The sequence below is a fragment of the Anabrus simplex genome, chromosome 12 (assembly GCF_040414725.1).
Source record: "Anabrus simplex isolate iqAnaSimp1 chromosome 12, ASM4041472v1, whole genome shotgun sequence".
NCBI classification, from domain to species: domain Eukaryota; kingdom Metazoa; phylum Arthropoda; class Insecta; order Orthoptera; family Tettigoniidae; genus Anabrus; species Anabrus simplex.
Genome location: NC_090276.1, coordinates 46,725,701 through 47,302,416, shown reverse-complemented (window position 1 = coordinate 47,302,416; position 576,716 = coordinate 46,725,701). Strand labels below are relative to the sequence as shown.

Here is a 576,716-nt window from a genome sequence, read left to right as displayed (position 1 = left end):
CGTTTCTTCAGTTTTTCTTCCGTATCTGGTGCCGAGTCTTACGTGCAAAATCACGGCAAAATGTTACTTATTCCTGCTCGTATCTCTCCGGAACTCGCTCATTTATCAGCCTTCTTTGACATGTAATTTGACCTGATCAGATGCCAAACCCTTTAAGAATTCCAATTCCATTTTTTCCCCTGGCTTTCATGGCAGAACTTAAACAACACGAAAGCATTACAAACTGCGATCGCCAATAGCCAAAATAAAACAGCCGTATCACTAAATTTTTGATTAGTAGTTCCCTAATATACTCCTCTAACTGAGAACTTGTAGTTCTTAAAAACTGCAACGGCTAGTAATTCGAGATGTTTTACTTACAATGATCACGCAACATGCATTGACAAAAATACTCTCGTAAGTCGTAATTTCAATCGAACATAGCGAGCTAACCCTGACTCAGGGTGTGAAGTGTGCTGACACAGATAAGAAAGTAACATAAACTACATCTCCCTGCAAGATTTTAAATTAAATATGTCCAGATGTTTTATGTTTATTGGGATTCTATGAGACCTCACGTCACCGGTTAAAGGATATAATAACGTTAAAAAAAGCAGTGAAAAATCGATATTTATTATTCAGCAGGCTTATATTAAATGCATACCGGTACCTAAGATATTTATTATTTAGTACAAATGTAAATATTAATGGTAAATACTCCATAATTTCAGATTGGGTGTTCACTAATTGTTGGTGGGACTCATGATTGAAAGCCTGATGAAAGAAAGGGATCTTACCGTTATAGCTGCACTGAAAGATCAATTTGAGCCTGATGAAAAACTGTTTGATTCAAGTTCTATTTTATTTGACGATTTATTTCCCGTATTGGAAGATACATCTACAGTAGAGGCGTCATGCTCCGAGGAGATTGTAACCTATAAACAGCTGGGACAGATGACACCATACATGTGGAATCAGTGTCTAAAAAGCCAGTGATAACGTGGAAGTAAACGTACTGACCGAAACATTGTCGACTCCAACACACCCCAGCACGTTAAAACTACAATGAATGACTGTAAATATACTATAACCAGTTCATTATCACTTACTAATGTTTACAAAACTAATATAAGACCTTGTACGAAACGGTATGGACTGGCGCCTCATATCGGTATTTGGTGGAATCATATCTAACATAGAGGAAACTACAGCCACTGCCTTCGTAATATCACGGCCGACCTGATGCGTCGCTCTAGCTAGCTCCTTACGAGCGCAGCGAGGGATCCAGTCGGCCGTGGTAATATACAGGCCGTACTGTAGAAAGCGCGCCAAGCCAATCAGCTGATCAATTGAGGCGAGCTAAGCGAATGTTACAAATTGTACTTGTGAATGTAATCCATAAAGATTGGGGGCATTCTTAGGATAATTGTGACCGTTGAGAGACAAAAAAATATATTTAAGCATATTGCATGTTTTTTCTTTAAGTTCATCACATCAGAATTTACGTAAACAGCTGTTATTAAGATAATGAGACCTCATAGTTTAGGTTAGGCATGGTATCTTCACGCAGTGAGTAATATAATTTATGGGACGTAATACTTCTCGTGTAATTTATTCATTTAATTGTTATCGTATAACACGTTTTTGTGGAAATATAATGTGCTACAAATTTAAATGCCATGTGTGGAAGTTCGCATTTGCCACAATGCTAAGAACTTGTGCATACCACGGCGAAAATACAACTATACAAGTAAATAGACATTCATATTTTCATTTTCTTCGTATGGGGGCGGGTTACCTTTATGTAAAACGAAAATAAAAATAAAAATACATGTTGCGAAGAATAAAGGAGTATGTTTCACTCATTTTCCATAGCTGATGGTGACTTCTGCTTTTGACATTCTTGTTACACAGATTTACAGCAGAGCGTTTTATTGTTGATACAGAACAAGTATAAATGTGGACAGTAACCAATGGAACCTACATATAGTTATTTCTTAGGTTCGTAATGTTGATTACGCGCTGCATTTTCTCCCCAAAATTAATAAAGTAAAAACAATTCCTCGGCAGTTTCCGTGAATGTGGGAAGTAACTAATAGATCTGGCTGATCAGTGCATTAATATTTGGGAAAGTATGGGCTATTCCTAAATAAAAATGACACAGATATTGGTATAGAAGAAAGGGTCTCAAGAAAGTCTTCGAAGGATTGTGCCAGAAGTGTCAACAACAACAACAAAAAAAACCAAGAAAGCTACTGTATTTATGGCCATCTAGAGGTATGGAAGTGAAGTTTATTATTGCACGTTTGTTGTCTCCATATTTGTATTAATGCATAATAATTATTTGTTGGGTACATTGACGAGTAAAACACTGAAGCTTTGACAGCGTAGATCGCACCTCAAACATACTTCTCCCAAAATGACTTAGACCTGAATTACGAGTTATGATGCGATTGTAGGTTTTAGTGATCTCACCTGTAATATTAATACAACATTTGTCAATATTTCACAATTACAAAAGGTACAGACGCATCATGTCCTTGCATTACATGGGTCGGACGGAGGAAACAGTCCGCCTCTTTGTGTGACAGTGTACAGTACGGCCTGTACGTCACGAAGGCAGTGGTACAGCACTAGCTGCAGTTACCAGTCGTTGCGCAAATAACTGTGAACCGTGAAGAAGCCGATAACTGCTGTTTCGGAAACTCATTTTAAACGTATCACCATGTTAAGTCACTGAGAACTACGTATCCACAGATAACTGTCATTCCAGAAACCGGCCATAAATGATAATAGTAAAAAATTCGTCATGAAGGTTGAAAAATCCCCCCTCGTTTGTGCAATGTACAATCTAAAGAAACTCATAACTTTATATAGACTGGGTGGGAAAGTCTAGTTGACTGGACAGAGGTCGGGTCGTGTGGGTGAACTTGCAGCAGTTTCCGAGAAGTGCTGGAAGTTCAGAGTGCCGTGATACGAAACGCTCTTTTGCAACATCTAATGACTACAGTCTAATGAATGACATTGGTAGAAGAATAATCTTGACTGGAGTAATTAATATTGCTTTACGTCGCACCGGCACAGATAGGTCTTAAGGTGACGATAGGACAGGAACGGGCTAGGAGTGCGAAGGAAGTGACCATGGCCTTAATTGAGGCACAGCCCCAGTATTTGTTTGGTGTGAAAATGGGAAAACACAGAAAACCATCTTCAGGGCTGCGACATTGGGAGCTCACAGCCGGGCGACTCTAACTGCACGGCCACCTCGCTCGCTTTGGGTGGAGTTTTGACTTAAATACAGTAGCCTATGTCTTAGAATCGAGGATCATCCGAAAATGTGTGATGCGATGTTACCTAGCAACAGTACCTTGAGGGCCATGGATCTGTATGTCATGGCCATCCATCAATACTTCACACCACAGCCTGCACGGTTGCTAACATAGGTTTATTTATTTATTTATTTATTTATTTATTTATTTATTTAATCGTGTCAGAAACATACATTATACTTAAAATTATACAGGACAATGACAAATCTGGCACTATAATCATTAATCATTTCTGATGATGGCAGGTAACAACGTGATTAAGCTCTACATGAATACAAATTTAATTAAATGTGGTGTGACCAATAAGCGGCTAATTCACAAGCTTCCTTGGTAGCGTCGATCACATTCTGGAGAGAGCAAGTAGTTGGACACAAGTTACAAACAAGAAGATGGCTCATTGTCCGTTCTTCACCACATTTACATAGAGTGGAGTCACAAACCAAACCCCACTTTCTCATGTTGGTCTTTGCTCTTCCAACTCCTGAACGCAACCTGTTGAGCGTTTTCTATGTTGATCAGCTTTCCGCGTGGCCTGAAGGAAGCCTTTCGGAAGACTTCATCCATCCTGCAAGGTGGCTGGATCTGGAACACCATGAATTCACTCTGAAGTTCGATGGTGATTCAGTGAGGCTTTCAGTTGTATGGAGAAAGCTTTTCCTTGACTTGAGCCGTTGGGTTGCTGGATGGTACCCATATAAAGTATGGGTCGTCAGGTTCAGTACATTAGATTTCTCCACTCACGGCGGATATCTGGAGGTGGGATACCTGCTAGACAATAAACTTTATCAAGTGGTGTAGATCTCAAACATCCTGTAATGAGTCTGCAGGTTTCATTTAAGGCGACATCCACTTGATTAGCATGACTAGATCTACACCAGACAGGGCAGGCGTATTCTGCTGCTGAATAACAGAGGGCTATTGCTGATGTTCTTAAAAGGAGAGGATGCGTCCCCCAGGTTGAACCCGATAATTTCCGGATAATATTGTTCCTTGCAAATACTTTCCTTTTGGTGTTCAGACAGTGTGTTCTATAGATTAGTGCTCAGTCAAGAGTTACTCCTGGATATTTGGGAGTGAAGCAGTGTTCTAATATTTTACCTTCCCAAATCACTTGCAATTTTCTCGCTGTCTGTCGATTTTTTAGGTGGAAGGCACAGACTTGTGTTTTTGATGGGTTTGGCTTTAGTCGGTTCTATTGGTAATAACCATTTAGAGAGCTTCTCTTCACCTAGTTCAAACGTTTCCACTTGAGCTGCCAGAGCGACATCGTCTGCATAAATAAAGCTCTTTGTCCCTTGTGGGCGAGGCTGATTATTGGTGTAGATGTTGAAAAGTATAGGTGCTAGCACACTCCCTTGTGGAAGGCCAGTCTTTAAGTTCCTCCATCTACTCCTCTGGCCTTGGAATTCAACAAAAAACCTTCTGCTCTGTAGAAAGCACTAACATAGGTAACATCGCGTCACACATATTACTGAAAGACATTAAATAAATAAATAAATAAATAAATAAATAAATAAATAAATAAATAAATAAATAAATAAATAAATAAATAAATAAATAAATAAATAAATAAATAAATTTCCTTTCTGACCTCCCTTGATCAATGCTAGTTTGTAATACAATGCGCGATTTGATTCGGGGCATGCTGAAAGAATACATTTTCCTGTCAGATGATCAATCTAGGAATGTGTCCGCATTATGAGGGAAGATACAATCATGATTGCGTTCTTCCGGCAACCTCGACGATTTACTGGATCGTTATGAACAATGCGAGACACGTAAGTTTGCACATTTTAAATGTACAGGGAGTATCATAATTATACCGATAAAGAAATCAGGGAAGTTCTTCGTGTTATGTTAGGAATGATGGTGCAATGGGATTGGCGGAGAACATTTTTCTTTTCGAGGAAATGAGGTTACATTGTTACTTCTGGACGTGCGATTCAAACTGACGAACTCGCAGTATTTCGCTATGCCAGAGAGCCAGCCGCTGCTATGCTTCAGAGGAGAGAAGGAGAGGGAGGGGAAGTGGGGTGTGTGGTGGAGACAGAGATAATGCTCCGCGCGTATGCACACGCTTCCTCGTTCGATGGAAGGGAATCTTCTGCTCTATGAGCAGGGACTGAATCTAGTTGAAACCACCCACGCTAGTTTTCTTCTTCTGTTAACTGATGGAAGAAAGGCATCTAAATGTCATCTTGGAACCTTTCTGCATTTAACCTCCTCAGTCCCGGAGCAAGTTTTAGTCATGGAAATTTCTGTTTTTGCATTCAGTGTGTTATAAGAGGCTAAAATAACTTGAAAATGCTAACCAAAAAAAATTAGTATGTTTCGTTAAGCCATTATGAAATGTAGCGTATATGCTACATCGGGACTGAGAAGTGACTTTCCTACAATTCTTATTTTTTTCTTATATTGTATTTTATGATTGTAAGTGCACTAAACACTTAAAATACATTAATAAATAACAACATCACACACTTTTATTCTCTCTTACCATGTTCAATACAAATTGTGACACAAATTATAAAGCATATTTACAACAAATTAAATGTAAGTATTGCCCTTTTCTTTGTAAACAAACACAAAAACATGGTGCAATGATATTCCTATTATTTTCTATGAAATGCCAAGAAACAGTTTCTTTTTTCTGTAAAACACAGATTTATTTTGCACTGAGTGCACTGTACAAAAGTGAAACCCTTACAAACTGGTAGCCTACATCTTGACCTACTTTTCTGTGTTCTGTTCATCATTTCTGGTAGGTGAAAAGCATGGTAATTCCTGGACTGAAGTCGTGGCATAGCTGCGGGAACCCTGCGGCGTTTCAGCAATGCATCTTCTTCCGATTCAGAACTGCTTTCATCGATAGGTGGAGTTGCAGCGTTGATTCTCAAGTCATCTTCATCAATATCATCATCATCACCATCTCCATCCAGTTCAATATCTGACACATCAAGGTTGATAGTGTCAATAAGATTCGCAATATCTGTTTCCTTCAAGGCTAAAATAATGAAAGGTAAAATATAAATTGTCGCATTCTTCGTACCAAGTATTCATTTAAATACTGTAGTATATAATGATATTCAAGTACGTACTTAATATTGAAGGCAACTATGGTTTAATATTAACAACTGCAGCGAGAAAACGAGTTAAGAAAAGAACAGTAATTTTCTGCTGTATGCACAAATTTTCTAGGTTATTACCTAATGTAGAGTATACGCTACATCATCAAAAGCGTCATGCTGTCGGCAGTATACAATATCAAATGAGTTCTGATCACTAGCATAATACTTATTGACCTATTATAAGCTATCTTAAAACATTCGCATTAATTAAATATACAAATACATAACAAATACCTGCACGTCTCATCCCCATGTCTTGATGTCAACAAACTTGTATATTCTCACTAGTACTGCCACCTATACACTTGTGCGATGAACAAAAACAAGTGATGAGCGCGAAGCACACACAGTAGACTATACGCTACACCCGGCAACCGCGCGATAGAGCCATTACCCGACCGGGAAAAAAAAATAAAGAACTCATGTAGCATATATGCTACACAGGGACTGAGGAGGTTAATATCGCCTCGAAAAAGAAAAGCCCAGATATTCGTCTTGCACTAATAGCACACAAAACACCAATCTTACTATCACAATGAGGGACTTCCTACACACCATTAGGATTTTCTGCACACCAATAGTGAGAGTTATGACTATTCACGCGACCATTAAGATGAAACAAGAACTTTTAGATACGAAAAAACGGTGTTGCAATTATGACTCACCATGTAAACAGTTAAGATTCAGACTGGCGACTGATGCTTGCCAGGTGCAGACTGCTTGCAGCCAACGTGAAGAGAGGAAAGTTTAACAGTAACAAACAGAAGAGACTAACGAATTTTTTTTCCAAAGGTGTTAACCGAGGTATGTTTCTTGCTTCACTACTGTATACTGTCTTCTAAAAAGTCACAATACTAAGGGTTATAATTAAAGGGATGCCGTAATGTAGACTTTGTTTGTATGTTTTTAAATACTGTTGAAAATGTTGTATTCAGTATAAGCCCGTAGATACTTATGATTAGAGCCCGGAATTTTATGCGTTAATAGGTTAGAATGCAAACTGACTGAAGCGAGAAGCAAGTATAGTCTACCTTCACAACGATTATGCTATGGGTTTGCATAAACATTAGTGATATGGCCCATCAGAAGCCCTATAATTTATGTTACTCTTTCTACACTTTGGAAGAGCGGGTGGCCGACATTTCCTACTAACCAAATTAGTTTGCAATCTAACCTATTGCAGCATGAAAATCCGGGCTTTACTTATGATTCAATTAAATGCTCTACATGCTTAAAAACGGAATCTTTGTATATCTCGAAATTTCGATAACTCGAAAAAATTTAGCTCCTGAGATGATTCGAGATATCGAGGCTCCTCTGTATTTTCTTTTACGAAACCAATAATTCCATTTTTTTCAAAGAACTTGTGAGCTGTACTGTGTCCTTTGGTGAACACGTATTGGCGTCAGATGGAATAAATAAAAAATGTTTCTTTAATTCGTGTTTTACCAAAAATATTCATTTTCTGTCGTTTCGGTTGAACGGTATTTCGATTATAATTGTTCCGGATAACAGAGCTTCTACTGTATTGATCGATTAAAGATGCACTTGTACCTTGGTACATTTTGAACTAGTATTTCGTTTTTATGTATATGCACGAATACAGTCGATCTGTACATAACATATCACTAGAGTCCGGATTTTTATGCAGTGACAGGTTAGATTGCAAACTAATTTGGTTAGCAGGGAGTGTCGGCCACCCGCTCCTCAATAATGTAGCAAGAGTAACATAAATCGTAGGGGTTGTGATGGACCATACCCCTAATGTTTATGCAAGCCTCATAGCATAATCGTTGTGAAGGCAGGCTATACTTGCTACTCGCTTCAGTAAATTTGCATTCTAACCTATTAATGCATAAAAATCCGGGGGCTCTTCATATCACTCATTTATAATAAGAATTGTGAAACTGCGTCATGTTTTAAGTAAGAATTTATGGCGAAAATCAATTAATGTTGGTGGTATCGTTGGGCGGCTGAGAACTGTAACTGACAGGTGCGGAGAGAGAATATGCCACGGTTATAACACAGCTAACGAACAGTCATAACAGGGACTTCATTACAAGCTTTTTATGGAGCACTAGAGCTGTAAGTCATACTGCAATCACCAGAGATACGGTATATTTAATATTATTTCGAGCCATTCTTCCTTGTCATTAATGGTAAAGGTAACAGAGAATGCTTTAATTCGACTTCGTGGTAACTTGATTCATGCCTTGTCGCTTGAACCACAGTATTTTCTTAGCTTTGTATAAGAACTACAGATCACTCACTCCCTTAACCAGTGTTTTAATCTTCCGGAAGAGGCGCATTTGTTTCAAGTGTAACAACATCGCCATTTTTATATTATCTCTTGTTAGAATTGGCGGGAAAGTGTTTCTGCCATAGTATGTATTGTTGGGAGATCAGAAGAACGCACATGCCCGGTGAGGCACGGGGCGAAGTGGTTTTCACCAGCAGAGCCAGTGACGCAATGGTTACCATAGCAACTCCGCAACTATCCAGGCGACTTTATAATTATTATCCTTTACTGGCAGCTCTTCGCGCTTGTCAGTTGTAATCCAGCAAACTGCAAAGTCTGAGTCAATGTTTTCGTGTAGCAGATACTAGAAGATAAGAACCGATCTGCCTGGGCAGAATAGGAAGTTTGTGCTTGCAGGCCACATTCCTAATTCTTGCATTCTTCTCATCTCCACACAGTATATTCTAAGGGATCGTCCACCAGATAAAACACGGTCAAAAGTTTAGGTCCACATTAAAAATTTATGAAATGTAATCTAAAACCTCAAATTCTGCTACTAGAACTCTGTATTCTTTTCTCTTGAACTCTCTCATTTAGTATGATACACGTAGTTACGCCAAGTATTGTAGATGTTATACATTTTTAACTGTTGGAAGGTCACACCAGAAAGTCAAATTTTTGGAAATATGATGCACTCCAAGTATCACCACCAAGATTCTTTTGTAGACTTAGCGAAAGGTGGGGGTCATTTTAGTATAAATATAAAAATTCCGAAAAAATGTTGCACCGATATTTAGAGCGGTTTTTTTTCAAATCAGTGCCAAGATGGTCAATTTTTCCTTGTTCTTGTCATAGGTCTCAGTGTGAGCTATCGGCATCAGTAATGTGTTTGTTCTTGTATGCCATCTGCAGAGTACAAATGAAACTATCAAGACAGATACGTCTGACGCCGATAGCTCGTCCTGAGACCTTGGGCCATACACGACATGCTTTGAACAAAATAAAACACGCAACAAGCCATTTGTTGTCTCTAGCATGGGGCTAAAATGGCACCCTTTTTACATCTTAGGGCACCACTCAAGTTCCTTGTTGCTTTCTACTAGCAACCTTTAATACGCCGTTTCATTTCTCTGTTGTGTCCTGATGAAGAAAGGCAAGGTTCCTTTCGAAACGCGTACAGTGTGTTTACAATTAATTACACGGCGTAAGCCCAAAATATACCTCATGAATAGTTACACGGGCCGTGAAAATCTAAATGATAATGAAAATGAAAACCTACAACCTGTTTTCCAGTCATTGACCGGGTCAGGGATGTAATGAATGAAGCAGATATAGGCTATTATTACGATGGGGTCGCCACTCCCAAAGTGATTTATTAATGATGATAGATGCTATGAAATGAGAATGGAGAGTGTTGCTGGAATGAAAGATGAAAGGGAAAACCGGAATACCCGGAGAAAAACCTGTCCCGCCTCCGCTTTGTCCAGTACAAATCTCACATGGAGCGACCGGGATTTGAACCACGGTATCCAGCGGTGAGACGCCGACGCGCTGCCGTCTGAGCCACGGAGACTCACCTCTAAATTATAATATTCCTATAAAATAACAATGTTCACAGACAAACAGAACAATAATGGAGCTTCTTTCTAAAATACATTTTTCAACGAGTGTTATGTACGGAGTTTTCAATAATATTCACAAGTAAACAGGAAACTAGAATAAATAGTTTCTTTTTTTTTTGCTATTTGCTTTACGTCGCACCGACACAGATGGGTTTTATGGTCACGATGGGATAGGAAAGGGCTAAGAATTGGAAGGAAGCGGCCGTGGCCTTAATTTAAGTACAGCCAGGTGTGAAAATGGGAAACCACGGAAAACCATCTTCAGGGCTGCTAATAGTGGGATTCGAACCCACTATCTCCCGGATGCAAGCTCACAGCTGGCGCGCCCCTAACCGCAGGGCCAATTCGCCCGGTAGTAAATAGTTTGAAGGAATGTTTTAAGCATGAAGCTATAAAAAATAATCAATAGTAAAAAAAATTAGAACTTGCATCATAAGTACATTTTCTTAGTAAATGTATTATTAAGCCGCCTCTGTGGTGTAGTGGTTAGCGTGATTACCTGCCACCCCCGGAGGCCCGTGTTCGATTTCCGGCTCTGCCACAAAAATTTGAAAAGTGGTACGAGGGCTGGAACGGGGTCCACTCAGCCTCGGGAGGTCAACTGAGAAGAGGTGGGTTCGATTCCCACCTCAGCCATCCTCGAAGTGGTTTTCCGTGGTTTCCCCACTTCTCCTCCAGGCGAATGCTGGGATGGTACCTAACTTAAGGCCACGGCCGCTTCCTTCCCTCTTCCTTGCCTATCCCTTCCAATCTTCCCATCCCTCCACAAGGCCCCTGTTCAGCATAGCAGGTGAGGCCGCCTGGGCGAGGTACTGGTCATACTCCCCAGTTGTATCCCCCGACCAAGAGTCTGAAGCTCCAGGACACTGCCCTTGAGGCGGTAGAGGTGGGATCCCTCGCTAAGTCCGAGGGAAAATGATGATGATGATGAAATGTATTATTAATGTATGTTGTTCAATTCATGATACGAAATGTGAAAAGCTGTACCGCCTGAACAGTCTCCATTGGGAAACGTAGTTCTCTGAAGGAATGTACGCTGTATGATCTCATTTGTTGATATAAAACCATCTACCACCTTCTTCAGATTTAACGCCTTGGTAGCCTCCGAACCCCACCCAACTCCGCGTTTTAAGGGGACCTAACATCTAGGAGGAGAATGTTTGGGGAAAGTGGGGGGCGGGGAGTAATTGCACTCAGGATTGTAAACGACTGCAAAAAAAAAAAAGACTTCGACGAAGTGCTGAGATGGGCAGCAGAAAATGGCATGATGGCATACTGAAAAGAAGCCAGGTTGCACGTTTTTTCTAGCAGTGAGGACATCTCAGTTTTAATAAATGTGTTGATTGAGCACCTCCTGAGGACTGCTGGTAAAGTATCTAGGTGTTAATATAAGGGTAGATCTTCTTTGGGATAATCATATTAACGAGGTTGTTAATAAAGACTACTCTGCAGGTTTCACTCAAAGCTACATCCACCCGCTTTGTATGAGCCGAGTTGAACCAAACAAGGCTTGTGGATTCTACCTCAGAGAAACTGAGACCCTCCGCAGATATCCTCAATACTGTCAGGCGCATGATAAAAATAATAGTTATATAAAGTGGGTGGCCGTACCTCTGGAAAGCAGATCTCGCAGAATTAGAGTAGGTGAAACATTGCCTGATCTTGTAGTAAGAACCTGTCTTTTTGAAATCGTTCACAATCCTGTATAACATCATCCACAGAGAGCTTGCAGGCAACACATGTCAAGCTGACTAGCCTGTAAATTATTCACTTTATGATAGTTGTTTCACCAATTCCAGCTGCTCCTTCTTTCCCATTTGACATTTGATTCTTTACTCGTATCTTTTATACACTGGCGGAAAAAATATCCAAACACCATGAAATAAGGAATGTAGAATACGGAAATTTTGGCAATATATTTTTAGAGCTAACACATTTAATTGCCTAAAGGCACAAGACTATAGGTTAATATCCGCGTGAGAAAAGCAATCGCAAATGTGCCATGCTGGTCCGTTAAGAACCAGTACAATCGCCTGGCTGTTGAATGCAGGCATGCAAACGTGCATGCATTGTGTCTTACAGGTGCCTGATGTCAGCTTGTGAGATGGAGTTCCATGCCTGTTGCACTTGGTCGGTCAATACAGGAATGGTTAATGCTAGTTGTGGATAATGCTGGAGTTGTCGTCCTGTGATGTCTCATACGTGCTCGATTGGGGACAGATCGCAGGATCGGGCAGGCCAAGACAACATGTCGACACTCTGTACAGCACGTTGGGTTAACAGCCATGAGAAAAAAAACAAATCTAGCCGTGAAAGTTCAGGTAGGAATACTAAAGCTAAAAAAGTAATGCACAAATGAAAGATCAAGCCCTTTCATAGTAGTCCATTTCACATTTTGGTTATATGTCTAATTTCAGTCTTTAAATAATAGCCTGTTAAATTTATTTATTCAGAATTGCTTTAGCAACTTTGAAGTTAATATCTTAGTAACACTTTCTTTCTAAACGTAATTTATTTATCCATTTCCATTGATATTTGAATTTAACGCTAATTTTCAGGTCACGCCACTAGGAGCGCCACTTGCGAATTGTCTCCCATTTTAACAAGGCTAAGTGTCGCGTATTGTCTATACTGTATTTGCTACAATACAGAAAGCTCATAAAATTGATCAACAATAACATTACATTGACCATTGTTTGTTGTGATGTGCTTTGTGTTTCCTGTTGCCACTCATATCCGATATATGAGATTACTGTTGCGTACCGAGTATTCAAAAAATTTGCTTTACGTCCCACCGATAGAGATAGGTCTTATGGCATAGGAAAGGGCTAGGGGTGGGAAGGAAGCGGCTGTGAACTTATTTAAGGTACAGCCCATGCATTTGTCTGGTGTGAAAATGGGAAACCACGAAAATAAATCTTCAGGACTGCCGACAGTCGGGTTCGAACCCACTATCTCCCGGGTGGAAGCTCACAGCTGTGCGCCCCTAACCGCACGTCCAACTCGCCCGTTCGTACCGTGTAGAACAGCTTGCCTGAATATTGGCGGGAAGTAGCTTGGGAGTCAGATAACTTTCTTCTTTAGCATGCCATTCCTCTGGTTCATAAATTTTCTGATCCTACTGGTACGTAACACACCGGTTCATCATAGCATTCAAGGTATTCAATCCCTGTTCACGGCTGTCTGCGGCCTGGTCATTCCAGAACTGGGACTTTGGATTGTCAGATCGGCACTGTAGTAGTTTGTTAAAAGTGAGAAAATGTGCGTTTTTTTCACTTGATAGTGTATTATAAATGATAACATTGTTTTTAATCGCTAGATGATGGTTGCCTAGTTGTACTTCCTCTTAAAACAAAAATCACCACCACCTTTTAATCGCTACATTCCTACTGACGTTTTTGTAATGACCTATATTGACTTCAGTTAGAGAACCACAAAGACAGTTCTTCTGAGAATGCCGTAGCGAAGCACGGGTACATCAGCTAGTATTGAATACGAATCAGTCAAGGTCTCGCTCCTACGACAACAAATCCGTGAGAAAGAATTCGATGCCTTGTGTGCCTTACCACAAAAGTGTAAGGGTGTTATACTGTTTAAGGAATACACACCAGCCAATCAGTGGGTAAGAAGACCCGAAGGTTTTACCAGCAGCGACTGGAGAAATGCCATAAAACTGGCAGAAAATGTAGTTCCATTTTGTGTATTACCTGGCAGGTCCCAAGATAATGACCACTGTCTGCGTTGCCAGAGTGAGATTGAAACACTTGGTCACGTCTTGGGTTCCTGTCCATTTAATGACACCATACAGAATTCACGACATCATCATATAAGATCTATGACTGCTGAAGCCCTAAGAGGAAAGCACTAAGCAGTCTACGAGAAGGTATATGGATTGTCTCAGGCAGGGTCAAGCGGCGGATTGACATGATAGTTATACCACCGGGCTCAAGTAAAGGGTTCATAATAGATCCCACAATTAGAACCGAAGCATCGTCCACCCAACCACATGATGCACACAAGGAGAAATGTTATATATATGAACCTACAATTCCATATTATGCTGAGAAATATCATCTGGTCTCCATACATGTTTTGGGATTGATGACTGGAGCAAGAGGCGCCATTACTTACACATTTCACAACTTTTGTAAGAAATTTAAATTGCATAACCAATTTATTAATGACATTGGGTTAGCAGCCCTGAAAATATCGTTAACAATAGTAAAAGATCATTTATACTCCCAGCTATATCTTTGTCCTATGAGGAATTCCTCATGGATTTCAAAATTATTGACTGATACCATTCAATCAGTCTTTTGTCTAGTTCAATATAACAATTATTTTAATACGTGAGCCCGACGGTATTGACGATATCTGATTTGGATCTCAGATTCTCTGCGGCAGAATCCGCAAGCCTTGTTTGGTTCAAGTCGGCTCATACAAAGCGGGTGGATGTAGCTTTGAATGAAACCTGCAGAGTAGTTACAGAATGTTTGAAAGCAACCGCGACTGAGAAACTTTACTGCCTGGCCTGGATCGCTCCCGCTGATATTCGGAGTAAAGTGCCGGCAAGGTATGAGAGGACAAAGGTGAAGAACAACAGGAGTCATCCGCTATTTGGTCTTCGACCGCCTGCTAAAAGATTAAAATCAAGAAAGAGCTTCCTCAAGTTCTTTGCTACTTGAAACAATTCATCAACAACAGTGTGGCGAGACATGTGGCGAAGTAGAATACAACACCTTTCGGAGTGGATGGTACTTCACGAATCTCCACCTCCTCGACATCAGTTCAGCTGGACTACTTTGAGCTGACTTAATCGTTTCAGGAGTGGTGCTGAAAGATCTAAGGACAAACTTAAGAGGTTGGGTATCTAGAAAAACAAATATAAATTTGTGTTTGCGGAGAAATACAAAATACCCCACACATGTATAACTGTCAACTATGCCCTGTCCAATGAACACTTCAATTAAGAGTTCATTCAAGTGACCAAAGAGGGAACAGCTGACGCTGATTATATACTGGTCTCAGTGTACCACGCGAATTATATCGTAGTCTCCCATCACCTTCCCAAAGAAAAGCCTTGTATAAGTCAATGATCTGCTGAGTGTAAAATATCTGCTATATCTTGTTGAATTCCTGTAAGTTGAGCCTTGCCTTCGCTAGCCCCGTGGTGTAGGGGTAGCGTGCCTGCCTCTTATCCGGAGATCCCGGGTTCGATTTCCGGCCAGGTCAGGGATTTTTACCTGGACCTGAGGGCTGGTTTGAGGTCCACTCAGCCTACGTGATTAGAATTGAGGAGCTATCTGACGGTGAGATAGCGACCCCGGTCTAGAAAGCCAAGAACAACGGCCGAGAGGATTTGTCGTACTGACCACACGGCACCTCGTAATCTGCAGGCCTTCGGGCTGAGCAGCGCTCGCTTGGTAGGCCAAGGCCCTTCAAGAGCTGTAATGCCACAAACGTGTCTGATTTAAACAGAAATAATGTTTTCCGAGTAATGATGGCAAAACTTTTCAAAATATCGATATATCGGTTTTTCGATACATCGGTATTAAACTATCGATGCCATTGAACTATCGGTCTTCGAAATATCGATATATCGCCGATTTATCCGTTTTTAAAATATTGGTGTTATTATCCATTATTGTAAGTCTAGTTTTACATTTGACAAAATGATTAAATAATTCATTAGGTTTAATAAGTCCTGACACAGATCAGAAAACATGTTTAAAACAATGGCCAAGTAACATTACTTTTTCACTACAATGACACATAAGAACATTTACAGCCGAAAGATGTTATGATGCATAGAAAAACAGTATACAAGGTGTCTAGTAACGAGCTAATGACTTACACCGAAAAAACTACAAACGTATAATTTGTGTACGAATACATTTGATAATTATCAGAGCTCTATAAAATAATAAAACACTTTCTTCCCAACTTCTTCCTCAGGACTGCAATTCCATTTGCTCGTGAAAAAGACAAACATGATGATAATCTTAGGTCAATTTCCAATACCACTTAGGTAAGCCATTAAGAAAAAAACCGCTTGGATAACAATTTACCATTTAATCAGTTTCTATTTACCCTGATGGTGTTACCGGCCTTTGAAAACAGTCTCTCTGCTGGGACAGAGGTCGCTTTAATGCTCAACTATTGCCTAGATAACCTGTAAAGCTATGCATACAAGGTATGGACGATGAATGAGATGTGATAATATCACTGAATTTACCGAAGTGAACTGAGAAATGAAAATTCAAATTTCGCAACTCTAGCATGCAAATATTGAAAAAAGCCTGAAAAAGAATCAAATCGTAGTCAAAAGTATTAAATTAGACAAAAATATCGATATATTGGGCACAAAATATAGATATCGACAATATATCGGACCTCGAAATATCGATGTCAATACATCGATATTTCAATCTCAAAATATCGATATTTTCGATATATCGATATTCGTTTGCCATCTCTATTTCCGAGAGAATTTACAGATAACACAATATGTCAAGCTGACTAGCCTGTGATTTATTCATTTCATGTTTATCTCCATTTTCTTTGTACATTCATTCGGTATAGCTCTTTCATCAGTTCTAGCTAATACTTCTTCCCCATTTGGCAGATTAATTTCTCTACTTTACAAATTGTAATTTTCTCACTCCGTCATTTTACCAGTTCAGTGTTATATTCTATGACACTGTTAGTGAGTTTGCGGTTGTGGTGCACTTTGAACTTACAGCTTTATAATTTTATAAGTCCACGTACGAATTGTCTAAAGCATAGTAATGAATTTCGGCTTTTGATAAGGACTGTATATTTGAGTTTACTACGTTGATAACATTTTGTTTTGCTCTATCTGCTTATCATTCATGCTTAGGTCATAAGAATATTCTCTTCTATTCTCCTCTTTTCCATTCTGTTCTTACTGTATTTGTATTCTGAATTTAACATAAGTAATTGTGTATATATGCATACGGTAAGGTAGGGGGCCCATATTTCATTACTGTCGCAGATTTGGAGTTGTAGAAATTCAGGAATATTATGGATAAGGCTAGAAATTGGTATAGATGTTACTGAATATATTCTCCACTTACGGGAAAGTTACAGTGAAACTGTTATAATATAAGGTAATCGATATTTGACATAAACACTGCAAAATCTAAAATACCAAACATGTGTTCGTAATTTCGTCCCCCACCAAATTTATGAAAAGTACAGTTCATTTTAATATATTTTCCTTTCTAACCTCACCAAACACTTGCCCTATAATGAATTACTCGAAGACCGTTTATAAAAAACATTTTATTGGTATTCTTTTTAACATAGTCTTTCAGCGTTGCACATGGGATGTTAAAGGCTTTACTTCTACGTTTGTAACCCTTTATCTTGTCCCGCACTGCCTTAATAGCCTTTTTCGAAGCCTCCTTATCCCACTGCATGCGGTTTCTCATCTGAAAATAGTAATAAACTTCATAAATAAGGAATAAAATGAAGGGGGACGAAATTACAGACATTCCCTGATATATTATAATGGTCGACGCAGTAACTCACGCCAACCACCTCACTGTAGCGATTACACGTCATGATCTACACAACACGACTGAAGTACAGTCCAGTACTTCATACAAAAATCAGGGCTCGCTCTAGGAATAACAGAAATAACTAACTCAATTCAGCATGAAAAATGAATCCTCCTTGTACACGGAAACTAAACGTGGTGCACACAACCAACTCTCATAAGACAACGGGATGAGGCTTACGCGTGTGCGCGGGGCTAAACACTAGGTACCAACCATGCAAACTGGAAATCCCTAGGGGGACGAAATTAGGCGCGGGGACGAAACTTGACTCCCTGCCTCAATAATGATTACGAAATATTAAAGTTTTGTCTCTAGATATTGGCTATCTATCACTGGGAGAGGACTGCCTTATTTCAATTTCTTTTTCCCTCATTACATGATTGTAAATACTGTCTTCGAGGAATTGCTCAGTTAATGCAATATTTATTGTAGGTCATCTCTCACAATACGATCGATCACCCCACCCCCACAATGGCACTACGCCCTGATGTACCACCACCACTACCAACCAAACCACACAGCCGTGACGGGTCATGGGCCACCGAGTGACCACTGTTCAATCCGGAAGGCTGCGGGTTACGAGCCTACGCGAGTTTAGATCTCTTGAGGTTTAAGGTCTAACAGTTTGTCTGTTCTGTTGCAGTGTGTAAGAAGTACGACGAGCTGGTATACGCAGAAGTGACCCTAGTGCAGCTCCCTGAGGTACAGTGTCCTGAGAGTTAAGATCTAACAGTTTGTCTCTTCTGTTGTAGTGTGTAAGAAGTACGGCGAGCTGGTGTACGCGGAAGAAGCGGCCCCACTGCAGCTCCCTGAGGTACAGTGTCCTGAGAGTTAAGATCTAACAGTTGTCTCTTCTGTTGTAGTGTGTAAGAAGTATGGCGAGCTGGTGTACACGGAAGAAGCGGCTCCAGTCCTGCTCCCTGGTACGAAGGTCGACAAGAATTCCCAGTGTGGTATAGTGGAGGTACCTCTCATTGTGGGAGGCGTCAAGACAGGACCGAAGGAATTCCCTCACATGGTACGTAAACCAGAGTGACTAGACGTCCTGGTTTTCGCGAAGTATCTTCCAATTTGTAGGGTCCGATTCCATTCAAAATTTGCATATTGAAAATCTTATGTGCCAAGATTAATATATATTTAATGCCGTTTATTTAACGTTGAAAATTGGGAAAATAAGCGCGAAGATGCGCCGTTCACTACCTCGTTGCTTAGGTAAGGACACAACGGGCTGATAATTTACGAGCAAGAACTACGTAAACATATAAAATTTAAAAAAACCGCAACACGAAAAGGCATAGAATCATGGACTTGTTTCTGGGGCTTAGAAAACGAGATAGTGAGTAAGGATTCTTTGGTAGTTCCCAACGAGCTAGAAAGAGGACTATAGAGTGGCTAACATGGTTGATACAGCGCCGGCGCCATATTAAGCGCCATCCATATTATACTTCCTTCGCTTACAGTGCATTACTTTTAATACTTTAGATAGAACAAATTAACTGCATAACTTATGCTCTCTACGTGTGGGGCTCACAATTGCATAAATTGTAGAGTAAACACAAAGGATATACGTAGGTGGATCAAAAGGTTAGTTGCACTAACGCGCCGCAGCAGCGCGCTGTGTGTCGCAAACGTTGGCACAGCGGAGAAAGGGACAGACACTGCCCACACGTCTGTTAGGCAGGTCGCTGTGGTGACTCGTCCAGTATTGTGCGAATAGCGGCCAAATGCAATGGCGCGTCAACTGGACGTTCACTCCAAATATGAGGTGCTTGCGAGAATCCGATTCCTATAGGCCAAAAGGAAGAATTGCAAGGACATTCATCGCGAAGTTAGTGCTGTGTATGGGGAGCGGGCCATTTCCCGGCAAGGTATCGTAAAATGGTGTCAGCAATTCGAAGCCGGACTCCCGGATATCACGGACAACCATCGCGAAGGCAGGCCCGCAACGTCCAGGACCCGTGCAAAGGTCAACAGTGTGAATGCGATCATTTGACAGAACCGGCACATGAAACTGAGAGAAATCGTGACGCAGCTGAACATGTCGTATGGCAGTGTGTTCGCCATTGTTCACGAGGACCTTGGATATCGTAATCTGTGTCAAAGATGGGTCCCACGTCTTCTCACCGATGAGCACAAGGGACAACGTTTCCACTCCTCCCTGGCATTTTTGCAACGCTATGCCGCAGACGGCAACGGGTTTCTGCGGCGAATCGTCACAGGCGACTAAACATGGGTCCACCACTTCACCCCCCAAACAAAGAGAACATCAATGGAATGGGTGCACCCCTCATCACCACAACGAAAGAAGGCCAAGGTTCAACCTTCAGCCGGTAAGGTTATGGCGACAGTGTTCTTTGACATTGAAGGTTTGCTGCACGTGGAATTCATGCCGAAAGGAATGACGATCAACGCGAAGTCGTATTGTCAAACGTTGCACCGGTTGCGTAAAGCGATTAAAGAGAAGCGCCGGGGGAAATTGAGCGCCGGTGTGATTTTGTTGCACGATAACGCAACACCTCACAAGGCTCGCCAAACGAAAGAACTGCTGCAGCGTTTCAAGTGGGAGGTCTAGCAACATTCACCCTACAGTCACGACCTAGCGCCATGTGACTTTCATCTGTTCGGTAAGCTCAAAACAGAGCTCGGTGGTCGACGTTTCCAGACCGATGAGGAGGTGAAGACCGCTGTCTCCGAGTGGTTTATTTTCTTGTAGGAAATGATTAAACAGCAAAACACAATACACGGTTTCGTGCCTGGCTGAGTGGCTTAGACGGTCAAGTTTTCAGATTTTGGTATTTGAAGGTGCTTGTCACCAAATACAGTAGTGACAATACGCGACACTTCCGGATTTAGCCTTGTTAAATGGGAGACAAGTCGCAAGTGGCGCTCCTAGTGGCTTGACCTGAAAATTCGTGCTAAATTCAAATATCTACGGAAATGTATATACGGAAATGGATAAATAAATTACATCTAAAAAGAAAGTGTTACTGAGAAATTAACTTAAAAGTTGCTAAAGCAATTCTGGATAAATAAATGAAGAATTATTTAACAGGTTATTATTTAAAGACTGAAATTAGACATATAATCAAGATGTATAATGGACTGCTGTGAAAGGGCTTGATATTTCATTTATGCATTACTTTTTTACCTTTAGAATTCCTGCCTGAACGTTCACGGCTAGATTTTTCTTTTTTCTCATTTAAAAACATTGTATCATCATATTAAATTACTTTTCAACAAAAATATCGGTACATTCCTTACACACATGATTCCATGAATTTACATTTATGAGCTGGACAATTTTACTTTTAACTTGAAGCCTACTAACAGAAAGAAAATCTATAAATTTAGTCTCAAAAACATTGAAACTTTCCCTATAAACAATACTTGCCATAATGCCATTACATTATGGTAAAGCAAATTTGTATCATCATATTGTATCAACAAAATATGTTCATTTCTTAAATCACCCGTATTTTCTTCAGTGCTACACAATGCACTACGGCATTCCAAATGGGGTAACTTGGAACACAACCAGCCACACTCATATGCATATGTATTTTCCTGAATTAAATCAAACCCACAGATCACACCTACAACAACACATCGGTATTGAAGGTTAACTGCTGCACTATACAATAAATATGCGTATTATATTTTAAGCCAGTTAAAATATGGGTCGAGCATGTCAGAAGATTATGAAGTACTATAAAAATCTCTTTGCCATTGGAAAAATATATATGCAAACACAATATTACTTACATTTTCTTGTCACGAGGGAAACGGAAGAAAGACCGCGCATTCTTCTCTACTTCATAGCTACTGCAGCCAAACACAGCACATACTTTTCCCCTCATGTTGAGCAACTTTTAAGTTAATTTCTTAGTAACACTTTCTTTTTAGACGTAATTTATTTATGAATGACACACGCTACTATTCAATTATGTCAACTCACTGAAAACGCATAAATAACACCAAAAACTTCACACACAAATACACGTGCTCTTATGGCAGAATCAGTAGTTCTCAGGTCAATCCGCTAGAGGGAGCTCTAATAGCTGTCCCTCGATATGTCGCAGAGTGTCGCGTATTGTCTCTACTGTTTTTGTTGTCACCTTGTGTCTGTAGATTTACCTGCCCGCAAAGTAACACCGGCGGGACAATACTTCGGCACCTTAGCTTCTCCGCAAGCCGTAAAAAGTAGTTGGTAGGACGAAAAACCAATAACTCTATTTACTATTAAATGGTATCATACAGAGCACAGAACCCCGCATTTTGAAAATAAATAATAGTGAACAACGATGATACAAGACGCTTGCTGTCTATCGCCACAACTACAATTTTTTTGAATTTCCTAGTCACCTCATACGCTCTGTCTACGATACGGAGTAATAGGAGGACTTTCAGTCCTATATCACCACTACAACTTCGCGAGTTGGCTACGTTGTTCGCGGCATATAGCTTTTACCTTGCATTCGGGATATAGTGCGTTCAAATCCCACTGTCGAAAGCCCGGATACCTGGTTTTCCATCGTTCCCCTTTTCACATCAGGCAAATGCGGGACCTGCTGTACCTTAAGGCCACTGCCACTTTCTTCCCAGTCCTAGCCTTGTCCTATCCCACACTAGCCATAAGACGTTTATGAGTAGAGCCCGGAATTTTATGCATTAATAGGTTAGAATGCAAACTTACTGTAGAGTAAGTATAGTCTACCTTCACAACGATTATGCTATGGGGTTTGCATAAATATGAGCGGTACGACCCATCAGAACCCCTATAATTTATGTTACTCTTTCTACATTATGGAAGAGCGGGTGGCCGACATTTACTAATAACCAAATTAGTTTGCAATCTAACCTACTACCGCATGAAAATCCGGGGTTTATTTATGAGTGGGTACAACATAAGACAAATAAAAAAATCGACATTTGCAAATTCTTCGTCCAAAAATATGGAAGTGAATTATTCACGTACGTATATGATTTAAGATCATTAACACAAGAAGGGCTTTCCTCTTTTTAAACAATTATTTAAAATTATTTTTCCTATAACTTCTTCTTCTTATTATTATTGAATACTTTATTACACCATTGTTCACTTCAAATCTACGTCTCTAGAATCATTTATAAATGTTAAATTTTATTATTATTGGTTTTACATCCCACTGACTACTTTTTGGGAGACGGCGGGGTACCGGAATGTTGTCCCGCAGGAGTTCTCTTACGTGCCGGTAAATCTACCGACACAAGGCTGACAAATTTGAGCACCTTCAAATACCACCGGACTGAGTCAGGATCGAACCTGCCAAGTTGGAGTGAGAACGCCAGGGCACCAACCGTCTGAGCTACTCAGCCCGGCGACATTATTATTATTATTATTATTATTATTATTATTATTATTATTATTATTATTATTGCTTAGTGTCTGGTTCCTTGGCTGAATGATCAGCGTGCTGGTCTTCTGTTCAGAGGGCCAAGGGTTTGACCGCATCGAGGATAGTCAATTCTACCGGTTCGGGGACTGGACAACCGTATTCACCTACACACAACAGAACATACTACAAACCGCCACAGAAACACGTAATAGTGAATACATCGTTTCTCCTAAGGTTTGTGTCAGGAAGGGCATCCGGCCGTATAAATGGGATGAATTCATACAGAATGTCAATTCCTGGTAACTGACAAGAGACCAGGAAATATTATTATTATTATTATTATTGTACCGGGCGGTACACCTCTACACCGTTTATTTAAAAGTTGCGCCAGTCGAAACTCCTCTTCTGGAGGAAGGTTGAACTTTATCTATTCTATTAATTCTCTACTTTCTCAGAAGATGTCACCACGTGGAAAATTTTGAGTTTTTGAACTGTGTCACTTTTGATGTGTTTTTGTTTCGCTTGAAGTAAGAAGTGTGAACTTTCTCTTCTAGAGGACACTACTGAAGAATTACAATAGTGCAACCTAGTGCGAAATCAAAGAACTATTTTGTTGGAGAAATTTTTATTTCAAGAGTTTGTTCTTTGTTAAATTTCTTTCTGTCATGGTTTACGTTGGCTGTATACCCCTCCTTTTCCCCTTATTTTGGATCTAGCCAATCCCGAATTTCTTTAATTAATTTTCCACCAATAATGTGTTTCTTCTTCCCCTATGTAGGGGTTTCTTTTCCCTAGCCAATAAAAACTTTGAGGGAGGGTGTTTTATTTCCCCTAACGCCTAGAATCTTCCGCGAGAGGATATAAACTGCTGATTTTGGGGTCTCCGGGCCACTTCTGTTCCATCTTTCAGTGTATTAAGTACATAGCAGGAGGCGGGAAGCGCCTCTTTCTTCTTCAGCCGTTCAACACCAGGTAATGGCCTATTAATAACTTCTTTTCTTGCTAGGTCGGCAGTTTAACACTCGCGGCGGGTTCGAAGCATTTCCATCATGTAACCTTTTCCTAAAATGTAATTACTCTTTTCATCTTTTTCTTGTAAAGCTACATATTGGGATAGAGAGTGCTAACCCTCTCGAGCTCCCACTCACAGTTGTTTTGAGGTGAACTTATTTTCTCAAACTATTCTTCGTTTATGTAATGTAAAGTGTTCTTCTCTAAGTCACCTCTGTAGTATGGGATTAGCCCTTGCGTTAGCGGCCCAGAGCCAGATTAGGTTTTAAAAAAAACAAAGTGTATTAGGAGTGCAAGATCGCCTCCTCTCAAATTGTTATTTTAGAGGTCATATAATCAACCTTCTTTTCATGTAATAGACCTCTGTAGGTTGGGTATTTTACCCCTGTGAATACGTCCTTAGAGGACAGCTTGAAGGTAGAGTTTGGTGTGGCCTTTGAGAGGCTTAAATTTTAAGAGCGGATCGCTCTTTTGAAAATGGAGTGTCATATGCCTCGTGGAGGCTTTTCTGTGTAATTCGGAGCCAGGGGCTCCTAGGGATGAATGGGGTTTTCTGCCCCTCTGTTAAAACTTGTGTTTGTGGTAAAACTGAGCTGATCGCAGAAGTCAGGGCGTGAAGCCCAAAACCTGTAAATATTGTATCTCCCCTTGTTTTGCTACATTGTACCTGCCATGTCTGTTATTGCTTTGTTTTTGAAAAGAAAATATAACCTAGTTAAATTTTAAATTACTTTTACATTAACTTTGATTCCGTAGTTTGAAACCCATTCACGCCCGCACCTTCTTACGCCTCTACCTACCGCTAAAACACGGTAACAAGTGGTAGCAGAGCGTGGTTGAATGGGTCTCAATTTAGCCCCTTTTGACGGCTAAACATTGCTTTGATTCGAACTCTAACAATTGTCTCAGTTGCTGGAATTTTTGAGTTTTTCAAAATTGTTCTGTCATCATGCCCGGCCCTCGCGATGTTCTCCTCCTTAACTATTTGCGCAAAGAGGAGTTGATATACGAGTTAACTATCAGAAATGTGCAATCTGGAGGCACGGTTGCAATCGACACCAACAAGCTTAGAGAGTCCCTTGATTTGCCCATTTCCATCCCCAATTTGGGAGAGAAAGAAATTGATGACTCTCTTTCCACGATCGTCGAGAATATTACTGGGCTAGCATCTGTAGTCAGCTTTTTTGATGAAAACGATCCGTCTCCTAATCAAATTAAGCGTGTGCAAGGCAGGCTGTATCACTTTGCAAATAGAGTTAATGATCTGTTGTCTCTAAAGGTGAATGACGTTCAGAGGAAGGACGCTAATACGCTCCTTGAAACTATTTCTGAATTGTCTAATAAGGTCACTCAATTGCTAACCGGCGAAGTTCCTCCCAAAACTGATCAACCCGCCACAGTGAACGTAGGTAGTGATGAAGAGCCTCCTCAGGGAGAAGTCAATAGGATAACCGTTGCGGCTCAAACTATCTCTGCCCCATCGAACAACGAATCTGAACGCCGTGCGTCATTGGGTAACATCCGCTCTGAATTAACTTCTTTGCCATTGAAACCTTTAACGACTATGTCACCGGGGTTCAGTAGCTTGCCTCATCCATTGGCAATGTTGCTTAGAGGTATCTCTAAGTTTTCCGTCAACACCACCAGTGATGTAATTTCATTTTTAAGATTTCTAGTGGAATTTCAGGATCATGCTCTTGTTTTTTCTCTTTCGCCATGTCAAATTTTGCAAATTATCTATCCGTATGCTATTGGTATTCTCTCTGATAAAATCGTAAGAGCCATTGCCGAGCAATCATCTATTGAGGATTTCCATGCCCATTTGCTAGCGAACTTCATCCCGGCTAGGGCCAGGTCCTCCCTGATTCAGAAGTACTATTACCGTGTACAGCGCTTGGATGAAAACTTGGCTGATTTCATTCAAGATATCAAATTCTACACTAGGGTGTTTGCTCTGCACTTTCCTGAAGATCAGATTGTGCAGGCTATTGTAGAAGGTATTTCGCCATCCTACAGGTCATATTTGTGTTTCGCGGCGTGTCCGCAAACCTTCTCTGAACTTGAAGCATTGGCCGTCTCAGCGGAAGGAGTTAGATACGCCGATTCTTTGCGTGTCGCGAAAGAACCCCCGCCTTCCTTTAGTAACACTCGGCCTCCACCTCGCCGACCAGTCAATCCCCGTAAATGTTATGCTTGCGGGTCGCCTGACCATCTGCGGAATAAGTGTCCTCTGATCAAGTCAAGTGGGACAAGGAATGGAGCAGGGTCATCACAAGGCTGTTTTAAGTGTGGGGCCTTCTCACATATCGCCAAGAATTGCCCAAACTCAAATAGCACCCCCTCCTGCTCAACTTCTGGTGCAAATTCCAGCTATGCCAATAATAAAAAGTGACTAGTGGCGTCGGCTGAGCCGACTAATCCATCTTCCCGAGACTTAGCCCCTAGTAAACAGGTTGTAAATGCAGAGAACGACCAGCCTTCAAATTCATCTTTTGAATGCCCTAAAGAGTGTCTTAGGATTGCGGCGGATACCCCCGCACCTGTTCCTTTTCTTAAGATTGAGTTAAATAACGAGCCTATAACAGCTCTCTTAGATTCAGGCAGTGTTTGTTCCATTATTTCGGCTGATTGGTATTCTAAATTGAAATCTGTTTGTAAACTCCCTGACTATGACTCATCTCCTGTTAAATATGTTTCGGCTAATTCATCTCCATTAGAAATTCTAGGTTCCTTACATGTCAAAATTCGGGTTTTTAAATTTACATGGAAGATCAAATTGTTTGTGGCCAAGCGTTTGTCTTGCCCCATCATATTGGGAGCGGACTTCATTTCTCACACTGGTCTTGTGCTCGATCTCCAGAGTAGGTCGTGCACATTCAAATTTGCGTCCAATTGTAGAATTCCCTTGTTAAAGTGTAATTCTGTATCATGTTCATCTATTTCGCCTACCCAGGATGAGATGTTGTTAGACCTTAGACATCTACCTGAGGAGCAGGCTGATAGTATTCGGAAACTGTGTCAGTCGTTTCCCGAGGTGTTCTCTGATACTCTTGGTGTTACTGACCTTATTGAATACAAAATTGAGGTCACGGATTCTATTCCTGTCCGTTTTCCACCGTATAGGCTATCTCCACCTAAAATGAAGGCTCTGAAAGAAATCATCGATCAGATGTTGAAGGATGGTATTATTAGGCCCTCTAAGTCAGCGTATTCATCGCCTATTTTTCTAGTCCCGAAACCCCAAGGAGGCTCAGGCCTGTCATTGATTACAGGGCTCTCAATCGGAAGGTGGTGTTGCAATCTGTGCCCCTTCCTGACCTTCATTCTTGCTTTTCATGGTTTCGTAAGGCCAAGTTCTTCACCATCTTGGACTTGAATCAGGCCTATAATCAAATTCCCCTTGCCGAAGAGTCTAAACATCTTACAGCGTTTGCCACGGACTGGAATTTATATGAATACAACCGCGTGCCTTTCGGGCTCCCCACGGGGGCAGCTGTGCTCACTAGGCTACTAGATAGGGTCTTTTCCGACATCAAATTTGAGTACTTATATCACTACTTGGATGATGTCGTCGTATTTTCCGAAACCTTTGAAGAACATCTAGATCATTTGCGAGAAGTTCTCAATCGCCTTCGTAAGGCTGGGTTAACTGTTAAGTTGTCCAAGGTTGCCTTTGCTAAGCCCTCTATGTCATTCCTAGGGCATATTGTGTCACCTGATGGTGTAGCAGTCGATCATTCTAGAACACAGGCCATCCGTGATTTTAAACCTCCCAAGGACATTAAAGGTATCGCCAGGTTCATTGGCATGGTGAATTTCTTCAGGAAGTTCATTCCTAATTTTGCTAATAGAGCGGCGCCCTTAAACCTTCTTCGTAGGAAAGGCATCAAATTCGAGTGGGGACCTTCTCAACAAGCCGCTTTCGAAGATCTGAAATTAGCTCTCTGTAATGCCCCTGTACTTGCTATGCCTGATTTCTCGAAGAAATTCATCGTCCAAACCGACGCATCGTCGTCAGCAGTAGCTGCAGTTCTTCTTCAAGAGACTGAACTAGGGAGGCGACCCATCGCCTATGCGTCTAGGACATTGTCAGCTCAAGAAGCAAAGTACTCCATATATGAGCTTGAAGGTTTGGCAGTCTTATTCGCCTTAGAAAAGTTCCGTCTCTATCTGGAACACGTCAAATTCGATCTGGAGACAGATAATCAAGCCTTAAGCTGGGTCTTAGGTAGGCCGCGTCGTACAGGTCGTATAGCCCGTTGGGCCATCCGTATTTCTGCCTTCCAATTCGATGTACAGCATATCAGAGGTACTGAAAATGTTGTTGCCGATGGACTCAGCCGTATGTTTCATAACGACGTAGAGACCCACGAACCGGTCGATAGTTCATCACCTTCCGAGTCCATACTATCTGGTGTTAATGCCATCTTAACAGATGCTCCCATGCTTTTTAGGGATATTGAGAAATACCAACGTGAAGATCCGACGCTGGCTCCGATAATGGAAACCCTTTCTTCTGGGGAACATGCTGTCCCTTATGTTCTGAGGAATGGTGTTCTATGTTGCCCTTCGAGGCATGATAAGTTGATGAAAGTTGTTGTTCCAGCGGTTCTTGTACCTATGATCTTCAAATACTATCATGAGACCCCATTGGGGGGGCACCTGGGTATCTTTAAAACTCGTGAAAAGATTCGTGAAATGTTCATCTGGAAAGGTATGGACGGTGAAATTCGGGAACTTGTAAAAGCTTGTAAATCTTGTTTGATCAGTAAACCCACCATGTCCACTAAAGTAGGCCTTTTGTCTTCTCATCAAGCGTCGCGCCCCATGGAACGCCTGTATATCGATTATGTGGGACCCTTCCCCCAGTCAAAGGGTAATGCCAACAAGTTCATCTTTGTGTGTGTAGATGGTTTTACAAGATTTTCCTGGTTATTTCCGACTAAGCTGGCTACCGCCCAGTCCACCATTACTTGCCTTAATTCTATTTTTGCTTCTTTTGGTCCGTGCCAATACATTGTATCTGATAATGCTAAAGCTTTTACATCAAATCTGTTTCGTAAATTCTGTTTTGACTTGTCCATCTCTCATGTAACTACATCTGCTTATTACCCTCAACCATCTCTGGCTGAAAGGGTTAACCGTAATCTCAGGTCCGCACTTATTGCCTATCATCATGAAGATCATTCTAGGTGGGACACGTCCCTGCATTGGTTAGCTTTTGCTTTGAATTCGGCGGTTCATGAATCTCACAAATTTACTCCAGCTTCTTTGATGTTTAAGTTCGTTCCCAACACGCCGCTCTCTAACCTCTGGTCTCTGAATGACATTCTGCCCGAGACAATAGATCCGGACAACATTAAAGATCTTTGGAAGAAGGCTAAAGCTAATCTTAAAGTATCTCATGAAAAGGTTAGGGAAAGGTATGATCGTGGACGGAGACCCACCACCTTGAAGGTAGGTGACCAGGTTATGGTCAAAAATTTTGTTCCCGCGGGCAAGCTTGCCCCCAGATTTCATGGGCCTTGTATCATTCTCGATTTTCTTACGCCAGTTACCTTATTGCTAAGTAATCCAGCCACCGAGAGGATATTTAGAGTTCACCTGTCCCAGGTGAAACCGGTGTAATTTCTGTGTTAACTTGCTTCATATTATTTTGAAAGGATATGAAGGTTATATTTTTTTGAGTTTCACTTTTAAGGCATTCTGCCCCTTCTGTAATATTTTGGTTTTAGATGTAAGCCTTGTGTAAAACCTGCCCCGACCCGTTAAACTGCCATCCTGTTCTTGCCACGGCCATTACCACGCTCCCGTCTCCTGCTCCACCTTACACTGTGGCTTCATAATAGTAAATGCCATGGATATCTACACGCCGCTGGCCCCTCAACCTCTCCACAAGCCTGTACCCTCAAAGAAAATGATTGTCCAACACAATTCTGCCGCCTAGCTTTAATGTTTCAGCGCCCCCGCAGCCGCGCAGCGCCGTGCAGCGACTGGGGAGGGGGATGGGCCCCCTCCTCTCCAGCGAGGACGACATGTGCACGGCGAGCCGGAGCTCACCTCCCGGCCAAGGCTGATGTGCGGCGCACGACCTGCTACATGCCCGCAGCCTGTATCTGTTCACCGCGGGCGCGGCGTACTTCAACACCTCTGCTCCCCTCATAGTGCGGGCGAGCGGTATCTCAGGGTACTTGAGGGGTCCGAGCGGCCTCCGTTGGACGCAAGCTGCAACGGCCGGTCCGGCCATTCGACTCAATCTACATCAACTACATGGACAGTCACCATAAGCAATAACTACACTTGGGAATTCAACCACAATATTTGGTGGACATTGCAAAATTTTTCTTCACCTTTAAGTATTAAAAGTTTATCTTCAGAAATTCAAATTCTACAAACATAAAGACTTTCATTCACCGGCAACAACAATATTTTGAAACTGAATTAAGAAATCTTGTAAATGCTTCTGCTATCTATCTTCGTATCAATATCATTACTTGGACTTTGTTTCAAACTGATTTCATGTGTCACCCCTGGAGGAACTTTTGGGGGGGGAGGTCTGTACCGGGCGGTACACCTCTACACCGTTTATTTAAAAGTTGCGCCAGTCGAAACTCCTCTTCTGGAGGAAGGTTGAACTTTATCTATTCTATTAATTCTCTACTTTCTCAGAAGATGTCACCACGTGGAAAATTTTGAGTTTTTGAACTGTGTCACTTTTGATGTGTTTTTGTTTCGCTTGAAGTAAGAAGTGTGAACTTTCTCTTCTAGAGGACACTACTGAAGAATTACAATAGTGCAACCTAGTGCGAAATCAAAGAACTATTTTGTTGGAGAAATTTTTATTTCAAGAGTTTGTTCTTTGTTAAATTTCTTTCTGTCATGGTTTACGTTGGCTGTATACCCCTCCTTTTCCCCTTATTTTGGATCTAGCCAATCCCGAATTTCTTTAATTAATTTTCCACCAATAATGTGTTTCTTCTTCCCCTATGTAGGGGTTTCTTTTCCCTAGCCAATAAAAACTTTGAGGGAGGGTGTTTTATTTCCCCTAACGCCTAGAATCTTCCGCGAGAGGATATAAACTGCTGATTTTGGGGTCTCCGGGCCACTTCTGTTCCATCTTTCAGTGTATTAAGTACATAGCAGGAGGCGGGAAGCGCCTCTTTCTTCTTCAGCCGTTCAACACCAGGTAATGGCCTATTAATAACTTCTTTTCTTGCTAGGTCGGCAGTTTAACACTCGCGGCGGGTTCGAAGCATTTCCATCATGTAACCTTTTCCTAAAATGTAATTACTCTTTTCATCTTTTTCTTGTAAAGCTACATATTGGGATAGAGAGTGCTAACCCTCTCGAGCTCCCACTCACAGTTGTTTTGAGGTGAACTTATTTTCTCAAACTATTCTTCGTTTATGTAATGTAAAGTGTTCTTCTCTAAGTCACCTCTGTAGTATGGGATTAGCCCTTGCGTTAGCGGCCCAGAGCCAGATTAGGTTTAAAAAAAAACAAAGTGTATTAGGAGTGCAAGATCGCCTCCTCTCAAATTGTTATTTTAGAGGTCATATAATCAACCTTCTTTTCATGTAATAGACCTCTGTAGGTTGGGTATTTTACCCCTGTGAATACGTCCTTAGAGGACAGCTTGAAGGTAGAGTTTGGTGTGGCCTTTGAGAGGCTTAAATTTTAAGAGCGGATCGCTCTTTTGAAAATGGAGTGTCATATGCCTCGTGGAGGCTTTTCTGTGTAATTCGGAGCCAGGGGCTCCTAGGGATGAATGGGGTTTTCTGCCCCTCTGTTAAAACTTGTGTTTGTGGTAAAACTGAGCTGATCGCAGAAGTCAGGGCGTGAAGCCCAAAACCTGTAAATATTGTATCTCCCCTTGTTTTGCTACATTGTACCTGCCATGTCTGTTATTGCTTTGTTTTTGAAAAGAAAATATAACCTAGTTAAATTTTAAATTACTTTTACATTAACTTTGATTCCGTAGTTTGAAACCCATTCACGCCCGCACCTTCTTACGCCTCTACCTACCGCTAAAACACGGTAACAATTATTATTATTATTATTATTATTATTATTATTATTATTATTATTATTATTATTATTATTATTATTATTATTATTCAAGTGATAGGTTATGAATTATTTCTCTATGTTGTTATATTATTTTGTTCAAGTTTTTCTGTCTATATTTTAATTCTCTGAAGTATGGCTAAGTTTGTTTAATGTCAATGTATTTTGATTTCTTTTGTAATGACTGGAAATATGCTATTTTTCATTCTTTGTACAATAATTTTGTAGTTTCCTAGTTAAGAAAACCGTGAAACGGTATTTATACCTGCAGCCTGTGTACTTGCTTCATCACCACGCACACTTGTTTTGATCGCTTGGAATATGGCGGACGCAGTGTTCAAGCAGATTCAAATATGGCAATCGTATAGCCACTTTATAGTCCTCTTTCTCAGTTCCCGTCTTAATAGTCGTTTACGACAGCAGGTGGTGCAGATAATTCATTCTTTCACTCCGCCCAGAGGGGAAATGAAGTGTTCCGGTACATCAAAAGAAATATATCCACAATAGAATAAGGTGGTAAAACTCCAGAACTATTCACGCAAGTTTTATAAGGAGGCGATGTAGAAGAAAGCATGGGAAACTAACGTGGAATTCCTTTTAGAGAAGAGATAGGTCCATTGACATGCCCAGTGACCCACCAACCGACCCCAAGAAATACATTTACTTTTAGCATATAACCTAACGAAGCGTAGCGCACGCCATTTTTCATTGCTGGAATGGCTACGCGCATTGCTATTGGTTGCCGTAAAATGCGTTGTTACGTCATTCCCATTAGTGATCAGAACGTTACTTATACGTTATAATAACGTAGGCAACGGTTAGAACACCACCGTCTCGATCCTTCTATACTGTCTGCTCTATGCAAGGCTTTTTGCGAATAAACTGCGACAAAAATTCTCCGCTAGATGGCAGGCATAGACGCACGAAGTTCTTACCGCGTTATTATGACGACAGTCTACAAAACACTATGCATTATAGTCATATGTTCACTGATCCTCGTAAATTACATCTGTATTACCTGTATGAAGTCGTATTTGACCTCTTCATGTCATCATTTAAAGATTTTTCTGGACGAAGGCTTGGAGTGATACACCGGGCGGCTAAAATTTCGTGTTCTTGCCAAGGTAATATCAGTTAATAGGGGTGTTACGAACTTGGTTGGGATAATATTACGAACAGTTTACTGATATTCTTTGACTTCATACTGTAACAGAACACATTCTGAAAGGGAAGAAGTAGCAACCCCTCGTATTACGTCCGTAAGTTTCAAAGACTTTCGACGTTACAGCATAGCAGCTTCAACAAACTCCTGCAGATATCAGAGCGACAAAACAAGGTTTCGGGTATCAAAGTTCTCCTTTGTCCTGATGCATATTCAGTTCCATTCAGTGGGGTCGAACCTCCAGGCAGTCAGATGTTGCCGACGCAAATGTCACACTCCATCCTCTCTTCAACAAGATGAACCACTCACCCGCAAATGAGACCTTTGTTATGTAATTGTCCGTCACAATTATTATCACAAGGAATCCACTATTCCCCACGGTTTTAATCGCCTTCTGAAATAGGGTGGAAATATGTAAAGTCTACAGATGCGACAGTAATCTGAGGATATCCTTTATTAGGACCTTCTCTGGATATAGTCGACAGCCACTTTTCTCTTAATTCCCTTCTAGACGATATTTCATGGAATCGTATCTCTTCTGGCTACGAACCACTTTGCCGAGATTTGCAAAATGGTACAGAGCAGTTGAATATTTCGGGGGGAAATCTGGTTTCAGTTCTACAAAAAAGAAATATATGTAACTTGCAGAAACGGAAGAAAACAAGTACACTTTAAAATAACTTTCAAAATGTTGCCGTATCTATAAGCACAACATGATTCATTCAATTCCAAGTTCTATACAAAATATCAAACGGAAGTGAACAGGCAAGTTTACCCATTGTACGAAATAACTCAGCTTTTCACACACATGCATGCACTTATAACACAATGAAACACCCACACTGACCGCGAAGATTGTGCGTCTACGACTGTACTCTCGCGGCGACTTTCAGAAATATTGGTATTCGCGCCTTCCTGTGTCAAACTAGTGGCATAGAGCAGGCAGTATTAGAGGATCGAGACGGCGGTAGATCAGAAGCACATAGCTTTGCCAACCCGCGGAGTAAAAAAGCACAAGTAAATATAACCTGAAAGTGAAGCAATGTATAACACAGCAGAAGAATGTTTGTAAATGGAACTAACCTTAATATAGTGGCAGTTCAATGCAGAGTCACCAAAGAAAGTATTTTTCCGAACACTGACATACTAACCGCATTCCCGAGCACCTTGTACTCGCCGACAACATGAAACAGCTACACGATTGAGCTTGTTATTCACTAATAATTTAATCTCACAGCCACACTTTTCACCCAGTCTGCTATTTGAAAGCAAGTCGTGACGGTAGATACAATTGGACAAAATCATTGAAGTTGTTCTTATAAGTAAATGAAAAACCGGTTTCATTAATAAGACATTCCCCGCACGAAGCCATGTCAATAGAATTATATAGGTATTGTATCAACAATGGACATATGCACTGCTGTCTCGATCTGCAGGCGTTGTCTACCGAGAAAAACCTAGTAGGATTTGCTACTATCTAACGTTCTTATTTAATAAAACTTTTCACATCTAGCAAGAAGAACGTATTTAATTCATTTTCTCACCACTAATCCAAATAGAATGCGCTGGTGTAGTAAGGTGAGAAAAAGTTCATTTTGGTCCAGGGCTCACTACCCTAGACAATCCAGACCAATGGTCATGCCCAGGCCCCACCCTAACCAGTGCAGACCAATGGTGTTTGCTCAAGTAACTAAAGGCCAAAGGCCACTTCGCGGCTCTAACCTGGGGGTGTAAGCTTGTCCTCATACTGTATCACTAGTCTTGTCCAGGCCCTACCCTGAACTATCATACCTATGGTCTTGTCCAGCTCCTACCCTAACAAATCCAGACCAATGGTATTCAGAGGTTGGCAGCCCTGTGCTTCGCTCGATTACGTCGTCGGGGAGTCGTCTGCGAGAAATAAACTACGATAGTCATACCGCGCGTAGATATTGGCGATGCAAGCGGTAACCTTGGTACTAATGTTGCGTGAACAGCACCATAGTTATAATGGTAAGGCTCATGAATTGTGAGAAAATGAAAGACATTCTGGAACTCGCAAATATATTATTATTATCATTATTATTAGCCCGCCCTGAAGTGTAGAGGTAGTGTGGCTGTGTCTTATTCCAAGGCCATGGGTTCCTTTCCCGGCCAGTTCAAGGATTTTAATTCTGGACTGAGTAGCAGAGCGTGGTTCACTTGAGACGAGATTTTCTCAAGCTCTTAGTTACAGGAAGAAAGCGCACAGTGAGAAGATAACGCTACTGACCAAGTACACATATACTAACACTGGTTGTCATGGTTACAATGATGTCGAGAAACTGATTGCAGACTGTTCTCAGCCTGAAAGCGTATCCTTCTTTAATTTGACTAGAGGACCCGCGCTGCTCCGCAGCATTCCTCATAAATTGGTCAGATAACTCATCTAGATGTGCCTGTCGTAGTCATTTTGTTTTGCCTGCCTTTTTCAATGGTTTTATGAACATTTAATAAGAAGCGCGTTATGATATGCCACAGTTCGTAGTAAGAATTCATCCATTCTTACGTCATCACGTCCTCAATTTGGTGAAAATCTATAGTAATATTAGCTTGTTTATCCTGGAGTTCTTGATATAAAGCTTGGTATTGTGTCGTAGGAGGCAATGGCATTTTTAATCGCAGTTCTTCTCTATAGAACGGTTATCTTGTGAGCTCATAGGTTAGTCTCGAAGGAGCGTTTATTGCTAGGCAGAGAACTTTTTTACACGGCCTTCACTCTTTGCAGAGTAGCTAGGTTATCTTTCTATGTCTAAGGCATAATGTCATGATAGGGTCTGCTTTTACGTAAACATTTTTATCTCAGCTTCATGTCCAGTAAGTTATTCGGAATCTGGGAAAGGTTAGAGAATCAAAGAGTATTTAGCAGGGAATAGTATTCTTCCGTGATCAGAGGAAATGTATACTCTCTGGCTTGATGGATAGGAATCAAACATGGCTGCTTGTAATGATATTACTAAGGATAAACATTACATACATTAGAATATTAATGAAAGTGTTGGTCGCTTAGCAACCTGCTAAGTATTGCGGGTTAGGGTAAGCCTCCGCCTGCAATTATTGGAGTGATCATTTAATGATTTTATTTTATGATTACTCAAAGTTGGCTGAACTTAGAGACTTAGCAACGTCTCATAATTCACCGGCAGGTGATTCCGGGGGGATTAAAACAAACATGAAGCAAATCGGTCCAGTAGAACGGACGGATGGATTTGCCAAAGCTGTTTTTAGTAAACTCTTTTAATACCGGTACATGATGTCATGTTCCAAGATGCCCGAGCTCTTACCCACACTAGACATTACAGGTCCAGGATTATACGGGAAGCTGTGGAAATACGTAGAAATCATAACAATTTCAACAGGAACACCGGCTGGTTGCCAGCCGTTAAGAATTTACGTAGGTAGTTCCCTTCCCGGTCCCTTCCCTATTGTTATTTCATCTTGGTGTTTTCCAAATCCGTACGCTCCTCGTCACCAGATGTTTCATTCCAGGCTTGTGTCTATGCCATACACCTGCCAATGTCATGTGTTAGGCAAACACGTTATGTGAACCGCTTAGACCACCGCCGTCTCAATCCTATATACTGCCTGCTCTATGCTATGCGGTTAACATGCTTCTCAGCGTGAGCTCTTAGTGTTACAAACCTCCGCTAGGGGCGCCAGCTAACGCACCCAACTTGTCTCCGCACCCACGTTGTTGTGTTCCAGTGCGTTTGCATCGAGCATTTATGTATGTGTCTCTGGTTGTAAAATGATTAATTTTTGCGTTCCTCTCTGTATATCAAAGCAGGAAATCCAAATTCTTCAGGTGTGAGGATTCATGTTATCTCCCCAGTAAAGAACTTTGGGAAAATTGGCTTAACGCTATATCAAAACAAGGATCAACCAAGGGTATCAATGGATTCCATCCGATTATTCTCGTGTGTGTAGACTGAATTTTAGAGATAGAGATAAAATATAAAACTAAAAGAAAATGCATTGAAGCCAGAGAGCGTGCCTAGTCGGTCTTCGAATTATCTCCATTACCTTCAAACCAGAAAAATAGCTCCACTAATGACCAGACAGCGACAAGATATTTCTTCGGAAGAAATCTGTGATGAAACAAGCTCTTCAACCGCAGGAAATACATTGGATGACGAGTACAAAATTCATGTGAACAACGATGTATCAATCCAAGTCAATATTCGAACGAGTAAGAATGACAGCAGTGATCAGAAAAGCAGACATTAGAGGCTCCGATTAAGAATTCTGAGACTGCGATAACAGCTGATGAGTAACCATAATGAAGTTTAAATACTACAGAGACAATTCGAAGACAACCCAGATTGATCGTCTGAATAAAGTAAAGGAAGCAGCCAAATATAAAGGAAAACCGACCGCTTTTTTAAATGAAATTCATAATTTTCGCAAGACAAAATCCGGGCAGTCAGAACAAATCATGCGGCACTATGTGGCGTGAGGAATAGTATCCCAAACGGTTACGAATATGGCAGGATCTTGGTCTAGTGCCCTTTTAGTTCAGAAATGATAAGTGTAATGCCTTTCGGCAAAACAATCCAGATTGTGTGCATTTCTATTCAAAACGTGAAAAACTGAAGTGTCTGACTAAAGAGATTGGCAGATGCTGTCTCGTTAATGTGGAATGTGTGTCTTATCTCCTACAAAATCTGTTATTTTATGTTCTCACTAGATGATTTTCTGGAGACGCAATAGAAGTTCTATTTAGTTCAGTGAGATTGGGTGGTGGATTGTTTTTTTTTTGCTATTTGTTTTACGTCGCACCGACACAGGTAGGTCTTATGGCGACGAAGGGATAGGAAATGCCTAGGAGTGGGAAGGAAGCGGCCGTGGCCTTAATTAAGGTACAGCCCCAGCATTTGCCTGTTGTGAAAATGGGAAACCATGGAAAACCATTTTCAGGGCTACCGACAGTGGGGTTCGAACCCACTATCTCCCGAATACTGGACACTGGCCGCACTTAAGCGACTGAAGCTATCGAGCTCGGTAGGTGGTGGATTTAATGACATGACGAACGCAGGCAGTATGTGCTGTAAAACGTATCCTCAAATCTGGTCATGAACAAAGGGTCAGTGAAATAGTGATAGAAATTCTTTTTGCGTCAACTGCCGGTAAATAACAGTAAGAAAAGGACTGAAAAGATGTCGAGAAAATTCTGAATTTTGTATGTACCATGCAGCATGGGATGATCCTAATATATTTACTGTAACTGGTAAGATTTTATGTATTTTACGTTTCTACAGTATATCTTAAGCCAAGCTCAAATGTGAAATGTTAATTTCTGTACGCGCATTATATTCTCAATTAGTTACATATCGATGGCCTAGAATGAAAACCTCGTATCTCACAAAGTTCTTCCTATCCATTACTTCCCTTAAGACTGGTTACGCCCCCCAGCCACTCATGAATACGCAGTCCATCAGAACAATGTTCGTTTTGCTCTTTATTCCTATGCCGACGTGTGAAGGAAAATGAACCTTATCGTACCGTACTATAGGAAAGTATGTCTGCGTGACGTATTTACTGACTCCTACAGTATAATTTTATAAGGTTCATTTTCTTTTACGCATCAGCATAGGAAAATAAACCCAATGAACATTGTTCTGATGGACTGCATATTCATGTGTGGCTGGGAGGCGTGACCAGTCTTAAGGGAAATAATGGATAGGAAGAACTTTTTGAGATACGAGGTATTCAATCTAGGCCATCGATATCAAGGATTATTTTTCATTTAACCAACATGTGCTCTGGGTGCGGTAAGTGCTGCCATCTGCAATGTCGTTGTAAACGCAATTCTCGCGGCACAGAGCAGGCAGTATCTAGAGATTGAGACGGCGGTGGCTTAGACTGATTGTGATGGTTCGGTCAGCTTCCGCTTCGAACGCTAGCGTTGCCACGTCCTGGGGGCCACCTGGTGGCGAATGAACGTACCATTTTCCACTTCTATTATAACGTTCCAAATTTAAAGCCTTTCTCGTGGACAGTCGAGATTTCTTCTGAGGACGCAGGGCACAGTTCCTTGCGAAACGTTAAGAATTTCACCTTATTTTCTTGACACGGCATAAGCCCAAAAGCCTATACAGTATCATGTCTTTAGATTATTACTTTTCACTGTTACTACTGCAGACATTAGCCTGAACATTATCACAGGTAATACCAAATATACGCATCCGCGCTTGTGTGGTGTTGGTCAAATGTGGAATCTCCAAGAGGCATTAAATAAACTCACAACTTGGGTTAACGAGAATGAATTAAAGCTGAAGAAAATCCTGACAATGACTTTTAGACGAGGAGGTAGGCCGGCAATCAGGGACATAATAACCTATAGAATAGAGCCATTAAGAATAGTACCGCATTTTAAGTACCTTGGAATCATCTTACAGACACATAGAAACTCGTATAACTTTCATATTAAGGAAATACGAGCAGATGCCTTATCTCCTAAGAACTGAGTACGAAACACAGAAGATATCCTCGAAAATCGCACTGAAAATATTTAAGCTTAAGAGACTTAACCCTCATCTGAGGCAATTAAAAAAGTACCATCAATAGAAATAAATCCACAGCCTGCTTCCATCACTCGACCGGGTCAGGAATGGTATGAATAAAGTGCCCATCTAGCGGCGAGGATAGGAATTCTGCCGGCTGACGAAGCCTGTCACACTCCTCTGGGGCAATGATTAATGACTGGCAGATGAAATGATATTGGAGAGTGTTGCTGGAATGAAAGATGACAGGGGAAATCGGAGTACCCGGAGACAAACCTGCCCCGCCTCCGCTTTGCCCAGCACAAATCTCATGTGGAGAGATCGGGATTTGAACCACGGAACTCAGCGGTGAGAGGCCGGTGAGTGCCGCCTGATCCAGGGAGGACCGTCAGGAAAAAAAAAAGAACATAAATCGAAAATATCGCAACAAGCTTTCTGATAAAGGCAAAGTGCGTCTCAATGTTCGCCTCGTCGCAGACTCGTTCTACTTTCAGGACTGTCACTGCCATCATGAGAACGGCTTCCTGGATAAATGATTAGCTGGCTTATATTCCACGGGCTCTTGGCTTCGATTCTCAGCTGTCTCATGGTTAGTTCGTCTGGTTTGGGGACTGGGTGATTGTGTCGCCTTCAATATCTGAATTAATTTTGGGTGAGGTCCTCGTCTATAGGGCGTCAACTGAAAGACCTGCACCAGGCTTCTAGAGGCCACACGCCGTTATTATTATTATTATTATTATTATTATTATTATTATTATTATTATTATTATTATATTATCTTTCTTTGTTAATCTGTTTACCCTCCAGGGTCGTTTGTTCCGTCGGACTCAGCGAGGGATCCCACCTCTACCGCCTCAAGGGCAGTGTCCTGGAGCTTCATACTCTGGGTCGGGGAATACAAATGGGGATGATGACCAGTGCCTCGCCAGGCGGCCTCACCTGCTATGCTGAAGAGGGTCCTTGCGGGGGGATGGGAAGACTGGAAGGGATAGACAAGGAAGAGGGTAGGAAGAGGCCTTGGCCTTAAGTTAGGTACCATCCCGGCATTTGCCTGGAGGAGAAGTGGGAAACCACGAAAACCACTTCCAGGATGGCTGAGGTGGGAATCGAACCCACAGAGGCGGACCATTATTATTATTATTATTATTATTATTATTATTATTATTATCAGAAGAAAAAAAGAAAAGGAAGAGGAATGATAATAATCCTAAATTACACTGCGACCAAGAGAGAAAAGCATAAAAAGAGAAAATATTTAACAAGATCAAATTTTGAAAAAACAAAAACAAAACTAATCACAGTAAGAGAAAAATGAGATAAATACCCAGGATAACACACTCGAACATCCTTGTGACGTTTACACTTAAAATTAGACTCTTAAGTTATCCCCGTCCGCCTTTGTGGTGTTGTGGTTAGTGTGATTAGCTGCCACCCCCGGAGGCCCAGGTTCGATTCCCGGCTCTGCCACGAAATACGAAAAGTGGTACGAGGGCTGGAACGGGGTCCACTCAGCCTCGGGAGGTCAACTGAGTAGAGGTGGGTTCGATTCCCACCTCAGCCATCCTGGGAGTAGTTTTCCGTGGTGTCCCACTTCTCCTCCAGGCAAATGCCGGGATGGTACCTAACTTAAGGCCACGGCCGCTTCCTTCCCTCTTCCTCGTATATCCCTTCCAATCTTCCCATCCCCCACCAAGGCCCCTGTTCAGCATAGGAGATGGGCCGCCTGGGCGAGGTATTAGTCATTCTCTCCAATTGTATCCCCAGACCCAATGTCTCACGCTCCAGGACACTGCCCTTGAGGCGGTAGAGGTGGGATCCCTCACTGAGTCCGAGGGAAAACCCACCCTGGAGGGTAAGCAGATTAAGAAAGAAAGAAAGAAAGAAAGAAAGAAAGAAAGAAAGAAAGAAAGAAAGAACGAAAGAAAGAAAGAAAAGTTATCCCCGCATGGCTGTATTAAATAAGTCGAACTAAAATTTACACTATTAGTCGCTTAACAATTTATGTCTTGTCTAAATAAATTGACAATAAAACAGACTGTCTCAACCTAACAGTCACATGCCTCTATATCACAATTTGAAGTTTTAAAAATATCTCCCTTAACAAGAGTAGGAATCACAGCGATAGTCGTATCTTGTTACTAACCCACCAGTTGTCACACGCCAAGTTAAATCCTATCGTACTTACAAGGGGGGAGGCTGTGGCGCATGGATGACCGATTCGATCCATCTTTGGTACACATGTAGGACATGACCAACCAGGAGTATAGCAGGTGCAAGTAGCAAGGCGCAATTCTCAGCCGTTTCCGAGAAATTAATTAATGAAAAATTCCAGTGCATTTATGTGCAAGCTATGTTTGTGAAAAAGACAACGAGCTCGTGGCGCAGCGGCAAGAGCTCCGCTTCGTTAGCGTGGGATGGCTGGATCGAATCCCACCGATGAGCGATTTTTCAAATATTACAAGTCAAAGTGTCCGCCTCTGTGGTGTAGTGGTTAGTGTGATTAGCTGCCACTCCCGGAGGCCCGAGTTCAATTCCCGGCTCTGCCACGAAATTTGAAAAGTGGTACGAGGGCTGGAACGGGGTCCACTCAGCCTCGGGAGGTCAACTGAGTAGAGGTGGGTTCGATTCCCACCTCAGCCATACTGGAAGTGGTTTTCCGTGGTTTCCCACTTCTCCTCCAGGCAAATACCAGGATGATACCTAACTTAAGGCCACGGCCGCTACCTTCCCCCTTCCTTGTCTATCCCTTCCAGTCTTTCCATCCCCCAGCAAGGCCCCTATTGAACATAGCAGGTGAGGCCGCCTGGGCGAGGCACTTGTCATTCTCCCCAGTTGTATACCCCGACCCAGAGTCTGAAGCTCCTGGACACTGCCCATGAGGCGGTAGAGGTGGGATCCCTCGCTGAGTCCGAGGGAAATGCCAACCCTGGAGGGTATACAGATTAAGAGGAAGAAGAAGAAGAAGAAGAAGAAGAAGAAGAAGAAGTATTTTGTACAACTTATTCTACCCTATTGTTTTATTCACTATCGTGCTGTTCTCACGAAGAATTGCTGCATAAACTAGGATGATATTATTCAAAGAAGCAGGGGAAACAATAATTATTGCGGCATCTTGCGTACGTGAAAAATGCCGTATTTTCGCATTTTTCTAGTCAAAACATTGAAACAATTTCGCGTGAAACGGGAATCCTCAGTCTATTAGCTTTATGTTGATATATAGAACTTCATACATTTATTGCATAACTCGTGGATATTTTGTATTTTATTTAGACAAGTAAAGGCTGCCACCACAAGATTTAACATTGCCAAGTTCTAGGAACACACAAGAAATAAATATTTGCTTACTACAATAACGTGGACAGTAGACGAGTGATAACTTCAGTGTCTTTTGTTTTGGCACATAGCGGGTGCTACAGACTCGAAATAACTTCTGATGCTAAGATAGTTCTTCATGATTCATCTATCTATACTAACATTTAAAGAGGTAAAGTTTGTTTGTATGTAATGGCTAATCTCAGACCGATTCTAAAAATGATGGTTCATGGTGTGGGTTACTTCAGTCACGTCCTAGTTCGTGAACAATGGGCAACGGCTGAGTGGCCTAGTAAGTGGTCCTGAGAGTCGGGATACCAGTTGCTATGGAATGGGAGTGTGCATCTCGGACATATTCTGAGTCGTGGCCCTCCTTGTGCTCAGGCGACCAGGACTACACAATCCACCGGTGGCCCATAACTCGTTAGAGAGAGATCCTCACTTGGACTATGTGTAAGTAGGGTAGCATCCTGCCTCATGAATTTACCGAGCTCAGAACATTTTCAGCAACCTCGGACCTATGGGAGTAACAGAGTCCCACTCTCATTTGACAGGCGAGGGACTCCTTGGAAACAACTTGGCGAACGAATTCGAATTCGATGAGGAGCTATCAGTATTAATGGGGTTTATGGAAGAAAGATGGTAGAACTGGCTGGGTCAGGAAAGATGATGCAACCAGATGTACTAGGAGTAAGTGATATTCGGGTAAGGGGAGATAACGAGGAAGAGAGAGGAGATTATAAAATGTACTTGACGGTTGTTAAAAAGGGAAAGGCAGAGTCTGGAGTAGGGCTGTTTATCAGGAATACTATTTCATGCAACATAGTTTCCGTTAGGCACGTAAATGAGCGAATGATGTGGGTAGATTTGGCAGTTGGAGGAATTAGGACGAGAATTGTCTCAGTGTATTCACCATGTGAGGGTGCAGATGAGGATGAAGTTGATGAGTTTTATGAAACATTGAGTGACATCGTAGTCAGAGTCAACATCAAGGATGGGATAGGATAGTGCTAAAGGGCGATTTCAATGTGAGAGTTGGAAATAGAACTGAAGGATGCGAAAGGGTGACTGGTAAACAGACTTCGAATTCAGGAAGTCTGTTAGGAATGTACGGGTTTTTCGGGAATTTTTCGATGATACAGACCACTGTCTGATCTGTGGTGAACTAAGTATCTCTAGGCCTAGGGTAGAGAAAGTGAAATCTGTCTCCAAACGAATAAAGGTAGAAAATCTTCAGGACGAGGAAATTAGAAATAGATGGATATGAATAGTGAGAAGTTTCGAACAATGGACAGTAAGCAGGTTCAGGATATAGAAAGAGAATGGGTGGCATACAGGGATGCTGTAGTAGAAAAAGCAAGGGAATGCCTAGGGACGACTGTGCGTAAAGACGTGAAAAAGCGAACATCTTGGTGAAATGATGAAGTGAGAGCAGCTTGTAAACGTAAAAAGAAGGATTATCAGAAATGGCTCCAAACAAGGGCCGATGCAGATAGGGAATTGTACGTAAATGAAAGAAACAGAGCGAAACCAACAGTAGTTGAATCCAAAAAGAAGTCATGGGAATAACCTGAAAAGGCTAGGTCAGGCAGCAGGGAAATGTTTCTGGACAGTAATAAAGAATCTTAGGAAGGGAGGGAAAGAGGAAATGAACAGTGTTTTGGGTAATTCAGGTGAACTCATAACAGATCCCAGGGAATCATTGGACAGGTGGAGGGAATATTTTGAACTTATTCTCAACGTAAAAGGTAATCTTCCTGGTTGTGCCGTGAACAACCAAGCTCATGGCAGGAAGAAAATGATGTTGGTGGAATTCCGCTTGAGGAAGTGGAAAGGGTAGTAAATAAACTCCATTGTCATAAAGCAGCAGGAATAGATGAAGTTAGACCTGAAATGGTGAAGGATAGTGGGAAGGCAGGGATGAAATAGCTTCATACAGTAGTAAAATTAGCATTGAGTGTTGGTAATGTACCTTCAGATTGAACAAAAGCAGTAATTGCACTTATCTACAAGCAAGGGAATAGGAAGGATTGCAACAACTATCGAGGTATCTCATTGATTAGTATACCAGGCAAATTATTCACTGGCATCTTGGAAGGGAGGGTGCGATCAGTAGTTGAGAGGAAGTTGGATGAAAACCAGTGTGGTTTCAGACCACAGAGGGGTTGTCAGGATCAGATTTTCAATATGCGCGAGGTAATTGAAAAACGCTGCGAGAGGAATAGGCAGTTGTGTTTATGTTTCGTAGGTCTAGAGAAAGCATATGACAGGGCACCGAGGGAAAAGATGTTCGCATTACTGGGGTACTATGGAATTAAGGGTAGATTATTAAAATCAATCAAAGGCATTTATGTTGACAATTGGGCTTAAGTGAGAATTGGTGGTAAAATGGGTTTTTGGTTCAGGGTATTTACAGGGGGTAATCTTTCACCTTTGTTGTTCGTAGTTTACATGGATCATCTGCTGAAAGGTATACAGTGGCTGGGAGGGATTCAGTTAGGTGGAAGTGTAGTAAGCAGTCTGGCCTATGCTGACGACTTGGTCTTAATGGCAGATTGTGCCAAAAGCCTGCGGTCTAATATCTTGGAACTCGAAAATAGTTGTAATGAGTATGGTATGAAAATTAGCCTCTTGAAGACTAAATGGATGGTAGTAGGTAAGAAATTTAACAGAATTGAATGTCAGATTTGTGATACAAAGCTGGAATAGGTAGGCCTACATAATTTTAAGTATTTAGGTTGTGTGTTCTCCCAGGATGGTAATATAGTGAGATTGAATCAAGGTGTAGTAAAGCTAATGCAGTGACCTCGCAGTTGCGATCAACATTGTTAAGTCAGCTCCCAGACGAAACTATCTTTACATCGGTCTGTTTTGAGACCAACTTTGCTTTACGGGAGCGAAAGCTGGGTGGACTCAGGATATTTTATTCATAAGTTAGAAGTGACAGACATGAAAGTAGCGAGAATGATTGCTGGTACAAACAGGTGGGAACAATGGCAGGAGGGTACTCGGAATGAGGAGATAAAGGCTAAGTTAGGAATTAACGCAATGGATGAAGCTGTACGCATAAACCGGCTTCAGTGTTGGGGTCATGTGAGACGATAGGTTACCTAGGAGAATAATGAACTCTGTTATGGAGGGTAACAGGAGTAGAGGGAGACCAAGACGACGATGGTTAGACTCGGTTTCTAACGGTCTATAATGTTATCCCTGAAGGACATGGGCTGTATTTTATTTTCAAAAGAATTCGATGGTGGGTACTGGGGGGACATATAAAAATACTAGGCTAATGTAGGCGAAATAACGAATTTGTCATACAAGGGCGAGACAAAGCTCAATTTAAGCCCATTGACGCAAAGAACAAAACTCGGTAAGCCCCACGGGCCCGAAAACCATGTTTAAAACCCTAAAACCAGCCGTTATGGAGATATTGGCACCACACTAACCCTGCTCTAGGAATCGGATAAAGAAATGAACTGCCGTAACCATGGCAACGTCAGCTCCAAGATTCTACAGCAGCGAGATTATCTACAACACATCACAAATACCTAACATGCTACAGACATGAAAACTGGTATTTAGAATCTCCTTTAACAATAAAAGAACACAAATTTTGTTTTCAGAAAATCCACTTACAGTAAGGTGTGATGGTGGGAGGTGAAAAGAAGTGAGGAGGGATTTGGAATGATTTATATCACGATACATATATCTCAGACACTGAAGATGTTACAGACGTTAAAATTAGTACTTGGAGTCTCCTTTAAAAATAAATGAACACACTTTTTTTTGGAAAATCCACTTAAGGGTGGGTGAAATAATAAAACAATCAGGTGAATGAGTATATTCTTCTTCTACCGCTTTTCCCACACCTGTGGGTTCGCGGGTGCGAACTGTGTCGCAAATGTGAATTTGACCCTGTTTTACAGCTGGATGTTCTTCCTGATGCCAACCCTATGTGTAGGGATGTAATTAGTATTGCGTGTTTCTGTTGTGGTTGGTAAAGTGCTTTGTTGAGTGAATATTAAGAGGAGAGTGTTGGGACAAACACAAACAACCTGTCCCCGAGCCAGAAGAATTAATCACACATGATTTAATTCCCCAATTCAGCCCGGAATCGAACCAGGAACCCTGTGAACCGAAGGCCTCAACGCTGACCACTCAGCCAATGATTGGGTCAGTTTTAGAAATGAGTATATCTACAGTACATCTCATAATCCTTAACATGTCACAGACGTGAAATTTGGTATTTGTAATCTCCTTTAAAAATAAACACGTGTTTTTTTTGTTAAGCTGGAGATCGAAAATAAGTGAAGAAAAGGTTGAATTCTCTTTATGAGGATACTTATATCTCAAAAACGAAGATGTTAGCCCTCAAACACACGCGTATGGGGTGGAATCCACCCCAGGTCATTTTATTTCCTAGTGATATGTACAAATAACTTTACTGTGGTCTCCCCGCTCTTGTACTTTTCTGGTTGGATCCCCGCAGAATGAGTCACTCTTACATAATCTATCTTAAAATCTCAAATTAATACAGTAATTCATATTTTACAATACAATTATGTGTGGGGTGGGAAGCACCCCTACGCGTGTGTCTGCGTCCTAAGATCTGGAGCGTGTGCTTGAGGGTTAAAGACGTGAAAATGGGTATTTGGAATCTCCTTTAGAAATAAAGAACCCGTTTCATTTTTTCTACTTAAAAGAGGACTGTTTCTCACACGTAGAGCTCCATGTCGGATGTTCCAGATTTAACTCTACCAGTAGCTTGGTCATCTTAGCCCTAAAAGGCAATGCCACTAATGTAGTTTAAAAAGAGGTTCTGGCATAAATGAAATGCAATTTTTCGGGGAGTTTTTATACTTTTAGGTACTTTCAGATGTCGTCTTAGTGCAGTACCACCGGGCGAGTTGGCCGTGCGCGTAGAGGCGCGCGGCTGTGAGCTTGCATCCGGCAGATAGTAGGTTCGAATCCCACTATCGGCAGCCCTGAAGATGGTTTTCCGTGGTTTCCCATTTTCACACCAGGCAAATGCTGGGGCTGTACCTTAATTAAGGCCACGGCCGCTTCCTTCCAACTCCTAGCCCTTTCCCATCCCATCGTCGCCATAAGACCTATCTGTGTCGGTGCGACGTAAAGCCCCTAGCAAAAAAAAAAAAAAAAAAATTAGTGCAGTACCGAGGACGAATTAATCCTCGCGAGCGAAGCTGTGGGTAACAGCTAGTTGTCTTGTATACCAAACTTCACTTGAAGCTCTGTCAAAATCTGACGGACAGATTGTTGACAGCATACACTGATCATAGCGGGGAGGAACATATGTCATTTACAGCCTTCCTTGGCATTTCTTTCTAGAGCTTTTGTTTTTGGAGCGGAAACTTTTAATATTTTTCAAACTGGAAAGTACTGACAAGGCTGTCTAATGTTTCAGGCTGTTCTCGGCTACGGCGACGAGAAAGACATCGCATGGATTTGTGGTGGCACTCTCATCAGCGAACAGTTCATCTTGACGGCCGGCCATTGTCTCAACAGCAAGGAGAAGTAAGTGGACACGTTTCGCATTAAACTAGGGGACACTGTAATATGGTAGATGGAAGTGACACTAAATGTTATTAATTCATCGGATAAGAAAATTGCTCTTATAAGTACTGGAGGTTGTCCTCACACCTTTTCGCCAGCAATAATTCTACACGTGACATCCCGTGGCAATGAAATCAGCAGTAAGAATGTAACCTACAACTATACCAAATGAGCTGTACCAAATGAATGGAGAGTTGCTATAGTAGCCCCTGTGTAAAAAAGGAAAGGGTGATAGACATAGAGCTGAAAATTATAGGACCGGGCGAGCTGGCCGTGCGCGTAGAGGCGCGCGGCTGTGAGCTTGCATCCGGGAGATAGTAGGTTCGAATCCCACTATCGGCAGCCCTGAAGATGGTTTTCCGTGGTTTCCCATTTTCACACGAGGAAAATGCTGGGGCTGTACCTTAATTAAGGCCACGGCCGCTTCCTTCCAACTCCTAGGCCTTGCCTATCCCATCGTCGCCATAAGACCTATCTGTGTCGGTGCGACGTAAAGCCCTAGAAAAAAAAAAAATTATAGGCCAGTCAGTTTGACAGGCATTGCCTGTAAGCTTTGGGAAGGCATTCTTTCTGATTATATTAGACATGTTTGCGAAATTAATAAGTGGTTTAGTAGGAGACAGTTTGGGTTTAGGAAAGGTTATTCCACTGAAGCTCAACTTGTAGGAATCCAGCAAGATATAGCAGATATCCCACATTCGGGAGGTAAAATGAACTGTGTCGCGATTGACCTATCCAAGGCATTTGACAGGGTATATCATGGGAGACTACTGGCAAAAATAAGTGCAATTGGACTTGACAAAAGAGTGGCTGAATGGGTATATATATTTATAGAAAATAGAACTCAGAGAATTAGAGTAGGCGAAGCTTTATCTGTCCCTGTAGTAATTAAGAGGGGAATTCCTCAAGGCCGTATTATTGGACCTTTATATTTTCTTATATATCAATGATATGTGTAAAGAAGTGGAATCAGGGATAAGGCTTTTTTGCAGATGATGTTATTCTGTACAAAGTAACAAATAAGTTACAAGATTGTGAGCAACTGAAAAATGACCCCTTCCTATAAATGAATGTTTGACCAAATTTGTCCTCATGAATTCCAACTTTATCTTCATATTGTGATCTTTCCTACTTTTACAAACGCCATTCAAACTTACTCGTCTACTAATGTCATTCCACGCCACTTCTCCGCTGACAGCTCGGAACATACCACTTAGTCGAGCAGCTTGTCTCCTTTCTCCCAAATATTCCCAGCCCAAACTTTGCAACATTTTTGTTACGCTACCCTTTTGTCGGAAATCACCCAAAACAAATCGAGCTCCTTTTCTTTGGATATTTTCTAGTTCTTGAATCAGGTAATCCTGGTGAGGGTCCCATACACTGGAACCATACTCTAGTTGGGGTCTTACCAGAGACTTATATGCCCTCTCCTTTACATCCTTACTACAACCCCTAAACACCCTCATAACCATGTGCAGAGAACTGTATCCTTTATTTACAATCCCATTTATGTGATTACCCCAATGAAGATCTTTCCGTATATTAACACCCAGATACCTACAATGATCCCCAAAATGAACTTTCACCCCATCAACGCAGTAATTAAAACTGAGAGGACTTTTCCTATTTGTGAAACTCACAACCTGACTTTTAACCACGTTTATTAACATTCCATTCATTGCCTGCTTTCCATCTCACAGCATTTTCGAGGTCACGCTGCAGTTGCTCACAATCTTGTAACTTATTTATTACTCTATAGAGAATAACATCATCCACAAAAAGCCTTATCTCTGATTCCACTCCTTTACTCATATCATTTATATATATAAGAAAACATAAAAGTCCAATAATACTGCCCTGAGGAATTCCCCTCTGAATTATTACAGGGTCAGATAAAGCTTCGCCTACTCTAATTCTCTGAGATCCATTTTCTAGAAATATAGCAACCCATTCAGTCATTCTTTTGTCTAGTCCATTTGCACTCATTTTAGCCAGTAGTCTAACATGATCCACCCTATCAAATGCTTTAGACAGGTCAATCACGATACTGTCCATTTGACCTCCTGAATCCAATATATCTGCTATATCTTGCTGGAATCCTACAAGTTGAGCTTCGGTGGAATAACCTTTCCTAAAACCGGACTGCCTTCTATCGAACCATTAATACCTTAGAACTCTTACTTGGAAAATAACAAAAGCAATGAGGGTAGAACATTTTTAGCAGACGCAGAAGACTGCTGTGATACAGAAAAAAAAAAAAAAAGGACTGTAAATATTTGCTTTTCCCCTCCCGCACGCAGTAAGTGGATTGAACGATCTGCCGCATATACGGGAAAATCTGTTTCCACAAGAATTAAAACCTTTCCTGCCCATCCACGCACCCATAGTAAAAAAGAGGTAAGCCACTCTATTTCATTATGACTGATATTTTATGGATAATAATGAAAAGAATAAAATGTCACAAGAAGACTATATACTGATATGGGTGTGTGACGTAATTGTGGGCTTTTGATAATAATTATTTGGAGATTTCATATCGACCGTACTATCGATGCAATTCAGATTTCAATTCCATTCAGTTGGCAGTTCTACTGGAAGAGTTGAGTTCCCTCCTTGCCGCTCACATCCCGTAAAACGAAGTGCCACTAAAAGTTTCGCGGGTGGTTTATGGCCAGAACTGCTGTCCTGTTCCGCTCTGAAAACATACGGTGTGCATCCCTAACCCATTAACGTCTAGTTAGCCACAAATTTGTCTACTTGGATGGTCATCACCCAAGTCACCTATTGTCCTCTTAATGTGTACGCTGTTAACTCTTATTGATGAGTCTTTAACAGCGGTTTAATGCATCCATTACTCTGATTGAAATTATTTTAAGACTGCACAGCCGAGGTGCATCATAATTATAATCTACAACATTCGCTCCTTGAGCTACAGTCACATTCCTGCGGAGAAGTTCCGGTTTAACTAATGAGAAGGAAGCCTGAATTCGGTATCAGAGAAAACAACAACATAGATTGTGTTGATGAATTTTAAGAGCTTGGATATCTTCATTTTAACGCAATTCATGATGATGACAATGCTTGTTGTTTAAAGGGACCTAACATCTAGGGCATCAGCCCCTAGTGGTACGAAATGAGACGAAATGAAATTACAATTTAAAAGTCCAAAACCCTCCACTGACCAGAATTCAAAACGTGAGGACGAAGAATGAATGGATGGATATGAATTTAAAACTATCAGTGGATCCGACCCGCAATGCCTCACATTCACAGAAACTGACGCAAAACAATAGTATTACTGAACAAGGGACTGCTGCTATAGCATAACCTCCATGGCTAAATGGTTAGCGTGCTGGCCTTTGGTCACAGGGGTCCTGGGTTCGATTCCCGGCAGGGTCGGGAATTTTAACCATAATGGGTTAATTTCGCTGACACTGGGGCTGGGTGTATTTGTCGTCTTCATCGTCATTTCATCCTCATCACGACGTGCAGGTTGCCTACGGGAGTCAAATTGAAAGACCTGCACCTGGCGAGCCGAACTTGTCCTCGGACACTCCCGGCACTAAAAGCCATACGCCATTTCATTTTACTGAATCGATGATGCTTGTAGTCTAAATGGGTCCAAAATCCAAGTCATCGGCGCCACATAATGGTCAATCAATCACTACTGATCTGCATTTAGGGCAGTCGCTCAGGTGGCAGATTCCCTATCTGTTGTTTTCCTAGCCTTTTCCTAAATGATTTCAAAGAAATTGGAAATTTATTGAACGTCTCCCTTGGTAAGTTATTCCAATTCCTAACTCCCCTTCCTATAAAATGATAATTGCCCCAGTTTGTCCTCTTGAATTCCAACTTTATCTTCATATTGTGATCTTTCCTAATTTTATAAACGCCACTCAAACTTATTCGTCTACTAATGTCATTCCACGCAATATCTCCGCTGACAGCTCTGAACATACCACTTAGTCGAGCAGCTCTCATTCTTTCTCTCAATTCTTCCCAGCCCAAACTTTGCAACATTTTTGTAACGCTACTCTTTTGTCGGAAATCACCCAGAACAAATCGAGCTGATTTTCTTTGGATTTTTCCAGTTCCTGAATCTGGTAATCCTGATGGTACTTATCGCTAGGAAAGTAGAACCATGGTATTTGTCAAGATTGCGGTACTGATAAAAAGTAGCGCAGACTCGCGGTATTCCACACATTATGGTACTAATCACAGGTAATAAAAATCGCACAAGTAATAGAGACCTATGGTGTTTCGCACATTGCGGCACCATTTACGGGCAACGCAAACCTATGGTGTTCATCATATAAGTGTACTAACCATAGGGACTCGTACTATCCCGTCTTGTTCCTCATATAGTGGGTACTAATAATAGGCAAGCCAGAACCATGGTGTCGCTCACCCATGGTATCGCTTATATAGGGGTACTAATCATAGGTACTGTAAAAGCCGACAGCGCACTCTGTTGCTACTAATCACAAACCTATTTTATACCTATCATAATGGTACTACGTGCAGCGCAAGTAAAAGCGACCCATGGTGTCCCCCACGTGGTGGTACTAATTACAAGTAGTCTCATGGTTCTAATTCGATTATCCCTTGGTCGCCCCTTTTAGTCGCCTCTTACAACAGGCAGGGGATACCGTGGGTGTATTCTTCGTCTGCGTCCCCCACCCGCTGGAGGTTAACGCAATTCAAGACTACCTGTATGCATGAGGTGTTTGTACTGATATTTCGTTGTTTTTCTTCTTCCTATTCGGCTATCAAATCCTCTTCTGATTTAGGATGTTCACACTTCCCTGATATTGTGGCCTCAGGTGCTATCAGGTACCGTCCTAATCCAAGCTCACAATCCTTAGTCGTTTGGCACAATAACCTTCCAATCTTTTCATCCTTGAGGCAGTCTCTTCGATCTTAAAGCATCTGGTACCACCACCTTCCAAACTCTGCGATATTAAGCCATCTGATACCATTGTGATTCAATATCTCTGATCATAAACCATCTGGTGCATCATTATCTTCCAGCCTCTACGATTTTGAACAATCTGGTACTATCTTCATCCTATCTCTGCGATCTTGTATCAGCAGGCTCCATCGTGATCCAATCTCTGCGATCTTGTGTCAGCAGTTCCCATCATGGCCTAATATCCGCGATCTTGTGTCAGCAGGTACCATCTCGATCCAATCTCTGCGATCTTGTGTCAGCAGATGCCATCATGGTCGAATCTCTGCGATCTTGTTTCAGCAGGTGCCATCATGGTCGAATCTCTGCGATCTTGTTTCAGCAGGTGCCATCATTGTCCATTCTCTGCGATCTTGTGTCAGCAGATGCCATCATGGTCGAATCTCTGCGATCTTGTTTCAGCAGGTGCCATCATTGTCCATTCTCTGCGATCTTATGTTAGCAGATGCCATCATGGTCGAATCTCTGCGATCTTGTTTCAGCAGGTGCCATCATTGTCCATTCTCTGCGATCTTGTGTCAGCAGATGCCATCATGGTCGAATCTCTGCGATCTTGTTTCAGCAGGTGCCATCATTGTCCATTCTCTGCGATCTTATGTTAGCAGGTACCATCATGTTACAATCACAGAGATGTCTTTGCGATCATGTGTTAGCAGGTACCATCATGGTCCAATCAGGGAAGGGGGGGGGGGTCGCGGTATTGTTGCAGGGTTGCACAACTCCCAATAATTTTGCACTTCATGTGTCGTCTTTTTTTCTAACGTTTTAGTTTAATAAACCTAACATGTATTCCAAAACATGCTATAATCAACCATCTTCAGTCGTTTGCTGTACTAATGCTTCGTAACGCACCAACAAACACCGCTGGCTTCGAATCAAACTCAGGGGGTTTGCTTTCTTACAGCAACTCCCTAGCGGACAGCGCGACGCAATGTACCTCAGCAAGGACAAGCCTAAGCCTGCATAGCATGCTCGCCAGTATCGGTCTCAGGGAGTTGCACGAGACTACCAAGTTCCCTACCGAGAAACAGTTCCAAATGCCCTCGTTAGATTGCGGCACTATGCGGAGATTACTTCATTCATATTTTCTCTCCTCTCGCAATGGTAATTCATTTCTATTTTTTAAATTTACAAGTTTCATTTACGTTGCACGGCGACGATGGGATAGGAAAGGGCTAGGAGTTGGAACGAAGCGACCGTGGTTTTAATTAAGGCGCAGCCTCAGAATTTTCCTGGTGTGAACATGGGAAACACCGAGCTCGACAGCTGCAGTCGTTTTAAGTGCGGCCAGTAGCCAGTATTCGGGAGATAAGAGGTTCGAACCCCACTGTCGGCAGCCCTGAAGATGGTTTTCCGTGCCTTCCCATTTTCACACCAGGCAAATGCTGGGGCTGTACCTTAATTAAGGCCCTCTTCTAGCCCTTCCCCGTCCCAACGTCGCCATAAGACCTATCTGCGTCGGCGCGACGTAAAGCAACTAGCAAAAAGAAAAAAAACAATATGGGAAACCACGGAAAACCACTTTCAGAGCTTCCGACAGTGGTGTTAGAACCCACTATACCCCGAATGCAAGCTCACAGCTATGCGAACCTAACCGCACGGCCAACTTGCTGGGTAATTTCTTTTCCACGATATACCAGACCACCCACAATATTACCAACATCTTGCTTCAATGAAAAACAGGACGGCAAATTTTCTATTCATGTGAGGCAAATGTAACTGTGCCAGGCTGAGTGGCTCAGGCAGTTGAGGCGCTGACCTTCTGACCCTTAACGTGGCAGGTTCGATCCTGGCACAGTCCGGTGGTATTTGAAGGTGCTCAAATACGTCAGCCTCGTGTTAGTAGATTCACTGGCATGTAAAAGAAATCCGGCACCTCGGCGTCTACGAAAACCGTAAAAAGTCGTTAGTGACACTGTTAAGATTAACTGTAGTTACAGTGCATATTTAGCCTTTTATTTCTTGGACTGGAATTGCCAGATATATTACAGTTTTAGTAGGATTGTAGTTCTTTACTTAACGATAACAGAGTTTCTTGTTATTTCTGTAAGCTATAAAAATGTGACGCTGAAAATGTTGGTGCAACACCCATCTTCAAATACCGCCACTGGGTCCAATGTCTGCGATCTTTGCGGGAACATCGTGTACCAATATCACCCGTTTTAAGATCTTGCATCTCAGTGCATTTAGCTTTAGTAATTTCGTAGCCCTTTGTACGGAACTGTGAGATGTTCCCGTTTGTTGAGAGAGATGGCTAAGATATTCCTTAGCAGAATTTTTCAGGCATTGTCCACTGTCTTCAAGATTTTCTTCTTTTAGCACTGTACGGCGCCTTCTTCGTTTCTTATCATTCGTATTTCCTGTTTCATGAAACTTATTAACTAATCTAATCTAATGTAATCTAATCTAATCTCACAGGACGAGCGAATTCTATATGGACATTCGCATCGTAAATAAACAATCGATGTGGAGTAGAATAATTAAGTGTATTTTTTAAAAATATGTTTAGTCCTCAACCCGAAGGCTGGTTGGATCCTCAACAGTTCCGCCAATTATTATTATTATTATTATTATTATTATTATTATTATTATTATTATTATTATTATTATTATTATTATTGCTAGTTGTTTTACGTCGCACCGACACAGATAGGTCTTACTGCGACGATTGGACAGGAAAGGGCTAGGAGTGGGAAGGAAGCGGCCGTGGCCTTAATTAAGGTACAGCCCCAGCATTTTCCTGGTGTGAAAATGGGAAACCACGGAAAACCATTTTCAGGGCTGCCGACAGTGGGGTTCGAACCTACTATCTCCCGAATACTGGATACTGGCCGCACTTAAGCGACTGCAGCTATCGAGCTCGGTATTATTATTATTATTATTATTATTATTATTATTATTATTATTATTATTATTATTATTATTATTATTATTATCCCGTTATTCCAAACTAAGGAGCGTATCTGAATACATACATACATACATACATACATACATACATACATACATACATACATACATACATACATACATACATACATACATACATACATACATACATACATACATACATACATACATACATACATACATACATACATACACACATACATACATACATACATACATACATACATACATACATACATACATACATACATACATACATACATTATCATTATGGACTGTTATGCCTTTCAGCGTTCAGTCTGCAAGCCTCTGAGAATTTACTAAACGTCGCCACAATCCTCGATTTGCAATTAGTGTTGTGGCCTCATTTAGTTCTATACCTCTTATATTTAAATCGTTAGAAACCGAGTCTAACCATCGTCGTCTTGGTCTCCCTCTACTTCTCTTACCCTGAATAATAGGGTCCATTATTCTCTTGGCTAACCTATCCTCCTCCATTCGCCTCAAATGACCTCACCACCGAAGCCGGTTTATGCGTACAGCTTCATCCATCGAGTTCATTCCTAAATGAGCCTTTATCTCCTCATTCCGAGTACCCTCCTGCCATTGTTCCCACCTGTTTGTACCAGCAATCATTCTTGCTACTTTCATGTCTGTTACTTCTAACTTATGAATAAGATATCCTGAGTCCACCCAGCTTTCGCTCCCGTAAAGCAAAGTTGGTCTGGAAACAGACCGATGTAAAGATAGTTTCGTCTGGGAGCTGACTTCCTTCTTACAGAATACTGTTGATCGCAACTGCGAGCTCACTGCATTAGCTTTACTACACCTAGATTAATACTAATAATAATAATAATAATAATAATAATAATAATAATAATAATAATAAGGTAGAGAAAGGACCAGTCTGTGATTTGGTGAGCTTGAGGACCAAGGAGGAGTATATGGCAGTGAGTGACACACTATGATACATTACGGAAGCCGTATCGTAACATTCCCGTTCTAATTGATCGTAAATTTTAAAGGGCGCCATCACCATCGGATACGATTATTTTAATAAGTGTTCATAACCATTATTTAGTGCTACTCGCCAACTTGTTGGACGGAACAAGTGGAGCAGAGGTACATATTCTTATAACTTTTAGGGCTACCAACCTTCCCATTTTACACGGATCAGTCCCAATTTTGGCGGTAAAGTTTCATATCCCAGCTAAAGTTTCCCCACCGGACGCCATAAACCGGGGTGTCCGCAGAAATTATTTCCGGAGAAGGGGGATATTAAATATTAACCTTTGAGGACTTCTATTAAATGATGTTGGGTGTATATTGAGAAATTAGAAACACTAAGTTAAAACTATGCCTTTGCTGGCGAGAGGTAGTGTTTACAGTGCACTATGTCTTCTGGTATGGGCTATATCAAATTTGTTACTTTCATTGACCTGACTCAGTCTCACCCTTGGCTTGACAATATGAAAGTGACTGAGGCATGAGTGATACTAGTAATACCATTGCTTATGCAGCCAGTCCCTGTTATGAATGGTTTGGAAATATCACTCATAGGGTCGATTGGTGCATGCATTTCAGTGGGCTTGGCAGACTGATATGTAATAGCAGCGGCTGGGTCGGTGAGGAAAGCAACGGGAAACTACCTCACTCCTCATTCCCTAGTGCGTCTCTTCAGTGACGCCTAGGCTATTTATGACAGCTGTTGGTAGAGCTGCAGAGAATCAAACCAGCCTTCGGGCTGAATACCCAACATACATACACAAGTTAAAACTTTCAAAATAACACAATTATTTAAATAAGACTCATTTTTATTCATGTTGTTGTTTACTATAGCAAACATCTCCTGTTTTTTTGGCCAGCTCATGAATTATAGTGAGTTCCTCTCACCGGCTGGCCGGCAGCGCGCCCGGCTTATCTGTCGCCCCTTGACTCATCACTGCCCGCTCCGCGGCTTAGCAGTAAGGGCAGCACTTCGCTCACTTTATCCGAGCATGACATGAGTTAGCAATTGAGATTAAGAAAATTAGCAATTAAGAATCAAGAAAATAAGCTCGTACCTTATGACAGGAGATGTTGGAAATGTTCACCACCTGGATTCACACAATTTCTGGCGCTTTAACATTTTCGTAGCTCGTCATTCGGAAAATATACCTTGGGTAGTAGACCTAGGCTTTGGATAAGAGGAGACAGAAGTCTCAGGGAGTAACTTACAGTCTACAGCAGTTTTAATGAAAGTGTGTTTCTGAAAACTTTAAATTGCATTTTCCTAGCTCAAAGTATTATCAGCTCATTGTCATGTACAAATTTCCGCTAAATTTGGCGGAATTAGAAGGCTGTCGGCGGAGAAATATATCATTTAGCGGACAGCGGAATTTTTGGCGGAATTCTAGATTTATTATAGCGGACTTTAGTGTTTTATCCATTTTACGTTCTTTTTTAAATTTGTACTCCTGTCTGTCTTCGAGCTATTCCGTATTTTTTGTCAGGAGCTAGCAGTCACATGAGGAAAGCATGTTATTTGGATTTGATGTTAAGAGATCATGGTGTCATAAACTTCTAACGCGTGGGGAAAGGTTCCCTTATCTCTTAAGGTGCGTCCACACCAAGATGTTTTCGTTAACTTTGTTAATAAACATTGTTAATGAACAATGTTCATGAACATTTCTGTCTGTTAATAAACAAAATAGCGTGTTCATTAACTTTTCGATCATGTTGATGAACAAAATTTCTTTAACTTTTGTGAATGAAACTTTTCATTAACATTTCGTGTTTTCGTTAACATTTCGGTTCGCACATGCGCAAAGTCGCAATTAGAACACGCAAATTCATAGCGCGGAATACAATACTTTTTATTTTATTTTTCGAAATCGACTGTCGAATCGCAAGCAACTCAGTTAGGCCTATACGTAGCCTAACATTAATGCAGATGACATTCCGATAATTATCATTTCTTGCAATTTCAGACCCAATTACTGTCAATAAGAACTAAAAGTCTTGTGGGGACATTCTCAGGAAGTTTTGAAAGCCTGCTGCATCATGAACTGAAAGTTCTGACATGGGCCTAAGTGTCCTTTCCAAACTTAATTCTAAACGCTCTTCCAATATTTTTCTTTGCCACACTTTGCGTCTGCGTTTTTCTCTAATTGCACTCATTAAAATAATGAAAGCTGCAGCTGTATTTTCTTTTTCCTGACCCTATCCATTGTAACCTCACAAACAGATATTTTGACGTGAACACAATGTTAAAGAAGTTTGTTAACAAAAGTTTATTTGGTGTGGACACAATGTTAAAGAAGTTTGTTAACAAAAGTTTATTTGGTGTGGACACAATGTTAAAGAGGTTTGTTAACAAAAGTTTATTTGGTGTGGACACAATGTTAAAGAAGTTTGTTAACAAAAGTTTATTTGGTGTGGACACAATGTTAAAGAAGTTTGTTAACAAAAGTTTATTTGGTGTGGACACAATGTTAAAGAAGTTTGTTAACAAAAGTTTATTTGGTGTGGACACAATGTTAAAGAGGTTTGTTAACAAAAGTTTATTAACATCTTGAGAAATGTTTTCGTTAACATTGTTTATTAACTTTGTTTCTTTAACATTGTTTATTAACTTTGGTGTGGACTAACCATTAGTTGACGAATGACGACAGATAATGAAACTGTGAGAGAGTAGCATTTATATTTATACTATGAAGGAAGACCATTTAATAAACTGTCCTGTTCTGTCTGTGGCCCTTGAGGGAGGCGATTCACCTAGTTTGCACCCGGCACTAAAATGCCCACAAGTTTTAGCTCGCCGGCTCGCAGGCAGGAGGTTAATCTCAGTGAAACTCACAGATCAGGTGAGTGCAGACATTTACTATTATTATTATTATTATTATTATTATTATTATTATTATTATTATTGCTCAGTATTTGATAGCGGATTTCTTGGCGGAATTTTAGCGGATTTTGAAAATATAAGTTGGCAACACTGCTGAATACGAATCAGTCAAGGTCTTGCTCCTACGACAACAACTCCGTGAGAAATAATTCGCTGCCTGGTGTCCTTTACCACAAAAAGGTAAGGCTGTTAAACTGTACAAGGAATACACTGCAGCCAATTAGTGGGTAAGAAAACCCGAAGCGACTGGAGAAATGCCATAAAACAGACAGCAAATGTAGTTCCAGTTCGTGCATTACTTGGCAGGTCCCAACAAGACAATGACCACTGTCGGCGATGCCACAGTGAGATAGAAACACTTGGTCACGTCTTGGGTTCCTGTCCATTTAATGACACCCTGCGGAATTGACGACATCATCGTATACGATCTATGATTGCTGAAGCCCTAAGAAAAAAGCACTATACAGTCTACGAGGAGGCAGATGGATTGTCTCAGACAGTGTCAAGCCGCCGGATTGATATCATAGCTATATCACCGGGCTCAAGTAAAGCGTTCATAATAGACCCCATAATTAGAACCGAAGCATCGTCCACTCAACCACATGATGTACACAAGGAGAAATATGATATATATGAACCTACAATACCATGCTATGCCAGAGACTCCATAGATGTTTTAGAATTGATGACAGGAGCACGAGGCACCATTACTCACACATTTCACAACTTTTGTAAGAAATTTAATTTGCATAACCAATTTATTAGGAACATTGGGTTAACAGCTCTGAAAGGATCGTTAGCAATAGTACAAAATATTTTATACTCTTAGCTATATCTTTGTCCCGTGAGGAATTCCTCATAGAACTCCTCATAGATTTAAAAATTATTGACTGATACAATTTTTTTAAATTATTAAGTGGGCTTTACTATGATATATACCTATCATTTATAGAGATATTTCAAACGACCCTTGTAATTATTAATGAAATTTTCATGTAAGCTTTGTCTTTTTTGGCAGCCTCCAAATGGGGGAAGCAGAAATAAATGCATATATATATCAGATTGATCTGAAATGTTCTGGTAATGTTTCACTATGTACAGGAATTAAGTAGTTATTATCAGTCCAATATTACCTTCATACGTTTGCTCCTAAAATAGCACCAAAGTAGATTTTTGCCTATTGAATGAACAATGAAATGTTGAAAAACTTGTATTTCCAATACTTTATACCTGACTGCTATTCGGAGCAAGAGGCACCCTGCCTAGTAAGACATCGAACTTCCTACAAAATTTGAAAGTTCCATTCTGCGAGTTAGAAAAATTAGTAATACGGATCCTGAGGGACTCTCGGAAAATCATTCATTTCCATCTGTGCCTGAGAACGTGATTTACATTCCTCCCCAACTAACTAACTTTGATATTTTTAAACTTCATTGAAATTGTAACTCTATTCCGGATCCGAATAGTCACCCTCATTGGAGGACGGATGATTTATTTCTTTAATAAATCTCTCTCTCTAAGTAAAAAAGTATTTTTGACAAGTCTGTCAAATTATAGCCACAAAATAACGAAAACTGTGCCACAACGAGCATTTTCCATATATTTAAAAATTATTTGTGAATAACTTTGCAACAAATTAACAAATCAGCTTCAAATGTTGTGTGGTGCTCTATCTTATTAATATGTGCTTGTGTTTTAAATTTGGTTGTGATGAGTGATAAATTGTGGAAGTTCCAAATTTTAGTTTTGTCTTCCCTAACTGATTTTTATTTATTTGAGGTGAACTTTCTTATTGCCTCATCCACTATGAAATACCGTACTCGTGCAGGATTGATACACGATGTTCTTAACTTACGACGCGTGAAAGGAAATTCAATTTTGATAGTCTAATGAGAGAAACTATTCATTGCCTCTTCTAACTTCAACGAATCCTAATATGACTCAGGTATTGCTCATGAATAGCGCCTGGATATTTAGAACAATGATCCTCAAAGTGCGGGGGGGGGGGGGACTCTGTAGGGTTACAGAGTGTGATAAACGAATCGCCGGATGTAATCGAAATATTTATGTTTCATATTCTGTAACAAATCTTGCAATCCTCAGATATGAAGGAAGCTCTTCCACCGCCATTCAATACAAAAAAACCCTCGTAATTTTGCTGTCCTATTTCACAAGAATGGACCGATAGATCCTGCCAGCACGTATTCTGAGAAAAGATGCAAGTAACATTTCCAACACAGCACCCTTTCACCCGCCACCCGCAGTATCGGCCAAAGGAAGACAAGGGCCACGAAGGGCATGAACATGAAAGACTCCCTAGCTCTCGCAAAACCTAATAGCGCCGGGGTCGGCAAAGAACAACAGTTAACCAAGCGAGGTCGGATAGGATAGATGAAAGTGAGGAGTCTGGCACAAGTAAGTGGAAGAAATACCAGGACTCAGCTAAGAGCCTCGTGGTCGCCAACCCACGCTTCAAATTTCAGAGCCCCTGGGGCCAATTACCATCAAGTTTCTCTTTCCATTCTGTATGTTAAGATGGTTTATTGTTGCGTGCCTAACTGCACATCTGACACAGTGAAGAAATATATAAAAATATAAAATTTCACCTTTTTCCTAAAGATCCGAGTTTACGGGAGAAATGGAGGCTTGCTATTTCTCGACAGGGCAGCAGAAAAGGATCTCTTTGGGATCCTAATGACAACTCCAGAATATGTAGCTTGCACTTTGTCGAATCAGATTACAGTGTAAGTTATGTGAAGGAAATTCTGCTCCCCGACAAAGTGCCGACTCAAATTCGTTTTCTTCTTAAATGTATTAAATGTATTAAATGTATTAAATGTATTAATGTATTAATATTTACAACGCGGGCTTTAGGATATTTCGGAAAATGTAACCTTGTGCGAAAGCTAAAATTCCTTACCGTTCCAAAGTTTAAAGAGAAGTTTCAGTGCCGCGAGTGTGATCAAGCACATACTTACAAAATTTTTCAGGCCTGTTCTTGATAATAATGCAAAGGAAGTGATCAATGACTGTGATTTATTAAACAAATTCAAGAGAAAGCCTCCGAGCAGAAAAATGTTGAAATTATGGAAATAGGGACAAATAGGGTGAGTACTTCTATTTAGGCTTATTTCCCTATTCTTTATTCTTGTGTAACACACAAGTGTAAAATGAAAGAAATCTATGAAGTGTAGTGTGTTCTAAGTTGTTTTATATATTTATATCTGATTCACACCGGACATAATGAGAATAAGAATGTATTATTTGGCGTTATTGTATGAATCTTCAATATAAGGATATAGACAAAACATGAGAACAACAGAACATAAACGCGATCCAAGCGGCCATTGCCTGAACTACTTTGTTCACCAGAAATGTGTCGGCTTGTCCAGGCCTTCTATTGTAGCGTAGGCAACGGTAAGAATTGCCATGTTTGGTAACCATGGGGGGCGTGGCCGTTGACTTCAAGCGATAGCCACAGAGAGTAGTGTAGCGGGCAGCTCATACACTACATCATAGTGTATTTGACTTAAAACAATCTCCTACGAAAGCGCTGTCACTTGGCAGACATACGTACTAGCTGAACTCTGAAGGTCACATTCTGTGTCTGTAAGCTGCTACTAGTGACAGTTCTCACTTCCCAGTTACTGTTTTCACTAGTACGTTATTCTGTTGTCATTACTCGGTAACCTGTTATTTCTTGTCATCGTTACATTAGTAACAGTGAGAGGTATGTAGCTGTGACAAAGTAACTGCTACGTTATTTTTCAGCCATCTCTAGTTCAAAGACAGTGAGTGAACGGGGGAATTGTGGAGTGTGTTTAGTGGAGGTGGTTAGCCCGATTTAGTATAAACTACCACAGTACAAGTATCGCCATACAAAGGGATAACTGACTTATTACAAGTGGTAAAAAAACGAAAATATTCAGTCGTAATAAAGAACAAGATTCGAATTTAATTACAGTGCACTGTTCTTCCACAGTTTTGTTCCCCAGTGGCGGTTCGTGAGATTTTACTCTGGCAGGGCTGTGCCGCCTTCTCTTTCCCCTCCCCAGTCGGTCGAGCTTTCACTGACCAGCACCACGAAACTTTTAGATGAATAATAATAATAATAATAATAATAATAATAATAATAATAATAATAATAATAATAATAATAATAATAATAATAATAATAATATTAATAATAATAATAATAATAATAATCCGATGGCACTAGCTGAATAGAAATCTGCTTGCATTACAACATTAATTAATGAATTAACTACACTACAATGACATTTATGCACACACACACACATTAATAGGCTAATGCAATCCCGACTATTAGGGAACTGCACTGTTTTACTGATCACAATCACAAGTGATAACAACAACATTCATGAAAACAAACAGTGCACTCCCGAATTTCTCTCTCCTTACTCAAGTTTCAAAGCATGACAACGTATTTAACAATTTGATCACACTGCAAATAGTGCAGTCACGTTATGGTTACATTTTGAATCTTTATTTTAGCTTCTTTATACAGTAGAACTTAATTGTTTAAATAGTCACTATAATGGAATTCATTGTTTTCTAAAATGTTTTGGAATCAGTCTTTAACAACAGTTAATATAAGCCTAGGTTCATGGCAAAGTGTTGGCGATGAGCCGAGGACTCCGCCGTTCAGCACTTACACCCGCCTGCACTCTTCCTTCCCCTGACAAGCCCACATCGTTCTTCCAGGCACCCCGCACACTTGCAAAGTGTGTGACCTGCTCAGGGCTCTGCTGCCACAGTCCGAACGCCTCACAACTAAAGAGAAAACATCGAGCGTGCTGGATAGCAGCGACGGTCTGAAAACCGTTGCCATTTTCTTGAAAATAGAAAAGCGAAATGTTTACAGCCGAAATAATAAAGATAACATTGTATAACTGAACAGCACACCATTATAACTTCGACTTCGCTACATTCCCCCAGCTCTTTATGTAATCAATTACAGAGTGAAATAACGTTAAATGTTTTTGAAAAGGCGGTGGGGCAGCGCCCAAAAGCCCTTTATGCACAAACCGCCACTGCTGTTTCCTCCAGCAACATAAATTCTATACCTAAAAGCAAAGTGCGTAAATATCAAGGCGATTATTTGAAATTACACTTTACCAGCATTCTTTTCAATAATAATAGACAAAAGCAAATACTGTAGATCTCGTGATCCGTTTTTGTGCGAAGTAGCCTATGAAAACTGCTAAGAAGTTAAAGATGAATAAGATATTTCATGTTTCAGAAGGAGGGGGGGGGGAGGGCGACCGAAAATGTTTGGGAACCCCTGGTTTAATTAGTTAGAAGTTAAGTCCTCATACGGTCGACCTTTAGCCGGGTTCGCTAGCATTGTGTAGTCTGAGGTAAGCCGGCTGATGCGTTTTAAGGACAGTATCAACGACATTACGACGAACAAACTTAAATGGCGCGAGGCAAGGAGAATGACTGACTATAAAATATTGGACACCATGCAAATATGTCAACGAAATGTGCATGTCATTACAAACTGTGAGATCAACTTGTTGCTCGTTAGTAGACACGGAACATTAACTTGTACTGTTTTTCACAACGTCACAAACATTCATCATTATTATTTGTTGTCTGTTTTAGTGCAGAATGAATTAAGAGAGCGTCATTTATTACACCTTGGTTAAGCAAACTCCTTTTCTCACTAATAAAGCTACCAGATGAACTGAGATTTCTTTCGCTTGCCTCACTGGAGGCTGGAAAAGACAATATTTTCTTTGCTAGCAGAGCAGGTCTTAGATTTTCCGTGCTGTTATTTCTCCACTATGCAAGGTGATCGTCACCAGAAAGGCAATCTTTTAATAAATATCCGCAACGTTTATTCGTCCATAGATAGTCTGTGGCAATATTAACTCTTTTTTATTTTTACATAGATCTAGTAACCTATTCCAGAAACAACCGTAAAGGGACAGAGATCTGTTGCACATATTTTCACGCACTAATGTTTTGGTTGATATCATGTGGTACTGTAGTTGACGAACGCAACGTATTCGGTCGCACTTTACACACGCGTGCTTTCATATGTGAGGTAGTAGATGCAAACGCCAATAAGGAAGCACAGCATTTTCATGGCGCATATCCTGCATGCTGACTATTCGCAGTTGTTACTGGCAAGAAGTATTTCAACACTTCGCTCTTCATCTTTTCTTAATTTACTCAACCATGTTGCTTCCTCTCACGTTTTACTTTCACCCTGTCTTTGTACTCCCGTTTCATATTCGCAACGAATATCGTATTGACAGCAAATACGAATCAGTCGGGCCGAATCTGGTTGGTTCGCTCATACTGCCGAGCGCAAGCGGTCGGACAGGTCAGGCACTAGCGGAGTAGAAGTTAACTACACGACTACCTTCGTTCGACCAACTGTAAACGGGGAATGTAGACCTCTGTAGGCGGTATTAGGTTAGAATGGAAACTATTTTGCCTAGTAGCAAGTGTTGTCTAGCCCGCTGTTCCGTATTGTAGCCAGAGTGACATAACTTGCAGGGTTTACTAAAGGCCAGCCTCTAACATTTATGCAAATCTCAACAGAACTGTTCACCGGGTATACTTCTTATTTGCCTCAGTAAATTTGTATTCTAACCTGTAAGAGCCTAAGCATGCTGTCTCAACTCATGAGTGTTTACGTCTTTGCCTTGCAGAGGTCCCGTTAAGTGGGTGCGGCTGGGTGACGTCAACCTCTCCAACAAGAACGAGGACGCGAATCCTCAAGTGTTGAACGTCCAAGAGCGCATCTCCCACCCAGATTACAAACCGCCCTCAAGGTACAACGACATCGCCATCATCAAAATGGACAAGCCGGCGAAAATGGACGCGTACACCAGACCGGCGTGTCTCAACACCAGACCTGACATCTGGGTTAAAACAGCCATCGCCACAGGTTTTGGAAGACTTGGTTATGGTACGTACAATTGTGTAGTCAACATTCTTCTTATTCTCTAAGCGGCTGACGTCCATTCCTTTCCCCTGCAGTGAGAATCTAATTGAAGGACTTATTCCCAAAGTAACTCATCTCCAATTCAAAACACTCGTACATTTTCTCCGCTGTACAGAAAATCATAGATTCGATTTGGGCTTTAAGGACGCGACAGCGAGTTCATATCCACAATTCTATCTTCAAAGTTAAGAATACAGTGGGTTTACCTACCTGACGGATCATAGCACTCACGCCCTTCTTCCGCTGCATCCAATACTGTTTTGAGTTGGCAATCGATTTGAGGAACAAGATATTCCACCCTGTTACGATTGTGCGGGTATATGGAACTAAACATGTATCTATATGCAGCAATTCGTGGAAGGTAGTAATCCATACGACGTAATCATTATTTAAAGATACGTTGGAAAGCCATCCAATAAGAAACAGGCTGGGATTGATGAGAGGTCTGTGGAAGAAACAAGAAGAATAATAGTAAAATTGAACCAAGACTATATATTCTTTCCATTCAAAAGATAACCAGAATAAAACTCAACATTTCACAAGTACAAGAACAATGTTTGAACAGAAATAACGTATTCACAAGAAAGCCCTAGACCATTGACAATTTTTTTTAGATGAGGCAATTCAAAAAGATGTAGTGAACTTCAAGCCTCAGCCGAACGAGATAAATGAACACAGTTTTAAAACTGAGAGAATGAAACGGAGGGCAACGGGGAGGGAGCAGGATGGGATCGCGACAGTGGGAGTCGCCCAAGCACGTTAAGATGTAGAGTGCAAAGTTAGTTCATAGTGTACTTGCTAAGTCCAGTCTCATTTTCAGTCATTCAGACTTCAGCCTATGTATTATCTTGTTGCCATTATTTTGTTAAAACACTCATGTAAACTCAAACTGGCCATGCAGATAAAGTTAAAATTAGACCCTGATGGCCAAAATCTACTGGGAAAATAATAACAGTAAATAATAAGGCACTCTGTTGCTCTTCCAATCTGGAAGAAAATAAAAATAGAGTTTCCCAGCAAAACACTGGGAACTCGTTGGACGACCCTCCAACCTCACTCGGTATCAGCGCTGGACTGAAGACCGAGGGATCGGGGGACGAATTTATAGGGCGGCAGAAAGTTCGTGAAGTGCACATGGCTCCGAGAAACAGCAGATAGTGACAAAGCGAGTGATGTAACCCAGTACGCAGTGAGATGTCCAACAGGTCGGGCGATATGCGAGGCAGCAGCGAGAGTACAAGGCCAAATGCATGAGTGCTTGTAGCGGCGTGTGGAGTAAGTCAAGCGGTGTACGAGAGAACAGCGGCCGTACGGAGTCAAGTAGGTGAGTGGCCATTACACAGTAGAGCCCCTCATAAACTTCTTGTCTTCTACGTCGGCGGAAGTGAGGTTTGCTGAATCACTGCTGGATTTGAACGTGGCAAGCAAACCTTCATTCAAATGGACAGGCATAATCCTCATTGCCATGTAAATGACATGCTCGGGTTTCACTGAACCTCTGTCATCGAATTTCAGTCGTAGCCATCACAAGCATAATGACCCCTGGATAAATCATTACAAGCATCATTTTTAATACCGTGTACCTCCGCCTCTGGACTTGATAACCGCCTGGATTCGGTTGGGAAGTGAGTCTACAAGGTTGTGGACTCACGTCGCATATGTTCACCTGTCATTCAAAGAAGGAACTGTACTTAGCAGAAAAACTCTCTGGAACAACTGATTGAACGTACATTGCGAAAAAGAATCATGAACAAACGCCTTCCACGAGAATTGCGATTTTCTGTCGGTCGAGTTGTGGGAGCCGAAGTATATCTCCATGAAGACTTGGGCCAGGAGGACAAACCGCCGAGGGATGCAAGGAAGACAGGTCAAATTTGTCCATCAAAAAGAAAGAAAAACAAGCTACTTGTGTCGCAAGTGCAAACTTTCAATTTGTTTGGGATGTTCTAGTAAGATTTGACAGCAGTGCATGTAATGTGATGCTGAATCCGATTACTGTAGATTTTGTCTGTGTAATTAACTATAGAGACCACTTACCAGTTTCAACATCAGTGAGTCCTGTATAACATTAAATTACAATGTTCAAGTTTTCAGGAAGAAAATGCCTTCATTTATTATTATTTGTGTCCATGTATGCAAATTTTGATGCTAATTTTGAGTGTAACATAAAAAAATTACTTTTACAACGGTGAAACTAAATACTTGATGCACTTTATGGTTTATTAAGAAATAAATATGTAGTACAAAACGCAAAAAATTGTGTTGGAAGTTGTTCCTTTTACATATTTTCCCCATCCTCCAAACGCGCTTCAGGGGACCGCACAACTGTAGTTGTGTGCGAAGTATTGACGACTGTGGTTGAGAGTTAACATTGTATCATAATATTTACAGAATTAGAAATTTCAGTTCCAATGTCCCTAAAATTTAAGATAGTACCACGTTCACAATTTTTGTGTTGAAGATGTGTTAATACAACATTCCCTTCTCTTTTTTTTCTAGATACGGATCAAACAAGTAAAGATTTGCTAAAAGTGACCCTCAACTTCATCGGCACTGATGTGTGTAACGAAACCTTTAAGCTGGATACGAGGTCGGTTGCTAACGGCATCGCGGATTCTCAGCTGTGCGCTGGGGAGCTGGCTGGCGGCAAAGACACATGCCAGGTACGTCGAGTATTTTACACATCTGCCTCGTAACACAGGCTAGGGCAACTTGTAGCTTCCAATTAAGTCTCAGCTCATTTATGGTGCTGAGTACGAGTGTGTCTCGATGCTGTGAAAGGTGCTCCAAATGTACTTTCTGATTAATGGAAAATACATAGTTCCACGGCGCTCTTGTGTGGTGTGGTGTGCTGGGACATTGTTAACTACAGTATGTTGATCTTGCTTCTTATCCACTCTATCGATTGAGATGATAATCTGTAACAAGAAGAAAAAGGTATGTTACAAACTACATATTATTTTATCGGTTCGTTTTGGCCTATTAGGGACAACGGGTCTCATCTTAACTCGTAGCTTGGGTCTTCTGCTATTTCCTGGCCCACTACGCTTTCATTTTCCATGTGCCTGCTTCCTCCCATCTGTCCACTTAGGTCTGGTGGTCCCTGAACTCTTTTTGCTTGTGAGGGACAGTGGGAAGACTCCCTGTAGGATGGCCTGTTGGTATCTGAGATCCGTTCTCTGTGGTCTCTAACGGAATTTTCAATAATGGTATGTAAGAAAAGGAGAGCCAGGAAAGAAAATAAAGTCTGGATGGTAGAGCAGGAAGAAATCAGACCTGAAAAAAGAGTATTTAGGTGTAATAATTAGTTATAACGGATTATGGAAAGATCAATGTAGGAGGGCCAAATTAAAGGAAATGGGAGCACTTGCAGCAGTGGGGGTTTTAGAAAATAAATTCCCTGTTATAAAGTATAAAATTCAGAAAATGGTGTTTCAATCACTGTTAAAAGGCAAAATGTTATTTGGTGTAGAAGTATGGCGATTGGAGGAAGGTGGGAAAGAACGAAACCAGGTGGTGGCGGAATTTAGCAAGCTTATGATGGGCCTTCCAGACTGTACTGCAAATGAGGGAGCTAGATTATTGTGTAAAGAATCGATGGAAATTGCAATAGCTAAGAGGGTAATTAAGTATTGGATAAGATTGGAAGAAAGGAAGGGAGGGGATTTACTAAATGAAGCGTATAGGTTTCAGAGAAGTATGGGGAACGAAGGATACTGGGTGAATAAGTGTAAAACAAAGTTACAAAATTTAGGGTTGGGGAGTACGGGATGGTGGAGAGGAAAGAATGGGCATGGAAAAGGGTAAAAGGAAGATTAGATATAGAAAGACATAATTTAATAATGGAATGTAGGGAGAGAGACTCGTTATCAGTTTTAAATTAATTGGTGGAAGTAACGAACCCGAAAACCGAATTTGAGGGCAGAAGATATAAAAGAGGTTTATATTGGTAGGTAATGGGAATTCCAAAAAACAGGTGATGGGTAGGACGAGAAAATAAGGAGAGATGCATTTTGGGTGGGGAGGGTTGGTCGGACCTGCATATATTTAACCAATGCGGAACCTTAGAGGAGGTTAAAAAGAAAGTGCTGAATAAGAAAGAGATCGAAAAGATAGAAAATGGATATAAGATGACAGCATGGTTGTGTAGAGAGAGGAACGAATGTATCAAAGTATTTAAATGCGGTTAGAGCCAGATTTTTAAAGAATTTGAGTGAATAAAAAGAAGAATGGTAAGAGCGAAAATGGGACAGTAAAAAGAGGAGAGAGGTAAGGTAGGAAGAGGAGGAAATGAAAGAAAGAAGGAACAGGGAGGGTTGGAGCTATGTTTAGGAAAGGGGGTAGGAGGTGAGAGAAGCAGGGTGAGATGAGTAGGAAGATAGAAGGAGATAGGTGAAATGGCGAGCTGAATATGAAAATGAAGTCTTCAGAGAAAGAGGTAGTAAGATTTAAGTGAACGAGGAAAGCATCTTGCCCAGAGGAATGGGTATCCGCCCTGAGCAGGATGCTGCTAAGTAGAACGAGAGAGTTGTAATAGATATAAGGATATGTACTATGAAGTGATTGTTATAGTATAGTGTAGTGCAGTAGTGTAGTGAATTCAAGGAGGAACAATTGGCAGAGAGTTAGTGTAAATGGAGTAAGAGTGAACGGGAAAGAATGAATTGTTGTATATCTAGAGTAGTAACTAGGGAAATGGACTGACCCAGATTTTGATGAATGGGGGAGAGCGTCTTGCTCAGAGGAATGGTTATCCGCCCTGAGCAGGGTGATGGCCAGTAGATTGAGTGTTATATGATATACAATGTAGATACACTAAGGAGAGATTTGTATATATTGGTATTTGAATGTATTAAGAGACGAGCAGGTAATATCTAGATAGGGGTGATAATGGAAAACCTTGCATAAAGTAGGAATTATTTAGGAGAAAGTAGGCTGAGGGAGTAACTGTAAAGAGGTTGTATAAATATTAAGTTTATGGTGCTCTTTAAGGAAATGTGCAATTAGTGAGTGGATTGTAGAGCATAAGATGTAAATAAGGTAGAAGAACTGTATGGAGATGGTGTAAATTAGTAGAGTAGTAAAGAAACCGTTGGTATGTTTGTAAGGTCGGTGCTGTGAACTGTGGAGAGAGGACGAGGAATTGTGGATGTGTATCTAGAGTAGTTGACTAGAAAGATGGATTGAGTAAGACTTTGATGAAGGAGGAAGAGCATCTTGCCCAGAGGAATGGTTATCCGCCCTGAGCAAGATGATGGTCAGTAGAATGATTGCTGTATTATATACAAGGTAGATATTATAAGAAGAGATTTGTATATATTGGTAATGGAATGTATTAAGAGACTAGTGGTAATATCTTGAGCGGGGGGATGCGGAAAGACTTTGTAAAAGTAGAAATTAGGCAGGAGAAGGAAGGCTGAGAGAGTAACTGTAAAGAGGTGTATAAATATTAAATTTATGGCATAGTTTAAGAAAATGAACAATTAGTATGTGGACTGTAGAGTATAAGATGTAAATAATGTGAAAAAAGTGTATGAAGACATCTAGAATAGTAGGTGAGAGAGTATGAAGGAGTATGTAAGTGAGAAAGAGGAGACTAGAAGATACGTGATGGGGAGTGTGGGATATAAGAGGTGAAAGGGTGGAGTGGGACTGACCCACCCCAAGGTAAAAAAGATTAAGCATGTCCGCACGTGGGGAAAGAGGAGAAGCAAGGATGGGTGCTGGCAATGTGAAAGAAAGGTGACTCGTATACAACAGGATGGACAGAAGATAAGAATGTGACGGGTTACATGGGAGGAAAACACATTGTCAGATAGTCGCCTGTGGGGAGCGATATCTGACCACAAGAGGTGGAGCTGGGAGTGGTGTCTCGTGTTGGACGGGCAGTTTTTCTTACCAGGGGAGATACCATGACCAGCCAGTTTTTTTAATTTAGTTTTAGGCAGTAGAATACCTAGTTAGGATGTTAGTGTAGATTGTAGTTAAGGTAGCATCTTACATGTGGTGCTGGATATCCGCGCATGTGTGGGATGCTACAAAGTAGATTTAATAGATTGTAAATTTAGACATAGGAGGAATTAGTGGCTTGTTATCTTTATTACCTAACCGGTAGTATGTACTATGGTGGAAATAAAGATATGTATTACTGTAATGGGATCTGCAGTTCCCTTAGGTCTGATTTTATTGAGGTGATCCGCTTGGCCTTGGAAGCCTTTCCCCTACTTGTCACTGTGAGGATTCTGTTGGTGAACGTGCAGGGTTTCAGGCGGGTCATGTGCCCGTAGAAGACCTGTGTCTTCCTGATGTTCGTAGAGCTCATTGCTGTGCCTGATCCTGCAGGTGCCATCCTCCTGTCTTATGGGTCCTAGTATCCTCCTAACCATATTTCAAAATATTGGGATGGCTACGCATAAATGAACGAAGGAATTTTCACCTAATGCCACTTTTTTACCAAGTACTCTCGACGAACACTCCTACTTACTTATCTTCTAATTTTCGTTTCCTTTCCTCATTACATGAAATCAGTAGCTTACCTGTTCTGGTTCCGTAATTGAAATTCGGCTAAATTGAACGAATTCCTATAAACATTCCTGTTTAGTTACTGTATCGAGACTCTGGAATACATTCCCAATGGACATTCGGCATGTTACTTCCCCTGAAAAATTCACATCTGCCTCCCAAAAGTTTTTCCTGGGGACATGTAACTGAGTTGTGTGTCATTGTGTGTATGTTGTGTGAATGGGTTTTCTTCATATATTATGCACTTCAGTCATTATTCTTATTACTATATTTCCTATTTATACTATTAATATTAGTATTGTCACACTAATTGCCGTAATGATTTGTAACCTAGTCTTAGTGTATCCGTCCGTAGTATTATATTTTTGTAGAATTATTGTATCTTACCTTTATGTTTACATTTTTAAATTTTATTGTTTAAAGTGTTTAAGTGTAAGAGAGGGCCGTGAACCCTAACTTCACCACAAATGTAAGTCAGGAAAAAAATAGGTAAAAATAAAATTGCAGTTAGTTCAAATTTGTACTCAGTATCTTTGTTTTAACGCCATGGCACTACAGCCCTTGAAGGGCCTTGGCCTACCAAGCGACCGCTGCTCAGCCAAAAGGCCTGAAGATTAGGAGGAGTCGTGTGATCAGCACGATGAATCCTCTCGGCCATTATTCTTGGCTTTCTAGAGCGGGGCGCTATCTCACCGTCAGATAGCTCCTCAATTCTAATCACATAGGTTGAGTTGACCTCGAACCAGCCCTCAGGTTCAAGTAAAATTCCCTGACCTGGCCGGGAATCGAACCTGGGGCCTCCGGGTAAGAGGCAGACACGCTACCCCTACACGACGGGGCCGGCCGTACTCAGTAAATTCTATTTTGTACACGACGGTAGATGCAGAGGGGGTCTCTGCCCTTAAGTGGTCACGGCTGGTCCGTGGTCCAACAGCTCTGGACTCTGACCTGCCAAGCGAGCAGAGGAGGGGTGGCCACAGCTCTACCGTAACTCTACGGCTCTGCATTCGGGAGACGGGACAGTTCCTAGTATAGGCCACGACCGCCAATCCCCTCACCTTCTCCGAATATCTCCTTCGTCGAACAAATCTCTCGGCCTGAGAGACGGCGTCACCGTTTAAGTGGCCCGCCTCCCCCTTCAGGGAAGGAATGAAAACATTTTAGTAGTAGAACTATTTTGTTGATTAGATTGTTGTAAGGTCAAGTTGTAAGTATCACCAAGAAGAAAAGTCCTCTCAGTTTTAATTATTGTGTTGATGAGGTGAAAGTTCCTTATGGGGATCACTGTAAGTACCTAGGTGTTAATATAAAGAAAGATCTTCATTCGGATAATCATATTAACAAGGTGGTAAAGGAAGGCTACAGATCTCTTAATATGGTTATGAGAGTATTTAGGGGTTGCAGTAAGAATGTACTGTTGGGAGATCAGAAGAATGCACATGCCCGGTGAGGCACGGGACGAAGGGGTTTTCACTAGCAGAACCAGTGACGCAATGGTTACCATAGCAACTCCGCTACTATCCAGGCGACTTTATATTGTCTTCTACTGGCAGCTCTTCGCTCTTGTCAGTTGTAATCCAGCAAACTGCAAAGTGTCAGTCAATGTCTTCGTGTAGCAGATACGAGCAGATAAGAGTCGACCTGTCTGGGCAGAACAGGAAGTTCGTGCTTGCAGGCCACATTCCTCATTCTTGCATTCTTCTGATCTCTACACAGTACCGGAGAGGGTGAATGTCTCTGGTTAAGACCCCAACCAGAGTACGTTTCCAGTGTATCGGACTCTCACCAGGATTACTTGACACGAGAAGTGGAAAGGATCCATAGGAAAGCAGCACGGTTTGTTCTGGGGGATTTCCGACAGAAGAGTAGTGTTACGAAAATGTTGGGGTGGGAAGACTTGGGAGTAAGGAGATAAGATGCTCGACTATGTGGTACGTTCCATTCCGAGTTGTCAGCAAAGAGATGGCGTGGAATGACATTGGGGGGAGCTTTTAAAAGTAGGAAAGTTCATAATATATGAAGATAAAGTTGGAGTTCTAGAGGACGAAGTGGGGCAAATATTCGTTTATACGACAAGGAGTAAAGGATTGTATAATGTTTCAAGAGAAATGTTCGATAAATTTCGAAGTTCTTTGAAAATTAATAAGTGAAAGTTAGGTAAACAGATGGCACCTCGAAGAGAGCCCTATATGCAGATCATTGATTCTTGATTAATTGAACAATGTCGTTCAATTCTTAACTAGGAAGTCTATTAACACGTTTTAATTTCTGTTTTTTGTTTACCTTGTAAATGTTGTTTCTGTAATATTGTTAGTCATGATCGCTCTCGAGAAAACAAGGACGAATGCTGTGTGTAATAGACTCAACGTTCAGGTTTCTACTTAAGTTTATTTTATTTTGAATATCTTTCTTTTTCCATGTAAAATAATGATGTTATGATGTAAATTAATATTTGTAAAATATTCCTTGTTATATATGTAGGCCTTTGCCTTAACTGTTAACTGAAACTAAAAGCTGCCAAGCTGTGATTGTAAAGGGCAGTCTCTCCTTGAGCCACTAGTTCACTGGGACATTCTATAACCAATAAATACAATACAATAAAATACAATAAATAAATAAATAAATAAATAAATAAATAAATAAATAAATAAATAAATAAATAAATAAATAAATAAATAAATAAATAAATAAAATAAAAAAATAAATAAATAAATAGTCAACCGGAAAAATGTTAACGCCGAGAAAAGTAACATCTTCGTCCTAACTGTCCTCTTACATAAAAGTAAGCAGACTGTTTGCGAATTTACCCACTGTGTATGAAGGGTGGGGGGAGGTAGAATACATTCACCGCATCCCCTGCCTGTAGTAAGAGGCGACTAAAAGGGGATCCCAGGGGTTCTCAACTTGGAAGCGAGGCTCAGTGATCACGAGACCCATTGCTAAGTCTGACTGACATGGCGTCCACTTCAGTTGTTTCAGCCTCCTTACTTGCAGATTTCCTATCTGACCTCTTTTGGTCAACTTTTGTTTTGCTCCTTAACCGAGGTATAGGGACTCTTTAATTTAGGTTGTCCTTCGCGGACAATTCTCTTGCCGATACCTACATCTTCCCCTTCAATACCATAGACCTGTATGGCGCCTCCCCCATCCCCAAACTTGGAACCTATTAAAACACCCGTGGCGTTACAGTTCTGATAAGCCTTGACCTACCAAGTAATCACGGTTCAGCTCTGAGGCTTGCACCTTACTTGATGACACATGGTCAGTGCGATGGGTCCTCCAGGCCGTTATTTCACTGTCAGAGATCTTCTGAATTGTTCTCGTGCAGGTTGAGTGGACCGCGAAACAGTCCACAAAATAATTAAAAATCCATTGCCTGGTCGGGGATCGCAATAAATAAATAAATAAATAAAGAAAGAAAGAAAGAAAGAAAGAAAGAAAGAAAGAAAGAAAGAAAGAAAGAAAGAAAGGAAAGGAGGAAGGGAAAAAGGAGAAAGGAGGGAAGAAGAACCCATGGACGGAAAAAAGAAGGAAGAGGAAAGAAAGGAAAGAAGGAAGGAAAAGAAACGGAAGAACCAAAGGAGAAAAAGGAAATAAAAATTGTAGCAAAAGGGAAGGAAAGATAGAAGAAACGAAGGAAGTAGGAAAAAAGAGACGAAGAAAGAAAGGAGAAAGGAAGAAGAAAGAAAGGAAAGAAAAATCCATGGACGAAAGGAAGGAAGGACGATGAGATGATTAAGGAAGGTGGTAGAGGAGATTGCTAACTAGCAATCTACAGCTCGAGATGTGTCGCAAGCAGGAGAGTTTGAAACACGTGTTTGGTATTAGCCATAAACAGTTTTATCGTCTAATTGAAAAAGCAACCAAAAGCATATCGCAATTTATGATTAGAAATCATAATTCTTGGAACTGACAACAGTACGATTTACAACCAAACACATTACACATTATCCCAGCTTTATACATTACAACAGAATTCAGCACTGTTGAACACTCCTTTGGTAATAATGCCCGTCTTTACCAGGTTCGAACTACGTACAGCAGAGTCCCAGTAATCCGAACTAATGCGGACGAAGACCTATTCGTACCGTAATGGGTGCCACTATTTTTTTGTCCGAAATTACCCAGAATTAATCGTGCGGCTTATCTTTGGATTCTCGAATGAAGTAATCCTTGTGAGGGGTCCCATAAACTGGAACATACTCTAATTGGGGTCTTACCAGTGACCTGTACGCCCTCTCTTTTACATTCTTACTACAAACCCACGACTAATTATTCGCTAATCGAACACCTGTCCAATACTACACGTGATAGCTTAACACATATAACGATCAACAGAAAGTGGGGGGGGGGGATAGAACACTAATAACGTCCGCTCAATAAGAAGTCTAAATATTCACTCCGTACGCTTACCGCTAACCATGCTCGCCTGACCGCGCACTATATCCCCGCCCCTCGGGAACAAACCAAGCAATTCCTTAGTCCATCTGCACATGTCTTTCTTTGGTTTCCATATAGTGTTATGGAGAACCAGTCCCTTACATGAAAATCACCCCTAAACTGTAAGCTAACTCCCTCCAAATTTCCCCGTGAGCACTGTCGTCTATGGAGCAGATTTTAAAAAGGGGAGGAGATGAAATAATCTTTTTACGAGCTCTTCCTGCACGGAAAAATGAAATTGTGGAGAAAGGTAGAGAAATTATTCCTTGTGTCATGTAAATGGCCATAAAAATACATAATTAAGTGATTACGATACCTTCAGCTACCATACTGTAATTCTAGGGGTACAGTACTTCTCTCTAAAATTTGCAAACCCATTGTCCTGAGGTTCACCCAGCCTACATAAAAAATGAGTGCCAGGTTAACACTTAAATGTACAGTGTAGCATGTCTGTAATAAGGTTTTTAAAATTACGAAGGTCGATCAAATATAAATGGAATTTTTGTTCCTGAACATCAACAGTTGGTATGGCTGGCCCCGCGGGACCGTTAGGAGTGGGGAGAGCGTGCTGTTACATATTTCCCGCTGTTTCGTGAGTATCGCTCACGATGTCGGAGCAACAGATGCACCCCTCCACTGCGCAACGCATAATTATAAAATTTTTTGCTCGTGAAGGAGTTACAGCGGCGGAAATGTGCCAGAGGTTGGCTGCACAGTTTGGTGATATAACATTGTCAAGGACAAGTGTGTCTGCCTGACATAAAAAGTTCAAGGAAGGACGAGAACGTGTGGAAAATCAGCAGCACGATCGCCGTCCTTAGACCAGCATTTCAGACGAAAACATTCGTGCGGTTAAAGACATTATTGAGGATTGAATTTTTACATGATTCGACGCACAATCAATGCTGCTTACTACTGTGAGCTGTTGAACAAGGCGAGGGTTGCATATCGCCGCAAGAGACGAGACCAACCGATTCCACAGGTCATCCTCCTCCACGACAATGCGCGGCTCCATACTGCAGCTCTGTCTCCAAGCTACAGGAAATGCACTAGACTACACTTCTTGATCATTTTCCTTACAGCCCAAACTTATCGCCCTGCGATTTCCTTTTGTTCGAACCGCTAAAATAAGCTCTAGGAGGGCAACGATTTGAAGGTGACGAGAGTGTGGAAGACTTCGTGCGCAACTGGCTGGTGACACGACCCTATTCTTTTTACGAAGAGGGCATCAAAAAGCTGCCCTTACGCTGGGACAAATTAATTTCCAAAACAGGAAACTATGTGGAAAAATAAATTGAAATTTCCTTGTGTTTTTCAATAAACGAATTTTAATAAAAAATAAAATCCCGTTTATATTTGATCCCCCCTCGTATTTGGGTGCGTCTGGACGGAATTTCGTGAACTCATGTGTGCTCTCCATTCGTCCCATGATAAATAAATATTGATTACTCAATGGTTGTGTGCACTGTACTGCAGATGTTCAGGATCTTCCATATAAAACCTGACCGCTCAATCGCGACTGAGCTGGGACTGGCTGTCTTCCCACACACTCGCGAGTCACTTGGTTGTCAGGCTCGCTCCCTGTCCTTCACTTCCCACGCTGTAGTCAGTAGTCCGCGTTTGTTTGCGAAGATGGGAAGACAGTCGCCTTTAGAGCAACATATTATGACGTAAATATATCTTATGCCTCGTTGCCTGGGGATCATCCGAAAATTTGAAAAATGAAAATCCACAGCCTGTTTCCAGTCGTTCGACCGGGTAAGGAATGGAATGAATGGAGCCCCCATCTAGCTGCGAGGATAGGAACTGTGCCGGCTGCCGAACCCTATCGCACTCCCTTGGGGCAATAGTTAATGAATCACACATGAAATGAAATGATATTGGAGAGTGTTGCTGGAATGATATATGAGAGGGAAAACCAGAGTACCCGGAGAAAAACCTGCCCGTCTCCGCTTTGTCCAGCACAAATCTCACATGGAGTGACCGTGATTTGAACCACGGAACCCAGCGGTGAGAGGCCGGCGCGCTGCCACCTTAGCCATGGAGGCTTGTCATCCAAAAATGTATTACTCAAAATTACTTTTGGCAGACTGAAGACGCTAAGAATTATGACAAAATGATTGATTAATATAATCCTAACGTTTCCCACTATGAGAGTTTCTGGCTACCCAGAGGAATTTCTGCCGGTGACAGATGAAATTATCAAATATAATATCTAAAGTTTCGACACTCTCCATGATCGAACATAACCTGGAATTTCCAACACATATTATGTAGGCCTAAGGTGAATCCTCGGTTATGGATTATATGTTCCACTCCATGGCTAAATGGTTAGCGTGCTGGTCTTTGGTCCAGAGGGTCCCGGGTTTGATTCCAGGCCGGGTCGGGGATTTTAACCTTAGTTGGTTAATTCCAATGGCTCGGGGGCTGGGTGTGTGTGACGTATTCAGCATTAGAAATCATCCTAGGTAAGGCCGTCGTCTTCACAGACATGCAGGTCGCCTAATAGCCCGTCTAGGAGAAAAAGACCCGCACCAGGCCTCTCCGGAGGCCATACGCCATTATTATTATTGTTATGGATTATATCTAGGGATGATTTTCGAACGAAGAAGTAGTGAAATATACAATGTGTAGGCTATAATTTGTTTTCTTATTCTCTGTGATGTTATTCTTTCTGCCACCAAATTCAGTAACAATTCCTTCTCTCGGAACGTCAGATTAGGTTTCTTTCTTCGTTTCTGGTCAATAGTGGGCATAATTTATGATGAATTATTTTCAAACACAGATTTAATTAAAAACCTGTTTAAGTTTCGATAGTGGTAGCTGCACGTAGTCACTTGTTTTCTGTGCGTCAGTATGAAAATTTTAAGGCACAAATTCAGATTGAAACGAAAAGTTAGTTTTGGTAAACCGAGATAAAAAATTATTTGGTGAGCCTTATCTGCGATAATGATATTGTCAGAGTTTTGGAAATCTAAGATAGCAGGAAAAGTAACCGATATCGGTGAATATGGGTTTTAGAAGCAAGCAGAAGCGTTTCCCTAGCGCTCCAACAAGGACTTTTCGAGACCTGTCCGGATGGCTATTTTTTTGAACATTTTTGTCGTTTTTTTAATGCAGAAAAATTATTTGGAATTTGCTAATTTATTCGGTGCACGATTTATTAAATTTGGTTGACTGGAAATGTATTTATCAATACTAAATATATAAAGAGGTATTGTGTGTAATGGTTAATCACAGGAACTACTGGACCGATTCTAAAAATTTTTCTAATGTAAATATCCCTGAGGGACATGTACTGTATTTTATTTTCAAAACAATTCGAAGGGGGGAGGGCATGGGGAGAGGTATTAAAATACTAGACTAATATAGGCGAAATATCGAATTTGTACAAAGACGAGACAAAGCTCAATTTAAGACCCTTGATGCAAATAACAAAACTCGGGAAGCCCTATGCGCTTAAAAACAATGTTTTAAGGCCCTAAAATCAATCGTTATGGATATATTGACACCATACTATCCCTGCTCTATCCCCCTGTGGGTGGGGGCGGTAGAATAACACCCACGGTATCCCCTGCCTGTCGTAAGAAGCGACCAAAAGGGGTCTCAGGGGCTCTGAATTTTGGAGCATGGGTTGGCGACCACGGGGCCCTCAGCTGAGTCCTGGCATTGCTTCCACTTACTTGTGCCAGACTCCTCACTTTCATCTATCCTATCCGACCTCTCTTGGTCAACTCTTGTTCTTTTCCGACCCCGACGCTATTAGGTTTGCGAGGGCTAGGGAGTCTTTCATTTTCACGCCCTTCGTGGCCCTTGTCTTCCTTTGGCCGATATCTTCATTTTGCGAAGTGTCGGACCCCTTCCATTCTTTCTCTCTGATTAGTGTTATGTAGAGGATGGTTGCCCAGTTGTACTTCCTCTTAAAGCAATAATCACCACCACCACCACTATCCCTGCTCTACGAATCAGATAAAGAAATGAACTGCCGCAACCATGGCAACGTCAGCTCCAGCATTCTTACAGCAGCGAGAATATCTGCAATCACAAAAACCTAACATGTTACAGGCATGAAAATTGGTATTTGGAGTCTCCTTTAAAAATAAAAGAACACAAATATTTGTTTTCAGAAAATCCACTAAAGGGGTAAGAGGGGGGTGAAAAGAAGTGAGGAAGGAGTTGAATTATTTATATGAGGATACATATATCTCGGAAACTGAAGATGTTACAGACGTTATAATTCGTGCTTGAAATCTCTTTTAAAAATAAATGACACACTTTTTCTTGGAAAATCCACTTTAAGATAATAAAAAAGCGGGTGAATTTTTAAGATGAGTATCTTCTTCTACTACCGCTTTTCTCACACCTGTGGGGTCGCGGGTGCGAACTGTGTCGCGCATGTGCATTTGGCGCTATTTTACGGCTGGATGCCCTTCCTGACGCCAACCGCGTGTGTAGGGATGTAAATGCTATTACGTATTCCTGCTGTGGTTGGTAATGTTGTGTGTTGAGTGAATATGAAGAGGAGAGTGTTAGGACAAACGCAGACTATCTGTCCCCGAGCAAGATGAATTAATCACACGCGATTAAAATATCGGACCCAGCCCGGAATCGAACGCGAAACCCTGTGAACCGAAGGCCTCAATGCTGACCACTCAGTCAATAAGTGGGACAGTTTCTAAAATCAATCAATCACTACTGATCTGCATTTAAGGCAGTCGCCCCGGTGGGAGATTCCCTATCTGTTGTTTTCCTAGCCTTTTCTTAAATGATCGCAAAGAAATTGGAAAATTATTGAACATCTCCCTTGGTAAGTTATTCCAATCCCTAACTCCCCTTCCTATAAACGAATATTTGCCCCAATTTGTCCTCTTGAATTTCAGCTTTATCTTCATATTGTGATCTTTCCTACTTTTAAAGACACCACTCAAACTTATTCGTCTACTGATGTCCTCCCACGCCATCTCTCCACTCACAGCTCGGAACATACCACTTAATCGAGCAGCTCGTCTCCTTTCTCCCAAGTCTTCCCAGCCCAAACTTTGTAACATTTTTGCAACGCTACTCTTACCAGAGACTTATATGCCTATATATATCTACAGTATATCTCATAAACTTTACATGTTATAGACGTGAAAATTGGTATTTGTAATCCCCTTAAAAAATAAAGAAACTCGTACTTTTTGTTTTCGGAAAATCAACTTAAGCTGGAGATCTAAAATAAATGAAGGAGTTGATTCTTTATGAGGATACTTATATCTCGAAACTAAGATGTTATAGACGTGAAAATCGGTATTTGAAATCTCCTTTAGAAGTAAATAAACGCTTTTTTTTCGACTTAAAAAGAGAGCTGTTTCTCATATGTAGGGTTCCACGTCGCATGTTCCAGATTTAGCTCTGCCAGTAGCCTGGTCTTCTTAGCCCCAAAAGGCAATGCCAAAATGTGGTTTACAAAGGGGTTCTGGGGTAAACGAAATTCAATTTTTCGGTGAGTTTTTATACCTTAGGGATTTTCAGATAATATCTTAGTGCAGTACGGAGGAACAATTAATTATTATCAACTTACCAAATCCTCGCGAGTACAGCCGTGGGTAACAGCTAGTTTTAATATCATTTAATTAGGGTATTTTTAGGACTTCATAAACCATTGGCCAGTTAAAAATTAATATCTCAAGAATCATAAGTCCTAGAAGGTTGTGGTTTGATTTGCATTCTAGTGGAAACCTTGCATCAGACGTTGGTAGGACTAGCATACCAGTTGTGTTTCTTGTTTAAGTTGTGCATGCGATATTCTGGGTGTGGCGCTGTAGTACAGGGTGAAGTTTCATTCCTAACCTCTGATACACCATGGCAAATTCTGTAATACCAATCTTCTTTGTTTTATTACTTTCTTGTACCCTCCTCCTTTCCCAGGGTGAAGTTTCATTCCTAACCTCTGATACACCATGGCAAATTCTGTAATACCAATCTTCTTTGTTTTATTACTTTCTTGTACCCTCCTCCTTTTCTTGTCATTATCAACTGTGATAATTAACACAGAACATCAATACCACACTAACAATGAAAAAAGACACACGTACAATTTGTACATCTGTTCCTTTCTGGTTTTCTTTCTCGCTGCCAAAACTCTTTGAGGAGGAAGAGGGTGCACTCGGATAATGTAGAAGTCTACAGCTTTGGCTCGTTTTAGCTGTTTTTCTATTAAAAAGCGAGTTTTAAATTAAATCAATTTTTAATTGCGATTTCTGAAAACATTTTTTCAGACAAATAACCCGGTTTTTCAGGAACTACAGATGATAGACTATTGATTTTTCCACAGTTCATTTATAAAATTCTTAATATACTATGCCTCTAGAATGGTAGAGGTAGCTTGTATAGTTGCAGTAAAATGTAAGGAAAATTGTAATAAAAAACAAGAGTTAAAAATCTATCCCAACTCCTAGAATATGTAGTCTACTGTAATCAAGCCAGAGAGGCATGTACTTGAAGCACGTAGAAGTAACCTGCAAAAGTTTCATGAAGTACATCTTGAGAAAATGTGTCATGAAATTAGCAAATTTAACATTAACGGGACAGGCCATTGATACTCCCCTTAAAAGCACGTGTTTCTTGTTTCTTTTCCAGGGTGATTCTGGAGGTCCTCTACAGACTGTTCTGGAGGAACCATACTGTATGTACTCCATAATCGCAGTGACTTCATTCGGCAAGTTCTGTGGATTCGCTAACTCTCCAGCTGTCTATTCCAGGGTGTCTTTCTACATACCTTGGATTGAGAAGACCGTCTGGGGCTGATGGCATGCACTATGTAGTGCATTATATTTTTAAAAAATAGGGGAAATATTGCACTAAGAGATATCAAGACATAATATATTTAATTTTGTTATGCAAAACATGGAAGAATGGTGAGTTGTAGCACTAGTAACCCATCTCAAAATTATTACTAAAATGAACGTTTTGCTTCTTGAGACCTGTAATATCTTATTACCCAAAGCGAGATGTATACTGGTATATCGAAAGGAAATTCTAAGTCTGGGTTTTTATGAATTCAAAATCTGTCAATGAAGTATTTTTAAAATGCAAATTGTCCATCACATCTAGAGTTTCAATAAATTTACATACAACAAACAGAAAAACGGGAAATCATTTCAGTCATCCTATCCTACCTTGGTTCTTTCCAGCTCTCCTTCGACCTTGTAAGAATAAGTACTTTTTTTTTGCTATTTGGTTAATGTCGCACTAACATCTCGAAGGCTTTTCGGCTACGGAAGGAAGGGAAAAGGCTAGGATTGAGAAGGTAGCGGCTGTGGCCTTCTCTGCCTTGTGTGGAAAAGGGAAACCATTTTCTGGGCTGGGATTTCAATGCAAGCTCACAGCTCACAAGCTCCTAACCACACGGGAAACTCTCTCGGTGGTATAAGATTTGAGAGGCCCTAGGTCTCTTTCGTTTTCTCACATTCCATGGCCCGTCCCTTCTTTTCAACTCTTAACCTTTTAGAGGTTGAAACACTTCGTCCTTCAGCTAACGTTAAGAGAGCCTGTTAATCTCGTAGATTTGTTTCTTAAAACAATAAGCATATCCACAGCCATCAGTTTTGTCTTTTCGATGCAAAACTCACAATGGAATACATATTATATTACCACATTGGTTTTAATTATGTTGATATCTACTTTTTCTCTCTTTAGAACAACTTATAAATCGTAGATACTCTATAAGATTAGGTCTACTCTACAGGAAACACTTACACGGACAGGAGTACGTCAGACTATGAGGAATATTCTCTGAACTTGCAACCTATGTCAGAAGGTCGAACATAGTGAACCGGTTATTTTTGAAAGGTCCCATGTCCACTTTTGTCAGTTTTACAGGAGAAGCAAAAACTTTTTTTTCAAATAATACTTTGTACTATAATTAGATATTCTTTTTTGGTAACAGAGATGCAAAGTAACATTTGTTTGTCCAACCCTTGTCCCGTTTCCCTACGGGGTCGGGTATGAGGTGAGATGAATTTGTCTTGGCGGTTTTTTATGACCGGATGCCCTTCCTGACGTCAACCTCATCAGAGGAGTTAATGGGAGATGAAATGAATGACGTGATATATGATAGTAGGGAGAGGGTGAAACCCGGTGCCGGCACATAGCCTACTCCTGTCGAATAGCACCAAGGGGTCTGCTCAAGGCTTAACGTCCCCATCCGACGGACGAATCACCATCAACAGCGTCATATGCCCTCACTCCATATGAGCACTGCGGAGAGGTTTGGAATTTAATCCAGGCTTTTGGCACGCAATCTAGTGATTAGAAATTGTATACCACCACCTCCCCTACCCTGCCGGCCAACATTCTGATGGTGAAAATTTTTTCGACCAACGGGACTCGAACCGGCTAACCTCGGTGTTAGACCGTTTTTAGACTTCAGCGCCTTAACGATCATGGCCACCAGGCGGGCTATGCAAAGTAACATTTACATGCATAAAATAATAGAAGCATCACTAAAACTTAATTGTCAAATAATAATATGTATGGTGGACTTGTGCCCTTTTAATAACAAACAGTAAGTGAATCATACTGGGATGAATGCTTAGGTCTTTTTTGGTAACAGAGATGCAAAGTAACATTTACATGCATAAAATAATAGAAGCATCACTAAAACTTAATTGTCAAATAATAATATGTATGGTGGACTTGTGCCCTTTTAATAACAAACAGTAAGTGAATCATACTGGGATGAATGTTTAGGTTCCTGCATGTGTTTTAGGTTAGGCAATATGTATTATTTCTGAAATAAAGCAGTTTAAAATCATAATAACTGATTCTTTAGTATACACTTCCTCTGAAGTTTTCATTCGTCTTCATCGTTTCTTCTGTCAGCCACTGGGGAATGTCCTCACAAAACTGAAGATATTCTGGAAGGACACACTGCATAATTTTATTGACATCTTGAATTTTCTTTTTTATTTATTGGGACTTTTCCTGGATAACCTTTACTTTCAGGTAGTTTGAAGTCCTTAAGAGATATTGCATTAGTTCTATGCAGAAACTTGTTTGTGTGTGTCATTCGTCCATAAATATATTCATATACAACCAGGGACTTTGCATCATAAACCATAATTGAATACTGTAAAGTTTGAAATTATACCTTTGAGCGCTCCTTTCCCTAATTATTAAACAAAAAGGGCCGATTGCAGAAACGATGACTAGTTTCAAGCCTTAGACATCGTCTACCTAAACAACGTCTAAATCATTCACGATCTTCCATTGCATAAACAATGTTCAGTCGATGTTTAACTAGGCATCTCTTAAAGTTTCAATTTTGGTTTGAAAATGGAGACAGAAGTATCTTTCATGTAAGTTAACTCTTTGCTTGTCGCAACCAATGAAATTCGTCGGTGCGCGCGCCGAACGCCAGTCAGCTGTTTGTCTTCCTACACATTACTCAAATATGGCTGAGATGACTTGCCCACAGATAAAATTATCGCTTTCAGTGGAAATTAAATCTCATGATATTATCGACACTAAAGCGACACGCCACCGTACAGGGAAGTGTAGCTTTGATTATAGCGTTCTTACAGTGAGTGTAATCTACTCATAAATGTGGTAGCTTAGACGAAGGGAAGATGAAGCAACAGTGATGTGTAACCCAGTGTGTTGTACGGGCCATATAGATGTAGCTTGCATTCTGGAGATCGTAGGTTCGAAACGCAACATCGGCAGCCCTGAAGATTGTTTCCGTAGTTTCATTTTTAAACCAGGCAAATACTAGGGCTGTTAATATGGCCACGGCTCTTCTTCCCCAGTCCTCTTTAAACAATAATCACCATCACCACCACTTGCCTTTTCTTATCTGATAGTTGCCGAAAACGTATACAATAATATAAATAAAAACCACATACAACCTACTTTTTAGTTTTCACTACTCTGTGTGTTTACTTGGCAGTAAGTATAAGTGAGTCCCTCCCGGATGATGTATGTGACAGCCCTCAGACAATTAGGACACGTAATTCTGATATGTATGTAGTCGAAGTGACCTATAATTCCATGGAAATTACCCCGTGTATATAATAAAATATATCGGTTGCCAAGAATTGTATTCAAGTTGACAGTTACCGGACTGTCCCTTTGTCAGTCTTAAGAAACAAGTCTCCTGAAAAGCGACACCTTATATTAAGATCTATCTCCCCGTAGATGTCAAATGAATTGCAGAGATTTAGCAGCGGGTGAGCCACAGAAAGGCCGTCGGACTAACCTTTCTTCCCGGAATCGTCTCAACATGATAATACAAATTACATATTTCATGGTACATAACCTCCGATTGTGATTCACTCCTCACATTTGAGGTTAAACGGTGCTCTCGGCAGTGTTTAAACATGACCGGTTGAACATCGGTTTTAGACAGTGTCTAAGTGATAAATAACGTCTCTGCAATGCGGCAGCCATGCTTAGGCATTGTTTAACCGTAGACATCGTCGAAATACCGTTTCTGCAATCGGCCCAAAAAGTTTTTTCTTAAAATATTTAGGCCACCAACTTTTATAGCCCAATATCTTTTGAGATGTTTACATGTAGTTCATAGTCAAGTTTCCCTTTCTACTTGACTGAGCAATGTACGGAGCATACTGTTCTGGTGTGTAGACTATGTTTATCTCTCCGGGAGAACATTTAATTGTTCCAAAAGTCCTATCAGAGGGGAGAAAGTTATGTCCCTCAAAGAATGATGGAAAATTAACAGTGATTCTTATTGATATGTCACGTGTCCGGGACATGTGCCCTTTCAAAACTGGATGGAAACTTGTTTTCGTCCCCATGCTCGGAAGAATGCACATACATGTGCCTTTTCTTCATCAAACGGTGCGCCAAAATGACACGAATGTGATGGTGATCATAACTGAATCTGTCAAAAGAGTTGACATGTGATCTTTCAATAATAACTGATGTAGTTCACTTCTAAAGGAACTTTCACCGATTCTAATTTTATCAACGAGGGCATAAGAAATTTTGCGACCGATATATTTGGAGTTTACCCAAGGTTCGTTGAGGAAACAATTATATTGTCGTCACCCTGGGCATATTTTCAAAACTTATATCTCTTAAGCCCATACAGAAAGCAGACTCAAAACAGATAATCCGAAGTTTGGAAAAATATGTGCTACCTGTGATAGGCAAACCTCAACGTATTTTAACTGCTAGATGGACACCGTTTACTTCTTTTGAATTCTTAAAAGCTGTGCATAATTCGAATATACAGCAAGTATTCTGTGAGGCGTCCGTAGGGAAATGCTGTTGAGAGTCCGTGGATTGGCCATTTCGAGAGCGTCGTGGGAAGCTAAACAGGCTGGACTCTGTTGTTGACCCACTTCTGGTACAAACAAGACAGCAAGAAATAAAGGGTAATCTGAGAAGCCTTGGCTTCGTTCCTGATGAACAACCTAAGGTAATGACTCTTCGAAAGAAACTGAGAAATCTGCAGTTTGAAACATGGAAAAACTACCACACCATGAAAAAAAAGGTGTCTCGCATTTTTCAGAATGGACACATTCAAACACCTGGATTACAACGAAGAAATGGCATTCAACTTACCAATGGACTAATGCAATTAAAATGAATTTTAATGTGAAAGCATTCCGAAGCGTTCCCGGTAGAAGACAAGAAACCCGTTGCCGTCACTGCAACGAGATAGAAACCTTCCCTCATGTTCTTGGTTTCTGCCCCAAAGGGAACTATTGAGAATTTTTTTTTTTTTTTTGCTAGGGGCTTTACGTCGCACCGACACAGATAGGTCTTATGGCGACGATGGCATAGGAAAGGCCTAGGAGTTGGAAGGAAGCGGCCGTGGCCTTAATTAAGGTACAGCCCCAGCATTTGCCTGGTGTGAAAATGGGAAACCACGGAAAACCATCTTCAGGGCTGCCGATAGTGGGATTCGAACCTACTATCTCCCGGATGCAAGCTCACAGCCGCGCGCCTCTACGCGCACGGCCAACTCGCCCGGTCTATTGAGAAGTAACAGGCACCGTAGGGTCAGGAGTAATACTGCAGAAGTTCTCAAAAATTCTGCCAGATGTGAAGTCTTCGAAGAAGTGCACTGTATCTCTAGCGATGGATCCAGTAAACGTGCAGACATTGTCGCGATTGATAAGAAGAAAAACTTCGGCATTGTTATTGATCCAACAATAAGGTTTGAGAGGGGGGAAGAAGTAGATTCTGAAAAGAAGAGACACTACTAACCCTGTTTTAAGGATTTTGAAGAAAAGCATCACATGCCCGCCAGTTGCAGGGAGGTGACTGGGTTACTCTCCGGTGCGCGAGGATCTGTCACAAAAATTTTCAGTTAATTTCATCCTTCGTTGTGGTTCTCCTGTTTCTTTTCTAAAATATGTTTGTTTAGATGTTTTACGTAATTCATTGTCAATGGTAAATGACCATTTGTAAGTTATATGTAAAGAAAATCAAAGTTTTCCTGATTGGGGATAGCTGTACAACAGGGACATTTCAAAATTCAAAAATATATAAGCTCATTTTATCCTAAGATAAGTAGCATGAAAATAACAATCACATTGATGCTGTTAGCGTACGGTATCCCTTGTTCTAGGGCAGCTATCCCTTGTGGAGTTTCTCCCACTTGTCATGCCCGTCGCTGGAAGTGGACTGACATCATTCCAATAATATTAGAATGCGTGAATAACACATTGCATGATTCAACAGGTAACATACCAGCAGGAATATTTCAATTTCAGTCATTACTGATCTGCAGGGCAGTCATCCAGGTAGCAGACCCCCTATCTCTTGTTTTCCTAGCATTTTATTAAATTATTGCAAAGAAGTAGGACATTTATTGAACATCTCCCTTGATCAGTTATTCCAATCCCTTGCTCTTCTTCTTATAAACGAACATTTGACCCAATTTTTTTCTCTAGAATTCCAACTTTATCTTCATATTGTGATCTTTCCTACTTTTAAAGACACCATTCAAACGTATGTCATTCCACGCCATCTCTCCACTGATAGCTCGGAACATACCACTTAGTCGAGTAGCTCGTTTCCTTTCCCCCAAATCTTCTCAGCACAAATTTTGTAACATTTTTGTAACGCTACTCTTTGTTGGAAATCACTCAGAAGGACTCGAGCTGCTTTTCTTTGGATTTTTTCCAGTTCTTGAATCAAGTAATCCTGGCTGAGGGTCATACACTGGAATCATACTCTAGTTGGGGCTTACCGGAGACTTGTATGCCCTTTCCTTTACATCCTTACTACAGCCCCTAAATACCCGTATAATCATGTGCAGAGATCTGTGCCCTTTATTTACAATCTCATTTATGTGATTACTCCAATGAAGGTATTTTCTTATATTAACACCTAGGCACTTACAATGATAATCAAAAGGAACTTTCACCCCATCAACGCAGTAATTAAAACTAAGAGACCTTTTGTCTTTGTGAAACTCACAACTTTTAACTTATTTATTACTCTATACAAAATAACATCCGCAAAAAGCCGTATCTCTGATTCCACTTCTTTACTCATATCATTTGTATATAAGGAAACATAAAGGTGCAATGATACTGTCTTGAGGAATTCCCCTCTTGATTATTACAGGGTCGGATAACGCTTCACCTACTCTAATTCTCTTAGATATATTTTCTAGAAATATAGTCACCCATTCAGTTACACTTTTGGTTATTCCAATTACACTCACTTTTGCCAGTAGTCTCCGATGATCCACCCTATCAAATGCTATAGACAGGTCAATCGAGATAGAGTCCATTTGACCTCCGGAATCCAACATATCTGCTATATCTTGCTGGAGTCCTACAAGTTGAGCTTCAGTGGAACAAACTTTCCTATAAGTACATGAACAACCATGGAGCACAATAGTGGGAGATCGCTGGTTACTAGACTAACCCAGGACGAAAGTATAGGACAAGTGAATGATCAATTAAATAAGCAAGCCGATCGCTGACAAACTCATAGCAAGGAAGAAGTTTCGCAAACCGCTGGAAGTCAGGAATATCTGATTCACAATATAAATTCTTTTCATTCAAAATAATTGACGTTTTAAACAATAATGCTTACAGGATTCGAAGTCTAAATAAAGCGAACAGTTCGATTTTTAATACCTCAAATTTAAGGGTATACTGGCTGATGTACCCGTGCTTCTCTACGGAAATCTCAGAAAGACTGTCTTCGTGGTTTTCCCTACTGACGTGAACATAGATCATTAAAATGACGCCAGTAGGAATGTAGCGATTAAAAGCAATGTTATCATATAAAAACTCGATCAAATGAAAAACCACGCATTTTCTCACTTTTAACGAACAGTACTACGTTGCGGATCCAACAGTCGAAAGTTCCAGTGCTTGAACGACCAGGCCGGAGACAGCAGCGAACACTCTTCTGTCATTATTCCGTTAAATATACACACTGCTCATTCTAATCAGTGGTTCAGAGTAGGGATCGAATAGCTGGGATGCTATGATGAACCAGTGTGTTATGTACCATTAGTATCAGAAAATTTATGAACCATAGGAAAGGATTGACACGTTAAAGAAGATAGAGATCTAACTCCCTAGCTACTTCCCGGCAATATTCAGGCATGGTGTTATACTCGGTACGCAGCAACAATCCCATCTATTATGGGGGGGGGGGGGAGGCAGCAGAAGTGAGAAAGAATATAACAACAAACAGCGGTCAATGCAATGTTATTGTTGATCGATTTTATCTGTACTAATATTATAAAGAGTAAAAATTTGTATATTTGCTATGGATAGACTGAAAAACTACCGAACCGATTTTAAAAATTATTTCACCTATAGAAAGCTACACTGCCAGTGAGTAACATGAGCTGTATTTCATTTTAAAAACAATTCGATAGGGGAGAGGGGAAGGCGACGGGGGGAGGTGTAAAAATGTAAAAATAATAGGCTAATATAGGCGAAATCTAATTTGTCGTACAAGGACGAGACAAAGCTCATTTTAAGAACTTTGACGCAAAGAACCAAACTCGGTAGCCCTGCGGGCCCGAAAACCATGTTTTAAGGCCCTAAAACTAACCGTTATGCAGATATTGGCACCACACTAACCCTGCTCTAGGAATCGGATAAAGAAATGAACTGCCGTAACCATGGCAACGCCAGCTCCAGGATTCTAGAGCAGCGAGATTATCTACTATATATATCACAAAAACCTAATGTTACAGACATGAAATTTGGTATTTGGAATCTCCTTTAAAATAAAAGAACAAAAATTTTTATTTTCAGAAAATCCACTTAAGGGGTGACGGTGGGAAGGGGCGGGGGGTGAAAAGAAGTGAGGAAGGAGTTGAAATCTATATATGAAGATACATACTGTATATCTCAGAAACTGAAGATGAAACAGATGTTAAAATTGGTAGTCCCTACGAAGAATACACTCACGGTATCCCCTGCCTTTCGTAAGAGGTGACTAAAAGGGGCAACCAAGGGATGATCGAATTAGAACCATGAGACTACTTGTAATCAGTACCCTCACGCAGGGAACAACTTGGGTAGCGTTTACTTGCGCGTAGTACCACTATCATATGTACATAATAGGTTTGCGATCAATAGCGAAAGAGTGCGTTTCCGGCTGGATTTTACAGTACCTGTGATTTGTACCACTATATGAGCGACACCATGGTTCTGCCTTGAATATGATTAGTATCCGCTATGTAAGGAACACCACGGTATAGTACAAGTCCCTACAGTTAGTACACTTATGTGAGGAACACCATAGGTATGCGTTGCCTGTAAATGGCGCCGCAATGTGAAACACCATAGGTCTGTGTTACATGTGCGAATTACATTACCTCTGAGTAGTATCATAATGTGTGGAATATCGTGAGTCTACGCTACTTTTGTTTAGTACCACGACATGACAAATACCATGGTTCTACTTTCCTAGCGATAAGTAGGCCTACCATTATGAGGGACCGATGACCTGGATTTTGGACCCTTTTAGACTACAAGCATCGTCGATTCAGGATTGTGGTTTAGGAGCAGTCCCTTGGTCAGTAATACTATTGTTTAACGTCAGTTTCTGGGAATGTGGGGCACTACGGGTCGGATCCACTGATTGCTTTAAATTCATATCCATCCATTCATTCTTCGCCCTCATGTTTTGAATTCTGGTCAGTGGAGGATTTTGGACTTTTAAATTGTAATTTCATTTCATCTCATTTCGTACCGTTAGGGACCGATGACCTAGATGTTAGACCCTTTAAACAACAAGCATCATCATCATCATCATCATCATCATCATCATCATCATCATCATCATCATCATCATCATCTATAGGTGGTATTGCTTCAGACGCCACATTGGTGCAGTGAGCAATGCTGGCGGCCACAGTCGCTGCGACAGTGGATAAAAGTAGTAGTTGTGTAGTAGTTAACTAATACCGGGCGAGTTGGTCATGGTTTTCCGTGGTTTCCCATTTTCACACCAGGCAAATGCTGGGGCTGTACCTTAATTAAGGGCACGGCCGCTTCCTTCCGACTTCTAGCCCTTTCCTATCCCAACGTCGCTATAAGACCTATCTGTGTCGGTGCGACGTAAGGCCGCAAGCAAAGAAAAAATACATAGTTAATACATATTATTATAATCGTATTGCTTCAGCTACCGTGTGCAGACATTTCAATTTGACGCCATCTGGCTGTCTGCTCGTCAATTTCGACGTTCCGTTTTACTCTAGGCCCCCACTAGATGGCAGACCGAGTAAACCGAAACTCTCTTGGGCGTCTATGGCTGAGATTTAATGGATTTTGTCGGGTAAACACCAAATGTGTCACCAGAGATCATTTACATGCCGACATCGTACGACATGGAGTGTCGAATGGAGTTTTTTCCACCCTTCAAAAATCCGGTTACCTCTGCCTGGTTTGAACCCGCTATCTTGGGATCCGGAGGCCGACACTCTACCGCTGATCCACAGAGGCAGCTACCGTAGTTAATTATTGAGTTGGACACGATGTCGAAGTGTTTATTCACTCACACGATATAGCACTCTGCCACAAGTTTCCGAGCATAAAAGTGTGTGTGTACCTGAGAGTGAGTGCAAGTTTCTCAGCTGGGTTGATCGGATTCTTGTACCGCCTGCACGGGGTTTTCAAAATTTCTCTTTTTGTAAGTTCCAGAATACAGGGTGTATCCATGATGATGTTAGACACTTTCAGGGATGATGGAGAACGGTAAATGGATCAATTTGAGATAAGGAACCGTAGTCCGGAAACGTTCGAGACAAAAGTAATTAATAATTCAAATTGTTTAATGTCCGTCCGTTCTTAACAGCAGCAGTGATCACAGTGGTGCTCAGAGTTGTACTATCCACGTTCATGAAACACACGCCACTTGCCGTTCGTACAACATGATAGAGCGCCACCTCACTTCGTGAACACCTGGATCAGACATTCCTTGTAAAGTGGATAAGAAGACTTGGTCCTGTTTCGTGGCCCCCTCGTTCACCTGATCTCACCCCACTTGATTTCTTTTAGTTTGGACATGTGAAAAGCCTTGTGTATGAGACACATGTCGAGACTGAAGAGGATCTCTTGGAAATAATACTCGCTGCCTGCGACGGTGTTCATATGACAAGGGATATTCGAACAGGTAAGACAAAACTTTGTGGACGATGCCCTGCCTGCATTGACGCAAGGGAGAAGCCATTTCGAACATTTGTTGCAAATGGAGTAGCTTGTGAAACTTCTGCAGGTAAACGGATTTAAATGAGTACAATTTTGCTTAACTTTTGACTCGATCGTTTTCGGAATATGGTTCCTTATCTCAAATTTATCAATTTTCCGCCCTCCATCATGCCTGGAAGTTTGCAACATCATCACGGACACTCGCTGTATAACTAAACTGACTAACACTCAGTCTGAAATATTTCCTGAACACTGTCTCATCAGTTTAATTAAAATGTTATATATCCTTCCTCGTTATGCGGTGCAAATATACTGTTGACTTTCTTTCTTTCTTTCTTTTCCTGTCGAAATACCATATTAACATTTTTCATCGTCATCTCTTTCTTACTTTAAAATGTCAAGGAAAGTCCTGCCGCCAGCACAATCGCCCGTGCTCTCGTCCATTTTTGACGGACTGGACTGTGCGTCTGGCCACTGGAGTCGTGTAGAAGAAAACACCCCACGTGCCGGTCGCTGGCGGCTGCTGTCCAACATTGGAAAACGCTCTTTGAGCATGAAAGGTACTTCCCCACTGCTCGACCCAGATCAGAAATTATCGACATTAAATGCCTCGAGTGGGAGTCGAAGGGGTAGTATGTGGTCCTGCGAGTGTACTTCTTGCTGATGGGAGTGCACTAGCAAAACACAGGAAATGCCATTTATTCCTGCCAAGTCCGATACCTGCACGTCCACGCCGTGGCCTCTGGGCAACGGGTACATCCTTTAAAGTACACGGCTATGTCATGTAAGGGTGGAAAGCGAGTTCCCGACACTTAAATGGGGAACCAATCAGCTAAGGGAGACAACCCTAACAGAAAACATCGGTCCTCCAGGATTGCTGGGGGTTGGAGCAAGGCTAACAACCTCGCTCCGGAAAACAAACTGTTGCGAAGCCCCAGAATATGCCTCGGAATGGTAGATTTAATAGACGACGAGCTAAGCTAAAGGAAATGGACTACGCAATAGATTGATGGAATGTACACACCCTTCTACGAGCCGGAGCACTGAAAGAGGAAGGCCTGTGGGAAGGCCACATAACAGATGGGAAGATGGTGTACATCGGGACGCAGCACACATCCTCAAGATCCGGAATTGGAGAGTTGCTGCGTGAGATCGACAAGTTTGGCGGAGAGCAACTGGGGAAGTCATGAGCTGAAAACGGGCCGTCACGCCATAGCTGCGAAATGCCTCGAGTTATCCATCCTTTATTTTCCCGTTCTAATCAATGCCAGCACTAATTACTCCACGTAAATGTGTCGAAGATGCAGATAGGATGATTTAAAGCTCTCTTATCCTGCTTGTTTATCAACCGATGCGCATGAAGGGATGATTTATAGCCCACAAAATGCCGGTGTCTTCCATTACTTGAGAACCAAGGACGATTCGAAAGAGACCATAAAATCTGCGGTCAGTCTATTTCACATAGTCAGTACTTAACAGTTCTTCATCGGGACCATGACAGCCCTTGTGTCGATGGAATTACATAATAGTATAAAACTTTTTGTTCTTGGTCTGCGGCTGTGTTTCCTGATTTCTCTAGCCGGTCGTCACGGAGTTTCAGCGCAGGAGAAAGCTAAGGAAAGTAAGTGAATATTGACACCTGTTCATCCTCTATCAAGTGATAGATTAAACAGTTAAGGGCCAAATGTAACTATTCTCTTTATTCCCACCTCAATTCAAATAGTTCAGCGTAAGTGTAAGAGTAAGTAAAATTGGACAGACCGGCAGCCTCATCCTCTCCACACGTCTGGAAGGAGGCCTCCTCCTCACGGATGTATCTACTATGTGTGCATGCTTAATCTCTCATGAGGTCATAACCTAGCGCTAAGAAACGAGTGGTATGTTAAACTCATCGCGTTACCTACCTTAACCTCACAGTGTCACCAAACTTAGAGGCCTAAGTGCAATGCCCAGGCTATCCCCCAACAGGAAAGCTTAACCTAACAGCTGATGTCATCTACCTTAACCTTACAGACCCATATTCGACGCCGGGTATAACCCCATAAGAGTGCAAGATTAATATTACAGGCTTGGATTCGATCCCAGGTTTAACCTAACTGCCATACTAGACAAGCCGGCTTCTATACGTTGCTTTTGTGGGACTAAATCTGGCGAGCTTTGTAGGGGCTCACAACTTGTAACATAGGACTTAGTGTCTTATCGGACTAACTCTGGAGAGCAGACGCAAGGGCTATTAGACAAGATGGCTGCCATACATTACTCTTATGGGATTACACCTGGAGAGTTACTCCAGGCGATCACGACTTGTAACTTAGAATCTATTGGTCTTAACGGACTAACTCTGGGGAGCTGATGAAAAGAGTAGCCTACTAGGCAAGATGGTTGCTACATATTGATCATATGGGGAGTAAATTTAGAGAGCTACCGCAGGGGCTTACAACTTGACTTCGACTCCTTGATTAACTCTAATCTGACAAGCCCAAGTTCGACTCACCGGTTAACCTCGCAGACTCGTTTTCAACTCCTTGGCTAACCTCGCCGACTCGAGTTCGACTCCCTCACAAGGCCCCCGGCTAACCTGTCAGACTCGAGTTCGACTCCTTCGCTAACCTTGACCATACAAGCTCGATTTCAGCCCTAGGCTGAATGACTGCGTGGTTTCTGAGTTTGAGTTCACGGGTTCGATTCTTGTAGGCTTCAGCCCCGATTGGAGCTTTTTTCGCTGGCTCGAAGTGGGCGCTTCGGCTGTATTCGCCGGGTGATCTGAGAAGGTTGGCTTGAGAGACTCTTGGTCACTCGTCAAAATGTCGGCCATGAAATTAACTGTCGCAGGGTGGGCGATGGTTCTCGACACAGGATGAATCCCATTTATTTATTTATTCGTATCAGAAGCATACATTTTACATTGCATAATGGTACTTAATGACATACATATCAAATAGTGTCTGCCCAAAATTTTGCCAAATCACGGGCATTAGGTGTTGCAGCCATCAAGTCCTCTATTGTGCAACTTAAAGGACACTTACTACAGTTCATGAAATGGGCTGTGGTTTGGTCTTCACCACATTCGCATTGCCTGGGTGTGCCAGAAAAGCCCCACTTTACCATATTGGTTCTTGATCTACCAACCCCAGTGCGAAGCCTGTTCAGCGATTTCCACGTAGACCAATGTTCCTCGTGTCCTGGGGGGAGATGTTCAATTGGTAGCATCCAATCAGCAAGTTGAGGATTTCTAGTTCTCCATAATCTCAACCGTGTGGATTGGGCAGATTCGTTTAAATCTTCGGTTGTATTCAGGAAACTCCTCCTAGACCTCAATCTTCGGTGGGCAGGTTCATATCCATTTAATGGGTGTGCACATGAGGCAAGTGCTTTAGTTCTCTCATTCATGGATGCAACTTCTCTTCTTATATCTGGTGGGGCGATTCCAGCCAAACAGTAGATTCTATCTCGTGGAGTTGGTCTCAAGCAGCCAGTAATGAGTCGACATGTTTCATTTAGAGAAATGTCAACTTGTTTAGCATGACTTGATCTGTACCAAACAGGGCAAGCGTACTCTGCAGCGGAGTAACACAGAGCCAGGGCTGTAGTTCTCAACGTCTTTGGATGTGTACCCCAATTGGTTCCAGACAACTTGCGAAGGATGTTGTTTCTAGCCGACACTTTCTGCTTGATGTTCATGCAGTGTTGTTTGTAGGTGAGAGCACGATCCAATGTTACACCTAGATATTTAGGTGTTGGGCAGTGATCTAGTTGAGTATCTTCCCATACTACCTGCAATTTCCTTGACGCCTGTCTGTTCTTTAAATGGAAGGCACATACCTGAGTTTTAGATGGGTTAGGCTTCAATTGATTTCCTCTGTAGTAGTAGGATAGTTCAGAAAGAGCCTCTGATAACTTTTCTTCTACAACCTCAAAGCAGTTTGCTTGAGTAGCAATAGCTCGATCATCCGCATATATGAAACTTCTGGTGCCAACTGGAAGAGGTTGGTCATTCGTATAGATATTAAAGAGCATAGGGGCGAGAACACTGCCTTGTGGCAGACCATTCTTTTGTTTCCTCCATCGACTTTTCTGATCCTGAAATTCAACGAAGAACCTACGATTTTGGAGAAGATTGCAAATTACTTGAGTCATCTTGTAATCTTTTGTCATGTTGTATAATTTGCGCAACAGTATACGATGATTAACTGTATCATATGCAACAGATAAGTCGATAAAAGCCACCCCTGTGATTTTATGATTTTCATATCCATCTTCGATATACTGTGTCAGATGGAGGACCTGTGAAGTACAACTTTTTCCTTTACGGAATCCTGCTTGCTCTGGAATAAGAAGTGGTTCAATGATTACAGTAAGTCTTTCCAGGATCATCCGTTCTAAGATCTTGTACAGATGACACAACAGTGAGATAGGTCTGTAATTTTTTGGATCATTTGGGTCTTTTCCTGGTTTGAGAATTGCGATTACTCTGGATTTCCTCCACACACGTGGTAATTTGCAGGTGTTTATATAATTGTTGTACAGTTCCAGTAACCATTGTTTAGCAACAGGTCCAAATTGCTTAATTTGCTCAACACATATTTCATCTAGGCCGGCAGCCTTACCATTCTTACACTGATTTATTGCTCTGTTCAGCTCAGATAAAGTAAAAGGTTTAGTGAGTGTATCTGTCTCCTGCTCATAATCCCTCTCAATTCCTTTATTCTGAAGCCGACATGGATTTGATGGTTGTCCATTTCGTAGAAGTTGATGTGCTATTTGGTTTGCTGTGACACTGGAATGTGTTGAAGTTTTATTAGGATCACTACTGAGTCGTCTAAGTAATCGCCAAGCTTTTTGACTACTTCTACCCATGTCAATCTCTTCCATCAACCTTAACCACTGTGCCCGTTTTACTTCAGAAATAGAAGAGATTACTTGTTGTCCTATTGTGATGGTGTCATTGCTGAAAGGGTTTTCTTCGAAGAGTTTATGATACTCTGTTAAGAGGGCAGAGGTTTCTTGAGTTAGACCTTGTATGTAGTTTGTTCTACATCCTCTAGGGATTGTAGCTCTAGAACACTCCCTGATGATATTATTAAACTGTTCATACGCTTCTGGAATTGGATTGAGTGGTTTGATCTTCTCTTCCAGTAAGTTGGTGAATCTTTCCCAGTTAGCTTTCTTAAAATTATATCTCCTTTTAAAGTAGACCTCTTGAGGTCTAATGGCAGCTACCAGTTGACACATTATTGGGCGATGCTGTGTATTCGGAATAGGAGCACATACAGATTTAACACACTGATGTGCTATCTTTTCGCTCACAAATATTAAGTCTGGATTATAACCCCGCTTCCATCTACCACTGTTAAAAGAAGAAGGGAGCTTGCTATCATGGATAAGAGACAGATGGTGTTCCTCAGCCCATTCTAAAACATTCTCACCACTCTCGTTGTCTTGTTCGTAACCCCAAATACTGCTGTGGCTGTTGAAGTCACCAATGAAGAAAGATACCTTCCAATCATCGAGATTGTTAGGTGGCATGAATGAGAATGTTACATTAGGAGGTTTATAGATGGAAACTATAACCGAATTGCTCAATTCCACTGCGATCAATTCTATATCATTTTCTTCTGTAATTGATGTGGAGAGAATCTGGAGATCTGGCTTGACGAAGACTGCACTACCATATCGTCCATGCGGTCTCTCTGCTGCCAATTTCATACCTGGTATTCTAGGACGTGGTTGGTGTACATCCCTGTGAGTTTCTTGTACACATATTACATCACAGTTTGTTGTTTGGCAAAGTTCTTGTAAGAGCTGTTGTTTACAAGTTGACATACCTTCTATGTTTATAGATATGATGGTCATTTTCGGTTCTGAAAAGAACCTTTCCCGACTTATGAATGGCATTATATAATAGTTGATGTTACTTCTGGATTGGAAAGATCAGCCGGTGTTAACACCTCACCGTTGCCCAGGGAACGCCCGAATGTAAATCATACACTCTTCGGGGAGGCTCTTTCCGTGTCCCCCGATGAATCCCATAAATCTACTATATTAAATTTTTTTTGATCACTACGCTATATTACTGCTAGGGAATACTTTGTTTTCATCATTTTGTGTATCATGTAACAGTTTGTGGAGATTGCCAGCGACCGTAAGGCATTTTATGTATCAACTACTTGGACCTTTCCGTGAATATTTGATTACCACCTAAATTTTATGAACTTCAAGAAGATTTGGTGCTATCGCGAACCATCTTCATATTTACGTGAAATTATACTACATCGGGCGATGAATTCCCTTATATACTGGAAAATTAAAAAAAAAAAAATTGTTCTAGAGGTGGGTTTACACGCTACGATAAATTGCGACGATGTGATTGTAACAATTCATTGTTGTAAATAAATCGAAAGAGTGAGTACTGTTTACACGCAGCGATGTCTTGTCCAATATTTATTTTCGGCACAACACTTTCAACTGCTGTTGCGATGGAGGAAGTACTGAAGTACGACGTTCAGAAGCTCAAGTTTTAGATAAAGCAAAAATTGTTCGAGAAAAGCTCTGTACGTATTTTAACGGGGAGGGGTCACTTGCTTGGCAAGAACAAAGTGCACTGAACGTTGAAGTTCCTTAAAAAGCATATAAATTTTTTTACGATAATTTTGTTTTATTTATAGTAATGTTTTTCATTTTATTACGTTGCAAACATTTAATTATATACACAGAAAATGAATTTAAACCATGGATTCATTTATTATTAATTAATGCGTGTTACAGTTAATGTAGGCCTACTGATTTCTGACATGTGATATGTATAATAATTTGAAAAAATATTAAAACTACTTTTACTACAAAAAAATTTTGGTTTGCTTACAGTACATCTTGTGATCTTTCTTCGTCCCCGTCGTCTATTGTACTCCTACCAGGTCTTGCAGAATCCTGATTTTTCAAAAAATGCAGAAGGTCGAAGTACCATAAACTAGGATCATCAGCACCTGCCCCGGATTTCAACGACTTTATTTACTTATTTATTTATTTATTTACTGTGCACTACAGGATTTCTAATCCCAATTACAGTGGCAAATGTTTACATTTGTTTTTTTTAATATTTCAATCAGTCTAATATCCTAATATCTAAACTATTCTAATATTATATTTACGTTGAGTAATAATATCACATATCTAATCCTTACAAGAAACAAGTAGATAAAACATAATTTCGTATCTAAACTAGTCTAATAATCCAATACCTAAAGTATTCTAATATTATATTTACAACGAGAAAGGAACAGTATTTCACATCTAATCTAATATTTACATGAAAGAGGAAATTAAAAAAAAATAAAAATCGTAAAATCATATCTAGACTATTATTTTCTTCTAGTTCTAACACTTATAATTACATTTATGGGATAGGGCTTAATGTAGAATGTTTATAATACATTTTTGGTTCAAATTAGCATTACAGAGTTTTCACGGAGATGGTGAATTGTTGCAAAAACAGGTCTAGAAGTACATAGAAGTCTAAAGAATTATTTTTCTGAACTGCACTGTTGTAGACATTGCATAGCCTGTAGAGTGGGGAATTTTTGTGAGCGGTTGTTCTGACTTTTTTGACTTTGGCTAGTTCTTTTTTATATACCATACAGAATGCATTGATCTTTTTTCACTACAGTGCTTCTGTCTGCCGACGGATCAAACTCCTTGCATTTCTCAACAAGCTCTGCATACGCCTAGTCTGTTTTATTTCTGTCGGTGTATTCTTTGCTCTTAATGAGCCACAAACACGGAAATCTCTGATATTGTTCAATGAATTCACTCAAGAACTCACGAGAACTTCGCTTGGAAACTGCCATGATCTCAAGGAAGAGGAACACTATTTCCAAACAACCACTCCTGTGAACAGCCAACGCAAACTGAGTCAAATTGTGGCGACATGTGGCTGCAACTGTTTACATATTCATACCTGTCATTACGATTCGTAGATATTGATGCCGGCCGGCACCAATCATCCAATCCAAGGTTACGTGCCAGATGCGACCGTGCCGGATGCGACCCGGCCATTATCGTGCCAATAGCGACCGAGCGGATATGCATCGTGCCGCATGCGACCCATCAATCACTTACAACTTATCTGCATTAAGGGCTGTCACCAAGTGGCAGATTGTTTATCAGTAGCTAACTTGGTCTTTTCTAAAATAAAGGTCTGACACCGTTGTTAGCAGGTTCGAGTGCCGTTGGACGAAAGAAAAATATAATAATGTTGCTGGATTTACGTCCCAGTAACTACTTTTATGGCTTAAGGAGACGCCGAGGTGCCGGAGTTTAGTCCCGCAGGACTTATTTAACGTGCCAGTAAATCCATCGACACAAAGCTGACGTATTTGAGCACCTTCAAATACCACCAGACTGAGCCAGTATCGAACCTGCCAAGTTGGAGTCGGAAGACCAGCATCTCAACCGTCTGAGCCGTCGAGCCACTTAGCCAGGATGAAAAAAAAAAAAAAAAATCACCATCATAATGTAGGCCGGCAGGGTAGGAAAGTTGGTGTATACAATCTGTAATCACTAGATTGCGTACCAAAAGCCTGGATTCAAATCCAAACCTCTTCGCAGTGTTCAAATGAAGTGAGGGAATATGATGCTGTTGATGGTGATTCGGCCGTCGGATGGGGACGTAAAGCATTGAGCAGACCCCTTGATATTATTCGAAAGGAGTAGGCTACGTGCCGACATCGGGTTTTATCTTTCCCTACCTCATTATCATAATCTCACATCCAGACGCGCAGGCCCCCCATGTGCGTCAGGTAGAAAGACCCGCACCAGGCAAGCCGAACACGTCCTCGGACACTCCCGGCACTAATAGGACGCGATAAGTAAGTAGGCCTAAGTCGTAAATAATTTCAGAGAATTAGGATCTTTTTTTTTTTTTTGCTAGTGGTATTACGTCGCATCGACACAGACAGGTCTTAAGGCGACGATGGGATAGGAAAGAGCTAGGAGTGGGAAGGAAGCGGCCGTGGCCTTAATTAAGGTACAGCCCCATTATTTGCCTGATGTGAAAATGGGAAACCACGGAAAACCATCTTCAGGGCTGCCGACAGTGGGATTCGAACCCACTATCTCCCGGATGGAAGCTCACAGCCGCGCGCCTTTAACCGCATGGCCAACTCGCCCGGTGGGAAAAAACGTAAGCGCACCACTATATTTCGTGTTGTAAAACGAGTTTCCCCCAGAAGTGTTATGTAAAGTAAAATTCTAGGGGCAGTAGCTGCTTATAAGATTTTTAAATTACATTGCACTTCGTTTAGCTTACCTTATCTTGGGTGATGACACAATTTATCAAATGACAATTTGCTTGTCAACGCCGGTCGCATCCTGTCAACGCCGGTCGCATCCGGCACGGTTACAGATTATGCGGTCGCTAGTGGCACGGGTCGCATGCGGCACGGTCGCATCTGGCACGCCACCCAGTCCAATACCAACTTCAATAAATCGGTACAATGTCCTGTTTACACTCAACGATAAGTCGTGACGATTCCGTTAAGGCGGGTTTACACGTTATTCTGGAACATACATGCATAATCTCGGTCACTTTTACACTCATTTTCACCCCTTCTCAACCTCCAATCTGATTGCGGCTGAAGTAGGACTTAACCAACATCCAGAATGTCACAGATAAACTCAGCGACATCGTAAACAATGGATTCAACTTTGATATCAGTCGTGTTCGTTTATTTTGATATTTCTCCTCCTCCCCTAGGAGTGCTAGGGGTGTTTTCTTCCAACAGTATTTATTTCAGGCAGTAAGTTATATGTGTACAGACACTGTAAGAGGGCTATACTGGAAGAATCATACATACATGCGTAATTTCCATAAGTTTGGATATTTTCCTTCTCTCCCCTTCTCATCGTCATGCCAATGCTCGCCGAACATGAACCTCAAATACATCTGAGGTGTCATTATTCACCTCAGCGACCCCGAACACTATGGACTGCACATTAATATTTGTTGTTGTTTATTATTTTAATATTTCACCCCTCTTCCCGTATTTCTTTTTTAATTCAACTCCGCCGCTAGCGGTGGTAGCTGAATTGTACCCCTCTAGTAATTTCTTCCAGGTAATTAATATACGACCGAGGTCGATAGCTGCAGTCGCTTAAGTGCGGCCAGTATCCAGTAATCGGGAGATAGTGGGTTCGAGCCCTACTGTCGGCAGCCCTGAAGATAGTTTTCCGTGGTTTCCCATTTTCAGACCAGGCAAATGCCGGGGCTGTACCTTAATTAAGGCCACGGCCGCTTCCTTTCACTTCCTAGGCCTTTCCTATCCTATCGTCGCCGTAAGACCTATCTGTGTCAGTGCGACGTAAAACAAGTAGCAAAAAGTAAATTAATTAATATATGTACCCTGTTTGGTTGAGAGCTGTGCTAGAACGTACACACATACGTCCGTAAACTCGGTCACTTTGGACATTTTCTTTTCTTCACTCGTTCTCAACCCCTTCTGCCGATTGGAACTGAACTTTGTCTTAAACGGTACTCAGAGTGTCACAATTCATCTCAGCGACCTCGAAAACAATACATTCGACTCAAATATCGGTCGTTTTCTATTACTTTTACATTTCAGACCTACATTGTTAAAAAGAGAGATGTTCCACCTATTCAATACAATAATAAACTGTTGTACAAATTAATGTCACAACATGTTTAATATGGTTTGGGAGCGGTTTCGACACATATCTAAGTCATCATCAGCTAATAGAAAAAAACATGGCAAGAATCAACACACATAAAACATTAAAGGGTAACTGTAACACTTATGACACTTTCTTGAAGAAATTAATCGTCGAAGTTCATGTAGCACTTTTCCATGAGGATAATTTTTGTAGAGATCATAAGCAGTATGATGTTCTTGAGTACTCTTGTTGTAGATCTTGAGTTCTTTTTCACACCTACCCTAGGGGTCTAGGAGTCTCTTACCCTCACAGTATTTTGTTTTCAGATAGTAAGTGATACTTGTACCAATATTGATAGAGAGCTATGCTGGAAAGTACACACATACGTTCATTATCTCGGTCATTTTGGAAATATTCTTTTTCACCTTTGCTCACCCACGATGCCAAAGGGGGCTGAACTTGGACTTTAAAACATCCAGAGTGTCAATATCATCTCAGCGAGCCCGAAAACTATGGATTCGACACTATATTCGATTAATTTTTTCTCACCCCTCACTGCCAACCAATAAGGGTGCCAGCGGTGTCTTACCCCCACGTAGTTAGTCTTCTGATAGTAAGTCATATGTGTAACGAGTTTGGTTTAAATCGGTCCAGTAGTCCTCGGCACCAACATCGGTCGTTTTTAGCTCTATTTATATTTCACGTCCTCCCTTGGAGGTTCCAGGGGTGTCTTGTTCCAACAACATTTTTTACAGATAGTAAGAAATATTTGTACCAAATTTAGTTGACAGCTATGCATGTAAATACACACATACGTATATCCATACTCTCCAACATGTGGGTCATTTTATTTTTTCATTCTTTCTCTCTGCCCTATGCCTAAGGGGCCTGAACTTTTATATCTCACTCCCTCCTCGCCCCCCACCCAAAATAGAGCTGAACTTGGACTTTAAAATGATCCGGAGTGTCAGTATTCATCTCAGTGACCCCAAAATCTATGGATTCGATATTATTTTCGATTATTCTTATATCTCACTCCCCCCCCTCGCCCCACCTCAAATAGGGCGGAACTTTGACTAAAAAACACCGGAGTGTTACTATTCATCTCAGCAACCCCCAAAACTATGGATTCGACACTATTTACGATTATTTTTATATCTCACCTGCCTCGCCCCTACCCACCACAAAGGGGGCTGAACTTTCACTTTAAAAAATCCCGAGTGCTAATATTTATCTCAGCGACCCCGAAAACTATGGATTTGACACTCTTTCCGATTATTTTTATATATCACTGTCCCCTCGCCCCCACCGCAAAGGGGGTTGAACTTTGTCTTTAAAAATTTCGAAGTGTTATCATTCATCTCAGCGACCTCTCGACCCAAACCACAAAGGGGGCTGAACTTGGATTTGAAAAACTGAAATTTCACTATTCACCTCAGTGACCCCGAAAACTATGGATTCGACACTATTTTCGATTATTTTTATATTTAACCCTCCTAATCCGCCACCCCTAAGGGGGCTAGGGATGGCTTACCCCCACATTGCTGCTCTCCGGATAGCAAATAATAAAGTGTTCGAATTTTGATTGAAATTCCTCCAGTGGTTTAGGAGGAAATGTATCATTTGCACACATACAGTAGATACTTATATAGATATATTTTTATATCTCACTCCCCCCTCGCCCCCTACCGCAAAGAGGACTGATCTTTGACTTTTATAAATCCGGAGTATTACTATTCATCTCAGCGACCCCGAAAACTATGGATTCGACATTATTTTCGATTATTTTTAAATCTCATTCCTCTCTCGCCCCTCACCTCAAAGGGGGCTGGGCTGAACTTGGATGTAAGAAAAAATTAAAGTGTCACTATTAACCTCAGCGACCGCGAAAACTATGTATTCGACACTATTTTCGATTATTTTTATACCTGACCCCCCTAACCCCCACCCAAAGGGGGCTAGAAATGGCTTACCCCACAGCGCTCATCTCCGGATAGCAAATAATGAGTGTTCAAAATTTGGTTGAAATTACTCCGGTGGTTTAGGAGATGTGCCATTTACACACACACATACGGACATACATCCATTTTTATACATATAGATTAAGATAAATGTCAAGAAATTTAGTGTATGAAAGCCGATAAGCAGTTTCGTGTGGAAAATTATAACTTAAATCGCCTGGTAATCCAACACTAAGAATGTATTTTGTTTTTTACATTTTTCTATTTATTATTCAAGTGTGTGTGTTTGTAGTTTCTTCCCCGAATGTAATTGCGTCCTTCAATAATTTTATTTACCTTATCCATTTTTCTTTCTTTATTGACCTAATCGCTCTAATTTTCTTAAATTGTTAATGAATTTGCAGATTTATTATCATCATTAGTAAATATTTAATTTTAAGTTAATGAATTAAAATATGTCTTAATTATATATTGACTGGGCCGTAATGTTCAAAATTTAGGTCGATGGTGAAACAAGAATTGTGTTGCTTATTTGGCATTATTTCGTAACTCGGGCTTTTATCTGTCCTTATCTATAATTTGATTGGTCTTCTTTGTGTTATCTTTTCTCTTGTCGGTTGGGTTATTGTTGTGAGTTGCGTCAGTTTAGGTCGAAGATATGAATTGATCTGATGTTTCTTATTGTGATTTATTGAGTGTGACGTGATTTATATTTGAGTTACCATATGATCTGCTCATTATATTTCGTGTGGTAGATATGTGTGAAGTTTTAATTCTTAGTATAATTTGATGTTTATTTTGGGTTATGGATCTGCAAGGCGTTTGCACAATTTTGATTCACAACGACTTGGATAAGAGTAAATGAAATTTGCCTATTTCAATTTTTTTTAAGTTTGTGGTAACTCATTTCGACTTTATCAGATACTGTGCGACACCCATGTTGTGAATTGCAATCTAACTCTGATTTGTATTATTTTTTGATTCGTTGTGCCCAACTGTGGAGCGCGTTTGAACTTATTTTGCACATTGTTTCTTTTTCTTTTCTTCCCAATATCTCTTCATCTTTTCACTGTGTTCCTTTCTGCGTGTTTCTATCCAGCCTGTAATTTTTCTTGTTGGTTTCTCTGCAAATTTATGTTTGTTTACTAAGCTTCTAAATTTTATTCTATCTTGAATAGTTTCGTCCTCAGTACCCATTTCTTGTAGATCTTCATGAATTTCTGCTAACCAATTGTTGCGGATTTTCTGGGTTAGAGCTTGATTTAGAATTTTCTTTGTCAGCCTGTTGTTATCCATTCTGTGTAGGTGTCCGTAGAATTTTAGTCGTCCCTTTCTGATGGTATCTGTGATTTTTTCTGTGAATTGAAATATTTCGTGTGGTTTCTTTTTCATCCAAATTCCATTTTCGAACTTTGGTCCTAGGATTTTTCTGAGAATTTTCCTCTCTTGTTTTTCAATGCTTTTCATTTGTGACCTACCACCAATGATCAGTGTTTCAGATGCATAAAGTGCCTCTGGTTTGATGACTGTATTGTAGTGTCGTAGTTTTGCATTTTTTGATATACATCTTTCGTTGTATCTGTTCCATGTGATTTTGTAAGCCATTTGCAGATTAGCAGTTCTTTCTTTGTTAGCTTCCTGATTTAACCCTGCTGGCTGAATCATTTCACCTAGATACTTGAATTTGTCTACTTGGGAAATTATTCCACATTTGGTGATTAATGGTGATTAACTGACGTTGCCATCATGCTAGTAAGTTGAAGATAATGGGGAGATTGATCTTTGTCAATCTCATAGTTACAGCTAAGGTATTGAGCCTCAGAGGTTGCCTCAAGGTGTTTTCTGGCTGTGCCTGTTTTTGGTCCGCGAGAGGTATTTTATTTCCCTCAAGCCCTCCGGAAAAGTCCGGCGAGGCCCCCGATCCGCCACATGGGACGCGCTCGATAGGGGAACAGGCAAAAACCCCCCTGATTTGTATTATTATTATTATTAATTCCTAATATTTTGATAATTTTAATGAAAAGTTTCCTTGCTGGCTTGTCAAGTTTGGCAGTCTACTAATTTTATGTAGGTCATTTTTAACTTATCTTTGTAGTTTTAATTTAAATTACAATTACTTTTTCAAAGTTAACTTGGGCTCTTAATGGTGTAGATTGATTGTTTTATTCTCGTAGCGCTATTTTCCTTGTCCTCCCCTCTTCCTTCGTGGTTATTTGTCCCGGCATGTTTCCACAGACATTCTGAAGAAGTGGTAATTAAGGTAAGTTTCATGATTGTTTGATTTTTCTGTGATTTGTTGTTTGTTTTCCTTGAATTTTCTTCTCCAGCCACTTGCTTTGCACTGCTGTCCCACCAGCGTACAAGGAATGCCGTAGGATCGTCGCTGATACATTATTTTGTACGGATCAGTAGCGGTTGCAACACTCCAACATCAAAAATGTGAGGAGTCAGTCCGAAAGCTGTGAAATAAAGTCACCTCCTACAACCATTAGCCGTAATCTTGGTAATCTACAACCTAAGAGAGCGACGAGATATTGCTTCTAATATTGCGGTGAAGGTGGCAGCGGGGTGCTGAGAAGTGTGATCGCTGGAAATGATACAAATTCACATGTCAGTCCGGTTGTTTAACAAACAAATACGAGCTTGTTAGTTTCGTTTTAGTCGACCTGAGTAGCTCAGACGTTACAGCGCTGACCTTTCTGAGCCTAATATGGCAGGATCTATCCTGGCTCAGTGCGGTGGTATTTAAAGGTGCGCAAAAACGTCAGCCTCATGTCGATAGATTTACTGGCACGTAAAAGAACTCCTGCGGGACAACATTCCGGGGTTTCGGCGTCTCCGAAATGTCCTCCATTAGCACTGAAATACTGACAAGTGTTGATGTGATATTTAAGCACTTGAGAAAGGGGCGGAATCTGTAGTTCTGTATGAGCTTGAATCAGTGGTAACGGGTGCGTAGTGATCAAACATTTGCTAGAAAAATTCATGTAATCATTATAACTTATGCCCTATACTACTTATATCATTACCCTACGTTTGTTGACATAATGTAAGTTAAAATAAGGAAATAATAAATAAATGTGGAAAGAAAGAAAATATAAATACGTGCTCAATTCTTAAAAATCACAGCATTATTCTACTAGAAAGGCAGTGACACTTAACCCATGTTTAATAATTTTACTTCTCATAGAAAATACTATCTGGTATTAAACATCGTTGACAACCCTGTATCCCTTATGTTTCATTATACTACCAGGTGTATGCTTGAGTCTTTTCCGGTTTCACTAAGAGATGGCGCCAGCGAACAGTGCGCAGCGTATGAATTTGACACATACGTCAGTTTGTTCGTCTGACATTAACCTACCAACACACATAAATTGAGTCCGCTAAACACTACCGTCTGTGTTGTATCGTTCAGTGATCATGTCGACGTTTGTGTCTGAAAAAGAAAATTTGCTTCACGCATGGCTTTTCTTATTTAATCAAAAGAAACAGACTGCGGAAAGTCATCGCTTGCTGGTAGAAACATATGGCGAACACGATCCATCGATTAGAACATGTGAGACATTGTTTCGACAATTTAAACATGGTGATTTCAATGTGAAAGGCAGTGCGCGCACTGGTAGACCACGAACGAACGTTCAATAATAATAATAATAATAATAATAATAATAATAATAATAATAAGGCTTGTTATCGTACCTCCAGACGATCATAAATACCGTGCAACTTTAGTGGGTTTCTTTTCTTGGAACTTCTAGCACTATCCTTAAAGGAAGTAAGTTGCATTGCTTGTTACACCTAAATACTGTCTACTAGCAATAGTTTAATGTAAATTGTTTAAAGTGTATGCATAATAATGCCAAAAACATTTAATATAAGGTAGGGTTTTATAAACTGCACTTAGTTCTACATTTTGGGCTGGGTTTTTCTCTTACTTCGCATGTTCTCAATATGACCTAGTCCAATAAATACCACAAATATCGGTTCATCTGGGTTACTTTTAGACTTGTTGTGTATTAACAATAAAACGCACTGCTATAAATCTATACACGTAAGAAGAAGAAAGTCAAAAGTAGAATTTACCATCAGCTGAGAAAAGCAAGTGAAACTCGTAATGGTTATATTTTTGGTTAGGATTTTCGTCTTCCATATATGTCACCTGCCCTCATTCGAAGGCAATGAGAATTTTATAGTCACTTGTATAGTTGGATTTTCGTCGTGGTGCACACAACTTCTTGGCATTGTGACAATTTATTTAAATTCACAACACATTATATTTCCACGAAATCGTGCTATACAATGATAATTCAAAGTATAAATTCCACGAGAAGCATTACGTCCCTTCTCACGACGTGAAAACAACATACCTACGAAGTCTCATCTACACAGTATAAATACATTAGTAAGGGGTCCGCTGACTGTAATTTCGTTTGTTTGGCCAATTTTTCAGATATTTATCCGTTTCAGGTCAAGTCAAGGCCGCATCTGTGGTATTTATTTTTTCGTATCTGTTTGTCCGTTTGTTCCACCATCACGGTGAAGCGGTTGGTTAGATCTCTTATACTATTGACTGATTAGGTGGTGGCTAAACGGTATGTCGTATTACAAAACCGATAGTACAATCGCCGTTCAGTTAGGAGACTTACTGTCGTGTCTCGATTGTTGATACGTTAGATAGCACTGCATTTCTCAATTATGATGAAATCCCTCCAGCTCGATTGTGACTGGCATTAGGAAATGGGCCTGTCTACATAACGAAAACTCTCCATCTCTACTGTGAATGGCAGTTTCCAAGTGAGCCTGCCGTTGTAGTAGAAACGTCGGAACTCGATTGTGATTGGCAGATGGAAAATGGCGTGCCATTATCAAAAAAAAAAAAAAAACTTCCCCAATAGTCTGCCTTACTTCGGAAACAACGTATGGTATCCTCGCTGTTCTTTTTAATCTCGGATAGCGCTAAGAGAAATGCTATTTAATATGATCTTCCTCACACCCTTTACATTAATTTACGGATAAAACCCTATACAATATATAATACCGTAGCGGAGCACGGGTACATTTGCTCAATAAGACTTTTCTACGTTAATCCTGAAGTGAAAAATATAGAGAACAGGCAAGTAATATACTTAAAACTAAAGGTCTGTCTTTCAACAGCCGCAGTTATCCAAAGAATGCTCTCAATCATTATACCATTCGTTCAGCCGCCCTAATCGATCAGCTGATGGGCTTGGCGCGCTTCTTACAGTACGGCCTGTACATCACGAAGGCGGTGGGTGAGCTGAATAGCCACTGGTTATTGGCAAAGATGCGTTAGTCAGAGCGAGTTCAAGTGTAGAGTATTTGACATATCAATATAAATACACCAATAAGGCAGGAAGGGGACTAATTTGGGGATTTAAAGGTAGGCTCAGCCTTAGAGCCATAAGAGATCCCTATTACCTGGAACATCTTCCGCGCGTTGTTGTTGCATCATTAGATCTTTTTTAAAGGAAGAAGAAGGAGGAGGTAAGCTCTGGGAGTGGTGATGTGAATCTGTTGCAGTGTGTAAGAAGTACGGCGAGCTGGTGTACGCGGTAGAGGTGGCCCTAACGCAGCTCCCTGAGGTACAGTATCCTGACAGTTAAGAGCTTGTCTCTTCTGTTGCAGTGTGTAAGAAGTGCGGCGAGCTGGTGTACGCGGTAGAGGTGGCTCTAACGCAGATCCCTGAGGTACAGTATCCTGACAGTTAAGAGCTTGTCACTTCTGTTGCAGTGTGTAAGAAGTGCGGCGAGCTGGTGTACGAGGAAGAGGTGGCCCTAATGCAGCTCCTGGTACTGTATTCTAACAGATACGAGCTTGTCTGTTCTGTTGCAGTGTGTAAGAAGTGCGGCGAGCTGGTGTAGGCGGAAGAGGTGGCCCTAATGCTGCTCCTGGTATTGTATCCTAAGAGATAAGAGCTTTTCTCTTCTGTTGCAGTGTGTAAGAAGTGCGGCGAGCTGGTGTACGAGGAAGAGGTGGCCCTAATGCTGCTCCTGGTATTGTATCCTAACAGATACGAGCTTGTCTGTTCTGTTGCAGTGTGTAAGAAGTGCGGCGAGCTGGTGTAGGCGGAAGAGGTGGCCCTAATGCTGCTCCTGGTATTGTATCCTAAGAGATAAGAGCTTTTCTCTTCTGTTGCAGTGTGTAAGAAGTGCGGCGAGCTGGTGTAGGCGGAAGAGGTGGCCCTAATGCTGCTCCTGGTATTGTATCCTAAGAGATAAGAGCTTTTCTCTTCTGTTGCAGTGTGTAAGAAGTGCGGCGAGCTGGTGTACGAGGAAGAGGTGGCCCTAATGCTGCTCCTGGTATTGTATCCTAAGAGATAAGAGCTTTTCTCTTCTGTTGCAGTGTGTAAGAAGTGCGGCGAGCTGGTGTACGAGGAAGAGGTGGCCCTAATGCTGCTCCTGGTATTGTATCCTAAGAGATAAGAGCTTTTCTCTTCTGTTGCAGTGTGTAAGAAGTGCGGCGAGCTGGTGTAGGCGGAAGAGGTGGCCCTAATGCTGCTCCTGGTATTGTATCCTAAGAGATAAGAGCTTTTCTCTTCTGTTGCAGTGTGTAAGTGCAGCGAGCTGGTGTAGGCGGAAGAGGTGGCCCTAATGCTGCTCCTGGTATTGTATCCTAAGAGATAAGAGCTTTTCTCTTCTGTTGCAGTGTGTAAGAAGTACGGCGAGCTGGTGTACGCGAAAGAGGTGGCTCCAGTTCTGCTCCCTGGTACCACGGTCAACAATAACTCCCAGTGTGGTATAGTGGAGGTACCTCTCATTACGGGCGGCACCAAGGCAGGACCCAAGGAATTCCCCCACATGGTATGAAGCGAAATAGCGTATGGATTTTAGTGCCGGTAGTGACCGAGGGCATGTACAGCTCACCAGATGCAAGTCTTTTGATTTGAACCCGTAGGCGACCTGCGCGTCGTGATGAGGATGAAATTATGATGAAGACGACACATACACCCAGCCCTGTGTCAGCGAAATTAACCAATGAAGGTTAAAATTCCTGACTTTGCCTGGAATCGAACGCGGGCCCCTCCGGCCAAAGGCCAGTACACATGTTTCGGTTGTCCCCTTCTTAGTAGTTTCTTACGACATGCAGAGGGTACAGATACCAGATGTATGCATAAGTTTTTCCCAGTGTTGTAGTAAAGTGAACACGTAATTTTCAAGGAAAATCCATTTTTTTGGTTATTCAAAATATTGGCCATCGGCTTCTACACACTTCGCCCAACTTTCAGGAAAGTTATGAATACCATTCCAGAAAAAACTGTTTATCTTTTGCGGCAAACCATTCGTCGACCCATTTTACAACTTGCTTGAATTTGCTGACGTGCTGTTCTGCGGGTCCTTGCCTCATTGATGTGAAGAGGTGATAGTCAGATGACGCCAGGTCGGGGCAGTACGACGGGTGCGGAAGGATGTTCCATGCAAGCGATTTCAAGGTGTCTTTCACTGGTTTTGCTGTGTGAGACAGCGCACTGTCGTATAACAAAATCACTTTGCCATGTCGTCTGGCCCATTCCGGTCTTCTTTCGATCAATGCGTAAATTAAATTAATCATTTGTTGGCAATAGCGCTGTGCATTAACGGTCTTGCCGTGCTTCAAGAGTTCACAATACATAATACAGCTATGGTCCCACCAGATACAAAGCATTGTCTTCTTGCCGAAACGATTTGGCCTTGGTGTTGGAGGACCGCCTTCGCCAGGTGACAGCAACGATCTTCTCAGCTTCGGGGTTTCAAAATAAATACATTTATCGTCACCCGTCACAATTCGGTACAGAAATGAATTTCTTTCGTGCCGTTGAAGCAGAATTTCACATGTGACTTTGCGATTTCCCATTTGTCGTTCATTCAAATCGTGTGGGAACCCATTTACCGAGTTTATTTATCTTCCGCATTGCTCATAAATGTCTGCTGATTATTTCTTGTGACACATTTAATGCTTTGCGCCAATTTCTGTTGAGTTTGAATCCAGAGCGCGCACTGTCTTTCACATTGAAATCAACACGTTTAAATTGTCGAAACCATGTCTCACATGTTCTAATCGATGGAACGTGTTTACCGTATGTTTCCACCAGCAAACGATGACTTTTGGTAGGTTAATGTCAGACGAACAAACTGACGTAAGTGTCAAATTCATACGCTGCGTACTGTTCGCTGGCGCCATCTCTTAGTGAAACCGGAAAAGACTTATGCATACACTTGGTGATGCATCATTTGACTCCACGCACAGGGGAGATAAAGAGTTCCGATAAATCGTCAGGAAAATGGGTGTACCGACAAGATAACGGTAAGGTTCATGAATTGTAAGAAAAAGTCATTCTATATAACGTAAGTGTAATCATTATTTTTATTAGTCTTACTCCAAGGCCCTGGGCTCGTTTTCTGGCCAGTTCAAGGATTTTAATTCTGGACTGAGTAGCAGAGCGTGGTTCACTTGATACGAGATTTTCTCAAGCTCTTAGTTAGAGTAAGAAAGCGCACAGTGAGAAGATGACGCTACTGACCTAGTGTACACAGACAAAAACAGGTTGCCATGGTTACAATGTTGTCGGGAAATATTTTCGGATAGAACCCCCGAGCAAAAACACATCCACTTTTAAACATCGACCGGTGCTATAGTGTTACGTTTACAAACGCAGACCTGTACACTGGGCAGTATAGTTTCGATTTTAATTAGGTTAATACGTCAGTGTACGATTTTGCCCGTGCTATTCGTAACATTCAAGTGTCAGAATGCTACACATCCGTATGGAAGAATAACGTAAGTTATTTTTGGTCATAACTAGTTGATACCAGGCGAGCGCTGCTATGTCTCAATAAATAAACTGTGTTTTATAATAAATTCTAGTTTATGCAATTATTCTTGGTTGTTTTTATTTACATTTTTCTTATTATCTTGTGATTTCACCTACAAAACAAATAATTACTGTAAATAGTTTTCTAAATTCCCATGGCAATTAATTTGATCAAACTATGGCTGATGACACACGGAGCGGTTTTGGCCGAGTCGGCCACCGCCTGTGACTGATACGCAGCCGACTGTGACAAAACACAGGAGCGAGCGCGACGTTAGATGAGGGAAATCAAACTACAAATTTTAGACCACAATACAGAAAAAACATGGCTGGCGTACCGCGCCAAAGATGTCATAGCGAGGAGTAACCTAATAATGTATGAATTGATACTTGCCAATTATGCCGCGTAAATTCAGCTGAATGTATGTGTTCAATCTATGGCGCTAGAGCGCGCACAAAGTCTTCAAGACGCCCGCTGCAGCGCCAACAAACGACAGGCCGAATCGGCAAATTTGTCGTCTGTCGGCGAGCAACGCTCAGTGTGTTTCATCCCCTCTGATACAATAGAAACATGCGCCGACTCGGCGGCCTATTCGGCCAAAACCGCTCCGTGTGTCAACAGCCTATTTCTACTATTTCCTTACGTAACTGCACAGCCTCCCTGGGAATTCTTTTCTAGCGCCTTTCCTGAGCGGAAGCTCTAACGCGTTTGAAATTGGAAATATACATGGAAAGTAGTGACCAGACTCTGTAATATTTCAGGCTGTTCTTGGCTTTGGCGCCGACGAGAAAGACATCGATTGGAAATGTGGTGGGACTCTCATCAGCGAACAGTTCATCTTGACTGCCGCTCACTGCCTCTACCATAGGAAGAAGTAAGTGGGCAACTTTCGCATTAGACTAAGGGACACCGAAATACGGTAGATGGAGGTAACACTCTATTTTATTCAGATAATCGTCTTTAATGTACTAGAAGACGCCTTCACACCTTTTCCCCAACAACAATTCTACACACCACATCGCGTGAGCCTTTGCTGAAAGAAATACGAAGGTCATTTAAAAATTCTGCACACCTTAAAATTATGGTTCAATTATTTTTCACAAAATGATTTCACATGCCTTCAATGTAGTCTCCATTCCTCTCAATAACAGCGGCCCAGCGTTCCGGCAAGTCTTATATTCCCATCTCAGTTGATCTCTCTGATTACTCAGTTTACTGCCTTAGAAGCTTCCTCAATGGTTTTAAAACATTTCTCTCGGAGTGGTTTCTTGAGTTTTGGAAACAAATCGAAGTCTGACAGGTTCATTCCAGGACTATAGAATGGATGGGAAAGTATTTACCATCCATAATTCACCAAAACTCTGCGTACTGGTTCGGCAGTATTTGGTCGTGCGTTATCATGCAGAATGAGCACTCCAGCTGCGAAAGTGTCGGACCTTCTTTGGTCGCAAAACATTTGCAGAAAGTCCATATACAAGGGGCAGTCAAATGAAAACCGAACACCCACCATATCACACATTCGGCGCGAAAGGTACCAACACTGTTGTCACGTATCCATACTGACATCGCTGTGGTAGGATGACTCCATAGTGACGACTCACAGGTGCACGCAGTTGTTCGGTTGTGTCTTTGTTGCTGCGCGGACTGATCTAGTGTGGGTAGAAATGGAGGCAAGCAAAGAAGAACAGAGAAGTGTGGTTCGTTTAGTGAAGCTCTATGAAGACACTTTGCAGAAACTGCTATGCGCCATAAAGTCAGAACGCCCTGGAATGCTGTCGGACTGAATCATACTGTTGCATGATAACGTACGGCCCCATACTTACAATCTGGCGAAGGTTACGCTTCTACGATTTGTTTGGGAAACACTTCAACATCCTCCGTAGAGCCCGGACTTTTCTCCTTGTGATTTTCACATTTTTGACGACCTGAAGAAAGACATTCGTGGACGTCTGTTTCATTTGGACGAGGAAGTGTAAGAGTGGGTGCGGTTATGGATCCCTCAGCGACCCACCTCTTTCTACAAAACTGGAATTGATCGTCTCGTCTCCCAGTGGGATAAATGCATTAACCCTTTTGATAATTACTTTTGAATAAAACCACTCCATGGTCATATTGTAGCAGGTGTTCAGTTTTCATTGCCCCTTAATAGTATCCCCCATTACTGTGGTGCCCATAGACGTTTTCTCTCCATTCAAAAATGCGACTACCTCTGCCGAATTAGACCCGCTGTCTCAGTATCATATACAGTATGTATGTTATAACAGTTCGTGCAGCTTTTGGTACACCGCGTTGTGACCACTCGTGAAAGGATATTCGATTCTGATAGTTTATTAAGCGAATATATTCATCGACTGTTCTAATTTGATTGAATCTTTATATGACTCCAGTGTCGCTCATGAAAGTTTATGTCTTTGTCCTGCAGAGGTCCCGTTAAGTGGGTGCGGCTGGGTGACGTCAATCTCTCCAACACGAATGTGGACGCAAATCCTCAGCTGTTGAACGTCCAAGACCGTATCCTACATCCAGAGTACAAACCGCCCTCTAGGTACGACGACATCGCCCTCATCAAACTGGAGAAGGAAGTGAAGATGGATGCATACACCAGACCGGCGTGTCTCAACACCAGACCTGACATCTGGGTTAAGACGGCCATCGCCACAGGTTTTGGAAAAGTTGGTTATCGTACGTACAATTGTGTAGTCAACATTCTTCTTCTCTAAGCTGTTGACGTCCACTCCTGAAAACAGACAGGCCTCGATTTCAAGTAGTTAGCGCCCTGGGCTAACAATCTTTAACCCCCCCCCCCCTCTAAAAAAGTAATTGTTTACAAATTAAAGATTACAGTTTTCAAGATTGTGAGGTTTTTTAACATTATCAAAGGAAACGCTATGTAACCAACACTACTTGTGTCAGGATCATGAAACTTCGCACACTGATTTAAAATACATTGTTCTTACCTTAATTTACACAATCTCTTAAAACAACTTCTCCATTAGGAAGAGTACTCTTATGTTTGACACAATGTTCTTTTACCATCATTGTAAGTTTGCAGAGATTTCGAAAAATCCACCATTACGTTTTTGTTTTGGTCAATGTTTAATAATATTCTCAACTACTGAATTTAACTTGACATTGCAAGTAGCAAGATTGTCTATAGAAGATGAATTAGGTAAGGTAACCTCAGGTTGTGATTGTGAAATAGTTCCAAACGGCTGTTGGACAACTTCAGGCTCATCGTTCAATTTAATACTAACACAGGGCTGATCAATTTGTATATCTAGGCCTTGTAAGTCTTCTTGTGTAAAGTTAAATGGGACCGATTCCGAAGTTGGAGTTCAGTGAGTCAAAGTAAGGAACTTTCCCATTTTAGACATTTTCTTAAGTAATTCAAATTCGTCACTCTGCGTTTTACCAGGGCGGTTTTTTGTATTTTTTTGTATATTTTTTGTATTTTACTCTTGCTAAAATACTGAAAAACATGTAAGAACTACACGAGACAGTGAGTTGGCTAGGTGAGGTTATCAGGTTGATGGTGAGCGGATGTAAACAATGATACGCACACGAACCGTCACGAGCCAATGACAGACAGGGCTGTCTAGACTAACAGGGTTGCCAAGCCACCGACTACAATTGCCCACCCAGCACCTGCAGGAGTTAAATAATACCTTTCTTATTGTCTGCAGTTATTAAATTTTTTTCATAAAATTTAAACATATAGATTAAATTCAGGTTTTAAAGTTAGAATAGTTTAAATTGTTTTATATAGGCTAATAAAATAATTGGAATAATTTGTGGAAAGTAAAATTAATTTGAGTGTAATGAATTTAAGACGCAATTCACGCAGGCCATAATTACTCGATCCGCCGGCCGCCGCCCCTCAAAAACTGGCGCCCTGGGCAAATGCCCAGTCCGCCCATTTGTAAATCGGGGCCTGAAAACAGACCTAACTTTTCCTTTCCAATGAGAATAAAATTGAAGGATTTATTTCGAAAGTAAATTTACTTCAGTTACCAAAAAAAAATAGCTGCCTCTGTGGATCAGCGGTAGAGTGTCGGCCTCCGGATCCCAAGATAGCGGGTTCAAACCCGGCAGAGTTAGTCGGATTTTTGAAGGGCGGAAAAAAAGTCCATTCGACAATCAATGTCGTACGATGTCGGCATGTAAAAGATCTCTTGTGACACATTTGGTGTTTACCCGACAAAATTTATTAAAATCTCAGCCATAGACGCCCAAGAGAGTTTCGATTTACTCGGTCTGCCATCTAGTGGGCCTAGAGTAAAACGGAACGTCGAAATTGACGAGCAGACAACCAGATGGCGTCAAATTGAAATGTCTGCACACGGTAGCTGAGGCCATACGATTATTATTATTAGTTAACAAAAATGGAGTTTAGCACAGAAATCGAATGGTGAGGGTGAAAACATACCGAGTGGGTCGCTATGAGTGTCCACATCGCTGATAAAACAAAAACACTGAACTGAACGGGACAGTGCATCCAAGATATCTCGCTGTCCGGCTGAGTGCTTGGATGCCTCGCCGTTATACACGTTTCCTTTCGTTCGTATGCTTACTGCAATGTCAGCGAGGCGGACTGTATTCTGATTGGTGCCATCAAGATCAGTTCTCCTTCGCTGCAGCGGACAACGCACGTGTTTCATTTTATTGCGTTGCCTCGGTGTTGACGATGACAGGATTTCAGGAGCAAATAACTAATGAAATACGCAATGAACCCGCAATATGGGACAAAAGAACCAAGAATAATCACAACGTAGTTTTGACGTAGAGAAAGCATTTGATAAAGTAGAATGGTGTCAGTTATTTAAAGTGCTAAAAGGAGCAGGAGTCAAATATAAAGACAGGAGAGTTATCTGGAGTCTCTACAAAGAAGAAGTGGCGGTGGGAAACAACAGGAAGCAAATATAAGACAGGGTGTAAGTCAAGGATGTGCTCTCTCACCAGTAACATTCAACGGATACATCCAGAAAGTGAAACAAGAGAGAAGCTAGGACAAAGATCTGGTATTAAGATTCAAGGAGAGAGAATAGATACGATTTGTTTTGCTTCCGACAGAGCAATAACAGCGGAGAGTGAAGAACAATTAACGACAATGCTAGATGTAATGGAAAGTACTTTTACAGATGGATAAAACATGAAAATAAATTCAGACAAGACAAAAGTAATGGTGATAAGTAAGGAAAAAAGAAAAATAATGATAGCTCTGAGTGGAAACCAGCTCAGTAACGTTGAAGAGTTTTCTTACTTGGAAAGAAAAGTAACATCTGATAACCGAAGTAAGAGAGATCTGGTCAGCAGAATTAACCAGGAGAAGACAGCTTTCAATAAAAAGAGAAGGCTCTTCACATCTAAAAATATCAGCTTAAAACTGAGGAAACAGTTAAGACATATGTATGGAGCGTATTTCTGTACGGAAGTGAGACCTAGACACTAGGGGTGGCAGCGAAGAAGAGGGTAGAAGCCTTTGAACAAAACTGCTGTAGACAATTACTGAAAATTCTTTGGACAGATAGAGTTACTAACGAGGAAGTAGTGGAAAGAGTTGGAGAAACCCCGAGCTTGACAACGAATATGAAGAAAAGGAGAAATACAAGGATTGGACATTGGCTCTGTGGAAGGAAAAGATTCTAGGGGAAGGCCTAGACTGGAATATATTGGAAAACTGGTGGAGGAGCTGGGATGTTAATCTTGTGCAGAACTGAAGTGAATGGTACAAAACCGGAACTTTTGGATAGCTGCTTCCAACCAACGTTAGGGTTGTGGACTCTATTAGTAGTAGTTTTCTACTTAAAAATAAAGGAAAACATAGCTTACGAGCTGGAAAATACTGGAAAGTGGCCAACATTATTCCTATGGATGGAAACATGACAAAGTGCAAATGACATACAATTTGAAGGACTTAAAATTACAGCGGAATACACTTCAGCAACTTGTAACAAGTCCCAAAATAAAGTGAACTACACACCACTCTTCGCTTGTCTGGCAATGTTCTGTTAATGTTCTAGAAAAAAAAAAAAACGCTTCAAAGCATACTCTTATGCATTAGACTCTCTTTGAACAACGATTTTTGATCTTGTTATAGACATATTAGCGTGCTGGAATAGGAGCGAAGTCCGCATCAACAAGGAAATACACCTCCTTATCAATGATGAGATTACAACACATTATTTGCGTCCTCTTGACAAAACAAATCGCAACTGAAGCCATAAACAAGTTGTTTTACGGCTGACTACGGCCGGCAGTGATAGCGACATGCCTAGCGACTCAGTCGACATGTTTCCAGCGGAATATGAAATCCCAACACCAAGAAGACATTAGTTTAGAGAAATGCAATTTAGGCTCGGCAATGTTTTAGGTATCATATTTATTTGATTAAACTTTCCAGTTCATAGGATCAAGAATGGGCGAGAAGACGTGTGGCATGGTGATACATTATTAATCGCTGTAGTTATACCACGATTTTGAATGCAAGCATGCAAATGTACATGCATTGTGTCATAGAGGGGCTGTATATGTTATTTTTGTGCGATGGAGATCCAGGCCTGTTGCACTTCGTCAGTCAAATCAGCAACGGTTAAAGCTGGTATTGGATGAAGCTGGATTTGTCTTTCCATATTGTCCCATACGGGTGCAATGGTCGAAGGTCTGGCGAACTCATAGGCCAAGGCAATTGGCCGACAGTCTGTAGATGAAGTTGGGTGACAGCAGCGGAAATAGCATGAGCGTTATCCTATTGAGAAGCACCCACTTCCTTGAATACTGCGAATGAATGGCAACACAACCAGTTCAATCACCAGTCTGACGAACACATCCGCTAGATTAGGATAACTGTGAAAGGGAATCGCTACCTGGACCATAATTCCTGGTGTAGATGCATTGTGTCGACGTCACAGACCGCTTGGTTTCACGCGCTCACATGGCCTCCTTCTTACCAACTTTCGGCTAACACTGGCACCAAGAAAAAACGGCTCTCAGTTGAGAACACAACATATCTCCTCTCCGCTCTCCAATGAACTCTAGCTTGACACCACTGGAGTTGCAGATGGCAGTGATTCGGAGTTAGTGGCATGGACGCTATAGGACGTCTGGCTCGGAGCTACCTCTCAAGTAATCGATATGTTTCAGTTCGCTGTGTCTGCCAACTGAAGCTCTGATAGCTGCCGCAGATGCAGGACGATCCACCACAGCCATGCGGGGAATACGGCTGCGTCTTCCCTCGCCTTAGTGGCCCGTGTGCGGCCACTAACCGACCTTCTTAAGACAGTGCTTTCCCGTGACCATTGTTGCCAACACCGGTGCACTGTGAGTACATCCCTGGCAAAGCTTTCTGCAATATCGCGGAAAGAACATCCACGTTCTCGTAGCCCTAATGCATGGCCTTATTCCAGCTGAGTAAGTTGCTGATACTTCGTCTGCTTAAAAGTATGTATGACTCACACCTACCTCAATGGTGGTGGTTGTGGCGGTGATGATCATTGTTTTAAGAGGAAGTGCAACTAGTCAACGAACGATCCTTTATATAACACGAATCAGAAAGAAAAATGGAAGGGGTCCGGCACTTCGAAAAATGAAGGTATCGGCCAAAGAAATACAAGGGATACGAAGGGCTTATAAATGACTCCCTAGCCCTGGGAAACCTAATGGCGTCGGGGTCGGAAAAGAACAAGGGTTGACCAAGGGAGGTCAGATAGGATATATGAAAAGTGAGAAGCCTGGCACAAGTAAGTTAAAGAAATGCAGGACTCATCTAAGGGCTCGTGGTTGCCAACCCACGCTCCATAGTTCAGAACCCCTGGGGCCCCTTTTAGTCGCCTCTTACGACATGCAGGGGATACCGTGGGTGTTATTCTATCCCCACCCACTCACACGAGGGTCACATCTACCTCACATTGTCAACAACGGACGATGAATAACGCTAACGAAGTGTACAGCACGTATTCAAAGCAAACTTATAGTGGCGCTACTAGCGTGGATCAGTGGTGATTGATTGATTGCTTGATTGATTGAAGCGGTAGTTTCTTGACGTAATGTACCTATTTTTATGAAAGTGAATATGTAGGAAATAGCCGACGCAAAAATTATGCAAAAATGTTAATAAGAATTATTTGTGTTAATAATAAAATAGAATAAAATAAAGGAATATAATATTCAGAAATAAATTAAGTCCAAATTTAAGATAACCTTCAAATTTCTTGTATTAAAATATTGTAATACAATATTTTCTTCTCTATTTTCCTAGTTGAAAGTGAAACGAGCAAAGATTTGTTAAAAGTGAACGTTGACTTCATTGGCGCCGAGGTGTGCAACGAAACCTATAAGTTAAGTACCCAGTCGCTCGCTTCCGGCATGTTGGAATCTCAGCTGTGCGCCGGGGTGTTGACCGGCGGGAAGGACACCTGTCAGGTACGTACAGCTTCTCTATAGATTAACAACCGGCAACTCAAAAGGTTGCCTAGAATTGAGTGGAATGGGGAGAGGAGAAAGTAGAGTTGTCAGTTTCCTTTGCTAATAATAACACCACCCAAGTTCTCTAGCGAAATAACACAATACGACAAGATATGGCAACCCAGCGCGTTACTCCACGTGGAGTTGACAAGCATGGCTCTCAGTGGTGCGGCTTGAGTCAAATAATATTTCCTTCTAGTCTGCTTCAAACGAAATGGGGGAACACGCGAAGCAATCCTGACTTTACGTCTCATCTTAGAGGACCGAATTAAGAAGGACAAGCCTGCGCACATGGCATTCGTAGATATAGGAAAGGCATTCGATTATGTTGATTTGACCAAGCTCTTTCAGATTCTGAAGGTGATCGGGATCAGATACCGAGAACGAAGAATTATCTACAACCAGTATAAAAATCAGTCTCCATTAATAAGACTCGAGGGCTTCGAAAAAGAAGTAGCAATCCAGAAAGGAGTGAGGAAAGGCTGCAGTTTGTCACCCCTCCTTTTTATTGTTTATATACAACCGGCACTAAAGGCAATCAAAAATTACTTTTTAATTTATTTTTAGTTATTTATTAGGATTAGCAACAGCATAACGTCGAATTACAAAGATCCGAGCTATGTACAATAGATATTAATCTAAAATGAAAATATATCTGTCTGTTAGGACATCAGCCCAGAGGCTGGTTGGATCCTCAAATAGCACCACCAAAGGTTATGCGGTTATAAGGAAACAGCAAAAACCAATGGCAGCACCAAAATTAGGCGTACTAGGCAAGACGAGGAGTGAGGTAGTTTGCCATTGCTTTCCTCACTGGGTCAGAAAGTGCTATTGCAGCACGACTGACCCTATGAGTAACACCTTTCATAACACTCAGATGCACTAGTCGTGCTCTGAATGTCATTACTCAGCACCACCCATATCCCAGCAGCTTCCATATTGTCACAGCCATGGATGAGACTGGGACTTCGGTGAAAGCTACACTTTGCTCTGGCCTGTGCCAAGAGATGGATAAAAAAGTACTGTATCCATCAAGAAATGGCAGTAGGCAATGAAAATATATATGTATATATATTTAAAAAGGACAGAAATAAACACAATAAAAACTGTACAATCCTATATACAGTAATACATATTTACATAAACAACGACATAAACAAAGGAAGATACATTTACAGTAAATACAGGAGAAAAAACAGAAAAGAACAAGAAGGAAAACTAAGTTATATGAGAAATATTGTGATAGAAGGAGGGATACGACACGAAAATGCTTATGTTATTGTTGATAGATAAGGTATTAAATATTGCTGGAATACATACAGAAAAGGACCTTTTAGTGAGAGAGAGCTGGGAGTAGAGAATATGGAATAGGGTCTTCATTCTGGTACTACAGGATGGGACGTGGAGGTGGAATAAGGAAACTAATGCTGCAGGCCTAAATAAACTATTAGCTGCTTTCCTCCGAGCAGAACGAGTTTCGAGCTTAAGTTTCCCAAGCACTTGGTTAGTGCTCAAGTTGCGACGCGCAGGGACCCTGGCTCTGACTATAGCACCGAAAAAAGATTGTACACAGTCAAGGTGGCTGAGATTTGAAGAAGGGAATCAAACTCCAAGGAGAGGAAATAAAAACCCTGGGATTTGTCTATGATATTGTTATTTTATCTGAGACTGCAGAAGATCTGGAGAAGTTACTGAATGGTATGACAGAATCTTGGAGAGGGAGTACAAGATGAAAATAAATAAGTCCAAGACACAAAAAGTAATAGAGTACAGTCGAACGACGTCAGGTGATGCATGAAATATTCAATTAGGAAGCGAAGTCTTAAAGGAAGTAGATGAATATTGTTGCTTGGGTAGTAAAATAACTAACGATGGCAGAAGTTAAGGAGAATATAAAATGCTGACTAGCACAAACAAGGACGTTCTTTCTTAAGAAAACAAATTTGCTTACGTAGAACATTGATATGGGAATTAAAAATACGTTTTTGAAGACTTTCGTCTTGGCATTGTACAGAAGTGAAACATGGACCATAACTAACTCAGAAGGAAGGATAATAGAAGCTTTTCAAACGTGCTGTTACAGAAGAATGCTGAAAGTGACATGGATAGATCAAATCACGAATGAAGATATACTGAATCGAATAGGCGAGAAGAGATCGATTTGGCTACATTTAACCAGAAGAAGAGAGAGAATGATAGGACACATCTTAAGATAGCCAGGACTTGTTCAGTTAGTTTTTAAGGAAGTTTAGGGGGTAAGAACGGTAGGGGTAGACAAAGGTATGAATATGACAAGAGGATTAGAGCAGATGTAGGATGTAGTAGTTCACGTAGAAATGAAACGATTACTAGAAGATAGGGTGGCATGGAACCAGTCTATGTACTGATGACTCAAACAAAAACAGCGGTCTACTGAAGGTGTCATTGAACGCACACTGCGCTCGAGTGCACAACACGCATGTGGTAGGAAGGAGACCACCGAGAGCCTCCGGGCCCCGCGGACACACCAGCCAGGCTAGCAGCCAGGAGAGCCGAGACTCAAGACAAGATGGCCGCCAAGTGCGGGAGCTCACCAACTCCTACGGCCATCCCAGCTGAGCCAGCTGGCCCGCCAAGCTAACCGAACAATAGGAAGCCACCAACCGACCAAGCGACCAATCAGCAGTCGCAGCCTGCCAGTCACCAAGATACGTTGTCAAAGGGCCTAAACCAAGACTTTACGTTGCTACCAATGCAGCCAAGCCTGTCACAGCAGCGTAGAGAAGCCAAGTCCAGGCTCAGCGTCAACGAATACAACTGGTCCGCTCCAAGAACAGAAATTTGTCAGGGTGGCCCGGTGCCCTGTGTTCGTGACTTGTCAGTGGTGTTAACCACTTAAAAATACTAGCCCTGTCACGACTCAGGCAACGGGTTGCCACCTTGGTCTGTTCACCAAGTGCGTTTGACAACTAGATGTTTCTAGTGCTTAAGGCGCACCCCTCCATTCTCACCCCACGCTCCATGGGGAAATGCCCGGGTAAACATGGAACCTCATCCCAGGTCTCCACTTTTGCTACCCGGCTAAGTGGACCCTCCTTCCAGTGGTCAAGGGGAAAGACTACGTACCTGTGACCCACACTCCCCCTCCTGCGAGATCGGGGACCGTAAAAACTCCCCGGACCGCGAACTTCATGGATATCCCTCCCCGGAATGCCATGCCCACCAACTCTCGACCCCTATAATCCTCTCCTTCAACGAGCACTTGAACAGTCATCCTCGCCCCCTCTCACTCAGGGCAAACTCGGTGGATCGAGTAGCCGAGACCCTGTAGCCAAGAACCAAAAAAATCCTCCACCAAACAATTACTAAAAACGTCATCCCTTCCCGCCAAAATAACCTGAACAAAAATTACAACCAACAATTGCCAATAATTACCACCTAAACAGAAGCACTGGAAATCGACAAGACGCCGAGGCGGCGGGTCGCACACAGATGCTGCAACTCCACATGCTGAACGTTTTCTTTTCAAAATTTACAGTGCCCAAAACAACCGGCACACGAGAATTACTAATATTCTCGTGAAAACACAGCTACAGGGCCCATTGATGCTGATGTTGATACTGCTACTCCTGCAGTTAAGCAGCATTGGGCATGGTGAGTACCCGGATGGGTGACCACCAGGTCTACCACCTGCCGCTGAAACACACACGGTTATTAAAACGAACACAACAGCCATGGTCAAACACACCGCGAAGCTCGACTTCCAAATAACTTCACATTTACAGTCTTACTCCTACGAATGTAATATTTTAACTAACATTCATTACTATTATTATTATCATTATCAAACTACCTATACTTATTATTTTTATACCTATTTCGTAAACAGTCCAGGTGAGGATCGCTAAAGCGAAGCCGGAACTGGAGCTCAATAAACTTACTGCTACATCTGGACGTGTCATTGAAGTGGCACAAGGCAAGGAACATCAAAGCTGCACCGCACCTACATTTTTAGTCCCAGTATCTTCCTCGGGATTTTTCATTCTTCTTTAATGTACCGTAAGTACAATTTGCCGGGGTTTCGAATACATTGCAATATTTTTTATCAAGGCCCCAACTACGAAACTGGATGTTGTGCCTCGCCTTTAAATAGCCACTCATCGTGTGAGACCTTGCAGAATAAAGATCTGGAATCACAGATAAGGCCAGGTTTATTCAATCTCAGATATAAAAATATATACTAACGCACTGTATGTTAACATACAGTTAAACATTTAGTAGAAATCGTTAAATTTTTGCCTTTATCCAAGCATGTCCTGGAAACTGTCAGGTAACACGGTGTTAACTCTCACAAGAGTCACGATCAGTGAGAATCTAGAAGGCAGTGGCAGAACCATGCAGTTTTTGAGTGCGTTCCGATGCGCTTTTGTTGGAATACAGCTGTAAACCATGGCGCGTGAAGTCAACATTTATTGGAAAATTGTTTTCTTGACCGTGAATTTTCTGTTGCTCTACAGACCAATGTGGAAAATGCCACGAAGAGAATACGTGGTTCAAATTCCTCTTCTTTTGGAAATTATTGATGATGCTTGTTGTTTAAAGGGGCCTAACAGCTAGGTCATCGGCCCTGGAAATTATTTCCAAGTACGTACCTATCATAGAAAGTAAGTAAACTACTGAAGCCGTGCTCGAAGCTAAAAGTGACGCTTGGTGGAAAAGTTGAGTGAATTCAATGTGCATACTGACATTAGCCAACGTACGATCAATCAATCAATCAATCAATCAATCAATCAATCAATCAATCAATCAATCAATCAATCAATCAATCAATCAATCAATCAATCAATCAATCAATCAATCAATCCTGATCTGCATGTAGGGCAGTCGCCCAGGTTGCAGATTCCCTATCTGTTGTTTTCCTAGCCTTTTCTTAAATGATTGCAAAGAAATTGGAAATTTATTGAACATCTCCCTTGGTAAGTTATTCCAATCCCTAACTCCCCTTCCTATGAATGAACATTTGCACCAATTTGTTCTCTTGAATTCCAACTTTATCTTCATAATAGGATCTTTCCTATTTTTAAAGACAGCACTCAAACTTATTCGTCTACTGATGTCATTCCACGCCATCTCTCCACTGACAGCTCGGAACATACCACTTAGTCGAGCAACTCGTCTCCTTTCTCCCAAGTCTTCCCAGCCCAAACTTTGCAACATTTTTGTAACGCTACTCTTTTGCCGGAAATCACCCGAAACAAATCGAGCTGCTTTTCTTTGGATTTTTTTCCAGTTCTTGAATCATATAATCCTGGCGAGAGTCCCATACACTAGAACCATACTCTAGTTGGGTCTTACCAGAGACTTATATGCCTTCTTGTTTATATGATGTTTATCTCTGCTGTGTTTTGTAGTTTAGCTTTTATTTCCTGAGCACATTTTATTTTTGTCACGTTTTTACCACTTTTCATTGTTACCATTCTTTTCGTAGGACGACATGACGGCACAGCAGCACCCGGCGTTGCCTGGGTAAATTCATGAAATGCAATAAAAGAATGGTGTATGGCTTCTAGTGGCGGGAGTGTCCGAGGACATGTTCGGCTCGCCAGGTGCAGATCCTTTTTTTTTTTGATGCCCGTAGGCGACCTGTGCATCATGATGAGGTTGAAATGATGATGAAGACGATACATACACTCAACCTCCGTGCCAGCGAAATTAACCAATAATGGACCCCTGTGACCAAAGGCCAGGACACTAACCATTTAGCCATGAGGCCGGACATTAAATGCAATTACGTAATTGCATCACACACCACGAGCCTATAAAAATTATCTGTTGTCTATTTCCCCCCAATTTACCTTGAACTTCAATACTGAGGTTTTGTATGTGCGGTAGTTTATCCATATTGCTGTAAAAACTGAAATACGCCCTCCCTCCGCCCTACAATCCCTGTATCCTAGATGTCAAAAGAAAAATGGGTATAGTGCGCATTGGTATCACCTAAATATCACTATAAAATTTGTCACAAATGGAACATAATAATTACTTTTACACATATCAAGTGAAAAATCCCTGGCAAATTAAGAAATATGTTTTTTGGAGAATATTAATACGTACTTTACCACTTTACAAGTACATTAGGTGTTCCGCTCACAGTGACACACGTATGTCTTTTGTCTTACACTTTGAACAATTCCGTGTGTGATATCTGTGTTCACTGAAGTTCTTTGCTTTCGTTTCATTCTTCACTTGTCAATGACATCATTTCATGAATTGTATCGCGATATGCTATATTTAATAGGCGACAAAATGGTATGGCCAATGTACATAAGAAAAATTCAGTGGACTAGTGATTTATTGGTCCAGGGATCGAGCTACTTTCTTTCGAACAGAAATAAAAATATTTATTGGTCCAGGGATCATGCTATTTTTCTTTTGATCTCCATTTTGCTGTTTGTACTGGCCAAAGATAATGAGAATCTACAGACATAGCACTCCCATTCCACGGTGCTAGCCCTGGACCTGAAGAAAATAACAAAAGACGGCACCAGCAGCGTAGTATGACATAAACCAGTCCTGTCTACAAGCCTTAAGTATGTTTTCAAATTTCTCAAATAACGACGGTATTTCTTAATTTGCCAGGGATTTCTCACTTGATATGTGTAAAAGCAATTATTATGTTCCATTTGTGACAAATTTTATAGTGATATTTGGGTGATACCTTTGCGCATCATACCCAGAAAAATAATAATTTGCAGCTTACTTTCTTCCGTTTTTTATTTTAAACTTAAGTACTGAGTTTCACTAATATACACACCACGGTTTTCCCGTGATGTTGTTGAGCAGAGCCTTTCGTTATGGCAATCTTGTTGCCACAAGAGAAATACTGTTTTCTTAATATGGAATGAACTATAGCATATTAAAGCGCTAGTAGAAGTGCGATGGTTCGTAACCGCAGCCTTAGAAGCAAGATTTCGGATTGTAGAAGCGTTTTCTTTGTCCCCCCCCCCTCCTCGGGATTTACAGACCTGCTCGGAAATGGACTTTTCAAAACGTGTTTCTTGTTTCTTTTGCAGGGTGATTCTGGAGGTCCTCTACAGACTGTTCTGGAGGAACCATACTGTATGTACTCCATCATCGGAGTGACATCTTTCGGCAGGATTTGTGGCTCAGCTAACACTCCATCTGTCTATTCCAGAGTGTCTTACTACATACCTTGGATTGAGAAAACTGTCTGGGGCTGATGGTATGCACCATGACAAAATGATTGCATTAAAAGACAACAAGGGATGATATATTCAAATCTTTAAGGAAAAGGTCGAATATTAGTGAGTTATAGCGGTTATAACCCATCTCAAAATTATTAGTAAAATGAAGCTGTAGACAACCGTTTCTTTTTGCTTCTTGAGACTTGTAACATCTTAAAGACGCAAAGGAAAATTCTAATAATGTTTCTTTATGAATTCAAAACCTTTCAATGAAATATTTTTAAAACGCTAATTGTCCAGCATTGCTAGAGTTTCAATAAATTTACAAACAACAAAAAGGAAAAGGAGAACTCATTTCAGTCATCCTATCCTACCTTGGTTCTTTCCAGCTCTCCTTCGACTTTCGCGGTATAAGTATTTCTTTTTTACTTGATACAGATACAAATCAGAATGAGATGTTATTTAATTCATCCATTTCTGGTTATGTAACACAAATTACCACGGACGATGCAGAATTTACTCAATACACAGTGTATATCGCGCAAAGATATTTATCCCAGGAGGAATGGTCAATATTCAGGGATATGACGGGAACGACCATTTGAAGCAAAAACTTCATATGGACGTATTCCCTACTCCGAATTGTTTCCGAGATAGAACACATGTGACAGTGAGATTCAAACTCGCGCGTCTTTGAATGCGGATGCAGTCATTTTCAATCCCCAATCAATCCATCATGATCTTTAAAACAGACTAAGCATGAAAGGTACTTCCCACTATTCGACACGGATCAGAAATGATCAATACTAAATGTCTCGATTTGTCCATCCCTTATCTTTCCCCGCTGTGGGTGGGGGCGGTCGAGTAACACCCATGGTATCCCTTGCCTGTCGTAAGAGGCGACTGAAAGGGGCCACAAGGGCTCTGAACATTCGAGCGTGGGGTGGGGACCACGCGGCCCTTAGCCGAGTCCTGGCATTACTTCTACTTATCTGTGCCAGGCTCCTCACTTTCATCTGTCCTATCCGGCCTCCGTTGGTCAACTCTTCCTTTTCCGACCCCGATGGTATTAGGTTCCCGATGCCTAGGGAGTCTTTCATTTTCACGCCCTTCGCGGCCCTTTTCTTCCTTTGACCGATACATTCATTTGTCGAAGTGTCGGATTCCTTCCATTTTCTCTCGCTGATTAGTGTTATGTAGAGGATGTATTTCCTCATAAAACAATAATCATCATCACCACCACCACCTTAATTAAGGCCACGGTCGCTTCCTTCCCATTCCTAGGCCTTTCCTGTCCCATCGTCGCCATAAGACCTATCTGTGTCAGTGCGACGTAAAAAAAAAAAAAAAACAAACCACTTCCCTTATATATCCATTCCTAAAATTCCAGCGGAACTTACGCCACGTAAATTTGTGGAAGATGCAGATAGGACTATTTGATGCTTTCTCAAAGGAATTCCATTTTTATCAGCTGATACACCTATGCCCACTTACAGAAAGGTCCATCAAATCAGTCCTTTATGGCAGATCAGTTGATTGCTAATCAACTTTAATTCCAGAGTGCGTTGCAGAAAACCTAAACCCCAATCAACTTTCTCCAATTTACTGATTGAATATCCGAGGAAATACATCTGGCAACAGCGCAATTAGTGACCACTGCCGTGTTGATTCCTTAAGGATGGTGCCTATTTTATCCTCTTTGGTGTCTAGCAAAGACATCAAAGTGGCAGTGAATCAGGGAACAGCTGATCCCGATCGTGTTTGAGAAAGGTGAAAAAAGAGCAGATTTTGAGGCTTTCATTTAATTTAATTAATTTTCGATACTATGAGTGATATCACCACTAAGAAAGTGAGAGGACCAATGATAGAGCCCTCTTACTTCATATAGTTGAGGGATACTTGTACATAATTTTTAAAAAGAAACGGATGCTGTGTGGGCAAAATTACGAAAGAGTAAACAGCCATGCTACGGATAGGTTGAAGTTTTGTCACGTTGGTTTATTAATTCTAAAAAGTCTGGGTTTACATGGATATTAATATGCCAGTGATACATATTTATTTCACGATTTTCTTGATATAAATGAATTCGTTTCATGTTCAAGATTGAGGTTATGTACGTCATTCAAATCGCACTTTCTACATGAACTTGAATTTATGTATCATTGAAACGTTTAATGAAATTTATTTAATGAAATAAAAGCATCCTTGAGTTTAAAGACTGCAAGCACAGATTGGGGAATCAGTGCTTGATCAGCTTGAATTTGCTGCTCAAATCTGATGGGAGATTGATCGTCTGTCAAACACGCATTTCTGTTTCTGCAACTCATATAGGATATGATTGCGAATCAAACTCCAGTCAAACTTTGATTGAGTTTTCTACAACCGGGCATAAATGTCTCGATTTCATCCCTTATATTTCCGTTCCAAGAAATGCCAGCCTTACTCAATGTAAATTTTTCGAAGGTGCAGATAGGATGACTTGATGGTCTCTCAAAGGAATTCCATATTTATCAGCCACACAACTTATGTGATAATTTATAGTCTCACAAAATTCCGGCGACTTCCATTACATGAGAACAATGGACAATTCAAGAGAGACAATAAAGGCCGGGCTTAGTCTATTTCATATCGTTACAGTTTTACATCGTGACCACAACTTTCGAGTCAATGGAATTGCGTGATGGGGAGTAAACGTCTTCATTCTTGGAGAGCGGATGTATTTCCTCATGTCCTTAACCGATCGTCAAAGAGTATCAGCACAGGAGAAAGCCAAGGAAAGTAAGTGAACATTAATCCTTACTTACCCTCAGAATGTAAAGAAAGTACTATATTAAAGAGTTAATGGCCAATAACTGTTCTCTTTATTCCCCACCGAGCGAGAAGGCCTTGCAGTTAGGATCAGGTTGCTGTCAGCTTGAACCCCAGTGTTGGCAGCCCTGAAGATGGCCTTCCGTTATTTCCCATTTTCACTCCAGTCAAATGCTGTAGCTGTACCTTAATTAAGGCCAGGACCACTTCCTTCCGAATGTTAGCCCTTTCCTATCCCATCGTCGTCATAAGATCTATCTGTGTCGGTGCGACGTATAACAGATTGTAAAAAAAAGGTATTTATTGCAAACTCGATTCAAAAAGTTCAGCGCACTACTGAAGGATACCACAAAAGCATTGTATACTAGAACGGGTCTGGGAGGAGACGTCCTTCTCGTGGATGTGTCGACTAAGAGTGCATGCTTAACCTTACACGAATTCATAGCCAAACGCCGACTACGAGGAGTGTGATACGCTAACCTCACACGGTCACTAACCTTACAGGCCGAAGTTCGATGCCCAGGATATCCGCATATGAGTGCAAACTTAATCTAAGAGCCGGCGTCATCATGTAACCATCCTTAATCTTACAGACCCAAGTTCGACGGCCACGCTAACCGCATATTATTGCAAGCCCAACCTTACAGGCTTGGATTTGATTCCAGGCTTACCCTAACTGCGATACTAGGCAATATGGCTGCGATACATTGCTCTTTTGGGACTACTCTGGAGAGCTATCATACAGGCTCACAACACCCAACTTAGGACCCATTAGTCTTATCGGACTAACTCCGGGAATCTGACGTGAGGGCTACTAAGGCAAGATGGCTGCTAGACATTGCTTTAATGGGACGAACTCTGGAGAGCTACCTCAGGGCTCATAACTTAGGACCTATTAGACTTACCTGACTAACTCTGAGGAGCTGACCCAAGGGCTCGTAGGTAAGATGACAGCTATATTCTTATGAAGATAACTATGGAGAATTAACTCAGCGGCTCACAACTTTTAACTTCGAGTTCGACTCCGCAGTTAACCTCGCACACTCGAATTTGACTCCTTGATTAACCCAAAACTGACATGAACAAGTTCGACTCCCCGGCTAACCCCGCAGACTCGATTTCAATGTGTCATTTACATGCCCACACCCACCTACACACACACACACACACAAACACACACATCCATTTTTATGTGTATTAAGAAGAAGAAGAAGATAAGATTTTTATATTTAGTTTTTCGATTATTTTTATATCTCACCCCCTTCAACCCCCACTTGTACTTGCAAAAAATCCGGAGTATTACTATTCATTTCAGAGACCCTGAAATCTATGGATTCGAAACTGGTTTAATTACTTATATATCTCACTCCCTCCCCTTCGCTCCCCACCTAAAAGGGGTATGAACTTGGACTTTAAAAATTCTGGTTTATTACTTTTCAACTCAGCGTCCCCGAAAACTATGAATTCGACACTATTCTCGATTATTTTTGTAACTACCCCCCCTGACCCCCTCACTTAAGGGTGCTAGGGATGGCTTACCCCCACATTGCTCGTCTCCCGATAGCACTGTAAGTAATACGTGTACCAAGTTTGGTTGAGATTGCTCCAGTGGTTTAGGAGGAGATGTGTCATTTACACACACACATACATCCATTTTTATATTTAGTAAGATTAAATATTGATCAGGATATTCGGTTTTTTGCAGCACTTCTATGTAGAATCCGCCTTCGATAGACTGTCCGAAAAGGTCGTGAAGTAAATAAGTATCTGGATCAGTGTATTCTTTTGCAAGGACAGACTTGTGTTTGCTGATAGGAACAAAATCACTGTTTGCAAGCGATGTCATCGTAAATCAGGTATTTTGATAACATGATGATTAGCATCTAAGCGTGATCTAAGCGGCTTTGTGCAGATGGTGCGATGAGGTAGACACAAGGCTAGGGAGGATACCAATCCAGTGATAAGAGCATTGGGCTGTAAATCCTCGCCGCGTCATTGTTTTGAGCGTGTAATTAGAGCGTTCTACAACACTTACTTTGAGATTGCTATACGTAGAATATTGATGAATGCCGAGTGGCTTGAGATAAGGAAAATAGTTGTTGTAAAACTCTAACTTGTTCAATTTGAAGAAGACTTGGGCAGCATTTCTATTGTTGATCAGTACGTTTGACAGCGTCTTAGACTTGAGCTGCTGTCTTAAAAGGCACGGGTTCTGCAAAGTGAATCTTAGAGTACACATCGATGGCAGTGAGTAGATACTTATTCCACTTATGCCTTTATTTCCATAGCGTGACTCAGACTATGAAGCAAGCTATTCTCCTAAGCCATGTCTTATAAAGTAGGCCTACATACACTCTCTCTCTCTCCCTCTCTCTCTAATACTAAAGTGTACACATAGTTATAAAAACACGTTAAATGAAAGAAAAAAAGAACACAATATATTAACTAATCCAGAATAAAGAAAATTGTCCTAATGCAAATTTAGTAAAACTTTGTGACACACAGAACGAAATAAGAAAACAGCAAACAGAATTCATGTATTTACACTCAACTTGATCCGTCCAAGTACCTCTGCCAATACTTTTTTTTTAAAGACACGTTCCATGTTTGAATTGTACAGCAAAAAACAAAAAACAAATTATTGTTGAGGGTGGATCTGTGATTTGGTGTTTTGAAGGGTAGGTTAGCTGCAGCTCTGATTGGGACGTTATGAGTGGTTAAGAGTAAATGGTAGCAATTGCTGGAGATGTAAGGAATCATTTCTACTAAATCAGCTTGCCATAGATCATCCTTTCCACGTCTACAATGATAGATGAGACGAGTTGGTTTTATGTAACTCGTGTGCGATGCTTGTCTTTACTGCTACCGATAGGGGCTATTCGCATAGGATGTACTTGGAACTGTATGGAGCATTGCTATTTCTCTCCCATCAACCCAGTTATAAAGGCTTCAAAGAGGTTAAAGTGCACCTATTGTTACTTCTGAACAGGTGCTCTTAAATATTAAGGTATAAAAAGTTTCCATTAATTTGAATGTACAGTACATTAATACGATTTATTATTTAATAAATTATCTGTCTGTCATTGTGATTGGATTCCCATAAAAGGTAGTAATATTAGTAGCAAATTGCCACACCATTATTCTGCTTTCTGATAGCGTCGTTAGGGGTCATAAATTAGTGTTTACGCTACAGAGTTGGCGTCTTTTCATTGGCCATGCGTAATAGCAGCCACAAAGAACAAAATTACTAATAAACAGGGCCTGGATTTTGATGACCTGTCATTTTTTAACTGGTGCACCATAGCACATTGCTGATCATGGCCCCCTGATTACAGATGCGTAGTTAAGTCATTTTTCGTAAATTTTTCCATATTTAATTTTTACGAAATTCTTTCCAATTTTGCGTCATTATTTTTCCATTTTGAGCAATTCGTTATATTATCTTCTGTTTGTAAATCATATTTCTTTGCCCTGCGTTATTTCTTGTCAGTTTTTACATTTAAATTAAGTAATCATTTGGGCTCGGAAGCTGAAGACTTATAAATTGATTAATAAAAATTTCGTGTGGCTATTTCTAGCCGGGTGCAGCCCTTATAACGTAGACCCTCCGATGAGGGTGGGTCTGCCATTTGTAGCTTACTGCGTGTTATTGTGGTGAAGGACAGTGTTATCTGCGGTATGTGAGTTACAGGGATGTTGGGGACAGCCCAAACACCCAGCCCCCGAGCAACTGGAATTAACCAACGAAGGTTAACATCTCCGACTCGGCCGGGAATCGAACCCGGGGCCCTCTGAACCGAAGGACAGTACGCTGACAATTCAGCCTACGAGTCGGATATAAATTGATTAATATGCCTATAAAAAGACCTAAATTATAAAAAAGAGCCTAAAACTGTGAACCAAATTAATTCATAATTTTAGTTTCAACTACATATTTAATTAACGAATATGACGTTTAAAAATGCAAAAATCTGGTGGTATGCAACATGTAGTGCAAAAATCTATGAGTAAAATAGGCGTACTTCTTCATTCAAACAGAATATATTTTTAGATAAACATAACTTAAAAAAAGGAATTCCGTGTCTGTTAAGATGGTACTTGTAGGATTTAGAATGAAATTTTTTTCCCATCTACTGTAGAATGAATTCAGCGAAGCTGCAGTTGACATCCTGGAGATACCTTTTTTTTGCTATTTGTTTTACGTCGCACCGACCCAGATAGGTCTTATGGCGACGAAGGGATAGGAAAGGCCTAGGAGTGGGAAGGAAGCGGCCGTGGCCTTAATTAAGGCACAGCCCAAGCATTTGCCTGGTGTGAAAATGGGAAACCACAAAAAAACATTTTCAGGGCTGCCGACAGTGTGGTTCGAACCCACTATCTCCCGGATGCAAGCTCACAGCCGCGCGCCCCTAACCGCACGGTAACGCGCCCAGTCATCCTGGAGAAAGAAATTGAAATTAGTATAACTGGAATGATAATTACCTTGACCACACTACGGTTATAGAAACTGGAATTCGGAAACCTTACCTCAGATGGCTTTGCAGTATATTTATTTATTTATATATGTATGTATTTTATTGGTATCTTTTTTTACCGTGGTGAAGTTAGGGCTTGAGGCCCTCTCTTACACTTAACCACATACTAGTCAAAATCTTAAATAAAATATTGAGATACTTAATACAGTTAAAACTACATAAAATAATAGAATTGAAAATTCATTTAAATAAATTACTAACTAAATTAATATTAAAAACTCTTAGAACTGACTAATCCTCGGGCACACATTCATACTTCAGCTGTCCTCAGCAGGTAGTCTCGGCAGGCGACGTTCAATCTTGACAAAGAGCAGCTAGTTTCTTTGACTTGAGCTGGTAGAGAATTCCATAATCTGGCGCCGGTCACCACAAATGATCTATTAATTTTATTTATGCGGTGCACTGGAATAGAATGAAAGGATCTCGAACGTGTATTTAATTTGTGAAATTATGATAAATAGGTGAAATTAGAAGAAATATACAGTGGCTGATTTTCTGCCAACACTCTAAACATCATCGTTAAAATGTGTAGCTGCCGAGGTTTATCAGGCTTCAGCCCTGGGAGATCCTGATAGTACGGGGTGATATAAACATCGTACCCGATATTGTAAATAAATTGCGGGCAGGAATTCAGTGCTTGTTGAAGTTTAAATGTTTCTTCTCTCGTCATGTCGACTAAAACAACGTCACAATAATCAAGAATAGGGAGAACCAGTGTCTGCATACCAATAGTCATCTCCAGGCCTTTACTCGTAAGGAATCGTCGGTTTTCAGACATCACGTTGTGAAACATCGAGACATTTGACAAGAGTTCATACTTGAAGCAAGTGAGACCTTCCCCTATAAAAACACTCATATTACAATTTTCTCCTTTCAATATTTCACTTATCTTGCACATAATTTAATACCCCTGCTTTATTTCAAGAACTAGTTTAACTTTTTTACTTTCATTTCATTTTCTGCCTTTTCGGATATGGTTCAAATATAATGTATTTACCAGAGAAAAAATGGCTAAGAGGTGATGGATGAATTAATGATGATTCGAAATGAGAATGGTGTCCGCTTCTGTGGTGTAGTGGTTAGTGTGATTACCTGCGCCCCCCCCCCCACCCGAAAGCCCGGGTTCGATTCCCGGCTCTGCTACGAGATTTGCAAAGTGGTTCGAAGGCTGGAATGGGGTCCACTCAGCCTCGGGAGGTCAACTGAGTAGAGGTGTGCTGGATTCCCATCTCAGCCATCCTCGAAGTGGTTTTCCGTGGTTTCCCACTTCTCCCCCAGGCAAATGCCGGGATGGTACTTAACTTAAGGCCACGGCCGCTTATTCCCTCTTCATTGTCTATCCCTTCCAGTCTTCCCATCCCCCACCCAAGGCCCCTGCTCAGCATGGCAAGAGAGGCCGCCTGGGCGAGGTACTGATCATCCTACCCAGTTGTATCCCCCGACCCAACGTCTCACGCTCCAGGACACTGCCCTTGAGGTGGTAGAGGTGGGATCCCTCCCTGAGTCCGAGGGAAAAACTAACCCTGGAGGGTAAGCAGATTAAGAAAGAAAGAAAGTAATCATGTTGAATGAGAAGTTTAATCTTGTTTTGGGCAATAGTAGAGAGGAGAGGTGGAAGTTCTTGTTTCTCTGTAAGAAAAAATGCGTTGAACGTTGATATTTTTGTAGGTGCTCACATACGTCGGCTCGTGTCGATAGATTTACTAGCACATAAAATAACTCCTGCGGGACAATATTCCGGCATTTTGGCGTCACCAAAGTGTCCTTCGTTTGTATTGCAATATTGAGAGTGTTGATGTGATGTTTAAGGGGAGGAGGCTGTAGTTCTGTAGGAGCATGTATCAGTGGCAACGAGTTGCGCAGCGATCAAACATTTACTAGGGACAATCACGTAATCACCAGTGCCAGGATTCTGATGACCTAAAAATTAATGATCTATAAAATGGCGGCAAATATGCAGTAAAATGATCCAATATTTGTTAAAAAAGACACATATTTTAAAATAAAATTTAACAACCAATTTACTAATCGACTTGGTATAGCCTATATTTATGTTACAGATATTATAATGAACTCTTGGGCTGTTGCTATGTCAAGAAAAGAAGGTGAAACTCTTTATGTTTCGCAGAGAACTTAGCCCCGCGTCTTCATAAGAAAATCTCGACTGTTCATGAGGAAGACTTCTCCAATTGGAGGTGTCTCTCCAGGAACGTGGACATTCCCAGTAAGTAAGGGGTGAACTAAGTTTCTTTAGTCCTCACATTGACAAAGCGTTGTGAAGATTCTCAATTCTCCGTATTCATCCTCACTTAAAGTTGGAATTACATGCAATACCAAACGTGTAAATGCTTCAAAACCTTAAATACGTAAGAACATGACTCAAAGTATAAAATAGTCTGATAAATTCCATCAAATGACCAAATAATTTTAGAAAATTACAAAATAAAAAAAAATACAAAAATGGTCTAATAAATTAGCATTTATACAATGTGGGAACAATGATGAGAATTCTGCACAAGTAAGCAATGTCTGTTGTGGACCAATTAAAAAACGATGGGCCGATTGCAGAAACTGTGTTTAGACGATGTCTACGATTAAACAATGCCTAAGTATGGCTGCCGCTTAGCAGAGACGTTATTAATTTATCACTTATACACTGCCTAAAACCGATGTTCAACCGGTCATGTTTAAACACTGCCGAGAGCACTGTCTAACCTCAAATGAGAGGAGTGAATCACAATCGGAGGTTATGTACCATAAAACATGTAATTTGTATTATCGTGTTGAGACGATTCCGGGAAGAAAGGTTAGTCCGACGGCCTTTCTGTGGCTCACCCTCTGCTAAATCTCTGCAATTCATTTGACATCTACGGGGAGATAGATCTTAAAATAAGGTTTCGCTTTTCAAGAGACTTGTTTCTTGAGACTGACAAAGGGACAGTCCGGTAACTGTCAACTTGAATACAATTCTTGGCAAAAGATATATTTTATTATATGCATGGGGTAATTTCCATGGAATTTTAGGTCACTTCGACTACATACATATCAGAATTACGTGTCCCGATCGTCAGAGGGCTGTCACATACATCAACCGGGAAGGACTCACTTTTACTTACTGGCAAGTAAACACACAGAGGAGTGAAAACTAAAAAGTAGGTTATATGTGGTTTTTATTTATATTATTGTATACGTTTTCGGCAACTATCAGATAAGAAAAGGCAAGTGATGGTGATGATGGTGATTATTGTTTAAAGAGGAGGCCTGGGGAAGAAGAGCCGTGGTCATAATAACAACCCTAGTATTTGCCTGGTTTAAAAATGAAACTACGGAAACAATCTTCAGGGCTGCTGATGTTGCGTTTCGAACCTACGATCTCCAGAATGCAAGCTACATCTATATGGCCCGTACAACACACTCGGTTACACATCATTATTGCTTCATCTTCCCTTCGTCGAAGCTACCACATTTATGAGTAGATTACACTCACTGTAAGAACGCTATAATCAGAGCTACACTTCCCTGTACGGTGGTGTGTCTCTTTAGTGTCGATACTATTATGAGATTTAATTTCCACTAAAAGCGATACTTTTATCTGTTGGCAAGTCATGCTCACGCTTGGCCATATTTGAGTAATCTGTGGGAAGACAAACAGCTGACTGCGTTCGAATTTCATTGGTTGCAACAGGCAAAGAGTTGCATGAAAGATACTTCTATCTCCATTTTAAAACCGATATTGAAACTTTAAACGATGGCTAGTTTAACATTGTTTATGCAATGGAAGATTTTGCTCGATTTAGACGTTGTTTAGGTAGGCGTTGTCTAAGGCTTATACCTAGACATCGTTTCTACAGTCCGCCGATATTCTAGCCTTGGTAATCACTGTATGTTATGTCCTATACTTCTCATATCACTACCCAATGTTTGTTGATATAATGTAAGGTAAAATTTTGGGATAGATAAGTTGCATACTACGAGAACATTAATGAGTGCAAAATATCTACATAGAATTCTCAAAGGTAAAGCAGATAACCGAGAGTTACTCCACCAAATAAACCTGTATGCACCGTTTAGAAGTAATAGAAATATTTTAACTTTCTTTAGTAAAAGGTAAAACACAAATCGCCATATGAATTCACCATTAAATAGAATATGCCAGTCAATTAATAAAGTGCCAAACGTGGACATATTTCGCGAGTAGAGCGTCTTCTTAAGGTCAGTCAGAGGGGAACTCACACAGAGAGAAGCCATAAATTAAACAGAGTGGCATACTTGTGTATCATGAATAAATTAGTCCTTAGATTAATTCAGATTAACAATGTATATTTTAGGAGAAATTAAAATATTAAGTTGTAACACATACTTACCACTGTCCATAGTAGTTCATAAGAATAGTATTAGGTTTCATATTCTAATTTTTATTGTACATTATTTATAACATTAGAAATAAGAAATGGAAGTGTTCTGTAAGTGGGAAGAAATGCCTGTTGAAAATAAATAAATAAATAAACAATAATTGAATTTATATAGAAAAAAGAAAAATAGGAATGATGAATTAAAATATGTTATTTTAGACGGTTTTGCTCCCTTATTGTCAGTGCCAGTCCAGAGAAACCCCCAACCCAACCATTTTCACATCAGGCAAATTCTGGAACTGTACCCAACTCTTCGTCCTTGAAAATCTCCCGTGTGTTGTTATGTCGTTAGATCTCTATCAAAACAAAAGGAAGTAGAAAATAAGCGGTTGGGGTGGTGATAGTGATTATACTTGCTTTAAGGGAAAGTACAAATAGTCAGCGATCTCTTCTCAGCTCTAAACAGAGAGATCGAACACTTTGAAGAATGAAGATATCAACGAAGGGAAGCGTGTGAAAATGAAAGCCTTCTTAGGCGTCACAAACCTCACAGCGTTGGAATCCGAAGAAAACAAGAGTTGATAAAGGGAGGTCAGATGGGAGAGATGAAAGTGACGAGACTGGCATCAGACTCAGCTAAGTGTCCCCTGATCATCAACCAACGCTTCCGAGTAGAGGACTCCTGAGTGGCAAGGTTTAATGCTTGTTGTACTCGATTCAATACTTCGCAAGAAGAAAACAATGTCGAATCTCTTCAAAGATTGTTCATATTGCTGAAGGTTTGACAAGATTTCAAAAGATTTGGTTAGGTTTGGTACCATTTTGTTTTAACATGGAGGAAAGGCAAGCAGCAGTTGTGGTTCTTGATTCTATATATATATATTTAAAAAAAAAGAGAGAGAGGTGAAGTAAAGCACAATTTACATGAGGAAAATATTAATGCGGTTACCTTTAAAATAATTCTTCAAATTTATTTTCTGTCATGTCATAATTTGCAGATGTTATATTATAGCCTACAGGATATAGTTACATGAATTGAATAATGATAGCAATGCACGGAAATTCGTATCTTATTACGTGTAAGTGCCTTTGCTGGTAGGACCTAGTGTTTACAGTGCACTATGTCTTCTGGTATGGGCTAGAGCAATTTTGTTACTTTCATTGATCTGTCTCAGCTTTATCCTTGGCTTGGACAAAATGAAAGTGACTGAAGTATGAGTGTTGCTAGTAATGCCATTCCTTTTGCAGCCAGTCCCTGCTATGAATGGTGTGAAAATATCGCTCATAGGGTCAGTTAGTGCATGCATTTCAGTGAGCTTGGCAGACTGATATGTAAAAGCAACTTCTGGCTCGGCGAGGAAAGCAACGGAAAACTACCTCACTCCTCATTTCCCTAGTACGCCTCTTCAGTGATGCCTAGGCCATCTATGACAGCTGATGGCGGAACTGTTGAGGATCCAACCAGCCTTCGGGCTGAGGACTAAACATACATACATAAACATTACGTGTAAACATACCAGGAATTCAATAATAATAATAATAATAATAATAATAATAATAATAATAAGAAAGTTCCTGAGACGGATAGTGGGACCAAGAATTTTACCAGATGGAAGCCGATGGTATCAACCAAATCGTGAGCTATATAAACACCAAGAAAATCTCATAGATGCCATCAGAAGAAGGCGACTGGCTTTTTACGGACACCTATCCAGAATGGACTCAAATAGATTATCTCATAGGATCTTCAAGGCTGCTAACAAGGGCAAAGCTACTGGGTTCGTGTGGATGAAGCAAGTGGAGAAGGACCTTTCGGAACTCCACATAAATCAAAACGACATAGCTGATCGGAGTAACTATCATACAACTCTTAAAACTAAATCCTTTGTAACATCCCTCACAGAAGTTACCCACAGACCAAAAGACGAGACCAGGAAATGGTCTGAGGAACGTAAGATTGAATTTAGCCGGAAAATGAAGGACTACTGGGCCATCAGGAAAGCTCGAGGTACCAACAAGAAAACAGCTGCCAAACCTGTTGTAACCAAGGTTGAAGTTTACAAAACACAACTTTTATTGCTTCACTTTATGATATTTACACATATAACTGAAAATTATTTTGAAGCAAAAAAGAATATTGAATCTTGAGAAAAGTCTGTCTTTATACAATATGTACAGGTTTGCAGTCTTTATATACACTTCTATCTTGAAAAGATAATCTTTGTGAATTGACACGTTGATAGTCGAAAACTATCTGGCACACTAACATAAATGTCTTTGAGAGTCCTTGTTTGTTGAAGTGCCTGAATTCCTAAAAAGCAAGTTCAATTGATTGGAGAAATTCCACCTAGCGAAACTAAGGGAGCTTGCGTAATTTAGGGAATGAAAATGGCTTGTAAAAGAATTGCGGAACATAGGCAGAGGAAACAGGTAAGGGAGCGGTGACCAGAGGTGAAACCTCGTACTGCCAGAAATTCAGTCCACCTGGTCGAAGCACATTTTCAAGAGGAGTAGCCTCCGTGCTCGACGTAGGGTGTATTCTGGAGCTGGACACCAGGGCAAGTGGGCAATTGAGCAGGCAGGGAGCTCCTATTTATAGTACACTCGATGGTCAGGCACGCGCACTGAGGGCTGCGCGTCGAAGCTAGCAGAATGATACACAGGCGCGCGTGCAGCTGGCTGGAGGAGCGAGAAAGGGAGCGCCGGACATACAACAAAACCAGCCGCTAAGAACACCAATTGTGGCAAACAACGACGATGACTTCAAGAAACAGCTAAAACACAAGCACCGTGGTCCATAGATGGCCCTAACGAATTAAAAAATAATAATAATAATAATCTTCCTTTCTTTCTTTGGTTGGTTTCTCCCCTCAGACTGAGCGAGGGATGTATCTATTTGTATGAAAATGCATGATTTAGGAAATAGATGCCGAAAAAGGTTTAACAACATTTTTTGTATCTTTAAGGAGGAAAATTATAGCATTAAGAAATAAAATAAGCCTAAACTTAAAGTAGTGCTACATTCACAATTCTCGTATATAACATGTATTCCCTTCTCTATTTTTCCAGTTTTTGATGAAACAAGCAAGGATGTATTAAAAGCGACCCTTTATATCATCAGTGCCGAGGTGTGTAACGAAGCATTTAAAAACACAGCAGCGCGCTGTGTGTCGCAAACGTGGGCACAGCGGAGAAAGGGACAGACACTGCCCACACGTCTGTTAGGCAGGTCGCTGTAGTGTCTCGTCTAGTATCCTCCCCATGTGGGTGGGGGCGGTAGAATAACACCCACGGTATCCCCTGCCTGTGGTAAGAGGCGACTAAATGGATGCACCCCTCATCACCACAACGAAAGAAGGCCGGTAAGGTTATGGCGACAGTGTTCTTTGAAATGGAGGGTTTGCTGCACGTGGAATTCATGCCGAAAGGAACGACAATCTACGCGGCGTCGTATTGTCAAACGTTGCACCGGTTGCGTAAAGCGATTAAAGAGAAGCTCCGGGGGAAATTGAGCGCCGGTGAGATTTTGTTGCACGATAACGCAACACCTCACAAGGCCCGCCAAACGAGAGAACTGCTGCGGCGTTTCAAGTGGGAGGTCTGCCAACATCCACCCTACAGTCTCGACCTAGCGCCATGTGACTTTCATCTGTTCGGTAAGCTCAAAACGGAGCTCGGTGGTCGACGTTTCCAGACCGATGAGGAGGTAAAGGCCGCTGTCCGCGAGTGGTTGCAGGAACAAGCAAGGATTTATTAAAAGCGACCCTTTATATCATCAGTGCCGAGGTGTGTGACGAAGCATTTAAAAACGATACGTTGACGCTCGCTTTCGGAATCTCGGAGTCCCAGCTGTGCGCCGGGATGCCGACTGGCGGCAAGGACATCTGTGATGTACAACTGTACAACTGTCACCTCAAAGCTTGCCTAGAATTGAGTGGGATGGGAAGCGGTGTTGTCAAGTTTCTTTGAACACCACCACCCAAGTTCTCAAGCGAACTATTACAATATTTTCTTACTGACTCAAACGCAGTAAAAAGAACTGGGTATTATTATGTCGTATATACTATTATAATATTAAGCCCAGAGTCGAATCCAAGTCTGTACGGTTAAGCTTTCACTCCTATGAGCAAGGCTTCTTCTCGTGGACAGTCGAGATTCCTTCTGAAGACGCAGATAACATTATTTCACCTTATTTTCTTATCACGGCATAAGCCCGAAAGCCTATACAGTATCATGTCTATAAGTACGGGCCGTGAAAGCATCAATGGCAACAAAAATAGCTTGTTTGATTATTTTGACACAGATATGTCTTAGGTGGGGGTCATCCAAAAATTTGTGTAACAAAATGTGTGATGAAAGTGTAACTTAGCAGCTGTGCAGGCTGTGATATGATGCTGTTGTTTAAAGGGCCTAACAGGTACGTCATCGGCCCTAATGGTTACGAGCTGCAAATGAAATGAAACTATAGTTGAAACTTCAAAATACGTAGGTGAATCAAAAGGTTAGTTGCACTAACGCGCCGCAGCAGCGCGCTGTGTCTCGCAAACGTGGGCACAGCGGAGAAAGGGACAGACACTGCCCACACGTCTGTTAGGCAGGTCGCTGTAGTGTCTCGTCTAGTATTGTGGGAATAGCGGCCAAATGCAATGGCGCGTCAACTGGACGTTCACTCCAAATATGAGGTGCGTGCGACAATCCGATTCCTATGGGCCAAAAGGAAGAACTGCACGGACATTCATCGTGAAATTAGTGCTGTGTATTGGGAGCGCGCCATTGCCCGGCAAGGTATCGTAAAGTGGTGTCAGCAATTCGAAGCCGGACGCACGGATATCACGAACAACCACCGCGAAGGCAGGCCCGCAACCTCCAGGACCCGTGCAATGCGATCATTAGACAGAATCGGCGTATTTAACTGAGAGAAATCGCAACGCAGCTGAACATGTCGTATGGCAGTGTGTTCGCCATTGTTCACGAGGACCTTGGATATCGTAAGCTGTGTCAAAGATGGGTCCCACGTCTTCTCACCGATGAGCACATGGGACAACGTTTCCGATCCTCTCTGGCATTTTTGCAACGCTATGTCGCAGACGGCAACGGGTTTCTGCAGCGAATCATCACAGGCGACGAAACGTGGATTCAGCACTCCACCCCCGAAACGAAGCGAACATGAATGGAATGGATGCACCCCTCATCACCACAACGAAAGAAGGCCAAGGTTCAACATTCAGCCGGTAAGGTTATGGCGACAGTGTTCTTTGACATGGAGGGTTTGCTGCACGTGGAATTCATGCCGAAAGGAGCGACGATCTACGCGGCGTCGTGTTGTCAAACGTTGCAGCGGTCGCGTAAAGCGATTAAAGAGAAGCGCCGGGGGGAATTGAACGCCGGTGTGATTTTGTTGCACGATAACGCAACACTTCACAAGGCCCGCCAAACGAGAGAACTGCTGCAGCGTTTCAAGTGGGAGGTCTGGCAACATCCACCCTACAGTCTCGACCTAGCGCCATGTGACTTTCATCTGTTCGGTAAGCTCAAAACGGAGCTCTGTGGTCGACGTTTCCAGACCGATGAGGAGGTAAAGGCCGCTGTCTCCGAGTGGTTGCAGAACGCTGGAGGAAATTTCTATGCATCCGCCATCGACAAGTTGGTTGTGCGTTCGCAGAAATGTTTGGAGTCTCTTGGAAACTATGTGGAAAAGTGACGTTACAGTATATGTCGTTATGGTCGTGTTGCTGTTGTATAAGTGGTGTAATAAATGGCCATAACTCAGAAGTGCAACTTATTTTCTGATCTGCCCTCGTATATCCAATGACTATATTCTAAAACGATTGATGATGAAACAGTGACCATGAATCCTAAACAATCAGTGGATCAAATTCACAATGCCGTATTTTCTGAGATGATGCTCGTTGTCCAAAATCCAGGTCACCGGACCCTCATAATAATACTCTTCTTCTTCTTCTTCTTCCTCCGCTTTTTCCATATTTTGTGGGGTCGAGGGTGCGAACTGTGTAGCACATTTGGATTTGACCCCGTTTTATGGCCGAATGCCCTTCCTGACGCCAACCCTATATGGAGGGATGTAATTACCATTGCGTGTTCCTGTGTTGGTTAGTAATGTAGTGTGTTGTCTGAATATGAAGAGGAAAGTGTTGGAACGAACACCCAGTCCCCTGGCCAGAAGAGCTAATCACAGGCGATTAAAATCCCCGACCCAGCCGAGAATCGAACCCGGGACTCTATGAACCGAAAGCCTCAATGCTGACCATTCAGCCAAACCCTCATAATAGTAATAATCACTGATAGAGCAAAACCATGGTATTCCTACTGTAAAAGAATAAGCATATGAAATAAATAAGAATAACAATATCTGGCTGTCTTGCATTATGGGAGTGACGTTTCATAGGGCAAATCTTCAGGCGATGGCCGAAACTCATGGTGTTTTTCACTCAGTGGGATTAATGTCCGGCTCCATGGCTAAATCGTTAGCGTGCTGGCCTTTGGTCACAGGGGTCCCGGGTTCGATTCCCGCAGGGTCGGGAATTTTAACCATAATTGGTTAATTTTGCTGGCACGGGGGCTGGGTGTATGTGTTGTCTTCATCATCATTTCATCCTCATCACGACACGCAGGTCGCCTACGGGAGTCAAATCAAAAGACCTGCATTCGGTGAGCCGAACATGTCCTCGGACACTCCCGGCACTAAAAGCCATACGCCATTTCATTTCAGTGGGATCAATCACGGACGACAGCTAGATCCGTGTTCTTCATCACATACTGTAGTGGTACTAATCACAGGCAGTGTAGACCCACGGTATTAAAACTTCAGTACAGCTCGCGCAACATTAGTACTATGGTACTATGGTACTATGTCAGTCCCATAATTCAAGTCAGCCAGAAGTTATGACCAATTTACGCGATGAAAAGACCTAAGAGAATGGGGCAATGTAAAAGAATAAGCATATGAAATAAATAAGCATAACAATATCTGGCTATCTTGAATTATGGGAGTGACGTTTCATAGGACAAATCTTCAGGCGATGGCAGAGTCCATCAGAGTCCATTCGTACCACCGCCTGCCGCGATTATATATGAACACACCGAAGAGAAATGAGAACATGTTGAAATAGTTGAGACGTAGCGATGCAGTAATTACGATTCTGAACACTGGAAAGCATAGATTGCGCTACTTATGCTTTAATATGTATAGGAAATAGAGGCCTAAAGCCGCTTCGCGGCTTCTAATGATTGCTTCTTCACAGACCAATGGTTTTGTCACTAGCCGGACCTAACGAATCCAGACCAATAATTTTGTCACTAGCCGGACCTAACCTACCAAGACAATGACATGTTTAAATGGTTCAGAGGTAGCGGTACACACTGGTCCAGGGGAAAGAAATGCTGAAAAATTATTTCATAGACACACATAAAGAAGGATATAGAAAAAAGGAGCATTTACACCGAAATTGAACGTACCTTAATGGAGATCAGCAGCTGCCAGAAAGAGACTTGTTGATTACCATAGCAACTAAAATAATAATTAAACATCACGCGCAATCAGTCCCCTCCTCTTGAAAGTATGCTCACTGGTGGTCGGTTTATCACACATTATGGTACCACCCACAGGCAACATAGACTCACGCTGTTTCTCACACAATAGCACCACTCATACGCAACGCAGGCCCATGTGTTCCTCACATAGTGCCACTAATCACAAGTAATCTCACGGTTCCAATTCTATCATCCCTTGGTCACCGCCTTTAGTCGCCTCTTACGACAGGCAGGGAATACTGTGGTGTATTTTACCCACAGGGGGTAGGTTGTGGTATAAAGACCCCTGTGGGTGGGGGTGGTAGAATAACACCCACGGTATCCTCTGCCTGTCGTAAGAAGCGACTAAAAGGGGCCCCAGGAGCTCTGAACTTTGGAGCGTGGATTGGCGACCACGGGGCCCTTAGCCGAGTCCTGGCATTGCTTCCACTTGTGCCAGGCTCCTCACTTTCATTTATCGTTATCGACCTCCCTTGGTCAACTGTTGTTCTTTTCTGATCCGACGGTATTACGTATGGAGGCCTACGGAGTCATTCACTTTCACGCCCTTCGTGGCCCTTGTCTTCCTTTGGCCGATATCTTCATTTTTCGAAGTGTCGGATCCCTTCTCTTTTTCCCCTCTGACTAGTGTTATATACTGTAGAGGATGGTTGCTTCATTTTTCGGAGTGTCGGACCCCATCAATTTTTCTCTCTGATGTGTTATATAGAGGATAGTTGCCCAGTTGTACTTCCTCGTAAAACAATAATCATCACCACCACCACTGTGGTATAAAGTATGGGTGATGGCCAGACAATGTTACCTAGCAACCGTGCAGGCTGTGTTTCACGGCAGGTAGTGATCTGAATTTAACAACCGTTCATGGATGGCCATGACTGAGGGACATATTTATGATCGTTTGATTTCCCCACAGGGTGATTTGACACCGTTTTCTCTTGCTATTACAATGGCTGTGGTCCATGTGAGAGAGTGAAGTTATCATGGGCGGAACGTAATTTGGGGGAGACTAAACCGATGATGATCCTCTTATTTATTTCAATATATTTCTTCTAATTATTTCACCAAGAAACACAATAATGGATGCAGTAAGACCAATTAATAAAATACTAAATGCCCCTTGTAAATGTAACATTGTAAATACAATCTTATTATGTTCGGGAATTACTGGATGTCGACGGATATTATCTTCTGTTTCACGTTCTGACCACAATTTTTGAGTGATACCAGACTCTATCAAACTCGTTAAAACAAAATTAAAATGGTCCCTGAAAGGACTACCTTTTCTAAGAAACATAATGACTCCATAACTAACTCCTCCGTCTCTTAAAGGTAAATACAGCTTTCGTCCTCCAGAAAGAAGACGTAACTTTCTTAAGATACGTATCTCCTCACCGTAATTGCAGATGAAAGCAAACTTATCGTCAGAAAATAAACGTTCTTCAAGTTCCGCCATGCTGTTGAACTTCTCAAACTTCTGAAGTATTTTCTTAGACAAAGAGTCCTCACCTTCGAAGAACGAGGCAAACGAATTAAGAGAACCAAAACTTAATTCCGAGTAGGCCAGCTCTTCGAGGAAAGTCACTTGCTTTTCACGTCGATTATTTGTGAGAAAGTCTATAAATTTCGACTGGAACGCAATACTTATAACTAGACTATAGTATGCCCATAAGATGAGTAATAATCTTAGCCTAAAACAATTTGGTAGACGACTCATAGATACTCCAATGAGTATTGACCAGCATTTGAGGGCACTAACAAAAATGCTTCTGAAGTCCTCATTCACATAGTTTCTTGCCAATAAGTAGACAGCAGTTGATCCTGTAACGTACGTAAATAGAACAAGCAGTCGCAGCTTGAAGGAGAATATAAGTAGCAGCGATTTCCATCGAGGAATTTCTTGAGCTCTAGGGACATACCACAGCCAATCAATTTTCAGATACTGTACCGTTGAGTCCATAAAATCCATCCTAGGTGGCCACATAATATGTCCCGCAAATGTGACATCAGCGTGGTTGTTGATCACATTTCCAAACGCTCCATTCCAACTTCCATTGTCCAGCATTCCTCCTCGACTACCAAAGGGCGGAACATTAGGTGGACTTTCAGTGAATTCCACTCGATACCCGGAGGATTTCACTAACATCTGAAACAACTGAACTTCAACACCACGTTCGTACAAAGACACACGACTGTTAGCTTCAGATATATTAGTTACTATTACAAATGGCTCTAATCCAAACGTTGTGACACGTAATGGACAGTTATTAAACTTGTGAGGTATTTTTCGACGAAATAGATCGTTGTTTCTTTCAAAATATCCTGTATTCTTTCCCAACCATTTGTCTACGACTAAAACGTTGGTGAGGTTTCTTCCACAGTTACTGAAGACACTAAATGGAAACCAAGTGAAAACTTGCGCAACTGAAGTGTGGTCTCCATCTTCCTCAGTAGAAATTAAAACGATGACATTGTACACATATTTTTGCCACAATACTTCGAGTATACGACTTGCCAATTGTTTTTGAACTTCAACTTTGACAGGCTTAACGAAAACAACAATAAATCGACCCCTAGAATTCCACAGTAAAGTCTGTTCCAGGACCAGAATTTGTCTTGAAAATTGTCCAATGTTGCTGATTAGTATCAGAAAGAAATGCGCCTGTTCTCCTAAATTTCTCCGAAGTTCTTGGTGGTTGAATTGAAGAATCATAAAGGAATAACGTACTTCTGAGTGAAAACGTTTCAGATGGGGATTTAAAAGTTGTAGAACGTCTGACGAATTATCGGCAGCAATTATCATATGATCCTTAAAGTAGCGACTGATGATAATTTCTAGACATCTTTGAATGTGGTGATCTGCATGATCTTTCAGGAAGTAAGCTGGTACAGTGAGCGATCTCCCACTGACGGCGGTTATTACCAACGCTACTGTCATAGAATATTTAACGACATCTTGGCGATACATCCCGGGTGTGAAGCCCATTCTACTTCAACGAAGGATTTACGTAGATTTTTAAGTCATTTCATAATTTCATTTTCGAGGAGGGTGATGAGTGCGATGATTGGGAGGATTTTCTCTTGACAGCCTGAAACAGAAAGCGAGCTAATAATATCTTCCTTTCCTTTTCTTCTCATAATGAAGTAACACAGACACTGACAATAAATGGTCGAGAACAATGTTATTAGTTTTACATCTTATAACTCCTTTTTTGTGTTCTCAAAGAATGTTATCCCGCATTAATTTATTAATTCTTGATTAATGTACCGACACAAGACTAGCTTATTTGAGCACCTTCAAATTGGAAAAAGGATAACCATATTTAAAACATATTCGGGCGATTATGGTCTAAATGTGAAGAGGAAAGAAGGGAGGAGTTTGGAAATCACTGCTATTAGTCGTTGTACTAGTTGCCTGACTTTCACCTTGACTGGGTGATATAACCTTCGCTATGAATAGTGCGCCTGGACGTGCGCTGTGTAGACCATGTGGATCACCCAGCAGAAAGCTCAGTGCGTGATTTGGTTCGCGACATTAAAATAAAACGTGCTTGTTCAACGTAACTTTAGAACAAATTATCAGTGAATGCTTAGTTTCCGAATGATAGAACTGGTAGAGGTGGCCCTGTTCCAAGGCCGCCTAAAAGCCATGATTTCATTCCAATGAAGTTCGTTACAATAAAAACATTGTTGATGGTGAGAATGCACGTGACTTAGTGCATTTCAGAGAAGGGATCATCTGCAGCCATCGTAACTGTCACTCCAGATATGCTCCAGCCTACGAGGCAAGAAACTGAATTCCGATTCGATACCTACCATGCTGCTAAAAGGGTACATGTAGACAGAGCCCTGCGCGGATATACAAAACATTATCTGAATCCGCACTTCCTTCATCCGCACCCGCATACGCATTCGCAAATGGTTGTACGGATCCGCAAATAGTTATCCGCGGATACTGTAAATACTTAACTACCCTATATTATACCCAAGGTATTGAAAAGTATAGATCTGTTGACACAATACAATAAGCCTGACACCTAGCACCAGAACCGCTACAGTCACAGGTTTATGAGGGATTTTCTCTTGCGACAACTACCGACGCATTGGTCTTTGTTCCTTCCTTCCATCAATTGGAGGTAGAATCAATTTAGGCGTAGGTCAGATTTACATCTTTATGGTTTCAAGGCTCTATACATCACCATTCTCCCATACTACTGTTAAGGGTCACCTAACCACAAGCAAAAATAAAGATATTCCTGAGTGACGCACCGCCATACAATTTGCATCCACCAAGACACTAACTTCGCGGATATCCGTATAGGAAAGGTAAGTAAAGAAAAACTTCCATCTTTCCTCTTCAGTTTAATACCAGAATCGCCTCAATATGTTTATCATTTTTGAAGGAGCACCTTTTTAAATATGGGTGTTCTTTTTCGATGGCCCTGTGTAATAAAATACTCCCATCATCCCCTGGTCACTGATCACCTGAAACTGAAGGGAGAGTACTCTTTGAAATATAAATTCTATCCATACATGCATTTAAATTATTCTCTTTAATGTTGTTTTGTCTATTACAAAATTAAATATTAGTATTATTTATTTACCACAATTCTGTTCAGAAATATGGAAGATCTAGAGAAAAAGGGCGAACCTCTAAGTAGGCCTACATATAAAATGTTATCTTGACCTATCTTACGATGAAATATTATTTACTATATTTACATAGTTAACAAAACCGTTAAATAGTAATGTGCTAGATATATAAAATAAATACTTAATCGTTCAGTCTATCTATTGGCAGTTAGGTAATCACACATTCATTCAATCATTCCTGTGTTCAAATGCTTCCTTTCTTCATTCACCAAAACACTTACAGACACAAGAAGCAGTTCCATTAAATTACACTTTTCTTTGCATACATCTGAAATTTTCGAACAGGCAGGTTTATCAGCGAGTGCATAGTTTTGCGGAACGCCGACAGAAACCCTTCTGAATGGCAGAGGTACGGGCGAAAGGTGAACAAAGAGTAACCCCTTCTGAGTTGAGCGACAAATAAGCGATAGAAAATAGGATGGCATTGGTCATCGTAACGAAAATTCTCGTAAAAAATGCACTTCATCGCAGATGCGTAGGAAAAGGCCAGGGTGGGGGAGGGGGATTTCACGCAGCTGAAAACCCTTCTATCATTTTAAAAATATTTTCAAAATTTAATCAGATTTAAAACATGAAGAAATTATCTCTGGTGTGTTTCTACGGACAATGACCTCACTGAATAGTTCATTAACAATACCCGTGGCTATATTATCTTAATCTGAAACTAAACTACCTGAAATTAAATCCATATCACAAGTGGTACATGAATATATACCAGGTGGCTCACGGACGCCGTACTTTCTACTTATAAATGTCCCGCATGCATAAGTGATGTGTGGGGTGTCTACCAACTGACTTTAACAGGGGAACTACTGCCAGCGGGCAGGTTACGTCAGAATATGAAGAGATAAGAAACAGAGTCACACTCGCAGCATGTTACTCAGCGCTGGCGGTCGAATGCACCCCTTGCATTAGTAAACATCGTTTTCGACCGCATAGTTCTAGGCTGGTGTATGGTACAGCCGCACTATATTTACTGTCTGCTTATCGCCAATGGCTAGTGTGTTCAGCAGCGACGAATACATAGACATGTTTTTAATCTGGACAACCCGGTCGGAATGCAATCGAAGCTCCAAACAGACGTATGCCTTCTACACAAGTATTTCACCGAACAGTATCGTTTTTGTTTCATACAAGCAACTCTTTTATCGAGTGGAATGTCTACACATGTGTAAATTAACAAGTGATTAAATTTCCTTTTCTGCATCTTTGGCGTGTTAACAAACAGTAGCGGCGATTAGGGGGTGGGGCGTGAAGGGAAAATCGCCCCCGCCCCTCGCCACTTTGTGGAGTAAATATTACATATTCACTTTAGCCACCTGGAACTAGGAATTATTATTATTTGTTTGGCTAATTGCTTTACGTCGCACCGACACAGATAGGTCTTGTGGCGACGATGGGATAGGAAAGGCCTAGGAGTTGGAAGGAAGCGGCCGTGGCCTTAATTAAGGTACAGCCCCAGCATTTGCCTGGTGTGAAAATGGGAAACCACGGAAAACCATCTTAAGGGCTGACGACAGTGGGATATGACATGAATATAACTTAACTTTGTCCTACGTCGGATTTGGCGAATGTTTTATTTTGCTGTCAACTGTGTCACGAGTATTGTTAATTAGAAGCAGCATCCTAAATCAAAGGAATAGGTTTACAGACGCCTCTTAAAAGGGTATACTGTAGTCAGCCCCACCTAGCTGGCACATCTACCATATAATCACGGCCGACTGGATCTCTCGTTCCGCTCCTCATAGCGGCCTTGACAATCGCTTGTGAAGCCCAGCATAAAGCTGTAGTGTAGTTGAAAAGTTTCACCATAATGCCGGTGGAGCGCTGGCCTCCTAAGTCACTGACAGGAAGCTCTATACCGCAAATTACCGCATTTTCAGTTTCATTTATATTGTTTTTCCATTGTAAATGTTGGTAATGTATTCGCAATGAGGTGTTTCTTGGCGTGTTATTGAGAGTTGATAGTTATGCCCTAATTAGTATATATTTTATTGTGTAGGTATTGTGATTTGATTTTTTAAATTGTGTTTACAAATCTTGGAATGTACGATATTGTTGTGTGCCTTTTGTACTTCCAACAGAAATTTTCTGCAAACAAGTAAACATGTAATGAGTGGTTCAAAGTGATTTCTCGCCATAACTTCGTCCTAAATAAGAATTCTAATTTATGCGCTAATTCTTTTTATTGTGTAGTGTAGTGGTTTATTTTCCTTTAACCGTGTTTGGAAATACTCGGACATATGTCCGGCTACATGGCTAAATGGTTAGCGTGCTGACCTTTGGTTCAAGGGGCCTCGGGTTCGATTACCGACCGGGTCGGGGATTTTAACCTTAACTAGTTATTTCCACTGGCTCTGGGACTGGGCGTATCTTACGTTCTTAAAATACAAAATAAAAGGGATGAACGAGAAAAATAAGAAAAAATATAAGTAATTAACAAAAAATTCAAATAAAGAGACATGCATTGCTGTGTGCCTTTTTTTGTACTCCGAACAAGAAAAAAGAGCAAATGAATACTATCATTTCACGAATTCACTGTAGACCAGGACAAAAGTAAGGAGTGGCTCAACGAAATTTCTCACGATAACTTTGTCCCTAACTTCTTATGTTGTCTGTAGCCTTTATTTCAGGAAATCAATTCAAAGTTTTTGCATTTTTCAGAAATCACTTATTGTCTCTAACTACAACTAACAAGCAGACGTAAAGCTGAGAACACTACGTTGAAATCCATAAAAAAATAATCTGATGAATTCTGATATTGTTGAGATTTCATTACGAATTCATTTTCGCTGTAGAACAACTAGCATAAAGTGGAGATATGCCTGAAACAGAAATTACATTACAAGCACAAGGATGACTGAAAACCTAATTGTGTATTATAGCGCCTTAGAACCACGCTTGAATTAGCACTTTCATCTTAGTTTTCCTTTTCTATTTGCAGGTATTTAGTTCCCTTAAATTTTCTTTCATTGAATAATCCTTTAGTTGGAGTCATATTTGCCACATAATAGCACAGCAACACAACACATTTTTTCCAAGATAATCTGAACTTTAACATGTAAACACTACGGCCAAAGTATGAAGCTAAGTTTTGCCTGTGCAGTGAACGGTTTGCCAAATATTTACTCAAAACACTTTTCTCTCATTGAATTTTTATGGAAAATCCTAGTGCAAGATATGAATGAAATGTAATGTGAAACTATGAAAATCCACAGCCTGTTTCCATTCATTTGACCGGGTCAGGAATGGAATGAATGAAGCACCCCATCTAGCGGCGAGTATAGGAAACGTGCCGGCTGCCGAAGCCTGTCGCACTCCTCTAGGGCAATGATAAATGACTGACAGATGAAATGTTAATGGAGAGGGTTGCTGGAATGAAAGATGACAGGGAAAACCGGAGTGCCTGGAGAAAACCCTTTCCCGCACAAATTTCACATGGAGCGACCAGGATTTGAATCACGGTATTCAGCTGTGAGAGACCCGCTCACTTCCGCCTGAGCCACGGAGGATACAATTTGAAACTATTTATATTTAAATTAAATTAAAACATATTTAAGTCAAAATGTTAATGTTATCCATACACTGAATATGTAAGTAGAAAAATAAGACTTATGTTTTGAGCATGCCTCCTGCCAGACATCAGAACTTGAAGAATTTTAAAACTCCAATTGAAGGATGAGTTTTAATCTTCAGATTAACATCAGAAGACAAGAGTATTGTGGTAAGTTCTGCTATGTATCTAAATGCTATGGATAATACAGGTAATTACTATTATTCCTCACAGTCAAGGAACGTCACTTGGACTACTCCATCTGTCCACAGTATCATTTCACGACGTTGTTTTGGCAAATATCAACGAAAGTAGTCTTTAGGATTAATCAGTGTTAACCTATGTGACATTCTCCATATCTTAAATTACGATGAATCGGCAATCAAAGTCAATATATTTTCCATAGAGGAGTATGCATTTCTACCACAAAAACTTCGGTCGCCAGCGCCACGTGTCGAGCTATGAAACTACTCCGATTACAGTTCGTGGACCCGATCGTGAAGGCCGGTAAGAAGCAAGCTAGAGCGACGCATCAAGTCGGCCGTGATATCATAAAGCTTCTTGAGAGCTCAGTCAGCTAGTGTCCATCAGTTCAGTTTGTTAGTCAACTGAAAATAAGTACAAAGAGAAAAAAGATTTCCGATTTCCTCGTAAAGAATAATATGAATAGAAACACACTAACTAGCAGAAAGACAAGAATCTTGACTATAGTCGTAATATTGAAAGATGCGTTCTGACAATTCTTAGAGAGAGGTCCGTTAACTGCCTGTCTGGGTGGGGAGAAGGGAGAAGAGGTTATGGTTGCTATGGAAACGAGGGCGGATCCACTGCGGTTGCCATGGAGATAAGTCTACTGGCCTGCTTGTGTTGCTTGGAGATGCCAAACCTCTCATTTCCAGAGCTGTCTTTTGAATCCCGTTTCATTAATTCTACTTGCTCGGGGACTGGGTATTTGTGTTCGTCCCAACACACTCCTATTCATATTCAGACAACACACCACACTGCCAACTAGTGTTGGAATATTCGATTCATTGTACTGAATCGATGCATTTGATTCCGTTCACGTTACTAAATCGATACAGTGATCCGATTCCCGGCACATTTGAGTCATCAGAAACAGAATTCAATGTTCGTTGCTACCATCCGGTCTTCATTCTATGTGCCATCCAGCTTTCGTAGTCAGGTTTTTCCTGCAGGCACCTTTTCGCATCAAGGTTTGATGGTACAAAGCCTTCCCCCCCCCCCCCCCCCCCCCCCACAGTGAAAACTCCATTACGTAAGTACATCGAGTTAGATGAAAAAAATATTTGTACACACAATCATCAATAAATAATCTGCATTTAGTGCTTTTGCCCAGGTGGCAGGTTCCCTATCAATTGTTTGTATATGAAAATGAAACCTACAACCTGTTTTCCAGTCACTGACCGGGTCAGGGATGGAATGAATGAAGCAGATATAGGCTATCAGAACGATGGGGTCGCCACTCACAAAGTGATTTATTAATGACTGATAGATGCTATGAAATGAGAATGGAGAGTGTTGCTGGAATGAAAGATGACATACCGAGCTCGATATCTGAAGTCGCTTAAGTGCGGCTAGTATCCGTATTCGGGAGATAGTAGGTTCGAATCCCACTGTCGGCAGCCCTGAAAATGGTTTTCCGTGGTTTCCCATTTTCACATGAGGCAAATGCCGGGGCTGTACCTTAATTAAGGCCACGACCGCTTCCTTCCCACTGTTAGCCCTTTCCGGTCCCATCGTCGCCATAAGACCTATCTGTGTCGGTGCGACGTAAAGCAACTAGCAAAAAAAAAAAAAAGAAAGATGACAGGGAAAACCGGAGTACTCAGAGAAAAACCTGTCCCGCCTCCGCCTTGTCCAGCACAAATCTCACATGGAGTAACCGGGATTTGAACCACGGTATCCAGCGGTGAGAGGCCGACGCGCTGCCGTCTGAGCCACGAAGGCTTCAATTGTTTGTCTAGTCTTTTGTTAAATTATTTCAAGGAACTTGGAAAATGAAATGGCGTATGGCTTTTAGTGCCGGGAGTGTCCGAGGACATGTTCGGCTCGCCAGGTGCAGGTCTTTCGATTTGACACCCGTAGGTGACCAGCGCGTCATGATGAGGATGAAATGATGATGAAGGCGACACATACACCCAGCCCCAGTGCCAGTGAAATTAACCAATGATGGTTAAAATTCCCGACCCTGCCGGGAATCGAACCCGGGACCCCTGTGACAAAAGGCCAGCACGCTAACCATTTAGCTATGGAGCCGGACTAAGGAACTTGGAAATTTCACTTGATTCACGATTGTCTGATTCAACGTCTTTCTTTTTTTAAGGTAAGTTTTTGCGTCAGTCGGCTCATTTACTTACTGCCCACGTACACTGGTGATCTCGTGATTCGATGATTGAAGTCATGTGCAATGATGCGTCAGACAAACTGAGCGGTTCTTCCGAATATAAAACAGATAATTTTCAGTGGTCATGAGCATGACTCATAGCCGTAGGATAGGCTAGAGACCTGAGTTCGAATCACTTGTCGAATGTCAACATGTCTACGAAGTTATAATACTAAGATTAATTAAACTAATAATTAGAATAACCTAATAGCATATGTACTTACCACCTAATTAAGAATTATGTTTTAATAAGATTGATAATGCTATTTGCTTTACGTCCCACTAACTACCCTTTTACGGTTTTCGGAGACGCCGAGGTGCCGGAATTTAGTCCCTCAGGAGTTCTTTTACGTGCTAGTAAATCTACCGACAAGAGTCTGACGTATCTGAGCACTTTCAAATACCATCGGACTGAGCCAGGATCAAACCTGCCAAGTTGGGGTCAGAAAGCCAGAGCCTCAACCGTCTGAGCCACTCAGCCCGGCGAATTATGTTTTGACTACCTTTTTTAACACTGGAAATAAATTAAACTATTAATTTAAACCTCCCTGTAAGAAGAAGGCTTATCAGAAATGGCTCCAAAGAAGGGCCGAGGCAGACAGGGATTTGTACGTAGATGAAAGAAACAGAGCGAAACAAATAGTTGTTGAATCCAAAAAGAAGTCTTGGGAAGATTTTGGTAATAACATGGAAAAGCTAGGTCAGCAGCAGGGAAACCTTTCTGGACAGTAATAAAGAATCTTAGGAAGGAAGGGAAAAAGGAAATGAACAGTGTTTTGAGTAACTCAGGTGAACTCATAATAAATCCCAGGGAATCACTGGAGAGGTGGAGGGAATATTTTGAACATCTTCTCAACGTAAAAGGAAATCTTCCTGGTGGTATTGCGAGCAGCCAAGCTCATGGGGAGAAGGAAGATGATGATGGTAAATTTACGCTTGAGGAAATGGAAAGGCTGGTAAATGAACTCCATTGTCATAAAGCAGCAGGAATAGATAAAATTAGACTTGAATTTGTGAAGTATAGTGGGAAGGCAGGGATGGAATGGCTTCATAGAGTAGTAAAATTAGCATGGAGTGTTGGTAAGGAACCTTCAGATTGGACAAAGCAGTAATTGCACCTATCTATAAGCAAGCGAACAGGAAGGATTGCAACAACTAACGAGATATCTCATTGATTAGTATACCAGGCAAAGTATTCACTGGCATCTTGAAAGGGAGGGTGCAATCAGTAGTTGAGAGGAAGTTGGATGAAAACCAGTGTGGTTTCAGACCACAGAGGTGCTGTCAAGATCAGATTTTCAGTATGGGCCAGGTTTTTGAAAAATGCTACGAGAGGAATAGGCAGTTGTGCTTATGTTTCGTAGATCTAGAGAAAGCATATGCCAGAGTACCGAGGGAAAAGTTGTTCGCCATACTGGGGGGCTATGGAATTAGAGGTAGAATATTAAAATCAATCAAAGGCATTTATGTTGACAATTGGGCTTCAGTGAGAATTGATGGTTCAGTGTACTTACAGGGGTTAGGCAAGGCTGTAATCTTTCACCTTTGCTGTTCGTAGTTTACATGGATCATCTGCTGAAAGGTATAAAATGGTAGGGAGGGACTCAGTTAGGTGGAAATGTAGTTAGCAGTTTGGCCTATGCTGACGACTTGGTTTTAATGGCAGATTGTGCTGAAAGCCTGCAGTGTAATATTTTGGAGCTTGAAAATAGGTGCAATGAGTATGGTATGAAAATTAGCCTTTAGAAGACTAAATTGATGTCAGTAGGTAAGAAATTCAACAGAATTGAATGTCAGCTTGGTGATACAAAGATGGAACCGGTTGATAATTTCAAGTATTTAGGTTGTGTGTTCTCCCAGGATGGTAATATAGTAAGTGAGTCTGAATCAAGGTGTAGTAAAGCTAATGCACTGAGCTCGCAGTTGCGATCAACAGTACTCTGTAAGAAGGAAGTCAGCTCCCAGATGAAAATATCTTTACATCGGTCTGTTTTCAGACCAACTTTGCTTTACGGGAGCGAAAGCTGGGTGGACTGAGGATATCTTATCCATAAGTTAGAAGCAACAGACATTAATGTATCGAGAATGATTGCTGGTACAAACGCGTGGGAACAATGGCAGGAGGGTACGAGGAATGAGGAGATAAAGGCCAATTTAGGAGTGAACTCGATGGATAAAGCTGTAAGCATAAACCGGCCTCGGTAGTGGGGTCATCTGAGGCGAATGGAGGAGAATAGGTTACCTAGGAGAATAGTGGACTCTGTTATTGAGGGTAAGAGAAGTAGAGGGAGAGCAAGACGACCATGTTTAGACTCGGTTTCTAACGATTTAAAGATAAGAGGTATAGAACTAAAGGAAGCCATAGCAAATAGAGGATTGTGGCGACGTTTAGTAAATTCACAGAGGCTGCAGACTGAACGCTGAAAGGCATAATGGTCTATAATAATAATGCATGTATGTATGTAAGAAGAGGACAGTTAATGCAATTGGGTATTACTTTCAAATGAGCTGAGGGCGAAAGACCGTTATAGCGTACAATTCTTTCAGTGTGCGATGGCTCTCTGTATGTCTCGCTACAGCGAAAGTTCGGCTCCCCGCCAATGTCCAGTATTCCAGTAATGAACCGTGTGTGTTGTCTCAGGTGGTGGTGGTGATTTTTGTTTTCAGAGGAAATACAACGAGATAATAATCCATTCTGAAACAAAATAAGTGGAAAAGGAATTTAAAGTAAAAGAAAATTATTTATTCAACAAGGAGTTTCAGAAACGAAGAACAGAATAAAACGAAAAAGCATTGTATTAAGCCAAAAAGTGCATTAAGGAATTAAAAGGGAACGTGAGTTCCCTGAATAATAGAAGACTTGCAGTTTACATACCCTTGATTTATCCACTGTCGCACATAAAGCGGATGAGGGGATCAGCACTAGTCGGGTCATCGGCTAGTATGTGTTCGAGTGTTACTGATCCGTGATGCACCACTCAGCACTGTCTGCTGCGAGTCAGGTGAAACGTGTGCCGTGAGCTCGCCACTGTCACAACTCGATTCACTCGGACAATTGAATGAATCGATACACTGCTTGGAATCATACACTCAGTGGCCAACCAGCACAGAAACAGGTAATAATGTTTACATCTTTCCACATAGGGTTGGTGTTAGGAGCCCCAGGGGCTCTGAACTTTGGAGCGTGGGTTGGTGACCACGGGGCCCTTAGCTGAGTCTTGGTATTGCTTACACTTACTTGTGCCAGGCTCCTCACTTTCATCTATCCTATCCGACCTCCCTTGGTCAACCCTTGTTCTTTTCCGACCCCGACGCTATTAGGTTTGCGAGGGCTAGGGAGTCTTTCATTTTCACGCCCTTCGTGGCCCTTGTCTTCCTTTGGCCGATATCTTCATTTTTCGAAGTGTCGGATCCCTTCCCTTTTTCCCCTCTGACTAGTGTTATATACTGTAGAGGATGGGGTCTTAGTTGTACTTCCTCTTAAAACAATAATCACCACCACCACTTGGTGTTAGGAGGGACATCCGGCCATAAAACAAGGCCAAATCTACATGTGCGAAATAATTCACACTCTTGACCCCACAGGTGTGGGATATGGGGGTAGAATAATAATAATAATAATAATAATAATAATAATAATAATAATAATAATAATAATAATAATTCTAGTATAAAAACTTACCCCCATTTCTATGTCTGTCAGGTCAAATATCCTTCCTTGATTCTGCTCTGCTTAGGCCTTCTTTCTCTCGTCCAAACACCTTCTGGCAGGACTTCTACTATTTTATTTCCATGAAATCGATATAGAATCGCTTGGTAGCGTGCTTGTTCCATGCATTCCTCGTCAGTCTGTATAATAATTTGTCCTATTCAGTCTACAATTTTTGACCAGACAATGTATCCGTGAGATTTTGATCTCCACTCTATTCCGTTCCGTTCCAATTCATTATATATTGATACAGCCAGTGTTGGGCTTACTATTTCGAACGCTATGAGAAGGTAACTGAACCGATATTGTAGAGTAAAAAATCGAGACATTATTCGGTAACACGCAAACTTATGTGACATGAAAGTTGTAATTGATGTTTGGTTCAAGAGAAAAATCAATGAGATTATCTTTCTCTCATCAAACTGACATTATTAAATGAGGGAGTTAGAAGCAAGTGCCAAAATATATACTTCTGAGTGTTTAATTAATTTGTTAATTACTTAATTATGCTGATTAAATATCTTTGGTTCCCCAAGGTGTTGGTGTTTTCCTTTAAAAGGGGTGATAATTTGATATGGCCAGGTGTATTTTATCCGCTCCTTTGGGGGCCCTGTTTAATTTTCTAATGGTAAGTGCCTTTTTTCCTTTAATTTGTCTTTGTCTGGCACGTTTCCACGTATCTGAACCTTGCCTTTGGTACATGGTCAGACCCTTGGTGCTGTCACTTGGGGTAATTATGCCTTTAATTGCTCTAAGTGTTACAGTTCGTGGTAGCAGAGCGTGGTTAATTGATTTGTGTGCCTTTTACTTGGATTTACCCGTAGGTCTGTTGCATCCTCATTAAATTTATTTTGCACTGTGAACTATATGCTTTATCTCCCTTTCATTAAGCTTTTCTATTTTGTTTGTGCCAACCACCTGGGTTTTTTGCATTGTCCCTTTAAAAAACCTGGTCATTAGGGAACTTTAAATTATTTGAGGTTTCAAAGAGTGTAAAAACTGAAACTTGTAAAGTATCTGACTGTGAAAGGAACGCTTTTATTTGGATTAATTCTTTTTGATTTATTGTTTCATGTACATCAACTATTGCGAGGGCTGTGCTGTTCCCATTCCAACTCAGGAAATCAGAGCCAGTTTATGAGCTCACTATCAGGGGTATCAATCCTGCTAACACTGTTGCCGAGTGCGCTGCTTTGCTGACATCGCATGTCCAGGTTCCTATTAATCTAGATTCTGTAAAGATGTGCTGCAACTTTGGTGAGTCCTTAAGGTTAATTACAGATTCCCTTACTGAAATAGAGGTTGTCAGACAAGAATTCATTGAAACTTCCCCCACTAATGGGCAGATTAACAGACTTAAGGCTAGGGTGTGGCATTATTTAGGCCGCATCCAAGATTTGATTACTATGTGTCCCCAACCTAGTCTTGTTTCTGAAAGTACTAAGCTGTTAACTATTGCTTCTAGTATTTCTGCTGAACTAGATATAATGCTAGCAAGTAAGGATATGGAGAATTTATCAGTTGTTGAGAGGGAAACCTCATTTCCTTCTAGTCAAGCTGATGCCTCACTTAATAATCTAGCTTCATGTTGTGCTGCCTCCCCAGTTCTTGAAAATTTGTTAGCCCGTTTAAATTGTGCTCCCTCTCACTCTTCACTAAAGGATCTTTTCAACGGAGTTAAAAATTTCTCCGTCAATTCTATTGAAGAAAGTACCAGGTTTCCGAGGTTCCTGGTAGAAATGACAGAGTCAGGTAGTGTGTATTCTGTTGATGACTTGGGAATTTTCGGAGCCCTATTCTCTCATTGTGAGGGGATTTTGAAACGTGAAATTTCTGAAGCAATTTCAAATAATTTAACCATTATGGAATTTCATGAACTTGTATTGTCTAAGTTTATTCCTTCCTTGATATTGCAAAGTTTGATTCCTCAGTATTGCTTTCGGACTCAATTGCTCCATGAAAACCTTTTAAACCATGTACTAGACTTGCAGTTTTATTGCAAGGTATTTAGAATTTCGGTGCCAGAAGAGGAAATGGTGGCCCGTATTCTGAAAGGTATTTCCCCTGCCTATCGTTCATACCTCTCCCTCACAAAGAGTCCGACTAATTTTCTTGAATTGGAAGCTGCGTGTACCTTTGCTGAAGATGTAAAGCACGGGGATGCTGCAAGACCTACCTGCCACCCTCCTCCTACTGTGAACCCTGTTTCGCCTCAAACTAGGAATTGTGGGTCTCCTAAAAATGTTATAATTGCGGGTCACGTGATCACCTTAGGAATGCTTGCCCCTCAGTCAAGCGTGGCTCTGGCCCTTGTTGTTATTTGTGTGGCTCGAGGCAGCACCTTAAAATAATTGCCCTACTTCGTTCCGAAAACGCAGTCAATGACTAAGGCCTAAAGGTAATTCTGGTGAATCGCCTGCGCCAGAATTTTACGTGGATTCCGAAAAGGTTATTTGCCCGCGGGAATGCAATAAGATTTCTGCTTTGGTTGAGTCTAATAGTACCTTCGCGAAGGTGGAACTGAATAATGAACCCATTGTTGCTCTTATGGACTCGGGTAGCGTCGTCACCTTAATTGATGCTAATTGGTATGATGAAATGAGGTCCCCTTGTAAACTGCCTGAGTTGAAGAAGGTCAATGTTGCTTGTGTCACGGCTAATAAGGATAATATGAAAATTTTAGGGTCCGTCGATGTGAAATTGCGTATTGGTAATTTTACTTGGAAAGTTCTTTGCTTGGTAACTCCAAGGCTAGCGTGCAGCATGATTTTAGGTACGGACTTCTTGTCAAGAACTGGTTTAATTTTGGACCTCCAGGCCAGAAAATTTTACTTTAAATTTTCTCCAAATTGTAAATTTGATATGATTGATGCTCCTTAGGGTACCTTTAGTGTTTCTTGTGTAGGTAGGCCGCTACCTAGGGAGAACGACGAAATAGATCAGTTGGATCTTAGTCATTTGGATTATCAGCAGGCTAATAGTGTGCGTGATTTGTGCCACCAATTTCCTGATGTGTTCACTAGCAAGTTAGGAGTTACTGATGTTCTTGAGTATCAGATTGAGCTGTCTGATAACACCCCTGTTAGATCTCCTCCTTACCGTCTTTCACCACCTAAGATGTTAGAACTCAAAAAGATTATTGATCAGATGCTTGCCGATGGGGTCATCAGACCGTCCACTTCTCCCTATGCATCTCCTGTTTTCCTAGTACCTAAACCCTCTGGGGGCTATCGTGCTGTAATTGACTACAGGGCTTTGAACCGCAAGATCATCTTGCAATCAATCCCTTTACCGGATTTGCACACTTGTTTTGGGTGGTTCTCAGGAGCCAAGTTTTTCACTGTGTTAGATCTCAATCAGGCGTATTACCAAGTCCCGTTGTCTAAGTCATCTATTCCACTGACTGCTTTCATTACTGATTGGAACCTTTACGAATTTCTGAGGCTCCCGTTCGGGATCTCTTGTGGTGCGGCCGTTCTTACGAGGCTGTTAGATTCGATACTCTCGGGTATTAAATTCAAGTTCGTCTTTCATTACCTGGACGATCTGGTAATTTTCTCAAATTCCTTTGAAGAACATGTCGAACACGTTAGAGAAGTCCTGGATCGCTTGAGAAAAGCTGGACTAACTGTTAAGTTGTCTAAGGTAGCGTTTGCTAAGACGAGTATGTCTTTCCTCGGACATGTGGTTTCCTCTGATGGTGTCTCCATCGACCACTCTAGGACTCAGGCTATTAGGGACTTTCAACCCCCTAAAGATGTCAAAGGCATCGCACGGTTCGTGGGCATGGTGAACTTCTTCAGGAAGTTCATTCCAAATTTTGCAGAGATAGCAGTTCCTCTAAATCATCTCAGACGTAAGGATGTCAAGTTCATCTGGGGCCCCTCCCAGCAAGAAGCCTTTGAGACCCTGAAGCTTGCCTTGTCAAATGCTCCTGTGTTGGCTATACCCGACTTTAGTAAACGCTTTATTGTACAAACCGATGCCTCTGGTAAAGCAGTTGCTGGTGTACTCTTACAGGAATATGAGGATGGTCGTAGACCGGTTGCCTATGTGTCTAGGATCCTCAATGATCTGGAGAGTAAGTACTCCATCTATGAATTAGAATGTTCGGCCGTGCTCTTTGCTCTTGAAAAATTCAGACCTTTCATTGAACATGTAAATTTCGATCTGGAAACAGATAATCAGGCTCTGTCTTGGGTCTTGAACCGTCCCAAAAGAACGGGCAGAATCACTAGATGGGCGCTTAGGATCTCAGCCTTCAGTTTTCAAGTAAAGCATATTAGGGGGTCGGAAAATGTCATCGCTGACAGCCTTAGTAGAATGTTTGACGGGAGTTTTGGTCTTGATGAAAAATCTAAGGTTGATCAATATGATGAAACTAATGTTGCTAGTGTGGGTGCCATTCTTTCGGACCTACCTTTGTTGTACCATGAGTATGCAGATCATCAAAAGGCTGATCCTGATTTGAGAGAAATCATCGACAAAATTAGTGATGGTATTGTGGTTAAACCTTATTCTCTGGTGAAGGGTGTCTTATGCTGTAAAGGTCGAAGGGACACTAATTTCAAAATTGTTGTACCCAAGGTTTTAGTGCCAATCATCTTCAAGTACTATCACTCTTGTCCCATTGGTGGCCATTTAGGCACCTTTAAAACTAGACAGAAAATTAGACGGTTCTTCGTTTGGAAAAGAATGGATAGTGATATCCGAAACATGATTAGGTCCTGTAAAATTTGTTCTATCAGCAAACCTAGTTTGAACAACCGTGTAGGTCTATTATCTTCTTCACAAGCTTCTCGCCCTATGGAACGGTTATTCATCGATTTCGTAGGTCCGCTCCCTCGCTCTACCTTGGGAAACACTCATATCTTCGTTGCTATTGATGCGTTTTCTAGATTCTCTTGGATTTTCCCCACTAGATCCACGACTGCTCGTACGACTATAAGTTGCCTTAATTCTATCTTCGCATCCTTCGCCCCCCCCCCCAATTTTCTGGTTTCTGACAATGCCAGTGCTTTCACTGGTCACTTGTTTAAGAAGTACCTTTTTGAGTTGAGCATTTCCCATGTCACCACTACTCCATACTATCCTAACCCTTCTTATGCCGAGAGGATGAACAGGAATCTCAAATCTGCTCTAATTGCATATCATCACAATAACCAATCCAAGTGGGACTCTTGCCTGCACTGATTGGCTCATGCCTTCAATTCTGCCACACACGAAACTCATGGTAAATCCCCCATGTCACTTATGTTCTGCTACACCCCGTACTCCCCTATATCCAATGTTCTGGGCATTGATGATCTTCTTTCAGATTTGTCTAAACCAAATGACGTTCAGAAAATCTGGGATGAAGCCAAGAAGAAGTTGTCAGTATCCTATGAGAAAGGCAGGGTTAAGTATAACAAGGGTAGAAAGTCACATAGGCTGAAGTTGGGAGATCAAGTTTTTGTCAAGACCGATCCCATTAGCAAGGCTATTAACAAGTTTTCAGCCAAGCTTGCTCCTCGGTATCATGGTCCCTGTACTATTTTACAGTTTTTATCTCCGGTGTCTGTACTGGTGAGTGACCCCATCGCCAAGAGAATTAGACGGGTTCATTTGTCCCAGTTAAAAACAGGTTAACGCATGTTTGGATTTGCGGATGAGAGCTACCTTTCAGTGAGCAATTTTGATAGGTCTCCGTGGGTTATTATGTAATTATTCTGGTCTAGTGTGGAGTTTATCATGTAATTTTTTTCTTCCTTTTCTCATGTACTGTATTTATTTTGAGGAGTTTTGGTATTGCTTATTGTACTTAACTTCTTTCCCTGTCAACCATGGTTGCTTAGTTGGGTGAGAATTTTTACCACGTGTTTAAGCTTTGGTGCCTTATCCGCTGCGTTCACGCCTCCGGTGATTCTTGGCATGACCATGTAGTACTTTCTAGCGTGTACTTGTTCTAATCATTGTATTTTGAAAAGGTAATTGTGGTCTGCGAGAAACGTGTGTACCTTGTCTTGCTCTATTGGTACCCAATTTCTTATTTGTTAATATCTAACTACTCTTTGGGTCTGGGTGCAGGTCACTCCGTCTATCATAATTCGATTATATCCTGATCATTTACGTTTGCAAAATTTTGATCATAAATTTATTTATTGGCTCTTGTACTGCTGTTGCCTTGGTTTGGTACTCATTTGGAAAATTCTAGGCAATTTCTGCTCTGTGCGTTGTTGTTAATCCGGTAGGAATTCTGTTAGTCTCCTAACCATTATTTACCTTGCCCTGTCTTAGTTTTGGGTCCTAGTTCTTGTTATCTGATTCCTTGCGGGTAATATTTCGGTTATCTATTCCTATTGTGGTTTTGTTAGGTGTGCGTTTGTTGAAAAGAATTATCTTTTGGTTTCCTTGTTGGTGTAAGTTGACTAGGATCTGGATATACCCGGTGTTATGGTCCTGTTGGTTATGTTTTGGATTGGATGTGGGTAATGGCAATGGCGGAACTCTGTCGTACGGAATTGGTGGTGGTTAGCTGTTTGCCTTTACGGCATGGACTTCACAGTCTTCACTGCCTTCTGTCTCCAACTTCTGGTGACACGATTCCCTAGGTTGCGAGTGCTCTGATGTCCTTCTCTGGGGCATTTCTGTTATCTGTTGTGAATTCCCGGTTCACCGAGTTATCTATTCCTAATCATTCTTGTACCGATGGTTTTCTGGTGAAAAAAATCCTGCCCCGACTAACCTTATCTGGTAAAGTTTTCTTTGGGTTTCCTTCCTGGTAGTGGCGGTTAACTAGGTGGTTTCTTATGGTATTTCTGCTTGCAAGTGGTATTAATTCTAACCTCTTCTGAAGTCCTTACTTCCCTGGTTTTAGTCTCTAATGTGGTGTATTATTCTTGTAGTATGTTATTTAAACGAGTTGTAGCTCCATGTCGTCCTGCCCAGTCTATTCATTATTGTGGTGTTTTGCACGTATTGCACTAATGGATCCTGAACCTGAGGAGTGCGGTCTCCTTTTCGTGCCTTGTAGGTATTGGTTTCGGTCCTGACTTAGTACTGTTGTAAACGGTACCGTGGTTTGGTTTTAGGTTTACCTTGTGAGGTGGAAAGATGGCTTCACGACATGTTGTTGAGGGTAGTTGCTGTTTTCCTCCCTTTTTAGTTAACGCATGTCCGTTGTGGTCCATTTTGGTTGTATTGTTGTCGTGTAGTATTGGTTACTTGTTATGGCGCTTCGGTATGGGCGGTGTTGCTTTTAATTTACCCTGTGTCCCGGTAGATTGGGAAATAAACCCTGGCATGGCTTTACTACTCTCTGTAGATGTGTCATTTCTGCTTACATATAATGTGTGATTTCTGTATGACCGGGTCTATTCTTTGATTTTAATTCTCTGCATACCCTAGTAATCTGACGTCATCATGCAATTATCCTGTACTATAATTTTCTTCTCGAAATAACCTGCCAGCCTATTGGTCCTTTTCCTTCTGGAGTGTTTGAAAACCTTGGCTATCGTTGATCATCTTGTCGTCCTACGGTGCTCCAGTTGAGTATGGGATCAGCTGGTGCTTCATAGGCGGCACTGAAACCTTCCTACTATCTGGTGATGTGTTTGTTTAGTTGTGTTTCTTATTTCTCTGTTATTTGGAGTGTTTCTAGTTACCTGGTTCGTGACCTACCTTTTATATCTTATTTCCCTTGTACTATTGTTGGCGAGCTACCTGTGACTGAGTGGCCACAGTGTGAGTTTCGGATATCACTTTGTTCTAGTCCGGATTTGTCCGAGGTTTCTTGTGGATAGCCGGTAGGGAATCTTGTCAGATCTGTGCTCCCATATTCAAAGGTGTTGGCTTGATTGAGGTCCTTTATTGAACCTTTTAATTGATTGAGTCGCCCATTGTTAAGGTATACGTTTGTATGTGTAGTAAAATTGTGAGAAATATGATTTTAGATTGGGTAACACTCTTATTTCCTTTCGGCCAATTTCTGTCCCGTTTCATCATGGTGTTAAAGATTGTGTTTCATAACCTCTGCTACCCTCCTATTACTCTTTGCTTGGTGTTGTTTTTGGCTCGTTGCTGATGACCAACTATACGCGTACCCTCCATCTGAAAGATCTTGAAGTCTCCTACTGCAGCCTCTGCGTTCATCTTGTTTTGAGTAATTATTTACTGTGACCCATGAATTTTGATCCTTACCTAGTATCCTGTTTCTGGAAGTTTCTCTTAATGGTAATATAAAAAAAGGGGTAAACTATATCCCATCCTGTTTCTTGTTTATTTGGGTTTTGCATGGAATGTATACGTGGAATTAAAATTGATTTATTGCTAAATTTATTTCTTGACCTTGGGCATGTACTTAAAGGGTTTAAGTCTTGTTAATTGGCTCACTGATTGGTGGTTCTATTCCATTTTAAATTTAATTTAAGGGAGGTTGTAAGCTTAATTAACTTGTAGTTCTGTGTAACGTTTTTCAACAACCCTTTCCTTGGTCAGGGTCTTGGTTTCGTAATATTATGTATGGACTGGAGTTTCTCTTTACATTTCTGTTATGGGAATCATTCAGCACCCTTGAGTTGGTGCTTGTCTGTAAGTTTTTTTCCTATGTAACGTTAGCCTCCTGGTTTCTGTTTGTCAATTGTGACGTTCTTGTGTAGCCATCCTGGTAGGGTTGGTTGTATGTATTGAAAAGGTGTTTTGTGGAGATAACTATCTTGGTTTCCTAGGTTATTGTTTTCCTTGTGTATTGAAAATTGTATGCTTGGCCATATATTTTAGTTGGCATGAAACCTTAAATGTAATGTAATTTGGTTTTTGGGTAAGGATTGTTTTAATAATTATCGTATTCTGTTCCTGTGCCATACCGTAATCTTAAGTCATGTTAATCTAGTTTAAGGTTAGGTTAAGTATTTTCCGGTTGGATCTTGTGATTGTGTTTTACGCTCACCAATGTTGTTTTCTCTCTTCCCTTCCCTTTCTGGGCGTTTTTCCTTTTTTGGGGTAGTCGTTACCATCCAAACCAAAGGGTGGAAACCAAATGAAGGCGTTTCTTATCTAACGCAAGTCCTATAAAATTACAAATTTAACAAACATGTAGTGATTTAAGTCAAGGTCTAATGTTCTAAAAGCAAATAGTTATGAACTTTACCTAAAGGTGTGTATGTACCACAAGGTTGCGTAACCTCCGAACAGATGACGCATACGAACTTGCGGAAGTTAATAGTTCGCATTAAAGTTTAGCAAGAAATCTAGAGAATAAGTGTTCCCTGTGATCTGGACCATTAATAATTTGCCTGCGACTTGGGTGTTGCACAGTTTGGTGCATGGAACTTCATTACTATTGAAAGTGGCTAGACATTTGGTGTCGTGTAAGTGAACTGTACTGTTTCTTTAATTTAAATCACATGTGTCTGGGTCCTTAGTGACTGTTGGACTCGTTCTGCTGGTGGTGCATAAACTGAGGCTGGCGATTGGTGGTCATTTTCACATTCGGACTATTCTACCAAAAACTTTGTCTGCTTCGAGACCACCGCCTTATGATGGTTAACATGTGCTGGACATGTCAAATTTCGGGGAGGGAGACTGTTACCTGCGTAACAATTTTTCCCTCTTGGGAAATATTTTTGAACTAGCCACATGGCTGTAGAAAAACTGTGTTCTTATAAGTGGTTCGCCGCTTCGTTATTTCTTCTTTTCAAAACTTATTGCTGGAAACTTCGCCGCTGAAATGGTTATTTGTTGTCCAGCCGTCCGTATGCACGTCCTGTCTGTGCCTGACTGTATTCTCCTGCACTCTAGTGGCGTAGGTATGTACTACCTCGCGAGCTACGTTACCACTCAGGCGCTTACCCTCTGTGCACATGTGATCGTTGGGGCCGTGCACTGCGGAATCTCGGGAAGTCGCCATTGCTCTTTTGTGAAAAGGAAGAGATGGACGTGTGTGGCTTCTCTCTCCCTAAGGAGATGATTTCTCCGAAAATGTTCGAGTCTGGTTAAGGTTACATACGTAGGGCTTTTGCCCTGGTGAAAACTGCATGTTGTTTTGGTTTAATATTCCTCGCCTGGATTTGGTATGTTATATTTTTCTTCAAAAATACGTAAGTAGAATATACTACCGAAGCCGTCCTCACAACTTCATCTGGATGAAACTGTAAGTGTTGTTACAACTAAACTTTTACTGTTTTATTGTGAAAGACCTGAAAATTTCCCTATGTGAAGAAAGTATGTGCGACACGATGTACCTGGCGTCGTCTAAAAACTAAGTCTTGCCTTGTGGAATTTCAAATTTTTGGCTTGTTAATTGGAACTTACAGCATGTGTAATTACGTCTGTTAAATTGGGACTTGCATACTATGTGAAAGAACGTTTTGGATTCTTCGAAATCGTAATTTGGAAACCTAGTGTTTATTAATGGCTTTTCTAGGCCTAAAAGTTTTGTGCTAAAAGGCTATTATTTAACTGGAAAAATTTAACAAGCGAGTCGCTTCAGGGATGTGGGTGTTACGTGTACTGTCTGTCCCGGTTCCTTTCTTTCTTGCTTCTCTGTTTAATTTTTATTTTTAATTAACTTAATTTTATTCTTCCTTTTGGGTTTTTGGGTTATTTTCTGCGTCCGTTTTCTTTTGTCCTTTGTAAGTTTTCGCCTATTGTTGTTTGCGGCCTGTGATTGGCCCCTTCCTTCCCTTGACCCATTGTTGGTCGTTGCCATGGGAATGCTAATGTTGTTGATGTGTTGTTGTGATGGGATTGATGTCTGGGATTTGATGTGCCTGTGACGAATTCTGCCTTGTGCGCGGATTACCTTGGTCCATTTTATTTTTCTTTGAGATTTTAATTTTTCTTTCTGCTCATTTTTCCTCCCGGTGTCTCGGAGCTTATTATTATTATTATTATTATTATTATTATTATTATTTTTATTTCGTGAAAAGTGCACGTAATACCTACCCATCCTTGCAGGGGGTCGTTTGACACATCCTAAAAAGGGGTTTTCAGTATCAATATTAAAAACTGTTTCTGTCAAGGTTGTTTCTCACGGCTGAAAGGGATGTTAAAAAAAACTTTGGTACTGTACAAAGAAAACTCTTGGTTGTAAGAAAACTTATGAGTTGATGAGGTGTTTCATTAATCTACATAATCTTACTAAGTCTTTTAAAACTAAATAATTATTTTCTTTATAAACGGTCGACCGTAGGGTTTTGGTTTGAGTTTAAAATTTTTAAATTTTAATTTTATTTTTTCCAGCGAGGATTTTCTTTCTATTTGTTAATTACTTAATTATGCTGATTAAATATCTTTGGTTCCCCAAGGTGTTGGTGTTTTCCTTTAAAAGGGGTGATAATTTGATATGGCCAGGTGTATTTTATCCGCTCCTTTGGGGGCCCTGTTTAATTTTCTAATGGTAAGTGCCTTTTTTCCTTTAATTTGTCTTTGTCTGGCACGTTTCCACGTATCTGAACCGTGCCTTTGGTACATGGTTCGGTTTTCCCTCGGACTCAGCGAAGGATCCCACCTCTACCGCCTCAAGGGCAGTGTCCTGGAGCAAACTCTGGAGACTGTTGTAAATTCTGGTGGACGTTAATCAAAATAATCAAAATATTATTAATATCAGTATGTTCTATGTAGTGTTGTATATGAAGTCTTAAGCAATAACTAGCTGAAACTTATCAAGACATGAGGGTCAATGCGGTAAATATTTATTGAAGGATTTCCTTATACACGACATTCCTTGTACTTCCATTTTTTTACGTCACGCCGACACAGGTAGGTCTTGGGGCGACGATTGGGTAGAAAAGGGATAGACGTGGAAAAGTGACCGTGGGCTTAATTAAGCCTAGAACCGCCAAGCGTCGATGAATGGACGGTTTACCCATTTCTGCAGCGGCAGAGTCGATACTTCGACGCATTTAAATTTCCTCATTTAGTAGCATTATTCCGCTAACATATTGTGTGACATGTCTTGTCTTGTGATCCTAGACGTTCACAGATGCGTCTTAGCCATTTTCATCGTAGAAACAATCGCCTTGTACAACCTGTGACAATAAAATTCGGCGAATAGTCCTGTACTCTCAACATAGATGAACAATGCACGACAGTGACCTTACTGTCCTTCGAAATAGTCCCCTCCCATAACTATGCACTGCTGAGATCGGCGATACATGTCCTGGAAACTTTGCAAGAAGGCTTCCTTTCGGATGGTGTTCAAAAGCCTCGCCACGTTTCGTTGGATGTCAGGAATATCGTCAAAGTTCTTTCCTTTCAAAGCGACTATCGAAAAAGATGATGATCAACGTTTTGATGCGTGACTTTTCGGCTCTGACCTTTTTCCGACGAGGGGATCCCGGAGAATACCATTCCATGCTTTGCCGTTTCGTTTCAGAGTCGTACCTGAGATACCAGGTTTCATCCTCAATGACAGTACAGTTCAAGAAATCTTGTGAAGCCTCTAAATGTGCTTGCTTCTGAACGTCCATCAAGTGATGTGGCACAAGACGAGAACACGTTTTCCTCTTCCCTAACTTCTGGGTAACGATTTGTCGCACGGATTCACGGTTAATCTGCAGTTCATCCGCTATCATGCCCACAGTTAATCGCCGATCATTCGTGATTAATGTCCTCACTGTTGTAACCAAGGTTGAAATTTACAAAACACAACTTTTATTGCTTCACTTTATGATATTTACACAAATAACTGAAATTTATTTTGAAGCAAAAAGGAATATTGAATCTTGAGAAAAGTCTGTCTTTATACAATATGTACAGGTTTACAGTCTTTATATACACTTCTATCTTGAAAAGATAGTCTTTGTGAATTGACACGTTGATAGTCGAGAACTATCTGGCACACTAACATAAATGTCTTTGAGAGTCCTTGTTTGTTGAAGTGCCTGAATTCCTAAAAAGCAAGTTCAATTGATTGAAGAAATTCCACCTAGCGAAACTAAGGGAGCTTGCATAACTTAGGTAATGAAAATGGCTTGTAAAAGAATTACGGAACATAGGCAGCGGAAACAGGTAAGGGAGCGGTGACCAGAGGTGAAACCTCGTACTGCCAGAAATTCAGTCCACCTGGTCGAAGCACATTTTCAAGAGGAGTAGCCTCCGTGCTCGACGTAGGGTGTATTCTGGAGCTGCACACCGGGCAAGTGGGCGAGTGAGCAGGCAGGGAGCTCCTATTTATAGTACACTCGATGGTCAGGCACGCGCACTGAGGGCTGCGCGTCGAAGCTAGCAGAATGATACACAGGCGCGCGTGCAGCTGGCTGACGGAGCGAGAAGGGGAGCGCCGGACATACAACACCCTCCCCTCCTAAATACGCCGGTACGGCGTGAAACGGCGGCGGCGACTGCGATGCTGGGGCGGAGCTGCTGATGTGTCTGTTGTATTGTCCGGAGCTGGAACTGGGCGGAGTGGCGCTGTCTCGTCCTGAAAGGAACCCATTGTTATTAAATGATCTAAAGCGCGTTCAGCAATAGATTTATCTGGTTTAGCAATAGCATCAATAGCTGGACAGGGGCGGTAGCGCAGACGTATCTGATCTTGATGGCGGCAGATACGTTTCTCCGTAGTCTGTATCTCGTATAGACGATGACCCAAAGATCTGCAGATGACTCCAGGTATCCAGAGTGGGTTGGATTTGAATGTCCTGGTGTAGACCTTGTCGTTGAGGGAGAACTTCGTTGGTGATGTCTTATGCTGGGTCGGAAGAGGCTGTAACAGAGAAAGTAAAGTTCTGTGAGGTCGTCCATGGAGCTTCTGTGCAGGAGTGATATTATCAGCGCTGGGTAGAGTTCTGTAGTTGTTTAAGAGTTGGAGCAAGGCTTGGTCTTTAGTTAAGCCTGAAGAGACAGCTTTCTTCATACTTCGTTTAAATGTTTGTACGAAGCGTTCAGCTTCACCATTAGATTGAGGGTGAAAAGGTGGTGCTAGGATATGACGAATGCCATTATGTGTACAAAAGTTCTGAAAAGCAGTAGCTGTAAATTGAGGTCCGTTGTCTGAAATGAGTACTTGCGGTAAACCTTCTGTAGTAAAGATTTTCTGGAGAGCACGAATGGTAGCTTCGGTTGTAGTAGTCGAATGCATATCCACGACATATGGAAAGTTTGACAGTGAATCGATGACTATTAACCACATGGAATTGAGGAAAGGACCTGCGAAATCGATGTGAACTCGTTCCCATGGAGTAGTAGCAGGAGGCCATGAAGCAAGATCAGAAGACGGGGCGTTCTGATTCGTTTGACATTGCTCACAATGACGTATTAGCTTTTCGATGGCGGCATCAATACCGGGCCAGTAGCAGTGTTGACGGGCGAGTTGCTTTGTTCTGGAGATACCCCAATGGCTTTGGTGTAATAATCCGAGAACGTGTTTCTGCAGGCTAAGTGGGATAACCACTCGGAAGATGGTGCCTGCTTCTAGTAATACAACTCCGGCACGAGTCGTGAGACGATGCTGCATACGATGATAAGGTGCCAGGTGGGCAGGAAGTGTGCTCTGAAGAGGCCAACCGTTGCGGATGTAAGTACGTACAGTAGCAAGTGTACTGTCCTTATCCGTAGCTTTAGCTATGCAGGTAGCATCAATAGGAAAACTGGATACAGTATCTTCAAGTTCTATGTCCAACTGAAGACATTCAGATTCTTGAGAATCGAAGGCAGTATCAGGACCAACGGGTAAGCGGGAGAGGGCATCAGCATTACAATGCTGGGATGTGGCTCGATATACAATCTGATAGGAATAATCAGAAAGGAACATGGACCATCTTTGAAGCTTTCGGAGGGAATTCTCTGGGATCTTATTACCAGGATGGAATAAGTGTACGAGAGGCTTATGATCGGTAATGATCAGGAAATGGTTGCCATAGAGATATTCATTGAAACGGCGAATACCAAAGATGATGGCTAAAGCTTCTTTCTCTATCTGTGAGTATCGACGTTGATGGTCATTAAGTGTTTTCGAAGCGAAGGCGATGGGGCGTTCTTGTCCATGACGATCCTTCTGGGAGAGAACGGCACCGACACCGTAGTCTGAAGCGTCAGTAGCTAGCGTGATGATCTTGTCGGGCTGAAAATGAGTGAGTTGTATAGCTTGAATTAAGGCGTTGTTGATTGTTTTCCATGCCTGTTGGCATTGCGGAGTCCACTGAAACTGAACACCTTTTTTACGTAGAGCGTTTAATGGAGCTGCCACTGTAGCGAAGCGTGGAATGAACTTATTATAATAGTTCGCTTTGCCTATGAAGGACTGAAGCTGCTTGAGGTTCTGAGGTGGTGGCATGTTTACTATCGCTGAGACATTCTGTGTACTAGGACAAATTCCATTCTTATCAAGTATATGTCCGAGGTAGTGAACTTGAGGCTGAAAGAAGGTACATTTAGCGAGATTCGCTCGTAGGCCATTGTCTTTCAAGTTCTGGAGAAGGAGGCGTAGATTGGTTAGATGTTCCTGATGATCTTTTCCAGTAACAATAATATCATCCAGGTAGTTAGCACAACCGGGAATGGAGGCGGTGAGTTGAGCCAAATAGCGCTGAAAAATAGCCGCTGAGGATGAAACACCGAATGGGAGCCGCTGGAGCTGGAGCAGTCCGAGAGGAGTGTTGAGTGTGAGAAATTGCTTAGATTCTTCGTCTAAAAGTAGCTGGAGATATGCTTCTTTAAGATCAACTCGAGAGAAGAATTGTCCACCAGAGAGACGACGGAATAAGTCTTCTGGACGTGGAATAGGAAAGATATCTGTGTCGAGTTGTGCGTTGACTGTAGATCGAAAATCGCCACAAAGTCGAACATTACCATCAGGTTTCTTGATTACCACGAGTGGAGTAGCCCATTGACTAGAAGTAACTGGTACAACAATTCCAGTTTGTATCCATCTTTCTAATTCTTTCGTGACCTGGTCTTGAAGTGCTAGGGGTACTGGACGAGCTTTGAGGAAGCGAGGCTTAGCTCCGGATTTCAGCTGTATGTGAGCTGTATAGTCTTTGGCTGTTCCGAGCTGAGAGTCGAAGACTTCAGGAAACTGCGCTAGGAGAGCGGTAACGTCAGAAGTAGGATGCAATGTAGATACGACGTTAATGTTGTCATGTATCTGGAAACCAAATAAGTTAAATAGATCCATGCCCATAATGTTTGATGCAGTGTAGTTGTTAACTACGAGAAGAGGAATGGCCTTCTGAATTCCTTTATAACTAGCCTGAAGCTTGATTTGACCTTTGATGTCAATTTTCTTCTTGTTAAATGTCACGAGCTGGATGTCAGCTGGAGAGCATGAAGGTGAACCTAAGTCGTGGTAGGTAGTCAGGTTAATAATAGAGACAGGTGATCCAGTGTCTAATTGAAAATCGACAGATCGATCAGAGAATGAGAGAGGAATGATGATTTTGTGAGAATCCTTTGTGGGAAGAATAAGATTGATCTGATCAACTTCCATGTCTTGGCGGGGCTGTATATGCTTCCGGCGTGCTGCAGTAGTCTTAGCAGGGCGGAGCGAACTTTGACAGACAGTCTTAATGTGTCCAAGTTTATTACATCGTTCACAAGTAGCTTTGAAAAAACGACAGTCACGACGTTCATGATGCTTGAAACAACCTCGGCAGGAAGGCAGGAGTTTCGAGGTGCTTTTAGAATTGGGCTTCCGTGTAGCATTACGAGAGGGAACCTGGCGAGAATGCTTGGTGGAGAGCGCCTTATCCGTACGGTTCACTGTAGCAGAGGACTTGCGGGCCTGAGGCGAGACTTGTGCAACTTCGTGTGGAGAAGCTATGGCTGCGGCAGTCTTGGTAGTAAGCTCATAAACCGTAGCAATACGCTGGACGTCTTCTAAAGAAGGGTTACTCTGTTTGACAGCGTCAAAACGTATTTTGTCTTCAGGAGTATGTAAAATTATCATGTCCCGAATGAGAGAATCAGTGTAGGAGGAACCACAACCGTCCTTGGAGCAGATGAATTGGCAGGGTTTAGCTAGACCACGCAATTCAGTTATCCATTCAGTATGTGTCTGATGGGGTTGCTTTCTGCTCTGAAAAAATTTATAGCGAGCTGCCACTATGTGAGGAGCTTTGGCATAGTGTTCCGTGAGACGGGCCAAGAGCTGCGTGAAAGGTACCTCAGATAAGTGTTCTTCCGGACTTAATTTACGTAGTAATTCACACGTAGCATTGCCAACCGAACTAAGAAATAGTGCGCGGCGGCGTTGATCATCTGTGACAGAATGGCAGATGAAATGCTGTTGTAAACGGGCTAAATAAACTGACCATTCTTCCTTAGCTGGATCAAAAGCAGAGAACGGAGGAATAGCTGATGGCTGTGTAGAGACAGAAATAGCTTGAATAGCCTGAATTAATGCGGCCTGTTGTTGTTGCATAAACTGTTGTTGTTGCTGCTGTAAGGCTTGGAAGACCGTAGCGAGTTGTTCCGCAGTAGCCATTGCGAGATGCGTGCAAGAAAGAGTAAGGTAAGCTGTGTGTCAGAACTGGTTGGAGTGTCGTTGTTGTTTAGCACGTCGCCGTAGAGTTGACAACTGGGCCTGTTGAATTGTAGTGTCGTGTTTACCTCGTTGCTATAGAGTTGGCGATTGGGGCTGATGACGTGTAGTTTGTTGCTGTTTTACCTCGTCGCCATAGAGTTGGCAACTGGGGTCGAAGAATTGTAGGTTGTTGCGTTTTTACCTCGTCGCCATAGAGTTGGCAACTGGGGTCGAAGAATGGTAGAGTTGCTTTTTTTACCTCGTCGCCATAGAGTTGTGTTGTAACCAAGGTTGAAATTTACAAAACACAACTTTTATTGCTTCACTTTATGATATTTACACAAATAACTGAAATTTATTTTGAAGCAAAAAGGAATATTGAATCTTGAGAAAAGTCTGTCTTTATACAATATGTACAGGTTTACAGTCTTTATATACACTTCTATCTTGAAAAGATAGTCTTTGTGAATTGACACGTTGATAGTCGAGAACTATCTGGCACACTAACATAAATGTCTTTGAGAGTCCTTGTTTGTTGAAGTGCCTGAATTCCTAAAAAGCAAGTTCAATTGATTGAAGAAATTCCACCTAGCGAAACTAAGGGAGCTTGCATAACTTAGGTAATGAAAATGGCTTGTAAAAGAATTACGGAACATAGGCAGCGGAAACAGGTAAGGGAGCGGTGACCAGAGGTGAAACCTCGTACTGCCAGAAATTCAGTCCACCTGGTCGAAGCACATTTTCAAGAGGAGTAGCCTCCGTGCTCGACGTAGGGTGTATTCTGGAGCTGGACACCGGGCAAGTGGGCGAGTGAGCAGGCAGGGAGCTCCTATTTATAGTACACTCGATGGTCAGGCACGCGCACTGAGGGCTGCGCGTCGAAGCTAGCAGAATGATACACAGGCGCGCGTGCAGCTGGCTGACGGAGCGAGAAGGGGAGCGCCGGACATACAACACTCACCTTCTCAATGTTTTCGTCACTGACGACGGTCGCCGATCTTCAGCTACGGGAGTTGTCATAAACACTTTCCCGGTCTCCTCGAAAACTAGCGAACCACTCGTACACACACTTCAAGGACAGTGCTTGATCTTCATAAACACGTACCAGCATCGCATGCGTTTCTTTCGGTGTCTTGCCAAGTTTAAAACAAAACTGTACATTGATTTTTGGTCGTTCATGTTCCAGTTCGCAGCTCAGAACCAAGGCACTAAACACGCACTGTGTCAAAGAGGTGTTTTAAATATATATATAATTGTAACCCTTGGCACAAACATGATTTTCTTTCGTGCAAGCCTGCAATCACTTGCATCTTTTTCCCGCGATCAAATGCTCTGAGGTCTTGTGTCTCACCCACCCTCAACTCATACAGCCCGGAGTACGCCGGGCCGAGCATAGCGCCATTTCCCCATGGTGGTAGCTACTTCTGATTCAGTTGCTCATGAGCATAAACTGTACGTACCCGAGCGAGTTGGCCGTGCGGTTAGGGTCGCGCAGCTGTCGGCTTGCATTCGGGAGATACTAGGTTCGAACCCCACTGGCGGTGGTTTTCCCCATTTACTCACCAGGTGAATAACGGGACTGTAGCTTAATTAAGGCCACAGGTACTTCCTACGTGACCCATACCGAAAGTATCGTACTTATCTTTGCCACCTAACATTTTAACACTTAACTACTGACGTGAGGTTCCTTGGACCATTCTGCCCCTAATTTTCCGCCCTCAACCTGCATCACCGGTCTTAAAAATCTCTTTATCTGTCTAGATTCGTAATTTCCATTCTTCTCTATGTTCCCATTGCGAACAACGTTGCTACTGTTTTCTGTAAGTGACTCTTGTAACAGCTTGGTCCCTGGGACGTCACGTCAGTAAATAAGAGCGTTTCTCTACATTCTTCATTTGTGAGACGTCCCCTTCCGTAGTTTAATAGTTATCACTATTACCTGCCATCCTTAGAGGTCACGGTTTAATATCCAGTACTACCAAAGATTTAAAAAGGGCAGGAGTGCTGGCATATGGTCAAAATGGTACATACAGCTCACCCGAATGTGCCAGAAATGAAATGCATCACCTCAGGAGGAGGGCATGAGTTTACTTTTATTTGTAAAGTACATACATTCGTAATGAACTGACATGACATGTGAATGATAATCCTGTACCGTCAAAAATGAGACTAATGGACCCAGGTTTTCCAAACAAAGAGATTCTTTTCTTTCAAAAATTCTCCGAAAAGTAGTTTTGAGTTATAATTATGAAAGGATGTGTTCCATAATTTTGTCTATTACGTGTGTTAATTACCTTTTAATCTGCTCTGTTGTGTGAAAACTTCGTTTAGGATGCAGCTGTGTAAATGCGTGTTGCGGACTGTGAATACTCAGACATTTCCGAAGCCCTTTGTTTTGTACTACAGAAAATGCAACCTTTTACGTAATATTACTTTTAGTGCTTTAATATTGCTATTAACTGCTTATATTTTATGTATTTTAATTCAGTAGTGTGTGATTGATTACGATATACAGTTTAAACACCAAAAGGAATATTTCGAAATTTTCTAGCCCATATTTCTTGTAGTGGTCCGTGGGACCTCATGTCAGTAAGTACGCATTAAATGTTATCGTCCGTAGTTAAGGGTTAAATAACAAATCTATAGGTTAGAATGCAAACTTACAGGAGCGAGTAACAAGTATACTATCCCGGACAACAGTTCTGCCATGAGACTTGCATATACATTAGGGGCCCGGCCTATCAGAACTTCTGGAAGTTATGCTACTCTCGTTACAATACCGAAGAATGGCAAAGTGACACTTCTACCAGCCAAATTTAATTTGCCCAATTTTGTTCATGCTAGCGCGTGAGGGCACATATAGCAAGTGGAAATTTAGTTCTCCCCTAGTACGTCGCCACTGCATTTGTGCTAATCACGGGATATTTTTCAGTTGTATCGCTACCGGCCAGTGTCTTGGGAAGGTGCACTATTCAACTGATAAGCCCATGCCACATTGGAGGGGAACACGGGCATTTAAGATTCACTTTCCTGAAATGTATTTAAATTTAATTTGCATTCCAACCTGTTACTGCCCAAACATTCGGACTCTTATCATAACATTAATATTGAACAATGTAACTGGGAAACTGACTCTTCACTGGTAATGCGCCACAAGTTTAATGGTCATTCCTTCAAGTACTTCATTAACATTTGACTACAGTAAACTAATAAAAATAAACACAATCATCTTCATGATTATAGAAACTTTTGCTATTCTTCCATCGACAAATTATTCATTCTTCAGCTTGAACTCTTCTGCTATATAATCAACCAGGAGGTGAGCGGTTTCTGCTGTTGCTTGAGGCTTTCCATCCTGTGGACAACGATATAGAATTCGATTGAATATTTCGAATTAATTCTCAGTTTGTCTGGTCAAGTGGTAATGAGAGTCTTTATTTTAAACTTCCGGCGGGAGTACAGTAAGCATAGCACAATGTTAAAAATGGTTATTTTATTCTGTTTGTTCTTTCAAATGTTATAAAAATCAAATTACAGACCGAAAATTATTATAAAAAATAAATGCCTTCTAGAATAAAAACTAAACAAACAAAAGGAATAACTGATCAAGAACCGGAAAGAAGAAAGGAAGGACAAATTAAAAAATAAATAACTCAACAAATAATAAAACAACAACAAAGCCTAAATAAAAAATAAAACAAAATATAACCAAATTTTATGAAGGACAAAATTAAAAGAACACATTAAATTTAAACAACACAAAATTCATTAAATAAAACAAGTTAATTTAATAAATAAAATCATAAATTAAAGTATTAAAACAAACACGAAAAATAATAAATAAAATGATGAAACCAAGACTGAATCTTAAAAACATAAAGAACGAAGCAAAAAGACAAATAACTAAAAGGCGAATACAAAAGAACAAAAATAACTAAGCAAAAGCAGAGCTAAACAAAGCAAAGCCTAAGAAAAAAAGCAAAACATAATCAGATTTAAATAAAACTAAAGATAAAGACGAAAGAAAAAGAACAGGAGAAATAAATAAGAGAAATGAAACTATTAAAACACATACTGAAATGAATAAATGAAAGAATTAACAAAGACTGAATGTTAAACACATAAAGAACAAAGTTGAAAACAACAAACAACTCAACAAAAACTCAAAAGCTAAAACTAACTAAAAACGAATCCTAAGCAAAGAGGAATCCAAATTTGAATAAAATAAATAATAAAGATAAAATTAAAGTAACACGTTAAATTCAAACAACACAAAACACAAGAAATGAAAGTTTTAAAACTAATAACTAACTAACTAACTAACTAACTAACTAACTAACTAAATAAATAATTTAACTAAGACAATCTTTTTATCTGATACGAGCAATAATCTGAAATTTGAGAGCCAGTTATAAAGGAGCGACAAAATCTATTGTTTTTATACTGAAACACCATATACCTGCAAAATTATTTTTTAAGTGTTGTGTTAACATTTCTTACTGATGCCTTACATTTTTAAGGTCCTGCTCTGATTTATGTTACTCCGGTATCGCGTACTCCGAGAATCAATCGTTCGGGATCATTAGCGTTTGGAAATGTTTGGTCCTACAATTGTAGAATACTCTCGTACGTAAGGCAAAAGCATATTTTACAAAGAATTGCATTTGTTTTACAGTGTGTATATCACTTAACGATCCGCGCTGGCTAAGCCACGCTGCCAATAGAAGGAAGGACCTCCATATGCAATTTCCTCCCCAATATCTGCTAGAAAGTGTCAAGAGACCTTTACAAAGGACGGCATTGAGCTGCGCCAGCATCAGTCTTACCACGCATGAGACTCCCACACGGTGGTTGTGATGGTGATTTTTGTTTTAACAGAAAGTACATCTAAACAACCATCCTCACTGAACAAATTGAGTGTAAACAAATGAAAATAAAATTAAATAATTGAATTAGCAAAGTAATATGAAAAATTAACAAAAATTCAAACAAAAAGTTATGTTATCGAGCTGAAAGGCTGTTTAAGCACTTCCGCTTTTCACAGAATCCATGTTTCTGAGCCATAGCTTATAAGTCTAGGGCCCGGATTTTTTAAAAATGCATATGCGCATATGCAATTGCATATTTTGACATATTTTGAGGGTTAGTGCATATTCTAGACGTAACAGCATATTCCGGTATATAATGTCTGAATTTAAGGATAATTACAAGAACTACTAAAATAAATCTGTATTGTACGTCCCTAGCTAGTTGCCTATTTTATGTGCATCCCTCGCTAGTTGGTATTTTCGACTGTCTGTGTAACGGCATTTTACTTTCACAACTGACAATGGCAACAGATAGCTTAGGTGTGGGTAGGCAGGCTGGACTTCCCTGAATTCCTTTCTCTATCACAGCAGATAATAATCTCAGGGGGCTGGGCACTTGGTCAGGGCAGAAGTATCTTCAGTTCACTAGTTACGTTCCATTTTAGTGCCCTGCATCTCATCTCTAAAAGTGTTAGTTTTTAAAAAATGCCTAAGGAAAAGAGCAGCAGAAGAAATTTACTAAATCAGTGGGTGTCGGGTAATAGGGACTATTCAACAGATGGTGTCATCGTGTACTGTCAAGTTTGCTCAAAGGAAGTGAAATGTGAAAAGAAATTTCAGCTTGAACAGCATTCAAAAACAACTGCACATATTATAGCAAAGGACGAGAAGAACAGCACACCACAACTACTTACACAGGTAAAGCCCAAGTCCTGTAGTCTTAATACATTTTCAAATGATCTTTGTAGGGCTTTCGTATGCAGCAACATTCCATGGAATAAATTAAACAATTCAGTTCTGCGATCATTTCTCGAGAAATATTGCGTAAATCAAAAAATACCAGATGAATCAACTCTTAGGAAAAATTACCTACCTCCGCTATATGAATCTACCCTGGAATTGATCCGTTCTGATATCGGAAGGAACTGTGTCTGGATATCGGTGGATGAGACAACGGATTCGTGTGGCCGTTACATACCAACTTTCGTGGTTGGTAAATTACATCCAGACGAACCCGGTAAGCCACATCTTCTTGCTTGTAAAGTACTAGAGAAAACCAACCATAGCACAATAGCAAGATTTGTAAATGATTCTCTGCGACTATTGTGGCCATCTGAAATTGAGACTAATAGTTGTAAAGTGCTTGTACTACTCACAGATGCAGCTTCGTACATGTTGAAAGCAGCAAAGGCCCTCCAAGTATTTTATTCAAAACTCATACACGTAACCTGTTTAGCGCACGGATTACACCGCATTGCAGAAGAAATACGCGCACAGTTTCCAGCTGTTAACAATTTAATTGGATGTGGGAAGAAACTGTTTTTGAAAGCACCAGCTCGTGTCAAGCTCTACAAAGATTGTCTACCTGAAGTTCCTTTGCCACCTGAACCTGTCCTGACAAGGTGGGGGACATGGTTATCTGCAGTATCATTTTATCAGGAACATTTTAATGAAGTGAAAGAAGTGGTTACAAAACTTGAAGATGAACATATTGCGTGTGTCCGTGATGCAAAAGGTGTGTTTGAAACCGCTACTGTTTATCAAGATGTGAATTTCATTCATGCACATTTTTCTAAACTTCCAAAAGCCATTGAGAGCTTAGAATCTTCTGGTACTCCCCTCCAGGAATCACTTGATCTCGTTGAAAAAGCTGCATCTTCGTTGAATTACGCTCCAGGCGAAATGGGAGAGAAGATTAAATGCAAGTTAGAAAAGGTGTTGAATTCGAACCCAGGACTGAAGAAGATTAAGTTAATTAGTCAATACTTGAGTGGAACTAGGGTATCCTTGCCAGATGTATGCTCCGAAACGTTGGTGCCCATGTATAAGTACTGTCCAATTACGTCAGTTGATGTAGAACGATCAATTTCAACCTATAAACTCATTTTGACGGACAACAGACATAGTTTGTCTCCAGAAAACATAGAAAGACTACTAGTTACCTATTGTGATGCTTCTTTTTGCAATAAATGATACCTGTAAATAGGTAAGTGAATAAAATTGCATATTTTTAAGAGCATATTTCCTTATTTTCCGTGCATATATTGTAACTTTTTAGTGCATATTTGCATGCATATTTTCAGGTTTTTTAGTGCATATAAATCCGGGCCCTACTTATAACACTAGATACCAAACATTTGAGGAAGTGTTTTCGTACCTCTATGCCGACGGTCTTAGATATTAGTAGACACTTCTGTTTCGAGAAAGCTTCCTTAGCTTATGCAATCCGAGCATTTATTCCTCTCGTACATCTTCCGTCAGATGTTAAGAGAATTCCTAGATATTTGAATTCCTTTGCTTTATCTATAAAGGGGCCATCAAAACGCTCAATTCGACGGCCGTACAGTCCTGAACCGGAATACCAATCAGGCAAAACCACCCGTAAGCATTGCGGCACTCATCCCACCGACGCACCAGGTTGAATATCCCCGTTGTCCTACTGCGTGGAGAAGTTCGTAACCGTCTACTGCACATCCTCGACCAACAGGAAGCGTGGACACCTCAATTTGAGGGGCCCGAAGGCGTGACAATCAGACAGGGAGAGATCAGGACTGTAGGGCGAGTGCTCGAATGTCTCCGGCTTGAGTTGTCGTACCTTCAGTGTGAAGACCTTTGCGATATGGGGACGAGCATTATCATGAAGCAGCATGACCCCTTGGCGCAGTTTTCTCGGACGTTTCGCCTTAACTGCCCGTCAAAGAACAGGGTGGGGGCAACACATTTCCCGCCGAAGATTGGCTCTTGAAGTTCTTGGGACGTGGGGACGATGCATCTTCGACACTCTCGATTCCGGTTCCCAATGGTGCCAGCAGTTTTCTTCGCCTGCAACAATGCGCTCCAGGAACGTGTTGCCTTCCACATTGAACTGCATCAGGTGCTGCAGGCGAACAGCCATCCGGTGTGCTTTTTGTTCGGCATTCAACGCCCGGGGTATACACTGGCTGCAGCCTAAACTTCTGCCGGATAATGTGTTGCACGCTATCGAAGCTGATGTCGAGATCCACTGCTAGCGCACGGATGGTTATGCGCCGGTCCGCCCTTATCGCATCATCCACCGCCCGCTTGTTGTTGTTTGTAATCGATGAGGCTGGCCTCCCAGATCGACCGGCGTCTTGTGTAGAAACGCGACCTGCACGAATTTGGTGCACCATTCTACAGCCGTGGTTTTGCGACATACATGCTGCCCCATACACAGTCTTCATTCTCCGACGGATGTCCACCGGTGTTTGTCCTTCGGTAGCCAAGAAAAGAATAATAGCACATTGGTCCTGTTTGGACGCAACATCGCCATAGTTCACGTGGCGGCATTTAACGTAGGCACCTTGGCACGACATGACTGCCACACTAATCCTTTTGCCTACATGTCCGTGCTTAAATACCCGCATCGGTACGTTGCATGTCCTCTGCAGAAACTCTCTCAAATGAAAACTTTTTGATCACGCCTTATACTTGTGATTTTATGGGCAAGGAGAGGAGGCAATTCCAGCAAGGCAGTGCAATTTATCCAAAGGTGATGCGACAGGTCTCATTAAGTGCAACGTGTTGTATGTCCTCCGCTCTCTCCGCTCAGCGCCAGCCAGCCGCACGCACGCAAGCGTGGATATTTCGAGACTCGACGCGCAGCCTTCAGTGCGCGTGCCTGTAACGTCGAGTGCTGTATAAAAGGAGCTCCCTGTCAGCCACTCTCCAGGATTCTCCCCAGTGTCCTGCTCCAGAATACACTGTACGTCGAACACGGAGGCTACTCCTCTTAAAAATGTGTCTCGACCAGGTGGACGGAATTCTGGTAGTATGAGGTTTCACCTCAGGTCACTGTTCCAAGTTCCCGTTCCTTCATCCAAGTTGAGCCCCGATGCTGTACTCTACACATCCACAATCTCCCTCGGGCTCCGACACACACACATTAGATTCTCTAATTGTGTACTTAGATTCTCTTCAGTGCAAGCTCATAAACTCAGATAGTTTTCGACTATCACGAACTGAACATTCCTACGAACTATCTTCTCAAGATAGAAGCTAGTGTAAATACATTCCAAGTGTATATAGTGTACAGTGACAGAAACTCTTCCAAGCTTAATTATTCACTTTGCTTCAAGACAATTTTATGTTTATCCTTGTAAATTTCTATGCGAAGCAAATAAACAAGTTGTGTTCTGGTAAACCTTATCCTGTTTACAACACAACGTACCCTCAGTAGTCTTGGCTGTGCTCCTCATTTGGTGTCGTGACTTTCCTCTGGACACTGTCCCGAGTTGACACTTTTTGCTTTATACTGAAGCAGTGCTTCTTAAAGGTTGGAAAGAAAATCTTCGTACTCCTTCATTTTCCCCGCTACACGGGAAAGCATAGAATCATGGACATGTTTTGGGGATTAGAAGACGAGAGAGGAAGTTTATATCCACAGTTCAATGCTCAAAGTTAAGAGCCAGAGTGGTTTTTCCTAGTTGACATCCTTCTTCCGCTGCATCCAGTACTGTGTCGAGTTGGGAATCGATCTCGAATGTACGCGGTTCACCGAGGTAGACAGTTGGGAAAGAAACCTTTTTTCGGCGTGTTCGCCGTACAACAAAGCGATCGGTTTCTGTGTCATATCGAATGTGATATCTAAATACTGATCTTCCGTCCACATCAGAGGGTGTTGCTTAGCGAGAAGTAACTCTTGTAGAAATTCGTTATCGCCTGGTATCGAACTAAGATTTTGCGTTCTTACAGTAACGTATAGGTGGTGATACTGACCCAGGACACATAGAAGAACATTGCTAGCCGAGGATACCATGGTGTCGGGAATTGATAGCGTTAATTCCAGATATATCCCCAGTCCAGAAACATATCCGTGTCAAAATAATTTGTGTCTCACATTAATTCCCGTAGAAGGTAAGCGCTATCCGAACGAACCTATTTGTAGTATGTTTGATTACCTTATAATTTTATGATGTCCCTCGTAGGCGGCAGCGGATACTGATAAACTCATATATGATGACTGAAACCCGGTACTCTACGGGGCGCTTCGCAGATTATCTGTAATAGAACGGGTATGGAACTGAGTGGCGTACACTCAGAACAGTGTGCCTAAAGTCACCTATTATTGAGATAAAAGATAGTACCTTAAAAGGAAAACCCTCTGATAATGTCATAAATTATTTTTAACCCAAGTTTGATTTGTGAAGGAGGAAATGTTCAGTAATACATTGTCGGTCTGAAACAGGTGACGCTTCCTTGCTTGAAGCCAACAAGTCTATTCTTACATACTTTGGGCGACATATCATTCCTTAGAGCTGTAGTAAGTTTCATCCTCATGAACCGACGGCAAATTATAAAAAGCAGCATTTCTTTCCGACGGACAATTCACTCAGTTTTAACATCTATCTATCTGTGGACAGTTCATTCATTTTTTACATCTATCTATCTGTGAAGAAAACAAATAGGTCGGTTTTACAGCAAATACAACCAGAGTGTTCCTTGGATGGCCTAATCCTGAAACAAGAACTAAGCTACTTTGGACACATCATGAGAAGGCACAATTCATTAGAAAAGACCTTAATGCTGGGGAAGATGGAAGGCACAAGGAGAAGAGGGCGGCAAATAATGAGATGGATTGATGGCATCATAGAAGTAGTAAATTCCAGCTTGGAAAATTTTCGGGAGGCAGTGCAGGACAGAATAAATTGGCGTATTTTAGTTTATGGGGTCATGGAGAGTCGGAATCGACTAAACGAATAGAGAGAGATCTGTAGAGACTTCATTCAGTTTTAACATCTATCTATCTATCTATCTATCTATCTATCTATCTATCTATCTATCTATCTATCTATCTATCTATCTAGGATGGTTGGGGCAGAAGTCATGGCTACTGCTTTATTTTCCCCGCGCGATTACGGGATCTACTAGACAAATCGAAATAATTAGTTGGGAGTGGGGAGCATAAGGTGTTGTGGACTGTTCTGTATGTATAATTCCGAGTATGTTTACCAGGTGTAGGATACAAAGCCACGAAACTGTCAGCCAGGAAATCCTTGTGCTACATAATGTTTGTTCTCAGAGAATAAAGTAATTTTTACGGTAAACACTCAGTCCTCTAGATTGTCTACAACTCGCCATTGATGCGGGAGACGTTTGACACCAGTCGTCTCATCATGTGTCAATTTTATAATCTCACGGTTCATACAGGATTTGACGTGTTGACCACACGTCACCTCGTAATCTTCAGGCCTTCGAGCTGTGCAGCGGTCGCTTGGAAGGCCAAGGTCCTTCAAGTTCTGTTGCGCCAAGGGGTTTGGTTTGGTTTTTATGGACACTAGTAGTGGATTTATTGAACCATACATGCCTTTGCCCAATAGGTTTGGTTTTTATGGTTCACACACCCTAGCCCAAAATTCTTCGACGGTCACAATTGTCCTCAGCATTGCTAAATTCTGTAGATGGTTGGTTTTTCAATGCTTGCTTCAGCTTGCAGCTCAAGCAGTGTCCATCTTCTGCCCACTTCCATGCACTAACGAGGGAACACATACATGTGTTACACTCGGATTCGGTTGAAATTTGGTAGGAATATTCGTGGGAGGCTGTAGAATGCTATGGTGAAAACTGCAAGTGCCCAGCGCAAGTTCAAACGCCAAAATTGAACAAATAAATAGTCGTAAAATTAGAAGTGCCGCGGGAGTATCGGGGTGTGGCGGAGAGGTAGGGAGGAGCGAAGCAGCGGACGTGAACCAACCAGGCTGTAACGAGCTGCGCCAGCAGCCAGGCAGTGTATAGTTAGCGCGTTCCCCTTAACTTCCCGATGAGATGTGCAAAACGTAAATTTATGAAAACAGCACATGAAACAAGTGTACAAAAGACGATGTTTGAACAACGATGCCAATAAGGTTTGAAAAATTCACGCCCGAGTTCTTGTTACTTTTCCGCTCCTTCCAATATTCTTTCATCCTTTCACTATGCTGTTTCCTTCTGTCCTCGGACCACTTCGTACCAAGCTTCTTGTTCAATCTTCCTTGGAATCCTTCCATACTTACTACCCTCTTCCTAAAAATTTCTCTGTCCATAGTTTCCTATTCTCTTATAGCATTTCTTTCTAAATCTTTATTTACTTTCTTTACTTTACATTCTGAAAATATGTCCCAAAAATTGCAATATCCTATTATTATTATTATTATTATTATTATTATTATTATTATTATCATCATCATCATCATCACAAGTAATAGTACGCCTCTTGAAAACATCTACTGTATTACTACACTAGGTCGAGCCATAAAGGTAATTATCAACTATCAATCATTTTTCAGTGCGCGAAAGTTGATTAAATTGTGAAATGGATACCCAAATAATTGAATGTATTAGGTAAGTACATGTTGAAACTGATTACCCTGGCATCTGCATCTCCTGTAGCGTGATGGTAGTAACTCCTGTGCTCAGCTTCCTTGAGTGTCTCCATATCGCTTTCCACTTTCATCAGGCAGTTACCATACATCTACAAACACAGGGCAGATATTACAAGTCTTATCTGAAGCGTACGGGTCATTGTAAAAGTACTACTCGCGTCAAGTATTTAGAATTATTGGATCTCTTAAGTTTTCTTATGTGTACTGTATTATATATAGAGTGTACTTGAAAAAGCTCGGAATATTTACAGACCAAGAAGTACGCAACAAACGAAGGAAAAGACTGTCTATAAACATTAGTCGCAAACCCAATATCTGCATAGTCTAATGCCTGTTGCTCACAGTAAAATTTTCTGTCAAATTTATTGTACAATAATTTAATTTTATAAAATTTCTGTTGTTCATGGTCAAATTCAAGTTTTATAAAACCTTTGATAAAACTTTACATAAAATAGGACATGCTCTGTTCCGTAAAATTAATTTTACGAAACGAACCAATCAGCGAAGCTGACATCACGATGATGCTGGCGTTACGTCGTGAGAAGATTGTGAATCTCGATTGTAAACAAACACGTCTTTCTAAAATGGAAGGATCCGGGTGGACTAAGGAAGCTGTTAGTGTTTTACTGACGAATACCAGAAATATCCTTGTTTGTATGAAGTTAAAACGCCACTTTGCCACAACAGAAATGCAAGAAGAGAGGCAGAAAACACAATCGCCGAATTCCTATATGAATGCTGGTCTTCTAACCTCAAATAATTTTCGACCAAGGACAGCAATCCTCTACCTTCTTCTCTTCCTTTGATCCAATCCTGAAGCCCGCATTTCCCAGCATTTCTTTCCTTCCTTTTTACCACTGTACAACATATAATTTCAGCTAAAGCAGTAAGTCTTGCTTTGTTTGTTGGAGCCATACTCTCAAACACACTGTAAGTTGAACAGCTGATTCTTGGTTTTAAAGTTTATCGATAGATGGCAGCACATACAAATCTTAGTTCAGAAGTGAGTTTAGAGATGGCCATCATGATGCTTCCACGGATTTTATAAAATAATTTTACCGTTAGCAACACAACTTGTTTTCACCAAGTGTTTATAAAATTAATTGTACAACAAATTTTACGAAACATTTTACCGTGAGCAATAGGCATAAGAATTCACACCTCTTGTTCAGTTATTATTTTATTCTTTGCAGACTTCCGTTTTTATTTAGAGTAAGATCTTTTCCAATACGTGGTAGAGTCATTAAGTTCGTGGACTGGCCGTCTAGTGTCGCTGTGGTGCACTCTACCACAGTATGTTGCCGGGACAACTCTTCGCTAGTCCCAACAAGAGGAACTCGCGTGCATACAGTATAAACATAACTACGGTCTTTGTTGTGAATGTCAGCGGCGGAACTTGAGAATGTCGTAGTTTAAACAACGGGAAAATGTCAAGTACTGCCAAAAATTAAGCATATCCGCTAGCGAAACAGAGTTGATCAAGTCTAAAACGTCCAGATCACCACGGTGAGAAAAAGACGCGAAAAGGCAGGTATTCCTTGAACTGTTAACACCAGTTCACGAACATATTGACTGTAGTACGTACACAGGTGTACAATGTGTTGTCTATACTGAAGGCGCCAGTTCACGAACATATCGACTGTAGTACGTACGTAGATGTAAACCGTGTTGCCTGCACTGTAGGCGCCAGTTCACGACCATATCGACTGTAGTACGTACGCAGGTGTACACTGTGTTGTCTACACCGTAGGCGCCAGTCCAGGATGTTATTGACAGTAGTACATAAATGTACGCCGTATTGCCTACACTGTAGGCCTACTCCACGAACTCTAGTTAAATTTTGTGAGACGTAGTGCGACGACTACATGCTCTGATGAGAAGGTTGTAAATATTGTCTACTCATGCGCCACCTTAATTTAAGTACTTCAATACGTGATCGTAAATCCTTACGATGTACGGGTACTATAGAAAGTTATTTATGAAAAATACATAATATTGAAACATTGGAAAGACGTGTTTGACCCGAAGTGACGTTTAGAATGTCAACATTTTTTATCCTCTCCGTTTGCGACCATGCTCAGTAGTGTCTCTAAGTAAGGACCAACAATGTTCTGCCAGCATACGCATACTGCAGTTCCACCTCCCACAAATCGCTTTTCCATTACTGCAATGTCAGAAATACATCCAGAGAAGAAATCCTCCTTGTTGCATGAGAATTAAACATTATTTCCGCAATAAAGAATGAAATTAACACATATATCCGTAATAAATATAAAAAGCGACCATCCTCCTTGCCTTTCATCCAGCTCCTGCCGAATCCTGGCATTTATGCCACTTCACCACCTTCCACCATTCGTCTTCCATCATTTTGTGTCAATACAATTTTCTACCTCTTGGAGTGATCCACTTTCTTCTATGTCTCCTTCACGCTCTCTTTCCCTCTCGAACTTCATCTCCCTCATCTGGTTTGGCATTCCTTCCTCCTCCATCCTCTTTACATGTCGAAACCATCTTACTTTACTCCTATCAATTCTCTCATTTACGTTTACCATTCCGACTTCCTTTCTCACATCTTCGTTTCTTACTCTGCCTTTGCTTTTATTTTCTGTCATACTTCTTAGGTATTTCATTTTGCTGGCTCCAGTTCTACTCTCCTCCCTACTTGTCATTGTCAAGGTGTCAACCGCATAGGCCGATATGAATGCATAATGTACATTACCTCTTTACACTTCCTTACCGGGAGAGTTGGCCGTGCGGTTAGGGTCGCGCAGCTGTGAACTTGCATCCGGGAGATAGTGGGTTCGAACCCCACTGTCGGCAACCCTAAAGGTGGTTTTCCGTGGTTTCCCATTTTCACGCCAGGCAAATGTTGGGGCTGTACCTTAATTAAGGTCACGTCCGCTTCCTTTCCACTCCTACGCATTTCTTGTCCCATCGTCGCCATAAGACCTACCTGTGTCGGCGCGACGTAAAGCAAATAGCAAAAAACTTCCTTATTACGGCAAAGTTTCCTCAATTAAAAGTATGTGATGGAGAAAAAATAAAATCGTATCTGAATTGTCGTACGAAGATTAGTCATAACCAAATATTTTCATGCAGACAGCGGAAAATGTATTGTTCTTAGATATGAACCTACACAACGGAACTTAAAACATGCATAGGTCAACATCTTCCTACCACTCATGTGGACAATTTAGGACTTGAAATTCAAGTAATGAAAGAGCAGGTTGAAAACAAGTGTTTACCAATGAAGGTAGCACAGGACAGATAACAAGAGGAGACGGCCTCAAAATACGTGCAATCAATGCCAGGTTCATATGGCACCTTGTGTTCGTCGCATAACGTCTTTCGTTTAATGAGACCCTGAGGGGAGGCATGTCTAAGTATCGTATGTTTCCAGTGCAATAATAAATGGTTATAAGTGGCGGCATTACCTTGACGAAGAAACAAGCAGCAAGCGTAGAGCCGAGGAACAGGACGGACTCACACCCTGCGGAGAAACTCACATAATAAATAAATAAATAAATAAATAAATAAATAAATAAATAAATAAATAAATAAATAAATAAATAAATAAATAAATAAATAAATAAATAAATAAATAAATTTTAATTATAGAACGCCTTTCAGCGTTCAGCCTGTAAGCTTCTGTGAATCAACAAAGCGCCTTCAGAATCATCTGTTTGTAACTAGCTCTATGGCTTCGTTTAGTTCACGTTCCTGATCTCCCTCTACTTCTCTTACCCCCCATGGCTGAGTAAAATATTCTCCTAGGTAGTCTGTCCTCCATTCGCCTCACATTACCCCACCACTGAAGCCGATTCATGCACAAAACTTCGTCAATACAGTTTATTGCTAACTTATATTTCATTCCCTCATTCCAAGTGCCCTCATCCCACTGCTGCCACCTGTTTGCACCAGCAATCGTTCCCCCTGGGGCCTACTTTCACATATCCTGAGTCCACCCATCTTTCAATCCCGTACAGCAAAGTCGGCCTTGAACAGCCCGCAGGCTGTGGAATACACTCCCCGCTAACATTAGAGATTTGTATTCTCGTAGGAGATTGACAAAATCACTTGTTAATGCTTGTAGTTGTGTGATGATGAAATAGTGAATAAGCATATTCTCTTAGAAATATATTATCTAGTTATACGTTTATTAAACTGAATTTACTTCTTTAATATTTACTGTTGTTTGTTTTATAATCGTTAGTATCATAACTTATATTGTCATGTTGTAAATTCTATCATTATTATATTATTACTATCTCCACATTTGCTAATAACCAAAAAAGACCAAGCTCCATGGTGCAACAGCTTTGAAGACTACCAAGCGATCGCTGCTCAGCCTGAAGGCCTGCAGAATATGCAGTGTCGTGTGGTCAGCACGACGAATCCTCTCGGCCGTTATTCTTGGCTTTCTAGACCGGGGCCGCAATCTCACTGTCAGATAGCTCCTCATTTGTAATCACGTAGGTTAAGTAGTCCTCGAACCAGCTCTCAGATCTAGGTAAAAATCCCTGAACTGGCCGGGAATCGAACCCGGGCCCTCCGAGTAAAAGGCAGGCAAGCTACACCTTCACCGCGGGGCCGGCTCCATATTTGCTATTAGTATCACTATATTATTTAACTTTTTCGTGACTTATTATAATCTTTTACCACTTCCGTTACATAATTGTATAATTTTCCTTTCTTTCTTAATCCTTTTACCCTCCAGAGTTGGTTTTCCCTCAGAACCGGCGAAGAATCACACCTCTATCGTGAGACTTTCGGTCGGGGATACAACTAGGAAGGAGAACTGGTACCTCGCCCAGGCAGTCTCACCTGTTATGCTAAAAAGGGGCATTGTGAGGGAAGGGAAGATTGGAAGGCATAGTCAAGGAAAAGTAAAGGAAGCGGCCGTGGTCTTAAGTTAGGTACCATCCCGGCATTTGCCTGGAGGAGAAGTAGGAAACCATGGAAAACCACTTCGAGGATGGCTGGGTGGGAATCGAATCCACCTCTACTCAGCTGACCATTGAATCCCGTTCTACTTTTCAAATACCATGGTGGAGCTGGGAATCGAACGCGGACCTCCGGAGGTGACAGCTAATCACACTAACCACCACACCACAGGGGCGGACTAGATGTAATCTACAAAATTAAATATTGTACCAACAACACATAATTTAAAGAAAAATGAAAAAAAAGGAAAAAAGATCAAGGTCGGATTCGAACTCGAAAACTGTAGTTCCCAACGTTAGTGTACTAGCGACTACGCTACAGACACAATTCAGAAATATCTGCGAGAATAAGACCTCAAAAGTTTGAGGATAGATTTTAAACGCTAAATTTTGAACAATTGACAAATTGACAAATTTCGGACCAGGGCTAAAATATTTTTTTATAATGAGCAAATTCTCAAAACTTGAACACTTTTCTAGAAAGCCACAAGACGACCTCCCCTTGTTAGTGGGGTAGAGTGGTTAGCTCTACGCCCGGCCACCTTTGTCTCCAGGAATTAACCTGGTACTCATTTTTCGCGAACCTCACAGCCATGTGCCCCTCCGGATATGGAAATCCCGTTTCTCAATTTTTACAGTTTTCTGGCGGGAATTCGAACCAACGTCCTTCCAGGCAAACGGAGTACGACTTTACAACCTCGGCTAGGCAGCCCCTCACATAATACTTCACCTACTCTAATTTCTCTTTTCTATTTCGTAAAAATATATCGCCCCTTTAGTCACTATTTTCTAGCGCAACTGCACTCATTTTTGCCAGTCGTCCACCATGATCTACCCGGGATGCCTTTCTAGTTATTTTTTCCTCAAAGCAATGATGGCGATGAAATAATTAGTCAACATAACAAACATCAGTATTAATGAGTAATTATTTCATTGTTAAGTCTCTATTGGAAGTTATATTCCAGGAAATTCACTTCCTCTTTGTGGCTTTCCTTTGTCTGGCGACTCATATCTTACGGGTAAATACCTGCTCCGATTGACTACACAGAAGGAAGAGGAAGACCTCTGTTCTGACAAATATTCCAAGGAACTTCTGCTTCTACCTACAGCGGAAATCCGCACAACTCTATACACAGACCCTACAACCTGTTTTCCAGTCATTGACCGGGTCAGGGATGTAATGAAGGTCGCCACTCCCAAAGTGATTTATTAATCACTGATAGATGCTATGAAATGAGAATGGAGAGTGCTGCTGGAATGAAAGATGACAGGGAAATCCGGAATACCCGGAGAAAAGCCTGCCCCGCCTGCGCTTTGTCCAGCACAAATTTCACATGGAGTGACCGGGATTTGAACCACGGTATCCAGCGGTGAGAGGCCGACGTGCTGTCGTCTGAGCCACGGAGGCTCCCCACAGACTATTATTTTGATTAAATGAACTGGCGTATGGCTTTTAGTGCCAGGAGTGTCCAAGGACAAGTTCGGCTCGCCAGCTGCAGATCTTTTGATTTCACTGCCGTAGGCGACCTACGCGTCGTGATGAGGATGAAATGATAATGAAAACGACACATACACTCAGTACTCGTGCCAGCGGAATTAACCAATTATGGTTAAAATTATGGATACAAAGCTGGAACAGGTAGATAATTTCAAGTTTTTAGGGTGTGTGTTCCCCCAGGATGGTCGTATAGTGAGTGGGACTAAATCAAGGTGCAGCGAAGCTAACGCAGTGACCTCGCAGTTGCGATCAACAGTAAGAAAGAAGACAGCTCCCGGGCAAAATTATCTTTACACCGGTCTGTTTTCAGACCAAATTTACGGAAGTGAATGCCGGGTGGACTCAGGATATCTTATACGTCATAAGTAACAGACATGACAGTAGTGAGGAAGATTGCTGGTACACACAGGTGGGAACAATGACAGGAAGGTACTCGGAATGAGGAGATAAAGGCTAAGTTAGGAATGAACTCTGTGGATGAAGCTGTACGCATAAACGGGTTTCGGTGGTGGGATCATGTGAGGCGAGTGGAGGAGAATAGGTCACCCAGGAGAATAATGGTCTTTGTTATGGAGGGTAAGAGGAGTAGAGGGAGACCAAGACGACGGTCGTTAGACTCAGTTTCTAACGATTTAAAGATAAGAGGTATAGAACTAAACGAGGTCCTTGCACTAGGTGCAAATAGAGGATTGTGGCGACGTTTAGTACGTGCACAGAGGCTTGCAGACTGAACGCTGAAAGTCATAACAGTCTATAATGAGGATGTATGTATGTATGTATGTATGTATGTATGTATGTATGTATGGTTAAAATTCTCCACGGATTTTTACCTGGACCTGAGGGCTGCTGTGAGGTCCACTCAGTTTCCGTGATTACAATCGAGGAGCTATCTGACGGTGAGATAGCGGCTCCGGTCTAGAAAGCCAGAAATTTCAGCCGAGAGGACTTTTATATATACCCATTAGCCACTACATCATGCTTCCCACTTCTCTGTCTGAAAGCCTTTCTTTTCATAATGACATATGTAGGATAATTTCACATCTACTTGTCAATATCCTTAACTATAACCATTTCTTTCTTGCTGAAGTTCTTATCTTTGTTCTGAATCTCTTTACCCCGAATAGTGTCACATTCCTATACTGTCGATCATCCTTTTGACATTGATGATGATGTTAGGGGCCTAACATCGAGTTCATCAGCCCCTAATGGTACGAAATGAAATAACAAAAAGTTCGAATTCATCCACTGACCAAAATAAAAAAAATGTCTTGAAGAATGAATGGATGGACATGAACCCAACAAAAAACAAACAAACAAACAAACAAACAAACAAACAAACAAACAAACAAACAAACAAACAAACAAAAAACAGTGGATCAGACTCAAAAAAAAGATCGTAAATAATAGTATTACTGACCAAGGGACCACTTATAAAGCACAATGATGCTTGATGTCTAAAGGGGTGCAAAATCCACGTCTAAGGCCCAACAGGATGGTACATGTCGCGAGTAAAGTAGAACCATAGTATTTGTCATGTTGGGGTACTAATCAAAAGTAGCGCAGACTCACTGTGGTCCACACAAGATGGTACTACTCACAAGTATTGCAATTCGTACAGAGAACGCAGACCTATGGTGTTTCCCACACAATGGCGCCACTCATAGCCAACGCAAACCGATAAGGTTCTTCACCTAGGTGTACTAACCACAGGGACTCCCACTATCCCGTGGTGTTCCTCACATAGTGGGTACGACTCACAAGCTACGCCCAGACCCGCGGTGTTGCTCACATGGGTACTGGAAACCCCCAGGCCAGCCTCTTTACTGCTACTAATCACAAACCTATTTCGTACCTAATTTAGTGGTACTACTCGCAAATACAGCAACCCATGGTGTTCCCCGCATGATGGTACGAATCAAAAGTAGTTTCATGTTCTAATTCAAACATCCTTGGTCGCCCCTATTAGTCGCCTCTCACGACAGGAAGGTGATACCTTGGGTGTATTATTCGTCTGCGTCCCCCACCCACAGGGGGTAAAGAGAGAGAAAAAAGAAGAAAGAAGGGATCCGTCACTTCGAAAAAATGAAGTAACGGACGAAGAAAGGCAAGGGCCACGAAGGGCGTGAAAATGAAAGACTCCCTAGGCCTCGAATGCTCTAATACCGTCCGGGTCGGAAAAGAACAAGAATTGACCAAGGGAGGTTGGACAGGATAGACGAAAGTGAGGAGCCTGGCACAAGTAAGCAATGGAAGCAATGCCAAGACTCAGCTTAGGGCCCCGTGGTCGCCAATCCACACTCCCAAGTTGAGAGCCCCTTGGGCCCCTGTTAGTCGCCTCTTACGGCAGGCAGGAGATACCGCGGATGTATTCCACATGTGCGCCCTCCACCCGCAGAGGTAGTGTGTTTGGTCCACGAGAGGTATTTTATTTCCCTCAAGTCCGCCGGCAAGCCGGTTAGGACGCCCCTATCCGCCATCTGGGACGCGCCATGTGGGAGTATCACCTCCCCGCCCTGCTACGCCAGCGTAGTAGGTTCGTTGGTCTTTTGACATTCCTGAGCCACTTATCATCATTCCATGACACCATGGAAGTAATTCTAGAGACGCATGAGATGCAGTTTATACACCCACGAAGTAAGCATACGACACAACACACGTAATATTTTTATCAGGGGACTTAACTTACGGTGCCCGGTACTTACATGGAACAACGGACGCTGTGTATTGGATCAGGTTCTTAGCCATTTGTAGACTGGTCATTAGCTCTTGCACTATCAAATTATATGAAAATTAGGCCGTAGGGTTAGAATAAATCCATTGAAATACTTGAGATTAGATATGGAGAAATTTTGAATTCGGTACTATTTTAATTTCTAGAATATTAGACCATTGCTAGGAAACGACGCAGTAATTGTTGTTATTCTCCATATGTTGTAAGCCTCCGTGGCTCAGGCAACAGCGCGCCTGACCCTCACCACTAGGTTCCGTGGTTCAAATCCCGGTTACTCCATGTGAGATTTGTACTGGACAAAGTGGAGGCGGGACAGGTTTTACTCCGGGTACTCCGGTTTTCCCTGTCATTTTTCATTCCAGCAAAAATTTCCAGTATCATTTCATTTCATTTCATTTTATCTGTCACTTATTAATCATAGCTCCAGTGGAGTACGACAGGCTTCGGCAGCCGGCACCATTCCTCTCCTCGCCGCTAGAAGGGAGCTTCATTCATCATTATTCCTGACCCGGTCGAATGACTGGAAAAAGGGTGTGGATATTTTGCATCCTTATCTTCTGGCATAGGAGCTACTGACTAATTACACAGGCCTGCGATAGAAAAATAAGTGATTTTTATAGCGTTTTTAGAGCTGATTACGGGAAAAGCAGGTTTTAAAAATCCATCACTTGAAGTTTGGTCATCAGATGATTATGGCAGAATGTGAGACTAAAAAAAGAAAAAGATTATCGAAATATTGTGGTGATTGTTATTTTAAGAGAAAGTACAGCTAGCCAATCTCTATTAACACAAATCGGGTGGAAAATATGAAGGGGTCCGACACTTAGAGAAATGAATGTAGCGACTAAAGGAAGACAAGGGCCACGATGGGCGTGAAAATGGAAGACTACCTAATACCTTCGGGGTCAGAAAAGAACAAGAGCTGACCAAGGTCGGATAGGATACATAAAAGTGAGGAATCTGGTACAAGAAAGCAGAAGGAATGTCAGAACTCAGCTAATTGATCCGCGTTCAACAACTCACGCTCCGAAGTTAAGATCCCCTGGGGCCCCTTTACGTCACTTCTTACGACAGGCAGGCGATACCGTGTGTGTTATTCTATACCCCCGCCCACAGGGTGAAATAACAAAGAAGGAAAGGAATACTTTTGTAGGTAATCATAACTACTAATCTGACCATTAGACTAAGTTAATTAAGTCACCAAAATTCGTTCATTTTCCGTTGCCAGTGTCTCGTTATGCTCAATAAATTTTCCGCAAAACTTAATTGCGACGATTGATTTACTGACACCCTATTAATTTTTAGCCACTTCTTCGTTTAATTTTTTTATGTCTATATGCAGAATCCAACCCCTTATGTCTACTTTCACAAGCATCACAAATTCAGTCTATTATTAGATTTAGCATCTATCATTAGCTTCATCAGATTTCAACTTCTTCGTTTACCTCGTTCTTACAAGTTGGCAAGGGACCCACATATTTGAAACTGTCTACTTCACAAAAAAATTTGTCCATTCACTTCGATGACTGCTTATTTCCCAAGAGCTCTTACACCCGGTTGCGAATGTATTTGATTTCTTCTTCTTCTTGTACCACATCCTTGGGTGTTATCGAATTGGTCCTATGCTTATAGGAATTTGGAGATTAACCAATTGGTTATGTCGAACTAGTCGGACAGTTAGCACAGGGGGTGGGGTCAAACTGGCCCGACGCTAAAATATAAAATCCAAGGATCGGAGAAGCCTTATCGTCCACTCTTATTTTATACCAACTGTCCCAATAAAATGACACAGGACAATATAGTAAATATATGTAGCCTTTCGCCTTATCAAATAATGAACGAGTATTAATAGCCTTTAGGTTTTTCACCCGATTGTGCCTTGTCCACTATCGAATAATGAAATCCCTCATTTTTTTTTTTGCTAGTGGCTTTACGTCGCACCGACACAGATAGGTCTTAAGGCGACGATGGGATAGGAAAGGCCTAGGAGTTGGAACGAACCCCAGCACTTGCCTGGTGTGAAAATGGGAAACCGTGGAAAACCATCTTCAGGGCTGCTGACAGTGGGATTCGAAGCCACTATCTCCCGGATGCAAGCTCACAGCCATGCGCCCCTAACCGCACGGCCAACTCGCTCGGTAATCTCTCTAAAACGACTAACTTAAAGCCCCTCTCACTTAACAGGGAAAACATTGCACACTTCCACTAGTAAGTTACTACACTGTACTGAGACTGTCTGATAACTGACAATGAATCTAGCGAACTGTGGCAGTTGTTGAGGGGTAGCGGGTTAGGTTAGTAACCCGTTCGAGAATTCTTTCCTCTACCTGACTACTACCCATCGGACCAGTTCAACCGCGACCTTTCGCTATGGAAGAAAAATATCTTTGGAATGTTTTGACCGTCGGACCAGTTCGGTACTACCCCATATCTTCATGGGATGTCGGCTGTCATCAGGGCGATCTGGTTCTTGTTCACAAGTCGGAAAAGAGTGGGGGAAGGTGCGGGCGGGGGGGGGGTACTTAGTCCATACGATTTTAGTAGATTCCGTAGCCAGTATATTCTGCTTCTTCTCCTACATCTCCTTCCTTCAGTTTTACCTTGTAAGATAAGCTGAGGGAGTCTATATTTATCATTTCGAAAGATATGGCCAAAATACTCAAGTTTCTTCTTTTTTGATATTGTGCACGATCTATACCTCTTTGTTCAGACGTTGGAGTACTTCAGCGTTACGTATTCTGTCAACTTATGATATTCTGAGCAGGCACCAAGAGCACCACATCTCAAAGGATCGAAGATTTTTGGTGGTGTTCTCTGTTAGGGTCCAAGTCTCGACACTATGAAGTAAGACAGAAAATACCCGAGACCGAAGTAAACAGAGACGGAGATTGATCTTGAAGTCCCTGTTACATAGAAGTTTGCTCATTATCTTCAATACAGCCCTTGCCTGTTCAACTCGGGACCGAAATTCAAACTGCATTGTTTCACTACGCTCCAGTGATGTGCCAGCTATTGTCAAGTTAACAGGCTAAATGATATGTTTGCTTATGATCATTACTTGGATCTTTTTCGCAGGGCCGGCGACAGGGGAAGAGGGAAGGAAGCAGAGGGGGCAAATGCCCAGGGGATAAAAATGAAAAAAAAACACGTTTAAATAAATTTAAATGCCAATGAGAATTCAAACTTTTGTTGTTTAAAAAGTGAAAAAAAAAAAAACAAATCAAGGTAGAGCTTGTGTCAGTGTGCAGCAGAGAAGTTATCGTTAATGTTAACAATTTTGTGCTATACTTTTTAGGGTAAATGCCAAAGAATATGCACTAATTTTGTAGCAAATTGGCACAAAGGTCACTACACTAATGTACCACAATGTTTGTAGGTAAATACGAAGAAAATTGCACAATCTTTGCACTAAAATGACACAAAGATAATTCCACAAATGCACCCAAATACTTGGTGTCACTTTGGAGCATTTTTGAAGCAAATTTGACTCGATAGTGAAGTTGAAAATGAAGAAGTTTTTAAGAAAAACTTTTTTTGTATTTTTGGCGCGAACTTGGTGCAGAAATTATTTGATTAATGTCCTTCATTTTTGGTGTAAAATATCACTTCTCTTGTACCAATTTTGTTGCTGTAAAATTGGTGTAAATTAATGTGGAAAAAATATGTCGTGTAATTATGGAATTGATTATTTTCATCGTGTTGGCTAAACCTGTCCGTATTGACTTATATTCAAATTTCTATAGAACACTTTCTCGCCTTGTCAGTACTTTACATATTTTATTATACTTAATTACCGTTACATGTTTCGAGAGTCAACTACTCACTTCTTGAGCGGTGCCAAAACATCAACTAATCTTTGGACTTGGTACATTGGTACAAATAGACTTCTCAACAAAACAATTATATATAAATCTTGAAATTGTTAAAATATTTCTTTGTGTTTCAACTTTTACTTACTTACTTACTATGTCATTTGTTACAGACCTTAAAATAGGAATTTTCAAATCATAAATGAATAAATTCTATTAAATTACTTAGTAATTATGGTACAATTTTGGTGAATTTTTCAGATTCATCTGTGCATTTATTGTCGCTTTTGCACCACATTAGCAACACAAATACACCACGTTTGCATCGATAAAATTTTGACTAATTTTACACCATTAAAACACCAATTTGTGGTGCAAACTCCACCGCCAAGGGTTGATAATCAGGTTATAAAATCATCTGCAAGTTCGCAGTTCTGGTCTAAATTAAGTGAGGTGGGGGAGAGGGGATTTAGGGGCCCGAGAATTGTCGCCGGGCCTGCTTGTTAGTGTTTAAACGCAGACCTGGTGCAGCACTGGGTTCCACCACACAATGTTTACAGATCTTCAGCGCTTATTTGCAAGCAGAACAGTAACAGTGTTCTCCCCAGAAAGTTTCATCAGTCGCGTGGGGAAAACTATGTAAAAAATTAAATATATTGCCCTCGGGGCATTAACAATATCATACAGATAAATATTAACTGTAAAATTGAACTATTTTAGTGTTATTATCACGAACAAGACATAGCAGAGTATTTTGAAATTCTAGTGTTCTACTGCTCGTTCATAAGTATGTAACACCGGCGCTTACCACACGGTTGTGTGGAATGCCATACGGGTTTGTGACGACCCGCGGAGTAGAGTGCTTCCATGCGATTCCACGCTAATCCAGACATCGCACGCACACGACACTATGTGATATTCAAGCTAAATATTTGAACTCCAATGTAATTAATGCAATTATGCTGATGAAGATTTATTATTTAAACAAATGATGTTACAGTATTTAAATGCTAATTTGGAACACCCAACGACTCAGATATGTATTAATATTATGTACCTAGCACATATTTAGGTTATGTTAGCCCGGCGGTCTGTGAAAATGGCAGAGCGGTGCGATCATTAAAAAGGTCCTAGGGAGAACATTGAGTATCATCCGCATATCGCAGATTATTTATTGTGATACCATTAACAACGATGCCCTCCTGTTTTCAGTTATTACCATACTGATTTTCTTTCCTACCTCTTACACTTCCTTTACACTAGGATACCTTCGTCCCACAATTACAACGACATCTGCATGTGCCTCAATCTGTACATTACTTTTGTTGGGTGAAGAAAGAATATTTGAGAACAGCTACTGTAAGATAGCTTCTTGTAGAAGACGGTAACTGTCTCATTAAAAACACGTGTTGCTTTTCAAACTCGAGCCGCTTGACAAATAAGTATCAAGGTCTTCATCATACAGAATATTTGTTCATGCAACACGCACTCCATGTCACGCACATGCACTTCATAAAGTCGTCTTTTGATCTTGCACGTGAAATGTAACAACCATCACCTTGACATCAAGTATAAGTCAAGGTAACTCTGTTTTCTAAATACCACATTGCCATGGGTGTAGTCTCTGTTAAGAACATCATTTCTTTCATCATCTTAGCCTTCGTCGTACATCACTCTTCAGCCAGATGTCAAGACGGAACGTGTACAGGTAACAAAGCACAATATTAATATTATTCTTTCGTTTCAACCTCTTAGGCATTCGTTGAATCAATCATTTCTCTGTGTGTTGTTGTTATTTTCTTCATTCTTTCTGATCTTCGTTTCCTCTCATCTTCCGAGATAATAAGTTTTGGCTTTTAATGTAGTTTTGTCTTGGAACCTTGTATTTTCGTCTTTATTTATTACTGTAGCTGTTCGATCGAATAGTGAATTTTCTGTCCTTTTCCATTCTACTAGGTCGTTTTCAGTTTTTTAAACCAGTTGGGTTTTGTTTTGAGGCTACGGAAGAAGTCAAAGATTTGTTTGGTTAATCGATTAGAGTTCATTCTGAGAATATGACCGTAAAAATACCAGAGGTATTCAATTTTCTTGTAGAGTGTTTGGCATGTTGATGAATTTTCCTCCATGATTAGAGTGAAGTGATAATTTCGCAATTCCAGCAGCCATTTAGAAAATGCAAGCATATTTCTGTTATTCAACCATCTAAAACCATTCCTTATTTAATATCGGAGACATCAAGGAGCAACCATTATGTGAAATGTTAACTTCGTACATCAAGTGATTGAGGAGGAATGAATAATTTTGCTTTTCGAAGTAACTCTCATTCAAACCTCTTAGCAGAAACATGTTTGAGGATATTTCTTATCTAACATTTAGGACATAAAAGAGAAAATATTATGTGAAATTTCAACTTTTTACGGGAAATAGTTTTGTGGAAATTAATATTTTAATTTTTGGTGTTTGACCCTCATTTCAGACCCTTACGGGTGGACATTCAAAACACTTTCTTTGTGAGCACCTGCGATATAAGGGAAACTATTGTGTGAAGTGTGTACTTCCTACAATAGAGGGTGTCAGAGAAACAGTGATGAGTCACTGAATGACATTCAACTCGGAATTTATTTATTTAATTAATTAGTTAATTAATAAACTTTTTTATTATTGCCTTTTTCTGTGGCGAAGTTAGGGCTCGATGCCTCTCTTACACTGAACCACATACTAATTAAAATCTTAAATAAAATGCTAAGATATTTAAAATAGTTAAAACTAAATAAGTTAATGTAATTAAATTGAATTTAAATAAATTACTAAATTGATATTAAAATAATTAATATTAAAAACTCTTAAAACTGACTAATCCTCAGGCAAGCCAAAATTCGTACTTAACCATTCAAACAGCTGTCCTGAGCAGGTAGTCTCGGCAGGAGACCTTAAATCTTGATAAAGGGCTAGTTTCTCCGATCTGAGCTGGCAGGGAATTCCATACTCTGGCGCCGGTCACCATAAATGATCTATTCTATTAATTTCATTTGTGCCGTCCATTGGAATAGAAAGACGGGATCTCGAACGTGTATTTAAGTTGTGAAATGATGATAAAGAATTAATTTAGAAGAAATATACAGTGGCTGACTTTCAGCTAACACTCTAAACACCATCGTTAAAATGTGTAGCTGCCGACGTTTATCAGGCTTCAGCCCTGGGAGATCCTGATAGTATAGGGTGATATGAACATCGTACTCGATATTGTAAATAAATCGCAGGCAGGAATTCAGTGCTCGTTGAAGTTTAAGTGTTTCATCACTTGTCATATCAACTAAAACAACGTCACAATAGTCAAGAATAGGAAGAACCAGTGTCTGTATTAGTTTAGCCTTCGGCTCATATAGAAATACACTGACTGACAGTGACAATGCAACACCAAGGAGGAGTGGTTCGAAAGGGATGAAAGTTGGGGAAAAACAGAGACGGCACGGATGAATAATTGATGTTTATTTCAAACCGATATGCAGATTACACAATGCGCACGGCATCGACTCAGCAGGATGTAGGACCACCGCGAGCGGCGATGCACGCAGAAACACGTCGAGGTACAGAGTCAATAAGAGTGCGGATGGTGTCCTGAGGGATGGTTCTCCATTCTCTGTCAACCATTTGCCACAGTTGGTCGTCCGTACGAGGCTGGGGCAGAGTTTGCAAACGGCGTCCAATGAGATCCCACACGTGTTCGATTGGTGAGAGATCCGGAGAGTACGCTGGCCACGGAAGCATCTGTACACCTCGTAGAGCCTGTTGGGAGATGCGAGCAGTGTGTGGGCGGGCATTATCCTGCTGAAACAGAGCATTGGGCAGCCCCTGAAGGTACGGGAGTGCCACCGGCCGCAGCACATGCTGCACGTAGCGGTGGGCATTTAACGTGCCTTGAATACGCACTAGAGGTGACGTGGAATCATACGCAATAGCGCCCCAAACCATGATGCCGCGTTGTCTAGCGGTAGGGCGCTCCACAGTTACTGCCGGATTTGAACTTTCTCCACGCCGACGCCACACTCGTCTGCGGTGACTATCACTGACAGAACAGAAGCGTGACTCATCGGAGAACACGACGTTCCGCCATTCCCTCATCCAAGTCGCTCTAGCCCGGCACCATGCCAGGCGTGCACGTCTATGCTGTGGAGTCAATGGTAGTCTTCTGAGCGGACGCCGGGAGTGCAGGCCTCCTTCAACCAATCGACGGGAAATTGTTCTGGTCGATATTGGAACAGCCAGGGTGTCTTGCACATGCTGAAGAATGGCGGTTGACGTGGCGTGCGGGGCTGCCACCGCTTGGCGGCGGATGCGCCGATCCTCGCGTGCTGACGTCACTCGGGCTGCGCCTGGACCCCTCGCACGTGCCACATGTCCCTGCGCCAACCATCTTCACCACAGGCGCTGCACCGTGGACACATCCCTATGGGTATCGGCTGCGATTTGACGAAGCGACCAACCTGCCCTTCTCAGCCCGATCACCATACCTCTCGTAAAGTCGTCTGTCTGCTGGAAATGCCTCCGTTGACGGCGGCCTGGCATTCTTAGCTATACACGTGTCCTGTGGCACACGACAACACGTTCTACAATGACTGTCGGCTGAGAAATCACGGTACGAAGTGGGCCATTCGCCAACGTCGTGTCCCATTTATCGTTCGCTACGTGCGCAGCACAGCGGCGCATTTCACATCATGAGCATACCTCAGTGACGTCAGTCTACCCTGCAATTGGCATAAAGTTCTGACCACTCCTTCTTGGTGTTGCATTTGCTCTGTCAGTCAGTGTACATCCCTCTGCCGTTTAAGAGGGTGAAGCTCTCCAAAAATCTTTTTACGAGTTTCTTTCGTGTGATCAGACCAATCAAGTGTTTCATTCATAATTACGCCGAGATTTCTAACAGTTTTACTGTAGGGAATAGTGTTACCAATCAGTAGGATAGGAGGGATTGCTGCATTATTTAAGCAGCTCTGCAGTTTTCATGATCCTATTACGATTGCCTGAGTTTTTGTAGCGTTTAGTATAAGAAAATTTCGTTGTGCATTTATACTGAGTCGTCGAAGGTCATTGTTAATATCTTTTATTGTTTCACTTAAGTCTGAAGTCTTGCAGCGTCGATACATTTAAAGATCGTCAGCATAGAGGCGGTGTGTGTTGTCTCCTATCACAGCTGGCACGTCATTAATATAAGTACAAAAAACTAAGGGCCCAAGGATACTACCCTGTGGGGCACCACTAATTTTCATTTTCAATTTATTTTGATTTTAAAATTTATAAACAATTATTTTGAGTTTCTAGCAATTTTTCTCATGATGATCTGAAAGTGATGACGATGATGATGATGCTTGCTGTTTAAAGGGGCCTAACATTTAGGTCATCGGCCCCTAATGGTACGAAATGTAATGACAAATTAAAAGTTCAAAATCAACCACTGACCAAAATAAAAAATGTCATGAAGAATGAATGCATGGAAATAAATGTAAAACATTCAGTACCGAGCTCGATAGCTGCAGTCGCTTAAGTGCGGCCATTATCCAGTATTAGGGAGATAGTAGGTTCGAACCCCACTGTCGGCAGCCCTGAAAATGGTTTTCCGTGGTTTACCATTTTCACACCAGGCAAATGCTGGGGCTGTACCTTAATTAAGGCCACGGCCGCTTCCTTCCCACTCTTAGCCCTTCCCTGTCCCATCGTCGCCACAAGACCTATCTGTGTCGGTGCGACGTAAAGCAACTAGCAAAAAAAAAAAAAACATTCAGTGGTTCCGACCAAGAAACTATCATAAAAATAGTATTACTGACCAAGGGACCACTTCTAAAGCACAATCCTGAATCGAGGATGCTTGTTGTCCAAAGGGGTCCAAAATCCAGGTCAACGGCCCCTCATAATGGTACTTATCGCTAGCAAAGTAGAACCATGGTATTTGTCATGTTGGGGTACTAATCGAAAGTAGCGTAGACTCACGGCATACCACACATGATGGTACTACTCACAAGTACTGTACGTCGCACAGGCAACGCAAACCGATGGTGTTCCTCACCTACGTGTACTAATCACGGACACCGGTATTCCCGTGGTGTTCCTCATATGGTTGGTGCTAATCATAGGCAATGCCCAGACCGGTGGTGTTTCTCACAATGATACTAATCACGGGTACTGGAAACCCACAGTGAACCACTCTCTGTTGCTACTAACCACAAACCTCTGGTGTACCTCATATAGTTGTACTGTACGCAAGTAAGGGCGACCCATATTGATCCCCGCGAGATGGTACTAATCAAAAGTAGTTTCATGGTTCTAAGACAATCATCCCTTGGTCGCCCCTTTTAATCGTCTCTCACGACAGCCAGGGGATACCGTGGGTGTATTCTCGTCTGTGTCCCCCACCCACAGGGGGTAGAAAGAGAGAAAAAAGAAGAAAAAGAAGGGATCCGTCACTTCGAAAAATGAAGTAACGGACGAAGAAACGCAACGGCCACGAAGGGCGTGAAAATGAAAGACTCCCTAGGCCTCGAATGCTCTAATACCGTCGGGGTCGGAAAAGAACAAGAGCTGACCAAGCGAGGTCGGAGAGGATAGATGAAAGTGAGGAGTCTGGCACAAGTAAGTGGAAGCAATGCCAGGACTCAGCTAAGGGTCCCGTGGTCGCCAACCCACTCTCCCAAGTTGAGAGCCCCTTGGGCCCCTTTTAATCGCCTCTCACGACAGGCAGGGGATACCGTGGGTGTATTCTTCGTCTGCGTCCCCCACCCACAGGGGGTGGGTCTGAAGGTAGGAAGTAGGGTACTCTGAATATTCACTATAACAACTGTTCGAAATGTTGACCAACTTGGTTAATGCAGATTTAAGCACGACGTTGTAAAGACGTTCTTGCACGGTGTAACATATCAGGTGTAACAGTTGGGCGTATCTCGGTGATGATCAGTTGCCGAAGGTGACCAGGATCTTCAGGCTCCTGTTCATACACTACCTGGTTTAAGTGACCCCACAGGGAGAAGTCAGTGGCGTTAGATCGGGTGATCTGGTGGGTTAGTGATCGGGTCCTCCCTTTCCTATCCATTTATTTGGATATGAATGATGAAGATAGTTCCGGACGACTACTGATCGGTGAGGTGGGACCCCGTCTTGTTAAAACCACATTGGCAATCCATCGCGTAGTGGCATGTTCTCCAGCAACTGTGGGAGTAAAGTTTGGAGGAAATTAAAGTAGCGTGCTCTCATTAGATGTCCGTCGAAGAAATATAGTCTGATGGAATAGTCACCCGAGATTCCACACCAGACATTTACTCCCCACTGCACTTGAAATGGGCCCTGTCTTACCCAGTGGAGATTCTCTACGCTCCAATAGTTCAGATTGTGCCGATTTATGGCGCCATTGTTGTGAAATCGTGACTCTTCTGCGCAATGCTCCCTGACAAAATGTTACTCTAGTATCCAAATCACGTCCATAGAGCTGCTGGTGTAACTGCAGATGGGATGGGTGATATTTATTGTTATGCAGTATACGCATGCCTAATGACCGGCTGATGTTGGTCTGTTGTGCAAGTGTCCGTGTAGTAATATGAGGGTTATTCTGGACAGTGTCCAAAACATCCTCTTCATTTGGACCAGACGTTATAGGAGCATCTGTAACGGAAGTTACCCTTCCAAGTGTCCCAGTTAACTGCAATCTTCGTTCTTCTGTAGTCTTCTGTCAGGGAAACGCTGGAGATAGCGACGCAACGACTGGACTGCGTTCTGCCTTGTTTCCCAATAAATGAGCAACATATCAACGTACTCGTCACTGGAATATATCGTGAGTGAATGAATACGTGCTGTGATGTGACCTGGTAACTGCGCATAAACATTATGTATCCGTTTAAATGGGGCACGATCCCTCGGTCAAAAAACATACGTACCGTTGGAATCGAACCACTACATTACCGGTATTCAGACACCTTATTGTTGTAACCAAAGATTGAAGTTTACAAAACACAACTTTTATTGCTTCACTTTATGATATTTACACAAATAACTGAAATTTATTTTGAAGCAAAAATGAATATTGAATCTTGAGAAAAGTTTGTCTTTATACAATATGTACAGGTTTACAGACTTTATATACACTCCTATCTTGAAAAGATAGTCTTTGTGAATTGACACGTTGATAGTCGAAAACTATCTGGCACACTAACATAAATGTCCTTGAGAGTCCTTGTTTGTTGAAGTGCCTGAATTCCTAAAAAGCAAGTTCAATTGATTGAAGAAATTCCACCTAGCGAAACTAAGGGAGCTTGCATAACTTAGGGAATGAAAATGGCTTGTAAAAGAATGACGGAACATAGGCAGCGGAAACAGGTAAGGGAGCGGTGACCAGAGGTGAAACCTCGTACTGCCAGAAATTCAGTCCACCTGGTCGAAGCACATTTTCAAGAGGAGTAGCCTCCGTGCTCGACGTAGGGTGTATTCTGGAGCTGGACACCGGGGCAAGTGGGCCAGTGAGCAGGCAGGGAGCTCCTATTTATAGTACACTCGATGGTCAGGCACGCGCACTGAGGGCTGCGCGTCGAAGCTAGCAGAATGATACACAGGCGCGCTTGCAGCTGGCTGGTGGAGCGAGAAAGGGAGCGCCGGACATACAACACCCTCCCCTCCTAAATACGCCGGTACGGCGTGAAACGGCGGCGGCGCTGGCGGCGACTGCGATGCTGGGGCGGAGCTGCTGAAGTCTCTGTTGTATTGTCCGGAGCTGGAACTGGGCGGAGTGGCGCTGTCTCGTCCTGAAAGGAACCCATTGTTATTAAATGATCTAAAGCGCGTTCAGCAATAGATTTAGCTGGTTTAAGAATAGCATCAATAGCTGGACAGGGGCGGTAGCGCTGACGTATCTGATCTTGATGGCGGCAGATACGTTTCTCCGTAGTCTGTATCTCGTATAGACGATGACCCAAAGATCTGCAGATGACTCCAGGTATCCAGAGTGGGTTGGATTTGAATGTCCTGGTGTAGACCTTGTCGTTGAGGGAGAACTTCGTTGGTGAGGTCTTATGCTGGGCCGGAAGAGGCTGTAACAGAGAAAGTAAAGTTCTGTGAGGTCGTCCATGGAGCTTCTGTGCAGGAGTGATATTATCAGCGCCGGGTAGAGTTCTGTAGTTGTTTAAGAGTTGGAGCAAGGCTTGGTCCTTAGTTAAGCCTGAAGAGACAGCTTTCTTCATACTTCTTTTAAATGTTTGTACGAAGCGTTCAGCTTCACCATTAGATTGAGGGTGAAAAGGTGGTGCTAGGATATGACGAATGCCATTATGTGTACAAAAGTTCTGAAAAGCAGTAGCTGTAAATTGAGGTCCGTTGTCCGAAATGAGTACTTGCGGTAAACCTTCTGTAGTAAAGATTTTCTGGAGAGCACGAATGGTAGCTTCGGTTGTAGTAGTCGAATGCATATCCACGACATATGGAAAGTTTGACAGTGAATCGATGACTATTAACCACATGGAATTGAGGAAAGGACCTGCGAAATCTATGTGAACTCGTTCCCATGGAGTAGTAGCATGAGGCCATGAAGCAAGATCAGAAGACGGGGCGTTCTGATTCGTTTGACATTGCTCACAATGACGTATTAGCTTTTCGATGGCGGCATCAATACCGGGCCAGTAGCAGTGTGGACGGGCGAGTTGCTTTGTTCTGGAGATACCCCAATGGCTTTGGTGTAATAATCCGAGAACTTGTTTCTGGAGGCTAAGTGGGATAACCACTCGGAAGATGGTGCCTGCTTCTAGTAATACAACTCCGGCACGAGTCGTGAGACGATGCTGCATACGATGATAAGGTGCCATGTGGGCAGGAAGTGTGCTCTGAAGAGGCCAACCGTTGCGGATGTAAGTACGTACAGTAGCAAGTGTACTGTCCTTATCCGTAGCTTTAGCTATGGAGGTAGCATTAATAGGAAAACTGGATACAGTATCTTCAAGTTCGATATCCAACTGAAGACATTCAGATTCTTGAGAATCGAAGGCAGTATCAGGACCAACGGGTAAGCGGGAGAGGGCATCAACATTACAATGCTGGGATGTGGCTCGATATACAATCTGATAGGAATAATCAGAAAGGAACATGGACCATCTTTGAAGCTTTCTGAGGGAATTCTCTGGGATCTTATTACCAGGATGGAATAAGTGTACGAGAGGCTTATGATCGGTAATGATCAGGAAATGGTTGCCATAGAGATATTCATTGAAACGGCGAATACCAAAGATGATGGCTAAAGCTTCTTTCTCTATCTGTGAGTATCGACGTTGATGGTCATTAAGTGTTTTCGAAGCGAAGGCGATGGGGCGTTCTTGTCCATGACGATCCTTCTGGGAGAGAACGGCACCGACACCGTAGTCTGAAGCGTCAGTAGCTAGCGTGATGATCTTGTCGGGCTGAAAATGAGTGAGTTGTATAGCTTGAATTAAGGCGTTGTTGATGGTTTTCCATGCCTGTTGGCATTGCGGAGTCCACTGAAACTTAACACCTTTTTTACGTAGAGCGTTTAATGGAGCTGCCACTGTAGCGAAGCGTGGAATGAACTTATTATAATAGTTCGCTTTGCCTATGAAGGACTGAAGCTGCTTGAGGTTCTGAGGTGCTGGCATGTTTACTATCGCTGAGACATTCTGTGTACTAGGACGAATTCCATTCTTATCAAGTATATGTCCTAGGTAGTGAACTTGAGGCTGAAAGAAGGTACATTTAGCGAGATTCGCTCGTAGGCCATTGTCTTTCAATTTCTGGAGAAGGAGGCGTAGATTGGTTAGATGTTCCTGATGATCTTTTCCAGTAACAATAATATCATCCAGGTAGTTAGCACAACCGGGAATGGAGGCGGTGAGTTGAGCCAAATAGCGCTGAAAAATAGCCGCTGAGGATGAAACACCGAATGGGAGCCGCTGGAGCTGGAGCAGTCCGAGAGGAGTGTTGAGTGTGAGAAATTTCTTAGATTCTTCGTCTAAAAGTAGCTGGAGATATGCTTCTTTAAGATCAACTCGAGAGAAGAATTGTCCACCAGAGAGACGACGGAATAAGTCTTCTGGACGTGGAATAGGAAAGATATCTGTGTCAAGTTGTGAGTTGACTGTAGATCGAAAATCGCCACAAAGTCGAACATTACCATCAGGTTTCTTGATTACCACGAGTGGAGTAGCCCATTGACTAGAAGTAACTGGTACAACAATTCCAGTTTGTATCCATCTTTCTAATTCTTTCGTGACCTGGTCTTGAAGTGCAAGGGGTACTGGACGTGCTTTGAAGAAGCGAGGCTTAGCTCCGGATTTCAGCTGTATGTGAGCTGTATAGTCTTTTGCTGTTCCGAGCTGAGAGTCGAAGACTTCAGGAAACTGCGCTAGGAGAGCGGTAACGTCAGAAGTAGGATGCAATGTAGATACGACGTTAATGTTGTCATGTATCTGGAAACCAAATAAGTTAAATAGATCCATGCCCATAATGTTTGATGCAGTGTAGTTGTTAACTACGAGAAGAGGAATGGCCTTCTGAATTCCTTTATAACTAGCCTGAAGCTTGATTTGACCGTTGATGTCAATTTTCTTCTTGTTAAATGTCACGAGCTGGATGTCAGCTGGAGAGCATGAAGGTGAACCTAAGTCGTGGTAGGTAGTCAGGTTAATAATAGAGACAGGTGATCCAGTATCTAATTGAAAATCGACAGATCGATCAGAGAATGAGAGAGGAATGATGATTTTGTGAGAATCCTTTGTGGGAAGAATAAGATTGATCTGATCAACTTCCATGTCTTGGCGGGGCTGTATATGCTTCCGGCGTGCTGCAGTAGTCTTAGCAGGGCGGAGCGAACTTTGACAGACAGTCTTAATGTGTCCAAGTTTATTACAACGTTCACAAGTAGCTTTGAAAAAACGACAGTCACGACGTTCATGATGCTTGAAACAACCTCGGCAGGAAGGCAGGAGTTTCGAGGTGCTTTTAGAATTGGGCTTCCGTGTAGCATTACGAGAGGGAACCTGGCGAGAATGCTTGGTGGAGAGCGCCTTATCCGTACGGTTCACTGTAGCAGAGGACTTGCGGGCCTGAGGCGAGACTTGTGCAACTTCGTGTGGAGAAGCTATGGCTGCGGCAGTCTGGGTAGTAAGCTCATAAACCGTAGCAATACGCTGGACGTCTTCTAAAGAAGGGTTACTCTGCTTGACAGCGTCAAAACGTATTTTGTCTTCAGGAGTATGTAAAATTATCATGTCCCGAATGAGAGAATCAGTGTAGGATGAACCACAACCGTCCTTGGAGCAGATGAACTGGCAGGGTTTAGCTAGACCACGCAATTCAGTTATCCATTCAGTATGTGTCTGATGGGGTTGCTTTCTGCTCTGAAAAAATTTATAGCGAGCAGCCACTATGTGAGGAGCTTTGGCATAGTGTTCCGTGAGACGGGCCAAGAGCTGCGGGAAGGGTACCTCAGATAAGTGTTCTTCCGGACTTAATTTACGTAGTAATTCACACGTAGCATTGCCAACCGAACTAAGAAATAGTGCGCGGCGGCGTTGATCATCTGTGACAGAATGGCAGATGAAATGCTGTTGTAAACGGGCTAAATAAACTGACCATTCTTCCTTAGCCGGATCAAAAGCAGAGAACGGAGGAATAGCTGATGGCTGTGTAGAGACAGAAATAGCTTGAATAGCCTGAAGTAATGCGGCCTGTTGTTGTTGCATAAACTGTTGTTGTTGCTGCTGTAAGGCTTGGAAGACCGTAGCGAGCTGTTCCGCAGTAGCCATTGCGAGATGCGTGCAAGAAAGAGTAAGGTAAGCTGTGTGTCAGAACTGGTTGGAGTGTCGTTGTTGTTTAGCACGTCGCCGTAGAGTTGACAACTGGGCCTGTTGAATTGTAGTGTCGTGTTTACCTCGTTGCTATAGAGTTGGCGATTGGGGTTGATGACGTGTAGTTTGTTGCTTTTACCTCGTCTCCATAGAGTTGCGTTTTTACCTCGTCGCCATAGAGTTGGCAACTGGGGTCGAAGAATTGTAGGGTGTTGCGTTTTTTACCTCGTCGCCATAGAGTTGTGTTGTAACCAAAGATTGAAGTTTACAAAACACAACTTTTATTGCTTCACTTTATGATATTTACACAAATAACTGAAATTTATTTTGAAGCAAAAATGAATATTGAATCTTGAGAAAAGTTTGTCTTTATACAATATGTACAGGTTTACAGACTTTATATACACTCCTATCTTGAAAAGATAGTCTTTGTGAATTGACACGTTGATAGTCGAAAACTACCTGGCACACTAACATAAATGTCCTTGAGAGTCCTTGTTTGTTGAAGTGCCTGAATTCCTAAAAAGCAAGTTCAATTGATTGAAGAAATTCCACCTAGCGAAACTAAGGGAGCTTGCATAACTTAGGGAATGAAAATGGCTTGTAAAAGAATGACGGAACATAGGCAGCGGAAACAGGTAAGGGAGCGGTGACCAGAGGTGAAACCTCGTACTGCCAGAAATTCAGTCCACCTGGTCGAAGCACATTTTCAAGAGGAGTAGCCTCCGTGCTCGACGTAGGGTGTATTCTGGAGCTGGACACCGGGGCAAGTGGGCCAGTGAGCAGGCAGGGAGCTCCTATTTATAGTACACTCGATGGTCAGGCACGCGCACTGAGGGCTGCGCGTCGAAGCTAGCAGAATGATACACAGGCGCGCTTGCAGCTGGCTGGTGGAGCGAGAAAGGGAGCGCCGGACATACAACACTTATATCACCGTCCCTTAACCGACTCAGGCACAAAGACAGCATAGAAAACGCTCTCTAAAGGATTACTAATTAAGTATGGCCGTTCTACATCGAAATTTAATATCCGTGCCAAAGTCTTCAATAATGCTTTACAGTGTTCATTCAAAGTTTTATCATTACAGAGCACGTGGCTTCCTTATTAATTCGTCCGTACTTTCTCCATAAATTAACAACTCAACATTTCATAGAAACGGGTAAATGAATAGGTGATGTGACCTAGTAGGCGTGGATTATGATTTGCGTGCGTTGGATTCGGGAGGTTGTGGATTCGTACCCCATTCTCGCATATTCACCACAGGGAATGCCGGGACGGTACCGTAATAAAAGACCAAGGCTGTTTTCCTTCCCAGTCCTATCTTTACGGGAAAGACGCCAAATCAGAGCGCACCCCCTTAAAACCAATAGCAAAAAAATATTGATTATTATTGTACCCCCGCTAAAATGGAAAACCTCTGTCGTTTAAAAAATTGCCACTATGCTGCCGATACTCACACACAGAAAATATCTTACTAAAAATGGCTTTCATGGTCGCAGATCTTACGATCACAGGAATAGAACCAGCTTTTAGGCGGTTAGGCCGTGTGCGTTTGCAGAGTTTCGCCCAGAGTTTCTCCATGGGGAGAGCAATTTTTTGAAAACGGAGAATTCACTTCTCATTTAGCAGGTTAGCAATCCCTATTTGCTAACATGTCGGGACCACGCTGTTGGTCTGCCACTACCAAGCCGAGTCTTGGAGGGGCGTGCCCATCTAACTGATGAGCCCGAATGGCACATCTAGGCGAAACTCTGCAAACGCACACGGCCTCACCACACAAAAGCTGGATTTAAAAAATCTTGCTAGATGTTTAGTACTTAAATATGGCCGTTCAATCTCGAAAGTTAATATCCGTGTCAAAGTTTTCAATGATGGCTTTTCAGTGTTCATTTAACTTCTTTACATTACAGAATACGTGGCATGACCTATTAATTCGATAGTTTTACGGGTACCTGTCTTATACCAAGACGCAATAATTCACATGTTTGCAGAATGGTCCTTGGCATTTGGCGCGGAATTTGCTAGGTCCATGGGTGATTTTACCGTAGGGGAGAGCCATATCGGCCATAACGAGAAATTTCAAGTTATTTGGTGTTCATAAAACTGAATTATACAGATCTTTATGTTATACATATTAATTGGGTTGGCTATCTTCGAAAAAATATGGGGCTGGTGAACCACTCGGTACATAGCCGACTCCATTGCAAAACATTAGTGCCCAGAGTCATTCTGACTCAGTAATCTATTCTTTTCCTTTTATCCAGATTTCACACCGGTATAGGGAAACACTCCACACATACGTTTTTGACAATCTTCTAACTCAACCGATGCTATTTGTGTTAAGGAGGCTTTTCTTTTTAGTAGATGCGCAGCTTTTGCTTAACTGACGCTACTTCTTAATTCCTTATTACTTCTCTACCATACTTTATTACCTTGCTTCCCAGGTAATTAAGGATCTATACTCCGCACGGCCTTACTTCTAAATTGAAGTTTCGCAAAACAAATTAGCATCGCCTTCCCTCTGTTGCCAGCACGCTACGCCTGCAAGAACAGCTGATGGAATATGACCGCGGTAAACAGCCCTTTTAAATTGTAATACAGTACTCAGAAAAACGAATGAATATGGATTGAAAACAAATTCACAAGAACTACACTTTCTAACAATATCTGGCACTAAAAGAGAATATATTATTAACAATAAAAGAGAATGAGGAAATAACACATCACTAACAGAAATTAGGTTATGGCGTACAAAGGGAACACACTACTGATCTCAGAGTCACTGGAACCCTCCAACAGTATGAAAAACACACTAAATATTGTAGGAAAATGCAAAAGATCGCGAACCGTACCGAATAGCATACACGCTGAGCGAGAGAGGTTAACCACGTGGCGAATGTAAATATTAGAGTTGGCAACTAGGTTTCGAGATCGCTCTCTGCCGATATAAATCGATATGAATGGCAGCTTGGGATTGGTTGGATGTCTATGCTTCAGCGCATAACCACCAGACAGAGCCAAAATCTGCTAAAACGTCAATTTAGAAGTAGAGCCGTACGGAGTATAATATGAAAAAGGTGAAAGTGCCAACAACAATTTCCCAGTAAAAGCCAATAATAGAGTTCCCTTGCAAACTGACACTTTGACGCTTCTCTACAAAAAGGAGATCTGGAATAATAATTAACTACGGTCTTCGAAGCGCACGTGCGAGTATACTACATCAAATGTCCGGCTCCATGGCTAAATGGTTAGCGTGCTGGCCTTTGGTCACAGGTGTTCCGGGTTCGATTCCCGACAGGGTCGGGAATTTTAACCATCATTCGTTAATTTATCTGGCACGGGGGCTGGGTGTATATGTCGTCTTCATAATCATTTCATCCTCATCACGACGCGCAAGTCGCCAACGGGAGTCAAATCGAAAGACCTGCACCTAGCGAGCCGAACATGTCCTCGGACACTCCCGGGACTAAAAGCCATACGTCATTTCATTTCATTTTACTACATCAAATACATTCATTACATAGCAAGATATAGCTTTTAATTTTTCTATTTCTATCATTAAGTGGCTCAGGAATTGGGCTGTGTCTGTATTTGTTGAACTTCCTACAAGCTAAAATAATGACTTTGGATACATACTCCGTTTACTGTCTAATACATCGCTTTATTTTTAAAAAACACTTTATTTTTCATATTTTAGCACATTCACTTTTTTCATCGTTCGTCCTCAATTAAATCCCGTCACGTCATGTAGAGTTTTCCCTTTAATTGTGATTTTTACTTTTAAGCCTTCTTCTCTGTACATATCACTTTTAGTTTTCTGTTTATATTGATATTGCCATAAATACTGTTACTGTTTGACAGACACTGTTCAACCGGTTTGACGGGTATGGAACCGCCAGTGTGCTCACCTTAACCTTGAACTGTTGATGAGCTTGTTCTGTAAAAGAGGAAGCATTTACCTGTAGGTTTAAACATGGAATGGAGTGACTACAAAATCATTTTGCCATGATAGCGTTACATAAATCTGGAAAATCTGCAAGTGACATTCTCAAGACCCTATAAAATCTTCAAATCAGTCGTATGTGTGTCAGTGACGGCTGGTGGTTTAAAAGTTCAGTGGTGCACGATTGTTACCATTGATATAATATGATTACAGGCTAATTTTCAAATCCAGGTACATCAACAATACTTTTTATTATTAAAAATAAAACGAACATTTTACATTTCTATTTTCAGGAATATTAGGCCCTACTACAACCCAGTAACATTTTTTCATTTAAGAACTCTTTTACCATATTGAAATGAAACACTTTGAGGTAGCCTAATTCCGGTATTGTATCTGGTTTCGAAATTAAACATCGCGTGGGCCTACCCATTCGTTTCACCTCGGATTTTTCTTCGGCAGTCCGTTGCGGAAACGGCCCAGACATTAAAGACTGCACCGAATTCATGATCTGGCAAAATACCACTAACTGATAAAAACGCACAATGATAAAAAAAAACACACCCGCTGACACGAATGTTTTCACAGTGAAATCAATAAGCTACGTAGCTTGTACGCACATAACGGAGTTCACGACTATACTAAAAGAAATGGCGGTTTTTATTTTCAAATTTAAAGCCATTAATTATATATCCAGCCACGGCCGACTTGATGCGTCGCTCTAGCTAGCTCCTTACCGGCCTTGACAATCGGGTCCACGTACTGTAATCGGAGTAGTTACACAACTCGACACGTGGCGCTGGCGGCCGACCTATTTGCGGTAGAAATGCATACTTCTTTATGGAAAATATATTGACTTTGGTTGCCGATTTATCGTAATTTAGAGCTATGGAGAATATTACATGGGTTAATACTGTTAAAATGATTAATCTTAAAGGTTACTTTCGTTGATATTTGCCAAAATGATGTCGTGAAATGAAACTGCGGGGAGATGACTTAGTCCAGCTGACATTCTGATATTGACTCTGATTGCCGATGTATCTTAATTTAGGGAATAAAATAGTATGTTACATTGACTAATATTGTTAAAATGATTAATCCTAAAGGCTACTTTCATTGATATGTGCCAAAACAACGTCGTGAAATGAAACTGCGGAGGATGGAGTAGTCCAACTGACGTTCCTTAATTGTGAGGAATAATAGTAATCGTTTTTATTATCATGGCATTTAGATACATAGCAGAACTTACCACAATGCTTTTGTCTTCTGGTGTTAATATCGAGATTAAGAGTCATTGTTCAATTAGAGTTTTAAAATTCTTCAAGCGCTGCTTTTAGGAAGGGTGCTGGACAAAACATAAGAGTCTTACTTTTTCCATATTCGTTGTATGCAGAACATAAATATTTTGACTCAAACATGTTTAAATGTTAATTTCAATATATATAGTTTCAGATTATATTTCATTCATACCTTTCACTAGAATATTAAATACCGGGCAAGCTGGCCATGCTAAATTCAGAAAATAAATTTTACTTGAAATGCAGTAGGGTGGAACACGTTGGCCGCGCGGCGTGGAGCTGTGAGCTTGCATCCGGGAGATAGTGGGTTCGAACCCCACTGCCGGCAGCTCTGGAGAAGGTTTTCCGTGGTTTCCCATTTTCACATCAGGCTGTACCTCAATTAAGGCCACGGCCGATTCCTTCCCACTGCTAGCCCTTTCCTATTCCACCGGCGTCATAAGACCTATCTGTGTCGGTGCGACGTAAAACAAATAGCGAAAGAAGAAGAATTTTAAATAAAAATTCAGTGAGAGAAAAGTATTTTGAGTAAATAAAATGTAAACTGTTCTCTGCTCGATGATGATGATGATGATGCTTGTTGTCTAAAGGGGCCTAACATCTAGGTCATCGGCCTCATTGTTCAGGTAACAACACTTCATACGCTGGCCTTACCGTCATAGCAGTAGTGATTCTTACTTGTCAATGTTTAAATGTTAAAGTTCAGATTATCTTGAACAAAAATGTGTTGTGTTGCTATCATATGGCAAATACGACACCGCCTAAAGGATTATTCTATGAAAGAAAATTCATGGGTAAAAATGATTAGCGGCCACTCACGGAGGCCCAGGTTCGATTCCTGGCCCTGCGACGAAATTTCAAAAGTGGTACGAAGGCTGGAACGGCGTCCACTCAGCCTTGGGAGGTCAACTGTGTAGAGGGTGGTATCGATTCCCACCTCAGACATCCTCGAAGTGGTTTCCAATAGTTTCCCAATTCTCCTCCAAGCAAATGCCGGGATGGTAACTAACTTAAGGCCACGGCTGATGCCTTCCCTCTTCCTTGGATATGCCTTCCAATCTTCCCATCCCCGACACAAGGCCCCTGTTCAGCATAGAAGTTGCGACCGCCTGGGCGAGGTACTGGTCATCCTTCCCAGTTGTATCCCCCGACCCACAGTCTCACGCTCCACGATACTACCCTTGAGGTGGTAGAGGTGGGATCCCTCACTGAGTCCGAGAGAAAAGCCAACGCTGGAGGGGTAAACAGAGTAAGAAAAGAGAAAGAAAGAACGAAGGTAAATACCCGACATAGAAACGGAGACGTAGTTTTGTCCTGGTCTACAGAGAATTCGTAAAATGATAGTGTCCCTTTGCTTTTTTCTTCCTGTTCGGAATACAAAAAAGGCACACAGCAATATATATTCGAATATTTCCTAACACAGTTAAAGAAAAGCAAATCAACACACCATTAAAAAACGAATTAGCACATAAATTGAAATCCTTGTTCAGGACGAAGTTACAGCGAGAAATCACTTTGTTCTTGTTTCCATAAAATTTCTGCTCGAAGTACGAAACGGTGCACAAGAATGTCTCAAATTCCAAGATTTGTAAACACAATTTTAAAAAATATAATCACCACACTACACAATAAAAAATAAACTCACTAGCGCACAACTATCAGATTTCATTATCAAGCCAACAAGCACCTCATTGCGAACACATTGCTAACATTTACGACAGCAAAACCAAAAAATAAAACTGGAAATGCGGCAATTTGCGGTATACAGCATCCTGTCAATGGGTAGTAGGCCAGCGCTCCAGCGGCATTATGGTGAAACTTTCCAATTACAGCTTTATGCTGGGCTTGACAAGCGATTGTCAAGGCCGGTATAAGGAGCGCAGCGAGGTATCCAGTCGGCCGTGATCCAGCAGATGAACTTCCATCCAATGTCGCTAGGTGGCATCCCTTGTTATATAACAGACTCTCACATTGAGCGCCAGCGGTCTCTAGCGACTTTGCTGGTTACGTAGGAGCACGGCCGACTGGATTCCTCGCTGCGCTGCAAGGATCTAGCTAGAGCGACGCATCAAGCCGGCCGTGGTAGGAGGAGCCAGGTTGATAAACCTCCATTTAAGCAATGTATAAGAAGCCACGCCTATCTTTACCTCTCCCCGCGCACTCCTCTAGCAACCAAAAATCGCCCCTCGATCAGCCCCACGCACCCCTCTGGCAACACATGTTTCATCCTACCCTCAGGTTGACTCTCTGTTGCAAACTTTTCAGCTCCTGCAGTGAACATTTAAGCTCTTGGAAGGTTTGTCTTGCTAAATGAAAATACAGTAGTTGAGTAATCCAAATTATAAAACTTTACCTAAAATAAACATAAAAAGGTAAGAGGGTAGCGCAAACCTGCAACCTTATGGAGAAACCGCCCCTGATGTGTGTGTAGTGATTCACTGAAACCGGTGCTGTGAAGGATCATCCGAGAGAGGGTCGCCCGCGCAGTGTCAGGACCCCAGCAGCTCAGTGGCGAATCGTGTTCGGAGAAATGCAGTACGGAAGCACAATTCGAGAAGACCAATGTTCAAATATCTGTCGGAGGACCTTGGACTAAGCGATTATCGCCGACGTACAGGGCATTACCTTGACGCACGCCGAAAGAAGATGAGAGTGCTAATATATCGACGTGTCCTGCAGCGTTACGCTCATAATGGTCATCGGAAAATCCTCTTCACCAATAAAGAGTCTTTCAACCGTCAAAACGACAGGGTTTATGCAACAACCTCTCAGGAAGCCGGTAGAAAACTTCCAAAAGCTCTGAGGTTCTATCATCCCTCCTCAGTGATGGTTTGGTAGGGGGTGAGTTATTCTGGCGCCACCCAGCTGCATTTCTTGCAAAAAAGGGATTTAAAACGCACCGCCAGACTGGAGGCTATTGTGAGGAACTTACGTGACACTTCTTTTCTCAAAACCCACCCTGGACTTTCCAGCAGGATTCTGATCCAGCCCACAAGGCAAGGTCAACTCAAGCTTCAGCGTCATGTCCCTGACTTCATTTCGCCTGAAGATCGACTCAGTAACAGTCCAGAAGTGAACCCTTTAGACTACCGACTGTGGTTAGAACTCGAGAGCATCACCTTCAAGAGGAGACACCCAACCATTGAATGTTTAAAGCGTTCCTTGCTGGCAGCAGTGGCGGATTTCCCCCTGGATGGCATGCGTTCCGCCATAGACAAATTAGCCACAATGACTTAGAGCCTGCGTCAGCGAAAAGGGTGATCATTTCGAAATGTGATTGGTGCTGTGTGTAAAAACATCATACTAAAAGCAAATTAAATTATCTCTCATGATAGTTGCGTTTTTCAGTTTCTAAGTTGTAACTGTATTTATGGCAAGAGTAGGATTATACGTCTCCCTGACTTTTTCCACCTTTACTAGCATGTTCTCAAGGTCTTTCTTCACTCTCTGAGACTATTCCATTGCCATCTAAATTTGGTCACCCTAAATTTGAATTGCCAACGGCCGTAGCCGTGTTGAAACACCGGATCCCGTGAGATCTCCGAAGTTAAGCAACATTGGGTGTGGTCAGAAGTTGGATGGGTTGCCACGCGCTGTTGGTGGGGGGTAAGGGAATGGAGGAGCGGAAAGGAACTGGCCACGCCACCGCACGTAAACTCCGGATCAGGAACGCCTCTGCGGAGGTTCGGACCTGCCTTCGGGCAGAATAACCCTTACCTACCTAAATTTGAATTAAGTAACAGTTTAAGTTACATTAGATTGGATATCGTCTTTGATGGTGAACTTAGAGCTTTTACACTAATATTATTTCCTTTAAGTGGAGGAGCGTGGGTTAACAACAGGAACACTGAATAGTTCCTTGTAAGCCTCAAGAGCTACTATCTAGTAAAGTCGATAATGTAGGTGAGTCCATTGTCTTTTAGTTTTACGTCTTATTTGCATAATAATGAATGCACACTGAGGAAACCATGGGGTACGTTTGTGGCAACTGCTGGGAATCCCATGACGACTTTTTAAAAATGAAATCAAACAGTATGATGGTTATGTGTTAATTTCCCTGACAACAAAGCGGAAATATGCAGGAAGAACGTTTGTGGGAAATAAAGTTTTAAAAAAATACCCGCTATGACGTAATTTTTAGTTTCCAGATAGTTCCGTAGTGTATTAGAGTCTCGATTTTTACATAGTCTGGCCATAAATAAATATTGTTTCATTTTTGGGATAAAAATCCGTCTGTACTTTCGAAACCTTATTAGTTAATAATAACGTTTTGGTTTTATGTCCCACTAGCTACAGTACTTTTACGATTTATTAGCACGTAAACGAACTCCTGCGGGACATTGAGGAACCTCGGCGTCTCCGTAAACCGAACAAGTAGTCAATGGGACGTAAAAAACTAATAACATTAACTACGTTTTCTGTTTTCGGAGACGCTGAGAATATTAAGAACCAATTAATTTATTTACAAAATAAATGCCAAATTACTTGAAACGTTAAACATCATTAACTAAAATAAAATTGTTCATTTTTCACAGTTCTAAGGTATTATGTTTAGTTTCACAGTGATGATGACCACTTAATGTCTCCATGCGAAAAAAAATACAATATGAAGCCATTTCATCCCTGCCTCCCCAAAATATTTCACCGTTTCAGGTCTTTTTCCCTTAATCTCGGTTGTTCGCGAAGCCAGCAGAAAGATTTCCTTCTAAGTTAGGAAGATTTTCAAAATATTCCTTCCACTTCTCCAGAGATTTCCTGCGATCTACTATGAGTTTATCACAAAAATATGAATGTTTTAGAATCGAAATAGTTTCTGGACAATGCATGGGAGGACAGTGTTCAATATCCCATTTCAAAGAGGAAGGCCAAATGAAACTGTCTATGACCTCGTTATGCCGTAGTGGAGTAATTCAAGAGAACTGTCAAGTTGAGGTACTAAAATATCCTGATGTGCGGCTAAAAATAATTATTGTAGCTCTGGACTCCGGATTGGCAATACGCACGTCGTGTGAGATGATGTATGATTGGACTCAATAAGTTCTACAATTATAGGGTAAAACAAAATCACGTCCTGGACAGTGGGGTGCGAATGAGTGGGAAGAATATCCCTGTACAATAAATGCCTTCAAAATTATTGAAAACCCATGGTACAGTGGCTTGTGAGAATTCCAAAGATTCGAAAGGCTTGTCGGGAGAGTTTCCAAGTCAAGGTTGCTGAACATCGTGAGGAGAGTTCCGCATTACCGATGCCCCATCCGTACACATCTACTGCCTCAATGGTGGAAAATTATTTGGAACCCAATGCCTTACAGGTGTGTAACTGTGCTTGTATTCAAGAAATTAAATGTGGACAGAAAAATTTCAAACTAATAAGACTAGATACTTCGTTTCGACAATACTTGAACGGAATTTGGACCCGTGACATCAACACAGTCTTGTTCGAATATTTTATAATAAGTAAAGTCCGGATGTGTATGCATTTACAGATTAGAATAATAAAAACTTACTGAAGTGAGTGATAAGTATATACTACCCCGGACAACACTTCTGATATGAGATTTGCATAAACATTAGGCGCTAGCCCTGTTAGAACTCCTAGAACTTACGTTACTCTCGCTGCATTATGGGAAAGCAGGCTAGGTGACACTTCCTACCAGCCAAATTAGTTTGCATTCTAACCTATTAATGCCTAAATATCCGGACTCTAGTTATAACTATACACACTGGAAAAGAGAAATCAAATATTTAGGCACGAATGAACATAGATTTATACTTAAAATGTTTAGAATACTATTCAGAACGTTAAAAGCCATTGGGCAGCAGAGAAAAAAAATGTCGGCATAATTCAGATAAGCTGAAACATGTTCACACTTATTAGTAAGTTATAAATGGAATTTCAACGTAAATGTTTTTCAAGCTTTGTTTGATTATCACTGTATATACCGAGTTTCTTAGAAGTATAATCTGCTACTTTCACGTGATCCTCGAACAACAATATGAGATGAAAAAATGTATCAGTCAGACAAAATGGTCATTTCCATACTGTGCAGACTAAACTTATATTTTGCTAGCTTAAGTACCAGTTCCTCCATCAGATTTATGAACAAGGATTAAATTGGTTTATGACGCGAAGTTAAATGTGAATTATAAACTGACTAAATATGAATCCTAAATCTCCACAGCATGAAAAAGATAGAGACACAGAATATAAATATTATACGACGACTATGACAATGAAAATAGCTGAATAAATAAACTACAGCCCAAAGCAGTTCTCAAATATGCATGTTTAGAATTCTCAACAGTATAAATGTAGCTCCCACACGCTTTTCGCAGAAAAGCGCACTCGTTCTTCAGCTGGCCTATTAATATACAAGCAACGATTTTACAAATATACGGCTTCACGTGACCCCTGAATTTACTCGAAAACTGTTTAAGTTACTAGGAATATGCATATAAGGTTTTTAGTAGAAAATTTAACTTCAGGGATACTTCATTGTTGGATAGAGCCAACCGTTTACCCGTTATTTAAGTTGATGTAGGGCAAAAATCACCCATATTTGGGACATACCCCTGTAAAATACCCTAAACGTTCGAAACGGTGAAACATATCAAAATCAAAAGTATCCCTTGAGTGAATCGGGATTTTATGCTATGTCCTCCCCAAATTTCAGCCCAATCGACCCAGAAGTTTTCAAGCCTATCCGGAACAAACATACAGACATCATCACAATTTTATTAGTAGTACAGATTTATAGAAACTTAACAGCCTGCGGAAGTCATGATGTCAACTGCAGCTTATTCTTTTCCCACATACGACTTATGAAATGGAATTCCCTCTTCGTTAAGCTCTTACCATTCACTATGATTTGTATTCCAACACATTCACTTCCTTTCCCAGTTAGGTTTTATCAGCCCACGTTTACTAGCTAACTTCATTGTAAAGCTTATCATTAGAACTCCCCAGGGTCGGATGAAATACCACACCATCTCGCGCTGAAAATGGCTCTGCGTCACTTTGCAGATAACAACGAAACCTGCAAGATACCTATATTTACATCGGAATGAATGGCATGAGTCCTCAAACCTACCATGGCCTCACGACATTACAGAGTGTACTTGCTGTGGATATGCTGGGCCGTGCCAGTTACTGTCTGCCAAGGTAAGAACAACATTGAGACAAGCCTTCGCTCTTTGAATTAATTCTGTCTCGTATCCACTTAGACTTAACCAGCATTATTGTCAACTCTCCAGACAAGTCGCTAAATTTGGCGGATTCTGGTTGACATTGGTAGCTAAAATTCTCTTCACAGCGACGTGCGACATTTCCAGAGATTTTAATATTTGCATAGAAAAAATTCTAGTGGATTTCGGATTTATCAGCTTTTGGATGTCAGAATTTTGAAATTTTGAAAAAATGTAACTCAGCTCTGATTTTAACTGCCGAAATTATGCCTAAAACCCCCATTCCGACTTGGACGAGAAAGGGATTACTGTAATCTTTCAAATAAATCGATTTCTGGGCGCAAACTTTTGGACACATCTTTCACACGCAATACTGAAATTGACTGTTTACTCACCTCATAATATAAAAATTAAAATTAAAAACTAAAATGCAGCAGTATGTTCCAGTTGAAACAGGACTCAAGCGTATGAATTTCAATGAAAGTACCGTGCAGTCTCACGAATTGCCTGAACTATGTAATTTTTCTGTTGTGAATTCTTGATTTATTGTAAAATTGTTTCCCTCTTTTCTGTACCTTTATATACGTTATGTAGTACTAAAAACCAAACCCCAGGGTGCCAGAGCCCCGAAGGGCCATGGCCTGCCAAGTGACCACTGCTCAAGGCGAAGGCCTGCAGATTACGAGGTGTCGTATGGTCAGCAGGACGGTTCCTCTCGGCCGTTATTCTTGTCTTCTTAGACCGGGGTCGCTACCTCGCCGTCAAATAGCACTCAGATTGAGGTAAATGTTCCTGACCTGGCCGGTAATCGAACCCAGGGCCTCCGAGTAATAGGCAGGCACGCTACCCCCACACTGCGGAGCCACCCGTCTGTAGTATTAATAGACTACTTAAGTGATTTTCTAGTGATATTTGAGCTGATGATTAAGGACTAGTAAACATGTTATGGTTTGGCTCCATGGCTAAATGGTTAGCGTGCTGGCCTTTTTTGGTCACAGGAGTTCCGGGTTCGATTCCCGGCAGGGTAGGGAATTTTAACCATAACTGGTTAATTCCGCTGGCTCGGGGGCTGGGTGTATGTGTCGTCTTCATCATCATTTCATTCTCATCACGACGCGCAGGTCGCGTACTGGCGTCAAATCGAAAGACCTGCATCTGGCGAGCCGAACTTGTCCTCGGACACTCCCGGCACTAAAAGTCATACGCCATTTCATTTGAACATGTTCTGTTGGTAACATTGTTTACCAGACTTTTCATATTATAATAGATTTCTCGTTTTCGATGTGGAAAAATTGTCAAACGTCCTTTGTTTCATATTGTGAAGAAACGTTGTACTTTCTTCTTCATTTTCTTCGTCTTTTTAAATTGGTTTTCCCTCAGCCTCAGGGAGGGATCCCACCTCTACCGTCTCAAGGGCAGTGTTCTGGAGCGTGAGACAACTCCTATGTGAACAGAAGCCTTGTGGAGAGACGGGAAGATTGGAAGGGATAGAAAAGGAAGAGGGAAGGAAGCGGCCGCGGACTTAAGTTAGGTACCATCCCGGCATTTGCCTGGAGGAGAAGTGGGAAACCACGGAAAAACACTTCGAGGATAGCTGAGGTGAGAATTGAATCCCTCTCTACTCACTTGACCTCCCGAGGCTAAGAGGACCCTCATACCACTTTTCAAATTTCAAGGAAGAGCCAAAAATCGAACCCGGGTCTCCTGGGGTGGGAGCTAATCACACTAACCACTACACCACAGACGAGGACTATGGTTGCGTTTAAAAAGGTCATTTCATACATTTTAATATGTTAAAAAATTTAGCAATTATGTTCTCCCCCAACTTAAGTTTTCTCACATAAAGTTTCAAAATAATCTAAAATATATCCACAATTTTGCTGTAACAATTTCTATGAAGAATTGTGTTTATTTTGAGATATCTTTAGGATGCCAAATAGCCAGAATTTTGAGTCATATGAGGAGCAAGTAGTTCTAATTTGTAAGTGAAGACCTTTCATAGAATGCAGACTAGCACAGGCAAGGGAAGCCTTTCTTAAGAAAATAAATTTGCTTACTTCGAACTTTGATATAGGAATTAGAAAGATGTTTTTGGATACTTTCCTCCGGAGCATGGCATTGTATAGAATTGAAATATAGATGCTAAATATCTGAGAAAGGAAGAGAATGTGGTGTTACAGAAGAATGCTGAAAGTGAGATCGGTGGATCAAATCACGAATACTGAATCGAATTGGCGAGAGGAGAAGATACAATTATAGGACATATCTTAAGATGCCCAGGACTTGTTCAGTTAATTTTTGAGGGAAGTGTAGGTGGTAAGAACGGTAGGGGTAGACCAAGGTGTCATATGACAAAGAAATTAAAGCAGATGTGGCATGTAGTAGTTACGTACAGAGAAATTAAAAAGTTAGGACATGATTAGGGTGACACCGAGGGCTGCATCAAACCAGTCAATGCATTGATGATAAAAACAACAACACTTCGAAGAGAATGCATAATTTATTGCAATGAGAAGGACCTAATCAATGGTCTCTGACAAGTAGAAAAAATTACGGTGCTAACAGTTCACGACATATACTGTCATTGGTGATACGGTAATCGCCAGAAGTCCTTACACCCACGTGTGTCTCATGCTTTATCTGTCGTCAGGTGACCAAATGGGCTGAGTTCGCTATTACTTCCGCTTGAATTATTTGTTTTAGGAACAAGTTAAGCCATTTTCTGACCATTTTCAAAGTATTTGTATATTCCTTCACCATTTTAAACATAAAAGCACAAGTCAGATTATTATCGAGAGTTATAGACCACAATGCAGGTGCCACATAATTAGATCCAAGAATGTTAGGTAGTGATAGGTTAGAAAATGAAAAAAGTGAAAATCTACAGCCTGTTTCCATTCCGGGTCAGGAATGGACTGAATGAAGCCCCCATCTAGCGGCGAGGATAAGAACTGTGCCGGCTGCCGAAGCCTGTCGCACTCTTTTGGGGCAATGATTGATGACTGACAGATGAAATAAACGATATTGGAGAGTGTTGCTGGAATGAAATACTACAATCGGAATACACGGAGAAAAACCTGTCCTGCCTCCGCTTTGTGCAGCACAAATCTCCCATGGAGTGACCGAAATTTGAACCACGGAACCGAGCGGTGAGAGACAGGTGACTAATAGGTTAGGATGCAAACCAATTTTGTTATTAGGAAGTGTCGTCCACCCGTTTTCCCGTAGTGTAGAGACAGTAACATAAATTCTAGGAGTTCTGATGGGCCGCACGCCTAAGCTCTATGCAATACTCATAGCTTAGCCGTTGTGCGGGCTAGACTATACCTGTTACTCGCTTCAGTAAGTATGAATTCTCGCCTATTACTGCACAATAATACATGCTGTACGACGACTGGGTATTATGAACTTGGTTTTCTTTAAATTCATTTTGAGACTCCAGTTTTTCTTTACAAGCTCTGCTAACACTTTCCAGTAAAGACTGCCGGCCTCTGCGCAATCAACGAGGATTACGGAGTCATCTGCGTAATGAATATTGTTAATGCGGATGTCTTCTGTAGATCGTAACCATATAGCTCATTCCACGTTAAAAAAAAAGTATTGCTCTTATGGACTTACAAGGAGTGAACACACCCCCTCTGAGACACCCATAATTTCCCGTGATTAAGGGATATAATACTGTACTTCATAATGCATTATGAAAGAGAGATGAAAAGGAAGAGGCATTTTTGACCGAGAGTTATTACAATAACTACATAACATTTTATTTTTCATAAATATATCCGTAGGGAGGAAGCACAATGGAAGGAACAGCCATAGCTTCGTTGTCTTCCTTCATTTTCCTTCTGTGTTGCTCTGCCTCTGGTACAGGCATCGTACAGGCCCTCACTGTGAAACGCCGACAGCTCACTGCTGTAGTGAAGTCATCTATAGTATTTATGTGTTTCGAGTATGTTTTTAGGCTTTAAAGCAGTGCGTACTTGTCTTGTACTGAGTAAGAGTTGATTGTATATTGCATAGTATTTGTACGTGTTCTATGATTTACGTACTGTACAGAAGTTGTTACTGAAGGTTTAGGTGTTGTGGTGTGCAGCGATACGCCATGGCATAAATTTTAATGATAAAAAATTGTTATTTTATTTGTGTTTGGTTTTGTTATGTAGCTGTTCTTTCTTAAGCGCATTATAATTTTACAACTTTCTTTTTACGACCGCATTTCATTTTTACTATTTTGTGAGTGTTACTACAGCACAGTAGTACCCTGCGTTGCCTGAGGAAATGTATTAAATGAATTCCTCACCCCTCGAGCCCATAAAAATATTAATTTTCTATTTTCTCCCCCAATTTGCCATACAATTCAATGCTGAGGTTTTTTTAGGTGCCGTAGTTTACCTCTGATTCTGTGCTAACCAAAAATTGCCCCTGTAAACCCTCCGCCCCCTTTAGTTCATAAAAATAATTTGCAGCTTAGTTTCTTTCGCTTTTTATCTTGAATTTAAATACTGAATTTCACAAATTTATGTGCCGCAGTTTTCCCGTGATGGTGTAGAGCAGAGCCGTTGTATATGGCAAACTTGTTGTCATAAGAGCAGTACTGTATTCTTAATATGGAGTGAGCTACAGCAATCATTGACACTCGTTGCTATATCTTAAGCTCCACTGCTCAGTGATGAGGTTGCTTTGTTTCAGATAACACCTGTTTGTGGCCGGAGACATGTCAGAGGATAAGTCAATGTCCACACGCTCGTCAGAGATTAAGGGATGGGCTAAGCATCAATGTGTGTGGCTTCGAGGAAATGCAACCTACTGTGTGTTGTTCAAACGGAGTAGTCTACGGTGATGGACCCAGCCAAACAGGAAGTTCGAGGCAAGGCTCTACAGAGGAGAACATCAACACTTCAACTAGCTCCAAGAGTGAAGAAAGTGAGTATAAATATTAATCTCATGAACCCCGAGGCTGCGTAACTGGTGTAGTGATGGTGGTAGTTATTATTTTTAGAAGAAGTACACTCGAGAACCATCCCTATTAGGATTAATTAGGAGGGAAATGGAATAGGTCTAATACTTTGAAGAATGAAAGCATCAGAAAACAAAGGGAAGGGCCACGAAGGATATGAAAATTAAATACTCCCTAGCTCTCGTGAAACTGATACCGTCCGAGGCGGAAAAGAACAAGAGTTGACAAAGAGTAGTCAAGGGAGGTCAAATGGCCTGTATCGCGATTGATCTGTCTAAGGCATTTGATAGGGTAGATCATGTAGACTAGTGGAAAAAAGTGAAATTGGACTAGACAAAGGAGTTGTAGAAAATATAACGCTGAGAATGAGTAGGTGAAACATTATCTGATCCTGTATTCATCAAGAGGGGAATTCCTCAGGGCACTGTCATCGGACCTCTAAATTTTCGTATATATATATATATATATATATATATATATATATATATATAATTGGTATAGTAAAGAAGCCGAATAAAAGAGAAGGCTTTTTGCGGAGGATGGTATTTTATATGGAGTGCCGGGCTGAGTGACTCAGACGGTTGAGGCGCTGGCCTTCTGACCCCAACGTGACAGGTTCGATCCTGGCTCAGTCCGGTGGTATTTGGAGGTGCTCAAGTACGTCAGCCTCGTGTCGCTATATTTACTGGCACGTAAATGAACTTCTGCGGGACTAAATTCTGACACCTTGGCGTCTCCGAAAACTGTAAAAGTCAGGTTGTGAGTTTCACTAAGTCCTCTAAGTTTAAATTACTGCATTGATGGGGTGCAGGTTCCTTATGGGGATCACTGTAAGTACCGAGGTTTTAATATAAGGAAAGATCTTCATTGGGGTAATCACATGAACGGGATTGGAAATAAAGGGTACAGGTCTTTGAACATTGTTATGAGGGTATTTAAGGGCTGTAGTAAGGATGTGAAGGAGAGGGCATATAAGTCTCTGGTAAGACCTAACCTAGAGTATGGTTCCAGTGTATGGGACCCTCACCAGGATCACTTGATTCGAAAACTGAAATATGAAAAGAAAACAGCTCAATTTGTTCTGGGTGATTTGCGACAAAAGAGTAGCGTTACGAAAATGTTGCAAAGTTTGAACTGGGAAGACTTGGGAGTAAGGAGACGAGCTGTTCGACTAAGTGGAATATTTCAAGCCGTCAATGAAGAGATGGCGTGGAATCAGTTTAGTAGACGAGTAAGTTTGGATGGAAAGATCAAGTATTATGCGCACAATTTTTAGTTATAGATTTTTGTACTGGGTCGAGGAGTAAGGAGGGAGCACTAGCGGTTCCGGTAATACTGCCAATCGAATGGAAATGAAATCTGAATCGAATCGATAATATGATCGATCGATATTAATTTTCTAAACCTTTATTATCTTAAGCTAACAACTGTGGGGCAGACACATTATATAACATTTCTCGATGCGAATTTTGTTCCTAGCATGAATTCTATAATTTGGCTTTGCTGTGTAAACAACAGCAGTACTAGTGCGTAAAGTGTACGCCAGATGTCGCACAGCAAAGCATAAGCGATTCGTACTTTGTGTTTCAAAGGTTGCGAATACGAATCTGGAAGATAACCGAGGTCGACCGATTCAGCACTAGGGTGTCCATCTATCACTAAAACGTGCGCGTACCATACGTTGGAATTCCAGAGAACAAAGTGGGACAAGAAGTCGTTTATAGGAAGAGGAGTTAGGGATTGGAATAATTTATCGAGAGAGACGTTTATATATTTCAAAATTATTTTAAATTATTTAAGAGAAGACGAGGTAAACTGGGGCTGCCTGGCCGAGGCAGTAAAGGCGTGCCCGGTTCACCCGTAATGACGTGGGTTCGATTCCCCGTCAGGAAGTCATAAAATTTAAGAAATGAGATTTCCACTACCGCAGGTGCACATGGCCCTGAGGTTCACTCAGCCTACACCAAAATGAGTACCAGGTTAATTCCTTGAGGGCAACGGCGGCCGGGCGTTGAGCTAACCACTCTACCCCATCATGTTAGGACCTACCACAATGAAACTGATAGGCCAACCACGCTCTGCTACAGCTTACTGGAGTTTGCCGTAAACTTCGGCGGGTAGGTGGAGCAGTGCACTCGAACTGCTCATGAGTTTCGTTTTCTTTTCTAATCACATCAGACAACAGACATTTCCCCAAGCTCGACGGCTTCAAAAACACAAGTTTTTATGCCGTCCCGGAAGTTCTCCTCCTCAAATAACTCGTGAACGTTTAAAGATATCGACATTTTGTTTCACTTTCAGTAATGGTACCACAGGGCCAATAATTGGACTTACAGAACTGTTCCATGGCGTTAATATTTTCTGAGATAATGGTACTAACTTTACTTTTTTAAACAGTACCATACTATGTTGTACACATGGCCTTAAATCTACAAATACTACAAATTCAGCACCGTGATTATTTTGAAAATCAGACAATTACTTCTAGAGAAAATATGATGTATTCAACCGTGCTTCATTTGCCAACTGAGGACTGCCCTGTTCGATTAGCGCTACGTATGAAACATGGGCTATCTGTTGACATACAGACTTGCTAGATAGGTATTCTCTCTACTGTGCTCATAAATACACTATGATAAAATGTATCTCCATAGGTAGCAGGTAAATGAAAAGTGGTTATAGACCTTGAGCTATAGCAGATAACATAGACCTGTGAACGTGATCCACTACACAACTTAAACGATATTTTGTTACAGATAATTCCGTGACAGCGTATGTGATATACCTGTGACGGAATAATATCGGTGACAAAGTAGCAGGCTATGATTTATTGACCATATCCAATCATACCACCCTCTGCTGTCCATTTCTCAACGTCTCGAAATGTTTTCCAGTCGCTCATAATCCTATAACTTATTTATTACTTTATACAATGGAACATTATCTGCCAAAAAGCTTTAGCTATGCTTCCGGTTCTTTACTCAAATCATTGATATATATCAGGAAACATGAAGGTCCAATTATAGAGCCTTGCGGAACCCCTCTCTTAAGCATTACAGGATCAAACAAAGCTTCACCTACTCTCTCCATATTCCTTTCTGGTTGATATATATTTGATGCACTCGCTCTGAACTATTAAAACATGAATGAAACTTGTCGTTTCAGTGTGCAAACTCTACGGCCGGTCAGTGTTCCGTGTACAAGAAGCTGTTACCGACGGAGCAGAACCTGAAAATGCCTCACTGTGTGGGTTACCTGAAGCCGTACCTCTCATCGTGGGTGGAGAGAAGGCACTACCGAGAGAGTTCCCTCATATGGTGAGTACAGCTGAGTTACTACAGGAAGACGCAGCTGGTGCTGCCACGCAGGTGGCCTGTGGGAATGTTTGCTTTGTTCCCAAGTTGCGGAGATAGAGTGCGCGGTCAGGCAGCGCAGCGAGCATGGTTAGCGGTAAGCGTATGGAATGAATGTTTAGTATACGAGTATCTCAGACGGTAGAGATCTGGCCTTCTGACGCCAATTTGGCAGGTTCGACCCTAATTCAGTGCGGTGGTATTTGAAGGTGCTCAAATACGTCAGCCTAGTATCAGTAGATTTACTGGTACGTAAAAGAACTCTTGCGAGACAAAATTCCGGCACCGTAGTGTTTAAGCAAACCGTCAAAAATAGTTAGTGGGAGGTAAAAACCATAACATTATTATAATTATGAATGTTTATTTCATGAGTGGCGTTCTCGTTACGATGGTAAAGGGAAGAGCTAGGAGTGGGAAGGAAGCGACTGTGGTCTTCATTAAAATGCAGCTCCAGTATTTGCCAGGAGTGAAAATAGCAAACAATGAGAAACAATTTTCAGGGCGTCAAGACTGGGGTTCGAACCAACTACCTCCCGAATGCAAGCTCACAGCTATGTGATGTAACGATGGACATTTTTTCAAATACTGCGTTAATGAAAAGTAAGATATATATTTGTTTTCAACTTCATTCATTATTAACAATTAACTAATAATTTAGGACCTACCGTAATGAAAATGATAACCCGACCACGCTCTGCTACAGCTTACTAGCGAGTCTAGCCATGCATTCCAGATAATCTGTTCCCTTGACGTCCACTGCATAGTGCTGTAACTTTCCGCTGGTTCTGTCTCCGCAGCTGCCTTTATGGATCAGTGGTGTTAAATTAAAATACTTGCGCACTGTAGCTGAGCCCATGCAATTAGTATTATTATTACGATGATTAATACCAAATGATAGGGGGAGTGAAGGAAAGTTCAGTGTGAGGAGTAAGAAGTGAAAGAAAACTTAAATCGAGATGGAAATTAAATGAGAACTTTGAGCATGTCAATGCATGTTTAATGTCATTACTTTCTTTCTGTTTAGGTAGACATGAGGATGTACTTCAAAAATTAGGGTGAAATGTCGGGATGTTAATTAGTCTATTGGTAAAACGTAATTTTCTCTATCACTTCCAGGCTGCTGTGGGATATGGTCGAGAAAATCATATTACATGGTTGTGCGGTGGATCACTTGTCAGTGAGTGGTACGTCCTAACAGCCGCTCACTGTGTGGACGACACAAGGCCGAGGTCGTTCGGAGGACTGTGAGTATAGAGTGCACACGTTATTGCTTGTTCTTTTACGGAGAAGTGATGTCTAAGACCATCTCATCTAAGACACTGTGTGAAGTGTTATTACTAGAGCACGGAATGTTAGGCAGTAATATGTTAGAATGCAAACTAATTTGGTTAGTAGGACGTGTTGGTCTACCCGCTCTTCCATAATGTAGCAAGAGTAACATAAATTCCAGGGGTTGTATTATACCGTACCCCTAAGGTTTATGCAAATCTCATTGCATAACTGTTCTGCGGGTGGTGTTTACTTGTTACTCGCTTCAGTAAGTTCGCATTCTAAACTATTAATGCCTAAAAATCCACGCTCTATATTATTGCATCCACATTGCCGTTACAATTGTATATCCCTGATATCCAGATATGGGGAAAAATAACACATTGTTCAAAAATAAGAAACTTGGTCACTTTATTGTATGTTCATTTCTCTATGACAGTGGCAGCTCGAGAGTTTTGAGAATAGGGGTTTAATATCAAAGCTAACAACAACATATCGTCGTTGCGCCTAAGAAAACCGCATGTTTGGAGATATACCTACCCGCAGCACGTACATTAAGAAGACGGAGAATTCCTCAAATACTTTTGGCACCGATTTACTATCCGCTACACAAAGTTAATAATATTATAAGGGAATATAAATGATGCAAAACTTACGTGAAGTTCCTTTGAAACGAGAGACGTGTTCACTGCAATACCCAGGATCCATCAGTCTGCCCTCAGAAGTACATTTACGTATAATGTAATAAAATGTACCACACGCCATTCTCAATTGCTTCAGCAGCTACTAGCATTGCCACTGGCTGATATATAATCGGACATGACGTCATTCCCAGCAATCAAGAGAAACAAATTTCCTTACGGAACAGCGCAGAATAAAAGAGTAAATACAACCTGTAAAGAAAACAATGTAGAAAAAGTGCTACAGCCTTTATCTCGACTCCCTGACTATCCAGAGCAATTTATTACTTTGGCACTATCTGGCATACTTAATTAGTTTAGCTTTTCACCACTATCCAACATAGAATGCGCTGCTATCAATGTACGGAATGCTAGCGGGGCACTCCCCCCAGTTCCCAGTTCAAAGGTTTTGTCGATAGTCGGACCTAACGAATCCACACCAATGGCTTCCTCACCAAACGCCACGCTTAATTAATTCACAGCTTCACCACCATCCAACATAGAATTCACTGCTATCAATATAGGGAATGCCGGAGGAGTAACCTTGAGTTGACTCGAGTACAATGGTTTTGTCGATAATCGGGCCTAAGAAATCCAGACAAATGCTTTCTCACTATCCTCTGTACTTAAGTACAATCATTCAGCGTTTAAACCGAGTGAGTTGGCTGTGCGGTTAGGGGCGCTCAGCTGTGAGCTTGCATTCGGGAGATAGTCGGTTGGAACCCCACTTTCGGTAGCCGTGAGAATGGTTTTCCGTGGTTTTCCATTTTCACACCAGGCAAATGCTGGGGCTGTATCTTAATTAAAACCACGGTCACTTCCTTCTCACTCCTAGCCCTTTCCTATGCCAACGTCGTCGTAAGACCTATCTGTGTCGATACGACGTAAAGTGGATTGAATTATTATTATTATTATATTATTATTAAAAGGGAACATATATCACTCCTACTATTTTCTAAGATGAGCCTGTCCGACATTATTGACAGGGGGAGAGCTAACTGGGTGCGTGTCGGTGACTTTAACCTCAATTCAGCGGCTGATGGTGTAGTACCCCAGCAGTTCCGAGTGGTCCAGTGGATCATTCACCCCGACTACAGGGAGCCACAGAAGTACAACGACATCGGACTCCTCAGGTTGGATCGAAAAGCCGTCTTCACCGAGTACGTGAGGCCTGCTTGTCTGCACCATTGGACGAGCGTTCCAGGGGGGCGCGCTATTGCCACAGGCTGGGGACAAACCAGTCCAAGTAAGTAAGAAGTAGAGCCCGGATTTTTATGCATTAATAGGTTAGTATGCAAACTTACAGAAGCGAGCAGGAAGTATAGTCTACCTTCACAACGATTATGCTATGGGGTTTGCATAAACATTAGGGGTACAGCCCATCAGAACCCCTATAATTTATGTTACTCTTGCTACATTATGGAAGAGCGGGTGGTCGACACTTTTTAGTAAATTACAGTAGTTTGCAATCTAACCTGTTATTGCATAAAATTCCGGGCTTTAGTAAGAAGGGAAGTTTATGTTTATACAGAATGTAATTGAAATATGGTACGTCCCCCTAGTAGGTGATAATACAGACTATTCCTAGCAATCTACGCGAAGGAATTGTCAGCTATTTTAAATTTATTAAATAGTCAAAGTTTTTAGATTGGCAGTAACTCTTCAGGCAGCCATGCCAGATAAAGTCTGCTGTAGCCGTTGGGGCGCGGCAGGGTCGGCGAGAGAAAGTGGTTGTGAAATCCATCTTCATTGGGGAAATCACATACGCGGGATTGTAAATAAAGATTGCAGACCTCTTCATATAATTACAAGAGTATTTAGGAGTTGTAACAGTTATGTTATTGTTCTATGTCCCACTAACTACTTTTACAGTTTTCGGAGATGTCGAGGTGTCGGAATTTTGTTCCACAAGAGTTATTTTACGTGCCAGTAAATCTACGTACACGAGGCTGACGTATTTGAACACGTTCAAATACCACCGGACTGAGTGAGGATCGAACCTGCGAAGTTGGGTTCAGAAGGCCAGCGCTTCAACCGTCTGAGCCACTCAGCCCGGCACCAGCAGCTCAAATGACGGTCTTATTTCAATTACACTTTGTACTACCGTTTATTCCTTGTCCTAAACCAGTCCGCAACTCACGTTGGTCTAGACTGTAGAAGTATAATTCTCCTTCTTCTTGTTTTCTCTGTGAAACTTTCAACGTGACTTTCCACCCCGTTAAACATCATACCGTTGTCTGCTATCGATCTCACAACTTTGCCGATGTCTTCTGGCATTTAATCACAGTACTGTAACTTATTTATTATTCCATACAGTCTAACATCGTCCGCGAATAGCATTATGTGGGATTCCAGTTCCCTACTCATATCATTTATATAAAGGAAAATTCAGAGGTCCAACAATACTGCCTTGTGGGACCCCGCTCTTAATTGTTATAGAATAAGATAACGCTTCACCTACTCTAATTCTCTCAGCTCTATTTTCCATAAATATAGCCCCCCTATTCGTCACTTTTTTGTCTATTCCATAGCCCTTTTCTTCAATAAACTTCCATGATCTACCCTGTCAAAGACCTTGGATAAGTCAGTAGAAAGCAAATCAGTGAAAATATCAGTAACTATTCAAATATTTCACTAATTTTGGATGCATTTTCAAGTGTCCAGTGGGAATAAACAGAGAATGTACAATATATTCTAGTACACCTTCAGTAAGCAGAGAGTGTATAGAACGGGAATTTTTCCTGGCCACTTGTGATTCCCTTGAGAACAGATTTTACTGTGTTAGGTTTATCGTGTATGCGCTACGTAAGGTTAAGACATCTTATATTAATGTTAACAGCAAGCAATGTGTCAGAGATCCTGAGGAAGGTAAGCCTGCCGCTGGTCAGTCAGCAGTACTGCAACTCCAAGTTCACGGGCAGCGACAGTACGAGCTACCGGAGGTCTCTACCGCGAGGAATTGTGGACACCATGCTGTGTGCCGGCGAGAGGATCGGTGGTAAAGACACGTGTCAGGTAAGCAACCATCACACTTGTGTTCGAGATAAATAGCGTATTTCGCTTTTTGTGGAACTGGTTGTAAATTCCGATAGAATTCCAGCATGGCGGTGGTCAGTGTTGCCAACATTGATTTGGGAAGTAATCGAATTACTTATAACAAGTAATTTTTTACTTGTAGTCTATTCGTTGGTCCCTGCAAAATGTACTTTTTGTTCGTGATTCACTTCTTGAAATAAAATGGTAATCGTTACATTCTAGCAATCGATCACATGGAAAGAGAAACGGGAAATTTTTAATGATGTAGATATTTCGAAAAATTATTCATATTTCATGAACAATCATCATCATGATCATTTCTTCGCTCCAGCAAGCAGGGTGCGGTTGTGTACGAGCCTCCTCCAGTTTGTTCTATCCATCCACAGATGCTGCTCATATATGCGACACCAGTTCGCATCTATAATTTCAAGGTCCTTCATTATCTGTTTTTTCCCAAACATTCCGAGTTCTTCCTCTTGGTCTCTTCCCAGGAACATTGTGCTCAAAGTATGTTCGAGGAGTCCTGTGAGGGTTCATTCTTTTCATGTGACCATACCATTGCAATCTCTTCACTTCTAGAGTCTCCAGCAAACTTCTTTCCAATCCAAGCTGCTGTCGGATATCCACATTCCTTATTTTATCCATTTTTGTTTTTTTGTAAACAAGAACGGAGAAACTTCATTTCTGTTGCCTGAAGACGACTCTTTGTTGGCCCAGTAAGTGTTGCTGCTTCCAGGCCATGTGTCAGTTTAGGTACTTGATATATTTTGTACAAGCTGATCTTGAAAACTAACGGAAATGTTTCATCCCAAAGTATTTGACGTACAGCGTGATAGAATTTGGAAGCTTTCTGTATTCTGTTACTAATCTCTTGATGTATGGTATTGTCTGATGACAGAATACTACCTAAATACTGGAAGTTGTCTACAATATCCATCTCCTCATCTCCTATTCTTAGATGAACAGTTGGAGAGTTTCTACTCATCACCAAGCCAACTGTCTTCCTTTTGCTGATTTTGAGACCAAAGGTTGTAAAAGCTTCATGCCAGAGATCTAGTCTAGTTTGTACTTCCACTTCTGTCTCACCCCATACCATTGCATCATCAGCAAAAACCAGAAATTTACGTTCGATGCGTCCAATTCATGTATATCGGAATGTCACCAGCTACGTCCGATGTGCTGCAGGAATCTCTGCATCATTCAATATCCATGTCGGCGAGTACCAGGGATTGGTTAATCACCGCTTTTATTCAACCTGTGTCTGAACACAATAATTACAGAGTTGCAGACACCACGTCCTTGGACTCTGGTTTATGCTGATGATATAATAGTCTCCTGAGAATCTGAGCAAGAACTACAAGAACTACTCTGGCACCGGAAAAGTCACTTGGGTAAATATGGACTGCGACTTTACGTCGGGAAAACGGAATACTTGATGTATGGAGAACAACGAAATGAGTCCATAAACATCGACAGTGTTGATCTTCCTAAAACAAACCGCTTTAAATATTTGAAGGAACCCTTTTCGACAGCAAGGTCCCATTGTACTTAAAAAACAAATATTTATAGAACGGCCATTCGTCCTGTTGCACTATACGGGGCGGAATGCTTGGCAATAACAAAAAGACATGAACAACATTTACATGTCTTGGAAATCAAGATGCTTCGATAGCCTCTGGACTCAGTAAATTGGACCATGTAAGGAACTAGGATGTCCGAGCGGTATTTGGAGTGGCTCCAATTACTGAAAAAATGCGGGAGAGTCGTCTGAGATGGTATGGTCACGTTGTACCTCAGTTGCGAAAGTGGCTCTAGGTTTGAGCCCTGAGGGTCGTCGACCACGGGTACGGCCGAAGAAGAGATGGTCCGGCGCACTGCGGTAGGACATGAGCTTGGTGGGCATTACTCCACCTTGACGACAAGAAAAGCGGACCATGCGCTATAAACGTTACAGAGAAGAATAAGTTCGTATTTCATGAAAATCTCATAATTTGTAAGACTTATAATTTTTTACTTTAAAACTTAGATTTTTGTTATAGTATTTTACACGACTTATTGTTGATTGGACTAAGCTATTCGAGATTCTGAAGGTGATCGGAATCAGATGCGGAGAACGAAGAATTATCCACAATCTATATTAAAATCAGTCTGCAGTGATATGAATTGAGGGCTTTGAAAAGGAATCAGAAATCAAGAAAGGAGTAAGGCAAGGCTCGAGTTTATTGCCCCACCCCTCCTTTTCAAGAACAGGCGTTAAAGGAAATGAGAGAGAATTTTAGAAACGGAATCACAATCCAAGGAGACGAAATCAAAACCCTGAGATTTGCTGATGATACTGTTATTTATCAGAGTGTGCAGAAAATCTGGAAGAGGCAAACCTGCAATGTCAACCAAAATGGTACACATCATCATCATCATCATCATCATCATCATCATCATCATCATCTGTTTACCCTCCAGGGTCGGCCTTTTCCCTCGCACACAGCGAGGGATCCCAGCTCTACCGCCTTCAAGGACAGTGTCCTGGAGCTTCAGACTCTTGGTCGGGGATACAAGTGGGGAGAATGACCAGTACCTCGCCTAGGCGGCCTCACCTGCTATGCTGAACAGGGGCCTTGTGGAGGGATGGGAAGATTGGAAGGGATAGGCAAGGAAGAGGGAAGGATGCGGCCGTGGCCTTAAGTTAGGTACCATCCCGGCATTCGCATGGAGGAGAAGTGGGAAACCACGGAAACCCACTTCCAGGATGGCTGAGGTGGGAATCGAACCCACCTCTACTCAGTTGACCTCCCGAGGCTGAGTGGGCCTCTTTCCAGCCCTCATACCACTTTTCAAATTTCGTGGCAGAGCTTGGAATCGAACCCGGGCCTCCGGGGGTGGCAGCTAATCCCGCTAACCACTACACCACAGAGGCGGAATGGTACACATATGACTTAATACTATCTGGAGACAAATATTGCGCGAGTAAGACACACCTATCACCCCTACGGTTGGGAGTTGGGAGGGAGTGACATAAATTATTATCAAACATCCTAGTTTGGGTCCCATACATTGGAACCATACCCTCAGCCGCCTCTGTGGATCAGTGGTAGAGTGTCGGCCTCCGGATCGCAAGACATCGGGTTCAAATCCGGCAGAGGTAGTCGGAATTTTTGAAGGGCGGAAACAAGTCCATTCGACACTCCATGTCGTACGATGTCGGCATGTAGAAGATCTCTGGTGACACATAATTTAGTGTTTATCCGACAAAATTAATTAAATTTCAACCATAAACGCCCAAGAGAGTTTCGGTTTACTCTGTCTGCCATCTAGTAGGCCTAGAGTAAAAGGGAAGGTCGAAATTGACGAGCAGACAGCCAGATGGCGTCAAATTGAAATGTCTGCGCACGGTAGCCGAGGCCATACGATTATTATTATTATTATTATTATTATTATTATTATTATTATTATTATTATTATTATTACCATACTCTCATTGGGGTCTTACCTGGGACTTATACGCCCTCTCTTTTACATCCTTACTAAATCCCTAAGTCCGCCTCTGTGGTGTAGTGGTTAGCGTGATTACCTGCCACCCCCGGAGGCCCGGGTTCGATTCCCGGCTCTGCCACGAAATTTGAAAAGTGGTACGAGGGCTGGAACGGGGTCCACTCAGCCTCGGGAGGTCAACTGAGTAGAGGTGGGTTCGATTCCTACCTCAGCCATCCTGGAAGTGGGTTTCCGTGGTTTCCCACTTCTCCTCCAGGCGAATGCCGGGATGGTACCTAACTTAAGGCCACGGCCGCTTCCTTCCCTCTTCCTTGCCTATCCCTTCCAATCTTCCCATCCCTCCACAAGGCCCCTGTTCAGCATAGCAGGTGAGGCCGCCTGGGCGAGGTACTGGTCATTCTCCCCAGTTGTATCCCCCGACCAAGAGTCTGAAGCTCCAGGATACTGCCCTCGATGCGGTAGAGGTGGGATCCCTCGCTGAGTCCAAGGGAAAAGCCGAACCTGGAGGGTAAACAGATGATGATGATGATGGTGATGACTACAATCCCTAAACAGCCTCTTAACCATATGAAGAGATCTTAAATTGTTTATACGCTTCATAAAACCACACCAATAAACCGCTTCGTATTGTTCCAGGGGGATTCTGGCGGCCCGCTGCAGATCGTTCTAGACAATCCTTACTGCATGTACAGCATCGTAGGAGTGACGTCATTCGGTCGGTTATGCGCACAACCTGATTCTCCGGCCGTGTACACTCGCGTGTCGTCCTTCATCCCGTGGTTGGAGAAGATCCTCTGGCCATGACATTCAACAACTAGCCATGAAGACAACTGAGATTTATTCTTACTGCAAGAACTTGTCATAACTCAAAGAACCAGCTTTAATTTATTAAGTTATTTATTTTTAGTTATTAAATAATATTTATGATATAAGTGTTGTTATTATTATACCTACTTTAGTCCAGATTTTTAAAGGACGGATAAATAAGTCCATTCGATAAGAGATTTGTAAGATCTCGGCATGTGAAACATTTGGTGTTTACCAGAGAAAATTAATTTGAAAATCCACTGCCGTAGCCCCTCAGGCAAGCAAATCAATGTTGAAAACATCCTATGGACATGAGCTACGAATTTTATGTAAATAAAATATAATAAAGTACAAAAATGTATTCTTTATTTATTCCTAAAAAATTACAATCCTTTTCTTATCCGGTCGATCAGGTTAGCAGTTTGCCTTTTTCTTCCACTACGAGCGCTAATATGAGTCAATGCATTGTTTCACTTAAGCCCTTGCAACAACATTTGGTGTGGATGTTTTCCAAAGAAATAAAAAAGATGCCTGAGGTTATTGGACGAAAGAACACGTTACAGAAAGAATTAGGTGCATAAGTTAATTTGTCTAGAATTTGAAAAAATAAATAAAAGAAAACTAGGAGTTTCCCGCTGGCTCCGCCCGCAATGTGCAAAGTATGGTGTTGTTCATTACCCTCCTCACGGATGTATTTGCAAAGTTCCGACTTAATGAAATAAACCACATGATCTGCTGCGGTAATAGAATGCAATATTGTGTCAACAAAATACTTTAACATACAGCACACAAAGAAACTGAATTAAACGTTCCTTGGAAAATACACTACGCGCTGAATTGTTGAAAAGTCCTTCAAAGATCTTCGTCATGGAGACAAATGTACTCATAATTTACTCAGAATCTACCAATTTAAGTAGTTATTACCTCAAAAGAAAGCGATTGATCCACTGAGTGTTTTTAGACCAAAACGAACTGCGTGCCTCAATTAGAACGAACGATTTAATTGCTTCAATGAGAAAAAAAATGTTGAAGAAATGGGACGTCAAATTGAATGTGCACTCATAACTTTCCTCAGAATCCACCAATTTGAATAGTTAGGAGATGAAATGAAAGAGCTTGATCCACTGAGTGTTCTTAGGTCAAAACGAACTGCGTACCTCAATTAGAGCCAAAGATGTGATAGCTTCAAAGAAAGAAAAAATTGAAAAAATTAAATAATTTGAGGAAGGCAGAAGTTAAATGATTTATAGTACCTGATGACAAATCTGAGCACGGATACCTTTCAGTTAAATAAAATGAAGGAAATCGACCAGATAGAATGGCCGGAATGACTGACTTTAGTTTTAATAATTTTTTTAAATATATAGACTAGTAAAGAAACAAGCAATTTTAGGCTCTTTTTCAGGAATTGATTTACGCCGGAAGTGATTTTCGAAATTTATACAAGACTCACGATTTGAAACTTTTCCAGATCCTTCAGCCCTCTCACGTTCGGCGCAATTGAGGAAATTGCTTTGTATGGGGACCCCTTCTTTGTCTGCTAGGAAATATTTTCAACATAAAAACCTTTCCCCTTTGCGAAAAGCTAATGATCATGAATATGTCCTTCAATAAGTGAGAACCAAATGTTGGTAACGAACAATTTATTTTCATCATTTCACACAGCATTTTCCGCGATCAAGGCCTACGATAATGACTAATGACGTCACTGACTGTACACTTTCTACACTGACTGACAGAGCAAATGCAACACCAAGAAGGAGTGGTCAGAACTTTATGCCAATTGCAGGGTAGACTGACGTCACTGAGGTATGCTCATGATGTGAAATGCGCCGCTGTGCTGCGCACGTAGCGAACGATAAATGGGACACGGCGTTGGCGAATGGCCCACTTCGTACCGTGATTTCTCAGCCGACAGTCATTGTAGAACGTGTTGTCGTGTGCCACAGGACACGTGTATAGCTAAGAATGCCAGGCCGCCGTCAACGGAGGCATTTCCAGCAGACAGACGACTTTACGAGGGGTATGGTGATCGGGCTGAGAAGGGCAGGTTGGTCGCTTCGTCAAATCGCAGCCGATACCCATAGGGATGTGTCCACGGTGCAGCGCCTGTGGCGAAGATGGTTGGCGCAGGGACATGAGGCACGTGCGAGGGGTCCAGGTGCAGCCCGAGTGACGTCAGCACGCGAGGATCGGCGCATCCGCCGCCAAGCGGTGGCAGCCCCGCACGCCACGTCAACCGCCATTCTTCAGCATGTGCAAGACACCCTGGCTGTTCCAATATCGACCAGAACAATTTCCCGTCGATTGGTTGAAAGAGGCCTGCACTCCCAGCGTCCGCTCAGAAGACTACCATTGACTCCACAGCATAGACGTGCACGCCTAGCATGGTGCCGGGCTAGAGCGACTTGGATGAGGGAATGGCGGAACGTCGTGTTCTCCGATGAGTCACGCTTCTGTTTTGTCAGTGATAGTCACCGCAGACGAGTGTGGCGTCGGCGTGGAGAAAGGTCAAATCCGTCAGTAACTGTGGAGCGCCCTACCGCTAGACAACGCGGCATCATGGTTTGGGGCGCTATTGCGTATGATTCCACGTCACCTCTAGTGCGTATTCAAGGCACGTTAAATGCCCACCGCTACGTGCAGCATGTGCTGCGGCCGGTGGCACTCCCGTACCTTCAGGGGCTGCCCAATGCTCTGTTTCAGCAGGATAATGCCCGCCCACACACTGCTCGCATCTCCCAACAGGCTCTACGAGGTGTACAGATGCTTCCGTGGCCAGCGTACTCTCCGGATCTCTCACCAATCGAACACGTGTGCGATCTCATTGGACGCCGTTTGCAAACTCTGCCCCAGCCTCGTACGGACGACCAACTGTGGCAAATGGTTGACAGAGAATGGAGAACCATCCCTCAGGACACCATCCGCACTCTTATTGACTCTGTACCTCGACGTGTTTCTGCGTGCATCGCCGCTCGCGGTGGTCCTACATCCTACTGAGTCGATGCCGTGCGCATTGTGTAACCTGCATATCGGTTTGAAATAAACATCAATTATTCATCCGTGCCGTCTCTGTTTTTTCCCCAACTTTCATCCCTTTCGAACCACTCCTCCTTGGTGTTGCATTGTCACTGTCAGTCAGTGTATTTCAACACACGCTATTTATCCAAATCCACAGCCGCAGCATATTTGACGAGCAGGGCCTACGGTAACGACTAATGTGACGTCATTTCCGTCACATATTTTGTCGCGTTACACAAGCCATATTCATGTCAAATTTGAAAGCTGCCGCTCCAGAGAAATCCGGTTTACTCAGCCACTTTTAGAGTAAAACAGATAGTCGAAATTGACACTCTGGCAGCCAAGATGACACCAAGTCAAAATACCTGCAGCAGGCACCCGAAGTAGTGAAGGTGATTATTGATTTAAGAACTGGTCAACCATTCTCGCTTAATCAGACGGAAAATGAACAAAGGAAAAAATCCAACACTTGGAAGAATGAAGACATTCTCCGCGAAACGTACAGAATTTCACGTTGTTTTGACATGGCAAAAGCCCAGAATCTAATTATGAACATTTTTTTAATTGTCTGTACACCCTTTCTACAAGGTCTCCATTCCCCTTAACATTGTTCAAGGTAGTTTATGGGTTCAATGATATCACACTAAGCAAGTAGATAATTACTGATCCAAATCACTTTTTTTTTTTAGTTGCTTTACGTCGCACCGACACAGATAGGTCTTATGGCGACGATGGGACAGGAAATGGCTAGGAGTGGGAAGGAAGCGGCCGTGGCCTTAATTAAGGTACAGCCCCAGCATTTGCCTGGTGTGAAAATGGGAAACCACGGAAAACCATTTTCAGGGCTGCCGACAGTGGGGTTCGAACCTACTATCTCCCGAATACTGGATACTGGCCGCACTTAAGCGACTGCAGCTATCGAGCTGGGTGATCCAAATCACAGAGTTGATGTCGCGACATGTTATGTTGGTCAGGCAAGGTGATGAGGGATTACTCTTTTAGGGGTTGAGTAACACAAACGATAAATAGCTGGCTTTAAACAGAAGTTGGCGGGTTCGACCCTGACACACGCTAGGCACCTAATAACAATGAGTTCGGATGTTTGGGCAGTAACAGGTTAGAGGTGAGGTAAGGTAAGGGTTATACTGCCCGAAGGCAGGTCCGAACCTCTGCAGAGGTGTTTCTGAGCCGGAGTTTACGTGCGGTAGGGTAGCCAGTTTCTTTCCGCTCCTCCATTCCCTTACCTAATATCATTATTGACTATAAAGCCTAGAATTGATGATACCCCCGCTAAGTGGAGAGAGAAAATTGCTAAGTCAACAGAAGCACCCCCCCCCCACCAACAGTGCGTGGCAACCCATCCAACTCCTGACCACGCCCAATGTTGCTTAACTTCGGAGATCACACGGGATCCGGTGTTTCAACACGGCTACGGCCGTTGGCAACAGGTTAGAATGCAAAGTAATTTTAGTAGTTGGAAGTGTCGTCTAGGGGTTCTAATAGCAGTGCCCCTAATGTTTATGCAAATCTCATAGCAGAACTCTTGTGCTGGCTAGACTATACGTGTTACTCGCTTCAGTTAGGATGCATTTGAATCTATTTAATCAGCTTGATAGCTGCAGTCCCTTAAGTGCGGCCGGTATCCAGTATTCGGGAGATAGTGGGTTCGAACCTCACTGTCGGCAGCCCTGAAGATGGTTTTCTGTGGTTTCCCATTTTCACATCAGGCAAATGCTGGCGCTGTACCTTAATTAAGGCCAAGACCGCTTCCTTCCAACTCCTATCCTTTTTCTGTCCCATCGTCGCTGTAAGACCTATCTGTGTCGGTGCGACGTAAAGCAACTTGTAAAAAAAAAAAAAAAAAAAAAAAAAAAAACTAATTCAAGATGCAGGCTTTGGTAATAACTAAAAGTAGTGAAACATGTCAGCCTTTTGTTGGGAGGTTTAGTGACACGTAATACGACAAAATTCTGGCATCTCAGCATCTCCGATCTAAAGAAACTGTAAGAGTATTTATGAGACGTAACTGCCGACGTCTTGGCTATAAGGTCAACGTACTTGCCTAGGGTTCAGAGGGAGCTGGCTTTGATTTTCGGCAAAGCCGGGGATTTTAACTGCGTATTGTTACTTGCTCTGCCTCGGGGACTGTGTATTTGTGTTCGTGTTTATGCACTTCTTTTATCGAGCAGATGTGAAAATCGGAAATCACGGAAAACCATATTCAGGGCTGCCGACAATGGAGTTCGAATTCACTATCTCCCGAATTCAAGCTCACAGATACGCGACCATAACCGCACAGCCAACTCTTTCGATGTGTTATTTATCCTACGAGAGGTTTGAAGGTAAAAGGTCACATACAGGTCAAGGAAGTTGATTCTAAAAAGAAGAGCCACTGAACAGCCCTGTTTTAAGTACTCTGAAGAAACGTTTCACATATCCGCCACTTGCTGGGAGTGGGCTGCATTTCAGTGCCCGAGGATCTGTCACAACAATTTCGCTTAATTTTGTCCTTGGTTTTGGATTTCCTGTTTCGTTTGGAAATGGAACCAAATTGGGGGGGGGGGGGGGACGGTAAAAATTACACTTTGTTTTTTGTCTTAATTTGTTCTCTAAACTTTCCTCTTTAACCTTTAAATGGATATCATTGCATATGTGCAAAGCAGAATATAGTTGCTTGTTATATCTGCTTTATGATTTTACAGGTGTCCATTTACTTCTGCCTTGCAGACGAACTCGCTAGGGGTCACTGTGTATTAAAAAAGAACAATCTTTTATTTTAATGACTTTTTCTTGCTGATAAGCTGAAGTGGTGTGAACTTTAAACAGATAATATAAAACACACAAAATGCCGTTTACCACAGAGAATTCGTGAGCCAGTACATCCCTAAGACTGAAGTCTGGCAGTAGCTACACTAATCGTACTGCTTTTCATATACCGGTGCAAAAACACACAAAAATCTTAATATTTTGACTGATCCAAATAAACAAAAATACATTAATTCTGCCAAATACTTTTTAAAAAAATTTTCAGGTAACAATCTATTACTTTTTGAATGAAAAACCGTCGCATTTAAAATAAATAATAAATTGCGCATTTAAGGGTTAAAATGACACCTTCAACATGACTCTAGAGCCATTGTCACTATTTGTCCATTTATATGAGAAGGAGAACTGGCGTCATAGCTGCCAAACGTCATTCGTGACTTCAAAGTTCCTATTTTTCAATGGGATTTTAAAATTTGGTGAAAGAAAGGTTGATTTAAATAGTTAGTACTATTCATGTGATGTTCTTCTGTTTTTTAAATATATATTCCTTGGATTTTGCTTTTCTTCGTACCGGGCGAGTTGGCCGTGCGCGTAGAGGCTCGCGGCTGTGAGCTTGCATCCGGGAGATAGTAGGTTCGAATCCCACTATCGGCAGCCCTGAAAATGGTTTTCCGTGGTTTCCCATTTTCACACCAGGCAAATGCTGGGGCTGTACCTTAATTAAGGCCACGGCCGCTTCCTTCCAACTCCTAGGCCTTTCCTATCCCATCGTCGCCATAAGACCTATCTGTGTCGGTGCGACGTAAAGCCCCTACCAAAAAAAATAAAATGTTTTTCTTCGTCGGTTCGCAAACATTGCGATTGTTTGGAATTTGTGTTTTGGGTGTGCCTAGATTTAGTGATGCAGCTTTTAAAACTCGTGCGAATTGACAGAAGAAGAGAAAGGAAAGCAGTTTTCAAGGCGGTGGCAATATACAACGAAGTGTCAGGTTCTTGCTGGTTCTCAGACAGTTGATGCTATTCTGGCTTCAGATAAGCTCAGAGTCAGAAATGCAGGCAGTGCAGTCAAGATTTTAGCGAGAAAAGCAAGAGAAGTCAGAATAAGTGCCAAGAAAATCCTGGAGGATGCCCTTGAAGACGACGAAGGAAATGGAGATTATACAGCAGGGATGTTTTAGCTTTGAGCTCAGTTTTCCGTAAATTTAATATTTTCATGTTCAAGGAACATGTTCTCAGATTCTACTGAATCTATTCTTCTAAAAAATTCAGAACATGTTAAGTACAGTACTCTAGATGTACTGAAACACGTTTTTTTTCAAAATCTACCATAATGAGAGTTTTAGGGGGAAATGTTCAAAAAAAAAAGTGCTGGGAAATCATACCCACAAAAATGAATATCTCACTCAGGAATAGCACTCATAAAAATCTATTATTTCCATACAAACAAAATATATGTTTGCATACAATTTCAAAAATGTATATCTGTAGCTGCAGTGGTGTAAGAGAAAATATTCCCTATATTAGGTATAATATAGTATATATGTTTAAATTTTATATGTAATTCACACTCAATAATAGAAAATCACCATTTATACAGTATATGCAAAGAAATATTTAAGTATTTCTCGTCAGGGATAGCTGTACAACATGGGAAATATATGAGCTCATTTTATCCTAAGATAAACAGTATGAACATTTGAATAGCATTACAGTACATTACTATCACATTGATGCTCTTAACGTTCGGTACCCCTTGTTATAGGGCAGCTATCCCTTGTGCATTTTCTCTGGTGTTTCTATCGATAAAAAACATCGCTCCATTTAATCGAGGTATGCATCTGAAGTCTTTATTTTACTCGTGATCTTCACTTGCTGAAGTATTTGTCATTGACGGAACAACACATAAAATGAGCTACTTTTCGTCAATATTCAGGCAGGCTGTTTTACTCGGGACGCAGCAGTAACCTCATATATCGGAGATGAGTGGCAGCAGAAGAAACAAATCACGTCACAACAATAGTCAATGTAATGTTACTGTTAATCAGGTTTATGAGTAGAGCCCGGATTTTTATGCATTAATAGCTTAGAATGCAAAGTTTGTTCCTTATCTGCTGAAAAATATGGGAAATGGACCTACTCTCACCTTGCATTGGAACCTCCAATTAATACACGAGCACTTGCCCAGTAACACTCTGCAGACATCATGCAAAAATTCATTTTTCCAAAAAGTGGACTTCCTTCGAATATCGATACAACGCTTGGCGACAGGTAGAGATTCCTGATACTAATGATTACAACGATGGAGTGTATATTTTTGTAATCATCTAGGACGGCAATGCTAATGGCAGAGAGTTTGACTAAAAAATATTAAATAAAACATAGCTGATGCGCAGGTTCAAGCACTCTACTACACTCTTTTAGGCATAAGTCTGAGCGACTGCGTTACTATACTTTTCAACTTTGTAATTGAATCTACTAGACTTACCTACATTTTTGATTGAAAATGAGACTTATTTACTTCTCGTATTGAAAATGCTGAAATGTCACAATTTCTCAATGGCCCAAACACGGACTTGTGGGTGTTTAAAGTGTGAAACCAGTGGCTATGTTATCTTAACCTGAACTGAACTTACTGAAATTAAATCTATATCGCAAGTGACATACAAACATTAGATTAATGTTGTCCTACCTCCGATTGGGCGAGTGTATTAATTTGTTGTCAACTGTTAATTAGAAGTCTCACAATACTCAATTAATAACACAACGTGACAGCAAAGGAATACTGTACATTTTGCTGTGAACTGTCGCACGAGTGTTGTTAATTAGACGCGGGATCCCACAGCAAAGGAATAGGTTTCCAGCCGTCTCTTAAAAAGGATATTGTTACGAAAAAAACAGCGGTGTTTTATTGCTCTAATTTATTTTAGGACACAATAAAAGCACACACACACACACATACACACACATACACACACACAGTTCTATTCAAGCATGAATGGAGACACTCACTAATTGCTGTCTATTTACAAATCTCTATTCTATTCACATAGCAGGCGGTCCGGTTCGTTGAAATTGCCTGGGAACGGCTATAATCCTTATTGACAGACTCGCTTTACTTTCACTTTTCAAAGTGCATTCACCCCAATAGCAGCTGCGTGCAGACAGGTTTGAACACACAACACACGATGACTGTTCCTTGGTTCGACTCCACATGCATTGAACAACTAAACAGGAACAGTGCTAAACAGCAGGACAGTACTCCTCACAAAATGACTATTAATGCAGTAGACATGATATGGGCTTTTGGGCTTATTCCGGGTCAAGAAAACAAGGTGAAACTGTTTAGGTACGTTTCACGGAGAAGTTTGCTCCGCGTCTTCAGAAGAAAATCTCCATTGTTCTCGGGGAAGTCTTCTACAATAATGAGGGTTTGAATTTAGCTCGCAGTTGCGATCAACAGTATTCTGTAAGAAGGAAGTCAGCTCCCAGAAGAAACTTTCTTTACATCGGTCTGTTTTCAGACCAACTTTGATTAACGGGAGCGAAAGCTGGGTGGATTCAGGATATCTTATTCATAAGTTACAAATAACAGACATGAAAGTAGCGAGAATGATTGCTGGTACAAACAGGTGGGAGCAATTGCAGGAGGGTACTCGGAATGAGGAGATAAAGGCTAATTTAGGAATGAACTCGATGGATGAAGCTGTACGCATAAACGGGCTTCGATGGTGGGGTCATGTGAGGCGAATGGAGGAGGATAGGTTACCTAGGAGAATAATGGATTCTGTTATCGAGGGTAAGAGAAGTAGAGCTAGACCAAGGCGACGATGGTTAGACTCAGTTTCTAACGATTTAAAGATGAGAGGTATAGAACTAAATGAGGCCACACCACTAGTTGCAAATAGAGGATTGTGGCGACGTTTAGTAAAATCACAAAGCTTGCAGATTGAACGCTGAAAGGCATGACTGTCTATAATGATAATGTATGTATGTTTTCCTAATACTTTGAAGCTAGTTTGAACTAGACTGGTTTTATGAAACTTTATCAACCACATTTTCCGCATTCTAGGGCCATGTTTTTTCAATGATTAATATATTACCGGTACACAGTCTGTAAGAAAAATATGCACTTTTTTCAGAATAGCTTTTTTATTTCTTAAGAATTATCCCTCAATAAATTGTAAAAAGGCCAAGAATGACAGCCTAAACGTTCACTGAATCCACTGTCCTGTAGCCTGCTAATTTACGTCTATGGTAACTGAAAATCCTTCTAAACAGTTCAATTTCCACCACTTATGAGAAGACATACCAGATCGCTTCTGACAGCGATGTGTACAATTAAAAGCTGCACAAGGGTTCACCCATCCTTGAATAATTTTCCACTCTCCTTTGACATCGCCCATCAATTTAACTAAGTTACTGCAAAAGCTCTCATTTATTCACTGAACACATTTGGCACCATATTATCACTCCATCACATAAAATACTACAACAGATCCACTAACCGACAAGATTCAGTATGAAAGTACGCAAGGAACTGTAAACATTATCACGTGTTAACTATACATTCGAAGCAGTAGTGCCCACAACATGGCGATGCGCGAATGTGTTCAATATACCTCATAGCATCAGCGCGCTCTGTGAGACTAGATAAGTAATATTATTTAATGTCTTTGGTTTTACCTTTGGAGCTGTAGTGGTACGCTCGTTTGTCACCATGTGGCTCGCTGTATGCTGGCAAAGCGCTCCGCTCAACCATAATCATTCAACCCAGTGTACTTCTAGTGAGTTTTGATTTGGAGTCCTTGTTCACTAAAGTGCCGATTGATTCGGTCATGTCTCTCATTGAGCATCTGTTCCCTGAGGGCATTACTAAGCCATTCCACCACTGCATGACTTCGAGCTATTTCTTGTGGGGTGTGCAATTTTAGGAACAAACGGATGGGGTGGTTATGGGAAGTCCACTCTTGCCGGTAGTGGCTAATTTCATTATGGAGCATTTTGAGAGGAAGGCTATTGCTTCGGCGCCCGTCAAACCTATGATTTGGTGGAGGTATGTTGATGACACGTTTGGGATATGGACAGAAGGTCCTGAGAAACATGCCGGTCCATTGGGAACACAAAAGAACCATCCGTCTCAACCAGCCAGACAAGTCAGCAATAGCTGAGCACGCCCAATCGTCGAGTCATGATGTCGTGTTTCAAGATGTTCGAGCTTTTACCCACACTTAACACTACAAGCCTAGGATTATATGGAAAGCTGTGGAAATACGTAAACATCCTACCAATTTCAACAGGGACACTGGCTATCAATTAAATAATATGTTGTTGCCAGCAATTAAGTATTTACGTAGATAGTTCTCTGTCCTTTCTATATCGTTATATCGTTTCGGTGTTTTCCACATTCATACGTTCGTCATCACCAGCTGGTTCATTCCAAGCTGTGTGTTATGTGGTTAAATCAAACTTTCATAACGTGTGTAATACCGGTTATGCCCCCCTCTCACAACGTCTCACATCATCCTCTGGTTTGTTCCACTACTTCCCCTTTATTCTTCAGCTCTGTTCTATTCTGTCCTAGTGTCTTTCGTTGCATTTCAGTTTATTAGTTTCTATTTACTTCTACCACATTCGTTCCTGATCCGTCTGATATCCTCTCTGTTACTCCTCACGTACACACGATGTGATGAACATCTTTTGGAGCACGGCCGACTTGATGCGTCGCTCTAGCAACGCAGCGAGGGATCCAGTCGGCCATGTATGGAGCTTCATGTTGTCATCAGCTCCCGCTTGAAGCGCTGTTCCAGCATACAGCGTGCCCCCTGGTGACGAACGAGCGTACCACTACAGCTACAACGGTAAAATGATTTTGAATTCAAATCCACATTGTTGTAGAAGACTTCTCGGGGAACAGTGAAAATTTTCTTCTGAAGACGTGGAGGAAAGTTCTCTGCCAAACGTAAAGAGTTTCACCTTGTTTTCTTGACATGGCATAAGATCAAAAGCCCATATCATGTCTACAAGAACCGGCACGATCAAGCAACTTGCGCAACAAACATTTTGATGGTGTATGGCACGGATCGACTGGTTGTACAACAGTTTGAAACAAATCGGGAGAGACTGAAATAATTTGCGCAACACACTCTGCTTGACAAGCGGTTTGAACGTCTGTGGTAGTGTTTGACGACAGTTGGCCGTGTGAAGACCTTTTCTGTATGTGCCTGAGTCCGGTTTAGTATGGATTCAACAAAACACGTTAATAAAGAATGTTGGCGAGAGTTCATTTCAGTTTATCGCAAGTTGGAAAGTGAAGAATGAGATGTATAAAAATAGGCGTATGGGAAACTGGTGGAGAAGATGAAGGAGATTAATCCCAAAGCAGACAGGGCCCTCATGCGTACTAAAATTTATACCCTTCGTACTTCGTACCGTAGATAACTTAAGAAACTCAATAGCAGAAAACAAGCAATAACTCTCGCGGCTCAAGCAGCTTCTGTTTCCGACATCATCTTCCGATAATTTAAAAAATGAATTGAGGTTTGCACAAACCATTGCAACGTGTATATACCAAAGTTTGCGCAAACAGGACTTTGCTCAAGTTGCGCAAGTTGTTTGATCGTGTATGGGGGCCTTAAGGTAGTAGAGTTTTCCATCCCGTCCGTTCGTCCCGTATGCCACAAGCCACTCACTGGACGCTGCGATGCAACATTAACCACAACTCCTCGTTCAGACCTCGGTGGGACACTAGCGACAGCCAACATCTCTGTGGCCCTCAGCCGAGCCACCGAACCCCAACACGCTGAGTCTCACATTGACTCCACATCTGAGTGCCACACTGACTGACCGTCCGCGGCCAGCCTCCTTTTTATAGCTCGGGTGACGTGTATCAGAATATTCGCGAGGTGCCTAGAGATGGAACATTCCGGCTGCACCTCGCAGAAACTCAAAAGTAAGCCAGCCAACGAGAAAAATACAAGGAAAAGCCAACCCCACCCTCCAGGCCGTCTGGGAGATCTCCGGTTGTCTGACTCGCTAGTCCCTTCCCAGTGGCGGCTGGTGCAAAAAAATCAGTTGTGTGCTGTAACCCATCCCCATTTAGAAACATATGCGGTTTTCAGGAGGCTCTCCACTGAGTTTTCCATACTGAACAAACACGCAAACGACCCCAACACACATACACATTCCTCATAAAAAAACTAGACACACAATAACACCTGCAATGACAAAACATTCACGAACTAAGAAACACTTGGTGTGAGCGCCCAAAAACAGAACTTATCAATGTTATCAAAATCATTGAAATAAAACCAGCAACGACGTAATGAAAAATTTCATGTTACGTTGTTATAGTGAAATGTATAAACTAGACATTTTGTAATTAAAGAAAATCACAATATCATGTCCTTATTTTGACAACATAAAACGTACATTTTTTATAGTTCGTCGATTTACAAATGTGGCTATGGAAAAGGCAAGTTGGGAGTGTTAAAAGACCTGGCGGGAGCAGATGATGGCTTCCTCTACAGTAGTTTGTTTTCCCGTTTGCTTTGAGCAGGGGGGTGACACTTCATAGGGAGCGTCCGAAGCAGTTCTGAGATGGGCCAATCGATCCCCGCCAACTAATGAAAACTAAAATTCTCTTTTAGAGGGTTAATTTAGAAGGCAGAGGTTGGCATTACACATTCAGTTGCGTGGTACAGCAAATTCAAAACACAACACCGTTATCGTTGCGCGCGAAGGGACCTTGGTCGTACGGTATGTAATAGTGCTTGTTAGACGAAAATTTGTTGAGATTCTTTCCCATTGAACGAGATTTTTGATCCAATTTTTTGAGAGTATGGTGCGAAATTATAATTATGCGCGTTCTCAGTGTGAAGAAATAGTATTATGATCATGAACGTACTTCACATTGAACTACCTAGCTGTTGCGAGTAAACGTCTGTGTGATTGTGCTTCTTACCTGCTGTTTGGAATAAATAAATTCAAAATATAAACTGTGTGCATTATGCTGTGTTTTACTTTCATCCTTTCCTTCTCGTGTTTTCCATTCCCATACATAAAAGTCGTGAGAAGGGTTCAACGAACGAACGAAAGAATGAGGTTATATTAGATCGTGATTTAGGCAAGTATGGGCGTTTTGGGTTTTTATATGAATTGCATTAACATTTTCAGTAATCAATGTTGCATTTATCACTAATAGATGTAAATTTACATTAAAATGCGAACGGTGAAACAACAATACAAGCTAGCATTATAACAGTATTGTCAATATACAAATACGGTAATTGCAATTTACTTTTCAAGTAAAAGACACGAGAAAAGCTTTAGATACAACTTTCCTACCGAAATACAATCATTATCTCTATCACAATTAAAATTTTAACAAAGTAACAACTATCATCATCGTGTTTACTACGAGGTACTATCGTGGGATTTATTTCCTTATGTTGGCAGAGAGAAAGTGGCCACTGTAGCTTCCATGACCTGTTTTGTCAGCCAACTTTATTATACAGGAGTGACGGATCTATTTCTCTTATATGATCCTTGGCTTTGAGCGATCGCCTCCTAAATACTACCGCTGAGCCACGTTCTCATTTCGGTCGAAATGCAAGCGTGACCAGTGCTGCCTCTCTGTGGTCGAATGAATCGCTGTGAAGGGATGTCTTGGCTGTTGTATCCACAGCACTCGGAAAAGTTGGGCACGCATGCGCAAAAGGCAGAGTTCCTGCTTTCTGGTAAAAAGCTTAGAAATTCTCGCTGAGCTGTGAGCTGCACAGCACCCGGCGTGGTGCGCACAACTAGTTACCTCGTTGTGAGGGGATTTGAATGATCTCCTATTCTTTGGCTGACGTCTTTTTCATTGCACTGTATTTGATGGTAGATAATATTATTAAAGTAATTTATCTTTAAAATAGACAATGTGCTGCAAAAGCGGCTGGCATGTGGCAATATATTATGCTCAGCTCCACCTAGCCAATACATCTACCATATAATAGTAAGGGACTAGCGAGTCAGACAACCGGAGATCTCCCAGACGGCCTGGAGGGTGGGGCTGTACTACCGCTCCACGCCGGGTGCTGTGCAGCTCACAGCTCAGCGAGAATTTCTAAGCTTTTTACCAGAAAGCAGGAACTCTGCCTTTTGCGCATGCGTGCCCAACTTTTCCGAGTGCTGTGGATACAACAGCGAAGACATCCCTTCGTCAGCTACAGGCTTTAGTGTCGATCAGTTCGGTTTGGTAGTGCACTCAAGATACGCATAGAAAGAAAACATGTCGATTTTTTCGGGAAAATGAGAAAAGAAGAAGAAAAGTGGCCTACAAACTAGCAGAAAATATACATAAAACTAGAGGACCAGTGCTGATCCACAGCATTCCTTATAAATAGGTCAGACAACTCGTCTTGATATGACTGTCGTACCGGTAGTCATATTGTTTTGCACGCCCTTTTTCAATAGTTTTGTGAGCATTTAACACCGGGAGGCCTACATCATAAATGATTAATTCGTAGTTTAGTTTCTAACACTCCTTTCCATACAATATTCCCTGTGCTTTGACCATTCGGCCGTATCTGTACCTTAACACTTTGAAACGGTTTTGCCCGAGATAGTGCAACATAGTAATGGGACTATTGAATGAAAACTACCGAATTATTCGACGAAATGGAAATGGCGTATGGCTTTTAGTGCCGGGATGTGTTCGAGGACTTCGGCTCGCCAGGTGCAGGTCTTTTGACTTGACTTCCGTAGGCGACCTGCGCGTCGTGATGAGGATGAAATGACCGGGCGAGTTGGCCGTGCGCGTAGAGGCGCGCGGCTGTGAGCTTGCATCCGGGAGATAGTAGGTTCGAATCCCACTATCGGCAGCCCTGAAAATGGTTTTCCGTGGTTTCCCACTTTCACACCAGGCAAATGCTGGGGCTGTACCTTAATTAAGACCACGGCCGCTTCCTTCCAACTCCTAAGCCTTTCCTATCCCATCGTCGCCATAAGACCTATCTGTGTCGGTGCGACGTAAAGCCCCTAGCAAAAAAAAAGAGGATGAAATGATGATGACAACACATACAGCCAGTCCCCGTGCCAGGGGAATCAACCAATTATCGTTAAAATTCCCGAACCTGCCGGGAATCGAACCCGGGACCCCCGTGACCAAAGGCCAGCACACTAACCGTTTAGCCTTGAAGCCGGACAATTATTCGATAGTCATCAACTATCGTTACAACCGATTGTTTCGGTTTTACATTCGGCTCGCAAATTCCAATTGTTTCTACTAGTCAGCGCTGAAATCGGCTTCCTCTTTCGTTATGAAGTGAAGTCAGTCATTTATTATAAATGAATAGATATCTGACTCAAAGTTGTATAATAATAAATGCGATTTTATTATTGTGCACTTTAATAATATATAATCATATTATACCAACGGCCGTAGCCGTGTTGAAACACCGGATCCCGTGAGATCTCCGAAGTTAAGCAACATTGGGCGTGGTCAGGAGTTGGATGGTTTGCCACGCGCTGTTGGTGGGGGTAAGGGAATGGAGGAGCGGAAAGGAACTGGCCACCCTACCGCACGTAAACTTCGGCTCAGGAACACCTCTGCGGAGGTTCGGACCTGCCTTCGGGCAGAATAACCCTTACCCCAATCATATTATCGTTTTTATAAATACTTTCCATACACTGACAATCAACCTCTAATAATTGACATTATCATTAAATGAATGGAATTATTGTTAAATTAATATGTGCACTATTACTTGGTAATCACATTACCTTATTACAATAAGGTGTAAACCTAACGTTCGTCTGAAATTAGCCAGCATTTGGTATTTTATGAACAGACGATCTTACATTCCTTAACTTGTGGTTAGGGACACAAAATGCATTTTATTTAAAATGAAACATAATGACCAAAATTACTTTAATCGGGGCATTTTATCTTATTTTACAGACCAACGCATTTCAGTTTCCAATCACTTCACTCGAACATTGTGTAACGTTTGTTACTAGTCTCAATATTTCCGCTTATATAAGGTAGGTAAGGATTATTCTGCCCGAAGGTAGGTCCGAACCTCCGCAGAGGTGTTCCTGAGCCGGAGTTTACGTGCGGTAGGGTGGCCAGTTCCTTTCCACTCCTCCATTCCCTTACCCCCCACCAACAGCGCGTGGCAACCCATCCAACTCCTGACCACGCCCAATGTTGCTTAACTTCGGAGATCTCACGGGATCCGGTGTTTCAGCACGGCTACGGCCGTTGGCTCCGCTTATATCACTACCAACTAAAGAAACACGCTATAAAGTCGGTAGTATAACACAACATTCCACATTTCGGTAGTTACTAGCAAATGACTTATTTCTAGTTACTAGGACAACCGCAGTAAAACACGTATATTACTACTTTATAACCGATTTCAAACCGAATTATTTATTTACTCGTGTCAGAAGCATACTTAATCATCATCATCATCATCTGTTTACCCTCCAGGTTCGGTTTTTCCCTCGGGGATCCCACCTCTACCGCCTCAAGGGCAGTGTCCTGGAGCTTCAGACTCTTGGTCGGGGGATACAACTGGGGAGAATGACCAGTACCTCGCCCAGGCGGCCTCACCTGCTATGCTGAACAGGGCCCTTGTGGAGGGATGGGAAGATTGGAAGGGATATACAAGAAAGAGGGAAGGAAGCGGCCGTGGCCTTAAGTTAGGTACCATCCCGGCATTCGCCTGGAGAAGTGGGAAACCACGGAAAACCACTTCCAGGACGGCTGAGGTGGGAATCGAACCCACCGCTACTCAGTTGACCTCCCGAGGCTGAGTGGACCCCGTTCCAGCCCTCGTACCACTTTTCAAATTTCGTGGCACAGCCGGGAATCGAACCCGGGCCTCTGGGGGTGGCAGCTAATCACGCTAACCACTACACCACAGAGGCGGACAGCATACTTAATCATACAGTTAAAAATAAAATAATAATCAAACTATTTACAAAAATTAACAGACGAAGGAAATTGATCAAATTTACTGTACATCTAGATGGTGTTTTTCCAAAACTGAGCCACACCTAGGGCGTTGTCATCAGCAAGCTTTAAATCTTGCTCTGAGCATGAAAATGGGCAGAGAGGACATTGATACATATGGTTCACTGTTTGTTTTCATTCGACAGTCACGCTTCACGATAGTCTACCGACTGTTTAAAACATTCGATATTCCCATCACTAGTGCAGCATACAGTTGACCGTGGCTGAATATTGGTTCGAATAAGTAAACAGACACTTTTTCAAGAGTTTTTCCCTGCGCGTTATTACTGGTCATACAGAATGCTAGTCGACTTGATATCTTCCCGCCTGTATGCACGTAAAATGTTTTTTCTTAGCAGCATGCAAGTTATTAGGAACGTTCTGCCATCTGTTGAGTATATTTAGAAGCTGGGGAAGGTCAGAGAATCAAAGAGTATCCAGCAGAGAATAGAATTCTTCCACCATCATAGGAAGTGTGTATACTCTCTGGCTTGACAGGTAGTAATCATTAAAGCCCGGATTTTTATGCAGAAACAGGTTAGATTGCAAACTAATTTGATTAGTAGGAAGTGTCGGCCACCCGCTCTTCCATAATGTACCAACAGCAACATAAACCATAGGGGTTGTGATGGGCCGCACCCGTAAATTTTATGCAAACCCCATAGCGTAATCGTTGTGAAGGTAGACTTACTTGCTACTCGTTTCAGTAAGTTTGCATTCTAACCTATTAAAGCATAAAAATCCGGGCTCTAGTCATCATTAATAAAAGTGTTAGTCGCTTAGCAATCTGCTACTACAGCATACAGGGTAAGCCTTCGCCTGAAATTATTGGAGTGATAATTTAATGACCTGATCTTGAAAAATAAATATTTTTCCGTCGACAGATATGCTTGCTAGCTCTGTACTCGGAAGACAGATGGGTTCCAATCCCGCGTCTGCCACCACCCCATTTCGATAATTCCCGTTTTCAACTCAAGGAAAATGCTGGAATGGTACATTCACAAGGTCACGGCTACTTACCTGCTCCCATTTCTAGCTTCACCACAGACAAGATCCTCACGCAGTGGTACATGTAGCTCAACCCCCGTACGGTGTACCGAGAAAAGTAGCTACAGGACTGTGGAGTCAAATATATCCTCGGACATTCCCGGCAGTAAAAGGTATATGTTAAAAAGTTGTGAAAAATATTATTATTATTATTATTATTATTATTATTATTATTATTATTATTATTATTATTATTATTATTATTATTATTATTACACATCAGTCTGCAATCGCAGGCTATGGCAAAGAAGCAGCAATCAACAAAGGAGTGAGGCAAGGATGCACTTTTCCCCTCTCCTTTTCAATGTTAACACACAACAAGTGGTAAAGGAAATCAAAGAGGAATTTCAAAAAGGAATCACAACCCAAGGAGAGGAAATCAACACTGACGTTTTGTCGATGATATTGATGATGATGTTTTATCTGAGACTGCACAAGATCTGGAGTAATTGCTCAACAGTACAGACAGTCCTTGAGAAGGAATACAAGATGAAAATAAATACGTTCAAAACAAAAGTGAGTGCAGTCGAATGAAGTCAGGTGATGCAAAAAAATATTAGATTAAGAAATGAAGTATTGAATAACTAAGGATGGCAGAAGTAAGGAGGACATAAAGTGAAGACTTGTACAAGTAGGGAAGGTCTTTCTTAAAAAAAAAGGGGGGGGGGATCGCCCACTTCGAGCATTGATACAGGAATTAGAAAGATGTTTTTAAAGACATTCATCTGCAGCGTGACATTGTATGGAAGTGAAATATGGATGATAACTCACTCACACAGAAAGAGGATAGAAGCTTGCTGTTACAGAAGAATAATGAAGGTGAGATGCCTAGATCGAATCACGAATGAAGAGATAATGAATCGAATTGTTTAGAGAACGATTTGGTAAGAAGAAGAGATAGAATGATAGGACACATCTTAAGACACCCAGTACTTGTTCAGTTGGTCTTTGAGGGAAGTGCAGGTGGGGGGAACGGTAAGGGTATGAATATGGCAAACAGATTAGAGCAGATGAAGGATGTAGCAGTCACGCAGAAATGAAAATTTAGCACAGGATTGTGTGTTGTGGAGAGTTGCATCAAACCAGTCTATGGATTGATGAATCAAACATTATTATTATTATTATTATTATTATTATTATTATTATTATTATTATTATTATTATTAAGAATAGAGATACGAGCAATGAAAATTTCGATAAAAAAAGGCGAAGGGGGCATGGATGATTGCATAGATCTCTCGAAGAGGGAAATGAAATGTCGTATGGCTTTTAGTGCCGGGACATCCCAGGACGGGTTCGGCTTGCCAGGTGCAGGTCTTTCTATTTGACGGCCGTAGGCGACTTGCGCGTCGTGATGAGGATGAAATGATGACGAAGACAAAATATACACCCAGCCCCCGTGCCATTGGAATTAACCAATTAAGTTTAAAATCCCCGACCCGGGACCCTCTGAACCGAAGGCCAGTACGCTGACTGTTCAGCCAATGAGTCGGACTCTCGTGGAGGGAATATACAGTTAACGAAGGAAGACTGAGTAGGAAGCATGGAAGTTGAGCAACACTAGAATAAGCGGGTATTAGTCAGGTAAGTAATCAGAAAGAATGACGTTAAAAGCGAATATGTTGAAAACAAGGAAGTTAAATAACAGTGGAGACAAGAAGCCGTCCACATCCTTGTGAGAAACTAAACAGGTAACAGGTTTCCTGATGATTTCTTAGGAAAGATATTCCTAGAACCTTTGTCTCCACATATTAGGCGTAGTTTATTAGCAGATCTCTTCACATGGTTCTGAGAGTATTTAGGTTGTAGTAAGAATGTAAAGGAGAGGGCGTATAATTCTTTGGTAAGACACCAGTTAGAGTATGGTTCGAGTGTTTGGGACGTTCACCAGGACCTACTTGATCCGAGAACTGGGGAAGATCCAATGTAAAGCACCACGATTTGTTCTGAGTGATTTCTGACAAAAGAGTAGTCCTACTACAAAAATTCCGAACTTGGTCTGGGAAGACTTGGGGGAGAAAGGAGATGAGATGCTCGACTAAGTGGTATGTTTCGAGCTGTCAGTGGAAAGAAGGCGTGGCATGACGATAATAGATGAATAAGCTTGAGCGGACATTTTAAAAGTACGAAAGATCACAATATGAAGGTAAAGTTGGAATTCAAGAGGACAAAATTGGCGAAAATATCCATTTATAGGACGAGGAGTAAGGAATTGGTATAGCATATCAAGGGAAGTTTCACAAATAGGAAAAGTCCTCTCTGTTTTAATTACTACGTTGATGGGGTGAAAGTTCCTTTTGGGGATCATTGTAAGTACCTAGGTGTTAATATAAGGAAAGATCTTCATTGGGGTAAACACATAAATAGGATTGTAAATAAAGGGTAAAGATCTCTGCACATGGTTATGAGGGTTTTTAGGGGTTGTAGTAAGGATGTAAAGGAGAGGGCATATAAGTCTCTGGTAAGACCCTAACTAGAGTATGGTTCCAGTGTATGGGACCCTCACCAGGATTACTTGATTCAAAAACTGGAAAAAATCTAAAGAAAAGCGACACGATTTGTTACTTGTTTATTTTTTCTTTTCGTTATTCACATTATTCATGTGAGACATGGATCTACCGATCACTTGTAGTTTAATTTCATGGGACAAGTGTAAGTAGATAGATTTGTAATTGTAGTCGTAGTTATAAAAAAAATTTGGAAAGATTTCCTTTAGTTTGTTTATATTGTGGACTAGTAAATTAAAAAAATTCAACGAAGTAATTGTTTCATAACCTGAAGATTGGTTTAGTAAGAACATTTTCAAGTGTTTTTATCACTTTTCCTTAACTTCAGTGTTTGGCATTTCTTCTAAATGCATAATGAATTAACGTTTTCCTGCATTTCACAGTTTTGTTCCTTCAGGACGACGTAACGTAAGATTCCCTCGGATCAAGTGTTGTTGGTTCATTCTGAACATCTGTTTGGGGTGATGCATGTTTCAGCATCGGGATTCTTCTGTAACTTAAGGGTGCCACGAGATGACAATACATGGTGGAATTTTATTTTTGATTATGACAATTGCTGTTAACTTGTAATGAACACCATGCTTTCTAGTAATGTTTCGCAACATATCCAAAGCAACTGATAGTAGATTTGGTTCGATTAAGGATCCATTCGGGGGATGTTCCAATATCCGATAGCATAGTAGACTGGTGGATAACCTTAATTAAATGTAAATCTGGAATTCTACTTGTTGAAGGTCAGATTTTCCACCGATCGTGTGGATTAACTCTCAGTTATCGTTTGGATCAATGGTGCCCGATTTTCAGATTTTATTCTCGTTTTCTGGGTGTTACTGGTGGTGGTGGTGATTATTGTTTTAAGAGGAAGTACAACTAGGCAACCATCCTCTATATAACACTAATCAGAGGGAAAAAATGGAAGGGATCCGACACTTCGAAAAATGAAGGTAACGGCCAAAGAAAGACAAGGGCCACGAAGGGCGTGAAAATGAAAGACTCCCTAGCCCTCGCATACCTAATAGCGTCGGGGTCGGAAAAAACAAGAGTTGACCAAGGGAGGTCGGATAGGATAGATGAAAGTGAGGAGCCTGGCACAAGTAAGTCGAAGCAATGTCAGGACTCAGCTGGGAGCCCCGTGGTCGCCAACCCACGCTCCAAAGTTCAGAGCCCCTGGGGCCCCTTTTAGTCGCCTCTTACGACAGGCAGGGAATACCTGGGTGTTACTGTCCACGATTTTTACACTACATTTTCATTCTTTGAAAGACAATAATAAACCATGTCAATAAAACTTTACTACCCACGTTATGCATTATGACTGCGTTAAAACACATTGCGAAAAATTTAAATGACCTTTCTTGCCAATCTAATTAATAAATTATCGCGATTTAAATTGAATAAATAGTTTAGTAAGCACGTTTTCTGCTCCTCATTTGAAGTAGTTTTGCTCTCGATGAAGTGACAGGAAAGAAAATCGCAACGAGCTCAACATCCAAGAGTACGATATTGCTCTACTGAAACAGCCGAGGCAGACCACCAAGGATGGAACGGTAAGTTCAAGGGTTCAGTACAGAACTAAACGAGACCACAGAACTAGTTAAAGATAGAATTTTAGTAAATTATCAGTGGCTTGCAGATTGAACGCTGAAAGGCAAAACAGTCTGCAATGATGATGTACTATTGTTACCAGTTTCTAGTAATATTTCAATTGGCACCCCTGGCGATGGAGTAAATATTATCTGCGCACTTTTTAGCGATAGATTTACACCCTAGTGCTGAATCGGTCGACTTCGGTTATCTTCGAGATTCGTATTGGTAACGTTTGAAACACAAACTAAGAATCGTTTATGATCGCTGTGCGACATCTGGCGTACACTTTAAGTACTCGTACTGTTGTTGTTTACACAGCAAAGCCAAACTGTAGAATTCATGCTAGGAACACGTTTCGCATCGGGAAATGTTATATAGTATTATATATTGTGTGTGTGACACAGTTGTTGGCTTAAGATAATAAAGGTTTAAAAAATTCATATCGATCGATCATATCATCGATTCAATTCAAATTTCATTTTCATTCAGTTGGCAGTACCACCGGTCCCTTCTTACTCCTCAACCGAGTACAAAGATCTATCACTAAAAAGTGCCCGTACTATATTAATTCTTATCTCAAAATGTAATTCCTGTACAATCGATTCCAACGGTAAGTTGCTAATGATCCAGACTATTTATACAAATTAGGGGTATAGTGCGCATTGGTATCACCCAAATATCACTATAAAATTTGTCACAAATGGAACATAATAATTGCTTTTACACATATCAAGTGAAAAATCTGCGGCAAATTAAGAAATATTTGATTTTTGGAGAATATTATGTATACGTACTTTACCACTTTACAAGTACATTTGGTGTTGCGCTCACAGTGACACACGTATGTCTTTTGTCTTACACTTTCAATAATTTCGTGTGTGATATCTGTGTTCTCTGAAGTTCTTTGCTTTCGTTTCATTGCTTCACTTGTCAATGACATCATTTCCTGAATTGTATCGCGATATGCAATATTTAATAGGCGACAAAATGGTATGGCCAATGTACATAAGAAAAATTCAGTGGACTAGTGATTTATTGGTCCAGGGATCGAGCTACTTTCGTTCGAACAGAAATAAAAATATTTATTGGTTCAGGGATCATGCTATTTTTCTGTTGACCTCCATTTTGCTGTTTGAACTGGCCGCTCTAGTCATATGGACAAAGATAATGAGAATCTACAGACATAGCACTCGCATTCCACGGTGCTAGCCCTGGACCTGAAGAAAGTTACAAAAGACGGCACCAGCAGCGGAGTACGACATAAACCAGTCCTGTCTACAAGCCTTAAGTATGTTTTCATATTTCTCAAATAACGACGGTATTTCTTAATTTGCCGCAGTTTTTTTTCACTTGATATGTGTAAAAACAATTGTTATGTTCCATTTGTGACAAAATTTTATAGTGATATTTGGGTGATACCAATGCGCATCGTACACCAAATTAGTGCTTTAGCAACTACACGTCGCAAGCTATCAAAATTACTACTATCCATTGTACGAACTTCTTTATTTAGTGAATAGCTGTGACCATTACACTTCCGTTTCTGAAAATTCTTCATAATTACTATACATCGGCGATTGTTTTTGGCTTACGCCGGTTGTTTCATGTTCCCCGTCTACCTTGTCAGTGGGCGGACCCGTGTAATACTTGTATACTAAAGGCGCTTCTGCCTTGAAAACGCAAAACGTAATCACTACGTACATGGCCAGTACACAAGCACCCAAAATGTAGAGTGTCAAGTTGACCGTGATTAATGTAATATAAAGATAGATGCCGAGAGGAATTACAGCCAAGACTAAAACTACGGTTGTCAACGGAATCCAACAGAGGACGAGGCACATGACTCTTGAGAAGACTCCGACCAGCAGGAGGGAGTTTGTTATCACTCCGAAGATGATCAGCGAATGGGAGGTGGCATAAACGATTACCATCAATTCGTTACGGTCACCTGGGGATTTGTCCATCTCCTTTATCGTCACTGGTATCAAGGGAATCATGAATAAGAAACAGTAGAGTAAGCCGATAGCGGCTATGCAGATAACATTGCCCCGGGTACTCATGGAGCAGTCTGCGTTCTCGAACACAAGCTGATAGAGACACATCTCAAGTCGGAGAAGAAGAATTCCATATTGTTAGAAGGTAAAAACCACACAGATTCATCCATTGAATGCCACCTTAGGATCGTAGCTCTAATTGAGAAGACTAGTAAAATATATATATGTGGAAAATAAAGTATTTCTCTTTGGAAAAGGGAAATGCAGGATGTTGAGCAGATATGTTTCCAACGTTACCCGTCAGATTGTTATTCATTGTTTGAACTTCCAAGCTGAGATTTCAATTGGATATTTCTTGTTTTCGTCTGAATCTCTATCGAATAAAAGACACAGTTCCAACCAGAAAACTACTTATCCCTATGCTTTACCATATATAAATCTTCTTCTTCTGCTTCTTCTAGTTTCCGAATTTGGCTGCCTATGGACCGCATTGAACCTAAGGCTTTGTCTTCTTCTCCTCCTCCTCCTCCTCTCCTCCTACCCACAGAACCTCTTCATTCTTTCACTTCCGATCTTCCTTTCTTTCTCAATTTCGGTCTACATTTTGTTGGTTTCTCCTGGAATGTTTTGATGCTTTCCACTCAGCTTCTAAATTATTTTCTGTTATGAATCATATCCATTGTAAGTCCACTTTCTATTGCATCTTTTTACCTCTTCGATCCACTTCGTCGAAACTTTCAGTCCAGTAATGTACTTGAATATTTTCTTGGTTAGCCGTTTCTGATCTATTCCTTCCAGATGCCCATAGAATGTTAGCATTCGCTTTCGCATGGTGACTGATTTTTTCAGTGCATTTGTAAACATCATTTTTTGTATTCCTCCACTCCCCATCAGCATTTTTCTGTGGTCCTAAAATTTTCCTTAACTTTCTCCTCTCCCTTTTTTCGAGTACTTGAAGCTCGCCATTTTTACTCATTGTCAGGCTCTCTGAAGCGTAGAGACCCTCCGGCTTCACCACCACTATACTGTAGTGTATACGTTCGCCTTGTAAGATATTGCTCCTTTGTTGTAACTGTTCTGGGTTAAGCTGTAAGCTAATTCTAGTTTTCTAATTCTTGCCCTGAAATGAAATGAAATGGCGTATGGCTTTTAGTGCCGGCAGTGTCCGAGGACAAGTTCGGCTCGCCAGATGCAGGTCTTTTCATTTGACTCCCGTAGGCGACCTGCGCGTCGTGGTGAGGATGAGATGATGATGAAAACGACACATATACCCAGCCCCCGTGCCAGCGAAATTAACCAATTATGGCTCAAATTCCCGACCCTGCCGGGATTCGAACCCGGGACCCTGGAGCCGGAAATTCTTGCCCTATTCGCCTCTATATCCAATCCGTTAGGTTCTATCCATTCCCCTAGATATTTAAATTTCTCCGTTCTTTTCACAGTCCTATGCTTCACTTCTAAGTGTCTTTCTCCGCTTGATGTGCATATTCCATGTATTCCGTCTTCTCATATGAGACTTTAAGACCCGTTTTCTCAGCGATCACTTATAGAGTATGCAGCATAATTTGGGCATTTTCTAGGTTGTGAGGCAAGACGGCAAGATCATCTACGAAAACCAAACACTTAAGTTATAAGTTCTGTCCTTTCCTCCCTAAATGTATTCCCCTTATTCCTTTAACTTCCAAAGCTTTTTCCCATGTTCTAATGATTTTTCTAGAACAATGTTAAAGAGAATTGGTGATAGGCATTCTCCTTGTCTGATTTCCTGGTACAGAAATTTCACCAAATAATTTGACTTTTCAGAAAGTTTCTGTCAGGGTTTCTTCATTACAGCGTTCAGTCTGCAAGCTTTCGTGAATTTACTTGACTCCACTACAATCCTCTATATGAAACTAGTTCTATGGCCATGTTTAGTTCTATATCTCTTATATTTAAAACATTAGAAACTGAGTCTCACCATCGTCGTCTTAGTCTCCTACTGCTCTTACCCTCCATGACTGAGTCGATTATTCTCCTAGGTAACGTACCTCTTCCATTTGCCTCACATAAGCCAGGTTATGAGTACAGCTTCATCCATCGAGTTCATTTCTATCTTGTTCTTTATATCTTTATTTCGAGCAAACGTCTGCCATTGTTCCCACTTGTTTATATCAGCGATCATTCACGCTACTTTCATGTCTCCGTCTGGGAGAAACAAATGAATGAGGTGAAACTTTGGTAGATTTCTGCAGTCAAAATTATATGGTTATTACAAACACATTATTTGAAGTTCATCTTCGAAGAAGGCACACGTGGGAGGCGCCAGACAAAAGACGATTTCAGTTAGATTATGTACTAATGAAGCAAAGATACAGGAATCAGATAAAATCATGCCACAGCTACCCAAGTCGTGCAACATTAGATTTAAAAAAATATATCTATAAAAAAGAAGTGGGGACTAGGACTGAAAGAAGCAGCAATAAAGGTGGCTTTTAAAGAACGAACCAATAAAGTAGATAATGGAAGTGATGAACCAATGGAGTGGAATAACACCAAGATAAGGATAATTGAAGCAACAAATGAGCTTTTAGGAAACAGGAAATTGGAGCCCAGAAAACCTTGGATGGCAGAAAAAATACTAAACCTAATTCAAGAAAGGAATAAGCTCAGGAAGGAAAACGATGTAGATGACTACAAAAGGATTAAAAATCGGATCACAACCAAATGCAGAGAAGAAAAACAGAAATGGACCAAAAATATTGCTGAAGAAATAGAAGAAGATATAAAAAAGAGAAAACAGGATCAAATTTATAAGAAAATCAGTGCCTTTCATTACAAAAATACAACCAAATCGGCAGTAATAAAAAACAAAGAAGGAATGTTACTGGTAGACAACGATAAGATATGTGCTCGATGGAAAGAATACATAGAATAACTGTACGATGATAAGGACTTCAAGAATGACAATAAGCTAATTGAAGACATCAATGACTGTGGAAGAGAAATGCAAGGTCCTCCAATCATGAGATATGAATTTGAACATGCCCTTCAGAGTCTGAAAGAAGGAAAAGCAATTGGTGTAGATGACATCCCAGCAAAATAACTGAAAAATTTAGGTATCAATGTGACAGACCAATTATTCAGAGTAATAAATGAATGCTACGAAAGAGGAATCGTGCCAGAAGACTTCACACAATGCAGAACCATCACCATACCTAAAATAGGAAGGGCAGTTGACTGCACCAATTATAGAACACTATCAATATTAACACATGCCTCCAAGATACTCATTAACATAGTTAAGGACAGAATAACAGGAAAAGTAGATAAGTAAGTTGGAGAAGACCAATTTGGATTTAGAGAAGGCAAAGGAACAAGAGAAGCAATTCTGGCCTTACGCATGTTATTGGAGGGAAGGATGTAAATGAATAGAACGACTTACCTTAGCTTCATTGACTTAGAAAAAGCTTTTGACAATGTGAACTGGGAACTACTGTTTAGAACTATGAGAAAAATAGGACGGGACTGGAAGGATAGAAGAATGGTTAATAAACTGCATCTGAACCAAAGCACAAAAATAATTATCAATCAGATAGAAGAAAAGGCCAGGATTAGAAAACGACTTAGGCAGGGTTGTCTCCTATCACCGTATTTATTTAATATGTTCATTGAGGAAGCTATTCAGATCATGAAGGAGAAGACAAATGGAATAAAAGTCAATGGTGAAAGGATACATTGTATCAGATTTGCAGATGACATCGTATTAATTGCAGACCCAGAGAAAGAAATGAACAGAATGCTGAAATTCCTCTCAGGCACTCTTAAACTATGGAAATTAAAAGTAAACAAACCGAAAACGAAAGTAATAGTAGTACGGAAACATATGGAACAAAATTAAAACCAATATAAAAATTGATGACGTCAGAATTGAACAGGTGAAACAATTCTATTATCTTGGTAGTGTGATAACAGAGGATATTAGATGCTTCCTGGAAGTAAAGAGATGAATAGCATTGGCAAAACAGGCATTTACAAGTAAGAAAAACATTTTAACCAGCACACACATGAATATAGATGTCAGAAAATTATTTTCAAAATCATTTGTATGGAGTACACTTCAGTATGGAAGTGAGAGTTGGACTCTGGGTAAATTAGAAAGGAATCGACTTGAATGTGCTAAAATGTGGATATGGCGGAAAATGACCAGAACGAACTGGACGGAAAGGAAAACCAACCTGGAAGTCTTAAGGGAAGTTAAAGAAGAGTGAAGATTTTTAAACGAAATGGAAAACAGGAAATTAAAATTTATTGGACATGTCATCAGACACAATCCTTTCATCACTAACATACTTGAAGGGAAAGTGATGGGAAAGAAAGGGAGAGGAAGACCTAGGATGAAGTATTTGGACGACATCAAGAAGAGGTTAGGTTGTGTCAATTACATGGAACTGAAACGAACACCCAATGAAAGAAAAGAGTGCTTGCATCGACAAGGCATTAGCCTTTGGAATATTGATTGATTCCTAATATTAATGCGGTCAGGGGTGCTCAGCCATGAGCCTGCAATCGGAAGATAGTGGGTTTGAACCCCACTGTCGGCAGCCCTGAAGATGGTTTCCCATGGTTTCCATTTTCACAATTATGTTCACGGTCGCTACCTTCCCACTCCTTGCTTTTCCACCTTGTGATAGTACATATATCACACCCCCGAATTATATGTAGAAGTTAGAGATATTATTGTCAGTATTCGATTTATTATTATTATTATTATTATTATTATTATTATTATTATTATTATTATTATTATTATTATTATTATTATTATTATCAGTATTTCATTTGTATATTTTGCCATTTATATTGGTAAGCTGGAAGATATCCACATATGTAGTTATGAGTAATTTGTTTTACACGAGTGGGAAAACATTGCTTTAATAACTCTGGTAATTTGGTTGAGTCATGTGGCTACCCCAGTGTTTGTTGTGATGTACTTGTGTAGGGATATTCAATGAGTCATGTATATATTCCAGCCTGATGAGATGAGCTTGTTGTTGTATTAAGGAAGTTCGTTGACTCATCCGAGGCAAACCCCAGAGTTTGTTTATCTCTTGGGAGCAAGGTCTTGACAAGAGGTTCACTCATGATTGGCTGGCAAGCACCAATCCAGACGTATCATCTGAGAGGAGGGGGATGTTGATGTCTATAAAGGTTGATCATACGGCGGCAACCGAGGACATTGTAATGTAACTACTACAACTACAAGCAGTAACACTGTATGAAGGAACGACAACCGACACTGTACGGGAAGGAAGTGGTGCTGATACACGGTACTGGAGTGACACGGCTGCAATGGACTGGACTTCAAACGTTCGTGGAGCGTAGTCTTGTTATGTTAGTGGAAAGTGGCTGACTGTGGAGAGTGCTTGCGCATTAAGTATTGTAGCACTTGTGGCGGCCTAGCATTATATGTTGGTGAAAGCTATCTCAGACTTTCCATAATTTATGTTGAGGATCGACAGACGTGTGTATATATATTTACAACAAGTGTTAAAATATGTGAACACAGTAGTACAAGGTACAGTGTGTGATGTGATAACTGCCGATTATGAGAATCGGTAAGTCGAATTGATATAGAGACAGTGAAGGGTATTTATCTTCATACATGTACATTGTTCATCGGACTATCTACAAATGGTAGCTTAGTTCTCGCTTTCGTTTTCCCACGATTTTCATTATTGTTGTTGTTGTAAATATGGAGTCTTCCAGCAATATTTTATGTGTGTATTATATGTATAATGTTGTATGTTGATGAGGTGCTCATGCACGGAATTTGTTCAGAATATAGTTAGCTATTTTAGAATCAGTGTTATTGATGAACCTAGGTGCAGTTCCTACCTAATTAGTCGTTTTCAGGAAGTTAGGTAAGGACTGCAGCAGATGTACCAGTACGCAGCATTATGTACACGCCCTGAGATATAAAGTTTATCATGCTCTATCAAAATTCGAGGGATCCATTCTGGTGAACTCTGGCGCCCACACTACGGAAATTTCGGTTAATTATGCTTATTAATTTTATTAAGTTTTTGAGTAATTTTATTTATATATTTTTATTCATGATATTTATTTATCAGTAGTCATCAAAAAGTTACAACCTTAAGGTTTGTATGTGTCGGTGCGACGTAAAACAGTTTCTACAAAATAATCTTGTTTCGTTAAAAATGCGATGGCTATTTCGTTTCTTATCCATCTTGACTGATTGATTCTAGAGCCACGATCACTGATGGAACTAAGGAAGGAACCTGTTGTTGGTTTTCAACTACCCTTTGTTACCCGGAAATCTCTCAGCACTCTGATGCTGAGGTGTACAACGAACCTTGTTAAGGGGCACTACCTAGAAGAAGACTCACTTTAGCATTGTCGATTAGCCTAAGATGAACATCATCTTGTCTGTGTAAGTCTGACTATAGTATGGTCTTATGATGATGTGCTTTCCGCCAATGAGAAACCTCAATGTGTTGCAGAATAGTGGAAGAGGATCGAAATGTAATATAATACGCTGTAAAAGAGGCATGTGCAGGCTTGGCTCGCTAGAACAGCCACTGGCCAGTGCGGTGGGGGTGAGGTGAAGTTTTCATTCCCCTTCGAGGAGAGGCGGGCCACCTAGGCGTCAGCGGTGCCTGTGGGCTGGCAATAACAATCCGTACTTCCTCCCTAAGATCTTGAATTCGACGATTCACAGTCCATCTTGATAAATTTACTGATTCATATTGTTTTAACAGATTTGAAAGAAATTCTTCCACCCCTATTTTTGAACAAATTTCCATCTGACGAACTTTGTAATTGTTTTGCCAATTGAAGAGAAATTCTGCAGGAGAGGTGGACGGCTGGTTCAATGTTTATATTTAAAATTTAATTGTCTTGAAAGTAAACAGAGTGACGTAAACTTAACTTACTCCTACTTCAAATAATTCTTATATATGGAAATGTCAGGTTTTAGTACTTATAATAATCATATTTACGAACGTCCGACTCGTTGGCTCAATGGTCAGCGTATTGGCCTTCGGTTCAGAGGGTCCCGGGTTCGATTCCCGGCCGGGTCGGGGATTGTAACCTTCATTGCTTAATTCCAATGGTCCGGGGTGGTGGTGGTGGTGATTATTGTTTTAAGAGGAAGTACAACTAGGCAACCATCCTCTATATAACACTAATCAGAGTGAAAAAGTGGAAGGGGTCCGACACTTCGAAAAATGAAGGTATCAGCCAAAGGAAGACAAGGGCCACGAAGGGCATGAAAATGAAAGACTCCCTAGGCCTCCATACGTAATACCGTCGGGGGCTGAAAAGAACAAGAGTTGACCAAGAGAGATCGGATAGGATAGATGAAAGTGAGGAGCCTGGCACAAGTAAGTAGAAGCAATGCCAGGACTCAGCTGGGGGACCCGTGGTCGCCAACCCACGCTCCTAAGTTCAGAGCCCCTGAGGCCCTTTTAGTCGCCTCTTACGACAGGCAGCGGATACCGTGGGTGTTATTCTACCGCCCCCACCCACAGGGGGGCAATGGCCTGGGGGCTGGGTGTTTCTTCTGTCCCCAACATCCCTGCAACTCACACACCACACAATAACACTATCCTCCACTACAATTACACGCAGTTACCTACACATGGCAGATGGCGCCCACCCTCATCGGAGGGTCTGCCTTACAAGGGCTGCACTCGACTAGAAATAGTCACACGAAATTATTATTATTATTATTATTATTATTATTATTATTATTATTATTATTATTATTATTATTATTATTATTATTATTATTATTATTATTATATTTACGAACCATCTAGCAATGTGCTAATAATGCATAACAAAATGACTTAGTGGGTATTCAGCTAAAAAGGTCATCCCACACAACCCAAGATTAGAAATACAGTATTAAAGCACACGGCTGTATTTGAGTGCAAATATTCCCTACAAATCGAATATCTTCAGAATTCGTTATATTATTAACTAGCATGTGCCCGCAGCTTCGCCGGCGTTTATTAATTCAACCGCGTTAGATGTTTCTAAACTGTTTATTTAAAAGCCAAATAAAAATATATATTTGTTAACACACATTGTTATTGCATGAAATACATTATTTTATTTTTAATTATATTGTTACTTTTAACGCTTAAAAGGATACGGAACGGTTAAATGGTCAAAAATATCATTTTTTTAATATTTTTATATTTTATGAATCTCTGAAGTCTGCTCTTTAAGATGATGTATAATACATTATAGTTTAACAATTAAAAGTTGCCACAATTTAAATTTAAACTTGCGCTGACAATGAGAAAATCATATGTGTGGAAAGTTTTAACTGCAGTTTTCTCAGTTTCCAAATTTCTTCAAATGTATGTTCCTTTTTCTAGGTGACTATTTATCACAGAGCTGTGTAATTTTCATCCTTAATTTGTCTCATATTGGTTGACATTTCAACGGAGGGATTTCCTAATTTATGTAAAACTGTTTGAGAATTGACTGTTTACTTAGGAAAATATTATTCTATTTATTGACTGTTTAAAAAATATGTGTCTGAGTCCCCTTAAGTCCAATTACAAAAATGCTCCGTCAGTATGTCAAATAAGGTTTGAATAAAATGTGATATAAATTTCATTTTCATATCTTTATTAGATCCTGAGAAAAAGGAACATGAATTAAACAAATTTAACATTGATAAGATAGGCGGCTCCGTATCCCCTTAACATAGCGGATTGGTGGATGGTACAAATGTTATTAAAACAACGTGAAATATAACATTCTATAATAATAATAATAAGGGCTCGGATGTTTAAGACCTAAAAATAACCCAAATAATCAAGCAAATATGACCTCAAAAGTGGCAAAATATGACCACAAAAGTTACAAAATATGACCTCAAAAGTTACAAAATATGACCTCAAAAGTTACAAAATATGACGTAAAATGACAATATATGACCTGAAAATGATTAATCTAAATATGATCCTTTTAAAACTAGAAATAAATCTGTTTTTAAATATTTTGCTTTGCCTGCTGCCATTTCTTGATGGATACAGTACTTGTGCATCCATCTCTTGGCACAGGCCAGAGTAAAGTGTAGCTTCCACCGAAGTTCCAGTCTCATCCATGGCTGTGACAATATGGAAGCTGCTGGGGTATGGGTGGTGCTGAGTAATGACATTCAGAGCACGACTAGTGCATCTGAGTGTTATGAAAGGTGTTGCTCAACGGGTCAGTCGAGCTGCAATAGCACTTTCTGACCCAGTGAGGAAAGCAATGGCAAACTACCTCACTCCTCGTCTTGCATAGTACGCCTCATTTTGGTGCTGCCATTGGTTTTTGCGGTTTCCTTATAACCGCATAACCTTTGGTGGTGCTATTTGAGGATCCAACCAGCCTCTGGTCTGATGACCTAACAGACAGACAGACAAATATTTTGCAACGTTTAAGTCCAGATTTCATTGATATTACTCAAATGAGTTAACGTTTAAATTGAGCACCACGAAATGAATTAAGTAGATGTCTTTCAGTACATTATGGTAGGGCGGCAGGGCACATAGTGCAAACTCGCATACATTTTTCATTCTTCTCCGCGGATGGAACTGAGTGTATTACAAGATTCGTATTCAAAGCATAAGGCGCGAAAGACCTCCGATTATCACTTAACACATTATTGTAAGAAGAGAAGCTCCTTTCTACAACACAAGACGTTATTAGTGCATATTTAACTAATGCTAAATCACTTCTGACGAGTATGCACTCGTCTTGAAATGTACTGGTAAAGAACATCATTTATCTTGCACACACAGCGAAAAGTGTCATTTCGACTAAGCACGTTTTAAAGTTTCCGTTTTACACTGTCGCCAACTATTCCATGTGATTGATGTACTGGAAGTTCAGCACTTCTCACAATTTCAATACGTGCATGAATTTCTAAGCTAGCAGCTTCTAAACGAGGAATTGCACTCGATATAATTCCAAAATTAGACTTAATATATGACAAACTGTTAGAAAACAATTCAACAATATTGACAGAAGAGGCAGTGTATTCCACTTGTAATAACTGCAGACATGATACCGAGAAACAGTTTTGTGAATACTAGTTCGTATTTGGTAAGTTGAAGGTAATTTTGCACAGCTACAGCTGTCGTTAAACCGCCGAAATATGACCGAAATATGACGTTTCTACGAAAATATCTCAAAATATGACCTTATGACATAAAATAGCCAAAATATGCATTTATATGACAAATAAAAATCACTTAATTTGGACGATAATCACCTAATTTGCACCAAAATCCAATCATGCAAGAAAATAGAGACAAAGGAAAAAATATGACTTTTCCTAAACATCCGAGCCCTAATAATAATAATAATAATAATAATAATAATAATAATAATAATAATAATAATAATAATAAAACACCAAACTCGATAGCTGCAGTCGCTTAAGTGCGGCCAGTATCCAGTATTCCGGAGATAGTTGGTTCGAACCCCACTGTCGGCAGCCCTGAAGATGGTTTTCCGTGGTTTCCCATTTTCACACCAGGCGAATGCTGGGGCTGTACCTTAATTAAGGCCACGGCCGCTTCCTTCCCACTCCTAGCCCTTTCCTGTCCCATCGTCGCCATAAGACCTATCTGTGTCGGTGCGACGTAAAGCAACTAGCAAATAATAATAATAATAATAATAATAATAATAATAATAATAATAATAATAATAATAATAATAATAATAATAATAATAATAAAAGGAAGTGTCTGTCTGTCTGTCTGTCTGTCTGTCTGTCTGTCTGTCCGTCCGTTTCCTTTGATAATATCGTTCTAACAGTTTTATCATATCCAGTGAAGTGAAATTTAAGTGAAAACTTTGTTATTTGACTAAGTGAAATTTCTAAATAATCAGCTTGTTGTTCTCTTTTACTGTGGAGCTATCCGTCTATTCTAGTAGAATATCTAATTTTAGTGCCGGGCTGAGTAGTTCAGACGGTAGAATGCCGGCCTTCTGAGCCCAACTTGAAAGGTAATTACATAGATATTTAACTAGTAAACGTTAGGCCTTTCCCTAAAGTACCATTTCACTTAACGCGAATAAAATTATTTATAGCCTAGAATCTAGTGGCTCATTCCCCGACTTAACATACCGATTTTCATTAAATTCCCTTCAGTCTTGCCTTATTCTTCGAGAGATCAATCCATTACGATATTTTTTTTATTTTGTTAAGTCATCTTCACAATTTTCCTTGTCGATATGGACCGATGACCATGCGGTTTTTACACCTTAAAACAATAATGAGGAAAACCATTGCCAGTGAACATGGCTGAACCATTTTTCCACGTTACCAATGCTCGACGTTGATATGGACTAAGTAACAGAAGTCTAAATTCACGATTTCTATTATCATAGTCGGTATGGTAAAACTGTATAAGACTAAAGTGCCCGGAAATTGCTTTCTTTATAACTTTTGTTATGTAGTTCAGTACTTTTCGACAGCACCAATACCCATTTTTTGCATGTCATCCTCTCCCCAGAGAGTAAGTCGTACGCTATGTGTACCAAGTTTGGTTGAGAGCTATGCTCGAACATGCGGTACATACTTCCATCCATAATCTCGATCATTTTGGATATATTATTTAACACCCCTTCTCATCGCCGTGCCAACGGGACTGGTCTTGGACTTAAATTGTATCTGGAGTGTGACTATTCACCTCAGCGACCCCGAAAACTATGGATTCTATCCCCTCTCCATCCCCGCCCAAAGGAGTCCCATGAGTGACTTACACAACAGTATATTATTTTTCCAGATAGTAAGTCATATGTGTTCCAATATTGGTCGGCAGCTATGCCCAAACGTACATGCACAATCCCGCTGCTGTAGAATCTTGGAACCGAGCTCGACAGCTGCAGTCGCTTAAGTGGGGCCAGTATCCAGTATTCGGGAGATAGTAGGCTCGAACCCCACTGTCGGCAGCCCTGCTAATGGTTTTCCATGGCTTCCCATTTTCACACCAGGCAAATGCTGGGGCTGTACCTTAATTAAGGCCACGGCCGCTTCCTTCCCACTCCTAGCCCTTTCCTGTCCCATCGTCGCCATAAGACCTACTGTGTCGGTGCGACGCAAAAAAAAAAAAATCTTGGAACTGACGTTGCCACGGTTACGGCAGTTCATTTCTTTATCCGATTCCTAGAGCAGGGGTAGTGTGGTGCCTATATCTCCATAACGGTTGGTTTTAGGGCCTTAAAACGTGATTTTCGGACCCATAGGGCTTACCGAGTTTTTTTTCTTCGCGTCAAGGGGCTTAAAAATGAGCTTTGTCTCGTCCTTGTACGACAAATTCGTTATTTCGCTTATATCGGCCTATTATTTTTTTTAAATCTACGTCTGTCATTTCCCCCCCCCCCCACCAACGAATTATTTTGAAAATAAAATACAGCCCATGTTACTCACTGGCAATGTAGCTTTCTATAGGTGAAGTAATTTTTAAAATCGGTCCAGTAGTTTTTGAGTCTATCCGTTACAAACAAATATACAAATTTTTTCTCTTTATAATATTAGTATAGATTAATGAACCAGCACATATAAACAATAAAGCCTTAAATAACGCATAATTGTGAACCATATTTAATAGGCTAATAGGATTAGGCATAAATTAATCATAAACTTTGAAATATACGAATAGAATACCTACCTCTTGCTGGATTATTTTCTCCTTTGGTCTTTTTGTTAGTGCTAGAAGATCATCTTTATACTGATCGTTATCCTCACTATGATGATGATATATAATATCATTTTAGATTGGATTTTCAAAATTGGTTCAAGGTTTTGTGACAAATTAAACATAGAACACTTCCTATTCATGTCGAAACGACAACGAAGTCGGGAATTTCCGCTTTGAATCTTCCCCAGTAATCTCCAATGTTATCTTGGAGTAACTACGAATGCAATCTACAGTCATATACAGTAGTGCACGAGAGAACAGCGGACTGTGCCATTGCAATGTGCCCGCTGCCAGTTTCCGAGCATCAGCACATCCCCCACCCCACGTCACTTAAAGCCCTTGAAAGGGCTTTGGCCTGCCCAGCGATCGCTGATCAGCCCGAAGGCCTGCAAATTACGAGGGGCCATGTGGTCAGCACGACGCATTCTCTCGGCCGTTATTCTTGGGTTTCGAGACCGGGGCCGCCATCTCACCGTCAGAGAGCTCCTTAATTCTAATCACGTAGGTTGAGTGGACCTCGAACCAGCCCTCAGGTCGAGAGACAAATCCCTGACCTGGCCGGGAATCGAACCCGGGACCTCCGGCCGAGAGGCAGACACGCTACCCCTACACCACGGGGACGGCTGCATCAGCACATCACTGCTGTAAATTGTAATATCAGGTATAACGGGCAGCTGGTTGAGCACTCTCCACGAGAGATCAGTATAAAGAAGTGCAGATGTGTTAAAATTAAATAGAAGGACACCTGCGTCGTTATGAACAGTGGAGCTACAGACGAATTAGGTGAACCCCTTGATGTAATGTTTGTATTCCTAATTGACAGAGGTAAGTGGTAATTAAAAGTAAAGGGTCTGTCTGCTGGGAAATCCATGTCATAACTTGTGTGTATTTCTGGGTACAGAATAGAAAGTGGAAGGATACTGAAATTCACAGTGTGCGATATTATCTCTTAGCACTATGATAGAAGATTTCGACTTGATTCGACTTGTTCAACTATCACCAACTGTGCCAATCCTTCTCCAGTTATAGATAATAATAATAATAATAATAATAATAATAATAATAATAATAATAATAATGGCGAGTGGCCTTCGGAGAGGCCTGATGTAGGTCTTTTGATTTGACTCCCGTAGGTGAACTGCGCGTCGTGATGAGGATGAAATCACGATGAAGACGACACATATACCCAGTCCCCGTGTCAGGGGAATTAACCAATTAAGGTTAAAATTCCCGACCCTGCTGGGAATCGAACCCGCATCCCCTGTGACTAAAGGCCATTTATTTATCCAGGGAGCCAGACATAATAATAATAAGAAGAAGAAGAAGAAGAGGAGGAAGAAGAATAAAAATTGAAACCGGAACGCTTATATATGGTTATATATATATTATAAACTTGAAAGGTTGCAAGTACTAGAAAGAAGAATTATAAGAAAAATATTAGGCCCTCTAAAAACTACAGAAATTTGGAAATTAAGAAGTAATAACGAAATGTATCAGAACACAGAAAACATATCTATAATAGTACGGAAGAGGAGACTGCTATTTTTTGGACATATTTACAGAATGGACAACAACAGACTAGCCCAAAAGATCTTCACGTATCTTTGGAAGAAAAAATCAACCACCACCCTTATTCGAGAGATCAAAAAAGACTTGGAAACAAAAAAACATCAGAGAAGAAGAAGTAAAAGAAAGAGACATTTTCAGGAAGAAAGTTTTAAAGATGGAAGGATTCCAAGGGAGGGAGGCAAAGAAAACCGGCACAAAGTGGTCTGAAGAAAGAAGAAAGAAAGTGAAACAATAAAGGAATATTGGACCAAAAGGAAGGAACAACAACAACAAAGGATGAAGAATTGAGATTGGAACGTGGTCCCTAGCAGGCGCTAATGCAATAATAATAATAATAATAATAATAATAATAATAATAATAATAATAATAATAATAAATACACATCTTAATTTACAGACAACACCTCGCACTATTAACCACCACAGAAAGACGCAATAATGATTACATCCCTGCTCATAGGATAGGAGTCAGGTAGGGCATCGGGGCGTACAACTGGGCCAAATATAAACACCGTGCCGACCCTCAGAAACCGGGGAAGAGGCTAAGAAGAAGAAGTAAAATGTATGCACTTATCTTTTTAATATTATGATATATACGGTGAAAAATGTTGGGGATGTTTCGATATATTTCAGCATCACTTCACGAGTTTCCTTGTAACCGTCCGCCCTTAAGACGAAAGCAAACATCTAATACCTGGGACGCGGCTATAATACCTGGCTTTCTCGGAAATCGAACTCGCGTCCCTATGAACTGAAAGCCATTACGCTAACCATTTATCCAGCGAGCCGGACATTCGTAATTCTTTTCCTGTTTACTCTAAATCATCTTGTAGGATGATAAACAGATCAATGTTGAGGTACTGAGAATCCCTGCTTACGACATGCACATTGCGGTTCGTGAGCTGTCCTTATAAACAGCACTGGTTGGCCTTCACACTCCAGTCTTCAACCGGACACTCCATGGCTCATTGCGGACTCATCTTATTGCTCGCCGTGTGTGGCATCGTCTCAGCACAGTACGATGTGCACGAAGGTACGTACCTCATTTATAGTACAGGAATATGTTCGAAATAGTTAGATAACTCCTCTTGATATGCCTGCCCTTTTCGATAGTGTTATGAACAATCAGAAGTCTATCCATATTGTGTTTTAGTGCTGCAGTTCTTGATGTAAAACTTGGTATCGTGTTGTAGAAGGCAATAGTATTTTTAATCGCACTTCTATATTGAACAGTTGTCCTATAAGCTCATAGGTTAGTCTCGAATGAGGGCTTTTTGCCAGGCAGAGAACTTTTTAAAGATAAATGGCCTTCACGTTTCTAGTGAAGCTAGGTTATCCTTTTAGGTGTCGTCCCATTTGCCAACATTCTTATCAGTGAAATACAAACAGTCAGGTTCCTGTGAGGGAATTCCCTACTGAAGGACTGGTACAGTTTTAAGATATCCCTAAAGTAACTGCAGGAAGTACATACTAGGATTCTTAGGAATCGTATGTTGAAACTCTTTAAATTACTTATATTTAACCGTTTGAGACTGATGCGATAATATCGGGATTGACAGACAATAAACAGGAATCAAATGAACCTTTTATTTAGAGTTAGCAGATGGTTGTGGGTGTAAAGGCGGTTAAATGAGTGTTAAGAAGTAGAACAAAAATTGGGCGTATTAAAACCGTTGAATTTTACACTTTCCAAATTCAAAACAAAGGATTTTACTGTAACTTGTAGCTCATCTCAATGAATGAATGCTAGTGGCTTTACGTCGCACCGACACAGATAGGTCTTATGGCGACGATGGGATAGGAAAGGCCTAGGAGTTCGAAGGAAGCGGCCGTGGCCTTAAGTAAGGTACAGCCCCAGCATTTGCCTGGTGTGAAAATGGGAAGCCACGGAAAACCATCTTCAGGGCTGTCGACAGTGGGATTCGAACCCACTATCTCCCGGATGCAACCTCACAGCCGCGCGCATCTAACTGCACGGCCAACTCGCCCGGTGTAGCTCATCTCAAACTTAGCAGTTAACCTCCACTTTCTTATACAATAGGGGAGACTTAAATTACTGCTCAAACTGTTCAGACATTCATACTAACACGTTAAGTAAACAGCTGCTCAAAACATAATTAGCCTACTTTCATCTGTATGTATGTATGTATGTATGTATGTATGTATGTATGTATGTATGTATGTATGTATGTATGTATGTATGTATGTATGTATGTATGTATGTATGTACATGTATGTCTACCCCTTGGTCTCGTTTCTTGATACCGGGTCGGGGATGAGATGAGATTAATTTATACGGCATGTTTCTACGGCCGGATGCCCTCCTGACACCAACCTCAGTTGAGCTAATGAAGATGAAATGTGTTTTGGTGAATGAAATTAGGTAAGGAGGTGGGAAAACTCAGCACTGGCCCATGGATAGGAACTGTACCGGCATTTGCCTGGAAGTGAAAATATTAAACCACAGAAAACTATCTCAGAAGAGCCGATGGTGGGGTTTGAACCCACTCGTTTCCCGAATGCGGGGCTTGGTTTCACAGCCGTAGCGCGTTAAAACGCTCGGCCACTCAGTCTACTGTACTTTCACCTATATAAATAAAATGATAATTTTTGTCTGTACGCTCAGATTAGATGTATAAGATTCCAGAACTTAATGTTAAGAAAATGTTTAGATTAAAATAAGTCAAAGAACTGATAATTCTATAATGATAGCGCGATAAAATGAGATTGCACTCGAGAAACAGTGGCTTCAAACCCCCTTGTCGGCAACCCTGAGGATGGTTTTCCGTGCTTTCCTATCTTCGCAACAAGCAAATGCTTGGGCTGTACCTTAATTAAGGTCACGGCCCTTTCCTATCTTATTGTCGCCATAAGGCCTACCTGTGTCGGTGCGACGTAAAGCCAGCTGTAAAAAAAATTACCCATGTCACCAAACTTTTCCGTAAATTTCTGTAAGAGTAGGACCTATCCATTATATAAAGCACAAGGTTTGCCTCTCTTCATCTCAGTGACCTGCATGTAAGTAAGCACGTAGATGACAACAAACGCTACATTAACGAAGGATGTCTACAGCTGGAATAATTATAGTATGTTACAAAATATAGACTAATATTACCTCAAAAACGTTCAGGAGATAGAGGACGGGTTGGGAGAACCCTTATGCGGATGTGTGGAGTACACCCTAATTAGGAGTTACCCTGCTGCATGAACTTTGGAAAACCCTGAAAGGTTGCTGATAATTGTACAATGATCGCAAATGGGACACAACCTCCTTCTATAGGTGTTCCCAAATTATGTCTAAGGCATTTTTATATTTCTACGTCAATATTTTTCTCTTGGCTGGAGAGCTATGCCATCAGCTGAACACATATTTTGGAAGCTGGGAAAGGCTAGTGTATCAATGAGTATTTCTTTCGTAATCGGAGGAAGTGTATACCCTTTGACTTGACAGGCAGTAATCAAACATGGCTGCATGCAATAACATTAGTAAGGATGAAAATCACATAAAAATCAGAATATTAATAAAAGAGTTCGTCGCCTAGCAACCTGCTAAGTACAGATTGTATTGCGTTTAAAAAAATATATATATTGTAGATAATCTCAGGATAGATCGAATCACGAATGAAGAGATACTGAATCGAATTCGTGAAAGGAGATCGATTTGACGAGAAGAAGAGATAGAATGATAGGACACATCATAAGACACCCAGGAGTTATTCAGTTGGTTTTTGAAGGAAGTGTAGGTGGTAAGAACGGTAGGGGTAGACCAAGGTATGAATATGACAAGCAGATTAGAGCAGATGTAGGATGCAGTAGTTACGTAGAAATGAAAAGTTTAGCACATGATAGGGTGGCATGGAGAGCTGCATCAAACCAGTCTATGGACTGATGACTCAAACAACAACAACAACAATAACAAGCTCGTTGCTGTAGAATCCTGGAGCTGACGTTGCCATGGTTACGGCAGTTCATTTCTTTATCCGATTCCTAGAGCGGGGGTAGTGTGGTGCAAATATCTCCATAACAGTTGGTTTAAGGGCCTTAAAGCATGGTTTTCGGGCCCGTAGGGCTTACCGAGTTTTGCTCTTTGCGTCAAGGGGCTTAAACTAAGCTTTGTCTCGTCCTTGTACGACAAATTCGATATTTCGCCTATATTAGCACATTATAATTTTATATCTTCTCCCATGCCCCCCCCCCCCTCGAATCGTTTTGAAAATAAAATACCGCCCATGTCTCTCAGGGATAATGTACTTAGTATATTCACATTTTAAAATAATAGCTGCAATCGCTTAAGTGCGGCCAGTATCCAGTATTCGGGAGATCGTGGGTTCGAGCCCCACTGTCGGCAGCCCTGAAGATGGTTTTCCGTGGTTTCCCATTTTCACACCAGGCAAATGCTGGGCCTGTACCTTAATTAAGGCCACGGCCGCTTCCTTCCCACTCCTAGCCCCTTCCTGCCTCATCGTCGCCATAAGACCTATCTGTGTCGGCGCGACGTAAAGCAAATAAAATAAAAAATTCTTAGAATCGGTCCAGTAGTTCCTGAAATTAGCCATTACATACAAACTTTACCTCTTTATATATTAGTATAGATAATGAGAATTAATAACTGATGTATCATTTTTTGCAATCAAAATAAATAGAAATGGAGGTTGTGAAAAATCAATTCTTCACTGAATATAAATACAGTTTAAATCTAAGTTAAAGAGAAGTGCCAGTATCCACTATTCGGGAGATAATGTGTTCAAATCCCACTGTTGGCAGCCCTGAAGATGGTTTTCCGTGGTTTCCCATTTTCATACTAGGTAAATGCTGGGGCTGTACCTTAATTAAGGCCACTGGCCACTTCCTTCCCATTCCTAACCGCTACCTGTCCCAGAGCTGCCAAAAGACTTACCTGTGTCGGTGCGACGTAAAGCAATTTGAAAAAACAAAACAAAAAAAACACATAAAATCTGTTTCTTGTCACGATACACCCCAAATTCAAGTGAGGATTCCGTGAAACTGTTCCACGGCCGTGAACAGAAGATGCTTTGTAAGAATGTTGAGAAGGAAAGATTTATGAAACATCACAATGCGGTTTAATGAAAGGTGTTCTAACTGGGAAATACCAACTGTCAACATATTCACTTCATCCCCCAGGCTTTGTCTACAACGCCTAGCACTCAACAGAAGCCGACCCTGTTTCATAAAACTAACTAATAATTTTAGCTAATAATATTAGAACTCATAAAAATAATTATTAGTTAACCAAATTCTGTTTCATAAAGATTTACACATGACTAATAAAATATCTTCACTAATAATATTAGTTCATTAGTCAGCTGATACAAATGGAGGTTAGAATCGGTCTGTTGCACATGTTGTTGGTTTGGGTTTGTTCCTAGCAGTAGGCTAATACTTGACTACAACCGACTATTAATCCACCTGTTCAAAAGGCTCACTTGATGTTTTCGTTGTTATGAATTAGATACGTGTGAAAATGGATAAATGAAGTGAAAATAATGTGAAAGAAGAAAGTTACTTTGCAGAAAGTGATTGAGTTAAAGCGTGAACTATTCGCAGCCTTTTGCACACTATAATCCTCCTTGTTCCTTTTACTTTTTTTATTTCATGTGCTCTTCAAAATCTCTGAGATGGACTAGCAAAATCTTTGTTTACTATGCCCTATTGGTGGGGGCGGCAGGATAACAGCCACGGTATTCCCTGCCTGTCGTAAGAGGCGACTAAAAGGGGTTCCAGGGCTCGCTGAGATGACTCCTGCCATTGCTTTAACTTACTTCTGCCAGGCTCATTTTCATCTACCCTTCTAACGTCCCTTGTTCAACTCTTGTTCTTTTCCGACCCTGACAGTATTAGGTTGCGAGGCCGAGAGAGTCTTTCATTTTCACGCCCATCGTGGCTCTTCTCTTTCTTTAGCCGATACCTTCATTTTTCGAAATGTCGGATCCTTTCCATTTTTCTGTCTGATTAGTGTTATTATAGATGATGGTTGCCTAGTTGTAGCCTACTTCCCCATAAAACAATAATCATCACCAGCATCATCTTGGTTTATTTGTGATATAAGCCAAGATTTTAAAGGATACCTGGAGTGTCCGAGCAGAACTGCAGTAGAGAAACACAATGATACTGTGTATCACTACCAACCGGTGGAGTGCAATGCGAAGCTGCTATTTTAAGGTTATGCTTCATTCCTTGCAGTGGAACGTTCTATTACCAATCCTATCAAGCAAATACTCAGTAGTTCTGTAATCTAACCTAAATCTCCCACTGTATTCATATGTTTGTTATATTCCAGTACAGACTGTTTTTGACGTAACATTTATTGAACGGTGAATACCTACACTCGTTCCTTATCACTATTTGAATTAGAGTCGACCATTTCAGTGATCTTCATGATTTTATGCCAAAATATTAAAATACCGCTCACTTTGGTTTCACTAACAATATGAATTATGAGTCAAAATACACTCATGGAAATAATCCTAATAATATGAGTAACTTTTATTAGTCATGTTGTCTATGAAACAATTTACTAATATTATTAGGAACATCTACTAAGCCCGCCTGGTGGCCATGATCGTTAAGGCGCTGAAGTCTAAAAACGGTCTAACACCGAGGTTAGCCGGTTCCAGTCCCGTTGGTCGAAAAAAATTTCACCATCAGAATGTTGGCCGGCAGGGTAGGGGAGGTGGTGGTATACAATTTCTAATCACTAGATTGCGTGCCAAAAGCCTGGATTAAATTCCAAACCTCTCCGCAGTGCTCATATGGAGTGAGGGCATATGACGCTGTTGATGGTGATTCGTCCGTCGGATGGGGACGTTAAGCCTTGAGCAGACCCCTTGGTGCTATTCGACAGGAGTAGGCTATGTGCCGGCACCGGGTTTCACCCTCTCCCTACTATCATATATCACGTCATTCATTTCATCTCTCATTAACTCCTCTGATGACGTCAGGAAGGGCATCCGGTCATAAAAAACCGCCACGACAAATTCATCTCACCTCATACCCGACCCCGTGCGGAAACGGGACAAGGGTTGGACAAACAACAACATTAGGAACATCTACTAATAATTTCGACCCATAATTTTATGAAACATAATACTAATATTATTAGTAAATATTATTGGTTTCTTACTAATAATATTAGTGAAGTTGTTTTATGAAACAGGGCCCAGGGTATTATGATGTACAGAGTTGTCACATTACACGGTGCACTTCAAAAGTACACAGCACCTAGAGAAATGAGCACAGCTAAAACTAAGAATGCTGAAGGTGAGATGGATAGATCGAATCACGAATGAAGACATAATGAATCGAATTGGTGAGGGAAGATCGATTTGGCTAAATTTGACGAGAAGAAGAGATAGAATGATAGGACACATCTTAAGACACTCAGGACTTGTTCAGTTCGTTTTGATGATGATGCTTGTTGTTTAAAGGGCCCTAACATCTAGGTCATCGGCCCCCAATGGTACGAAATGGAATCCTCCACTCACCAGAATTCGAAACCGTGAGGACGAAGAATGAATGGATGGATATGAAGTTAAAACAATCAGTGGATCCGACCCGCAATGCCCTACATTCCCGGAAACTAGCGTTAAACTATAGTATTACTGACCAAGGGACAGCTTCTAAAACACAATACTGACTGGATAATGCTTGTAGTCGAAACGGATCCAAACTCCAGGTCATCGGCCCCTCATAATGGTACTTATCGCTATGAAAATAGAACCATGCTATGTGTCATGTTGCGGTACTAATCGAAAGTAGCTTGGACTCGCGGTATTCCACACAGTATGATACTACTCACAGGTAATGAAATTCGCACATGTAACACAGACCTATGGTAAAATGAAATGTATGGCTTTTAGTGCCGGGACATCCCAGGACGGGCTCGGCTCGCCAGGTGCAGGTCTTTCTATTTGACACCCGTAGGCGATCTGCGCGTCGTGATGAGGATGAAATGATGATGAAGACAACACATACACCCAGCCCCCGTGCCATGGGAATTAACCAATTAAGGTTAAAATTCCCGACCCGGCCGGGAATAGAACCCGGGACTCTCTGGACCGAATGCCAGTACGCTGACCGTTCAGCCAACGAGTCGGACAGACCTATGGTGTTTCGCACACTGCGGCGCTACTTACAGGCAACGCAAACGTATGGCGTTCCTCACATAGGTGGTCTAAACATAGGGACCCCCTATCCCTCAGTTCGTTTTTGAAGGAAGTGTAGGCGGTAAGAACGGTAGGGGTAGACCATGGTATGAATATGACAAGAAGATTAGAGCAGATGCAGCATGCAATAGTTACATAGAAATGAAAAGGTTAGCACAGGACAACATTATTATTATTATTATTATTATTATTATTATTATTATTATTATTATTATTATTCATGAAGGCGACTTGTAGAAGCGATGTGTTAGGCAAGGCAGCTGATCAACAGTGAGTAACAAGGTTAAGAACTGGGAAAGGGAAGGATGATGCAATGGTGGGATTCCCTAACGTTCTCAATTAGCAGTATAAATTATAATAACAAACCTCTCAACTCCTGAAAGTTAGGCCAGGAAATCCCCTCGGAACCTCGAGGCTTTTTAGATGAACATTCTAAGAAACAGTACCATTCCAAGATGCATTTGGTTATGATGGAATATCTTCGGTCAAGAACCGCCAGACAAGAAATGACTGCTGACGTCACGTTTATGTTTACATAAACGAGCTGAGTAGCGCGGCGGTACAGTGCTAGCCTTCTGAGCCCAACTTAGCAAGTTCGATCCTCGCTCAGACCGGTCGTATTTGAAGGTGCTCAAATACGTCAACTTCGTATCGGTAAATTTACTGGCACGTACAAGAACTCCTGCGAGACAAAATTCCAGCACCTCGGAGTCTCCGAAATACGTAAAAGTAATTATTGTGACGTAAATAATAATAATAATAATAATAATGATAATTTCCATTATTCTGAAGTTTTCATTGGACCTAAGATTTTTCTAATGATTCATCTCTCTATTACTTCAAGTTTATCTAAACTATACGGTAGTTCAAAACTAGACAGTTACATACGTGAAGACTTGTGTTTTATTATTATTATTATTATTATTATTATTATTAAAATAATAATAATAATAATAATAATAATAATAATAATAATAATAATAATAATAATAATATTATTTACTATGAGGCTTACTAGGGACCACATGTTAATTTTAATTCATCCTTCCTTGTTCTCTCCTCTTCCGTTCTTTCCACTATTTCTTCATCATTGCACTATGCTTTTTTCTTCTCTCCTCAGACTACTTTGTAATGGATTTCCGTCTCATTCTTACTTGGAATCATTCAATGCTTTAAGCATTATTTTTTAAATCTCTCTTTTTATACTTTCCTTCTCTCTTATTTTATTTCCTTCAAATCCTTCTTGACCTTTTGTATCCAGCTTGTTGCTAACTTTTTCTCCCAAAAGGTACTTTAATATCTCTTTCGTCATTCTGTTTTTTTATTTTATTTTATTTTATTTTTTTGCTTTACGTCGCACGACACAGATAGATCTTATGGCGACGTTGGGATAGGAAAGGTCTAAGATTTGGAAGGAAGCGGACGTGGCCTTAATTAAGGTACAGCCCCAACATTTTCCTGGTGTGAAAATGGGAAACCACGGAAAATCATCTTCAAGGCTGCCGACAATGGGATTAGAACCCACTATCTCCCAGATGCAAACTCACAGCCGTGCGCCTCTGACCGCACGGCCAACTCGCCCGGTCGTAAGTCTGTTATCATCCATTCTATAGATATGTCCAAAAAAATAGCAATCTCTTTTTTCTTATTGTTTCTGATATACTGTCTATATTCTGGTATATTTTTATTACTTCTTAATTTCCCATTGATCTTACATTTTTATTAGACCTAAGATTTTTCTCATGATTCTTCTTTCTCCTACTTCCAGTTTATCTAAACTACATTTCAAAACTAGATATTCACTTGCGTAGAGACATTCTTGTTTCACCACTGTATTAGTGTCTTATTTTAGATTTTTAGATAAGCATATCTTAATGTAAAAACACATAGTGATGCCATACGCTCTCTTCCTTACTAAACCATTTCCTTGAATTATTTCCGACAGGTATTTGAATTTCTTTGTGCTATCTCTATTCGACCTGTATCTGTCGTCAAGAATTTTGGAGCGTTTTATATGTTTGTAACAAACTTGCTGTTTCGTACAGAGATTCTCAAACCTGTTTTGTTGGCTATTCCTTCCAAGAGATTGATTTGTGTTGTTGCATCTGTCTGGTTCTCTGAAATTACAGAAAAATCGTCTGCAAATGCCAGGCAATTAATTTCAACACCTCTCTTTTTCTCCCCAAAAGAGAAAATTGTAAGAATTTGGAATGGAAAATTAAAAGAACAAGATTTCTCTAAGATACGGCTCAACAGAACTGGCGATAAGCCATCACCTTGCCGTACACTTGTATTTATCTTGATAGGTTTCGATATTTCGTCCATAAATTTTACTGTTGAAACTGTGTCTGTAAGTGCTTCCCACATTAGGTTTACTAATTTTGATCTCGCTCCGAATGTTCGCATTTTTTTAGCTAAGGTTTATCTGTGCCTTTGCTGGTGGGACCTAGTGTTTACAGTGCACTATTTCTTCTGGTATGGGCTAGAGCAATTTTATTACTTTCATTGATCTGTCTCAGCTTTATCCTTGGCTTTGACAATATGAAAGTGACTGAGGTATGAGTGATGCTAGTAATGCCATTCCTTCTGCACCCAGTCCCTGCTATGAATGGTGTGAAAATATTGCTCATAGGGTCAGTTGGTGCATGCATTTCAGTGGGCTTGGCAGACTGATATGTAATAGCAACTTCTGGCTCGGTGAGGAAAGCAACGGGAAACTACCTCACTCCTCATTTCCCTAGTACGCCTCTTCAGTGATGCCTAGGCCATCTATGACAGCTGATGGTGGAACTGTTGAGGATCCAACCAGCCTACGGGCTGGGGACTAAACATAACAACATACAAGGTTTCTCTATGAGCAGAGTCAAACGCTTTTTTTTAAATCCACAAATGTCACTACTGTATCCTTCTATTTCATTAGTCTATGACGAATTATTGATTTTTAATTAAATAATATTTGTTCCGAACAAGATCAGCCTTTTCGAAATTCACCTAATTGTTTATCAAGTGTTGTTTCTACTCTGTTCAGTAATATTTTTGAGGATACATTTTAAGCAATTTGCAGCAGGGATACTCACTTATACTTATCAACATTTTACTAGTCATCTATTTTATGCAATAATAATAATAATAATAATAATAATAATAATAATAATAATAATAATAATAATAATAATAATAATAATAATAATAATAATAATAATAATAATTTTATTTATTTTATAATAATTTTATTATTATTATTATTATTATTATTATTATTATTATTATTATTATTATAAATTTACAATTTGTTTTAGCTCACCGAAACAGAAAGGTCTTATGGCAATAGTGGGATAGGAAAGGGATGGGAGGCTACAGTGGTGATGATTATTGTTTTAAGAGGAAGTACAACTGGGCAACCATCCTCTATGTCTATATAATACTAATCAGAGGGGGAAAATGGAAGTGATCCGACACTTTGAAAAATTAAGATATCGGCCAAAGAAAGACAAGGGCCACGAATGGTCTAATACCGTCGGGGTCGGGAAAGAACGAGATTTGATCAAGGGTAGTCGGATACGAAGGATGAAAGTGAGGAGCCTGGTACAAGTAAGTAAAAGCAATGCCAGGAATCAACTGAGGGCTCCGTGGTCGCCAACCCACGCTCCCAAATTGAGAGTCCCTGGGGCCCCTTTTAGTCGCCTCTTACGACAGGTACGGATTACTCGGGTGTTACTCCACCGCCCACACTCATAACTAGGCAACAATAATCAGATAAAAGAATGGAGGGAATCCGACACTTCCAAAAATAAAGATATCGGCCAAAGAAAGACAAGGGCGTGAAAGTGAAAGACTCCCTAGGCCTTGAGTGTTCTAATGGCATCGGGGTTGACCACGGGAGATCGGATAGGATAGATGAAAGTGAGAAGCCTGGCGCAAGGACTCAGCTCGCCAACCCACCCTCCAGAGCCCCTCTTAACGACAGGCAGGGATAGCGTGAGTGTTATTCTACAGCCCCGGTATTTTCCTTGTGTGAAAATGGGACACCTGGGAATACCACCTTCAGGGCTGCCGACAGTCGGAATCGAACGCACCATCTCCCAAATGAAAGCTCACAGCTCCCTTATCCTGACCACAGGGCCAAATCGCTCGGTCATTATTATTATTATTATTATTATTATTATTATTATTATTATTATTATTATCTTTCGTTTCGGGTCTCTATGGATCATGTTTGATAATCTTTACATTACGTTTAGTCTTCTGTTTCTTCACTTTCTGCACTACCTTTTTATCCTTTCTCCTACTTCAACCTGTTCTTCTGGATAGAATCTCGTTTCCTCACTGGTGTTTCCCCAGTCTCCTAGAAACCACCGAACGTTTTGATGAGTTGTCTAAATTGACGTCTGCCCATTATATCATCTTCCGTAACCCCCATCTTTGTCAAGTCCAACCTGACTTCTCGAAACCTTTTCAGTTGTCTTCTTCTTCCTGGACAATTCAAAGATTCTCTTCGTCAGTCTGTTACTGTCCATCCTCAACTGTAACCTTCTCTTTCTCACCAATTCAACCACTCCTTCTGTTCTTCGATAAAATTCTTTGTTATATTTGATTCTCCCCTCCCCATTTTTTTTTATTTGAACCTAGAATTTCTTTGAGAATTTTGTTTCTCTTTTTCGGATATCTTCAAACTCACCTTTCCCAAACATACAGTGCATACAGGCACTCAGGTATAACAACAATGTCCAAATGCATCAGTTAGCCCCATACGATAGAACCGTTTTGTTGTAGGTGTTTCTGGTCATTGAGAGGGTATTTCCATTTTTTTCCCATTTTCCCACACACTCTTTGATGGCATTTTTTTTCTAACCCATTCTCTAGCAATCTTTCTCCCAAATACTTAAAGCGCTCTCTATTTTTAGGTCGTGTAATCTCAATAGCTGAGGGGCCTCATTTATTATTATTATTATTATTATTATTATTATTATTATTATTATTATTATTATTTCTTTGTTATGCCCATTCAAAGAGCGTGTTTGAACTTGTTCGTTGGCCTGATGGTTTTCGCCTTCTTGTCCTCCCAAAGTCTCTTCATGAATGCACTGTGTTGCATCTTGCGTTCTGTGGACCCCTTCCTACCAATTTCCTTTTTATATTTCTCCACGAATTTGTGCTTGGCTACTATTGTGCTCCATGATGTCGCCCGTGATGTTCATTTCTTGGAAGTCCGCCTTAGTTTCTTCCAGCCAGTTTATTTTCACCTTATTTGAGTTGATTACTTTAAATAATCTTTTGGTGAGTCAGTTTCTGTCCACTCGGTAGATACGCCCATAAAATTTCAGGCGTCTCTTGCGTACGGCATCAGTGAACCTGTCAGCTAATTGAGTAGAGGTTCGCTATTCTCCTCTTAATCCACATTCCATTTTCTCTTGTGGGACTATAAATTTTCCGGATTTTTTTTTCTTGTTTTTCAATTTCTATAATTTTAGAATGATCTCCAAGAGATACGGTTTCTGAGGCGTAAAAACACCTGCCTTGTAATGTCGTAATTTTGCATTACGCGATACTCGTCTTGTAGTAGTAATTCCACGTTAGTCTAGAGGTACACATTATGGAGTTTAGTGGTTCTTTCTATGTTTGTCCTACTGTCTAGACCCGACGGTAGGGCCTATAGTAGTATGATTTCTCCAAGGTACTTGAAGGAGGACACCTGTGAAATTTGTGCCATTTTCCGTCTCTAGCGGACTTTTTCTTGCTTTGTTGATATAGATTTTCCATGAACTGGGTTTTCTCGTACGACATTATTATTATTATTATTATTATTATTATTATTAGCGAACTGATCCCGTAGGATCACGCTACAACTTAATGGCTTTCTCACTGTGTCGAGTTTCTTCAGTGTCCAATACTCCTTCATACATTCGCTGGCCTGCGTACGTTGTTCTTCCGTCCACACTCTTCCGACCTTCTTAGTTCTTCCTTCGATTTGAAACCCTTCCAAATTTTTCTCTGTGTTCCCATATTAATTTCTGTCTAACATTTGGACCTCCGAGATGTTAAACTTTCCATATCTTTCCGAGTTTTCTTAATCCATGCTGCTGCTTCTTTCCCCAGAAGTAACCAAATACCTGTTTCATAAGTCTATTTCCGTTCATTATGTACAAATGTCCTCCTCCTCTTCATGGGCTCTGATATTCTCTCAACCTTCTGCTAAACTTCTCTGTTGTTCCGAAGTTTTCGCCCGCCTTCAGTCTGGACAGTGTCGATAATTTTTCTGAGGATTTTTCTTTCTAAGACCTCTAGCTTCTCATCTTGTAGTTCATGGACATTCATTCACTGGCATACGTGCTTCCTCTTTTCACGACGATGTTGTAGTAACCGAGGAGTGGCTGGGTGCTTTGAGCCACGTAGCTATTAGCTTGCATCCGAGAGATAGTGGGTTCAAACTTCACTGTCGGCAGCCCTAAAGATGATTTTTCGTGGTTTTGCCGTCTTCACAGCAGGCAAACGGTAGGGCTGTACCTTAATTAAGACCCATCTGTGTTCGTGCGACATAAAGCAAACAGTAAAAAAGTAAAAACACTTATGGTAACAGTTGAAAAAGCGTGCTCTTTTGTGGTATTACTTGATTCATTTTGGGGTGTTACATTCACGGCATTAAATCCATCATAAATTAAAATACACCTCGATGATAGTTCCGTGCTCACTATTTACATTCGCAGCTCATAGCATTAGGCTACACGGTAACTCAGTAAAGTCCGCTAGAGCGCTCTGAACCACGTGACTTGCACGTTCTCCATACGAACTTTTGCATGGCGTAATAAGACATTCCTAACCTCTTGCGTGAAGTAAATACCCATGTTCCTGTAATAGAGCCGTGCGCGAATATACAAATCATTACTCGCAACCGCACCAGCATCCGCGAATGGTTATCCGCGGATATTGCAACTATTTAACTATATTACAACCAAGGTATTGAACATAATGCAATGGGCTTGATACGTGACATCAGATTCTCTAGAGTGATAGGTTTATGAAGGATTTCTTCTAGCGACAACTACCGAAATATTGAATAGTTCTGTTTCGGAATTTCGTCCCCCCCCCCCCTTTACCAATTGCGGGCAGGAGCCAGTTAGGCTTGGATCAGATTTATGGCTTTATGAACTCTAGACACACTATATATCACCATTCTCCCATACCAATATCAAGGATCGCTTCTCCACAAGCAAAAATAACTGCATGAGATGAATGAAAGTGACTTCTCGAGATATACATGAGTTTACTTAAGTGAAAATCAATAAACATAGTTATTTACAAATTATCAGCAAAATGATCCGTACTGTCGTACCGTTTTCGTCCGCCAAAACACAATCTCCGCGGATATCCGCATCCGTGCAGTGCTCTTCCTGTAGGCACTCGCTATCAGCACATATTCAAGAGAAGACACCAAGAAGTCAACACTGAGATCAATTTGAGATAAGTAGAGCCCGGATTTTTATGCATTAATAGGTTAGAATGCAAATTTACTGAAGCGAGTAGCAAGTATAGCCTACCTTCACAACGATTATGCTATGGGGCTTGCATAAACATTAGGGGTGTGGTCCATCACAACCCCTACGATTTATGTTACTCTTGCTACATTATCGAGGTCCGCCTCCGTAGCGTAACGGTTAGTGTTATTAGCTGCCGTCCTCGGGGGCCCGGGTTCGATTCCCGGTACTGCCGGAAATTTAAGAATGGCAGGAGGGCTGGTATATGGCTCAAATGGTACACGCAGCTCACCTCCAATGGGGGTGTGCCTGAAAAGAGCTGCACCACCTCGGGATGAGGACACGAGTTTACTTTACATTATGGAAGAGCGGGTGGCCGACACTCCCTGCTAACCAAATTAGTTTGCAATCTAACCTGTCACTGCATAAAAATCCGGGCTCTAGAGATAAGGAACCGTAGTCCAGAAACGTTCGAGTCAGAAGTTATTAATCATTAATCGTTTCGATAATTTCTCCTTCCTCTCAGCCTAAACGCAGCAGTGTACACAGTAGTGCTCAGAGATGTACTACCCACGTTCCTGGAACACATCCCTCTTGCCCTTCGTCAACGGATGTGGTTCCAACATGATGGAACCCCACCTCACTTTGGACTGAGGGTTCGTGAGCACCTGGATCAGACATTCACTACAAAGTGGGTAAGAAGAGAAGGTCCTGTCCTGCTTTGTGGCCCGCTCGTTCACCTGATCTCACTCCATCTGATTTCTTCTTGTGGGGCCATGCGAAAAGCCTTGTGTATGAGACACCTGTTGAGACTGGAGAGGATCTCTTGGCAAGAATTCTCGCTCCCTGCGACGCTGTTCAGACGACACAGGGGTTATGCGAACGGGTACGATAGAACTTCGTGCGACTTTGCCATGCCTGCATTGACGCAGGGGGACCCCATTTCGAACATTTATTGTAAGTAGAGCCGTTTGTGAAATTTCTGCAGGTAAACGGTCTTAAATGAGTAGAATTTTGCTTAACTTTTGACTCGATCTTTTCTAGAATATGGTTCCTTTTCTCTAACTGATTCATTTTCCGTCCTCCATTACCCCTGAAAGTTTATATCGTCATCAGGGAAACACCCTGTTTATATCGATACTGCACCAAGTAATTGTGTTGGCTGTCGATAACCCCACAACATCTCTGCTTAATATGATGATGATATATGTTTCTGCTCTTTTCAGGTAGTGAATGTAAGCTGGCCAATGGCAGTAAAGGAGTGTGTGTCCTCCTGTACAACTGTGAACCTGCGCTGAAGATACTGTACAGTGGTGGCCGCCCAAACACCTGTTCTTACTCTGGCTTCACCCCCGTCGTGTGCTGCTCTCAACCTCCTCCGGAGGTACCTGAAACACCGGCCACAGAACCACCTTCACCTTCACCGCCACCGATACCGACACCCAAACCTTCACCTACTGCCGGCAGAATCAGCGAACGAAGTAAGTGATATGGATGAAAGGGAGAGCTGGGAAGATTATTGGACTGTCGCGTCGGTCTCGTAAATACATCTGTCTTGTCTGATATGCTAGATTTTCTCTACAATAGGTAACAAACAAATAGAGAAATTTTCACGTTAAAAAAATCTATTTATATTTTACGACCCAGCGGTCTTGGGGTAGCGATCATGCCTCTTGCCGGGAGACCTCATGTTCGATTCCCGGCCAGGTCAGGTCAGGGGAAGTTTTACCTGGATTTGAGGGTTTATTCGTGGTCCACTGGGCCTACATGAGAACAAACCAGAAACTAACTAACTCACTCACTCACTCACTCACTCAAATCTTGAAGGGAGTTTAGGGCTCGCCCAGGCGGCAGGTTCCCTATCAGTTATTTTTACATTAAAAAACACGGTGCAACAGCCCCAGAGGGTTATGGCCTATTAAGCGACCGCTGCTCAGCCCAAGGGCCTGCAGATTACGAGCTGTCGTGTGGTCAGTACGACGAATCCTCTCGGCCGTTATTCTTGGCTTTCTAGACCAGAACTGCTATCTCACCGTCAGATAGCTCCTCAGATAGGCTGAGTGGACCTCGAACCAGCCCTCAGATAAAGATAAAAAAAATAGACAGGCACACTACCCCAACAGCGTGGCGCCGGATTCATGGCTAAATGGTTAGCGTGCTGGCCTTTGGGCCGAGGGTTCGATTCCCGGTCGGGTCGGGGATTTTAAGCTTGAATGGTTATTAACTGGCTTGGGGACTCTGTATGTGTGTGTGTGTGTGTGTGTGTGTGTGTATCGCGCTTAAATACAAAATAAAAGGAAAACAAAGAAAAATGAGAGAAATTAAAGAAAACATTAATAATTTAAAAAGTGCCAAAAAGACAGAAAAACCCGCTCAAAAATAAATATTGTTTACCTAGACTTCTTATCAAAGAACTTGGAAATTTTACTGAAAATTTATCCTGATAAATTAATCTATTTCCTAATTCTTCTTCCTAAAAACGAAATGTGCCCTAATTTATGCTCTTGAATTCCAACCTTATCTTCATATTGTGTACTTTCCTAATTTAAAAAGCTCCACTGAAGTTTATCCGTCTACTAATGTCATTTCATGCTATTTCTTCACTGACAATTCGTAACATACCGCTTAGTCGAGTAGCTCGTCTCCTTACTCCCACGTCTTCCCCAGCCGACAATTTGCAAGTTTTTCGTAACAAATCGTGCTGCTTTACTTTGGATCTTTTTAAGTTCTCGAATCAAGTAACCTTGGTCTCATATACTGGAACCATACGTACTCTAATTGGAATCATGCTCAGCGGCATAGGCAGAGGGATGGATTGGGGGGGATAAATTTCCCCTCTCCCCCCATGAAGTTTTGAAATTCAAACTTGTCATTAATTGTGAAGTTTTTATGTAGCTCATTGTTTTGCATTTAATTCGAACTACGTATTTGCCAACAATGTGTTGATACTTTCATTAATAAATATTTGAGCAATCATCCTGAACCAGTGGACTTCATTTCTGCACTTAACATTTTGCGACAGTGATATTTTCCCAACAATACATCGAATACTGTTTACTCTCTTACTAGTAACCAATCCCACACCAGGATGCTCTCTTTCATCCCCGAACTATTTAAAAGGTTATTTGCAGAATTTGACTGCACAGGAAAGATGGAATGTGTTAGTTCTTTTGTATATACACAAAGAAAAATATGTGACCGTAGAAAATAGAATCCATGAACTGGCCAAACAAAACCAGGAGACATCTGCTATTGTAATCATTAGGGTCCGGATGTTCACGACCTAAAAATGTTAGAAATATGTAAGCATTTATGACCTAAGAGAGTATTAAAAATCCAAACCAAACCCCAAACCCCATGGCACTACAGCCCCTGAAGGGCCTTGGCCTACCAACCGACCGCTCCTCAGCTCGAAGGCCTGCAGATTACGAGGTGTCGTGTGGTCAGCACGACGAATCCTCTCGGCCGTTATTCTTGGCTTTCTAGACCGGGGCCGCCATCTCACCGTCAGATAGCTCCTCAATTCTAATCACGTAGGCTGAGTGGACCTCAAACCAGCCCTCAGGTCCAGGTAAAAATCCCTGACCTGGCCGCGAAATCGAACCCGGGGCCTCCGGGTAAAAGGCAGGCACGCTACCCGTACACCACGGGGCCGGCAAAAGAGTATTACAATAAAAAAAATATCATTTCAATTTTTTTGTAAAATAATAATAATAATAATAACAATAATAATAATAATGAAAACGAAAAACTACAGCCTGTTTCCAGTCATTTGACCGGGTCAGGAACGGACTGAACGAAGCCCCCATCTAGCGGCGAAGATAGGAGATGTGCCGGCTACCGAAGCCTGTCGCACTCCTCTGGGGCAATGATAAACGACTGACAGATAAAATGTTAATGGAGAGTGTTGCTGGACTGAAAGATGACAGGAAAAACCGGAGGACTCGGAGATAAACCTGTCCTGCTTCCGCTTTGTCCAGCACAAATCTCACATGCAGTGATCACGGTATACAGCGGTGAGAGGCCGGCGCGCTGAAGCCTGAGCCACAGGGGCTTAATAATAATAATAATAATAATAATAATAATAATAATAATAATAATAATAATATAAAATAAGTAGGCCTAATAGTATTAATTTGTATTTTATGCGGTATTTTGAATTTATTTAATTACTCAACCCAGAGGTAACTCTCGACTCTGTACAGAATTAAGTAAATGTCTCTTCTTTTTTTTGCTAGTGGCTTTACGTCGCACCGACACAGATAAGTCTTATGGAGACGATGGGATAGGAAATGTCTAGAAGTTGGAAAGAAGCGGCCGTGGCCTTAATTAAGGGACAGCCCTAGCATATAGCTGATGTAAAAATGGGAAACCAGGGAAAACCATCTTCAGGGCTGCCGACAGTGGGATTCGAACCCACTATCTCCCTGATGCAAGCTCACAGCCGCGCGCCCCTAACCGCACGGCAAACTCGCCCGGTAAATGTCACATTTTGATGGGTTGTATGTTGGGTATTCAGCCCGAAGGCTGGTTTGATCCTCTGCAGTTCCACCAACAGCTGTCATAAATAGCCTAGGCGTCACTGAAGAGGCGTACTAGGGAAATGAGGAGTGAGGTAGTTTCCCGTTGTTTTCCTCACCGAGGCAGCCGCTGATATTACATATCAGTCTGCCAAGCCCACTATTTATTTATTTATTTATTTAGCGTATGGCCCATACAATCAAGTTGAGTTGATATAAATTATATACATATTTACATAACAAGAAAACAATGAACAAGAAAAGGCTCCCTACAACTGAATGTCAAGATCACTGATCCACTGTATTGCTTCTGGAGTTGCCATCAGGAAATCCACTTTGCTACCTGTGTATGCCCGCGTTTCACACTCTCTGACAATATGATGTATAGTTTGTCGTGCAGCTCCACAGTCACGCGCGGGTGTCGGCAACTTGTTCCATTTAAACAGCATGTCTCTGCATCTGCCATGGCCTGTTCTTATTCTGTTCAGAGCAGACTATGTTTTACGTGGTAGTTGGAATCCACTTGGAAGTTTCGCATTCGAGAGCATACTGTGCAGGTGCGTCTCCGTTGCTGCTTCCCACCGTCTTTTCCACTCTGTAGTTGGGTTGTAGCCTCTAGCAACCATGTCTAAGGCGTTACGTAAAGTTGGATGGCGTGAACGTAATCTGTTTTGGTTGATAGTTCGTAGATCTTCATGTACAGATAGATCGGGGTTCCTTAAGATTTTATTGAATCCCTTGATAAGAGCGGTGGATCTGCGTGAATCAGATGGCATTATTCCAGATAGAAGCGGGAGCCAATGAGTTGGTGTAGATCGAATTGTGCCAGTTATTATGCGCATAGTGGAATTCATGCACCAACCGACTCTATGAGCGATATTTTCACACCATTCATAACACGGCCTGGCTGCATAAGCAATGGTATTACTAGCAACACTCATACCTCAGTCACTTTCATATTGTCAAAGCCAAGGATGAGACTGAGACAGGTCAATGAAAGTTACAAATTTGATATAGCCCATTCCAGAAGACATAGTGCACTGTAAACACTACATCTCGCCAGCAAAGGCATTTTGATGGGTTATCAGAAAGAATTACAATAGCAAATTACATACATTTGAAAGTTTTCAAATAGGAACGATCTTCTATTTTCACGCAACATTGACTTGTAACGGGGAAAACATCGGAGGATGTTAGTGGAGCATATTTGATATACGTCAAATCATTAGAGTTCAAATGAGGCTCATCCTTCTGTCACCTTATACGCATCTGTCTCTTTCTTATACAGTTTACGCTCCTAATTCACATAAATATATATTTCCAAATTGTGAGAAATTACAGACAAAAATTAGGAGATATGAAAAATCCGTCTTTGAAACGACTGCAAGCAGGTATGCAAAAAATGGGGAAAAAATAAAAATATGACAAAAATACGAAAAGTCACGGGAAAACATGACCATGTATGTATGCTGGGTATTCAGCCCGAAGGCTGGAATATGAAAAATTACCGGAAAATGACAAAAAACCTTCAAAAGGTTAAATATGAAATTATATGATCCGTAAATATTGCATAATTTTACTCACTGTAGATAAAATCATGCTTAAGTTGTATTTTTTATGGAAAGAATATTTTTAAAAATATGACATGTCATAAAGTGATCATCAAAATGAATACAAATGTGTCTTAATTAAATAACTGTTATTTCGGAAGTTTTAACTTAGTGTTTCTAATTCCACAGTATGCACCACACATTATTTTATAAAAGTACTCAAATTTAATACCCCCCCCTCAGGGTGCGAAATCAGAAATAAATGGTGGGGGGGCTTAACTACTAGTGTTTATTTCAGGCAGTATTTCGAGGGAGGGGGGTATAATTTCTGCTGTAATTTAATTACCCCCTCCCCCTAGACAAATGTAAATTATAGATCTTTGTGTTTGAATTTTGTCGTTATAACGAGAATGCCTTTATAACGAAAGGCCAGACGAGGCGCCATTTGTCCTGGTTTATTGCTTTATTAGTGGAACCTTCCTCTATCAGGGCAAAGTTTTGGACTGAAAAAAATTGTCGGTTTGTACACTGATTAAGTGAATATTGTCCTATTGGCTACTTATCGGAAACACACCCTCTCCAAGAAGTACAGGAGTGGTGTAAGCTCGAGCTACGTTCGAGCAATGACAAAGGAGGAGAGCTTCGAGAAATTTATATTTTTTCCCGGGTTTCAGATGGACTTGTCAGAGTGAAACATGATTAATAGATTGCAGGTCCAAATTGCTACTGCTGCATTGTTTTATTGCTGAAGTCACTTGAATTATTGCTGATGTTTTCATAAAAATATGTAGCCTACAGTAAAATCCATTAATTTCAGTCATAAATTATATGTGTTCTACATTTTCCTCATGATTTTATAATGAAAGAATCCCCCCCACCCGGGAAATTTTAGTCGGGGGGGGGGGGACCTTTGAGATAAGATCGTTGGCGGGGGAAAATATTATAACTTCTGTCTATGTCACGCAACATTAGTACCATGGTTACCGCTTGCATCGGCAATATCTACGCGCGGTATGAGTGTCCTATGTTTATTTTTCTCGCAGACGACTTGCACGACTCGCCGATGCTGCCAACCACTGTACTTAGGAACTAAATGGTACTGAGCCCTGGACCACAATTACATTTGTTGAGCCCTGGACCACAATTACATTTGTTTTCACATAGGTTAGGTTAGGTTAGGTTAGGACTATGTTTAATTTTATCGCAGGTTAGGTTAGGTTAGGTTAGGTTAGGTTAGGTTATTTATTTTTCTCGCAGACGACTCGCTGTTAGGTTAGGTTATTTATTTTTCTCGCAGACGACTCGCATGACTTAGCCCTGGACCACAATGACGTTTCTCTTCACATTAATACACCACGGCATTCTATGTCGCTTACTGGTCACGAAATGATAGGATTGATAGAAGCAAAGCCTACTACTTCTTTTTTTGTACATAGCGCATCCAGTGCATCTGGCCATTGTTGATACAGAAAACATATCTACTTATAATCACATGGCATCGTACGATGGATGTGTTATTAATGTAACAAGTTTTTCAGCGAATTACAAGAACAACTTCAAGGATTCACTTCAATTCTATGTACGTCACAATTTGATTTCAAATAGCAGAGTATGTGAATGGTGTGGCCGTCACGTCAAATTATTAGTGAATGAGAAGTTCAATCGTGTTGTTTTTTCGTGTCGTCGCCTAACCTCCACTACATTAAGGTTGGTTCCATTTACATACATTCTTCTTCTCTATTATACATTGTTTATCATTCACGTTACATTTCGTTGTGATTTTTTTCTTCCGGTGTCGGGAACGCTATGTACTACTAATAATTAGGCCTCTATTTCTTTTTTATATTCAATCACAAGTCGCGCGGATTTAAGCCTCTATTTCGTATTCATATTTAAGCATAACTAGCGCTATCTCTGGTTTCAAGTGTTTAGAATCGTAATTACTGCATCGAAACGTCTCAACTATTTCATCACGTTGTTATATAATCGTGGCTGGCGTTGGCACGAATGGACTCTGCATCGCCTGAAGATTTGCCCTATGAAATGTCACTACCATAGTTCAACATAGCCAGATATTCTTACTCTTATTTGTTTCCTATGGTTATTCTTTGACATTGTCTCACTCTTAGGTCTTTCCATCGCGTAAGTTGGTCATAACTTCTGTCTGTATTGAATTATGGGAACGACATTTCAGTGGACTAGCCTTCAACCAATGGCAGTGTCCATTCGCCCACCGTCAGCCATGATTACTACGATACAAACTTGCGTGACAAGGTCTGAAGTTTTACCGGGAAAATCCCTCCATTTCCCCCCGCGATTTCGCACCGTGCCCCCCCCCCCCCCCCCAAAACGAAATAATTTGTGCGTACGTCCCTGATCATGGCAGCAGATAATTCTTTTTTCCATTATTGTTGATCTCATTATTATTTCTTTTAAACTACCAATGTTTGGTGTTGTAACGTTGGAAACGACCTTCTTTCTCCTGAGTTTCATTGTAATGCATTTTAGTAACTGATTCAGCTTGATTGATACTGTTTTGCTAAAGTGTATAAGAATTATAATCATCGTGAATAAAGCAGGTGTTAAACGCTATCAACGGAAAAGGATGTGTTGTTTATTTTACAAGCACTTCTTCCGGAAATGGTCATGTTGTGTGACGAAGAAAGGAAATGTTATCTGTTCCGCTATCATAGGTCTCATCCATTGCGTCCTGTTTTTAATACCATTAATTCCTATCACAGTCTATGAAATGACTGATCGGAAACCTGACAAGAATATTTTGGCCACCTATGTTGCAGCCTATGTCCTAATTGGTCTTGGAGCCGTATTTAATGCCATGTTGCTTATTGGAGTTCTCACCGACAGAGAAAAATGTGTATTCTGGTGGATTCCTACAACAGTTATTGTTCTTCTTGTATCTTTCGTGCCGCTCTGTGGGTATATGTATCTGATGTTGATCACTGCCAACTTGATTTTCTACGCTCTAGGATCAGCGATCCTTGCCGTCTACGTCTTAATTTGTGTTTATGTCCTCAAGGTCGAAGCGCCCATTGTTTACAAATATTACAAGAGTCTATGTGTTCTGAAGCCTACAGATTTCTTCGCTGGCATTCAAAAGGCAAAGGAAAAGCAGGAATCAACTGCGGCACAACAAACGAGCGATAATATCGAAGAGTTGCCAGTTGTTTAAAGAAAGAGAAAAAAAAAAAAGAAAGGTGAAGACTATTAGAACATCTTTAGCAAAAAAAGGTGCTACGCGAGAATGCTGGGGAATGTGTTGTGCAAGGTTCCTATGATCGTGCGAACATTGTTAGTGTCAGGCATGGGAAGTTTAGATGTATTAATTGTCTGTACACTCTGCAACTTCCTCCTCTTCAATTACACTGATTTACGCTGTAAAAATGCATTTTTGATCTTCTCCCCCTACTGGCACGTAAAAGAACTCCTGCGGGACTAAATTCCGGCACCTCGGCATTATTATTATTATTATTATTATTATTATTATTATCATCTTCTCCCCCTGTGGGTGGGGGCGGTAGAATAACACCCACGGTATCCCCTGCCTGTCGTAACAGGCGACTAAAAGGGGCCCCATGGGCTCTGAACTTTGGAGCGTGGGTTGGCGACCACGGGGCCCATAGCTGAGTCCTGGCATTGCTTCCTCTTACTTGTGCCAGCCTCCTCACTTTCACCTATCCTTTCTGACCTCCCTTGGTCAACTCTTGTTCTTTTCCGACCCCGAGGCTATTAGGTTTGCGAGGGCTAGGGAGTCTTTCATTTTCACGCCCTTCGTGGCCCTTGTCTTTCTTTGACCGATATTTTCATTTTTCGAAGTGTCGGATCCCTTCCATTTTTTCCCTCCGATTAGTGCTATATAGAGGATGGTTGCCAAGTTGTACTTCCTCTTAAAACAATAATCACCACCACCACCACTTAGTGTTATATATCCCCCTGTGGGTGGGGGTGGTAGAATAACACCCACGGTATCCCCTGCCTGTCGTAAGAGGCCACTAAAAGGGCCCCAGGGGCTCTGAACTTTGGAGCGTGGGATGGCGACCACGTGGCCCTCAGCTGAGTCCTGGCATTTCTTCCACTTATTTGTGCCAGGCTCCTCACCTTCATCTATCCTTTTCGACCTCTCTTGGTCAACTCTTGTTCTTTTCCGACCCCGATGCTATTAGGTTTGCGAGAGATAATGAGTCTTTCATTTTCATGCCCTTCGTGGCCCTTGTCTTTCTTTGACCGATATCTTCATTTTTCGAAGTGTCGGATCTCTTGCATTTTTCCCCCTGATTATTGTTATATAGAGGATGGTTGCCTAGTTGTACTTCCTCTTAAAACAATAATCACCACCACCACCACTTTAATAAGAAGCACGATATTATGGTATGCCGCAGTTCATAGTTAGAATTAATGCATTCTAACGTCATCATGCCGTCTGTTTGGTAAAAATGTATCCATATATTCTCATTTTTAAATCCTGCAGTTCTTCATGTAAAGCTTGCTATGGTGTCGCAGAAGGAAATGGTATTATTAATCGCATTTCTTGTGAGCTTATAGATTAGTCTCGAAGGAGCGTTTTTGATGATGATGATGATGATGATGATGATGACGATGATGATGCTTGTTGTTTAAAGGGGCCTAACATCTAGGTCATCGGCTCCTAATGGTACGAAATGCAATGACAACTTAAAAGTACAAAATTCATCCACTGACCATAATTCAAAACATGATGATGACATGGGAGCCCATATGACAGTTACAGGGGGCGGGGTGGCAGACCTGGGGGTACGTAGTATTTTCAATATTTTGGAAGATAAATTGTGACTTGTAGAACAACCCACGTTATCCCCTGACTGATCGTGGGGGACGGTACTACCGCTTCTACGTAATACTAACTTTTAAATAATTTTCTTGAAAGGAACACACCTGACTACAAACGATTTTTGTCTTTCCCTGAGAGCTAGGTGGTGGGGAGGGGGGGGGGCGCCTCCTTGCCCCCGGGTATGAGCGCCCTTGGATGATGAATAATGAATGGATGAATATGAATTTAAACAATCATTGGATCCGATTCGCAATGCCTCACCTTCCCAGAAACTATATTACTGACCAATATTGCTTCCAAAGCACAATCCTGAATCAATGATTCTTGTGGTCTATAGGGGTTCAATATCAAGGTCAACGGCCTCTCATAATGGTACTTATCGCTAGTAAAGTAGAACAATGGTATTTCTCAAGTTGCTGTACTAATCAAAGGTAGCGTAAACTCACTGATCCAAACATTATGGTACTACTCACAAGTATTGGACGTCATATAGGTAACGCACACCTATGGCGTTTCTCACATAATGACGCCACTCGTAGGCAACGCAAACCCATGGTGCACCTCACATAGGTGTACTAATCACAGGGACTCGTACTATCCCGTGGTGTTCCTCACATAGTGGGTACAAATCATAGGCAACGCAGACCAACGGTGTCGCTCATATAGTGGTACTAATCACAAGCAATGCCCAGACCCGTGGTGTTTCTCACTTAATGGTACAAAACACAGGCAACGTAAGCCTGTGATGTTCCGCATATAGTGGTACTAATCAAAGGTACTGGAAATTCACAGTGAACCGTTCCCCCTAGTTTGTACCTAACATAGTGGTACTACTCGCAAGTAAAGGCGAACCATGGCTTTCCCCGCGTGATAGTACTAATCAAAAGTAGTTTCATGCTTCTAATTCAGTCATCCCTTGGTCGCCCCTTTTAGTCACCTCTTACGACAGGCAGGTGCATTCTTCGTCTGCGTCCCCCACCCACAAGGGGTGAGCATTTTTTTTTTGGCGGGAGGAGAACTTTAAGATACATAGCCTTCACTCTTTCTAGTGTAGCTAGTTTATCCTTCAATAGGTGTTCGCAGATAATGTTTGAGGCGTATGTCATGATGGGGTCTGTTTGTACGTAGACTTTTTTCACTCAGCAGCATGAAAGTTATTAGGAACGGTCTGCCAACTGTTGAGTGTATTTGGAAGCTGAGAAAGGTCAGAGAATCAAAGAGTATCTAGCAGGGAACAGTATCTTCCGTGATCAGAGGAAGTGTATACTCTCTGGCTTGACAGGTAGTAATCAAACATGGATGCATGCAATGACACTACTAAGGATGAAAATGAAAGGATATTAATGAAATTGTTAGTCGCTTAGCAACCTGGTAACTGCAGAATGTATTGCGGGTTAGGGTAAGCCTTCGCCTGCAATTATTGGAGTGATCATTTAACGATTTGATTTTATGATTACTCAAAATTGGCTGAACTTACCTATCAATGTCTCATGATTCACCCGCAGATAATTCCGGAGAGAATGAAACAAAAATGAGCCAAATCGGTCCAACAGAAAAGACGGACTGATTTGCTGAAGCTGCTTTTAGTAAACTCCTTTTAATATAATAATAATAATAATAATAATAATAATAATAATAATAATAATAATAATAATAATAATAATAATAGATTTTTTCTAAACTCCTATTGAACAGACTGACACCGCAAATTGATCACAAGTTGGGAGAGTATCAGTGTGGCTTCAGGAAAGGGCGCTCTTGTCAGGATCAAATCTTGATTCTAAAAATAATAATCAAATATTACAATGCGCAATCAAAGAACATCTTCATGTCTTTCGTTGATTTTCAAAAAGGATACTATTCAATAATTCATGGACTTTTTGAGAGAATATGGCATCGATCAAAAAACACTGAACTTACGTAGGTTAACACTAACAAACACCATATCCAAAGTGAAATTTCGAGGAGAGATCAGCAAACCCTTCCAAATAAAAACAGATCTGAGACAGGGTGACAGCTTATCACCAACATCTAGCTAGATAAAGTCATGAAACATAATGACTCAGGTGCTATAACAGGTAGTAAAAATAAACATGTCAAACCCAAGTGTTTGGCCTTTGCTGATGATTTGGCACTCTTCGCTGAGACAGAACAGGAATCAATAACACAGAAAAATGAACTACCGGAGGTAGTCGAGAAAACATGTTTAAAAATCTCCTTCACAAAAAACAGAGGTGATGAGCACGGACAGGAATTATGTGAAGAGAACAATGAAGACGAAATATGGTGAAGTGAAGGTCACAAAGCAGTTTAAATACCTGGGACCGGGCGAGTTGGCCGTGGGCGTTAAGGCGCGCGGCTGTGAGCTTGCATTCGGGAGATAGTAGGTTCGAATCCCACTATCGGCAGCCTTGAAGATGGTTTTCCGTGGTTTCCCATTTTCACACCAGGCAAATGCTGGGGCTGTACCTTAATTAAGGCCAAGGCCGCTTTCTTCCAACTCCTAGGCTTTTCCTATCCCATCGTCGCCATAAGACCTATCTGTGTCGGAGCGACGTAAAGCCCCTAGCAAAACAATACCTGGGAGAGATTATCAGTAGCAACGGGATGGATTAAGAGGCCATGGGAAATAGGAGACCTAAGTTGGAAAGACTAAACACTGCCACCAAAGCCATATACAACAGCAAAATTCTTTCCATTAATGGCAAACTATGACATTATGATGCTGTGGTATAAGCAGTGATTCTGTATGGGGTGGAAACAGCAACACTAAAGAACCTGGAAAAACTACTAAAGATTAAAAGGAGAATATTAAGGAGGATTTACGACCCAAGTGTGGTAGAGGGATATACATTGCGATCAAATAAGGAGATATACAAAAGAACAGAAGACCTGGAAACAACAATAAGGAAAAGACGGCTGCGATTCTATGGACACATGATCAGAATGGATCCAGCAAGGTTAAATAAACAAATTTTCAATAAAATATACTGCCTGAAGAGAGATGGGGGATATGGCAAGCAGATGAAGGAAGAACTCAAGAGGTTAGGAATTGCAGATGAAGAATGTCATGATACAGACCAATTCAGGAAAAAACTTCCGAACATAAAAGTTCTTGTTGAAGAAAAGAAAGAGCGCAGAGGGGGAAGATGGACAGAAGAGAGATGAGCACAACATTCTGAAAGAATGAAGGCACTGTGGAGAAAGGAAGTAAGAAGGGATGATAAGAAGGAAGTGAAGTGGTATTGACGTGGTCCTAAATTTGGTCGGTTCGCAAGAAAGAAATATTATTATTATTACTATTATTATTATTATTATGCCTTTCAACGTTCAGTCTGCAAGCTCCTGTGAATTTACTAAATGCCTCCACAATCCTCTATCTGTAATTAGCTCTGTAGCCTCGTTTGATTCTGTACCTCTGATCTTTAAATCGTTAGAAAACGAATTTAACCATCGCCTTTTGGGTGGGGCGGTGGAGTAACACCCATTAATCCGAATGATATGAGCAGCAGTGAGTGAGAGAGAGAGACAGAGAGAGAGAGAGAGAGAGAGAGAGAGAGAGAGATTCTGACTTGGAATGAGTTCGTCCTTTATCAGATTCTAATTAGGTAAAGTGCTTTATTTCATTTTCCTTTCATATTGCCTTTTTAAAACTGGATTTCCCTTCTAGAATGTAATTTCACTGAAATATTAAATATCAAAAGTGTGAACTTTTCCTTATATGTGCTGCTGTGAATGATTTATTACGTATTCACATTTTGGGGTAACCTCAAAACCATCAACCTTCCGTAATGTATTTCTTTTCTGGGGTGTTAAATATCCAGATGTGATACGTTATTCGCTTGATATTTATTCCTCGCGGGCAATGAATATAATTTGCTTCGTAATCAGTTATCGTCTTTGCATTTCATTAACATGTTGACATCAGTTGCATCCAGCAACAGTCTGACGTAATCGTGGTAATCAGGCGAGGTAATGACAGTTCTAGGCAACCCTACCTGGCTCTTGACACGGGCCCGGCCATTCTCCAGTCAACGTGAAGATCGCGGATGGATGCATGATGTTCCTTGTTTACATCAGTTTCGATTCTCTCGATGACGGTACAATAGGGAGTCTTTCATTTTCACGCCCTTCGTGGCCTTTGTCTTTCTTTGGCCGATATCTTAATTTTTCGAAGTGCCGGATACCTTCCATTTTCTCACTGATTGGTGTACTTCCTCATAAAACAATAATCACCACCACCACCACCACCATCTATCCCTCTACTTTTCTTACCCTCCATTCTTCTTCTAGGTAACCTATCCTATTCCTTAATAATATAAATTATTTGTATGTCTACACATTTAGAAATCATATAAAGATATGCCATTAATTGTTCAAAATGGCATTGTATCAAGGCCACTATTTCTTGTTTCCTCGATAATTTCCAAACCGATGAATATTTTTCTATGATTGTTTTTACTATGATTAGTAAAGTTATAGCTACAACATATACTAGAATCAGTGAAGTCCATCAAGTATAAATATTTTTCTTGAAGTTATTTTCTAGTCAATTTTTTCATTAATTTTCATTAGAAAATTTTAATTAACCAATGAAGAGAGCTCAATAATTCTAGTATATGTTCTTATCTATGAAATATACGTGTGTGCAAAATTTGATCTTAATATCTTAAAATCTTCCAGAGTTATTCGGGAAACGGTTCTGAAAAATAAAAGTTACGAGAAACGAACAACAAAATTACCGACAAAGGACTTGCTTGGGTGATAGAGCTTCATTAAGAAAAAATTTGCACTGTTGTAAACAGGAAAGTACAATTTTAAATAAGAAAATAAATTGAAAAATCCCATTTTTTCTCGGTCAAGGGTATCGCTTCCCCATTAAGACTATGGCAGCTGCTTTACCTGTCATAGCCTTTTCCCATTGTTCCTTTGCCGATAACTGTCGATGTGTTAGTGCGACAAAAAATGTCAAGTAATCCATGAACGAACTATACAACAGCTGATTAGTCTAAATGAATCGGTTACGTTAAAACCCCTTACGTCAATAATTTTAAATCTGTGGAAAAATAAGGAAACTGAAAAATTATTTACGTACAGAACTTTTATATCTTGTGACAAAAGTGGTGAAACTGCCCACCGTTTTGCGCCAAAAATGTAGCATGTTGCGCAACCAATATTACTCATACGACGGGATCCTAGCAAACCTCGTTATCATCACAATAAATATGTGTATCTTAAATATAATCGAATCTAAATTATTGTCAAAATAGGATGTCATCAAATAGCTCCACTTATACAGGTAGGGTTGGCGAATAACCGTATAAATATCGTATCATAGCTCCGCCAAAACATAATATTTTTATCTCATTTTTGGCGCCCAACGTGGGGCAAATTTAAAGACCACTTTTATCACAGTACTTCTGATATTAACATCTTGCTAGAGCATGCCACGTAAGTTTTCTATAAGTATTACAATTGTTGATGGACTGGTTTTAAAGTTCATGACTTACGGGATATCAAAAACTAATGAATATTTTATCATAACATGTTTCTTACAATAATATGCTGCATTACAATATTAATCTAGAAAATAATTCACATATCAATTAGTAAAATACTTGCTAAAAACTTAAGAAAATTGTGTTTTTATGAAAATACACACCATAGAAATGATTTTGAAATGATCATCCTTTTTAACCAATCTATCTGTCAGTGATATCGCCATCATACACGGTTTTCCAGAATCTTCGAATTCCCCTTTCATTCGGTATGCATCCTTTGATTTTTCAAATCCTCCACTTCCTTCATATTAACTGGAAGATTCTGTTTACACGCTTTTTATTCTGGCATCACAGTGGCACTGGGAGCACTGTTCAGAAGCCTGAGGTTGTAGCTAACAAGACAATCAACGTACTACCTGGTATTAACTGAGCCATAAAGAACTCTAGAATACATAAAGAAGTTACAATATGACACCTGAAATGTTAGTTTCTTATCTTGAGGCATCCGGTTCCCGTGGGATACAATGGACAGGACAGACTTCCTGAACCGTGGACGCTACCAGGATTTGTAGTCAACAATAGTTACGTTGATAAACCCTGCAAATGAAATGTTTTACAGAACTTCAAAACTAGGCCATTTCCCAGCGTCTTCACATCCATTATATTCATCAGACACGGGATTTATACATAGAATGATGCATCTATGTTGCAATGTTCATTTTCTATCATAATATGACAGTGAGGAAATGAATGATTTAAGGGGTTTTAAAACTAACCGATTCAAATATTACAAGCAAAAAAGAAAGCCATATCGTGTATCAGATGCGATATGTTAAAATTTGGCTTGCCCTTACTGAATGTCCCTTGTGTGTAATATTGCCATAACTGGTGTTTATCCCTGGTCTGTTCCGCGAACGAAAACTGATTTCTTTTAAATTTTACTTTGAATTTAATTTCTTCCAGAATGCCAGGAGTATGGGAAGAGTGTGTTCAGACTAGAAAGTACATTCATACCTGGAGAAAAGGTCAACAGATCTCTTTGCAAAGGGCACGATGGTGTACCATTCATATTAGGAGGCACTGCAGTGAAGCCCATGGAATATCCACATGCGGTAAGTTTATTATTAATATTATTACTATTATTATTATTATTATTATTATATTTGGTTCATTTTGGCCTATTTGGAACCACGGAACTCGTTTCAACTCTTAGATATGGTCTTCTGATTTTTTCTTGCCCAGTATGCTTTTATTTTCTGGCCGTGTGCCTGCTTCCTCCCATCCATTCACTTAGGTCTGGTGGTCACTGTACTCTTTTTCCTTGTGAGGGACAGTGGGAAGACTCCCTCTAGAACGGTCTGTCGGTACTGGGATCTGTTCTCCGTGGTCTAATAGGATCTGCATTTCCTCTAGGTCTGATTTTACTGAGGTGATCCACTTGGTTTGGGAAGCCTTTCCCCTATTTGTCACTGTGAAGATTCTGTTAGCAAGCCTGCAGGGTTTTAAGCATGTCATGCGCCCGTAGAAAGTCAGTCGCATTTTCCTCATACACGTGACTATGTCTTCCTGGTGTTCGTAGAGCTCGTCGTTGTGCCTGATCCTGTAGGTGCCTTTCTCCTCTCTTACGGGTCCTAGTATACTCCTCAAGACCTTCCCCTCTTCATATTCTAGTTTCCTAAGTGGGCCCTTTCGATTCATCAAGAGGAACTCAGGGGTGTAGAGTACAGAGGGGTCTCACTACTGAGTTGTATTATTATTATTATTATTATTATTATTATTATTATTATTATTATTACTCACTAATCGGCCAACTAAGGGCCACGATATGTTTCGTTATTCATTCTGGCGTTTATTAAATTTTCGTTTGATCCGGTAGGTTTTCATTAGCTCGCTGTGACGAACACGGCGTTCATCCGACCACTTTGCACTGGTTGTCCACTCCTCATTTCGGAAAGTGCCAAAAGGCACGATGCTTGTTCTAAAACGCCTCGTTTGTGCGCGTCTTCTACTGGCACGCCCGTTTCTTCGAGGTTTTTCTTGACGTTAACGCGCCAGAGAATTGTTGTTTTGGGTTTTGAGTTAAAATTGTTAAAACTGCGTCTTATCCATGACCTGTGTAATGTGCTGATCAAATTAAAGCCGCCAACTTTTTATTTTAATGGTTTAATTCCATTATATGCTAATAATTCTTCATAATCTGATATTTGATCAGTTTATAATGATGATGACCGGTAAGCAATTACACGCATATAATTTATCCACTTTGCATCATTCCCTAATACTTGTACTTCAAAGTTTTTTTGCATTGTGTCTGCGATCTTCTCTATCTCAGAGTAGATGTATGGATTTTCTTATGTACATTACGTTTTCTAGTTTGAGCCAAGTACGCTGTGGAGAATTTGTCTCTCTTTTTGGTCTAACGCAGTGAGCACACGTTTCTGAAAGAGGACTTTTTTTACAATTTGTTTTACTTTGCACCGACACAGTAGGTCTTATGGTGACAACGGGATAGGAAAGGGCTAGGAGTGGGAAGGAAGTGGCCGTGGCCTTAATTAAGGTACATCTCAAGCATTTTCCTGGTGTGAAAGTGTGAAACCACGGAAAACCATCTTCAGAGCTGCCGACAGTGGGATTCAAATCCACTATCTCTCGGATGCAAGAGAGAAGATAAGACATTCTGACGCTTAGACGGATACAGTGTTGCAATAATGAATTTTAATATTTATAGGAAAGTACCTTTTGTTATATATGTTCAGGGTGGTTTGGAAGGCTACCTCCATTTTTTTCCCGCTTTGGGCGCCAAGGCCTCTGTATCTAGTCCATTTGATTGGATCCAATCAGCAAGGTGTTTAAACTTAAGCACCCGGTTTATTGTTCTTTATTTGGTGTGCAGTTGGGTCGTGTTGTGTTTGATGCTTGACATTACTTCCGTCTTTAACCACACTGATTTCTTCTGCCGCATTTTCTCCGTCTCAGTTCTTACAGGTCTGAATTAAAATAATAATAATTATTATTTCTTTCTCCGTTACGTCTTCTAGGGACCTCCTGATAATTTCAATGCTTCAGCCTTTGTTGTTCCTTCTTCCTCGAATACTCCAATCTGCTCATTATATCTCCTTTTTTTCTCCTCGGACTATTCTAAGCCTGATTTCTTTCCCTCCATTCCTTGTAATCCTTCCATTTTTAACACTTTCTTATTAAAAATCTCTCTTTCGCTCAGTTGCTTCTTCTTCCCTTAGTTGTTTCTTTCCAAATCTTTCTTGACTTTATGAATCCAGGTTGTTGTTGACTTCTTGTTGCAAAGATATTTGAAGATCTGTTTGGTTAACCAGTTGTCATCCATTCTGTATAAATGTCGAAATCATATCAATCGTCTCTTCCGCATTGTATCGGTTATGTTTTCTGTGTTCCGGTACATTTCATCATTACTTCTTGATTTCCAGAGTTCTGTAGTTATTAATGGACCGATTATTTTCCGTATAATGTTTATTTCCAGTACTTCTTATTTATTCTGCTCATAGTTAAGTACTAGACATTCACTCGTTTATAGGAATTCCTGCTTGACTACTATGCTGTAGTGTTGTATCTTGAGGTTTTTAGATAAACAAGTTTTGTTGTAGATATTCGTACTAATACCATATGCTCTTTCCATCTCATGTATCCTTTCTTCTACAGCGAATTTTTCCAAACCATCTTCTTTACTTGTTTCTCCAAAATATTTCAATTTCTTTATCTTCCTTATTCGACCAATTTCTGTTATTAGAAATTCTAGAGCCATTTTTATATTTGTCATAAATTTGGCTTTTTTTACAGAAATTCTTAAACCTGTTCTGTTGGCTGTTATTATTATTATTATTATTATTATTATTATTATTATTATTATTATTATTATTATTTGCCCTAGGAATGCCAACCTTTTTTAAATATCAATCTATACCAACGGAGGCTTACTTTGTGACCACCACTTAATGTCAAGTTTCTGTATATTATTGGAGATATTTGAACAAATAACATTTAACAAGTGATTTTACATTCCTTAAACTCAACTAAAGAGATCTTTCAACAATGATAGAACTTATTTCAACTTCGGCACATTATTAGCTGTCAACCTCTTAATGACTTGCCTTCCACAAGTTGCCAGCTTTGCACTCCAATCCTGTTTTATTGTCGTGCCCAAAATTCCTTCCATAGAAGGAACGACTGACTTCTGCACCCCCTCACTTTTTCTCAGTGCGCTCTTTTCCTGTTACCTCCGAAGTAATATTTTTTTAAAAGATTCTGTAATAGAGTTCACTATTCCATCTGGATGTAGACCAGAGGTGCTCAGTTGGGCGCCCGTTAAGGCTAGCCCCGTGCGGCCGGGCTGACGTGACGTAAACGCGGGCAGCTTACGTAGCAAGCATACGTCACATTGAAGAGAGAGAGTGAACACACTTTGCAGGGAAGAGAGGAGGAGAATTGGCGTTTGAATGTGATTAGGAAGTTCTCCCTTACTACACTGTGAAATGCTGATTGGGGTGCAGTTTTAAAATCAAGAGCTAAAATCTGAAAAAAGAAAATAAATAAATAAATAAATAAATAAATAAATAAATAAATAAAAGCTGACCCTTTCAAGGTATTCCGGATTTATTTATACTGCGCCCGATATAAATAGTCAGTTTTATTTTCTTATATTTATTCATTTAAAGAAAACTGACACATTATAATCTTTTTGTTACTATCTACAAAGGTACAGGGTTTAAGCGTACAAGCTACGATTTACAATTCCTTGGATGGACATGACAGTATTTCCATTTTTTTAAATCCTGTTATTCTATAAGCAAAAAGTAATTTAATTACATAATTGAACAGGTTTACTGCTTGATTTTGCACATTGTTGTCGTATTGTGTCACTTTCTCTGTTCAACGAATTTCTGAAAATATTATTTAAAATTGAACAGGCGTCCGATGATAATAGCTGGTCTCTGAATGGCGAGATGGAGTTTAATCGCGAGTGAGGACATAGATATTTACTACCCAAATTAAAGTACAACAACAATGTAAATATACCTACCTGACAGATATGCAGGGTCTTTCATAAAGAATGAACCGATTTCGAAGGCGTATTGCGCCGTACTCAAGCCACGCAGCGGAACGAGTCGCATTTCGTTACAAAGCGCGTGGTCTCACATTTCTATTAGTAGTCAGTAGAGCGTTCCGCGCTTTCCTCCCCTCCCCTCCCGCGACTCCTCAATGGTGGATTGGTGGACACACTTCTACGGATTGTGCTCTACTCGCATGGCCTTCCAGATCCCCAGACCTCACTCCTTGCGACTTCTTCCTGTGGGGATACGTCAAGGACAAAATTCATGTTCCGCTACTACCCACTACACTGGGTGACCTTCAAGAACGGATAACACGTGTGATCAACTCAGTGGATCGTGATATGCTGCAACGCGTTTGGAAGGAATTGTCCTATCGCCTTTATGTGGTCCGTTCTGCTGGTGGTAGTCATATTGAACGTTTGTAGGATTAAACTTCAACATTAGCCAAGCAGATGTGTCTTAGATTTAATCTTCTATTGCTGACTGTTGGGAAAATATAGCTTGATGAAATCGGTTCATTCTTTATGAACGATTCTGTACAGTATGCTTTCAAATAAACAACCTAACTGATGTTATTCCCGGTAACCATGATTGGATTGTTGGCGAGTTTATCAGATAATTTAAACCCAAACAACAACAACAACAACAACAACAACAACAACAACAACAACAACAACAACAACAACAACAACAACAACGACAACAACAACGACAACGACAACGACAACGACAACGACAACGACAACGACAACGACAACGACAACCTACAGCTTATCCACCTTAACTCCGTTATATTAGAATTGTTTAAAGCACCTCTTAAAATTTAATAGTGTAAATCAGGGCATCTCAGGGTGCATGCGCGTGGTGCATGCACTGTGCACGGTGCAAAGGACGACTTGGCTTGGTTGACCAGAGTGCAGACCCCCACTCCTCGATTTGGAGCAATAGCGCTGTCTCTCTCTTTCCCCACGCCTGTCTCGCTCGCTCCGCCTGTCTCCCTCTCCCCCACTTGCGCCGTAGCGCTCCAAATCCTGGCTGAGTTTAGCCGAGTAGAGCCGAGCATAGCCGAGTAGCCCAGAGACGAAGCGTTGATCCGAGCCATACCGAGCGGCACCGATGCACAGTGCACGGAGCTCTTGCGCCTCGCTCTGCACGCGTGAGATTTTGGGCGTTTGAGAGGCCATGGTGTAAATTGTAATTCATTACGTACATTATAAAAATATTTGAGGTTGTAGGTCTGTATCCGGTGAAAGTACATAAACTGGAATGAACAAAAATAAATTATTTCTTAAAATTTAAATTGAAAATGACGTAGATTTCAGCCCTCTTTCTTTCATTATTTTCTACCTCCATTTCAAACTCGGGTATCGCTGCAGTGATCGAGAGTGACTGGGAGAACTTCGCCCAACCCTGACAGCCTGTGACGTAGCCATGACGTCACTGTGGCTGAATAGCATAAGCTCATCGCCTGCCCGCCTACAGTGCTGGGCGGCCGCGGGACGGAACGCCCAGCTTGAGCACCTCTAATGTAGACCTTCCCTTTCTTTCTCTGGCTACGGGGTCTCTCATATAAACTCAGACAGTACGCACTGTGTTTGTACTCTGCGCTACGTTCCACTAACACATGTATATATTTTACCAAGGTGCCGTAATTTTGTCCAGCATGAAGCTTTTTGACGTGCTGGTAAGTGCACCGACATGTATTCTGCCGTATTTTAGCACCTTGAAAATCACTAGCGGACTGAGCCGGTGCAGAACTGGAGAGCTTAAGCTCAGAAGGCCTGCGTTGTACACTCAAGATCCTTGCATCTCGTGGCCAGAAATATTCATTTCAGACAATAAATAAGTAAAACCCTGCTTACACACTCTCTTTCTCACTGGTCACATCCATTAGACGCGTAACACATGCACACATCGGAAGAGTGAGGGGAGGTGGAGAGAGTGAAGTACGGGATGCCTACCATGAATGAAACACACGCGGAGAGGGACTTGCTTCCCCGCCTGCCCCTACGTCTCCATGGCTTAACAATGAAGAGAGAGGGGAATGAGGGGAGGAGCCACATGGCTCTTTGAAGGCAACAGACGGACTGTGTATGTCATCTCATTGAGGGTCAAATTCTCCAGTTTCTTTGTAATTCTTGTGTGCCAAAGCTGCCTGAAATGTTAGCGGTCACAACCATTACGTCATTATCAAATGGCATCGCGCTCAACCATTGCAAGAAATAACCATAAGCATAATAATAATTTTTATCCTCAACAACTAAAGTAACCTGGCATTAAATAATTACTATCATCAGAGACGCAAGGGTGTTTAGAAAACCGTTCCTATGGAGTTATTGTAGCGCCGATCAAACACTTATACTCCGCCCTGCTTTACTTCTAAATTGACGTTATGGCCGATTTTGGCTCTATCTAGTGGTTATGCGCTGAAACATAGACATTCAACCAATCCCAAGCTGCCATTCATATCGACTTATATCCACAGAGTGTAATGTCGAATCCTAGTTGCCAATTCTAATATTTACATTGTCCACCCCGTAGCGTAACGGTTAGTGTTATTAGCTGCCGTCCTCGGGGGCCCGGGTTCGATTCTCGGTATTGCCAGAAATTTAAGAATGGCGGGAGGGCTGGTATGTGGTTGAAATGGTACATGCAGCTCACCTCCATTAGGGGTGTACCTGAAAAAAGCTGCACCACCTCGGGATGAGGACACGAGTTTACTTTACTTGTCCGACTCGTTGGCTGAATTGTCAGCGTACTGGCCTTCGGTTCAGAGGGTCCCGGGTTCGATTCCCGGCCGGGTCGGGGATTTTAACCTTCATTGGTTAATTCCAGTGGCCCGGGGGCTGGGTGTTTGTGCTGTCCCCAACATCCGTGCAACTCACACACCACACATAACACTATCCTCCACCACAATAACACGCAGTTACCTACAAATGGCAGATGCCGCCCACCCTCTTTGGAGGGTCTGCCTTACAAGGTCTGTACTCGGCTAGAAATAGCCACACGAATAACCTATCTCACTCAGCGTGTATGGTATTCGGTACGGTTCGCGATCTTTTGCATTTTCCTTCAGTAATTGGTATTTTTCATATTACTCTTTATCTCCCTAGTATAGTACAGTATAGCGTTGTTTACAGCTTAACATAGAATAAGTTAGTAAAATACAGGTTTAGTAGTTCATTCTATAAAAATAACTGTAGTTTTATTTACGTCCATGTATTGGTTAATGTACTTAGCTCGTGCGTGTTTACCATGTCGCAGTGTAGTTCGGGAAAGACAAGTGGCAAGAAAGTGACTCTGAGATCAATAGAGTGTTCTCTTTGTAGGCCATAACCTCCTCCCTGTGCCAGCCATTAGCGATTAGTGATGTGTTATATCCTCATTGCCAATTGCCGTAGCCGTGTTGAAACACCGGATCCCGTGAGATCTCCGAAGTTAAGCGACATTGGGCGTGGTCAGGAGTTGGATGGGTTGCCACGCGCTGTTGGTGTGGGGTAAGGGAATGGAGGAGTGGAAAGGAACTGGCCACCCTACCGCACGTAAACTCCGGTTCAGGAAAACCTCTGCGGAGGTTCAAACCTGCCTTCGGGCAGAATAACCTTTACCTATATCCTCATTCTCTTTTATTATTGATGACGTATTCTCCTTTTTAGTGTCGGATATTGTTCGTAAATGTAGTTTTTGTGAATTTGTTTTAAATCCTGATTCATTAGCTTTTCTGTGTGCGATATTACATTTTACGAGCGCTGTTTACGGCGGTCGTATTGCATCAGCTGTTCTAGCGGCAGTAGCACTCTGGCAACAGAAGTAAAGCGATGTTCATTTGTTTTGCGAAACGTCTATTTAGAAGTAAAGCCGTGCGGAATATAAATGGCATATGTATTGAGGCGGGATTACTGTACATTGTGCACACTTCTTCACAATTAAATTACAATAAATTAATTGTTTTCCTTGATTATGAAAAGCTAGTATAGCTAGAATGTTTAACCATGGAAACATCTTAACCAGTTCCCGGGATAATGGAGTTGGGAGTAACCTTTGAGTGGGTAACGATGCAAGCCACACCTCCTAGAAGACGAACATGTGTGACATTGTCTTGCTTGCTTCTCCTTCACCCTCACGGTTGGCGAAAATCTACGCTCAAACGTTACCTGTTTCCCTTTCCACCCGGAATTCTTGTGAGCACGAGTGTAGCATCTGAGTAATCACCTTGGAGTTGTCAACCTCTTCAACCAATAATTACCAATTTGGTAGATTCTCCCCTTGCATATTCTTCTCCTGATGCTTTCTGCATTCAAAATAAATTACTGAACGTGCTGAGACTATTTTTCCTTTTTTTTCAGGCTATTATTGGTTACGACACGAAAGGTGGTAAGAATTGGCTGTGTGGAGGAACCCTCATCAGTGAAAGATTCGTACTGACTGCTGCTCACTGTTTGGAAGACCACTCGAAGGAAGGAGTGTAAGTGTTCAAATACAGTTCTTCAGTAGCTACATAGGTTGGATTAAAATTAATCATATCAAACAATCACCTCTGATCTGCATTTGGGGCAGTCACCCAGGTGTCAGATTTCGTAGTCTTTTCTTAAATGTTTTCAAAGAGGTTGAATATACAGGGCTTCTCATATAAACTCAGACCGAACGCACAGTGTTTGTATTTTGCGCTACGGCAGCTGGCTCACCCGAACTTACGTCACGCACAGTCGCCCTGCTTTAAGTATGTATATAATCTTACCTTATAAAAGATGCTGAAAGTGTCGTCCTTGCTAGGTTATACAGGCATTGTATCTGGTAACCACATTCTGGCTGACACGAGTGAGGTTTGCCACTGTAATGTTTCTGATTTCATTCGTAATATTTTCTTTCAGATTCTCCAATGTTTGGGGATTTGTTCGGTACACTTTTTCTTTCAGTTTACCCCAGAAGTAAAAATCACACTGTGTTAGATCTGGAGAACGAGGGGGAAATAGACCAGCACTGATCATTCTGTCTGCAAACACTTCCGAGATTGTAAGAAGGGAATCTTCTGCTGTATGATCAGGTGCTGAATCTTGTTGAAACCACCCACGCAATTTTTCTTGTCCCGTTAATTGTTGGAAGAATGGCGTCAAAATGTCATCTGCCCTCTGCATTTACTGTCGTCTCGAAAAAAATAGGCCCAATTATCCGTCTTGCACTAACAGCACACCAAACACAAACCTTCCTAACATAACGAGAAACTTCATAAACACCATTAGGTACGGTTTTGCAATGATAACTGTCTCACCTTGTTAACAGCTGACAAGGGGAGATCACGGTGTTCGCATCACCGATTTTGTTCAAACTTTGTAGGTTGGTAGTACTACATCACAAAATCACACTGGCAAAGTAGTAGCGCGCAACTCTTAAAAATTTTCGAAAAAAGCTATTTTGAAAATGTCGAAAAACATCACGAGATGTTTAGCATGCCAGGTACCATCAAGCAAGAGACGGTGGCGAGGTGGTCGAGTGGTTAAGGTTCTCCATTTCAGTTATGAATATGGTGAGTTCCACACTTTGTTTAACAATTTAGCAAGTGTATATATTATTTAAAATGCAGCAGCTTTGCTTCTCATCGTGGGATACATTCCTGTGTGGTGTTTCTCTGGACAATATACTTTTCTTGTAATAACAAGTGCCATAGCGAGTCTTAGTTACCACCTTACATAAATCATTTCTGTTCAAAAAAATGAAAGTTAATATGAGTTTTCTCCCCTTGGAGTATGGCGCAACACAGGACGAAGCGTCTTGGTCAAATTAATAGGAATACGTATTTCCTGCAAATACGAAAATTTGCAAAAAAAATGATTTAGTTTCTTTCTCCACCAACCGACTGAAATATATTTGAATTTCTATTCGTAATATGACGGGTTTCAGAAAGATTGGTTTGTGTTTATGAAACTGATTATTTTTCTTTTCTGGAGCAGCCATTGCTTGCTTGCTCGCTCGTTGAAGTCTAATAATTTGCTCTTGTGTTGCTCAGGAGCGAGGCTAAGTACGTGAGACTTGGCGAAGTGAACCTAGCAGTGGACACAGAGAGTGAAATCCAGGAGTTCAATGTGAAGTCATTTCACATGCACCCGGACTACAAGAGCCCCATCAAGTACAATGACATCGGACTGATCGAGCTGGACAGGGACGCCGAATTCGATGAATACGTACGACCAGCTTGCCTGCAGACATCAAGGGATGATTTCGAAAAAGATTCGATGGTCGTCGGATGGGGCAAAATTGATTATTGTAAGTTGTGTTTAATTTTTTTTATACATGGTTTAACTGCCTAGAATCTGGAACATTGATATAATAGAAAAATATACTCGCTATACATTTGACGTAATTTGATTCAACTACAAACAAACAAACAAACAAACAAACAAACAAACAAACAAATTAATTTCCGTAATTTGGGCGTAAAGGGTTCAAGAAAATTGATCCCTCGAACTTAGATAGAGCATGATAACTATCTCTTCTCTCCCAGGGGGTGTACGTGAGGCTGTGCATTGGTACATCCGCTACCCATGTACAAGGCTTTATTGTTAACCCTTGACCAACGACAGAGTGTTTTCCTCCTCCGCTGCCAGGCACGCGATAGCACCAGTTCTATCCTTGAAAGTCGGTCTGTAGTCTTCGACGGTAAGAAAAGTAGGGTAAGACCAAGACAATGATAATTAGACAGAGTTTTTCAGGGATGTAAAGGTCAGATCCATCCACGATATCGCTCGCCTGTCATAAGAGGCGGCTAAAAGTGGTCCTAGGGTAGGTTCCAAACTTGGGAGCGTAGGTTGGCGACCACAGGGTCCTTAGCTGAGTACTGGCATTGCGTCCACTTACATGTGCCAGGCTCCTCACTTGGACCAAAGGTCGGCATGATAACCATTGAGCCATGGAGCTAAGCTTTACTATTACGAGGAGAGTAAACGGTAAAGGATATGGAAAGTGGAGAGTGAAATCGGTTATTACTTTGAAAATATTAACTCCCGAAAAATCTTTATGCCCAAATACTTCTGTCCGGATATCGATTTACTTCAAATATTTGTCCATATTTTTATATTTAATTAGGTTGAGCATCATTGGAACCAATTCACTCATGACAGGGAATAACAAGATAAGTCAAAAAACTAAAGTTCTCAGGGGAAGCAATTTTTTTGTTTTTAAGCAGTACGAACTCATCATGTTCTTACTTTTACATTCCTTAATAATTTGAAAGTAAAATTTGGCTATTTCTTCAGTATTATGACTAAATGACTTATCTTGTTAGTCTCAAGTACTGTATAGACAGCATTGATCTTAGTAGGTTGATGTAAAAATGAAGAAAACCGAATAAATTAAGTTATCAGGTTTTCCCCGGGAGGAGTGAATTTATGGAAAAGTGCAACACTTTTCTGAGCCTAACCGGAAATAGGGCTTTCGGCATAATTTAGGCAGTTATTTATTGAGAGTTGATTAACATTTTCTTCAAAATTCCGACATCAGAAATCTGACAAATGCCGAAACTTATCAGGATTGCCGCTATATAAACATCGCTAGAAATGTCACTCACCGCTATAAACATAATTTTAGCGTCAAACGACAAACAGAAACCCGCAAGATTTACCGACTTGTCGCTAGAGTCGACAACACTTTCAGTCTCACTTTCGTGGTGTTACAGGTCAGATTTGTCACTGTCCTCAATATCTCTTCTGATTCCGCCATGACTCCGATGTCATAAGATGATGCGAGATGATGTATTCCACCGTTGAAGTCGTAGTCCATTTCGCCCACAAATTTCTCAAGTACGACTGTGTAAAGTATCCATGATATGACGTCCCCTAGCCGCTAGCTTGTGCGTATATCGTGTTCTCTGGACAGCTCCCCCTTGTTCTGTACGTCACCTTGGTTCCGGTTACAGCTGGCATACTCTCACCAAGCTGATTAGGAATACTTGGTGACGTGAGGTTCCCACAGAGAATGAACAAAAGGGTTTTTCCCTAGATATCTTATATTCCAGCAGAAGTCATTTCCATTGTCTCACTGACTTGCCTTTCCCAGTTCATCGGCTCAACTTATGATATTGCATTCAATGAAGTGCAAGAGCAATTCTTCGACAGCGTAGGTCGTTCTTCCTCAGAGAGCCGGTATTTTCTAATGGACAGTTATATAAGAAATAATTTCAAGGAAATTAGAAACGAAAACCAATTTTTCCCTCGCGAAAAATCAAATGATAATAAACATGTCTGATGATCATGGCCGCTCTCCAGCGGATCCTAATTTCAGATGACCACCAGCCATATGACAGTCTGCACAGTTTCTAGGTAACATTGTCTGACATTCATCCACACCTTACATCACAGCCTGCACGGTTGCTAGGTAACATTGTCTGGCATTCATCCATACCTTACATCACAGCCTGCACGGTTGTTAGGTAACATTGTCTGGCATTCCATCCATACCTTACACCACAGCCTGTACGGTTGCTAGGTAACATTGTCTGGCATTCCATCCATACCTTACACCACAGCCTGCACGGTTGTTAGGTAACATTGTCTGGCATTCAATCCATACCTTACATCACAGCCTGCACGGTTGCTAGGTAACATTGTCTGGCATTCCACCCATACCTTACATCACAGCCTGCACGGTTGTTAGGTAACATTGTCTGGCACTCCATCCATACCTTACATCACAGCCTGCACGGTTGCTAGGTAACATTGTCTGACATTCATCCATACCTTACATCACAGCCTGCACGGTTGCTAGGTAACATTGTCTGGCCATCCATCCATTCCTTACATCACAGCCTGCACGGTTGCTAGGTAACATTGTCTGGCTATCCATCCATTCCTTACATCATAGCCTGCACTTATGATAACATTTTCTGACCATCCATCCATACTTTACATCACAGCCTGCACGGTTCCTATGTAGCAATGTCTGGCCATCCATTCATATGACAGCGTGCAGGTTGCTAGGGGTATCCTTCCGTCACGCATTTTGTGATGTTAACTTCCGTAACGCAAATTTTCAGATGACGCCCAGCCATAAGACGTATTTATCTCAATGTATCCTCATTCAGGATCAGGGAACTAAATACATTCACACGTCAAATTGGCGTCGTCTAGCCCGCTTTTCTGCAATGTAAGGGGAGTATCATATCTTAGAGTGGTTCTAACAGGCCGGACCCCTAATGTCTATGCAAACCTCAAAGCAGAACTGTTGTCCGGACTAGCATCTACTTGTTACTTCCTTCAGTAAGAAAGGGTAAAAATATGGCAGTGGTATCTTCCATAGTTTCAGAGATAATGGGTCAAACATGACAGAAATCAGCCTTGTCGGTATAGGAGGGTCTGAACTCACGTTAGGCATTGTCATAAACGTTAAGAGTTTTCCTAGTTACAGTGCTCACTACTATTTGAATATTGATAACATGTATTGCAGTAATTTAACGCTTTGAACTGATAACAGAAAGTTGTGCAAATTAACATTTAAGACGAAAAAAAAAGCGGCGTGAACATTTTAAATTGATTATTGCAATACACGATAGGAGTTTAACGTAAATAACTTAACCACGTCTGTTTACACTACTAAATGTTTTCATTCCTTCCCTGAAGGGAGAGGCGGGCCTCCTAGACGGTGACGCATTCTCTCAGGCCATGAGATTTGTATAGGAGCAAGTGAGAGGGTTGACGGCCCTGGTCTATACGAGGAACAGTCACGTCATTCGTCTTAGTGAAGAAGAATGGAAAACCGAGCTCGATAGCTGCAGTCGCTTAAGTGTGGCCAGTATCCAGTAATCGGGACATAGTGGGTTCAAGCCCCACTGTCGGCAGCCCTGAAGATGGTTTTCCGTGGTTTCCCATTTTCACACCAGGCAAATGCCGGGGCTGTACCTTAATTAAGGCCACGGCCGCTTCATTCAACTTCCTAGGCCTTTCCTATCCCATCGTCGCCATAAGACATATCTGTGTCGGTGCGACGTAAAGCAAGTAGCAAAGAAAGAAGAATGGAAAATCACGGAAAACCATTCTCATGACAGATGCGTAGAGCCATGGCCACCCCTCCTCTGCTCGGTTGGCCGGTCAAAGTGCAGAGCTGTCTGATCACAGATCAGCCGTGGTCACCTGTAGACCCACTCTGTATCTGCATCTTGTTTTGACGTGAAGACCTCTTTCTTTACGGTCCAGCGCTGGGCGTGTACTAGCGCTGAAATGCCCGTCACAAAACGTGACGCTACTTTCACCGCTGATATATTCGTCGCCTCACAAACGTCCAATTTTCACGCGTGCAATACGAGGCGCAGAGGTTCTGTGCGCCGTGCATCGGTCCTACTCGGCTAGGTTGGAACAAGCGTTCTTTCTTGGGGTGACTCTGTTAAGCTCGGCTCAATTCGGCTCGGATTGTAGAGCGCTGCAGAGCGAGTGAGGATGGGGGAGACAGGCGCAGCGAGCTAGACAGGCGTAGGGAAAGAGAGAGACCGCGCTATTGCTCAAACTCGAGAGAAGTGGGGGTCTACACTCTGCTCAACCTAGCAAAGTAGTCTTATGCACCCTGCACCGCGCAGTACACCGCCGCATGCACTCTGAGAGGTAAACTGAACAATAATGTCCCACACGGTCTTGGCTAATAAATGAGATGTTCACTCTGTCCTTCCAAATTGTGGGAATCGTTAAGTGGGATACATCCTATTCCTTTGCGATGCTGACGTATGTTTCCCCATTTTGTAATCGTCACATTATTTGTGAATTTCCTTCAACATTAAAACACTTCCTTTTCTTTCGCTACATCTTCTCAGCGATGCTTGGCTTGAGTATTTCACAGACAGACGAATTTGGAATATATAATCTACTGAAAACAAGAGTTTGAAGATAAGCTTTGCATTGTTGTTAGCAATCTTCAAACGCGTAAAAAACATAAGTCAAAATTGGACGTTATAATCGATACATTTCTCCAAAAATGTGATAAAAATACGCCGTTTTATTCGATATGTCGTAATAATCGATGTCGTTCTTGGGATTTTAAAAAAAAATCTTTGTTTACTAGGATTCAGACGGGATCGTTAGATTTCGACGTAATATCCAATACGTTGTTAAAAACGATGTCGCAATAACTGTTTCAACGTTTTATCTAGTATGTCGTTATAAGCGATGTCGCAATAACCGGTTTCGACGTTATATCTAGTACGCCGTTATAAGCGATGTCGCAATAAACGGTTTCAACGTTATATCCAGTACGTCGTTAAAAGCGATATCGCAATAAACGGTTTATACGTTATATCCAGTAAGTCGTTAAAAGCGATGTTGCAATAAACGGTTTCAACGTTATATCCAGTACGTCGTTAAAAACGATGTCGCAATAAACGGTTTCGACGTTATGTCCAGTAGGTCGTTAAAAGCGATATCGCAATAAACGGTCTCGACGTTATATCCAGTACGTCGTTAAAAACGATGTAGCAATAAACGGTCTCGACGTTATATCCAGTACGCCGTTAAAAACGATGTCGCAATAAACGGTTTCGACGTTATATCCAGTACGTCGTTAAAACGATCTCGTAATAAACGGTTTCGACGTTATATCCAGTACGTCGTTAAAAACGATGTCGCAATAAACGGTTTCAACGTTATATCCAGTACGTCGTTAAAACGATGGCGCAATAAACGGTTTCGACGTTATTTCTAGTACGTCGTTAAAAGCGATGTAGCAATAAACGGTTTCGACGTTATATCCAGTACGTCGTTAAAAGCGATGCCGGAATAAACGGTTTCGACGTTATATCCAGTACGTCGTTAAGTGCGATGTCGCAATAAACGGTTTTCACTTTAAATATGTTGTATATAACGCTAACGTGTATGTTTCACAAAACTCAAGCTCTTCAACCAAAGGGAGTTAAAAAGTGCGGTTTGTACCAAACTGTTCCAAATCGTCCCATTAGTACGGGAAAGATCTTGCATTTATTGAAAAGTAAACGGAAATATATTTATTTTATGTAATTCGTTTCATTGCAAAGCCGCACCAAGATTTGGATTGACCTTGTTGGACAGCAACTGACTCTCTTTTATGATAATCCGGTAGGAAATACTGTATATATAGGAGGATGGGAACACCGCCGCCTCCTCGCTAGGAGGTTCGTGTAAATAGGCAACTCATTGTCGATGAATCTGTGCATTTTCGCACCAGATGGAAAAACAAGGAATGTGATGTATCACTCGTGTTACAATGAACATCATGCATCATGCAAATAAATCGCCATTTATGTAAGCATGTATAGAAATAGTTTGATCATAGGAATCTAAAATTAGAACATATTTACAGTAATTATTACTTTGTTTTGGGAGTGAAATTACAAGAAAATGTTGTAAGAAAAATATAAATAATAAAACAACCAAAAATAATGAAGAAAAATGTTAACAACAAATTGCATAAAATAGAACTAATTAAAAAACACCTTTTATTTATTGAGGCGTAGCAGCGCACGCCGGTTATCAACTAGTTAATATATGATAAAATAAAGAATAAAAATCAATTACGAAATAAAAATTAATTTCATTTTGGACCTTCTCACGCCTTTAAATTTTCGCCGACTTTTAAGAAAATAATTATGATAAATATTTGTATCTTGTTCCACAGGGCAGCCTAAACAGGAGGGTGGAGGTGCTTGGAGCCAGAAGCTGTTAAAGGCAGAAATCCAATGGAGCCCTCACGATTACTGCAAGTCTAAGTATGACAGTCTGTCACCATATGCCACCGCGAAAGTTCTACCTCAAGGTATTTCAGATGACACCATGCTGTGCTTCGGTGACAAGACCGGCAAAAAGGACGCCTGCGGGGTAAGACAGGGTTATTTATTTATTTATTTATTTATTTAAATTATTAATTTTTTATTCATGTATTTATTTATTTATTTATTTATTTATTTATTTATTTATTTAACTCTGTTCATTTAATTAGCTAGAACTAAAATCAAACAAAGAAATAAAAACATAAAATGAAACTTAGATTATACAATGAGTTTCCAAATATCCATCAAGGAGGAATCTTTAAATATCTATGTTAAAAAGTATTATTGCTTGTTTCAGGGAGATTCTGGAGGTCCTCTGCAGTACCAGAGATCCTCACCGTACTGTATGTACACCGTGCTCGGAGTTACGTCTTTTGGTAACCGCTGCGGCAAGCCAGACTTCCCCTCCATCTACACCAGAGTGTCCTACTACGTGCCATGGATCGAGAGCATCGTCTGGCCCAACGAGAACTGACTGAAATAATCCTAATGAACTGATCTTCAATAATGTATATATGATAAAATTAATTAAGTACTTTTTAACGTTACCATAAAGATTGTGTTATCCTTTTATTTATCCCCACCGTCCTTTCGTTGATTGAAACCTAGAACACTAACCTTCGTAATTTTTACGACGGTAGGTAGTAGGAGGGTATAGTTTACTGCAGATGTTCTCAAATATTATGAGATTGTACCCCTCAACCCCCCTCCACGAAAAAATACACTAAATGATAGGTTTTAAAAAATATGAGTACGTAGCTAATTATTAAGGCTTTTTTAAACTGATTATAAATAATTATTATTAATATTCATCGTATATAAGACGAGATTGTGAAAGTAAATACATTTTATAATACATCACAAGAAATTTAAGAGTTTGTGCCGTAATACAATGACAAGAAAGTAACACAAGGTATCCTGTTTGTAGGAACGTTTCACAAAACGCTAGATTTTAGCTCCAATATCCGTGGTTTCCCATTTTCACACCAGGCAAATGCTGGGGCTGTACCTTAATTAAGACCACGGCCGCTTCCTTCCCACTCCTATCCCTTTCCTGTCCCGTTGTCGCCATAAGACCTATCTGTGTCGGTGCGACGTAAAGCAACTAGAAAAAAAACTTCCAAGCGAGGCAGGCTTCACACATACGTATTTAAATTTCTTCTTATTTGACTCCATGTTTCAATTATTCCTCATTTTTTCCCTGAAGGATGCTCGCGTACTCCACTAAAAGTCTCAAGCCTACCCCTAGAAGTACGTGTACCATAGTTTGAGGACCACTGGTTTAGAAACATGATTGTTTTAGAAGTAAGAGAAAACTTCAAATGCTTTTTATTTCCGTAACTTATATTTTCCAGCATTTATGTTCCTTTATCTCAGAAACTATCAAGTGCAAATGTATGAAATTTTCAGGGCTTCATTGTAACACCAAAGTACTCACGCTGGGCATTTCGACCAACGGGCTCACAGCGCTGCGCTGACTGGCAGGCGTATGCTATTCAACCGCAGTGACGTTGCGGCTACGTCACAGGCCGCGGAGTTTGGGCAAGATCAATTTCAATAATATCAGACCTTAATACAAAAACAACATGGCCGACACATCGGTTCAATGTAAACACGCCTGTGATACGTAAACATAAACTTTTGATTATCGTATTGAATTTCTAAGCTGTCAATAATAACGAATAGAATACTTTACTTTGGGTAATAGACCAATACTGTCTAAAAATACCCTATATTTAGATAAGCAATATGTGGATAATACAAAATATAAATATGTTCTATGAACTAGTATGGTAAAGGAAATAGGTAATGTAGGATTGCATTCTAAAATAACAGTCCTGGGGGAATACTTGATGTATTTCAATTCAGTCAATTAATTACCGATGATGCTAATTTAAGGCCGTCGTCCAAGTGGCAGATTACGTATCAATTGTCTACCTAGTCTTTTCTTAAGTGATTTCAAAGAAGTTGGAAATTAATCTCATATGTGCAGATATAATAGGGGGCACCCTTGGTAAATTATTCCAGACCGTAATTCTTATGCCTATAAATCAGTATTTGTTTTTTTTATTTGAATGACCTTTCTATTACCATACGCTTTTAAATAAAATAGCGGGCCGATGACCTTCGATTTTAGGCCCCTTAAAACAACAAGCAACAACAAGCAGTAAATATAATAGCCTACCTCATACAAGAAATTTGTCAGAAACATAACCTTGTCGCGAATTTCAACTCTCTCATAACAATGATTCTGATAATGATCCACCAAACTGTTTCATCTGTTTCACTTCAGATAATCAATAGGAGAATCAATTCGAAGTTCTCTGGTAGAAGATGCATTTTCGTGTAAAGCACTTTAACACCCAAATCGTAGAAACGTAAATACGTACTGTGACAGTATATCAGTTGATACCTTGTGCTCTAATTTAACAAAGCGAATATAATCTTCATTCACAAATAAAATAAATAGCTTTATCACTTTTTATAACCTCACTTTTAAAATACTCAAAAGGTTTAGTAATTGAGAAATGTACTAAGATTGGCACCAAGACAGAGTTTAGACCTTATCCGAAAAGAACAGCTCATCAAGTACACAGAACACATCCTCTCTATTGACAAATTTATCCTCGAATGTTTTAATGCACCGTAATAAATTACTTGTAACTACAAAGTCGTCACGACAAAAACATTACTACACAAACGTTTCCTAACGAAGCCAAACCAACAGAAAGAACTAAACGGATGCTTCGCACATGCGAATGTTTACATTTGAACAAACCGATCGGGGCGCCATTTTAGCTAATATCGATAGCTGCATTAAGGTGTGATATATTGTGGTTAGTCTTGGTTTGGGCGAAGTTCTGAGTTCTCCCAGTTACTCTCTACCACTGCGGCGATACCCGAGTTTGAAAAGGACGCGGAGAATAATGAAAGAAAGAAGGAAGAAATCCAAGTCGTCTTCATTTTACGTTGTAAGAAATAAGTTATTTATGTTCATGCATATTGACCGGATACAATAAAGAGTTGGGCCTACAACAGCAAATATGTTTGTACCATCGTCGCCATAAGACCTGTCTTTGTCGGTGCGACATAAAGAAAATAAATAAATACTTAATTGACCTCCTATACTCTGTTACGATGCCTTTGCTGGCGAGATGTAGTGTTTACAGTGCACTATGTCTTTTGGTATGGGCTATATCAAATTTGTTACTTTCATTGACCTGTCTCAGTCACATCCATGGCTTTGACAATATGAAAGTGACTGAGGTATGAGTGATGCTAGTAATACCATTGCTTATGCAGCCAGTCCCTGTTATGAATGGTGTGAAAATATAGCTCATAGGGTCGGTTGGTGCATGCATTTCAGTGGGCTTGGCAGACTGATATGTAATAGCAACGGCTGGCTCGGTGAGGAAAGCAACGGGAAACTACCTCACTCCTCATTTCCCTAGTACGCCTCTTCAGTGACACCTAGGCTATTTATGACAGCTGTTGGTGGAGCTGCAGAGGATCAAACCAGCCTTCGGGCTGAATACCCAACATACATACTCTTGTTACAGATACTCGCACTTTTCTCCCTCTCTCGTCTTCTTTACTGGCACGTAAAAGAACTCCTGCTGGACTAAATTCCGGCACGACGGCGTCTCCGAAAACCGTAAAAGTAGTTAGTGGGACGTAAAGAAATTATTATTATTATTATTATTATTATTATTATTATTATTCTCTCGTCTTCTAAGCCCAAAAACATATCCATGATTCTATGCTATTACATATAGTGGAGAAAATGTTTCATGCATTGTATGCTGAAAAGGAGCAAATTACGAGATTACTGATAACATGTTGTGATAATAACAAAATTAACGATCATATCAAAGAGGTAGGTATCATTTTCGACCCCACGATACCATTCATTTTAATTTTGTGTGGCTATTTCTAGCCGGGTGCAGCCCTTGTAAGTCATCTGCCATGTGTAGGTAAATGCGTGTTATTGTGTTGGAGGATACTAGTGTTATGTGTGGGGTGTGAGTTGCAGGGTTGTTGGGGACAGCACAAACACCCAGCCCCCGAGCCATTGGAATTAACCAATGAAGGTTAAAATCTCAGACCCGGCCGGGAATCGAACCCGAGACCCTCTGAACCGAAGGTCAGTACACTGACCATTCAGCCAACCTGTCGGAAGACACCAGACTATGTATTTTTTGATAGTGGCTTTACGTCGTACCGGCACAAACAGGTCTTATGGCGACTATGGGATAGGAAAGGGTTAGGTGTCAGAAGGAAGCGGCCGTGGCCTTTAATTAAGGTACAGCCCCAGAATGGGAAACAACGCAAAACCATCTTCGGGGCTGCCGGCAGTGGGATTCGAACCCACTATCTCCAGGATGCAAGCTCACAGCTGCGCGCCCCTAACCGCACCGCGAACTCACTCGGTATTCATGATATAGAAAAGTAACAACACCGTTTGAAGGTTAAAGTACGTGTTAAACGACCAGTACTAAGGGAAGGTAAGTTCTTTTCCGTCCGTGATGATAGCATGGCTAATGTTTTCCGTTCAGGTAGTATGTAGTAGGAGTGGTATGAACAGTCGTGATTTGTACCTGACGCGGGAGCTCCGGACAAGCTCAGCTGCCCGTATGAGAAAAATGTTCATACAGTATATGCATTGCACCTTGACCGTGTACATATTGAGAAAACAAGTTGTGTGAAGAACAGGTTTCTACATTCCACGTACAATTACATCATTCCACATTTAAAACACAAGCGCCTTTGAAGGAGGAGGAAGTATTTTATGTGCCTACAAATAGCTTCAGGGTAGCGATGATACAGAATGACAATGAAAAGTGACCAGGTCATGTGGAGAGGTTAGTGTAGACGTACATTTCCTTATTTTCTGCAAGCAAAGCTAAATGATCGCTACAAATGGCATGAAGGCTCGCTGATGGATTAAGAGTTAATGCGTAGCCTTGAGCTCCGACAAGACGAACTTGGGGTTCACAAACTCCCCGAATCGATTGTGAATGGCAGTAAGCAATTGACCCTGCCGTTATCATCACAACTCCGCAACTCACACTTTACATTGGAAACATGCTATTTCTCGGATAACGCTAAGAGGCATGCGATTTTAAAACAATCTTATTTACTGCACGTACAGTATTTTCTTCGATATCCGTATACAGTGTAGAATACCGCAGCGAAGCACGGGTACATTTGCTAGTTTGTAAATAAAACTGTACACAACTGATAGCATCTCATGTGTGCGTCTTTGTGATTACGATAAAATCATTCTTTGGATTTCGAAGTTATTTTATTTCATTTAGTTGAATATGTCGAATATTATTTTATTTAGTTAAACGAAGATCTCTCGGTTAATTATATTGTGGTTATTAGGCAGTCCAACCCTGTCCAGTTTTGACTGAAGGATATTATTACTCCTAATGATCACGGCTATTGTATACGTACACAAGGAGACAAGAACATACGTCAATGTATTTTTTTATTTACTGCTCATTCTACATTACATTCACTCTTCCGGACATATCTTCATGATTTTAAAATGCTACACATTGTAGATTACTAAAGCCCGGATTTTTATGCAGTAACAGGTTGGATTGCAAATTAATTTGGTTAATAGGAAGTGTCAGCCACCCGCTCTTCCATAGTGTAGCAAGAGTAACATTAATTATTTATGCAAACCCCACAGCACAATCGTTGTGAAGGTGGACTATGCATGGCACTCACTTCAGAAAGTTTGCATTGTAACCTATTAATGCATTAAAATCCGGGCACTATATATTACTTTCGTATTTTATGATGCACATAACACCCAGAGCTCCATCCGCGATGGTTAGCTGGTGTATTTCAAGGGGCCCCAACCACCCTCCCCCCTAACAGGGGGCCCCAACCACACCCCCAACTCAGCGTGGCGATCAACCACAAGAAGAGATTCACCAACTAGTCGAGACATGCGACGCGCAGTTCTGGCACGACGCAATGAATTACCTCTCGAAGGAAGAGAGAATCCATGTAGTATAATATTGTACGCCATGATAGCGCCGCGACAAGCAGAGGACCAACCCCACCACAAACAACATTGAGACCAGCAGGAGCGAAGAGCGGGAGCCCGGACAGGAACCAGGGCCAGCCAAGCCTCAAGATTCATCGCGGGAGACGGAGCTGCACGTTCCGGGGACCGCATTAGGTAAAGTATTGCATGAAAGTAAAAAATGATTACTTTCATACAGGCAAACATACAAAATTGTATAGCGGCCTCTAGGGTACTTATCAGAAGTATCCAGAAAGGCAGGTTTTCGGTCGCCCTGATACAAGAACCCTGGCTTAGACAGGGGCATATCATGGGACTAAAATGTGCAGGATTCACTCTATTCAGTGGAGTAGCAGAGGAAAAACCTGGAGCATGTATACTAGTTAAGGATCATAACGCTTGGGCTATACCAGGCTTCATTACTAGAGACCTTGTAGCAGTTCTAGTGAGATATGAAGAGGGCGGACAGCCAAGAGACCTGGTTGTCTGTTCTGCATATTTCCCAGGAGACTCTGAATCTCCACCCCCGCCGGAGGAGTTCAAGAGACTGGTGATATACTGTAGGAAAAAAGGACTAAACCTCATAGTAGGACGTGACGCCAATGCTCATCACAGCATTTGGGGAAGTAAACACACAAACCGAAGGGGAGAGCATTTCATAGAATTTATATGTACAACTGATCCTGAGATCATGAACATAGGTGACACCCCTACCTTCATCAATAACAGGAGTGAGGGGATCATAGATCTTACCCTGGGTTCCATGGGAATCATACAGGAATTTAAAGACTGGAAAGTTTCTTTGGAGCCTTCCTTGTCAGATCATAGACACATTGTGTTTCATATAGAGGGCTCTTTCGAGATCCCACCTTATAGAAACCCTAGACGAACCAATTGGACGTCCTTCAGGGAGGACGTGAGGAGGGGACTGGTAGGAGGACCCTCAAATATAATTAAGAACAAAGAGGAGCTGGAGCTCAGTGTGAGCTTTCTCACACAGACACTAGTTACCTCTTATGAATTAAACTGCCCAGTCGTTAAGGCAAAAAGAGTAACAGGAAGCTTCAAGTGGAACAGTTATCTTGAACACCTGAGGAGAAACACACGAAGGCTCCGGATTAAATACAGGGAACTTCAGGATCAAGAAAGCCTAGGTTCTTATAAAGAATCGCAAAGAAGGTACAAGTCAGAAGTCAAAAAGGCTTCTAGGAAATCTTGGAGACAGTTTTGTGACTCCATTTAAAAGTCAACATGAAGCGGCAAGGCTTCATAAAATTCTAACCTTGGATAGAAGGGCAAGGCTGGGCTCAATGGAGTCACCTTCGGGTGGATATACATCCACAGAGAGGGAGACCCTGAACTTACTGCTTGATGCCCACTTTCCAGGTTCAGCAGTCACGAACAGTGAAGTACAATTGAGCGGATCCTTCAGACCCGATAGAAGTGGCTGGAAGGAAGCCGAAGAGATTGTTACCCCAAGAAGGGTGAAGTTGGCATTAGAATCTTTTGCCCCCTACAAAAGCCCAGGAATGGATGGGATCTTCCCGGCGCTTCTTCAAGAAGCGGGTGGGGTCCTTATACCATACCTGGTCAGAATTTTTAGAGCCTGTCTCACTTTGGGGTACGTGTACTCCTTGTGGCGTCAGGCGAAGGTAGTGTATATACCCAAACCTAAAAGGTATTCATATACTAGACCTAAGGATTATAGACCCATCAGTCTAACGTCTTTTCTTCTTAAGACATTGGAAAGATTGTTGGATAGACATATCAGGGAGAAAGTATTAAGAGACTGTCCCCTGCATCATCATCAACATGCATATCAACCAGTGAAGTCGGTTGAGGCGGCACTACACCAGCTAGTTTCTAGGCTGGAGAGTGCCTTGGATCAGCAACAACTTGCTATGTATTCCTAGATATAGAAGGGGCCTTTAACTACACATCTTTGGGCTCCATAGAACTTAGTCTAGAGAGAAGAGGAGTGAGCAGGATGCTTATAAAATGGATTATGGCCTCACTGCAGGGCCGTCAAGTTCTGTTTACCCTCAACGCAGTAATGTTGAGAACTAATATACAGGGGGTGTCCACAGGGAGGAGTATTATCACCAACATCATGGTGTCTGGTAGTGGATAATCTACTTACCAGGTTAAATGTTGGAGGAATTTACGCCCAAGGCTATGCAGATGACATTAGCCTGATGGCGGTGGGAAATTTCCCCAGTACGGTTTCTGAGCTCATACAGAGCTCCCTACGTAGGGTCCACGACACGGACTTGTCGGTTAATCCCGACAAGACGGAGCTCGTGGTATTTACCAGGAGGAGGAGGCTAGACAGACTGTCAGAGCCTTTCCTATTTGGGAAAAAAAATAGTTAAGACAACCTCAGTTAAGTACCTAGGGGTAATGCTTGAGGCAAGACTGAGTTGGAAGAAACATATAGACCATAAGGTGGATAAGGCTCGCAATATTATGTGGGCCTGTCGCAGGGCCGTCGGAAAGACTTGGGGCCTAGGACCTAAGGTGGTCCAGTGGCTCTATATTTCTATTGTACGGCCCACGATCACCTACGCATATTTAGTCTGGTGGCCAGGTTCGGAGAGTAAAACTGTGACCACCAAGTTAAACAGTGTCCAAAGACTTGCGTGTCTAGGAATAACAGGGGCACTATATACTGAACCCTTGAACTTACCATTCCATCGTTGGTCGGCCACGGCTGCTACAGTAGAACAATTTAGAACTCTTAAATCTTGGGTCGTTGCGGGAATAAATTCGGTCACGATCTTAACCAAACGATGGGGTTCAGAAGAGAGCCTAACTACTTGAAATGAGGAGCAAAAATGTGCTTACTAACTTTTATTAAATTGAAAGAGCACGATAACATCATTAATTTAATATGCATTCTTATAAAAAATTAAAAATATATAAATTATTGATTTTTCAATGTTCCAAACACAGTCACATTACATACCGTCACTTTGTTTCTTACAATGTCGAAGAGTTGCTTCGGAGAAGCTAATATGTTAGTGGACAGCGAAACTGAAAAACTGAAAAAGGGAAGACCTGAAAACCGGGCACCTATTATTCCAAACAAGAACTGAGAGTTAATCCACACGATCCGTGGAAAATCTGACTTTCAACAAGTAGAGCGCCTGATTTTCTCTCAATTAAGGTTATCCACCAGTCGAATACCCTTAACGGATACGGAACACCCGCCGAATGGACCCTTAATCGAACCAAACTGACTATCAGTTGCTTTGGATAGGTTGCGAAATATTATGGGAAAGCATGGTGTTCACTACAAGTTAACAGCATCATTCACAATTGAAATAAAATCCCACCATGTATTTGTCATTCATGACACCCTTAAGTGATAAGGTAATCCCGATGCTAAACGTGCATCACCCAAAACAGCTGTTCGGAAGGAACCAACAACAACAGGATCCGTGAGGATCTTACGTTATGTCGTTCTAAAGGAACAAAACTGCGAAATGCAGGAAACAATTACTAATCATGCATTTAGAAGAAATGCCAAACACTGAAGTTAATTAAAAAGTGGAAAGTCACTTGAAAAGTATTATTATCGAACCGATTTTCAGGTTAGAAATGGGTTTGTTATGCTTAATAAAATTACCAGTCCACGCTAAAATTTACTACAACTTTAAGGAATTCTTTCCCTTGAAAAACAATGCTACCAGTACAGATCTCTCTATTTACTGTCTGTCCCAACACACTACTTGTAAAGTGATTACTTACTTACTTTAACTATAAATAAAAATGAAAGTACAAGATTGAAAATAAAATAAAATACTGGCTGACGAATCGAAACCGCATTCGCAACTCAAGTCTCACACTAATACACTGAGTGTCAATATGCACACTATCAAACGAAAACGGACGTTAAAACGAGAAAACAATAAAGTCCGTAAATTAAATTAACATCTCAAAGTCATTAAAGCTTAACACGCACGGAGAATCACAGTAAAATGTTTAATCTATATCGAGCCGATATCCAACACTTGGACAGCCCTCACTTGTCAACAGCTGTCCCGTCATCTCAATGGAGAGCTACGCATTGACCCTCTTCATAAAATCATATCGTACTGTAACTGCTACCTTCCTCCAGGCCGCTTCAACAAAAAAACGAAAGGAACATCTAAACTGAGACTTGAGTGTGTACAGCTACCACCCCAGACCTATCGTCGGGCTCACTTGAAATCTGTACATCCTAACACTAATCATTATGTACATGATGCCTTCCAAATTCTATCGTCGGGCGTGACCTAGGACGTCTCATCATCAGTGACTCCAAGAATAACATGTGACGTCCTAAATCTATCGTCGGGCGTCAAAGTGGGTCGTTTACGCCTCCCTTAACATATCAGGCGAACTCGCAATTTCAAACAGACTCTGACTTTTAGTACTAAATCTGGTCAGACAAAATACGCACGACGGAACCACGTCTCTTACTATCAAATGAATGCAAGTCGAAAAATACAGTAAGTCTCTACCATTACAATACATGAACTCAAAAATAAACATACGTGACGAACGATTCCCCACCTCGAACACACTCTCAGCCTGTGCCCTGAAGTGTTAGGGAAGCAAATGAAAATTCCCAACACATATTTGCCATTTAGTGGATGCCTTCAAAAATAATAATCATCACCACCGCATTCGAAATTCTCAAATCGTCTATCATCAATTCCAACCATATTATCAATGACCTCTCCAGTGAACAAATTCAATACAACCCAACCATGGGTCCAAAGTGCTCTTTGATCCTTGAGGTCGCTCATTATCTTATTATCCATACGGGCTTTCCGTAACAAAAATCACTGGATGTGTACTACCCAGACTTTACCATTTTACTAGAGTCGTTTTCACTTGGAATCTTTCTATCTCAAATTCGGATTGATTGCGGAAAACAGTACAGCCTGCCTCAACACAGCCTGTTTCCTAAATACTTCCTCTTTAACAATATAGCTTGTTTCAAACTCCTTCTCCTCGCTTTATTCCAGCGGTATCACTTCTCTCTCATCTCCACGTACATATAAATTCGTCGCTCTCACATTCCCTTTCCTTGAAGACCCTTTTTCATACTTCGATCCCCTGGTGAAAACGACAACCATTATTAAACACATCTCTTACTTTACTATTATTACGACTTTCGAACCTCGAGAGTCCAAGAGCACCCAGCGACTTTTCGTATCATTGATATACACGATGTCTCAAAATTTCCTTCCCATTAATGACTGTGACTAACAAATTTCACCGAAATCATCTAAATATGCCTGCGATCCTTGCAAAAATATACTGGTTAAATGCACTTTAACATAGAAAAATTTCCTTATCCCGCGGTAGACATTATTATTATTATTATTATTATTATTATTATTATCGACCAACATTTCTGAATTCAACTGACATCTGAGATTAAGATATTCGCCACGACTAATTTACACTTATAACGTTCCAAAAAAAATCCACCTTTGGATGATATCTCATCGAACATTCAACACAAGATTTTAAGCGTCGCATTTACCGTTCTTGACATGAACTTTACACACTGAAATTTTCACACGCTGACCAAAAATTACAACGCCTTTCGCCTGATAATTACGAATATCAACCCGACAATCATCTTGAAAAGTTGGTTGGGACAGACAGTAACTAACTAACTACAACATAATATAAAATAGACAGACCTGCACAATGGTGACATTCCCAGCATTCTGATTACATCGTCACCAGCTGACCTCGGGCTTAGCCGCTCATTTTCACAGATAACATTTTCATTTCCAAAATCTCACTCATACAAACACTCCCCTTCACACACACGAGATTAAAATTACCATATAAATCAGGCACTTTCTCTGTAACTTGCACCACGAACTTCCCTCGTCCTGCAGTCGACTACAACTGTCCGATGCGTTCCCAGTGGTTTCTCTCTCCGTTACCTCAATAAAACAGGTGTTCGGCCGATAAGGGAGCAGAACTCCTTTGAATAGCTTCCCCCAAGACTCTGCTTCACTTTCAAGTGTACACGAGATGATATAAATAAAACCTGCTGCGTATATTTCAACCAGCCTACACTTTTCCTAGTTCGTCGGCAAACGTTCAGAGCTTTCCCAATCACTTTTCTTCTTAACCAAGTATATGGACCTTAGCCACGGACATGTATTTACCTATTTGTCGGTCAATCCGGCGCGAATTTCCAATGGCGACGGGCGCAAGCTCCCGCGGCTTCAAGTTCCAGATCGACACTGCAAATCTACGGTGGGGGGGGGGGGGTTCTTTTATAATCCCAGGAGGGACGCTATCCCCTCTATGAGGCTTGGTTGTGTAATCTGCCAAATTTGCGTCTAATAGACCGATTTTGATAAGACGTGTCCCAGAACTCCGGACAGACTTGCACTTATGTTAGGTGTTAATTTTATAATTTTTCTACACTCACAACAGGGGAAATAAATTGTTTCTGCCCGTGCGTTTCGCGCGTTTTCTTCCTCCCCTGACCTTGGCACGTGTAGCTGGTTCGCTGGTCTCACGCTAACATGTACTTAGGCTTAACTGCATTTAAGTTTTTCCCTGGTGTCTCTGTCTTCACGGAGGGTGTACGAATAATTTTGCTTATTTATTTATTTATTTACTATATTGTCAAAATCCCTCGTTGTGCAGAATTCCATGAATTTAAAGAATTGTCGGGCACTCGAGTCCCACCGAGGTGTCCCGGCAATTCACGAGCTCTCCGTGAGTGAGAACCTTCCCACGCGACATCGGGGCTCGTAGGAGCGCAACATGGCGGCCTTCAAACATAAAAGTACTTTCTTAATACCAAATAAATATTGGAGAAAAAAATATTTTTCCCACCGTAGAATTATGGGTTCAATACTACACCATTATATGCAATGGAGGCCATCCTAGGTCTTCCCCCCTTACATTTATATGTTAAGGAAATAGCGGGAATGAGTGCCTACCGCCTCTAGTCACTCGGAGGATGGTCCTTCAAGAATCCGAATAGAGGTCATGCCTCTATTCTTACAAGGCTTCACCAGACCTGCCCTATGACAATGATGATCGGGGACCTGATGAAGCCTAGTTTTAATTTGAAATATAAGTTCACAGTGGTGATACCCACATGGGAGGAGTGGGCCGCAGATGCTGGGGTCCGTCTTAGGTCTGGGGGCCTAAGACAAGGCTCTCCCTACCTATGGGTAAATACGTTACTGTTTTCCAGGCCGAAGTATACGCAATACTGGCCTGTTCTGTATATATATGGAATATGCCTGGACACAGAAGATGCATCACCATTTGCAGCGATAGCCAGGCAGCGTTAAAAGCACTATGCGCAATGAAAACAACATAAAAAATGGTATGGGAATGACAAAGGATGTTAGATCAGCTGTATGAACTTAGCTCAGTTACTATATTATGGGTCCCTGGGCACACAGGTATCAGTGGAAATGAAGAAGCTGACAAACTAGCCAAACAAGCCTCAAAAGGTACTTTCATTGGAACAGAGCCCTTCCTGGGAGTGTCACTCCGAAGCGTGATCCGGTAATATCCCAGTGGAAAAACCAGTCTCACTTAGACATTTGGAAGAGGTTAAATATAGCAAGGCAGGCACGTGAAATTGTCAAAGGGCCTAGCCAAAGTTATAAAAAGGTCCTGATAAATGTGAATAGGACCAGAATGCGAATGGTAGTTGGACTGTTGACAGGCCACAATACCATACAGAGACACCTACACGTCATGAAAATCAGTCAGGATCCGATGTGTAGAAGATGCGGTAGCGAGGTGGAGACCACCGCGTATGTGTTATGTCAGTGCGAGGCTCTTGCAAGCTCTAGACATCGATACCTTGGCTCACATTTCGTGAGCCTGGAAGACATCAGGAATGCCAACCTCCGGACAATGGTATTATTTATAGGAGCACTAGGGATGGACTAGGCAAACCCGTTTAAGGGACACAAAGGGTCTCCACAGACCGACGTGTAGAGCCCTGCGAAGGCAGGGTTCGCCCACTCTTTATCTATCTATCTATCCATCTATCTATATATCTATACTACACTAAAGCTAGTAGCATTACTAACTAGACTCTATCAATATCAGGAGGACGATGTTCTCCTCACGAGGGAACAGTTATATCACTAACCAGCATTAAAAATATGGCTGTACAAACTAAAATCTATCAGTATGAGGAGGATGATGCTCCCTTGGTGTGGGAGCAGTTATATCACTATACTACACTAAAGGTAGTAGCTATACAAACTAGACTCTATGAGAATAAGAAAGAAGATGTTCTCTTGATGAGAAAGCAGTTATATCATTATCCTGAACTAAACCTTTGGGTATACAAACTAGATTCTATCACTATCAAGACGAAGATGTTCTACTGTTGTGGGAGCAGTTATGTATATATACTACACAAAAGATAGTGGCTATACAAACTAGACACTATCACTACCAGGAGGACGAAGTTCCTTTCTTTTGGGAGCAGTTATATATCTATACTACATTAAAGCTAGTAGCTATACGAACTAAACTCTATCAGTATCAGGAGGACGAAGCTGTCTTGATGTAAAAGAAGTTATATCACTATCCTGCAACAAAACTATTGCTATACTAACTAGAATCTATCAGTATCAGAAGGACGATCTGGTCTTGATGTGGGAGCAGTTATATCACTATTCTGCACTAAAGATTTTGCTATACGAACTAAACTCTATCATTATCAGAAGGATGTTCTCTTCATGTGGGAGCAGTTTTATATCTATACTACACAAAAACTGGTAGCTATACAAACTAGACTATCAGTATCAGGAGGTCGATGTTCTCTTGTTGTGGGAGCAGTTTTATATCTATACTACACAAAAACTGGTAGCTATACAAACTAGACTCTATCAGTATCAGGAGGACGAAGTTGTCTTGATGTAAAAGTTATATCACTATCCTGCAACAAAACTATTGCTATACTAACTAGAATCTATCAGTATCAGAAGGACGATCTGGTCTTGATGTGGGAGCAGTAATATCACATTCTGCACTAAAGATTTTGCTATACGAACTAGACTCTATCATTATCAGGAGGATATTCTCTTCATGGGGGAGCAGTTTTATATCTATACTACACAAAAACTGGTAGCTATACAAACTAGACTCTATCAGTACCAGAAGGACGATGCTCCATTGATGTGGCAGCCGTAGTATCACAATCTTGCACTAAAGCTATGGCTATACAAACTAGACTCTATCAGTATCAGGAGGTCGATGTTCTCTTGCTGTGGGAGCAGTTATATATCTATACTAACATAGAACTGTCCGGCTCCATGGCTAAATGGTTAGCGTGCTGGCCTTTGGCCACACGGGCCCCGAGTTCGATTCCCGGTAGGGTCGGGAATTTTAACCATCATTGGTTAATTTCGCTGGCACGAGGGCTGTGTGTATGTGTCGTCTTCATCATCATTTCATCTTCATCACGACGCGCAGGTCACCTACGGGTGTCAAATCAAAAGACCTGCACCTGGCGAGCCGAACATGTCCTCGGACACTCCCGGCACTAAAAGCCATACCCAATTTCAACATAGAACTAGTAGCTATACAAACTAGACTCTATCAGTATCAGAAGGACGATCTGGTCTTGATGTGGGAGCAGTTATATCACTATTCTGCACTAAAGATTTTGCTATACGAACTAAACTCTATCATTATCAGGAGGATGTTCTCTTCATGTGGAGAAGTTATATATCTATACTACACTAAAGCTAGTAGCTACACAAACTAGATTCTATCAATATCAAGAGAACGATGTTCTCTAGATGTGGGAGCAGTTATATCACTATCCTGCACTAACGTTATCGCTATACAAACTAGAATCTATCAATCTCAGGAGGAGGATATTCTCTTGACGTGCGAGCTGTTATATACCCATACTATACTAAAGCTAATAGCTATACAAACTAGACTCTATCAGTAGAGTAGGACGATGTTCTCTGAATGTAGTAGCTGTTATATCACTATCCTGCACTAAAGCTATGGCTATACAAAATAGACTCTACCATTATCAGCAGGACGATGTACTCTTGATGTGGGAGCACTTATATCCCTATCCAATGGTAAATCTATGGCTATACAAACTAGACTCTATCAGTATCACGAGGCCGATATTCTCTCGAGTTGGAAAACGTTATATCATTATTCTACACTAAAGCTAGTAGGTATACAAACTAGACTCTATCAGTGTCAGGAGGACGATGTTCTCTTGTTGTGGGAGCAGTTATATATCTACAGTAAACTAAGGCTAGTAGCTATACAAACTAGATTCTATCAGTATCTGGAGGACGAAGTTGTCTTGATGTAACAGAAGTTATATAACTATCCTGCAACAAAACTATTGCTATACTAACTAGAATCTATCAGTATCAGGAGAACAATGTTCTCTTGATGTGGCCGCAGTTATATCCCTGTCCTGCACTAAAACTATGGCTATACATACTAGAATCTATCAGTACCAGAAGGACGATTTTGTCTTGATGTGCGAGCGGTTATAGCACTATCCTGCACTAAAGCTATGGCTATACAAACTAGACTCTATCACTATCAGAAGGACGAGGCTCCCTTGATGTGGGAGACGTAGTATCACAATCTTGCACTAAAGCTATGGCTATACAAACTAGACTCTATCAGTATCAGGAGGTCAATGTTCTCTTGTTGTGGGAGCAGTTATATATCTATACTAACATAGAACTAGTAGCTATACAAACTAGACTCTATCAGTATCAGGTAGACGGTGTTTACTTGATGAGGGACCACTTATATAATTATACTGCATTAAAGCTATGGCTGTACAAAGTAGAATCTAACAGTATCAGGAGGACGATGTTTGTTTGATGTGGGAGGCCTTACGTCACGATCCTAAACTAAGGCTATGGTTATAAAAACTAGACTCCATCAGTATCAAGTGGACGATGTTCTTCTAATGAGGAAGCAGTTATGTCACTATACTACACGAAAGCTAGTAGCTATACAAACTAGGCTCTATCAGTATCAGGACGACGATGTTCTCTTGATGTAGGAGCAGTTATATACACTGACTGACAGAGCAAATGCAACACCAAGAAGGAGTGGTCAGAACTTTATGCCAATTGCAGGGTAGACTGACGTCACTGAGGTATGCTCATGATGTGAAATGCGCCGCTGTGCTGCGCACGTAGCGAACGATAAATGGGACACGGCGTTGGCGAATGGCCCACTTCGTACCGTGATTTCTCAGCCGACAGTCATTGTAGAACGTGTTGTCGTGTGCCACAGGACACGTGTATAGCTAAGAATGCCAGGCCGCCGTCAACTGAGGCATTTCCAGCAGACAGACGACTTTACGAGGGGTATGGTGATCGGGCTGAGAAGGGCAGGTTGGTCGCTTCGTCAAATCGCAGCCGATACCCATAGGGATGTGTCCACGGTGCAGCGCCTGTGGCGAAGATGGTTGGCGCAGGGACATGTGGCACGTGCGAGGGGTCCAGGCGCAGCCCGAGTGACGTCAGCACGCGAGGATCAGCGCATCCGCCGCCAAGCGGTGGCAGCCCCGCACGCCACGTCAACCGCCATTCTTCAGCATGTGCAAGACACCCTGGCTGTTCCAATATCGACCAGAACAATTTCCCGTCGATTGGTTGAAGGAGGCGTGCACTCCCGGCGTCCGCTCAGAAGACTACCATTGACTCCACAGCATAGACGTGCACGCCTGGCATGGTGCCGGGCTAGAGCGACTTGGATGAGGGAATGGCGGAACGTCGTGTTCTCCGATGAGTCACGCTTCTGTTCTGTCAGTGATAGTCACCGCAGACGAGTGTGGCGTCGGCGTGGAGAAAGGTCAAATCCGGCAGTAAATGTGGAGCGCCCTACCGCTAGACAACGCGGCATCATGGTTTGGGGCGCTATTGCGTATGATTCCACGTCACCTCTAGTGCGTATTCAAGGCACGTTAAATGCCCACCGCTACGTGCAGCATGTGCTGCGGCCGGTGGCACTCCCGTACCTTCAGGGGCTGCCCAATGCTCTGTTTCAGCAGGATAATGCCCGCCCACACACTGCTCGCATCTCCCAACAGGCTCTACGAAGTGTACAGATTCATCTGTGGCCAGCGTACTCTCCGGATCTCTCACCAATCGAACACGTGTGGGATCTCATTGGACGGCGTTTGCAAACTCTGCCCCAGCCTCGTACGGACGATCAACTGTGGCAAATGGTTGACAGAGAATGGAGAACCATCCCTCAGGACACCATCCGCACTCTTATTGACTCTGTACCTCGACGTGTTTCTGCGTGCATCGCCGCTCGCGGTGGTCCTACATCCTACTGAGTCGATGCCGTGCGCATTGTGTAACCTGCATATCGGTTTGAAATAAACATCAATTATTCGTCCGTGCCGTCTCTGTTTTTCCCCCAACTTTCATCCCTTTCGAACCACTCCTTCTTGGCGTTGCATTTGCTTTGTCAGTCAGTGTATATATAAAAATAAATAAACAAACATATACATATATATGTATACAGTACTATAGCTAGTAGCTAAACAAACTAGAATCTATCAGTATCCGGAAGATGAAATTGTCTTGATGACGGAGCAATTATATCACTATCCTGCACTAAAGCTATGGCATGCAAACTAGACTCTATCAGTATCAGGAGGACGATGTTCTCTTGATGTGCGAGCACTTATATCACCATCCTAAACAAAGGCTATTGCTATACAAGATAGACGCTATCAGTATCAGGAGGACGATGTTCCCTAGAAGTGGGAGCACTTATATCACTCTCTAAACTAAGGCTATGGCTATACAAACTGGACTCTACCAGAATCAGGAGGACGATGTTCTCCTGATGTAGGAGCAGTTATATATATATATATTTACTATACTACAGCTAGTAGCTATACCAACTACACTCCATCCGTATCAGGAGGACGATGTCCTCTTGATGTGGGAGCACTTATATCAGTAACCTAAAATAAGGCTATAGCTATACAAACTAGACGCAATCAGGATCAAGACGAAGATGTTCTCTTCATGTGGGAGCAATTATATCACTATCCTGCACTAAAGCTATGGCTACACAAACTCGAATCTTTCAGTATCAGGAGGACGAAGTCCTCTTGATGTGTGAGCACTTATATCACTATCCTAAACTAAAGCTAGTAGCTATACAAACTACACTCTATCAGTATCAGGAGGATGATATTCTCATGATGTGGGAGAACTTATATCACTATCCTACACTAAAGCTAGTCGCTGCACAAACTAGACTATCAGTATCAGGAGGACGATGTTCTCTTGGTGTGAGAGTACCTATATCACTATCCTAAACTAAGGTTACGGCTATACAAACTAGAAGCTATCAGTATCAGCAGTACGATGTTCTCTTCATGTGGGAGCAATTATATCACTATCCTGCACTAAAACTATGGATGTACGAACTAGACACTATTAGTATCAGGAGGACGATGTTCTCTTGATGTGGAAGAAGTCATATCACTATCCTAAACTAAAGCTAGTAGCTGTACAATCTAGACTCTATCAGGAGGACGATGTTCTCTTGATGTAGGAGAAGTTATATATCTATACCATACATTAGCTAGTAGCTAAACAAACTAGAACCTATCAGTATCAGGGGGACGAAATTGTATTGATGTATGAGCAGATATACCACTATCCTGCAATAAAACTATGAATGTACGAACCAGAATCAATTAGTATCAGGAGTACGATGTTCTCTTGATGTTTGAGCAGTTATATCAATATCGTGCACTAAAACCATGGCTGTACAAACTAGACTCTATCAGTATATGGAGGACGATGTTCTCTTTATGTGGGGACAGTTATATCACTAGCCAGCACTAAAACTATGGCTGTACAAACTAGAGTCCATCAGTATCAGGAGGATGATTTTCTCTTGATGTGGGAGCACTTATATCACGACCCTAAACTAAGGCTATTGCTATAGAAACTAGACGCTATAAGGATCAACAGGACTATGTTCTCTTCATGTGGGAGCAGTAATATCACCATCCTGCACTAAAACTACGGATGTACGAACTAGATTCTATTAGTATGATGAGGATGATCTTCTCTTGATGTGGGAGGACTTATATAACTATCCTGCACTAATGCTATGCCTATACAAACTAGACTCTATCAGTATCAGGAGGACGATATTGTCTTGATGTAGGAGCAGTTATATATCTATACTATACATTAGATAGTAGCTAAACAAACTAGACCCTATCAGTATGTGGAAGACGATGTTCTCTTGAAGTGGGAGCAAATATATCACTATCTTGCACTAAGCCTATGGCTATACAAACTAGAATCAATCAGTATCAGGAGGACGAATTTGTCTTGGTGTGGGAACAGTTATATTGCTATCCTGCATTAAACGATGGCTATACTTATTAGAATCTATCAGTATCCGGAGGAAGATGTTCTCTTGATAATGGCGCAGTTATACCACTATCCTGCACTAAAACGATGGCTATACATACTAGAATATCAGTATCAGTTGTACGATGTTCTCTTGATGTGGGAGCACTTATATCACTATCGTGCATTAAAGTTATGGCTGTACAAACTAGAGTCTAACATTAACAGGAGGACAATGTTCTCTTGATGTTGGCGCAGTTATATCCCTATCCTGCACTAAGGCTATGGCTATACAAACTAGATTCTATCAGTATCGGGAGGACGAAGTTGTCTTGATGTGGGAGCACTTATATCACTATCCTGAACTAAAGCTAGTAGCTATACAAACTAGACTCTATCAGTATCAGGGAATACGATGTTCTCCTGATGTGGGAGCACTTATATCACTATCGTGCACTAATGCTATGGCTATACAAGCTAGAGTCTACCATTATCAGGAGGACAATATTCTCTTCATGTGGGCGCAGTTATATCCCTATCCTGCACTAAAGCTATGGCTATACAAACTAGACTCGATCAGTAACAGAAGGACGATGTTCTCTTGATGTGGGAGCACTTATATATCTATTCTAAACTAAGGCCATGGCTATACAAACTAGTATCTATCAGTATCTGGAAGATGAAGGTGTCTTGATGTGGGAGCAATTATATCACTATCCTGCAGTAAAGCTATGGTTATACATACAGGAGTCCACCATTATCTGGAGGACAATGTTCTCCTGATGTGGGAGAACTTATATCACTATCCTAAACTAAAGTTAGTAGCTGTACAAACAAGACTATCAGCATAAGGAGGACAATTTTCTTTGGATGTGGGAGCACTTATATCAATATCGTGCACTAAATCTATGGCTATACAAACTAGACTCTATCAGTATCAGGAGGACGAATTTGTCTTGATGTGGGAGCACTTATATCACTACCCTGCACTAAAGCTACGGCCATACAATCTAGAGTCTACCATTATCAGGAGGACAATATTCTCTTGATGTGTGAGCAGTTATATCAGTATCCTGCACTAACGCTAAGGGTATACAAACTAAACTCAATCTTTATCAGGAGGACGATGTTCTCTTGATGTGTGAGCAGTTACATCAGTATCATGCATTAAAGCTATGCGTATACAATCTAGACTCTATCCGTATCAGGAGGACGATGTTCTCTTTATGTGGGAGCACTTATATCACTATCCTAAACTAAGGCTATGGCTATACAAACTAGACCCTATCAGTAACAAGAGGACGATATTCTCTCAATGTGGGAGCAGTTATAGTACCATCCTAACTAAATCTATGGCTATACAAACTAGAGTCTACTATATCAGGAGGACAACGTTCTCTTGATGTGGGAACAGATATATCACTATACTACACTAAAGCTAGTAGCTATACAAACTATAATATATCAGTATCAGGAGGACGAAATTCTCTTCATGTGGGAGCAGTTGTATCACTATCCTGCACTAAAGCTAGTAGCTATACAAACTAGATTCTATCAGTATCAGGAGTACGATGTTCTCTTGATGTGGGAGCACTCATATCACTATCGTGCACTAAAGCTATGGCTATATAAACTAGACTCTGTCAGGATCAGGAGGACGAATTTTTCTTGATTTTGGAGGAGTTATATTACAATCCTGCACTACAACTATGCCTATACATACTTGAATCTTTCAGTATCAGGAGGACGATGTTTTCTTAAGTGGGGAGCACTTACATCACTATCCTGCACTAAAGCTATGGCTATACAAACTAGGCTCGATCAGTACCAGAAGGACGATGTTCTCTTGATGTGGGAGAACTTATATATCTATCCTAAACTAAGGCCATGGCTATACAAACTAGTATCTATCAGTATCTGTAAGAGGAAGTTGTCTTGATGTGGGAGCAATTGTATCACTATCCTGCACTAAAGCTATGGCTATACAAACAAGTGTCCACCATTATCAGGAGGACAATGTTCTCCTGATGTGGGAGAACTTATATCACTATCCTAAACTAAAGTTAGTACCTGTACAAACAAGACTATCAGCATAAGGAGGACAATATTCTTTGGATGTGGGAGCACTTATATCACTATCCCGCACTAAAACTGTGGCTGTACAAACTAGACTATAACAGTGTCAGGAAGACGATATTCTTTTGATGTGGGAGCACTTATATCAATATCGTGCACTAAATCTATGGCTATACAAACTAGAATCTATCAGTATCAGGAGGATGAATTTGCCTTGATGTGGGAGCACTTATATCACTATCCTGCACTAAAGCTACGGCCATACAATCTAGAGTCTACCATTATCAGGAGGACAATGTTCTCTTGATGTGTGAGCAGTTATATCAGTATCCTGCACTAACGCTAAGGGTATACAAACTAGACTCTATCAGTATCAGGATGACGATGTTCTCTTGATGTGTGAGCAGTTACATCAGTATCATGCATTAAAGCTATGCGTATACAATCTAGACTCTATCCGTATCAGGAGGACGATGTTCTCTTTATGTGGGAGCACTTATATCACTATCCTAAACTAAGGCTATGGCTATACAAACTAGACCCTATCAGTAACAAGAGGACGATATTCTCTCAATGTGGGAGCAGTTATAGTACCATCCTAACTAAATCTATGGCTATACAAACTAGAGTCTACTATATCACGAGGACAACGTTCTCTTGATGTGGGAACAGATATATCACTATACTACACTAAAGCTAGTAGCTATACAAACTATAATCTATCAGTATCAAAAGGACGAAATTCTCTTGATGTGGGAGCAGTTATATCACTATCCTAAACTAAAGCTAGTAGGTGTACAATCTAGAGTATCGGTATCAGAAGGAATATGTTCTCTTGGTGTGGGAGCACTTATATCACTATCCTGCACTAAAGCTGTGGCTATACAAACTAGGATCTATCAGTATCATGAGGAAGATGTTCTCTTGATGTGGGAGAACTTATATCACTATCCTAAACTAAAGCTATGGATGTACGAACTAGAATCTATGAGTATCAGGAGAAAGATGTTCTCATGATGTGGGAGCAGTTGTATCACTATCCTGCACTAAAGCTATTACTATACAAACTAAAATCGATCAGTATCAGGAGGAAGAATTTGTCTTCACGTGGGGGCACATTTATCACTATCCTGCACTAAGGGTATGGCTATACAAACTAGAGTCTACAATGGTCAGGCGGACACTGTTCTCTTGATGTGGGCGCAATTATATCCCTATCCTGCACTAAAGCTATGGGTATACAAACTAGAATCTATCAGTATCAGGAGGACGAAGTTGCCTTGATGTGGGAGCAGTTATATTACTATACTGCACTAAAACTATGTCTATACAAAATAGAATCTCTCAGTATCGGGAGGACGAAATTCTCTTGATGTGGGAGCACTTGTATCACTATCCCGCACTAAAGCTATTACTATACAAGCTGGACTCTATCAGTATCAGGCGGACGATGTTTTCTAGATGTGGGAGCAGTTATATCACTATACTACACTAAAGCTAGTAGCTATACAAACTAGACTGTATCGGTATAAAATGGACAAAATTCCCTTGATGTGGGAGAACTTATATCACTCTCGTAAACTAAACATAGTAGCTGTACAAACTAGACTATCTGTATCAGGAGGACGATATTCTCTTGGTGGGGGAGCACTTATACAACTATCCTGCACTAAAGCTATCGCTATACAAACTAGACTATCAGTATCAGGAGGACGAAGTTCTCTACTTGTGGGAGCAGTTCTATCACTATCCTGCACAAAAGTTACTACTATACAAGCTGTACTCTATCAGAATCAGGAAGACGGTGTTCCCTTGATGTGGGAGCAGTTATATCACTATACATTACTAAAGCTAGTAGCTATACAAACTATAATCTATCAGTATCAGGAGGACGAAATTCTCTTGAGACGGGAACAGTTGTATCACTATCCTGCATTAAGCTATTACTATACAAACTAGAGTCTACCATTATCAGGAGGACAACGTTCTCTTGATATGGGAGCAAATATATCACTATCCTGCACTAAGGCTATGGCCAGAAAAAATAGAGGATCCGTGTCAGTAGGACGATGTACTCTTGTGGAAGCAGTTATATCACTGTACTACATTAAAGCTTGTAGCTGTACAAACTAGACTCTATCACTATCGGGAAGACGATGTTCTCTTGATGTAGGAGCAGTTATATATCTATACTGTACTATAGCTAGTAGCTAAACAACCTAGACTCTATCAGAATCTGGAAGAAGAAGTTGTCTTTTTGTAGGAGCACTTATATCACTACCCTGCACTAAGGCTATGGCTATATACACTAGACTCTATCAGTATCAGGAGGAAGATGTTCTCTTGATGTGGGACCACTTATATCACTATCTTGCACCTAAGCTTGTAGCTATACAAAATAAATTCTGTCAGTATCTGGACGACGAATTTCTCTTGACGTGTGAGCAGTTGCATCACTATTCTGAACTAAGGCTATGGCTATCAAACTAGAGGCTATCATGATCAGGACGACGTAATTCTCTTCATGTGGGAGCACTTATACCACTATCATAAACTAAAGCTATGCGTATACAAATTAGAGTCTATTAGTATCAGGAGGACGATGTTCTCTTGATTTGGGCGCAGTCATATCAGTATCCTGCACTAAAGCTATGCGTATACAAACTAGACTCTATCAGTATCATGAGGACGATGTTCTCTTGATTTGGGCGGAGTTATATCACTATCCTACACTATAAGTACAGCTATACAAATTAAACTCTATCAGTATCAGGTTGACAACGTCCTGATGTGGGAGCAGTTATATTACTATCCTGCACTAAAACCATGGCTATACATACTAGAATCTATCAGTATCAGGAGGAGGATGTTCTCTTGATGTCGGAGCAAATATATCACTATCCTGCCCTAAAGCTAGTAGCTATACAAACTAGACTCTATCAGTATTAGGAGGATGATGTTCTCTTGATGTGGGAGAACTTATATCACTATCCTACACTGAAGGTAGTAGCTGTACAAACTAGACTATGAGTATCAGGAGGACGATGTTCTCTTGATGTGGGAGCAGTTATATCACTATCCTGCACTAAAACTATGTCTATACAAACTAGAATCTCTCAGTATCAGGAGGACGAAATTCTCTTGATGTGGGAGCAGTTGTATCACTATCCTGCACTAAAATTATGGATGTACGAATTAGAATCTATGAGTATCAGGAGAACGATGCTCTCATGATGTGGGAGCAGTTGTATCACTATCCTGCACTAAAACTATGTCTATACAAACTAGAATCTCTCAGTATCAGGAGGACGAAATTCTCTTGATGTGGGAGCAGTTGTATCACTATCCTGCACTAAAGCAAATACTATACAAGCTGGACTCTATCAGTATCAGGAGGATGTTCTCCTGATGTGGAAGCAGATATATATATCTAAGCTACACTAAAGCTAGTAGCTATACAAACTAGACTCTATCAGTATCAGGAGGACGTTGTTCTCTTGATGTGGGACACTTATATCACCATCTTGCACCTAAGCTAGTAGATATACAAAATGAACTCTATCAGTATCCGGACGACGAATTTCTCTTGACGTGTGAGCAGTTGCATCACTATTCTAAACTAAGGCTATGGCTATAAAACTAGAGGCTATCATGATCAGGAAGACGAAATTCTCTTCATGTGGGAAAAAAAATATATCACTATCTTGCACTAAAGCTATTGCTATACAAACTAGAATCAATCAGTATCAGGAGGACGATGTTCTCTTGATGTGGGACCACTTATATCACTATTTTGCACCTAAGCTAGTAGCTATACAAAATGAACTCTATCAGTATCAGGACGACGAAATTCTCTTGACGAATGATGAGTTGTATCACTATTCTAAACTAAGGATATGGCTATAAAACTAGAGGCTATCATGATCAGGACGCCGATATTCTCTTCATGTGGGAGCAAATATATCACTATCCTGCACTAAAGCTATTGCTATACAAACTAGACTCAATCAGTATCAGAAGGACAATGTTCTCGTGATGTGTGAGCAGTTATATCAGTATCCTGCACTAAAGCTATGCGTATACAAACTAGACTATCAGTCTCAGCAGGACGATGTTCTCTTGATGTGTGAGCAGTTATATCAGTATCCTGCACTAAAGCTATGCGTATACAAACTAGACTCTATCAGTATCAGGAGGACGATGTTCTCTTGATGTGGGCGCAGTTATACCCCTATCGTGCACTAAGGCTATGGCTATACAAATTAAACTCTATCGGTATCAGGAGGACAACGTCCTGATGTGGGAGCAGTTATATTACTATCCTGCACTAAAACTATGGCTATACATACTAGAATCTATCAGTATCAGTAGGAGGATGTTCTCTTGACGGGGGAGCAGTTTATATAAATATCATATACTAAAGCTAGTATCTATAGAATCTACACTCTATCCGTATCAGGAGGACGATGTTCTCTTGATGTAGGAGCGCTTATATCACTATCCTAAACTAAGGCTATGGCTATACAAACTAGACCCTATCAGTAACAAGAGGACGATATTCTCTCAAAGTGGGAGCAGTTATAGCACCATCCTAACTAAATCTATGGCTATAAAAACTAGAGTCTACTATATCACGAGGACAACGTTCTCTTGATGTGGGAGCAGATATATCACTATACTACACTAAAGCTAGTAGCTAAACAAACTATAATCTATCAGTATGAAAAGGACGAAATTCTCTTGATGTGGGAGCAGTTGTATCGCTATCCTGCACTAAAGCTACTACTATACAAGCTAGACTCTATCAGTATCAGGAGGACGTTGTTCTCTTGATGTGGGACCACTTATATCACTATCTTGGACCTAAGCTAGTAGCTATACAAAATGAACTCTGTCAGTATCAGGACGACGAATTTCTCTTGACGTGTGAGCAGTTGCATCACTATTCTAAACTAAGGCTATGGCTATAAAACTAGAGGTTATCATGATCAGGACGACGAAATTCTCTTCATGTGGGAAAAATATATCACTATCTAGCACTAAAGATATTGCTATACAAAATAGACTCAATCAGTATCAGGAGGACAATGTTCTCTTGATGTGGGAGCAGTTATATCACTATCCTGCACTAAAACTATTGCTGTACAAACTAGAATCTATCAGAATCAGGAGTATAATGTTCTCTTGATATGGGAGCACTTATATCACTATTCTAAACTAAAGCTAATAGGTGTACAATCTAGACTATCGGTATCAGGAGGAATATGTTCTCTTGGTGTGGGAAAACTTATATCACTATCCTAAAATAATGCTATTGCTATACAAGCTAGACGCTATCAGTACCAGGAGGACGCTGTTCTCTTGATGTGGGGGCACTTATACCACTATCCTAAACTAAGGCTATGGCTATACAAACTAGACCCTATCAGTAACAAGAGGACGATATTCTCTCAATGTGGGAGCAGTTATAGCACCATCCTAACTATATCTATGGCTATACAAACTAGAGTCTACTATATCACGAGGACAACGTTCTCTTGATGTGGGAGAAGATATATCACTATACTACACTAAAGCTAGTAGCTATACAAACTATAATCTATCAGTATCAAAAGGACGAAATTCTCTTGATGTGGGAGCAGTTGTATCACTATCCTGCACTAAAACTCTTACTATACAAGCTAGAATCTATCAGTATCAGGAGGACGTTGTTCTCTTGATGTGGGACCACGTATATCACTATCTTGCAATTAAGCTAGTAGCTATACAAAATGAACTCTGTCAGTATCAGGACGACGAATTTCTCTTGACGTGTGAGCAGTTGAATCACCATTCTAAACTAAGGCTATGGCTATAAAACTAGAGGTTATCATGATCACGACGACGAAATTCTCTTCATGTGGGAAAAAATATATCACTATCTAGCACTAAAGCTATTGCTATACAAAGTAGACTCAATCAGTATCAGGAGAACGATGTTCTCTTGACGGGGGAGCACTTATATCACTATCCTGCACCAAGGCTATGGCTATACAAACTAGACACTATCAGGATCAGGAAGTCGAATTTCTCTTCATATCGGAGCGCATATATCGCTACCCTGCACTAATGCTAGTTGCTACACAAACTAGATTCTATCAGTATCAGGAGGACGATATTCTCTTCATGTGTGAGCTTTTATATCAGTATCCTGCACTAATGCTATGCGTATACAAACTAGACTATCTGTATCAGCAGGACGATGTTCTCTAGATGTGGGCGCAGTTATATCACTATCCTGCACTATAACTATTGCTATACATACTAGAATCTATCAGTATCAGGAGTACGATGTTCTCTTGATGTGGGAGCACTTATACCACTATCGTGCACTAAAGCTATGGCTATACAAACTAGAATATACCATTATCAGGAGGACAAGGTTCTCTTGATGAGGGCGCAGTTATATCCCTATCCTTCACTAAACCTATGGCTATACAAACTAGAGTCTATCAGTATCAGGAGTACGAAGTTGTCTTGATGAGGGAGCACTTATATCACTATTCTGCACTATAGCTATGGCTATACAAACTAGAGTCTACCATTATCAGGCGGACAATGTTCTCTTAATGTGTGCGCAGTTATATCCCTATCCCGCACTAAAGCTATGGCTATACGAACTAGACTCTATCAATATCAGGAGGACGAACTTGTCTTGATGTGGGAGCAGCTATATTACTATCCTGCACTAAAACTATGGCTATACATACTAGAATCTATCAGGATCAGGAGGACGATGTTCTCTTGATGGGGGAGCACGTATATCATTATCCTATACTAAGGCTAGTAGCTATAAAAACTAGACTCTATCAGCATCAGGATTACGATGTTCTCTTGATGTGGGAGCACTAATATCACTACCCTAAAGTAAGGCTATGGCTATACAAAGTAGACTATCAGTACCAGGAGGACGATGTCCTCTTGATGAGGAAGCAGTTATATCACTATACTGCACTAAAGCTAGTAGCTATACAAACTAGACTCTGTCCGTATCAGGAGGACGATTTTCTCTTCATGTGGGAGCACTTATATCACTATCCTAAACTAAGGCTATGGCTATACAAACTAGAATCTACCATTATCAGCAGGACAATGTTCTCTTCATGTGGGAGCAAATATATCACTATCATGCACTAAGGTTATGGCTAGTCAAAATATAATATCAGTATCCTGAGGACGATGTTCTCTTGATGGGGGAGCATTAATATCACCATCCTATACTACGTCTAGTAGCTATACAAACTAGACTCTATCATTATCAGGAGGACGATGTACTCTTGATGTGATAGCACTAATATCACTATCCTAAAGTAAGGCTATGGCTATACAAACTAGACTATCAGTATCAGGAGGACGACGTTCTCTTGATGAGGAAACACTTATATCATTATACTACACTAAAGCTGATAGCTATACAAATTGAACTCTATCAGCATCAGAATGACGATGTTCTCTTAATGTAGGAGCATTTATATATATACTATAGCTAGTGGCTAAACAAACTATACTATCAATATCTGCTAGATGAAGTTGTCTTGATGTGGGAGCAATTATGTCACTATCCTGCACTAAGGCTATGGTTATACAAACTAGACTCCATAAGTATCAGTAGGACGATGTTCTCTTGATGTAGGAGCAGTTAAGTATCTATACTATACTATAGCTATTAGCTACACAAACTAGACTCTATCAGTATCTGGAAGACGAAGTTGTGTTGATGTAGGAGCACTTATAACACTATCCAGCACGAACGCTTGTAGCTATACAAACTAGACTCTATCAGTATCATGAGGACGATGATCTCTTGATATGGGAGCACTTATATCACTATCCTGCACTAAAGCTATGGCTATACAAACTAGACTCTATGAGTATCAGGAGGATGATGTTCTCTTGATGTGGGGGAACTTATATCACTATCCTAAACTAAAGATAGAGCTGTACAACCTAGAGTTTTCCATTATCAGACGGACAATGTTCTCTTGATGTGGGCGCAGTTATATCCCTATACTAAACTAAGCCTATGGCTATACCTACTAGACTCAATCAGGATCAAGAGGACGATGTTCTCTTCATGTCGGTGCAAATATATCACTATCCTGCACTAAGGCTAGTAGCTATACAAAGTAGACTATCAATATCAGGGGGATGATGTTCTCTGGATGTGAGAGAACTTATATCACTATCCTAAACTAAAGTTACTATCTGTACAAACTAGACTATCAGCATCAGGAGGACGATATTCTCTTGATATGGAAGCACATATATCACCATCCTGCTCTAAAACTATGGCTGTACAAACTAAAGCCCCAGGGGCTCGAACTTTGGAGCGATGGTTGGCGACCACGGGGCCCTCAGCTGAGTCCTGGCATTGCTTCCACTTACTTGTGCCAGGCTCCTCACTTTCATCTATCCTATCCGACCTCCCTTGGTCAACTCTTGTTCTTTTCCGACCCCGACGCTATTAGGTTTTCGAGGGCTAGGGAGTCTTTCATTTTCACGCCCTTCGTGGCCCTTGTCTTACTTTGGCCGATATCTTCATTTTTCGAAGTGTCGGACCCCTTCCATTTTCCCTCTGATTAGTGTTATATAGAGGATGGTTGCCCAGTTGTACTTCCTCTTAAAACAATAATCACCACCTGTACAAACTAAAGTCTATCAGTATAAGGATTATGATGTTGTCTTGATGTGGGATAACTTAAGTCACTATCCTAAACTAAGGCATTGGCTATACAAACTAGAAACTATCAGGGTCAGGAGGACGATCTTCTCTTCATGTCGGAGCAAATATATCACTACCCTGCACTAATGCTAGTAGCTACACTAACTAGATTCTATCAGTATCAGGAGGATGATGTTCTCTTGATGTGGGAGAACTTATATCACTATCCCAAACTAAAGCTAGTAGCTGTACAAACTAGAGTCTGCTATTATCAGACGGACTATGTTCTCTTGATTTGGGAGCAGTTATATCACTATCATAACATAAGCTATGGCTAAACAAACTAGAGTCTACCATTATCAGGAGGAAAAAGTTCTCTAGATGTGGGTGCAAATATATCACTATACTGCACTAAGGCTATGGCTATACAAAATAGAATATCAGTATCCGGACGACGAACTTGTCCTGATTTGCGAGCAGTTATATCACTATCCTGCACTAAAACTATGGCTGTACAAACTAGACTATCAGTATCAGGAGGATGATGTTCTCTTGATTTGGGAGCACTTTCATCACTATCCTAAACTAAAGCTAGTAGCTGTACAAACTAGACTATCAGTATAACGGGGACGATATTCTCTTGGTGAGGGAGCACTTATATCACTATCCTGCACTAAAATCGTGGCTGTACAAACTAGACTATCAGTATCTCGAGAATGATGTTCCCTTGGTGTGGGAACACTTATATCACTATCCTAAACTAAGGCTATGGCTATACAAACTAGACGCTATCAGTATCAGGAGGACGATGTTCTCTTCATGTGGGGACAGTTATGTCACTATGCTGCACTAAAACTATGGATGTACGAACTACACTTTATCAGTATCTGTACGACGATATTCTCTTGATGTGTGAGCAGTTATATCAGTATCCTGCACTAATGATATGCGTATACAAACTAGACTCTATCTGTATCAGCAGGACGATGTTCTCTTTATGTGGGCGCAGTTATATCACTATCCTGCACTATAACTATTGCTATACATACTAGAATCTATCAGTATCAGGAGTACGATGTTCTCTTCATGTGGGAGCACTTATACCACTATCGTGCACTAAAGCTATGACTATACAAACTAGAATCTACCATCTTCTGGAGGACAATATTCTCTTGATGTGGGCGCAGTTATATCCCTATCCTGATTTAAAGCTATGGCTATACAAACTAGAATCTATCAGTATCAGGAGGACGAAGTTGTCTTGATGTGGGAGCACTTATATCACTATCCTGCACAATGGCTATGGCTAGACAAACTAGAGTCTATCATTAACAGGCGGACAATATTCTCTTAATGGGTGCGCAGTTATATCCCTATCCTGCACTAAAGCTATGGCTAATCAAACTAGAATCTATCAGGATCAGGAGGACGATGTTCTCTTTATGGGGGAGCTCTTATATCAGTATCCTATACTAACGCTAGTAGCTATACAAACTAGGCTCTATCAGCATCAGGAGTAGGATGTTCTCTTGATGTGGGAGCACTAATATCACTATCCTAAAGTAAGGCTTTGGCTATACAAAGTAGACTATCATTATCAGGAGGACGATGTTCTCTTGATGAGGAAGCAGTTATATCACTATCCTAAGCTAAGGCTATTTCTATACAAACTAGAAGCTATCAGGATCAGGACGACGATGTTCTCTTGATGTGGGAGCGCTTATATCACTATCCTAAATTAAGGCTATGGCTATACCAACTAGACTCTATCAGGATCAGGAGGACGATGTTCTCTTCATGGCGCTGCAAATATATCAATATCCTGCACTAAGGGTACTAGCTATACAAACTAGACTCTATCAGTATCAGGAGGATGATGTTCTCTTGATGTGGGAGCACTTATATCACTATCCAAAACAAAGGCAATGGCTATACAAAGTAGAAACTATCAGGATCAGGAGGACAATGTTCTCTTCATGTTGGGGCAGTTATATCACTATCCTGCACTAAAACTATGGATGTACGAACTGGACTCTATTAGTATCAGGAGGACGATGTTCCCTTGATGTGGGAGAAATTGTACCATAATACTGCATTAAATCAATGGCTATACAAAATAGACTATCAGTATCAGGAGGACGATGTTCTCTTCTTGTGGGAGCAAATATATCCCTATCCTCCACTAAAGCTATGGCTATACAAACTAGACTTTATCAGTATCTAGAGGACGATATTCTCTTGATGTGCGAGCAGTTATATCAGTATCCTGCACTAAAGCTATCCGTATACAAACTAGACTCTATCTATATCAGGACAACGATCTTCTCTTGATGTGGGCGCAGTTATATCACTATCCTACACTATAAGTATGGCTAGTAGCTAAACAAACTAGACCCTATCAGTATCTGAAAGACGAAGTTGTCTAGATGTAGGAGCACATATATCACTACGTTGCACTAACGCTAGTAGCTATACAAACTACACTCTATCAGTATCAGGAGGATGATGTTTTCTTGATGTGGGAGAATTTATCTCACTATCCTAAACTAAAGCTAGTAGCTGTACAAACTAGACTATCGGTATCAGGAGGACGATATTCTCTTGATGTGGGAGCACTTATATCACTATCCTCCTCTAAAACTATGGCTGTACAAACTAGACTCTATCAGTATCAGGAGGACGATGTTCTCTTGATTAGGGAGCACTTATATCACTATCCTAAATTAAGGCTATTGCTATACAAACTACATTCTACCATTATCAGGAGGACAATGTTCTCTTGACGTGGGCGCAGTTATATCACTATCCTGGACTAAGACTATGGCTGTACGAACTATAATCTACCATTGTCAGGAGGACAATGTTCTCTTGATGTGGGAGCACTTATATCACTATCCTAAACTAAGGCTATGGCTATACCAAATAGACTCTATCAGGATCAGGGGGACGATGTTCTTTTCGTGTCGGAGCAAATATATCACTATCCTGCACTAAAGCTAGTAGCTATACAAACTAGACTCTATCAGAATCAGGAGGACGTATTTCCCTAGATGTGGGAACAGTTATATTACTATCCTGCACAAAAACTCTGGCTATACATACTAGAATCCATCAGGATCAGGAGGACGATGTTCTCTTGGTGGGGGAGCACTTATACCACTATCGTATACTAAGGCTAGTAGCTATACAAACTAGGTTCTGTCAGTATCAGGAGGAAGATGTACTCTTGATGTGGGAGCACTAATATCACTATCCTAAACTAAGGCTATGGCTATACAAACTAGACTCTATCAGTGATAGGAGGACGATATTCCCTTGATGTGGGAGCAGTTATATCACTATCCTAACTAAAACTATGGCTATACAAACTAGAGTCTACCATTATCAGGAGGACAATGTTCTCTTGATGTGGCAGGAAATATATCACTATCCTGCACTAAGGCTATGGCAATCCAAACTAGACTCCATCAGTATCAGGAGTACGATGTTTTCATGATGTGGGAGAAGTTGCATCACTACCCTGAATTAAGCTATTGCTATACAAACTAGATCCAATCTGTATCAGCGGGATGTTCTCCTGATGTGGGAGCAGATATATATATCTATACCACACAAAAGGTAGTAGCTATACAAACTAGACTGTATCACTATCAAAAGGACGAAATTCTCTTGATGTGGGAGCAGATGTGTCACTATCCTGCACTAAAGCTATTACTATACAAGCTAGACTCTATCAGTATCAGAAGGATGTTCTCCCTATTTGGGGGCAGATATATATATATATATACAACACTATAGCAAGTAGCTATACAAACTAGACTCTATCAGTATCAGGAGGACGATGTTCTCTTGACGTTGGAGAAATGTTATCACTATCCTGCATTAAACCAATGGCTATACAAACTAGACTATCAGTATCAGGATGACGATGTTCTCTTATTGTGGGAGCAAATATATCCCTATCCTGCACTAAAGCTATGGCTATACAAACTACACTTTCTCAGTATCAGGAGGACGATGTTCTATTTATGTGGGCGCAGTTATATCACTATCCTGCACTGTAACTATTGCTATACATACTAGAATTTGTCAGCATCAGGAGTACGATGTTCTCTTGATGTGGGAGCACTTATACCACTATCGTGCACTAAAGCTATAGCAATAAAAACTAGAATCTACCATTATCAGGAGGAAAATGTTCTCTTGATGTGAGTGCAGTTACATCCTTATCCTGCACTAAAGCTTTGGCTATACAAAATAGATTCTATCAGTATCAGGATTACGAATTTGTCTTGATGTGGGAGCAGTTATATTACTATCCTGCACAAAATCTGTGCCTATACATACTACAATCTATCAGGAACAGGAGGACGATGTTCTCTTGATATGGGAGAACTTGTATTACTATCCTGCATTAAACCAGTGGCTATACAAAGTAGACTTTCAGTATCAGGAGGACGATGTTCTCTTCTTGTGGGAGCAAAATATTCCTATCCTGCACTAAGGCTATGGGTTTACAAACTAGACTCAATCAGTATCAGGAGGATGATGTTCTCTTGATGTGGGAGCACTTATATCACAATCCTAAAATAATCTATGGCTATACAAACTAGAGTCTACCATTATCAGGAGGACAATGTTCTCTTGATGTGGGAGCAAATATATCACTATCCTGCACTAAGGCTATGGCTATAGAAAATAGAATGTCAGTATCCGGAGGACGAACTTGTCTTGATGTGGGAGCAGTTATAATTACTATCCTTCACTAAAACTATGGCTATACATACTAGATTCTATCAGTATCCGGAGGAGGATGTTCTTTTGATGGTTGAGAAGTTTATATAACTATCCTATACTAAAGCTCGTAGCTATACAATGTAGACTCTATCCGTATCAGGAGGACGATGTTCTCTTGATGTGGGAGCACTTATGTCACTATCCTAAATGAAGGCTATGGCTATACAAACTAGAATCTACCATTATCAGGAGGACAATGTTCTCTTGATGCGGGAGCAAATATATCACTATCCTGCACTAAGGCTATGGCTATACAAAATAGATTGTCAGTATCCGGAGGACGAACTTGTCTTGATGTGGGAGCAGTTATATCACTATCCTGCACTAAAGCTATTGCTATACAAACTAGACTCAATCAGTATCAGAAGGACGATATTCTCTTGATGTGGGAGCACTAATATCACTATCCTAAAGTAAGGCTATGGCTATACAAACTAGACTATTAATATCAGGAGGACGAAATTCCCTTCTTGTGGGAGCAAAAATAACCCTATCCTGCGCTAAAGCCATGGCTATACAAGCTAGACTTTATCAGTATCAGGAGGACGATGTTCTCTTGATGTGTTAGCAGTTATATCAGCATCCTGCACTAAAGCTACGCGTATAAAAACTAGACTATCAGTACCAGGAGGACGCTGTTCTCTTGATATGGGTGCAGTTATATCCCTATCCTGCAATAAAGCTATGGCTATACGAACTAGACTCTACCAGTATCAGGAGGACGAATTTGCCTTGATGTGGGAGCAGTTATATTACTATCCTGCACTAAAACTATGGCTATACATACCAGAATCTATCAGGTTCTGGAGGGCGATGTTGTCTTTATGGGGGAGCACTTATATCACTATCCTATACTAAGGCTAGTTGGTATACCATCTAGACTCTATCAGTATCAGGAGGACGATGTTCTCTTGATGTGGGAGCACTAATATCACTATCCTAAAGTAAGGCTATGGCTATACAAACTAGACTATGAATATCAGGAGGACGATGTTCTCTTGATGAGGAAGCAGTTATATCACTATACTACACTAAAGCTGGTAGCTATACAAACTAGACCCTATCAGCATCAGGATGACGATGTTCTCTTGATGTAGGAGCAGTTATATCTATATCTATACTATACTATAGCTAGTGGTTAAACAAAGTAGACTATCAATACCTACAAGATGAAATGGTCTTGATGGGGGAGCAATTATATCACGATCCTGCACTAACGCTATGGTTATACAAACTAGACTCCATAAGTATCAGGAGGACGATGTTCTCTTGATGTAGGAGCAGTTAAATATCTATACTATACTATAGCTAGTAGCTAAACAATCTAGACTCTATCAGGATCAGGAGGACGATGTTCTGCTCATGTCGGGGCAGTTATATCACTATGCTGCACTAAAATAAGTGATGTACGAACTGGACTATATTAATATCATGAAGAAGATGTTCTCTTGATGTGGGAGAAATTGTACCATAATACTGTATTAAACCAATGGCTATACAAACTAGACTATCAGTATCAGGAGGACGAAGTTCTCTTCTTGTGGGAACAAATATATCCCTATCCTGCACTAAAGCTATGGCTATACAACCTAGACTTGATCAGTATCAGAAGGACGATATTCTCTTGATGTGTGAGCAGTTATATCAGTATCCTGCACTAATGCTATGCGTATACAAACTAGACTCTATCTGTATCAGCAGGACGATGTTCTCTTGATGTGGGCGCAGTTATATCACTATCCTGCACTATAACTATGGCTATACATACTAGAATTTATCAGTATCAGGAGTGCGATATTCTCTTGATGTGGGAGCAGTTAAAAATCTATACTATACTATAGCTAGTAGCTAAACAAACTAGACTCTATCAGTATCAGGAGGACGATGTTCTCTTGATTTGGGAGCACTTATATCACTGTCCTAAACTAAGGCTGTTACTATACAAACTAGACTATCAGTATCAGGAGGACGATGTTCTCTTGATGTGGGAGCACTTATATCACTGTCCTAAACTAAGGCTATTACTATACAAACTAGACTATCAGTATCAGGAGGACGATGTTCTCTATATGTGGGAGCACTTATGTCACTATCCTAAATTAAGGCTATGGCTATACAAACTAGAGTCTATCAGTAACAATAGGACGATATTCTCTTGATGTGGGAGCAGTTATATCACTATCCTGCACTATAACTATGGCTATACATACTAGAATTTATCAGTATCAGGAGTGCGATGTTCTCTTGAGGTGGGAGCACTTATACCACTATCGTGCACTAAAGCTATGGCTATAAAAAACTAGAATCTACCATCTTCAGGAGGGCGATGTTCTCTTGATGTGGGAGCAGTTAAAAATCTATACTATACTATAGCTAGTAGCTAAACAAACTGGACACTATCAGTATCTGGATGACGAAGTTGTCTTCATGTAGGAGCAGATATATCACTATCCTGCACTAACGCTAGTAGCTATACAAACTAGACTCTCTCAGTATCAGGAGGACGATGTTCTCTTGATTTGGGAGCATTTCTATCACTATCCCAAGCTAAGGCTATTGTAATAGAAACTAGAAGCTATCAGGATCAGGACGACGATGTTCTCTTGATGTGGGAGCACTTATATCACTATCCTAAACTAAGGCTATGGCTATACCAACTAGACTCTGTCAGGATAAGGAGGACGATGTTCTCTTCATGTCGGCGCAAATATATCACTATCCTGCACTAAGGCTAGTAGCTATACAAACTAGACTCTATCAGTATCAGGAGGATGATGTTCTCTTAATGTGGAAGCCCTTAAATCAATATCTTGCACCTAAGCTAGTAGCTATACAAAATGAAATCTATCAGTATCAGGACGACGAAATTTTCTTGACGTGTGAGCAGTTGTATCACCATTCTAAAATAAGGCTATGGCTATAAAACTAGAGGCATCGTGATCAGGACGCCGATATTCTCTTCATCTGGGAGCAAATATATCACTATCCTGCACTAAAGCTATCGCTATACAAACTAGACTCTACCAGTATCAGGATGACGATGTTCTCTTGATTTGGGAGCACTTATATCACTGTCCTAAACTAAGGCTATTACTATACAAACTAGACTATCAGTATCAGGAGGACGATGTTCTCTTGATGTGAGAGCACTTATGTCACTATCCTAAATTAAGGCTATGGCTATACGTACTAGACTCAATCAGGATCAAGAGGACGATGTTCTCTTCATGTCGGTGCAAATATATCACTATCCTGCACTAAGGCTAGTAGCTATACAAAGTAGACTATCAATATCAGGGGGATGATGTTCTCTGGATGTGGGAGAACTTATATCACTATCCTAAACTAAAGTTACTATCTGTACAAACTAGACTATCAGTATCAGGAGGACGATATTCTCTTGATATGGGAGCACATATATCACCATCCTGCTCTAAAACTATGGCTGTACAAACTGAAGTCTATCAGTATAAGGATTATGATGTTCTCTTGATGTGGGATCACTTAAATCACTATCCTAAACTAAGGCATTGGCTATACAAACTAGAAACTATGAGGGTCAGGAGGACGATCTTCTCTTCATGTCGGAGCAAATATATCACTGCCCTGCACTAATGCTAGTAGCTACACTAACTAGATTCTATCAGTATCAGGAGGATGATGTTCTCTTGATGTGGTAGAACTTATATCACTATCCCAAACTAAAGCTAGTAGCTGCACAAACTAGAGTCTGCTATTATCAGACGGACTATGTTCTCTTGATTTGGGAGCAGTTATATCACTATCATAACATAAGCTATGGCTAAACAAACTAGAGTCTAAAATTATCAGGAGGACAAAGTTCTCTTGATGTGGGTGCAAATATATCACTATACTGCACTAAGGCTATGGCTATACAAAATAGAATATCAGTATCCGGACGACGAACTTGTCCTGATTTGCGAGCAGTTATATCACTATCCTGCACTAAAACTATGTCTGTACAAACTAGACTATCACTATCAGGAGGATGATGTTCTCTTGATTTGGGAGCACTTTCATCACTATCCTAAACTAAAGCTAGTAGCTGTACAAACTAGACTATCAGTATAACGGGGACGATATTCTCTTTGTGAGGGAGCACTTATATCACTATCCTGCACTAAAATCGTGGCTGTACAAACTAGACTATCAGTATCAAGAGAATGATGTTCTCTTGGTGTGGGAACACTTATATCACTATCCTAAACTAAGGCTATGGCTATACAAACTAGACGCTATCAGTATCAGGAGGACGATGTTCTCTTCATGTGGGGACAGTTATGTCACTATCCTGCACTAAAACTATGGATGTACGAACTGGACTCTATTAATATCAGGAGGACGATGTTCTCTTGATGTGGGAGAAATTGTACTATAATACTGCATTAAACCAATGGCTATACAAACTACACTTTATCAGTATCTGTACGACGATATTCTCTTGATGTGTGAGCAGTTATATCAGTATCCTGCACTAATGATATGCGTATACAAACTAGACTATCTGTATCAGCAGGACGATGTTCCCTTTATGTGGGCGCAGTTATATCACTATCCTGCACTATAACTATTGCTATACATAAGAGAATCTATCAGTATCAGGAGTACGATGTTCTCTTCATGTGGGAGCACTTATACCACTATCGTGCACTAAAGCTATGACTATACAAACTAGAATCTACCATCTTCTGGAGGACAATATTCTCTTGATGTGGGCGCAGTTATATCCCTATCCTGCTTTAAAGCTATGGCTATACAAACTAGAATCTATCAGTATCAGGAGGACGAAGTTGTCTTGATGTGGGAGCACTTATATCACTATCCTGCACAATGGCTATGGCTATACAAACTAGAGTCTATCATTAACAGGCGGACAATGTTCTCTTAATGGGTGCGCAGTTATATCCCTATCCTGCACTAAAGCTATGGCTAATCAAACTAGAATCTATCAGGATCAGGAGGACGATGTTCTCTTTATGGGGGAGCTCATATATCAGTATCCTATACTAACGCTAGTAGCTATACAAACTAGGCTCTATCAGCATCAGGAGGAGGATGTTCTCTTGATGTGGGAGCACTAATATCACTATCCTAAAGTAAGGCTATGCCTATACAAAGTAGACTATCATTATCAGGAGGACGATGTTCTCTTGATGAGGAAGCAGTTATATCACTATACTGCACTAAAGCTGGTAGCTATACAAACTAGACTCTATCAGCATCAGGATGACGATGTTCTCTTGATGTAGGAGCAGTTGTATATATATATATATATATATGTACTACACTATAGCTAGTGGCTAAACAAACTAGGCTATCAGTATCTGGAAAATGAAATTGTCTCGATGTGGGAGCAGTTATATCACTATCCTGCACTAACGCTACTATCTATACAAACTAGACTCTCTCAGTATCAGGAGGACGATGTTCTCTTGATTAGGGAGCATTTATATCACTATCCTAAGCTAAGGCTATTTCTATACAAACTAGAAGCTATCAGGATCAGGACGACGATGTTCTCTTGATGTGGGAGCACTTATATCACTATCCTAAACTAAGGCTATGGCTATACCAACTAGACTCTATCAGGATCAGGGGGACGATGTTCTTTTCGTGTCGGAGCAAATATATCACTATCCTGCACTAAAGCTAGTAGCTATACAAACTAGACTCTATCAGAATCAGGAGGACGTATTTCCCTAGATGTGGGAACAGTTATATTACTATCCTGCACAAAAACTCTGGCTATACATACTAGAATCCATCAGGATCAGGAGGACGATGTTCTCTTGGTGGGGGAGCACTTATACCACTATCGTATACTAAGGCTAGTAGCTATACAAACTAGGTTCTGTCAGTATCAGGAGGAAGATGTACTCTTGATGTGGGAGCACTAATATCACTATCCTAAACTAAGGCTATGGCTATACAAACTAGAATCTACCATTATCAGCAGGACAATGTTCTCTTCATGTGGGAGCAAATATATCACTATCATGCACTAAGGTTATGGCTAGTCAAAATATAATATCAGTATCCTGAGGACGATGTTCTCTTGATGGGGGAGCATTAATATCACCATCCTATACTACGTCTAGTAGCTATACAAACTAGACTCTATCATTATCAGGAGGACGATGTACTCTTGATGTGATAGCACTAATATCACTATCCTAAAGTAAGGCTATGGCTATACAAACTAGACTATCAGTATCAGGAGGACGACGTTCTCTTGATGAGGAAACACTTATATCATTATACTACACTAAAGCTGATAGCTATACAAATTGAACTCTATCAGCATCAGAATGACGATGTTCTCTTAATGTAGGAGCATTTATATATATACTATAGCTAGTGGCTAAACAAACTATACTATCAATATCTGCTAGATGAAGTTGTCTTGATGTGGGAGCAATTATGTCACTATCCTGCACTAAGGCTATGGTTATACAAACTAGACTCCATAAGTATCAGTAGGACGATGTTCTCTTGATGTAGGAGCAGTTAAGTATCTATACTATACTATAGCTATTAGCTACACAAACTAGACTCTATCAGTATCTGGAAGACGAAGTTGTGTTGATGTAGGAGCACTTATAACACTATCCAGCACGAACGCTTGTAGCTATACAAACTAGACTCTATCAGTATCATGAGGACGATGATCTCTTGATATGGGAGCACTTATATCACTATCCTGCACTAAAGCTATGGCTATACAAACTAGACTCTATGAGTATCAGGAGGATGATGTTCTCTTGATGTGGGGGAACTTATATCACTATCCTAAACTAAAGATAGAGCTGTACAACCTAGAGTTTTCCATTATCAGACGGACAATGTTCTCTTGATGTGGGCGCAGTTATATCCCTATACTAAACTAAGCCTATGGCTATACCTACTAGACTCAATCAGGATCAAGAGGACGATGTTCTCTTCATGTCGGTGCAAATATATCACTATCCTGCACTAAGGCTAGTAGCTATACAAAGTAGACTATCAATATCAGGGGGATGATGTTCTCTGGATGTGAGAGAACTTATATCACTATCCTAAACTAAAGTTACTATCTGTACAAACTAGACTATCAGCATCAGGAGGACGATATTCTCTTGATATGGAAGCACATATATCACCATCCTGCTCTAAAACTATGGCTGTACAAACTAAAGCCCCAGGGGCTCGAACTTTGGAGCGATGGTTGGCGACCACGGGGCCCTCAGCTGAGTCCTGGCATTGCTTCCACTTACTTGTGCCAGGCTCCTCACTTTCATCTATCCTATCCGACCTCCCTTGGTCAACTCTTGTTCTTTTCCGACCCCGACGCTATTAGGTTTTCGAGGGCTAGGGAGTCTTTCATTTTCACGCCCTTCGTGGCCCTTGTCTTACTTTGGCCGATATCTTCATTTTTCGAAGTGTCGGACCCCTTCCATTTTCCCTCTGATTAGTGTTATATAGAGGATGGTTGCCCAGTTGTACTTCCTCTTAAAACAATAATCACCACCTGTACAAACTAAAGTCTATCAGTATAAGGATTATGATGTTGTCTTGATGTGGGATAACTTAAGTCACTATCCTAAACTAAGGCATTGGCTATACAAACTAGAAACTATCAGGGTCAGGAGGACGATCTTCTCTTCATGTCGGAGCAAATATATCACTACCCTGCACTAATGCTAGTAGCTACACTAACTAGATTCTATCAGTATCAGGAGGATGATGTTCTCTTGATGTGGGAGAACTTATATCACTATCCCAAACTAAAGCTAGTAGCTGTACAAACTAGAGTCTGCTATTATCAGACGGACTATGTTCTCTTGATTTGGGAGCAGTTATATCACTATCATAACATAAGCTATGGCTAAACAAACTAGAGTCTACCATTATCAGGAGGAAAAAGTTCTCTAGATGTGGGTGCAAATATATCACTATACTGCACTAAGGCTATGGCTATACAAAATAGAATATCAGTATCCGGACGACGAACTTGTCCTGATTTGCGAGCAGTTATATCACTATCCTGCACTAAAACTATGGCTGTACAAACTAGACTATCAGTATCAGGAGGATGATGTTCTCTTGATTTGGGAGCACTTTCATCACTATCCTAAACTAAAGCTAGTAGCTGTACAAACTAGACTATCAGTATAACGGGGACGATATTCTCTTGGTGAGGGAGCACTTATATCACTATCCTGCACTAAAATCGTGGCTGTACAAACTAGACTATCAGTATCTCGAGAATGATGTTCCCTTGGTGTGGGAACACTTATATCACTATCCTAAACTAAGGCTATGGCTATACAAACTAGACGCTATCAGTATCAGGAGGACGATGTTCTCTTCATGTGGGGACAGTTATGTCACTATGCTGCACTAAAACTATGGATGTACGAACTACACTTTATCAGTATCTGTACGACGATATTCTCTTGATGTGTGAGCAGTTATATCAGTATCCTGCACTAATGATATGCGTATACAAACTAGACTCTATCTGTATCAGCAGGACGATGTTCTCTTTATGTGGGCGCAGTTATATCACTATCCTGCACTATAACTATTGCTATACATACTAGAATCTATCAGTATCAGGAGTACGATGTTCTCTTCATGTGGGAGCACTTATACCACTATCGTGCACTAAAGCTATGACTATACAAACTAGAATCTACCATCTTCTGGAGGACAATATTCTCTTGATGTGGGCGCAGTTATATCCCTATCCTGCTTTAAAGCTATGGCTATACAAACTAGAATCTATCAGTATCAGGAGGACGAAGTTGTCTTGATGTGGGAGCACTTATATCACTATCCTGCACAATGGCTATGGCTAGACAAACTAGAGTCTATCATTAACAGGCGGACAATATTCTCTTAATGGGTGCGCAGTTATATCCCTATCCTGCACTAAAGCTATGGCTAATCAAACTAGAATCTATCAGGATCAGGAGGACGATGTTCTCTTTATGGGGGAGCTCTTATATCAGTATCCTATACTAACGCTAGTAGCTATACAAACTAGGCTCTATCAGCATCAGGAGTAGGATGTTCTCTTGATGTGGGAGCACTAATATCACTATCCTAAAGTAAGGCTTTGGCTATACAAAGTAGACTATCATTATCAGGAGGACGATGTTCTCTTGATGAGGAAGCAGTTATATCACTATCCTAAGCTAAGGCTATTTCTATACAAACTAGAAGCTATCAGGATCAGGACGACGATGTTCTCTTGATGTGGGAGCGCTTATATCACTATCCTAAATTAAGGCTATGGCTATACCAACTAGACTCTATCAGGATCAGGAGGACGATGTTCTCTTCATGGCGCTGCAAATATATCAATATCCTGCACTAAGGGTACTAGCTATACAAACTAGACTCTATCAGTATCAGGAGGATGATGTTCTCTTGATGTGGGAGCACTTATATCACTATCCAAAACAAAGGCAATGGCTATACAAAGTAGAAACTATCAGGATCAGGAGGACAATGTTCTCTTCATGTTGGGGCAGTTATATCACTATCCTGCACTAAAACTATGGATGTACGAACTGGACTCTATTAGTATCAGGAGGACGATGTTCCCTTGATGTGGGAGAAATTGTACCATAATACTGCATTAAATCAATGGCTATACAAAATAGACTATCAGTATCAGGAGGACGATGTTCTCTTCTTGTGGGAGCAAATATATCCCTATCCTCCACTAAAGCTATGGCTATACAAACTAGACTTTATCAGTATCTAGAGGACGATATTCTCTTGATGTGCGAGCAGTTATATCAGTATCCTGCACTAAAGCTATCCGTATACAAACTAGACTCTATCTATATCAGGACAACGATCTTCTCTTGATGTGGGCGCAGTTATATCACTATCCTACACTATAAGTATGGCTAGTAGCTAAACAAACTAGACCCTATCAGTATCTGAAAGACGAAGTTGTCTAGATGTAGGAGCACATATATCACTACGTTGCACTAACGCTAGTAGCTATACAAACTACACTCTATCAGTATCAGGAGGATGATGTTTTCTTGATGTGGGAGAATTTATCTCACTATCCTAAACTAAAGCTAGTAGCTGTACAAACTAGACTATCGGTATCAGGAGGACGATATTCTCTTGATGTGGGAGCACTTATATCACTATCCTCCTCTAAAACTATGGCTGTACAAACTAGACTCTATCAGTATCAGGAGGACGATGTTCTCTTGATTAGGGAGCACTTATATCACTATCCTAAATTAAGGCTATTGCTATACAAACTACATTCTACCATTATCAGGAGGACAATGTTCTCTTGACGTGGGCGCAGTTATATCACTATCCTGGACTAAGACTATGGCTGTACGAACTATAATCTACCATTGTCAGGAGGACAATGTTCTCTTGATGTGGGAGCACTTATATCACTATCCTAAACTAAGGCTATGGCTATACCAAATAGACTCTATCAGGATCAGGGGGACGATGTTCTTTTCGTGTCGGAGCAAATATATCACTATCCTGCACTAAAGCTAGTAGCTATACAAACTAGACTCTATCAGAATCAGGAGGACGTATTTCCCTAGATGTGGGAACAGTTATATTACTATCCTGCACAAAAACTCTGGCTATACATACTAGAATCCATCAGGATCAGGAGGACGATGTTCTCTTGGTGGGGGAGCACTTATACCACTATCGTATACTAAGGCTAGTAGCTATACAAACTAGGTTCTGTCAGTATCAGGAGGAAGATGTACTCTTGATGTGGGAGCACTAATATCACTATCCTAAACTAAGGCTATGGCTATACAAACTAGACTCTATCAGTGATAGGAGGACGATATTCCCTTGATGTGGGAGCAGTTATATCACTATCCTAACTAAAACTATGGCTATACAAACTAGAGTCTACCATTATCAGGAGGACAATGTTCTCTTGATGTGGCAGGAAATATATCACTATCCTGCACTAAGGCTATGGCAATCCAAACTAGACTCCATCAGTATCAGGAGTACGATGTTTTCATGATGTGGGAGAAGTTGCATCACTACCCTGAATTAAGCTATTGCTATACAAACTAGATCCAATCTGTATCAGCGGGATGTTCTCCTGATGTGGGAGCAGATATATATATCTATACCACACAAAAGGTAGTAGCTATACAAACTAGACTGTATCACTATCAAAAGGACGAAATTCTCTTGATGTGGGAGCAGATGTGTCACTATCCTGCACTAAAGCTATTACTATACAAGCTAGACTCTATCAGTATCAGAAGGATGTTCTCCCTATTTGGGGGCAGATATATATATATATATACAACACTATAGCAAGTAGCTATACAAACTAGACTCTATCAGTATCAGGAGGACGATGTTCTCTTGACGTTGGAGAAATGTTATCACTATCCTGCATTAAACCAATGGCTATACAAACTAGACTATCAGTATCAGGATGACGATGTTCTCTTATTGTGGGAGCAAATATATCCCTATCCTGCACTAAAGCTATGGCTATACAAACTACACTTTCTCAGTATCAGGAGGACGATGTTCTATTTATGTGGGCGCAGTTATATCACTATCCTGCACTGTAACTATTGCTATACATACTAGAATTTGTCAGCATCAGGAGTACGATGTTCTCTTGATGTGGGAGCACTTATACCACTATCGTGCACTAAAGCTATAGCAATAAAAACTAGAATCTACCATTATCAGGAGGAAAATGTTCTCTTGATGTGAGTGCAGTTACATCCTTATCCTGCACTAAAGCTTTGGCTATACAAAATAGATTCTATCAGTATCAGGATTACGAATTTGTCTTGATGTGGGAGCAGTTATATTACTATCCTGCACAAAATCTGTGCCTATACATACTACAATCTATCAGGAACAGGAGGACGATGTTCTCTTGATATGGGAGAACTTGTATTACTATCCTGCATTAAACCAGTGGCTATACAAAGTAGACTTTCAGTATCAGGAGGACGATGTTCTCTTCTTGTGGGAGCAAAATATTCCTATCCTGCACTAAGGCTATGGGTTTACAAACTAGACTCAATCAGTATCAGGAGGATGATGTTCTCTTGATGTGGGAGCACTTATATCACAATCCTAAAATAATCTATGGCTATACAAACTAGAGTCTACCATTATCAGGAGGACAATGTTCTCTTGATGTGGGAGCAAATATATCACTATCCTGCACTAAGGCTATGGCTATAGAAAATAGAATGTCAGTATCCGGAGGACGAACTTGTCTTGATGTGGGAGCAGTTATAATTACTATCCTTCACTAAAACTATGGCTATACATACTAGATTCTATCAGTATCCGGAGGAGGATGTTCTTTTGATGGTTGAGAAGTTTATATAACTATCCTATACTAAAGCTCGTAGCTATACAATGTAGACTCTATCCGTATCAGGAGGACGATGTTCTCTTGATGTGGGAGCACTTATGTCACTATCCTAAATGAAGGCTATGGCTATACAAACTAGAATCTACCATTATCAGGAGGACAATGTTCTCTTGATGCGGGAGCAAATATATCACTATCCTGCACTAAGGCTATGGCTATACAAAATAGATTGTCAGTATCCGGAGGACGAACTTGTCTTGATGTGGGAGCAGTTATATCACTATCCTGCACTAAAGCTATTGCTATACAAACTAGACTCAATCAGTATCAGAAGGACGATATTCTCTTGATGTGGGAGCACTAATATCACTATCCTAAAGTAAGGCTATGGCTATACAAACTAGACTATTAATATCAGGAGGACGAAATTCCCTTCTTGTGGGAGCAAAAATAACCCTATCCTGCGCTAAAGCCATGGCTATACAAGCTAGACTTTATCAGTATCAGGAGGACGATGTTCTCTTGATGTGTTAGCAGTTATATCAGCATCCTGCACTAAAGCTACGCGTATAAAAACTAGACTATCAGTACCAGGAGGACGCTGTTCTCTTGATATGGGTGCAGTTATATCCCTATCCTGCAATAAAGCTATGGCTATACGAACTAGACTCTACCAGTATCAGGAGGACGAATTTGCCTTGATGTGGGAGCAGTTATATTACTATCCTGCACTAAAACTATGGCTATACATACCAGAATCTATCAGGTTCTGGAGGGCGATGTTGTCTTTATGGGGGAGCACTTATATCACTATCCTATACTAAGGCTAGTTGGTATACCATCTAGACTCTATCAGTATCAGGAGGACGATGTTCTCTTGATGTGGGAGCACTAATATCACTATCCTAAAGTAAGGCTATGGCTATACAAACTAGACTATGAATATCAGGAGGACGATGTTCTCTTGATGAGGAAGCAGTTATATCACTATACTACACTAAAGCTGGTAGCTATACAAACTAGACCCTATCAGCATCAGGATGACGATGTTCTCTTGATGTAGGAGCAGTTATATCTATATCTATACTATACTATAGCTAGTGGTTAAACAAAGTAGACTATCAATACCTACAAGATGAAATGGTCTTGATGGGGGAGCAATTATATCACGATCCTGCACTAACGCTATGGTTATACAAACTAGACTCCATAAGTATCAGGAGGACGATGTTCTCTTGATGTAGGAGCAGTTAAATATCTATACTATACTATAGCTAGTAGCTAAACAATCTAGACTCTATCAGGATCAGGAGGACGATGTTCTGCTCATGTCGGGGCAGTTATATCACTATGCTGCACTAAAATAAGTGATGTACGAACTGGACTATATTAATATCATGAAGAAGATGTTCTCTTGATGTGGGAGAAATTGTACCATAATACTGTATTAAACCAATGGCTATACAAACTAGACTATCAGTATCAGGAGGACGAAGTTCTCTTCTTGTGGGAACAAATATATCCCTATCCTGCACTAAAGCTATGGCTATACAACCTAGACTTGATCAGTATCAGAAGGACGATATTCTCTTGATGTGTGAGCAGTTATATCAGTATCCTGCACTAATGCTATGCGTATACAAACTAGACTCTATCTGTATCAGCAGGACGATGTTCTCTTGATGTGGGCGCAGTTATATCACTATCCTGCACTATAACTATGGCTATACATACTAGAATTTATCAGTATCAGGAGTGCGATATTCTCTTGATGTGGGAGCAGTTAAAAATCTATACTATACTATAGCTAGTAGCTAAACAAACTAGACTCTATCAGTATCAGGAGGACGATGTTCTCTTGATTTGGGAGCACTTATATCACTGTCCTAAACTAAGGCTGTTACTATACAAACTAGACTATCAGTATCAGGAGGACGATGTTCTCTTGATGTGGGAGCACTTATATCACTGTCCTAAACTAAGGCTATTACTATACAAACTAGACTATCAGTATCAGGAGGACGATGTTCTCTATATGTGGGAGCACTTATGTCACTATCCTAAATTAAGGCTATGGCTATACAAACTAGAGTCTATCAGTAACAATAGGACGATATTCTCTTGATGTGGGAGCAGTTATATCACTATCCTGCACTATAACTATGGCTATACATACTAGAATTTATCAGTATCAGGAGTGCGATGTTCTCTTGAGGTGGGAGCACTTATACCACTATCGTGCACTAAAGCTATGGCTATAAAAAACTAGAATCTACCATCTTCAGGAGGGCGATGTTCTCTTGATGTGGGAGCAGTTAAAAATCTATACTATACTATAGCTAGTAGCTAAACAAACTGGACACTATCAGTATCTGGATGACGAAGTTGTCTTCATGTAGGAGCAGATATATCACTATCCTGCACTAACGCTAGTAGCTATACAAACTAGACTCTCTCAGTATCAGGAGGACGATGTTCTCTTGATTTGGGAGCATTTCTATCACTATCCCAAGCTAAGGCTATTGTAATAGAAACTAGAAGCTATCAGGATCAGGACGACGATGTTCTCTTGATGTGGGAGCACTTATATCACTATCCTAAACTAAGGCTATGGCTATACCAACTAGACTCTGTCAGGATAAGGAGGACGATGTTCTCTTCATGTCGGCGCAAATATATCACTATCCTGCACTAAGGCTAGTAGCTATACAAACTAGACTCTATCAGTATCAGGAGGATGATGTTCTCTTAATGTGGAAGCCCTTAAATCAATATCTTGCACCTAAGCTAGTAGCTATACAAAATGAAATCTATCAGTATCAGGACGACGAAATTTTCTTGACGTGTGAGCAGTTGTATCACCATTCTAAAATAAGGCTATGGCTATAAAACTAGAGGCATCGTGATCAGGACGCCGATATTCTCTTCATCTGGGAGCAAATATATCACTATCCTGCACTAAAGCTATCGCTATACAAACTAGACTCTACCAGTATCAGGATGACGATGTTCTCTTGATTTGGGAGCACTTATATCACTGTCCTAAACTAAGGCTATTACTATACAAACTAGACTATCAGTATCAGGAGGACGATGTTCTCTTGATGTGAGAGCACTTATGTCACTATCCTAAATTAAGGCTATGGCTATACGTACTAGACTCAATCAGGATCAAGAGGACGATGTTCTCTTCATGTCGGTGCAAATATATCACTATCCTGCACTAAGGCTAGTAGCTATACAAAGTAGACTATCAATATCAGGGGGATGATGTTCTCTGGATGTGGGAGAACTTATATCACTATCCTAAACTAAAGTTACTATCTGTACAAACTAGACTATCAGTATCAGGAGGACGATATTCTCTTGATATGGGAGCACATATATCACCATCCTGCTCTAAAACTATGGCTGTACAAACTGAAGTCTATCAGTATAAGGATTATGATGTTCTCTTGATGTGGGATCACTTAAATCACTATCCTAAACTAAGGCATTGGCTATACAAACTAGAAACTATGAGGGTCAGGAGGACGATCTTCTCTTCATGTCGGAGCAAATATATCACTGCCCTGCACTAATGCTAGTAGCTACACTAACTAGATTCTATCAGTATCAGGAGGATGATGTTCTCTTGATGTGGTAGAACTTATATCACTATCCCAAACTAAAGCTAGTAGCTGCACAAACTAGAGTCTGCTATTATCAGACGGACTATGTTCTCTTGATTTGGGAGCAGTTATATCACTATCATAACATAAGCTATGGCTAAACAAACTAGAGTCTAAAATTATCAGGAGGACAAAGTTCTCTTGATGTGGGTGCAAATATATCACTATACTGCACTAAGGCTATGGCTATACAAAATAGAATATCAGTATCCGGACGACGAACTTGTCCTGATTTGCGAGCAGTTATATCACTATCCTGCACTAAAACTATGTCTGTACAAACTAGACTATCACTATCAGGAGGATGATGTTCTCTTGATTTGGGAGCACTTTCATCACTATCCTAAACTAAAGCTAGTAGCTGTACAAACTAGACTATCAGTATAACGGGGACGATATTCTCTTTGTGAGGGAGCACTTATATCACTATCCTGCACTAAAATCGTGGCTGTACAAACTAGACTATCAGTATCAAGAGAATGATGTTCTCTTGGTGTGGGAACACTTATATCACTATCCTAAACTAAGGCTATGGCTATACAAACTAGACGCTATCAGTATCAGGAGGACGATGTTCTCTTCATGTGGGGACAGTTATGTCACTATCCTGCACTAAAACTATGGATGTACGAACTGGACTCTATTAATATCAGGAGGACGATGTTCTCTTGATGTGGGAGAAATTGTACTATAATACTGCATTAAACCAATGGCTATACAAACTACACTTTATCAGTATCTGTACGACGATATTCTCTTGATGTGTGAGCAGTTATATCAGTATCCTGCACTAATGATATGCGTATACAAACTAGACTATCTGTATCAGCAGGACGATGTTCCCTTTATGTGGGCGCAGTTATATCACTATCCTGCACTATAACTATTGCTATACATAAGAGAATCTATCAGTATCAGGAGTACGATGTTCTCTTCATGTGGGAGCACTTATACCACTATCGTGCACTAAAGCTATGACTATACAAACTAGAATCTACCATCTTCTGGAGGACAATATTCTCTTGATGTGGGCGCAGTTATATCCCTATCCTGCTTTAAAGCTATGGCTATACAAACTAGAATCTATCAGTATCAGGAGGACGAAGTTGTCTTGATGTGGGAGCACTTATATCACTATCCTGCACAATGGCTATGGCTATACAAACTAGAGTCTATCATTAACAGGCGGACAATGTTCTCTTAATGGGTGCGCAGTTATATCCCTATCCTGCACTAAAGCTATGGCTAATCAAACTAGAATCTATCAGGATCAGGAGGACGATGTTCTCTTTATGGGGGAGCTCATATATCAGTATCCTATACTAACGCTAGTAGCTATACAAACTAGGCTCTATCAGCATCAGGAGGAGGATGTTCTCTTGATGTGGGAGCACTAATATCACTATCCTAAAGTAAGGCTATGCCTATACAAAGTAGACTATCATTATCAGGAGGACGATGTTCTCTTGATGAGGAAGCAGTTATATCACTATACTGCACTAAAGCTGGTAGCTATACAAACTAGACTCTATCAGCATCAGGATGACGATGTTCTCTTGATGTAGGAGCAGTTGTATATATATATATATATATATGTACTACACTATAGCTAGTGGCTAAACAAACTAGGCTATCAGTATCTGGAAAATGAAATTGTCTCGATGTGGGAGCAGTTATATCACTATCCTGCACTAACGCTACTATCTATACAAACTAGACTCTCTCAGTATCAGGAGGACGATGTTCTCTTGATTAGGGAGCATTTATATCACTATCCTAAGCTAAGGCTATTTCTATACAAACTAGAAGCTATCAGGATCAGGACGACGATGTTCTCTTGATGTGGGAGCACTTATATCACTATCCTAAACTAAGGCTATGGCTATACCAACTAGACTCTATCAGGATCAGGGGGACGATGTTCTTTTCGTGTCGGAGCAAATATATCACTATCCTGCACTAAAGCTAGTAGCTATACAAACTAGACTCTATCAGAATCAGGAGGACGTATTTCCCTAGATGTGGGAACAGTTATATTACTATCCTGCACAAAAACTCTGGCTATACATACTAGAATCCATCAGGATCAGGAGGACGATGTTCTCTTGGTGGGGGAGCACTTATACCACTATCGTATACTAAGGCTAGTAGCTATACAAACTAGGTTCTGTCAGTATCAGGAGGAAGATGTACTCTTGATGTGGGAGCACTAATATCACTATCCTAAACTAAGGCTATGGCTATACAAACTAGACTCTATCAGTGATAGGAGGACGATATTCCCTTGATGTGGGAGCAGTTATATCACTATCCTAACTAAAACTATGGCTATACAAACTAGAGTCTACCATTATCAGGAGGACAATGTTCTCTTGATGTGGCAGGAAATATATCACTATCCTGCACTAAGGCTATGGCAATCCAAACTAGACTCCATCAGTATCAGGAGTACGATGTTTTCATGATGTGGGAGAAGTTGCATCACTACCCTGAATTAAGCTATTGCTATACAAACTAGATCCAATCTGTATCAGCGGGATGTTCTCCTGATGTGGGAGCAGATATATATATCTATACCACACAAAAGGTAGTAGCTATACAAACTAGACTGTATCACTATCAAAAGGACGAAATTCTCTTGATGTGGGAGCAGATGTGTCACTATCCTGCACTAAAGCTATTACTATACAAGCTAGACTCTATCAGTATCAGGAGGATGTTCTCCCTATTTGGGGGCAGATATATATATATATATATATATATATATATATATATATATATACAACACTATAGCAAGTAGCTATACAAACTAGACTCTATCAGTATCAGGAGGACGATGTTCTCTTGACGTTGGAGAAATGTTATCACTATCCTGCATTAAACCAATGGCTATACAAACTAGACTATCAGTATCAGGATGACGATGTTCTCTTATTGTGGGAGCAAATATATCCCTATCCTGCACTAAAGCTATGGCTATACAAACTACACTTTCTCAGTATCAGGAGGACGATGTTCTATTTATGTGGGCGCAGTTATATCACTATCCTGCACTGTAACTATTGCTATACATACTAGAATTTGTCAGCATCAGGAGTACGATGTTCTCTTGATGTGGGAGCACTTATACCACTATCGTGCACTAAGGCTATAGCAATAAAAACTAGAATCTACCATTATCAGGAGGAAAATGTTCTCTTGATGTGAGTGCAGTTACATCCCTATCCTGCACTAAAGCTTTGGCTATACAAAATAGATTCTATCAGTATCAGGATTACGAATTTGTCTTGATGTGGGAGCAGTTATATTACTATCCTGCACAAAATCTGTGCCTATACATACTACAATCTATCAGGATCAGGAGGACGATGTTCTCTTGATATGGGAGAACTTGTATCACTATCCTGCATTAAACCAGTGGCTATACAAAGTAGACTTTCAGTATCAGGAGGACGATGTTCTCTTCTTGTGGGAGCAAAATATTCCTATCCTGCACTAAAGCTATGGGTTTACAAACTAGACTCAATCAGTATCAGGAGGATGATGTTCTCTTGATGTGGGAGCACTTATATCACAATCCTAACGTAATCTATGGCTATACAAACTAGAGTAGACCATTATCAGGAGGACAATGTTCTCTTGATGTGGGAGCAAATATATCACTATCCTGCACTAAGGCTATGGCTATAGAAAATAGAATGTCAGTATCCGGAGGACGAACTTGTCTTGATGTGGGAGCAGTTATAATTACTATCCTTCACTAAAACTATGGCTATACATACTAGATTCTATCAGTATCCGGAGGAGGATGTTCTTTTGATGGTTGAGAAGTTTATATAACTATCCTATACTAAAGCTAGTAGCTATACAATGTAGACTCTATCCGTATCAGGAGGACGATGTTCTCTTGATGTGGGAGCACTTATGTCACTATCCTAAATGAAGGCTATGGCTATACAAACTAGAATCTACCATTATCAGGAGGACAATGTTCTCTTGATGCGGGAGCAAATATATCACTATCCTGCACTAAGGCTATGGCTATACAAAATAGATTGTCAGTATCCGGAGGACGAACTTGTCTTGATGTGGGAGCAGTTATATCACTATCCTGCACTAAAGCTATTGCTATACAAACTAGACTCAATCAGTATCAGAAGGACGATATTCTCTTGATGTGGGAGCACTAATATCACTATCCTAAAGTAAGGCTATGGCTATACAAACTAGACTATTAATATCAGGAGGACGAAATTCCCTTCTTGTGGGAGCAAAAATAACCCTATCCTGCGCTAAAGCCATGGCTATACAAGCTAGACTTTATCAGTATCAGGAGGACGATGTTCTCTTGATGTGTTAGCAGTTATATCAGTATCCTGCACTAAAGCTATGCGTATAAAAACTAGACTATCAGTACCAGGAGGACGCTGTTCTCTTGATATGGGTGCAGTTATATCCCTAACCTGCAATAAAGCTATGGCTATACGAACTAGACTCTACCAGTATCAGGAGGACGAATTTGCCTTGATGTGGGAGCAGTTATATTACTATCCTGCACTAAAACTATGGCTATACATACCAGAATCTATCAGGTTCTGGAGGGCGATGTTGTCTTTATGGGGGAGCACTTATATCACTATCCTATACTAAGGCTAGTAGGTATACCATCTAGACTCTATCAGTATCAGGAGGACGATGTTCTCTTGATGTGGGAGCACTAATATCACTATCCTAAAGTAAGGCTACGGCTATACAAACTAGACTATGAATATCAGGAGGACGATGTTCTCTTGATGAGGAAGCAGTTATATCACTATACTACACTAAAGCTGGTAGCTATACAAACTAGACCCTATCAGCATCAGGATGACGATGTTCTCTTGATGTAGGAGCAGTTATATCTATATCTATACTATACTATAGCTAGTGGTTAAACAAAATAGACTATCAATATCTACAAGATGAAATGGTCTTGATGGGGGAGCAATTATATCACGATCCTGCACTAACGCTATGGTTATACAAACTAGACTCCATAAGTATCAGGAGGACGATGTTCTCTTGATGTAGGAGCAGTTAAATACCTATACTATACTATAGCTAGTAGCTAAACAATCTAGACTCTATCAGTATCAGGAGGACGATGTTCTGTTGATGGGGAAGCAGTTTATATAATTATCCTATACTAAAACTAATAGCTATACAATCTAGACTCTATCCGTATCAAGAGGACGATGTACTCTTGATGTGGGAGCACTTATATAACTATCCTAAACTAAGGCAATGGCTATACAAACTAGACGCTATCAGGATCAGGAGGACGATGTTCTGCTCATGAGGGGGCAGTTATATCACTATGCTGCACTAAAATAATGGATGTACGAACTGGACTATATTAATATAAGGAGGAAGATGTACTCTTGATGTGGGAGAAATTGTACCATAATACGGTATTAAACCAATGGCTATACAAACTAGACTATCAGGAGGACGAAGTTCTCTTCTTGTGGGAACAAATATATCCCTATCCTGCACTAAAGCTATGGCTATACAACCTAGACTTGATCAGTATCAGAAGGACGATATTCGCTTGATGTGTGAGCAGTTATATCAGTATCCTGCACTAATGCTATGCGTATACAAACTAGACTCAATCTGTATCAGCAGGACGATGTTCTCTTGATGTGGGCGCAGTTATATCACTATCCTGCACTATAACTATGGCTATACATACTAGAATTTATCAGTATCAGGAGTGCGATGTTCTCTTGATGTGGGAGCAGTTAAAAATCTATACTATACTATAGCTAGTAGCTAAACAAACTAGACTCTATCAGTATCAGGAGGAAGATGTTCTCTTGATTTGGGAGCACTTATATAACTGTCCACACTAAGGCTATTACTATACAAACTAGACTATTAGTATCAGGAGGACGATGTTCTCTTGATGTGGGAGCACTTATATCACTGTCCTAAACTAAGGCTATTACTATACAAACTAGACTATCAGTATCAGGAGGACGATGTTCTCTTGATGTGGGAGCACTTATGTCACTATCCTAAATTAAGGCTATGGCTATACAAACTAGAATCTATCAGTAACAATAGGACGATATTCTCTTGATGTGGGAGCAGTTATATCACTATCCTGCACAATAACTATGGCTATACATACTAGAATTTATCAGTATCAGGAGTGCGATATTCTCTTGAGGTGGGAGCACTTATACCACTATCGTGCACTAAAGCTATGGCTATAAAAAACTAGAATCTACCATCCTCAGGAGGACGATGATCTTGATGTGGGTGCAGTTAAAATTCTATACTATACTATAGCTAGTAGCTAAACAAACTGGACTCTATCAGTATCTGGATGACGAAGTTGTCTTCATGTAGGAGCAGATATATCACTATCCTGCACTAACGCTAGTAGCTATACAAACTAGACTCTCCCAGTATCAGGAGGACGATGTTCTCTTGATTTGGGAGCATTTCTATCACTATCCCAAGCTAAGGCTATTGTAATAGAAACTAGAAGCTATCAGGATCAGGACGACGATGTTCTCTTGATGTGGGAGCACTTATATCACTATCCTAAACTAAGGCTATGGCTATACCAACTAGACTCTGTCAGGATAAGGAGGACGATGTTCTCTTCATGTCGGCGCAAATATATCACTATCCTGCACTAAGGCTAGTAGCTATACAAACTAGACTCTATCAGTATCAGGAGGATGATGTTCTCTTAACGTGGAAGCCTTTAAATCAATATCTTGCACCTAAGCTAGTAGATACACAAAATGAAATCTATCAGTATCAGGACGACGAAATTTTCTTGACGTGTGAGCAGTTGTATCACCATTCTAAAATACGGCTATGGCTATAAAACTAGAGGCTATCGTGATCAGGACGCCGATATTCTCTTCATCTGGGAGCAAATATATCACTATCCTGCACTAAAGCTATCGCTATACAGACTAGACTCTACCAGTATCAGGATGACGATGTTCTCTTGATTTGGGAGCACTTATATCACTGTCCTAAACTAAGGCTATTACTATACAAACTAGACTATCAGTATCAGGAGGACGATGTTCTCTTGATGTGGGAGCACTTATGTCACTATCCTAAATTAAGGCTATGGCTATACAAACTAGAATCTATCAGTAACAATAGGACGATATTCTCTTGATTTGGGAGCAGTTATATCACTATCCTGCACAATAACTATGGCTATACATACTAGAATTTATCAGTATCAGGAGTGCGATATTCTCTTGAGGTGGGAGCACTTATACCACTATCGTGCACTAAAGCTATGGCTATAAAAAACTAGAATCTACCATCCTCAGGAGGGCGATGATCTTGATGTGGGAGCAGTTAAATTTCTATACTATACTAAAGCTATTGCTATACAAACTAGGCTCTATCAGTATCAGGAGGACGATGTTCTCTCCTTGTGGGAGCAAAAATATCCCTAACCTGCACTAAAGCTATGGCTATACAAACTAGACTAACAGTATCAGGAGGACGATGTTCTCTTCTTGTGGGAGCAAAATTATCACTAACCTGCACTAAAGCTATGGCTATACAAACTAGAGTCTACCATTATCATGAGGACAATGTTCTCTTGATGTGGGCGCAGTTATATCCCTATCCTGCAATAAAGCTATGGCTATAAGAACTAGACTCTATCAGTATGAGGAGGACGAATTTTTTCTTGATGTGGGAGCAGTTATATTAAAATCCCGCACTAAGACTATGGCTATACATACTAGAATCTATCTGGTTCAGGAGGGCGATGTTCTCTTGATGGGGGAGCATTAATATCACCATCCTATACTACGTCTAGTAGCTATACAAACTAAACTCTATCATTATCAGGAGGACGATGTACTCTTGATGTGATAGCACTAATATCACTATCCTAAAGTAAGGCTATGGCTATACAAACTAGACTATCAGTATCAGGAGGACGACGTTCTCTTGATGAGGAAACACTTATATCATTATACTACACTAAAGCTGATAGCTATACAAATTGGACTCTATCAGCATCAGAATGACGATGTTCTCTTAATGTAGGAGCAGTTATATATATACTATAGCAAGTGGCTAAACAAACTATACTATCAATATCTGCTAGATGAAGTTGATGGGGGAGCAATTATATCACGATCCTGCACTAAGGCTATGGTTATACAAACTAGACTCCATAAGTATCAGTAGGACGATGTTCTCTTGATGTAGGAGCAGTTAAGTATCTATACTATACTATAGCTAGTAGCTACACAAACTAGACTCTATCAGTATCTGGAAGACGAAGTTGTGTTGATGTAGGAGCACTTATAACACTATCCAGCACGAACGCTTGTAGCTATACAAACTAGACTCTATCAGTATCATGAGGACGATGATCTCTTGATATGGGAGCACTTATATCACTATCCTGCACTAAAGCTATGGCTATACAAACTAGACTCTATGAGTATCAGGAGGATGATGTTCTCTTGATGTGGGGGAACTTATATCACTATCCTAAACTAAAGATAGGGCTGTACAAACTAGAGTTTTCCATTATCAGACGGACAATGTTCTCTTGATGTGGGCGCAGTTATATCCCTATACTAAACTAAGCCTATGGCTATACCTACTAGACTCAATCAGGATCAAGAGGACGATGTTCTCTTCATGTCGGTGCAAATATATCACTATCCTGCACTAAGGCTAGTAGCTATACAAAGTAGACTATCAATATCAGGGGGATGATGTTCTCTGGATGTGAGAGAACTTATATCACTATCCTAAACTAAAGTTACTATCTGTACAAACTAGACTATCAATATCAGGAGGACGACGTTCTCTTGATGAGGAAACACTTATATCATTATACTACACTAAAGCTGATAGCTATACAAATTGGACTCTATCAGCATCAGAATGACGATGTTCTCTTAATGTAGGAGCAGTTATATATATACTATAGCAAGTGGCTAAACAAACTATACTATCAATATCTGCTAGATGAAGTTGATGGGGGAGCAATTATATCACGATCCTGCACTAAGGCTATGGTTATACAAACTAGACTCCATAAGTATCAGTAGGACGATGTTCTCTTGATGTAGGAGCAGTTAAGTATCTATACTATACTATAGCTAGTAGCTACACAAACTAGACTCTATCAGTATCTGGAAGACGAAGTTGTGTTGATGTAGGAGCACTTATAACACTATCCAGCACGAACGCTTGTAGCTATACAAACTAGACTCTATCAGTATCATGAGGACGATGATCTCTTGATATGGGAGCACTTATATCACTATCCTGCACTAAAGCTATGGCTATACAAACTAGACTCTATGAGTATCAGGAGGATGATGTTCTCTTGATGTGGGGGAACTTATATCACTATCCTAAACTAAAGATAGAGCTGTACAAACTAGAGTTTTCCATTATCAGACGGACAATGTTCTCTTGATGTGGGCGCAGTTATATCCCTATACTAAACTAAGCCTATGGCTATACCTACTAGACTCAATCAGGATCAAGAGGACGATGTTCTCTTCATGTCGGTGCAAATATATCACTATCCTGCACTAAGGCTAGTAGCTATACAAAGTAGACTATCAATATCAGGGGGATGATGTTCTCTGGATGTGGGAGAACTTATATCACTATCCCAAACTAAAGCTAGTAGCTGTACAAACTAGAGTCTGCTATTATCAGACGGACTATGTTCTCTTGATTTGGGAGCAGTTATATCACTATCATAACATAAGCTATGGCTATACAAACTAGAGTCTATCATTAACAGGCGGACAATGTTCTCTTAATGGGTGCGCAGTTATATCCCTATCCTGCTTTAAAGCTATGGCTATACAAACTAGAATCTATCAGTATCAGGAGGACGAAGTTGTCTTGATGTGGGAGCACTTATATCACTATCCTGCACAATGGCTATGGCTATACAAACTAGAGTCTATCATTAACAGGCGGACAATGTTCTCTTAATGGGTGCGCAGTTATATCCCTATCCTGCACTAAAGCTATGGCTAATCACACTAGAATCTATCAGGATCAGGAGGACGATGTTCTCTTTATGGGGGAGCTCTTATATCAGTATCCTATACTAACGCTAGTAGCTATACAAACTAGGCTCTATCAGCATCAGGAGGAGGATGTTCTCTTGATGTGGGAGCACTAATATCACTATCCTAAAGTAAGGCTATGGCTATACAAAGTAGACTATCATTATCAGGAGGACGATGTTCTCTTGATGAGGAAGCAGTTATATCACTATACTGCACTAAAGCTGGTAGCTATACAAACTAGACTCTATCAGCATCAGGATGACGATGTTCTCTTGATGTAGGAGCAGTTGTATATATATATATGTTCTACACTATAGCTAGTGGCTAAACAAACTAGACTATCAGTATCTGGAAAATGAAATTGTCTCGATGTGGGAGCAGTTATATCCCTATCCTCCACTAAAGCTATGGCTATACAAACTAGACTTTATCAGTATCAGGAGGACGATATTCTCTTGATGTGCGAGCAGTTATATCAGTATCCTGCACTAAAGCTATCCGTATACAAACTAGACTCTATATATATCAGGACAACGATCTTCTCTTTATGTGGGCGCAGTTATATCACTATCCTACACTATAAGTATGGCTAGTAGCTAAACAAACTAGACCCTATCAGTATCTGAAAGACGAAGTTGTCTAGACGTAGGAGCACATATATCACTACGTTGCACTAACGCTAGTAGCTATACAAACTACACTCTATCAGTATCAGGAGGATGATGTTTTCTTGATGTGGGAAAATTTATCTCACTATCCTAAACTAAAGCTAGTAGCTGTACAAACTAGACTATCGGTATCAGGAGGACGATATTCTCTTGATGTGGGAGCACTTATATCACTATCCTCCTCTAAAACTATGGCTGTACAAACTAGACTCTATCAGTATCAGGAGGACGATGTTCTCTTGATTAGGGAGCACTTATATCAATATCCTAAATTAAGGCTATTGCTATACAAACTAGATTCTACCATTATCAGGAGGACAATGTTCTCTTGACGTGGGCGCAGTTATATCACTATCCTGCACTAAGACTATGGCTGTACAAACTATAATCTACCATTGTCAGGAGGACAATGTTCTCTTGATGTGGGAGCACTTATATCACTATCCTAAACTAAGGCTATGGCTATACCAACTAGAAACTATCAGGATCAGGCGGACGATGTTCTTTTCGTGTCGGAGCAAATATATCACTATCCTGCACTAAAGCTAGTAGCTATACAAACTAGACTCTATCAGAATCAGGAGGACGTATTTCCCTAGATGTGGGAACAGTTATATTACTATCCTGCACAAAAACTCTGGCTATACATACTAGAATCCATCAGGATCAGGAGGACGATGTTCTCTTGGTGAGGGAGCACTTATACCACTATCGTATACTAAGGCTAGTAGCTATACAAACTAGGTTCTGTCAGTATCAGGAGGAAGATGTACTCTTGATGTGGGAGCACTAATATCACTATCCTAAACTAAGGCTATGGCTATACAAACTAGACTCTATCAGTGATAGGAGGACGATATTCCCTTGATGTGGGAGCAGTTATATCACTATCCTAACTAAAACTATGGCTATACAAACTAGACTCCATCAGTATCAGGAGTACGATGTTTTCATGATGTGGGAGAAGTTGCATCACTACCCTGAATTAAGCTATTGCTATACAAACTAGATCCAATCTGTATCAGCGGGATGTTCTCCTGATGTGGGAGCAGATATATATATCTATAGCACACAAAAGGTAGTAGCTATACAAACTAGACTGTATCACTATCAAAAGGACGAAATTCTCTTGATGTGGGAGCAGATGTGTCACTATCCTGCACTAAAGCTATTACTATACAAGCTAGACTCTATCAGTATCAGGAGGATGTTCTCCCTATTTGGGGGCAGATATATATATATATATATATACAACACTATAGCAAGTAGCTATACAAACTAGACTCTATCAGTATCAGGAGGACGTTGTTCTCTTGACGTTGGAGAAATGTTATCACTATCCTGCATTAAACCAATGGCTATACAAACTAGACTATCAGTATCAGGATGACGATGTTCTCTTATTGTGGGAGCAAATATATCCCTATCCTGCACTAAAGCTATGGCTATACAAACTACACTTTCTCAATATCCGGAGGACGATGTTCTATTTATGTGGGCGCAGTTATATCACTATCCTGCACTGTAACTACTGCTATACATACTAGAATTTGTCAGCATCAGGAGTACGATGTTCTCTTGATGTGGGAGCACTTATACCACTATCGTGCACTAAAGCTATAGCAATAAAAACTAGAATCTACCATTATCAGGAGGAAAATGTTCTCTTGATGTGAGTGCAGTTACATCCCTATCCTGCACTAAAGCTTTGGCTATACAAAATAGATTCTATCAGTATCAGGATTACGAATTTGTCTTGATGTGGGAGCAGTTATATTACTATCCTGCACAAAATCTGTGCCTATACATACTACAATCTATCAGGATCAGGAGGACGATGTTCTCTTGATATGGGAGAACTTGTATCACTATCCTGCATTAAACCAGTGGCTATACAAAGTAGACTTTCAGTATCAGGAGGACGATGTTCTCTTCTTGTGGGAGCAAAATATTCCTATCCTGCACTAAAGCTATGGGTTTACAAACTAGACTCAATCAGTATCAGGAGGATGATGTTCTCTTGATGTGGGAGCACTTATATCACAATCCTAACATAATCTATGGCTATACAAACTAGAGTATACCATTATCAGGAGGACAATGTTCTCTTGATGTGGGAGCAAATATATCACTATCCTGCACTAAGGCTATGGCTATAGAAAATAGAATGTCAGTATCCGGAGGACGAACTTGTCTTGATGTGGGAGCAGTTATAATTACTATCCTTCACTAAAACTATGGCTATACATACTAGATTCTATCAGTATCCGGAGGAGGATGTTCTTTTGATGGTTGAGAAGTTTATATAACTACCCTATACTAAAGCTAGTAGCTATACAATGTAGACTCTATCCGTATCAGGAGGACGATGTTCTCTTGATGTGGGAGCACTTATGTCACTATCCTAAATGAAGGCTATGGCTATACAAACTAGAATCTACCATTATCAGGAGGACAATGTTCTCTTGATGCGGGACCAAATATATCACTATCCTGCACTAAGGCTATGGCTATACAAAATAGATTGTCAGTATCCGGAGGACGAACTTGTCTTGATGTGGGAGCAGTTATATCACTATCCTGCACTAAAGCTATTGCTATACAAACTAGACTCAATCAGTATCAGAAGGACGATATTCTCTTGATGTGGGAGCACTAATATCACTATCCTAAAGTAAGGCTATGGCTATACAAACTAGACTATTAATATCAGGAGGACGAAATTCCCTTCTTGTGGGAGCAAAAATAACCCTATCCTGCGCTAAAGCCATGGCTATACAAGCTAGACTTTATCAGTATCAGGAGGACGATGTTCTCTTGATGTGTTAGCAGTTATATCAGTATCCTGCACTAAAGCTATGCGTATAAAAACTAGACTATCAGTACCAGGAGGACGCTGTTCTCTTGATATGGGTGCAGTTATATCCCTATCCTGCAATAAAGCTATGGCTATACGAACTAGACTCTACCAGTATCAGGAGGACGAATTTGCCTTGATGTGGGAGCAGTTATATTACTATCCTGCACTAAAACTATGGCTATACATACCAGAATCTATCAGGTTCTGGAGGGCGATGTTGTCTTTATGGGGGAGCACTTATATCACTATCCTATACTAAGGCTAGTAGGTATACCATCTAGACTCTATCAGTATCAGGAGGACGATGTTCTCTTGATGTGGGAGCACTAATATCACTATCCTAAAGTAAGGCTATGGCTATACAAACTAGACTATGAATATCAGGAGGACGATGTTCTCTTGATGAGGAAGCAGTTATATCACTATACTACACTAAAGCTGGTAGCTATACAAACTAGACCCTATCAGCATCAGGATGACGATGTTCTCTTGATGTAGGAGCAGTTATATCTATATCTATACTATACTATAGCTAGTGGTTAAACAAAATAGACTATCAATATCTACAAGATGAAATGGTCTTGATGGGGGAGCAATTATATCACGATCCTGCACTAACGCTATGGTTATACAAACTAGACTCCATAAGTATCAGGAGGACGATGTTCTCTTGATGTAGGAGCAGTTAAATATCTATACTATACTATAGCTAGTAGCTAAACAATCTAGACTCTATCAGTATCAGGAGGACGATGTTCTGTTGATGGGGTAGCAGTTTACATAATTATCCTATACTAAAACTAATAGCTATACAATCTAGACTCTATCCGTATCAAGAGGACGATGTACTCTTGATGTGGGAGCACTTATATAACTATCCTAAACTAAGGCAATGGCTATACAAACTAGACGCTATCAGGATCAGGAGGACGATGTTCTGCTCATGTGGGGGCAGTTATATCACTATGCTGCACTAAAATAATGGATGTACGAACTGGACTATATTAATATCAGGAGGAAGATGTTCTCGTGATGTGGGAGAAATTGTACCATAATACTGTATTAAACCAATGGCTATACAAACTAGACTATCAGTATCAGGAGGACGAAGTTCTCTTCTTGTGGGAACAAATATATCAGTATCCTGCACTAAAGCTATGGCCATACAACCTAGACTTGATCAGTATCAGAAGGACGATATTCTCTTGATGTGTGAGCAGTTATATCAGTATCCTGCACTAATGCTATGCGTATACAAACTAGACTCTATCTGTATCAGCAGGACGATGTTCTCTTGATGTGGGCGCAGTTATATCACTATCCTGCACTATAACTATGGCTATACATACTAGAATTTATCAGTATCTGGAGTGCGATGTTCTCTTGATGTGGGAGCAGTTAAAAATCTATACTATACTATAGCTAGTAGCTAAACAAACTAGACCCTATCAGCATCAGGATGACGATGTTCTCTTGATGTAGGAGCAGTTATATCTATATCTATACTATACTATAGCTAGTGGTTAAACAAAATAGACTATCAATATCTACAAGATGAAATGGTCTTGATGGGGGAGCAATTATATCACGATCCTGCACTAACGCTATGGTTATACAAACTAGACTCCATAAGTATCAGGAGGACGATGTTCTCTTGATGTAGGAGCAGTTAAATATCTATACTATACTATAGCTAGTAGCTAAACAATCTAGACTCTATCAGTATCAGGAGGACGATGTTCTGTTGATGGGGTAGCAGTTTACATAATTATCCTATACTAAAACTAATAGCTATACAATCTAGACTCTATCCGTATCAAGAGGACGATGTACTCTTGATGTGGGAGCACTTATATAACTATCCTAAACTAAGGCAATGGCTATACAAACTAGACGCTATCAGGATCAGGAGGACGATGTTCTGCTCATGTGGGGGCAGTTATATCACTATGCTGCACTAAAATAATGGATGTACGAACTGGACTATATTAATATCAGGAGGAAGATGTTCTCGTGATGTGGGAGAAATTGTACCATAATACTGTATTAAACCAATGGCTATACAAACTAGACTATCAGTATCAGGAGGACGAAGTTCTCTTCTTGTGGGAACAAATATATCAGTATCCTGCACTAAAGCTATGGCCATACAACCTAGACTTGATCAGTATCAGAAGGACGATATTCTCTTGATGTGTGAGCAGTTATATCAGTATCCTGCACTAATGCTATGCGTATACAAACTAGACTCTATCTGTATCAGCAGGACGATGTTCTCTTGATGTGGGCGCAGTTATATCACTATCCTGCACTATAACTATGGCTATACATACTAGAATTTATCAGTATCAGGAGGACGATGTTCTCTTGATTTGGGAGCACTTATATCACTGTCCTAAACTAAGGGTATTACTATACAAACTAGACTATCAGTATCAGGAGGACGATGTTCTCTTGATGTGGGAGCACTTATATCACTGTCCTAAACTAAGGCTATTACTATACAAACTAGACTATCAGTATCAGGAGGACGATGTTCTCTAGATGTGGGAGCACTTACGTCACTACCCTAAATTAAGGCTATGGCTATACAAACTAGAATCTATCAGTAACAATAGGACGATATTCTCTTGATGTGGGAGCAGTTATATCACTATCCTGCACTATAACTATGGCTATACATACTAGAATTTATCAGTATCAGGAGTGCGATGTTCTCTTGAGGTGGGAGCACTTATACCACTATCGTGCACTAAAGCTATGGCTATAAAAAACTAGAATCTACCATCTTCAGGAGGGCGATGTTCTCTTGATGTGGGAGCAGTTAAAAATCTATACTATACTATAGCTAGTAGCTAAACAAATTGGACTCTATCAGTATCTGGATGACGGAGCTGTCTTCATGTAGGAGCAGATATATCACTATCCTGCACTAACGCTAGTAGCTATACAAACTAGACTCTCTCAGTATCAGGAGGACGATGTTCTCTTGATTTGGGAGCATTTCTATCACTATCCCAAGCTAAGGCTATTGTAATAGAAACTAGAAGCTATCAGGATCAGGACGACGATGTTCTCTTGATGTGGGAGCACTTATATCACTATCCTAAACTAAGGCTATGGCTATACCAACTAGACTCTGTCAGGATAAGTAGGACGATGTTCTCTTCATGTCGGCGCAAATATATCACTATCCTGCACTAAGGCTAGTAGCTATACAAACTAGACTCTATCAGTATCAGGAGGATGATGTTCTCTTAATGTGGGAGCCCTTAAATCACTATCTTGCACCTAAGCTAGTAGCTATACAAAATGAAATCTATCAGTATCAGGACGACGAAATTTTCTTGACGTGAGAGCAGTTGTATCACTATACTAAAATAAGGCTATGGCTATAAAACTAGAGGCTATCGTGATCAGGACGCCGATATTCTCTTCATCTGGGAGCAAATATATCACTATCCTGCACTAAAGCTATCGCTATACAAACTAGACTCTACCAGTATCAGGATGACGATGTTCTCTTGATTTGGGAGCACTTATATCACTGTCCTAAACTAAGGCTATTACTATACAAACTAGACTATCAGTATCAGGAGGACGATGTTCTCTTGATGTGGGAGCACTTATGTCACTATCCTAAATTAAGGCTATGGCTATACAAACTAGAATCTATCAGTAACAATAGGACGATATTCTCTTGATGTGGGAGCAGTTATATCACTATCCTGCACAATAACTATGGCTATACATACTAGAATTTATCAGTATCAGGAGTGCGATGTTCTCTTGAGGTGGGAGCACTTATACCACTATCGTGCACTAAAGCTATGGCTATAAAATACTAGAATCTACCATCTTCAGGAGGGCGAAGATCTTGATGTGGGAGCAGTTAAAATTCTATACTATACTAAAGCTATTGCTATACAAACTAGACTCTATCAGTATCAGGAGGACGTTGTTCTCTCCTTGTGGGAGCAAAAATATCCCTAACCTGCACTAAAGCTATGGCTATACAAACTAGACTAACAGTATCAGGAGGACGATGTTCTCTTCTTGTGGGAGCAAAATTATCACTAACCTGCACTAAAGCTATGGCTATACAAACTAGACTCTATCAGTAACAGGAGGACGATGTTCTCTTGATGTGGGCGCAGTTATATCACTATATTGCACTATAACTATGGCTATACATACTATAATCTATCAGTATCAGGAGTACGATTTTCTCTTTTTGTGGGGGCACTTACACCACTACCGTGCACTATGGATATGGATATACAAAATAGAGTCTACCATTATCAGGCGGACAATTTTCTCTTGATGTGGGCGCAGTTATATCCCTATTCTGCACTAGAGCTATGGCTATACGAACTAGACTCTATCAGTATCAGGAGGACGAATTTCCCTAGATGTGGGAACATATATATTACTATCCTGCACAAAAACTCTGGCTATACATACTAGAATCCATCAGGATCAGGAGGACGATGTTCTCTTGGTGGGGGAGCACTTATACCATTATCGTATACTAAGCTTAGTAGCTATACAAACTAGATTCTGTCAGTATCAGGAGGACAATGTACTCTTGATGTGGGAGCACTAATATCACTATCTTAAAGTAAGGCTATGGCTATACATACTAGAGTCTAGCATTATCAGGCGGAAAATGTTCTCTTGATGTGGGCGCAATTATATCCCTATCGTGCATTAAAAATATGGCTATACGAACTAGACTCCATAAGTATCAGGAGGACGTTGTTCTCTTGACGTACGAGCAGATAAATATCTATACTATACTATAGCTAGTAGCTAAACAAACTAGACTCTATCAGTATCTGGAAGACGATGTTGTGTTGATGTAGGAGCACTTATAACACTATCCAGCACGAACAATTGTAGCTCTACAAACTACACTCTATCAATATCATGAGGACATTGATATCTTGATATGGGAGCACTTATATCACTATCGTAATCTAAAGCTAGTAGCTGTACAAACTAGACTATCAGTAACAGGAGGACGATATTCTCTTGGTGAGGGAGCACTTATACCGCTATTCTGCACTAAACCTATGGCTGTATAAACTAGACTCTATCAGTATTAGGAGGATGAGGTTCTCTTCGTGTGGGAGCACTTATATCACTACCCTGCACTAACGCTATGACTATACAAACTATACTCCATAAATATCAGGAGGACGATGTTCTCTTGACGTAGCAGCAGTTAAATATCTATATTGTACTATAGCAAGTAGATACACAAACTAGACTCTGTCAGTATCTGGAAGACGAAGTTGTCTTGATGTAGGAGCACTTTATCATTATCCTAAACTAAGGCTATTGCTATACAAACTAGGAGCTATCAGGATCAGGAGGACGATGTTCTCTTGATGTGGGACCACTTATATCACTATCCTGCTCTAAAACTATGGCTGTACAAACTAGACTCTATCAGTATCAGGAGTATGATGTTCTCTTGATGTGGGAGCACTTATATCACTATCCTAAACTAAGGCTATGGCTATGCAAACTAGAAACTATCAGGATCAGGAGGACGATGTGCTCTTCATGTCGGAGCCAATATATCACTACCCTGCACTAATGCTAGTAGCTATACAACCTAAACTCCATCAGTATCAGGAGGACGAAGTCCTGATGTGGGAGCAGTTATATTATTATCCTGCACTAAAACTATGGCTATACATACTACAATCTATCAGTATCAGGAGGAGGATGTTCTCTTGATGGGAGAGAAGATTATATAAATGTCCTATACTAAAGCTAGTAGCTATACAATGTAGACTCTATCCGTATCAGGAGGACGATGTTCTCTTGATGTGGGAGCACTTATATCACTATCCTAAACGAAAGCTAGTAGCTATACAAACTAGACTCTAACAGTATCAGGAGGGTGATGTTCTATTGATGTGGGAAGACGTATACCAATATCCTGCTCTAGAACTATGGCTGTACAAACTATATTCTATCAGGATCAGGAGGATGATGTTCTCTTGATGTGGGAGCACTTATATCATTATCCTAAACTAAGGCAATGACTATTAAAACTAGACACTATCAGGATCTGGAAGACGATGTTCTCTTCATGTCGGAGCAAATATATCACTACCCTGCACTAAGACAAGTAGCTATACAAACTAGACTCTATCAGTATCAGGAGAATGACGTTCTCTGGATGTTTGAGATCTTATATCACTATCCAAAACTAAAGCTAGTAGCTGTACAAACTAGACTATCAGTATCAGGAGGACGATGTTCTCTTGATATGGGAGCACTTATATCACTATCCTGCTCTAAAACCATGGTTGTACAAACTATATTCTATCAATATCAGGAGGATGATGTTCTCTTGATGTGGGAGCACTTATATCACTATCCTAAACTACGGCAATGGCTATACAAACTAGACACTATCAGGATCAGGAGAACGATGTTTTCTTCATGTCGGAGCAAATATATCACTACCCTGCACTAATGCTAGTAGCTACACAAACTAGATTCTCTCAGTATGATGTTCTCTTGATGTGGGAGAATTTATATCACTATCCTAAACTGAAGCTAGTAGCTGTACAAACTAGAGCCTACTATTATCAGACGGACTATGTTCTCTTGATGTAGGCGCGGTTATAACCATATCCTGCACTAAAGCTATGGCTATACAAGCTAGACTTAATCAGTATCAGGAGGACGATGTTCTCTTGATGTGTTAGCAGTTATATCCGTATCCTGCACTAGAGCTATGCGTATAAAAACTAGACTATCAGCACCAGGAGGACGATGTTCTCTTGATATGGGCGCAGTTATATCCCTATCCTGCAATAAAGTCATGGCTATACGAACTAGACTCTACCAGTATCAGGAGGACGAATTTGTCTTGATGTGGGAGCAGTTATATTACTATCCTGCACTAACTCTATGGCTATACATACCAGAATCTATCAGGTTCAGGAGGGCGATGTTCTCTTTATGGGGGAGCACTTATATCACTATCCTATACTAAGGCTAGTAGCTATACAAACTAAACTATATCAGTATCAGGAGGACGATGTTCTCTTGATGTGGGAGCACTAATATCACTATCCTAAAGTAAGGCTATGGCTATACAAACTAGACTATCAATATCAGGGGGACGATGTTCCCTTGATGAGGAAGCAGTTATATCACTATACTACACTAAAGATGTTAGCTATACAAACTAGGCCCTATCAGCATCAGGATGACGATGTTCTCTTGATGTAGGAGCATTTATATATATATCTATACTATACTATAGCTAGTGGCTAAACAAACTAGACTATCAATATCTACAAGATGAAATTGTCTTGATGGGGGAGCAATTATATCACGATCCTGCACTAACGCTATGGTTGTACAAACTAGACTCCATAAGTATCAGGAGGACGATGTTCTCTTGATGTAGGAGCAGTTAAATATCTATACTATACTATAGCTAGTAGCTAAACAATCTAGAATCTATCAGTATCAGGACGACGATGTTCTGTTGATGGGGGAGCACTTTATATACTTATCCTATACTAAAACTAATAGCTGTACAATCTAGACTCTATCCGTATCAAGAGGACGATGTTCTCTTGATGTGGGAGCACTTATATCACTATCCTAAACTAAGGCAATGGCTATACAAACTAGACGCTATCAGGATCAGGAGAGCGATGTTCTCCTCATGTGGGGGCAGTTATATCACTATGCTGCACTAAAATAATGGATGTAGGAACTGGACTATATTAATATCAGGAGGAAGATGTTCTCTTGATGTGGGAGAAATTGTACCATAATACTGCATTAAACCAATGGCTATACAATCTAGACTATCAGTATCAGGAGGATGAAGTTCTCTTCTTGTGGGAACAAATATATCCCTATCCTGCACTAGAGCTATGGCTATACAAATTAGACTTTATCAGTATCAGGAGTGCGATGTTCTCTTGATGTGGGAGCACTTATACCACTATCGTGCACTAAAGCTATGGCTATCAAATCTAGAATCTACCATCTTCAGGAGGACAATGTTCTCTTGATGCGGGCGCAGTTACATCCCTATCCTGCACTGAGCTATGGCTATACAAAGTAGAATCTACCATCTTCAGGAGGACAATGTTCTCTTGATGCGGGCGCAGTTATATCCCTATCCTGCACTAAAGCTATGGCTATACAAACTAGAATCTATCTGTATCAGGACGACGAATTTGTCTTGATGTGGGAGCACTTATATCACTATCCTGCACTATGGCCATGGCTATACAAACTAGAGTCTACTATTATCAGGTGGACAATGTTCTCTTAATGTGTGCGCAGTTATATCCCTATCCCGCACTAAAGCTATGGCTATACGAACTAGACTCTATCAATATCAGGAGGACGAATTTGTCTTGATGTGGGAGCAGTTATATTACTATACTGCACTAAAACTATGGCTATACATACTAGAATCTATCAGGATCAGGAGGACGATGTACTTTTGATGCGGGAGCAGTTATATCACTCTCCTATACTAAGGCTATTAGCTACACAAACTAGACTCTATCAGCATCAGGAGGACGACGTTCTCCTGATGTGGGAGCACTAATATCCCTATCCTAAGGTAAGGATATGGATATACAAAGTAGACTATCATTATCAGAAGGACGATGTTCTCTTGATGAGGAAGCAGATATATCACTATACTGCACTAACGCTAGTAGCTATACAAACTAGACTCTCTCAGTATCAGGAGGATGATGTTCTCTTGATGTGGGAGCACTTATGTCACTATCCTAAACTAAGGCTATGGCTATACCAACTAGAGTCTGTCAGGATAAGGAGTATGATGTTCACTTAATGTGGGAGCACTTATATCACTATCCTGCACTATGGCTATGGCTATACAAACTAGAGTCTACCATTATCAGGCGGAGAAGCTTCTCTTAATGTGTGAGCAGTTATATCCCTATCCCGCGCTAAAGCTATTGCTATACGAACTAGACTCTATCAATATCAGGAGGACGAATTTGTCTTGATGTGGGAACAGTTATATGACTATCCTGCACTAAAACGATGGCTATACATACTAGAATCTATCAGTATCAGGAGGAGGATGTTCTCTTGATGGGGGAGAAATTTATATAATTATTCTATACTACAGCTAGTAACTATACAATGTAGACTCTATCCGTATCCGGAGGACGATGTTCTCTTGATGTGGGAGCATTTATATCACTATCCTAAACGAAAGCTAGTAGCTATACAAACTAGACTCTATCAGTATCAAAGGGGGATGTTCTATTGATGTGGCAGAACTTATATTACTCTCCTAAACTAAAGCTAGTAACCTGTACAAACTAGACTATCAGTATCAGGGGGACGATATTCTCTTTGTGAGGGAGCACCTATATCACTATCCTGCACTAAAATTATGGCTGTACAAACTAGACTGTCAGTATCAGGAGGAGGATGTTCTCTTGATGTGGGAGCACATATATCACTATCCTAAACTAAGGCAATGGCTATTAAAACTAGACACTATCAGGATCTGGAAGACAATGTTCTCTTCATGTCGGAGCAAATATATCACTACCCTGCACTAAGACAAGAAGCTATACAAACCAGACTCTATCAGTATCAGGAGAATGATGTTCTCTGGATGTTTGAGAACTTATATCACTATCCTAAACTAAAGCTGGTAGCTGTACAAAGTAGACTATCAGTATCAGGAGGACGATGTTCTCTTGATATGTGAGCACTTATATCACTATCCTGCTCTAAAACTATGGCTGTACAAACTATATTCTATCAATATCTGGAGGATGATGTTCTCTTGATGTGGGAGAACTTATATCACTATCCTAAACTAAGGGAATGGCTATACAAACTAGACACTATCAGGATCAGGAGGACGATGTTCTCTTCATGTCGGAGCAAATATATCACTACCCTGCACTAATGCTAGTAGCTACACAAACTAGATTCTATCAGTATCAGGAGGATGATGTTCTCTTGATGTGGGAGAACTTATATCACTATCCTAAACTAAAGCTAGTAGCTGTTCAAACTAGAGCCTGCTATTATCAGACGGACTATGCTCTCTTGATGTGGGCGCGGTTATATCCATATCCTGCACTAAAGATATGGCTATACAAACTAGACACTATCCTTATCAAGAGGACGATGTTCTCTTAATGCGGGAGCACTTATATCACTATCCTAAACTAAGGCTATGGCTATACAAACTAGACGCTAGCAGGATCAGGAGGACGATGTTCTCCTCATGTGGGGGCAGTTTTATCACTATGCTGCACTAAAACTATGGATGTACGAACTGGACTATATTAATATCAGGAGGTCGATGTTCTCTTGCTGTGGGAGAAATTGTACCATAATACTGCATTAAACCAATGGCTATGCAAATTAGGCTATCAGTATCAGGAGGACGAAGTTATCTTGTTGTGGGAACAATTATATCCCTATCCTGCACTAAAGCTATTGCTATACAAGCTAGACTTTATCAGTATCAGGAGGACGATATTCTCTTGATGTGTGAGCAGTTATATCAGTATCCTGCACTAATGCTATGCGTATAAAAACTAGACTCTATCTGTATCAGCAGGACGATGTTCTCTTGATGTGGGCGCAGTTATATCACTATCCCGCACTATAACTATGGCTATACATACGAGAATCTATCAGTATCAGGAGTACGATGTTCTCTTGATAAGGGAGCACTTATATCACTATCGTGCACTAAAGCTATGGCTATACAAACTAGAATCTACCATCTTCAGGAGGACAATGTTCTCTTGATGTGGGCGCAGTTATATCCCTATCCTGCACTAAGGCTTTGGCTATACAAACTAGAATCTATCTGTATCAGGAGGACGAAGTTGTCTTGATGTGGGAGCACTTATATCACTATCCTGCACTATGGCTATGGCTATACAAACTAGAGTCTACCATTATCAGGCGGACAAGCTTCTCTTAATGTGTGAGCAGTTATATCCCTATCCCGCGCTAAAGCTATTGCTATACGAACTAGACTCTATCAATATCAGGAGGACGAATTTGTCTTGATGTGGGAGCAGTTATATCACTATCCTGCACTAAAACGATGGCTATACATACTAGAATCTATCAGTATCAGGAGGAGGATGTTCTCTTGATGGGGGAGAAATTTATATAATTATTCTATACTACAGCTAGTAACTATACAGTGTAGACTCTATCCGTATCAGGAGGACGATGTTCTCTTGATGTGGGAGCATTTATATCACTATCCTAAACGAAAGCTAGTAGCTATACAAACTAGACTCTATCAGTATCAAAGGGGGATGTTCTATTGATGTGGCAGAACTTATATTACTCTCCTAAACTAAAGCTAGTAACCTGTACAAACTAGACTATCAGTATCAGGGGGACGATATTCTCTTTGTGAGGGAGCACCTATATCACTATCCTGCACTAAAATTATGGCTGTACAAACTAGACTATCAGTATCAGGAGGAGGATGTACTCTTGATGTGGGAGCACATATATCACTATCCTAAACTAAGGCAATGGCTATTAAAACTAGACACTATCAGGATCTGGAAGACAATGTTCTCTTCATGTCGGAGCAAATATATCACTACCCTGCACTAAGACAAGTAGCTATACAAACCAGACTCTATCAGTATCAGGAGAATGATGTTCTCTGGATGTTTGAGAACTTATATCACTATCCTAAACTAAAGCTAGTAGCTGTACAAAGTAGACTATCAGTATCAGGAGGACGATGTTCTCTTGATATGTGAGCACTTATATCACTATCCTGCTCTAAAACTATGGCTGTACAAACTATATTCTATCAATATCTGGAGGATGATGTTCTCTTGATGTGGGAGAACTTATATCACTATCCTAAACTAAGGCAATGGCTATACAAACTAGACAATATCAGGATCAGGAGGACGATGTTCTCTTCATGTCGGAGCAAATATATCACTACCCTGCACTAATGCTAGTAGCTACACAAACTAGATTCTATCAGTATCAGGAGGATGATGTTCTCTTGATGTGGGAGAACTTATATCACTATCCTAAACTAAAGCTAATAGCTGTTCAAACTAGAGCCTGCTATTATCAGACGGACTATGCTCTCTTGATGTGGGCGCGGTTATATCCATATCCTGCACTAAAGATATGGCTATACAAACTAGACACTATCCTTATCAAGAGGACGATGTTCTCTTAATGTGGGAGCACTTATATCACTATCCTAAACTAAGGCTATGGCTATACAAACTAGACGCTAGCAGGATCAGGAGGACGATGTTCTCCTCATGTGGGGGCAGTTTTATCACTATGCTGCACTAAAACAATGGATGTGCGAACTGGACTATATTAATATCAGGAGGACGATGTTCTCTTGCTGTGGGAGAAATTGTACCATAATACTGCATTAAACCAATGGCTATACAAACTAGACTATCAGTATCAGGAGGACGAAGTTATCTTGTTGTGGGAACAATTATATCCCTATCCTGCACTAAAGCTATTGCTATACAAGCTAGACTTTATCAGTATCAGGAGGACGATATTCTCTTGATGTGTGAGCAGTTATATCAGTATCCTGCACTAATGCTATGCGTATAAAAACTAGACTCTATCTGTATCAGCAGGACGATTTTCTCTTGATGTGGGCGCAGTTATATCACTATCCCTCACTATAACTATGGCTATACATACGAGAATTTATCAGTATCAGGAGTACGATGTTCTCTTGATAAGGGAGCACTTATATCACTATCGTGCACTAAAGCTATGGCTATACAAACTAGAATCTACCATCTTCAGGAGGACAATGTTCTCTTGATGTGGGCGCAGTTATATCCCTATCCTGCACTAAGGCTATGGCTATACAAACTAGAATCTATCTGTATCAGGAGGACGAAGTTGTCTTGATGTGGGAGCACTTATATCACTATCCTGCACTATGGCTATATCTATACAAACTAGAGTCTACCATTATCAGGCGGACAAGGTTCTCTTAATGTGTGAGCAGTTATATCCCTATCCCGCGCTAAAGCTATGGCTATACGAACTAGACTCTATCAATATCAGGAGGACGAATTTGTTTTGATGTGGGAGCAGTTATATTACTATCCTGCACTAAAACTATGGCTATACATACTAGAATCTATGAGGATCAGGAGGACTATGCTCTCTTGATGGGGGAGCACTTATATCACTATCCTATACTAAGGCTAGTAGCTACACAAATTAGACTCTATCAGCATCAGGATGACGATGTTCTCTTGATGTAGGAGCAGTTGTATATATATATATATCTGTACTATACTATAGCTAGTGGCTAAACAAACTAGACTATCAGTATCTGGAAAATGGAATTGTCTTGATGGGGGAGCAGTTATTTCACTATCCTGCACTAAAGCAACGGCTATACAAACTAGATTTTATCAGTATCAGGAGGGCGATGTTCTCTTGATGTGTGAGCAGTTATATCAGTATCCTGCACTAACGCTATGCGCATACAAACTAGACTCTATCAGCATCAGGAGTACGATTTTCATTGATGTGGGGGCACTTATAGCACTATTGTGCACTAAAGCGATAGTTATAAAAACTAGAATCTACCATTATCAGGAGGACAATGTTCTCTTGATGCGGGTGCAGTTACATCCCTATCCTGCACTAAAGCCATGGCTATACAAACTATAATGTATCAGTATCAGGAGGACGTTGTCTTGATGTGGGAGCACATATATCACTATCCTGCACTAAGGCTATGGCTATACAAACTAGAGTCTACCATTATCAGGCGGACAATGTTCTCTTTATGTGGGCGCAGTTATATCCCTATCCTTCACTAAAGCTATGACTATACGAACTAGATTCTATCAGTATCTGGGGGACGAATTTGTCTTGATGTGGGAGCACATATATCACTATCCTAAACTAAGGCAATGGCTATTAAAACTAGACACTATCAGGATCTGGAAGACGATGTTCTCTTCATGTCGGAGCAAATATATCACTACCCTGCACTAAGACAAGTAGCTATACAAACTAGACTCTATTAGTATCAAGAGAATGATGTTCTCTGGATGTTTGAGAACTTATAGCACTATCCTAAACTAATGCTAGTAGCTGTACAAACTAGACTATCAGTATCAGGAGGACGATGTTCTCTTGATATGTGAGCACTTATATCACTATCCTGCTCTAAAACTATGGCTGTACAAACTATATTCTATCAATATCAGTAGGATGATGTTCTCTTGATGTGGGAGAACTTATATCACTATCCTAAACTAAGGCAATGGCTATACAAACTAGACACTATCAGGATCAGGAGGACGATGTTCTCTTCATGTCGGAGCAAATATATCACTACCCTGCACTAATGCTAGTAGCTACACAAACTAGATTCTATCAGTATCACGAGGATGATGTTCTCTTGATGTGGGAGAACTTATATCACTATCCTAAACTAAAGCTAGTAGCTGTTCAAACTAGAGCCTGCTATTATCAGACGGATTATGTTCTCTTGATGTGGGCGCGGTTATATCCTTATCCTGCACTAAAGATATGGCTATACAAACTAGACACTATCCGTATCAAGAGGACTATGTTCTCTTGATGTGGAAGCTGTTATATTACTATCCTGCACTAAAACTATGGCTATACATACTAGAATCTTTCAGGATCAGGAGGACGATGTTCTCTTGATGTGGGAGCACTTATATCACTATCCTAAACTAAGGCTATGGCTATGCAAACTAGACACTAGCAGGATCAGGAGGACGATGTTCTCCTCATGTGGGGGCAGTTTTATCACTATGCTGCACTAAAACTATGGATGTACGAACTGGACTATATTAATATCAGGAGGACGATGTTCTCTTGCTGAGGGAGAAATTGTACCATAATACTGCATTAAACCAATGGCTATACAAACTAGACTATCAGGATCAGGAGGACGAAGTTATCTTGTTTGGGGAACAATTATATCCCTATCCTGCACTAAAGCTATCGCTATACAAGCTAGACTTTATCAGTACCAGGAGGACGATATTCTCTTGATGTGTGAGCAGTTATATCAGTATCCTGCACTAATGCTATGCGTATAAAAACTAGACTCTATCTGTATCAGCAGGACGATGTTCTCTTGATGTGGGCGCAGTTATATCACTATCCCGCACTATAACTATGGCTATACATACGAGAATCTATTAGTATCAGGAGTACGATTTTCTCTTGATAAGGGAGCATTTATATCACTATCGTGCACTAAGGCTATGGCTATACAAACTAGAATCTACCATCTTCAGGAGGACAATGTTCCCTTGATGTGGGCGCAGTTATATCCCTATCCTGCACTAAGGCTATGGCTATACAAACTAGAGTCTATCTGTATCAGGAGGACGACGTTGTCTTGATGTGGGAGCACTTGCGGACAAGGTTCTCTTAATGTGTGTGCAGTTATATCCCTATCCCGCGCTAAAGCTATGGCTATACGAACTAGACTCTATCAATATCAGGAAGACGAATTTGTCTTGATGTGGGAGAAGTTATATTACTATCCTGCACTAAAACTATGGCTATACATACTAGAATCTATCAGGATCAGGAGGACGAGTTCTCTTGATGGGGGAGCACATATATCACTATCCTATACTAAGGCTAGTAGCTACACAAACTAGACTGTATCAGCATCAGGATGACGAAGTTCTCTTGATGTAGGATCAGTTGTATATATATCTGTACTATACTATAGCTAGTGGCTAAACAAACTAGACCAACAGTATCTGGAAAATGAAATTGTCTTGATGGGGGAGCATTTATATCACTATCCTGCACTAAAGCTACGGCTATACAAACTAGATTTTATCAGTATCAGGAGGACGATGTTCCCTTGATGTGTGAGCAGTTATATCAGTATCCTTCACTAAAGCTATGCGCATACAAACTAGACTCTATCAGCATCAGGAGTGCGATTTTCATTGATGTGGGGGCACTTATAGCACTATTGTGCACTAAAGCTATAGTTATAAAAACTAGAAACTACCATTATCAGGAGGACAATGTTCTCTTGATGTGGGTGCAGTTACATCCCTATCCTGCACTAAAGCCATGGCTATACAAACTATAATGTATTAGTATCAGGAGGACGTTGTCTTGATGTAGGAGCACATATATCACTATCCTGCACTAAGGCTATGGCTATACAAACTAGAGTCTACCATTATCAGGCGGACAATGTTCTCTTTATGTGGGCGCAGTTATATCTCTATCCTACTCTAAAGCTATGGCTATACGAACTAGACTCTATCAGGATCAGGATGACGATGTTCTCATGATGTAGAAGCAGTTATATATATATATCTACACTATACTATAGCTAGTGGCTAAACAAACTGGACTATCAGTATCTGGAAGATGAAATTGTTTTGATGTGGGAGCAATTATATCACTATCCTGCACTAAAGCTATGACTATACAAACTATACTCCATAAATATCAGGAGGATGATGTTCTCTTGACGTAGCAGCAGTTAAATATCTATATTATACTATAGCTAGTAGATAAACAAACTAGACTCTGTCAGTATCTGGAAGAGGAAGTTGTGTTGATGTAGGAGCACTTTGTCACTATCCTAAACTAAGGCTATTGCTATACAAACTAGAAACTATCAGGATCAGGAGGACGATGTTCTCTTGATGTGGAACACTTATATCACTATCCTGCTCTAAAACGATGGCTGTACAAACTAGACACTATCATTATCAGGAGGATGATGTTCTCTTGATGTGGGAGCACTTTTATCACTATCCTAAACTAAGGCTATGGCTATACAAACTAGAAACTATCAGGATCAGGAGGACGATGTGCTCTTCATGTCGGAGCAAATATATCACTACCCTGCACTAATGCTAGTAGCGATACAACCTAAACTCTATCAGTATCAGGCGGACGAAGTCCTGATGTGGGAGCAGTTATATTACTATCCTGCACTAAAACTATGGCTATACATACTAGAATCTATCAGTACCAGGAGGAGGATGTTCTCTTGATGGGGGAGAAGTTTATATAACTAACCTATACTAAAGCTTGTAGCTATACAATGTAGACTCTATCCGTATCAGGAGGACGAAGTTCTCTTGATGTGGGACTACTTATATCACTATCCTAAACGAACGCTAGTAGCTATACAAACTAGACTCTATCAGTATCAGGAGGGTGATGTTCTATTGATGTTGGAGAACTTATATTACTCTCCTAAACTATAGCTAGTAACCTGTACAAACTAGACTATCAGTACCGGGGGGACGATATTCTCTTGGTGAGGGAGCACTTATATCACTATCCTGCACTAAAATTATGGCTGTACAAACTAGAATCTATCAGTATCAGGAGGATGATATTCTCTTAATGTGGGAGCACTTATATCACTATCCTGCTCTAAAACTGTGGCTGTACAAACTAGAATCTATCAGTATCAGGAGGATGATGTTCTCTTAATGTGGGAGCACTAATATCACTAACCTAAACTAAGGTTATGGCTACACAAACTAGAAACTATCAGGATCAGGAGGACGATGATTTCTTCATGTCGGAGCAAATATTGTACATCACTACCCTGCACTAATTCCAGTAGCTACACAAACTAGACTCTATCAGTATGAGGAGGATGATGTTCTCTTGATGTCGGAGATATTATATCACTATCCTAAACTAAAGCTAGTAGCTGTACAAACTAGAGTCTGCTATTATCAGACGGACTATGTTCTCTTGATGTGGGCGCATTTATATCCCTATTCTGCACTAGAGCTATGGCTATACGAACTAGAATCTATCATTATCTGGAGGACGATTTTCCCTAGATGTGGGAACAGTTATATTAATATCCTGCACAAAAAACTCTGGCTATACATACTAGAATCCATCAGGATCAGGAGGACGATGTTCTCTTGGTGGGGGAGCACTTATACCACTATCGTATACTAAGGCTAGTAGCTATACAAACTAGGTTCTGTCAGTATCAGAAGGACGATGTACTCTTGATGTGGGAGCACTAATATCACTATCCTAAAGTAATTCTATGGCTATACAAACTAGAGTCTAGCATTATCAGGCGGAAAATGTTCTCTTGATGTGGGCGCAATTATATCCCTATCGTGCATTAAAACTATGGCTATACGAACTGGACTCCATAAGTATCAGGAGGACGTTGTTCTCTTGACGGAGGAGCAGTTAAATATCTATACTATACTATACCTAGTAGCTAAACAAACTAGACTCTAACAGTATCTGGAAGACGAAGTTGCGTTGATATAGGAGCACTTATAACACTATCCAACACGAACGCTTGTAGCTATACAAACTAGACTCTATCAGTATCACGAGGACGATGATCTCTTGATATGGGAGCACTTATATCACTATCCTGCACTAAAGCTATGGCTATACAAACTAGATTTTATCAGTATCAAGGGAACGATGTTCTCTTGATGTGTGAGCAGATATATCAGTATGCTGCACTAAAGCCATGGGTATACAAACTAGACTCTATCACTATCAGGAGTACGATGTTCTCTTGATGTGGGAGAACTTATATCACTATCCTAAACAAAAGCTAGTAGCTGTACAACCTAGACTATCAGTAACAGGAGTACGATGTTCTCTTGATATGGGACCACTTATACGACTATCATAAACTAAGGTTAAGGCTATACATACTAGGCTCTATCAGGATCGGTAGGACGATATTCTCTTCATGTCGGAGAAAAGATAATATTATCCTGCACTAAAGCTAGTAGCTATACAAACTAGGCGCTATCAGTATCAGGAAGAAGATGTTCTCTTGATGTGGGAGAACTTACATCACTATCCTAAATAAAGCAAGTAGCTGTACAAACTAGACTATCAGGATAAGGAGGACGATATTCTTTGGATGTGGGAGCACTTATATCACTATCGAGCACTAAAACTCTGGCTGTACAACTAGACTCAAACAGTGTCAGGAAGACGATATTCTCTTGATGTGGGAGCACTTTAATCACTAACGTAAACTGAAGGTACGGCAATAAAACTAGACGCTATCAGGATCTGGACAACGATGTCCTCTCCATGTGGGAGCAAATATATCACTATCCTGCACCAAAGCTTTGGCTACAGAAGATAGACTATCAGTATCCGGAGTACGATGTTCCCTTGATGTGAGAGCAGTTATATCACTATCCTGCACTAAAGCTATGACTATACGAACTAGATTCTATCAGTATCAGGAGGACGAATTTGTCTTGATGTGGGAGCAGTTATATTACTATCCTGCACTAAAACTATGGCTATACAAAATATAATCTATCAGTATCAGGAGGACGAAGTTGCCTTGATGTCGGAGCACATATATCACTATCCTGCACTAAGGCTATGGCTATACAAACTAGAGTCTACCATTATTAGGCGGACAATATTCTCTTTATGTGGGCGCAGTTATATCCCTATCCTTCACTAAAGCTATGACTATACGAACTAGATTCTATCAGTATCAGGAGGACGAATTTGTCTGGATGTGGGAGCAGTTATATTACTATCCTGCACTAAAACTATTGGCTATACATACTACAATCTGTCTGGATCAGGAGGACGATGTTCTCTTGATGAGGGAGCACTTATATCACTATCCTTTACTAAGGCTAGTAGCTATACAAACTAGACTCTATCAGTATCAGGAGGTTAAGTTGTCTTGATGTGGGAGCACTTATATCACTATCCTGCAGTAAGGCTATGACTATACAAAGTAGAGTCAAACTTTATCAGACGGACAATGTTCTCTTGATGTGGGCGCAGTTGCATCCCTATCCTGCTCTAAAGCTATGGCTATACGAACTAGACTATATCAGCATCATGATGACGATGTTCTCTTGATGTAGGAGCGGTTATACATATATCTATACTATACTATAGCTAGTGGCTAAACAAAGTGGACTATCAGTATCTGGAAGATGAAATTGTCTTCATGTGGGAGCAATTATAACACTATCCTGCACTAAAGCTATGACTGTACAAACTAGAATCTATCAGTATCTGGAGGATGATGTTCTCCTAATGTGGGAGCACTTATATCACTCTCCTAAATTAAGGCAATGGCTATACAAACTAGAAAGTATCAGGATCAGGAGGACGATGTTCTCTTGATGTGGGAGCGTTTATATGACTATCCTGCTCTAAAACTATGGCTGTACAAACTAGACTCTATCAGTATCAAGAGGATGGTGTTCCCTTGATGTGGGAGATATTATATCACTATCCTAAACTAAAGCTAGTAGCTGTACAAACTAGAGTCTGCTATTATCAGACGGACTATGTTCTGTTCATGTGGGCGCAGTTATATCCCTACTCTGCACTAGAGCTATGGCTATACGAACTAGACTCTATCAGTATCAGGAGGACGAATGTCCCTAGATGTGGGAACAGTTATATTACTATCCTGCACAAAAACTCTGGCTATACATACTAGAATCCATCAGGATCAGGAGGACGATGTTCTCTTGGTGGGGGAGCACTTATACCACTATCGTATACTAAGGCTAGTAGCTATGCAAACTAGGTTCTTTCAGTATCAGGAGGACGATGTACTCTTGATGTGGGAGCATTAATATCACTATCCTAAAGTAAGGCTATGGCTATACAAACTAGAGTCTAGCATTATCAGGCGGAAAATGTTCTTGATTTGGGAGCACTTATATCACTATCCTGTACAAAAAATTTGGCTGTACAAACTAGACTCTATCAGTATCTGGAGGATGATGTTCTCCTAATTTGGGAGCACTTATAACACTATCCTAAACTAAGGCTATGGCTATACAAACTAGAAACTATCAGGATCAGGAGGGTGATGTTCTATTGATGTGGGAGAACTTATATTACTCTCCTAAACTAAAGCTAGTAACCTGTACAAACTAGACTATCATTATCAGAAGGACGATGTTCTCTTGATGTGGGAGCACTTATATCACTATCCTAAATTAAGGCTATGGCTATACAAACTAGAAACTATTGGGATCAATAGGACGATGTGCTCTTCATGTCGGAGCAAATATATCACTACCCTGCACTAATGCTAGTAGCTATACAACCTAAACTCTATCAGTATCAGGAGGACGATGTTCTCTTGACGTAGCAGCAGTTAAATATCTATATTATACTATAGCTAGTAGATAAACAAACTAGACTCTGTCAGTATCTGGAAGAGGAAGTTGTCTTGATGTAAGAGCACATTGTCACTATCCTAAACTAAGGCTATTGCTATACAAACTAGAAACTATCACGATCAGGAGGACGATGTTCTCTTGATGTGGGAGCACTTTTATCACTATCCTAAATTAAGGCTATGGCTATACAAACTAGAAACTATCGGGATCAGGAGGACGATGTGCTCTTCATGTCGGAGCAAATATATCACTACCCTGCACTAATGCTAGTAGCTATACAACCTAAACTCTATCAGTATCAGGAGGACGAAGTCCTGATGTGGGAGCAGTTATATTACTATCCTGCACTAAAACTATGGCGATACATACTAGAATCTATCAGTATCAGGAGGAGGATGTACTCTTGATGGGGGAGAAGTTTATATAACTATCCTATACTAAAGCTAGTAGCTATACAATATAGACTCTATCCGTATCAGGAGGACGATGTTCTCTTGATGTGGGAGCACGTATATCAATATCCTAAACGAAAGCTAGTAGCTATACAAACTAGACTCTATCAGTATCAGGGGGACGATATTCTCTTGGTGAGGGAGCACTTATATCACTATCCTGCACTAAAATTATGGCTGTACAAACTAGAATCTATCAGTATCAGGAAGATGATGTTCTCTTAATGTGGGACCACTTATATCACTATCCTGCTCTAAAACTATGGCTGTACAAACTAGAATCTATCAGTATCAGGAGGATGATGTTCTCCTAATGTGGGAGCACTAATATCACTAACCTAAACTAAGGTTATGGCTATACAAACTAGAAACTATCAGGATCAGGAGGACGATGATCTCTTCATGTCGGAGCAAATACTGTATATCACTACCCTGCACTAATGCCAGTAGCTACACAAACTAGACTCTATCAGTATCAGGAGGATGATGTTCTCGTGGTGGGGGAGCACTTACACCACTATCGTATACTAAGGCTAATAGCTATACAAACTAGGTTCTGTCAGTATCAGGAGGAGGATGTACTCTTGATGTGGGAGCACTAATATCACTATTGTAAAGTAAGGCTATGGCTATACAAACTAGAGTCTGCTATTATCAGACGGACTATGTTCTCTTGATGTGGGCGCAGTTATATCCCTATTCTGCACTAGAGCTATGGCTATACGAAGTAGAATCTATCAGTATCAGGAGGACGAATATCCCTAGATGTGGGAACAGTTATATTACTATTCTGCACAAAAAACTCTGGCTATACATACTAGAATCCATCAGGATCAGGAGGACGATGTTCTCGTGGTGGGGGAGCACTTACAACACTATCGTATACTAAGGCTAATAGCTATACAAACTAGGTTCTGTCAGTATCAGGAGGAGGATGTACTCTTGATGTGGGAGCACTAATATCATTATTATAAAGTAAGGCTATGGCTATACAAACTAGAGTCTAGCATTATCAGGCGGAAAATGTTCCCTTGATGAGAGCGCAATTATATCCCTATCGTGCATTAAAACTATGGCTATACGAACTAGACTCCATAAGTATCAGGAGGACGATGTTCTCTTGATGTAGGAGCAGTTATATATATATCTATACTATACTATAGCTAGTAGCTAAACAAACTAGACTCTATCAGTATCTGGAAGACGAAGTTGTGTTGATGTAGGAGCACTTATAACACTATCCAGCAGGAACGCTTGTAGCTATACAAACTAGACTCTATCAGTATCATGAGGACGATGATCTTTTGATATGGGAGCACTTATATCACTATCCTGCACTAAAGCTATGGCTATACAAACTAGATTTTTTCAGTATCAAGGGGACGATGTTCTCTTGATGTGTGAGCAGATATATCAGTATGCTGCACTAAAGCCATGGGTATACAAACTAGACTATCAGTAACAGGAGTACGATGTTCTCTTGACGTGGGACCACTTATACGACTATCAGAAACGAAGGCTAAGACTATACACACTAGGCTCTATCAGGATCGGGAGGACGATATTCTCTTCATGTCGGAGAAAAGATAATATTGTTTTTTTTTTTTTTTGCTAGGGGCTTTACGTCGCACCGACACAGATAGGTCTTATGGCGACGATGGGATAGGAAAGGCCTAAGAGTTGGAAGGAGCGGCCGTGGCCTTAATTAAGGTACAGCCCCAGCATTTGCCTGGTGTGAAAATGGGAAACCACGGAAAACCATCTTCAGGGCTGCCGATAGTGGGATTCGAACCTACTATCTCCCGGATGCAAGCTCACAGCCGCGCGCCTCTACGAGCACGGCCAACTCGCCCGGTAAAAGATAATATTATCCTGCACTAAAGCTAGTAGCTATACAAACTAGGCTCTATCAGTATCAGGAAGAAGATGTTCTCTTGATGTGGGAGAACTTACATCACTATCCTAAATAAAGCAAGTAGCTGTACAAACTAGACTATCAGGATAAGGAGGACGATATTCTTTGGATGTGGGAGCACTTATATCACTATCGAGCACTAAAACTCTGGCTGTACAAACTAGACTCAAACAGTGTCAGGAAGACGATATTCTCTTGATGTGGGAGCACTTTAATCACTAACGTAAACTGAAGGTACGGCAATAAAACTAGACGCTATCAGGATCTGGACGACGATGTCCTCTCCATTTGGGAGCAAATATATCACTATCATGCAGCAAAGCTATGGCTATAGAAACTAGACTATCAGTATCAGGAGGACGATGTTCTCTTGATGTGAGAGCAGTTATATCACTATCCTGCACTAAAGCTATGACTATACGAACTAGATTCTATCAGTATCGGGAGGACGAATTTTTCTTGATGTGGGAGCAGTTATATTACTATCCTGCACTAAAACTATGGCTATACATACTAGAATCTGTTTGGATCAGGAAGACGATGTTCTCTTGATGGGGAACACTTATATCACTATCCTATACTAAGGCTAGTAGCTATACAAACTAGACTCTATCAGCATCAGGAGTACGATGTTCATTGATGTGGGGGCACTTATAACACTATTGTGCACTAAAGCTATAGTTATAAAAACTAGAATCTACCATTATCAGGAGGACAATGTTCTCTTGATGTGGATGCAATTACATCCCTAACCTGCACTAAAGCCATGGCTATACAAACTATAATCTATCAGTATCAGGGGGACGAAGTTGTCTTGATGTGGGAGCACATATATCACTATCCTGCACTAAGGCTATGGCTATACAAACTAGAGTCTACCATTATCAGGCGGACAATGTTCTCTTTATGTGGGCGCAGTTATATCCCTATCCTTCACTAAAGCTATGACTATACGAACTAGATTCTATCAGTATCAGGAGGACGAATTTGTCTTGATGTGGGAGCAGTTATATTACTATCCTGCACTAAAACTATGGATATACATACTATAATCTGTCTGGATCAGGAGGACGATGTTCTCTTGCTGGGGGAGCACTTATACCACTATCCTATACTAAGGCTAGTAGCTATACAAACTAGACTATCAGTATCAGGAGGTTAAGTTGTCTTGATGTCGGAGCATTTATATCACTATCCTGCAGTAAGGCTATGGCTATACAAAGTAGAGTCTACCATTATCAGGCGGACAATGTTCTCTTGATGTGGGCGCAGTTACATCCCTATACTGCTCTAAAGCTATGGCTATACGAACTAGACTCTATCAGCATCATGATGACGATGTTCTCTTGAGTAGGAGCAGTTATATATATATCTATACTATACTATAGCTAGTGGCTAATCAAACTGGACTATCAGTATCTGGAAGATGAAATTGTCTTGATGTGGGAGCAATTATACCACTATCCTGCACTAAAGCTATGGCTATACAAACTAGACTCCATAAGTATCAGGAGGACGATGTTCTCTTGACGTAGCAACAGTTAAATATCTATATTATACTATAGCTAGTAGCTAAAGAAACTAGACTCTATCAGTATCTGGAAGACGAAGTTGTCTTGATGTAGGAGCACTTATATCACTATCCTACATTAACGCTTGTAGCTATACAATCTAGACTATCAGTATCATGAGGACGATGTTCTCTTGATTTGGGAGCACTTTTATCACTATCCTGTACTAAAACTATGGCTGTACAAACTAGAATCAATCAGTATATGGAGGATGATGTTCTCCTAATGTGGGAGCACTTATATCACTATCCTAAACTAAGGCTATGGCTATACAAACTAGAAAGTATCAGGATCAGGAGGACGATGTTCTCGTGATGTGGGAGCGCTTATATGACTATCCTGCTCTAAAACTATGGCTGTACAAACTAGAATCTATCAGTATCAGGAGGATGGTGTTCTCTTGATGTGGGAGATATTATATCACTATCCTAAACTAAAGCTAGTAGCTGTACAAACTAGAGTCTGCTATTATCAGACGGACTATGTTCTGTTCATGTGGGCGCAGTTATATCCCTACTCTGCACTAGAGCTATGGCTATACGAACTAGACTCTATCGGTATCAGGAGGACGAATGTCCCTAGATGTGGGAACAGTTATATTACTATCCTGCCCAGAAACTCTGGCTATACATACTAGGATCCATCAGGATCAGGAGGACGATGTTCTCTTGGTGGGGGAGCACTTATACCACTATCGTATACTAAGGCTAGTAGCTATACAAACTAGGTTCTGTCAGTATCAGAAGGACGATGTACTCTTGATGTGGGAGCATTAATATCACTATCCTAAAGTAAGGCTATGGCTATACAAACTTAGAGTCTAGCATTATCAGGCGGAAAATGTTCTCTTGATGTGGGCGCAATTATATCCCTATCGTGCATTAAAACTATGGCTATACGAACTAGACTCCATAAGTATCAGGAGGACGTTGTTCTCTTGACGTAGGAGCAGTTAAATATCTATACTATACTATAGCTAGTAGCTAAACAAACTAGACTCTATCAGTAGCTGGAAGACCGAGTTATGTTGATGTAGGAGCACTTATAACACTATCCAGCACGAACGCTTGTAGCTATACAAACTAGACTCTATCAGTATCATGAGGACGATGATCTCTTGATATGGGAGCACTTATATCACTATCTTGCACTAAAGCTATGGCTATACAAACTAGATTTTATCAGTATCAGGAGGACGATGTTCTCTTGATGTGTGAGCAGATATATCAGTATGCTGCACTAAAGCCATGGGTATACAAACTAGACTGTATCACTATCAGGAGTACGATGTTCTCTTGATGTGGGAGAACTTATATCACTATCCTAAACTAAAGCTAGTAGCTGTACAAACTAGACTATCAGTAACAGGGGGACGATATTCTCTTGATGTGTGAGCAGATATACCACTATCCTGCACTAAAACTATGGCTGTATAAACTAGACTCTATCAGTATTAGGAGGATGAGGTTCTCTTCGTGTGGGAGCACTTATATCACTATCCTAAACTAAGGCTATGGCTATACAAACTAGACGCTATGAGGATCAGCACGACGATGTTCTCTTCATGTGGGAGCAAATATATCCCTATCCTAAAATAATGCTATTGCTATACAAGCTAGACGCTATCCGTATCAGGAGGACGATGTTCTCTTGATGTGGGACCACTTAAACGACTATCATAAACTAAGGCTAAGGCTATACATACTAGGCTCTATCAGGATCATGAGGACGATATTCTCTTCATGTCGGAGCAAATATAATATTATCCTGCACTAAAGCTAGTAGCTATACAAATTAGGCTCTATCAGTATCAGGAAGATGTTCTCTTGATGTGTGAGAACTTACATCACTACCCTAAATAAAGCAAGTAGCTGTACAAACTAGACTATCAGGATAAGGAGGACGATATTCTTTGGATGTGGGAGCACTTATATCACTAATGTAAGCTAAAGGTATGGCAATAAAACTAGACGCTATCAGGATCTGGACGACGATGTCCTCTCCATGTGGGAGCAAATATATCACTATCCTGCACCAAAGCTATGGCTATAGAAACTAGACTATCACTATCAGGATGACGATGTTCTCTTGATGTGAGAGCAGTTATATCACTATCCTGCACTAAAACTATGGCTGTACAAACTGGACTCTATCAGTATCAGGAGGATGATGTTCTCTTGATTTGGGAGCAATAATATCACTCTCTCTCTCTCTCTTTCTTAGCATTAATGCCGACTTGCAGGGTCTGCTGCTTTGCTACATCTCCTCCATTTCTGTCTGTCGTTGACATCTTCTGGTGTTAAGCCAACACTGTGCATGTCTGCCCTGATGTTGTCAGTCCATCTCTTTGCCGGACTTCCTCGTGGTCTTGTTCCCTCTGGGTTGATGTGGAGCGCTCTTTTGGCAACTGAGTCGTCCTGTTTTCTCAGGACGTGGCCGTACCAGCGGAGGCGGACTTCCCTCACTTTGTCTATGATTGGCGCGACACCAAACCTTTGCCGGACGTCCGTGTTTCTTATGTGGTCACATCGGGTCAGTCCCATGGACCATCGAAGCATCTTCATCTCCATGGTTGTCAACATTTGCTCCTGTTGTTTCTTCATGGGGCGACATTCAGTCCCATAGATCGCTGCTGGCCGTACCACACTCTTATAAACTTTTGCCTTTAAATATTGAGGCACCTTTTTATCACAGAGGACTCCAGTGACATGTCTCCACTTGAGCCAAGCTGCATTTACCCTCATCCGAGTATCAGGAGTGGTGTCGCAGTTTGAGGTGACGACGGATCCCAAGTACTTAAATTGCATGGTCTTCTGCAGGTCTTCTTCACTGATACTTATGATACCTCTGGTTTGGGGGCCACATTCCAGGTATTCTGTCTTCTGGATATTGAGGTGCAGTCCATTTTCAGCCAGTCTGTCCTTCCACGTTTGAACCTGATGCTGTAGTTCAGGACGGGTTTCTTGTGCAAGTACCACATCATCGGCATAAAGAAGGGTCCAGGGATGTGAAGTCTGTATGTTAGCTGTTGCCGTATCCATGCAGAGGATGAATAGCAATGGTGAAAGGGCAGAACCTTGATGAACACCCACAGTGATATCGAAAGGCGGAGAGATTCCAGCAGGACTCCGGACGACACTAGTGGAATTGCGATACAGAAGTTGCACCCAGCTTACATACTCTACAGGAACGCCATGACAGCGAAGAGCTCGCCAAATAAATTCGTGTGGGATACGGTCAAAAGCCTTTTCTAGGTCTAGAAATGCCATGTGTACACTCTTCTGTCTCTCTCTGTGCTCTTCCATCAAGAGGCGTGTGGCATGGATAGCATCGATGGTACTGCATCCCTTAACAAATCCACACTTGTTTCGTGTTACAGAGACAATACATCTGAGTCTGCTGTCAAGTACACGTTCAAAGATCTTGAAAGTATGACAGAGGAGTCGTATAGGGCGATAGGTCGAGCAATCACTCACATCTCCTTTTCCCTTCCAGATTGGAACTGTTGTGCTAGTTGTCCATGAGTGTGGAAGCTGTTTCTCGGCGATGATTTGGTTGAAGAGTGAGACAATTAACTCTGAAGCAGGCTTTCCGAGCATTTTCCAGATTTCCGCTGGTAAGTCATCTGGACCAGTTGCTATTCCATTTTTCATTTTGCTAACGGCAAGCATTACTTCCTCGGATGTAATTGAGGGAACAGGGCCTACGATAGGATCAGGACTAGAAATTGGTGGATGCGTAAATTCTTTGTTGCTGATGTTATTAAAGATATCTGCCCAACGCTGGAGAATGGATTGTTGATCTCGTAGCAGTTTGGCGTCGGCTCCCTTGATGTGCATGACGTGTCCAATGTCCTGAGTTGAACGGTGACGGGACTTCGCAAGACGATATATATTGTTTTTCCTGATGGTGTGTCGAGCTGGTCGTATAGTGACTGGTAATAATGGTCCTTTGCTGCAGCTACAGCTCTTTTTGCTGCAGATTTCAGGTCGCGATATTGCTGAAGATCAGTATCAAGACGTGAGTCCCACCAAGTCTTGTAGGCTATCTTTTTCTCCTTAATTGCTTGCTTGACTTCGTTTGTCCACCACCAGGTTTGTTTATCAATATATTTTCGTCCGGGTATGGTTTTGCCAACGTTTTTGTCGCCGCCTGATGTATCTGTTCCACAGCATCATTCCACATGTCTTGAACCGATTGATCGGACTTCACGGAGAAGTTTGCTAAGGCTGTCATCAACTCGTTTCGTTGGGCATTCATCCGCCACCACTTAATTCGGTCAGGCCCAGTCTTAGGTTTAGGTTTGGGTTGTGTAACATTGCTACGAATATCGAGGACAAGCAATCGGTGTTGAGGGGCAATGCTGTCATACGGAATTACTTTAGTGTCTGTTACCAGCTTAAAATCTTGTTGAAGGATTAGCCAATAATCAGTCTGAGTAGCATCACCAACGCTTGTATAAGTAGCCAGATGAGTTGGCCTCTTTTTAAAATATGTGTTGATAACAATCAGATCATGAGCCTCTGCGCAATCGAGTATCCGACATCCGTCATCGTTCCGCACACCAAACCCATGTCCTCCATGGCATCGCATATATCCTTCTTTGTGAGACCCAACATGTCCATTTAAATCTCCTCCAAGAATAATTGACCCATCCTGGGGAATTGCTCGAAGGAGGGCATCCAGACTGTTCCAAAATTCATCCTTCTGGGAGCACTTTTATCACTATCCTAAACTAAAAATAGTAGCTATGCAAACTAGACTCTATCAGTATCAGAGGGACGATGTTCTCTTGATGTGGGAGAACTTATATCACTATCCAGCACTAAAACTATGACTGTACAAACCAGACTCCATCAGTATCAAGAGGATGATGTTCTCTCGATGTGGGAACACTTATATAACTACCCCAAACTATGGCTATCGCTATGCAAACTAGACGCTATCAAGATCAGGTGGACGATGCTCTCTTCATATGGGAGCAAATATATCACTACCCTGCCCTAAAGCTAGTAGCTATACAAACCAGACTCTATCAGTATCAGAAGGATGATGTTCTCTTGATGTGGGAGAACTTATATCACTATCCTAAACTAAGGCTATGGCTATGCAAACTAGACGCTATCAGGATCAGGTGGACGATGCTCTCTTCATATGGGAGCAGTTATATCACTATCCTGCACTAAAACTATGGATGTACGAACTAGAATCTATGAGTATCAGGAGAACGAGGTTCTCATGAAGTGGGAGCAGTTGTATCACTATCCTGCACTAAAGCAATTACTATACAAACTGCAATCGATCAGTATCAGGAGGACGAAGTCGTCTTGACGTGGGAGCACATTTATCTCTATCCTGCAATAAGGGTATGGCTATACAAACTAGAATCTATCAGTATCAGGAGGACGAAGTTGTCTTGATGTGGGAGCAGTTATATTACTATCCTGCACTAAAACTATGTCTATACAAAGTAGAATCTCTCAGTATCAGGAGGAAGAAATTCTCTTGATGTGGGAGCAGTTGTATCACTATTCTGCACTAATGTTACTATATACAAACTGTACTCTATCAGTTTCAGGAGGACGATGTTCTCTTGATGTAGGAGCATTTATATCACTATACTACACTAAAGCTAGTAGCCATACAAACTATAATCTATCAGTATCAGGAGGACGATGTTCTCTTGATGTGGGCGCAGTTATATCCCTATCCTGCAATAAAGCTATGGCTATACGAACTAAAATCTATCAGCATCAGGATGACGATGTTCTCTTGATGTAGAAGCAGTTATATATATATCTATACTTTACTATAGCTAGTGGCTAAACAAACATGACTATCAGTATCTGGAAGATGAAATAGTTCTGATGTGGGAGCAATTATATCACTATTCTGCACTAAAGCTACGACTATACAAACTATACTCCATAAATATCAGGCGGACGATTTCTCTCGACGTAGCAGCATTTAAATATCTATATTATACTATAGCTAGCAGATAAACAAACTAGACTCTGTCAGTATCTGGAAGACGAAGTTGTCTTGATGTAGGAGCACTTTATCACTATCCTAAACTAAGGCTATTGCTATACAAACTAGGAGCTATCAGGATCAGGAGGACGATGTTCTCTTGATGTGGGAGCACCTATATCGCTATCCTGCTCTAAAACTATGCCTGTAAAAACTAGACTCTATCAGTATCAGGAGGATGATGTTCTCTTGATGTGGGACCACTTATATCACTATCCTAAACTAAGGCTATGGCTATACAAACTAGAAACTATCAGGATCAGGAGAACGATGTGCTCTTCATGTCGGAGCAAATATATCACTACCCTGCACTAATGCTAGTACCTAAACAACCTAAACTCTATCAGTATCAGGAGGACGAAGTCCTGATGTGGGAGCAGTTATATTACTATCCTGCACTAAAACTATGGCTATACATACTAGAATCTATCAGTATCAGGAGGAGGATGTTCTCTTGATGGGGGAGAAGTTTATATATCTATCCTATACTAAAGCTAGTAGCTATACAATGTAGACTCTATCCGTATCAGGAGGACGATGTTCTCTTGATGTGGGAGCACATATATCACTATCCTAACCGAAAGCTAGTAATTAGACAAACTCGACTCTATCAGTATCAGGAGGGTGATGTTCTATTGATGTGGAAGAACATATATTACTCTCCTAAACTAAGGCTATGGCTATACAAACTAGACCCAATCAGTATCAGGAGGACGATGTTCTCTTGATGTGGGAGCACTTATACCAATATCCTGCTCTAAAACTATGGCTGTACAAACTATACTCTATCAGTATCAGGAGGATGATGTTCTCTTGATGTGGGAACACTTATATCACTACCCTAAACTAAGGCAATGGCTATTAAAACTAGACACTATCAGGATCTGGAAGACGATGTTCTCTTCATGTCGGAGCAAATATATCACTACCCTGCACTAAGACAAGTAGCTACACAAACTAGACTCTATCAGTATCAGGAGAATGATGTTCTCTGGATGTTTGAGAACTTATATCACTATCCAAAACTAAAGCTAGTAGCTGTACAAACTAGACTATCAGTATCAGGAGGACGATGTTCTCTTGATATGGGAGCACTCATATCACTATCCTGCTCTAAAACTATGGCTGTACAAACTATACTCTATCAATATCAGGAGGATGATGTTCTCTTGATGTGGGAGCACTTATATCACTATCCTAAACTAAATCTAGTAGCTGTACAAACTAGAGCCCGCTATTATCAGACGGACTATGTTCTCTTGATGTGGGCGCGGCTATATCCATACCCTGCACTAAAGCTATGGCTATACAAAGTAAACACTATCAGTATCAGGAGGAAGAAGTCCTGATGTGGCAGCTGTTATATTACTATCCTGCACTAAACCTATGGCTATACATACTAGAATCCATCAGTATCAGGAGGAGGATTTTCTCTTGATGTGGGAGCACTTATATCACTATCCTAAACTAAGGCTATGGCTATACAAACTAGACGCTAGCAGGATCAGGAGGACGATGTTCTCCTCATGTGGGGTCAGTTATATCACTATGCTGCACTAAAACTATGGATAAACGAACTGTCCTATATTAATATCAGGAGGACGATGTTCTCTTGCTGTGGGAGAAATTGTACCATAATACTGCATTAAACCAATGGCTATACAAACTAGACTATCAGTATCAGGAGGACGAAGTTCTCTTCTTGTGGGAACAATTATATCCCTATCCTGCACTAAAGCTATGGCTATACAAGCTAGACTTTATCAGTATCAGGAGGACGATATTCTCTTGATGTGTGAGCAGTTATGTCAGTATCCTGCACTAATGCTATGCGTATAAAAACTAGACTCTATCTGTATCAGCAGGACGATGTTCTCTTGATGTGGGCGCAGTTATATCACTATCCTGCACTATAACTATGGCTATACATACTAGAATCTATCAGTATCAGGAGTACGATGTTCTCTTGATAAGGGAGCACTTATACCACTATCGTGCACTAAAGCTATGGCTATACAAACTAGAATCTACCTTCTTCAGGAGGACAATGTTTCTTGATGTGGGCGCAGTTATATCCCTCTCCTGCACTAAAGCTATGGCTATACAAACTAGAATCTATCTGTATCAGGAGGACGAAGTTGTCTTGATGTGGGAGCACTTATATCACTATCCTGCACTATGGCTATGGCTATACAAACTAGAGTCAACCATTATCAGGCGGACAATGTTCTCTTAATGTGTGAGCAGTTATATCCCTATCCCGCACTAAGGCTATGGCTATACGAACTAGACTCTATCAATATGAGGAGGACGAATTTGTCTTGATGTGGGAGCAGTTATATTACTATCCTGCACTAAAACTATGGCTATACATACTAGAATCTATCAGGATCAGGAGGACGATGTTCTCTTGATGGGGGAGCACTTATATCACTATCCCATAATAAGGCTAGTAGATACACAAACTAGACTCTGTCAGCATCAGGATGACGGTCTTCTCTTGATGTAGGAGCAGTTGTATATATATACATATCTGTACTATACTTTAGCTAGTGGCTAAACAAACTAGACTATCAGTATCTGGCAAATGAAATTGTCTTGATGCGGGAGCAGTTATATCACTATCTTGCACTAAAGCTACGGCTATACAAACTAGACTCCATAAGTATCAGGAGGACGATGTTCTCTTGATGTAGGAGCAGTTAAATATATATACTATACCATAGGTAGTAGCTAAACAAACTAGACTCTATCAGTATCTGGAAGACGAAGTTGTGTTGATGTAGGAGCACTTATGACACTATCCTGCACGAACGCATGTAGATATACAAACTAGCCTCTATCAGTATCATGAGGACGATGATCTCTCGATTTGGGAGCACTTATATCACTATACGGCACTAAAGCTATGGCTATACAAACTATATTTTATCAGTATCAGCAGGACGAAGTTGTCTTGATGTGGGAGCACATATATCACTATCCTGCACTAAGGCTATGCGTATACAAACTAGACTCTATCAGCATCAGGAGTACGATGTTCATTGATGTGGGAGCACTTATACCACTATCGTGCACTAAAGCTATAGCAATAAAAACTAGAATCTACCATTATCAGGAGGACAATGTTCTCCTGACGTGGGTGCAGTTACATCCCTATCCTGCACTAAAGCCATGGCTATACAAATTATAATCTATCAGTATCAGGAGGACGAAGTTGTCTTGATGTGGGAGCACATATATCACTATCCTGCACTAAGGCTATGGCTATACAAACTAGAGTCTACCATTATCAGGCGGACAGTGTTCTCTTTATGTGAGCGCAGTTATATCCCTATCCTTCACTAAAGCTATGACTATAGAAACTAGAAACTCTCAGTAACAGGAGGACGAAATTCTCTTGATGTGGGAGCAGTAGTATCACTATTCTGCACTAAGGTTACTATATACAAGCTGTACTCTATCAGTATCAGGAGGACGATGTTCTCTTGATGTAGGAGCAATTATATCACTATCCTAACCGAAAGCTAGTAATTATACAAACTTGACTCTATCAGTATCAGGAGGGTGATGTTCTATTGATGTGGGAGATCATATATTACTCTCCTAAACTAAGGCTATGGCTATACAAACTAGACCCAATCAGTATCAGGAGGACGATGTACTCTTGATGTGGGAGCACTTATACCAATATCCTGCTCTAAAACTATGGCTGTACAAACTATAATCTATCAGTATCAGGAGGATGATGTTCTCTTGATGTGGGAGCACTTATATCACTATCCTGCTCTAAAACTATGGCTGTACAAACTATACTCTATCAATATCAGGAGGATGATGTTCTCTTGATGTGAGAGCACTTATATTACTATCCTAAACTAAGGCAATGGCTATACAAACTACACACTATCAGGATCAGGAGGACGATGTTCTCTTCATGTCGGAGCAAATATATCACTACCCTGCACTAATGCTAGTAGCTACACAAACTAGATTCTATCAGTATCAGGAGGATGATGTTCTCTTGATGTGAGAGAACTTATATCACTATCCTAAACTAAAGCTAGTAGCTGTACAAACTAGAGCCTGCTATTATCAGACGGACTATGTTCTCTTGATGTGGGCGCGGTTATATCCATATCATGCACTAAAGCTATGGCTATACAAAGTTAACTCTATCAGTATCAGGAGGACGAAGTCCTGATGTGGGAGCTGTTATATTACTATCCTGCACTAAACCTATGGCTATACATACTAGAATCCATCAGTATCAGGAGGAGGATTTTCTCTTGATGTGGGAGCACTTATATCACTACACTATAATAAGGCTAGTAGCTACACAAACTAGACTCCATAAGTATCAAGAGGACGATGTTCTCTTGATGTAGGAGCAGTTAAATATATATACTATACCATAGGTAGTAGCTAAACAAACTAGACTCTATCAGTATCTGGAAGACGAAGTTGTGTTGATGTAGGAGCACTTATGACACTATCCTGCACTAAGGCTATGGCTATACAAACTAGAGTCTACCATTATCAGGCGGACAATGTTCTCTTTATGTGAGCGCAGTTATATCCCTATCCTTCACTAAAGCTATGACTATACGAATTAGATTCTATCAGTATCAGCAGGACGAATTTGTCTTGATGTGAGAGCAGTTATATTACTATCCTGCACTAACACTATGGCTATACATACTAGAATCTGTCTGGATCAGGAGGACGATGTTCTCTTGATGGGGGAGCACTTATATCACTATCCTATACTAAGGCTAGTAGCTATACAAACTAGACTCTACAGTATCAGGAGGACGAAGTTGTCTTGATGTGGGAGCACATATATCAGTATCCTGCACTAAGGCTATGGCTATACAAACTAGAGTCTACCATTATCAGGCGGACAATGTTCTCTTTATGTGAGCGCATTTATATCCCTATCCTTCACTAAAGCTATGACTATACAAACTAGAATCTCTCAGTATCAGGAGGACGAAATTATCTTGATGTGGGAGCAGTTGTATCACTATTCTGCACTAAAGTTACTATATACAAGCTGTACTCTATCAGTATCAGGAGGACGATGTTCTCTTGATGTAGGAGCATTTATATCACTATACTACACTAAAGCTAGTAGCCATACAAACTATAATCTATCAGTATCAGGAGGACGATGTTCTCTTGATGTGGGCGCAGTTATATCCCTACCCTGCACTAAAGCTATGGCTATACGAACTAAAATCTATCAGCATCAGGATGACGATATTCTCTTGATGTAGAAGCAGTTATATATATATACTTTACTATAGCTAGTGGCTAAACAAACATGACTATCAGTATCTGGAAGATGAAATTGTTCTGATGTGGGAGCAATTATATCACTATTCTGTACTAAAGCTACGACTATACAAACTAGACTCCATACGTATCAGGAGGAGGATGTTCTCGTGACGTAGCAGCAGTTAAATGTCTATATTATACTATAGCTAGTAGCTAAGGAAACTAGACTATCAGTATCTGGAAGACGAACTTGTCTTGATGTAGGAGCACTTATATCACTATCCTGCATAAACGCTTGTAGCCATACAAACTAGACTCTATCAGTATCATGAGGGCGATGTTCTCTTGATTTGGGAGCACTTATATCACTATCCTGTACTAAAACTATGGCTGTACAAACTAGACTCTATCAGTATCTGGAGGATGATGTTCTCTCAATGTGGGAGCACTTATATCACTATCCTAAACTAAGGCTATGGCTATACAAACTAGAAACTATCAGGATCAGGAGGACGATGTTCTCTTGATGTTGGAGCACTTATATCACTATCCTGCTCTAAAGCTATGGCTGTACAAACTAGAATCTATCAGTATAAGACGATGATGTGCTCTTAATGTGGGAGCACTTATATCACTAACCTAAACAAAGGTTATGGCTATCCAAACTAGAAACTATCAGGATCAGGAGGACGATGTTCTCTACATGTCGGAGCAAATATATCACTACCCTGCACTAATGTCAGTAGCTACACAAACTAGACTCTATCAGTATCAGGAGGATGATGTTCTCTTGATGGTGGAGATATTATATCACTATCCTAAACTAAAGCTAGTAGCTGTACAAACTAGAGTGTGCTATTATCAGACGGACTACGTTCTCTTGATGTGGGCGCAGTTATATCCCTATCGTGCACTAAAGCTATGGCTGTACAAACTAAACTCTATCAGTATCAGGAGGACGAAGTCCTGATGTGGGAGCTGTTATATTACTATCCTGCACTAAACCTATGGCTATACATACTAGAATCTATCAGGATCAGGAGGGCGATGTTCTCATGATGTGGGTCACTTATATCACTATCCTATACTAGGGCTAGTAGCTATACAAACTAGACACTATCAGTATCTGGAAGATGAAATTGTCTTGATGTGGGAGTAATTATATCACTATCCTGCACTAAAGCTATGGCTATACAAACTAGACTCCATAAGTATCAGGAGGACGATGTTCTCTTGACGTAGCAGCAGTTAAAAATCTCTATTATACTATAGCTAGTAGCTAAAGAAACTAGACTCTATCAGTATCTGGAGGACGATGTTCTCTCAATGTGGGAGCACTTATATCACTAACCAAAACTAAGGCTATGGCTATACAAACTAGAAACTATCAGGATCAGGAGGTCGATGTTCTCTATGTGGGAGCACTTATATCACTATCCTACACTAAAACTATGGCTGTACAATCTAGAATCTATCAGTATCAGGAGGATGATGTTCTCTTAATGTGGGAGCACTTATATCACTAATCCCAACTAAGGTTATGGCTATACAAACTAGAAAATATCAGGATCAGGAGGACGATGATCTCTTCATGTCGGAGCAAATATATCACTATGCCAGTAGCTACACAAACTAGACTCTATCAGTATCAGGAGTATGATGTTCTCTAGATGTGGGAGATATTTTATCACTATGCTAAACTAAAGCTAGTAGCTGTACAAACTAGAGTCTGCTATTATCAGACGGATTATGTTCTCTTGATGTGGCGCAGTTATATCCGTATCGTGCACTAAAGCTATGGCTATACAAACTAGAATCTACCATTATCAGGAGGACTATTTTCTCTTGATGTGGGAGCAATTATATCACTATCCTGCACTAAAACTATGGCTATACATACTAGAATCTCAGTATCAGGAGGAGGATGTTCTCTAGATGGGGGAGCAGTTTATATGACTATCCTTTACTAAAGCTGGTAATTATAAAATCTAGACTCTATCCGTATCAGGAGGACGATTTTCTCTTGATGTGGGAGCACTTGTATCACTATCCTAAACTAAGGCAATGGCTATACAAACTAGAATCTATCAGTAACAAGAGGACGATAATCTCTTGATGTGGGAGCAGTTATATCACTATCCTAACATAAGCTATGGCTATACAAACTAGAATCTACCAGTATCAGGAGGACTATTTTCTCTTGATGTGGGAGCAATTATATCACTATCCTGCACTAAAACTATGGCTGTACAAGCTAGACTATCGGTATGAGGAGGATGATGTCCTCTTGATGTGGGAGCACTTATATCACTATCCTAAACTAAGGCTATGGCTATACGTACTAGACGCTACCAGGATCAGCAGGACGATGTTCTCTTCATGTGGGGGCAGTTATATGACTATCCTGCACTAAAACTATGGATGTACGAACTTTACACCATAAATATCAGGAGGACGATGTTCCCTTGATGTGAGAGAACTTGTATCAGTATCCTGCATTAAACCAATGGCCATACAAACTAGACTTTCAGTATCAGGAGGACGATGTTCTCTTCTTGTGGGAGCAAAAATATCCCTATCCTCCACTAAATCCATGGCTACAGAAACTAGACTTTATCAGTATCAGGAGGACGATATTGTCTTGATGTGTGAGCAGTTATATCAGTATCCTGCACTAAAGCTATGCGTAAACTACACTCTATCAGCAACAGGAGGACGATTTCTCTTGATGTGGGAGCACTATTATCACTATCCTAAACTAAGGCAATGGCTATACAAACTAGACACTATCAGGATCAGGAGGACGATGTTCTCTTCATGTCGGAGCAAATATATCACTACCCTGCACTAATGCTAGTAGCTACACAAACTATATACTATCAGTATCAGGAGGATGATGTTCTCTTGATGTGGGAGCACTTTTATCACTATCCCAATCTAAGGCAATGGCTATACAAACTAGAAACTATCAGGATCAGGAGGACGATGTTCTCTTCATGTCGGAGCAAATATATCTGTACCCTGCACTAATGCTAGGAGCTACACAAACTAGACTCTATCAGTATCAGGAGGATGATGTACCCTTGATGTGGGAGAACTAATATCACTATCCTAAACTAAAGCTAAGAGCTGTACAAACTAGAGTCTGCCATTATCAGACGGACAATATTCTCTTGATGTGGGAGCAAATATATCTCTATCCCGCACTAAGGCTATGGCTAGACAAAATAGAATAACAGTATCCGGATGACGAACTTGTCTTGATGTGGGAGCAGTTATATCAAAATCCTGCACTTAAATTGTGGCTGTACAAACTAGACCCTATCAGTATCAGGATGATAATGTTTTCCTGATTTGGGAGCACTTATATCACTCTTCTATACTAAAGTTAGTAGCAGTACAAAGTAGACTATCAGTATCAGGAGGACGATTTTCTCCTTATGAGGGAGCACTTATATCACTATCCTGCACTAATGCTATGGCTATACAAACTAGAATCTACAATTATCAGGAGGACAATGTTCTCTTGATGTGGGAGCACTTATATAATTATCCAAAACTAAGGCTATGGCTATACAAACTAGACTTTATCAGTATCAGGAGGACGATATTCTCTTCTTGTGGGAGCAAATGTATCCCTATTCTGCACTAAAGCTATGGCTATACATACTAGACTTTATCAGTATCAGGAGGATGATGTTCTCTTGATGTGGGCGCAGTTATATCACTATCCTGCACTATAAGTATGGCTATACATACTAGAATCTACCAGTATCAGGAGTACAATGTTCTCGTGATGTAGGAGCATTTATACCACTATCGTGCATTCAAGCTATGGCTATACAAACTAGAATCTACCATTATCAGGAGGACAATGTGCTGTTGATGTGGGAGCACTTATATCACTATCCTGCACTAAGGCTATGGATAAACAAAATAGAGTCTACCATTATAGGGCGGACAATGTTCTCTTGATGTTTGCGCAGTTATATCCGTATCCTGCACTAAAGCTATGGCTATGCGAACTAGACTATCACTATCAGAAGGACGAATTTGTCTTTGTGTGGGAGCAGTTATATTACCATCCTGCACTAAAACTATGGTTATACATACTAGAGTCTATCAGGATCAGGAGTACGATGTTCTCAAGATGGGGGAGCATGTATATCACTATCCTGCCCTAAAGCAAGTAGCTATACAAAACAGACTTCATCAGTATCAGGAGGATGATGTTCTCTTGATGTGGGAGAACTTATATCACTATCCTAAACTGAGGCTATGGCTATGCAAACTAGACGTTATCCGGATCAGGTGGACGATGCTCTCTTCATATGGGAACAATTATATCACTTTCCTGCACTAAAACTATGGATGTACGAACTAGAATCTATGAGTATCAGGAGAACGATGTTCTCATGATGTGGGAGCAGTTGTATCACTATCCTGCACTAAAGCTATTACTATACAAACTAGAATCGATCAGTATCAGGAGGACGAAGTTGTCTTGACGTGGGAGCACGTTTATCACTAACCTGCACTAAGGCTATGGATATACAAACTAGAATCTATCAGTATGAGGAGGACGAAATTCTCTTGATGTGGGAGCAGTTGTATCACTATTCTGCACTAAAGCTACTACTATACAAGCTGTAATCTATCAGTATCAGAAGGACGATGTTCTCTAGATGTGGGAGCAGTTATATCACTATACTACACTAAAGCTAGTAGCTATACAAACTATAATCTATCAGTATCAGGAGGACGAAATTCTCTTGATGTGCAAGCAGTTGTACCACTATCCCGCATTAAGCTGTTGCTATACAAACTAGATCCAATCATTATCAGCAGGATGTTCTATCCTATACTAAAGCTAGTAGCTATACAATCTAGACTCTAACCGTATCAGGAGGACGATGTAGTCTTGATGTGGGAGCACTTATATCACTATCCTAAACTAAGGCAATGGCTATACAAACTAGAATCTATCAGTAACAAGAGGACGATATTCTCTTGATGTGGGAGCAGTTATATCACTATCCTCACTTAAGCTATGGCTATACAAACTATAGTCTACCATTATCAGGAGGACAATGTTCGCTTGATGTGGGAGCGTTTTTATCACTATCCTGCACTAAGGCTATTTCTATACAAAATAGAAAGTCAGTATCCTGAGGACGAACTTGTCTTGATGTGGGAGCAGTTATATCACTATCCTGCACTAAAACTATGGCTGTACAAGCTAGACTATCGGTATCAGGAGGATGATGTTCTCTTGATTTGGGAGCACTTATATCACTATCCTAAACTAAAGCTAGTAGCTATACAAACGAGACTCTATCAGTATCTGGAGGATGATGTCCTCTTGATGTGGGAGCACTTATATCACTATCCTAAACTAAGGCTATGGCTATACGAACTAGACGCTATCAGGATCGGGAGGACGATGTTCTCTTCATGTGGGGGCAGTTATATCACTATCCTGCACTAAAACTATGGATGTACGAACTTTACTCCATTAATATCTGGAGGACGATGTTCTCTTGATGTGGGAGAACTTGTATCACTATCCTGCATTAAACCAATGGCCATAAAAACTAGACTTTCAGTATCAGGAGTACGATGTTCTCTTCTTGTGGGAGCAAAAATATCCCTATCCTGCACTAAAGCTATGGCTATATAAACTAGACTTTATCAGTATCAGGAGGACGATGTTCTCTTGATGTGTGAGCACTTATACCACTATCGTGCACTAAAGCTATGTCTATACAAACTAGCTTCTACCATTATCAGGAGGACAATGTTCTCTTGATTCGGGCGCAGTTATATCCCTATCCTGCATTAAAGCTATGGCTATACGAACTAGATTCTATCATTATCAGGAGGACGAATTTATCTTGATGTGGGAGCAATCATATTACTATCCTGCACTAAAACTATGGCTATACATACTAGAATCTATCGGGATCAGGAGGGCGATGTTCTCTTGATGGGGAGCACTTCTATCACTATCCTATAATACGGCTAGTAGCTATACAAACTAGTCTCTATCAGTATCAGGAGGACGATGTTCTCTTGATGGAGCACTAATATCACTATCCTAAAGTAAGGCTATGGCTATACAAACTAGACTATCAGCATCAGGATGGCGATGTTCTCTTGATGCAGGGGCAGTTATATATATATACTATACTATAGCTAGTGGCTAAACAAACTATACTATCAATATCTGCAAGATGAAGTTGTCTTGATGTGGGAGCAATTATATCACTATCCTAAGCTAAAGCTAAGAGCTGTACAAACTAGAGTCTGCCATTATCAGACGGACAATGTTCTCTTGATGGAGCACTAATATCACTATCCTAAAGTAAGACTATGGCTATACAAACTAGAAACTATCAGGATCAGAAGGACGATGTTCTCTTCATGTCGGAGCAAATATATCACTACCCTGCATTAAGGCTAGTAGCAATACAAACTAGACTCTATCCGTATCAGTAGAATGATGATCTATGGATGTGGGAGAACTTATATCACTCTCCTAAACTAAACCTAGTAGCTGTAAAAACTAGACTATCAGTATCTGGAGGACGATGTTCTCTTGATATCGGAGCACTTATATCACTATCCTGCTCTAAAACTATGGCGGTGCAAACTATATTCTATCAGTATCAGGAGGATGATGTTCTCTTGATGTGAGAGCACTTATATCACTATCCTAAACTAAGGCAATGGCTATACAAACTAGACACTATCAGGATCAGGAGGACGATGTTCTCTTCATATCGGAGCAAATATATAACCACCCTGCACTAATGCTAGTAGCTACGCAAACTATATTCTATCAGTCTCAGGAGGGTGATGTTCTCTTGATGTGGGAGCACTTTTATCACTATCCTAAGCTAAGGCAATGGCTATACAAACTAGAAACTATCAGGATCAGGAGGGCGATGTTCTCTTCATGTCGGAGCAAATATATCAGTACCCTGTACTAATGCTAGGAGCTATACAAACTAGAACAAATCAGTATCAGGAGGAGGATGTTGCGTTGATGTGGGAGCAGATATATATACACACTGAAGCTAGTAAAAATACAAGCTAGACTGTATCAGTATTATCAGGGCGATGTTCGCTTGATGTGGGAGCAGTTATATGTGTACACTATACTAAAGCTAGTAGCTATAGAAACTAGGCTCTATCAGTATCAGGAGGACGAAGTTGTCTTGATATGGGAGTGTCTTGATGAGGGAGCAATTATATCACTATCCTGCACTAAGGCTATGGCTATACAAACTAGAATCTGTCAGTATCAGGAGGATGATGTTCTCTTGATGTGGGAGAACTTATATTACTCTCTTAAATTATAGCTAGTAGCTGTACAAAGTAGACAATCAGTATCAGGGGGACGATATTCTCTTGGTGAGGGAGCACTTATATCACTAATCTGCACTAAAATAATGGCTGTACAAACTAGACGCTATCAGGATCAGGAGGACGAAGTTCTCTTCTTGTGGGAACAAATATATCCCTATCCTGCACTAAAGCTATGGCTATACAAACTAGACTTAATCATTATCAGAAGGACGATATTCTCTTGATGTGTGAGCAGTTATATCAGTATCCTGCAATTTTGCTATGCGTATACAAACTAGACTCTATCAGTATCAGCAGGACGATGTTCTCTTCATGTGGGCGCAGTCATATCACTATCCTGCACTATAACTATGGCTATAATACTAGAATCTATCAGTATCAGGAGTACGATGTTCTCTTGATGTGGGAGCACTTATACCACTATCGTGCACTATAGCTATGGCTATACAAACTAGAATCTACCATTATCAGGAGGACAATGTTCTCATGATGAGGGCGCAGTTATATCCCTATCCTGCACTAAAGCTATGGCTATACAAACTAGAAACTATCAGTATCAGGAGGACGAAGTTGTCTTGATGTGGGAGCACTTATATCACTACCCTGCACTATGGCTTTGGCTATACGAACTAGAGTCTACCATTATCAGACGGACAATGTTCTCTTCATGTGTGCGCAGTTATATCCCTATCCTGCACTAAAGCTATCGCTATACGAACTCGACTCTATCAATATCAGGAGGATGAATTTGTCTTGATGTGGGAGCAGTTATATTACCATCCTGCATTAAAACTATGGCTATACATACTAGAATCTATCAGGTTCAGGAGGACGATGTTCTCTTTATGGGGGAGCACATATATCACTATCCTATACTAAGGCTAGTAGCTATACAAACTAGACTCTATCAGCATCAGGAGGACGATGTTTTCTTGATGTGGGAGCACTAACATCACTATCCTAAAGTAAGGCTATTGCTATACAAAGCAGACTATCAGTATCAGGAGGACGATGTTCTCTTGATGAGAAAGCAGTTATAACACTATACTGCACTAAAGCTAGTAGCTATACAATCTAGACTCTATCAGCATCAGGATGAAGATGTTCTCTTGATGTAGGAGCAGTTGTATGTATATATCTGTACTATACTATAGCTAGTGGCTAAACAAACTAGACTATCAGTATCTGGTAAATGTAATTGTCTTGATGTGGGAGCAGTTACATCACTATCCTGCACTAAAGATACGGCTATACAAACTAGACACCATACGTATCATGAGGACGATTTTCTCTTGATGTAGGTGCAGTTAAATATCTATACTATACTATAGCTAGTAGCTAAACAAACTAGACTCTATCAGTATCTGAAAGACGAAGTTGTCTTGATGTAGGAGCACTTATATCACTACCCTGCACTAACGCTAGTAGCTATACAAACTAGACTCTATCAGAATCAGGAGGATGATGTTCTCTTGATGTGGGAGAACTTATATCACTATCCTAAACTTATGCTAATATCTGTACAAACTAGACTATCAGTATCAGGAGGACGATGTTGTCTTGATGTGGGAGCACTTATATCACTATCCTGCTCTAAAACTATGGCTGTACAAACTAGACCCTATCAGTATCAGAAAGACAATGTTCTCATGATTTGGGAGCACTTATATCACTATCCTAAACTAAGGCAATTGCTATACAAACTAGAAGCTATCAGGAAAAGGAGGACGATGTTCTCTTGATGTGGGAGCACTTACATCACTATCCTAAACTAAGGCTATGGCTATACCAACTAGACTCTATCAGGATCAGGGGGACGATGTTCTCTTCATGTCGGAGCAAATATATCGCTATCCTGCACTAAAGCTAGTAGCTATACAAACTAGACTCTATCAGTATCAGGAGGATGATGTTCTCTTTATGCGGGAGAACTTATATCACTATCCTAAACTATAGCTAGTAGCTGTACAAACTAGACCATCAGTATCCGGAGGACGATCTTCTCTTTGTGAGGGAGCACATATATCACTATCCTGCACTAATGCTATGGCTATACAAGCTAGAATCTACCATTATCAGGACAATGTTCTCTTGATGTGGGCGCAGTTATATCATCATTCTGCACTGAAGCTATGGCTATACAAACTAGACGCTATCAGGATCAGGAGGACGATGTTTTCTTCATGTTGGGGCAGTTATATCACTATCCTACACTAAAACTATGGATGTACGAACTGGACTCTATTAGTATCAGGAGGACGATGTTCCCTTGATGAGGGAGAAATTATACCATATTACTGCATTAAATCAATGGCTATACAATCTAGACTATCAGTATCAGGAGGACGATGTTCTCTTCTTGTGGGAACAAATATATCCCTATCCTGCACTAAAGCTATGGCTATACAAACTAGAATCTACCATTATCAGGAGGACAATGTTCTCTTGATGCGGGCGCAGTTATATCATTATTCTGCACTGAAGCTATGGCTATACAAACTAGAATCTATCAGAATAACGAGGACGAAGTTGTCTTGATGTGGGAGCACTTATATCACTATCCTGCACTAAGGCAATGGCTATACAAACTAGAGTCTACCATTATCAGCCGGAGAATGTTCTCTTGATGTGGGCGCAGTTACATCCGTATCCTGCACTAAAGCTATAACTATACGAACTAGACTATCAGTATCAGCAGAACAAATTTGTCTGGATGTGGGAGCAGTTATATTGCTATCCTGCACTAAAACTATGGCTATACATACTAGAATCTATCAGGATCAGGAGGACGATGTTCTCTTGATGGGGGAGCACTAATATCACTATCCTAAAGAAAGGCTCTGACTATACAAACTAGACTATCAGCATCAGGAGGACGATGTTCTCTTGATGTAGCAGCAGTTATATATATATCTACACTATACGATACCTTATGGCTAAACAAACTAGACTATCATTATCTGGAAGATGAAATTGTCTTGATGTGGGAGCAATTATATCACTATCCTGCACTAAAACTATGGCTATACAAACTACACTCCATAAGTATCAGGAGGACGATGTTCTCCTGATGTAGGAGCAGTTAAATATCTATACTATACTATAGCTAGTAACTAAACAAACTAGACTCTATCAGTATCTGAAAGACGAAGTTGTCTTGATGTAGGAGCACTTATATCACTACCCTGCACTAACGCTAGTAGCTATACAAACTAGACTCTATCAGTATCAGGAGGATGATGTTCTCTTGATGTGGGAGAAAATATATGACTATCCTAAACTAATGCTAGTAGCTGTACAAATTAGACTATCAGTATCAGGAGGACGATGTTCTCTTGATGTGGGAGCACTTATATCACAATCCTGCTCTAAAATTGTGGCTGTACAAACTAGACACTATCAGTATCAGGAGGACGATGTTCTCTTGATTTGGGAGCACTTATATCACTATCCTAAACTAAGGCTATTGCTATACCAACTAGACTCTATCAGGATCAGGGGGACGATGTTCTCTTCATGTCGGAGCAAATATATCACTATTCTGCACTAAAGCTAGTAGCTATACAAACTAGACTCTATCAGTATCAGGCGGATGATGTTCTCTTGACGCGGGATAACTTATATCACTATCCTAAACTAAAGCTAGTAGCTGTACAAACTAAACTATCAGTATCAGGAGGACGATGTTCTCTTGATGTGGGAGCACTTATATCACTATGCTGCTCTAAAACTATGGCTGTACAAACTAGACCCTATCAGTATCAGGAGGACGATGTTCTCTTGATTTAGGAGCACTTATATCACTATCCTAAACTAAGGCTATTGCTATACAAACTAGAAGCTATCAGGATCAGGAGGACGATGATTTCTTGATATGGGAGAACTTATATCACTATCCTAAACTAAGGCTATGGCTATACCAACTAGACTATCAGGATCAGGGGGACGATGTTCTCTTCATGTCGGATTAAATATATCACTATCCTGCACTAAAGCTTGTAGCTATACAAACTAGACTCTATCAGTATCAGGCGGATGATGTTCTCTTGACGCAGGAGAAATTATATCACTATCCTAAACTAAAGCTAGTAGCTGTACAAACTAAACTATCAGTATCAGGAGGACGATGTTCTCTTGATGTGGGAGCACTTATATCACTATCCTGCTCTAAAACTGTGGCTGTACAAACTAGACACTATCAGGACCAGGAGGACGATGTTATCTTCATGTCGGAGCAAATATATCACTACGCTGCACTAATACTAGTAGCTATACAAACTAGACTCAATCAGTATCAGGAGGATGATGTTCTCTGGCTGTGGGAGAACTTATATCACTATCCTCTACTAAAGCTAGTAGCTATACAAACAAGGCTTTATCCATATCAGGACGATGTTCTCTTGATGTGGGCGCAGTTTTATCACTATCCTGCACTAAAACTATGGTTGTACAAACTAGAATCTACCATTATCAGGAAGACAATGTTCACTTGATGTGGGAGCACTTATATCACTATCCTAAACTAACGCTATGGCTATACACACTAGACACTATCAGGATCAGGAGGACGATGTTATCTTCATGTCGGAGCAAATATATCACTACCCTGCACTAATACTAGTAGCTATACAAACTAGACTCTACAAGTATCAGGAGGATGATGTTCTCTTTATGTGGGAGAACTTATATCACTATCCCAAACTAAAGCTAGTAGCTGTACAAACTAGATTCTGGCATTATCAGACGGACAATGTTCTCTTGATGTGGGCACTGTTATATCCCTATCCTGCACTAAGACTATGACTATACATACTAGAATATATCAGGATCAGGAGGACGATGTTCTCTTGATGGGGGAGCACTAATATCACTATCCTAAAGAAAGGCTCTGGCTATACAAACTAGACTATCAGTATCAGGAGGACGATGTTCTCTTGATGAGGTAGCAGTTATATCACTATAGTACACTAAAGCTAGTAGCTATACAAACTAGCCTCTATCAGTATCAGGAGGATGATGTTCTCTCGATGCGGGAGAACTTATATCACTATCCTAAACTAAAGCCAGTAGCTATACAAACTAGACTCTATCAGTATCAGGAGGATGATATTCTCTTAATGTGGGAGAACTTATATCACTCTCCTAAACTAAAGCTAGTAGCTGTACAAACTAGACTATCAGTACCGGTATCAGCAGGACGATGTTCTCTTGGTGAGGGAGCACTTATATCAGTATTCTGCACTAAAACTATGGCTGTAAAAACTAGACTCTATCAGTATCAGGAGGATGATGTTCTTTTGATGTGGGAGCACTTATATCACTATCCAAACTAAGGCTATGGCTATACAACCTAGACGCTATCAGGATCAGCGGATGATGTTCTCTTCATGTGGGGGCAGTTATATCACTATCCTGCACTTAAACTATGGATGTACGAACTGGACCCAATTAGTATCAGGAGGACGATGTTCTCTTGATGTGGGAGCACTTATATCACTAATCTGCACTAAAGCTATGGCTATACAAACTAGACTCTATCAATATCAGGAGGACGATGTTCTCTTGATGTAGGAGCAATTATATATATATACTATACACTAGCTAGTACCTAAACAAACTAGACTCTATCAGTATCTGGAAGACGAAGTTGTCTTGATGTAGGAGCAGTTATATCCCTATCCGGCACTAAAGCTATGGCTGTACAAACTAGACTATCAGTATCAGGAGGATGTTCTCCTGATGTGGGAGCAGATATATATATCTATACTACACTAAAGTTAGTATCTATACAAACTAGACCCTATCAAATCAGGAGGACGAAATTCTCTTGATGTGGGAGCGGTTGTATCACTATCCTGCACTAATGCTATGGCTATACAAACTAGAATCTACCATTATCAGGCGGACAATGTTCTCTTGATGTGGGCGCAGTTATTTCATCATTCCGCACTAATGCTATGGCTATACAAACTAGAATCTACCATTATCAGGCGGACAATGTTCTCTTGATGTGGGCGCAGTTATTTCATCATTCCGCACTGAAGCTATGGCTATACAAACTAGACGCTATCTGGATCAGGAGGACGATGTTCTCTTTATGTGGACGCAGTTATATCACTATCCTACACTATAAGTATGGCTATACATACTAGAATCTATCAGTATCAGGAGTACAATGTTCTCTTGATGTGGGAGTACTTATACCACTATCGTGCACTAAGGCTATGGCTATACAAACTATAATCTACCATTATCAGGAGGACAATGTTCTCTTGATGCGGGCGCAGTTATATTATTATTCTGCACTGAAGCTATGGCTATACAAACTAGAATCTATCAGAATCACGAGGACGAAGTTGTCTTGATGTGGGAGCACTTATATCACTATCCTGCACTAAGGCAATGGCTATACAAACTAGAGTATACCATTATCAGGCGGAGAATGTTCTCTTGATGTGGGCGCAGTTACATCCGTATCCTGCACTAAAGCTATTACTATACGAACTAGACTATCAGTATCAGGAGGATGATGTTCTCTTGATGTGGGAGAAATTATATCACTATCCTAAACTAATGCTAGTAGCTGTACAAATTAGACTATCAGTATCAGGAGGACGATGTTCTCTTGATGTGGGAACACTTATATCACTATCCTGCTCTAAAACTATGGCTGTACAAACTATACCCTATGAGTATCAGGAGGACGATGTTCTCTTGATTTTGAGCACTTATATCACTATCCTAAACTAAGGCTATTGCTATACAAACTAGAAGCTATCAGGATCAGGAGGACGATGATTTCTTGATATGGGAGCACTTATATCACTATCCTAAACTACTATGGCTATACCAACTAGACTATCAGGATCAGGAGGACGATGTTCTCTTCATGCCGGAGCAAATATATCACTATCCTGCACTAAAGCTTGTAGCTATACAAACTAGACTCTATCAGTATCAGGCGGATGATGTTCTCTTGACGCGGGAGAACTTATATCACTATCCTAAACTAAAGCTAGTAGCTGTACAAACTAAACTATCAGTATCAGGAGGACGATGTTCTCTTGATGTGGGAGCACTTATATCACTATCCTGCTCTAAAACTGTGGCTGTACAAACTAGACACTATCAGGACCAGGAGGACGATGTTATATTCATGTCGGAGCAAATATATCACTACGCTGCACTAATACTAGTAGCTATACAAACTAGACTCTATAAGTATCAGGAGGATGATGTTCTCTTTATGTGGGAGAACTTATATCACTATCCCAAACTAAAGCTAGTAGCTGTACAAACTAGAGTCTGGCATTATCAGACGGAGAATGTTCTCTTGATGTGGGCGCTGTTATACCCCTATCCTGCACTAAAGCTATGGCTATACAAACTAAACTCTAGCAATATCAGGAGGACGAAGTCCTGATGTGGGAGCAGTTATATTACTATGCTGCAATAAATCTATGGCTACACATACTAGAATCTATCAGTATCAGGAGGAGGATGTTCTCTTGATGGGTGAGCAGTTTATATCACTATCCTCTACTAAAGCTAGTAGCTATACAAACAAGACTCTATCCGTATCAGGAGGACGATGTTCTCTTGATGTGGGCGCAGTTATATCACTATCCTGCACTAAAACTGTGGCTGTACAAACTAGAATCTACCATTATCAGGAAGACAATGTTCACTTGATGTGGGAGCAGTTATATCACTATCCTAAACTAAGGCTATGGCTATACAAACTAGACACTATCAGGATCAGGAGGACGATGTTATCTTCATGTCGGAGCAAATATATCACTACCCTGCACTAATACTAGTAGCTATACAAACTAGACTCTACAAGTATCAGGAGGATGATGTTCTCTTTATGTGGGAGAACTTATATCACTATCCCAAACTAAAGCTAATAGCTGTACAAACTATAGTCTGGCATTACCAGACGGACAATGTTCTCTTGATGTGGGCGCTGTTATATCCCTATCCTGCACTAAGACTATGGCTATACATACTAGAATCTATCAGGATCAGGAGGACGATGTTCTCTTGATGGGGGAGCACTAATATCACTATCCTAAAGAAAGGCTCTGGCTATACAAACTAGACTATCAGTATCAGGAGGACGATGTTCTCTTGATGAGGTAGCAGTTATATCACTATAGTACACTAAAGATAGTAGCTATACAAACTAGCCTCTATCATTATCAGGAGGATGATGTTCTCTCGATGCGGGAGAACTTATATCACTATCCTAAACTAAAGCTAGTAGCTATACAAACTAGACTCTATCAGTATCAGGAGGATGATATTCTCTTAATGTGGGAGAACTTATATCACTCTCCTAAACTAAAGCTAGTAGCTGTACAAACTAGACTATCAGTACCGGTATCAGGAGGACGATGTTCTCTTGGTGAGGGAGCACTTGTATCACTATTCTGCACTAAAACTATGGCTGTACAAACTAGACTCTATCAGTATCAGGAGGGTGATGTTCTTTTGATGTGGGAGCACTTATATCACTATCCAAACGAAGTCTATGGCTATACAAACTAGACGCTATCAGGATCAGCGGATGATGTTCTCTTCATGTGGGGGCAGTTATATCACTATCCTGCACTTAAACTATGGATGTACGAACTGGACTCTATTAGTATCAGGAGGACGATGTTCTCTTGATGTGGGAGCACATATATGTCACTAATCTGCACTAAAGCTATGGCTATACAAACTAGACTCTATCAATATCAGGAGGACGATGTTCTCTTGATGTAGGAGCAATTATATATATATATATACTAAACATTAGCTAGTAGCTAAACAAACTAGACTCTATCAGTATCTGGAAGACGAAGTTGTCTTGATGTAGGAGCAGTTATATCCCTATCCGGCACTAAAGCTATGGCTGTACAAACTAGACTATCAGTATCAGGAGGATGTTCTCCTGATGTGGGAGTAGATATATATATCTATACTACACTAAAGTTTGTAGCTATACAAACTAGACCCTATCAAATCAGGAGGACGAAATTCTCTTGATGTGGGAGCGGTTGTATCACTATCCTGCACTAAAGCTATTGCTATACAAACTAGACTCAATCAGTATCAGGAGGATATTCTTCTGATGTGGGAGCAGATATATATATCTATACTACACTAAAGTTAGTAGCTATACAAACTAGACCCTATCAGTATCAGAAGGACGATGTTCTCTTGATGTGGGAGCAAATATATCACTATACTGCACTATAGCTAGTAGCTATACAAACTAGAGTCTATCAGTATCAGGACGATATTCTCTTGATGTGGGAGCAGTTGTATCATATCCTGCACTAAAGCTATTGCAATACAAACTAGACTCAATCAGTATGAGGAGGATGTTCTCCTGATGTGGGAGCAGATATATATATCTATACTACACTAAAGTTAGTAGCTATACAAACTAGACCCTATCAGTATCAGGAGGACAAAATTCTCTTGATGTGGGAGCAGTTGTATCACTATCCTGCACTAAGGCTATTGCTATACAAGCTAGACTCTATCCTTATCAGGAGGACGTTGTTCTCTTTATGTGGGACCACTTATATCACTATCTTGCACTAAAGCTAGTAGTTATACAAAATGGAATCTACCAGTATCAGGACGACAAAATTCTCGTGACGTGTGAGCAGTTGTATCACTATCCTGTACTAAGGCTATGGCTATACAAACTAGACTCTATCAGTATCAGGAAGACGATATTCTCTTGACGTATGAGCACTTTCATCACTATCCTTCCCTAAAAGTATGGCTGTACAAACTAAACTCTATCAGTATCAGGAAGATGATATCCTCTTGACGTGGGAGCATTTATATATGTATACGACACTAAAGCTAGTAGCTATACAAACTAGAACCTATCAGTATCAGGAGAACAAAGTTGCTTTGATGTGGGAGCAGTTATATATGTATACTGCTACTACACTAAAGCTAGTACCTATACAAACTAGAACCTATCAGTATCAGGAGGAGGAAGTTGCCTTGATGTGGGAGCAGATATACATACACACTAAAGCTAGTAGCTATACAAGCTAGACTGTATCAGTATTATCAGGGCGATGTTCTCTTGATGTGGGAGCAGTTATATGTGTATACTATACTAAAGCTAGTAGCTATACAAACTAAGCTCTATCAGTATCAGGAGGACGAAGTTGTCTTGATATGGGAGTGTCTTGATGTGGGAGCAATTATATCACTATCCTGCACTAATGCTATGGCTATACAAACTAGAATATACCATTATCAGGAGGACAATGTTCTCTTGAAGTGGGCGCAGTTATATCATCATTCTGCACTGAAGCTATGGCTATACAAACTAGACGCTATCAGGATCAGGAGGACGATGTTCTCTTCATGTTGGGGCACTTATATCACTATCCTGCACTAAAATTATGGATGTACGAACTGGACTCTATTAGTATCAGGAGGACGATGTTCCCTTGATGAGGGAGAAATTATACCATATTACTGCATTAAATCAATGGCTATACAATCTAGACTATCAGTATCGGGAGGATGATGTTCTCTTCTTGTGGGAACAAATATATCCCTATCCTGCACTAAAGCTATGGCTATACAAACTAGACTTTATCAGTATCAGGAGGACGATATTCTCGTGATGTGTGAGCAGTTATATCAGTATCCTGCACTAAAGCTATCCGTATAAAAACGAGACTGTATCTGTATCAGGAGGAAGATGTTCTCTTTATGTGGGCGTAGTTATATCACTATCCTACACTATAAGTATGGCAATACATACTATAATCTATCAGTATCAGGAGTACGATGTTCTCTTGATGTGGGAGTACTTATACCACTATCGTGCACTAAAGCTATGGCTATACAAACTAGAATCTACCATTATCAGGAGGACAATGTTCACTTGATGCGGGCGCAGTTATATCATTATTCTGCACTGAAGCTATGGCTATACAAACTAGAATCTATCAGAATCACGAGGACGAAATTGTCTTGATGTGGGAGCACTTATATCACTATCCTGCACTAAGACAATGGCTATACAAACTAGAGTCTACCACTATCAGGCGGAGAATGTTCTCTTGATGTGGGCGCAGTTACATACGTATCCTGCACTAAAGCTATGACTATACGAACTAGACTATCAGTATCAGCAGGACGAATTTGTCTTGATGTGGGAGCAGTTATATTTCTATCATGAACTAAAACTATGGCTATACATACTGGAATCTATCAGGATCAGGGGGACGATGTTCTCTTGATGGGGGAGCACTAATATCACTATCCTAAAGAAAGGCTCTGGCTATACAAACTAGACTATCAGCATCAGGAGGACGATGTTCTCTTGATGTAGCAGCAGTTTTATATATATATATATATATATATATATATCTACACTATACTATACCTAATGGCTAAACAAACTAGACTATCAGTATCTGGAATATGAAATTGACTTGATGTGGAAGCAATTATATCACTATCCTGCACTACAACTATTGCTATACAAACTACACTCCATAATATCAGGAGGACGATGTTTTCCTGATATAGGAGCAGTTAAATATCTATACTATACTATAGCTAGTAGCTAAACAAACTAGACTCTATCAGTATCTGAAAGACGAAGTTGTCTTGATGTAGGAGCACTTATATTACAACCCTGCACTAACGCTAGTAGCTATACAAACTAGACTCTATCAGTATCAGGAGGATGATGTTCTCCTGATGTGGGAGAAATTATATCACTATCGTAAACTAATGCTAGTAGCTGTACAAACTAGACTATCAGTATCAGGAGGACGATATTCTCTTGATGTGGGAGCACTTATATCACTATCCTGCTCTAAAATTGTGGCTGTACAAACTAGACCCTATCAGTATCAGGAGGACGATGTTCTCTTGATTTGGGAGCACTTATATCACTATCCTAAACTAAGGCTATTGCTATACCAACTAGACTCTATCAGGATCAGGGGGACGATGTTCTCTTCATGTCGGAGCAAATATATCACTATTCTGCACTAAACTAGTAGCTATACAAACTAGACTCTAACAGTATCAGGCGGATGATGTTCTCTTGACGCGGGAGAACTTATATCACTATCCTAAACTAAAGCTAGTAGCTGTACAAACTAAACTATCAGTATCAGGAGGACGATGTTCTCTTGATGTGGGCGCAGTTATATCACTATCCTGCACTAAACCTATGGCTGTACAATCTAGAATCTACCATTATCAGGAAGACAATGTTCACTTGATGTGGGAGCACTTATATCACTATCCTAAACTAAGGCTATGGCTATACAAACTAGACACTATCAGGATCAGGAGGACGATATTATCTTCATGTCGGAGCAAATACATCACTACCCTGCACTATTACTAGTAGCTATACAAACTAGACTCTACAAGTATCAGGAGGATGATGTTCTCTTTATGTGGGAGAACTTATATCACTATCCCAAACTAAAGCTAGTAACTGTACAAACTAGAGGCTGGCATCTCAGACGGACAATGTTCTCTTGATGTGGGCGCTGTTATATCACTATCCTGCACTAAAACTATGGCTATACATACTAGAATCTATCAGGATCAGGAGGACGATGTTCTCTTGATGGGGGAGCACTAATATCACTATCCTAAAGAAAGGCTCTGGCTATACAAACTAGACCATCAGTATCAGGAGGACGATGTTCTCTTGATGAGGTAGCAGTTATATCACTATAGTACACTAAAGCTAGTAGCTATACAAACTAGCCTCTATCAGTATCAGGAGGATGATGTTCTCTCGATGCGGGAGAACTTATATCACTATCCGAAACTAAAGATAGTAGCTATACAAACTAGACTCTATCAGTATCAGGAGGATGATATTCTCTTAATATGGGAGAACTTATATCACTCTCCTAAACTAAAGCTAGTAGGTGTACAAACTAGACTATCAGTACCGGTATCAGGAGGACGATGTTCTCTTGGTGAGGCAGCACTTATATCACTATTCTGCACTAAAACTATGGCTGTACAAACTAGACTCTATCAGTATCAGGAGGATGATATTCTTTTGATGTGAGGGCACTTATATCACTATCCAAACTAAGGCTATGACTATACAAACTAGACGGTATCAGGATCAGCGGATGATGTTCTCTTCATGTGGGGGCAGTTATATCACTATCCTGCACTTAAACTATGGATGTACGAACTGGACCCAATTAGTATCAGGAGGACGATGTTCTCTTGATGTGGGAACACTTATATCACTAATCTGCACTAAAGCTATGGCTATACAAACTAGACTCTATCAATATCAGGAGGACGATGTTCTCTTGATGTAGGAGCAATTATATATATATACTATACACTAGCTAGTACCTAAACAAACTAGACTCTATCAGTATCTGGAAGACGAAGTTGTCTTGATGTAGGAGCAGTTATATCCCTATCCGGCACTAAAGCTATGGCTGTACAAACTAGACTATCAGTATCAGGAGGATGTTCTCCTGATGTGGGAGCAGATATATATATCTATACTACACTAAAGTTAGTATCTATACAAACTAGACCCTATCAAATCAGGAGGACGAAATTCTCTTGATGTGGGAGCGGTTGTATCACTATCCTGCACTAATGCTATGGCTATACAAACTAGAATCTACCATTATCAGGCGGACAATGTTCTCTTGATGTGGGCGCAGTTATTTCATCATTCCGCACTAATGCTATGGCTATACAAACTAGAATCTACCATTATCAGGCGGACAATGTTCTCTTGATGTGGGCGCAGTTATTTCATCATTCCGCACTGAAGCTATGGCTATACAAACTAGACGCTATCTGGATCAGGAGGACGATGTTCTCTTTATGTGGACGCAGTTATATCACTATCCTACACTATAAGTATGGCTATACATACTAGAATCTATCAGTATCAGGAGTACAATGTTCTCTTGATGTGGGAGTACTTATACCACTATCGTGCACTAAGGCTATGGCTATACAAACTATAATCTACCATTATCAGGAGGACAATGTTCTCTTGATGCGGGCGCAGTTATATTATTATTCTGCACTGAAGCTATGGCTATACAAACTAGAATCTATCAGAATCACGAGGACGAAGTTGTCTTGATGTGGGAGCACTTATATCACTATCCTGCACTAAGGCAATGGCTATACAAACTAGAGTATACCATTATCAGGCGGAGAATGTTCTCTTGATGTGGGCGCAGTTACATCCGTATCCTGCACTAAAGCTATTACTATACGAACTAGACTATCAGTATCAGGAGGATGATGTTCTCTTGATGTGGGAGAAATTATATCACTATCCTAAACTAATGCTAGTAGCTGTACAAATTAGACTATCAGTATCAGGAGGACGATGTTCTCTTGATGTGGGAACACTTATATCACTATCCTGCTCTAAAACTATGGCTGTACAAACTATACCCTATGAGTATCAGGAGGACGATGTTCTCTTGATTTTGAGCACTTATATCACTATCCTAAACTAAGGCTATTGCTATACAAACTAGAAGCTATCAGGATCAGGAGGACGATGATTTCTTGATATGGGAGCACTTATATCACTATCCTAAACTACTATGGCTATACCAACTAGACTATCAGGATCAGGAGGACGATGTTCTCTTCATGCCGGAGCAAATATATCACTATCCTGCACTAAAGCTTGTAGCTATACAAACTAGACTCTATCAGTATCAGGCGGATGATGTTCTCTTGACGCGGGAGAACTTATATCACTATCCTAAACTAAAGCTAGTAGCTGTACAAACTAAACTATCAGTATCAGGAGGACGATGTTCTCTTGATGTGGGAGCACTTATATCACTATCCTGCTCTAAAACTGTGGCTGTACAAACTAGACACTATCAGGACCAGGAGGACGATGTTATATTCATGTCGGAGCAAATATATCACTACGCTGCACTAATACTAGTAGCTATACAAACTAGACTCTATAAGTATCAGGAGGATGATGTTCTCTTTATGTGGGAGAACTTATATCACTATCCCAAACTAAAGCTAGTAGCTGTACAAACTAGAGTCTGGCATTATCAGACGGAGAATGTTCTCTTGATGTGGGCGCTGTTATACCCCTATCCTGCACTAAAGCTATGGCTATACAAACTAAACTCTAGCAATATCAGGAGGACGAAGTCCTGATGTGGGAGCAGTTATATTACTATGCTGCAATAAATCTATGGCTACACATACTAGAATCTATCAGTATCAGGAGGAGGATGTTCTCTTGATGGGTGAGCAGTTTATATCACTATCCTCTACTAAAGCTAGTAGCTATACAAACAAGACTCTATCCGTATCAGGAGGACGATGTTCTCTTGATGTGGGCGCAGTTATATCACTATCCTGCACTAAAACTGTGGCTGTACAAACTAGAATCTACCATTATCAGGAAGACAATGTTCACTTGATGTGGGAGCAGTTATATCACTATCCTAAACTAAGGCTATGGCTATACAAACTAGACACTATCAGGATCAGGAGGACGATGTTATCTTCATGTCGGAGCAAATATATCACTACCCTGCACTAATACTAGTAGCTATACAAACTAGACTCTACAAGTATCAGGAGGATGATGTTCTCTTTATGTGGGAGAACTTATATCACTATCCCAAACTAAAGCTAATAGCTGTACAAACTATAGTCTGGCATTACCAGACGGACAATGTTCTCTTGATGTGGGCGCTGTTATATCCCTATCCTGCACTAAGACTATGGCTATACATACTAGAATCTATCAGGATCAGGAGGACGATGTTCTCTTGATGGGGGAGCACTAATATCACTATCCTAAAGAAAGGCTCTGGCTATACAAACTAGACTATCAGTATCAGGAGGACGATGTTCTCTTGATGAGGTAGCAGTTATATCACTATAGTACACTAAAGATAGTAGCTATACAAACTAGCCTCTATCATTATCAGGAGGATGATGTTCTCTCGATGCGGGAGAACTTATATCACTATCCTAAACTAAAGCTAGTAGCTATACAAACTAGACTCTATCAGTATCAGGAGGATGATATTCTCTTAATGTGGGAGAACTTATATCACTCTCCTAAACTAAAGCTAGTAGCTGTACAAACTAGACTATCAGTACCGGTATCAGGAGGACGATGTTCTCTTGGTGAGGGAGCACTTGTATCACTATTCTGCACTAAAACTATGGCTGTACAAACTAGACTCTATCAGTATCAGGAGGGTGATGTTCTTTTGATGTGGGAGCACTTATATCACTATCCAAACGAAGTCTATGGCTATACAAACTAGACGCTATCAGGATCAGCGGATGATGTTCTCTTCATGTGGGGGCAGTTATATCACTATCCTGCACTTAAACTATGGATGTACGAACTGGACTCTATTAGTATCAGGAGGACGATGTTCTCTTGATGTGGGAGCACATATATGTCACTAATCTGCACTAAAGCTATGGCTATACAAACTAGACTCTATCAATATCAGGAGGACGATGTTCTCTTGATGTAGGAGCAATTATATATATATATATACTAAACATTAGCTAGTAGCTAAACAAACTAGACTCTATCAGTATCTGGAAGACGAAGTTGTCTTGATGTAGGAGCAGTTATATCCCTATCCGGCACTAAAGCTATGGCTGTACAAACTAGACTATCAGTATCAGGAGGATGTTCTCCTGATGTGGGAGTAGATATATATATCTATACTACACTAAAGTTTGTAGCTATACAAACTAGACCCTATCAAATCAGGAGGACGAAATTCTCTTGATGTGGGAGCGGTTGTATCACTATCCTGCACTAAAGCTATTGCTATACAAACTAGACTCAATCAGTATCAGGAGGATATTCTTCTGATGTGGGAGCAGATATATATATCTATACTACACTAAAGTTAGTAGCTATACAAACTAGACCCTATCAGTATCAGAAGGACGATGTTCTCTTGATGTGGGAGCAAATATATCACTATACTGCACTATAGCTAGTAGCTATACAAACTAGAGTCTATCAGTATCAGGACGATATTCTCTTGATGTGGGAGCAGTTGTATCATATCCTGCACTAAAGCTATTGCAATACAAACTAGACTCAATCAGTATGAGGAGGATGTTCTCCTGATGTGGGAGCAGATATATATATCTATACTACACTAAAGTTAGTAGCTATACAAACTAGACCCTATCAGTATCAGGAGGACAAAATTCTCTTGATGTGGGAGCAGTTGTATCACTATCCTGCACTAAGGCTATTGCTATACAAGCTAGACTCTATCCTTATCAGGAGGACGTTGTTCTCTTTATGTGGGACCACTTATATCACTATCTTGCACTAAAGCTAGTAGTTATACAAAATGGAATCTACCAGTATCAGGACGACAAAATTCTCGTGACGTGTGAGCAGTTGTATCACTATCCTGTACTAAGGCTATGGCTATACAAACTAGACTCTATCAGTATCAGGAAGACGATATTCTCTTGACGTATGAGCACTTTCATCACTATCCTTCCCTAAAAGTATGGCTGTACAAACTAAACTCTATCAGTATCAGGAAGATGATATCCTCTTGACGTGGGAGCATTTATATATGTATACGACACTAAAGCTAGTAGCTATACAAACTAGAACCTATCAGTATCAGGAGAACAAAGTTGCTTTGATGTGGGAGCAGTTATATATGTATACTGGTACTACACTAAAGCTAGTACCTATACAAACTAGAACCTATCAGTATCAGGAGGAGGAAGTTGCCTTGATGTGGGAGCAGATATACATACACACTAAAGCTAGTAGCTATACAAGCTAGACTGTATCAGTATTATCAGGGCGATGTTCTCTTGATGTGGGAGCAGTTATATGTGTATACTATACTAAAGCTAGTAGCTATACAAACTAAGCTCTATCAGTATCAGGAGGACGAAGTTGTCTTGATATGGGAGTGTCTTGATGTGGGAGCAATTATATCACTATCCTGCACTAAGGCTATGGCTATACAAACTAGAATCTATCATTATCAGGAGCACGATGTTCTTTAGATTTGGTAACAGTTACATATCTATACTGTACTATAGCTAGTAGGTAAACAAACTAGACTCTATCAGTATCTGGAAGACGAAGTTGTCTTCATATAGGAGCAGTTATATCACTATCCTGCACTAAAGCTAATAGATACACAAACTAGACTCCATCAGTATCTGGAAGACGAAGTTGTCTTGATGTAGGAGCAGTTATATCAATATACTGTACTAAAGCTATGGCAATCCAAACTAGACTCTATCAGTATAAGGAGTACGATGTTCTCTTGATGTGGGAGAAGTTGCATCACTATCCTGCACTAAAGCTAATGCTAATCAAACTAGACACTATCATTATCAGAAGGATGTTCTCTTGATGTGGGAGTAGGTATATATCTATACTACACTAAAGCTAGTAGCTATACAAACTAGACTCTATCAGGATCAGGAGGACGATTTTCTCTTGATGTTGTAGCAGCTATCGAAATATCCTGCCAATAATGCTAACAGCTATACTAACTAGAATCGAGCACTATTGTGAGGACAATGTTCTCTTGATGCAGTTATAAGTATGTAATTACTTTACTAACTTATCTACTTTCTATAAACCCTATCCTTCCTTCCTTGTTCCTATTACATTATAAAGAGGCCTCACATCTTGAAGTGGACAACTGCTAACTGTTCCTAACATCTAGGGGAGGGCAGCGAAAGCTTGATGCGGATTGTTCATGTGTTCTCTACAGTTACGCACTAACTGTAAAGAGGAATTCACACATTATATAACCTTCAATGGGAGTACATAATAGATATTGAGGTGCAGTCCGTAAAAAGAAGATAAAACTACTGTATTCTCCTCGCATTTAAATTGAAACTGTAGATATGTTTGTTGTAGCTATGCACAGAGTTTGTATCTGCATGTTAAGTAAATTTCTCATATATTTTGATGATTAAAATTTAAAATTATTTATTTTTATTTAATTTTAAATGCTATTTGATCGTGGCATCGACCTGTAATTATCTTTTGGCACTACTTGCGCCATATGTTATGAACCTGCGTTTAATAGTAATTGCGGAAGTGTAAAAATTTTAATATGAGGAAAGGAACAGTAAGGGCGACACAAACACCCAGCATTCATTATAAACAGGTCAGATAACTCATCTTGATAAGCCTGTTGTAGTCATATTATTTTGCCTGCCTTTGTCAATAGTTTATTGAACATTTAATACCGGTACATAATAACTTATTCATTCGTAATATAGTTTATAGCCCTTCTTTCCATACAGTATTCACCGTGCTTTGACCATTCAGGTGTATCTGGATCTTAACATTTTCAAACGATCTTGCGCGAGATAGTAATTGACCGTGACAGGATACTGGTTCGAGTAAGTGGACAATAACTTTTTCAAGAGGTTGTCTCTGCCCTTTATTACTAGTAATGGTCATATAGAAGGCTAGTCGACTTGATACCTTCGCGTCTGTGCGTGCGTTGATGTATTTATTATCATCATGTAAGTTATTAGGATAGTTCTGCCATCTGTTGAGTATATTAAGAAGCTGGAGAAGGTCAGGGAATCAAGGAGTACATAGCACAGAATAATATTCTTCCATAATCAGAGGAAGTGAAGGCTCCATGGCTCAGGCGGCAGAGCGTCCTCCTCTCACCGCTGGGTTCCATGGTTCAAATCCCGGTCACTCCATGCGAGATTTGTGCTGGACAAAGCGGAGGTGGGACAGGTTTTTCTCCAGGTACTCCGGTTTTCCCTGTCATCTTTCACTCCAGCAACACTCTCCACTATCATTTCATTCCATCTGTCAGCCATTAATCATTGCCCCAGAGGAATGTGACAGGCTTCAGCAGCCGGCTCAATTACTATCCTCCATTTATTCCATCCCTGACCCGGTCACTGACTGGAAAACATGTTGTAGATTTTCATTCAATCAGAGGAAGTGTATAATTTCTGGCTTGACACATGCTAATCAATCATGGTTGCATGCAATGGCAGTACTGAAGATAAAAATCACATAATTAGATTGGAATATTACTGAAAGTGTTAGTCGCTCAGCAACCTGCTATGTACAGAATGTATTGTGGGTTAGGGTAAGCCTTCGCCTGCAATTATTGGAGTCATCATTTAATGATTTGATTTTATGATTACTCAAAGTTGGCTGAACCTAAAGATCCATCAGTGTGTCATGATTCACCGGCAGGTGATTCCGGAGAGAATAAGTCAAAATTGAAGCAAATCAGTCCAGTAGAACACATGGATGGATTTACCAAAGCTGGTTTTAGTAAAATCTTTTAATATATGGATGATCAAGTATAATAAATAAATATTTTATCAGACTTAATTTTAATTTTCAAAAGATCATTTATCTCGCATGTAGATAAAAAAACCTATGGATAGCTACAATATACATATCTATAGATTAAGATTTTTCTGAGAAAAGCATAAGGGAAGGTGGGGGAATTCCACCACTATGGGAAATTCTCCCACCAGTTAAATCTAAATAACCACACATCAAAAGTGCAAAGTATTTCAGGTTCCTGGAGGCGAACATGTTTCTACTCAGATTAAAAAATTAAAACTTCCTTTATCATCGTATCTTGAGACATCAAATAAACTGAGATAAGGGTAGTTTAAATTACTGACCACTAATTCATGGTTATATTTTATGAAAATACAATCAACATTAAGTATTTTATAATATACTTTTGTGTTGTTTGACAAACAAAGCTAAAGTGGTATGGGCTTATGGTGAGAATGGGAGAACAGAGTGCCAAAAAAAAGTTTTTTCAGAGAAGTTAACAGGAAAGAGACCACGAGGAAGACCCTGAAAGAGATGGACAGATTCAGTGTGGGAGTACATAGAGAAGAAGGGAGGAAAACCAAAAGATGTACTTGAAAAAGGAGAAGAGTGGCGGAGAAACAGGCAGCGATGGAGGTCCTTGATTCGCAACCCGACCCGGGAAGCTAGAAACGGGAAATGAAGATGATGATGACTTTTGTGTTGTTTGATTTATCAGTTATGTAACATTTCAAATCAAAGCTAGCCATGAGCTAACAGGCTAATGCTGCTATAGATGGCAGTATTCTCCCATGCAACTTTTCAATGCAGGCAATTGTTTTGAAATTGAATGTGAAGGACAGAAAAGGCTAAGAAGACTGCAGAAGATTTGCAGAAAGCTGTTGAACCAGTCAGTGCTGTCAATCTGTTGAAACTGTGTCTAAGATGTTCAACATACAAAAAAAAAAAAAAAAAAAAAAAACCATTACAGGATAGACTAGGACAATAAGTTAGAAAATCCAGCATTGGGGCGAAAACCTTTCATTTTTGAAAAGCAAGAGAAAGAAATTTGTGATCACCAGTTGCTCTTATCAAATATGTTTTATTACTCTTCCATTGTAGAACTTAATCATCTGGCATTTGATCTGACAGAGGCAAATGGGATTGCTCACAATTTCAATCAGATGGACAAATCTAGTTGGTTCAGATTGGGTTTATGGTTTTCAAAGAGAAATCCAGGCGTTAGTCTTCAAAAACCTGAAGCAACTAGCCTGAAGAGGATTTCATCCTAGAACTTAATCATCTGGCATTTGATCTGACAGAGGCAAATGGGATGGCTCACAATTTCAATCAGATGGACAAAGCTAGCTGGTTCAGATTGGGTTTATGGTTTTCAAAGAGAAATCCAGGCGTTAGTCTTCAAAATCCTGAAGCAACTAGCCTGAAGAGGATTTCATCCTTTAATGACAACAAGGCACAGTTATTTCTAACAAACCAGAGAGTATGATGATAAAATTTGCATTTCTGCACCATGAACATATAAGGGAAAAACAGGGATTTCCACTGGCAGTAAAAATTTTCTGTTCTAAAGTTCAGAAACACAGGTACTGCAATCAGCTGGAAAAGAGGAAAAAATGTTGCTGTGGTCTGTGCAATGAGTGCAGCAGGAAACTTTGTCCCACTAATGTTCATATTTCCATGTAAAAATTATAGATTTTTAAAGTACTATTTTCAGAAACTCAATGAACAGGGAAAGTCGCAAAACACTAAAATACTGGGCAAAATCAATCATAAAATGTTTTGAATTATGTATTACGTTTTACTGAATGGATAATAAGGATTTTTCTTTTCTTAATGGAAATTCTGTCATTCACATCCAAGAAATTGAAAATCGTAGCTTGCACACTTCAACGCTGTATCTTTGTACAGTCGTTAAAAAACAAAGTGCATGGTGTTATAAAAATTCCTCACAGATAATTTTTTCACAAACAATTGAACCTACAGATATGTTTTTTGTGCGGAGGGTTTTTATCTACCATGAGAGATGAATTATACATCAATAGTAATTAAAATTGAGTCTGATAATATATTAAGATTCAGAGGAAGTTCCCAGCAAGGGAGCAGTGTTGGGCTGGGAAGATTTTGGAGTAAGAAGACGAGCTGCTGGACGGCCGGTATTATCTTTTGTAATTTTAAAATCTTCATTTAAGTTTATTTGTCTCCATGCCAACTCTCCACTGACAGTCCAGAACATACCACTTAGTCAAGCAGCTCATCTCCTTACTGCCAAGTCTTTCCAGCCCAAAATCTGCAACATTTTCGTAACGCTACTCTTTTGTCGGCAATCGCCCATAATGTATTGTCCTGCTCTCCTACGGATCTTTTTTTTTTGTTGCTATTTTGCTTTACGTTGCACTGACACAGATGGCAACGATGGGACAGGAAAGGCCTAGGAGTGGGAAGGAAGCGGCCGTGGCCTTAATTAAGGTACAGCATTTGCCTGGTGTGAAAATGGGAAACCACGGAAAACCATCTTCAGGGCTGTCGACAGTGGGATTCGAACCCACTATCTCCCGGATGTGAGCTCACAGCTGCGCGCTCCTAACCGCACGGCTAATTCGCCCGGTCTAAGGATCTTTTCCATTTCTCGCTTCAAGTAGTCCTGGTCTATCTGTACGATACTTTCTGAACCCAAGGTGATAAATTCGATCTCAGTCAGTCGGATGGCATTTAAAAATGCTCAAATTTTCCAGACTCATGTTCGTAGATTTACTGACCCATACAAGAATGTCCGCAGGACTATCAGAGTATGCTCGTTACATAACCCTTTACTGCATGAATTATTTTTCATTTCCATTTCATTAAAAGATATTAATTTCATTTCGAATGGTCTGTATTGAACTATGATTACAATTCAATTAAAAATTAAGAGTAAAATATTTCCACCTTTTCAATACAAAATCAAGTAACGTGGGTTACATTACAGAAGAAACATTTATTGGAACTAGTTTCGACCTATATTTTAAGGTTATCATCAGTCAAATCGCGAGTTGAACAATGTATCTGATAGTTCATAGAAATTATAAAAAAGTTGTGAAAATACAGTAGTTTGACACTACAAATGTGAAAAGGTCAAAATAGTTGTAATAGTTTTGGATAATGCATAAAATGCATAAATTAATGCACTTTGCTGTTGAAGGAAGAATTCAAGAATAATAATTTGGGCGTTGAAGATTGTTGAGGTTTGTATATATCACTCCTTATGAATTTCTGATAGTTGAGCTGTGATGTGTTGGACGTATTGCAGGTATTGGTGATCAAAGTTTTAGATTATGTTTAAAAATGCATACATCAGTGCATATAGTTGTCGTTGAAGGATAACGAAGATTCAGTGAACAATGTAAAAAGATGGTAAATAGAAATCATTCAAAGAGATTCCTTAAAAAACTGAAAGTGAAAGTAGCACCTGAAAGTTTAAAAAGTTTTTAAAATTTCTAAAAATGGTGGAGAAGATTCGCACATTACTTGATTTTGTATTCAAAAGGTGGAAATATTTTACTGTTAACTTTAATTTAATTGTACTGACTGGTATGCTCCGAGCTGTCAGTGCAGAGATGGCGTGTAATGACTTCAGTAGAAGAGTAAGCTTGAGTGAAGGTTTTAAAGGCAGGAGGGATCATAGAAATGAAGATAAAGTTGGAAGACAAGAGGGTGAATTAGGGGCAAATATTCATTTATACAAAGGGGAGTTAAGAAATGGAATAATTTATCAAGGGACATGTTAAAAAATTCTAGGTAAACAATAAATTGTAGGGAATCTGCGACATGGAGATCACAGATCAGTGATTTGATTGAGCTGCCAGCTCTGGATATCAGGAAGAGTAGGCAGCAATTAGTAGATACCAATGGCCTCTACATTTTGCTAAGGTCATTGAGGAAATGGTGAAGTGGCTCAGAACGAAAACTTCTAGCATAACTTTGAACTAAGGTTATCTACTGAGCTGAAATTCTAGGCCACCTTCATGAAGCTTATTTCGGATATTGTCTTTCATATTCTGAGGAATAACAATACGTTTTTCTAAACCTGTCTGTTCCTCTTTTTTGATTTACCAAGGGAGATGCTCAATAAATTTCAGAATTATTTGCAATCGTTTAAGGAAAGACTAGGAAAACAATTATAGGGAATCTCCCATCTGGGCGACTGTCCTAAATTCCACTGAAGCTCAACTTGTAGGATTTCAGCAAGATATAGCAGATATCTTGGATTCAGGACGTTAAATGGACTCTATCGCGATTAACCTGTCTAAAGCACTTGATAGCATTGATCATGGGAGACTACTGGCAAAAATGTCCGGCTCCATGGCTAAATGGTTAGCGTGCTGGCCTTTGGTCACAGGGGTCCCGGGTTCGATTCCTGGCAGGGTTGGGAATTTTAACCATCACTGGTTAATTTCGCTGGCATGGGGGCTGGGTGTATGTGTTGCCTTCATCATCATTTCATCCTCATCACGACGCGCAGGTCGCCTCCTGCACCTAGCGAGCCGAACATGTCCTCGGACACTCCCAGCACTAGAAGCCATATGCCATTTCATTTTTTTACTGGCAAAAATAAATGCAATTGGACTTGACGAAAGAGTGACTGAATGGGTTGCAATATTTCTAGAAAATAGATCTCAAGAGAATTAGAGTAGGCGAAGCTTTATCTGACCCTGTAATAATTAAGAGGGGAATTCCTCAAGGTAGTATTATTGGACCTTTATGTTTACTTATATATATAAATAATACGAGTAAAGAAGTGGAATCAGAGGTAAGGCTTTTTGTGGATGATGTTATTCTGTATAGAGTAATAAATAAGTTACAAGATTGTGAGCAACTGCAACATGACCTTGATAATGTTGTGAGATGGACAGCAGGCAATGGTATGATGATGAACGGGGTTAAAAGTCAGGTTGTGAGTTTCACAAATAGGAAAAGTCCGCTCAGTTTTAATTACTGCGTTGATGGGGTGAAAGTTCCTTTTGTGGATCATTGTAAGTATCCAGGTGTTAATGTAAGGAAAGATCTTCATTGGGGTAATCACATAAATAGGATTGTAAATAAAGGGTACAGATCTCTGCACATGGTTATGAGGGTGTTTAGGGGTTGTAGTAAGGATGTAAAGCAGAAGGCATGTAAGTCTCTGGTAAGATCCCAACTAGAGTATGGTTCCAGTGTATGGGACCCTCACCAGGATTACTTGATCCAAGAACTGGAAAAAATCCAAAGAAAAGCAGCTTGATTTGTTCAGAGTGATTTCCGACAAAAGAGTAGCGTTACAAAAATGTTGCAAATTTTGGGCTGGGAACACTTGGGAGAAAGAAGATGAGCTGTTGCTTTCCTAGCCTTTTCCTAAATGATTTCAAAGAAATTGGAAATTTATAGAACGTCTCCCCTGGTAAGTTATTCCAATCCCTAACTCCCCTTCCTATAAATGAATACTTGCCCCAGTTTGTCCTCTTGAATTCCAACTTTATCTTCATACTGTGATCTTTCCTACTTTTATAAACGCCACTCAAACTTATTCGTCTACTAATGTCATTCCACGCCATCTCTCCGCTGACAGCTTAATATGGGCGAAACATGTCCCTTAACATTTTATAATAATATTTAATTTCTAAAAAGATCTCTTTGTATTGAATAGGTGGATATATAAATAAACACTTGTAACATACTTTGTATTTACATACCACTTAGTCGAGCAGCTCTTCTTCTTTCTCTCAATTCTTCCCAATCCAAACTTTGCAACATTTTTGTAACGCTACTCTTTTGTCGGAAATCACCCAGAACAAATCGAGCTGCTTTTCTTTGGATATTTTCCAGTTCTTGAATCAGGTAATCCTGGTGAGGGTCCCATACACTGGAACCATACTCTAGTTGGGGTCTTACCAGACACTTATATGCCCTCTCCTTTACATCCTTACTACAACCCATTAACACCCTCATAACCATGTGCAGAGATCTGTACCCTTTATTTACAATCCCATTTATGTGATTACCCCAATGAAGATCTTTCCTTATATTAACACCTAGATACTTACAATGATCCCCAAAAGGAACTTTCACCCCATCAACGCAGTAATTAAAACTGAGAGGACTTTTCCTATTTGTGAATCTCACAACTTGCCTTTTAACCCCGTTTATCAACATACCATTGCCTGCTGTCCATCTCACAACATTTTCGAGGTCACGTTGCAGTTGCTCACAATCTTGTAACTTATTTATCACTCTATAGAGAATAATGAAATAGAGTAACATCAAATCAATGGTACTGAAAAGGTGTCTCTGCCTCACCCTTGATAGTCTAACAAAGGCATACGATAGTGTTCCCAGGGAAAAGGTGTGGGAAACCGTGGTCATAAAGAGACAGAGTACACAAGCTATAGAAATGGTACAAGCAATGTACAAAACTGTGTCAGCACCATACAGACCCTGTTTGAAAAGACGGGATGTTTAGAAATGAAACTGGACTAAGACAGGGGAGTGTGCTGCCACCACTTTTGTCTATAAAGGTTATTGACGAAATTGTAAAGGAGACAAAGGAAATGTATGGGAAGAGGAAGATGAAGTTATTACAATTTGCAGACTATATTTTGGTCTGGGGAACAAAGAGCAGAGAAGTACAGGAAAAACTAATGTAGTGAACAAGAAAATTGAAAAGTACGATACGATAACCAGCACAGAGAAAAGCAAGATCATGGTCCTATCGAGAGGAGAAAGACAATTGGTAGTCAAATCCTTGAAATTGTTGACAGTTTCGAATGCCTAAGAAGCAAATTGATGCAGAATACAAGGCTGGACATGGAGACTAGCAAGAGGGTACAACAGGGCAATGCATTCTACCAGAGTGTAGGAAACCTTGTCTGGAATAAAGAAGTACCAAGGAAGTGTAAAGAGATGAATGGCGATAGATCTGAGGGAAAAATTGCAAAGAGCACCTGATACTGTATGTTTTGTTCCGACATTGCCAAATGAAGCCACAGACGACTGGTAGAAGGTCAGAAGGTTAGACAACACTGCAGCTATTGCTGTTGTCTGTCATACTTTGCCCTGAGAGCTGAACAGCTAAAGGGGCAAATGATTCTACTGAATGAATACTAGACGAACATATATACAGTACATTTTTAGCAAAAATAGAAAATCACTGTTCATTTCCTTTTGTACATATGTCAAGTTCTTATCATAGCCAATCTGTGAAAAACATGCATATGACTGTGAGAAAATTATGTGATAAAAGCAACCTGCAGGAGTGCCCACGGAAAAAACATTTTAGCAAAATAAGGAAAAAATCTTAGGTTTCTTTTCATACTTTACTACTCAAAAAAAAAAAATATATATATAAAATAATTGTTGGTTAAATAAATAATATACCAGGACACATAACAATCAATCAATCAATCAATCAATCAATCAATCAATCAATCAATCAATCAATCAATCAATCAATCAATCAATCAATCAATCAATCAAACAATCAATCAGTCAATCAATCAATACTGATCTGCATTTAGGGCAGTCACCCAGGTGGCAATTTCCTATCTGTTGTTTTCCTAGCCTTTTCTTGAAAGATTTCAAAGAAATTGGAAATTTATTGAACATCTCCCTTGGTAAGTTATTCCAATCCCTAACTCCCCTCCCCATAAATGAATATTTGCCCCAATTTGTCCTCTTGAATTCATAGTATGATCTTTCCTACTTTTAAAGACACCAATCAAACTTATTCATCTACTAATGTCATTCCACGCCATCTCTTCACCGACAGCTCGGAACATACCACGTACAAGAAATAACAAAGGTATTTTATTGGTAAAGCTAAAACTAGTGTACAAAGTCATTTAAAACACTACATTAAAACTGTAATAACATAATAGATCAAAAACTATCTCAGCAACAATCTAAAACCATGTATCTGAAACTAAAACTAGATCTTCATCTTTCTAGAACGTGTGGAACTTGTGTATTCTCGAATATGTAATTAAATCAGTTTCAATCAATCACTACTGATCTGCATTTAAGGCAGTCGCCCAGGTGGCAGATTCCCTATCTGTTGTTTCCCTAGACTTTTCTTAAATGATTGCAAAGAAATTGGAAATTTATTGAACATCTCCCTTGGTAAGTTATTCCAATCCCTAACTCCCCTTCCTATAAATGAATATTTGCCCCAATTTGTCCTCTTGAGGGTCCCATACACTGGATCCATACTCTAGTTGGGGGGGACAAATATGCTCTCTCCTTTACATCCTTACTACAACCCCTAAATACCCTCATAACCATGTACAGAGATCTGTACCCTTTATTTACAATCCCATGTATGTGATTAGCCCAATGAAGATCTTTCCTTATATTAATACCTAGGTATTTACAATGATCCCCAAGGGGAACTTTCACCCCATCAACACAGTAATTAAAACTGACAGGACTTTTCCTATTTGTGAAACTCACAACCTGACTTTTATCCCCGTTTATCATCATACCATTGCCTACTGTCCATCTCACAACATTATCGAGATCATTTTGCAGTTGCTCACAATATTGTAACTTATTTATTACTCTGAACAGAATAACATCATCTGCAAAAAGCCTTATCTCTGATTCAACTTCTTTACACATATCATTGATAAATATAAGCAAACACAAAGGTCCAATAATACTGCCTTGAGGAATTCCCCTCTTAATTTTTACAGGGACAGATAAAGCCTCACCTACTCTAATTTTCTGAGTTCTATTTTCTAGAAACAGAGCAACCCATTCAGTCACTCTTTTGTCAAGTCCAATTGCACTCATTTTTGCCAGTACTCTCCCATGATCCACCCTATCAAATGGCTTAGACAGGTCAATCGCAATACAGTCCAATTGACCTCCTGAAACCAGGATATCTGCTATACCTTGCTGGAATCCTACAAGTTGGGCTTCAGTGGAATAACCTTTCCTAAACCCAAACTGCCTTCTATCAAACCAGTTATTAATTTTGCAAGCATGTCTTATATAATCAGAAAGAATGCTTTCCCAAAGCTTACATACAATGCATGTCAAACTGACTGGCCTGTAATTTTCAGCTTTATGTCTATCACCCTTTCCTTTATATACAGGGGCTACTACAGCGACTCTCCATTTCCTTCATGCAAACAATAATCAAATAAGTACTTCAGATATGGTACTATATCCCAACCCATTGTCTTTAGAATATCCAAGAAAGTCACAAAAGATCTTGCCCAAAGTTAAAGTCTGTGTGTTCAAACTGATAAAAATGATAGCATTTGTACAAGAATATGAATTTTGAGTGAATTGTGAAATACGTGTTGGTGCATCACGAAATATAACGGGTGAGTATGCAAAGTTTGTCATTAAAGACAGTTATAAAATAAAACATTAGCTGGAATTATTGCTGAGAATATCATAAAGGTGAACTGTAGATAAACAATGTAGTCACTTTAGATGTAAGGCCCTTAGTAGAGAATACTTGGTAGTTGCATGGAACGTCATTTCTATGTAAATCCAGATGTTATACATGTCCTCCCATTACAGCAGTGTTTGCTTGTCTGTTGGCAACAGACTTTCAATATGGAAAAATCATGAGGATAATAACTTGTAACATATCTCATAGTCGAGCAGTTCATCTTCTTTCTCTTAACTCTCCAAGTGATACGTAAAAACCTCTTAAGTGATAAGCGACTGTAACGTCTTCATACAAGTTTTTTTTAATTCATAAACAATACAAAATGACAGTAAAATATATCATATGACATATATTTTTGTTCAGTATAAACTAGAGAATGTGTTTATGTAATAATATTGGGTACATACCTTGGTTCCATTTTATTGGGGGTGGTGAATTACAATTTTTCACTTCTGAGAAAACAATGTTTCAACTTTCACTTTACGTAGCTTCAAAACTATAAAAGACCAAAACAAAAGGTAAATGTATAAAATGTTCACCATTTTGTTAGCAACAAAAGACTTAGAACACATATTTACCATAAAACTAAAGGACAGAAAGTTATGTACAATAAAACCAAAACTATGTACATCTCCTCTTCGGGCATAATTCTTTACTTCAAGTCACTTGCAAGAGTTTTTATTTTCCTCCCCTTTACTACAGGCCTGTAGAAGTGTTTCAACTTATGGTAGCAAGTAGGATGAACGCAACAATTACACTTAGGGCACCAGAAGTTGCTTCGCTTTCTTTTTATGGCAGGATCTTCCGAAAAAAAATATGCATAATCTCTCTCTTTTTTTTTTTTTTTTTTTTTTTTTTTTTTTTTTTTTTTTTTTTTTTTTTTGTTGGCTGAGTCTTGGATGTTCAGGCTGAACTCCATCTGCTAAATCTAATACAATGCAGTCCACAAACTCATCTCGGTCTATAGGCTTGTCTGTATTCTTAGAATACAAAACAAATGCATCAAATACATTGATGTCGAGAAGATTGAAAAATATTATTTTCCAATATTTTTTTGGGGGGGCGTTCTGCTACAGGACAGATGATAAATGCTTTAGACACTGTTGAATGAATTAAAATCCAGAGCCTTATCAACATGAAATAGCCAATGAACTGAACTATCAATTAGTGCAAAGTTTGACGATATTCATTAAATGGCTGCCCAGCAACACGGCTCTAAAAAAATGAGTCGTTAGTAACGACTTTGTCATTTCACAAAGGCATAAATGAGTCGTTATTTTAAATTAGAGGGTTAAGTCTTCCCAGCCCAAACTTTGCAATATTTTTGTTGGAAATCACCCAGAACAAATCAAGCTGCTTTTCTTTCGATTTCTTCCAGTTTTGAATCAAGTAATCCTGATGAGGGTCCCATACACTGGAACCATACTCTATTTGGGGTCTTACCAGACACTTATATGCCCTCTCCTTTACAACCTTACTACAACCCCTAAAGACCCTCATAACCATGTGCAGAGATCTGTACCCTCTATTTACAATCCCATTTATGTGATTACCCCAATGAAGATCTTTCCTTATATTAACACCTAGGTACTTACAGTGATCCCCATAAGGAACTTTCACCCCATCAACGCAGTAATTAAAACTGAGAGGATTTTTCCTATTTGTGAAACTCACAACCTGACTTATACACACACCTGATGGTAAGCTGAACTAGGAACAGTAATATTACAGAATTAATATTGTACACACATGTTCAAGATATCGTAAGATGTAACCTATGTTATTTCAGTTACATATATCACAAATGGCAAGTAATAAAAATGAGCAGTATATTAATCTATTAATTATGTAATGTGATTGGGTCCAATCAAAGAGGGTTATGACATGAAGAAATGTAGGCCTATAAACCCTCAAAATTTCACACATGGGCAGTACATAAATAATTTACAGCAAGTTTACGTTTTTAAAGTGACTAACTTTCTCTTCCCATACACAAGTTTGCTGGTATCAACAGCATCGTTCATTGACACTGAATAATTACTTAACAAAACATTGGCATAACTGAAAATATTATTTCATGCAGTCTACTTATATCCACTCCACACAGGCACAGATAATTTGGAAACCTGAATCACCAAACAACAGTTTTAGAGACAACAATTAACCCGCGAGTGGTCGCTACATGAGATTTTGTCTCACATAATTTGTTTTTGTGATATTACTTCACAGTGATGAAAGGGAGATGACTGTTCCCTCTTCTAGCTGAGTTTATAACTGTTGTGAGTAGAGCAATTCACATTTGAAGGGTAAGCACCCCCTCCCCTAGTCAGAACAAAGGTTCCTATATGTCTGTGCACGCTGCGTGAGAGTTTCTCTCATCACGCGACTAATGACGTTGGTGTTATGTTGAAGTGGAGCGGGAAACTTACTCCTGTTGTACGTATTAGTATTTGACTTAGGTTGTGCGCGGAACATTCTCCATCTGCAGTTACTTCTTACTGATAAATGTGTCTTCAAAAATGTTGAGTTGAGGAAGAATATTAGTTGAATTAGCGCTGTTACAAAATCCAGGTAACTCACATGTTGAGAGAAGACCTAATGTACTTCATTCTTGGTTTTGTATTGTGACTGTCATAAAGTCTTATATTTTCAATATTACGAATCTTACGTACTGACATGTGATTGAATTTAAGTCTAATTCCCAATATTGTTATTTTCAGATATTAGTGCATGGCGACAGTAATCTCACCTAACAGAAGACTTAGGAGACGAGGATGACCAAACGAATGAGAGTGATAATGAAAGTGAACATAGCGATCATTTTACGGACACAGATCAGTCAGCATCCAGTGAATTGGAGTGTGGCGAGCTTTATACTTATGGGCCTAGTTATTTAGGAAAAGACAAAGTAACTGAGTGGTTGATGCATCCTCCCCGTCCTAATGTACGCACTGCAAGACATAACATAGTTACTCACCTTACAGGTGTAAGGCAGGTAGCAAAAGATGCGAAAACAATTCTGGATTGCTGGAAATTGTTTTTCCCTGACACAATCATAAGTGATATAGTTTAGAATACCAATATTTATCTCAGAAAACTTTGCGAAAATTATAACCGTGAAAGAGACCGTAAGGACACAAACTTTGAAGAGATTAGTGCCTTATTCGGTCTTCTTTGTCTAGCTGGAGTCAAAAAAGCTCAGCACGTGAATATCGAAGAATTATGGAGTGATGATGGGACAGCACCGGAATGCTTCAGGGCTACCATGACCATGAGAAGGTTTTGTTGCTTCAAGCAGTCAGGTTTGATGATGTAAATGACAGAAATCTGCAAAAGACGAGTGATAATTTAGCACCTATGCGAAAAGTTTATGATTTCGTCAGTCGATGTAAAATAAATTATCAGATTGGGGAATGTACAACTGTAGATGAAATGCTGGACGCTTTCCGTGGTCGGTGTAAGTTCCGACAATACATTGCAAATAATCCAGCTAAATATGGCATAAAAGTTTATGCCCTAGTAGATGCATGCATGTTCTATACCGCCAACTTAGAAATATATGCAGGTCGGCAGCCTGAAGGCCCTTACAAAGTTGACAGTAGTGCAAGTAGCGTTGTAAAGCGTATTGTTGCTCCCATACTGAACACAGGAAGAAACGTTACTATGGATAACTACTTAACATCTTTGCCGCTGGCAAAATATCTTCTTGAAAACAGGACCACTATTGTTGGAACACTGCGAAAAAATAAGAAAGAAATTCCACCCTCATTTCTCAATGTAAAAGATAGGCCACAGTACAGCAGTATGTTTGGATTTTCAAGAACTGGCTTATTGGTGTCGTACGTTCCTAGGAAGGGCAAGACGAAGTTACTTTTGTCCACCCTTCATTCTGACGACAAAATTGATGAGTTTGCGGGTGAACAACAGAAATTGGAAATAATGACGTTTTATAACTTGACAAAGGGAGGCATAGATGTCGTGGATGAGTTGAAAGGTCAATATTCCGTATCCAGAGTAAGTTGCAGGTGGCCTCTGATGATATTCTTTTCACTTCTGAATATTGGTGGAATCAAAATACCAACGAATCAGTAGCAAGGCGGGTATTTTTGAAGACACTGACTCTTGAACTCATGAAGCCACACCTCATAAGCCGTTCTTCCATCACAAACCTTCCGCAGACTTCACGGGATGCTATAAAAAGAATGACAGGGGTTCAACAACCGAAGAAAAGGGAACTTGAAGATGTTTGACCTGAGTTTTGTGGGTTTTGCCCTCGCAGAAAGAACAGGAAAACAATGAAAGTGTGTAATACTTGTGAAAAACCGATATGTCCCAAGCATTCTGTGTACACTTGTCCCGACTGCGTGGAAAGTGCTCAAGAGTAAAACCACAGATGTCATTACGCAACGAGACCTTGTATTATGAGCACTTCTTGTTTTTGAAAATGTTATTGTGTTCAGAAACCTTGCTTTGTATGTATGTATTACAACTTCAGGACAGAAGTTATTTTTATGTACATTGCATATGTTATTTTAAGTAGTAATTTGTGTCTTTAATAAACAGCTAATCATTTCATTTTTATCTAAAATATATAAGGTAGAACTTGTGATTAATTTCAGTAGTAAATTTCAGCCTTACGCAAAACTGTGAAAAATGTCATATTTATTTTAAAGTGAGAGAAAGTCTCACACGTGACCACTCACATTACATTTCAGCTAGCGACCACTCGCGGGTTAATACCCTCTTCAGACAGTCTTCATTAACATTACTGTACTGGAAATCAATGCACTTCGGACACAGCTAGCAGTGTCAATAATAAACTATACCAGGTGTGAATTTATTTATTTTTCTAATGGCTTGTAGAGAATGATGAACATACTAGCAGAAACTTTAGGCAAATGGAACCTCAAAATTAATACAAGGAAAACAAAAACCATGATATTATGTAAATGTAACAAAACACCTATAACATATTTCAAAATTGGCTCTGATAAAATTGAGCAAGTGAAACAGTTTTGCTACCTAGGAACCCTAATCATGAGTTATATTTGGAGCATATCAAAAGTCAATATATAGACAATAAAAAGTACCAGGAATCTGCAGGATATATTGGGTGGGTGGGGGGAGAAACAAAATTGAAAAATATGGATGCTCTCTGAGCAAATTTCGACAAAGAAGTAAGGTTTGAAAGTTTACCAACCTAACTGCTGATTATAAAAGTTTTTGTGGTATTGATTCAATACTAGACAATAAAACTTTCACCAAAAGGACAATTACATTACAATTAAATAGAAGCGCAGCATTATTATACAACAAAAAAGAACTACACAGACACATTGACTGAGTGAGACAAATTGACAAATGCGCGTAGCAAGTGGGGGAATCATATCTCACTGTCCATGACTTTGGCAAAAATCTACCCCTGTTTCCCTTTCTCACAGCATATGCTAAAAGTGTGATTTCTACCTGATGACACAAACCTGCATGAAGCCCCGAGTTTGGAGGGGAAAGTAGGGAAAGCAAGGTAATGATGGGGTAACTTCTGCTGAGCTAATTGGAGCAAAATAAAGACCTGTCACCCTAACGTAGTTGCCAGGTGCCCATGTAAACATTCTCCCCTCTCACTCCCACTGCAGCATATGTACCCGCAATTAAGGTTTTGCGCCACTGGCTAGTAATCGCTGTTCTACACGCTGCTGTACAAGTTCCCACTACTTGCTGTGACACTGTACGAATTGGTTAGCTGCATCAAATGACATTTAGTGCATATTTACGCTCAGTAATATTTAAAGATGTTAGAGGAAACAATTAGGTTTATAGACAACAGGGTTTGAATACGGTAAATGTTTTTTAAAAATAATTCCTAGTTTTAGGAGGCTAAAATGAAATAAAATTTTTATTTCTCTGTCCATAAAGTGGGGGTGGGGGTGGGTGGGAACTGCCATCTCTCGCACCCCCTAATCGCCGCTACTGTCAGAAGTCATGGAAAGGATAGCAATGGTAAAGAGAGCCTTCCAAGATAAAAAGCATCTGTTGGCCAACAAATATATAGATATTCAAAGTCGGAAGGCTTTTGCAAAAATCTTTGTATGGAACATGTTTCTGTATGGTTGTGAATGCTGGGCATTAAGAATGCAAGAAAGAAAACGACTAGAGGTAACTGAAATGTGGATCTGGAGGGGAACGCAGAGGATAAGTTGGACTGAAATTAAGAGAGATAGGAGGAAAACGGACTGGTTTGAAACAAAGAGAGGAGTGCAGCAGGGCAGCTCATTGTCACCACTTCTATTTATTATTGTAATGGATGTAGTAATGAAATCTATTAAAAGGAAAGAACACGGAGATATCAAAGCCTTCACATTTGCAGATGATGTTGCGATCTGGAGTGACTCAGAAGATGAATTGGGAGAGAGAATACAAAGCTGGAATGAGGAGTTTAAGAAATATGGTTTAAACATCAGCAAGACCAAGACGGTGGTGATGAAAGTGTATGGGGAAGGAGCAGAACCAATAGTCATGTTAAATGAAGCTCAACTGGACAGCGTTCCAGTTTTCAAATACTTGGGTAGCGTTATATCAAATGACAACCTAGCAAAACATGAGGTGAACAATCGAATCAATAAGGCAGCACAATTTTACCACCAGGTAAGACACCTGCTGTGGGATGAGCAAATACCCATGAAAACAAAAATGACATTATACAAGTCCTATTATACACCAATTCTTACATACAGTCTCGAAACCACAACACTGACCAATAGAGATAATTCCAAACTTCAGGCAGCTGAAATGAAATTCCTACGCACTATGATCCACAAAACCAGGAAAGACAAGATTAGGAATGAGAAAATTAGAGAAGAAGTAGGAATAGACAATTCTCTCCTAAATAAGATTCAGATATCAAGACTGAAGTGGTTTGGTCACATGAAGAGGATGCCAGTAAACAGAACTGCAAGGAAGGTATTTGACAGAAAGGTAGAAGGAAGACGACCCGTGGGAAGGCCACGAAGGAAATGGATAGATTTAGTTAAGAGCGATGTAATGCTGAGAGGTCATGATTGGGACAAGTTGGTGGAGGAAGAATGGTACAAGGACAGGATGAGATGTAGGAGGCTCATATACCACACCCGGGAAACTGGAGATGGTTTAGGATGATGATGATGATGATGAGGAGGAGGAAAACGGAATCTAGTAACTGAGATTTTAAAAAGGAAAGTAAAATTTATTGGTCACATTCTGTGGCATGAGGAGTTCCTTTGTAACATCATTGAAGGAAGAATTGTGGGGAAAAGAGGAAGAGGACAACCCAGAGTGTCTTTATTTCAAGAACCTGCTTCTGAGAATGAACTGCAAGACCTACGCTGAGTTGAAAGACTGGCTCAAGATAGACATCTATGGCTGCAGCAACAAGGCTTAGCCTTTAGAATATGATGATGATGATGATGACGTAGGGAGAGGGTGAAACCTGGCATCGGCACATAGCCTACTCCTGTCGAATAACACCAAGAGTATTGCAAGCTGTCCACTTCATGGCTGTATCGACACCGCTACTACACTAGGTCGTGCACAAAGGCAGATCCCCAAGCAGCGCGGAATAAACATTTCCCAGATAAGATCGTGAGGCAAGCTACCCCTAATCAGAAGACCGCCATTTTATATAATAGAAGCTACCATAGGATTTTAGCAAGTCAAACGGCCAACACATTCTTTTACCACAATCCAAAGAACAATTCACGGAAGTTAAACAGTCAACACGGCCTTTTACCATAACCATAAGTGCAACAATTAAGAAAGATATTCAACATAAATTATAAACAACAAAATACCTGAAGACTGGTATTCATTGACATAGACTTTTATTCAAGCACAAGTGTTTTTAAAAAAATAAGTGCCACACCATAAATGCTTTAGGATATTTCAAAGTATGTTTATTAGAAAACAAGGTTTTTAACATCACTGCAGATGCGAATTTTAATTAAATATTCTTCTCACAAGTGCCTGAAGATTGTTACAAACACTGACTTTTTATTCATGCCACCTAGTGTTATTACAAAAGTATTTCACCATAGACGCTTTTAAATATTTTAAATATGTACTTTAGTATATAAGTTTTAAACACAATTGTAGACGCGAATTGTCCTTTAGTATCATTCACACATATTTCCTTACCACCAACCTCCCCCACCCCCCTCCCTTTTCATTTAAAGCACGTACAACAATAGTTTTTAGGATCCCATGGGACATAGTTTTAAGATCTAATGTGCTTACTGTCCAAATGTTCTCACCTAAGATATTTGTATACAGCTGAAGATGACCACTAAGTGGTCGAAACATGTTCTGTGTGTGCAAATGTATTTTTAGTTTTGCCTAAGGCAAAAGAAATAAAGTATCGATTAGGTGGCTTTTTAGATTAATTTGTTGATAACACCAAGAGGTCGGCTCAAAGCTTTACATCCCCATCCGATGGACAAATCACCATCAACAGTGTCATATACCCTCACTCATATGAAACTGTGGGGAGGTTTTGAATTGAATCCAGACTTTAGCCTTGCAAATCTAGTGATTTGAAATTGTATACCACCACCTCTTCCACCCTGTTAGCCAACATTCTGATGGTAATTTTTTTTTTTTTACTCAAACTGGCTAATCACGGTATCGGACCGTACAGACTTGATGCCTTAACGATCTTGACCACCAGGCAGACACCAGGTCCAATGAAACATTGAAACCACCTCTGTTAAATGTCAAAGTAAGTGTCATTAGTAGACGCTTTCCTTTTTTCTACTAAACTATCTACACATTGGGGTAATCATATTAAAGAGGTTGTAAAGAAATGTTACAGATCTCTTCTCAAGGTTATGAGGGTATTTTAAATTGTAGTAATGATGAAAAAGAGAGGGAGTATAAGTTTCTGGTAAGATCCCCAATTGGAGTATAGTTCCAATGTATGTGACCCACACCAGAACTATTTAATACGAGAACTGGGGAAGATGCAAAAGAAAGCAGCACGATTTGTTCTGGGTGATTTCTGACAAACGAGACATCTTACAAAAATGCTGCAAACTTTCAACTGGGAAGACTTGGGAGTATGGAGGTGAAATGCTTGACTAAGTGGTATGTTCGAGATGGTGTGGAATGACGTTAGTACACGAATAGAGGAATTTTTAAAAGTAGGAAAGATCATACTATGAAGTTTGAATTCAAGAACAAATTGGGGCAAATATTCATTCATACGAAGGGGAATTAATTGGGGATTGGAAAAAATTATCAATGGAAATGTTCAATAAATTTTGAAGTTCTTTGGAAACGTTTGAGGAAACGCTATGTAAATAATTAACAGGGAATCTGCCACCTGTGCGACTGATTAATTGATTTGTTCTGTGGCCAAAAAGTGAACATTCTAGCTTTGAGGAAATGAAGCATAGCCTGATACCAAAGGCAGGAAGAATCAACTTGAAAGTTTGAAAAATATATTTTAGAATACCATACTCGGCAGATTTTATGCCTAAGACATTTCAATCTTAGTGACTGTAAAAATTTATGAATGTAAAAATTCATATTTAGCCTACACTAAAGCACACTCTTCAATGTGGCCTCGATTAGGGAGAAGTTTGTATTTTATATCACTTACAACTTAAACTCACCTGTAAGAGGAATATACACGCTACTGTAGACTTAGTTTAAGCGTGCTAAGTACAGCAGAAGGTGAATAATGCTGTGAAATAAACGAGAACACTTTGGAGTCTGAAAATTCTTTTCGAGTTCCCGCCTGGCACAGTGGTAGGCAATGTTGCCAAGACTCGACCGACCGTTACTTAAAACTCACCTGTGAGAGGAGTAATATACGCTATTGTAGACTTTGTTTAAACGTGCCAAGCATAAAAAATCACAATAAAAGGTGAATAATGCTGTAAAATAAACGAGAACACTTTGGAGTCTGAAAATTCACTTTGTGTTCGCGCCTCGCACAGTGGTAAGCAGTGTTGCCAAGCCTCGATCGACATGTTACAAGAGTCGACCGTGTCAACTGACAAGATCAAGGATTGTGTACTGTATATACAGGGGCTTTGTATTGAATCTATTCTCTCTTATTAAAGCCTATTTAAAATAGTATTGCAGGACCCGTGCTGGTCCGCAGCATCGTTATAAATAGGTCGGATAACTCATCATGATATGCCTGTCAAAATCATATTGTTTTGCCTGCCCTTTTCAATAGCGTATGAACACTTAATAAGAAGCCCGTTGTGGTATGGCGTAGTTCGTAGTCATTCAACCATTCTAACGTTTGGTAAAAATCTATCCATATATTTACTTGTTTTATTCTGCAATTCTTGATGTAAAGTTTGGTATTGTGTCGTAGAAGGCAGTGGTATTTTTAATCCCAGTTCTATATAGAACGGTTGTCTTGTGAGCTCAGAGGTTAGTCTCGAAGGAGCGTTTTTAGCCAGGCAGAGAACTTTTTGAAATACATGGCCTTCGCTCTTTCTAGTGTAGCTAGATTATCCTTCGATAGTTGTTCCCAGGCGTGTTCTAAGGCGTAAGTCATGATGGAGTCTATTTGTACGTAACTTTTTTCTTTTTTTCTCTTAGCAACATCAAATACAAGCAACATGTATGTTATTAGAAACGCTCTGCCATCTGTTGAATATGTCTGGAAGCTGAGAAATGTTAGAGAATCAAAGAGTATCTAGCAGGGAATAGTATTCTTCCGGAATCAAAGGAAGTGTACTGCCGCGAGAATTGCGTTTACAGCGACATTGCAGATGGCAGCACTTACTTCACCCAGAGCGTATGTTGGTTAAATGAGAGTTGGTCCGTAACACCAATATAAAATGAAAAATAATCCTTAACATGTTACTAATTGAGAAGATAATGCACATACAGAAAGTAACATTACACATTTGAGCTTGGCTTAAGATATAGAAACGTAAAATATATAAAATCTTACCAGTTACAGTAGATAGGCCTATGTTAGGATCATTCCACTGCTGCATGGTACATACAAATTTGAGATTTTTTTCTACACGAGTAACGGAGCACCTTTTCAGTCCTTTTGTTACTGTTATTTACCAGCAATGTACGCAAAAAAAAATCTATCACTATTTCGCTGACCCTTTGTTCATGCCCAGATTTCAGGATACGTTTTATAGCACATAATGCAGTGCGTGCGTTCGTCATGTCATTAAATCCACAACCCGATCTCACTGAACTAAACAGAGCTTCTGTTGCGTCTCCAGAAAATCATCTAGTGAGAACATAAAATTTTGTAACAGATAAGACACATTCCACTATAGATTTCACAGTTAGTGAGACAGGATCTGCCCTCTCATTAGTCAGACACTTCAGTTTTTCACGTTTTGATTCCAACCAAATTATTTTAACGTACTTGATGAAATCATCATTCAACCATTGTAAGTATTTTATCTGCTGTTGAATAGAAATACACACAATCTGGATTGTTTTGCCAAAAGGCATTACAGTAATCATTTCTGAACTAAAAGGGATAGATCGGTGACTTTTAAGCCTTTAACAAGCAAGTAGGCAGCAGGGCTAGAGAACTTCTTTGAAAATCGGATGACAAGAAAACGCAACAGTTTATTCACGAGAGCAGGAGATTTTACAATATCTGTGCCGCATACACCTTCAATATTGACCACGTAAACAAACTTGTCACTGGTTCGGTCGTAGAGTAGCCGTACCTAATTAGCCATTTAATTGGCAATCACTATTACACTCCTTTCTGTTGGTCTGAGAGTTTTACATTCAACTCTAAGTCTTTCCTTCACTAATTGGGAAATCCCGACAAACACTATCAACATTTTCCATTTAGGCTACCTGTCCAGAGTACTTTGTGATGGAGCTGACACTAGATCAGGACTCCTGCTACATTCGTAACCATTTAGGATACTATTCCCCACGCCACATAGTACCGCGTAATTTGTTCTTACCGCCCGGATTTTGTCTTGTGAAAAGTATGGATTTGATTTTAAAACGGTCCATCAGATCGTCACTGCTTGGTAACAGCCATGCGTTCCTCATCGTATATACTTCCTCACCTCATACTCATAGATAACAGAGTGCTGATATTTCACTCCGTTTACTTCAACATCCTTGTAGGAAGACACTGCAGGGCTGTGGTTATAGGTAGATAGGTTTTTTTTTTATAGGTAGATCTGCTAAAATGAAATGCACTCTTTCAGGTTTTGTGTTCTCTTTTGTTGGTTGAATCGAACCCGTGATCATTGGTCGGACACCACCACTGATCTCCTGAGAAAGCTAATAAATCAATGAACGTTGCCTACGACCTCTGGTAATGCTGTAACATTCAAATTTGTATTTATTATTAATAATAATAATGGTACATGGCATGTGTAGGGGTTTAGTTGTGACCTAATAAGGATGAAGTGACTGGCGAAGACGTCATAAACCCCAGTCCCCAAGCCAGGGCAATTAACAGTACGAGGGGGTTGATTCTGAGAACTGAACCAGGGCCATCGGATCAAAGGCAACCATTCCATCCATTTAGCCACAAAGCCGGACTTTAATTTGCTAAACCTTGGGCTACCATCTCCACTGATCAGGTGTTGTGTATTGACAGTAGCAGAGGCCAGTGAAGTAGCCTTGACAACACAGCAGGCTTCTGCGTTGGTTATTGGCTGCAGCTCAAAACTGTTAAAAGGCTTGACATTCACTAAACTAACCATCGAAAAGGGGTAACGTAAATCTAGTGGTACCCCGTGTCTTGGACTCGGCATATGTCACTGCCCTGTCAATACTCTTTCTGTTAATGAAGCAATTCATTCATCGAACATGTTTCGAGAGCAATAAACATTCTCTTCATCAGTGATCATCAAAGTCTAACTTAATTACCGTACGTCATTTTCTCCCTCTCTCTCAAAGCCAGGAGATCTGTTATTTCCTAGTTAACCGTTAAGCGTAAATAACAGAAACAAAACAAAGCAAAGTAGGTGACTTCGCTAAAAATGTTTTGTAGCACATAATTTTTGGGTACAGTGCCTATAGACATACTAAAGGTATGCCATGTTACAGCAAACATTAGTATATAGGTAGCTCTCTGTAAATCAAAGAAACCGAAACATTTTTTCCAGAACAATGTGCAACCTTGGTGATAGTTAAGGATATGACCGTCATGTACCAAAATGAATGGTGGGAAATTTCGGGCAGTGTAGCTGTCAGAAAAGTATATCAAAGAGCACTATTATCTGCCCACTTTTTATGTACGGGTTTGAGGAGTAAGGAGGGAGCAATTCCGGCTCAAGTAGTACTGCCAACTGAATGGAAATGAAATTTGAATTGAATCGATAATATAGAATATATATTTATATAGAATAGAATATATTTATTTATCACCTACAGGATGTCCCAATTACAGATGATGTAATAGAAAAATTAAATAAAAAATTTAATTAAATAATTAAATTAAATAAAAAATAAATTAAATAATATACATACAAATATCCACACATATATACAAGCAGATATAAATCTTCACATGTTTTATACAGATTATTCACATAATTTACAAAATTATCACGTTCCTTCCTTGAGAAGAACTTTACGAATTGCAGTGGAAGGGTTGGGAAAAATGTTGAGTGACCCTTCCAGCTGATTTATTGTCCTAAGGGCTTGCATGAGCCAAGAATTTTCATGCGCAACTGTCCTACATTTGGACAGATGGAATGTACATTTCTGCCTTGTTCGTCTGCTTGGAACATGAAGTGGGATCAATCCCAGTATAGCTGGACTGTCCACTTTGCTCTTCAAGCATTTAATCGCTAACATTGCGTTCACACACTTTCGGCGCGTTGCCAGTGTATTCATTCCAAGAATGTTTACAAACTCTTCATACCTGCTTGAAGAGAGTGGCATGCCCAGGATATCGATCGATATGAATTTTGCTAAACCTTTGTTATCTTAAGCCAACAACTATGTCACACACACATTATATAACATTACATAACATTTCTCGATGCGAATCTTATTCCTAGAGTGAATTCTATAGTTTGGCTTTGCTGTGTAAATAACAACAGTACTAGTACGTAAAGTGTACGCCAGATGTCGCACAGCGATGCATAAGCGATTCATAGTTTGTGTTTCAAAGGTTGCCAGTACGAATCTCGAAGATTGCCGAGGTCGACCAATTCAGCAGTAGGGTGTAAATCTATCCAGAAAAGGTGCGCAGATAATACATGACACCAAGTAAGGTGTTTAGCAAAGAGGATAGAATAGAAGTGTTTAGTCATCAATGATCTGTATTTTAGGGTGGTCTTCCAGGTGTCAGATTCTGTATCAATTGGTTGGCATTTGGTCATGTGATTGAAATAACAAATGACTTCTCCCGACTGCGAAAATTGAAGCAGTAGTGGACTGACGATGTAGAGAAAGCTGTATCTTTCGCGTGAATGTAGTAGATTTATATAACAGAAGTGATGCGATAGTTTTAAAACCAGTGAACATTATATTCAGTGTGTGTAATTACCTAAATGGAATGAAACGAAGTCGGTGGTTGTTGGCTAGCGTGAGTTGTTGGATGTCTGGTAAGTAATAATAATAATAATAATAATAATAATAATAATAATAATAATAATAATAATAATAATAATCATAAATTTATTGCACACAATGTGCATAGAGGATCACAATTACATAAAACAGCGTGGAGTCTAATGCGCTCTGCATAAGTGTTAGTCCTTAATAAATTCACTAATCAAACAGGACCTCAAGGAACACTTCTGGATATGATATCTTTCACATACTTGGTCACATAGCCTACACACACAGTTTATGTTCGGTTTGTGAAATACTTTGTTTTTACACATCTTGAAGTGGAATCCGTGCACAGCCAATCTCATAACTATGTGTCTCAGTTGGTAGCCCATTTCCATCCATTTCCGATTCGTCATGGCCTCCAGTGAGTAGAAGTCTTCCCAAATTTCCCTCTTTTTTTTTTTTTTTTTTTTTCCTGTTAGTTTATGCAACAGGTTATTGTATGCTGCACCTCCTGGTAAAACAAGAATGTATCTCAAGTCCTCAATCAGGAAAGTTTCTCTCGCGAGTTCATATACAAGTCAAGATCTTGTAGTCTTTGATGCACTCAGGACTCGCTTCAGATATCTGGATTTTATTTTTTCCAGATCTTCTATTTGCTTCACACTCAGAAATTCCCCTATGATCTCAAGCCAATAGGCTAACACTGGTAGAACTTTTACTCGAAAAAACACCATGGCCGTATCTACTGGAATTTGTGTAATACTGAGCTCGATAGCTGCAGTCGCTTAAATGCGGCCAGTATCCAGTAATTGGGAGATAGTGGGTTCGAGCAGCCCTGAAGACGGTTTTCCATGGTTTCCTATTTTTACACCAGGCTGTACCTTGATTAAGGCCACGGCCGCTTCCTTCCACTTCCTAGGTCTTTCCTATCCCATCGTCCCCATAAGACATATCTGTGTCGGTGCAACGTAAAGCAAATAGCAAAAAAAAAAAAAAAAAAAAATTGTGTGATATTCTCAATGTCATTCATCGCTTTCAGAGCTGCAATCATTCTAGCTCTTATATGGATCCTGAAACTGCTGCATGTGGTCTGTAAGTTTACAACTAGGTATCTGAAACTGTTAACTCTGCAAAGGCAGATGTTATTACACCATATGTGCTCTGTTTCCTTTAGTTTACCTCCTTTCCTGAATACGACTAGTTCAGTCTTCTCCTCATTCATTATCATTTCATTCCTGTTTGCCCAGTCCACTAGCAAGTTCATCGCACGTTGTAGTTCTGTTATGTCTTCAGCCGCAATTGCCATGTCATCAGCATACTGGTACATTTCTGTGTCTGTCTTTTCGTTTATCTCTGACACTACATCAGAGGTGAAAGCGTTAAATAATATAGAGCTAAGTGGATCACCTTGAAGAACTCGTATAGTCTGTGGCATCCAATTTGACGACCCAGTGCCATCGTCCACCTGTATATCATTTTCAGCCAACAGGTTTGATATGAGTGTTGTGACATTAGATGTTCCGATTAACTTCTCCAGCTTATCTATGAGTAACCTTCTGTTTACCCAATCCAATGCCTTGAAGTACTCAATGAATGCCACAAATAATTTGCCTCATGGCATTTCTAGGGTAAGACGAATGTGGTTCAGTGAATTGTAGATCTTTTCCGTCTGAACCCAAATTGCTCCTCTGGTAACAGTGGATCCAATTTATTCATCACTCTCTTCGTAAAGATCCTCGTCAGGAGTTTCAAACCTGTTTGTTCCATAGCAATCCCTCTGTAGGAATTCGGGTCATCTGCGTCTCCTTTCCCCTTATATAGCATTCGGATTGTTGCCTTCCTCCAATCTGTTGGGACCCTTCCAGTTTTGAGGCATTTGTTCAATAAGGCACTCCATACCGGTAACATTTCCCTCACTGTCTCTTTTAGATGCTCATTTCTGACTCCATCTGGTCCTGGTGCTCTACTGCTGCTTCCTTCGTTGATGGCCTGAACGATTTCATCTTCCATTATGACATCTGATTGTTCACTGTGTTCTGGATACCTGAGTGTTCGTCTCATGTCTCTCGAAGCAATTGTTTTGTTGAGGTGTGATTTCTAAGTTTCCATATCAATATTAGAATGTATTTTGCTTGTTTTTGGTCATAGAGCCTTGTATGGGTCCAATTTAGCTTCTTCTCTGATCCTTTTCTGTTGTTCTTCTATGTACTGAATCTTTTTCCTCTTCAGGAGCTCTTTGTACTGAGTTCTCTGTTGCCAGTACTCTTCCAGGTTTTCCATGTTCCTTCTCTCTCTTGCTCTGTTCAATTTTTCTATGGTACTTCTCCTTGCCTCATAACATTGTTTGTCGAGCCAAGGTTTTGACTTTCTTGTCCCCAGGCTTAGAGGAACCGCTTCTTCATAGCAACTTGCTATCCACCATGCTGCGGAATCCATTTCACCTTCATCTATCATTTTCTTCATCGGGTCGATCTGGCTTGTCTTTGCTTACACTTTGTTTATGTCTATATTCTTTCTGATTTTGACTCCTTTTCTTGGGTCAGCCGCCTCTTCTTTCTTCGTGATGATGTCTGTGCTCACTGGTAAGTGCTTTCTTACAACGGAGCCTCCTTCGAGGACCAGCTTTGTTGTTCCCGATGTTATGAGACCCCTTAAAAGCATTAAACCTATTGTGCTGCTGCCATTTGGTGCTACATATGTCCATTCCTGTTTCTTGTTTAACAGCACGAATCCACTATGTCTCAAGTAGTCCATACCTTGTTCAGTTTTCCAGCTGTGTTTATGTACTGGACAGTTCAAGTCACTGGCAATTCACACCTTTTCTTCATCATTTATCATATTCAATGCATTTCCAAGCGTATCAACTATGTCTGCTGCAGTGCGTTCAGGGCTGAAGTATACTGCCATGCTCACTAAAATTTTCGTTCGTAAAATCAATACGTTTTCATCTCTCAACAGTTGTTTACATGGGGTTAGATGAGGTTTAACGAGTACTGATCCCCCTCCTGATGGCCGTCCCCTTTCCTTGAGTTGTTTGGCGTACACCTGATAATTGTAGAAACCTGGTACATTTATTACCGAGTCCTCCCTGATGAATGTTTCTGTTAGTACACATATGCCAAATTCCTCTTGTATGTTACTTGTGCACCTCTCAGTCCTTCTACATTCCAAGTCATGGCTCTAACCCTGTCATTGCTGTGAACTACGAAATTTCCAAGGTTTCCGAAAATGCCGGCATACTACACGGGCGGGCCAGAACAAACTATCATGCTCTCGTTCTAGGTCTTTGTACGGAATTCCAATTTTAAATGCTGTGCCGGTTGGCCTCTCGCTAACTGTATCACAGAACACCTTGCCGTCTATACCGTTTTCCTTGAGATATTCCCATATGTCTTTCTTGGTTGTGTTTGGTTCCAGTCTTCTTACATATAACCATGCGTTTGACTCTGCTACCCTTATCTTGGTATCGCCTTCTCTCGCTCCTGTTATTGGTCTGCTTCATTGGGTGGTTGCATCATGAATATTTTCAAGATCGCTCCCAGTTTTCCTCTCTCCTCTTTTATCTCTCCTTTTCCTCTTTATATATTCCAGTTACTCTCATTTTCTATTCGGTAGTCTCTGGATTTTCGTTCTTGCATTACATCCCTTCCTTCTTTGTTCGTGATAAAATCTCTTGATTCTTTAACCGCTAGTTTCTGGTTGTCATTTGGAAATTCTTCTTTGCCATGCATCGCCTCCTTCAATGGTATAAGCTCTTTGATTATTATTGTGGGACGTTCCTGGTTGTGTGTTATTCCTCTTCCTTGCTCTGAGAAAGGAGGCTGAGGAGCTTTCTGTTTGATTGTCATTTGTCTAGATGTTGTCCTTTGATTTTCCATATGCCTTTTTATCTCCGTTGGTATCATGGTTTTAATTTCCTCCAATTTATTATCCATGTTTTTTTCCATGTTAACTAGCATGTTCTCCAACCTTGCGGTTATCTTTTCTAGTTTGTCTTCGTTGCATGTTTTTCTCAAGACAGCTGGCTTGCATTCTGTGCACAACCATATTAGAGTGCAGTGTCTTCATTTGATAATATCCCATTCACCTTTAGATATGTCGCAGCAATCCACGTGTTGCCATTTGTCGCAACCTTCGCATTGCACTGCGTTCTCATTACCTCCAACTTCCTTGCTACAGATGTCGCACTGATAGTGGTCGTCATGCTCTCTGTTTCCAGTCATTTTATAGATGCCTAGATGAGTAATTGATGTCTACCTGATATTATTGTAACCTTTCCTATTCACTTACTCTTTACTTTCAGTTACAGCACTATTGATCTGTCTGACAATAGTACCTTAATGGTTACAGATGATACAAACCAAGACCGACTACAATATCTCAGACCTTAATCGGTAAATTGAAATAAGATTACGGACACTTAGGGTAAGATTGTAAACAAATAAATCAAGTACGCTTCTTCTTAGTATTATCTATGGACAATTATAGTCAAAACAAGATAGTTCCCACTTAGGGCACAAAATTTATAACAAAATATGATCCCAATATTGATTAAGGATCCATAGATTCACCAGACAATACTAACACACAATTATAATCCAAAACAGTGTCAGAATAACTTCCCTGAAGGAATAAATGAAGCGTAATTATTCCAGAAAGATATATGTTTTACTCACCAAATCAACAGTTTACCAATACCAAGGAACTAAACTATTAGCCAGTAATTATACCAGTGAAATAAAAATAGTATTACCGTACTAGTCTATACCACAACTGACATGTATGTTGGGTATTCAACCTGAAGGCTGGTTGGATCCTCATCAGGACCACCATTAACTGTCATAGATGGCCTAGGTGTCACTGAAGTGGCATACTAGGGAAATGAGGAGTGCATATCAGTCTGCCAAGCCCACTGAAATGCATGCACCACCCGACCCTATTCACACCATTCATAGCAGGGACTGGCTGCATAAGGAATGGCATTACTAGCATCACTCACACCTCAGCCACTTTAATATTGTCAAAGCCAAGGATAAGACTGAGACAGGTCAATGAAAGTAACAAATTTATTCTAGCCCATACCAGAAGACATAGTGTACTGTAAACACTACATCTTTTTTATTATTTATAAATTATTATTTATAAATTTCATTTTCCGTATTGACCGATACAAAGTATAGATAAGAAATGTGTTTTTCCACCAATCAATACACAATTTATTTTAAATAGATTAAGCTAGTACCGGTTTCGGCTCTTTAACGGCCATCATCAGCTAGTACATGATTTGTTTCCAGCCATTAGACAATTCACAAGGTGTTATTGTATTAGACATCCGGATGTCTAATGGGGGATGGAAAAGTATACAGTAGCATGTAATTAAAATATCAGTAGTCAAGGTAAAAAGTTACAATAAGTTAGAACATGAGTATGTAGAACATATTAAAACATATGGGCCACAATATAAAACACATATCTATACTTAACACTACATCTTGCCAGCAAAGGCAAACAACTGACATAGTTGTAATTAATGAATTCATATTCTCTTACAGCCTTGTATTAAGAATTCCTCTTTTTAGCTGGAAATAGCATTGTGGTTATGTTTTGTCTAAATTTGAGGTAAAAATTTGACCTGGCTGTCATGTTATTTGTAATGTTATATTAATTTGATTATACAGGGAACCATACTGTACTGAGCCGAACCAAATCAATTCTTGTCCTCCCTGCCAATATATAAATGAAAACCTCTCATACAGGGAAAATTTGTGTTTTCTTTGGTCTGTGTTCGATATGCTGTTGGACACTACTTGGATTCTAAAACTATTGACTCGGTAAAACTCTCGGAAGGTGGGTTGCCAATTCAGAGTCGTGATGAATGCTGTCTTTAATACCGATAAAAACCATGATGGTTAATTCATGTGAAATGCTCAATTATTATCTCCTATTCAGTATATATTCCAAGTAAAGTGAAGCATAAGATGTTAGATTACCTTTAGGTGTCTGTTTATAGCACCAGGGTAGACTTCAATCAGATGGTGAATAATTTTTCACCATTCCTTCGTCAAAAGAGGTTAGACATGTCGTTTGAGAGTTTTACTTTTACCCAGCCATCAAAGCCAGTTAGACTACTATTAGGTGTTATTTCTTTTGTGTTGCCTCTTACTGGTCTTCAGCAGTTTTGCTATAGAAGTAGAATAACTAGTAATTTTAATTACAGTAATGAATGTAGGTTTCTTGTGGCTCATTGTATCAAAATAAATAAATATGTAAACTGGGTTAAAGCCACTTAAACAAAGCTGAGCTTCCCGCCAAATTACATTGGCCTTCATCGGGGCATGTGAAGACCTGTCTCAGACAGTGAGCAAAGAAATTCTTCAAAGGAATGTGGAAGTCACAACGATACTATCAAAGGTCCCCCCCACTAGCTGGACTCAGGGATCGTCGCACTGTGCTGTGATGGTTGGGAGGGAAGTTACTGATTCACCGCCCTCTGTCAACTGACGTAGAGATAGAGCTGCACCCAAATAACATCAACTGGGCAGACGGCTTCAAATTTTCAAATACATGGAAACCTGTACTTCAGAAATACATGCATAACACCACCATCACACAGCGTGACAAACCCTGAATCCAGTTAGTGGTGGGCCGTGGATAGTATGGTCGTGACTTCCATGTTCCTTGGAAAAATTTCTTTGCTCACTGTCGGAGGCAGACCTTCACATACCCTGATAAAGGCCAGTGTGTTGTTGTTGTTGCATTGTTGTATCGTATGGCTAGCCTGGATTCCAATCCATCAGCTTTCTTGCGTTCCAGTGTAGTTGAGTGAGATTTCCTGAAGTTCTGGCTGTCATGTCAAGTTTGTTGCAATGTAGCAGGTGTTCCTTATCCATTTTGCTTCCAGGGTCATGGCAAAGTGTGCATTTTTCGGATCTCAAGATGCTGATTCGCTTCAGATGACCTGCAAGACAGTCATGGCCAGTGTTATGTCTGAAGAAGGCTACAGCTTCTCTTCTTGGGTTTATTTTATACTGATCCCATTTAGCATCAATATCCTTCAATAATTTGGTTTCTGCTCTTTTCTTTGCCATTTCTTCATGCCTGTTTTTAACAGTATTTTACAGAACCTTTTTGCTGACCAGACTGACTGGCAGGTTGTTGTAGTGTGGTACCTTTTTTGGCTAATCTGTCTGCCTCTTCATTACCTGTTATTCCAACATGAGAAGAAATCCACTAAAATGAGATCTGTTTGTGGAGTCTTTGGAGGGTTTTTATCATACATAGAATTTCTTTCAGTTCTTTATTTTGAGACTTATTATTTGATGAGACTGCTTTTGAATCTGTAAGGATAACAAATTTTCAGTAACAAATTTCTGCCTAATAACTGTTGTAGTGCATGGGAAATTGCTTTTATCTCCACATTAAAATTTGTTATGTTTTGGCCTACTGGGAAGTGGAGTGAGAAGAGAGATGAAGGTATTCCTGCCCCAGTTCTGTTTTCCTTGTCCTGTGAGCCATCTGTATATATTTTTAGCCATTGATTAGATGGATATCTTTCTTCTATTGTACAGAGAGCCAGCTGTTTTAGATCATATGGTGAACAGTCTTTCTAGCAGGCCTCTTCTAGCAAGGAAAGATCTGCAGTCACTTGCATATATTCAGTGGGGTTGACTGGCATACAGAGTGGTTCAATTTTTGTTTTATTTTATTTTTTATTTTATTTATTTATTTATTTATTTATTTATTTATTTATTTATTTATTTATTTATTTTCCATTAATAGTAGGTACAATTTATGGATGGTGAATGGAGAAAGGGCATAGCCCCACATACACGAAAGTGCCTCCATCACCACTTAAAATTACAATATTCAAATATAAAATTACATTCTACATAGTGTGCTTATATAGTTATCGTATTTACAAGGCATATTTATATAATACTCACAAAACCTGTTCAACATTCAAGTAATTCGAGGCACACATGCACGCGCACACACACACACACACACACACACACACACACACACACACACACACACACACACACAGAGTTTCTCTCTCTCTCTCTCTAGAATCCCCACATATACTTTAGCTAGGCCGGCTCACTCACTCGGGATCCCATAAACTTTCATCCATCGGGCGAGTTGGCCGTGCGCGTAGAGGCGCGCGGCTGTGAGCTTGCATCCGGGAGATAGTAGGTTCGAATCACACTATCGGCAGCCCTGAAAATGGTTTTCCGTGCTTTCCCATTTTCACACCAGGCAAATGCTGGGGCTGTACCATAATTAAGGCCACGGCCGCTTCCTTCCAACTCCTAGGCCTTTCCTATCCCATCGTCGCCGTAAGACCTATCTGTGTCGGTGCGATGTAAAGCCCCTAGCAAACTTTCATCCGTCCTTCCACTCGTACTGAACATTCACACAGTAGAAAAATTATATTATGTACAGAAGGTTTCATTGTATATACATCCTTGTTTACCTCTTTACAAAATTTCTCTGGAGGTAGTTATTTTATCTGTGGTGGGAGTTCATTCCACAGCCGAGCAGAATGATTAAAAATGCCACTTTGATATGATACTGTTCTTGCAAATGGAGGGAAAAGGGACACACCTCGACCTCTATGAGCGGAATGATAGTTTAGCTGTAAGTGGTTGAAAGGGTTTATATGAATGTTATCTGCGAGGGATTTTCTTTGCAGATTGCTCTTATTAATATATTCTTTGACAAGACTCAAAGGATCTTTTTGGGTTTTAAGATTGGGGCTACTAACTAGTTTCTTGGCCCAGGTCATTTGGGGTAGTCTTTGTAAGCTGAGATATATGTTGGCTGTTTGTTATTTCATCTCTTCTTCTGTTGGTAAGTTGTGGATATACAACTGTAAGGCAGTTACAGGCATGGTTTTTATTGCGCCTGTTATGATTCGTAAGGCATGATTCTGACACCTCTCAAGGCGATCAATGTTTGATTGGGGTGCTGTAGTAAGTACTTCACTGCCATATTTCATAATAGGTTTGATGTAAGTGTTCTAGGTTCTGATGAGTGTGTTTTGAGCGCTCCCCCCATGTAGCTCCTGTTAGTCTCTTCAGCAGTTTCATCCGTTTGTTTACTTTCTCCTCCACATGTTGTATGTGTTTGGTCCAGTTCAGCTTCTTGTCCATGATGATACCTAAGTACTTGGTGTTTTCACTTTTTTGGTAGTTCTTGATCACTGAATTTTAGACTGAAAGTAGGATTGTGATTATCTCAGGGATAAAACTGATATACTATTTTAGTAGTATTGATTTCCATATTGTTATTTTCAGTCTAGTTTTAAAGTTGTATAAGTGCCTTGTTCATTCTGTGTTCAAGAAGCATTTGCTCATTTGGGCTATTACGAGTTGTGGTCCAAATGGTAACATCATCTGCAAACATGATGTATGTATGTATGTATGTATGTATGTATGTATGTATGTATGTATGTATGTATGTATGTGTGTATGTGTGTGTGTGTGTGTGTGTGTGTGTGTGTGTGTGTGTGTGTGTGTGTGTGTGTGTGTGTGTGTGTGTGTGTGTGTGTGTGTGTGTGTGTGTGTGTGTGTGTGTTCAGTTTTCAGCCCTAAGGCTGGTTGGATACTCAACAGCTCTGCCATCAGCTGTCATAGATGACCTAGGCATCATTGAAGAGGTGTCCTAGGGAAATGAGGAGTGAGGTAGTTTCCCGTTGCTTTCCTTACCGAGCCAGAAGTTGCTATTACATATCAATCTGCCAAGCCCACTGAAATGCATGCACCAACCGACCCTATGAGCAACGTTTTCACACCATTCATTGCAGGGAATGGCTGCACAAGGAATGGCATTACTAGCATCGCTCATACCTCAGTCACTTTCATATTGTCAAAGCCAAGGATAAGACAGAGACAGATCTATGAAAGTAACAAAATTGCTCTAGCCCATACCAGAAGACATCTGCCAGCCAAGGCATAACATGCTGCACCCTTCCTCAATATTTTTCATTTGAAAGTGATGGTGATTCCTTCCACTGCTGGTAGTGATTTCACGTCGTACTAATACATAGCCTATATATTTTTGGTGACATTGGGATGGAAAAATGTTAGGACTTAAGCAGCTGTAGCATTAATTATCGAAGGCCCAACGTTAAGAAGCCATAGAAGAAAAACCATCTGCCAATGGTGTAGCCAAACCATTGAACTAGAGGTTTAATACTGGAATGAAAGTGTGACTACTTGTACAGCATAGAGGCATGACTGACATACAGTACACGTTAATACGACAAGATACAAGTAATTTCACTAATTTTAAACAGTTAGGCGGAAGATCTCTTGCAAACTTCATGTGATTTGTAGTAAAATATACATTTCAGAAGTTTAATAGCAATTTGAAACTGAAAATTACGTAGGGATATTGGACAAAATTAAAATGCAATATTTTTTAGGCCTGATTGTTCTTCAACATTTTTTCTTTAGGAGATCAGAGAATAAAAGTGTATACCATCCTAGATGAGCAATAAAATACACGCCATACAAACAACAAGTGTACATGCTTCGAGAACAAAACATATTATGCATAAAAGGTAATAAGTAGGCCAGTGATCTTAGACGGGAAATATCTGGGTATGATGGTCAAAAAATACATTGTAATCAGTCTTTGAACTATATTTATCAGGTCAAGGGCAATGTATATATACAATATGTATAAATACACACACAGTACACAACTTCACAATGAAATATACATTTTACAATATTCAACATTCTTCGACTCATAATGGGGTGGGGGTGGTGAGGGAGGGAGGAGGAGGAGAATGGTTCGTAATGTGTAGCACAGCGCAGGAATTTCAGGGTAAAGTTAGGCCCTGCTGAATGATGCAAACAATTCATACTACTGCATTAAATAGGGATACTGGCACCAAGTTACTCATTGAGTTTTACAACCTCTGGGGTACTCGATACAACATCATGCATGCTGTACAGGTGGTGAACAAAAAAGTGATGCCATTCAGCCCATATTTACACATGGCTAAAACTGATGTCTTTGTTCAGTTTTTCTCATAACACTAGAAGAGTTTCCATGCCAGTGGCGGCTCGTGGCTGTAAAGCATGGTGAAGAGCTATTACCCGTTCAGTTTCGAGCGACAGATTTAGGAACTTCTTTCTTTCTTTCTTTCTTAATCTGCTTACCCTCCAGGGTTGGTTTTCCCCTCGGACTCAGTGAGGGATTCCACCTCTACCGCCTCAAGGACAGTGTCATGGAGCTTCAAACTCTGGGTTGGGGGACACAACTGGGGAGGATGACCAGTACCTTGCCCAGGCGGCCTCACCTGCTATGCTGAATGGGGGCCTTGTAAGTTGTGCCTCGATGGCAATTGATTGTAAAGCATAGTATTGCCTTTAATAGGCTTGAAAGATTGAGAGCGGGTCAGCTCTTTCTGGTGTTTTGAAAGGTGCCTCTAGGAGGCTTGACTTTACTAGGTGGGAGCAAGTGCTCCATGTAATTAGGGGTTTTCTGCCCTTTGGTACCAGATCTTGTAATGATCCCCTAAAACTTGTGATTTCCTTTTACCTGATTTTGGCTTCTTGTTGATTTGTTACTTGTTGAATTTTTAAAGTCTATATGAACATTTGTTAAGTTCTGAAAATATAACCTTTATGAAAATTTTAATTCATCTTTCGGACTTTTAGTTAGACCCATTCCAGCCCGCACCTTCTTTCACCTCTGCCTTCCACGAAAACCTCCGTAACAAGTAGTAGCAGAGCGTGGTTGAATGGGTCTCATTTAAGCCCCTTTTGACGGCTAAACACTGCTTTTGTTTTGAACTCTAACAATTTTCTCCGTCGCTGGAATTTTCTTTCTTATTTTCTAAATTTGTCAATTTTTTGTCATCATGTCCGGCCCTCGCGATGTCCTCCATCCCGGCTATTTGCGCAAGGAGTAATTAATTTATGAATTAGCTATTAGAAATGTTCAATCTGGAGGCTCGGTTGCGGCCGATACCACTAAGCTTAAAGATTCTCTTGATTTGCCGATTAGTATCCCCACCTTGGGGGAGAAAGATATTGACGACGCTCTCTCCACGATCACTGATAATACTACTGAGCTAGCATCTGTAGTTAGTTTTTGTGAAGGGGGTGATCCTTCACCTAATCAACTTAAATGTGTACAAGCTAGATTGCTCCATTTTTACAATAGGGTTATTGATCTATTGTCTCTTAAGTTAAATGACATTCAAGGGAAGGAGGCTAGTGCTCTTCTCGAAAACCTTTCTAAATTGTCCAGTAAGGTTAGCCAATTGTTATCTGGATCGGCTACCCCCAAAACCGACCAACCCACTCTGGTAAACATAGTTAGCGAGGAGGATTCTCCCACGGGTGAAGGAGGTAGAAAATCCGTGGCAACTCAACAAACATCTGCCCCATTGGAAACCGAGTCAGGTCGCCGTACATCCATCCCTCCATTTGTGTTGAATAATGCACCCTCTGAAACTGCTTCTCCACCCCCTAGGCCGTTACCTACTATGTCACCCGGGTTCAGTAGTTTGCCTCACCCATTAGCAATGTTGCTCAGGGGTATTTCTAAGTTTCTGTTAACTCCACCAATGATGTTATTTCATTCCTAAGGTTTTTAGTTGAGTTCCAAGACCACGCTCTTGTATTTTCTCTTTCTCCGTGTCAAATTCTGCAGATTATTTATCCCTATTCCATTGGTGTTCTCTTTGACAAAATAGTAAGGGCCATTGCTGATCATTCCTCCATCGAAGACTTCCACGCCCATTTGTTAGCTAATTTCATTCCGGCTAGGGCAAGGTCCTCTCTCATACAGAAGTACTATTATAGAGTACAGCGACTGGATGAAAATCTTGCCGACTTCATCCAAGACATTAAATTTTATACTAGAGTATTTGCTCTACATTTCCCTGAAGATCAAATTGTACAGGCAATTGTGGAAGGAATTTCACCATCTTACAGGTCATACTTGTGTTTTGCGTCACGTCCGCAAACTTTTGCCGAGTTAGAAGCGATGGCTGTCTCAGCCGAAGGTGTTAGATATGCGAACACACTACGTGTCGCGAGGGAGCCCCTCCTTCTTCAAGCAATCTTCGGCCTCCACCTCGCCGAATCATCGCAACCTGCAAATGTTATGCTTGTGGGTCCGCAGATCATCTCCGAAACAAGAGCCCTTTGATCTTATCCAACGGGGCAAAGAACGGAGCAGGGTAATCTCGAGGCTGTTTTAAATGCGGTGCTTTTTCCCATACTGCTAAGAATTGCCCTAATACTAATAGCACCCCCTCCTGCTCAACTTCGGGTGCAACTTACACCAATAATCAAAAGTGACTAGTGGCTTCGGCTGAGTCGGCTAACTCATCTTTCCAAGGCTCAGTCCCAAGTAAACCTGCCGAAATCTTAGGCTCAGAACATGGTAGGAAGTCTTCCAACCCCACATTTGAATGCCCTAAAGAATGTCTTAGGATTGCGGCGGATTCCCCCGCACCTATACCATTTCTCAAAATTGAATTAAATAGTGAACCTGTCACCGCTCTATTAGATTCTGGGAGTGTATGCTCCATTATTTCGGCGGAATGGTATTCCAAATTAAAATCTGTTTGTAAATTTTCCAATTTTTGTTCCTCTTCGGTTCAGTGCATCTCGGCTAACACTTCTCCATTAGAAATTTTAGGTTTTCTGTATGCCAAAATTAGAATTGCTAATTTTACTTGGAAAGTTAAATTGTTTTTGGCTAAGCACTTGTCTTGCCCCATTATATTGGGAGCGGATTTCATGTCTCCCTCCGGTCTAGTGCTCGACATTCAGAGCAAGCCGTGCACTTTCAAATTTGCTAGTAATTTCAAAATCCCCTTACTTAAATGTAGTTCTGTGTCATGTTCATCTGTTTCGCCTACCCAGGATGAGATGTTGTTAGATCCTAGAGGAGCAGGCTGATAGTATTCGTAAGTTGTGTCAGTCGTTTCCAGAGGTTTTCTCCGATACTCTTGGTGTTACTGACCTTATTGAATACAAGATTGAAGTTACAGATTCGATTCCTGTTCGATTTCCACCTTACAGGTTATCTTCACCTAAAATGAAGGCTTTGAAGGAAATCATAGATCAAAAGTTAAAATATGGTATAATTCGACCCTCTAAGTCTGCATATTCATCGCCTATTTTCTTAGTTCCGAAACCCCAAGGTGGCTTCAGGCCTGTGATTGACTATAGGGCTTTAAATCGGAAGGTGGTGTTACAATCTGTGCCCCTTCCAGACCTTCACTCTTGTTTCTCATGGTTTCGGAAAGCTAAATTCTTCAACATCTTAGACCTCAATCAGGTGTATAATCAGATCCCTCTAGCTGAAGAATCTAAACATCTGACAGCTTTTGCCACGGATTGGAACTTGTATGAGTACAACCGCGTGCCTTTCGTGCTTCCCACGGGAGCAGCTGTGCTTACGCGACTGCTAGACATGGTCTTCTCAGACATCAAATTTGAGTATCTATACCATTATCTTGATGATGTCGTATTTTCTGAGACCTTTGAAGAACATCTAGATCATCTGAAGAAGGTCCTGAGTTGCCTTCGTAAGGCAGGGTTAACGATGAAGTTGTCCAAGGTTGCTTTCGCTAAGCCTTCCATGTCATTTCTAGGGCATATTATGTCGCCCGATGGTGTCGCTGTAGATCATTCTAGAACACAGGCCATCCGTGATTTCAAACCTCCCTAGGACATCAAAGGTATTGCCAGATTCATTGGCATGGTGAATTTCTTCAGGAAATTTATTCCTAACTTCGGTAACAGACGGCGCCCGTGAACTTACTCCGTAGGAAAGGCGTCAAATTTGAGTGGGGACCTTCTCAACAAGCCGCTTTCGAAGATCTCAAATTAGCGCTGTGTAATACCCCTGTTCTTGCCATGCCTGATTTCTCGAAGAAATTTATCATCCAAACCGACGCGTCGTCGTCGGCGCTGGCTGCAGTCCTTCTTCAAGAGACTGAACTAGGGAGGCGACCCATCGCCTATGCATCTAGGACTTTATCGGCTCAAGACTCCAAGTATTCCATTTATGAACTTGAAGGTTTGGCAGTCTTGTTTGCACTAGAAAAGTTCCGCCTCTATCTGGAACATGTCAAGTTCGACTTGGAGACAGATAACCTAGCCTTAAGTTGGGTCTTAGCTAGGCCGCGTCGCACTGGTCGCATAGCCCGCTGGGCCATCAGAATTTCTACCTTCCAATTTGATGTTAGGCATATAAGAGGAACTGAAAATGTTGTGGCTGACGGACTAAGCCGTATGTTTTCCAATGATGTAGAGACCCTTGAACAGGAAGACAGTTCTTCACTTCCCGAGTCCATAACTCCTGGTGTTAATACCATTCTAACTGATGCTCCCATGATGTTTAGGGATATTGAAAAATATCAAAGTGAAGATCCAGTGCTGGCTCCTATTATAGAAACCCTTTCTTCTGGGGAACATGTCGTCCCTTATGTATTGAGGAATGGTGTTTTATGTTGCCCGTCGGGGCATGATAAGAAGATGAAAGTTGTGGTTCCAGCTGTCCTTGTACCTATGATCTTCAAGTATTGCCATGAGACCCCTTTAGGGGAGCATTTGGGCATCTTCAAAACTCGAGAAAAGATCAGAGAAATATTCATTTGGAAAGGTATGGACGTTGAAATTCGTGAATTGGTAAAAGCCTGTAAAACTTGTTGGCTTAGTAAACCTACCATGTCCACTAAGCAAGGGTTATTGTCTTCTCATCAAGCGTCGCGCCCCAATGAACGCCTTTATATCGACTACGTATGACCCTTCCCCCAATCAAAGGGGAAGCCAACAAATGTGTGGCCGTTGGTGAGCAGAAATCAGTTAAGCAACAGAAGTCCTTATTATGTATGTAATGTTATGTAAATTTTTGTCTTGTCATCATTTTAGGTAAACAAAAACATTTAAAGAACTGAAGTGTTTATGTAAAGTAAATTATTGTATGAAGCTTTCTTATTTAAAAATTATTACATATTTAGGCATATGAAGAAATGGACTATACTATGAAGAAGATGTATGGTATTTACATTTCCTGATTTAAATTGTATTATTTTGTTAACTATGGAAAGGGATGTTGAATTTTTATTCATGACTTGTGAGGTAGGGTGTGCCACGTGTAAATGGCCCTTCCTGTCGTTTTGTAATATCAGCTAATATGCAATATGCGATTCCTGAAGAATATTGTCATTGGTCAAAAGTACAAGTGTTTTTATTGGTCAGTATATTAGAATTTTTAATAGGTGAATGTGGAAAACTGGAGTGTTGCTATTGGTCATTTGTAATCATTCTATTTCCTGTTTGTGGCTCCTCGCGTGTGCGAGTCACTTTGTCCGCGTCTTTGAATTTGGAGCAATACAGCGGGCGGACGCGTTTTGCGTCCGTCCCGCGATTGGTCGTCAGCCGCCAAAGGTAAGCGCTTTGTTTTGCCTTATGTTATTTAAATGCATTCTTATTCCCACTTAATGTAAATTCAGTAATTATGTAGAAGTTCATCTCGTGTGTCGGAGTTTCCTCTAGTTTTCCACATTTTCCAAAATAAAGCATTTATATGACTTAGTGATTATGCTAGTCCGCAACGTATTGTTTTCAGAGGCAGACCTTCTTTTCTAACTCTAGTTGTAATTGTAGTAACTGTAACACTTTCTCGAATTGTAATTAATTTTGTTTCGTTCGAGGTTGCCTCCTTTCATTCTGTAAATTCTGAAACCCTTATGTCAAAATTTGTTCGTGATCGAAGACCTTAATTGTTTCACTTACACATCTCTTGTTTTGTATCTCAAGTATCAGTTAATCCGCAGTCCATTTATAATTGTATGTTCATTTCCTTAATAATTATTTGTCTGTTAGGTGTATTATTGTAAGTCTTTTCTCCCCCATAACGTTATACGTTTCCATAGACCTCGTAGGGTTCCCAGCACCTTCCACTCTCCTGTCTTAGTTGTCATTTTTAGGCCTGTAAGTGTTCCCTTGTATTTGATGTAAGTTTGCATATCGTAAGATACTCGTCATGTTCCGCCACTGCCTTATTTACAATTTCCTTAGTTATATTATTAAGTATTATATTATTTACTACTGGTATTACTTTACTTTATTATTATTATTATTATTATTATTATTATTATTATTATTATTATTATTATTATTATTATTATGTGTAATCGTATTGGTCCTTGTCCCGGAGCGGTTACAAAATTCATTCTTGTGTGCGTAGATGGTTCCACAAGATTTTCCTGGTTATTTCCGACTAAGCTGGCTACCGCTCAGTCCACCATTTCTTGCTTAAATTCCATCTTTGCTTCTTTTGGTCCGTGTCAATATTTAGTGTCTGATAATGCTAAAGCCTTTACCTCCAATCTCTTCCGTAAATTCTATTTTGATGTATCCATCTCACATGTATCAACTTCTGCATACTATCCTCAACCACCTCTTGTTGAACGGGTCAATCGTAATCTGAGGTCGGCTCTAATTGCCTATCATCATAATGATCATTCTAGGTGGTTAGCTTTCGCTTTGAATTCGGCGGTTCATGAATCTCATAAGTTTACTCCAGCTTCCTTGATGTTTAAGTTTGTACCCAACACGCCGCTCTCTAACCTTTGGTCTCTTAGTGATATTCTACCCGAGACAATAGATCCAGATAATATGAGAGATCTTTGGAAGAAGGCTAAGGCCAATCTTAAAGTTTCTCATGAAAAGGTTAGGGAAAGATATGATCGTGGACGGAGGTCCACCAGTTTAAAGGTAGGAGACCAAGTTATGGTTAAGAACTTTGTTCCCGCGGGTAAGCTTGCCCCCAGATTTCATGGGCCGTGTATCATTTTAGATTTTCTAACTCCAGTAACTTTATTAGTGAGCAACCCAGCCACCGAGAGGATCTTTAGGGTTCACCTGTCTCAGGTGAAACCTGTGTAATGTAATTGTTAACTTGCCATCTGTGTCTGGCAACGGTGTAAAAGTTATATTTTCTATTAATGTTAGGCCTTCTGCCCTTTGTTTTCTCATCAGCTCTGTATAAATATGTACGACCTTCCTCTCCGGTTACTCTGCTGTCATTTTCCTTACGGCCATTACCAAGATCCCGTCTCCTGCTAAACCATACTAGTGGCTTTAAAAAAAGTCCACGCCGCTGGCCCCTCAGCCTCACCAACAAGATCGTACGCTAAAATAAGAAATCAGACGTCAACAACAATTCTGCCGCCGAGATTTTATTGTTTCAGTGCCCCGCAGCCCTTCGGCGCCTTACCGCCACCGTTGTGGGGTAAGGGCCCACTCCACTCCCGTGATGTCCCACAGTGTTCGGCACGCCGGTGTCTATCTCACGGCACAGGCTGAAGTGCGGCGCACCAACCGCAAGCTTATCTGGGGACTGTAAACAAACTTCACATCTGCGGCGTCCTTCACCACGACTACCCCTCTCATAGTGCGGGAGAGAGGTATCTCAGAGTACTTGAGGGGTCCGGGCGACCTCGACTGGACATTGGCAGCGGCGACTGGTCTGGCCGTCAAAATTAGCAACATGTATTTGGCAGTATACAACAAGAAAGGCACTCTGAGTCTGGAATGCCTCTAGTCATCCACAAAAAAGACTTTAAAAAGTTTTTTCTTTCTTCAAAATTCTTCTTCTGTTCAACGTAAAGAGTCTTTTTCATCTATTAATGTTTCTTCCATGTACTTCAACAAATCTATCTGCGAGAAAAAAAATTCTTCAAGTGATGATTAATGTTGAGTTAAACAAAACTTGGACTTTTGTTTTGTAAAATAATTTTCTTCAACATTCTTCTGTGTCACCTCTTGGAAGGACTTTGGGGGGGGGGGAGGTCTGTACCGGTTGGTACACCTATACGCCGCACATTTGAATTTTGCGCCTTAAAGTACTCCTCTACAGCTAAAACTCTGAACTTTAAAACTGAATTAATTCAACCGTTTATCAGAAGATGTCACTGTGTTAATTTCGAATTGTTTTTGTTTACTAATTATCAAGAAGTGTGGACATTCTCTCACAGATGTCTCTACCAAAAACTATGATCATGCACCCTAGTGCGAAGAGATGGAACTTTTCTTGAAGGTATTTTATACTCATAAGTTTTCCTATAACTAAATTTCGTTCTTTCATTTGTGGGTTGGCAATATAAATCTTTTCTTTCCGCCAGTTTTGAAGTCAGCCAATCAATAATTTCTGTCATTAATTTTCAGCCAATTGCGTCTTTCTTCCCCAATTTTTGATGTGTAAATTTTAGTTAGCCAATAAACGACTGTAGGTGTGTCTTAATCATTCATGAAAGGTCTCGAATCTTCCCCGACAGTATAAAAACTGCTGATTTTCCTGGCTCTCAGCCACTCGTACAACATCTAGCTTAGTGTATGGAAGTATAGCAGGAGGCGGGAAGCGCCTCTTTCATCCGCCAGCTGCTCTTCTACAAGGTAATGGCCTTTTAACATCTTGATTTCTTGCTAGCTCAGCAATTTAGCCCTCGGGGAAGGTCCGAAACCTTTTCAATGTAACCTACCCTTCTAAAAATATAACTTAGTGCCGGCTTATGTAAAAGTTTCTTATTATTTAACTGTAAATCGGGGATAGAGAGTGCATCACCCTCTCGTGCTCCCCTTCATTTTGAGTTGAGGTGACTACGTTTTCATAACCGATTTTCTACACTTAATGTATTAAACTTTTCTTATACGAGTCACCTCCCTAGTTTGGGAATAGCCCCTGTGTCAGCGGCCTAGTGCCCCTTTGGGCTTTATAACGTTTCATGTAGGAGCGCAAGCTACGCCTCCATTCATTTTGGTATTTTGGGCCATTTAATTAACCTATTATTTTTCTTTTAATGCCCTGTAGGCTGGGTACGAGATACCCCTGTTTAATTCTTGTAAGTTGTGCCTCGATGGCAAGTGATTGTAAATCATAGTATTGCCTTTAATAGGCTTGAAAATTGAGAGCGAGTCAGCTCTTTCTGGTGTTTTGAAAGGTGCCTCTAGGAGGCTTGACTTTACTACAGTAGGTGGGAGCAAGTGCTCCATGTAATTAGGGGTTTTCTGCCCTTTGGTACCAGATCTTGTAATGATCCCCTAAAACTTGTGATTTCGTTGTACCTGATTTTGGCTTGTTGTTGATTTGTTACTTGTTGAATTTTTAAAGTCTACATGAAAATTTGTTAAGTTCTGAAAATATAACCTGTATGGAAATTTTAATTCATCTTTCGGACTTTTAGTTAGACCCATTCCAGCCCGCACCTTCTTTCACCTCTGCCTTCCACGGATACCTCCGTAACAGTTTTAAAACCAAATTTCAATAAAAACATGACTACACTAACGTTTCCTAATCAAACCAAACCAACAGAAAGAACTAAACGGATGCTTCGCACATGCTCATGTTTACATTTGAACAAACCGATCGGGGCGCCATTTTAGCCAAGGATCATATAAGAGAAATAGATCCGTCACTCCTGTATAATAAAGTTGGCTGGGAAAACAGGTCATGGAAGCTATAGTGGCCACTTTCTCTCTGCCAACATAAGGAAATAAATCCCACGATAGTACCTCGTAGTAAACACGATGATGATAGTTGTTACTTTGTTAAAATTTTAATTGTGATAGAGATAATGATTGTATTTCGGTAGGAAAGTTGTATCTAAAGCTTCTCTCGTGTCTTTTACTTGAAAAGTAAATTGCAATTACCGTATTTGTATGTTGGCAATACTGTTATAACGCTAGCTTGTATCGTTGTTTCACCGTTCGCATTTTAATGTAAATGTACATCTATTAAGTGATAAAAGCAACATTGATTACTGAAAATGTTAATGCAATTCATATAAAACCCCAAAACGCCCATACTTGCCTAAATCACGATCTAACATAACCTCATTCTTTCGTTCGTTCGTTGAACCCTTCCCACGACTTTTATGTATGGGAATGGAAAACACGAGAAGGAAAGGATGAAAGTAAAATACAGCTTAATGCACACAGTTTATATTTTGAATTTATTTATTCCAAACAACAGGTAAGAAGCACAATCACACAGACGTTTACTCGCAACAGCTAGGTAGTTCAATGTGAAGTACGTTCATGATCATAATACTATTTCTTCACACTAAGAACGCGCATAATTATAATTTCACACCATACTCTCAAAAAACTGGATCAAAAATCTCGTTCAATGCGAAAGAATCTCAACAAATTTTCGTCTAACAAGCACTATTACATACCGTACGACCAAGGTCCATTCGCGCGCAACGATAACGGTGTTGTGTTTTGAATTTGCTGTACCACGCAACTGAATGTGTAATGCCAACCTCTGCTTTCTAAATTAACCCTCTAAAAGAGAATTTTAGTTTTCATTAGTTGGCGGAGATCGATTGGCCCATCTCAGAACTGCTTCGGACGCTCCCTATGAAGTGTCACCCCCCTGATTTTAGCTAATATCGATAGCTGCATTAAGGTGTGATATATTGTGGTTAGTCTTGGTTTGGGCGAAGTTCTGAGTTCTCCCAGTTACTCTCTATCACTGCGGCGATACCCGAGTTCGAAAAGGACGCGCATAATAATGAAGGAAAGAAGGAAGAAATCCAAGTCATCTTTATTTTACGTTGTAAGAATTAAGTTATTTATGTTTATTGCAGTTTATGTGTATATTAACCGGATACAATAAGGAGTTAGGCCTATAATCTCAAATATGCTCGTACCATCGTCGCCATAAAACCAACATTTGAAAGTGTGACGTAGAGAAAATTGTAATAAATTCTTCGCGAGAAATACTTAATTGACCTCCTGTACTCTGTTACAGATACTCGCACTTTTCTCCCTCTCTCATCTTCTTTACTGACACGTAAAAGAACTCCTGCTGGACTAAATTCCGGCACGTGGGCGTCTCCGAAAACCGTAAAAGTAGTTACTAGGACGTTAAGAAATTATTATTATCATTATTATTATTATTATTATCTCGTCTTCTAAGCCCAAAAACATACCCATGATTCTATGCTATTATATGTAGCGTAGAAAATATTTCATTCATTGTACACTGAAAACGAGCAAATCACGAAATTATTGATAACATGTTGTGATAATAACAAAATCAACGATCATATCAAAGAGGTAGGTATCATTTTCGACCCCACGATACCATTCATTTTAATTTCGTGTGGCTATTTCTAGCCGGGTGCAGCCCTTGTAAGTCAGACCCTCCGATAAGGGTGGGTGGCATCTGCCATGTGTAGATATCAGCGTGTTATTGTGGTGGAGGATACTAGTGTTATATGTGGTGTGTGAGTTGCAGGGATGTTGGGGACAGCAGTACAAATACCCAGCTCTTGAGCCATTGGAATTAACCAATGAAGGTTAAAATCCCCGACCCGGTCAGGAATCGAACCCGGGACCCTCTGAACCGAAGGTCAGTACGCTGACCATTCAGTCAACGAGTCGGAAGACACCAGACTATAGTTTCTGCTTGTGGCTTTACGTGGCACCGACACAGACAGGTCTTATGGTGACGATGGGATAGGAAAGGTCTAGGAGTCCGAAGGAGCGGCCGTGGCCTTAATTAAGGTACAACCCCTGGTGTGAAAATGGGAAACCACGGAAAATCATCTTCAGGGCTGCCGACAGTGGGATTCGAACCCACTATCTCCCGAATGCAAGCTCACAGCTGCGCGCCTCTAACCGCACGGCGAACTCACTCGGTATTCATGATATAGAAAAGTAACAACACCGTTTGAGGGTTAAAGTTAAAGTACGTGTTAAACGACCAGTATTGTGGGGAGGTAAGTTCTTTCCCGTCCGCGATAATAACGTGGCTAATGTTTTCCGCTCAGGTAGTATGTAGTAGGAGTGGTATGAACAGTCGTCATTTGTACCTGTCGCGGGGAGCTCCGGACAAGCTCTCTACCCTTATGAGGAAAAAGTTCATACAGTGTATGCATTGCACCTTGACCGTGCACATACTGAGAAAACAAGTTGTGCAGGTTTCTACATTCCACGTACAATTACATCATTCCACATTTAAAACACAAGCACCTTTGAAGGAGGAGGAAGTATTTTATGTGCCTACAAATAGCTTCAGGGTAGCGATGATACAGAATGACAATGAAAAGTGACCAGGTCATGTGGAGAGGTTAGTTTAGACGTACATTTCCTTATTTTCTGCAAGTAAAGCTAAGTGATCGCTACAAATTGCATGAAGGCTCGCTGATGGATTAAGAGTTAATCCGTAGCCTTGAGCTTCGAGAAGAGGAACTGAGGGTTCACAAACTCCCCAAATCGATTGTGAATGGCAGTAAGCAAGTGACCCTGCCGTTATTATCACAACTCCGCAACCCACACTTTACATTGGAAACATGCTATTTCTCGGATAACGCTAAGAGGCATGCGATTTTAAAACAATTTTATTTACTGCACGTACAGTATTTACTTCGATATCCGTATACAATGTAGAATACTGTAGCGAAGCACGGGTACATTTGCTAGTTTGTAAATAAAACTGTACACAACTGATAGCATCTCGTGTGTGCGTCTTTGTGATTACGATAAAATCATTCTTTGGAAACCGAATTTATTTTATTTCCCTTAGTTGAATATGTCGAATATTTATTTAGAGAAACGAAGACCTCTCGGATCATTATATTGTGGTTATTAGGCAGTGCAAACCTGTCCAGTTTTGACTGAAGAATATTATTGCTCCTAATGATCACGGCTATTGTATACGTACACAAGGAGACAAGAACATACGTCAATGCATTTTTTTATTTACTGCACATTCTACATTACATTCACACTTCCGAACATATCTTCATGTTTTTATAATGCTACACATTGTATATTACCTTCATATTTTATGATCCACATAACACCCAGAGCTCCAACCGCGATGGTTAGCTGGTGTATTTCAAGGGGCCCCAACCACCCACCCTCCCACAGGAGGCCCCAACCACGCCCCCAACTCAGCGTGGCGATCAACCACAAGAAGGGATTCATCAACTAGTCGAGACATGCGACGCGCAGTTCTGGCGCGAGGCAATGAATTACCTCTCGAAGGAAGAGAGAATTCATGTAGTACAATATTGTACTCCATGATACCGCCCCTCAGTCGAGAGAACATTGCTGGCTCGTGTTAGAACTCGGATCGGTCTTCAGGTCAGAGCTCACCCTAACAGTTGCTAAGGGAAGCTCTGCGCCTGAGTTCTCGGCTTGTTGATGAATCTCATTATCGCCTCCGCTGGGGACATTATTGGATGTGCATCTTATATCTAGTGGGGGCGGACCGCACAGGGAACGAGGCTCCACCTCACAGCATCATTCATAATATGTGTATTTCTGGTCCATCTTATCAAGTAGCATAACAGTGTCGGTAGATAAGGGTGGGGATAATCCTCAAGTTCCCACAATCTTAGTTTCGATCGCAGATGAGAAGTTTCAATTGTAGATAAATGCTGAAATCGCTACGCTATACGCGTTAACTTGACAAACTCCTTGGTTTGTTTTAGTGTTCACTCGTGGGACAGAAAACCAGAGTACGATGTCTGATTATTTACATGTAAGGTAATTATTTAGTGGTAAGGAAGACCTCTTGAATAATTATATTGTGGTTAGGCAGTCCAAGCCTGCCCAGTTTTTATTGAAGGATATTATTACCTCTAATACTGATCACGATATTGTTGAATTGTTCCTAAGATACAGTCGAATGGGCGACTGCCCTAAATGCAGATCAGTAGTGATTGATTGATTGATTGATTGATTATTGATTGATTGATTGATTGATTGATTGGACTAAGAACAGTAAAAGCAAAGCAAAGTCATCTCCGAACGGGCCGTGAAGGCCCTTAGAGGAGTGGAAGGTAAAGTTTTCTACTATCCATAACCTCGGCACTTGGTGGGGTAGAGTGTTTAGCTCTATGCTCGGCCGCCTTTTCCCCCAGGAATTAACCTGGTACTCATTTTGGTGTAGGCTGAGTGAACCTCAGGGCCATGTACACCTCCGGAAGTGGAAATCTCGTTTCTTAAATTTTACGATTTCCTGACGGGGAATCGAACCCACGTCCTTCCGGGCGAGCCGAGCACGCCTTTACCGCCTCGGCCAGGCTCTAAAAGTCTCTAAAATGGTTCCTCTCGATCCAAAAATAAGGACGTACACCTTTATATAATTATATATTTTAAATGTTAAAAACATTTCTTAGTAGGCAATGTCGGAGTCCCCATACTACAAAGAACGTAAAATTAAGCAATTTCCTCAATTGTGCCAAAAGCTGAAGGTTTAAAGAGCCGGTAAAGATTTCAAATTGTGAGTCTTGGATAGTTCTATAAAACTGAAAAAAAAAAATCGAAAATCACTTCCGGCCTAAATGCTTTTCCGGAAAAACTGCCTAAAATCGCTGTTTCTTTACTCGTTTACTTTTTTTATTCATATCCTAGCCAAATTAACAATTATATCTGTCATGTGTTCCTTGGTTCAATGCTCTCAGGCGCTTTCTGATTTTTTGTAAAATGTCCACAGCGAATGTAATTATAAGGGCTGAAGTGAAACTCTGCATTGACTCACATTAGCGCTCGTAGTGGTGCTTAAGCCAAGCAATGCATTGACTCACATTAGCGCTCATAGTGGTGTTTATGTGAAGCAATGCATTGACTTACATTAGCGCTCGTAGTTGTGCTTACGTGAAGCGACGCAATGACTCACATTAGCGCTCGTAGTGGTGCTTAAGCCAAGCAATGCATTGACTTACATTAGCGCTCATAATGGTACTTATGTGAAGCAATGCATTGACTTACATTAGCGCTCGTAGTGGTGTTTATGTGAAGCAATGCATTGACTTACATTAGCGCTCGTATTGGTGCTTAAATGAAGCAATGCACTGACTCTCATTAGCGCTCGTAGTGGTACAAAAAGGCAAACCGCTAATTTAATCGACCGGATAACGATGATTAAGGAGAGGATTGGAATATTTACAAATAAATAAATAATATTATATGCACTGTTTATATCCCAGTCTAGGAATAAATGATAATTAAGAAAAACCTATGATCATTACTGGAAAGAATTGTCACTGACACACAAAATGTACGCAAAATTCGTAGCTCATATCCCTACGACGTTTTCACATTGAGTTGCTTGCCTGAAGAGCTAAAATTGGATTTTTGTGACAAAGATAGAGGGCATTTATTGTAAAAAATGTTACTGCTTGATACACTACAAGTTTCCAGACACTCTGCTTACCAAATCGCTTATAAATAATGGCAAAATCCGTTAGTTATTTGTATGAATATGATGATGAACAACCACTACAGTGTCAGTGGCAATCCTTTCCAGTAATGATCATAGGTTTTTCTTAATTATTATTTATTCCTAGACTGGGATATAAAAAGTGCATATAACTTTTAACGGAGAAAAGGTGTTGGCCTGACAAGCGCTGACGTATTTAAGCACCTTCAAATACCAGCGGACTTAGTCAACTTGGTCACAGAAAGCCAGTGCCTTAACCGTCTGAGCTACTCAGCCCGGCATATGACATTTTACGACATGGAGTTCCGAATAGAGATTTTCTTATCTCTGCTGGATTTGAACCGGAGATTATGAGATCCGGAGGAGGGCACTCTACCAATGAACAACAGACGGAGCTAGTGAACCGTTGAAAACCAACTCCAGGGCTGCCGACATTGGGGTTCGAACACACTGTCTAACGAAGGGAAGGTTAGAGCTGTACAATTAATGATGCTGATGATGTTTGTTGCTTGAAGGGGCCTAACAGGTAGGTCATCGGCCCCTAATGATACGAGATACAACAAAATGAAACGATAATTACAACTTCAAAATATATCCACTGACTAGAATATAAAACGTATGGTGTTGAATAAATGACCATGAATCCAGAACAATTAGTGTATCAGATTCTCAACGCATTATTTTCTGGGGCGATGCTTGTTATTCAAAGGGGTCCAAAATACAGGTCTCAGGCCTTTCATAATAGTACTATTACTGGTAAAGCAGAACCATGATGTTTCTTCTATAGTAAGTTAGTACACAGGTAAGAAAGAATCATCGTGTTCCTCGCATGGTGGTGCTAATCACAGGCAATGGCTACCCATTGTATGTCACACACAGTGGCACTACTCACAGGTAACCCAGATCTATGGTGTTCCTCCAATAAGGGTACTATCTCACAAGCAACGTAGACCCATGGTGTTTCTCACAGTGAGGTACTAATCACGGGTGCCTGCAGGATCCGTGGTGTTCATCATATAGTGATACTAATCACAAGCTGCGTATACTCATGGCGTTGTTCACATAGTTGTACTAATCATGGGCAATGTAGATATGATCGTAAAAAAGAAACTTAATTTTGTTATTATTTTTTATCAATAATCTCTTAATTTTTTTAGACCCATGGTGTATCACACATAATGGCACCACCCACAGGTAAGACAGACCCATGGTGTTCATATAGTGGTACTTTTCTCATGATAATCCTCCCCTGATGATACTAGCTTGATCACGATTTCCTCACGTAGTGATTATTTTGCCTGTTGCTCACGATAAAATTTCCCTTCAATGTTTCTGTACAATAATTTAATTTTATAAAATTTCTTTTGCTCGCCGTCAAATACAAGTTTTATAAAACTTTTGATAAAACGTATCATAAAATAGGACATGTTCTATTCCGTAAAATTAATTTCGCGAAACGAACCAATCAGCGAATCTGACATGATGATGCTGGCGCTACGTCGTGACAAGATTGTGAGTCTCGTTCGTAAACATAACCAAACACTTCTAAAATGGTAGGAGCCGGGTGGACTAAGCAAGCTACTAGTGTTTGTATGAGGTTAAAACGCCAATGTATCACAACAGAAATGGAAGAAGGGAGGCAGAAAATTCATTCGCCGAGTTTTTGTCAGAAGTTCGGCCGAACACAAGCCAGGGTGATGTAAAGGCGAAGATAAACGGGCTTCGAACTCAATTCTTGGCACCACATACACATTTTAGTTCAGAATTTAGTTCGAGGATGGCAATCCTGTCCGCCTCTGCGGTGTAGTGGTTAGCGTGATTAGCTGTCACCCCTGGAGGCCCGGGCTCGATTCCCGGCTCTGCCACGCGATTTGAAAAGTGATACGAGGGCTGGAACGGGGTCCACTCAGCCTCTGGAGGTCATCTGAGTAGAGGTGGGATCGATTCCCATCTCAGCCAACCTGGAAGTGGTTTACTATGGTATCCCACTTCTCCTCCAGGCAAATGCCGGGATGGTACCTAACTAAAAGCCACGGCCGCTTCCTTCCCTCTTCTTTGTCTATCCCTTCCAATCTTCCCAGACCCCCCGCCCTCCAACAGGCCCCTGTTCAGCATAGCAGGTGAGGCCGCCTGGGCGAGGTACTGGTCCTTCTCCCCAGTTGTATCCCCGACCCCAAGTTCAACGCTCCAGAACACTGCCCTTGAGGCGGTAGAGTTGAGATCCCTGGCTGAGTCCGAGGGAAAAACCAACGCTGGAGGGTAAACGGATTAAGAGGAAGAAGAAGAAGATGGCAATCCTGATGCTTCCACGGATTTTATAAAATAATTTTACTGTGAACAACACAACCTGTTTTCGTCATGTTTTTATGAAATTAGTTGTAACTTACAGCAAATTTTACGAAACATTTTACCGTGAGCAACGGGCATTACTCGAAGAGGGAGCACAACCAGGCACATGTAGCAGAACTAATCGCAAGTAAAGTCGACCCATGGTGTCCATTGCGTAATGGTACTAATTACAGACTGCCTCATTGTTCTCTTGATCGCCCTTTTTATGCGCCTGTTACGACAGGCAGGGGATGCCGTGGGTATATTATTCGTACGATAAACAACATACTTTATTATTGCAACATTCTAAAATAAAACCACAAACTGTGTGGATATAATCCACTACTTCCTCATGCTTTTATTCAGAAAGGAGCCATTTTCCTGGCTGGACATTTCTTATTAGTGTTGACCTCGTATCGTGTAAAGAACAGGTACACTGTCAGCTGAGTCTTGCCAGTCGCTCTCTGGAGATGATGCGGTTAACATGGATTATACCTTTGGCATTCACGTTCGCTCGCTCCATGGCACAAGATCTTGCAGTAGGTGAGTCCAAAGCTCTTCACACATTTCTTTGCTGTGATCTTCCAGATAGGCCGTAAGAAAACCAAACCCCATGGCACTACAGCCTCGAAGGGCCATGGCCTACCAAGAGACCGCTGCTCAGCCCGAAGGCCTGCAGATTATGAGGTGTCGTGTGGTCAACATGACAAATTCTCTCGGCCGTTATTCTTGGTATTCTAGACCGGAATCACTATCTCGCCGTTAGATAGCTCCTCGATTGTAATCACGTAGGCTGACCGAACCTCAAACCAGCCCTCAGAGCTAGGTAAAAATTCCTGACCTGGCCGGGAATCGAACTCGGGGGCTCCGGGTAGGAGGTAGGCACGCTCCCCCTACACCGCGGGGCCGACAGGTAGGGCGTATGGTGAGATAAACTGAACCAAGGTATAGCAGTGAGTGCATTGTTGCTATCAATGCTACGGTAGAACCGTGAAGAGAGAAGCTAATCAAAATGTCACTTCATCCGTTTAAAAATAATTAAAATACAAATTCTTTTTTCACATAATTTTTAATCTTCTTATTCCATTGCCCAAATATCTGTATTTATTTATTTCGTTTAGAGTATGACATACAAAGAATATAATCTGATAATTGTAATTACATTTCATAAGAAGTGAAGTATAAGCAAATTTGTCGTGAACAAAATTTGTCAGTCAGTCGACGTTTTCATGAGTTTCGTCCATAAAATCTTGCTTTTTTTTTTTAATAACACCTAACAGAACACTGGAAGGCGATATGATAAGTGGTCTGCCATTTTATTCCGCACTGCGTTCATGATCTGTAGTGATTCTGCAGTAGTAGTAGACCTTCAAATATATAGCCACTACAGAATAAGTGAATTATCAATCAATCAATCAATCAATCAATCAATCAATCAATCAATCAATCAATCAATCAATCAATGATCTGGTCGACTAACGGGCCGGCCCCGACATTATGTTTTTCTCGAGGAGGTCGAATGTCGGGCGGAATCCGACCTATAATTTAGGATCATCTTACGTCAATTATAAGCTTCTTTTCGCAATATCGGTGGTTGTGTTAACTTCTCGAAAGAGTTCATGAAATATATCGATATATATCGAAACACTACTATCGAATTCTATGTATTGATTTTTTTTTTTTTTTTTTTGCTATTGGCTTTACGTCGCACCGACACAGATAAGTCTTATGGCGACGATGGGATAGGAAAGGCCTACGAGTTGGAAGGAGGCATCCGTGGTCTTAATTAAGGTACAGCCCCAGCATTTGCCTGGTGTGAAAATGGGAAACCACCGAAAACCGTCTTCAGGGATGCCAGCAGTGGGATTCGAACCCAATATCTCCCGGATGCAAGCTCACAGCCGCCCGCCTCTAACCGCACAGCCTATGTATTGAATAGGAGGACATATTACACCTCCTTTGTAAAGTGAAAACCGTCAATACGGAATGATTCTAATATCTTGTAATAAGAGAAACAACCAAGTCTTACTGTTTCTGTTCTGTGTAAGCATTGGGCATTACGGCGTCTACCAGTAATCAAATACAGTAGAGACAATACGCGACACTGAGCGAGATATCGAGGGACAGCTATTGAAGCTCTCTCTAGCGAGTAGACCTGAAAACTACTGTTTCTGTCATAAGAGCACGTGTATTTGTGTGTGAAGTTTTTGGTGTTATTTATGCGTTTTCAGTGAGTTGACATAATTAAATAGTAGCGTGTGTCATTCCTTGATATCTCCTCTCAACATGAGTGGAAAGGTATGTGCTGTGTTTGGCTGCAGTAACTATGAAGTAGAGAAGAATGCGCGGTCGTTCTTCAGGTTCCCTCGTGACAAGAAAATGTAAGTAATATTGTGTTTGCATATATATTCTTCCAGTGACAGAGATTTTTATAGTACTTCATAATCTTCTGACCTGGTCGACCCATATTTTAGGTAGGTAAGGGTTATACTGCCCGAAGGCAGGTCCGAACCTCCGCAGAGGTGTTCCTGAGCCGGAGTTTATGTGCGGTAGGGCGGCCAGTTCCTTTCCGCTCCTCCATTCCCTTATCCCCCACCAACAGCGCGCGGCAACCCATCCAACTCCTGACCACGCCCAATGTTGCCTTAACTTCGGAGATCCCACGGGATCCGGTGTTTCAACACGGCTACGGCCGTTGGCACCCATATTTTAAATGGCTTAAAATGTAATACGCATATTTTATTGTATAGTGCAGCAGTTAACCTTCAATACCGATGTGTTGTTGTAGGTGTTATCTGTGGGTTTTGAAATGTCACAGAAGTGATTTGGATGAGGTGTACAAGAAAGAAGGGACGTTACGCTTATATAAGAATTATAAGATCTGTTCAGATCATTTCCAGGCCAGCGACTTTAAAAATCCTCGACTATACAGCCAAGGTTATGTTACATTTTTACTCTAATTGTACGTAAATATTCCTCAAAGCATCACTATCGACAACATTTTCATACTTTCTTTCTTTTATCCCTCTTCTCATATTAAAGCCGGGATTGTATAGATTTTCTTTCTATTAGTAGGCTTCATGTTAAGAGGAAAATTGTCCAGCTATTAAATGTTAATTCATTGCATCATATGTGTAAGGAATGTGCCGATATTTTTATTGTCAAGTGTCTTAATGTGATGATACAATGTTTTTAAATGAGAAAAAAATAATCCTACCGTAAGAGTTCAGGCAGGAGTGCTAAAGCTAAAAAAGTAATGCATAAATGAATGATCAAGCCATTTCACATCTTGTTTATACGTCTAATTTCAGTCTTTGAATAATAATCTTTTAAATATTTCTTCATTCGTTTATCCAGAATTGCATTAGCAACTTCGAAGTTAATATCCCAATAACACTTTCTTTCTAGACGTAATTTATTTATCCATTTCCGTATATATATTTCCATTGATATTTGAATTTAGCGCGATTTTTTCAGGTCAAGTCACTAGGAGCGCCACCGTCGAATTGTCTCCCATTTTAGCAAGGCTAAATCCGTAAGTGTCGCGTATTGTCCCTACTGTATTTGCAGTAATATAAATAGCAAACGTAATCGTACCTTTTTGAGTGATGCAGATGAGAATTCAGACAATGATATTAAGTTTTTCTGAGATATTTCTGAAAAATTTAAGAGGAAATTGGTGGAAGGCCTATCGGCTGAAAGTTTGTGCGAGGATCAGCGAAGCGAGGTCATCAATGAACACGTGACACGTGTGAAAGGCTGAACGGGAAACCGCATTTTATTTATTCCAATGAGAAAAACAGAGGAAAGGGTTGTGCAGTGTGTTCAAATAGGTAAATCAAGGGTTGTCGGCAGGAAATTGTGTATTCTGTGCAACTTGTGAGAAGAAACCCGATCTGCATCCAGGCATTCGTTTCGTACAGGACCAGAGAAAAGTCGATTACAGGACTAGGGACTAAAGGTGTAGGTGCAGAAAAGCAGAATCAGTAGCAAAGTCACTCATTTATAGAGCCCGGATTTTTATGCATTAATAAGTTAGAATGCAAACTTACTGAAGCGAGTAGCAAGTATAGCCTACCTTCACAACGATTATGTTTATGGGGTTTGCATAAACATTAGGGGTACGGCCCATCAGAACCCCTATAATTTATGTTACTCTTGCTACATTATGGAAGAGCGGGTTGCTGATACTCCCTACTAACCAAATTAGTTTGCAATCTAACCTGTTACTGCATAAAAATCCGGGCTTTACTCATTTATGTAAATATTCAACCCTGTATTTAAAGTTTAGTTAAATTAAAGCATTTGTGTGAAACTTGTAAAACTCACCCCTGCTTGACCTGCTGAGCAAACATTCCCTATTTAAATACGACTGCTAAAGGTTAGAGCTGTCACCGAAGTGCCAGATTCCCTATCAGTTCTTTAGCTAGCTTTCCTTAAAGGTTTTCAAAGAACTTGGGAAATTCATCGAACATTTCTCTTGATAATTTATTTTAAACATTTACTCCTCGTCTTACCGCCAACGGCCGTAGCCGTGTTGACACACCGGATCCCGTGAGATCTCCGACGTTAAGCAACATTGGGCGTGGTCAAGAAGTGGATGGGTTGCCACGCGCTGTTGGTGGGGGTTAAGGGAATAGAGGAGGGAAAAGGAACTGGCCACCCTACCGTACGTAAACTCCGGCTGAGGCACACCTCTGTGGACGACGCATGGCTCCGCAGCTGGCAAGGACCGCGCTAGTCACAGCAGTGCCCAGACGGACTGATCCGCAGGCGATGGAATAGCGAGGAATGGGCTTATGTTTTGTGCATGTTACCTGTTCCTAACTAACACAACCTCTGGTCTTTTTCCAGCCCACATCCTTGCATGTGCTATCAAAAGATGTCAGGTTTTACATGTAGGCTCTTTCTTCTTTCTGCCTATGTGGTTTTTCCTTGACCCTTCAATACCATACTTCAACACCATATAGACCTAACACAATCTCGCCTGGTAACGTGTCTGACATGGAAACAGGCAGATACTCCTTGTATCACTTCCCACTCTACCCAGCTATCTCTTTTCTTCTTAAAAATTAGTAGCATGTTGGAGGCCATGTAGATTGAGTCGATGGTCACGGCGGGGGAGCGGGCTACGCCCCCCCCCCCCGTAAAAGAACACCTCTGTGAAGGTTCGGACCTGCCTTCGGGCAGAATACACTGTTACCTTACCTCGTCTTACAAATGAATGTTTGCACCAATTTGTCCTTTTGAATTCCAACTTTATCTTTCCTACTTCCTCTTAAATCTTCGCTCAGGCTTATTCATATACAAATGTTATTCCACGCAATATATCCACTGACAGTTTGAATCATACCACGTTGTCGAGCAGCTCGTCTCTTTATTCCCAAGTCTTCCCAGCCCAAAGTTTCAAACAATAAGTACACTACCGTACTCCTCTGTGGTGTAGTTGTTAGCGTGATTAGCTGCCACCCCCGGAGGTCCGGGTTCGATTCCCGGCTCTGCCACGAAATTTGAAAAGTGGTACGAGGGCTGGAACGGGGTCCACTCAGCCTTGGGAGGTCAACTGAGTAGAGATGGGTTCGATTCCCACCTCAGCCATCCTGGAAGTGGTTTTCCGTGGTTTCCCACTTCTCCTCCAGGCAAATGTCGGGATGGTACCTAACTTAAGGCCACGGCCGCTTCCTTCCCCCTTCCTTGTCTGACCCATCCAATCTTCCCATCCCTCCACAAGGCCCCTGTTCAGCATAGCAGGTGAGGCCGCCTGGGCGAGTAACTGGTCATTCTCCCCAGTTGTATCCCCCGACCCAAAGTCTGAAGCTCCAGGACACTGCCCTTGTGGCGGTAGAGGTGGGATCCGTCGCTGAGTCCGAGGGAAAAACCGAACCTGGAGGGTAAACAGATTAAGAAGAAGAAGAAGTACACTACCTCTGTTAATAAACTACATTATAATAATTCCTTACAGCACAACAGTGGGAAACCTTGGCATTACTAGGACTGAAACTTTAAATTGGACGAAATATACCAAAAATTACTTCAGAAGGTTTTTGATTTGCCTCACCGATTAAAAAGAAACAAAGACAGGGATGAGTGGCTGAGACGGTTGAGGCGCTGGCCTTCTTACCCCAACCTGGCAGGTTCCATCCTGGCTCAGACCGGTGATATTTGAAGTTGCTCACATACCTCAGCCTCGTGTCGATAGATTAACTGGCACGTAAAGAACCCCTGCGGAACTAAATTCTGGCACCTCGGCGTTTCCGAAAACCTTACTTACGCCGGGATATGCGACAAACACTAGTTCAGGCTTTAATTCTTCCTATCCTCGACTACTATGACGTAATCCTTATTGACGCAACAAACGATAAAACTGCAGTGAGCTTAGAACTATTGTCTCAGATTCATTTTAACTTTAGCTACGATGTGCATATTATCGAGAACTTCACTGGCTAAAACCTGTAAAAAGACGTAAATATGACATACTTGTATCACCACACTGTCCGACTCGTTGGCAGAACGGTCAGCGTACTGGCCTTCGGTTCAGAGGGTCCCGGGTTCGATTCCCGGCCGGGTCGGGGATTTTAACCTTAATTTGTTAATTCCAATGACACGGGGGCTGGGTGTATGTGTTGTCTTCATCATCATTTCATCCTCATCACGACGCGCAGGTCACCTACGGGTGTCAAATAGAAAGACCTGCACCTGGCGAGCCGAACCCTTCCTGGGATATCCCGGCACTAAAAGCCATACGACATTTCATTTCATCACCACACTAATTCCTGCAGGGCAACTGGCCTCAGTAAATTTCCTCTACCTTTCACTTTATCTTTCATATTGTGACACCAGCGATGGTACTGCTAATGCTCTTCACCATTCATCTCCGTATATTCTTTCATGTGACCCGTTCCAGGCATCGGAATTCCTTATCAGTCAGTGTCCGGGACAGTGATTCATCAGCTAAATTCTAGATATCCTGCCGAGATTACCTAACAAATCATCATCATCATCATCATCATCATCATCATCATCAGTGTTCTGCCATATGGCGGGTCTTAACAAGGCAGCTCTCCACGCAGTCCTGTCTCTTGCCACCCTTTTTGTTTCCTCATACTTGTATTCTATCCCGATACTGTCCAGCATCTGATATCTTCTCCGTCCTGTTTGTCTTTTTCCATTTACCGTTCCTTCTATAGCATCTATAAGCAAGCAATCTCTCCTCACCCAATAACCAATCCAAATGTGCTTTCTCTCCTTGATTACTTTTAATATATTCTTCTCTTTCCAACTCTTCTCAAGACTTCTTCATTCTTTACTTTTCTATCCGCTGTATACTTTCCATTCTTCTCCAAATCCACATCTCAAATGCTTCCAGTCTTCTTTCGTCCTCTTTTCTCATTGTCCAGGTCTCAGCTCCATACAGTGCCACGCTCCATACAAAGCAAATAAATAAATAAATAAATAAATAAATAAATAAATAAATAAATAAATAAATAAATAAATAAATAAATAAATAAATAAATAAATAAATAAATAAATAAATAAATAAATAAATAAATAAATACATACATACATACATACATAAATACTTTCGTACAGTGGAATAAGAATATTAAAATTATGTGGAAAAAGAATTTGTATTTTAAATATTTCCCGGAGGACTTGCGCTGCTCCGTAGCATTCGTTATAAACAGGTCAGATAACTCATCTAGATGTGCCTGTCGTAATCATATGGTCTTGCCTGCCTTTTTCAATGGTTTTATGCACATTTAGTAAGGAGCGCGTTATGATGTACCGCAATTCGTAGTCAGAATTCATTCATTCTGATGTCATCACGCCGCCTGTTTGGTAAAAAAAAATCTATTCATGTATTCGCGGTTTTTCCTGCAGTATTGTGTCGTAGAAGGCAACGGCATTTATAATCGCAGTTCTTCTATATAGAACGGTTAGTCTCGAAGGAGCGTTTTTTTTTCTTTTTTTTTTTTTGCCAGACAGAGAACTATTTTAAGATACATGGCCTTCACTCTTTCTAATGCAGCTAGTTTATCCTTCGATAGGTGTTCCCAGATAATGTCATGCGGGGATCTGTTTGTACGTAGACTTTTTTCTCTTAGACGCATGTAAGTTAAAAGAGGAACGCTCTACCATTTGTTGAATATATTTGGAAGCTGGGAAAGGTTAGAGAATTAAAGATTATCTAGCAGAGAATAGTATTCTTCCGTGATCAGAGGAAGTGTATACTCTCTGGCTTGACAGGTAGTGATCAAACATGGCTGCATGCAATGATATTACAAAGGATGAAAATCTATCAGAATATTAATAAAAGTGATAGTCGCTTAGCAACCTGCTAAGTACAGATTGTATTGCGGGTTAGTGTAAGCCTTCGCCTGCAATTATTGGAGTGATCATTTAATGATTTGATTTTATGATTACTCAAAGTTGGCTGAACGTAGAGACCTATCAATGTCCCATAATTCACCGGCAGATAATTTAAGAGAGAATAAAATAGAAATGAAGCAAATAGGTGCAGTAGAACGCACGGACAGATTTGTCTAACCTGTTTTTAGTAAACTCTTAATATATAGATACATGTGGAATAAGAATTTGTATTTTGAATATTTATAAACATATGAAGTGACACTTCATTAGCTTCACCCTAGAGGCCGCGATTGTCTTTAAGGCGAGAACTCAGTAACTCGAAAAATTAGTTCGTTCAGTTCCCAAGTGATGAGTGTTCTGTATAGCTGAGCGTGTGAATGACGAAGGGCAGTAAGTGTTTCTCTTGTATAAATAGACCAGGGCCTCTCAGGGTGCATGCACTGTGCACGGTGCAAAAGACGACTTCGCTTGGTTGACCAGAGTGCAGACCCCCACTCCTCGATTTGGAGCAATATCGCTGTCTCTCTCTTTTCCCACGCCTGTCTCGCTCGCTCCCCCTGTCTCCCTCTTCCTCACTTGCTCCGTAGCGCTTGAAATCCGAGCCGAGTTGAGCCGAGCTTAGCCCAGTAGCCCAGAGACGAAGTGTTGGTCTGAGCCGAGCCGAGCCGAGCGGGACCGATGCACAGTGCAAGGAGCTCTTGCGGCTCGATTTGCACGCGTGAGATTTTGGGCGTTTGAGAGGCCCTGAAGTAGACGAAGTTATTAGTTGTGCAATATCGATAATTATTTATTTGTGTGTGTCTGAGCAACATTATTTCATATTGGTTGTAGAGTATACTATTTTAATTCCTTTATGAATGTGAGAGAGGTTTTTTGTTTCTACAATTTGCTTTACGTCGCACCCGACACAGGTCTTATGGACGACTATGGGATAGGAAAGGGCTAGAAGTGTGAAGGAAACAACCGTGGTCTTAATTATGGTAACTGTGGTACACCACTGTCGGCAGCCCTGAAAATGGTTTTCCGTGGTTTCCCATTTTCGCACCAGGAAAATGCTGGGGCTGTACATTAATTAAGGCCACGGTCGCTTACTTCCCACTCCTAGCCCTTTCCTGTCCAATCGTCGCCATAAGACCTATCTGTGTCGGTGCGACGTAAAGCAACTAGTAAAAAAAAGAAGAAAAAAAATTGTGGTACAGCCCCAAAATTTGTCTGGTGTGAAAATGAGAAACCTGGGCTGCCGACGGTGGTATTCGAACTCACTACTTTCCTAATGCAAGCCAACAGCGTGCGTTTGACTAGGTATGGCATCAAGACATCATCTAGAAACTAAATCATCTAAGCATCCCCCCCCCCCACACACTTACATGTATCATTGCCTCTCTCGCTACCTTTCGGATAGGAAATTCCATGCAAAGGTCAACAAACTCCTGTCACATCCCCACCCCATCCTTGTCGGAGCCCCCAGGGTGGAGTTATCTCCCCCATACTCTTCCAACTATACATGAGAGACATACCTAAGGATAATCACGCAATATACGCAGATGATACGGCCATCTTCTCCGTCTCTTGGCAACAACCCAGAGTACAACATTGTCTACAAAACGCCCTATCCACCTTCGAATCCTGCCTTCAAAAGTGGAGAATCAAAATTAATGTTAACGAAAGAAGTGCTACTTTCTTCTCCAAGTGTTTACGAACAGACCCTTATCCACTAATTTTCTTTAGTGAAGTAACTGGGTGGACAAATAAAACCAAATCCCTGGGTGTTACCCTGGACAGAGTATTGATCTTTAGGGATCACATCCACTCCATTTCGGACTAGGTGCTCAACCGTCTCTCAGAAATTATTTCTCTAATGAAAGCCGACGAAGCCCTCAACCCAGAAAACAGACTCACTCTGTACAACTCCTCTTTTAGATCACCCCTCGAGTTTGCCAATCCGCTCTGGGAAATGGCAGGCTAAACCCAATTGGATAAAATTCAGCGCTGCGGTTCATATCAGGAACCCCTGGTTCCAACGAAATCGTGACATCTACGTCGAACTCAGGATAGACGACATTAGTGCCAGAATTAAGAGGACTTCCCGAAAATTCTATGCTGTTCTAAACTCAAAACCCAACCCCCTCATCTCGTCGTTGGGGAAGGTCTTCGGTATTAAAGGTGCAAGGTTATCCTAAATTATTCACCCCTAGTCGGGTGCAGGTCATATCCTGGCCTGCCCGATTTCGTTTACCAGGGCTTCCATCTCTCTCACAAATGTAGTACAATCAAACCACCTTTCTGAAACAGCTTTCAAGACCCCCATGGGTCCATGGTAACGGTGAGTAAGGTTTGACACCCGTTTAAAATTCATACTTATTTGAATATGAATAGGTTGAAGGAAATGCTCAGACATGATGCAAGGATTAATAAGGGTAAAAACTTAACATGTTTTTCTCTTTGTACTCCAGGGAGTTCCTGCTCATTGCGAGATGGTCGTCCTGGTGTCTGTAAGAGGATTAAAGACTGCGAACAGGCGCTACATGAACTATTGCAGAAGAAGGATCCGACAACCTGCTCCTTTGATCATTTCCAGCCTGTGGTTTGTTGTCCCCAACCGGTCGGATCCATCAGCGCCAGAAGTAAGTATCTATATATTTAACCCACTAGACTCATTTTTGGACCGCGAATTTGAGAGAACAGCTGAGCAGATTTACATCGTAATGAATTCTGACGAAAGATTTGCAGTGTGTCTTTTTTAAAATGCTATTTGTTCGGAGCGTCGACCTAGAAAGATCTTTTGCTCCTACTTGCACCATATGTGAGGAACCTGTGTGTATTTTGTAAACGGCGGAAGTGTAAATTGTTGAATGTGAGGAAAGGAACGTTGAGGACGACACAAACACCAGTCTCCAGACCAGGGATATTAATCATTTACAATTAAAAATTCCTGACCCGGCCGAAAATCAAACCCGGGGCCGCCGGGTGAGAGGCGGACGCATTGACCTCTACACCGCGGGGCCGGATCTGCAGATATCTTTAAAAGTGCAAAACAGTCTTGCAGTATATTTTTAAATTATTAAAGAAAATGTAGCATTCTGATTGGCCAAAGCGCTCGCCAGTACTTCAAGGACACCTGGCCTGTGGGAGCGCTGAGTGCTGAGACATACGAGATGGGGGATGGAAGCGGTCAAGCACGCATGCGCAATCGGACGTCTTCTACGTCTGCAGATCCAGTGTGTATTGTGTTGCAGAGAGTCGCTTAGTCAAGACCTCGCTAGCTTGAAGAGAAATGTAAAAGTCCTCTCCTCCATGTCGTAATATTAATACTAAGGTTGTAAACTTCTGTCACTCCGGTAGTTCGGAAAGTGAGTTGATCCTCCGTGTCATAATTTACTGTCATTTACTACGAGCAAACCGGCAATGTGCCAATTTTCAGTTCTGAATAGGCCAATATAGTGTTCATAGAAAACGAGAAGCTCAGTGCACTGTACATTCTAAATAGGCAGAGATCTATAATCTCTCGAGATGATTTAACTCCTCGGATAGAAAAATTTCATTTTCTTTTAAATGGCACTAGTTTACAATTCGCTTGGCATTTTGTATCCCGATCAATAAAGCTCAAGGAGAAACACTGGAAAGTGCAGTTCTCAACTTACCTCATCTGCTTTTCAGCCATGGTTTATGTTGCAGTGTCGAGAGTGCCAAATTGATGGGGTTGTTTAAGTTCAACACCGGCAAAAAAAAAAGTAATTTACAAAGAATATCTTATTTATATAGAAATCTTTCACTAAATATTCACCCAGTTGACTGTCATGGTTTTGACAGGTTTCGGTTAGTTATTTATTGTGTTTGAAAAGTAATGTTTAACTTATTCAGACTTTTCAAATTAAGTATTTTTGCTCAAAACCTGTGGAGGAACTGTATTCCCCCTCCTCTACACCTTTGCGGAGTCATAAGCATATGACGAAGTCCGTAACATGATTACCCCCCAAAAAAATCCTTCTTAATATTAAAAGACGCATCTGACAGTTCTTAGAGGCAGGTCCGTTTACTGCCTGCCTGAGTGGACAGAAGGGAGTACAGGTACGGTTGCCATGGAAACGCGGCCGGACCAAATGTGGTGCCTGTAATATTATCAGCATTCATGTGATTTTACGTCCTTCTGACTTGAGCTATACGACATCTGAATTCAGTTGAAGATATGCTATCTTCCATGATGTTTAGCCTAGGTAAGAAAATTAGTTTACTTGCTGACTATCTGTTCCAAAGACTAAGGTGAGGATTTCTGGATGATTGCACTACAACCATTAATTTAATTTGCTGGTGATCAAGCAATTTTGGCTGGGAGTCCGTCGTCCTTATAATGCATATGTCCAGACTAAGAACAGCAGCGAAAACGAACGGCATGAAAATTAACGCCTCAAAAACAATTAAATATGACGTCAAAATTCCCTTTATGAAAATCAAATTATCATAATTATGTCTCTCGGTCATGGCCATCCATTAACAGCCTTCACAGTTGCTAGGTATCATTGTCTGACATCCATCCATACCTTACACTACACCCTACACAGTTCTAGGCAACATTGTCTGACATCCAGCCAAACCTTACACTACAGTCTACACAGTTTCTAGGTAACATTGTTTGGCATCCATCCATACCTTACACTAGAGTCTTCACAGTTTCTAAGTAACATTGTTTGGCATCCATCCATACCTTACATTACAGCCAGCACAGTTTCTAGGTAACATTGTTTGACATCCATCCATACCTTACATTACAGCCTACACAGTTTCTAAGTAACATTGTTTGGCATCCATCCATACCTTACATTACAGCCAGCACAGTTTCTAGGTAACATTGTTTGACATCCATCCATACCTTACATTACAGCCTACACAGTTTCTAAGTAACATTGTTTGGCATCCATCCATACCTTACATTACAGCCAGCACAGTTTCTAGGTAACATTGTTTGACATCCATCCATACCTTACATTACAGCCTACACAGTTTCTAGGTAACATTGTTTGACATCCATCCATACCTTACACTACAGCCTACACAGTTTCTAGGTAACATTGTTTGACATCCATCCATACCTTACACTACAGCCTACACAGTTTCTAGGTAACATTGTCTGACATCCAGCCATACCTTACATTACAGCCAGCGCAGTTTCTAGGTAACATTGTTTGACATCCATCCGTGCCTTACACTACAGCCTACACAGTTTCTAGGTAACATTGTCTGACATCCATCCATACCTTACACTACAGCCTACACAGTTTCTAGGTAACATTGTCTGACATCCAGCCATACCTTACATTACAGCCAGCGAAGTTTCTAGGTAACATTGTTTGACATTCATCCATACCTTACATTACATCCTACACAGTTTCTAGGTAACATTGTCTGACATCCATCCATGCCTTACATTACAGCCAGCGCAGTTTCTAGGTAACATTGTTTGACATTCATCCATGCCTTACTCTACAGCCTACACAGTTTCTAGGTAACATTGTCTGACATCCAGCCATACCTTACATTACAGCCTACACAGTTTCTAGGTAACATTGTTTGGCATCCATCCATACCTTACACTACATCCTACACAGTTTCTAGGTAACATTGTTTGACATCCATCCATGCCTTACATTACAGCCAGCACGGTTGCTAGGTATCATTGTCTGACATCCATCCATACCTTACACTACAGCCTACACAGTTTCTAGGTAACATTTCTGACATCCATCCTTGCTTTACATTACAGGCTACTCAGTTTCTAGATAAAATTGTTTGGCATCCATCCATACCTTACACTACAGCCTACACACTTTCTAGGTTACATTGTCTGACATCCATCCATGCCTTACACTACAGCCTACACAGTTTCTAGGTAACATTGTCTGACATCCATCCATACTTTACACTACAGCCTACACAGTTTTAGACAACATTGTCTGACATCCAACCATACCTTACATTACAGCCTACACAGTTTCTAGGTAAAATTGTTTGGCATCCATCCATACCTTACATTACAGCCTACACAGTTTCTAGGTAACATTGTTTGACATCCATCCATACCTTACACTACAGCCTACACAGTTTTAGGCAACATTGTCTGACATACAGCCATACCTTACATTACAGCCTACACAGTTTCTAGGTAACATTGTTTGGCATCCATCCATACCTTACATTACAGCCTACATAGTTTCTAGGCAATATTGTCTGACATCCATCCATGCTTTACATTACGGCCTACACAGTTTCTAGGCAACATTGTCTGACATCCATCCATGCTTTACACTACAGCCTACACAGTTTCTAGGTAACATTGTTTGACATCCATCCATACCTTACACTACAGCCTACACAGTTTCTAGGTAACATTGTTTGGCATCCATCCATACCTTACATTACAGCCTACACAGTTTCTAGGTAACATGTTTTTGGCATCCATCCATACCTTACGTTACAGCCTACACAGTTTCTAGGTAACATGTTTTTGGCATCCATCCATACCTTACGTTACAGCCTACACAGTTTCTAGGTAACATTGTTTGGCATCCATCCATACCTTATATTACAGCCTACACAGTTTCTAGGTAACATTGTCTGGCATCCATCCATACCTTACACTACAGCCTGTACGGTTGCTAGGTATCCTTGTCTGACATCCATCCGTACCTTACACAACAGCCAGCACAGTTTCTAGGTAACATTGTCTGACATCCATCCATCCATCCATACCTTACATTACAGCGTACACAGTTTCTAGGTAACATTGTTTGACATCCAGCCATACCTTACATTACAGCCAGCACAGTTTCTAGGTAACGTTGTTTGACATCCATCCATACCTTACAGTACAGCCTACACAGTTTCTAGGTAACATTATCTGACATCCATCCATACCTTACATTACAGCCTACACGATTTCTAGGTAACATTGTCTGACATCCATCCATACTTCACATCACACCCTGCATGGTTGCTAGGTAACTCTTTCTGGCTATCCATCCATAGTTTTCATCACAACCTGCACGGTTGCTAGGTAACTCTTTCTGGCTATCCATCCATACCGTACATCACTAGGATTATACTTTCGTCACACATTTTGTGACGGTGATTTTCCAGATGACCCCAAACCATTAAGACATATGTATGCCAATAAAGAACCAGTCTCCATAGAATTTCCATTATTTTGAACACGTCAGCACCTATAGTTGGTATATCGCATGTTTCAGAATGTGAGGAATACAGTCGGCACGTATACGTGGAAGAGATCTCTTCGTGGCTGCCAGGAGCGTCGAAGATCAACAAAAGTCGCTGTGCCGCTATCGCGGCTGGGACACCGCTGTTGATAGGAGGGGAGAAAGCCAAGCCCAGAGAGTTTCCTCACATGGTAAGTCCAGATTACAATATATCGAGCCTTGCTAAAGATATTCTATTATTGCAATACTTTTGGGCTGATTTCCGTAAGACTCTTGGGATGGTGAATATTGGACGTTTGGAATGTTCTCACCTACTCACGCATTATTTCCACTGGCGTTTTCTTTAGTTTCTTTCAGTTTACTTCGTGCTTCATTTCAGTTGAAAATGGTATGATTAGAGTAAAAGCTAGAAGTTCTCTAATGAGCACTTACCAAGTGAATCTATAAAGAAATGTTTAAACTTTGAATATCAATCTTTCAAGTCATCATTGATCTGCGTTTAGGGCTGTCACGCAGCTGGTGGCACATTCTCTATCAGTTGTTTACCTAGTCTTTTCTTAAAGACTTCAAAGCACTTGGAAATTTGTCGAATATATCCCTTGATAAATTACTCCATGCCGTTATAAACTAAAATTTGCCCCAATTTGTCCTCTTCAATTTCAGCTTTATCTTCATATTGTTACGAATAAAACTTCGTCTGTTTTATTACGCTAATTTATTTTAGGATGACCCAATAAATGCACGCACACAATTCTGACCAACCGCGAATGGCCACACTAATTACTGTCTATTCATAAGTCTCTCTCCCTTACGGCACAGCAGGCGGTCCAGCCCGTTACTATACCTGGGACGGTTAATCCTTAATTTCACTTCCCCACGTTCAGTCACCTCATATAGCAGCTGTGTGTAGGCCGCTGGATCTGAACACAGGGCTACGGGCCACTCAACACACGATCACTGTTCGTTGGTTCGACTCCACAGACAGTCCAGTAATTCATACAGCCACATACAGTGAACAATTAAACAGGAACAGCTGGACGATACTCACAACAGCGCATATTAACACAGGTCCATTTACCTTCACACTCGTGACAGCGGCTTCCCTCGCTGACTCACGGGGCCTTCAGTCCACAGAAACACACAGTACTCTCAGATAGTACACACTCTTCCGTTCCACTCGTCGTCTGCAGTCCAGCTACTCGCTTGACACTCCGACACACCAACAACAGCTTGTCACGACCGCGTGTCGTGACGCGCTCCCTTTCATGTGTCAGTGTCGAGCGAACAGACTCGAGCGAGTCTCAAATCCACGCCCTCCGAAACCAAGGATATTGAGTATCGATCTAGAGTTTTTATGATCATGTAACAGTGGCTAGAAGTTATAGTGTTTCAAATGTTGATTGATAATTTTATTAAGTGGGAGAGAGTTATAAGCATTCAAAAGCATAAAACTTCTTACAAGTTCTACTTGGAACAAGCTGGTGCAACTCAAATCTGTGGGTGTAATGTTGTGCAATAGTCAGCTACATGGCGTCAGATCAAAAAAGAAAACGCAAAAGAAAATTCTGTAAATGTTTCTAGAAACAAATATCGCGTAGATTTTGACGCAGTAGAAACGAATTGTTCGAGTGAATTCGATAGCACTCCCCATCAGTTGGAGGGGAGGGACTTGTGAACCAATCAGACTTATAAACGTATTACTTTTACAGAAGTAGAGGGGAAAATCTTCGAAAGCTTCGAACAGGAAATATAGGGAATAATACTTCGACAAGCTCCTCGTTCAGACCTCTCACACCTCTGTCGCCCTCAGCCCAGCCACCGAACCCCAACACACCGAGTCTCACACTGACTCCACCATGGAGCCCAACACTGACTGACTGTCCGCGGCTAGCCTCCCTTTTTATAGCTCGGGTGATGGGAACCAGAACAATCGTGAGGTGGCTAGAGGCGGAACATTTCGGCTGAATCTCCAAGAAACTCACAGGTAAGTCAGCCGACGAGAACAATACACAGAAAGGCCGGCCATGCCCTCCAGGCCGGCTGGGAGCTCACTAGTCCCTACCAAGAAATACCGAAAGGGGCTACCACAGACCTGGCACGTAGCTCCGCTAGAGGTTATTCGTCCACTATTTTCACACCGTCTTTTCACTGACTGTTCGAAACATTCCGCTTAGTCAAGCAGCTCGTCTCCTTACTTCCCAAGACTTGCAATATTTTCATAACACTATTCTTCTGTCGGAAATCACCCAGAAAAAAACTGTGCTGCTTTCCTTTGGATCTTTTCCAGTTCTCGTATCAAGTAATCCTAGTGCGGGTCCCATACATTGGACTGGGTCAGGCTTTCATGATTATGTACAGGGTGACCCAAAAGTCCGTTGACATTTGACGGAGCAATACTTCACGGAATATTGGAGGTAGGGAGGTAATAATTGTCACTCATGTTTGACATGACATGAGGTTTTATTGACACCAAAATGAAGTAAATAAATCTCCACTAGTAGTGCCTTTCCTGGTAACGTAAACATGCCGTGATTGCAGGTGCATCTGACGGCCTCTCTCGGGACAGCTCATTTTATACCGTACAAAGTATCATGCGGCATCACTGATGTGTTGCTGTCCAGCGCCATCTGTTGGCCTGTTTTTGCACTCGCTGTTGGTGTAAGTGAAACCCAATGTCATGTCAAGCATGTGTGGCCAGTTGTACCAGACGTGTTGCTGTCCAGCGCCATCTGTTGGCCTGTTTTTGCACTCGCTGTTGGTGTCAATGAAACCCCATGTCATGTCAAGCATGTGCGGCTATTTGTATCAGACGTGTTGCTGTCCAGCGCCATCGGTTGGTCGCTTGGCGTACTTAGAAGGCTACATATCTCAAAAATTGACCACTAATTTCTTTCACCAATGAATGCAAATCCAGTGTTCGTATCATCTAGAAAATGTTGTTGTGAAAGCCAGTTTTATCTGAACTTATCGCTTGTTGCAGGCACTCATCGGGTACGGTGACAGAGAGCATATCTCCTGGGGTTGTGGAGGATCTCTCATTAGTGAGAGTTACGTGCTGACCGCGGCGCACTGCACCAAGTGAGTAAAACCCCTCCGATAAGGTGACCATTTCAGGGCAGTTCTAATGAGTGTGGTGGGCTATAACTGCATAAATATGCATCCTTAGGGAAAAATTCAATTTTCTCTAGTTTGCATTTTCATGCATAAAAAACTCGAGTACGCGCAACAAACTAAATGATGTTTGGAAAAACAGAAACAATTAAATATATTAGATTAATTGTTACGTTCTGCATTGCATTACGGTTGCAAAAAAAGAAATCAATTTTTGAGCATTTTTTGCACATTTAAGTTTGTTGAGGGAAAAGTTTTTTTTCTATGGTTAATCATATAATCTCAAAAATTATTACTACATTCATGTTCATAAAAAACAGAACTACTTGAAAGACTAGAGATAGGAAGTTCATATTTTAGGACATGTGCATTAGTATGTTCTGCAGAAACTGTTAGCATTTCAGTCACCTAGGTTCAGCATGTGTCCTGTTGTCTAGTAGGCACTGGGTCCTCCATGGGGACAGATAACTTGTTCCATGCGTGAGGCCATCGACGCGTATAAGGCATGAATGGCGTCCTGAGGCATAGCCATCCATGCTGCATTCACCTGGTTCCACACTTCATCTTTGGTGGTTGGCATTGGGTCATAGCGCCGCACGCGTCGTTTCACCGAATCGATTGGCGACAAGTCCGGTGATCGGGCTGGCCAGGGCAACAGTCTGACATCCTGTGACAAGAATAAGGTACATGTTTGTGCAGCAGCATGTTGTCGCGTATTGTCCTGCTGAAATATGGCGCCTGGGGTGTCGTGCAGGAGGGATATAGCTACGGGTGACAGCATGTCATTCACGTAGGTCGAACTGGTCACAGTGCCCTGGACAAGCACCAGCTGTGATATGTGGTTGTACCCTATAGCACCCCTCACCATAAGGCCTTGAGTTGGCGCTGTGTGTCTTGTGCAAATGCAGTCAGTGTGATGCATCTCCCCGTGTCTGCGGCGAACCAAAATGTGGCCATCATTTTCAAACAAACAGAACCTGGATTCGTACGGAAACACTATATGCTGCAGTTCCGGTTCCCAGTGACGTCGTTCCATACACCACTGCAGTCTAGCATATTTATGCACATTAGTCAAAGGAGTGGACGATGCGCGGGTAACCCAGACCGTAATAAACGGTGACGGACTGTCACTCCTGACAGTTCCACTGTTGCGCCAGAGCCGAGGAGGACGCAGATCTGTCTTGCAACGCAGTTCGGACGAGGTGTCGATCTTCTCGGGAGGGGGAGGGGTCTGGGTTGTGCAACCAGAGCCATCTCGTAGTGTTCTACGGCCTTCTGTACACACCCGTTGCACTGCCGACACACTTCACCCCACGCGAGCAGCACTTTCCCGAATTGATGCATCACGTTCTTTCATGCCAATAATGCGCCCTCTTTCAAACTCACTCTGTTGACGGTACGGTTCTCGCATACGTCTGCGAGGTATCATGCACGTCCCCTCAAATCACACTGATTCATTACCTTCAGTTTATAGCGACAACCAGAGCCGCAAGCACATTTCACCAGTCGGTGGTGGTGCGCCGAAATATCGATGTGGACCTTGAATCTGAGGGCCGACATGGTTCAAATGCTAATAATTTCTTCAGAACATATTCTTGCACATGTTCTGTGAATATTAACTTCCTATCCCTAGTCTTTCAAGGTGTTCTGGTTGTTATGAACATGCGTGTAGTTTCATTCATAGAGAAATAAGCTAGTGGTTAATTAAGTAAGAACTGTGCTATCATCATTGATTTAGTGCGACTTTAGTAATCTAATATAGTGGGAACCTGGCCTGTGTGTTTTCTAGGCCACTAAGATGGCGGCGCAGCACTGACAACCTGACGGGACGAACATTCCCTCGAATGGGAATAAAAGTTTCATGAGAAGATGGCGGCGGAGCGCTGCCAAACTGACGGCAAAACTTCTCTCTCACTGTCAACCTGGTGGGACGAAAATTTCCTCACATGGGAATGAAATTCCCCTGAAAATATGGCGGCGCAGCGCTGCAAAACTGGCGTCAAAAAAGTATATTGCTGCCAACCTGACGGGATGAAAATTTCCTCGGATGGGAATAGAATTTCCCTGTCAGGATAGCGACGATGCTGGCGTCATCTTGGTTGCCTAGAACACACACAGGCCTGGTTCCCACTCTATTGGACTTCTGAATTTCATTGACGATGTTTTAGAAACTTTAATATAAAATATCATAAAGAAATAAATAACCGAAGAACTAATATAATACGGTGATAATTTATCAAGAGTTAATTCACAATCACGGATAAGGCCTGCATAAAGCATGGTTAAGATTATATCACCCAGTCAGGCAGTCAAGGACATTCCTACCAATATCAAGTAGAGAACAAATAAATGTCATAATTTCACCACCTGGTAACGGAGCCTAGACTCTGAACCGGGTTGTGGAGTAAGACATTCAATAAAAACGGTGACTGGTAAAAGTTTGCCGGCCCCGTCATGTAGGGGGTGTAGGGATACTCGGAGGCCCCGGATTCGATTCCCGATTCCCGCCGAAAATAACGGCCGAGAGGATTCGTCGTGCTGACCACAAGACACCTCGTTATCTGCAGGTCTTTGGGCAGAGCAGCGGTCGCTTGGTACGCCATGGTCCTTCGGGACTCTTGCGCCATGGTGTTTGGTTTGATAACAGTTTAAATTATTCATGAAGAATACGATGAGAAAAGTTTGAATAATCCATCAATGTCCCATCCCACCTTCAGGAAGAATTCCAAACTTCGTATAAACATCTCAATCTTCCTCAACCTGAAGTTTTGTCGGAAACATCCGTTTTCGTACAGATCTAAGAACTCGCGAATTTGAAACTTGGAAGACATTACCTGGATGTGGATGAGGTAGGGATGTTGAAGTCCTTGTAGCTGTATCCGACTGGCTGTCGTAAGAGCCGACTGAAAGGGGCGACCAAGGGATGATTGGCCAAAAAGCTGAACATGTGGATAAGGAAAAAGTGTATATGAACCTCCAGTTAACTATTTCAAAGACAAATATAAGCTTAAATGAAGTGATGTTATATGTCCGGTGATAGGAGGTGCCATACCTCCCTTCCTTTTAGGAATTTCCAAAAAAATATCACTTTCCAACTTCCGTAGGAGATGAGGTGGTCACCATAGTCCTGAAGAAGAGTTGTCAAATTCTGGATCACCGTGTTAATCCACACTTCAAATTATTTTTTGAACATGTATATCATATTATATTTTTAATCTTGTAATTATAATGTTTATGTTTATTATTACTGTCTTGTGAGTATACTGAGTCCTTTGGGGTTAACTCCATTGGGAGGCAGTCATGTAAATAAATACATTTTAAGAAAAGAGAAATTATACATTTCAGTTTCAGTGTCCCTAAATGTTTAAATCACTAATCACATTAAAGGAAATTTACGCCTTCGTTCCTTTAGTAAAAGTACGTGGAAATTTCAAAAAAGAAAAATAGTAAAGATAAAAGAAATGCATTTCAATGAAAAACAGAATTTAGAAGGATACTCAGTCCGATCTTCGACAATGTGGAAGAGAGTGAAGTGGCGATGTGACGAATGGGGTGAAAGTGTAGCTTACAGTGTCCGGTTTGTGTGTAAATTTCAAGGGGGTCGGGGGACTGGTGTGTAATGGACTCTTCTTGATCAACGAGGAAAACAACGGGGAACTACCTCACCTCTTCTTTCTGTAGTAAAGCTCTTCTGCGACATCCATACAGCTGATGGTGCTACTGTTATGCATGCTACCAGCCTTTGGGCTGAGGACTCGATATACTCTCAAGAAGGTTACTTTTAAATTCAAAGAAATCAAAGCACTGTGTACAACAGGCACGTCAAATACGTGGCCCGCGGGCCGAATGCGACCCCACCCCATTTTTTTAATTTAATAAATATAGCTTTATTATGACTGTATAAAATATAATGATTTTAAATCGCCTGAAGATGACTTTTCTAGTTTTTAGTGATCCATTGTCGTTTGATGTGCAGAACGCAGACAGCAACGTACAAATTGAACTCACTGACATTCAAAGTGACTCTGTGTTGAATGACAAGTTTAATGACGTTGAGATCCTTAAGTTTTCTTTTTATTTGCCAAATGCGCCAGTTCGTAGTGGCGAGAATAGCATAGTTTGGATCTACATACCTCTGTGAACAGTTATTTTCAATTACGAAATCAAACAAAAGTACTCACAGATCAAAACTCTCATCACAATATTTATCTTCCATCCTGAAAGTGGCACCATTACAAAATCAAGTTGCTGACATTGAAAATTTGGTTTCTAAAACAAGGTGTCAAATCTCAAGTAAACAGTAATACAAAGCGTTTACTACCGCTGTACAGGCTCCGTATCAATCTCCTATTCTTTACTTTACTCCTACTGCCTTATTAACACTCACAATACAGAGAATTCAAGCAAATATCTTCAATAAATTTTGAACTAGGATGAAAATCGTGTGTAGAGGAATATAATTTTTGGATCCATAATTCTCTTAATTCGACAACTGCTTTGTTCCTCTAAGTACAACTAATTAACCACTCACTTATGCTTTGTTTGACAGGTTAGCCGTCAGGTGGGTGTTGCTAGGAGACCTGGTTCTCAACAAGTCTGATGATGACGCAAGACCGCAGCTAATAGGAGTGTCCTCTGTGAAGCTGGGTCCTGGTTTCAGTCCCGGACACCGGTATAATGACATCGCACTCCTACGGCTCGAGAGAGAAGCAGAACTTAATGAATACGTGAGGCCGGCGTGTCTGCACGTCTCCAGAAACATCCCTGTGGACGCAGGACTCGCTTCTGGCTGGGGACGAACAAGTATGTTTGTTTTCTCCTTATACAGGGCGAGTCTCTCTCTCCTCTATGGAAATAAGTAAGAAGGTGAATTGCAGTGCCCCGGAAACGACGTCGAAATTTGCGAATGGTTCCCTCACATTATATCTTCCTTAGGAAAAATATCTGAAGTAGAAATATCCATTGTCCAATATTATACGTCACCATACCAATAAGTAATAGTAATTATTTATTTATGGCAGAATACTACAGAATTAACCTCCAATTACACAGACGTTATAACTGACTGACAGACAGACTGACTGACTGAAAAAAAAAATGAAAACTTTTCTCTCGCGGTCACGGATAACCATTAACTGCGGAGAGAGTCGTAATGAATGAATGAATGAGTGAAAAGAATGAATTAATGTTCTCAACCTACAGCTGCGGAACTCCAGCAGCTGAGGAACAAACGTCCATCTATTGGAACTTAACAAATTCACATGCAATTTAACAATTACATTAAGTAAAAATATTAACAACAACGTCAATACAACAATAATACTAATTATCAATATTGTAATTGCAACTACTAATCCTTGTTTCTCTTAATAACAGATTTATGGCCCAAACTTAACTGTCTTCTATTTCTTTATGGGAATCACTGTAAGTACCTGGGTGTTAATATAAGGAAAGATCTTCACTGGGAAAATCACATCAACGGGATTGTAAATAGAGGGTACAAATCTTTGCACATGGTTATGATGATATTCAGGGGTTGTAGTATGGATGTAAAGGAGAGGGCATATAAGTCTCTGGTAAGACCCCTACTGGAGTATGGTTCCAGTGTATGGGACCCTCATGTGAGGAGGAAATGAGTTGCAGAAATCGAGAGCAGGGCAACATCAGTACGGAGAAGGAAGAGAGAAGAGGGGACTGCGGTGTCAGCGGGCAGGTAGCGAAGACAGCAGAGTCCTTGGTGAGTCAGAACAGCCCAGGAAGGAGTGAATCAACAAGTAGGACACTAGACCGAAGTGAAGTGGATACAGGTAGTGAAGAGGTGACGGGAAGGGAAAGGAGTCAGGGTAGTGACTCAACCTCCCCGAATAGGAATAATGCAGAAATAAACCTGGAGAGAAAGCAGGCGTTAAATAAGGCGAGATCCTTAAGTTTAAAAGATCTATGGGGTGGGAAAAAAGGCTCTGGCACGGAAAAGGGGAAGGATTGGGGTGAGAAGAAAGAGAGGGATGGGGTGGAGCCAAAAGGAAGAATCACGAGAAGTAAGGGGGGAAGTGGTGAAATGCAGAAGTATAGGGAGGGAGGGGGAGGAAATAAATAACTAGATATGGTGATAGGGATGCTGAATATTGAGGGGTTGATGGGGAAGTTAGGGAATAAGGAAATTGTGGATTTAGTGAAAGATTTTGAGATTATTGCTCTAGTAGAGACGTGGTTATGGAAGGGGGTTGAAATTACATGGGACGGTTATAGAGTAGTTAACGTGTTAAGAAAAAAATAGGGAAGAGGGGCCGAAACCCAGGGGGCATAGTAGTTTTAATAAGAAATGAGATAGCTGAATGGGTGGAGACGTTACAGACTAGGGTAGAAGGGGTAGTGTGATTGAGAGTAAAAATGGGGAAGGGGGCAGCGGAAGCAATTTGTCTGGCACTGCTTTATAACCATCCGAGCGATTCAGTGTATGCAAATAAACATTTTTTGACGAACTGATTGAAGAAATAAACACAATTAAAGGAATGTATGTAGAAGATGGGATGATTTTATTGGGGGATTGGAATGCGAGAGTGAGCAATAGAGTACCGGTATACGGGAAAGAAGTAAAAATAGACGGGGTACTGCAAAGGAAGAGTAAGGATAATGTTGTAAATAGTTATGGAGAAAGGTTATTAGAGTTATGTGCTCTAGAACATTTATTTATTTTAAATGGGTGGATGAAGGGGGATAGTGTGGGAGATTTGACGTATATTACAACAAATGGAGGGAGTGTGGTGGACATAGGAATAAGCTCAGAGATAGCGTTAAGGAAAATAATAAGTTTTGAGGTGTTAGAATATGGGTTGACAGAACATATGACTATCAAAATAAAATTGAGAACGTTGGTCGCTGATGAGAAGGGAAAGATGGAGGAAAGTAAGGAGAGGTATAGGAATGGAGGATGGAAGTATGTATGGGATGATAATACTAAAGAGAAATTAAGACGGCATTTGAAAGAGGAGGGAGATATATTAAGGGTAGGAATTGAAAGGGCGGTAGAAGGGAATTATATGGATAACGTGCTAAAATTAATTGAACTCCCTGTATGGAGGGTGGGGAAGAAAGTGAGGAGAAGGGTAGAAGGAAAAAAGAATAAAATGAATGGATGGTTTGATGAAGACTGTAGGAGAAAAGGTGAGGTTGTAATGAGAGCCCTAGCGGAGTTTAGGAAGGAGGGTGTGCAAGAAAAAAGGAAGGAATATTGTAAATTGAGAAGGGAATATAAGGAGATATTGAATGAGAAGAAAAGAGGATGGAAGGAGGCGGAAGCTGAAAAAATAAATATATATTGTAGAGAGAAGAAATTTGAGAGGATTTGGGAGTCAACAAACAAGATTAGAAGAACGAAACCGGAGGGGAAGGGGGATAAAATAGGAGAAAACGAGTGGGTTAGGCATTTTAAAAGGCTTTTAGAAGGGGAGAGGAAATTGGGTAGAGAAATAGAAAAGTCACAAATTGGAAGGGAACTGGAAGTAGGCATTACAATATTGGATGGGGAGATAACAAGGCAGGAGGTAATTACAGTATTAAAAAATGCTAGACCCAAGGCTGCAGGAGGTGTGAATGGTATTTCCAATAGTGTATGGAAAGAGGTAGGGGCAAATGAACCGATGTTGAGAGGGATTGTGAAATTCTTTAATAGGTTGCTGGAAACGGGGAAATTTCCTAGAGAATGGAGGAAGGGGGTATTATGCCCTATTTATAAAAATAAAGGAGCTAGTAGTGATCCAAACAACTATAGAGGAATTACACTCCTAGACTCGCTGTCAAAGGTGTACACAGGGGTTTTGGCGAATAGGATAACAAATTGGGCGGAACAGTACGGTAGGATATCTGAGTTCCAAAATGGATTTAGGAAAGGATGTAATACAGTTGATAATGTTTGGATTCTGGACACTTTGATTACAAAGTATGTGAGGATAGCAGGGCGTAAATTATTTATAGCAGCGATTGACTTAGAAAAAGCCTTTGATACGGTCAGTAGGGAGGCGCTATTTTTGAGATTAGGGGAGGTTGGAATGTCGAAAAAAATGAGGGTGGCAATTGAAACTATTTATGAGGAAGTGTTTGTGATGATTAAATTGCAGGATGGAAGATTGAGTAAGTGTTTTGAATCGAAAAGCGGGGTGAGACAGGGATGTAAGCTATCCCCGATATTATTTATATTATTTATAAATAATATTTTAGAGGGTCATGGTGGAGACGCATGGCAATGCCCTTGGGTAGGGAAAATGGAGGTTCCGGGGTTGCTATTCGCGGATGACCTATTGATTTTGGCTTTGACGGCAAATGGGTTGCAAAAAGGGTTGGACAAGGTAATTGAATATACTAGGAAATGGTCTCTCACAGTAAATGTAAGAAAGACTCAGATAATGGTGTGTAGGAAAAGGGGTGGGAGAAAGAATAAGGAAGTCTGGAGACTGGAGCAGGAAGAAATTAAACCAGGGGGAAAAATTGAGTACCTAGGTGTAATAATTAGTAAGAATGCTTCTTGGAAAAATCAGTGTAAGAAGGCAAAACTTAAAGGAAGAGGAGCGCTTGCGGTAGTAGGAGTATTAGAAAAGAAATTTCCAGACGTTAAATACAAAATTCAGAAAACGGTGTTTAAATCACTGGTAATGGGCAAAATGCTATTTGGGGTTGAAGTATGGGGAGTGGAGGAAGACAGGAGTGAACTAAACCAAGTGGTGGCGAAATTTAGCAAGATCATGATGGACCTACCGAATTGTACAGCCAATGCCGGGGCCAGATTAGTCTGTAAAGAATCGATAGAGGTTGAAATAGCTAAGAGGGTGTTTAAGTACTGGATTAGATTGGAGGAAGGGAAGGGTGGGGCGTTAGTACAAGAAACGTTTAATTTTCAGAAAGGTATGACGAATGAAGGTTACTGGGTGAATAAGTGCAAAAAATGGTTACAAAAGATTGGATTGGGGGTATATGGAGAGGTCTGGGGGGATGGTAGGAATAAATGGGTATGGAAAAGGATAAAGGGAAGACTACTAGATATTGAAAGACAGAGCTTAATAGGGGAATGTAGAGAGAGAGTCTCTTTATCAGTATTAAATAAATTGGTGGAAGTAATAAACCCGAAAACGGAGTTTGAGGGTAGAAGGGATAAGAGAGGTTTGTATTGGTGGCTATTGGGTGTTCCGAGGAATAGGGGGTGGGTAGGTAGTGAGAATAGGGATAGATGTGTGTTATGTGGAGAGAAGTGGGAGGACCTGCATATTTTTAATCAATGCCGACCTTTGGCGGAGATAAAGATCAAACTACTAAGTAAGAAGGAGCTGCATATGGTAGGGGAAAGCTATAAGATAACATCTTGGTTATGTAGAGAGTGGGAGAAAGGAACGAATATAGCGAAATTCTTAAATGTGGCCAGAGCTATATTTATAAAGAAATTGAGGGAGTAACAGGGGTTGTGCAGATAATGTGGTTCGTGCTGAGGGAGAAAGGGGGAAGGCATTCTGCTCAGAGGAATGGATATCCGCCCTGAGCAAATGCGGGAAGGGTATCATGGTAATCATGATATCAGAAGAGGGGGCTGTAGTGTTAGGGGAAAGGGGGAGAACACCTTGCCCTGTGGAAAGGTGATCCGCCTGGGGCAAAGGGAAAGCCTGAGAAAATTAGGTAAGCGTTGAGAAAAGGGGAGGTTGAGTAGGTTTGAGGGTAGTGTAAAGCTTAGGTGGAAGTAAAAAAAAATTAAAAAATAATAAATAAAACAAAAAAAAAGCGAGTTGACTGAGTGAACTAATGGACTTGGAATGGAGTACTGTCTGTTGGTGTGTAAATGAGGAGTGAAAAAAATGGATTGTTTAAGTGTATTTGTGTGAGGAGGGGGTATAAGGAAGGTATATGTGATAGAATTGTGATAGATTAAGTGGGAATGTAGTTAAGGAGAAAATGTTGGCAGTATGGAAATTATGAAAGTAGGTCATAAAAAAAATTTAAAAAAATTAAATGGTGTAGATGCCTTGATGAGGGGTGTAAAATTGAGGAATTCTTGATGTTTATGTATTAAGTTTAATAGGATGGAAGAAATGGGATCTAACTGTTTGATGTAATTGAGGTGTTGTAGACTGAGAAGACGGAGTGAACTAATGGATTTGGAATGGAAACTGTTTGTTTGTGTGCAAGTGAAATGTTAAAAATGTCAAATTGTTTTAAGTACGATATAAAAAGGATTGTTAGTTGATGTTTAAGTCTGAAGCTTAATAAGGTGAGTCGGTTTGAAATATGAAGTGTGGTGCGGTAGGTGGAGAAGACTGAGTGAACTAATGGACTTCGAATGAAAAAAGTTTGTCTGTGTAAAAAAAAAAGTGTTAATTGTTTTAGGTGCGTTGATGAGGGATTTTAAATGGTTGTTAGCTGATGTTTAAGTCTTAAGTTTTATAAGGTGAGATGTAGATAGCGGGAGTAGTGCGTGAGAGGTGAGGGTGACGTATCAAGGGAAGAGGGAGGGGTGGGGGACTTGACCCCACTCCAAAGAAGTTACACTTGAGCATGTCTGCACGGAAATGAAAAGGATAGGGAAGGTAGTGTGCTGACAATGGAGAAGAGTATGTGTGACGTACATAGCGGAAGTGTGTTGCAGGCCACCTCTTGGGTCTGGTTTCAGCCAGGGTGGCTTGTAACACATGATAAGGAAAGGAACACAGTGTTTGTCAGCGAGGGTCGGTGAGATACGATACCAGTTCTCACGTGGCAAGGCTGGTGGCTGCTGTAGACGGGTTGGTGGGCGTGTGTTCCATGCCAGGGCTGTTGCAGCGACCAGTCTAATTAATTTTTTTAATTATTTTTTTAGGTGGTAGTCAGGGGTTGGGCTTTGGGTAGTTAGTAGTGCGGTATCGTCCTGCATGTGTGCTGGCTATCCGCGTACATGTAGGATGATACTGAGTAGATGTAGAGGTAGTAAATGTAGTTAAGTATTTTTAAGAGAGATGTAGTTGCTATTATTGCTTGTTTTCCTTTGTTTCGCTCTGTCTGTCTTTATTGCCTGTAAGCCGATGGTGTACACTAGGGTGGGCAATAAAGATATGTATGTATGTATGTATGTATGTATGTATGCATGTATGGGACCCTCACCAGGATTACTTAATTCGAGAAAAGGGAGAGATCTAAAGGAAAGCAGCTCGATTCATTTCGGGCGATTTCCGACAAAAGAGTAGCGTTACGAAAATGTTACAAAGTTTGGGCTGGGAAGACTTCGTTGTAAGGAGACGAGCTGCTCGACTAAGTGGTATGGTCCAAGCTGTTAGTGAAGAGATGGCGTGAAATGACATTAGTAGACAAATAAGTTTGAGTGATGTTTTTAAAAGTAGGAAAGATCACACTATGATGTGAATTCAAGAGGACAATTTGAGGCAAATATTCGTTTATCGGTAGAGTAGTTAGGGGTTGGAATAATTTACCAAAGGAGATGTATAATAAATTTCCAAATTCTTCTTCTACTTCTACGTCAAGAACTGCAACCAAAAGTGTTGTGATCGACAGTGGTGTTAAGTTACGAAAATCGTTATGTTGGTGAGAAACGTTAAAATTTTCTTACGGGGTGTTTTAGGGAATGGTGATCTTACAATTGGTAAAACCGTCAAACCACGATATCTCGAACCCCCATTGCTTGAATTTCCAGTACCTCGAAATAATTTCAGTTTCTCTGCCGTCTGTTCTATTCTTCATGTGTATTTATTTCTCTATTACTCGAATTATGGAAAATGTTCTGTAACTCGGATTTTGAACATTAACTTTGCAATGCGACTTTTAAGGTTTGCATGTTATCATTCCTTAATGTAGGTACTTATCTGTCCACCCCTGGTAATTTGAGCACAGGTAGTTGGAGCTATAGCCTACGAATCCTCTCTTGGATCGCCACTACACCATTCGTTAAGTGCACTGACTATTCTTAGATCCTACATGCAGAGTCAGTCAAATATAAATACTTTTACAGTATTAACTGTTGTTGAAAAATAAGCTTATACTCCGTACGGCTCTACTTCTAAATTGACGTTTTAGCAGATTTTAGCTCTGTCTGGTGGTTATGCGCTGAAGCATAGATATCCAAGCAATTCCAAGCTGCCATTCGTATCGATTTATATCGGCAGAGCACGATCTCGAAATCCAGTTGCCAACTCTAATATTTACATTCGCCACGTGGTTAACCTCTCTCGCTCAGCGTGTGTAGTATTCGGTACGGTTCGCGATCTTTTGCATTTTCCTTCAATATTTAGTGTGTTTGTCATATTGTTGGAGGGTTCCAGTGACTCTGAGATCAGTAGTGTTCCCTTTGTAGGCCATAACCTCCTTTCCGTGCCAGCCATTAGCCGTTAGTGATGTATAATTTCCTCAATCTCTTTTATTGTTAATAATATATTCTCTTTTAGTGCCAGATATTATTAGAAAGTGTAGTTCTTGTGAATTTGTTTTCAATCCATATTCATTCGTTTTTCTGAGTATGTATTACAATTTAAAAAGGGCTGCTTACCGCGGTCATATTGCATCAGCTGTTCTCGCAGGCGTAGCGCACTGGCAACAGAGGGAAGGCGATGCTCATTTGTTTTGCGAAACTTCAATTTAGATGTAAGGCCGTGCGGAGTATAGGGACCGTGCGTAACAACAAATTTTCGACCGCAGCGCCCCTAGCGGAAGAGACGATTATTCATCGGTAGGAGAAACACCAGAATAACATCAGCTGTCGTTGTTTACTTATTGAAATATGTTGTGAATACGTATAATTTGAATTAATCAGCTATGTCGAATGCTGTTATTCTTGTAGGTTTTCAGAAAATTATGTGATAAGTATTTTAGGAAAACTACTTTGAGGAAAGGAAGGGAGTTCAATGATAGCCATCACATATATCAGGTGGAAGAAAAACTTTCAAAGGAAGTAGGCCTATCTGGTATATGTTTGAGAGAGACAAATGTTAGTCAAACCCCATATAATATTAACATCAAGGTTAGAATTTTTTTTAAAATTCTTAATTTAGATCCTTTTAATGTTTTATAAATTTGTAATAGGCCTAATCTTAGTTTTAACATTATTAAACATATAACCTTAATGTTCAGTTCAACTTTTCCGGTTACGTGAACGAATCCGATCCACGAAATGTCACTATTATTTTTTCCAAATGGAAGATAATAATTGTTTTTACTCAAATAAAGTGTTAAATCTGCGGTAAATTCAGAAAACGTACGAAATATTTTACTTGTAGAGAATAAAAACTTACAACTATTTTTTCTGCTACGTCGCAGCGCTTCCGTACGCGTTTTGTTTGTCTAACACTTTCGTGTGTAAAATTGTCAGAGTTTTTGAATCACATTTTGAATTATCACTGGGCAATTATAAATGACAAAATAGTACATTTACATTTCCCTGGCCATGTGAAAATGGTAAATAATCAGTCTGAATACCTATACTACACACAGTTTGGGGAGATTGTGATTCAGGAACAGAATTCGTGTTTTCTTGCATTTCACTTTGTCTCCCTTTCCTCCTCTTGTACCTGACTGTCAGTTTCCTCCGTATTTCGTCCTCATAAGTTCTTCCTGGTAATATATGCAAAGTAGGCTTATATCCAGGGCTATCAGGGTCTGTGGTAGGTGTTCCATCAATGAAGTGTCGGATGCAGATTCTGAATTCCTGGCAGGAACCCACGGTTTTCCATCAAGTGTTGAACGTTTTAAAGATGTTATCCATGCTTCGCTTCTGATCTTATGGGCAGCTGCGCCTGGAAAACGAAAAATAATTTGTTCCTGGTGGGCTGTTTTAGTAGGTGTAATTACAACCGCACACGGAACAGTTCACGTGACATTTACTGCGTTTACTGGTTCTATGAGTTTCGTTCATGCTTAGAGAATATGCTGAAAGAACCTAATCCAAAAGTAGGCTACCACAGTAAGCAATGTGAACAGTCAAAGACTTACAGCTAGTAAGATTTAAAAAAAAAAAAAAAAAAAAAAAAAAAAAAAAAACACTATTCACTAACTCGATGGTGAAAAACGCTCCTACCGCTCCTACCAGTTACTTCAGATTAAGCCACCAGATGGCAGCAGTCGCTATACGCACGGTCCGTATAGTGAAAACTATCTTCCTCTCCTGTATGTATTCTGTCTTCAACGACTTGCTTGAATAAGTGCTGTAATTAAAACAACAAAATACTTCGAGTTTATTCATGTAAACAACACTTATGAGAGTACCAAGTCGTAGTTACACGTAATTCGATTACGTGTAATCCTCAAAGGCGGGAAGGGAATTCTCGATATCTCTAAATTTCAATAACTCGAAATAAAATTCACCTCCCGTTGTGGTTCGAGATATCGAAGTCTGACTACAATTTAGCATCAGCCCGAAGGCCTGCAGATTATGAGGTGTCATGCAATCAGCACGACGAATCCTCTCGGCCGTTATTCTTGCCTTTCCAGACAGAGGCCGCTATCACACCGTCAGATAGCTCCTCAATTCTAATCATGCAGGCTGAGTGGACCTAGAAGCAGCCCTCAGGTCCAGGTAAAAATCCTTGACTTGGCCGGGAATCAAACCCGGGGATTCCGGAAAAGAGGCATGCACGCCTCCCCTACACTACGCTGAAGAAAAATAGTTAAAATCAGTGATGACAAATACCTATATGAAACCCCACTAAAAAGAAAGTTCACAAGCAGAAATTTAAATTTGATAGAACAGACGATTTAAGTCGAGGCTTGCTTCGTCGAACCACAGTAATAATAATAATAATAATAATAATAATAATAATAATAATAATAATAATAATAATAATAATAATAATAATAATAATAATAATAATAATAATTCAGTTTACATCGAAATGACAACTAATCAAGTTCATAAAATGTTTCATTCTTGCTCTGGCTCTTCTGGCGCTAATGAGCTAGACAATTTGGCAACTCAGGCTCCAGTAGACGTAGTAAATCCTGTAAGCCGCTAATAGACACCGGGATGTCGCTGGAGAGGAGTGGTGTGAGGCGAGGTCGTCATGTTTTGTCCACAAGAATATATAGACATTTCCATGTTAGGACATATTTTCTACAACTCCATACAGTGCATTGATCATGGGAAACGAACCAGAACAGAACGTACCAGCATACCACGTTAAATGTTCAAAATGCCCTACGTTAGCATTGAGACACGTATAAAGTCGCCGACGGTCTGAATCCCGGGTGCGATGATGAATTCCTGGAGTATTACCCATGATTTCGCAGCTTTCCACAATACGTGCACGAAGATTCGCTGCGTCTTGTACCGGAGTTCGATACACAAGAGCCTTCAAATGCCACCACAAATAAATGCCTAGTGGGTTCAGGTCCGGAGAGTGTGGAGGCTAGGGGAAGTGTTTCCGGACCATAACCATATAGCATAATTATTTTCTTCTTCTATGTGTGATGAATGTTTCTCAAGGTGTGGTCGCACCTTATTGTTAAAACCTGTATTCCGTTGATTATTATTACTTCAATTTGTTTACAGGTAATTACAACGAATCTATGAGTGACACACTGATGAAAGTGGCCATACCATTCAGAAGGAAGGAGGAGTGTCAAGAGGTGTACAGGGAAGAGAGAAACAAACACAACAACGTGACAGGGTTTGACGATGAGACCATGTTGTGTATTGGAAATCCTAAAAAACCTAAGGACACATGTAAGGTGAGATATTAGCATCATCATGTAATTATATTATATACATAGTATTTCCAAACATACGGGAAGTTAACAGACGCCAGGAATAAATAACAATGTGGCACCGTGCGAAAGATCCCAATTCTCATCAATGATTCTTTAACTATAATTTGGTGTAATTTGGTTTTAGATATAGGCTCCGTGCGTATGGCAATATGCTGCTGCGGGTGGAAATTACAAGAACTACTTAGGGGCACTTTCATCAACAGCTGACCGTAAGAAGCTGGAATATGTGTGTTTACATACATATATGCAAATCGTTCTACAGGGGTCCTCTATCGCTGAATCCCTTCCTATGTTTTGTCTAAAGCCATTATTAGAATCTAACACCACATTCCCTATGTGTTGATCCGGTCATGTTTGTGATGTAGATAGCCGCCATGATGGATCACATCGGCGAGAAGAGTAGACTCTTGTGTCCCTGTGCATCCTCTATCCCAAGTTTTGTTTTTTGACACAGTATATGATACCTACGTATGATTTTTTAGCTAATTTCTTTTCTCCCCCACCCGCCTTTACAATTAATATATCATCCTTCATAGGTTTGGCTTTTAGCCGGGATGAGTGGTTCAGACGGTTGAGGCGCAGGCCTTATGACCCCAACTTAGCAGGTTCGATCCTGGCTCAGTCCGGTGGTATTTGAAGGTGCTCAAATACGTCAACCTCGTGTCTATAGATTTACTGGCATGTAAAAGAACTCCTACGGAACAAAATTCCGGCACCTCGGCGTCTCCGAAAACCTTAAAAGTAGTTAGTGGGACATAAAGGAAATAACATTATTAGTTTTGGCTGTACTCGATAAAACGACTAGTCACTGGGTATAGCGCGAAAGCGGAAACCAATAAATAAATTAAGGAGGAGAATAAGAAGAAGAAGAATAATTTCATAATGCTGTCTTCAGGTGATTTTTTAAATGTCATAACGTTCGGGCAGAATTTTATGCTTGTTGTTGGCTGCATTAATGGATACTGTGATACAAAGGATTTCGTCACGACCTCATGAAATGCATTTGAACAGACGGTGGATCATAGCAGTAAATGTCCGGCTCCATGGCTAAATGGTTAGCGTGCTGGCCTTTGGCCACAGGGGTCCCGGGTTCGATTCTCGGCAGGGTCGGGAATTTTAACCATCATTGGTTAATTTCTCCGGCACGGGGGCTGGGTGTGTGTGTTGTCTTCATCATCATTTCATCTTCATCACGACGCGCAGGTCGCCTATAGGCACCAAATCGAAAGACCTGCACCTGGCGAGCCGAACATGTCCTTGGACACTCCCGGCACTAAAAGCCATACGCCATTTCATTTCATTTCATAGCAGTAAATAGCAAGAAGTAATTCGGGATTTATATATTTTAATTAATACAGTTACAATATGTATTTGAGCCATCAATGACACGGGAAGCTGTGATAAAGAGGTAAAAAGACGTATTGTCTTAGGTCGTGCTGCAATGGTTAAACTTACTAAGATCTGGCAGAACCGGGCAATATCAAAAGCCACGAAGATGCGCTTGGTAGAATCACTAATGTTCTCCGTCTTTTTGTATGGCTGTGAGACCTGGACCGTGAATGCTAAAGACAAAAAGCGCATTGATGCCTTTGAGATGTGGTGTTGGCGGAGAATGCTACGTGTACCCTGGACAGAAAGAAGAACTAATGTTTCCATTCTGGACGAACTCTGCATCAAGAAACGCCTATCTTCCCGTGTGAGTGAACGTTACCTCCAGTTCCTTGGCCACATTTTAAGACGAGATGGAGAGAACTTGGAAAAGGTAATTTTACAAGGCAAAATTAAAGGCAGTAGACCACGAGGAAGAACAGCAAGCAGATGGATAGATCAGGCAAGGAAGATCACTAGGCTAACACTTCAGGTCATACTAACGAAATGTGAAAACCGCTCGGAATGGAGACATCTTGTCAAGGTTGCAACAAGGAAATGATGGAGTTATGAGGTCACGACGCTCAGTAATGAGCACAACGACTAATGATGATGATGATTTGCTTTACGTCCCACTAACCACTTTTTCGGTCTTCAGAGACGCCGAGGTGCCGGAATTTAGTCCCGCGGGAGTTCTTTTTACGTGCCAGTAAATCTACCGACACGAGGCTGACGTATTTGAGCACCTTCAAATAACACCGGACTGAGCCAGGATCGAACCTGCCACGTTGGGGTCAGAAGGCCAGCGCCTTAACCGTCTGAGCCACTCAGCCCGGCTTTGAGCCATTTTACAAATAGGTCAACAATTAGAAACAAATTATTATAGCAATATTATATTTGCAAAGCAAGCTGCACTAGGCCATCTTTCTTTAGAGCACACACACCATATTAGATATACAATGTATTGTATTGACATATACCGTACTGTACTACAGACCAAACTGTGAAATGTTATAGTATTCCGTTACATCCTAACGAAATGGATTTGGAAAGGCAGTAGACAAATATAATTACACAAATATATCTCAATTACGCTCACAGAAATACCGTACTTTACATCTGTAAATTCATGTCCTCGTCCCGAGGTGGTGAATTTCTTTTCATGCACACCCCTAACGGAAATGAGCTGCGTGCACCATTTTAACCACATATCAACCCTCATTCCAATATTAAGTTTCTGGCAGTGTCAGGATTCAAGCCCAAGCCCCCGAGGAAGGCAGCTAGTAGCGCCAACAGAGGTGGACTCGATAATATTATAAATACAGACACACAATATAAATAATCACTTACTGGCAACTTTAAGTGATTCTGAACTTTTCTTCTCATGCATAATTTTTGATAGTATATATGCGGTTTCAATATCGGGAATTTCAATAGGTCCAACATCAAGCCGGAACCTTTTTATCAGAAAAAGTTTCTCTTCTCTTCTCCCCCGTTGTAGTTGTCTTTAACTGCGTTTGAGATGCCGGGTCAAGACCATGCACACGGTTAATCAGTACGCGAGGTGACATGTTCTGAGCAAAATGCATGAATAACAACTGAAATATGCTTACATTTCATGAAAACAACTATTCCCCTTGAAGAAATAATGACTGTAACAATGCCTTCCTTAGAAAACATGGTTAGGTTTAAAATTAATTAAAATTTATCGCCTCCCTAGCAGCATTAACCTACGCTAACATGATATCGTATTAGAAATAGACGAAGGATATTTTTCTGAAGACAGCATTGTTCAATGTGTATATGAACACTAATCTTGTTATGACCACTACTAATACATAAATTACTACATTGCCCCTATCGTGAACTGGTAGTATATCTAGTGAGCCAATGTTTCTTTCTGATCACATTTGCAGTTATTGCTCTGTTGCTACTTCCTGCGAACTGTGTTTCTTGTAAATTTATTACATGACCACTTTCTCCAAGTTTGGAATAATGTGGCCAATTGTTGTTGCATAAAACACTCTGAAATCCCTAGGCAATAGCAGCACGCGGTGAGACGACAGTGGATATGTGCGCGGTGAAACGCATTAACTTGCAATGTTCGCCACTCAAAGCGCAGCGGTGCATTCCTTCTATCAGCGCACGGAGCCTATAAGGGATAGTTTTTGAGTTTCAGCGCGAAATTATATCCCCTGATCTTATTATCATCAGATTTTCTATTCCCACCAGTAGGTGCAAAATATAAAGACATGTGGTTATGAAGGTATTCAGAGGTTGTTGTAAGGATGTAAAGGAGAGGTGGTATAAGTCTCTGGTAAGACATCAGTTCGAGTATAGGCATAGCCTAAGGTACAAAGTTTAATAAACTTTCCTGGCTGAAGGGATGATTATAACACGGTACAGTGACTCAAATGCCTTTGCTGGCAGGACCTAGTGTTTACAGCGCACTGTATCTTCTGGTATAGACTAGAGCAATTTTGTTACTTTCATAAATCTGTCTCTGTCTTATCCTTGGCTTTGACAATATGAAAGTGACTGAGGTATGAGCGATGCTAGTAATACCAATCCTTATGCAGCCAGTCCCTGCTATGATTGGTGTGAAAATGTTGTTCATAGGGTCGGTTGGTGTATGCATTTCAGTGGGCTTGGCAAACTGATATGTAATAGCAACTCTGGCTCGGTGAGGAAAGCAACGGGAAACTACCTCACTCCTCATTTCCCTAGTACGCCTCTTCAGTGATGCCTAGGCCACCTATGACCGCTGATGGCAGAGCTGTTGAGGATCCCACCAGCGGAATCGCTGACGGACTGAACATACATACAGTGACTCAAACACAGAACTAGCGCATGGTATTTTATAAGTCAATCACAGTAACAATTTAACCAAGCCTTACATACTGAGTGGCCAAAAGTCACGGAAAGACACTGAATGTGATGTTAATAACGAGTTCCTCCTCCGCGAGCCCTCAAAACGGCAGTAATGCGGAGAGGCACCGACTCTACAAGGTGTTGGAATCATTCTGGAACGATTGGGACCCTCGCGTCTTGCGTTACTACCCACAATTGGTCTTGTGTATTTGGTGCGGGGTTCATGGAGCGTATACCAGTATCGACAGCATCTCATAAATGCTCGACTGGATTAAGATCAGGGGATCTGGATGGCCAATCCATGCTCGTAACTTCACCGGAGTGCTCCTCCAACCACCACAGAGCGATGACATGGCGCATTGTCCTATTGAAACATGACATCAGAGTATTCTAGGGCCAGAAAGGGATGCAGATGGTCTGAAACAATGTCCGCATAACGGCACTTGTCAGCGCTCCCTGCAGCCGGGCAATGGGGCCTAATTGCGGCCATGAAGACGTCGCCCAGACCAGAACTGAGCCTCCTCCCGTCGGGACACAACCTTGTTGACAGGCAGGATCCACAGCTTCATGGGGCATACGCCACACTCTCATGCACCCATCAGCTCGATACAACTGAAACCGGCACCATACCACACGCCGCCACTGTTCCATGGTCCATTGCCGAGGTTCGCGGGTCCATGCACGTCGTTGAGTTCTGTGTCGAGGTGTCAGCAAAGAGACACGAGTTGGTTGTCGCCTGGAGAAGCCTATGCGGTGCAGTTGCCTCCTTACAGTCCTGGCAGAAATGGGTTCCTGACACCCAACATTCAACTGGGCGGTGATCTGACTTATAGTAGCCCGTCGAGTGCCCAGTATGGCTCTGCGGAGGCGACGTGATGTCTATTCGTTAAACACCTGTGGTCTCCCCGTGCGGTGGTTTACGCATGTGGTAACATTCTCTCTGCGATATTGAAGATCCATTCCCGATACTGTTGACCTCGGAAACTCAAATTCGTGTGTAATCTCCGCAATGCTATGACCCATGCGCCGTAGATCATCCCACGTTCAAAGTCGGTTTACTCGCGACGTGTTGCCATCTTCACGACACTGGTGTCTGCGACAAACTGCTCAGTTATACTGTAGCTATCCGGAACGTCATACACGGCACATTTTCTAATGGGACACCCCTTCCTGTGACTTTTAGCCACTCATTGTATAAACAGGGTGCGGCATAAGTCACTTAACCAAAAATGCATTACAGTAGCTTTATGATATTTCAGAAATTCTACTGAAATTGTTCAAAGGCACCCTCCATTGTTATCTAGACATTTAACACATAGTTTAAATACTGATTTACATATCTTGTCGCACAACTCCCAATTTTTACAAAACAATGTTTTCAAATTATTCTTCAGTCAAATCCCTGAAATGCCGAATGTTTAACGGTTTTTGTAGCGAAAACTTTGTCATTCAGTACCCCCACATTGAAAAATCGCATGGTGTGAGGTCAGGTGATCTCGGAGGCCAATCGATACGCAGTGCAGTGGAGCACTCTCTTGGTGCCAAATAAGGTTGTTTCGTACTGCTTCAAGTACAGGCGCATTCTCTAGTTCAATCATAACTTCTTTTAACATTTCAAGATACCTTTCCGCAGTCACGCTCCCATCAAAAAATGAAGAGCCCATCACTATTTTGCTTCATATATCGGCCCAAACTGTAACTCCAGGAACATTGAACTCCTCCTCAATAACAAATTATGGATTTTCAGAAGAGCAACACACGCAGGTGTGTTTGTTAACCCTTGTGAAAACCTACAACCTGTTTTCCAGTTATTGACCGGGTCAGGGATGTAATGAATGAAGCAGATATAGGCTGTTAGTACGATGGGGTCGCCACTCCCAAAGTGATTTTTTATTAATGAATGATAGATGCTATGAAATGAGAATGGCGAGTGTTGCTGGAATGAAAGATGACAGGGAAAACCGGAGTACCCGGAGAAAAACCTGTCCCGCCTCCGCTTTGTCCAGCACAAATCTCACATGGAGCGACCGCGATTTGAACCACGGTATCCAGCGGTGAGAGGCCGACGCGCTGCCGTCTGGGCCACGGAGGCTCCTGTTAACCCTTCTGTTTGCCTTAAAACTTGCTTCATCAGACCCCAGAATTGTTTTGTGGAAGTTACTGCAGATTACATAAGCCTACCACTCACAGAATTCACGTCTTCGATCAGGATCACCCTCGTTCAGGACGTGTAGTAATGTAGGCTAATAAGGCTTTAACTTAGATTTCCTTAAATTCCTTAAATTTCTGACAGAAAATTGTAGATACATAAAAGCTCTCTTCTCAGATTTCTTGGGTGAATTAACGAATGCCTTTGCAACGAGCTGCAGATTTTCTTCAGCAGTTACTGATTGTGGGTGGCCACCGCGTGGTAAGTCGACTACAGAACCCGTCACCTCGAACCTTCCATTTAATTTTTAAATAGCTTGCCTTCATGGTAGCTGTGTGTGCGGGAACTTCTGAACGAAAGATCGTCTTACATCTTCATAATTTCGATCAAATTTCCACCAACACGCTGTTCTTCAGACAATTTTCTATTCATAATGTAAACGCTTCACGCTAACAATGAAAAACAACGAATGCACGAACGAGGCCAAGTCTCAGATAGTCCTTTGTTAATAACAAACCAGTCCTGCTGCCAACCCTCTTTACACAAATTTCCCCACGCACAGGATTCGTGTACTACATTAGTCAGTGAAAATATGGCCATCGACAAAATGTGCAGCGATTAAGTGACTTATGCCGCACCCTGTGTATATAATATTTGTTGCAGGGTTAGTACCTACATGGGAGGCTGAATTATATTTTGATGTTAATTAGAATTAAATCTTATAAAATATTAAATATAACCACCAATGTCAATCGTGACTTCTTTCACTTCTGTTTGTCAGGGTGACTCCGGCGGACCTTTCCAAACGGTGCTGGATGAACCATTCTGCATGTACGACATCCTAGGAGTGACATCGTTCGGACGTAGCCACTGTGGGACTTCCACTCCTGCTGTTTACACAAGAGTGTCTAAGTTTGTGCCCTGGATAGAGAGTGTTGTGTGGCCCACTGAATGACTGTGTCACGCCACACAGAAAACGAAATAAATAATGATGAAATAAAAATCTTTACATGACTAGTAACTTCCATTCGTTTAAGGGATTCTATTCATCTTTCTTTACGATATGTTGTTTAGAAATGCTTATTCGAATATATTAATTTTGTCTAAGTTTGTTTGTTTGTCGATTGTTCGCGTAGAAATCCTTGTGTCAATTTATTTCTCAACGGCATGCTAGAATTGAAGTCCATGAACGTGACATGGGATTAGATTTTCATTTGTTCTACCACTATGATTATTATTATTATTATTATTATTATTATTATTATTATTATTATTATTATTATTATTATTATTATTATTATTATTATTATTTCCTGGTAAACTCCAGCGCGCATTTACCGTTTTAATGTTGAATATTATTGTTATTAATTTTGGACATGATACGTGCCTAATTTCAGTGTTTAAATTAGGAGTGTCAATTCGAGTCAAACCTTGGGGATATTAAAACTAACAATAGGACTGGGATGCTATAATTCGCGCTCCAACGACGATCTAGATAAACCTAATATGCTGTAGATCTTGGGGCGTGTGCACACATTCGTAAGGTGGAAACTTGGTTTGTATCAGTGCATATTTTTATATGTAAAGTTATATCGTGAAGGGAGTATTTTATATACAGAGTCTCTCACATAAACTCAGACCGACCACACAGTGTTTGTATTCTGCGCTGCGGCACCTCCCTCAGCCGAAATTACGTCGCGCGCGGCCGCCCTGCTTTAAGCATGTATACAATATTATATGAAATATTACCTTTAAAAGATGCTGGAAGTGTCGTCCTTCCTGGGTTATACAGGCTTTGTATCTGGTAACGAATTTCTCGCTGACGCGGGTGAGTGCTGCCACTGTAATGTTTCTACACTGACTGACAGAGCAAATGCAACACCAAGAAGGAGTGGTTCGAAAGGGATGAAAGTTGGGGAAAAAACAGAGACGGCACGGATGAATAATTGATGTTTATTTCAAACCGATATGCAGGTTACACAATGCGCACGGCATCGACTCAGTAAGATGTAGGACCACCGCGAGCGGCGATGCACGCAGAAACACGTCGAGGTACAGAGTCAATAAGAGTGCGGATGGTGTCCTGAGGGATGGTTCTCCATTCTCTCTCAACCATTTGCCACAGTTGGTCGTCCGTACGAGGCTGGGGCAGAGTTTGCAAACGGCGTCCAATGAGATCCCACACGTGTTCGATTGGTGAGAGATCCGGAGAGTACGCTGGCCACGGAAGCATCTGTACACCTCGTAGAGCGTGTTGGGAGATGCGAGCAGTGTGTGGGCGAGCATTATCCTGCTGAAACAGAGCATTGGGCAGCCCCTGAAGGTACGGGAGTGCCACCGGCCGCAGCACATGCTGCACGTAGCGGTGGGCATTTAACGTGCCTTGAATACGCACTAGAGGTGACGTGGAATCATACGCAATAGCGCCCCAAACCATGATGCCGCGTTGTCTAGCGGTAGGGCGCTCCACAGTTACTGCCGGATTTGACCTTTCTCCACGCCGACGCCACACTCGTCTGCGGTGACTATCACTGACAGAACAGAAGCGTGACTCATCGGAGAACACGACGTTCCGCCATTCCCTCATCCAAGTCGCTCTAGCCCGGTACCATGCCAGACGTGCACGTCTATGCTGTGAAGTCAATGGTAGTCTTCTGAGCGGACGCCGGGAGTGCAGGCCTCCTTCAACCAATCGACGGGAAATTGTTCTGGTCGATATTGGAACAGCCAGGGTGTCTTGCACATGCTGAAGAATGGCGGTTGACGTGGCGTGCGGGGCTGCCACCGCTTGGCGGCGGATGCGCCGATCCTCGCGTGCTTACGTCACTCGGGCTGCGCCTGGACCCCTCGCACGTGCCACATGTCCCTGCGCCAACCATCTTCGCCACAGGCGTTGCACCGTGGACACATCCCTATGGGTATCGGCTGCGATTTGACGAAGCGACCAACCTGCCCTTCTCAGCCCGATCACCATACCCCTCGTAAAGTCGTCTGTCTGCTGGAAATGCCTCCGTTGACGGCGGCCTGGCATTCTTAGCTATACATGTGTCCTGTGGCACACGACAACACGTTCTACAATGACTGTCGGCTGAGAAATCACGGTACGAAGTGGGCCATTCGCCAACGCCGTGTCCCATTTATCGTTCGCTACGTGCGCAGCACAGCGGCGCATTTCACATCATGAGCATACCTCAGTGACGTCAGTCTACCCTGCAATTGGCATAAAGTTCTGACCACTCCTTCTTGGTGTTGTATTTGCTCTGTCAGTCAGTGTAATTTCATTCGTATATTTTCTTTAAAGTCCTCCAATGTGTGAGGATTTGTTCGATACTACGCTTTTTCTTTCATTTTACCCCCACAAGTAAAAATTCCACTCTGTTAGATCTGGAGAACGAGGGGGAAATAGATCAACACTGATCACTGTCTGCAAACACTTCCGAGATTGTAAGAAGGGAATATTCTGCTCTATGAGCAGGGGTTGAATCTTGTTAAAACTACCCACGGGATTTTTCTTTTTCCGTTAACTGATGGAAGAACGGTGTCAAAATGTCATGTTGGTACCTCTGCATTTACTATCGTCTCAGAAATAATAGGCTCAATTATTTGTCTTGCACCAACAGCACACCAAACACCAATCTCCCTATCATAATGAGGGACTTCATTAACACCATTAAGATTTTCTGCACACCAATAGCAAGAGTCATGACTGTTCACACGACCATTAAGATGAAACCAGAACTTTTATATACGAAAGTCCGGCTCCATGGCTAAATGGTTAGCGTGCTGGCCTTTGGTCACATAATCCTGGGTTCGATTCGCAGCAGGGTTGGAAAATGTAACCGCAATTGGTTAATTTACCTGACACGGGGGCTGGGTGTATGTGTCCTCTTCATCATCATTTCATCCTCATCACGACGCACAAGTCACCTAGGGGAGTCAAATTAAAGGATCTCCATCTGGCGAGCCGAACTTGTCCTCGGACACTCCCGGCACTAAAAGCCATACGCCATTTCATTTCATTTCATATATATAATTTAAAATTAAAATAACGCATTAGAATACACAAGGACTAACCAAAACAGAGTCACAAGAGTAAAAGGTAGTTAACGACATAATTAAACTTAAAAACGAATACATGATAAAATCGTCGCTATCCATCTGCAGAGTGCATGTCATCTCGTAGGATGTGGGAGATGGTACTCGGAAGTGTCCTACTACGACGCAGATCGGCCAGGTCCACTCACTCCGTTAGGATATTTATCACGGGATGATGACCGTCCGGGAGGGGGGGACTTCTCCCTTCAGGAAGTAGGAGTCCGTTCCTATACCGTGGCCGATTCCAAGACGATATAATACCACTGTTTCTCTCCGATAAACCCCAAGGATGTCCTTCATAACTTCGTAGTTCCTTTTATCTTTCTCAGCTTATTTGGGAGACGAGTGACCACCTGCCACTCCATGCTAATGCTTCTATTATTATCTTTAAAATATATTGAGTTGGAGATTATCAAAACGTGTCCCTCTGGCGTTCTATTGATTTTGTTTTATTTAAAACAAAGAAGGTCGCATGCTAATCCCCTTTTGATTATAATTAAAAGGAGAGATAGCGTGATAACAAATCTGGACTTCCAGTTGTAGTTTAATTCTGTAATTATCTCTACATCGACTGAATTATTAAACCGCATTGACAATGCTTGGTACGCTCCGTGCCAACACTTTCTCTCGAGTATAGGAAGGTGAAGTTAGTCCAGCCAGTGTTATAGCGATTATATTGCTGGTAAGTAATTACTGTATACTACTTGAAGTAGTCTCTTGAGACATCTCGTTAGATTCTTCAGTAGTTTCACCGAAGGTTACAGAGTTATGGGAAAACTGCCAAAAAAAAAAAAAAAACTCATGACCGAGCTATAATGTCGATGTAATATACTTCACGTTGTATAAAGAGTTATTCAAAAATACACAGCAACATTTCAGCGTTTAATTACTGTAGAGGAGACTAATAGTATACCAGGTGGACATCCAGCGCCATGCTTTCTACTTACCAGCGTCTCCGATGCACTCATGATGACTGGGTTGCCTAGTCGCAGGTTTACAAAGGAGCGTTAACAAACATGCTATAGGCCTGTTTGGGATGTGACTCATTTTACAACACATATTCTGTAAAAGGGTGCATTTGTAAACACGCTAAAGATGTAGAAAGTTCAATAACTCATTAATGTATACACGTATTCTACCAAAAAGTTGCTACCGGGGTGAGTGGCTCAGACGGTTTAGGCGCTGTCCTTCTGACCCCAACTTGGCAGGTTCGATCCTGGCTCAGTTCGATGGTATTTGAAGGTGCTCAAAAACGTCGGCCTCTTGTCGGTAGACTTAATGGCACATAAAAGAGCTCCTGCGGGGCTAAATACCGGCACGATGACGTCTCCAGAAAACGTAAAAGTAGTTAATGGGACGTAAAGCCAATAACATTATAAAAAACTGCTTGTATGTGGTATGTGCCTTCAGCGATCGATCAGCTTTTTATTGCAACCCTGTACGTAAGACAGACGGTCATATCATGTTGAATTACACCGGTTCTCGTCCGATCACCGCAGTTAAGCAACATTGGGCGTGGTCAGTACTTGGATAGGTGACGATTTGGGAACACAACGTGCCGTTAGCTTATAAGAATTGAGGAGTGATTAGTTGACGAGATGGATGAGAATTTGAAATGTGGAGTTTGTTTGGGTCTGTTATAAGAGGTTGAAATTAATTTGGGAGTATTAAGTGTATGTGGATGAGAAATTGGTGGCATGAGACGGATGAGAATTGGTAAGGTCTAGTGTTTTTAAGATAAGACAGTGATTGTAAATATGGTGGGGTGATGGGGTTGGCTGTTGATGAAGGTTGGCGGTTGTAGGTAAAATGTGATGGCGTAATCTAATATGGCATTGGAATTTAAATGTGGAATTTGATTGCGAGCAATTTGAGCTGAAGTGTAATTAGTTGAGGAGATGGATGGGAATTTGAAATGTGGAGTTTGTTTGGGTTTGTATCTATAAGAGGGTGATTGGCGTCAAATAAAAATGTGAGATTGTGACTATATTTATTGAAATGTTTAGTGATATGAGAGGGAAAAATGCTAAGAGGAATTATATGGTGGAACGAGAAGAGTTTATTGTGGTGAGGTAGTCAAGTTATGGTGTTCAGCAATTAAGAATTAGTTCTTCCAGTATTTCTTTATTCTATCTGATCTTCGTTGTCGTTCTTCTTCTGAAAATTCTCTTAGTTGTTTCTCTTTTTATCAATTTCTGTTAGAAATCTACGTTTACTATTCTTCATTTTATTTAGTTTGTTTGACTTATTCTTTAAATCCTCCAGTGTTATGTCTAATTCTTTCATGTCTTCTTTTATTTCCTTTATCAAGACAGGTTGTTGTTTTCGTTTCTAAAGCTTCTCCAAAATTCTGTGAATTAACCTGTCTTGAGGTGTTCTCAACAGATGGCCAAAGAATGATAATCTCTTCTTTCTTATGAAATCCGTTATAGGTTCTATTTCCTGATATAATGATACACCATTCTCCTTCTTCTTGGTCCTTCTTATTAACGCATGTTCTTACTATTCTCCTTTCTATTTTTAAAATGTTGTCTATGCTATTCTTTTGCCTTAGTTTACATAATTGTTCAATTTCATAAGTTATTTCAGATTGGACTACAGTCTTACAATGTTTCCATTTTGTATTTATTGACAAACATCTCGTGTTGTATGTATTTCTGGTTACTTTATTATTATTATTATTATTATTATTATTATTATTATTATTATTATTATTATTTTCTTTCTTCGTTATGCCCGTTTACAGAGCGCATTGGAACTTGTTAGCTTGATGATGGTTTTCCTTTCTTCTTCTTCTTCTTCTCCTCCCAAAATCTCTTCATGAACTCGCCATGCTGTTTCTTGCGTTCTTACGTAAATTGCTTCCCTGTGGTTCTTTTAGCCTTTTCCGTGAACGTGTGCTTTGCAACCAGATTCCCAAAAGCCTTGCGATCCCTGATGATATCTTCTGTGATATTCATTTCTTTCATGTCGTGCTTTATTTCCTCTAACCAGCATATTTTGACCTTCTTTGATTTAATTATACCAAGATTTTTTTTTTTTTTTGCATATCTAGTATCGTCCATTCTACAGATGTGGCCATAGAATTTCAATCACCGAGCTCGATATTTGCAGTCGCTTAAGTGCGGCCAGTATCCAGTATTCGGGAGATAGTAGGTTCGAACCCCACTGTCGGCAGCCCTGAAGATGGTTTTCCGTGGTTTCCCATTTTCACACCAGGCAAATGCTGGGGCTGTACCTTAATTAAGGGCACGGCCGCTTCCTTTCCATTCCTAGGCCTTTCCTATCCCATCGTCGCCATAAGACGTCGGTGCGACGTAAAGCAAATAGTAAAAATATATTTCTAACGAATTCTGCGGAACAGTACGCGGCCTCTAGTTACTTCTTAATTTCCATTCTTCTCTTGTTTTCACTGGACCTATGATTTTTCTCATGATTCTTCTTTCTAGTATTTCCAGACCATACGACTAAAAGCCGCTCCAGGGGCTCTCAAATTTGGAGGGTAGGTTGGCGACCACTGGGCCCTTTTTCACTTCATTTATCCTATCCGATCTCCCTCGGCCAACTCTTATTCTTTTCCCACCCTGGCGCTATTAGATTCCGAGGGCTAGGGAGTTATTCATTTTCACGCCCTTCATGGCCCTTGTCTTTCTTTGGCCAACACCTTTATCTTTCGAAGTATCGTCTCCCTTGTTTTTTTTTCACTCTGATTGTAATTATATAGAGAAACGCTGCATTGTACGCTACTGAGACCATAAAATTAGGCAAAAGAGCATATATCCGATTGGAAAAGGAGGAAAGAAAATTCCTGAGAGAGATATATGAGGTACCAAAAATCAGGGTGAAATATGGGTGCATAGATTAAGACAGGAGATATACGAGAAAATAGAACCAGTTTCAAGTGTATTACAGAAAGAAGGTCGAGTTTCGTGCGACATTTGATGAGGATGGATGACAACAGGTTTACAAAGAAGATGTGGAATGCGACATGCTTAACGGGAAATAACCGGATGAAGAAATTTAGGTAGAATTGGAAGACTATTGGCATAATAGATAAATACCCACTAACAACTGTACAGGAGAGATCTGTATATAAAAAGCTCGTCGACAGTCACAAATGGACCAATACTAAGATGAAGTTCCAAATCACAGAAGCGGAGAGAAATGAGAGAAGTGAAAGAATGAAGAGGTATTTGGGAAGAATAAAGACGTGCTGAACAAGTCACTCGAGATCCTAAGGGTCGAAACGAATAAAATAAAAGAAATGAGTATGGTTGCCCAGTTGTACTTCCTCTTAAAATAATCACCACCACCACCACCACCACCATTATCCCCACTATGTGTCCACCTCTTGTCCCGTTTATCTCCAGGTATGGGAAGAAGCTTCCTAGCGATTGTTTACTACCGGATGCTCTTCCTGACGTCAATCTCATAAGAGGAGAGAAAATATATGTAGATTAACCACCTAAACAATAGACTACACAGTGTTATAATATAAAAAGATTATTTATGAAACAAAAGTGGAAATGTTTTGGCTCCTGTATTCATAATCAGCACACAAACACTTAAATAAGATTAATAGCACCTACACACATTTGAAAAAAGAAGATCATGAATGTACACTCATATTCATAAAAAGCAGAACACCTTGAAAGACTGTAGATAGGAGGTTTATTCACAGGACATGCTCATTAGTATGTCATGCAGAAACGATTAGCATTTCAATCACCTAGATTCAGCATGTGTCCTGTTGCCTACTAGGCACTTGGTCCTCCATGGGAACTGATAACTTGTTCCATGCGTGATGCAATCGACGCGTATAAAGCGCGAATGGCGTCCTGGGGTATAGCCATCCATGCTTCATTCACCTAGTTCCACAGTTCATCTTTGGTGGTTGGCATTGGGTTACAGTGCAGCAACCGTCGTTTCACCATTCCCACACATTTTCGATTGGCGACAAGTCTGGTGATCGGGCGGGCCAGGACAACAGTCTGACATCTTGTGACACCAAGAAGGCACGTGTTCGTGCAGCAACATGTGTTCGCGCATTGTCCTGCTGAAATATGGCGTCAGGGGTGTCGTGCAGAAAGGGTAGCGCTACGCGTCGCAGGATGTCAAACTGGTCGCAGTGCCCTGGACACGCACCAGCTGTGATTTGTGGTTGTACCCAATAGCACCCCACACCATAATACCTTGAGTTGGCGCTGTATGTCTTGTGCGAATGCAGTCAATGTGGTGCCTCTCCCCCTGTCTGCGGCCATCATTTTCAAACAAACAGAAACTGGATTCGTCCGAAAACACTATCTGCTGCCATACCGGTCCCCAATGAAGCCGTTCCATACACCATTGCAGTGTAGCAATTTAGGCACATTAGTCAAAGGTAGGCGGAGAAGTGGACGACGCGCCGGTACCCCAGACTGTATAAAAACGGCGACGGGGGGTGGTCTGGGCGGTGCGACCGGACCCATCTCGTAGCGTTCTACGGCCTTCTGTGAACCATTCTGTTCACACCCGTCGCACTGCCGACACACTTCGTCCCACACGAGCAACTTTTTTTTTTCTATTTGCTTTACGTCGCACTGCCACAGATAGGTCTTATGGCGACGATGGCATAGGAAAGGCCTAGGAATGGGAAGGAACCAGCCGTAGCCTTAAGGTACAGCCCCAGCATTTGCCTGGTGTGAAAATGGGAAACCACGGAAAACCATTTTCAGGGCTGCCGACAGTGGGGTTCGAACCCACTATCTCCCGATTCGGGATGGATGCATCACGTTCTCTCATGCCAATAATGCGCCCTCTTTCAAACTCACTCATTTGACGGTATGGTTTTCTCATACGTCTGCGAGGTATCTTGCACGTCTGCTCAAGTCACACTGATCCATTATCTTCGGTTTATACCTACAACGAGAGCCGCAGGCACATTTTACCAGTCGGTGGTTGTGCGCCGAGATATTGATGTGAACCTTGAACCTGGGAGCCGACATGGTTCAAATGCTAATCATTTCTTCAGAACATGCTATTGCACATGTCCTGTAACTATGAACTTCCTATCTCTAGTCTTTCAAGGTGTTCTGGTTTTTATGAACATGAGTGTAGTAATGACATATATCAAGATAATATGAATCTTATGTAAGTGTTTGTGTGCCCGTGATGGCTCCAAGAACCGAAATATGTCCACTTTTGTTTGATAAATAATATTTTTAGAACATATTATTGTGTAAGCCTGTTGATCAGGTGGTTAATATATTTTTTCTCAAGTTATATAGCCAGTGCGGACCAATATCAGCATGATTAATTGTAACTCATAGGAGGAGTTAATAAGATGAAATGAATGACGTGACATATGACAGCAGGAAGGGAGAGGGTGTAACTTGGTGCCAGCACATAGCCTACTCCTGCCGGATAACACCAAGAGGTCTGCTCAAGTTTTAACTGTCCTTATCCGACGCACGAATCACCGTCGACGGTGTCATATGCCCTCATTCCACAGGAATACCACGGAGAAATTTGTAAATAAATCCAGGATTTTAGCACGCAATCTAGTGATTAGAAACTGTACACCACCACAACCTCCTCTCCTCTATTACTATCTGGACTGGCACTACGACGAGAGTTTCGACATTAATAATTTATGAATTTATATCGATGGACAAGACACATTTTTAATAAGCTCGTACTGCTATTAACAGAGGACGTGCCGCGTGTCTCACGCAAACAAACACTATTACTGTACTTTTTTCACCGGGTGAGTTGTCCGTGCGGTTAGGGACGCGCAGCTGTGAGCTTGCATCCAAGAGATAGTGAGTTCGAATCACATTGTCGGCAGCCCTAAATATGGTTTTCTGTGGTTCCCCATTTTCACACCAGCCAAATGCTGGGGCTGTACCTCAATCAAGGCCACGGCTGCTTCTTTCTCAATCCTAGCCTTTCCTATCCCATCGTCGCCATATAAGACCTATCTGTGTCAGTGCGACGTAGGGCTAAAGCAAATTTTAAGGGAGCTTTCTTTCTTAAACTCTTACCCTCCAGGGTTGGTTTTCCGTCGGACTCGGCGAGGAATTCCATCTCTAGTAGTAGTAGTAGTTTATTGAACCTCACAGGTTTCCACACAATACATGGTTCAAATTTGAAATAGCCTAAGCCAGTTACAGGATGCAAAAGGACAGTACATTAGAATCTAGTAAACAACATAAAATAAGAAACCAGCAAAATGAAATAAAATGAAGGCAATCGGACAATAATACTCCTTGGGCATACCATGAAATCCGTCGGATACTCCGGAAACGTGACCCCGAAAGTGAGGGTCACCACAGCAGCCATCCTCGGTCACTTCATGCCACGTCCAACTTCTCCCCTGATTATTTCTATTGTCTTCCAGAATATGCTATTTAAATAAAGTATAGTTAAAAGGCATATAATCAGAAATTCCATCTCTACCTACACACACGATACCACCTGCCTGTCATAAGAGGCGACTAAACAGGGCCGCAGGGATCTAAATTTTGAAACGTGCGTTGGCTACCATGGGGCCCTTAGCTAAGTCCTGGCATTGCTTCCACTTACTTGTGCCAGGCTCCTCAATTTCATCTATCCTATCCGACCTTGCTTGGTCAACTTTTGTTTCTTTCTGACCCCGACGGTATTAGGTTTCCAAGGGCTAGGGAGCCTTTAATTTCTACGCCCTCCGTGGCCCTTGTCTTTCTTTGGTCGATACCTTCATTTCTCGAAGTGTCGGAT

The 576,716-nt window shown here is 40.9% G+C and overlaps 6 protein-coding genes and 1 pseudogene across 9 annotated transcripts; 6 read left to right on the top strand and 1 right to left on the bottom strand.

Annotated features, from left to right (window-relative positions):
• Window positions 1-18,351: 18,351 nt before the first annotated feature.
• On the top strand, window positions 18,352-85,689 carry LOC136884133 (serine protease snake). The gene is made up of 8 exons (XM_068229805.1): window positions 18,352-18,403; window positions 18,524-18,582; window positions 18,633-18,642; window positions 18,744-18,898; window positions 48,754-48,863; window positions 67,354-67,613; window positions 70,149-70,312; window positions 85,233-85,689. Exons 1-8 carry the CDS (start codon window positions 18,352-18,354, stop codon window positions 85,398-85,400), a joined length of 978 nt encoding a protein of 325 aa, XP_068085906.1. The 3' UTR covers window positions 85,401-85,689.
• LOC136884132 (venom protease-like) lies at window positions 85,500-133,378 on the top strand. The gene is made up of 13 exons (XM_068229804.1): window positions 85,500-85,510; window positions 114,043-114,197; window positions 114,640-114,744; window positions 114,844-114,948; window positions 115,048-115,050; window positions 115,150-115,208; window positions 115,354-115,363; window positions 115,456-115,458; window positions 115,555-115,709; window positions 118,460-118,572; window positions 120,121-120,380; window positions 125,953-126,116; window positions 133,211-133,378. Exons 1-13 carry the CDS (start codon window positions 85,500-85,502, stop codon window positions 133,376-133,378), a joined length of 1,311 nt encoding a protein of 436 aa, XP_068085905.1.
• A 54,110-nt stretch (window positions 133,379-187,488) lies between these two features.
• On the bottom strand, window positions 187,489-490,797 carry LOC136884021 (uncharacterized). Of its 2 annotated transcripts, XR_011018880.1 has the most exons (5): window positions 490,661-490,797; window positions 481,424-481,512; window positions 200,188-200,243; window positions 196,738-196,842; window positions 187,489-187,702 (listed from the first exon to the last, which is right to left on the bottom strand). XR_011018880.1 is itself a non-coding variant. In XM_067156025.2 (4 exons), the coding sequence occupies exons 1-4, from the start codon at window positions 230,261-230,263 to the stop codon at window positions 187,619-187,621; spliced, it is 318 nt and encodes a 105-aa protein (XP_067012126.1). In that variant the 5' UTR covers window positions 230,264-230,286; the 3' UTR covers window positions 187,489-187,618. The 2 variants fall into 2 exon arrangements, 1 of the variants encoding a protein (XP_067012126.1); XM_067156025.2 differs by lacking the exons at window positions 481,424-481,512; window positions 490,661-490,797 and adding an exon at window positions 230,191-230,286.
• LOC136884020 (serine protease snake) lies at window positions 211,282-252,921 on the top strand. 3 transcript variants are annotated; one of them, XM_067156021.2, is made up of 7 exons: window positions 211,283-211,442; window positions 239,674-239,907; window positions 243,107-243,258; window positions 244,411-244,538; window positions 246,230-246,489; window positions 248,083-248,258; window positions 252,405-252,921. In XM_067156021.2, exons 1-7 carry the CDS (start codon window positions 211,346-211,348, stop codon window positions 252,570-252,572), a joined length of 1,215 nt encoding a protein of 404 aa, XP_067012122.2. In that variant the 5' UTR covers window positions 211,283-211,345; the 3' UTR covers window positions 252,573-252,921. The 3 variants fall into 3 exon arrangements, with proteins under 3 accessions (XP_067012125.2, XP_067012122.2, XP_067012123.2); XM_067156022.2 differs by lacking the exon at window positions 211,283-211,442 and adding an exon at window positions 234,831-234,961; XM_067156024.2 differs by lacking the exon at window positions 239,674-239,907 and having other exon boundaries at window positions 211,282-211,442.
• On the top strand, window positions 292,702-342,242 carry LOC136884569 (venom protease). The gene is made up of 7 exons (XM_067156831.2): window positions 292,702-292,813; window positions 308,662-308,916; window positions 324,795-324,943; window positions 333,262-333,380; window positions 334,920-335,176; window positions 341,537-341,736; window positions 341,986-342,242. Exons 1-7 carry the CDS (start codon window positions 292,741-292,743, stop codon window positions 342,160-342,162), a joined length of 1,230 nt encoding a protein of 409 aa, XP_067012932.2. The 5' UTR covers window positions 292,702-292,740; the 3' UTR covers window positions 342,163-342,242.
• A 33,687-nt stretch (window positions 490,798-524,484) lies between the features above and the next one.
• On the top strand, window positions 524,485-565,887 carry LOC136884535 (venom protease). The gene is made up of 7 exons (XM_067156781.2): window positions 524,485-524,627; window positions 534,908-535,078; window positions 539,696-539,853; window positions 542,643-542,740; window positions 547,323-547,576; window positions 558,279-558,457; window positions 565,666-565,887. The coding sequence occupies exons 1-7, from the start codon at window positions 524,555-524,557 to the stop codon at window positions 565,837-565,839; spliced, it is 1,107 nt and encodes a 368-aa protein (XP_067012882.2). The 5' UTR covers window positions 524,485-524,554; the 3' UTR covers window positions 565,840-565,887.
• Window positions 565,888-570,426: 4,539 nt separating this feature from the next.
• Window positions 570,427-570,546, top strand: LOC136884596 (5S ribosomal RNA; annotated as a pseudogene).
• Window positions 570,547-576,716: the final 6,170 nt, after the last annotated feature.

What these genes read in the sequence shown, in the direction of transcription:
- LOC136884021 (XM_067156025.2), bottom strand. Translation starts at nt 230,263, where the DNA reads ATGATCCTTCACAGCACCGGTTTCAGTGAATCACTACACACACATCAG. An exon ending in GTTTCTCCATAAGGTTGCAG is followed by an intron (nt 200,244 to 230,190) that starts GTTTGCGCTACC and finishes GTTTCTCCGCAG; the next exon opens with GGTGTGAGTCCGTCCTGTTC. An exon ending in CAGGAGATGCAGATGCCAGG is followed by an intron (nt 187,703 to 196,737) that starts GTAATCAGTTTC and finishes CGTTGTCCACAG; the next exon opens with GATGGAAAGCCTCAAGCAAC.
- LOC136884133 (XM_068229805.1), top strand. Translation starts at nt 18,352, where the DNA reads ATGGCACTACGCCCTGATGTACCACCACCACTACCAACCAAACCACAC. An exon ending in TGTCTCAACAGCAAGGAGAA is followed by an intron (nt 48,864 to 67,353) that starts GTAAGTGGACAC and finishes TTTGCCTTGCAG; the next exon opens with AGGTCCCGTTAAGTGGGTGC. An exon ending in TTTTGGAAGACTTGGTTATG is followed by an intron (nt 67,614 to 70,148) that starts GTACGTACAATT and finishes TTTTTTTTCTAG; the next exon opens with ATACGGATCAAACAAGTAAA.
- LOC136884132 (XM_068229804.1), top strand. An exon ending in CTGGTTATTGGCAAAGATGC is followed by an intron (nt 114,198 to 114,639) that starts GTTAGTCAGAGC and finishes CTTCTGTTGCAG; the next exon opens with TGTGTAAGAAGTGCGGCGAG. An exon ending in TTTTGGAAAAGTTGGTTATC is followed by an intron (nt 120,381 to 125,952) that starts GTACGTACAATT and finishes CTATTTTCCTAG; the next exon opens with TTGAAAGTGAAACGAGCAAA.
- LOC136884020 (XM_067156021.2), top strand. Translation starts at nt 211,346, where the DNA reads ATGGGTGTAGTCTCTGTTAAGAACATCATTTCTTTCATCATCTTAGCC. An exon ending in TAGCTCCAAGAGTGAAGAAA is followed by an intron (nt 239,908 to 243,106) that starts GTGAGTATAAAT and finishes TTGTCGTTTCAG; the next exon opens with TGTGCAAACTCTACGGCCGG. An exon ending in GTGGTAAAGACACGTGTCAG is followed by an intron (nt 248,259 to 252,404) that starts GTAAGCAACCAT and finishes GTATTGTTCCAG; the next exon opens with GGGGATTCTGGCGGCCCGCT.
- LOC136884569 (XM_067156831.2), top strand. Translation starts at nt 292,741, where the DNA reads ATGGCTCATTGCGGACTCATCTTATTGCTCGCCGTGTGTGGCATCGTC. An exon ending in ACAGTACGATGTGCACGAAG is followed by an intron (nt 292,814 to 308,661) that starts GTACGTACCTCA and finishes TGCTCTTTTCAG; the next exon opens with GTAGTGAATGTAAGCTGGCC. An exon ending in GCAAAAAGGACGCCTGCGGG is followed by an intron (nt 341,737 to 341,985) that starts GTAAGACAGGGT and finishes TGCTTGTTTCAG; the next exon opens with GGAGATTCTGGAGGTCCTCT.
- LOC136884535 (XM_067156781.2), top strand. Translation starts at nt 524,555, where the DNA reads ATGATGCGGTTAACATGGATTATACCTTTGGCATTCACGTTCGCTCGC. An exon ending in GGCACAAGATCTTGCAGTAG is followed by an intron (nt 524,628 to 534,907) that starts GTGAGTCCAAAG and finishes TTTGTACTCCAG; the next exon opens with GGAGTTCCTGCTCATTGCGA. An exon ending in CGGATCCATCAGCGCCAGAA is followed by an intron (nt 535,079 to 539,695) that starts GTAAGTATCTAT and finishes CGCATGTTTCAG; the next exon opens with AATGTGAGGAATACAGTCGG.